This window comes from Ictidomys tridecemlineatus, chromosome 3, assembly GCF_052094955.1.
Source record: "Ictidomys tridecemlineatus isolate mIctTri1 chromosome 3, mIctTri1.hap1, whole genome shotgun sequence".
NCBI lineage: Eukaryota > Metazoa > Chordata > Mammalia > Rodentia > Sciuridae > Ictidomys > Ictidomys tridecemlineatus.
In genome coordinates this window covers 11,257,316-11,763,956 of record NC_135479.1, presented here as the reverse complement: position 1 = coordinate 11,763,956, position 506,641 = coordinate 11,257,316, and the positions used below count along the sequence as shown (strand labels likewise).

The 506,641-nt window shown below is 45.8% G+C and overlaps 7 protein-coding genes, 9 long non-coding RNA genes, 1 other non-coding gene and 1 pseudogene across 51 annotated transcripts; 7 read left to right on the top strand and 11 right to left on the bottom strand.

Moving 5' to 3' along the window:
- Positions 1 to 17,229: 17,229 nt before the first annotated feature.
- LOC120884056 (uncharacterized) lies at positions 17,230 to 22,680 on the bottom strand. Of its 2 annotated transcripts, none has more exons than XR_005726236.2 (4): positions 22,579 to 22,680; positions 19,188 to 19,297; positions 18,671 to 18,779; positions 17,230 to 18,341 (listed from the first exon to the last, which is right to left on the bottom strand). It is a non-coding gene; the product is annotated as an uncharacterized LOC120884056 (long non-coding RNA). The 2 variants fall into 2 exon arrangements; XR_005726237.2 differs by lacking the exon at positions 22,579 to 22,680 and adding an exon at positions 21,113 to 21,935.
- An 18,315-nt stretch (positions 22,681 to 40,995) lies between these two features.
- Positions 40,996 to 45,903, bottom strand: LOC144375768 (uncharacterized). The gene is made up of 2 exons (XR_013435655.1): positions 43,418 to 45,903; positions 40,996 to 42,448 (listed from the first exon to the last, which is right to left on the bottom strand). It is a non-coding gene; the product is annotated as an uncharacterized LOC144375768 (long non-coding RNA).
- Positions 45,904 to 49,056: 3,153 nt separating this feature from the next.
- On the bottom strand, positions 49,057 to 55,856 carry LOC144376005 (uncharacterized). Its single transcript, XR_013435993.1, has 2 exons — positions 54,564 to 55,856; positions 49,057 to 50,683 (listed from the first exon to the last, which is right to left on the bottom strand). It is a non-coding gene; the product is annotated as an uncharacterized LOC144376005 (long non-coding RNA).
- Positions 55,857 to 55,921: 65 nt separating this feature from the next.
- Gna13 (G protein subunit alpha 13) lies at positions 55,922 to 103,335 on the top strand. The gene is made up of 4 exons (XM_078041814.1): positions 55,922 to 56,354; positions 58,651 to 58,877; positions 92,325 to 92,375; positions 97,603 to 103,335. Exons 1-4 carry the CDS (start codon positions 56,072 to 56,074, stop codon positions 98,173 to 98,175), a joined length of 1,134 nt encoding a protein of 377 aa, XP_077897940.1. The 5' UTR covers positions 55,922 to 56,071; the 3' UTR covers positions 98,176 to 103,335.
- LOC144375581 (protein S100-A11 pseudogene) lies at positions 70,297 to 70,668 on the bottom strand (annotated as a pseudogene).
- Positions 103,336 to 126,787: 23,452 nt separating the features above from the next.
- LOC144376004 (uncharacterized) lies at positions 126,788 to 128,118 on the bottom strand. Its single transcript, XR_013435992.1, has 2 exons — positions 127,412 to 128,118; positions 126,788 to 126,953 (listed from the first exon to the last, which is right to left on the bottom strand). It is a non-coding gene; the product is annotated as an uncharacterized LOC144376004 (long non-coding RNA).
- A 59-nt stretch (positions 128,119 to 128,177) lies between these two features.
- Positions 128,178 to 136,456, top strand: Amz2 (archaelysin family metallopeptidase 2). Of its 2 annotated transcripts, none has more exons than XM_021728428.3 (9): positions 128,178 to 128,267; positions 128,727 to 128,809; positions 129,117 to 129,208; positions 129,740 to 130,022; positions 130,403 to 130,576; positions 130,661 to 130,789; positions 133,170 to 133,333; positions 134,996 to 135,172; positions 136,264 to 136,456. In XM_021728428.3, exons 3-9 carry the CDS (start codon positions 129,194 to 129,196, stop codon positions 136,411 to 136,413), a joined length of 1,092 nt encoding a protein of 363 aa, XP_021584103.1. In that variant the 5' UTR covers positions 128,178 to 128,267; positions 128,727 to 128,809; positions 129,117 to 129,193; the 3' UTR covers positions 136,414 to 136,456. The 2 variants fall into 2 exon arrangements, with proteins under 2 accessions (XP_021584103.1, XP_005328298.1); XM_005328241.5 differs by having other exon boundaries at positions 128,223 to 128,330.
- Positions 136,457 to 138,365: 1,909 nt separating this feature from the next.
- On the top strand, positions 138,366 to 256,718 carry Arsg (arylsulfatase G). Of its 16 annotated transcripts, none has more exons than XM_040268539.2 (12): positions 138,383 to 139,423; positions 179,296 to 180,007; positions 204,868 to 205,055; positions 208,079 to 208,126; positions 210,258 to 210,369; positions 212,797 to 212,934; positions 218,602 to 218,798; positions 219,748 to 219,828; positions 229,711 to 229,819; positions 235,529 to 235,649; positions 240,314 to 240,404; positions 240,517 to 240,683. In XM_040268539.2, the coding sequence occupies exons 2-12, from the start codon at positions 179,790 to 179,792 to the stop codon at positions 240,642 to 240,644; spliced, it is 1,431 nt and encodes a 476-aa protein (XP_040124473.2). In that variant the 5' UTR covers positions 138,383 to 139,423; positions 179,296 to 179,789; the 3' UTR covers positions 240,645 to 240,683. The 16 variants fall into 16 exon arrangements, with proteins under 16 accessions (XP_040124470.2, XP_040124469.2, XP_040124473.2 ...); XM_040268538.2 differs by having other exon boundaries at positions 240,514 to 240,683; XM_021728430.3 differs by lacking the exon at positions 240,517 to 240,683 and adding an exon at positions 255,615 to 256,718 and having other exon boundaries at positions 138,401 to 139,423.
- Positions 145,367 to 145,439, bottom strand: Trnav-cac (transfer RNA valine (anticodon CAC)). Its single transcript has one exon. It is a non-coding gene; the product is annotated as a tRNA-Val (tRNA).
- On the bottom strand, positions 145,905 to 166,382 carry Slc16a6 (solute carrier family 16 member 6). Of its 5 annotated transcripts, XM_078041803.1 has the most exons (8): positions 166,001 to 166,200; positions 160,010 to 160,087; positions 159,818 to 159,890; positions 158,091 to 158,329; positions 155,451 to 155,594; positions 154,357 to 154,485; positions 148,759 to 149,574; positions 145,905 to 148,085 (listed from the first exon to the last, which is right to left on the bottom strand). In XM_078041803.1, exons 4-8 carry the CDS (start codon positions 158,320 to 158,322, stop codon positions 147,835 to 147,837), a joined length of 1,572 nt encoding a protein of 523 aa, XP_077897929.1. In that variant the 5' UTR covers positions 158,323 to 158,329; positions 159,818 to 159,890; positions 160,010 to 160,087; positions 166,001 to 166,200; the 3' UTR covers positions 145,905 to 147,834. The 5 variants fall into 5 exon arrangements, with proteins under 5 accessions (XP_077897929.1, XP_077897928.1, XP_077897927.1 ...); XM_078041802.1 differs by lacking the exon at positions 159,818 to 159,890; XM_078041801.1 differs by lacking the exons at positions 159,818 to 159,890; positions 160,010 to 160,087; positions 166,001 to 166,200 and adding an exon at positions 166,310 to 166,382.
- On the bottom strand, positions 173,171 to 185,244 carry LOC144376003 (uncharacterized). Of its 2 annotated transcripts, XR_013435991.1 has the most exons (3): positions 182,323 to 185,244; positions 177,490 to 177,599; positions 173,171 to 174,362 (listed from the first exon to the last, which is right to left on the bottom strand). It is a non-coding gene; the product is annotated as an uncharacterized LOC144376003 (long non-coding RNA). The 2 variants fall into 2 exon arrangements; XR_013435990.1 differs by lacking the exon at positions 177,490 to 177,599.
- Positions 256,719 to 285,972, bottom strand: Wipi1 (WD repeat domain, phosphoinositide interacting 1). Of its 2 annotated transcripts, none has more exons than XR_013435989.1 (13): positions 285,787 to 285,972; positions 281,269 to 281,351; positions 279,739 to 279,908; positions 275,307 to 275,403; positions 268,234 to 268,331; positions 267,481 to 267,573; positions 266,713 to 266,783; positions 265,970 to 266,077; positions 262,060 to 262,224; positions 261,239 to 261,346; positions 260,478 to 260,596; positions 259,613 to 260,021; positions 256,719 to 257,251 (listed from the first exon to the last, which is right to left on the bottom strand). XR_013435989.1 is itself a non-coding variant. In XM_078041812.1 (13 exons), the coding sequence occupies exons 1-13, from the start codon at positions 285,864 to 285,866 to the stop codon at positions 257,204 to 257,206; spliced, it is 1,341 nt and encodes a 446-aa protein (XP_077897938.1). In that variant the 5' UTR covers positions 285,867 to 285,972; the 3' UTR covers positions 256,719 to 257,203. The 2 variants fall into 2 exon arrangements, 1 of the variants encoding a protein (XP_077897938.1); XM_078041812.1 differs by having other exon boundaries at positions 259,921 to 260,021.
- A 33,128-nt stretch (positions 285,973 to 319,100) lies between these two features.
- On the top strand, positions 319,101 to 336,904 carry Prkar1a (protein kinase cAMP-dependent type I regulatory subunit alpha). 2 transcript variants are annotated; one of them, XM_013359916.4, is made up of 11 exons: positions 319,101 to 319,267; positions 322,416 to 322,598; positions 327,099 to 327,269; positions 328,033 to 328,124; positions 328,320 to 328,381; positions 329,144 to 329,190; positions 329,990 to 330,148; positions 331,674 to 331,734; positions 332,826 to 332,947; positions 334,004 to 334,085; positions 334,481 to 336,904. In XM_013359916.4, exons 2-11 carry the CDS (start codon positions 322,422 to 322,424, stop codon positions 334,651 to 334,653), a joined length of 1,146 nt encoding a protein of 381 aa, XP_013215370.1. In that variant the 5' UTR covers positions 319,101 to 319,267; positions 322,416 to 322,421; the 3' UTR covers positions 334,654 to 336,904. The 2 variants fall into 2 exon arrangements, with proteins under 2 accessions (XP_013215370.1, XP_005328302.1); XM_005328245.3 differs by lacking the exon at positions 319,101 to 319,267 and adding an exon at positions 319,516 to 319,674.
- Fam20a (FAM20A golgi associated secretory pathway pseudokinase) lies at positions 334,480 to 388,552 on the bottom strand. The gene is made up of 11 exons (XM_005328246.5): positions 388,158 to 388,552; positions 352,097 to 352,281; positions 351,340 to 351,390; positions 350,138 to 350,216; positions 346,811 to 346,903; positions 346,016 to 346,131; positions 345,326 to 345,506; positions 344,291 to 344,400; positions 343,524 to 343,605; positions 343,026 to 343,085; positions 334,480 to 341,723 (listed from the first exon to the last, which is right to left on the bottom strand). The coding sequence occupies exons 1-11, from the start codon at positions 388,550 to 388,552 to the stop codon at positions 341,459 to 341,461; spliced, it is 1,617 nt and encodes a 538-aa protein (XP_005328303.2). The 3' UTR covers positions 334,480 to 341,458.
- On the top strand, positions 383,287 to 430,376 carry LOC110598438 (uncharacterized). Of its 2 annotated transcripts, XR_002484274.3 has the most exons (5): positions 383,287 to 383,552; positions 415,970 to 416,062; positions 420,752 to 421,437; positions 425,634 to 429,911; positions 430,177 to 430,376. It is a non-coding gene; the product is annotated as an uncharacterized LOC110598438 (long non-coding RNA). The 2 variants fall into 2 exon arrangements; XR_013435986.1 differs by lacking the exon at positions 415,970 to 416,062 and having other exon boundaries at positions 383,288 to 383,552.
- Positions 389,207 to 398,925, top strand: LOC120884055 (uncharacterized). The gene is made up of 2 exons (XR_005726234.2): positions 389,207 to 389,342; positions 398,172 to 398,925. It is a non-coding gene; the product is annotated as an uncharacterized LOC120884055 (long non-coding RNA).
- Positions 423,129 to 430,376, bottom strand: LOC144376002 (uncharacterized). The gene is made up of 2 exons (XR_013435987.1): positions 429,886 to 430,376; positions 423,129 to 429,717 (listed from the first exon to the last, which is right to left on the bottom strand). It is a non-coding gene; the product is annotated as an uncharacterized LOC144376002 (long non-coding RNA).
- A 36,835-nt stretch (positions 430,377 to 467,211) lies between these two features.
- Positions 467,212 to 495,085, top strand: LOC120884054 (uncharacterized). 10 transcript variants are annotated; one of them, XR_013435979.1, is made up of 8 exons: positions 467,472 to 467,662; positions 468,087 to 469,920; positions 470,685 to 471,785; positions 472,197 to 472,849; positions 476,254 to 476,371; positions 489,572 to 489,643; positions 493,347 to 494,741; positions 494,949 to 495,085. It is a non-coding gene; the product is annotated as an uncharacterized LOC120884054 (long non-coding RNA). The 10 variants fall into 10 exon arrangements; XR_013435980.1 differs by lacking the exons at positions 489,572 to 489,643; positions 493,347 to 494,741; positions 494,949 to 495,085 and adding an exon at positions 476,788 to 484,576 and having other exon boundaries at positions 467,485 to 467,662; XR_013435978.1 differs by lacking the exons at positions 476,254 to 476,371; positions 489,572 to 489,643; positions 493,347 to 494,741; positions 494,949 to 495,085 and adding an exon at positions 470,342 to 470,470 and having other exon boundaries at positions 467,480 to 467,662; positions 472,197 to 473,231.
- Positions 495,086 to 506,641: the final 11,556 nt, after the last annotated feature.

Sequence of the window (506,641 nt, the reverse complement as noted above, 5' to 3'; positions counted from 1 at the left end):
AAGCGTGGTGGAAACCCAGGCTTTCCTGCACCCTCTTTGCCCCTAAGCAGCTAGGCAACCTTGGGCAACTTCTTTAAATCTCCAAGTATCAATATAGTTATGAGAAAAGTAAAATTTTTTTTCAATGGGTAATAATATCTAATAGAAAGATTCCCCTACCTGTCAAAGGAGAAATGTGTAACACAGTGCTTGGCCCTAAACAAATGTTTTGTTGTTGTTGTTGTTGTTGTTGTTTTGGGGTTGTTTTTTTTTTGGAGGGGAGGATGGGGGGAGATCAGAAATGATGACTTATTGACACAAAATAACAGGAATTTGTAAAATGATGGCTAAAATATAGAAGTGAAGAAGAGAGAGGAAGGCTGTAGTGCCTACTGACCCAGTTGTCTAGCCTTGGGAAAATTATATTTTACTTCTTTGATTCTTGGTGTTGGGCTGGTTTGTTTGTCCATTTTTAAGTAAACTTTTAATTTTTGGAGCATTTTTAGATTTGTCACAAAATTGAGCAGAAGGGTGTAGTATAAAGATTTCCCATATGTTCTCTCCCTGAACATTTATAGTTTCCTTCTTTATCAACATCCCTACCTAGAGTGGTACGATCGTTACAACTGACGAACCTAAATTGATGCATAATTATTTTAGTGTTTTCATCTCTAGAAAAATAAAAGGTTAAAGACCCTCAGTAATCAACACCCTTCAGCTTTGTCATATAAAGTTCTTTCTCCTATTTACACTGGGTGAGTGGACATTAAGTGCAGCAATAAAACTTGGAAGAGTAGAGCTTTGCCTTAGGAAGGCACAGTCAGCCAATGTCTTTTAAAGTAGAGTTTGTTATCCTTTTTTTTTTCCCTTTAGGTAATATTTACCTTAATGATCTGATGAGCGCTATTGACATTCTCTCAGGAAGATGTGCTCACGTGCACACATTCGACACTGACTCAGGGTTGCAGACAATTTCAAGGGGTTTATGGTTTGTTCCCTGTGGAGCCTTTCCAGTAGTCCCTGATTCAGAGCCTCCAATGCAGAGGACCTGGATGCTGCAGGGGTCTGTCTGTGCAGAGGAGGTCTCAGAGGTCCGGGAAGTATGTTCACCGAGCATCTTTTGTGCCTAATGTCATACAGAACATGCGCAAGCAGACAGCCCCTGAGGTTCCTTCAGCTTCAACATGCCTTAATCCTTTAATTCCTAAGAAGAGAGAAGAAGATAAGGGACTTTCCTGATACGAAGGATGAGAAAACGTAAATTATTCAGGAGCAAAGAGGAGTAAAGATACAAGGAGTTTTGCTCAGTAATAGGATAGGAGAGATCTCAGAAGGCCTGCCACGGTCCTGCCTACCTCTTCTATAGTGCTCTGCTCTTCAAGCAACCATGTTTTGTGGGACCCACCCTTAGGGATACTGGACATGTAACCCTGAGGTCAGTTCCTGGCCTATGATATGACTATGATGTGGATCCAAAAAGCTTAGGTGAACTTGCTAGATTATTACCTTTACAAATGTCAAGTCAAGCCAGAGAGATGTAAAGTCAGGGCCAAAGAAAGCTAAGGTAAAAGTGCAAGCTGAAGTTAGGAGACCGCAGATGGAAGATGGGTAGAGGGGGCCAATCAGAAAAGGGAAGCAGCTGGGCACCACGCACCGTGGTGCACATCCGTAATTTCAGCAGCTCAGGAGGGGGAGGCAGAAGAACCTCAAGTTCAAGGCCAACCTCAGCAACTTAGCAAGACCCTAAGCAACTTAAAGAGACCCTGTCTCAACATAAAAAGGGCTGGGGATGGCTCAGTGGTAAAATGCCCCTGGGTTCAATCCCTGGTGGTGGTAGTAGTAGCAGTAGAAGAGGAGGAGGAGGAGGAGGAGGAGGAGGAGGAGGAGGAAGAGGAGGAGGAAAGGGAAGCAAATAAATTGCACAAGCCAAGAGCAGCCAAGCTAAGCTGGGTCAGAGCCCTTCCAAGGCTAAGGGCATCTTCCTATCTGAGTCTCTTTGTCTTGCAACTAAAAGGGCCCTGTGTATAAAGTGGTGGTAAAGGTTTAGGAAGTGTCCTGGAAGTGGGGTGGGGATGGATATCATTCCCATATTTATTTTAAACAGCAAACACTGTCTGCCAAGCATTGTGCTAGAGTCTGGAATTCAAAGTAGAATACGACCCAGTCCTCACCAAGGATCTCATTTGGTGGGCACGGTGGGGAGAATACTTGCACAAAAAAAAATGGCATAAAACAAAATCTGATGGGGATCCAGACGACACAATACAAGACTTTGTAGAAGAGTACCTTCTTCCAGGCTGAGTGGAGGACAAGATCAGGGAGGCTTCCTGGAGGAGGGGTCTTGAAGGAAGATGGGGAGCCAACCAGGTGAGAGGGCACACAAGGTTACCCCACAGACAACAGCAACCAGAAAAGGGGCAGAGGCAAGGATCAGAAGGCCTGGAGGGTGGGGACAAGGGTTCGCTGGACACCAGCCCACAATAGTGGTGCCGTTTGGAGAGGCTGGGTGTGGAGTTAGAGAGGAAAGGACGTGAGAGAACTTGCCAGAGTGACAGAAATGCTTCTACTCTTGACAAGAGCAAATTCACCTCCACAGGTGGATGTGCTGGTCAAAACTCATTCAGCTGTACTGTTAAAATCAGAGCATGTCACTATGTATAAACCACGCCTCGGTCAGCTTTACCTTGCAGTAAGGCAGAGGGCACAGTACTAACTTCCAGTCCTGTGACTCAGATGAGGACACATGTCACCATCGTCATGGCCACTGTTGTCCTTGGTGTTCTCAACAGCATCAACAAAAGGGTGTGACTCAGGGCCTCAAGTGGAGTCACGCTGCCCTGAATATCCCACGCTGTGATCCATGGAGTCCTGGACCTTGTCCCCAAAGAATAAGAAAGACCTCGTCATGGTACAACGATGTGTCATCCACCAGAAGCATCGATGCCCTTTAAAACCCGGGTCCAAGAGCGTCTCAGTAAAGTGTCTCTCCACCCCCAGGCAACTCAGTGCTTGAGTTCAACCCACTGTACCAAGGGCTTGGCTCTCAAGCCTAAGGCACACTCCCCACTCCCGTGCCCCTCTCCCAGTCTGGGAGAAATGATGGACAGAACCTTAAATAGTTCATTCCAACATGAGGGAAGGGTGAGACCGCTTCCAGGCAGAGACTTCCATGAAGGAGCCACTGGAGCTGCAGCTGGGTCCAGAGGGGAGCAGATGCCAGAAGCCATTACCATTTCCCAAACCCAAAGGGAGGCAGAACCAGAGCCCTGGTGGAAGGACTGCCTTCTTAGAGGCCAGAAAGGAAGCTGGGGAAATAAAAGACCATCCCTCTCTTTCATTCTGTCCTCAGTCTCCTGTGGGTGCCTCCCTCTGTCCAGCCCTGACTTGAATCCATTGAAGGCTGGGTGGCCCGGTCTTTTAGGGTCAGCCCTTGGGAGCATGAAGTCAGGCAGCAAAATGCAAAGGATTGGGGGGGATGAAGGGACACTGGGAAGGAAAATTATGAAAAGACAGGACAAGGGGTTAAATATCTATTATGGTGTGGATGCCCAGAGATGTCCCACAGAAGTTCTGTTCATCCTGTGTCCCACAGCACTTTCGACAGCTCCATGACAGCAGTGTCTACCCCTCCGTGAACAGCCATCTCCCTGACAGAAATGGCACCAGGTCCCCCTGACTCCCTGGGCCACTGGACATGCTGTGCCACCATTTACATTCCTATAATTCGGACTCATTTGAAGTTGTTATAAGTCTATATTACACTTGCCATTCTAAAAAATAAATCATACAGAGCGGGGGAAACTCTCTTAGATGCTGAATGTTTCTTCCTAGCTCCTGTTAGAAAGGTAACAGCCCTGGAACACTCTGGTAGGGAAGCCACAGGGTCTCATGTCCCACAAAGTGAGCCTGCAGGGCCCACTCTCCCGTCAGCTCAGCTGGAGGAAACGGTGGTAGGGCTGACTACACCCCCCCTTCTCTCTCGTTCCCCCTTCTCCACAGAAAACCTATTTCAGCCCTCCAGAAGCTGGCCCCACCTGGTGGCTCAGGTGCTGGGTTATGTAGAGGGGAATAAAGGAACTGCACTTTCTGGAAGGTTTCCTGCCTCTCCCTCATCCAGGAGTTGGTTATTCAGAAACTGTTTTAGCCCAGTAGGCACCATCACAAAACACAGTCCTGTAATAAGAACACGGTCCCTGTTATCCTTCTTATCCTAAATTGAATTAACTGGGTGCATTCGGAGATGAGAGCTTTCACAAGCATTGCTAAAGAGAACAAAGTCAGGCCTTGCTCTCCCTCCCCGCCTCCCAGCTCAGCAGTGTGCCCTTCCACGGACCAAGTCACGTTGGAAACGTTGAATGGCATCTGCTACTTTTTCAAAAGGGTGTAATTATTTCTCATTATGGAAAACTTGGAAGTATAGAATTCTTTTTATATAGCACTGTGGGAAAGGTATTTTTACAACTTGAAATAGGCTTTGGATTTAAGGTGGAGCCGAGGTCAAGGTGGAATGTGAAGCCTTCAAGATGTAGGATGTGCGTCCTGGTCCCCACTCGGCCTCTGACGGGGTGGGTAGCTTTTTACAATGTAATTTTTGAAAGTTTACCTTTATCAGGGTATAAGTAGTGGTGGCACAAGCAACTCAGGAGGGTGAGGCAGGAGGATCACAAGTTCAAGGTCAGTCTGGGCAACTTAGAAAGACTCTGTCTCAATATAGAAAAATAAATAAAAAGGGTTAGAGATGTAGCTTAGTATAGAGCACCCCTGGGTTCAATCCCCAGTACTAACTACAATAAAAGATATAGTTGGTATACAGTAAACTGTTGATATTTAGAGTATACAATCCTGTAAGTTTACACACACACACACACACACACACACACACACACACACACATATACACACATATAAAGTAATGCATTCAATTAAGATCAACATAGGGAATATATCCATTAACTCCTAAAGTTTCCTCGGGCCCTTTTTGACTCCTTCCCCCTCTATTCCCACACAATCACTGATCTGCCTTCTGTCATTATGGATTGGTTGGATGGGTGACTTTGATCAAGCTACTTATCTCTCTGATTCTCTTGTTTTTCACTAGTAAGAAGAATCACACTTAATAAATGTCAAAATCCCCACCTCATTTTAAAATCCCATTATTTCAATATTCTAAATAGAATCTTTAAAAACTCAATGAGCCCTAAAGGGTAACAGAGTGAGATTTAGTGATTCCTACAATGTGAGTACCTCTGGACTTAGAACTTGGCACCTTATCCAGATCCTCCTCAATCTATCTATCTTGCAATGTATCAATCTTTCTATCATCTGTCTATTGCTGTCTCTGAATACACTAACCAAACCTTGAGAAAGCTAATTCTGCTCTTTCCCATTCTCTCTTTTGTCTTTAGTAGATAACCTTTCTGGGCTCAAAACTCAAGCTACCCTGCAGACACAAAATTGAATGTTTTGCAAAAAGTACAAACCCCTGTAATCCCAGTGGCTTAGGAGGCTGAGGCAGGAGGATTATGAGTTCAAAGCCAGCCTCAGCAAAAGTGAGACACTAAGCAACTCAGTGAGACCCTGTTTCTAAATTAAATGCGGAAAAAAAAAGGACCAAGATATGGCTCAATGGTTGAGTGCCCTGAGTTCAATCCCCAGTACCCCCAAAAAAACTTCCAACCCTTATGAGAGGAGGGAATGGGGTGACTGCCAATAAGTCTGGGGCATAACCTCAGAATAGACCAAAACCACTGAACTGTTTAAAGGGGTGAGTTTCACAGCATGTGGATTAATCTCAGTTTTCTAAAATTACAAACCCAGAGAACACTGCCATTTACCAAGTCTGAATTTCCTGGGGAGCTGTGCTACGCTGCCCCTCCCTTGCTCAGAGGCCCCCGGGTGCCCCCCACCAGGCTCCAGCATGGAGTCCTTCTCTCCCGGTCTGGCCCAACCTGACTTTCCAGGCACAGCGTCACTGAGCCTCAGTGGGACGTTTCCTTTCCAGCAAGGCTTGGGGTTTGCTTTTCCACCGCAGCAGGGGTGGAGTCCCACCTTCAGCTCTTTTCTCTTGCTCTGCTCTGTGGAAAATTCCCTCCTCCGTATTTCTGACAAATGAATCCCACCTCTGCTTCCCTGCTTCAGACCCCAGGCCAAGTGGCGCCATCCGAGGAGATGCCTCCCTTCTTACCCGCCGCCCCATCAGTGAGTTTCATCCAGAGCGAGGGAAGCCAGGGACTTCTAAGCAGTTGTTTCCAGGATTGTTTTGGAGCAAGGAGCAGATGTGATTGGTGACACTGCCGATTTCTGGGACATCACTGACCGCGGTGGAGAACAGGTGCACATGAGAAGCTCTGGCGAACAGGCACAAGCTGGCTCCCCAACACCAAGGTTCCTAGACTTTCCCCCAGGCTCCCAGCCCAGCCCTACTCCACCACCTCTCATCCATCCCCCCTCCCGCTGCTGGCCTTGTCCTTCTGCTGGGCCCTCAAGAGCATTCTTCATGAATGGTCCTCTCGGTCCTCATGGAACATTCCACCACATCTTCTTCCAAAGTGCACCTGGGCTTGTCCCCTGAGATGTCACACCCACTGCAGGAAGATTGCTTTGCTCCCTTGTCATTGCCCCTACTTCTAGGCTGGCGTTAGGAGCCCCTCCCCCCCACACACTTCTGTGCCATTACTCTTCCCCCTTCATGCTGAACACTTCCTCCTCCAGGCTCAGGCACCAACTGCACCACACCCCATCCTCCTTGCTCTCATTTGTCTTCCTCCAGAATTCCCCCAGAACTTGGCACCTTACCCACATCCTCCTCTTATTATCCTGGGTGATCTCACTAGTGAGTGACCCAGAAAACTCCTGAGTCTCACGGGTCCTTGACCTCCTCCCTGCCACTGATCTTTGCATCTGTTTCCCTTTAGCCATCGATGTACAGGGCCATATGTTGGCCCTTACCCAGGCTGGGCCATCTTTCGAGCTTGAACTCCCATAACTTGCCCTCTAAAGCCCAGCATCTACTTGCCCATTTGCATTATCTTAAAACCTTCAGGCCTCCCAGCCTCTCCGGAGGCTGAGGCAGGAGGATCATAAGTTTGAGGTCAGCCTCAGCAACTTAGTGAGACCCTGTCTCAAAATTAAAAAATAAAAAGAGCTGGGAATGTAGTTCATGATAGAGCACCCCGGGTTTAATTCCCAGCACCACAAAAATAAATAAAAATAAAGACCAATTAGGACTTGGTTCAAAAACAGATTATCTCAAGGAGCAGGAAACTAGGTGTCCTTAGGGTGTTTGTAGCCTTGATGTTCGAGGTCCAAAGTTGGAAATGAGATCTACACTATATTCATTTGTAAACTAATGCTCCTGTCTATCTCTTCCAACTCTAAGAATTTTTTAAGTCTCAGGTGGATGTGGCTCCAAGAGAGTTTTGTATGGCACAGAAATGGATGCCGATATTACCAGTCTGGTATCATCAGAAGCCAAGCAATCACCAATTAGAAAGGGTTTCTGAGTTAGCCTGACCTACCTCCTCCATCCAGAGTATCTTGCTCCACTTTGCCATGCCCATGTGAGGCTTGCAGATCTCATGATGTAGATTTGATCTCTCTTGAGAGAACAGCTATCTCTCCTGCCAATCCACAAGGGAAGAGATGAGTTATATGGCAGAAAAGGGCAGCCATTATTCCGAAAGTGGGCCATAGGTAGGTCCCAGTCTGTTCCTAGAAATCATCTGACCACATATGGGAACAAGTCCAGGGCTAGGAAGAACTAGAGTCTGCAATCCCTGTGGATCAAGGAGTTTTTGCAAGAAAATTTTCTAGCTTCCTGTGGTTCTTTCTGTTTATCCTTTCTTTAATCATCAGGATTTATTACATTTTCATGAATCCAACTTTCTATGCTGTGTTAGAGAGTATTCAGTTTGTTCAACAAACATTTATTGAGCATCATTTCTGGAGCAGGATCTGTGTTCAGCACCCAAGGTAAAAAGGTGGATAAGACACAGTTCTATTCTCAGAGTATTTCAGTAGGAAAGGAAGATATGGAATTTAATTCTTGGGAGAATGGAGTAAATGACACTGAAGTATGTGGAAAGAAAAAAGAAGAGTTAAAGAAAGGCAATTTGATAAGAAACTGCCAGAAATAGGAAATATTGGCCAGAGCCCTAGAGCTAAAAAAAGAATAAGGGCCAAGAGCAGTGGATCTACCCATAATCCCAGAGACTCAGGAGGCTGAAGCAGGAGGATTGCAAGTTTGAGGCTAGTCCCAGCAACTTACCCAGGCCCTATCAAGTTAGTGAGACCCTGTCTTAAAATAAAAAGATAAAAAGGGATGGGGATGTGACTCAGTGGTTAAGTACCCCTGAGTTCAATCTCCAGTACCAAAAAAAAAAAAAAAAAAAAAAAACAGATAATGGTACATGGGCATTGTAACTGCTTCACTGATTCAGTCCTCACTGTAGCCCTATGAGGTAGGTGTCTCTTATTAATGTGCCCATTACATGAATGAGTATACTGAGACTCAGAGAAGCTAACAAGAAGCAAAAGATCCTGCACTAGTTAAGCAGCAGAGCCACACTGGGGCCCTGTAGTCTGGCTCCTGAGCCTGTGTTTTACTGACCAAGCCTGAATCATGTGTGCCAGAAAGTTTCCCATAGAAAAATCCTAGGGTTAAAGTCAGGAAAAGGAAAACTGGCACGTTGGACAAGCAAAATCAACAGTTGTCCGTTGTAGAATCACTTCACAAATGCACCTGCTCCTCTCCGTGTCCTTGTTGGCTTAAAGTAACTCTTCCACAGGTGGTTATCCCCGGGGTCACAATGTAAACACAAGGAATGGCTTTTGATATAAAACACCAAGTTCCTCAACAGGACTCATAACTTACATTCCGTTTGCCCAGAATGAACTAATTTCATCACTCGTTTTTGTGTGGGATGTAATGCAGAGTTTAAACCTTCTAACTTTGCTAGACTGGGTAGTTTGTTATATATGCAGAGTTTCCCCCTTTCTTTTTTTTTTTTTTTTTTTTAGAACAGAAAATAAAAATGAGAGCTTGTAAATTTTGGCTAACTTGAACCTTTGAAATAATAAGTGAGCCAGCTGAGGACCCAGGGTGAGTGTAAGAAAGGACAAGTGTGCCTGTTCACGCCTGTGGACAAGAAAGGGGACAAGAAAGGGGAGTCCATGAAAAAGAGACCTGAGCATTGGTCTGGCACCAGCTGGGTTCAAGTTCAAAAGATGCTTCCCATATTAAACTTTTTTTTTTTTTTTTTTTTTTTTTTGCGGGGGGTGGAGGGCATTTCGGCTGTATGGTTCACGAAAGTCAGACTTCGCCTCAATTTTTTAATAAAGTACGGACGCATACACTGCAAGAGGAAAAAAAACCCAGAAAAATGTTGAATTGGGGGGTGGCCTATTGTCTTCGTGCATTTTGATTTTTTAAAATCGTGACAGAAGCAATTTCTGATCCTCTGCTGCAGGTGCTGCCAGGTGCGTTCGGGCAGGAAGGGATAGGAAAGGGGCCCTGGAGAGCCTAACCCACGCCCTTGGGTCTCCGCCCCTTTTCTCCCAGCCAAAGCGCCGCGGTGGAGCCGGGACCACAGAGACGCGGAACCTCCCGTCTCCTAGAGGGGAAACAGGCTCCGGGGGCGGGCTTCCGCCCCTACTTCCGGCTCCGCCCCCGCGCCGGTTCCAGTCTTGGGTTGGACGTCGGCTTAGGGTTCTTCTAGCCTCTGGCTCCCGGCGCACTAGAGGGTGAGCGGGGTGGGCGCGGACCCGCACGCCGCGGAGGTGCGGGGCGGAGAGTAGGCGCCACCTGGAAGCTCAGGGCGCTCTAGTGCCCCAAGCGCCGGGCCCTTATCCTTTTTACAACCCCTCGTAGAATATCATGGCGACTCTTGAGTTTAAAAGTACGTGGCCTAGGGCCCATTTTTGGTGTATCTGAGACAAAGACTGTCTGGCCCCCTTCAAAAATTTACAAGAAAAAGCACTTTAGTATTTAATTGTGAACAGATAGATGCCTTAGGTCAGCCGATGAGGATTTTGAGCCTGGAAGAATGCGGGGGAAGGAACAGTGCGCCTTGGAAAGAGGCTCATAACGCCCTCCCTCTGGGACAGAAGGGTGAGGACATGAAGTCCAGGTCTCTTACGGAGAAGAGTGGAACTCAGCATTTTAGAATCCTTGCCTGTGTTCTTCCCCGATCCAAACCTCTTTCTGAAAGCGCCAACAAAACCGCGCAACCTTTTTGAACTTGGGTGTCCTCAGTTTTTAAAGGAGGATCATCTCTGCCTTCCTGTCCCCTGTGATTGTACAGAGGTCTGTGTTCGTTTGTGAAACTGATAATGCTTCTGACACTGTCGTGTTGAGACCGTTTTGTATGAAGAAGCGTTGCCACAGTGTTCCTGTGGGGGGAAAACGAGACAAATAAGTTTGGGATGTGAACTCTATAATTTCTTAACTCAGTTAATGACTATTAAATTGTTCTGTGAAGGCCTGCGGTAATGGAACTCACTTAACTTTGTTTAGTCTGGCGTTTGTCAAGCATTTTGACCATAGACCTTTGAGTAACACCCTATTAATATCTTCCAGCGTGTTTTTTCCAAGAACACATTTTGGCGAATACTGATGTAAACAAATCAGTCACCTGGGCACAGGCACTCTGGGTTCCCAAAAGGCAGTTCTACTTTTTGGAAATGGTCTGACTAGATTTCAGTAAGGATAGTTTCAGTCCTGTGAGCATTCAAGAAAAAGTACCACAAGCAGTGTAAAGAAAACAGTCTATCCTCCTTGCCCTTCCTCTTACATACATCATAGACAGTAAATAATGTTACAATATTGAGCAAACATTGCCAATATGCAATTATTATCCAATATGCAATTATAAAACAGTGAGTGTAATAATTGAAAATAATATGAGGTTGGCCAAATGGAAACACTGGGTTTGTAAAGGAATCAGCATAGAATTATGATGAGGATCCTAGAAGAAAACACAGTATTTCCAAGAATCAAGAAAAAAAAAATTGAAGCCAAAGTCTTAAGCTGTAGGGAAGACTCTGAGAAAAGTCAGAGATCACAAGCTTAGTCCTGTCTGCTCAGACCTACATTGCTCTGAAGACTTGGATGTGGATAGAGGACCCACTTCCAAGAAGATGTACTGGCATAGCCCTTGGCAAAAGTCCTCTGTTCCTACTCCATGGGCCTCTTAAGGTTGCTTATGTTCTCAAAACATGCACTGGCTTGTGCTGAACAAGTGATAAAAGAGACTGAGAAGCTATAGTATCTTTTATGACAGCTGCGGAATTCTCACATCATCATTTTTCCCCAGTAGCTTAGTGATAGCATAGGTTGGCCCTACTGAGAGTGATAAGGCATGAATACAGGACCCAGGGGGGTCACTGGGAGCCATCTTAGAGCCTGGCTACCATTACTCTCTCGGTTCTCTTGGTAACCTATTAAGGCGATATGTCAATTTAGTTGCCAGGAATGACACTTGTGGTAAAAGTGGCCCTGATTGGTCAACTGCATCTTGTTGGAAGAACTATAATTTCTGATAGGAAGCCACAGCTGTGGGCTGTCTTCTTATTGGTGACTCTTATAACTACAGGGACTCTGGAAGCCACGTCTATAAAGTTGGAACAGAAATATATATACATACATATATAAAATACATACATACACTATACATATATAACCCCCCCCAAAATACACACACACACACACACACACACACACACACGGCATCTCCTATGGGAATGAGGCATTTAAGCTAGGTTGATTTCTATATCTGCCTGGTATGGTCCTCATCTCCTTACATCTAAGCCATCAGCTGGGGAAGAAGGAACTTTATGGACTGCCACAAAGACTCCTCTAGAAAAGGAAGACTTATGTTTACACCGCTAGATATCTGTTTCCTGTTCTCTTATTCTTCTGAAGTGTTGGGTTACAAATGTAGCTTCTGAAGCCAATATTTGTGAACTGTAATGTTTAGATGAGCCACCTGAGAAGACCCTCAGATTGGCGACAGAACTCAGTGTCATGCTAACCCAGGAGTGACAAAGGTAAATAAGACAAACACCCTTTGTAATAACATGAATTAGGGTTATGGAAAGTAGAGTATTGAAATGTTCAAGGTGAGAGGTGCCCGCCTATAACCCCAGGAGCTCAGAAGGCTGAGGCAGGGGGATTGCAAGCTCAAAGCCAGCCTCAGCAATTTAGTGAGACCTTATTTCTAAATAAAAATATTCAAAGGGCTGGGGATGTGGCTCAGTGGTTAAGTGCCCCTGGATTCAATCCCCAGTACCAAAATAAATTAATTTTAAAATAAAAAAGAGAAAGGTTCAAGATGTTGATGCAAGAAATCTGTATGTAGGCATGTGGTAGAACATGTGACAGGTATGTTGGGGATTCCTAAGACACCCCACGCTCAAGAAATTTGCTTGCACTACTCAGCATATAGCCATTCTCCTGGCTGTAATTTGCTACAGTGTAGAGAATCCAAAGCAAAATTAGCAAAGGGATAAGGCACATGGGGCAGTCTGGAAGCCACTAGGTACAAGCTTCCAAGAGTCCTCTCTCAGTGGACTCAACACAGGACATATTTCTTCCTCCAGCAGGATGAGTTTGAAAAGTCTATTAAGAAAGTTCATTATAAATAGTTTCCAGAGTTTTCTTTGGGGACTGGTGGTATAGGCACCCTCTGCACACAATGTATTAGGAGGCCTGCTTTCCTCCAGAGTCTCAGAAGGAAAGCAGGTGTTCAACATATACCACAGTTTGCACTAACAGCCTAGCCAGAGTGAGCCCCTGTTCCCAGGGAATCAAGGAATGCTCTCAAAATTCAAGCTCCTAAATCCCAGCCAAGGGCCAACCTTGGAAGCAGCACTTCCAAAAAAAAAAAAAGTAGACAAGCACAATAGAGCAGTCTCAGGCCTACTAAGGAGACTCTCTGTGCACAGGAGAAATTGTTGTCTCTGGGCAGCAGAAGCTCAGGAAAGACTTTAGAGGGAAATGACGCTTGGGGTGAGCCTCAGAAGCTGAAGAGATGATTGTCAACTTGAAAAGATGAGATGGGGCTTCCAGCAGAGGGAGCCTTCGTAGCAAAGGCAGAGAGGTGGGGACTACTCATCTTTGGAGAAGTGTGGGTGGTTTGGAGTGGCTGCCACTGGGTGTGGGTAGTATGGCAAGGTCTTTGATGACCAGCTCATACAGGGCCAAGTGTGCATGCAGAACTGGATGTCTGGAGGTGGAGAGAATTCCAAGAGGGGACGGCGTAATCATATGTAAAGGCTAATAGTACTGTGTTCATTTGTAAGGACTGTCATAATGAAATAACAGTAGACGTTATTTTCTCACAGTTCAGTAGGCTTAGAGTCCAAGTCCGAGGTGTCATCAAGTTTGGTTTCTTTTGAGGCTTTCCTCCTTGGCTCTGAGTGGCTGCCTTCTCTTCCTCACATGGTCTTCCCTTGGTCTGTGTACATGTTTGGTGTCTCTCATCTCCTCTGCTTGTAAGGACACTGGTCATGCTGGATTAGGGAACACCCTGACAACCTCATTTTACCTTTTTAACAGGCCCTGTCTCTAAATACAGTCACATTCTAAGTTACTGGGAGTTAGGGCTTCAGCATATGAATTTAGAGGGAGGACAAAATTCAGCCCACAAAGCTTCTAAATATTTGGAATTTGTGGAATTGTGCTAGAGGCCTGATAGGGCTTTCAGATTCATTTTTAGGTCTAATTAAAACAAAAAAGTAGACAAGCACAATAGAGCAGTGTTTTCCTACTGCCCATGATAAACGGGGGGTCCTAAAATTAATTCTTTGGGGAGGGGTTAATACTTTTTTAATGGAATAAAATGGATTAGAATATAATACATGTAATTAAGTACATCACAAATATTGTTTCATAAAAGTTTTGTTTCTCTTATATGTGAATGTAGCCTGTTTAATGTTATAAACTATGATATTTGAAATAAGATACTGAATACTTTTCCCACTGATAGAAAGAGGAAGTATCTTATCCTCCAGAGACACAAAACCAATAGGACATACTGAGAGATCAGAGAAGAGGTTTACTTTGGGAATTGGTTTGCGTGACTGTGGAGGCCAAGTATTCCCACAATATGCCATCTACATACCGGGGAACCAGGAAGTCACAGGTGCAATTCAGTCTCAGGTTGAAGGCCTCATATGGGTGTTGTTCAGGGAAGGGGCTTATCAGTGGTTAAGTCCTGGAGTCCAAAGGTCCAAAAACCAGAAGCTCCAACGTCCAAGGACAGGACAGAATGAAAGTGCCAGCTCAAGAATACAGAGTTCACCTTTTCTCCATTTTTTGCAGGGGAGAATACTGGGGATTAAACTCAGGGACACTCAAAGACTAAGCCACATCCCCAGCCCTGTTTTGTGTTTTAATAAAACACGGGGTCTCACTGAGTTGCTGAGCACCTCGAAGTTGCTGAGGCTGGCTTTGAACTCATGATCCTCCTGCCTTAGCCTCCCGAGGCGCAAGGCGCTGGGATTACAGGCATGCGCCATCACACCCAGCAACTTTTCCTATTTTTTGTTTCATCTGTTCTCTTTACTGATTGGATAATGCCCACTCAAGCTGGTGAGGCCGACCTATCTTTCTCAGTCTACTGATTCAAATGCTAATTTTTTCATGAGTCTCCCTCACAGACACACCTACAAGTAGTGTGCTACCAACTACCTGGGCATCCTTTGGCCCAGACAAGTTGATGCACAGAATTAACCATCTCTGTACTATTTTCATGTGCTACCTTTAGGAACTCTTGTCAAGGCACAAAAGGACTATTGTGTAGAATAGGTCTTTGCTGCTACATAAGCAAAGACCAAGAAATTCTGGCTTGGCTGGGTCTTCTCAAACAGACACTCATGATGGCCGCAGCACTGTGACCTCAGCCAGTGCCAGCAAAGTGGGAGAGACATCATCACCCTGAAGAAGGGGATGGCCAGTGTCATTCCAGAGCAGCGGCAGCATATCCACATCCAGCTTGGTATGACCTCGAGTGCAAAGCTGCTGGGCAGACTTGGAAAGTCAGTGTCAAAAGAAGACACACTGTGAGTCAAGGCTTCAGTCCCTCCTTGCCAAGTGTGGAAGAGGTGGGAAAAAAACACAGGTAGTAAAGAAGGTCATGGTCAGTGCAGAGTGCCCCACCTTGAGAGTCAGAGAAGCAGTCATCACACTGGTGGTCCAAGGGGAACTGTTATTGACACCTTTCTGGGAAAGAGAAATGGACACAGAGACCAACATATTGATTAGGTCCACAGAACAGCCAAAGTTCCCCACTGTAGGAGAGTAGTCCTGTAATGACGGCCAACAGTAAGAGAAGGGACTCCAGAGACATGAGAGTGAGGACCGGCCTGTCCATCATCACGGTGTGACCTTGGTCAGGCCACTAACCTGCTCCAAGTCTTGGTCTCCTCATCAGAAACAAGGGGCTTGGCTGGGCCAGCTCTCTGATCCTGTCCAGCTCCTGCAATTCCAGGGAAACGGGAGAGCTGAGTCGCAGGGTTTCAGCAGTGAGCTGGTCACGGAAGTGGCGCTAGCCCTGGAGTCAGACCTGATGCAAGGCCTCTCTGCACTGACCGCCGGTGTCCGCAGGCACATTACTTCTTGGAAGCTCACTTCCTTATTCAGAACTGGACAGTAACAGCATTTTCCTCAGAGTTGTTGTGAAGATAAACAAGACACCACCCAGAAGTCTCCAGCAGGAAACCTGGCATCAGTAGGTGCTCAGTGAAAGGCGGCTGCTAGGATGTTAACGGTCCGCCTCCCTCCCAAACAGGGCAAGCTCTGGTTGCCAGATCAGTCGTCACTGACAGGAGCCTTTTCCATCCTCTCCATGGGAGGCCAAAGCACAGTTGACAAATGGTGCCATCAAAGGGAGGCCCTGCTGCCAGGCCCAGGCCACTTCTTAGAGCAGCCTGGACACCGGGCTCCAGACCAACTTGGGGAACAACATGTGGGAAGAGACTGGGGAGCTTGAGGAAGGACTTCCCTCCAGAAGGAAGGAAGCCAGAAAGCTGCCTGGGAGGCCCTGGCTGGGTTGGCCTGAGCAGAGATGAACTGAATTGAGGGGGACACCTTGGCAAGAAGAAAGAAACCCGGTCACGGTCGGGAGGTCTGTGAATGAAGGCCACACGATGCGAAGTCACACACATTTCTTCAGAGAGCCATCTGCATGGACAGTATTGTATTTATGGGATACAAAGTAGATCTTCTTTAGACAGAAGTTTTTTCATTTTTATTTTATTTGTTTGCTTTACTGTGCTGGGGAACCAACCCAGGGCCTCATGCACATGAGGCAAGTGCTCTACCACTGGAACTACATCCCTGACCCCAGAATTTTATGTTCTAAAATATATATACCACATTCTGTTTGTGAAAATGTTTTGACCAATACAGGTTTTCTTTTCTGAGTGAATCTAAAATTTCCATTCAAATACATGCCTGCAACCCCAGCAACTCAGGAGGCTGAGACAGGAGGATCACAAGCTCAAAGCCAGCCTCAGTAGGTCCCTGGAGGTGTGCCTTTGGGATATAGATTTTATCCTTGCTGAGTGATGCTGTCTCTCTCTGCTTCCTGGTGCCATAACCTGAGCTGCTTTCCCACATCACACTCTTCCACCACAATGTTCTGCCTTGCTCGGGCCCAGAGCAATGGAGTTGGCCATCTATGGCCTCAGATCTCTGAAACCATAAACCCCAGAATAAACTTTTATTCCTCTTTAAAAAGGAAAAAAAGCCAGCCTCAGCAACTTTCCAAGGCCCTAAGAAACTTAGCAAGACCCTGTCTCAAAAAATAAAAAGGGCTGGGAATGTGACTCAGTGGTTAAGCACCCCTGGGTTCAATCTCCAGTGCCCAAAAAAAGGACATTACATGAAAATTCATGGGATATAGCTAATGGTAGGCATGCAGGGAAATTTATAACCTTATAAAAATGGAAAGGCTGAAAATGGTTTGTTCTATATTAAAAACGAAAGAATAGAAAAATACATCTAAGGAAAATAGAAGGAAGAAAATAATAAAGATTATGAATCAGTGAAATAGAAAACAAATATACATTAGGGGAAAATAAGAAAATAAAAAGTTGGTTCTTTGAAAATAGTGTATTTAAATGGATAAATTCCTAGCAATACCTATCAACAAAAATAGAAAACACAAACTTCCAAATATTAGAAAGGACATCACTATAGACCCTACAGACATCAAAAAGAATATTGTCTTACATCAAAAAATTGACAACTTGTCCCAGCACCAAAAAATAAAAACTTTATTGTTTGTTTGTTTTGGCAGTTTGAATGAAATGGACAAATTCCTTGAGAAATGCAGCTTTCCAAAATGGACTAGAAAAAGAAAAGAAAATCAGAATATCCAATATGCAATAAATAAATTGGATCTATTATTTGACAACTTGATGGCTTCATCAATTAATTCTTTCAAATACTTAAAGAATAACAATCTTGCACCAACTCTTCCAGAAAACAGAAAAAACCATGTACCCTTCCCAACTCTTTTTATATGGCCAATATAACCTCTATAGGAAAAAAAAAAGAAGAAAGAAACTGGACTAGGTTATTGCACAAAGAGAAAAATCATAGACCAGTCTCAATCATTGTGGTATAACGAAAAAATAGTTGGTCTTTATCCTTAGTTCCTCTTGGTTCCAAGAACTCCCCAAGCTCTTGGAATCTTCACAGAGACAAGAGTTGTCTTCTGTATGCTATTGAGAGGCCTCTGGGTAAGCATCAGGATGGGACATGGGGGTCACCAGAACAACCTAGGTGTGATTAGACAGTTGGAGCTTTCAGGCTCCTCCACGACCTCCAGGGAGGAGAGAAAGGTGAAGGGTTGGAGGCTGAGTGAGTCGCCACTGGCCGGTGATTTAATTATTCATGGCTGTGTAATGGCACCTCCATAAAAGCCCCTAAATAAAGGGGCTCAGGAAGTTTCCAGGTCAGTGAGCATATCAAGGTGCTGGGAGGGCGATGGACCCAGAGAGGGCACAGAAGCTCTGTGCCCCTTCCCCCATACTTTGCCCTCTGTATCTCTTCAATTCAGCTATTTCTGAGTTGTATTCTTATGATAAACCAGTAACATTAAGAAAAGCACTTTCCTGAGTCCTGTGAGTTGTTCCAGCAAATTATCGAACCTGAAGAGAAGTCATGGGACTCCCTGATTTATCGCCCGTTGCTCAGAAGTACAAGTGGTCCAGGACTTGTGACTGGCATCTGAAGTGGTGGCAGTCTGGTGGGATTGAGCCCTTCAATCTGTTGGAACTGATGCTGACTCTGGGGAATGAGTGTCAAAATTGGATGGAAATATAGGATGCCTAGTTGGTGTTGTAGAATCCAAAAACTGGTGGGTGGTATCAGGAGAAGAGAAAAAAAAATTTTTCATTAGTGAGTATAGATGCAAAATCTAGCAAATAAAACCAAGCTTCCATCTATAGAGTTTATTCCAGGAATGCAAGGGTGATTTAATATTCTAAAAATCAATCAAAGTAATTTATCACAATAGTGGAAAAAAACAAAATCATAAAATTATCTGGATACATACATAAAAACAATGACTTCAGGGAAAGTGGTTTGAAGCGGTAGATCTAATATCTTCCTCCCTTTTAGAGTTCTGTCCCAGCAGAAGGAATTAATTTGTAGGAGAAAACTATAGCCTATTGCAGACCTCACCTGGACCATGAGCTATTCCACCTGATAGGTTGTAGAAGGCCTCTGATTTTCTGGCTTTGCATTTTGATTCCCATTTCTGGTTCTTCGTGTCTTTTACTGGTGCTTCTGTCTGCGAGACAAAACAGAGACTGGCAAACAGGTACTGTACCAAGGTCCTGGAAGATTAAGTAACTCATTGAAGGTCCCAATGCTAAGTGACAGAGCTGAGATATGAACCCAGTCAGTCTGGCTCTGGAATTCACACTCTTAATCATTCTGTGTCACTAACCCTGCATGTACATAGCCAACCATGATAATATGCATTAAGCATCAAACAGACATGACTTACACATGCTGTGAAAGCACAAAGGGAGAACCATTAATTCTGACCTGGGATAGGTTGGTTCTGAAGGCTTTTAAGAAAGAGTTAGCATTTAAGCTGGGACTTAAAAGATGAAGCTTTTAGCTGGTAGAAAATGAGAGTGTATTAGTCAGGACAGATTAGGTCATGCTGCAGTAACAAAGGTTTACCACATACACTAACTCAAGTTGAGCAATGCCCAGGTTCCTCCTTTGATGTAGTGACTCAGCAATCTGGGCTGGTACCACCTGCAGCTCCTCTCATTCCATCCCATGCATTCCTGATTTCTGTACAGGAGAAAGAGTAAAAAACATGAAGAACTCACATTTCTTCAACTTGGAAAACACACACACACACACACACACACACACGAACACGTGCACACATATCACCTCCACACATGACCCATCAGTTCTAACTAAAAGAGCACATGGAATGTTTGTTTGGTGAGAATTTATTGTCTGCCACAGAGAAAGGGGGGCATTCCAGACCAAGGGATGTTGTGCAAAGGCTTGAGGGTATAAAAGGGCATGGTGTGGGTGGGAAAGCAGTGGGCCTAGGACATAGAAGGCCTTAACATCATTCTATAGGCAACAGGAAGCTCTTGGGGAAAGGGGACCGTCATAGTTTGCCTTGTTTTGCAAGATTATAGATGGTAGCCAAAAGGACTGCAGAGATGGCAGGACAGCCTACTGGATACAGCAAAGACCCAGGCAGAAGCAGTGAGGACGGGCAGGCAGGGATGGTCTCTGGAAGCACCCTTGGAGATGGGGACTCTCTCGTACTTGGAGACTGGATGTGATTTGAGGAGGACAAGAGAACAGGATTCCAAGGTTTCCTGCTGAGCAAATATTGGTATCAGTGTCTGAAACAGGAAATTCAAAAGAAGCAGCCTATTTTGGAAGAGAAAAATTTCCGTTATGCCCTGCTGCTGGAACATATACATACACATGTCCATGAAGTTTCACTGGAAATACAACTTTGAACTCTGATGAGTGGGGAAGGGCTTCCCAGGATGAGAGTATAGAATAAGCAAAGGAAGGGAGGCTAGAGCTCCCAGGTACACTCAGGGAACTATGGTAAGAACCCAAGTCTCTCCTTCCCATGAACTCGGTCCTTCCAGCCCTGCTCAGAGCTACTTCCAGCTGCCTGTTACATATCTGCATCTGGCGCCCCCTCAATGCACCCAGCTGTCTAGGTCCTATCAACCAAATCCAGAGGCTTCCAGATTGTCATTCTGATTTCACTGTTGCAATCTTGTAGTAACTATTTATTGCAATTTATTACAATTCCATGTAACATTGTATAGGCCCTCAATTCACCAAGTTCTTTTAACATGCAGGAATGCACCTGTGCTATCAATGAGTTCAATGTTTTTCTTCACCTCAGTTCTATTGAGAAATAGAAAAAGTTAGCTGTGGGAATGGGGTCGTAGCTCAGTGATAGAATGCTTGCCTAGCATGTGCAAGGCCCTGGATTCGATTCTCAGCACCACATATGAATAAATGAATAAAATAAAGATGTTATTGACATCTCTAAAAATTCAAAAAACAAAAAAAGAAAATGTCAGCTGGGTGACCCTGGGCTGATTATTTGACCTCTCTGAACCTCAGTATTTTCATCTACTAGGGAAAAAAATTAATACATGACCCATCTATTTAAAAGAATGATTGCAAAGATCAAATGAAAATAATGAATGCGAAACAGATATGATCTCAAAGGCAATAACAGGAAGGGTGGCAGCTGGGGTGAGAGTGGTACTGATAGAAGTTACTGTTGTCACAGTATGGCCTTAGGGACCAGCTGACAGCTCCATAAGACAAACTCAGGTGGACAACCTTCCTGAAAGGATCTGACTGATGCTTATGCACCCAAGGCCATGACTGCAGCAAATGAGGACATGATTTCTGTCCTCCAGGAGCTGGATCGCAAAGTTAGACAGAAAGGGATGACTAAGCACACAGCCCAGGTGAGCCATGCAGGGCAAATGACCCAGGAGCTCAGAAGGGACACTGATGACAGGGTGCCCAGGGAATGCTTCCTGGAACAGGAAGTGTAAGACATGATGCAGCCAGGTAGACAAGAAGGAGGCGTGGACTCACCAGGTTGCATGGGAGAGGAAAAGAATCACGCAGGAGAGAGCTGAGTCGGACAGCTTCCACCTGCCACCAGCCTGCTCCTGTGGCCGGAAGAGTCCCACCTTCTCCAGGAGGGAAGGAGCTCGGGGCAATGTCCTAGATCAACCCCAAGGGTTGGGACTTCCTATTTCGATCTGTTGCTAAGCCAGCACTTGCTGCTGACCACAGTCTGGAGAAAGATCAGGTGCTCCGTGCAGACTGTGAGGACGCCTCAGCCCTCCGCACTCTGGGCACAGCGCCAGGGGCTCAGCCAGCATGCAAGGCCCGGCTGGGGCTCCTCGTGCAAGACTGCACACTTCATCTGCACAGACACTTTCTTGGCTCACAGAATTGTTTGGGGAAAGGAACTCTTCATGGTGGCTCCACTCAGAGCTGCAGTCCTTGGCCTTCTGCAGTGTCAGGGCCTGGCAGCGTCTCAGGCCACAGGGTCGGCTGTGGGGTCAGCAGCAGAGAGGACAGCAAAGAGACAGTCCCGGGGGGATTAGAGAGGGAGCCAGAAGGAAGCCACTGCTCCTGGGGATGGCCAGGGACCAAGGAGCCACTAACCTCAGCATCACTGAGGATCCAGCAGCAGCCACCTGCCCTCTCCTCCCTGCCCAACACACGCACACACACGCGTGCACACACACACACACACACACACACACACACACACACACACACGGCCTGTCATGTGAGTTTCTGATGACAGGGGCTCCCGCTTCTTCATCCTCTCATTGGTAGCTTTTCAAGTTATAAATAACTTTCACTCCAAACACTGTCCTCCCTTGCTGGAGGGGCAACCATCTTCCTGGTAAGGAGGCAGAGGGCGCTCAGCAGAGGATGAAGAGGTCCCTATCTGCTTTGCCAGTTCAGAATTGAAACTTCTCTGATGAAAGTATCAGCTGTTTCATTCCCTTCTCTTTATGTGAAAAAGAAAAAGAAATCAACCTGAAGACTTTGAAACTAATTCTTCAATGAGAATTGACAAGAGCTATTTCAAAAGCACAAAAAAGAAAGGTAGATTTCTTTCCAGCAGGAAAGTCTCACTTTGCACAAAACGCATTTGCTGGAAGAAGGGAACATGTGCTCCGTGGATATTTTTAGGGGCCTTAACATTAGGGTGCAGAATAGTTTTCCTCTGCCCTTTCCCCATGTAAATTCATTTAAGGGGTCCTTTTTAAAAAGTATAATGAGTCAAGCCAGACGAGGTGGCACACACCTGTAATCCCAGCAGTGTGGGAGGCTGAGGCACGAGGATCACAAGTTCAAAGCCAGCCTCAGCAAAAAAAAAGCGATGCATAAGCAACTCAGTGAGACTCTGTCTCAAAAGAAAATACAAAATTGGGCTGGAGTTGTGGCTCAATGGTTGAGTTCCCCCAATTCAATCCCCAATACCCCTGCCCTCCAAAAAAAGTATAATGAATCAAAACAGACACAGTGGCACACACCTGTAGTCCCAGTGACTTGGGAGGCTGAAGCAGGAGGATCACAAGTTTGAGGCCAGTTTCAGCTACTTAGCAAAGTCCTATTTCAAAATAAAAAATAGAAAGGGCTGGGGATGTAGCAGTGGTAAAACACCCCTGAGTTCAATCCCCAGTGCCAAAAAACATTAAAATCATAATGAGTCAAAAGTACAAAAAATCTGACTGAGGTCTGGAATGGTCTTGGAGCAGTGGTCTTGACCTTCTTGTTCAAGCAGAAACAACAAAATAAAATCTACCTTGATTTTTTTGTAGCTTTATTTTTTAATCATAACAGGTATTACTTTATTTTTTCCCACAGTTTTATTGGTGCATTGTAGTTCCACTTGATTGAAAGCTCTCTGGAAAGGGGGCATACTGGGACCTTTCCAGGCCCCTATATCTTCACATTCTGCATGCATCCCTCTGGGTTGTCCTCTTTCAAGCCCAGTGAAATGTCCTGGTCCTTCTGCATATGGTCCCCTCCACACTCCACCTCCCCTCTATTGACCAGACCACAACTTCCTGGTTCTTCCAGAATCCCAACTTCTCCATAACTATTTCTCCAGGCCACAGACAAATGTTTCAAGAAATGGGTCATCAATGGACCTCATGGGGCCCCATCCCAGGCCTGGTGTTCCCTCTCTCAGATTCCAGTTAACTGAGCAGGGGGATGAGGGATTGAAAGACTCCAGCCATGTGGGGAAAAGGGTACACTTGTACATTGCTGGTGGGACTGCAAATTGGTGCGGCCAATTTGAAAAGCAGTATGGAGATTCCTGGGAAAGCTGGGAATGGAACCACCATTTGACCCTGCTATTGCCCTTCTCAGACTATTCCCTGAAGACCTTAAAAGAGCGCACTACAGGGATACTGCCACATCGATGTTCATAGCAGCACAATTCACAATAGCTAGACTGTGGAACCAACCCAGATGCCCTTCAATAGATGAATGGATAAAAAAAAAAATGTGGCATTTACACACCATGGAATATTACTCAGCACTAAAAAATGACAAAATCAAAGAATTTGCAGGGAAATGGATGGCACTAGAGCAGATTATGCTTAGTGAAGCCAGCCAATCCCTAAAAAACAAATACCAAATGTCTTCTTTGATATAATGAGAGCAACTATGAACAGAGTAGGGAGGAAGAGCAGGAAGAAAAGATTAACATTAAACAGAGACATGAGATGGGAGGGAAAGGGAGAGAAAAGGGAAATTGCATGGAAATGAAGGGAGACCCTCATTGCTATACAAAATTACATATAAGAGGTTGTGAGGGGAATGGGAAAATAAACAAGGAGAGAAATGAATTACAGTAGATGGGGTAGAGAGAGAAGATGTGAGGGAAGGGGAGGGGGGATAGTAGGGGATAGGAAAGGTAGCAGAATACAACAATTACTAATAGGGCATTATGTAAAATTGTGGATGTGTAACCGACGTGATTCTGCAATCTGCATTTGGTGTAAAATTGGGAGTTCATAACCCACTTCAATCTAATGTATGAAATATGATAAGTCAAGAGCTTTGTAATGTTGTGAACAACCAATAAAAAAAATATTTGCCAATATTGAGGGCAAAAATATTGCATTCAGTTAGAATACTTTCTCATGAAGTGAAAATGATTCTTTCAAATATTTATTGATTACCATTATGCATCTATAAATTTTCTGTGATTTACTGTGTACATTTTTCTATTCAATTTTTAAAATTAATTTTGTAGTATGGATATTTATTCTTACCAGTTAAGCATATCACAAATCTTTACTTCCAGTCTGTCATTTGTCTTTTAACTTTGCTTATAATAATGTCTTTTGCCAGTCTAAAGTTAGTGAAATCTAAATATCTTTTTTTTAATGACTTGTGGGTTTCATGTTTTGTTTTGTTGAAAGAGCCCTTTCCCATCTCACAATTTTATTTACTCCTCTATATTATCTAGTAGCTATTTATTTTTGCAAGTTTTTTAAAAACCCACCTGGAGTTGGTTCTTGAGTATGATATGAGATGCAGGCTTAATGATATTTGTTTCCCTGTTGGAATTTTTTCTCCCCCACTGTTTGGAGATGCTTACTTTGTCACAAACTAAATCCCTACACATACGTAAGCCTATTTCTAGCCTCTGCATTCAGTTTCTCTGAGCTTCTGTCTATTCCTGTGTTCTCACGGCACTGTTTAAATACTAGAGCTTTTGGAGTGTATTTTAACACTTGAGATGACAAGTCCTCCTCGGTTCATATTTGTTGAAATAAAATCCCTTGCATGTATGTTTTTGTCAAAGTAAACCCAAGTACCATGTATAATTATGATGCTCAAAAAACTATAAAAAATTATTTTGGCTGTTAAAAAAAAAAAAAAGAAAAGAAAAGAAAGACTCCAGCCAGGGCGGGGTTGGAGCTCAGTGGTAGAGTGCTTGCCTAGCATGCATGAAGCCCTGGGTTCAATCCCCAGCAAACCCCCCACACACACACAAAAAAAAAACTAACTTCGAAGAACCCAGACAGTCACTAAAGTGTCAAAAATCAATGGCTTCTGAACCCATCTCACCCAGACTCACTTTTTTTCTCTCATTCAGTGGCTGTCACCCTCCATCAGAACTCAGGGACTGGAATTTTCCTATAAACCAGAGAGGGCTCCCTGGGGGACAATCGTCATCATCTACTTGGCTGTGCAGAGACATCAATCATAATCCCAAACCACTCTGTTTCCTAGAAGATGACTCATCCCAGTGACATCCCTGTCACAAAGTGCCCAGGCCCAGTATGGACCTGTTAGCTGGGCCCAGCCTGTTCTTGTTACATCCTCAATGACCTGTTCGATGTGTGTCTCAAGTCTTCCAGAATATTCCTTGAGAGAAAAAAAACTGTCTGCCAGACATTGCCACTTGGCTCCAACCAACAGACATGTACTAGAGCCACAGCGAAACCCACATTTCCCTTCTTCTTTGTCGCAACACCCGCTTCTGGCACCCCATCTGCCTGAAGAACACCCTCACATCCTTCTAGGCCCACCCAAAAACTCAACAAGCTTTTCAGAATCTTCTTACAGAAAGAACTCCTTCCTGCATAAAGCAAATACCCATACTTAGACACTTCCTTAGCCTCCAAGTGTCTGCCGCTGCAGCTGTGACAGGCCATGGGGTGTCCACGGTCATCTCCCACTACTAAACTGTAAGTTACCCGAAGACAGGAACTGTGTCCTGAAGTCTTTGTTATCCAGCGTCTAACAATATCTGAGACCATAGTAAGTGCCCAATAAACGTTAGGCAGAGAAATGTATGAACGATTCAAGCAATTCCAACCCCACCCAGACCTCCTCAAGATCCCTACTCCTTGTAGCCCTCACCCAAGCCCAACTGTTTCCTTAAGCCAGGTACAAAAGTACTTTAGAGGGCTGGAGAACTTTTCTTTTTTTTTTTTTTTTTTCCATCTTATCCTAGGGGCCAGGATGGCTGAAACACAGCAGCTTCCAGGAGCTGGAACAGGAGGCCCATGGGTGCTGGAGGCCACGGCAGGCTGCCTCCCCTGCTTCCATCCACTACATTCCTTGGCTGACTCTCCCAGGCAAGGCTCCTGGACAGGCGAACTCTCCCCCTCTCTCTACCACATCTTAAACAAGTCCAGGCATCACATGTTGACGGCTTGGCTGGTGGAGAAAGTCTCCCCAGAGGCAGCTTGAGCCTGAGATGGGGGAGGTGGAAGCATGACCTTGAGCTTGCTGGGAATCCCGGGAGAAGGAAGGGCCCTTGGATCACACTGCTCTCCCTGGCCTCACGAGACGCTGCCATTTCCTAGGTGGCCAAGGTTGTCGGGGAAGACTCTACAGCTTGGGGAAAATAAGAGACACCCCAGCCACTGCTCTTGCTTACATCAGAGTGGGCTCTTGAACCTGAACCTGACCACGTCACTCACCAGCTACAAATTCCTCAGTGGGTCCCTTCAGGCAAACCTGGAGCACATTTGGAAAGCTCAGGGGACCTTATGATCCACCCCCTTCCTGCCTGCCCAGCCTCACACTCCCCTTGCACAGTAAGCTCAGCATTAGTGAACAACTTGCCCTCACTCCTGCCGGATTCTCACACCTGGGTCCTGGGGCACATGGCACCGGCTCCCCCTGCCTCAGTTTCCTTACCCTGTAAAATGGAGATAATAGACCTATAGCCTTGGTGTAAGAAGCCATAGTAGGTACTTGGGGACCCAGACAGGGATCATAAGGAGAGCAACACAGGCACGTTCATGAGCAGGTTAGCCCTCTGGGCCACTGAGTGGCATCCTACTGGGAGGAGAAACAGGTGAACACTGTCAGAAGAGCCCCACCTGAGAGGGGAAGAAGCTTCATATTTACCTTCAGTGTCATTTGCAGGCTGCTCCTGGGGCATCTACTCCCTGGTACTCAGGTCACATAAGTGCCAGTCATGTTCACAGTGCCAGAGTAACCCTCCTGGTCAAGAGGTTCAAGAGCTTGAAGCTGAAGTCCTTGGTTTGGGGTGGGAAGCCAACAGCATCTATATGGCCTACCTCCAGCTCTGCCATTGGACCGAGAGAGCTTGGCTTGTCTGGACTAGGACACCACAAGATTCCTTGTGGTGGGTCTAGCCCTCAGTCCACCCACATTGCCCCAGGCTGGACACCCTGAAGCTGCCCTTGGATGGGTCCCTTAGCCTCTGGGGTCATTGAGTGCAGGGTTGCTCCTGTCATGCTCACCATGTGTCCCCAGAACATGAACAATGCTCAGCACAGTATTTGTACACGTGGACGGCTGACTGGCTGACTGAGAGGAAATGATGCGGAACGAGGTTGGCACCAAGAACCCCTGACATTTAGCCCCAAACCCAACCAAGGGATCCAAGCGACAGGAGGCAGTGACCACTGCCTTTGAAGCTGCGGGCATGTTGTGGTCTATGTGTGTGGGATAAGTTTTTACTTTCATATATCACACTTCAGATCCAGAAATGGCAACCTATAGAAGCTGCAAAATCGACACGTGGGTGACTGGGTCCCTTATGTGACTCAGAGCAGCCAGGGGCCCAGCTGAACTGGTGTCTGCCCCCTGCTCCTGGGGGCGGGCTCTGCCCCTCCCACATTCTGCCCGCGCAGATTGGAAACCTAAATAAATACATTTTTAAAATTATTATTGAAACACATACTAGTCAATACGATGGAGCCCCGAGAACGGCCCCGCAGGGCTGCCCGCCCCTTCTGCACAGAATTCCCTCGGCTCCCTCTGCCCAGACTCGGACCCCGCCCACCTGCCAGGGCCCAGGTGTGGGCACCGGGTTATCTTTTGGAGAAATGCCGTCCTGGGCCTGTACTGCTGGCCCTGGTGTCGGGTCGTCATCCTGGACCCTGAACACAGACGGGGGACAAGGGGAGAGCCCCAAGTTAGCAAGGCAGCCTGACGCGGCCAGCGAGAAGCTGGACCCCGGGGGGATCACGGAGCCTCTGCGGCCCCTGGACTCTCCCTCGCACCCGGCGACTGGCAAAGCAGCCGGAATCCGCGCCAGCCAATCAGCGAGCGCCGCCGCGGGCTCATTAGCATGCGCTGCGAGGGCGCGCGCCTGCCACTAGGGGGCGGCGTCCGGTCCTACCTGTACCCCGCGGAGCCGCAGGTGGGACCCGCAGGTCAGGGACGCGCCAGCAGAACGATCTGTCCCAAGGAGCGAGACTTGGCTGCACCGCTACAGCCTGAGAAAATGAAAACCGTATTTCTCGAGCTTTGGAGCTTTGTCTAGCGTACCCTCATGTCAACCAACGGCCTGGAGTGTGGCTGGTGGCCAAGACGCTGTCACACGCTAGATGGGCTGGCTCTGAAACCCAGATGTGCCGCTCAGCTCTGGGCTTTCGAGTCAGGTATGGTAGCTCTCTGGGCTTCCTTTTTCTCATCTGATCAACAAGAATAACTGCTCCTTCTTTGGTTCTGGTTTTGGTTTTGAGATTACTGAGCCAGTGCACGTACAACCCCTTAGAACCAGGAACAACCGGCAGTGAATGTCCAGTGAGTAATAATTTCTCCTTTGCCTCCTGAGACTGTCTTTGCACACACAAGCTCAGTCCCACCCCCTACCCCAGGGCTAGCGATAGAATCTACAGTGTCTCCCAGGCTAAGGACAGCTTTACCACTGAACTACACCCCAAGCATGTATGTATGTATATATGCATATATACACACACATACATATTAATGCACATACATACATACACATATACATATGTAATATGTATACATATATAAACATTATATGTGTGTATGCTGTGTATGCATACAAACACATATTATAGTTGTGTGTGTGTGTGCGCGTGTGTGTGTGTGTGTGTGTTTAAGCTTATAAACTGTTGGAGTGGGCTGGGGAGGTGGCTCAAGCGGTAGCGCGCTCGCCTAGCATGCGTGCGGCCTGGGTTCGATCCTCAGCAGCACCATATACCAACAAAGATGTTGTGTCCGCCGAGAACTAAGAAAAAATAAATAAATGTTAAAATTCTCTCTCTCTCTCTGTCCCTCTCTCTCACTCTCTCTTAAAAAAAAAAAAAACTGTTGGAGTAATACAAGAAGAAGAGTATAGTCTATGGAATCAGATTACTTGGAGTCAAACCTCAACCCTGCTACTTACTATTGGTGTGACCTTGGCTAAGTTGCTTAACCCCTCTGTGCTTTGGTTTCTATCAAGTGGAGATGGAACAATGACAGCACCTACCTCGAATGGTTATATTAAGGGAGATAAGAGAGTAATGATTCAATAAATATCAGTTGTTATTACTATTATTAATATTAGAATCATAAACAGAGCACAAAATTTGAAATACTAACTAAACCTATGACAGAATGAGATGTCCCAGGTCTGACACCAAGGATTGTCAGGACCAAGGACATGCCCGATTCTTATTCCCAGAGCTGAGTGACCTAAGTGTTTCCCAGAGTGTGCTCTACCATCTCTGCTTCTCAAACCCTAATGCCTGGGCTGGGGATGTGGCTCAAGCGGTAGCGCGCTCGCCTGGCATGCGGGCGGCCCAGGTTCGATCCTCAGCACCACATACCAACAAAGATGTTGTGTCTGCCAAAAACTAAAAAATAAATATTAAAAAAAAAACCCTAATGCCCATCATAGTCTCCTGAAAGTCTCGTTGAAATGCAGATTCTGATTCAGTGTGTATGGGGAGAGTCTGGATTCTGCATTTATAAAGGTTGCCAGGTGATACCTCTGCGAACCTCAATCTGAGCCCCAAGAGTCTTAAAGTCAAATACCCTCAGAAATCCCTGTGTTTAATACATTTAAGAGGGCATGTCTACTGCAGGACTCCCCAGTAACTTGAGAAACTCAGGATAGCTTTGCAGAAAGATAAAAGTCTTTATTTTATAAACCAATGCAAGAAAGATAAGCGGGCTGCTTGTTTTCCCACGCTAGTGCCCAATCCCTCTCCCAGATGAATAGAAGATGTGGCTTGCCATACTTAAGCCTCACTGCAAAGGAACTGCTTTCCACACAGCCCCTTCCACATCCCCACTGCACCCTGGGTCATATTTTGGATGATGTAAGAACCTAGAACAAGGTGTCAAAGATGAACTGGGCCAATGAGATTATTATTCTTGCGGATAACTTGACTCAGCAGAGGGAGGCAAATTTGAAAAGACCCCAGGGTGGAATCAGGCCCAGGATGAGACAAAGCCATAGGAGAGCTCAGGTTACAAGGGAGACAAACTCTGCACATGTAACAGAAGCCTGGACCGGAAGTAGGAAAGGGACAGAGGCACAGAGCAGTGCAGAGGTGACCTGATGGCAGTTAGAAGTTGAAGTGCACACCTGTAATCCCGCGACTCGGGAGGATCGCGAGTTCAAGGCCAGCTTGGGCAACTTAGTGAGACCCTGTCTCAGAGTAAGAGATGAAAACGGCTGGAGATGTTGCTCGGTGGTCCAGTGCCCCTGAGTGCAATCCCCAGTACTGAAAAAAAAAAGAGAGAGAGAGAGAGAGAAAGAGAAAGAGAAAGATAGGAAGGAAATGAGGGAGGGAGGGAAGGAAATGGAGGTCACTGGGGCTACAGTTGGTGACAAAGAGCAAATTGTGTCGTCTCAGTTTCTCACAGTGGTGATGAGCTATAGATTGGAGCAATGCTAGCTGTATGTCAGCAAGCCTGTTGCCATCAAAGGGAAAAGAGTCAACTGTGCTCCTCCTTTCCAGAAAGCCCAAACCCAAGCTTCAGCCAATGGGTAGCAGCAGGAGGACTTCGTTGGGATCTTCATTCTACCAATCTACACTGTCCCCACCTGGTCCTGACTTCATGTTTAGTGTGTTTTCCTTGCTCTGGTTCTTTTTTTCAATATTTATTTTTTAGTTATAGGTGGATGCAACATCTTTATTTTATTTTTATGTGATGCTGAGGACTGAACCCAGCACCTCACATGTGCTAGGCGAGCGCTCTACCACTGAGCCACAACCCCAGCCGCCCTGGTTCTTAATTTATGCTTTACCATTTTATGTTATGCATCTCCTGTATGCCTCATTGGCTCAAATGTGAAAAGAAACATGGGATAAATAAACAAACAGGCTGGGCACGATGGTGCACACCTGTATCCCAGGGGCTCAGGAGACTGAGGCAGGAGGATCACAAGTTCAAAACCAGCCTCAGCAACTCAGCGAGGCCGTAAGCAACTTCAGGAGACCCTGTCTCGAAATTAAAACCAAATCCCATTCCTCAGTCTATACCCAACGGACTTAAAATCAGCATACTATAGTAATGCAGCCATATCAATGTTTATAGCAGAACAATTCACAATAGCTAAACTGTGGAATCAATCTATCTTCAATAGATGAATGGATAAAGACACTGTGGTATAGATACATAATGGAATATTACTCAGTATTAAAAAGAATAAAATTATGGCACTTGCAGGCAAATGGATGGATTTGGAGAATATCATGCTAAGTGAAGTAAGCCAAGCCCAAAAAACCAAAGGTCAAATTTTCTCTCTGGTGAGTGCTGATCTATAATGGGAAGGGAGGAGGCAAGGGAAAAATGAAGGAACTTTGATTGGGCAAAGGGGAGGGAGAGTAGGGAGGGTGCATGGGGGCAGGAAGATGGTGGAATGAGATAAACATCATTACCTCATTACCCTAGGTACATGTATGACTGCACACATGGTGTGACGCTATATGGTGTACAACCGTAGAAGTGTAAAGTTGTGCTGCAATTGTGTACAAATTCATTCTGCTGTCATATATACCTAATTAAAATAAATTAATTAATTTAAAAATTAAAAATAAAAAGGGGTGGGGATGTGGCTCAGTGGTAAAGCACCCCTGGGTTCAATTCCTAAAACCAAAACAATGAATTAATAAATTAAATTACTAAATTAAGTTAATAAATAGGTCAGATGCAGACCAGGTTAAGTGGAATGGTGTCTGAATCATCATTGCCCCAATTTCTCCTGTTAGTCATCATCGCAGGCAGAGAAATAGGTCTCTAGCTGCACATCACAGGATTCACCCAAAACTGGACATTGATCCACAATGTTCACATTGTCAAACAAAGATGTGAAAGAAAGGAATGACTGATACCTTAGAAAATAGCACTTGCATCCAAAATTTCTTGCCAATCTAAGGTCAAGCCAGGTGCTTTCAAAAACCGATCAAATGTCTACACTGAATCAGCATCTCAGGGCTAAACTTCAATGTTAGGATTTCCAACTCTTGTCAAAAGTCCTTATAAGAACCAGTCTTGCCCAGCGTGGTGGTGCACACTATCATGCTAGCAGCTCGGGAGGCTGAAGTAGGAGGATCTTAAGTTCAAGGTCAGCCTTAACAACTAAGCAAGGCCCTAAACAACTTTGTAAGACCCTCAACGTTAAAAACTAAAAAGGGCTGGGAATGTGGCTCAGTGGTTAGGCACCCCGGGTTCAATCCCTGGTACAAACAAAAAAAAAAAAAGAAGAAGAATATAAGGGGGGAAAATGTCAAAGAATTTAATACTATCAAATCTGAGAAAAGAAGTTGAAAGAATTGAAATTGAGTGTATGACAGGAGGGAACATAATGAGAAACAACTTGGACTGGAAACTCGGTTCAATCTCTTCTAAAACCAGCTGGGGTGCTCCTGGGCCAGTCATTCATCTGGGTGATTTTTTTTTTCTTTTCACTTGTAAACGTAAAGGTTGGGCCAGCCACATCTGCTCTGCTTGGATTCTGGGATTTGTAGGACAAACAAGACACATGGTACCTGGACTGCCTGGGTCTAGATTCCGGGCACTGTCACTTGTGAATTGCGTGACCCTGGGTAGTTTTGGAGCCTCTCCATGTTTCAGTGTCCCTGTCTGTAAACTAATAGCAATAATAACGCTCACATGGAGATGACTTGAGATTGTTGGCTACCATTATCTTAAAGGTGGCCCAGCCTGCTTTTCCCACTATCCTCTTTTGTAACATCCTCTTTTCTGAGAGCCACGTGCCCACTGTGTCTACCCAGCAACCACAGCCATGTCATTTGGAATCTCAGCCCCGTGACGTCTAACACCAAGTGAATAATCTCCATACACCTCCAACCCACGTCTCCTCACTGTTCCCTGTCACGGCAAATAACACCAACACACACTCACATGCTCATCCCACAAACACGGAGTCGACCAGATATTCCTTTCTCCTTTATTCCCCAATATCGAATCAATCATCAAATTATGTCGACTTCCTGGATGGCTTCTGTCTGTTTGGTGTGTGTGTGTGTGTGTGTGTGTGTGTGTGTGTGTGTGTGTGTGTTTCAGTCCTGGGGATCGAACCCTGGGTGCTCTACTACTGCAGTCTGCCCCCAACCCTTTTTTATTCTTATTTTGAGATCGGGTCTTAGTAAGTTGCTGAGGCCTCAAACTTAGGATCCTCCTGCTTCCTGACAGCCTCCGGTGTCACTGGAACTAAAGGTGAACGTCACCACGTCTGGCCCTGAATGTTTCTTTAATGCATCTATTTCTCTCTTCTTCACTGTCACCAGGTCAATCCTGAGTACCAGCTTCTCTTGCCTGGATAAGCACCATGGTGCCCAGTAGGTCTTCCTGCCCTCCTCCTGCCACATACCCCCTTCCAGCTTCCGATTCATTCCTCCCACTCGGTCAGAATGATTTTTCAAAAACTATATATTTGGGACATTTCCCTCTTTTCCTTAAAAGCCTTCAATGATCGACCACAGTTTTTAGGGGAAAAGCTCCCCCCACCCACACCACCCCATTTCTTTTTTTGGGGGGAGGGGTACTGGGATTGAATCTGGCAATGCTTAACCACTAAGCCACATCCCTCAACTTTTTAATTTTTTATTTTGAGACAGGGTTTCACTAAGTTGCTTAGGGCCTCACTAAATTGCTGAGGTTGGTCTTGAACTTGTGATCCTCCTACCTCAGCCCCCTGAATGGCAGGGATTACAGGCATGTGCCCACCATGCCTGGCCAGGGAAAAGCTTGTTTTTAACGAACCCTACAAGGCCCTGTGGTCTCTATCCCCCAGTCACACCATATCCGTTTACATTTTTGGAACAACACAAGTCTCTTACAACCTCGGGGCAGTCACATGTGGCCAGAACTATTCTTCAGTTAGATTCTTCCTGGATGACTTCTCGTCCTTTAGTTTCCAACCAAAATGTCACTTCCTCAAAGGGGAGCCCTGTGTGGATTTTCTTCCTCTACTAGCTTAGGTCCTTCCATTAATGCATTTTTTTTTATGGTGGGGGGGGGTCCACTCTCCTTAACTATATATTTTTTTTCACATGTGAAAGGGAGGTTAGGTTTGTAAACCCATGTTTATGGCGGTTTAGTCATAATAGCCCAAAGGTGGAAGCAAGCCACGGATCCATCAGTGGATAAATGGATAAACAAAATGTGTTATGTATACATACAGTGGAATATTATTTAGCTCCAAAAAGGAAGACAGTTCTGGCACAGAGATCTGCTACCACGTGGATGGTTATCCTGTGATCTCTCCACACAGCCTTCCTCCTGGGCCTTTTGGGGCCAGACTCTGGATTCTCATAGTCATATGCACTTCTTGGCTCCATGCCAGGGGTAGAGCAGAGCAGAGCACAGGTTAGGGAGTCCATGGCCCCAAGAGCCTGGTTTCTGCCTGTTCGGTGCCAGCATCTGAAAAGCTCTGCTGCACCTCCCCTAGTTGTCTGTGGACTTGTAATTAAAATGCCTCTGCTGGAGGCGGCCTGAGCCTGCCTCTCCCTGGAGAGCTGGAATCCGGGCTTCTCCCTCCCTAAGGCCTTTCAGACAACAGTCAAGACCACCACACACCCTCCTGGAGTCACCCTGTTACAAACCAGGCACTCTCCTCTAATCCTCATTGCCACCTCCTGCAGAGAGAGTGGGGGACGGTGACACTGATCCCCACGTGAGAATCCCAGGCCAGAATAGGAAGAAACAAAGGTCCCCTTCAAACCTGTGGAGAGTGATGACGGTCTTTCTGACTCTCTCTCGCTGCTGCATTTGCTCTGGGAACTGCCTGTGTGAAGGTGCAGGTCAAGATGGCCCAGTTGCTATGGTGATGCCCGGCCAGAGGAGGCACGTGGGCTGTGTTTGCGAAGTTGAGCAGCTGTGTCAGTCGGAACCTTGAGCTCAGTCACCAACTCCTGGGAACAGAGGATTCTGGGCATAACAACTCCAACGACTCGCCGGTCCTGTGTCCTGCAGATTGACTGCCTGCTCTGCTAAAACTTTCCCACAGATAACCTTTTGGGGAAACCTATTTAATAAACATGCAAGCTAGCTCTGGATCTGTCAAACTCCACCCGAGTTTGCTGCCCACCTGGCCCCACTTTTGTCTCTCTCTGTGTGTCTGTTTGGCTTTTCTTCATCCCCCAGGGCCACTTGTCCAGTTTCCTCACTGAATCCCTGGCCACAGAGAGAGAGATGGGTGGGCTGCAGTACAAACTCAAGAAACCCATCACGCTCCTTTCTGTGAATATTAAAGACATAGAGGCAGAGTAGCTGGGTGTTCAGGGGAAGGCTTGTTCCCCCTTCTCTCCTGCCATTTTCTTCCTAAAATCTGATCCCCCAGATGTACAGCCCCCAGCACTGCCCCTTCCCTGTGGGGGTGGAATGACTCTGGATTAGCAATTTGGGAAGAACTACCTCCCATTCCTCTTAGGCATTGAGCTTCCTGTCCCTGCATCTGCTGTGCATTACTCCACCCCAAGAAGCCCTGCCCTGGGCCAGCAAGGTGGCCACTGACCAGGTGAAAGACTGTGCCTCCTGGTATCAGCAGGCTCATTGAGCAATCCAAGCCCTTTTTTTTTTTTTTTTTTTAGTACTAGGGATTGAACCCAGGGGCTCTGAGCCACATCCCACCCCATTTTATTATTTTATTTTGAGACAGGGTCTCACTAAGTTGCTAAGGCACACACAAAGTTGCTGAGGCTGGTCTCAAACCTGTGATCCTCCTGCCTCAGCTTCCCAAGTCGCTGGGATTACAAGTTTGCATCCCCACACCTGGACGACACAGCCTTTATCAAAATAAGTACTATTTCCATGCTCAGTTAATCCAACCCAGGCAGAGAACAGGGGCACTCCAGGCTGTCCCACCAGAAACCCCTCACTGAGTGGAATCCTCAGGGCGGTTCAGTAGAGGAACAAGTTTCAGCACTCGGCCCCTCTGAACGGAGACAGGCCAAGCTGAATTCCAGTGGCAGCTGTGGAGACAGGTCCCACTCTTACGGGATCCCCAAGTCAGGACACGCTGCCTTAGCCAAGTCCCCACCTCCCACTGTCCCTACTTCAGGTAAGGAGGACCACAGTCCCAGGGTGGGAAGTCCTTAGTACACTGGTGCCACACAAGCCCTGGCTGGCTGGGGCTGCTGCCACCGGATCCCAGAGGCCTCCCGGATGTGCCGGGTCTCCCAGGGCCAATGCCAATGGCACTGAAGGGTAGCACCCCTCCTTTACCGGATGCCCATGTCCACGGGGTGTTGAACCCTCACACCTTTCCTATGAGAACCCTGCAATTATAATGAGTCCCAGAGGCTGAGTCACTTGTCCAGCTCCTGTGGCCTTGAGCAGTGAGCAGCTCAGCCTCAGCCCAGCTGGTTCTGGAGTCCACGCTCCTAAGTCCCCCAGGACACTGGCCACCAAGAATTCCCCTGGGGCTTTGGCAACCCTGCTGTTCTTGTGACAGGCTCAGGCCCAGCCTTCCCCGCGTCCAGCCCCTCCTCCGGCAGCTGCAGATCTGAAGCCAGAGCAGCAGCGGGGCGCATCCCACTGTGACTCTCAGGCAGGGACTTTCCAAAGCTCCATCCCTCCCGCCTTCTGCCTCCGACTTTCCTGGGAATGGAAGGGTACAGGAAGATGACTCCCGGCGGCGCACAGACAGGAAATGAAGACAGAGCACCTGTGACAACGTGAATCCCACGTCCACCGGTTCCACTTTCTTTATTTAGACCCTTCCACATCCCACCTCCTTCGCTCTCGGGGTCCTCCCGCTCTGGTGGTTCTGATGACTCACTTTCAAATCCCCCACGACGACGACACGACAGTCTGTGGCTTGTCACCTGATCGGGGTCCCCAAACCACACAGCCCTTTCTTGAACTTGGCAGCTCCCCCTTCCGCTCTTTCCCATGACCGTGTCCCTTCTCAAGTCTCTGACCGACTTCCAGTCCCCCAACTCAGCAGGCAACCAGGCAGCTGGGCTAAGCAGCTGGTGGCCCAGACTCCAGCCATCCCCACCACTCACCTGCGCCTGCCCGTGGGGTGGCCTTTCCCCCGCTTCGGGCCCCCCTCTCCAGCCGTGTAGATGAGCCTTCCTGTGTCCTTCTCCTCTGTTCTCCTTAAGCCCACCCTCCCTGCTCGCCAAGCCCACCTCCCCCACCCCACCACCTCCTGATGTGTTGATGACCCCAGTCTCCACCCCAGCCCTCCCCGTACATTTTCTAGGCCAACACTGTCCCATAGAACTCGCCAGAGGATGAAAATGTTCTACAAACTGTGATGTTCCATGTGGCTCCTGAGCCCTGGAAATGTGGCCTCTCGGACCAAGGCTGAACTGTAGGTGCTATTTACTTATTTTTTCAGTCCTGGAGATTGGATCCAGGAGCATTCTACCACTCAGCTATATCTCCAGCCTTACCTATCTATCTCTGTCTATCTACCTATCTATTTTTGAGACCTCATCTCACTAAATCGTCCACCTTGAACTTGAGATCCTCCTGCCTCAGCCTGCTGAGTCCCTGGGAGTACAGGGGTATACCACCGTGCCTGGCTGTTGTTTAATTTTAATTCATTTAAGTCCGAATCGCTGCATGCGGTTAGTGGCTACCCTATGGGACAGTCTGGTTCTAGAAGTGCATCACCCACTGCCTGAGGACATCCTGACCAGGAGGTCATTCCTACTCAGCAAGTCCCAAGGAGCTTCTTAGCACCCCACCATCCCCAACCCACTTCCAGGCCCTGGAGCAAAGTGAAAACTTCTCTTCCTTTTGATTTCTCTTACTGAGTTGACAGGATCAACAGACAGGTGTGTCCCCAAAGCCTGAACTCCTAGACTCTTCCTTTTCCCTCATCTTCCACAATGATGTCGCCACCAGGCGTGGTCAGCTCTTCCTCTCCATGACTTTCAGCTCTGTCCTTGCCTTCCCAAGCTTTCTCTGAAGCTTTGGTTTTTGGTTTTTGGTTCAAACCAAAGCATCACTGGTCCGGCTATCCCTGGTTCCCTGCACCACCCTCCCCAGTCCATCAGCTGACCCTCGGGGCTTCCTCTCTCCTTTGCTTTGGCAGCTCCACCTCTCCCACGTCAAGCCCCGGGGAGCTGCATTCCACAGACTCCATTGCCTGGACTATTTCCTTGCACAAGGCCTTCCATGTAATCAGGAGCCCAGGTGGGAAGAGATGGGGCACAATCAGCTGAGCTCTGGGAGGGGAGCTGTGAGTGGCCGCCTCCCACTGCCACAGCCCTGTCAGGTGGTGGCTCCTCCTAGTGCTGGGGATTCTAGTCCTCCCCTCTCCTCTGCTCTCGCCAGCCCTGATGCACTCACAGTCCCTGCGCTGCTAGCACCGGGCCTTACCCTGGCCTCCGTCCTTCTCAAACCCTCAGATGAAGTCCGTGTGTTAACTCTCCCTGGTTCTGTTCCCTTCAGTCCTTGATTGATGGTCCAAGCCTTGAGAAGCCTCCCCATCACCCAAGGAGATGGATGAAGACTGTGCTTCTTTGGAGAGCACAGGAAGTAATTCACGACCTGTCTCCTACCTACTCTCCCACCCTCCTTCCCTTCTCTTCCCTTCCAGGCCTACAACACCAAGCTGCTTGTGACATCCTGAATGGGTCGTGTTGTTTCGTGCCTCCATGCCTAGGCCTGCCGAGCTCTTTCTTAACCTTTGAAATCCTTCTCCAATCATCACCTCCTCTAGGAAGTCTCCCAGGCCTTCCTCTCTACTTCTATGCTTTGTACAGATCCCAATTATTTTTGGAGTCACATTATTATTATTATTATTATTATTATTATTATTATTATTATTATTATTATTATTTTGCAGAACTGGGGATTCAACCCAGAGGTGCTCTACCACTGAGCTACATCCTCAGCCCTTCTTATCTTGAGACAGGCTCACATATTGCTGAGGCTGGCCTTTAACTTGTGATCCTCCTATCTCAGCCTCCTAAATTCCTGGTATTGCAGGCATGTGCACCCAACCCAGTTCACATACCTATGAGCTGGTGTTATCCACATCAGTAGTGACTCCTTTCTACTAACACTGTGAGCTAAGTATTATTGTCCCTGTTTTTAGAGGATGCTTAGAAGGTTCAGTTTATGGGGATATGACAAGTTCAGAAAACTAGTAAAAAGTTTCCACTTGATGGCAAACCGAGTCCTTCTAGCTGCACAGTTGATACTTTGGGTCACAATTTCATGTTGCTGCAGCTCTTCCCCAGAACAATCTGAAGAGCCTGGTGTGATGGGTTGAATGTTGTCTCTCTGCAAAAAAAGGATATATTGGAGTTCTGGTACTGTGTACCACCACGTGGGACCTTATTTGGAAATGGGATCTTTACAGAGGTGCTCAAGTTAGAGTGAGGTCAGGTGGTCCCTCATCCAATATGATTAGTGTTCTTATAAACGGAGAAATGTGGACACAGACACAGGGCAGATGATGGGAAGATGGAGGGCCATCTTCTGACGGCCATATGAATGGAGTCTTGCCAAGGATCTGGCAAACACCAGAAGTTAGAGGAGTCAAGGAAGGATTCTCCCCTGGAACTGTCAAAGAGAACACAGTCCTGCCAATCCCTTGAGTTTGGACTTCCAGCCTCCAGAATGTGAGACTGCAGATCTCTCTTTTGGTTTTTTTGTCTTCTGTTTGTTTGTGCAGTTCTGGGGATTGAACCCAGGCATGCTCTACTACTGAGCTATATCCCCAGTCCTTTAAATCTTTTATGATGAGACAGAGTCTCACTAAATTGCTGAGGCTGGCCTTTAATTTACAATCCTCCTGCCTGAGCCTCCTGAGTCGCTGGGATTACACTGCACCCAGTCCTGCTAGATTCCGGTTGTGTTAGCACCCAGTTCAGGCGCTTTGCTATAGCATTTCCAGGGAACTCATGCGGCCGAGGAAGCTGCCCCTGAGAAGGGCTTCAGAGCCTCTCTCCGGGAGTCTGGGTGTCTCAGAACACTAACTGGGTGTGGAGTCTACTTAAGGTTCTGTGGAGTATGTTAAAATTATGCTTCCAACTGGATCTAGGGACCCCATGGCTTGTAAACCCAAGGCACCCCAAGGATATATCCTAAGCATGTTCAAAGCCCAGCTCCTAGCTCAGGGCCTAACACCCCCAGCTTCCAGGGCTGGACCTGGAGTCAGGACACTCTGCTCAGCGAAGGCATCAGGAGTCTGAGAAGGGTATGGGGGCTCCAGGGTGTCCCCAAGACTGGCAGAGCTCCCGTGCACATTCCCACAGGCCTCCTGGGACATCTGCAGTCTCCTGCCGTAGTTAAAACAACCAAGTCAAGTTTGGGGTTCTCCAGTGCGCTCTCTGCCTGCTTCCCGAGGGTGACTCACGGCTCCGTGGAGAGAAGCCGGCTGGGACTCAGCAGCCTGGGCTTTCTTCTCCTTTCTTCTGTCTTTCCAGGAAGCCCTTGGAACAGGATGTAAGAGCAGCACTTTCCATCCAGCCTGACATCCTGCTTCCAGATGCAAGAGGCTGAGCAGTCACTGGATGACACTTGGGCAGCTGTGACCACGATGTTCCAATTTGAAAACCCAAGTCAGGCAACTTCCATGCTCAGCTCTCACTTGGCCCTCCCCGGCCCCCGTCCAGGCCCTCAAAATGATCTGAATAATTTATCACACTTTGATGAGTCTTCCTCGCTAACAGAGCTTAGGAAGGTAGGGCCCTTGTCAGATTAGTCCTTATGGTATAGTCCTCCTACTGGGAGCTCAACAAATGTTGGGCGAACTGAAATCTTATTTATTTATTTATTTACTGATTTGTTCATTTATTTATTTATTTATTTTGGGTACTGGGGATTGAACCCAGGCCCAGCAGCACTTCTCCACCAAGCTACATCTCCAGCTGAGGCAGGAAGATCGCATGGTTAAGACAAACCTCAGCAGCTGAGAGAGGCCCTAAGCAACATCCTGAGACTGTCTCAAAATAAAATGGGGTGGGATGTGGCTCAGTGGTAAAGAGTCCCTGGATTCCATACCTAGGAAGGAAGGAAGGAAGGAAGGAAGGAAGGAAGGAAGGAAGGAAGGAAGGAAGGAAGGAAGGAGGCCGGGGTGTAGCTTAATGGTAGAGCACCCCTGGGTTTAATTCCTAGTGTTGTAAAAATAAAGAAAGAAAGAAACTGAATAATTCATTAATTAAAATGCACTTCTTCTTCGTGCAGTGCCATTGTTGTGGTGCCTCTGTGGGGCAGCAGTTGTCCTCACCCCAGAAAAAGTGTCACCGTATTTTCACAGGAAAGTACCTGTGAAAGGTCCTGGGCTGAGGGGTGCAGCAGGCTGAAACAGGCATCTAGCCCTCATCACATGCACCCCATGGTGGGAAAGCCACCGTCGCCAAGGAAAAGAGTCCCCAGTGCTGGAGAGCCAAGACCGTGCCCAGAACAACCCACAGGATGGATGGTTGGCACGGGCTTCCCAGACAGGCAGGGTTCCAGTCCCCAACTGTACGCCCTGGACATGAGACTCAACTTCTCTGTCTTGATTTCCTCATCAAGGTGTCACTTACTGACCAGGCACAGTGGCGCTCCTGTAATTTCAGCGACTCAGGAGCCTGAGGCAGGAGGCCTGTTCAGTTGGAGGCCAGCCTCAGCAATTTAGCAAGGCCCTACACAATTTAACAAGACCGTGTCTCAAAATAAAAACACAAAAAGGGCCGGGGATGTGGCTCAGTAGTGAAGAGCCTGGATTTAATTCCCAGTACCTCTTCCCACAATGGTATGACTTATTATACTGAGGGAATTGGTTCTGGGACTTCCAAAGGATACCTTAGTCCTCTGAAGCCCAAGTCCCATATATAAAATGGCACAGGGTTTGCATGTAACTTGTGCAATTCTTCCCTATATATTATTCCCCCTGTGGCATGAAGGATCCAACCCATGGACGCACACATGCTAAGGCAAGCAAACGCTCTACCACTGACCTATATCCTCGTCCCTCCCCTACACTTTAAAATCATCTCAGATTATTTATAATACCCAATACCACACATGCTCTATAAATTGTTGTCACATTATATGGATTAGGAAATTATTACGAGAAAGAAAGTCCGTATATGTTCAGTTGCAGATATAACATTTTTCCGAATATTTTCCATCTGCAGCTGTCTGAACTGTGGGTGCAGAACCTGCCAGCTGCGCACAGCAGACCACGCGTACCTTCCGTTTCAGTTCCCTGAAGTCAACGGCTGTCTGAAAATATGAAATGGAAATTTCCAAAATAAACAATTCATCAGTTTTAAATAACTTGGATTACAATATATTTTTCTATTTTATTACTAGCTATTGTTTTTGTTTCGATTTGTTCACAATGCTGGGGCTTGAACCCAGGCCCTCCCACGTGGTAGACAGGCACTCGACTGCCGAACTGCATCTCCAGCCCCTTATCATTAGCTAGTATTGTTGATCTCTTACTATGACTAATTTATAAATTAAAATATGTATGTATAGGAGGAAAAAACTGTGTATAAACGTTAGAACCTGTGGAGATTTCAGGCACACTTGGAACATCCTGAAATATATCACCATGGATTGGGGGAGGGGGCGGTGGCGGGGACTGAGTATAAATCAGGAACCATAGGGAGACGATCATATTTCCTATTTCAGAGGCCATCACGAGGACCTCATGGAATAATGCATGTGAAGCATTTAGGACAGTAAGGGCCACATGTCAGTGTTAATTGTCTCTTTTCTATTTTATTTTTATTTTTAATTTTCTTTCTTTTTTTGTACCAGAGATTGAACCCAGGGCACTTTACCACTGAGCCACATCCCCAGCTGTTTTTATTTTTTTATTTTGAGACAGGGTCTTGCTAAGTTGCTTAGGGCCTCATTGAATTGCTGAGGCTGGCCTCAAACTTGCAACTTTCCTGCCTCAGCTTCCCGAGTGGCTGGGATCACAGGCATGCACCTCTGCACCCCACTTGCTTTTATCACTGACTACATTGGTAAATAAGATATTCCATATAAAGTGCTAATCAGTGTCTGACACTCATCAAACAATCACAATAACTGCTACTATTGCCATTTTATTACTTCAGTTCTGAATTAGTTATCTATTGATGTATAATCAATTACTCTCAAACTTAGCAGCTTAATGTGACAATCAACATTTATCATCTCGTGTAGTTGCTGTGGGTGGAGAATTTGGGAGCAACTTACAGTGGGATGGTGCTAGCCCAAGATCTCTCACGAGGTTACAGACCAGCTTGCCTGGGGCCTGCCTAGGGCTTGACAAGGGTCTGCTTCTGAGATGGCTGGCTTGCTTGCGTGGCTGCCAAGTTAGTGCAGACTATGGGCAGGAGACCTTGATTCTTCACCTCATGGTCCCCTTCAGGGAGCTGCTTGAGCATCCTCACAACATGGCGACTGGCTTCCCCCTGGCAAGTAACCTAAGAGAGCAAGGTAGAAGCCAGGAGGTCTTTAGTAAGTCACACTCTGCCAAAGTTTCCTGGTTACACAGGTTTGTCCTGCCCATTGGGGGAGGGGCTGCACAAGGACAGGAATACCAGGAGCAGAGGCTCAGTGGGGCCATCTTGGAGGCTGGCCACCACAAGTACTGAACTGTGTGGCAGAGGCTGTGAGTCCTACAGCCCCAATGACAGGGAGCATCAGGAAGGTCCGAGCGCAAGGGAACTTCCCATCAGTCTCAGCTAGATCGCAAGGGACAACCCAGCCAAGTTTTCCCTCAGCCCCCCCTTCACTAGGACTTGGGAAGAGAGGAAGGGCAAGAGGGAAGGAGGAGAAGTGTGCGAGATGTTTACCAAGGTGAGCAGGACCTCTGTGAGGGCCGGTGACAAGTAGGCTGACATTGGGGGAGGGAAAAAAGTTTATAAATAAAGTGAGAGAGGCAGCCGAGCTGTTCCAGGAGGGCCCGGAAGGCCAAGTAACCATGTGTAAACCAGCTGGAGTTAAGAAGTAAACGTTCAGGGGACAGGGTTTGGCTGAAAACATGTTCAAAACTTCTGCAGGTTTGTTTGATGTGGGGGATTGGAGGCTGGGTAATGGGTTTGGGGAGGTGAAAAAGTTCTCCTCTGTGGGGCATTTGCTTCCCCGGGAGCCTGTGGCCGTGGGGTCAAGGCAATACCAGGAAGTGGACTTTCACAGCTTCCTCCTATCGGGGTAGGAAGCTCAAGTTGATAAGTGGGAATGGAGTCTCCCATTTTGAGGAGCCTCCCCAGAGGAAACGCTGGAGTGGGAGATAGTCTCTGTTTACACAGCATGTCGGCATGTCTGCAGTTTACACAAACTGTATCCTCAGGCCAGGCTGAAGATAGAACCGCCTGACCTAGAAAAGCCTGGAGTCTGGGCCCAGTGCCCAGCCAGTGGTGGGCGGAAGTGCCTGCCCAGACCCACCCTGCCCAGGGGGGCTCAGAGCCACTTGTTAAACTGGGGGTGGGGGCTTCCCAGCACCCTGCAGACCCCACACTGTGGCCAAGCAGAGCCACGACAGTGACTTAGGTATCCCCTTCACATCCTGTGCATAGAACTACCTGCTGGATTCTTTTAGTTTATTCCAGTCAGCAACTGGGAGTACCTCGTGACACCCTGAGTACAAGACTTTAGTCCTCTCATCAAAACAAGAAAACCTCACATTTGTAGATCAGTGTCGGTTCCCTCAGTGCTCCCCCATAGGATGCTTGGTGGTTTGCAGATCTGCGCTGCTTAAGGAGGTTGCATGAGTCAGGCATTTATGGGTTTGGATCAGCACCAGGCCTTGAGGGTGACCTCGGACAAGTGCACTTTTACTATTTAACTGCTGGGAGCTCCAGTTTCCCCATCTGGGAAATGGGGAGAAGGCTAAGAGGCCAGAGCCCTTGAACAGTGCCCCACCCATAGCAAGGGCTCAGCAACCACCACCGTCTTCACCCCAGTATTCCATATTCACACCTTCCTTCCACGTCTTCACCCCAAGTTGTTCCTCTGCCCAGAATTCTCCCTCTTCTTGTCCTCTTCTTTCAAAACTCACGCCCACCTCCAGGCTGGTTGATATGTTCTATTAGAGCCCTGGGCAGCTGTCCCTGCTCTCTCTGTGGCACAGGGCACTTACATAGTGGCCGGCTGGCCAGGCTGCTGCACCTACTGTAAATCCCACTCATGACCTCTTTTCCCTGCATCTCCCCACCTTCTGGCCCAGTGCAGGCACCCCCAGGTGCTCCCCCAACAATGCAGCATTGGGCTTGTTTGAGGTCACAGAAAGCTTGGTCTGTGGGTCAGCCCTCAACCATACCAGCAGCCCCTGGATGGTCACTTCTGATCTGGACCCTGTCCACACAGAAATGGGGTCGCAGGGACTCAGGACAGGAGAAGGGGGAGCTTCTCCTCTCTGGGAGCCTTCCTCCCAGCAGGAGCGCCTGAATTCACCTGGGAAGTCAAAGTATCCCCAGAGAAGAAGTTAGCAGTACAAAAAAGCCAGCCAGGGAGCAGAGCGCTCTCTGCCCAGCCCTTCCCCTGACTTCTGAGAAGGAAGGCCTCTTGAACTGGCTCCGGCACAGACCTTGAACACCTCAAAGAAGTGTTCCCTGGGACTAAGGAGTGTCTCTCTCAATGTCAGACTGGGCAAAGTCCAGGGCTGCCCTGTGATTCAGAGGGTGGGGCTGGAGTTATAAATTATACCTTTGCTTTAAAAAAAAAAAAAATCCATTAAAAAAAAAAAAAAACAAACCAGACTCTCCAGAGCTTGGGTTTGGCTGTCTGACTTAAGGAGTCACTTTCTAACCAGCAGAGCTACCCTAGGTTCTTCAACCTCCAGGGTCAAGCATGCTCCACAGACCACCTCTCCTTTCCTCAACCTCTCTCTAAAGAGCCTGGCTGGTTTGGGAGTCCTATGGGTCCTGACTTTGTAAAGTCTCTGGAAGGTCCTGTCCACTCTCACACTAGTCAAGCGTCATCTCCACACACCTGAGTCACCACAGCCGCCTCCACCCTGCTGTCCCTGGCTGGGATCTCTCCTCTCTCCATCCTCTCATAGGCACTGGTCCCAGAAAAGCTTACCTAAAACAGTGCACGTGTCACCCAAGCTTGCTGGAAAATACTCCAGGTGTGATAGCACATGCTTATAATCCCAGTGACTTGGGAGGCGGAGACAGGAGGACCACAAGTTTGAAGCCATCCTAAGCAATGTAGCAAGGCCCTAATCAACTTAGCAAGACCTTGTCTCAAAAATAAAAAGAGCTGGAGATGTGGCTCAGTGATTAAGTGCTTCTGGGTTCAATTTTCAGTAACCGCTCCCCTCCCCCCAAAAAAGAGAGAATTTAAGTGACCCAGAATGTTCATAGATGAGTGAGGTGGCAGAGCTGGGATTTGGTGCTGCCTGCCTACCATTCAGGAGTGCTCTTCCAGACCCCAGCTCTCACCCTCCAGGAGTGGGCTTCCGTAGGTGTCTGCTGGGGAATGGATGGTAGCTTACCTGGTGCTTACAGGGAGACATGACTGTCCTTCTGGCCCCTGTGAGCAGGCTTCTCAACTGATGCCTGTCGTGTACTGACGTAGCCCCACTCCCACCCCGACACAGACATACTTGGAGCCATTCACTAACCCGTCAGGTGTATCTAGTCATTCCAAGTCAGCACCTTGTGCAGCAAGCCCCAGGGCCCTGGTTCTGACAAGTAGGTTCTGACAAAAGTCCCCACTCTAGTCACTGCCTGGGTTGCTAGGGTCCTGGCATCCTGCAAATCCAGCTTCTCATCCTTAGAAACTCAGGAAGAGGGTTAGTAAAGGTAGCTAGTGTACCCTCATTGAAATTATGTTCATTTATCAAGCCTTTCTTATATGTCACATTAAATGCTAAAGATACAGAGTAAGTTAAGCATGTCCCTTGCCTTGAAGGAGGCACATTTTGGCATGGTAGGCAAGGGAGGGGACTATTGCAATCAAGTGTGACAAGTGCCATGGTACAAGGAAGCAAGGATGCCATAGAACCTGAGACCAGGAACCTTGACCAGCCAAGGGTAGGAGACCCAAAAAAGCAAGGGAGAGGAAGGATGGGAGACAGGTGGACTGGGAGTCAAGTAGGGAGAACTTCCGTTTGTTGTTTGTTTTAACACTGCTGGCCATCTTAGATGAATGGCTGAGAGTTACTAAAATGGGCAACGATTAACTACAACAGCAATTTGTCAATAGCAACATCTCCCTAAAGAAATGCTGTTACTCCGTGAGAAGGCGATGCTGGACGTAGGGGAAAGCTTCTCAGAAAATTTCATACTTTCTAACTTTTTAGTTTTATTTTATTTTGGTGCTGGGGATTGAACCCAGGGGTGCTTTACCACTGAGCAGCATCCACAGGCCTTTTTTATTTTATTGAGCCATGGTCTCACAAGCTTGCTGAGTGTCTCACTAAATTGCTGAGCCTGGCCTTGGACTTGTAGTCCTCCTGCCTCAGCCTCCCAAATTGCTAGGATGGTAGGCAGTTCCTTCCTATTGATAAAGTACTCACAGCTATTATTGTTCCCCTACTTCAGGAAAAGATCAAATAATTAACAATAAGGAAGAGAGGGGTAAATTTTTCTGGAAACAAGACCTAAATTATAGGCATGTAGTTTTAGACTTTAGAAATCACTAAACTTCCCCTGGTGAGCCTATTGCAATGCCTGACTGTCCAAATAAGAGTTAAACAGCATCCCCAACTCCTAATTCCTTAATTGTAACATATTTACTAAGAGTTTCAGTGATTTGTTCAAATCTAAGAGAGAAAACCACCTAGAGCAGTAGTTGTTATTTTTTTTAAACCTGAGCCCCTCCCCCAGCGTTTTTTTTGGTGGGGTGGGGGGGGGGCTGGTGCCAGGAATTAAACCCAGGGCTTCAAGCACTATAGGTAAGTGCTGTACCAGGAAGCCATACCCCACCACCTCTCAACATTTCGGAACACACACTTGGCTTATATAAGGAGGAAAGTCTTAGGGGAATCAGGCCCTGCCTGTGGCCAGCCCGTGGAAGGGATGAGGTTACCTCCTCCTGAAAGGCGCTTCCTCACTTTGCAGAAACCCAGGATGATGGGGTAACGGAGGCTTACTTAGTTCAAAACATTATACATCTGCTTTTCCATAGTGCTTTTTGGTTTCCTGCCCTGAATGGCCTTGGGAAGAACAGGGACAACCAGAGCCTTAAGCAGGCTCCTTTGGGAGGAGCCCAAACAGTCCTGGACCAAGGACTGGCTAGTGAATGACTTAATGGAGTGTTTCAACTGTACAAAGTGTCCCCATTAGGATCCACTTCAAGATCCTGGGGATTTGGAAGTTTTGGAGATCGATTTTGGCCCTTGTGAAAGGGGGTGATTTAGATGTTATCTCACTGCATGCCAGTACCCCGGCAAGAGAAGCCCCTGCCTGACTGCTTTACTGGGTGTCCTCCCAGACTGAACTGTAGGTTCCAGGACCCCAAAGTTGCTTATTCAAGCAGGCCAAGCCTACTTCTCTGGGTGTGGTCTGTCCTGAAGGGGTCTGTACTATTGATGTGTCCATCACTAGGCCTGACAGCTGTCCAGTGGTGTCTGCGTGCACACGGAGAGTGGGGGGGGGTGCTCTACATAAAATATGAACAGCCATGCCCAGGAGTCAGCCTTTCCATTACCCATGGGCTTGATGATGGATGACAGTTCATCAATTGGACAAGTAAGCATTCTGATAGAGGGAACTGATTAGAGGCTGCTCTGCCATCTCACATAGCCCTGATGGAAACACTCTGAGGTTACTGTGCTGATTTTGAAGATTAGAAAACAAAAGCTCATGTGCTTGGTTTTTTTGTTGTTGTTGTTGTTTTTGTTTTTTGGTACCAGGGATTGAACCAAGGGGCACTAAACCACATCCTCAGCCCCTTCTTATATTTTATTTAGAGACAGGGTCTTGCCGAGTTGCTTAAGGCCTCACCAAGTTACTGAGGCTGGCTTTGAACTTGTGATCCTCCTGCCTCACCTTCTCAAGCCACTGAGATTACAGCTGTGCGCCACCACGCCTGGCCACAGCCCATGTGCTTAATGTATAGTGCCAACATCTCCACTTGAACCTCTGCTTTCTGGTTGATGAGGTGACTCCTGAGATTCCTGGTGGATATTAATAAACCCTGCCTGCCCCTCTTCAGAGTTAAGATTTGGGGGAAACCTTTCATATGCATGTCTTTCTTATTGTGATCAGAACTTTGAAACCAGAAACAGATCCTGTTGGGGGATACATTGGCAGCCATGAGTGAACCTGAGCCAGAGGCTTAACCTGCAGATTTAGGGAAGATAAAGGGAGCCATTCTGACAATGACATTACTGCTAAGCCTCCAAGTGGCTCGACTGTTCCTCAGTCAAGCCTCCCATCTGTGGACAGACGCTGAGCACACTTGTCCTACAATTTAATCTTCCGGAGGATTCTAGGTATGACTGCTTCCACTTTACAGATGAGAAAGGCAAAGGTGGGTCTGTTAACTGAGTTCTCACCCAGGTTCCTTCTCCCCACCGGGCTGCATTCCTTCTCTGGAAAACAAAGTGAATAGTGAACAGTTTGTGATGAGTCAGGTGGGTTTAGACCTGATAGTGGGTTACCTCGCTGCTTAAGGAGCTCTTCCTACTGCAGCTCAAGCAATCACAATCACGGAGCCACTTCCCCTGGCTTTTATGTGCTCCCCACCTCTCCCTGTTGGGGGATGTCAAGAGAAGGCTAATCACTGGAGCAGAAGGAGGACTTCTGATGCCTCCTCTTAGAAGCCGCCCGATGCTGTGCTGTCGTTCTGACTCAGCAGTTGCTCCTGTCCCCTGAATCCTCCTATGAGCTTGCTGTTTTTCTTCCTTAGCAGCTGATATAGGAATTTGGAGAAAGACTAATTGATGACATGATTTGTTCTGGGAGCCAATCTGCAGTAGTCTGGAAAAAGGTCACATGAACTATTTCTCGGCGCCGCTGGATGAGCTCTTACTGCTCGATAAATTCAACAGCTGACACTTCCTGGCATTTTGTTCTGAGGTCAACTCCAACTCTGCAGGCTGTGACATGTGAGGCTACCTGTAGACCAGCCAGCTAGTCGGAGTGTGGTTGCTGGAAGCAGCAGGTCTAGGCCTGCCAACCCGGAGTTCCCAGGGAAAGAAGGCTGCTGCTACCAGGAATGAATTGAGACTGCAGACCTGATCTTCTCTGGAGAAACAGAACTTGTGCAAGAATCATCACTTGTTTCTGCCCAAGATCATTTACAGGCAAGAAAATAGCAAAAGCATCTCTCCTTTTAAAAAGTAGCAAGGCAAAATAAAGGAGAGGGAGTGAGCAGGACCTTTCAAGTTTCTCAGAAAGAGTCTCAGACAGACGCAGATTGCCCATAAAGGGTTCTGATAGAGCCAGCAAGGTGCTGCTGTTTCCAGGGGTGCTGGTGCATGTCTTTGAGACAATACCGGCTTCTGACTTCTGATGAGCTGACGTCGCCACTGGTCATCAGAAGCTCATGGATCTTTTTCGGAGGCTGAGAAAAATACAGCCAATAATTAAAGTCATGTTTTCCATTATTAACAACAACAAACAAAACCACCCACAATTCAATTCCACATGTCTAGTTTCATATGAAACTTTCCACATGAAAAAACTTACTCTGGTAAGGGCGACATCAAATTTCATTACCGAAAAAAAAAGTTGCCCTTTCAGATCTAACTCCTGTTAAGTGAATAATGTGTGGGGTTTAGACAAAGCCAGGTAAATATTGCTATTAGCTCAGCTCCTCTTGACTTATTTCCCCATCAGCCACCTGGAACATATTGCAAGCACTGCCTGAGCTCAAAGTAGGGAACATCTTAATAGAATCAGCCTAACAGCTGGGGAGCTTCAAGGTGGCAGGCAGCCTGGAAGGGGCTGGAAAAACAGACCAACCAACCAACAAACAAAACTACTGGACTCCTGGTGCCTCAAGTCTAAGTACAGTTAGCCTCTTGTCTCAAGCTTGAACTTCACACACCTCGACATTCCAAGCCCGGGGGCTATTTGGGTGCTATCAGAGATTGCAGGGCATTAAAAGTCAAGAGAGAGAGCTTCCAGTTCCTGCTCTGTGACTGGCCACAGTAAACGAGGCTTGGAGAGAGTCATTCAAGCATTTCCTCCTGTGGGCTTCTCCCTGGGCCCCAGGAGAGTGAGGTTAATGCTGGGGTGTTCCTAGTCAGGCTATTGTGAGCAGTGAATGAGATAACTAGGTCAGAGTGCTTGGAGGCATTTAAACTATCATGCATATGTAAGAGGTTTGTATTATGGTTCAGTTTGGGGATTCCCTTGCCTTCCTGGCAGCAAGGGAAGAATAGGAAAGCCCATGGCTGCTTTATCTGTAAGATGCATCAGAATCCACCTATTTTATATTGATGTGAGACAGAAGGGAGTTGTGTAATAAGACTGCTGGATGTGTCACCAGCCTCATTAGAAAATGAACCCAAGGTTTAATCATCCAGTAATGTGACTGATTTTTAAATAAACGCATCTAAATGGGTGTTGCCTTGTTCTATGTGGTGAGTAGTCACCTTGACAAGCTAAACATTTATTTAAATTATATTTCCCATCATTCAAAAAAAAGATCTTTTTTTTTTTTTTTTAAACTCCTCGTTGGAACTGTTCCTGGAGCCTTTGGCACATTCTTTTGAATATGTCTGAGGGTGACACATTTTTGTCCTTTGTGGATAATCCTGATTTTTATAAACAGCCCAAAGTTATTTGGCACAAAATATGGTAAATAACCTAAGTAATACCATTTTTAAAAAATTGAAAATAACTCGTGACTATAACATAGAAGCCTTTCTTTCAGTTCCAAGAGCAAAGTACAAATAGTAGATTTCAAGAATAACAGGATTATTAGAAAGGACTCATTCCATCCTATGTGACACGAGGGGAAAAGCCATTTGGAAATGTGTTTCGTTTTTTAGTCAAACTTTTCATTATTTATCTTGCAAGACTGTTTGCCACTAAACATTGAGTTTCCAGCAAGAACAAACACTGCAACTCATCAACTGTTCCTGTGCTTTTAACACAGCTCCAGGGGGCATCTAAGTATTTCATTTGCATACGGATTAACTAGCTAGCGACAATACAGATGTTTCCAATGAATTTACATCTGGACCTGCTGGAAATAGCATCCAGCAGATTCAATTCTAATATACTCTGCACTCCCTTAAAAAGTTTGGTTTTTTTTTCCACTTATGAAACAACTTATCTGAAAATAAAAATATCAATATCCCATAATGGTAATCTGGAGCAACTAGTAGACTGGCTTATGTTGTAAATAAGATCGTCATAGGCAATATTTAAAAATAAACACTGCGATATTTCTATTCATGACATACACACTGTGATACTTTCTTTTTTTGGTGGGGAGAGCAGAGTACTGGGGATTGACCCCAGAAGGGCCCTACCACTGAGCTTCCAGCCTCACTAAACTGCTGAGGCTGGCCTTGAAGTTGTGGTCCTCCTGCCTCAGCCTCTGAGCAGCTAAGATTACAGTCATGTGCCAACATGCCCAGCCCTTACTGTGCCATAACTTCAAAGTTAAATGATGGCGGTGACTAAGGAAAACACCTTTTCCTTATCTCATTTTTTTTTCTTGTAGCCAAATTCACATAACATAAAACTCACCATTTGACAATTTTATTATTTTTATTTTTGTTTACTTATTTTACTTTGAGATAGGGTCTCACTGTGTTGCCCAGGCTGGGTCTTCAGTTCATAATTCTCCTGCCTCAGCCTCCCAGGTATCTATGAGTACAGTTATGCACCACCATGCCCTACCTTCATTTGACCATTTTATTTATTTATTGGCACCACGGATTGAAGCCAGGGGGTGCTTAACCCCTGAGCCACATCCCCAGGCACTTTTATTGTTTATTTTGAAACAGGGTCTAGCTAAGTTGCTTAGGGACTTGCTAAATTGCTGAGACTAGCTTTGAACTCCTGATCCTCTTGCCTGAGGCTCCTGAGCTGCTGGAATAACAGGCATGAGCCACCCACACCAAGCACATTTGATCATTTTAAAGTGTGCAAATCAGTGGCATTAAGCACAATCAGTGTTCAGCAAGCATCAGTACTATCTAGTTCCAAAACACTTTCATCACCCGCAAAGGAAAATCTCTATCCATTAACCAGTCATTTCCCATTTTGCCTTCATCCTTAGCCTCTGGCAACTGCCAATGTGCTTTCTGTTTCTGTGAGTTTGCCTATTCTGGATATTTCCTATAAACCAGACCATACAATACATATGTGGCCTTTTTTTTCCTCATTTAGCATAATATTTTCAAAGTTCATGTCATACAAAGGGAGACCAGTAGAGGAAAAGGTCCAAGAGGTGAGAAGCAGGGAGGGAAGAGGAAAGTGCTGGGGGGGAGGGGGGTGATATTGGCCAAAGTATATTGTTATATTGTGTGCACGTAGGAATATATGGCAATAAATCCCATCATTATGTACAACTATAATGCAACAATTTTTTAAAAATGTGGAAAAAAGTTCATGTAGTAGCATGTATCAGTATGTCATCACTTTTTAATAACTGAATAATTCCATTGCATGGATATATCAGTTTACCATTCATCCGCTGGTCATTTTCACCCTTGACTATTTTGAGTAGTGCTTCCATGAACAAGGATGTGCAAGTTTTAGGGGTGTATATTATATCTCAGGAGTGAAATTGCTAGGTCACATCTATGTTGAACTTCTTTTTATTTTTATTTTTTGGTACTAGGGATTAAACACAGGGGCACTTAACTGCTGAGTCACATTCCCAGCCCTTATGTTTAACTTTTTAAGGCACCACCAAACTCTCTTCCACTTTTATGGTTATAATTCACAAGATGTGTTGATCACCAGTTAGAAGAAGTAGGATGGCTATGGCCAAACCCTGGGCTGTGCCAAAAGATGTCTTTCAGAAACACTGATTAGAGCAGCCAGGTTTGACGTGAGCCAAGCAAGGTTCCACGTAGGGCTTTGAGCAGCTTCTCTGCTGTCTACATGTCACAACATGAACTAGTGGGGCAGGAATATCTTCCTGCCTCCTAGGCATCCTTGTTTCCCATTACGTTGAACACACTTTAGGAAGAAGATGTTAACTAGTCTAACTTAGAGGCTTCCCTCCTGTTTTTGCTAAAGAGTTCAGATTAGCACCTGGAGTAAAAACAGAAAAAGGGCTTGGGAGCTGGCACTATGTCCCTGTCCTTGGCAGTGGCTAGTACTTTCATGGTTTAGGAACAGGCCTCCCTAACATTAGTTGAGACCACAGGGAGATCTTCCAACCACAGTTGACTTTTGCCATACATTCAGAAGACTGAAAGCATTGCCCAGTGATCCTGATCCTAGTAACCCAGAGATACCAGAGGGAAGTCTACCTCACTTTGTAGATTGTAGAATGTCCACCCCTTGGGCCTGGCCAGTCCAGCAAGAGATAATCCAACTACAGGCATTGTTTACTGCAACTGAAGAATTGAGTCATGAGGCTTCTCAGTCACTAACCCAACTCAGACTGATAAGCACTGATTTTTAAACTTGTTCATAAGCCTCTCAGAGTGTTGACCTTTTACCCCAACTCCCTAACACAGGAAGTTTCTGAAGCCCAAACCAAGGAGCATTGTGTTGCACTGCCAAAAGTAGACAATCCAAACCACTTTTGGCTTTTCCACTTGAAGCTCAATACCAAGAATGAAAAAGTCGGCTTCTGGGTCCTTGTTACAGTCACTTTGCCAACCCAGCTGTCACTGACAAGTCTCCTGGCAGCCCTCTCAGGTGTCCTGGCCTGAATCTGTCGTGAGGACAGAAAAAAGTCTCTTGCTGGTCATATCCTCTGTAGTCTGGCAGGAAACCTAAAATTTGCCTGCTGCAGTTCTCAATCTGTTTGCTTATCTGCTTCCTTGTTGGGAAGAGTCTGCATCGCAGTGTCCGGTGCAGGGGGATTTTCACCATGACCTCACCCTCCTCCTCATTCACTAATTTCAGCGAGCCAAAGCACTGCCGAGGTCATAACGTGGGTGGGAATCCACATTAAAGCGGACATTAACAACCTCTCCTACCACATCTCAGACAAACGTCAATTCCAGTTCTTTCTCCTCAAACCAAGGCCTTTTGCAGGGCTCAGAAAATGCCAGAAAGAGGTGGGAAGACGGTGATCGATACATCTAGTTATCCTTCCAGTCTTCGGGAGGCAGAATGGAAAGGGAGTCACTTGAAGAAAAGGCACTAAACACCTTCCAAGGCTCGTGCCGGCTGCTGCAATGATCTCGCAGCCACTGGCCTCGACGTGAGGCAGGAGGGAGTGACAGCAGACGGCGGGTGCGCTACCTAGGAGTAAGGGTGGTGGCAGCGGTCGGGCAGAAACGGAGCCAAAGGCTGATCAGGCGTCCGGCCTCCGGGGCTCGGAGAACGAGGGCTTCCGCGCAAAAGTGGGAGCAGATAAAGGAAAACAGAAAGTTGGGCTCCGTAGGCGCGCGCCAGACCCGCCCACGTGACCGCAGCTCCCCGGCCCTCCTCGCGCGCGCTCGGCGACAGCAGCAGCCGGGCCGGCGGAGAAGCGAGCGCGTGACCGGCCGGCCCGAGGAGGCGTGGGGGACGGGAGAGGCCGCGGCGTGAGTGCGTGCGCGCCCCCGGGAGGCAGCGTGCGCGTGCGCGCGCCTCGGGGCCGCCGCCCCTCCCGGGCCCGCCCTCCTTCCCTCCCTCCCCGGCTCGCCAGGCCCGCCCTGCCCGGCCCGCCCTGCGAGTCAGTTCGCTGGATCCCTCCCTCTCCGGGCGCGCTCGGGCCGCCGCAGCGCTCCCCGCCCTCGAGCCGGGGTGCCGGAGCCGCCCGCCGCCCGTGGAGGAGGTGGAGGGAGCCGCAGGGGCCCGCCGAGGCGGCGGCGGCGGCAAGATGGCGGACTTCCTGCCGTCGCGGTCCGTGCTGTCCGTGTGCTTCCCCGGCTGCGTGCTCACGAGCGGCGAGGCCGAGCAGCAGCGCAAGTCCAAGGAGATCGACAAATGCCTGTCGCGGGAGAAGACCTACGTGAAGCGGCTCGTGAAGATCCTGCTGCTGGGCGCGGGCGAGAGCGGCAAGTCCACCTTCCTGAAGCAGATGAGGATCATCCACGGGCAGGACTTCGACCAGCGCGCGCGCGAGGAGTTCCGCCCCACCATCTACAGCAACGTGATCAAAGGTGCCCGGCCGGGGCCGGGGGCGCGGGGACCTGGGGACCCGGGGACCCGGGGACCCGGGCGGCGGCGGGCGCGGGGCGGGGCACCGCCCTCGCCAGCCCCGTCCGCGGCGGGGCACCGGCCCGGGGCCGGCTGCTGGGCGGGCGGGGAGGGGGTGCGCCGGGCCCCGCTCCTGCCGCCGGGGCGCCGTCGCTCCCAGGTGAGACGGGGCCGGGGTGGCGGTCACTGCCGGCCCCACAGCCCGCCGCTGGCCTCGCCTCCTCCGAGAGGGAAGTGAGGCGAGCCGGGCGTTTCGGGGTGCGGGGTGACCTCCCCTGCCCTCCTCGCTGCAAGCCAGGCAGGACCACCCGAGATCAGCCCCCTGCGCGAGCCTCGCGGCGCCTGGTGGGTGACCCAGCCACAAGGTCGAGGGCGCTCCCAGTTCCCGGGCTTCCTTGGCCCGGCTGGTGAGCAAGGGAATTCTGAAACCATCTCGTTAAGGAAACTTTTGCCTCTTGTCAAAGTGATGGCCCCCAGGGCCAGCTTAGGCAAAGCTGCGAAAGTTGAGGGTGTCACCTTTACTGCTGGCACCAGGGAAGAGTGGATCCATGCAGTTTACCTAGAAAAACTAGCACGAGTGGTTTTTTCGCCCCAGTGTTACAGGATGTGTGCCTTTAATCACCCTGCAACATCTTTCACTTTTTTCTTTCTTTCCTTTTTTTTTTTTTTTACTAAATAACTGGGCGCAAGAGAAAAGGGGAGGGTCCTGGTTTTCCTATTTAAATGAAATTGTGTGGCAGTATGAAAACTTTGGTCTAAAAGTGATGGGGATCCTGTACAGGTGAACTCAGTGAATCACTGTTAGTTTGGATAATAGGCTCTGCTCCTGTTTGACAGTATTTTTAAAATTAAACGTTGCTCTCAAGTGAAAAATACACAGGTCTTTATTTCTGGACAAAGAAATCGGAAAGGTGGTTTTTATTTTGTCATTTAAAAGAAACAGCTCTCATTTTTCTAGTGTCAGATATTTTTTTACATAAAAGGCACTGACAGAACTGAGATGTCAGGTGCATCATAATTCTCCTTATGTTATCTGTGGAACATTTTGTCTAGGAGATTGCTGCAAATGGCAGGCCTTTTCAAGCAGTGTATTTTAAGTGGGGTTTCTTGTTCAGGAAGTACATAAGCAACTCCTTAATGTCACTTTTCCCCCCCCTCCCTGGGTTTGCCTGGAGAGGGAGGGTTTGTGAGGCAGTAATTGGTGAACACTAGGCCAGGAGCTCACAGACAGCAACCAGCTCTTAACCTTGGTACCTCTGCAGTTAAACTGTAAAAGACAATTGTATTTAGCCTGCCTGAATGTTTAACCCATACTAATTAAGGTCTCTTTCAGAGTTGCAGACTCTGCCTTGCCAGCCCTTAATTGAAGGTACTTTTGTATCCCAGTGCAGGTGAATTTGAGGAATTACATTAATGAATAGAGTCAACATGTTAACTTGGGCTAGGTAAACACCTGCTTCTTCATGTAAACTAAGTCCTAAGTGTGACCTATTTTGAGCATCATTCTGAGGTGAAGCCATTACGCATCCAGTTTTTTTGAGTTGGCGTGATAAGAAAATTAACAGCAAAATGGTTTTTCAGTTTTTCAAATAAATTACTTCATGATAGATTGTTAAGATGGACCAAAAGTTAACAGTTCAGTGCTAGAAATGTATAGTTTGAACTAACCTTTGTGAGTTGATACCTGTTTTTAAATCACTTTTCAGTTGATCTTCCTCCCTTTTTTAGGAAAATCTAAGACCTTTCTGTAACTTACACTGATTTGAAGCTTGATTTGGGAGAAATTTTGGGGTTCTGAATGTGTTCCTACAAGACTCAGTATTGGGTACTAAGGAACTAAACTGAAGACGTTATATAATTCTTAGTGTTTTGTAAATAAATGTCTTTTAGGTGGGCTCATAAAAATCTTGTTTGCAGCCCTTGTCGTCAAGACATTAGGCTATACAGCATAATCTCTTTTTCTTCTCCTAGTTTGGTTTGACCACCTTCCACTCCAGAAATTATTTTATAAATTGCAGCATATTAAAATTTTTCAAAAAGAGTGATTGTATTAATAGTATTTGCTCTTCAAGACTGTAAACTTAAGAAGGTGTGAGAACATTTTTCCTTGAGAAGATACAAGTGTTTAATTTGTTGCTGGTCTCCATTTCACTTTTGTAGATGGCCCTGAGTAGTTGAAATTTTAAGAAACTAGAATAAAAGCTTATATTAGTATCTAATGACTCTTCCCCACAATTTTTTTTTTTTTTTTAAACAAAGGTATGAGGGTGCTGGTAGATGCTCGAGAGAAGCTTCATATTCCTTGGGGAGATAATGAAAACCAGCTACATGGAGACAAGTTGATGGCGTTTGACACCCGGGCCCCCTTGGCTGCCCAGGGAATGGTGGAAACACGGGTCTTTTTACAATATCTTCCTGCTATAAGAGCCTTATGGGCAGACAATGGTATACAAAATGCCTATGACCGGCGACGAGAATTCCAACTGGTAAGATATTTGATTTTTTTAAAATGTGGTTTTATTTTAATGACTAAATAATATTTGATTTAGCATGCATTTTTCACTGACTTCCACAATATAATGTATCTGTCCAAAATTATAGCCTCAGTTGTTTGTATTGCTGTATGAGCAACGTGAAAAAAAAAGGCAAATTAATGAAGCTATCATAGTGGTCATTCTCTTTTTTTTGTTGGGAGGGTACCAGGAATTGGACCTGGGGACATTTAACCACTGTGCCACAGTCCCACCCCTTTTTATTTTTTAATTTTGAGGCAGGGTCTTGTTAAGTTGCTTAGTGCCTCACTAAGTTGCAGAAGCTGGCTTTGAACTTGGGATCCTTCTGCCTCAGCCTCCCAAGTTACTGGATTACAGAAATGTGCCACCTTGCCCTGCTTCTTTTTTCCTTTTTGAAAGTGAGGTCGTCATGATTTTCATAGGCACTTTCTTCTAATTTTGTTCTCGTTTTGAAACTAATTTTCTCCCAACCCTAGCAACAGTGTTCATCTTTCTGAAAAATTGGCCTTTTATTCTTGGAATAAGAGTTCAGTAACTGGAACTTAGTACAAGTGTGCTCTTTACTCTTTAGGCATACTCATGATACATACCTCGATATGCAGAGATTAAAATGTTTATTAATGTTAACAATAATTGTACTTTTCTCTTTGCATTTTTGTGTTTTCTTAAGGACCTGAGGTTCATGTTATAGTTCTTTTATTTTTTCCACAATTAAAAAATGTTTTTAGTGTAGATGGACACAACATTTTTATATTATTTTATTTATTTATTTTTATGTGGTGCTGAGGATCAAACCCAGTGCCTCATACACTACTAAGCAAGTGCTCTACCACTGAGCTATAATCCCAACCAGCCCTTTTTTCCACATTCTTTACTTGTGCATTATAGTTGTACATAATGATGGGGAAAAAATGTTTCTTATTAAAAAGCAATATTTTTTGTACCTAGGCTTCACATGGGAAACAAATTATTTTACATTTAATTTTCCTCCTTGGTCTTAGACAAGAGTAATTAGTAGCTATTATACAGCACTGAAGAAGTGTAGAAAAGAAAGGCTGAATCCAGGTTAAAGATACAAAAATAATAATTGAGAGATTTTTAAATCAAATGTTTTATAATTTAGTTTTAAATGCCTTGTATTCTGGGTTTTATTTGCCAAAGACCAGAAAGAATCCAACACTGATAGTAGTCCAGACCATACGCACTTTGGAGATAGTTCAAATCTGAAGTGTTCTACTATAATATGATTAAAATAAAGTGACAGTTAAAAGTAAAACCGCTTAGGAAGTTGATGATGTCACCAACATTAAAGTGATCTTCACTTATGGGTGTGGCTATACAAGGATGTACAGCCAACAGGCTTTGCTGTTACAGCTTGTACTCAGAAGCAATCTTAACCAGTCAAAGTTCTAGAAAAGTGTTCCTGGTATCTTTTTATAGAACAGATACCTTAAACTGACATTCATTGAATTATGGCTCTTGCTTGTATCATATAACTACAGTTTGACTCTGTACTATCTAGTACTATCTGCTTTTGTGTAGGTATCTTGTCAGACAGTTTGTTCATTTCTAAAAGTCAGAGACTGTCTCAGGTTATTGTTAAAATTCAGAAGCTGGCAGTATGCATGTTGAAAATTATGAATTTAACTTGACAGGTGGCTTCCATCCAATTCCCATATTTCTGGTTGGTTTTTGCTCGGGCCAGTGTTATTTTATTTTCACTAGGCCTGTTCGAATGCATTCCTTAGCTTACCTTTTCTCATTTCCCTTCTCCATCCCTCTAGATTTTAAGTGCTACTTGTTGTTCTTAGTTCATTTCTTGACAGACCACATTTTCAGCTCTTAAGTTTTCTCAGGCTCTTACTCATTCATCTTTCAAGGTCAGGAAAGAAACAGCCATCTGTAATAACCATTCAGTACATATTGAATGAATAAACAAACAACTCTGTACCTGAAAGTTCTCTGTGGGAAAGTTCCTTATTTTCCCTAAGTCCGTCTAATTGAAGTTGGGCTTTCACATCTTAGTCACACATTAGGACTCATGTTGTTGTTGATAAAGATGCCTAAATATTTCTTTTTCATTGAAACTAATAGATAAAACTACTTAAGATGAAGACTGGCATGCCCTTGACTTGAGCCAGCTAATGCTTCAGGAGCTAAGAAGTTTAAAAGGCAGGCAATAAAAATCCTTTTTTCTTAAGAAAAAGTAAAGGCACAAAAAAAGAGGAACAAGGTGAGATTTAATTTTAAACTGGAGACAGTATTTTTTACCTGGGTGTATCCTTGGCATTGTTAATAGAACTGGCCTGTATAGTAGGTGCTTTATTATTATGTTGCCTTAATGACTTTTAAACTTTTGGATTCTTCGTAGTGTTGAGCACTGAAAAGATTCTTGGTTTATTTAAAATTTTCCTCAAAATTATTGTTAGTTCCCTCTAATTGTCTCCATACAGCAAATCCCCAATCCTGTTCTTTCTTTGTTCATAAAGTCTCTTGCATCCATTTCCTTCTTTTTTTGGTACTGGAGATTGAACCCAGGGGCACTTAACCACTAAGCCACATCTCCAGCCCTTTTTATATTTTATTTAGAGTCCTTTCGAGTTGCTTAGGACCTCTCGAAGTTGCTGAGGCTGGCTTTGAACTAGCCATCCTCCTGCCTCAGCCTCCCTAGCCACTGAGATTGCAGGGGTGTGCCACCAGACCCAGCCATTTCCTTCTTTCTTCCTTTACACATTATTGTCCTTGTTCCTCTTGTGTGAATTCCAAAGTAATCTTGTTTAAACACAGCATGGCATTGCTCAGAAAGCTTTGACCATTCTTGCTTGCCTTCAGAACACAGCTCAGCCTCATTGTGGGAGTCAAGACTCAAGTAGCTTACCTATGATTCCAACACGGGATTTCATTAGGCTGCCGAACACACTCTGGAACCTTTTTTATTTATTTAGGTATGGGGAGTTGAACCCATGGATGCCTAACCGCTTACCTTTTTATATTTTGTTTTGAACTAGTGATCCTCCTGCCTCAGCCTATGGAGTTGCTGGGATTACAGGTGTGTGCCACTGTGCCTGGTGCCCTGTACAACCTCTTAATAACCACATGCTCTGATTCTCTTGTTTCCATAAAACTCCTCATGTAGTCCCTTTGTGAGAACCCTATCTGTTCATCAGCTCTTACCCTTTCACTGAGAGCAGTAGTAATCAAATTTTAATGTGACTAAATGTGGTCTGTGGATCCCTTGCTTCGGGTTTACTGGCATGCTCATTAAAACAAAAAAGTAGATTCCCAGACTCCATGAGGATCTGGTTCCAGAATCAGATGAGACCCAGTCATCTGTATTTTAAGCAAATGACCATAGATAATTTGGATGAACTTGTTCCCATCACATCCTTCCCCTGACGTGTCTTAGGAAAATGTCTCACTTGAAGCCTCCCAGTCCCTGAGGCTGGAATGTGTCTCCCTGTGCCCTCTGGTCTCCCAAGTGTGCTTGCTGCTTACATTCTCAAAGCCCTCCTGTGCCTTAGAGTTGCTTGCATTCCTGTTTGTCCCCTGGCTGATGCAGAAGAAGCCCCATGGCTTGCCTCCTTAGTCTTTTTCATGGCCTAACACTTGATTTCCTCATTTTTAGTGACATTCTAAATTATAGAGAGTCTTCTAGGGGAAAAAAAAAGAAGAAAAAGAAACATTCTATATTAAGTTACTTCTGGGAAATATAAATCATGTCCTTACAGTAGTTTGAATTTTCCAGGAAATGAGAAGTTTTTGTATCATATAATCATATATATATATATATATATATATATATATTTTTTTTTTTTTTTTTGCTGGGTGCAGTGGTGCACACCTGTAATCCCAACCACTAGGGAGATTGAGGCAGGAGGATCACAAGTTCAAGGTCATTCTCAGCAATTTAGCCAGGCCCTAAGCAATAGTGAGATCCTTTCTCAAAAAAAAAAAAAAAAAAAAAAATTTAAAGGCCTGGGGTAAAGGGTCCCAGGGTTCAATACCCAGTACCCCAAAGTATATATATACACACACACACACACATAATATACATATTTGTATTCACACACATACACATACATACACATATATGTGTGCATATATGAAATCATAATTTTTTTGTTTTTTAGTAATGTTTAACATTGTAGAATTTTGAATTTTGGATAGGAAAAGTAACTGTCAAGGAAGTAAGAGGAATTAGCAGATAAAATTAGTCTTTCCCTTTCAACTAATGATTGATTATTAGACCCAATGCAAATTGAAATGAAAAATTACAATTTTTAAGGCTGTCCATAATTAACATTTTGCTTAAGATGAATGAATACCTTTTAGTCAATTTTTTGGATAAAGGGTAGAGAAGTAGTCTATTCCATCTAGTGGTCTTCCACAGAAGGCCACTGTTTTGTTAGTAATAACTTCGGGTGCAAACCTAAGTGTTTTCTAAGTTCCCAAAGGCAGACATTTCCTTTTCTGGTTAGTCCCATTATGGGAAAACTAAATAGCTTACTGTGGAAAATAAAAATCTAAGACTCACATTTCTTGTTAAAACTTAGTGTAACTTCATAGTTATAGTTATAAATTGCACTTTGAGAATAATAAAAAGCAGTTCCTTGAGCACTGGATAAATATTTATAATTCCCCAGTTTGTACTTTAGAGTGTAGCCTGCCACTCACTGCACTAATTCTTTAGAAAAAAATGAATGAAATGACAAAAGCTAGGTAATGTGGTAATCAAAAGAGATAAGGGGGTTAAGGATTAGCTGGGATGTATGATGCAGTTGGCGATATGGATCAGACCAACACAGTGGCTGGGAGTCAATGCGAACTGTTTTCTTTCTTTCTTTTTTTTTTTTTTAATATTTTTTAGTTGTAGATGGACACAATAGCTTTATTTTATTTTTATGTAGTGCTGAGGTGAGCATACTAGATGAGCACTTAATCACATACTAGGTGAGCAATCTACCCCCCGAGTCACAACCCCAGCCCTGTTTTCATTTTTTGATTTGCAGCTCCTGTTGAGAAGTGTGAGCAACACTGGTTGTATAGGACAAGACTGGACAGCGTGTGACTTAGTGAGAGGAACACCCTGTAGCTTCCTAGTTTATTAAAGTGTTTAATATTAACATTGTCAGTGCTAATACAGCTTCCTGCAACAGCCAGTCTTTTCAATTCCTAAAACCAAAACTATTTTCTTTGTTAATTATGGTGACTTTAGTTGGACTTGACTTTTCTTACTCAAGTGATAGTTTGTACTTGATGAAAGTTGTACTTCTCCAAGCTGATAAAGTAGTTTATTCATGAAGATAGTCTGTGTAACAAAGTAACTATTTAGTTTTGTCATTGGCCTATAAAAAGGAGCTGAGTGACAACCAAAGTAGAACTAGAAACTTCTGTTTTGACTAAAATATTTTTCTTTATTTGCACTGCAGCATATAATTAAAATATAATTGAATCAGAGTCATTTGTTTATTCATTAACACTGATTTTGATTTGCTTTAAAAAGCGATTCAGTTATTACTTACTATTCAGTTATAAATTCTATATTTCTGTTGTAGAATTTGATCCACTTTCTCTCAGTAAAATCAAGGAAGGACTTTGACTTCCATTCTAAAAAACTGTTGAGTGTTTACTGATTCTAGGTTTAGAGTAGAGTCTCCTGGCTTTTAAAATATAAGGATTATATAAAATTAAGAGATGGTAGAGATTTAGTTTATGTCTTTTATAGGTAGAACTTCCTTTGGGTGAATTTGATCAGATGTAAGAGTGTTTGCTCTTACTTTAGCCAAACCTTGGAAACCCAGAGCCATAGTATTGTTTACTTTAAACACAAAGGATGTTTTGGTATGTGCTTATAGTTTTAATGTAACTTTGTGAGGGGTGTGTAAGTGAGCGCATGTGCACATAGGCTTAATCACTTGAGTGTTGACATTTTCATGTTTACTTTTTTTGGCTGGAAGCTTGACTAGGATATCTGGGCTCTTGGTGCTAAAAGGGAATTGGAAACTCCTTTGCTGCTTTCTGTATTACTTTTATTGCTAAACTGGACTTTGGTATAGTAACTTATGCTGCTTTGAAAATGTTTATTAAAAAATAAGAGGATGGAACAAGGAAATAGTTGTTATGAAAGCAAGACTTTAGTTTCAGAACTCTTTACTGAGAGTGTGGACTTAATGCAGGAAAAGGTTTGTGCTTGCTTTAAAGAAAAGCATAATGGTCTGTAGCTCCTGGACGGAATAGTCCCTGTTCATCTTTTGCAGATGGGCAGCAGCCCAACTGAATCAGGGCATCTAGTCATATTGGCCCAAACAGGTACCAATTTCTTTCTTCAGATAATTACTTTTCAGTGTTGGTACCTAAAAGTGCCGCTTAATAACTTCATGTTTGTAATAGTTGCTTTGTACTTTTCAAAGCTCTATTACATACGTTGTCATCTCATCCTTAAAAAAATAAATTAAGGGGCTGGGGATGTGGCTCAAGTGGTAGCGCAGTCGCCTGGCATGCGTGCGGCCCGAGTTCGATCCTCAGCACCACATACAAACAACGATGTTGTGTCCTCCGATAACTAAAAAATAAATATTAAAAAAAAATTCTCTCTCTCTCTCTCTCCCTCTATCATTCTCGCTTTTAAAATAAATAAATAAATAAATTAATTAATTAAAGTCATGGGAGAAACAAAATACTTGCTGCTGTTCTCACTTTACAAATTAAAAAGCTGAGACCCAGGTTCCTTGAGATGTTTTGATTCATAGACCTAGTAAATGACAGAACAGACCCTGGACCCCTCTGCTTATTCCTCGTCTGCAGTGCTGGCCATTGAACCTATTGGCAAGGCTCACACATATCCATGGGGCATTCTTTCTGACCACCACCCCCACACACAAGTAATCAGCCTTCCTCCGTTAAGTTCTAGCATATTATTTTAAGTATGTGTAAAGTTTTATTAAGAGTATTCGACATTAAAGTGATATTCATGTAATCCTTTACATATTCTGAACTTTTATCATATCCCTAAGGTATTTGTTCCTTTTTTGCTTTACTAACCAACTTATAGTTAGGATATAAATAATTTTAAGTAACATTTCATGGTAAATATAATAACTTAGAGTAGTCTGGTTAGTCCTGCCTGTCCCTTATAACCTTGGTAAAGGCTCAGGCTGCATCTTCTTGAAGGTTCGTGTAGTGGTGATCCTCAGCTGATTGTCCATCTGTGAACATGGCTTTTTGTACTCTGAAAAACACAAGTTTAATGGCAGTCAGTCAGCTAAGAGGCAGCCATACATTTTCTACGTTTTGCACCTATCCTGTGTATAATTATCCACATTTGCTTTTGTTTTTGGAGTCGGGGTATCAGAACATTTATTGTTTTTGTGAAATTTTTTGAAATGCTTCTTATGTAATTAAGTCACAGTTTTTATACTGCATGTGAACAACTCACATTGTAGTTTGACTTAATTTTTTAAATGTGGTTCTTTTTCCTGTAAATTAGCAGTGGTTTTTATTTCATTGCAAGTCTCTCTCTCTCTCTCAGTGCTTTGCTAAATTGGTAAGGCTGTCTCAGTCTCCTGCGCTGCTGGGATACAGGCGTGTGCCATTGTGTCCGGAGATTTCTATCTTTTTTAATGATGCTAGAGTCACTAGCATAGAGCAGTATTCAGAATGGGCTGAAGCTGACTGTACGTGGTGGCACGCACCTATAATTGCAGCAACTTGGGAGGCTGAGAAAGGAGGATTGAGAGTTCAAAGCCAGCCTCCACAACTTAGTGAGACCCTGAATCGAAATAAAATGTAAAACGGGCTGGGGGTGTGATGCAGTGGTTAAGCACTCCTGGATTCAACTCTTAGTACCCAAAAAAAAGCGGTGGGCGGGGGGGGGGGGAGAATGTAATGATACAGATCAAGGAAATAGTTTTGAGAACTGGACTTGAGTGGACTTGGCCAATGTTACTAATCTTTTGCAGTGGTGATAGTTGTTAATCTTTGATATTTAATCACTCTTTTGGAAAAATGGATCAAGGAGGGGTTTTTTAAAATATTTTTAGTTGCAGACACAATACCTTTATTTTTTATTTTTATTATTTTTTTTTAATGTGGTGCTGGAGATCGAACCCAGTACCTCTCGCATGCTAGGCAAGCACTCTACTACTGAGCCACAGTCCAGCACAAAGAGATTTTTAAATCAGTGTGGTGGGTGAACTTTTTTCATCCTTATCTAGTCTGCAGTAGACACGGAGTACTTTGGTAGACTTACACTTCATTGATTTATTTTTATTTTTGGTCTAAGTACAAAGACCTGTTAGCTGGTTTGTGCTGTGTATGCTTTTTGGCCCACTTTTATCCTCTATAAAATTTTAAAAATAACTATTTTCACTTGTTGTTTTATATATTGTAAAACATTTTTACACATGGTTTTAATGTGATGACTTTAAGATTTGATGTGGTTTGTGTTGTGCTATGAGGTAAAAGTGGAACAAAGTGGCCAGCCAGATCGCTGCCACTAACTGTAAGCTTGAGTGAGTCCCTCAGCGTCTGTAAAATGGGGACAGTCACAGGATCTACTATTAGTTGTTGTATTGCATGGGATGACTGTAAAATAGGGACAATCACAGGATCTACTATTAGTTGTTGTATTGCATGGGATGATCCATGTGAAGCCTTTGGCACGGTGCTTAATATGTATTAAGTATATTAGCATTCACTACCCCTGAGCTCTGTCCCCAGCCCAACAGCTTACTTCTTGTTAGAAAATGTGTTTTCTTTAGTAAGATCACACACCCAAGGGAGATTTGAGGTGTTCCTTGTTACATTGGTTCTTGTTGCCTACTAATAGCATTGTCAGGTCAAAAATTTGTATGAGGTGGTTCTTCATTCTTCACAGTACTTGTTGAAAAACATTTTGTAAGTGATGGGACTGTATCTTTATGGCTAGTCCTTATATGTATTTATAAATAATTTTTAAAACAAATTCTGTAATTTGCAGATTCTGAAATTCTAAAGAATTAAATGTAACCTGGGTTGAGTATCTCTTATCTGGAATGTATAGGCCCAGAAGTGTTTTGGATGTTTCAGCTTTTGAAATATTTTGCACATAATGTATTTCTTAGGGGTGGGATCCAAGTCTAAACACAAAATTCATTTCTTATACATATTGTACACATAACTGAATCTAGTTTTATATGGTATTCTTAGTGTGCCTATTTGTCTGTGACCTGTCACTTGAGGTCAGTGAGAAATTTTCCACTTTTGGTGTCACATTGGTGCTCAAAATGTTTTGGATTTTGGAGCATTTCAGAATTTGGATTTCCAGATTTTGGATGGGTAACTTGTAATGAAAATAAACGTATTTTGAAAATAATAAATGCATTACATAGGTGTGACAGTATCGATCTCCCATAGCCTCTTTTTCTGTTGTGGTGGTACCACTGGGGATTAGACCCAAGTCCTCGTTGCATGTTAGGCAAGCACTCTGCCACTGAGCTATGTATCCCCAGCCCTTTTTATTTTGAGACAGGGTGCTGCTAAGTTGCTTGGACTGGCTTCCAATTTGAGATCCTCCTGCCTCAGCCTCCCAAGTAGCTGGGATTGAAGGTGTGTGCCACCACATGGGGCTAGGGTTGGTCTCATCTTCACTCTGAGATATCTAGCCAGAATTATCTAATGGTTTGGAAAATGTGTTCCTGAAATGCTTTAGATGTTTAGGCAAAGCTGGCCAAATCCTAGTCTTTCCACTCAATTGTGGCCAGATAACCTGCAGCACAGGTGCAGGTGTCTGCCACCCACTGAGGGGGCTCGCTCTGCTGCTCTCCCTTCACCTTCATCTCTGTGGCTCCCTTCCACACATACACACATGCGTACTCTCCCTTTCCACCATTTTCCTGCCTGTGATTTGGCAGAGGCTTTATGAGTATTCAGGTTAAAGGGGGCAATTGGGCTTCATCCAAGGATTAAAAAAAAAGTTCCTTTTGATTATAAAATACAGAATGCTCTTTTTTTTTTTTTTTTTTTTTTAAGGTTCTGTGTGGTTTTGGGTGAGTTCTTACTGCATCTGACTATTTTATATAAAAACAAATTTAAAATATTAGTCTAACAGAGAATCCCCCACCTTTTTCCAGGAAGCAAATTATAAATAAATTTCAAGTTTGCACCCCATAAAGAAAAAGTTTTGATTTTAGCATTGAAAACCAGTGTTGGCCATCAAACAGAACTCTTCTATGCCACCCCACCTCCCCCAAAGTATAACAGTATCTGGGTTCTTTGAGCCAGGACAGCTATATTTGGTTTGTAAATAGGGCATTTCTCATCTCTGTAAACCATTTTAGAAAAAATTAAAGAAAAAGAGCTGAAATAATGATTGAAGTGGGGGGACTTTCACTTTCCTTTTCAGCATCCTGATTACTGTTTTCCTGTTCTCTGGGTAACTATTTAACAGGGTGAATTGTCTTAGTAGAAGTTATATAGAGGATCAGTATATATGCTGGATTTTTTTTTTTTGTATTTGTTTAGTTATAGATGGACACAACACCTTTATTGTTTGTTTATTTTTATGTGGTGCTGAGGATCGAATCCAGTGCTTCACACATGTGAGGCTCTGCCACTGAGCCACAATCCCTGCCCAGTAATATGTGCTTTTAATGTGGACTTCTGATATGAAGTCTGGTTGACTATTCATTGATATAAAGGAAGAGGAAAAACTCATTGAAGCTCCTAATAATGAGCAACTTTTTCCCAGATTTTCCCAGTTGCTGGAGAGACACACTAGATTATTGTTTGGATAGCTCTGCTGTGGTATAATCAACAAATGAGAATGTATACGTGAATATATTTCAGACAAATAAAATTGCTACTAATTAATTGTAAGATGGTTTCCAGATTCTCTTTGTTAGGAGGTATTGGGGATTGAAGTTGAACCTAGGAGTGCTGTGCCACTGAGTAACCTTTTTTAATTTTTATTTTGAGACTGTGACTCACTAAATTGCCAAGGCTGTCCTTGAACTTGATCTTTCTGCCTCAGCCTTGCAATTATGGGATTACAGGTGTGTGCCACTATACCCAGTTAAATTCATTTTTATAAATCTAAATGACTAAATAGTATAAAAAAGCTGTAAACATTATTTATGCTAATCAAAGTTCTTAAAAAGAATGATGTGTGCAAGGCATGGCAGTACACCCATATAGTCCCTGCTGTTAGGGAGACTGAGGCAGGAAAATCGCTTGAGCCCAGGAATTTGAGGTCATTGTGGACAACATGGTGAGACCATGTCTCCAAATAAATAAGTTGGTTTGGACAATTCAGATAAAACTTTTTTTTTTTTTTTAAAGATAGTTTTATTATCACGAGCAGGAGTGGGCTCCCCATTGTGGTGGAGGTGGTGGGCTCAGGGTGTGTGGGGGCTGGGGTGACTCGAGGGAAGAGGAAGGTTTTGAGGCCAGGCTCATGGGGGCCTCACATACGCTTCTGGGGTTGGGCAGATTTCATGAAGGAGTCATGGCAAGCCACGGCTAAGCCACCAATGAGGTTGAGAAATTCTTGGAAATCTAGTAGTGCATCACTGTTGAGCTCCAGCTTCTTCATCATGCGGTCAAGGACACCAGGATCCTTCTGGTTCTTTGTGAAGGCAGCCAGTTCTGTATGCATGAAGCTCAGGAACTCCCCCTTGGAGATGGTGCTGCTGTTCCCATCCTTCCCAGCATACTTCTGGAAAACGGCAATCAGGGACTCGATGCACCGCTCAGTCTCTGTGGGGTGAGGCGTGTTTGCCTCAATCATGGGCCCTTCCACACCAGAGTCTTGGTTTAGGGAATATGCCTCTTGCTGGTGGGCAAGTTGTTCATGACTTGACCTTGTGCTTAGTGTCCTGGCTGACCAAATTGAGGTTAGCTCTGGACTCAAAGATTGTCACGCCACAGGATGGCCAGTAGTGGATATCTCATGACATGACATGAAAAGAAGTGATGGCGACAGTCCTTTTGTTCTTGGGAAGCTCCATTTAGTTATTTTATGTGTATTTGAATGTAGCTGACTGTTCACCAGCTGTTCTGCATGAACCCATCTCAAAAAGACCTCAGATAAAACTTTTGTGGTACAAATGTTTTCCTATTTTTAACTCCTACTAACTTTACCACATTTACATTAAAACTATCTTTATTTGCTACAGCTTAAATAATGGTAGGGACATTTAATTGTTACCATGTAGGTTATGTGCACTTCACCTCTACGCTAGGACAAGGAGAGCTGCACCTGCTTAATTTTTACCAACTTTTAAATCATGGTATGTTTTGATTAAGTGCAACCAATTCGACAATTGATAATATAATTTAGTAAGAGAACCTGGAAGTCCTTTGTTGAACAGTACTTTGCATGTTTGGCCTTAGTGTGTGGTATTATTTTTTCCTTTTGGTAGTACTGGGGGTTGAGTCCGGGGCCTCAGGCATATTATGCAGATCATCTACCACTGAGCTATATCCCCAACCTGGTGTCTTTCTTTTGAAAATGTATTTTATGAAAAAGTTTATTCTGCATAAGTACATTTTTTACAGGACTGTCTTCCTGATTTTTTTTTTTTTTTTTTTTAGTTGTCGATGGACCTTTATTTATTTGTATGTGGTGCTGAGAATTGAACCCAGTGCCCCACACATGCCAGGCAAGCATTCCACTACTGAGCCACAACCCCAGCCCCTGATTATTTTTATATATAATTATATTTTATTCTGTGTGCAAGCATTAGGTTTTGGGAGTTACTTTAAAAGTATCCACCTGTAATCCCAGCGGTTTGGGAGATTGAGACAGGAGGATCACCCATTCAAAGCCAGCCTCAGCAAAAGCAGGGTGCTAAGCAACTCACTTAATCCTGTCTCAAAATAAAAACAAAATAGGGCTGGGGATGTGGCTCAGTGGTCAAATGCCCCTGAGTTTAATTCCTGGTATCCCCCTATCTGCCAAAAAAGAGTATCCAATTTCATTATAGTTGTGGCTCAGTGGTAGCACGTGTGAGTCACTGGGTTCAAACCATATAAAAATAAATAAATAAATAAAATGAAGGTATTGTGTCCATCTATAACTAAAAATACTTAAGGGGGGGTGTAGGAAAGCCCTGGGTAGAGTACAGGAGCCCTGTTATTCAGTTCTAGTGACTTTCTTTATCTGCTTTTGGTGCTCTTGCTCACCTGTAGATGAAGTAGGTGCTTTTTTGCAGCTAGATGTTTGCTAGCGAGCCAAATGAAAGTAATCTCTATTGCCCGTAGATCCTAGTTGTTTGCTAAATAGGCAAACTAACCAATATATAATTATGCATGTGATCAGTGCTCTGAAGGAAAAGGAAGCAACAAGATTCCAAGAGGTTGGTCTGAGGACATGATATTTTGGTTAAGACTCCATGGAGAGACTGACAGCCAGGCAAGAAGGAGAAAGAAGGAGCACTGAGGATGGGAAAGCCCGTTGCTGTCAGAGAATGTGCTCATGGCCAGGGAGGGTGGAGCATGAGGGATGTTTGACCTGGTCAGAGATGGGCAGAAGCCAGTTAACTGCCAGGTCTGTAGGCCACTTTGAGGATTTGGGTTTTCTCTGAATGAATCAAGAAGCCACCAAAGGATTTTAGGCAAGATCGTTCAGGCTGCTTTGTGAGAATGGGGAGAGCCTTGATGCCAGGTCCCATCCTGGGTGTGAACCAATTCTAGAGTTGGGAGACTTGTAAAATGAGCAGCTTGGCATCCAGTGGTGGCCAGAGAAGTGGAAAGAAAATGAATTCAATATCTGCTTTGTAGGGCAAATCGTTGGATCTGGTGGACATGGGGTGAGGGAGAAAGGCGTAGGTTATGGGGGATGTGGGTTTCTGGCTTTAACAGATAGATGGACGTTGGCGCTTTTTACTGATGTGGGGAATGAACTTTGAGGGGGAAGATTTGGGCATAGTAGTTTGAAATCTTCGAGGCATACAGGTTGGAGATACCAAGCAGACAGTTTGGCTAGTTATAGCCAGGTGATATTTAAAGCCCATATAATGCTTATGATTTCTCAGGGAAAGTGTGTAAAATGAGAAAAGGTTTGGGCTCATAGTAGAGTCTTAAGAAGTCTTCATGTCTTTTTGAGAATGTTCGGAGATGGCGATGCTAGCAGAAATGGCAGACAGAGGAGAACTTCAGGGACATAGGAAGCCATGGAAGCCAGGAAAGTATTTCAAGAAGTAGCCAGGGTGCCAGGCACCAATGAGGGCTCTGGGCAGGTGCAGAAGGACAACGCTGTTGATTTTGGCAATAGGAAGGTTACTTGTGCTGACCGCCAGGTGATGTGGCAAGGGAGAGGCCAGACTAGAAGAGGGAAGAGAGGCGAGGAAGTGGAGGAGATTCACTTGAAGTCAAGCTGACTGTTCTCATTTCCCTTTTGCAGTACTTTCAACCACCTGCCTTAACAGGTTGTGGTTTTTCAGACCTTTTTGAAGTTCAAGAGGACATTGTATTTATGTGAGCCTGTTCCTTTTAATTTCACTGGTGGAAGAGTTTATTGTCAGTTAACAATATTGCTGATCTGTCAGACTACTTCATCTACAGGAAAATACAGAAGATTTTAACTTTGTACAGCCATTCTTTGGTCTTTTTTGTTCTTCAGTATTCTCAGAGGATTGGTTCCAGGACCCCCTGGGATATGAGAATTTCAATGCTCAAGTACCTTATATAAAATGGCATAATATTTGCATATAGTCTACCCACAGCCTCCCATACACTTTAGATTAATGACACCTAATAGCAACGTAAATGTTATGCAAATAGGGATTATACTTTATATTTAGGAAATAATGACAAAATACATGTTCAATACCAGCAGAATTCTTTTTCTTTATGTTTTCAACCTGTGGGTGATTGGAGCTACAATGTGGAATCTGTGCATCCTGAGGGCCAGTTGCACTTAATTATTTTACATATGATCACTTCCCATTCAGTGATGGCAGTAACTTGATCAGTTATACACCTGATGTTCATTCATTCTTGAGCAAACATATATTAAGTATACCTGCCCAGACTATATCCTAAGAATTCAAGTGAACTTCTCTGACGGCCTTAATGGGATTCTTAGTCTAGTGAGGAGCAGATAAGTCAATAAGAAGTGGTAAGTAGTGGCAAATGATAGGGTAAATGCTATTATTGTTTACTGCATTTGCAGCTCTCCACCATGAGGATACAGGATCATTAAGTTTTTATCATCCTTGGCAGTACCTAAGAGAGCATGTAGCCCACGTCACTTCATTTTGTACTTAAAAGCCTTGGTCCTCAGAGGTTAAGGACGCATGTAGGTTGAGGACACAACCAGTTATGGTGCTAGAGCCAAGGATTCATACTCAGAGTCATAGGACTCTTGTAGTCCAAGTCTGATACTCAATACTATGCTTTCTTGCTTTCCACAATAACAGAATAAACCAGAGAGTGACTTGCAAACTGGAACAGATATGCCAGTATAATTTTGAGCTAGTCTTCATATTCAGCCATATTTAGAAACATTTGCAGGTTGTCAAGTACAGTGGCACATGCCTGTAATCCCAGCTGCTTGGGAGGCTGAGGCAGGAGGATTGCTAATTTGCAGGTTGCACTGCTTTGCTGTCTGACATGCTCCTGAGGGCAGGGTGGGCCTTCTCTGCTGGGGAGAGGTTTCGGGTAATGGGTTGAACACTAAACCTGGAATAAAGTGATTTTGGGTTTCCTCTTAGATGTTATGTGATTCTTCTTAGGAAGAATTACTTTATTAAGTGTTATCATGTTTGAGTTTTGGGGTATTGTCTGTAACATACCATCATAAAGCAGAACTTTCCATCGGGTGTGCCTTCATGACAACTTTGGGATATTATGAAGAACTCTTATAGTGCTCTGTTTAGACAGCAGGGGAATTGAAACTATATTTGGGAAGCATGTCATATGCTGGAAGACGGCATATCTTTTTTTAAAAATATTGAGAACATTTCTTCTTGGGAATAAGAAAAACTGATTTACTACTGAAGGATTCTAGTTCTGGTAAAACTCAGTATTTCTTTATGTGCTCTTGGCAATTATACATGATTAATTTTTTCAAAAAAAATATTTAAGAAAATGTTCAATCTTCAAAACTTAAACTTTATGATATTTTACAAAAACTGAAAAGTTGGAAAATGGTTGTTTGGTTGGTTAGACTCCAGAGTTCAAATTCGTTTTTTTAAAGTGTAAATTTTAAAATGTACGTGTTCCTTGAAAAAAGAAAATCATCCAGTTCGCCACCATACTACCTCCCCAGGACATCTTTGTTGACAGTTTGGTGTTTCCTTCCGGCATTTGAATGGATGTTGAGATAAACGTTTCTGTACTGTCTGTACAGCCGTATATCCTGCTCATTTAATGTTGCAGCATTAGCATTTCCTGGGGGATTTTCTCAGAGGACCAATAAGCCCTTCTTTAGAAAATAGATGGGAATTTTGGACTTAAATGGGGAATTCTTAAGAACAGAACGTGGTGGTGCTAATCGGCAGCGTGTGGGGTGCTATCAATCTTTGCACGTTGTGACCTTGTGTCAGTGGTGTGCTTTGCATCAGACCTAGCCCGTCCCTGCAGGATGAAACTCCTTTCTCACATTTAAAAGTTTGTACTTTTACTTTCAAAAATAATAACAAGATTGAACATCTTATACATATGTATTTGTAAATGCTTATTAGACATGTAACCTAACTTTATTTCTCAAGAATGAAGTATTTTAATAAAATAAAGTCCTTTTTGTGACTTCTATAGTAGAAGATTACCAAACTGCATTGCACATTTTGTTTGGAAGTCGGAAATTGGTGAGACTAGAGAAATACTTTTAGAACACTCAGATCATTAAGATTATTAGCCATAAATTATTTTGGTGATAATTCTAACTGAAAAACTTGAAGCGAAATTTGTTAGACAAGTGTAGTGGTGCATGTGTGATCTCAATTTAAAAATCCTAATAAAAAATAGTAAAGAGGAATTTGTTAATTGAGAGTGGTGGCAAGTAAAAGACAATTTGCAAATTATGATTGAGTTCTTTCTAAAAATCAGAGATTTTTAATATTGTGCATTGGTTTTATAGTTTATGTGCTAGAAAAAGTTGAAATAATTGCCTAAACAAGACAAAGATACTCTTCTTTGGGAAATTCAACTTAGGCTATTATAAACTGTCTTAAATTCATCTGGAAAGATATTTTAAAAAACTTTTTAATAATTGAGATAGTTAATGTAATTTAATAATTTGGGCTCTTTTAGAAGTTTTAACTAATGTTCATGGCAAATGCTAACAAGAAACTTAAAACTGCATTAACTTGTTGGAGTCTACTTAATTTTTATATATTTACAGTGCAAAGGAAAATAATTTCTTTGGGTGCAAGTAAAAACCATCTTGCTTTTCATAAACTGCACAAAAAGACTTAGAAGTAGCACTTTATATGGGCATTAATAGCAGACACGGCAGTATTAAACTTGCTAAAACACGTGCTCCCCTGTCATATCAGATGTATTGTTTTTTTCCAGAGTACACAGAATAAACAAAGTCATTAAAAAAGAAAAAAAAAGGCAATCTCAAAGATAAGGAAAAATAAAAAAGGTTCTTTGTGGAAACCAGGCAAGATGAGAATGTTGAAGGGCTTTAAATGAAAGGAGAAGTAACATTGGTCCATGGCCAGCTCTGATAGCCAGGAGGAGAGTCTTGTTTGCCTGCCTTCTTGTAAAGCTAGCTGCTGGCCTACTAAGACCTCCTCAAGCAATCCCTTGTCATATTTAATGTGCAATAAAAACTGAAGTGGAAAAGACATGGAACCTTTATATATAGAGGGGGGGGGAGCGAGCGCGCGCGCGAGTGCTAGTTTATTTCAAAAATTTTAAATGTGATGGTTCTAAGATTTTTTTCACTTTACAATTATTTTCCAACCTATAGCAATCAGTCTTTAAAGAATTGCAAGTAATGTTAGATTTTAGGTAAATAGTGTGGGCAGAGCAGTATCAATTATATGAAAATGTGAGAGATACAATAAAGATCAGAAGAATGGGAAATTGAGTTTTCATAATAAGAACTATTCCCTCTGTCTTTGTTACTATCCTTCTCCTTGGGTTGAAATAGTCTTGATTCATTAACTATCTTTAAGCCCAGACTTTTCCACTTTGTATCTTATTATTTGGCGTTTAATTCATGTAAGTCCATTCTAGATGGAAGAGCTTATATTATATAGAGTCTATTTATAGAATATAGGGTAATACACGATAAAGCCTTCTTATTGAGGTAAGACTTCATTGAGATGTTTTCAGAACTGAGACCATAGTGATAAAATGTGAATCATTGACAGAAGCTTGCTTCTAGGTCTCTTTTAAAAGCAAGTTAATAAGTTTCTTATTTTCCCCAAGCATACGCTTAATGAATTCTGCCTAATTAATATTCAGAAAACATTTTGACCTGAATTTATTTCTGGATTGTAAGACTGATGGAAAGCTACAGGTATATTATAGGTCAACAAAAATCTCTGAGAGTTTACAGTTGTGATGATTTAGGGAATAAGTATAGGTAACTAGTTTTCTCTTTTATCTTTTACTCTTTTCCCACATATTCTGGACTTGCAAACGGAAGGACTTAAATATGCATGGAATGTGTGTAAGCCACTGTCTGAGGACACAAATGTCTAGTATCCTTGTGCTCCAGGAAATGTTCTGCTCTTTTACATCACTTGGCTCACTGATGTTCTCTATATGAAGAGAAACCGCATATTAATCTTGAGTTATTCTGTCATTTTCAGAATCACATGTATGTTTAGATTTCAAAAGAAACATTTTCACTAATTATCTTAATCATATCAATTTTTTATTTATTTTTCAAACTACTGTTTGCTTTGAAACAGAAGGTTATTGTAGGTAGTGCTTGTCTCATAACTGAAAGGGCCACAGGGCATAGAAAATATTTTTAAATTCAGTATTTGATTGTATATAATTTTCTTTCAAAGTGAACTTTTTGTCATTTTACAAGATTAAGCAATGGTGATTCATTTTAGTAAAAAAACAAACTTTCAAATGGCCTAATTCAGTGCTTAGTCTTCTTAGTGCTTCATCATGGTCTATAAAATAATCCAGTAGAATGAAGCTAATTAATTGTATGTGTGATGCATATTACTTGAAATTCTCATTACCAGAATTTAATATTTGCCAGATTTAATAATTAGGACATATGCTACCTATGTCAGAAATGATTTCAAATTCTGGTGACCTCTGACTCTTCACCATCTCTGGAGATCTAATCCTGGGCAGGTCAAGTCCTATCTGGTCATTACTTGTATTTTTTTTTTTTTTAAATGGATTGAAACCAGGGGGCATAACCATTGAACTACATCCCTATCTTTATTTTTTTGAATTGGATCTCATTAAATGGCTGAGGTTGGTCTTGAACTTGTGATTCTCTTTAGCCTCTTGAGCTACTGGGACTGTAGGTGTGTGCCATATTTAGAAATATTCTAAAATCTTCTAACCTGCTTAGAAAAAACAATTTTTAGTATTCATCATTATTTTTAACCCTCCCAAATATTATCTGAATATTATTCTGTTTGAACTACGTGGATACTTTACTGCTTTTATGGTGTGCCTTTTGATTGATGACGACATTTAATGATGACTTGAATGGAATAAGATGTTTGTTCCCATTTTATCTTCCCCAAACTATTTTGTCCATACTGCTTTTCACAGTATTCAGACATACCCAGAAAAGGCGATGCCCTTCATTCTTTTGAATAACTTTGTCTTATAATTCAAGTTCATCTCTTAATTTTCTACCATTAGTATTTATATCTATAAAAACAAATGGAATTTAGTGAAAGACATTTACTTTAAAAATCTTCCTGCCAAGCATGGTGGTGCATGCCTGTAATCCCAGCAGTTAGGGAGGCTGAGACAGGAGAATCACAAGTTATTAAGCAACGCAGTGAGACCCTGTCTCTAAATAAAATACAAAATAGGGCTGGGGATGTGGCTCAGTGGTCAAGTGCCCCAGGTTCAATCCCCAGTACCAAACAAACAAACTACCTGCTCAATATATTGTACTTGTAATGATTGACATTTGCATAAATAATAAGATGGAAACAGGATGTTATAAAGGGGAAGTTCCAATACAGAAAGTTCAACAGATGTTTATGTAGTATTGCAGTGTACCAGGTAAAATATTCCTATTCTGGGATACAGAGAGGTAAAGTAAAATGACTTAATCTACATTTTTATATATAGAACTTCATATAAAATTTGCTGTGAGAGGTGTAGCCATCAATTCAAAAGATTTTGGGTGCAGAATGTGATTACTGAGTTGGGAAGTTGCAGTGGAGGTGGGGGAGAAAACTAGACTAAAAAACCAGTATACCTGAAATTCTTGTTTCAGAAAACTAAAATAGTTTTCTTTCCATTTCTGCCACTAAAATAGCTTTGTTGGCTAAACCACCTAACTTCTCTGAACTTCAGAATTTTTCACCTGTAGAATGGAGGACAAGGTTAGTTGGTCTGCACACACTTTGTTTCTTCCTATAATAATCCTTACTTGGCACAAATTACATGCCTATAATCCCAGCAGCTTGAGCGGTTGAGGCAGGAGGATCATGAGTTCAAATCCAGCCTCAGCAATTTAGTGAGACTCTAAGCAACTCAGTGAGACCCTGTCTCTAAATAAAATATTTTTTTACAAGCTGGGGATGTGGTTTAGTGGCCAAGCGCCCCTGGGTTTGATTGCCGGCCCCCTCCAAAAAAAAAAAAAGAGTAGGATCCTTAGAATAGGAGATGGAAGGAAGTGTGTGGAGAGAACAGTATTCGGTAGAAGGGTTGAGAAGATGCACAGCATTTTCAAGAAGCACAAGGAGACTCCTTTTGATTGGACCTCATTTTTGTAGAGAAAAGTAGGAGAAGGTTTGATCCCTTGGGACTAACTGGAGAATTCAGACATGAAGTCTGAATTAGAAAACTAATTCTAATTTAGCATCTGTCATTGAGATTATTCTTTCTCCCATCTGGAGTATTTCTTTTCTTTCTTTTTATTTTTATGTGGTGCTGAGGATCAAACCTAACGCCTCGCACGTGCTAGGTGAACGCTCTACCACTGAGCCCCAGCCCCAGCTCCTGGAGTATTTCTTTTTTTTTTTTTTTTTTTAAGGAAGGGACCCTGATCAAACATCAAATCTTCTGGCACCTTGATCTTGGACTTCTTTTTTTTTTTTTTTTTTTTTTTAAAGAGAGAGTGAGAGAGGGGGACAGAGAGAGAGAGAGAGAGAATTTTAACATTTATTTATTTTTTTCTTAGTTCTCGGCGGACACAACATCTTTGTTGGTATGTGGTGCTGCTGAGGATCGAACCCGGGCCGCACGCATGCTAGGCGAGTGCTCTACCGCTTGAGCCACATCCCCAGCCCCGAGTATTTCTTGATGTATGTTTTTACTAAGCAGCACAAGTAAATTGTATCCTTGATTATCCTCCAGTTTTCCCCAACATCCCTAACATTTCTCAGTTAGATAAACTTCTCAGTATTAAAACTTGTCAGTAATCCTGCTTCCTTTTAAAAAAATAAGACCTGTATTTCTTTAAGGAAACTATTATCTAGTAGGGAAGGCTAGATTCTGGAGCCATGCAACATACACTTTCTCTGGAAAATGTATATTGTGGGACAGGGTGTAGACTGAACCAAAAAAAAAAAAAAAAAGTGGGGGACAGGAGAACAAAGAGGGAATTCAAGAAGGCTCTTTTTTTTTTTGCATAGGGATTGAACCCAAGGGCACTTTACCACTGAGCTACCTACCAACCCCTTTCTATTTTGACACTTTACTAAGTGGCTGAGGTGGCCTTGAACTTGGAAGCCTCCTGCCCTAGCCACCTAACTTACTGGGGTTACAGGTGAGTGCCACCACGGCTAGCTGAGAACCCTCCATATTATTCCCTGAATTCCATTTTTCCTTGGTGACTAGAAAGTGTATTAAAGAAGTAAATTGGGCTGGGGATGTGGCTTAAGCGGTAGGGCGCTCGCATGGTATGCGTGCAGCCCGGGTTCGAACCTCAGCACCACATACAAAGATGTTGTGTCTGCCAAGAAGTAAAAAATAAATATTGAAATTCTCTCTTTAAAAAAAAAATTGAAAAAAAAAGAAGTAAATTAATTTTGTAAGTTTGATTGAGGTTTCAAGTTCCTTAGGGTTGTATTGCTAAAATATAAATTAGCAGTTCTAGTAATTTTTCTCATGTTCGTTTAGTGGCTTAACAGGGTTGTATCTGGAGGATTAGGTTCATTCATTTTTGACCACAAAACCTCAGAGTAAGATTAAGTTTGCAGGCTACCTGTGGGCTGTGGTGGACATTTGAAAATGGGTTTCAGGGGAGAGGTAGTAGCTATAACTGTAGTAAAGTGGAAAATAAAGTTTGAATGAAATGCCTAATTAATTTCTTTCAATATCTTTTTAAAATTATTTTTATGTGGTGCTGAGGCTCGACCCCAGTGCCTCACATGTGCTAGGCAAGTTCTCTACCACTGAGCTACAACTCCAGCCCCAATCAATTCTTTAAAAGGAAAAACTATAAGTAGATTTAATTTTTTTGTTTATTAGCAATCCAGATATCCCAAATGAAGGCTCAATAGTGTGTGTGTGTGTGTGTGTGTGTGTGTGTGTGTGTGTGTGTGTGTGACTTAATTGAATTATAAATATAAAATGTTACTTGAAACTTTTGCAGTAAGATAAAAGTAAATTAAATTTCTAATCTAGTGTTTTGGCATTTTTACAAGGCTTTTAAAAAGTTGATTTGCCAGGGATAGAGTGCTTGTGTAGTATGCACAAGGTCTAGCTTATCCCTGGTAGTAGAAAACAAACAAAAAGATTTTTAAAAAGTTAATTTAGCGTAATCAATTCCAAAAGATAAGATTAATATAAAATCCAATTTTGAATAAAGTGTATGCCCATACTTGAAGTGATGCTGGGGATGATATCAGAATCATTTCCTTTGGAGCTTGCTTGTTTGACTTAGCAGATTTGTAGTAATCCTGCGAACCTGCATTTTAATAGATCCAGTAGGTAGTCTGTGGACAACCAAGAACAAGAACCACTGTAGTCTCAACTACTTGGGAGATTGAGACAGGAGGATTGCTGCCTCAGGAGTTCCAGGCCAGTGTGGGCAACGTAATTGAAACTTTGTCTCAGAAACAACCCAAAACCAGTGGTCTAGAACAGCAGTCAGAATGCTGTTCCCTACCCAGGTGCAGCGGCGCACACCTGTAATCCCAGCAGCTCTGGAGGCTGAGGCAGGAGGATCGTGAGTTCAAAGCCAGCCTCAGCAACTTATTGAGGCACTTAGGAACTCAACCAGACCCTTTCTCCAGATAAAGTATTTAAAAGGCAGGGGTGAGGGTGGGGTGGGGGGCAGGTGGGAATGTTTCTCAGTGGTTAAGCACCCCTGGATTCAGTCCCCAGTACAAAAAATTTAAAAAGCTGTTCCCTAAAGATTTCGATAGTCTAAAATTTTAGGCTCTGCATACCAAGATACATAGTGAAGGGCATTAGTATAAGTATTCATATAAAAAAAGAGAACACAAATTTCCACAGGTTTTTTTTAATTAATGAAGTTCAAAATATAGTAATAAAATTGTGTACAGTTTATGTAAGATAGGTCTTACCAATGTGAAGAAGAATGGGATTCTTTTGGTGGGAATAACATTTTGCCTTGTAATTTTGAGTTGAATTCCTTCAGAAATAGAATTAACTCTTCCCTAAAGCTGATTTCCCAAACCAGCATTCAACAAAAGCAGTTAACAAAGTTAAGGGTAGTTTTTGTTTTAAGAAAAATCATCCCTGTGCTCAAAAAATTCAGCCGAATTTTACTGCTGCTAAACCGTTGAACTATGACAGGGTAAGTCAGAATAGTCACCTTTTGTTTCTGCCAAAAATTCAGAACTGGTGATTGGTCACGTTCACAAAAACAAATTAAATTCATCCTTGACACTGCTCATTCAGTAGCACATGATAGAGTCCTGTATTTGTCACGTAGTACCTGCTCAGTAAAGCAGTGGGTAACCCTTTTCACAAGCTCTGCCCTCTGTGTATTTCACCACTATTACTTGTAACAGCCTGCTGTATTTCAGTTTAGGTTGTCCTGATTTACTTTTTTTTTTTTCCAACTTCTTTGAAAATACTGTCACTTGTAGTTTTCACACACACACGCACACCATTACTACTGGCTGATTCTTCAGGTGAGTGTTGGTACTAAACCCAGGAACAATTTATAAAGCCATTGAAATCATTTGTCTTGCTTTTTAATTGACAGTTGATGGTTGTTCCTGTTCTCCTCAACTCTGAGCAACTGTTCCCACTGAAAAGTTAATAGTCTTTTTTCCCCCCCTTCCTGATACTAGGGGTTGAACCCAGGGGCATTTTACCACTGATCCACTCCTTCCTTCCTTCCTTCCTTCCTTCCTTCCTTCCTTCCTTCCTTCCTTCCTTCCTTCCTTCCTCCCTCCCTCCCTCCCCCCCCTCCCTCCCTCCCTCCCTCCCTCCCCCCCCCTCCCTCCCTCCCTCCCTCCCCTCCCTCCCTCCCTCCCTCCCCTCCCTCCCTCTCTTGCTAAGTTACTTAGGGCCTCACTAAGTGTTGCTGAGGCTGACCTCAAACTTGCAATCCTCCTGCCTCAGCCTCCTGAGACCCTGGTTTTACAGGTGTGCACCACCATGCCTGACCTAATAGTTTTATTTTGCTGAACCTATTCCTTTGGCTATTGTTATCAAACATATTTATAATTAACTCACTAGTAGTAAATGGCATTCCTTGTTTGGCTAACAAACGAGCCATTTGAAAAAACTGATGACAGACTCATTTTCATTCTTCATTTTTGTGAAGTAGTTCTGTGATGAGTTGTTCCATTTTAAATTTTGTGGCTTTTTTTTTTAACTATTGCTTTCCTAAGAGTTGGAAATATGGTGAAGATTGTTTGATCTGTAAATATTGATGTACATTGGTGGGTGTTTTGGGTCCTGGGGATTAAACTCAGAGGAACTTTACCACTGAGCTACATCCCCAGTCCTTTTTGTATTTTAATTTCAAGAAAAAGTCTAAGTTGCTGAGGGTCTTCTGAGTTGCCCAGGATGGCCCAAATTTGAGATCCTCCTGCCTTAGCCTCCCAGGTTGCTGGGATTACAGGTAGATGCCCTGTGCCCAGGTACACTGTATTCTTTTAGTGTAGCTTTAGTGTCATTGCATGATAATCACAGGTTTACCATTTAACTAGACATCAAAATTATCTGCATTCCAGCGCCCCTTAAAAGTGTGGCTTTCAGCTAGGCCCAGGGGTGCACAACTATAATCCCAAAAACACAAGAGGCTTGAGTCAAAAGGATCACAAGTTCAAGGCTAGCCTTTGCCATTTATCTGATGCAACTCATTGATAGTGTCCCAGGGTTCAACCCCCAAGACCAAAAATAGAAGTGTGGCATTCAGAGTCCTCATTTCTTGTATTTTTTGGGTGGATGTGAACTTAATACTAATGTTTTAGTAATGTCATGCTCTGGCAATACTGGTGACATTTGAAACATTTTCAGGTCATAACTTTATCACTGCAATCCGTGGTGCCCTGAGCAGTAGTGCCGAGTTGTGAGAGTGCCTCTCGTGGCCTCTGCCTCCACTACCACCTTCTGCTGAGGGGGCATGAAAGCAGCCTCGGATGTTACACAAGCAGACAAGTGTGGCCGGGCTCCAATACATTGGCTTATGGACTTCATAAAGTTTGAACTTTATGTCATTTTCACGTCATGAAATAGTAGTCCATTAATTTTTTCCCCCAACCATTTAGAATTGGGCCATACAAAAACAGGCAGTGGCTGGATTTGGCCTATTTGGCCTGCAGGCTAGTTTGTAGATGAACACTGATCTAGAATCTCAATAAACTAAAATATAACAATAAAAGTTCAGTGACTTTGAACCAACAATAGTAATTTACTACCATTGTTGCTACTTGTTTGGTAGTACTGTGATGAGGGTCATTTTTAAATGTTTTGATACATGTTGCCAAATTGTTTTCTAGAGTCTGTATGCCTTGCTTTTTAAAAAACAAAAAATATTTGAGTCTCATCTTTATGACTTTAGAAATTATATCCTTCAGGCATGGAGCAGATTTTAAAGTTAAAGTCTCTTCTTTTTACCTCTTTTCCTTTTAGAGTTGCCCCTTTCCTATTGATATAAAGCTGCCAGTATTTTTGAGTGTCCTCAAAAAAGCAGATAATTTCTTCTTGTGTATTCTTTGGCTGTTCAGCTTAAATTCCATATCCTTTTAAAGTAGTGCATTCTGTTAGATATTTCAGCTGTGCAAAAGAGCATTGAATAAATCTGTCGTTTGTCCAATAAATAGCAGGGCAAGTAAACTGATAAGTCTCTTTATAACTGAGTTTATTTAATAGAAATTATTTTTTAACTTGTATTCTCAGCTTTTATGTTAACTTCAGATTGAGGCTTCTGGCACGTTTTGTCTTTTCAAGCAAAGAAATGGTGTTTGTAACAAATGATTCTTGTGAATAGGGGATAACATTGGGGCCATTCCCAGCTTAGACACAATTTTGTAAAACTGATAGAAAATACAGTTCATAGACCCTTATAGAATTTTAAAACTCGGATGATAACTGAAGCTTATCAGTGTTCGTGGATTTTGACAACAATAAGCCTGTCTTATGGCTAGAACCTGGTCCGCCTGTCACTGTGCCATTGTTTAGATGGACTCTAATGTCCATAGACTAAAGAAATGCTGGAAGGAGTTCAGAGTGCTGTGCTGCTTTGTGCTCTTCAGCCTGTTATGGTAACCTGGACAGGAAAAAAGAACTGACATAAAATATCTTCAATTTTAAAAGTCTTACCTATGAAATGAATTTTCTTTAGAATTTTATTGAAAATAGCATTCAGTAACATAAAATGGCCCAGGGAAGATTTGAACAATCTCATATTATAACCATCAAAAAGGGAGTCTTCAGGCCCCAGTATTTCTAATAGATGAAATCTTTTATTATTTTTTTTTTAGCAAAGAGATTGAGCTACATAATTTGAATAATGAACCTGTGAAGTGAATTTCAGATAAATAGATGCATGGCACATAACGAAGGGAGAGTCTAACTTTAAATCATTTGTACAAACTGAACTTGTTACTTTGGATGGAACACAAGTGATTCTCCTGCCATTGAACCACTTAATTCTCTTCATCATCCTATTGGGGAAATTGAGGCCTGGTGAAGGTGAGACTTGTCCAGATCTCCTCAGTTTTAGAGAAGGGACTGAAATTCCCATCCTTCACTTGATATCGACATTAGGAAACCAGTTCTTTTCATCACTTCTTCTAAAATTGATAGGAAAAAATAATTGTGGATAATGCTCCTTGGAATTCATTTTTCTTTCACCAACACTCCTGGAGGGAGGAGAGGCTCTAGATGCTAGGCACTGATTGGATCTGAGATTTGCATGAGGACACTGAAGCACAATCCAAAAGAAAAGATGGAAGGCCTTGGGTCTCCTGAGCACAGACACAGCGTCGTTCATTTCCATGTCCTTTGTGGTTAAATTGGAGGAAACATACATTTTGTGTTTTTTGATTTGCAGGGATTTTTTTGAGATAGCAAGAAGATGAGTTTATGACTGTTGTCTTTTTCTTTTTTCAGTAAAACTTTTTTTTTTTTTTTTTTGAGTTGTAGATGGATAGCATGCCTTTATTTTATGTGTTTATTTTTATGGTGCTGATGATCGAGCCCATTGCCTCACGCATGCTAGGCCAGAGCTCTGCTGCTGAGCTAAAGCCCCAGCCCTCAGTAAAACTCTTAAAAGCTGATGATAAAAATGTTAAAAAATTAAAAAAAAGAATTTCCCATATTACCTAATTCAAAAAAGCACTTAACCTTTATAAGAGCATGCATACGCACACATGTGCAGGTGGATGTTTAAATCATTGTTTTAGACTATTTTAATTTGGAAGAACATGAGCATTTGATTTTATCTGAATTGTAGAAAATCCATGTTTAATCTTTTGTTTTTCTAAAATGTAGTGAGGTTTCAGTTTACAACCATGCACATTAAAACATTAGCCCTTTCTTATGTCTTCCACCCACTGTTCTTACTAATAGAAGGATCTATAGCAGCACCTATGATAGGAAGTGGTGAATTCGTATGTCTTTTTTGATTGGGGAAATACTTTAAATAAAATATATTTTTCTTAGGAATAATATTTAAAAGTGGACTGGGGTGTAGCTTAGTGGTAGAGTGCTTACCTCTCTTGCTTGAAGTTCTGGTTCAGTTGCAGCACGCGCACGCGCACACACACACACACACACAAATTTAAGTGGGTTTACTCCTTGAATAAAGTGGTAAAGTGATGAGAGAGAAGGCAAACTATAGTCACTTGGCTTATTTAGGACTTAAAATATTAGAAACAATTCATATATTTAAATTTGAAAGAATTATAAATATTTTAATTTCAATTTTAAGGCTTTGAGTGCACAAAGGACTTGGTAAATTCTACTGATACAACTTGGTAGAGGTTGAGATTTAATCATAGGAACACATACATTTTCTGTAATTATTACCATTTGATTTTGATGATATTATAAATTCTAATAAAAAAGTCATGTAGTATTTGGACCCAAAAGACAAGATTCCTTCTTAGGGATGGCAGTTAAATCAGGAATCTTCAGTGACAAGAACTTACTTTTAAAATGTATTTTAATAATATTTGTAATACTAAGAAAACAAATGGGATGATTTTTCTTCATCCATAATGCCACAAAATTACTTTTGCCTGTATTTGAAATAGCTAAATAAAATGATTCATAATTCAGTCTAGTCTTACGAATCCTTGAGTCCAGATGTGTTATGGAAAAAATAATCCAGTATATATATGGCTTGTTGTCTGTTGTAATAGCCACAGTTTTTGTGTAGCAGAGTATTTGAATAGATAGGATAAACAGAGCCTGTAAGGGATCTAATGTTAATTCATTGCAGGTTTTGCTGCCAGATGAGTGTTGGACCAAGCTTGTAGAAGCAAAAGCAAAAAAGTTTGTGAATCGGGGTGTAGACTTACACTTACTAATATACTACTTTAATTTAGTATTCAGTATAAATCACATGACAGTTACATCAGATATAATTGTTTTGACTATAATATTCTGTTGCATTAGTATACAAAAATTTATTAAGTTGCCCCCCCAATATTCCAGATTTAATATCATAAATAGCACTGAATAAATATCATTTTATATGTATCATTTTGTTTATGCTGAGTAAGTCTCTTAGAATGGACCCACAGTCATTAAAAGTTTTATGGAGCCTGCTACTCTTAAATTGTAAAAGATCTGTGGATTTGCAGGGTCACTAGCATTGGGGTACACATTTGTCTACATCCTCACAAACAGTGCATCGAATGGAAGCATTTCCTTTAAAAAGGGTGCAAGTGTACTGCTTCAGATAATATAATGAGTTCATAAGATTAATTTTCATTTATCTGATCATTAGTTAAGACAAACAATGCTAATTGAAATACATTGTTGTGTAGTTGAAATTTTATTGGACATGGGTCTCATTTTCTCTTTTAAACAGAGTTCCTTTGCTCTGGGGTCTCTAAAATGCTAAACATTAGTCACCATAATGTGGAACTTCTCTGAGTTTGCACCTTAGTTAATTATAGAACCATCTACAAATCAGTCTTATAAATGCACCTTAGTTAATTATAGAACCATCTACAAATCAGTCTCTAAAATGCTAAACATTAGTCACCATAATGTGGAACTTCTCTGAGTTTGCACCTTAGTTAATTATAGAACCATCTACAAATCAGTCTTATATGATCTTGGCTTAATTTGTCTTCATCCAGACACACTGTTGAAGATAGGAGGGACCAGGAGAGTCCTTGTGGCAGCAGTTGGTAGGCGTCTTAAAAATGTTTAACCACTGCTGTAGGCATTCTTCTGTGATCACTATAGATGTAAACCAGAAAGCATGTGGAGCTGTATGCTTAAAGCTGTCTCTCACAATGTTATTTTGAAAATATTAAAAACTATTTATTAAAGAAATGATTCTCATATCAGATTGATAGTTTTATTTAGTTTTTAGCATATAAATACTTAAATTATTATAACCACTAAAATTTATGTATAACAGGTATCATGGTATATACCTATAAAGCCAGCCTCAGCAGCTTTGCAAGCTGAGGTCTCAAAAGTTAAAAAGGGCTGGAGGGCTGGGGTTGTGGCTCAGTAGTAGAGCACTTGCCTCGCACATGTGAGGCATTGGGTTCGATCCTCAGCACCACATAAAAATAATCAAACAAAATAAAGATATTGTATCCATGTATAACTAAAAAAAAATATTTAAAAAGAAAAAGTGGGGGGGGCTGGGGATGTAGAATTCACCTCAGTTTAATCCTCAGTACTACCAAAGAATTATGATAATAACTGCTTATGTGGAAAATCAGAATGCAAGCTTGTCTCTGTTATTTCAACTGTGATCTTAAATATATAAAAAAAGATCAAAAGGAAATATCCTTGTATGTTTAACTGGTTATCAATGAGCGATGAAATTAACACTGCTTACTTCCTTCCTAAGTACTCAAAGCACATCACCTCCTTTGGGTTGTGCAAATAAGCCTCTAAGTAAATGTATAGATGTAAACCAGAAAGCACGTGGAGCTGTATCTTTAAATGAAAATACTACTTTTTCATTAAAATGAGTGACATAATACAAAATGTTCACATGGGTTTGACCAAATAATCTGTTAATGCAAAGTGAATCAGTGGAAATTTTTATTTTCCTTTCTCTGAAAAATCTTTAGATGCTATAAGTATTGTACCAATCTCCCAGGTCCAGAAAAAAATAATTACTAATTACCATTACTTATAATCCTGAGGATATCACCGGCACTCCCTACCCTGCTACACATGGCTCCTCTTCCATGATATCCTTTAAAGCAGTGGTTTTTGAAGTAGGGTCCACAGTCTACTAGGGATCACCAGAACCCTTTCCAGGAGTCTTTGAGTTAGACATTCTTCAGAGTGACACTAGATGTATTTTCATTTTTCACTATGTTGACACTTAACCCTGGTGGTACAAAACAGCAGCAGTTAAAGTGCCCTAGTAGGCCAAACTGCCAGCTCTGTGGCACCCAGACCAGGGTATTAGTCTCTAGCTGAACTGGTTGTGTTCTTCGCTGTCATGGTATTGTGCACGCCTATAGTCCCAGTGGCTCAGGAGGCGGAGGCAGGAGGATCACGGATTCAAAGCCAGCCTCAGCAACAGCGAGGTGCTAAGCAACTCAAGGAGACCCTGTCTCTAAATAAAATACAAAATAAGGCTGGGGATGTGGTTCAGTGGTTGAGTGCCCCTCAGTTCAATCCCAGTAACCAAAAATAAAAATTAAAAAAGAAACAGAAACAAACAAAAAAATCCAGTTTCACTTAAGACTGCCCTTGAAGGAAGTGTAAAATTGTTGGTTGTGTTAAAGCTTCACCCCTTACTACCCGTCTCTCTAACATTCTCTGTTGAAATGGGAAGCACACTAAAACCATTCCCGAAGCAGGATGATAGTCTCCGGGCAAAAGCACAAGAGCAACTGGGTGGGTTGGGAGCTGCGCCAGCTGTGTTTTCCATGGAGTGCCATTTTCACCTGGAAGAACAACTGGCATTCATGTTTTAGAGAATAAATGAGGTTATTAGCTATTCATTTCATGGAAAATAACTGTGATTTTCTGTTATCAGTGAGAAAACTTAAACTTTTGAGTGAAAATGAGAATTTAGGAAAACTTGTCCTGTCTGCCACTGTGAACTTGGCAGCTTCCAAAGACTTGTGATAAGATTGAGGTGATATTAACAAATATAATTATTTAAAATATTTTATAATGAAACATTTGGAAGATCTGCATAACTTAGTGACACCGTGCTCCAGATGGCCAGTGTCTGATGTTACAGAATTGTAGATGAGAAAAAGATCCATTCAAAGTAGAGGATAGACCAGTGAACTTTATAACGTAGGGAATTCAAAATGTTCATTGGTTGAGTTTCCAGTTTCCCAGGGAAATGACCTTTATGAAACTCACACTCACCAAGTTTTGCTGTGGTAATAAAGAAGAATATTTATAATTATCTGTAAAGGTTATTCGAATACTCATCCTTTTCTAATATCACTGTTGTGTGTGGCCAGCATTTCTGCATTTATTTCAAACAGAATAACCTGTCATAACAGTTCAAATGCAGAAACAGATGAGAGCCTCCCTGTCAAATATTTTAACGTACATGTAATGGACTTACTGGTGTTTTAAAATGAAATAACAAAAGTGCTTGGTAAGATTTCTGTTTATTCTGTGATATGGTGAGTAGCAATAGCTGTAACCTATATAAACAAAAGCTTTGGGGATCCTCAGGAATCTTAAAACACATAAAGGACTCTTGAAACCAAAAACTTTGAGAACTGCTGCTTTAAAGTCTTGTGACTCATTGTGTTCCTGAGTGTCCCTTGAACTGTAGACACTGGAACCTAACCCCAGACCTGCTGATTGAGACCCTGCAGGCAGAGGATCTGAAGCAGCTTCGGGCAGGACCCAGCAGCAGCACACAGCAGGGCAAGTTGAAACAGAGGGCGAGGGCCTGGAGACTCAGACCCAGAGCAACCTTCTTTCCCAGAGCGAATGCCCTTCTTCTTGAGTCCTAGTTAGCTGTTTGAAATTCCTTGGAGATCTAATAAAAATCTAGACTCGGAAAGGGTAAGCCACTCAGGAAAAGAAGACCCATCAGAGTTGTGAAGCCCCCAAAATTCCCAGAATCTTGGGGAGCTCTGGGTGTCTGTCCAGGCACACACCTATTCCAGGAAGATGTTATTTGAGTTCTTGCCTCTCCTCAGGTTTGTTCTCATCCCTGAAGATAAGCACCACTGCTGTAAACTTGAGAAAAATGTAGACAAAAAAGAATCTTGTTTTAGTTTTAGTGATAGATTTGTGTTTATCTCAAGAGTAACTTTTAGGGCTGAGGTTGTGGCTCAGGGATAGAGCACGTCCCTAGGAAAGGTGAGGCCCTGGGTTCAATCCTCAGCACCATGTAAAAACAAATAAACAACAAACAAATAAAGGTTAAATTCTTTTAAAAAAAAAAAAAAGAGAGAGAGAGAGGGGAATTTTTACATCTTCCCTTTGGGAGACATAGTTCTATCAGAAAATCTTACCTGTAATCCCATCCCAAGTAGGTGATCATTAGAGCAGTTATAAAATTAAACGGCCTTTGCAGATTTAGCACTTTGACAGAGCAGACTTACACATTTTTAGAAGGGTTTGCAGTTCATTCTGAATTAGTGACTAAACAAAGTATGTTTGGATTAAGTGTACAACCAAACAGTGGAATATAAACTGTTGTAACAAGATCTTCCATTTCTGAACCTTCATAACTATTTATTTTCTTCTTGTTTTTAGGGTGAATCTGTAAAATATTTCCTGGATAACTTGGATAAACTTGGAGAACCAGTAAGTTTTAAAACTGGATGTTTATGTTTGTTGATATCTAAAGCAATAGTCAGGATTCTTATGTTTTTACTTTGGTGTAGCTTATTAGGAAATTTAGAAAAAATACACATTGAGCTGTTTGCCTCTTCCTTTTTTCTTAGTGGCAGTAGTCTGACTCATCCTGTCTTATTTAGAGTGATTGGTAGCTAAAAATATTGAATGACTTATATTTTTTCAAAATGAAAAAATTATTTTCCAGTTGCGACACTTTTTTCTCCCTTTACTATCTAGCCCTCTGCCAGTTTCCTTGAGTAATTGCCCTGCCCTCTGTTTCATGGAAGTAAAACTGTTAAAAGAGATTTATGGTTCACAATGAGATTGCACATTATCTACTATCTTTCAGTGTGATTGGGGGTTTTGTGAGCAGAGAAGGAGGAACACAGTGGGCTGATTTGTTTCCAGACCATTAGTAAAGTCTGTTTTCAGTTCAGGACTGACTCCTTTGTGTTGAGTTGCAGCGTGCAGGCTTGATCCTGGAGGCCTGCTCAAGAGACTGCACGAGGTAGGAGAGGGGTCCCCCTTGGAAAGAGCCTGTACCTTCCTGCATGTCTTTCCTCAGAGCCAGCCACCCAGCTGCACCAGAGCTGCCTCTGGCTTCCTGGGGGCCATGGCAGGCAGAGTGCCACTTGGCCGTCTTCAGTGTTGGACTAGTGAAGAGGGGTTCATTAGAATCAAGGTTTCTGCTGCTTAGAAAATGTTTGAATGCCATCGCCCTAGAGACTTTGTTACTCATTAAGTTTAGTGTAGCTTCATTTGCCTGCCTCCTTTTAAAGCAGTTTTTTAATAAATGTTAATATGGTCTTGTGATTTTTAACTTTGAAAATATCACTGAAGAAAAGCACAGAATAAGCCTGTGCCTAGGAAGAAAGTCGTGTGCTGCTGGGAGATGTAGGCATGTGAAGCAGTACCTTCTTTTCCCCAGCAGGAAAACATTTTCCCTTTATTTATTTATTTTTTTAATTGCATTTGTCTGCTTTTAAGATAGTATGTTTTAGCCCAGCCAGTTTCTTAGACACGGGAGCCCCCTGAAGTTGACATCTCCAAAAATGTATGTTTTTACTCATTCAGTATAGTACACATCAGTAAAACTTTGTATTAAGGTTTGTTTTTTTCTTTCCATCTGGTCAGATTATAAACTTTTTTTTTTTAATTAAGTACAGGTCAACCAGAGGGAAGGCTTGGTAGATAACCTAGTTATTAAGAGTTATTTCTTGTTGTCAAAACAGAGCTGACTTGACCTGCTCTTGTCAATGTACTTTTCCAATAGACCTTCCTTCCCTGAACACACCATTCAAGTAGGTCCCCTCCTCCTGACTCTCAGTGTCAGCCCTCGATTTTTTCCTCTTTTGCATGTATTATAGCAGACAGTTACTTTATATTTACCCTTTACCTATCTCTTTCCATAAGGGCCAGGATCTCATCTCCTGATCACTAAGAGTTGAGACCCTGGTACCTAGAGAAAGTGCCTGGAGAAAGTGCCTGGCTTCAAGTCGCACTCAGCAAACAGCCTTTTATGCTTTTCTCTGCAGTGCCGCGGGGATGCAGGCCTTGATACGTTAGGTAAGCGCTCTCCACCGAGCCACACGCTTAGACCAGAAAACAGTTTTTGAATGAATTCTCCAGGCCAACTCTAACCAATTTGTAGTGGCTACTTAGAATCTTAAGTTGACAATAACTCTGAAGCCACATCTGGAATAAAAAGAAGAGTTGAGATCAACATGTAGTTGTAAAGAAGGGGAGAATAAACCTGGGTGTATTTTTGTCATCTATTTTTTACATATCAGACAAGTCACAGGATTGCACTGGCTACATCTCTTAGGTCCCAGGGCCATTGAAACCCTGCACTTAGCCCTGTGACATTGTTGGAAATGGAACACAGGGGGCAAGGACTTAAGTCCCAGCTCTGTTGCAGACTGGCTCTGTGTGACATCAGCATCTCTAAATTGCAGTTTCTTAGTCCATAATATGAACATAGTTAGGGAACTCAGCTTGTAGGGATACAGAATATTACATAAAATAAACCCAGTGGGTATAGAAATGTAGCAAATGCCCAGTGTTGGCTTTTTTTTAAATCTCTACATTTAAAGAGCTCAGTCTAATCATAGATGGAACCAACATACTTAAACAAGTAAAGACCATTAAATGATACAGAGCACAAAGATATTAGCTATAACTGAAAAGTTTCTTTCTGGAAAAGTTGGAGCTAGTGCAAAAAGAGTTAGTGAACCTAACTGCCTGAGTGGCAGGATGGATTTGGAGGCAGGGGACAACTGGGTGTGTTTAGTGTTAGACCCTGCTGTCTCGTGAAGGATGCGTTCAGTTCTAACATGGGAAAGCACTTCTAGAAGGCAGTGGCTTCAGTGTTTTCCACTGTGCTGCGCTTTGCATTGTTGTTGAAATCGATGGAGGTGTGATGGTACTGAGGTGAGGCCTTGTGCAGGTCTTGGTGTTAGGCACCTGTGTGGAGCATGAACATGCAGAACAGAGTCTGCTGACTGCAGAAAAAGAGGTGTATGGGGAGCTTCAAAAGCCAGTCAGAGCAGATTCTGGATCTGACGCAGCGGGGAGCCATTGTAAGGTCTGTGGTTATGATGCGGGAGGTTGGCTTGGGAGAGGCCAGGAGAGCCGCGAGGTGAGCAGTCAAGGCAGAGAAGCTAGGGATGAGAGGACGAGCCGTACCTGAGGTGATAAAAAATGGGGTGTGGAAATAAAGAGGAAAGAGAGCACGTAACAGATGCCAAGAAGGAACTGGGGATTGATACAACTGGAGATGTCAGGGAGGAGTCCAATGACGGAGGATGGAAAGATGCGGGGACTGTTGGTGGGGCAGGAATTGGGAAGCAAAGCACACTCTTGGCTGAGAGGGGCTGGCCAGGGAGGAGATGAGCTTCTTAGTGAGCATGTGAAGGTCACGAGCCTGATGACTGGCAAGCATCAGAAAATGAGAGGCTCCAGCCTTCCTTCACTCCCCGCCTTTTCTGCAGCAACAGTGACCGCAGTGTAGTGGACACACAGTGACAGCTGGCCACTTGCCACACATGGCTCTTTTTTTTTTAATATTTATTTTTTAGTTGTAGTTGGACACAATATCTTTGTTTTACTTATTTATTTTTATGTGGTGCTGAGAATCGAACCCGGTCTCCCATATGCAAGGCGATCACTCTACCGCTGAGCCACGACCCCAGCCCCACACGTGGCTCTTTTTTTTTTTTTTTTAAATGTTTAGTTTTTAGTTGTAGTTGGACACAATACCTTTATTTTATTTATTTTTATGTGGTGCTAAGGGTCAAACCCAGGGCCTCACACGTGCTAGGTGAGCGCCCTACCACTGAGCCACAACCCCAGCCCCACACATGGCTCTTAAGCACTTACGCTTTTAATTTGCTTAGTCCTCAAGGCGACCCTCTGCATGTCATCTCCACTTCACAGGTGAAGAAACTGAGACACAGAGAACTTCAGTGACTTGCCCAAGGTCACATAGGTATAGTGGCCAGCTGGCTGTAGGAATCACATTCCTAATCGACGTACTCTATTCTGCCATTTAGCACTTGATTACATTCTGTGCTTCATGCAGATTAGACTTTAGACTCCTGACTAGATTGCTAGTTCATTATAAAGACGATAATAGAGAACTTTGGGATTTTATGGAATTAGAAAGTTTGCAAAATGCTCAAGGCTGACATGTTCCTGAAGTAGGCAGCACACCCAGAAAATGGAAACCAGGACCACCTTCTGGAAGCAATTGGACTTTTGGTATCCAGGATCATTACAGTGTTTGTACGCCTCATAATCTTATCCCTGGTTGTTTTCATCTTAAGAAATAGTCCAAACGATGTGTGAGAACTTTAATTGCAATATATATGTTAATTACAGCAAAAAACATTGGCAACACCCCACTAGTAGAGGAATGTTAATGTAAATTATAACACATTAATGCTTTTATGTGACTTACAGTTTTTTTAAAAATGAGATGACACCAACATGGAATACAGTTCATGGTAAATGTTAAACAGAATATGAAGGTAGGCTAAAAATTATCAGTAAAATTGCTATGTATGTGGACAAAAGCTAGAAGAAAGCATGGAAATGCTAACACTTTTATTGGAGTCCTAGAGTAATGAGTGGCTGGGATTGCCAATAACTAAAAACTGATCTGCTGTTTTAACATTCTTAATTTTATTGGTGTCTTTGTGAGGAGATGAGTACTCATGTTGTAATGAAATTTCAAAATCATTACACTACTTGGAAAGACATAAAATGCAGACAGCATTGTGAATAACAGCATTGTTTACAATCCTGCCTTGAAGATATTTTGGCTTTGAGGATGAGCACAAGACCTCTCCTGTTACCTTAACATCCTGCTAAGAAGCTGCGACAGTGTGAGGAGGCATACTGGACCTCACTGCTTCAGGAAGTATGCCTGCAGAGTGTAGCTGGGGACGGCCACTGACAGCCGCCCTTTGCTCAGAATCTTAAAGCCCAGGAAGAGCTCACTCTATCTTTGCAGCTTTTCCTCCAGGGCACATAGGCCAGGTTTGATTCCCTCCAGTTCACAGGCACAGGTGCTGCCACACAGTAAGTGACTAGTTATAAGTTCTTGGGTCGATAAATGAGAAAATTGGAACACAGCTACTTGGACAATACTCTAGAAACAAACTTAGCAAGTGGTCCAAAGTACATGTGAGTAGAGGATGTGTCATAGAGCAGCAGTAGTCCTGGGGGCTAGTTGTGCGTCCTGGAGCGGTGATGCACAGTAAGTCGGCATTAAAGTGGGTTCGAGAGGCAGACAGAACCCGGGGTGAGCTGTATTGGATTCGGATGCCATTGCTTTTAATAGAGGTGCAAGGAGCAGTGTGGAGATGGTGAGTGTGGGGGCATGGGGAGCACTCTGGGGGGACCGAGAAGTGCATAGCAGTGGGAGGAAACTCAAGTTGAACGTGCAGGGGGGCGGCTGGGGGCAGCCTGCAGGTAAGACTTCAGCTTAAATGTGAGTAGTATTGCAGGGGTGAAAACAATAGTAGATGCTGGTCATTGGTGGTGAATTTTGAGCTAGTTTTTGTCAACTAATATTATAATAATTCTTTGGCATTTTTTAATGAGAATAATGGTACTACAGTACTATTATTTTTTTTTAATTCTGATAATGACTTCTGGATTACTGAGTATACAACTGGTTTTTCTTTTCCAGGATTACATTCCATCACAACAAGATATTCTTCTTGCCAGAAGACCCACCAAAGGCATTCATGAGTACGACTTTGAAATTAAAAATGTTCCTTTCAAAATGGTTGATGTAGGTGGTCAAAGATCAGAAAGGAAACGTTGGTTTGAATGCTTTGACAGTGTGACGTCAATACTTTTTCTTGTTTCCTCAAGTGAATTTGACCAGGTGCTTATGGAAGATCGACTGACCAATCGCCTTACAGAATCTCTGAACATTTTTGAAACTATCGTCAATAACCGGGTTTTCAGCAATGTCTCCATAATTCTTTTCTTAAACAAGACAGACTTGCTTGAGGAGAAGGTGCAAATTGTGAGCATCAAAGACTACTTCCTAGAATTTGAAGGGGATCCACACTGCTTAAGAGACGTCCAAAAATTCCTGGTGGAATGTTTCCGGAACAAACGCCGGGACCAGCAGCAGAAGCCCTTATACCACCACTTCACCACTGCTATCAACACGGAGAATATCCGCCTCGTTTTCCGCGACGTGAAGGACACCATTCTTCACGACAACCTCAAGCAGCTTATGCTACAGTGATGTACAAAGACTTGCTATTTTAATACCTTTTTGTGTTTTTGATTGTTTTCTGTTTGTCTTGTCTTGTTTTTTAAAATAGCAGTTTACAACAAGAATTAGAAAAGTCTTGATTCTGTGTTTAACTTTTTGGAAATCTAAGTCCTGCGGCCTTTGGTTTGTGGCTGGACGCTGCTGAGTAACACATTGCCAATACCCGCTGGAATTCAGGCTTGGATTGGTCTCGCCGCGGCTCCCGCTCACGTCCAGTTGTCATTTTCTAGCCAACCTCAGGCTTCAAATTCTTCCACCTTTCAAAAAGAGTTCTCTGTGGTGCCAAGTGTAGACGGCATCCTTGAGTGCATGTAGGAATGCCTTTAGGAATTTCGGCTCTCGTGCAGAGAAGAAATCTTCAGTCTGCCTTACACAGAGCAGGACACGCGCTGCCCAGCCTACCACTTCCTATTGTGAAAGCACTGTTGGAAAAGGTTTTATCTAGGGAATGGCATCAGTCAATTTACGCGCAGGTTTAACCTTCATGTGTTCGTAATTGCATATATACGCAACAGTTGTTTTGTTTCAAAATTTCTATGGTTTCTGAAGGCAATGTTCTTAGTGTTTTAAAGTTTACATAAGGATTTCTAGTCTGGTCTGATGGGAATGGTACCGGGGAGCAAATGCTATAATAGTATCAAAAGTAATGAGTGACCTACAGTTTGCTTTTTTTCCTATTTCTTGATCATGTGATTTAATGTTTCATATATGAAATAGTTTGGCCACAGCAGCAACTAAAAATTGCAAGTGACTTGGTAACAGATAAACGTAATTGGTCCAGAATGACATGTGGGTCACTCCTCAGTCCTGTCTTGGTTGATTTTGCTCCTTACTCAAGGAAATCAGTGTCACATCATCACTTATTTCTTTTGCTCTTCTGTCCCATCCCCAGCAACAACAAACTGTGGCATTTAAGGGAGTCTTCTGTTTATTTGGAGCTTGCCAAGGGTAGTATTTTCCTGTCAAACTATTCAAGAAGGCATTATTTGAGATTGCTGTTCATTCTTGGTGTGTCTCTAAAAGATACAGTATGTACATGTTTGTGTAATTATTGATTATGAGATGCCAGCTTTATCAAGGTACATTTTCAAATTTTAAGGATGCTTATAAGGAAAAGTAGTAATTTTTTTAGTTCACACCTAAATGTGATTGCATTTGACCTCCCATTGCTTACCACATTCAACCATGCCTGTGGAGTAGCTTTGATTGCAGATGGTCAGCAGAATGGCTGGTGTGCAGGAGTGCCTGTAGGTTTTATGTAGTGTTCAATTGGATTCAAGATACAGATGTACAAAGCTGGTAACAGTTTGCAAGATCTGACGGCTTTTCTGCTTTTCCTAAAAATTGTGATTAAGACTGTGATATCTGTCACTTTACTGTATAGCTGACTGTGTTCTCAGGTATTTTATTGGTCCTTGAAAGATTGGTCAACATTGTGGATCACCTGTCCTTTCCTAGACTGTGGCTCTTGTCCTGTCCTGCTGTCGGGTAGGAGAGGTAGACCTTGCAGTATGCTATCCAGGGATTTGTTCTTGACATCCTGGCTTTTTCTTGCATTTGAAGTTTCACTGTCATCAAATCCATTTAAATCTCAGTGTTTTCATGCCTTTGTAGTACATGAGCTTCAGACACACAGCCCAACATGGTAATGATGCAGGTGTTCAGAGCATAATTCGTGCATGTTTTAATAGTTCTATTAGTGCTTCTTGCCAAAAAGGGTAGAATATATTGTTTAAATTTACAGGGTTAGCACAACCCCAGTGCTAATGAACATCTGAGTATGTGCACAGTACTATTGGGCCTGTTTGGTAGAGCCTACTGTAAATTTAGCTGATAGTTTTATTGAGTGGCCAAGACAAATATTTAACTACAGTGAAGGCTTCAGTCAGCTTCCTATAGAAGGTTGACAACTTAGTCTTATTGAAGCTATTTTAAGATCTGTGATAAGCATCAATATTGCCTGACAAAGCAGAAAATACCAAGTTTCCCTGTTTTTAGCTGCCACCAAGAAATGTTAAAACACCAACTAGATATGGTGTCATTTGCAGCTTCTGATGTGTGCAATGTCTCACAATCAACATTCTTTTAAAATAGGATTTAGAATCTATTTTGAGGCAATAAATTCTATTTAATTTATCAGCCTTGCTTAGACCTTCAGTAGAACTATGAGATTCAACCAATAGGCTTCAGTCCACACGTTCTCCTGTGCTATATTTTAAATTATTTGAAAGAAATCTCTTGCCTATATCATGAAAGCCACATCCTTTGAATTCAAGTACCACTGTATGAAAAAGAAGTTGGAATTCAATGAGCAGAACTGAGAAGGTGCTCTTACTTTTCACTGTGCTAACTTCCCCTGATCTCTAAAAAGTAACTCAGATTTCAAGTTCTTTGATGTATTAAATTTTCCAAATCTTTGGTTATGGTTTGGAATAAAATGTGCCTATTTCTATATTGCTTTCTGGTCTTCAATCTGAATGCCTTCTCATTTGTCTGAAGAAATCTCACACAAGTGTCTTTGTTGACCTTGAAGAAATTATACAGAACTGCCTTATCAATCAGAGAAAACACAAATTACACCTTAATTTTTATAAGGAAAGGGTTTTGTCAAATGTTTTCTGAAGAGCTAAATAATTCAAGGCATGCCTCTGCCACTTAAATATTATTTTTAATAGCCTGAATTGTTGCTTCCTGCCAAATATTGCATTAAGGTGAAGTCTTTGTTTCAGTTTTATATCTGAATAAAATATCTGAATTTTATATCTGAAAAGGGCACTCGATAGCTAATGAGCAACTGCAGCCAAAGAAGACAGTGTGGAATGAAAGTTATTGTTTTTGTTTCCTTTTAAGTTCCATTGACGGATACATTACATAGACAGGGTCCTCTGGTTACTCTCTAGAGGCGAGACCATCAATGAAAATCTTGTTTGGTTGGTGGCCAGTGGTTGGTTTAAAGGGGAAGGAAACAGGTCAGAAGCGGTGATGCACACCTCTAGCCTCTAATCCCAGCAATTCAGGAGGCTGAGGCCGAAGGATTGTGAGTTCAAGGTCAGCCTCAGAAACTAAGCAAGGCCCTGAACAACTCAGCAGGACCCTGTCTCAAAATAAAAAGGGCTGGGGGTGTGGTTCAATGATTAAGCGCCCCTGGGTTCAATCTCCAGTACCAAAAAAACAAACGAATAACAACAACCAAAAAGTGGAAGGAAATAAGACCACCTAATACTAGAAGATAGTAGAAGTATTGATTAAGATTCAACAGGAATCTTGTGCCCTATAATTAAATCTTAACTTTCAGTGTATGCCCAAATACTTGTATCTTGTGCTTTTGATAAAATGTATTTATCAGCATTAGTATTCACATCTGGTTATGCCTTATTTCTTTGAAGAGTGAAGTTAGAAACTTTTGCTATTATGTCCTAAAATTCAAATCACTATTTGAGAAACTCTCAAATTGGTGCTTTCATTATTTAATGATACATTTAGACAAAACCCCAAAGGAGCCATTTGAAACAAGATTCTCTCCATTTCAATTTGTAGCAATGTTATTTCTGTATATGTAATGAGAAGGCTAAATATCAGTGTTAACTCTTCATTTCTTGTTTGAATCATGCAGTCATGCCTGTAAAGCCCAAACATTTGTAACAAAACTCCCTAATAAATCTAGAGAAAGTTGCTCTGTTACCTTTTCATTTCTTTTAGTTTTACTAAAGGAACCAAGAACAAAAGTTTTGCACATTGTCTTCCCTTGGAAGTTCAACGTGTCCTGGTCACTTGGCCTCCATACCATTGTTTCAGCTTGTTCAGTTCCACAAATCAGATGATATTTGTGTTGTGCTGCTTGACTGAAAAAGTACTGTTTTGTTTTTGTTTTGTTTGTTTTTTAAATCCTAGAACACAAGTCAGCTTTTCTGTCTGGTAAAGAGAGGGGAAAGGTTATGAGGGGGCATGGCAGTGTCCTCCTGTTCCCGATGAAGCAGACGCTGCAGTATGTGCCCGCTGTGTCATGGTACGAGGTTAGGGCTTAATCCATTTACACTAGAGCTTGAGTCTGTATCTTAAACCTGAACATCTTAAACCAGTTTTTCTCTGGCTTTTTCAAGCACCATCAAGTAGATTTTAGCCTTGGACTGGCACGTGATTGTTAACATCATTTGAAGTACATTGTACCACTAGCATCCTTGTGTCTAGATGTGAATTTATGGTCAGCATTTAAATTAATATGTTCGCCCTTGTGGCATTCAGGTCTAACCATCTGAGTTTTAAATGCTGGAACTTATACTGAATGAACATTGTTTTCTCAAAGCATTAATGATATAGCAGTATTTTCTGGGTTGATCAGAGATTTTCGTGACCTATACAAATCTACTGTGAATGATGGATATTTACAGATGGATTGAAGTCTACTGGGACCCACTGGGCATAACTTTCCTGTTGGTGAATATCAGTGATAGTAATAAACTACTTACTTGATATGTGATTTGGGTTTGTATTTAGAAAGCTTGTTTATGATATTCCTTTAGTGAGTGATGTATTTGTCCTCAGGCAAGCCTCTTGGATGGTACCAGGAATCAAGGGGAGGGGGAAGGGATTAATTCTCATTAAGTATGTATAACAATGCAACAAACTATGCCATTTATCCTTTACCTCTTACTTGAAAGCAGAATCGCAAAATGTTTTAAAAATGGTTTTCTCTGCTACTCTAGTATGCTGTGGAGAGCTCATTTACCACAAGAAGCCTTATCAAAAAGTATATTTTGTAACAACCTCGTAGATACTGTACCTAACAAAACATAATTTGTATTAGCTCGGAATAAAAGTATTTGTGGTTTAGGGTTTTTCATTGAACTTTTTATAACCTTCCAAGAACTAAGCACATTATTTGAGATTGTTGTAAATTTTTTTCTTTTTTCTTTTTTTCTTTTTTTTTTTGTCAGTGCTCTAGTTCAGGATTGGCAAATAAATTATTTGTGAGGAAATCTAAAAGAGGAAAAGATGGTTCGGTTTTTACAAAATCAATTGCTATTCATTAAGGCTTTTTACTTTTGTACATATTTTGCAAAAAAAATGCCTCTTGCTATTAATAATTTGCTTTGTGAAAATTACTGACATTTAATAAACATTTACAAATGATCTGATACTATGATGTCATTTAAACTAACTGTGTGAAGCAGACGACAAGGTGAAAGTTTGAAAGCAAAGGTTTCATCCAGTGACTTAAGGCTCAGCAGTCGACTTCAGCAGATCCCCACCAATACTCTGCCTTAGTCAGAGGCGAAAAACTTGTCTAAAGATGGAGAGGTGGACTCCTGTGGGTGTTTTCAGGAGGAGGAAAAGGAAGCCACTGTGTTCTCTCTACTCTGACCCTTGAGACTCTACTGGGCTGAGTCAGGGCTCCTGGTTTATCCAACTTTGTTAGGCCTAATGTAATAATAGAAGTAATATTTTAAGAACTAACCTACATGTTACCACTTTTTTTTTCTGATAAACTTTTAGAATATGATTTCCAGGAAAATTGCAAGATAGGGTTCCCTTCTACTCCCCACCCCTGGAATAGTTACCCCAGTTAATATCTTAACATGACCTTGGTACATCAGGCATCATTAATGAACCAATACTGATAACCTTACTAACTAAAGCCTCATTAGAATTTCCTGGGGGTTCCCTCGAGTCTTCTCTGATCCACAGCCCATCCTGCTTCCACATTACATTCATTCAGTGGTCGCGTCTCCTTGGACTCCTCATGGCCCCTACAGACTGCTTGTATCTTTTATAACCTTAGCAGTTTTGAGGAGTACTGGCCGGGGGTTTTATGGAATGTTCCTCTGTTGGGGTTTGTCTGATGTCTTTCTCAAGAAAGATGGGTTTTCAGACCTCAGAGAAATGCCATTCTCTTCAACTCAAATCAGGTGACCTTCTATGGTTACCATTCATATCTTTTCTTCACAACTCCAGCTAAATTAGAAGCTGTCACAGTGACGTGGCATGTTTGGACCTTTTCTTAACTGGCACTTATTGAAAGCTGGGCTTGTACTTTTCTTCCCCCTAATGGAAGGCGAAGCTTTCCCCACAATTGGAATTGCCTGCAGGTGTGAATAAACACTTGGTAGCAATGGCTGGCTTCCTGGCTGCTGGCTGGTTCCCTGGCTGTGTGGCCTCAGACTCTGGCAGGTGAGAGCTCTTTTAGGACCTCACTGTTGACAGAAAACTGTAGGTCCGAGGAAAAACTGAGAAAAATTGGATTTTGTATCTTAATGTCTAAAAATGCAGGATTTTGCAAACAGGACCTTAAAGGTTTTCTGCAAGAGATTTAAGATCTTCCAAAATGGAAACTAATTGGCTTAAGCATTGGAATCCCAATAACAGCATAAGATCTTTTATTGGAACAAAGGAATAGTCGTCATAGAAAAGAAAGCTACAGGCTGGACCCTATAATCCTAGTAATCCCAGCAATTTGGGAGGCTGAGACAGGAGGATCGAAAGTTCCAAACCAGCCTCAACAATTTAGCAAGGCGCTAAGCAATTCAGTAAGACCCTGTCTCTAAATAAAAATACAATATAGGGCTGGGGATGTGGCTCAGTGGTCAAATGACCCTGAGTTCAATCCCTGTCCCAAAATACAAAATAAAAAGAACTGAGGATGTGGCTCAGTGGTAAAACATCCCTGAGTTAAATCCCCAATTACAAAATAAATACAATTAAAAAAAAAATTAAAGTACCCAAACTTGAAGCTATTTTCTTATTGGAGTGTTTTGGCACAGTCATGGTTAATGGACACCGTGGGTGGGATGATGCCATGTTGGCATGGTGCTCTCAAAATGACCTGTTTCCCACGACGTGGGTTGTGGAAAGAGAAGAAAGTCCTCTCAGTCTCTTAAGGATTCAAGAAACTCCTGGTTTACAAGTCAAATCAGAGATTTGTTTTGGTGACTTGGGAAATTTGGCAAATCCTCAAATATCTAATGACCCAGGGCGGTGTTTTAAAATACATACTGCAGTTTTTCCTTGGAAATCAGTGGGGCACCTGAAAAACGGTATTGTGGGGTCAGGGAGGAGTACCTGTGGGAAGACTGTCAGCCCTTATTTTGCCAGAGTTCCTTTTCTCCGAAATGCACCAAGGCAACAAAGGGCTCAAACAAGTTCTCAATACAAACTGGGCCATTCAGGGCGGCTGGGTCGGCTTGTGTGTTCCCCACAAGAATACGAGGGAAGTCGTGTCCAGAATCCAGTAACGGAGTGGAGGGCTCGGTGTGTCCTCCCGTGAAGGGGAAAAGAGAAGCAGTTGAGTCTTTTTAGAAGTTGGGGTTTTTTTCGCAATTCACTGCACCGCGGCTCCCAACCGCCTTGAAGTTCTTCCTCTGTCCAGCACTGAGGAAGAACGAGAAAAGCACAGGAGATGAAACCGAAGGTCACACACTACTGACCCAGGGAGACAGAGTCTGGCCATCTTGCTTCTTCTTTCCTGTAATTCTGCACACAAGACCTCAGTTCTTGTTGGCTTTGTGGGGTCTGACTAGCTGGTTTCTCGTAACATCCAAGTGAGTTAATAAAGCCGGGTTATCCTGAGAAAATGAACTCAGCACCCCCAGCAGAAGAATCTGAAAATCAACATAAAGGGGGACAGCACCCCGAAGAGGCCGGCGGCTGCACTTGATGGAAGTGATGAGCGTTGGTTTAACTCAGGTGCCGGACCGCACGACCCTTAGCACAATTCCCAATGAAAATTATTTTAAATAGTTGAATATTTCACTCAGTACCTCCCAGATTTTCGTGAGCATGAAAACATACCTTTGTAACATCTTAGAAAATTTTAAAACTGAGCCCATGTTCTGTGGATCACTGGTGTTACATGAACGATTCTCAGTTTGGGGGAAACATTCTAGGACCTTACCATCATTTTACCCCTTAGCAATAAAAAGTACAGTGATTTTATTTCGGCATGTTAAAATTAAGTTTTATGTTAGTTTTATTCATTGTGTTCCTAGGTCTGGAGAGAGGTTTTTTGTTTGTGTTTTTGCTTCTCACTTTGGACTTTTTTTTTTTCTACTTTATTACAGGAAATTTCAAACATACACAAAAGCAGAATAATATAAACCTGCACATTCCACCCAGCTTCAACAGTAACTCCTGGCCAACCTAGTTCCATCCATATCCGAACCTTTCCTACCTCCACCCCAGATTCTTTTGAAGCAAGCAAACAGTTGTCATATCATATAGGTATGATGATATAGCTGAAAATTTTCTATATATGTCTAAAACGCAGGGAGTCTTTCTCTTAGTTCTACCGGGAATAACACAACCTGAGTCCAGAAAACAACCTTCCTATTAGGGTCAGGCTGGTTGTCCAGGGTCATTCTCCAGCAGTGTAGGGCTACGTCCAAGGAGGTCCTCATGGTCGTTTACAAAAGCCAGCTCGAGACTGTCAACAGAGCCCAGAAGGACACTTGGCTATCAACACTGAGATTCTTCTTCACAGGTGTAGTGGTCAATTTTGAATTGGCAACTTTTTTTCTTTTTTCTTTTTTTTTTTTTTTTTTTTTTTGTGGTACAGGGGATTGATCTCAGGGGAACTCAACCACAGAGCCACATCCCCAGGCCTGTTTTATATTTTATTTAGAGACAAAGTCTCACTGAGTTGCTTAGCACCTCGCTGTTGCTGAAGCTGGCTTTGAACTTGCAATCCTCCTGTTTCAGCTGGGATTACAGACGTGCACTGCAATTTGATTGGATTGGGAGATGCTGAAGATTGAGAAGCTTGAGGTTGTGTCTAGGAATGATTGGCATGTGGGATAGCCAATTGAAGGGTAGACCCTCCCTACGCGTTGTGGGCAGCACCGTGCAATAGGACGATGGTTTGAACGGAATAAAAATTGGAAGAACAAGGAAGTAGCAACAGATGCAAGCCCCATTCTTCTTGAATAGGTTCTTGATTGCTGCTGCAAACGCCCAAGGATATTGAACTCTCGATTTCTCACTCTTCCAAAGCAGACTCTGCCAGTGATTCTCCAGGGAGTTTCCAGAAGCCTTTGGTCTGGGACTGGGGTAGCACCCTTGACCCTCTTGTTCTGGGGCTTCAGCCTCTGGGACTGCACAGCTACTGATGCCTGCAGACAGCCGTTGTGAAATATCCAGCTCCTGGTCGTGTAAGCCAACCTAATAAATCCCCTTTTTATAATCATACTTCCTGTTGATTCTGTTCCTCTAAGAACCCTGGCTGATACCACTGGGAAGCTGATGTTCACTTTAGCACAGTCCTCAAGTAGCCAAGGTTTTTCTAGTAATATCCAAACAGGCATTTGAGCTTTCAACATGCACAAAGAAACTCAACGTCGTTGGCCACCAAGGAAATGCAGATTGAAACCACAATGTGACACTACTTCATACCTACTAGAAGGACTGTCATAAAAAAAAAAATGAACTGTAAGTTTTGCAAAGGTGCAGAGAAATTAGAATCCTGACACTTTGCTGGTGAGATTGCGAAGAGACACACGCCTTTGGAAAACACTTTGGCAGATCCTAAAACTGTTAAAATATAGAGTTACTATACAATTTGGTAATTCGAATCCTAGCTATGTACCTCAGAGAAATGGAAACACCCAAACAAAAATTTGCTCATGAGTGTTCATGACAGCATTATTTACAATAACCAAAAAGAAGAGACAATGTAAATGTCCAACAGCTAATGAATGGATAAATAAAATACAGCATGTCTATACAATGGATTGTCTTTCTGTAATAAAACAAGGAATGTAGTATTTACATGTGTGACAACATGAATGAGGCCTGAAAACATTCTGCTAAGTCAAATAAGCTGATGGCAAAATGATCCACCCTTAGAATCATACTACGTGGTCGTATTTACAAGAAATGTCCAGAATATGCACATCTACAGGCACAGAGAGGAGCTAGACGCCTAGCACTGAGGTACGGGGAATGGGCCTTCTCTCAGGAGAGGATGATGTTGTCCTGGACTTAGAGTGAAGGTTGCGCATCTTTGTGAATAGACAAAAAGTTGTTAAGTTGAACACTTAAAATGGGTGAGTTTTATACTATGTGAATTATATATCAACAAGCCTGTTGCACAGAAGAATTTGAGGGCTGGGGATGTAGTTCAGGGGTAGAGCTCTTGCTGGCATGCCCAAGGCCCCAGGTTTGATCCCCAGCACTGCCAAAGAAGCACTGGAGCCTTCATCCCTCCACACAGTTAAAAAAAAAAAAAAAAAAAAAAAAACTCAAAAACAGGCATATCAAAATGTTGGCTTTGCTGAATGACGAAAGGATTGGGTTGTCAGCTTCCGGAAGGCAGAGGCTCCTGGGTCTGTCTTACTCACCTCTGAACCTTCAGAATCCAGAAGCTTGCTGGGTACATGTAGGTGCTCTGCAAAAAATATGTGCAGAATGTAACAGAATTAATTAAATGCCTACTATGTCACTTGTGCTAGACACATTTGGTGATAAAATAATCCACATAAGGAATTGAAGTTAAGATGCTCAGAGTCTAGCAAGGGAGGAAAGATAAATAAGTGTAATATAAAGAGCCTATGTGAGTGAAAATGTGCAGTCATGAACAATGCCATTCAAGAAGACGAGGTAGGCATCTGACTCTGTCTAGGCGGAATGGGGGGCTCTCGTGGAGGAGAAGGCCTTTTGCCTGGGGCTTTGAAGATGCCTGGGGCGCAGGAAGACTCATGCCAGATGGATGGGACAGCATGGCCCTGAGGAAGCCAGGGATTCTTCCATTTGCCTACCTTTGAGGAGCGCCTCCAGTCGCACAACCTTTTGTAAAGTGCTGCAAATAAAGAGGAGAAACGCCCTCATCCCAACCCCATCCAAGAAGTTCAGTCACTAGGGGAAAGAAAAATAGAGATGCTGTGATAAACAATGAGCAAGATGCGGGTGAGGAAGGGAGTCCTAGGCAGAGATCATCGTGTGTGCAAAGGCACTGAGGTGTCTTGGAGATTGCAAAGGGAGCAGCAAGAGCTCCTATTGGGCAGGAAGGTTTGGGAGTGTGGAAGAGAGAAGCTTGAGGAGTGAGCAAGGAGCCTGCCGGGGAGGGCCTCACAGGCCAGATCAGAGCCCCCAGATCTTCTCTGTAGGCATGAAAAGCCACTGCGCACCACGGGAAAGGGAACGGCACGGCGTGCTAGTCCTAGTGAGGGTGATGAGCAGCAAGCACCGAAGTTAGGGCCATCGAAGGATGGGACAAACAAGGCTCTGAGCCCCCGTATTAGCAATGAATTAGGAGACAGGTTAAAGGACGCTAAGGAAGGAAAACTACACTGAGCGTTTGTTTGTAGCAGGTGGTGGGACAGGATGGGCCCTGGCAGGTCCCAGGTGCCTAGTGGAGACACGGGAGCAGGCATTCCTGAAACAGCTCATCCTGGGAAGGACAGCTCCATGGTCACGTGAGTCTGGGGTCCTTCTGCAGTCGGGTCTGCTCGTCCCAAGCTCAGGTGAGAGGCCTGATACAGAGGTGCAGGTCTTGAGTGACACCGTCCGTGGCTGAAGCCATCAGGGTGGGTGCGACTGTCCCGGGGACTGACCGGCCAGAGTCAGCCTGGAAGGAAAGCTTGACCTCAACAGAAGGACAGAGACGAGTCCAAGAAAGCCAAAGAGGAGGTCCAGGAAGAGAGAGAGCATGCACACGGCCAGGAGCAGCCCATCTTCACGCCGTTCCTAGGTGTTCCCAGGGTGACGTGCACCTGTGGTCCCAGCTCCTTGGGAGGCTGAGGCTGGAGGATCACTTAAAACAAACCAGGAGTTTGAGGCCAGCCTGGGCCACATAGTGAGACACACACACACCCCCCCCATCTTAAAAGAAAATTTAAAAGTTGGAAAAAACAGAGATCATGCCCTCCTTGGGGTAAGGGTGTAAGTGTCAGAACTGAAGAGCTTCTCCTCCAGCAGGGCCCCTCCAGAAAGCCACAGGAGGGACGCGTGGTAAGTCCATGACATCTGTCGGCTCCCACCTCAGCCACAGGACTCAGCACAGTGACGCCCGAGGGTTCCTACTCTCTTACCAGCTGGAGAGAGCTCCGTTTCTTTATTGGCCTTTTTGCTCAATAATAAGAGATCCAAATGGGCCGGAGATTCCAGCTCAGGATGTAACTCACTGCATTCTTGCTTTCAGTCTAACTATGGCTTTTCTAGAAAGGTACTGTGCTGGCTGGGCACGGTGGCACACGCCTGTGATCCCAGAGGCTTGGGAGGCTGAGGCACGAGGATTGTGAGGTCAAATCCAGCCTCAGCAATTTAGTGAGGCCTAAGCAACTCAGTGAGACCCTGTCTCTAAGTAAAAAATTTTGAAAAGGGCTGGGGATGTGGCTCAGTGGTTGAATGCCCTTGTGTTCAATCCCCAGTACCAAAAAAAAAAAAAAAAAAAAGTACTGTGCTACTTTCCTCCTTTTATTTTATAAGATTTCTTAAGGAATGAGTGTAGGATGTGTCTGTGATAAATAAAGAACATGGGCTTTGAAGTAAGATAGACTGGGATTCAAATCTAGGTGTGCTCTCTCTCTCTCTCTCTCTCTCTCTCTCTCTCTCTCTTTGTACAGATTGAACCCAGGGGCACTCTACCATTGAGCACTTTTTATTTCTTATTTTGAGACAACTTATTTCCAAGTTGCTGAGGTTGCCCTTGAACTTGGCGATCCTCCTGCCTCAGCCTCCTGAGCTGCTGGGATTACAGTGGCATGAGTAAACTGTGTGACCTGAGGTGAATGACAGCTTTTCTTACCCCGCCCATAGCATCTGTGCTGTTAGTCTGTTGTTAAACAATCTGACTGTGGACTCATCTCTCCTACCTTGCCGGTCGCGGGGTAAGTATTGGGGACTGCTGGGTATGGTGACGAAGGCGGACGCAGGAGGATCGTATGTTCAAAGCCAGCCTCAGCAACTCAGCAAGGCCCTAAGCAACTCAGTGAGAACCTGTCTCTAAATAAAACATAAAAAGAGGCTGGGGATGGGGCTCAGTGGTTAAGCACCCTGGGTTCAATCCCTGGTACAAAAAAAAAAAAAAGAAAAAGACTTGGGGATAGCTATTTTTGTTTGATCTACTTCCTTCTTGCCTCTTACTCTTACATCCTCCTTTTTGTTTCATTTGCTTTTCACTTTGACAATTTCCGCCCCCCCACCCACCCCCCTGGAGAATTTGGAAGCCAAAGTGTGAAATTCTTGGGCTACATATTGCCTCTGGGTTGAGGTTAGGGCTAGGGTTACAGTTGAGGTGAAAGTCCCCTGGGACCAGAGTGGTGTGGATGGCGGTGGTCACAGAGGGAGGGAGGGAGGGTGTCAACGGGGAAGTTCAGCTCCTCTGTGAGTAGGATTTGTAACATGCCCCCTCTCCTGGGGCTGGCTGGGCGCCCCACGTGGTAAATCTAAGTCCTTGTTCAATCCATGACCACGGAGCCGATGCCAGACATGGAAGGGCCAAGGGTTTCCTGTCCCTTTTCCCGTCTGCTTCAGGCTGGAAGGACGCAGAGAAGCACAGAGACCAGTCCTGTCATGCTCCTCTCTGGGGAAGTAGGGATGATGTCGGTTCCTGCTTCATGGGCTCCTCAAGGAGAAACAGCAGACCCCTGCCCAGCAGCTGTCCCGGTCCCCAGGCGAGGGGACCTGGCTGTGGCTCGGATGCGCTCAGTGATTTCCAGGACGGCCGGCGTATTCCTTTCCTGTGGCTTTCAAAACCAGGGGCCACCCACTCCTGATGGCTTCCCTGATCACAGATCCATGTCCTCACCGATGTGGAGGCCGGAAGTCCCCAACCTGTCTCCACTGTTCCCTGGGATGAGGGCTCCAGGGAGCATCTGCCCCCGGCCTCTTCGGGCTCTGACGGCTGCCCGTTGTCCTGGGCTTGTGGCTGCTTCGCTCTGGTCTCAGAGCCCCGCCTCTTCAAATCTCCCTCTGGTCCCTCTTCACATGACCCTCTCCTCTGAGCGCCAGGCTCCCTCCGACAGGACAGCCATATTGTATTTAGGGCCCACCCAGAGAATCCAAGCTGATCTCCCCATCCCAAGACCTTTACTCCATCACGTCTTTTTTTTTTTTTTTTCAATATAAGATAATATGCACAGATCACGGGGATGAGGATCTGGATGTCACTGGAGGTAGGGGATCGTGTCCACCTAGCAATAGACGGCTGGCTGTGTTTGTGCCTCTACCGCCCAAGGACTCTGGAGACGTGGCCTCACGTCTGTCCCCAAACTTCCCCAACACGTCAACTTCCCATTTCTGCCGACAGCCACCTCGTTTTCTCCGTCGCCTTCCTCAGAGCTGTCTTTGACCTTCTGGGTCCCTTCCCTTCCCTTCCCTGACACCACCCCACCCACACTCCACATGAGTCACCAGGCGTCCGCGTCACAGTCCCCGAGGGGAAGGGAAACTTCTCATTTCACTCCCTGGTTTCCCAGAGATGGAGACGAGTCCGGGAGACGGGCAGTGACTTGCCCGGGCCACAGGCGGGCTTAACGGGGCACCTCTGCCCTACCAGGGTCTCCCACCCGGGAGCAGTGTTCCAGAGGGCCGTGCTCCCTCCAGCCCTGGGGCATCCTGTGCTGCCCCCTTCCTGAGCCCTGTCCTTGTCACTTCTCCTCAGGGGGCTGTGGAAGCCTCATGCTCCTCCTCTGGCCTCTCCTCCTCCACTCATTTTTGACGGTCACTGGGGGCCACCTCCTGGGAAGCAGCTTCGACGTCTTCCAGTGACCTAGGAGCGGTCCAGCCATCCAGCCAACATTTCCTGAGCGTCTCTTCCATGCTGGCTGCTGGGATGAGCCAGACTCGGGCCCAGTCACAGTCACCGTCCAGCCCGTCACCACCGACACCTGGCACGTCTGCCTCTCTTCTGCCTCTCTGCAGCCCCTCCTCCCCTCAGGGAAGCCGTCTGTCCATTCACAGCTGGGCGCCTGCATTCCTGCTCCCATTCCAGGGTGCAGAGTGCCCTGTCCTTCCTGATGTCTCAAAGATGGTGCAGTCTTCAAAGTCCAGCACCCGTCCCTGCCGTGAAGCCCGCCCTGCCTCCTGTCTGGAGCCCTGAGCTCCAGGCCTCCTGTGTCCCTCTGGGCCTGAGTTCCTCCATCACGGAGGATGTCCCCTGCTTCCTGTCCTGGAGACAGGGAAACTTCCACAGCCGCACCCCCTTCCTCCACTCCACCCCCACTTTTTGCCACTGCCTGTCTCTTCTGGGTTTGGGCGACTGTGGAGGGGACACCCTGGTGGTGTCCCCATGGCCCTGGGGCAGCGAGCACCCGCTCTCCAGTGCAGCTGCCCACCAGATTGCCTCTTTGGGGAAGCACAGTCCTGGCTGACGGAGCCTGGGAAGGTCTCACACTGAGACTGAGAGACTCCACCAGGGGACTGTCCCCCACTCCCCTGCAGGGTCCAGGAGACGGGGGTCTCCACAGCAGAATTCCTACTTGGCCCCCAAAGTCAGTGTTCCTGCCTGTGGTTAAACGCAGTGCTTCCTTTCACTGGACCCTGAGAGATTGGTCGGACCCACCCTTTCTATGGGCACTTGGCTCTTCCTGCGTGTAGGGCTCCGCGACCGACCGCTAATAGCCCACGGTGCCAGGCGTCTGTGGGCTGGGAATTGCCACAGGACACGGCAGGTGCCGGTCTCCCTCAGAGGAGCCTTTGAGAGACGGAGCTTCTGAGATGGAGCCTCCCATTCTTTTGGCCACGGGTTCTCCTAGATGGAGTCCCAGGTCTTCTTCCTCTCCATGCTGCCTCTCCAAAAGGATCAACAGACTTGTGGCAGGATGGCTCAGGGCACCCAAGAGTCCAAAGGCAGAATCTGCCAGGCTCTCTCTCTTCTTCTTCCCAGTACAGGAACGGACCCCCGCCTCATGCATGCCAGGCATGTGCTCTACCACCGAGCCACATCCTCAGCCCAATTTATTTTTTTGTCTTGAGGCAGAGTCTCCCCGAGCTGCCCAGGCCCCAAACTTGCAATCCTCCTGCCTGGGCCTCCCCACCTTGCTTTCCTAAGGCAGGACCCTAGAGTGACATGGTATCTCCTCTGTCACACTCGATGGATTTAAGCATCCCAGATGGGAGGGTGGCATCCACAAGGGCAAGAATCCCAGGGGACCAGCCCTCTGGGGCCACCTACATGCATCTTATCGTTTCCCAATTCTTCAAGGGGCGGAGGGCTCTGTTCCGCTCTTTAGAACAGCTCACTCCCAGCGGTTGCTTGATCTTTGTGCATCATGTCGAGGAAGGAGTTAGGAGGACCACAGCCACCACGGGGCCATCTGAGAGGGTGTCTCTGCATCAAGAACTTTCCCTGGGACTGGTGGCAAGGAACTGGGAAAACCGAGTCTCCTTAGAGCTTGTGTGCTTGCTGTGATCCCAGGGACGGAACCCACGTCCTGGCACGTGCTTGGCCAGCGCTTGAGCCCTGAGCCACACCCTCACCTCTGAGTTTTACACTGAGCTGCTAAAGACCACGCGATCAACGAGGAGATTAAGCGTGAGGGCTTGGGGTGCTCATTTTAACCCAGGTACAGTTGTGTGCCTGCAATCCCAGTGACTCGGGAGTCTGAGGCAGGAGGATCGCATGTGGGAGCCCAACCTTAGCGACTTAGTAAGGCCCTAAAATACTTTGTGAGACACTGTCTCAAAATGAAAAATAAAAAGGGGTAGGGATATGGCTCAGTGGTTGGGCTCCTCTGGGTTCAGTGCTCAGTACCAGAAAAAAAAAAAATAGGATGCTCATTTTAAATTTAAAAATACGGAAATAAATTTACTTTTCAGAAATTCATTTTCTGGCCAGTTTCTCTGGATGCCTCTCATCTCTAAAGCGAGAGACTCATCTCCCCCATCATCTTCACCTGAACCTTCTGCTGCTCGGCTTGAACGTTCCCGACGGGCCTCGCACCCCTCGCTTGGACCCAAGAATGGGTGGATGGGTGGTGACATGTTACCGACTGCAGCTCACTCTGAAGGCGACAAACACCTGTTCCTTGGAGCACTAGATCATCTTCCACCTCCGCTTATGGGAGAATATCGGGGGACACTTCTGGACGTAAAAATCATACGAAAGGTCTTGAGCCCGACATCTTTCCTTGGCTTGTCTTTGCACGTTTGTTTAATCTACTCTGCTGTCCCTGCCTGATTTCCCTCCTTGTCTTCCTATATCTTTTTTTTAATTGTTGATGATGGAGCTTCATTTATTAATTTGTTTATTAATTTGTTTATATGGGGTGCTGAGCATCGAACCCGGGGCCTCAAACGTGCTGGGCAAGTGCTCCCCCACTGAGCGCCAGCCCCAGCCCCCTCTCTGTCTTTTGTGAAGTCACCAGATATGCTTCAGTCTCCCCATGTCCCTTCATGTGCTCACGCCCGGCTCCCGGGAACGCCAGGCTGCCCTCTGCCCCTGGGAGGGGCCCTTCTTCCTCCAAGCAAGTGTGACTCCCCCTCTGCTGCGGCTTGGGTAAATGTGCCCCCAGGATCCCCGAGTTAAAGCATTGGTCCTCAGGGTGGCGCTATCGGGGGTTGATGGCACTAGTGGGGCCTTGCGGGAGGTCATGAGGTCATGGGGTCAGCCTTGGAAGGGGATTTTGGGGACCGTGGCCAGTCTGGTCTTTCTCTTTTGCTTCTCTTCTGATGAGGCCGGTGGTTTTGCTGGGTCAAACATCCTCCCCCATTGCCATCCATCACCCCACCACAGGCCCAAAGCCATGGGACCACTCAGCCATGAGCTAGAAACTCCAAACTCACAAGCTGAAATGAACCTTTCTTGACTCTTATTATTTGATTATCTCAGGAGTTTTGTTATAGCAATGCAAAGCTTACACAACCTCCTTGACCTTATTATGTGGAGCCCCTCCGTCGTGGCTCTTGCTTTCTGCCCTGGGAATGACTTTCACATTTCACTCGGTGAGCTCCTTGGAGGCAGGCTTATGTCTGGCCAGACTTTACCCTCTCTGAGTCACCCAGCACCGGGCCCTGCATGGGGACATATTTGCTATTTGTGCAAAGTGTGTCTTTCTGCACCCAGAATTCTCTCTCTTATGTTCTCAGAATTGGGTAGAAGTTACACCAGCAACCGTGAGGTCACTACCACCTCGGAGAGTTTTGAACTAGGGAAATAAGATGTCTCTTAGAGATAAGACTGTCAGATTTACCAAATAGAAATACAGGATTCTGGGGAGTGTGGCTCAGTGGTTGAGCTCCTGCTTAGCATGCACGAGGCCCTGGTTTAAATACCCAGAACCATGAAAAAAGAAAGTAAAAATCTAGTTGGTTAGAATTTCCGAGGAACAAAAGAAACTTTTTATTATGCTGAAATTTAAATATAACTGGGAATCCTATAGGGTGGCTGGCAACTGAGAGACTCAAACCTTAAAACTATAGCATGTGGATTAGAACAGAGAAGCCGGAAGTCACCTTGAGAAATCAGAACCGGGTGTGGGGGGCGGGGTGCTGGGGTTGTGGCTCAGGAGTAAAGTGCTCGCTTAGCGCGTCCAAGGCCCTGGGTTCGATCCTCAGCACCACCTAAAAATAAATAAAGGTATTGTGTCCATCTACAACCAAAAAATAAATATTAAAGAAGAAAAAGAAATCAGAACAGGTCTTGATGTAAGACTTGATGGTAACTGAAGTGTAAAAAAAAGATCTTTCAAAAACACTTCTCTTATAGCATATCTTAAGAGACTGCCAATCAGAAAGGGGGTTGTGTCGTGTGTGTGTGTGTGTGTGTGTGTGTGTGTGTGTGTGTGTGTGTGTGTGTGTTACTGAAGAGTAACTCAGGGCCTCAAGCACGCTGGGCAAGGGACTCTACCACTGAGCTACAGCCCCAGCCCCTAGTGGGCTCTGGTCCTTTGGCGATGGGCTCACCAGGTGTTTTAGTGTCATCCAACTAATTAATTCCCAAGTCGACCGAGAACCCTAGCTGCAAACTGGCTTCCTAGGGATGAAGGGCTCAGGACTCAGCCCCCGGAGGGCGAGGAGTCAATCCATCGAAGGGCACCGGGGTCTCTCTCTATCATTCCCTGTGAGACTGAGGTGCTCGCGGTGGGGACGCCCAGGGTCAGCAGGCTGTGTCTACTCCAGCCTCTGTGCTGTGTTCTCCTGGCTCTCTACGGTTAGCAGATGGCAGGTTCCATTTCTTCAGGAACTGAAGTGCATGATAAAAATGTGGAGCCTTCATTGAGTGCTGACTCTAGTTCATGTGATCCTTACAACAACCCTCTACCCCAGCTTCAGAGCTGAAGAAGCAGGCCGGGTTTCGTAAGCCCTTGTCCTGGTTCACACAGCCCAGGAAGGGGCCCAGCGGGGACTTCCGGAAGCCACGTCGGTGCTCCCAACCGCCATGCTTTCAAAAACAGGCTAGGAGAGCTTGGAATGTCAACAAATACCTTGACAATTCAGAGAGCAAGCTCCAGAAGGCTCCAGATAAGAAACCCAAATATGAAGGATGAAAGTGATGTCCCTGTGCTCTCTCTCACCCTGGGCTATTAGAAATAGGCCTAATCTTATTTCAAAGGCTAGTAACAAAGTTAGGTGTAAGGCTGTTCCCCTTACACCTCACTTAAGTCACTGTGGTTATAGAGTGACTAAGTTTTGAAGTCATTTTATTACCACATTCATCAGAATGATGTTATGTTTGTGCTTTATGAGAAGAAGTTGTTTGAATTACCCTTGAAAATACTTTACCCAGCGGGGGCTGGGCCTGTCGTTCAGGGGCAGAGCACTTGCCTAGCATGGGTGAGGCGCTGGGTTCAAACTGCAGCACCACATAAGAATGAAACAAATAAAATAAAGGCATGCTGCCCATCTACCAAAAAAAAAAAAAACTTACCCAGGCTACAGGCCAGACCCTGTTATCAACAGAGTTCTGTATGTAACTCATGGAAAGAGGAAATCTAAAATAGGAGCAAGTGCAAGGGAAGGGGCTGCAAGGAGGGAAAGCGGAAGTTGTTTTTTACAACCCGCTGTTTCTGAAGCAGGGTACTGTCACGGCAGTAAGGGAAAACACTGGAGCGCAAATAATTAAAAATCAGTGCTTTCGGGAGGGTCGCAAGTTCAAGGCCAGCCTCAGCAACTTATCCAGGCCCTAAGCAACTCAGTGAGACCCTGTCTTTAAATGCAGTATAAGAAAGGGCTGGAGGTGTGGCTCGGTGGTTAAGGCCCCCTGGGTTCAATCCTTGGTACAGGGGGGAAAAAAAATTACCAGTTTCTTTTCATTCAAATATACTGTCCCAGGGACACCCCAGGCCTACAGAGTTGAACCACCAGTGACTCACATCAACAAGCCATTTTGTCAGAGAGGATTTCCATAATTAGAATTTGTGACCAATTTGTTCAACCACGAGGATATATCACAAGTGCTTGTTGGTTTCTTTGCAAAAAAAAAAAAAAAAAGACCCGCTAAATGTCACAGCTCTGTGCTTTTTGCCTCTGGGGCTTTGCCACGGCTGTTTTTATTTCTGTGGTCAGCACGTCTGGTCATAAACAGGTGTAAGGGGCTGTTCCCTGTCTTATTTAATTGTCTCAGTAACCCTGTGGGGCAGAGGTTCTTGTTGTCCCTATTTGGGGACACCCAGTGTCAGGGAGGTGAAGTATCTTGTTCCAGATGGGCCACTGAGGAACTGTGGGGCCTGAACTTGAACCTAGCTCCACCCACCAGGGTTTCCACGTTCTGTCCACCATGTTCCATCTTCAGGAACACCATGATGGACATCCGTGTAGTCCTTTTGGAGCCCCTATCCTGCACAGCCATAGCCATTAATGGGTACCCAGTCCCACAGGGCCCCTCCAGGGGCCTGGCTGACCAACAGGGAGGCCAGTGGGAAGAGTGACCCAGAAAAGCCAAGGAGAGTGACCAGCAGGAGAGAATACCTGGTGTCAGATGTCAGGGGAGATTTGTGCTAACAAAGGAGCTGTGCTTTGTGGAGATCCTGCCTTGGGTACACGCTGTTCCCTCGGCCAGGCTGCCCTGGACGGGTCAGTCTCCACTGTGCCAAGATGCAACCCCAAATGTTACTCTTCTCTCCCCAAAATGTTTAAAATATCACAGAGAGTCATCCTTTAAAAAAAATGCATACAAACATAAGTTTTTTTTTAATGGAGAATATTTTTTTTAATATTTATTTTTTAGTTGTAACGAAACACAATATCTTTATTGTATTTATTTTATTTATATGTGGTGCTGAGGAGCGAACCCAGGGCCTCGCATGTGCTAGACGAGCGATTTACCGCTGAGCCACAACCCCAGCCCCCCAAGATAAGTTTTTAAACTCGTTTTTGTACATACATATAACATTTATATGTACATTGTATCTATCAAATTTTAAAATCTGCATATTTTTGTACTTGTAAGTTTTCATCTAAAATATGTAAATTTACATAGAAAAATATAAAATACAAAACTGGAAGCCAGGCACAGTGGTATGTGCCTATAAATATGTACCTATTCAAGGGTCTGAGACAGGAGGAACACAAGCTTCAGGCCAGCCTGGGCCACTTAGCAAGACCCTGTCTCACAATAAACATTTTTAGAAAAGAGCTGGAGGTGTGGGTCGGTATTAGGTCACCTCTGGGTTTAATCCCATAGCTACATGTATGTAACTCATTTTTACTCATTGTAAAATAAATATATTTTTATAAGTATAGACCACACTAATTTTTTCAAATGAATAGTTATTTAAAAAAATAAAACCAATAAATGCTCATTACGCCAGCACATTTAAATGATACCAAAGAAGGAAACGTGGTATTTAAACACAATGGCGTTCTACTCAACCATGAAGAAGAAGGAGCTTCCGACACCTGCAGGAGAGTGGATGGGGAGGGAGAGGGAGATACTTGGGAAGGGTATTAGCCACATTCTCTTGTTATCTCGTGAGCCTACGTGAATACGTAACATCAGATCCCACCATTATGTGCAATTATCATGCTCCCATACAAATGTAAGGAAAAATTCAAATAGTACTAGAAATATAAAGAAAAGTGTAGGCTCACAGGAAGCCCGTCTTCCCAAGAGATATTGTGGCAAACATCATTCTTTTTAATTAATTAATTTATTTTTGGCACTAGGGATTAAACTCTAGGGCACTCGACCACTGAGCCACATCCCCAGCCCTATTTTGTATTTTATTCAGAGACAGGGTCTCACTGAGTGGCTTAGCACCTCGCTGTTGCTGAGGCTGGCTTTGAACTCGTGATCCTCCTGCCTCAGCCTCCCCAGCCGCTGGGATTACAAGCATGCACCACTGCGCCTGGCTCAAATGTCATTCTTTAGACACGCAGCTACCCATATTTTTATATAATTTTTTTTTTAAACCAGGGATTGAACCCAGGGCCATTAACCACTGAGCCACATCTGCAACCTTTTTTTAATATTTTATTTATTAGAGACAGGGTTTCACTGAGTTGCTTAGGGCCTCTTGATAAATTGTTGAGGCTGCCTTTGAACTTTTGATCCTCCTGCCTCAGCCTCCCCAACTGCTGAGATTACAGGCATGAGCCACAGAGCCTGGCTCTATAAATAGTATTGATATACACTGTTTTGAAACTTCTAAAAACATTTTATCAAGATCTTAGCGACATCTTTCCATGTTAATAAATGTAAGATGAAATTGAATTTTTTAATGACAACAGATACTTTATTGGGAGATTATAACTTTATTAATTAAATTTCTTTGTCAATGTTAGTGATGACCATTTATTCTCAGGTTTGCAAAATTACAAACAATGCTGTGATGAACATCCTTATACACGACATATTCTTTTTGGAATGAGAAGTAGACAGAAGGATCAGAGTGTGCAATTTGGGAAGTCCCATACTGTCACAATTTTGTTGAAAACTGCATACCACAAAAAAAGTCAAAAAGTTCAGTTGATGTTCATTTGGGTTATTTCTGAGAAAAAGGATCAGGCATGATTTGGTTCTTCTGACTATTCTTCTAAGTAGGTCTTCTTCTTCTTCCTGATGTTGACTAAAACAGAAGTTTTTACATTGCACATTGTAATTTTTTTACACCATGTCACTGTCACCTCTGCCGATGCTCTTTCCGGTTTCTTCTGCACCGTTTCTTATTTCCGTCTCTCGCCATAGAGCTCCCAGGTAGTGGGAGCAATCGAAAGGTGCTGTGCACCTTTCGATTAGCCTGTGCTGTGCCTATGTCGGCAAGAGGAGGACCCCACAGGTGTTCATGGGAGGGTTGCCTCTCCTCCCACAAAGGTTGGCTTTGAGGCCAGGTGTCAAGAGCTCAGGCCACCACAGCCTGGAGGGCTAAGTGGTTTCCATCTAGTGGGGAGGAATCCTTGAGGGGCACCTGAGAGCCAGAGGCCTTTCCCCGCCAGGTCAGAGCAGAGGTCCTGGCTTTGGGTCACCCTCCTTCCGCCTCCTGGCTGGAGCGTGCCTGCCTCTGTTGGCTCCCAGCCCTGCCCCGTCCAAAAGGAAGCTGGTTGTCTCAGGGAAGCAGTGTCCCCTCCCCAAGACAGTCTAAAAGGACACAGAGGATGCCTTCAGTGTGCCCACAGAGGCCACCGAGGCAGTGGGCAGTGCTGAGAGTCCTCTTTCATTTATCCGCCTTGTTCACTGCCCTGCCCCCCACTTCTAGAGACTGCAGAAGGGGAACACAAAAGCAAAACCGAAAACCCTGGAGAAGATGCCCTGCAGGGGACCACACTGTCCTCCCTGTGGCTGGGGAAGTCGCCTGGGAGACCATGGCAGCCTCCCGTGGTCACAGAGGTCACTGGCCTGGGACTTTTTTCTTTCCCTCGTGCTAATTTTCTTTCGTAGCTCCCGCCGAGTCCTCCCACATGCTAATGAAGGCCCCTTGGAACTCCCAGCTCCTAATTCTCAGGAAGTGACAGTCTTAAAGCAAAAACTGAAGTCTGTCTCTGATCAATATTTTAAACCCACTGTGTCCATATGCAATTTTATATATGATAGTACATAATAATAATGTATACGTAGGGAGAGATCAGACACACCCAGCAGATTGTGGTAGTTTTTGAAAACTGTCTGAGGCACAGGAAAAAACTTGCCTCCTAAGACATCAAAGAATTGCAAAAGAGGCCACCACACTCAGCAGAGGCCTGACTGACTGCTTAGCAATTTGTAGTCTGGCTGCTGATAAGCATCTATTCGCTCCAGTAAATAGAAGCTGAAGTAGAACCATAACATTTGTTCCAGGAAACAGCAACCGAAGTCACGAATCATAAATAATAAAGGATGAAAAAAAATCTTCTTTTTAGCTAATGGACTGAAAGATCTCTTGCTTTCATTTCAGCTAATGGCTTCTCTCCCTCGGCACTACCAGAGCTGGCCATTACAGGGGAATCGTGCCTCAGTTTGCAAACAGGACAGAGTCCAAAAGATGACTTTTAAGTTGGCTGCTGTTTGAAAGTAAAAAAACCGCTCCTCTGCCAACCCGCCCCCCCCCCCTGCAGAAACCAGCTTTGTCAGTGTGAGGTTGGATTGCACAGCACCTTTCGATTCCTGCTGTGGGGAGCGGATCTTTGTGGGCAGGTTCTCTGAGTGCAGGAGGGAGAAGACAGATGTTGGCTCCTTTACACATAGTCTTAGCTCTGAGCATAATTTACACACAGACATCTGGTTCCTGGGCTCTATTCTTTGGTTTACAGCACCCTCCTCTAATCTGTCTCATCTCCTCTGGGCTGCTTTCCTCTCCAGGGTGTCTGTGACCCTAAATGACCACCCCTCTTCCTGCTTCCTGCCCAATCACATATCTATTTCCTCGGGGGAGTTGATATCAGCTGCGGGCTAGAGGAAAAGCAAACCAAGCAGATATTAATTCATACTAGCGGGTGAATGACTAAGAACCTCTTCATGTATTCTCATGTTAAAAATGGGTTGGTTGTGACACTTGAGAGTCTTTTGGCAATGGGGGGTTAAAGTTTCAGAATTTTCACACATATTAGGGAGACTCTTGGGTTTTTCTAACTGCATCCTGCTTCCAGAACACTGACAGTTAGGAAATGATCCTTTACTGAAAAACCAGGATGGCCACAAAGTAGAGACTCCCTGGCACATTGTGACTCAGCTGGCCCTCCCCCTGAAAGAGCTCTTGCTTTTCATATAAAATAATATATAATAATAATTTATATGTAGAGAGAGATTACACACACACAGCAGATTGTGGTAGTTTTTGAAAACTGTCTGAGGCACAGAAAAAAACTTGCCTCCTAAGACATCAAAGAATTGCAAAAGAGGTGGCCCTCTGCCCCTCACCTCCAAGAATCCCAGGGGACAAGCCAAATTCACACACACAGAATCCTCCACTGTCTTTTTGTGTGTGTGTGTGTGCCACCCAGTGAAAACTCAAAAGCTAGCCAGGGATTACCAGATGTTTATGGGAAGTTCTAACATGAGGGGAAAAGTCCAAAACAAGAAACAGCAAAACAAAATTGCAAAGGCAGTATGCTTAATTTCTAAAGAGAGATAAGAGAAGATCATGAAATGAGGAAGGGTGTGTCTTAGTCCGCTGAGGCTACTGTAACGAAATGCTATAGACCCGGTTGCTCACAAACAGCAGAAATGTATTTCTCACGGTTTTGGATGCTGGGAAGCCCAAGAAGGCACTGGCAGATTTAGTGTTAGGGTCCTCTGAGGCCTTCTCTCCGTGTCCTCGTGCAGTGGAAGGAGTGGGCTTGCTCTCTGGGGTCTCTTTTATAAAGGCAATAATTCTACTCATGAGGGCTCCGTGTTCATGACCTGCTCACCTCCCAGAGACCTCCACCTTCTGATCCATCACTTTGGTGATTACGGTGATTATGTTTCAAGTTAAGGATTTTATGGAGATTACAAACATTCAGGACACAAAAGAAGTCACCATCATATCAAGAAAGGGCTTTTGGTAATTAAAAGAGAATGTTTAAAAAATAACCAGTCATGGGCTGGAGATATAGCTCATTTGGTAGAGTGCTTGCCTTGCATGCACACGGCCTTGAGTTCAATCCCTAACACCACAAAAAATAAATAAATAAAGAAAGAAAGAAAGAAAGAAAGAAAAATAATAAAAATAGTCAGTGAAATTTCAGAAAATAGTACAAAAAGATAGGTGGAAAAATGTGAAAGAAAATGAAGGCTCCAATATCCAGCTAAAATGGTGGGAAAGAAATTATCAAAGAAACAATACAAGAAAATTTCTCAAAAGGACAGAGTCTCAAGATTGAAGGGTCCACCAAGTAAGCAAGACAATGAGGAGGAAAGACTCCGACAAGGGCAAGTCTTTAGAAGGCTTCAGAATTCAAAAGAATGAAGAGGAGACCTCAAGACCTCCCTAAAAGTAGCAGGCATCACACAGAGAACTAGAGTCACATGGCATGAATGTCTGAGTAGCAAGACTGGAAGTGAGAAGAAACTGGAACTAATTCTTTATGACTCTGAGGGAAAATGATTTTCAACCTAGAATTCCACATCAACCCAGGGAACATTCGCCATCAAATACAAGGACAGAAAGGAAACATTTTCAAATATGCAAGATCTCAAAATATGTCCATGTACCTTTATTCCAGAAGGTTCTGGGGGATGTTCTGGTGAAGCCAAAGGAGTAAGCTAAGAAAGGGGAGGACACAGAATTTAAGAATTAAGAAACGAGGAAGCCAGTAGAGTTGAGGAGTGAATTGCAGACCCAGGTGACAGCTATGCAGCAGACCCAGGAGGACCAGCTTTAGATTGGAACAGTGGAAGGATGTTCCCAGAGAAAAAGTGCAACCATTGCCCTTGGGCTATGCAGAAAATGGTGATGAGTCTGTAATAGAGATGATGAATCATTAAAAAACAAAAGCCTAAATAATCAGGATGTCAAACAAAATAAAACAAAACAAAACACAACTCAAGTGGCTAGGTAGGGTGGTGCACATCTAAAATCACAGTGAGGCTGTGGCAGGAGAGTAACAAGTTTGAGGCCAGCCTTGGTAACTTTGTAAGACCCTGTCTCAGAGCTGGGGATGTGGCTCAGTGGTAGAGGGCCCCTGGGTTCAATCACCAGTGCCAAAAAAAAAAAAAAAAAAAACAAACAAAAAAAACCCCAAACTAGTCATGTATGTTGTATAATTTTAAAAATAAATAGTACAAATGAAATGATAATCAACTCCAGGATGAAATAAAGAGTTCTACAGGAAAGAAAGCACAAGCCGGATGCAGTGGCGTAAGTCTGTAATCCCAGAAGCTTGGGAGGCTAAGGCAGGAGCATCGAAAGTTCAAAGCCAGTCTCAGCAATTTAGTGAAGCCCTAAGCAACTTAGTAAGACACTGTCTCAAAATAAATAAAAAGGGCTGGGGATGCGACACACAGCTCAGCGGTTAAGTGTCTCTGGGTTTAATCCCTGGTACCAGAAAAAAAGAAAGAAAGAAAGAAAGAAAGAAAGAAGGAAAACACAGACACTACATGAGACTTGGCTCTGCAGTGAACAATGTTTTCATAACCATCGTAATACAAATACCAACTACAGATTCATCCCAAATTTGTGACAGCACCCCACTGAGAGGAATGGGAGGTAGGATGTATTATGGGCGTTCGGTCCCCATCTATCATGGCAACAAATCAACAGATGGCAACTACAATGAACAGATCAAGAAGGCCTACTATACACGTTGTTTAGAAACATGGGGACACATCAGGGACCTCAGCTGAGGTGCTGACAGCAGTGTCTGTGGGAAGCTGGCCTGTGGAGTGGGGACCATGGCCTCTCATTACAACTCTTTTAGTACTTTTGAGCTTTTAAAAACATGTACTTGTTGTATTTTTATATGTATATTGTTTTAAAATAAAGTTAATGTACTAAGGGGAACCATGATAGTTTGGTTTTCTATCTTGATGAATCCCTAATTAGTGGAATATCAGAGTAAGGAAAATTTAGAGATTGTAGGGTAAAAGAACCGGGGAGGGGTTACAGGAGTAAGAAGCAAAAGGGAAGCAGGGAACGCTGCCATGCCAGGGATGGCTTGCGTATTTAGGTTCCCAAACACAATGCTTTTAAAACACATTGCTTCTGGACTATAAAAGTAATAAACATTTATTATAGGCACTTGGGAAAGTACAAATGAATAAATAAAGAGGGAGAGAGAAAAAATCGAATCCCACCCCAAATCTCATTATACTTAGGTAATAATTATTATAACTTGTTGGCACAACTTCTTATAATAAAAGAGGGTTATACTACATAAATATTTCTCTGTTGCACTTTATTTCCTCTTTGTATTTTTCCAGGTAACTGTTGTCTTTGGAAAATGATTTAAAATGACCTCTTGGTGTTCCAATATATGAGTAGATATCAGAAGATAGCCATTCAGTCAAAAGACACAATATCCAAAGGAAGTCATTTGGTCCTCCCAAATCCTGTGAGGTCTGTGTTATTATTATATCCATTGCACAAACTAGGGAGGAGACCATTACAAAGTTAAATAATTGCTGCAGGTCACATGCTAATAAGCAGGAGTTCTAGGGTTTCCCAGGCAATCTGCTCGCCTATGTTTATGGACCACACTTACAGACAGACTGTCTGGAAACTAGTCTATTCAGTCAAACACACATGCATGAAGGCTGCTTCTGCTCAAGCATTGTGGGAATGATGCCTCAGCATTTTCCAGCTTAAAACTTTGAGAACAAACATGGCATGAATGTGTTTTATTGAAAGATGGTTACAGGTACTATTGCATATGAGCGCTGAGACTTCAGAAACAAATTTTGAGATTTCAACATCCAGGAGGGTCAACAAATAAACAGAGGCAGAGGTGACTAATGTAGGTGAAGAGACCAAACACCTGGAGTTAGTGTCCTGTAAGAAGACAACAGCTGAAATCAAGAAACTGTGTGTCCTTCTGGAGGCTGGGAAGGAGAATAGGATGGAAAAAAACCCAGAGTGTGGTAAAATGTTCTGACTTTCAAGAGAGTAGGGTTGCTTTGAAGTGATGGGACAATACTGATAAGTGAAAACAGGGACTTACGAGTGTTTTTTGAGGGAAGTTTGAGAAGAAAGGGGTCCAGGGAGGAAAGTTGTGTCCCTTAAGGTGAGGTCTTTGAAGAAATCTAATGGGAAAAGGTGAGTTTGGAGAAACAGGTTTATAACGGGACAGGGCTTCTTCAGGGTTCCTCTGCAGGAAGCTCTATCACCAACAGGGTGGAGTGCGGGGTGAGTCATAGGCAGAATGAACCGATTTGGGTAGTAAGGTGGGGGTGGACCTGTCTGGAGATCACCTCCAGGTCCGACATTTCAAAGGGAGAGGGGATACTTACTAGGTAGCTATTTTAAATTGGGAATACGCGGTGGCATTATCCAGCTTGTCTGCTAGGCACTGAGACGCATGAAGGGCTCTACAGCACACAAGGGGGCCAGGGAATCTTGCACTTTGACACAACTTCCCTGGGCCCCCGCGGACCTCGGGATTCAGAGCTCTATCCTTGTCTTGCATGAGATCCGCGAGGCCCCAGAGCGTGAAGGGCCTGCGCCTAGGCTGCACATCGGGCTCAGTGCACGCCTGCCCGCCCTACACAGCCTCTTGGCCATCGCCTTCCGGCTGCTCAGCCCGGTGAAGTCGCCCCAGTCGGCTAACCAAGCAGGAAGGGAAAGTCCAGTGGGTGAGGGCACGGGCGAGCGTGCGCCCTGGCTCTGCGTCAGCCCGCGGCCACCGCTGACTTATTTCCGACTTGCGTGGTTAAGGGACGCCGAGGGCGCGTCTCTGACCCACGGTTCGCTGAGCCGCCACCCACAGGCCACCCCGGCAGCGTCCCAGCACTCCCTCGGGAACTCGGTCGCGGCGCCCCCGCGAGGGCGAGAGAGGACAAGACCATGGCGGGCGCTAGTTTTGGCGTCTCGCTCCCTTCCTCTGCTCCGGGAGACCAGAGCCACGCTCGCAGATCGAACTCCGGGATCCAGTCTGCCGAACCCGCCCAGCGCTCCGGGGCAAGGCGAGAGGGGCGTGGCGCGGACGAGGGGGTGGAGCCAGAGGGCAAGGGCGTGACGGGTGGAGCCAATGGGCGTGGGCGCGATGGGCGGGGCCAATCGGCGGGCTGGGCGCGCGGCGCCGAGGGCGAGGCGCATGCGCGCTGGGGCGGCGCGGAAGGCGGGCGGGCAGCGGCGAGGCCTGTCGGGGTGAGGGCGGTGCGGTCGGACTGTTCGGGTCGGCTAGGCGGCTGCCCGCGCTGGACCTCCCGGGTTGGAGAGGCAGTCTCGGGGGAGGGATGCGGAGATGGGGAGGCGGCCGCGGCAGAAGCAGCGGGGGCAGGTGTCTCCGGGGAGCTGGGCCCGGCCTTTCAAGATGCTCCCCAGGGAGAAAAGGAGAACCGAGAGCCCCGGGGAAGGCCCTACGCCACCCCGCCACACCGGGCGGGGACTGGGGTCGAGCCCAAAGTGCGAGTTGACGAGGGCCACCTGCTAGTTCCGCCTTGCCTGGGATGTTCCGGCTTTAGGACCGAAGCATCCCGGGCCTCCACCCTTTGCAGTGACCCTCTGCTGCGCCCCCTGTCCCACTTCTTGGGCATCTCGGTCCAGATGAGACCTGGGAAGCTGGAGGAGGTCTTCCGACGTTTGACACCGCCTTTTTTATGTTAGGGTGAAGACACCCTTCACAGCACCTTCCGGACATGCCTGTCCTTGTAACGTAAACACTTCAATGGGAGCCTTCCTTTTTAAAGGTAGGTATACTATAGAGGCCACATCTTGCTTTACATTTTATCCTGTAAAAATAAAATGTTGGGCCAGACACTTAAGGAGTGAGGATGATCCTGTGCTCATGTCAGAGCTTTGACCGAAAAGACCTTTGGTCTGGAATTTTTGCCACCCCCCTGAACCTGAGATAGAATTCAGAGGTTCAATTAGAGAAGAAATTAAGTCTTCTCATCAGTTTTCTGTTATCAAACTGAAAAAACAAATCTAGATAATGAAAAAATATTATAGGATCCAGACAGAGATGTTCAATTTTTTTTCCCTTTTCTAACTCAGAAAGCCTCATGGTGTACCATCTGTTTGCCTCACTCAAGGGAAGGATGAAAGCTCTACATAGGAACGTGATGTGATGGATGAGACCTGTCACTGTGAGTCTTCTGGCTTTTGATTAGTCATCTGATGTCTTCCCCAGTATATCATGACTCTGAGATGATAATTTCAGTGGTTGAGGTATATCTTGTCAACCTGAGTTAAATTACAGAAATGGGCATTTACATTAGTTCTCTTTTTGTTTGTTATTGGTATCCTTGAGTCATATTGGAAAGGATAAGTGTTTTTCATGTGGTCCCAATGAGTCAACTCATAATATTGTGATTATGATACAAATGATAGAAGGCAATTGGATATCAGTGCATGCTCATATAGTCACCACTAGTTTTTATAATGGAAGCAGGTTCCATATGTAAGGGAGGAGTGAATTTGATGGTTTTCTTTTCCATTTCTTAGATACTGTCCCCAAGAAATTAGAAGTAGGGGCAACTTTCTGAGGGACCACTCTAAGACATTAGGAATTAGTAATGCCATTGAAGAGAGAAAGCAGATATGTATATGAAGTATAGGTAAAGTCCCCAAGATAGAGATGCATTTTATCTCTCACTACATGTTTTTTGTTTTGGCAGATGCAAGTATTACGTCACTCTGAACAGACACTGAAAAGAGCTCTCATCTCTAAGAACCCAGCGCTTGTGTCACAGTATGAGAAATTAGATGCTAGGGAACAGCAATTAATGAAGGAAGCCTTCCAGCCAACCAGTGATCTTTATGGACCTATTATTTTGCAATCACAATCAGACTGGATAATCTCACATCCTGAGGCTCCTCAAGACTTTGAGCAGTTTTTCAGTAATCCCTACAGAAAGATACCCTCTCCAGAGAAGCACAGTATTTATTTACTGGCCATTGGTATATATTGGAAATATGATGGTTTTAGTTTGGTTTTGCTGTGGCTCTGTGGTCAGGGATGGTTTAGGCCATTGGTCTATTCAAGTGGGCAAATTTTTATGGCTTTTTAAATTTCTTTGTGGTGGGGATTGAACCCAAGGCCTTGTGCATGCTAGGAAAGTGATCTTTCATTGCAATAATAGAAGTTTTGTAGCTAAACTGACTTAAAAGTGAACCTTTTATTTCTTTTTATCCATATTTTCTTTTATGTGTCTTATTAAGATATATTGAAAATTTGGAGTTTTGTTTTTGATTCCAAATTTTTTATGTGTGGATTGAGGTAAAGACTGAATATTAGAATCATTTTAAAATTTGTCTTTAATTTTTTTCCCCTATTATAGGATCTCTAGGAAACACCAGAGTTATCAGTGAAGAATATACTAAATGGCTCAAGGGCTACTGTGAAGCATTTTTCTATGGCATGAGTGTAAAACTCCTAGAACCGATTCCTGTTTCTGCCACACGGTGTTCTTTTAGAGTGAATGATCACACACGCAATTTACAAATCCATGCAGGTGAATTAAGCAACTTTGCAATTTGAATTAAGTAAAGGAAGTATATAATGTAAATGTACATACGTATGTTTTTTTTTTAAATAGGGCATATCCTGAAGTTCTTAAAAAAGAAGAAACCTGAAGATGCTTTCTGTGTTGTGGGAATAACAATGATTGATCTTTACCCAAGAGATTCCTGGAATTTTGTCTTTGGACAGGCTTCTTTGACAGATGGTATTCCTTTTTCACATTGTTGGTAAAAAAAAAATGTGTCTTCTAGAGAATATTTGAAGTTGTTTTTTTTTAAAAAAGGACAAAATCCAACTAATAATATTTTTTTTTTAGTTTGTGGTTTTGGGGATTGAATCTGGAGGTGCTATACCACTGAGCTACATCCATAGTCCTTTTTATTTTTTATTTGAGGCTGGATCTCACTAAGTTGCCAAGGCTAACTTTGAACTTGGGACACCTGCCTCAGCCTCCCAGATTCATGAGAAGTACAGGTGCGTGCCACTATGCTTGACTTTTTTTTTAAACTTTTTTTTTCTTTGTGGTACTGGGGATCACATGCTAGGCAAGTGCTCTATCACTGAGCTACATCCCCAATTCAATAATAGTTTTAATATATTAAAACTACATAGTAATTTCAGTGAGGCATCATTCATGCCATCATGAGGACTATGCTGTCCTTAGATGCTGAAGTTCTGGGTTCTTTAGTAAGCCATTCCCACCCTTGAGGTAATAACACCTATTTCACACAGTTATTTGGATATAATTTACATAACAGTGCCTATCCATAAAAAGTGCATAAAATAGTCTGCAAGGTGACGCTGGTCTGTAATCCCAGCTGCTTAGGAGGCTGAAACGGGAGGATCCAGGATCATAAATTCAAGTGGGGACACTTTCTCTGGCGAACGTTTCTTTCTATTTAGAGGTGGAAGCTTCTTCTCACCTACTCCTTCATTCTCAAGTCTTCATTCCATGAGGTTCCTTATGCTGCCACCCCTATGACCCTACCCACATGCTTTCTTGTAGACTGGGGTCACTGCTGTTTTGGTAATTTTTGTGATGTGAGCTAGCTTTTCATCAAAAGTTCCTCCTTTTATCATTAACCTGATAGAGATGGAAACATTAAAAATAACTTAAAAACAACTTGTTTGTTTACCTAGATATTGCTGGCTAATTTATCTTATGTATTTGGGAAGGTCAGGAAACATTCTGCCAAGCTTTCTTTTTTAATCCTTTTTTGGGGAGAGGGTAATATTTCATGATATACATAATGTAAGAGATGGAGGATCACAAGTTCAAGGCCAGCCTTGGCAACTTGGCAAGACCCTGTCTCAAAAAATAAAAAGGACTGGGGAGTAGCTCAGTGTTAACCCTGCTCTGGGTTCAGTCTCCTCAAAATGTATGTGTTAGCAGGACTGATCTGCTGTGCAGTAAGACAGTATTGCACCACAAAGAACCTTGTTTTCCCTGAGTGTCCAGATTGGTATTTTTTAGTCTATAAACATTACTAAAGAAAATAATCTATTTGTGGAAACAGAAATGTTCTTACTAAGACATGTTATATGAAGTACACTCATACTTTGGCCCAGTGGAGGTCACTTGTGATACGTGATTAGATGTAATTTTTTTCTGAACTTCCAGAATGCCAGCCTTCCCTAATTTTTAAATAGGGAAGGGCATTTACATTAGTAAATTAGTAGAGAACTAATGTAAATACCCATTTCTGGCATTTTGAGCATGAAGTGAAGAACATTCTTTTTGAATTAAATTTGATTGGACAAATTTACTATGAGTTTATTTCCTTACCAAAAAAATTTCAGGGTAGGCATTACTGGGTCGAGTGTTGCGCAGCATTCAGGAGCTCAGGGTTGTAGCCCCAATACAGCAAAAAGAAAAAGGTGATAATGTAAACAAGTAAGGTTATAAATCAGTCTCCTGTACAGTGAGTTATATATTAGACTGTGTTCTTCGAGCACACAAAGATGGTAGATTCTAAATGTTACACAGGAAGTCAGCGACAAGGGTATTTATTCTGATCACCCATACCAGCTGCATAGTAAGAGTTGTGCAGTATAATTGGCTGTATTCTTGTCTTGTATTCGTAAAAGGAGTTGCAGGAGGGGAAGAGGCTATTCTGTCTGAAGTCATGGTCCGGAACATATTTTCAGGTCACCTGGGCAGGTGCAGGGTATGAGGGAAGGCCCACAGCCCTTATTTATATGCATGAAACTGGAAACTGTTGTGTTCCTAAAGTAAAACCACTACTGTCTTTTGTTTATGCGGTTATTTCTCATGACTCCTTTGGAAGTACTTGATTTCGACTATTCTTTGAGAAGAAGACTTCTTTTGTGAAACTTGGAAACTTCCAAATTCGCTAGATTTGACCTTAAGTGTACCGAGTTTTATAGGCAGGGCAAACTGGATAACAGGTGAAGATTTTGAAGGGGAAACATCCTCCTTTGTGTTGGCAAACCTTAAGGGTATGGGACTGTGAACACAGTAACGCAGAGGTGTCCTCACTGAGTGGATATTCTGGAAAGCTCTGTTTTGGTCTTTCCTTCAGGAATCTTGCCCTCATTCTGTGGTTGCTTTTTTCTTTCTGCAGGAGTGGGGATATTCAGCTTTGCTAGATATGGCAGCAATTTCTATAGCTCACATTATAAAGGCACAGTGAAAAAGCTCCATAAAAAATCTTCCAATGACTATGCCATTTTTGATAACTACTTTATTCCTGAAATCACTAGTGTTTTGCTGCTGCGATCCTGTAAGGTGAGTTTAAAAAATCCTGTAGCTGGGCTGGGGATGTGGCTCAAGCCTTAGCGTGCTCACCTGGCATGTGTGCGGCCCGGGTTCGATCCTCTGCACCACATACAAAGATGTTGTGTTCACCAAGAACTAAAAAATAAATATAAAAAAAAAAATCCTGTAGCTTTTTTTTTTTTTAAATAAGATCTTCATTTTCTAATCATATATCATCAGCCCTTAAAGTAACATTATAAGTGAGTTTGTATCTTTGTACACTTTTGGTGGATATTGCAATAAAAACAGTCTAACTGGATACATTTGAAAATTTATAATATCAGTGACATTTTTTGGTCCTGCTAGTACATGCAGCCTTTGGCTATATTCTTGTCCTATTTATTGAATTCCTGAATCCCATTATGAGTAGGTACCCTACTCCTTCAGGCTGATCATCAGGTAGAACTGCCTCTCTGAGGACTTTGGGGAACCACTGTTCTCTGCCCTTTTAAGGAGAAAAGGCGTTTGTTTTCAGGGCTCTAGGCAACCCTCGACTGTAGTTCTGAGATAGATCCTGATGTCTATCTCCCCATCCCTGGTCTTTGGAAAGCTGGTCTCCTTATTTCCCTCCCTCCATAGCCAGACGTATGGTCGTCCTCTTCAGTTAAAGAGTTCTGCTTTCCCCAGGGTTGTACTTTGAAGTACACCTTTTAGAACTATGTTTTCTTCATGCCCCCAACCAGGGATTAAACCCAGGGGTACTTAGCCAGTGAGCCACATCCCCAGCCCTTTTTATTTTTTATTTTAAGACCAGGTCTCAATAAGTTGCTTAGGGCCTTGCTAAGTTGCTGGGGCTGGCTTTGAACTTGTGATCTTCCTACCTCTGACTCCTGAGTTGCTGGGATTATAGGCATCTACCACTGCGCCTAGCTAGAACTGTCTTCAAAATCTGTGCCAAGAGCCCCCTGCATAAAAGCATCACCGGATGTACTCACTAGCATGTAGATCCATCCCCATTCCTCCTAGACCTACTGAATGAGCATCTCAGATTCTGAACTGTAACAAATATCCACCTGGTCTAGGGCAAGGATTCTCAACCAGGAATGATTTTGCCACCAGAGGACATTTTAACAATGTCTAGAGACTTTTATTTTTAAGGTCCTGGGGATTGAATGTGGGGTGCTTTACCACTGTACTATATCCACCTTTAAATTTTTTTTTAAATTTAATTTGAGGCACGGTTTAACTAAGTTGTTGAGGCTGGTTTCAAACTTGTGACTCTCCTGCTTCAGCTTCTCTAGTGACTGGGATTATAGATACGTACCCCTGTACCTATCTGGAGACATTTTTGATTGTCACAACTGGAGAAGGGTTCTGTCATCTGGTGGGTGGAGGCCAGGGATACTGCAAAACATCCTACAAGGCCCAGGGCAACTCCCCACGATGTGGAATTAACATGTTAATAGTATGGAGGTTGAGAAACTCTGGTCCAAGGGACCTAAATAAGGATAATAAGGAAGGCATTCAGATACTTAAGAGAAATGAAGGACTACTAAGGCTTGGAAGTTTTGTTGATAATGGTAAGGGAGTTGATTCCTTTAAATCTGTTTCTTGGAGAAGTAAGTAAAAGAAGTTATGAGCCATTGTTTGATAATGGTGGCTCTGTAAAACCACAACATGAATGTTTTGCAGACTTTATCCCATGAGATTGGACACATATTTGGACTGCGACACTGCCAGTGGCTCACATGCCTGATGCAGGGCTCCAACCACTTGGAGGAAGCTGACCGTCGTCCTCTAAACCTGTGTCCTATCTGTCTACGCAAGTTGCAGTGTGCCATTGGCTTCAATATTGCAGAAAGATACAAAGTAAGTGTGGCGTGGTGGTGGAGGAGGGAAGTGGTTATCTGAGTAACAAACTGACATTTTCAATTAGCTCCTTCTCTAGAGCTGTAATTTATCAGAAGGAAATTAGTGTAAAGATAAGCAGGAAGCTGTGGTTTAAAAAAAAAAAGACATGCAAAGAAATACCTTCCTTGAAAACTTCAGGTTGCCTATGCCTATCTCATACTTGCAGTTCTATGAGAAATGGTAAAAGAAGTTTCTCTTCTCATCTAATTAGGGCGAGAGAGCTTGACTGACTTTGCAGAACAAAATACATGTCAGTCTGTGTAGCAAAGTTCATTAAAAAAACTAACTAAATATATATAAACATATGAGCGTGATTTATCTTTCCAAATATGTGACAGAGGTTGTGATGCTCATTAGGAGAAAAGGATGATTTTCTTTAAGAAGAAAGAGGGAAGGTACCAAATCTCAGTGTGCATGAGTGTGTATGCCCACACGTATATCAGTGTGCATTCTGTGGTTACTCATGGGTAACTGCTCATTCAGGGGACTGCACTTAAGTGTCTGCATCCATGCCTTCACACGTGTCTACCATGCTTCTGCATATACTTACGTGTGTACACATAAGTGTTAAATTAAAGGCATAGCATAGTATACCTTATGGGATAATTAGCAAGTTGAGAAAAGAAAATTATTATCCTGCCACCCTAAAATAAGTAGTGTAAGAATTAGTATATTTTCTTTTCACCTTTTTTCTTATGCATACTTTTGAACACAATTTACAATTATATTTTGTATATTTTAATATGTCCTGTTTTATTCTGTGTATTTTTTTTAATACTTAGTTTTTAGTTGTAGCTGGACACAATATCTTTATTTTATATATTTTTATATGGTGCTGAGGATTGAACCCAGGGCCTCGCAAGTGCTAGGCCAGCATTCTACCACTGAGCCACAACCTCAGCCCCTCGATGTGTTGTGTTGTATTCATAACCATCTTTATTTATTAAGTGCAACATTCTCATCCCAGGTCAAGATAACCTGATTTAGACTCAGTTTTCTTTTCTTGCCTAAAACAACGTTGCTAACCTGTGAGTCTTCTGTTTCCTAAGGCACTGGTGAGGTGGATTGATGATGTTAACACACCCAGAGCAACTCCGAAACCTAGTTGTGAAGATAATGTGCATTTACCGAAACCTGTAGAGGCCTTTCAGGATTGGAAAGAGTGGATAATGAAATGCCTTGCTGTTCTCCAAAAATGAGTACCTTCAGATAGGAGTAAATAAAGTAAATATTTGCACATTATGCTCTCATTTGGGTTGAAAGCTTCATTGGAATGAACTGTGTACTGACTCTGTGCTGGGTCAGAGTACTGGAATAGAACTTCTCGAAGCACCTGAACTGAACTGAGGCTCATCTGAATAGAAAAACTCCAAGACCTCCTTCTCTTCTTGTTTACTAGCCCTGACTGTGGCAGTGAACACATTGTTTCCATTCTTCAAATATGTTTGTGTCTCAAAGAGAGTTAGGATTAGCAGTAACTAGTAAGTAAATAAATACTTTAAAAATAGCCATATATGTCCCAAGGAAAGAACCAATACCATTTTCCAGGGATGCTTTTGTTTTTAGAAGAGATGCTGTCCCTTGAGAGGAGGCCCAGCCAGACCGCCTTTGTGTGCGTTCATGGCCTCCAACTTTGCTGTCTGCATCCTTTTTCTGTGAGCCTTTCTCATCTCAGGCATGCCTTACATCTTCCTTCTTCTTGCTGTTTATCAGCTTATATCAGTTTTTAATAAAGTGTGATGTCCTCCCCAAAGTATTTGCACATGACAGTAGCAGTGATACCCATGAGAGAACCATGCAGTTCTCAGCTATAACTCATTAGTCGTTTGTGAGGGGTGTGGCAAATAATGTGTAATGGCATTGGTTTGTGTGGGTTGCACTTATTCCATAGGCTTAAAACAGATTTTGAGTTTTTTGTCTTTTTTTCCTGATACTGGAGGTTGAACCTAAAGATGCTCTACCACTGAACTACATCCCCAGTCCTTTTACTATTTTATTTTGAGACACTTACTTACTAAATTGAGAAACTGGCTGTGAACTTGTGATCCCTCTGCCTTACTTTCCCAAGTCATTGGGGATTATAGGCATCGGCCACCAGGCCTGGCAGGTTTCAGATTACTTCTGTAATGTCTTTCACTTTTTGCATTGTAAAGTGTTAGAGATGGAGAGTGAGTACAATGGGGTTTCCTGTCAGGATGCTGAGAGTGGCCATGATGGCCTGTCAGGCTGTGACATCAACCAGTTCACGGTGGTGAACAAGTTGAAAGCCTCAGACTTGACAAACCACCTCTGCTTGGTCAGTGTATCCCAGAAATCTAGAAACTACAGTGAGACATTTTATTGGATGCCAGTGAGCTGACAGCCATTTCCCACTTTCCTATCTTACCTTCAGGATAAGACTTAAAACAGGGTATTTTTTATTTTTTTTAAACTCTGCAACCTAAATTCTTTCATTGTTATTTAGAAGCATGTAAATTTTATGGATTCTGTTATGAATTTTCTTTCCTCCTCAAATAATTTTTAAACCATGGATTGAACTCAGGAGCCCTTGACCACTGAGCCACATCCCTGCCCTATTTTGTATTTTGTTTAAAGACAGGGTGTCACTGTTGCTCAGGGCTTCCCTGATGCTGAGGCTGGCTTTGAACTCTACTGCCACTGGGATTACAGGTGTGTGCCACTGTGCCTGGCAAATAATATGCTTTTAGTTACCACCCATTCATTTATATTTTCTTACAAGGTAAGCACAATTTTAGTCTGGTAGGCTAGCATTAATCACAACCCTAGAAGTTCTGATTTCCTTGGTCAATAAATTAGGGATTACAGTTAACTGGACAAGGTATAAAATCCATTTGTGCCTGGTCTGCACATGAGACTGGACAAGGTCGATTGAAACAAATCATTCCCTCTTGTTAAGAATCATTCCCGGGGCTGGGGATGTGGCTCAAGCGATAGAGCGCTCGCCCGGCATGCGTGCGGCCCGGGTTCGATCCTCAGCACCACATACCAACAAAGATGTTGTGTCCGCCAAGAACTGAAAAATAAATGTTAAAAATTCTCTCTCTCACTCTCTCTCTCCTCTCTCACTCTCTCTTTAAAAAAAAAAAAAAAAAAAAAAAAAAAAAGAATCATTCCCTCTTGTTAATTGCTGTATATAACTAATTGTGTACACTTCTGGACAGTTTCTTAAAAGTGAAGTTTAAAAATATGATTTGTCTACTGCAACTACATTTTAATGTTCTATATTTAAATCATAGTTTCAAAAAATAATCTTCACTAAATGACCAGAAATCCAGGCAGGTTTTTGCTCTGCAAATGCTGAATGAACATAGTATTGAACTACTAAAGATTTTCCACTGCCTAAAATACTACTTTAGAAATGTGAACTTAAAATGCTGTTCAGTTATAGGTCCTGTTCTGGATTTCCATGGAGTTAGCAGTGTATCTTCAATCGAGGGAGAGGATGAAATGGTGACATTTCAGTCCACACAAACTTCTACAGGGAGTGTTAAATAGAGGGACTGGGCAAGGCTCATCCATCTGTTCTTGTCCGTCTGCTTTTTTTAAGCATAAATTTCTCTGATAAGGTTCTTTTATTTATTTAGGTGTTGTGGATTGAACTCAGGGGGGCTTTATCACTAACCTACATTCCTCAGTCCTTTTTAAAAAATTTTAAGACAGGGTCTCGCCAAATTGTTGCAGCTGGCTTTGAACTTGCGATCCTTCTGCCCCCATCTCCCCGAGCCATTGGGATTACCAATTTGAGTCACTGACCCCCGCCCCATAATACTTTAAATTTCCAAGCCCTATGAGTTATAGAGGGCCTGGTTGTTTCTTCTTCAGACCCAAAGTGCTAAAATCCAAACAGGCAGCTCTGGGACTGCTATAGCTGGCCCTGCGCTCGCTCGGGCCCTCCCCGGCAGAGCAGGAAGCGCTTCGCTGTCCGGGCCGCGCTCTGGCGTGCAGGCGCGGGACCTGCAGCTGCCAGCAGCCGCGCCACCTGTTTCCGCCCGCAGGGACTTCCCCTAGCGGGATCCGAAGCGTGGAGTCCGCAGCCGGCCTACCCCGGCGGGCGTCGGGGACCCAGGGTAACCTCCTCCGCCGCAGCCTCCGGTGCAGGCCTGTCTCAGGGGAGGCCCGTGCCACACCCACGCGTGCTGCGCTCTGGGCTTGGCCTTGGAAAATCAGGATGGCGATGGCAGCTGAGCAGTGAGTGGAACCAACTCTCGGGTAGCTCATTTACAATGTGCTTCATTTAAAAGTTTCCATCTTCGTCACTTTCTAGATTCTGAGATCTAGAGCAGCACCGTCCAACAGAAATATCATACAAGCCACATGTGTAAGTGGCCTCTTTGGCAACTGCAAAAAGAAGCAGGAGGGATTAATTTCAGCCACATAGTCAGCCAATGCATCCAAAATACAACATGTAATCATTATAAATATTAAGAGATTTTTTTATATTCGTTTTTCATATCAAGTCTTGAAATCCGGCGTGTATTTCACACTTACAGCACTTCTCGGTTGAGATGGGGCACATTTCAAGTGCTCAGCCCGTGTGGCTTTTGAGTGCTGTCTTGGACCACGTAGCTCCAGATTAGTACAGTTTCTAGGCTGTCTGTAAAGATGTACCCATGAAATTGGGCCAGTAGGAGAGGAAGGCTCCTCTAAGGGTCAGGTAGTGTCCTCTGGTAGCACAGTGAGAGTGAACGGGCTTGGGCACCCAAGGGTCGCTGGGTGCAGCCTTGACTGGGTTTTCCCTCATGCTTTTATTTTCTGGCACAGATAGCTTCCTACCCTCCCCTCTGGTTGCCAAAGGCCTAGTATCTCCTTGAGATGAATTTTCATTTTTGGAAAGCAGTTGTAAAATATTCATAATAGGGAGACTGTTGAGTCCATTTGTGGATGCAGAAGCAAGGCCATGTTAGAGGTCAAGCAAACTGTGGATAGTTAAACCAATGACGAAAATGGGATCAGAGCCCACGGGTCCTGATTGTGAGTCCTGGGTTGTTTTCGCTGTGCAACGTGATCTCATGGAAGGAGAATACCACCAGCCCAAAACCAAACCAATTTTTTTTTTTTTCAGACTGTTTACAAAAGGGCTTATAAGATTAAACTTTCTTTCAACTTCTTTTCTATTCAAGTGGGGCCATCTGGGGTTGCTCAAAGTCAGAGAAATCATCCATGTACTCTTTGCCTTAGAGCCTCTGCCGGCGTGTTCACACACACACACACACACACACACACACACACAAGAAAAAAGGTACACTGTTTAGAAAAGCAGTTGTTATCAGTAGTTGAGGCATTAAAGGATCATAAAAAAATGTCAATATGGACTGGGGATGTAAATCAGGGGTAGAGTACTTAGCTAGCATGCATGAGGCCCTGGGCTCTGTCCCCAATAAGAATTTTTTAAAAAGTGTATTTCCAAATAGCAAAGAGAATTTTGAATGTTTCCAACAAAAAAGTGATAAATGGGATGATATGCCAGTTACCCTGATCTTATCAGTAAACATTGGATACATGTAATGTCACATTGTACCCCATAAATATGTGTAATCACACATATGTGTAATTATATATGTCAAAAATAAAAATATATATTCAAAATCTTCTGGAAAACAGGTGGTTAAAACAGAATCCACATGGACAATATGTTAAATCTCATAGCCCTCCATTTGCATATCTAACCTACTGTTAATTTCTGCTCATGGATGCGCTTTTTCCCTCAAGCTGATACAGCCACATAGGACACTCCTGCTGGGTTCCTTGAGACCTCTCCTCAGCTGCTGGACCAGTGGGCTCTGAGCATAGTGCTTCAGTGTCCTAATGTCCTCTACCTTTTTTGTAGCACACTGGGTCTCTTGAGCTTTATTTGTAAATAGATACCAGTTTTTTTTTTCTCATGAGGGAAAAAAAAGTCAATGAAAAATGATGAGCTCATTCATTCATTTACATATTTTTCATTCAATAATATTTATGGAACATCACCTGCTGCGTGTTAGGCCCTATTCAAAACCTTGAGGATATAAAACAATGAATAAAAATCTGCTGTCCTGCCAGCAGGTGGTGCATGCCTGTAGTCCCTGCATCTTGGGAGGCTGAGGCAGAAGGATTGCAGAATTGAAGCCAGTTTCAGCAATTTAGCAAGGCCCTAAGCAACTTAGCAAGACCCTTTCTCAAAATAAAAAATAAAACAGGTCAGGAATGTGGCTCAGTGGTTAAGTGTCCCTGGGTTCATTCCCTAGTACAAAAACAAAACAAAAAACAAAAATGAAAAACTGTGATCCTAATGTATTAGTGGAAGAAACAGATAACCAAGGAATAAACAACTACTTTTATGTCAAAGAATAGAAACATACTATTTTGGATAGGATAATCAGGAATGCCTTCGTAGGTAGGAGATATTTGGAGGTGACCAAATTAAAAGGTTACACCACATACACCTCTAAGTGAGGGTATATCAGGCAAAGGGAACCTCAAGTGGTGTGGCCTGAGGCTTAGCATATTTGGAGGCAGGGGAAGTACTGGCATTGGGAGTTCATCCAGTGCCCTTCCTTAAGGACCGATGTCTGGGGCTGGGGATATGGCTCAGTCGGTAGAGTGCTTGTCTTGCATGCACAAGGCCCTGGGTTCAATTCCCAGCACCACAAAAAAAAAAAAAAAAAAAAGAAGGACCGATGTCTAACTTGTGATTTAAAAGGATTATCATGGCTGCTATATGGGAAATTAAGTCTGGGTTGTGGGTAGCAGGAATGGAAACTGGCAAACAAGCTAGAAGATGATGATAACAATCCAGTTAAGATGATATTGGCTTAGATCAAGGGTGTGATGGAGTCTGCTGAAGCATTCAGGTTCTGTCTATATTTAGAAAGGCAAGCTGATGGGGTTTGCCGGGGAGGCGGGGTTGGAGGAGGAAGATCCAGAGTTGCCCTGGGGACATTTTACACTGGAGGTGCCTGGTTGATTTCCATGTGCTGCCACGTGGGCACCTACAAGGCTGGAGCTCAGGGGCAAAGCCAGGACTAAGGTTGTGGAGGAGATGCTTAAAGCTCCGGCTGGATTCCAGGGTAGCGAGGCCCCAGGTGGCTGGCATGCTTGTTGTTCTTGTTACTGGAAAGGCTTGTGAATGATATAAATACATAGCCACAGTTTGTGTTTTCTCTCAATAATCTTTGGCGAAGCGTTCTGGATATCAGCCTTGCTGTCTAATTTGTCCTCTAGGAAAATAGGTGCTGAAGGAAATTTGAGTGTGAGAGTTTTTGCATGAGTAGATATAGCAAAGTTGCAAGTTCTCTGTGCCCTTCCAGTCGTTATAAAAACTGGACACCAGGGGGACCCATTATCCTTGGTCATTTGTAGAGGAGGTCCCAGCGGTCGGATGTGCTTGCAGTGGTTTAGGACACATACCTGCATCCAAGACAGATGTGAAGAGAGGGACAGCTTCTCTTTTCTCAATGCAATGTATACCTGTAGGAGTGGTCTTTTAGCGCATAACCTGTCTGAATTGTCTTTAAGTTGACTGTGTTCAGTAATGTTCATAACCATTTAAAAGTTTGAAGCCATGACTTTTGAACTCTAGATCCCTTTTACTTAAAAATAAGGATCATGATATCCAGGTATGGTGCTCTAAGCCTATAATCCCAGCTACTCATGAGACTGAGGCAGGAGAATCACAAGTTCAAGACAAGCCAGGGCAACTTAGCAAGACCCTATCTCTAAATAAAAAGGGCTGTGAATGAGCTTAGTTTTAGAGCACTTGCAGAGCATGCACCAGGTCCTGGGTTCAAGTCTCAGTACTGGAAAAACACAACCAAAACAAAAAACAACAGATCATGGTGATTTTAAGTTAGAATATTTGTAGCAGAGAATGAATATCTAAATGTAATAAGTACCTTCAGGTGACTTGAATCTGGGCCATTGAAAGCTGGATGTAGAATGAATTTTCTATTTTATCCCTTGGGATTAAGGTAAAGGCAAGGCAAAGCAAATAAATGCACGAAAACTACATAAGACAGCATTGAAGCATAGAATCGATGACTTTGTTAAGAGATTCAGAAGCATCATTTCAGTTAAAGATGCATTTATCTTAACAGGACATATGATCATAACTCATTTTTACAACTGGAGTAATTTTACTTTTGGGGAGGGAAACCATCTATGTTAATACTGAAACATTATGAAGTTTACAGGCTTAAGACAGAATCTCTTTCATCATGGATATAAAAACTGAGAGTTATTTCATGAATGAGTTTTGGCTGGCTCATCTTTCCTGTCCTTGGGATCTAAGAATGACTTTGACCACAGTGATCCTTTCCTATCAATCAAGATTGTTATTTTTCACGATTGTGCTACTGGCTTGGAGCAAAGATCAGAAATTATTGTCCACAGGGAAAAACCAGTCCACCACCTATTTTTAAAATAGCCCTCAAACTAATAATGACTTTAACATTTTTATGTGATTGAAAAAAAATCAAAAGAATATATCATGTGGGAGAGTTCATATGAAATTCAGGTTTCAGCATAATAAAGTTTTATTGAAACATAGCCACACTCATTCATTTATATATTGTCTGCGGCTGCCTTTGACCTACAACAGCTGCGTTGAATAGTTGCAACAGAGACTTCATGATCCAGAAAGCCATGACTGTTCACTGTCTGGACCTTTATAGAAAAAGATTGCCAGCCCCTGGCATGGAAAGTCTGTGCTATTTACTCAGGGGTTAGATAAGCCTTGCCTGTAATCCCAGCAACTCAGGAGGCTGGGGCAGAAGGATCGCAAGTTTGAGGCCAGCCTCACCAATTTAGCAAGATCTTGTCTTAGGATTAAAAAGGACTGGCAGTGTGGCTCAGTTGGCAGAGTACCCCTGGGTTCAACCCAAAACAAAAAATAAACATTGTTAGGACCATTCTATAACTGAGTTTAGATAGTTGTGTTAGCTTTCTATTGCTGTGACAAAATACCTGATATAAATATTTTAAAAAGGAGGAAAGATTTATTTTGGCTCATAGTTCCAGTTTCCTGTCTATGGTTGCCTAGACTTGTTGCTCTGAGCCTGTGATGAAGGGGAACATCAGAGTCACTCACCTGCTGGTGGCCAGGAAGGAGAGACACACACAGGGAGGCAGAGAGGGAGGGGTCAGGGTCCCAAGGCCCTCTTGAAGGGCATGGCCCAGTGATCTAACTTCCTCCCGATAGGCCTCACGCCTTCACTCTCTCGTAGGGCCACAGGCCGCCAACCAAGGCTTCAGAACTTGGCCTTGGGGAACATTTAAGATATAAACTCTTATAATAGTCTTAGCTATTTGCCTTCACTACCTTTTCTTTTTGGCAGTACTAGGGCTTGAAGCCAGGGACACTCAACCACTGAGACCTTCTTGAGACTGACTGGCTAAGTAGCTCAGACTGGCCTTGAACTTGGGGTCCAGTGCCTTTTGACAGGCTTATTTAATTTGGGAGTCATATCATTTCCTTCATATTTCCAGTGCTGGGAATGGAACCCAGGGCCTGGTACACAATAGGCAAGCACTGTACCACCAATCTCCATTCCAAGTTCCTCATTTTTTATTAAAAATTAAGTTCAGGTACCAGGCTTGGTGGTGCACTCCTGTAATCCCAGGATCTTGGGAGGCTGAAGCAGGAGGATCAAAAGTTTGAGGCCAGCCTCAGCAACTTAGCAAGGCCCTAAGCAACTTAGCAAAACTCTGTCTCAAAATCAAAAGGGATGGGGATGTAGCCCAGCAGTTAGACATTGCTGAGTTCACTCCCCAGTACAAAAAAAAAAAAAAAAAAAGTGTTCAACCATTCCTTTTATTCACATTTCAGTTCATAGCTCAAAATAGGACTCTTCACTTGATTATATTGTAACATTTTATTTCCCTCTCCTGTTATGCATTACTGAATACTTGCCTTAAAATTATTTGCAATTTTTATGTTTTTAAGATAGAGAGGGGGAGGGAGGGAGGGAGAGGGAGAGGGAGAGAGAGAGAGAATTTTTTAATATTTATTTTTCAGTTTTCGGTGGACACAACATCTTTATTTTTATGTGGTACTGAGGATCGAACCCAGTGTCCCACGCATGCCAGGTGAGCACGCTACTGCTGGAGCCACATCCCCAGCCCCATAAAATAAGGTGTTTTTTTTTTTTCTTATTTTGATGGTGCTGGGGATTGAACCCAGGGCCTTGTGCATGTGAGGCAAGCACTCTACCAACTGAGCTATATCCTCAGCCCTGCAGTTATTTTTAATTTAATTACTTTAAAAATTATTTATGGGAAAGATCCAATAAAAAATAAAATTGTCCTGATTTTTAAATTTTATTTATGCATTACTAGAGATTGAGCCTAGTCCTCTATCACTGAGCTATATCCTCAGCCCTTTTAAATTTTTAGACAGGGTCTTGCTAAGTTGCTGAGGCTGGCCTCAAACTTATGATCCTCCTGCCTTAGCCTTACAAGTAGCTGGGATTACAGATGTGTGCCACTGTGCCTGGCTTGACCTGTGTTTAATAACAGAAAAAGAAAAGCTCAATAGATACTCCTAGGAACCTTTATGTGTCTCCTGTAGGGCTGAAAGACTTTACAGAAAAATTTTAAAAATTATTCATTTGAAATGAATATCCTTGAGCTTTTATAACTTTTCATTGTGTTAATGAATATTATATTGAAAAACTTTACCACAGAAGAAAATCAGTCTCTTTAAATAAAAAGCCATAAATTTATTGCAAATCTAGAAGTACCAGAATGTCACTAATACAGAACAAATCAGCAATCTTTTTATTTTCTTCCAAACATTTAAAATCTTGATAATTGACATACTGAAATTGGCATACATATATTTTTTTTCTCATGCAGTTAACAGAATGGACACAGAGCAGATCCTCAAAAATCAGTTATAAATATTAAATTGTGTTGAACATTCATAGTACAAAATATGTTGTAAAGTGCTGAAGTCGTGTAGGTCTACAAACCTGCCCCAGGCTCAGAGTCTTCCCGAGCCGCGGCAGACATGTGCTACATCCACCTTGTTTTAGGTGTGTCTGTTTTGGACAGACGCTTTGTCATTTCCTCCCTTGCCCTCCCCAAAGTTTTACCGATTGTCCTATTTCTATGGCTGATAAAATGCTGTACAAAATGTAGTCGGTGGTGATGAACTATGTCACTTTCATCTCAGTGCACAGAAATATTCAAGCTTGTGTGTACCTGGAACCAAACTAGGCTTGTTATATTTTTTTCCCCCTGAGTTGTCATAAATTAATAGTAAGATGAATAAAGATGGAGCAGCAAGCATTGATCACCACCTGGAGGGTGAGGTTCAGTGAAACAGGTGAGGAAACAGGCCACCTCTTATCCTCTTGATGAAAACTGCTAAAATGAGAAAGACTATACATGTAGTGTGACTCCAAAACAATAATGGCCACAATCGAGTTCTAGGTCAGACGAGAGTCCTACCTTGTAACTTGTGATGGTAACAAATGTCTCGGCTACTCCCCCCAATGAAATACAGAAATGTTTCAACAGTAAAGATTTGACAAAATCAGAAATGCTTCAACGATTCAGTGAACTATAATTTTGATCAAAGAAGATCCTCAAGTATTCTTAGGTGATCAAAGAAATCATCTTTTAAAAGCTAAGGCGATTTGCTCTCCATTATTTCCCCCCTTTACATAGCACATGCTACCTTTAATCAAATTGAAGGATCATTGCAATTTGGCCTTGTATGAGAGTAACTTTATAAGACAAGAAGTACTTATTGAGGCATTTAAAGGATTGCGGGAAGGAGGTAAAAATGCCGTTGATGTCTCGGATTCTGTTTTATTTCTTTTGATTAATCATCCTAGAATAACTTAATAATAAATAGTGGTTTAAATTAAAGACATTATAATCACATATTTCTGAATAATTAAAAGCAACAGGAAATACATTTTTGAATGCAATTCCATATCTTCTGTATTGAAATACTTTTGGTGATGACTGGCCATAAAAAGAAGTGGTCGTCTTCACATTTATGACATTCAAGTTATATATTTTAAATTTTCTGCTTATTAATCAGATGTTTGGTCTTAAACTATATTTCATTTCCAGGCAGTATTTGGAAAGCCAGAGGCCATACTGTGTTAATGGACACCTCACTAGTTTTCAGCTTCTTTTTAAAAACAATTTACTTGTCTTTCTGAAAAATCAGAAATCTTTTAAATGATTCAAGATTTTTTTTTTCTGGGTGGGGGCAGGGATAGGCAATTTCATTTCAATGACCTGGGCTAGAAGTCATTTTAGAAGATAGTGGTTTATCACATGTCAATGCTCTTCCAACCGCTCGGCCAATTCATTGTCACTCTTTTAATACTGGATCAGAACCAGAGTTCTTCTATGAGTTTGTATTGCTACTGAATACAGCCAGATTTATACACAGAAGAGAGTTTGGTTATTTTTGTTTTGGCTTAAAAAAATAAGCAAAAAGGAAAACTTAGGGCAAAAAGAAAAAAATGTTGGTAGTGCTGTTTGCATACACATTCCCTTTAAAATGCAGGTCTGAAGGGGGGTGTCGGCTCCCCTACCTCCCTGTGGTCCTTGCAGCACCCCCTTCCCAGCCAACATGGCCGCTGCTGTTACAGGAAAACCTGTTACACTGGCTCTACTTTCACTTGAGTTCTTTGCTCGTTTTTCCCAAGATCCATTTCCAGAAAGTCCTCGGGTATGTCTTGTAACGCCTTCCCCCGTTGGGGCTCAGCCTGCGCTTCTTCTGAGTGCCCACGCTGGCACAGTCCCCTTTTGCATGGTCTCACCAGGGCGAGGCACACTGCAGCCACGGACATGCCTGCTGCACAGGAGTAGAAGGCCCTGCTGTAGATCTTGCTCTGGTCCACCATCAGACCTGCAAGAGAGAGCGGCACTGTGACGCCGTGCACCTCCACCCAGACGCCCAGACACGCTAGAAACTTCTCAGTACCTCCCTTCCTCTCCCCCACCCCAATCATTGATTGGTGCATTGTAGCTGCATGTAATGATGGGATCTGTTGTTAGATTATCTGCTCGTGCACACACTATTCTTTTGGTTTTTTTCTAATGCTGGATTGGAGGGGAAAAAACAAATGGAACCCACGGCACACTTAGCACCTGAAAATACAAATTGCTAAGCTGTTCGTCATGGGCTCCGTCTGTCCCAGTAGAGAGTCTAAATCGTGGGGACAGGTACGTGCGTGTCTCTTTGAGAAAGTGATAATGTCGGAAAGAGCTGCATTGTTTTTACTGGCATTCCCTTTCGTACCTTTCAACAGGGCAAGATTTCTAATCATGACAATTTTGAGGACACATCACATCAGATTTAAGATATGAACTGGATGTGTAACCTCCTGCAGGGGTACTCCGCCCTGATCGCTCAGGTGTGTGCAGAGTGTTGCAATGTGCTCAGTTCCCAGACCCTGGCAGCTCCAACCTTCAACAAAAGTATCCCAGTGGAAGTAGATTTTAAAGTTACGATTTGAACAGGAAGCTCACAACCAACCAGGGGGAGGTAGACCAGGGTGTGTGCCCTGGGTGTAAGTTACCTGCCAGGGGTGGACCTGCCAGCCCTGCGATGCTCTGGATGAAGACATAGACGCCGGCGGCAGAAGAGATCTTCTCAATCCCTACCACGTCATCTTCGGCGAGCATCGGAATGTGGGTCCCCCCTATAGTTCCAACCATGAACCCAAAAAATATGCTACAGGACATGAGGCCCCAGAATTCAGTAGCAAAGGTGAAGGCGAACAGGGACATGGTCAGCAGGATGACGCAGATGAGCTCAATGTAGATCTTGCGGATGGGCTCTCGGTTGAGGGCAAACCCGGCTCCGATCCGACCAAAAACTTCAGCAATCGCCATTGTCGATAATAAAAACGCCGCACGATCTGGGTCAATGCCCAGGCTGATGCCCAAAGGAATGATGTACAGGGAAGGGGCGAAGAACCCCAGGGTGGCAAAGAGACCGAATAACGCGTAACAGATAAAACTCTTCTCTTTCAAAATCGAGAAGTCCAACAGCGGGGCTTTCTGGTCCCCTGGCTTGGAGCCAGCCTTCACCAGGGTCTGCTGCAGGTCAGTCCTGGGTTCCAGTTCTGGGTTCGTGTGACTAGGCACATTTTTGGGTGAGGTAGTTAGTTCTACTCCTGAGTCAATGGAGTCTATTGAGGTTCTGGTTTTCTCGTTTTCAAGCATATATTGCACTTCTTTCCGGCTTTCGTGGGTGACTGTTTTCGGTGACACTGGCCTTCTGATGATGATGGGTCTCAGCAGTGCCCCGCAGACGATGATGTTCAGCTGCAGGAGGCCCACGAACAGGAGGCTGTGTCTCCAGCCGATGTGCTCCTTGAGAGCCGTGATGGCTTCGGAGGCAGCAGCGAAGAGAGGAGAGAAAACCCGAGGTCAGTGAGGGGCTCCAGACCCAGGAGATCACAGACACGGACTAGGATTTGGTTTGTTTAATGAATCAATAAGGAGAATGTGCATCATAATTCTTACGTATAAAAATGTTCAGCCCAGGCTCCAGATGATCTTTGGAAGGTGCCGTTTTCTAGGGAGATGCGAGAAGTGAAATAAGGACCCTCCTCCCCCCAAAATAGAGCTCATACCTGGCACCCTATCCTATCTGGTCATAATGTAAGGAAATTAGAAATCAATGATAAAATAAAAAATAGAAGCTCTGCTAACACCCAGAGACTAAATAATACTCTATTGAATGACTCACAGAGAGTAGAAATCAGGAATGAAATAAAAAAAAAAAATACTTAGGGGTAAATGAGAATAGCGATATAACATCAAAATCTCTAGGACAGTCTAAGAGGCAGTGCTAAGAGGAAAACTCGCTGCATTCATTAAAACGATAGAAAGTCAACAAACAAATAACCTAACATTACATCTCAAAGCCCTAAAAAAAGAAGAACAAATCAACACCAAAAGCAGAATATGGGAAGTAATTAAAATCAGAGCTGAAATCAATGAAATTGAAACAAAGGAAACAATAAAACAAACCCCAACAAAACAAAAAGTTTGTTCTTTGGAAAAAAAATTGATAAAAATGGATAGTCCTTTAGCCAAGCTAACAAAGAAAAAGAAAACTTAAAATTACTAAAATTTGTGATGAAAAGGAAATATCACAGGGGGTACTACTGAAATACAAATAATCAGAACCTATTTTGAAAATTTATAAAAAATCTTGATGATACTGACAAATTTCTAGAGACACATGACCCAAATTGAATCAGGAGGACATAGAAAATTTCAACAGATAAGTTTCAATTGATGAAACTGAAGACACCATCAAAAGCCTACCAAGAAAGAAAAGCCCAGGACCAGACGGATTCTCAGCCGAGTTCTACCAGACCTTCAAAGAAGAATTAACGCAAACCCTAACCCTCAAATTATTCCATGAATGAGAAAAAGAAGGAAACCTTCCAAACCCATTCTGTGAAAGTAGTATCACCCTGAATCAATAAGAAACCAGACAAAGACATCAAGGAAAGAAAAATTCAGACCAATATCCCTGATGAACATAGATGCAAAATTCTCAATAAAATACAAATCGCATATAAAAAACATTAAAAAGATAGTGCACCATAGTGCAAGGTTGGTTCACATACAGAAATCAATAAATGTAATTCATCACATCAATAGACCTAAGGAATCACATGATTATTTCAACAGATGCAGAAAAAGCATTTGACAAAATATCCATTCATGTTCAAAAGACTAGAAAAACTAGGGATAGTAGGAACACACCTCACCATTGTAAATGCTATATATGCTAAACCCAAGGCCAACATCATTCTACCGAGAGAAATTGAAAGCATTCCCTCTAAAAACTGGAACAAGACAGGGATTGCCTCTTGCAGCACTTCTATTCAACATAGTCCTGGAAACTCTAGCCTGAGCAAATAGAGAAAGAAATTAGCAGGGTACAAATAGGAAAAGAATTCAAACTACCCCTATTTGCTGACGACATGATTCTATATTTAGAAGACCCAAAAACTCCACTAGAAAACTTCTAGAAATCATAAATGAATTCAGCAAAGTAGCAGGATACAAAATTAACACCCATAAATCAATTGCATTCCTATATAACAGTGATGAATTAACTGAAAGAGAAGTTAGAAAACTATCCCATTCACGAAGGCCTCAAAGAAAGTAAAATATTTGGGACTAAATCTAACAAAAGAGGTGAAAGACCTCTACAATGAAAACTACAGAACACTGAAGAAGGAAATTGAAGAAGACCTTAGAAGATGGAAAGATCTCTCTTGTTCTTGGATAGGCAGAATTAATATTGTCAAAATGGCCACATTACCAAAAGTATTATACAGATTTTAATGCAATTCCTATTAAAATTCCAAAATGATGTTCTTCATAGAAATAGAAAAAGCAGTCATGAAATTCATTTGGAAAACTAAGAGGCCCCGAATAGCTAAAGCAATCCTCAGTGAAAAAAGAAAAATAGGAGGCATCATGAAACCAGACCTTAAATTATACTACAGAGCTAGAGGGACTTATGTATAAACATCCATTCTCCATGGTATTGGCACCAAAACAGACATGAAGACCAATGGAACAGAACAGAAGACACAGAGAGAAACCCACATAAATACAGTTATCCTATACTAGGCAAAGGTGCCTTAAACACATATTGGAGAAGACAACCTCTTCAACACACGGTGCTGGGAAAATTGGAAATCCATATGTAATAAAATTAAATTAGGCCCACATCTCTCAGCACAAAACTCAACACAACGTAGATCAAGGACCTAGGCATTGGACCACAGACCCTCGGCCTATTAGAAGAAAAAGTAGGACCAAATCTCTTGTTGTGTCGGCTCAGGAACCAAATTCTTCCTGAAGTGTAAGAAGTAAAACCAAGAATCAATAAATAGAATTGTATCAAACTAAAAGCTTCTTCACAGCAAAAGAAACAATCAAGAGTAGAAAGAGAGAGCCTACAGAATGGGAGAAAAATCTTTGCCACCTGCACCTCAGACATAACATTAATCTCCAGGTTATGTAAAGAAGTCAAGGGGCTGGGGTTGTGGCTCAGTGGTAGAGCACTTGCCTGGCATGTGCAGGGCCCTGAGTTTGATCTCAGCACCACATAAAAATAAATAAAATAAAGGTATTTTGTCCGACCACAACTAAAAAATAATTAAAAAAAAAAAAAACTCAAAAAATTTCAACCAAACAGATAACTCAATCAACAAATGGGCAAAGGAAATGAACAGACACTTCAAGAAATATGATGAATGGTCAACCAATATATGACAACGTCACTAGCAGTAGAGAAATGCAAATTGAAACTACACTGAGATTTCATCTCACTTCAGTCAGAATGGCAATTATCAAGAATACAAGTAACAATGTTGACAGGGATGTGAGGAAAAGGTTCACTCATACACTGCCGGTGGGACTGCAAATTGGGGTAACACTCTGGAAAGCAGTATGGAGAGTCCCCAGAAAACTTGGAATGGAGCTACTATTTGACCCAGTGATCCCACTCTATGGCATATACCCAAAGGACTTAAAATCAGTCACATCAATGTTTATAGCAGCTCAATTCACAATAGCTAAGCTGTGGGAACAACCTAGGAGTTCTTCAATGGTTGAATGGGTAAAGAAAATGTAGTACATATACACAATGGAATCTTACTCAGCCATAAAGAAGAATGCAATTATGGCACTTGCCAGTAAAGGGATGGAACTGGATAATATCTTGCTAAATGAAATAAGCGAATCCCCCCCCAAAAAACAAAGGCTGAATGTTCCCTCTGATATGTGAATGGTGACTTACACTGGGGGCAGTGGAGTGGAGGTTCACCAGGAGTGGACAGGGGAGAACGGGGGGGGGGTGGGGAAGAGAGGGAGGACAGAATGGGAGAAAGGATGGGGGATGGGAATGGGAAAGACAGATGAACTGGACATAACTTTCTATGTTTGAATGTGAACACACAACCAGTGTGGCTCCCCATCATGTACAACCACAAGAACGGGAAGTTACACTCCATGTATGGATGATATGTCAAAACACATTCTAGGAGTTGTGGCAGAGACTGTATAATCCACAAAGCCTAAACAATTTATTCTCTGGCCTCTTACAAACAGAATTCACCAATCATGGAGCTGTATCCTTGCACATCCACTCATTCAATCCTTAGGAGTAATGGATTAAATAAAAAATAAATTGGGTGTGGTGGTGCACGCCTGTAATCCGCAGGAGGCTGAGGCAGGAGGATGGCAAGCTTGAAGCCAGCCTCAGCAACTCAGTGAGGTCCTAAACAACTCAGTGAGACCCTGTCTCAAAATCAAAAAATAAAAAGGGCCGGGATGTGGCCTTTATCTCAGACCTATGTTCCTCCCATTAACAGGGAAGGCTTAGACTTGCCAAGGAGCATTGAGCTTTGAGCTCTGTCCCCATCTGGCAATAACTGGTCCAATTTCCCTTTCTCCGTGCACCATTTCTTGAGCGCCCACAAAGGGCCAGGGACGTGCCCAGTACCAGGACACAAGGCTGAGCAGGACTGTCTCCACCCTCAGACACTCAAAGTCCACTGATGGTTTCTCTCCTCAACATTTTATTTGGAAAATTTCTAAACAGACAGCAAAGTGGAAAACCAATACTGCTGTGGCCCCCCTAGTTAACGCGCCTCTTGCTCTCTGGACCTGTGAGAGCACACATGCAGTCAACTCTTAGAACCATCTGGAAGCTCCAGCATTAGGACATGTCACTCCTAAAGGCTCCTGCCTGTGTCTCCTACCCGCCAAGTGCAGTCCGCGGGCAGGATCGTCACGAACTGGGAAAGGACAAATCCTGAGCTCCACAGTTACCTGCCCACTGCTTTAGTTTTGTTGTAATTCACATGTGGACATTGAATTAGGGAAACAAAGGGTAATATTTTTGCTGTGAGATTATCTATATACACATAAAATGGACTTCACTAGCATGACTTCAATCCACATTTGAAAAGTAACAAACAAAATATACAAATCATGAAATTATTTTGGAATGATTTTGCGTATTTCAAGAAAAAGCCTTATCGTGGAATGCGAGCTTCCTACTGACATAGATTCTCTCTGTCCTGATATTCAGAGTGGCTTCCCCCTTCCACGAGACAGCTGCTGTCACCTACCTGGAGCAAAAGCAAACACGGCAAAACATTCTCCTGTAGAAGCGACAGCAGTGACTACTGAGCGTCTTTTGTCAAAGTATTGTGACAGAATGGTGACGGTGGGCAGAAAGCTAAAGCAGTAGCCCAGACCTGTGAGGGAGAGAAGAAGCCGTGAGAGCCACGCACTGAGGAATCCTGAAGGATGTGACCAGAGACAGAGGGCTCCGCGGGGTGTGATGGTGCACGCCTGTAAACGGGCACCTCGGGAGGCCGAGACAGGAGATCACATGTCAAGGCCAGCCTCAGCAACTGTCTCCAAGTAAAAAGGGCTGGGGATGTAACTCAGAGGTACAGTGCCCCTCGGTTCAATCCCCAGTACTGGGGGAGGGGGTAGGGGGGTTGGGGAGGGTGGGAAGGAAGAAAAGATTGAGGGTTTCTGTGTGCAGGTTTTTAGAATAAGAAGTGTTCTGCGAGCCCTGTAATTCATCCTGGAGAAAGGTATCATAGCAAAGAAAAGTGGGTTTATTAAAAGTTGAGAGAAGCTGGGTGCATTGGGCATCGGCACATTCTGTAATCCTAAGTACTTGGGAGGGTGAGGCAGGAAAGTTGCCAAATTTGAGGTCAGCCTGGGCAAGTCAGTGAGATCCTATCTCAGACAACATAGAGGGCTGTCGATGCAGCTCCGTGGCATGCACAAGGCTCTGAGTGTGACCCCAGCACTGGAAAATTAATAAGGTTATTAATAAATTAATAAAGCTGTTCATAGTTGTTTGGGGAAGTTAGGAGCAATAAAAACTAGGATTTATATTGGGAAATAAATATGTCTTTTGGCAGGGGTAAGCATGAAACCACGGAAGTGTGCAGATTTAGCTAGCCACCTCCAATCAGTCAGGAGCAAGGTCTGCACTCCTTCTGGAAGTCTTGGGTTGTGAAATGACGTCTTGGTTGCACACTAGAGCAAAAGAGCAGCTGATCGTCATCACTGGTAAATATTAAAAGAAGAAGAAACAAAACCTCTGGGGCACTTGAGAATCAGCTTCCCCGCCCCTGCAGTCTCCACGGGGGTGGGAAACTTCAACACCCCTGATCCCAACTGTTAGCCGGGGGACACTCACCCGAGATGAGCCCGATGGTGATGTACATGTGGTAAACCTTCTGGGAGAAGGAGGCGGCCACCATCCCGGTGCTGACCAGCAGCCCTCCCACCATCACTACCAGCCGGTGTCCAAAGCGGTTGCTCAGGATGGTGGACAGGGGAGCTGCAGGAAAGGGACAACAACATCAGAATGACCCCAAATGACCCCTTTATTCCTGGAGGCTGGAATGTTGGCTCCAGGGAGATTCCTCCCCCGGCCCCCCAGTTTTGAACAGGGAGCGAGGATGTGAAACACACACTACATTTCATGTGGTGGCGACTGAGGTCAGTTCAAAAATTATTTTAGAATTTGTTCAAATGAAACAAAATTCTCTGGGCTCTTTAAAGAGAAATCCAAGGTATAGCCGGGCGTGGGCGTGCACACCTGTGATCCCAGTTACTCAGGAGGCTGAGGCAGGAGGATCGCACATTGGAGGACAGCCCGGGCAACTAAGACACTGTCTCAATAAACAAACAAATAAACAGATAAATAATAAGTAAATAGGGTTGGGGATATAGCTCAGTGGTAGAGCACCCCTGGATTCAACCCCCAGTGCCAAAAAAAAGTAAACGGCCGAGAGATTGGGGGTGTAGCCCTGGGGCAGAGAGCTTGCCTTGCATGCGTGGGGCCCTGTGTTTGATCCTCAGCACAGAATAACAGGGTAAAATTTATATCTCTGCAGACACCTGCTTTTGCTATGATTGCTTGGATCATTCCCCCCCTCTACTCAGGGCCCAGGTGGAAAGGGCCAGCAATGGGGCAGGTGACTCCAGGGTGGCTGATGGACCCAGGTGCTCAGCTCCACAGGCTTTCTCCCCTGGGACCCTGCAGTTCAGCAGATGAGTTTCCTGGTTCCATGCGACTTAATATTGCCTCGAGTACAGTGAGACAGGTGAACGTTCGAGAGCCTGGTCAAAGAGGAACGGGCCCAACAGAAAGGTGGGGGAAAAGGGACTCGGTTTCGTTGGGCTTAGTCCTGTGTGTCTATCGTTAGGTGTTAACATGCAAATTAATATTGAACAGAGCTAATGATGAAATCCCTGCCATCATTTTGAGCCGGTATGTTCTCTCAAAGTCTTAACAGCTGGAATAATGTCTAGAATGACTTTCTAGTATCGTCGTATTGACTGGAGTTGACTGCATTGTTAGCTTTGCCTATTAAAGAGCTCAGATTTAAGCATTTATGTTTTCATTTTCTTTAGATTATCAAAATGTAAAATTCTGGTTCTCATTTATTTAAATTATCTTCCTCAGTAAGTGAGCATTCCACAGTTTGGAAAGGAAGTCTTAATAATTAAAATGAGCTGGGGACGTAGCTTAGTTGGTAGAGTGCTTGTCTCGCATGCACAAGGCCCTGGACTCAACCCCTAGTCATTGCAATGATAATATTATAATAAAAATAAAAATGAAAGTAGGATCTAGTTTAATCAGACTTATAAATAAGAGACGGTATGAAGACCAGCAAGAGAGATTCCTGCTCTCTCCAGATGGTAAAAACCCACAAGGCAGCCTTTTAAGACACTAGATGGGTAAAACCGAACGACAGTTAAAAGGCTTAACTTCAGTGATCATAATGGTTGAATGAAAGGACATCAGGGTGAAGTCGTGCGTAAGGCTGGCCTGGCTGGCTCTCCGACAGGAGCCCTACCCTGCGGCTCTGTGCTCTCAGGAAAGCCTCAGCATTGCCTCTGATGGACAGATGAGCGCAGCAGCCCTAGCAGGTAAGTTCAAGGAGGCCACGCAGGACCTGGTGAAGAGCAGTCTGTGAACGATGATCCTAAAACCCCATTTATTTTATGCTGTTGGGTCTGGGACTACTATACAAGGATGATTCGGTAAGGCCCTTTAGGGAGTCAGGCATTTGGAATTCAGCGTTCTTTAGGACACTGTAATCTTACAGGGGTTCCTCAGTAGCCGTAGGGGATGATTTTAGGACCCGTCCACAACCCCAGACACCCAAATCCAGGGATACTCCAGTCCCTTACATAAAAATGGCAGGATATTTACCTAGGCATATATTCTCCTTACTTGAAATCACCTCTAGATTACTTATGTTACCTGATACAATGTAGGTAACACACAAATAGTTGTCATACTGTATCTGAATAGAAGTCAGGGCAGGCTTACAGCAGGCACCACCATGGCAGGCCTAAGGCCTGGTGCTGCAGGTTGCAAAACACCATTTTCAATCTGCAATTGGTTGAACCTGTGGGAGAGGAACCCCTGCACAGGGAGGGCCCACTGTATACCTTTTTACCCCTCCCCCACCTCTCTTCTGCACGTAGCCACATGTATATGTTTCCGGCCTGTTTTCAAAGCATGTTTTCTATGAGACCAGGGCTTTGAATGTCAGGTATTTGGGATGGCTCTTCTTAGACAATGACTGTGCATATCTTCATAGAACTGGTTTCGCTGCTATCCTCAAGGGCACTCCTGAATCCTTAAGCTATGAGGAAGGCTTTCTTCAAATGCCTCTTGTTTCTTGCCAATCCCGGCCCTCTGAAAACTATCACTTAATTGAAACCAGAAAGGGCCCAACACACCTGCTCCCATCACATCGTCAGGCAGATTGAAAGGGGCGGGTGCTTACGTCGTGGCTGGGCCGAAAGACATACTGACCTGTAAACGTCAAGACGAAGACACAAATTGACACTATCCATGAGATCGTGCTGTTGGATTCATCAAAACTGTTCATTAAGTCATTAAAGAAGACACCGAAGGTCTTGATGATGCCATAGGAAAAGACTTCCACGAAGAAAAAAGAAACAGCTACCGCCCAGCCCCATCCTCCGTCAGGCACTTGAGTGTACACATTGGCTCTGGAACAAAGCTTTGATTTCATCTGTGTCATTCTTAACCTGAAATAAAAAAAAAATTTAGATCAGCAATAGCAGGAGGGCTGATCTTGAGTAAATGATAAGAGACACCACACTTCTGAGGTTGTTGGAGATGTAAATTGTGCAGTTTGCATCATCTTTAGACAATTTTATATCTATTTGTCTGCCCACCTATCTTTGAATTATACATGGGAATCACAAACAACTTGGAAATGAGATGTCCCTGTGACAGTTAGACTGGAAAAACAAGGACGTCAGAACAGAACATAAATGTTTTGGTACCCGGGACTGAACCTAGGGGCACTTTACCACTGAACTACATTCCCAGGCATTTTTTTTTTTTTAATTGAGACAGGGTCTCGATAATTTGCTGAGGCTGGACTCCAAATTGTGATCCTCCTGCCTCCTGAGTTGTGATGGCTCCTGAGCTGCTGGGATGACAGGTGTGCAGCACTGTGCCTAGTAAAGCAGAACACTGAGAGGCACAGAATGGCCCCAGTACTAATGCTAACCTTAAAGACAAGTGAGGCAAAGACAGGCTGAACTGGCCCTAAAGAATGCTGATTAGAAATTAAGCCTAGAAGCTAGGCATAGTGGTGTACATCTATAACTTGCCCACTTGAGGTGGCTGAGGCAGGAGGATTGCAAATTTGAGGCCAGCCTGGGCAACTCGGTGAGACTGTCTCAAAATAAAAGGGCTGAGGATACTGCCTCAATAAAAAGGCTGAGGATTGAAATTTAAATTAAAAGGCTGAGGACTGAACCTAGAGCACCCTGGGTTCAGTCCCTAGTACTGCAAAATCAAAAAACTAAGAAGTGAACCTTCAACAGGAAGCTGAAGGGGCAACACTGACAGTTCATCTGGCACCTTCCACAAGACAATGGCTCGAGACACTGTATGTGTCCTGCTGGATGCCACAGGCCATTGGGATCATCCAAGTCTTCTTGCTCCCATTTTGCACTCACTAAGCAACATTCAGATTCTGATTTGGCTCCCATGTAGCTGTACCTGTGTGGTCAGAACCTACCTATGGGCCAAACTATGGAAATCCTGTCTTCTGACAGTTTGTTCTGCGTTCTTTCCTTAAAGGTGATCACTACTTGGTGTATTAGCTACTCAGTTTCAGAGCACATGACAAGTCCTCGAGAATGCAGTGACTAATTAACCTATCTGGGCAATGCCCTGTCTGGGCACCAGCTACCCCTGACCTCCCTATGCCTTTCCATTCAAACTGCAACAAACACTGGTCGAGCAGACCTGAGCCGTAACACCACAAAGAGGTGATACTGTTCATTGTGGGAGGAGGTAGATTTAACCTGAGTCTTCTTGAGTGGACTCTAGCACGTGAATTCTGCAAAGTCTTTGAAGTTACGTTTACTTTCAAGCAATGATATATTTCATACATGTTATATATTTTATATATGTATATTTTTTAGCTCAACTAAAAATTAATGATATCTACAATAATAAAGAACCCAGGGTTGTAAGAGTTCTTAACGGCCACCAACCTCAAGTTTGAGAATTCTTTTCAATTAATTATAGAGCTATGAACAGGAAAGGTCTTCCCGGTTATGCAGGCAACTGAAAAATAACAGGATATAAGCTCGGCTGTGCAGTAGGCTTGCGATGCCTGGTCATAAGATTTAATAATCTTGACTTCACAAATCTGAAACAGCAAGCTGGGGCGCAGGGGCACACACCTGTCATCCCAGCTACCCAGGAGTCTTGAGTCAGGAGGACTTGAAGTTCGAGGTCAGCCTCAGCAAGTTAGCAAGATCCTATTTCAAAATAAAATATTACAAAATGGGGGACTGGGGACGTGGCTCAGGGTAGAGCGCCCCTGGACTGCAGAAATCAGTCATCTGCACGAAAAACCCGACCGACCTTCACATCTCCATTCGCTTAGCAGCCTGGTCCTTGGCAAGGACCCAGTGCCCACTCTTTGCACTCTGGTACTGTTAAAATACTTGGACGTGTGAAATAGGGCGGAAGATGCTTCAAGAAGCCTGTGCTCTCGGCAGCAAAGGCCCGTGTGGGCACACTGTGTCATGCCTGAGGGCAAATGGAAAGGTGGCCGGGCGGTGAGAGTGCTCCAGATGCAGGCTGACCGCTAGCGTCACAGCTCCGTCTCCCACACAGGAAGCAACTGACCTAAGTGGGCCGGAGCCCTCCAGCAAAGGGCTTTCACAACAGCCCGCCCTGGCTAGCCTTTCCAGAGGAGGCTGCTGGGGCAGAGGAGTGACAACAGCCCTGGGGAGGGCGTGCTGGGGAAGGGGAGGGCGGTGGGGGGCCTGAGGCAGGCAAGACCTTGGCCTTGGTCCCATGCACAGGGCCGCAGGTTTGAACTTTCCCCTGTGAAGCCCACGGCTCCTTTAATAGCCTCTAAACTGGCTCCTCGAGTCTGTCTGGTGCGATGGACCTTTGGAAATATTGCATCATCGGGCCATTTTTTTTTCCTGCTGTTTTTCCAATGGCTTTCTTTTTGCTGGAGGATGAGACCCACTCATTAGGTGGATGGTCAATAACCCTTGCCATGGGATCCCAACCTGTCTTGGGAGCTGAGTTTCTTCTGGTTCCAAGACTCGACTCACCTGCCAGGGTTAAAACGGGCTCCTCGTGGCCCTGGGGTCTGCAGCCACCCATCCTGTGGCCATCCAGCCTCCTCTCCCCCTAAGGCTTCCTCTGACCAGCCACCTCCAGGGGCGCCTTCTTCACAGGACAGGTGTCTTGGAGGGATGGGGCTATCACTTACTTTTAGGTATTGATCTTACTTCCTCCATTAAATCGTAAGCTCACAAAATCCAGTGCTCCGCTCTCTGCTACCCTGCTCCCGACCTACGCAGCTTTGATTTTAACAACCAAGTACCTATTATTAGGTGCCAAAGTCTTTTGCTTTCACTGTGAGAACGCCACAGTGAAAAGACGGACAGATGGTTTCTGCCTCCATGGACTAAAATATTTATTGATAATGACACGAAACCTTGAGAATGAAATGCTCTCTAGTTAAAAACCATTCAGCCACATCTTTCTAGAGTTCAGCCTGTTTCCTTGTCAGGACCATGTGGCTACAAAATCCAAGGTCATGTTGGCATGGTTGGGTTCCAGATTCTAATCTTTTTTTTTGTTTGTTTTTCTTTTGGTACTAGGGATTGAACCCAGGGATACTCCATTACTGAGCCACATCTCCAGCCCTTTTAATTCTGAGACAGGGCCTTGCTAAGTTGCTGAGGCTAACCTTGAACTTGCAATCCTCCTGCCTCAGCCTTCCACGTTGCTGGAATTACAGTTGTGGGCCACTACACCACGTGTCTTACAGTTTTAATGGAGAGCTCAGGATCAATTTGAACAAAAACACTGGGAACTGGGCATACTGGTGAACACCTATGATCCCAGCAACTTGGGAGGCTGAGGCAGGAGGATCATAAGTTCAAGGCCAGCCTCAGCAACTTAGTGAGGCCCTAAGCAATATAGCAAGACCCTGTCTCAAAATAAAAAATGAAAAGGACTGGAGATATGGCTTAGTGGTTAAGCACCCCTGGGTTCAATCGCCAGTACTCCACTACACATGCAAAAAAATTACAGCATGTTGAAGCTAAAGGGAATTTGGAGCTCATCTTTGTACTGTCTAACTCATTTTGAAAATTCAGAGAACCAAGCCCTGGAGAAGTGAAAGGACTTGATCAAAATGGTCCAGAATCAAATCTCCTGACCTCCCCAGGGATTCTGCTATCTTACAAAGCAGCATTTTTGAGCTTTAAAAGTTGAAGCTGGGGCTGGGGCTCAGTGGTAGTGCTCTTGCCTGGTATGTGTGAGGCACTGGGTTCGGTTCTCAGCTCCACATATGAATAAATAAAATAAAGGTCTATCAACAACTAGAAAAAAAAAAGTTGAAACTTTTGCATTTAGCAACTAAGTTCTAGTAACCAACTGATTTCTCAGGCCAAACCTGGTGCATGGCCCAAACACAAACTGAGCTAAGAGGGAAGAGCAAATGCTAGATGGTTATTGCAAACATCAGTGGGCACTGGTTATATCTGATCTATGAGAGCTGCTTAGCAGACACTGAACTTTTGACTTCTGTTTACCTTCAGGATTCAGTTCCTTTATTATTATTATTTTTTTAAACTCTTGCCTTACGTTTGTGCTACTCTTTTGTGGCTAGATTCAAATATAACCTTCAAGCTGCTTGTGGTGGTGCACACCTGTGATCCCAGTGACTCAGGAGGCTGAGGCGGGAGGATTGCAAGTTCACAGTGATTTAGCTGGACCCTGTCTCTAAAACCAAAAAAATAACAAGGACTGGGGATGCGGCTCAGTGATAAAAGCATCCCTGGGCTGTTTCCACTGCTCGACCAAACCAAACTCCACAATCAAATATAAGTTTCACCTACATTCTTGGGTTCTTGGAGGACACAGGTTTCCTTTCTTATTAATGGGATCATTATAAAGATAAGAAGGCACCCTGAACCTACTCCTACTCCAAAAGTTTATGGCTTTACCATCTGAAAGCATCCTATGTCCTATTATGTCTAGCTTTGAAGGTAAGACCACAGCATCACCTAATAACAGAATAACCTGGTTTTGAAAACTTACTAGGTGATAATGCCTGCATTTTGCACACAGCAGGCACTTGCAAGGTAATCAGCTTGCTCTTTCTAATTCCAGTGCCCCACACATCATTTGGTATATAATAGGTGCTCACTAAACATTTACTAAACAAAATGCAACGCCTCCTTATAAAACTGAGTCACGTATGAAAAAGTGCCCGATTACAGAATAAACTCGTAGACTCTTCTCCTTCTCTTTCTTCCATTCATTTCAGCTAAAGGCTTACTGGCTTTACAAGTTGTCTCTGCCTCTGCCAATGAAGAACTGAGGCCTAAATTTTGAGCTCAGTTACTTGGAAGCCTCTGTGAATTCTAGAACATGAAAGTTTCCTGTCTGGTTTTGTGGTTTACCCCACGGGAAGGAATACTAGGTGGCTTCCTATGGATATAAGTGGCAAGGCAAGCTGAGTGGACCACTTCTTGATTTTCAGTGTCCAATAGGTAAAGGAAGAAACTGAACTAGATGTTGATCTCAGATCTCTTCCTGTCCTAAGAAAAGGCAGTTCTGATAGCCTCTGACCCCAGCTTACCTTCCATCCTTCCCAAGTCCTTTGAAGGCAAGGCCCAGGGGTTTATCTTTTTTCAAGCCTTCAGGCAGTAGGTGAATACCTGTTAATCTTTAATTGGCTGAAATCACTTCACCCCTAAATTTCATCATCTGTAAAAGCAGACTAGGCAAGTCTCTGGCATTTTCTAGCAGTAAAGTCTACAATTCTAAGTGCAGGTTCCCAGAAGTTAACTTTCCTGTACCCCAATGTTCTTCTGAAGGAATCAGAATAACAAAATGTACTAAGCAGTTTGGAATATTTCCTGGTAGTTGGCTATCTACCCTCGGTAACTTAGCAAGACCTTGTCTCAAAAAGAGAAAGAAAAAGAAAGAAAAGTAGGGGGGGGAAAAAGGTGTCCCCTTAAGTCAATGGGTATTGAGGCTGGGTGTGGCGGAGCATTCCTGTAATCTCAACTGCTCAGGAATCTGAGGCAGGAGAATTGCAAGTTCAAAGCCAGCCTCAACAGCTTAGAGAGGCCCTAAGCAACTTAGGGAGATCCTGTCTCAAATGTTTTAAAAATAATAATAAAAAAATGGGCTGGAATAGGGCTGTGGTTAAGTGCCCTTGGGTTCAATCTCTAATACTAATAAATAAAAAGGTTGGGCATGGGGCACATACTGTGATCCCAGGGACTTGAGAGGCTGAGGGAGGAGGATCGAAGAAAAGTTTAAATCAACTTAGTTCGGCCCTAATCAACTTAGCGAGATCCTATCTCAAAATAAAAAATAAATAAAAATCACTGAGGTTGTGATTCAGTGGTTAAGCCCTCCTTGGGTTCAATTCCAGGTACCAAAATAAGTAAGTAAGTAAGTAAATAAATAAAAAAAATTTCAAGAATGAAAAAATAAATCAATAAATGAGTATTCTGCTAAGGCTTGGAAATCTGATCTACTTGGGATCTTCACTGTGATTTAATTGGCTGAGAAAAGATTTGACCTAAGGGCATCATATTGGATTATAGACCTTCTGAGTGCTAGTTGAGGGTCAGTTCAGAGAAGAGTTCAAAATGCAGGCTCTTTAGATGGAAGCAGGACGGCTGCTGTGCATGTAGGCAGAGCTTGAGCAAATGCATGGGGACCCTCCAGTGTTTTTAAAGACCAGCCTGGAGAAGAGCTTTTGACCAAGTGTCTCAGGCCCCAGTTGTCCAAACCCATCTGTATCTGGATGAAGCTGGTTTGAATTCTCTATCTGAAAAAAGCCCCAGACCTAACCTGGAGGGCTGCCTCAGCAGCGTTGAATCATTGGATACAACCAATTCGCCCATTTTGCAAGACCATGATGTTGAAACCGGAGCCCCTAATTTAAGTGTCCTCCTCAGGAGTTCCACTGAGGAAAGTCCTGTTTTGGAAACCACAGGAGGAAAACTCAGGGTTACTGTACTCATTAAGATAGGAGTTTTTCCACTTGGCTGCATTGTTTATTTACATACTGTCAGTTTCTATCTTGGACAGCCTTCCCTTAATTACACGAAGAGGTGTTTCTACTGTGTTCATCTGCAGGATGCACTGGTGACCCCCAAATGCCACATAATAGTGCTTGGGCCATGGGGAGACACATCACAGATCTCAGCATAAAAATTGGCTCCCCCCACCCCACAAGACACCCATCTCACTATGATTTGCAAAAACAGTTAAAGTTCTGGGGAGAATCTATCCCAGATAGGAACCACCCGGGCTTCCAGGTTGACCGAGCTGTAAATGCTCTCTCCCCCAGCTGCCTCCCGGGAGCTTATTCCCAAAACTGGCCCCACCGTGTTTGGTGATTTTTTACCCGCTACCTAACAAACTTCTTCACCTGTCTGCTGGGGGTGAAGGGAATGAAAACAACCCAGAAAGAAATAACCCATTTCCTCTGCAAAACCATCCTCTCTGGCTCCAGCACTGCTCAGCTACACCAGCGCTTTCCTGCGGTTGGCAGCCCAAGAGAACCTTGGAAGTTGCGCGGGACCGGCCGTCAGCCGCTGACAGTTCAGAACGTCCAGGTGTGGCACCCGCGCTCCAGGGGGAGATCCCTGCCCTCCCCCGGGGTAGACGCGGGCGGCCGCGGGATGGTGTGTCGAGGATGGAGACCGGGAGACCCACTTTTCCTCGCGCTGCCTCAGTGGCCGCTCTGCGTGCGCGCGCGAGTCTGGGCAAGGAAGGTACCTCTGACATTTCGCTCCAGCGACGCGCACGCAACTTCATGCGGGAAACCCACAGCCGGGCTGAGCCCGCCGCCCCTGACTCCCCCGACAGCCTGGAGCCCCTCATCCGGGGTGGGGGCACTCAAAGACCCGGCCAGGTATCTCCCCGGACCCCAACTATAGCAGGGTCATGGACAGTCAACTCTCAGCTGCCCACACTGGCAAGAGCGCGTAATCCTGGTGGCCCTGAACATTCCCAACTGTCAGAATATTTTTCGGAAAAAAAATCTCTCCAAAATGCTAAAATGTTAAGTCGTTTCCTCCGCCTCCCCGCCCCAACACATATATTTTTAAAAAACAATCCATGCCCCACAATCAAACTTTTAAACATGTAAAATAATAAAACCAACTCACCAAGTTAGAAGGGAAGAGAATAAACCCCAAAAGGCTCCCAATAAGGCGGAGGCTTGGCCTCCCCCTCCTTATAAGCCGCTCGGTAACATGAGAAAAGGATTAACCCCTTAGGGCGTGGACCCGAGTCTATCACAAGTTGGCTCTGGCCGGCCGGTGAGCCGGGAGCACCCTGGCCCCCCACCCACTCCCTCGCCGCCGCCACCCGGGCCACACCCTCCCCCCGCCCCCCACCCGGCCGCCTCCGCCCGGGCCGTGCGTGCCGCCGCCCGCGCCCCGGCCCCGCGTCGCTGCCTATCTCTTATCCTATACCGGCTGCAGCCGGTCTCCGCCGGCCTCGGGGGCGCGCCGCCGCCGACCATGTGCTGCGAGCGCGGAGCGCCGCCAAGGAGGGGGCCGGCCTGGCGCGCGCGCGCCGGCCCACGTGGACCGGGGCCGCGCCGGGCGCGCGCCCCGCCCGTCTGCGGCCCGGGCTGGGGGTCACGGAAGGTAACAGCGTCGCCGTCCCGAGCTGGCCGCCCCCGCCAACGCCGCTGGGGTCCTTGGCATGACGCCCTCATCCCCCAGCCTGGGTGCGCCTCGCCCGACCGAACCCCGGCACTTTGCTGCAATGCAAGTGGGAGCGCGGGCGTGCAGGAGTGTTGGGGTGCGCCTGCACCCTCTCTCAGCGTGCCCGCCACTCGGCCCCGCCCGCGCCCTGAGCATTTGGGGTGTTAGCGGGGAGGGGGGGGGAAGCGCGCGCCGGGGTTGGTCCCGCGCAGCGCTCGCGGCTGCGGCAGCTACGCGCCCGCTCCGGGCAGAACAGGTTCCTTCCAGTTTGGGTGTGAGCTGCGCGCGCTGCGCTCGAGTTCCTGCTCCTGCGCCCACTTCCCCTAATTTCGTCAACTCGCGCACCCCCACAGTTCCCCTTCCGGGGGTGGGGAGGAGTGCCGCAGTGGGCCCCAGGGAGCCCGCGGCCGGGCTGCTCCGGGTGCATGGCTTTCTCCGTCTTTGGTGCAGCGGCAGCAGCAACAGCATCCGCGTTGCGCGAAAGGGATGTGAGCAGCCCGGCTGAGTCAGCATCTTCGCCCCGGGCGCGCGCGCACCCTCTGCCAGGCGGGAGGCGACGTCCGCACAGGTGCACGACTGCCTGACCCGCGGGAGCCCCCAGCAGGGACCCGGAGGTTTAGAGAGTGTGTGCCCCTCGTTTCGAAATCCCCGTTCCCAAGGTCACTGTGAACTGAGCCGAAGGTGCACGAGAAACCTCAGTTACGAGTTCTTCGTAGGGACAAAGCGTGTGTCCGAAGATCTTGGGCATTTCAGAGCCCAAGGGGGCGCAAACTTGGCTTCTTGGTCCCCACCTCAAACCCAGGGCAAATTTGGGAACAGCTGCGGAGCAAAGACCATGTACTCCGCGTTCCCCTGCGGACTTTGGCAACCGCTGCTCGGTCCCGCGGGGTTCAGAAAATGTAGTTCTGATGTCCAACTCAGGAGAGCTTAGTTTTGAAGTGTGCACGGAGGGTCGCCACGGGGAGGAGCCGGCGATCTGAATTTTAGTATAAATCCTTGCTCGCTGATTGCCCTGACGATTTTGGGAGCCAGTCTACTGGATTAGATGTCACGCATTTCTATTAACAAGATCTGGTGTGGGTTAAGTGGGAAGCAGATGCGTTGGGGCCACGAGTATTCAGCCAGCATGGCTGCTGAGTAGGAGTGGTTTAACATTGCGGATCATTAATTTCCAGATCTGTGAAATGGGAGTAAATGTGTGTTCCTAGAGCTGAACGATTTAATTTACGATGCCTGTAAAGTGTGGATCACCATCAAGTCCTTGGCAATTACCATTAATTCTTCTTGTTGTTCAGGGTTTATCAAAGCCAATTGCTGACTCCAAAAGACACCCTGTGAGAAATCCGTTATGAGTTGTTCTTTAAAGAATCCACATGTATCAGCAAATGGATTTTAATCACAGAAAAGAAAACATGGTTGAAGCTGGCTGACCTGTAAGCATAGTCTTTCATATTTAGGGTCTTACACTTTAGTATTGAGGACCTGTCCCTGTACCCCAAAAGGAGATGTCATGCTTGCATTTTAAAAACTTTTAATATGTTTGTTTTGTTTGAGATAGTGTCTGGCTGGTTGGTCAGACTGGTCTGGAACTTCTGGGCTCAAGTCGTGGTTCAGCCTCAACCTCCACAGAAGCCAGAGTCACAGCTATGTCCCATCTGACTGGAAATGGCATGTTTAATATGGCACAGCAAAGCCAAGTGTGGTGGTACACACCTGTCATCCCAGCAGCTCAGGAGGCTGAAGCAGGAGAGTTACAAGTTTGAGGTCTGCCTGGGCAACTTAGCAAGACCCTGTTTTCAAATGAAAAATCAAGAGCTGGGAGTGTAGCTCACGGTGAAGCACCCCTGGGTTCCGTCCCCAGAACTAGGAAAAAAAGAAAAACTTCGGGCACATCATGTGCTGTATTGTCTAATGAAACTCAGGGCTGTAGCCCATCATTTATACCGAGCAACTCTACCAAGTCACGTAAAATCTCAGTGCTTTAGGTTCTAGACTTTAAAAATTAGACAGTGCCCTCGCTACCGTGGGTCACTGTCACTTTGGGGCTCAGCAGCCTGAAGCAAAAGAGAGAAAAAAGTGGAAGAAAAAAATTTTAAAAAATAGATAAAGCCTAAATTCCTACGGCTCAAATGATTAGAAAAATCCCATGTGAATACTTTGGCCAAATACAATCTGGTTATTCGGGGGGGGGGGGGAGGACTAATAATGTTGTTATTAACATAGCAATTTGATTATTATTACTAATGCATATTAATTCTTATATTAATTCTAATTAACTTTTTTATGTTTGCTTTGTCCCAAATTCTGAGTTAAGTGCCAGCTGTGTGATTTATTTTAACCCCATCATCAACCTTCTGCACTTGAGACTTATTATCCCCATTTTGCAGATGGAAAAAATGAGGCCCAGAGAGAGAGCATCGGAGGGATTCGTTCAAGGTTACACCACATTCACAGATGTGCGCTGGCTCTTTTTGCAACCAGGGTTCATCCAAAGTTGACATTGACGTTGGCCATGGCCACTTGGACAGTGGAGAGGTGGCTGGACTCAGCCCAGCCTTGCTAGCTAGCCACAGACTCATGACTTGCCCACCCTAGTTAGGGACTGGCTTCGCCTCGTTCCCTTAGGCCTAGTGAAAACCTCTGCCTTCTATTTTACTTGTCCAGGAAAAGTACTGCATTACCATGCTAATCAAACCCCCCCAAACAAAACTAACTCTGTTTAGTTCTAAATAAGAACAAAAGAACCTTTGGAGTCTGCAGTACAGAATAAAAAAAAAAAAAATTTTTTTTTTTTCAGGAAATTAAGGGTTCAGCTCTCCTCTCGGCCTCTTCTGTAGGTCTGTCAGAGTCCAAGAGGCAGACAGAGCCCCTCTGGCCAGCCCTTCCTTGACCCTGGGCAAGACTGCTATCATGCCCTTAAAAAGTCCCTCAACATCTTCTTGGGAAACACTGGCTCCTGAGAGCTGTCCCAGGACTCTCTCTTTTCTTAGCCCTCTTGCTCGGGGGTCATTTGCATGAGAACAGATTCCTTTGTGCACAGTTGGCCTGCCTGTTGTCTGTCCACGTTGAGAGTCCCTCAAGTCTTGGGGGTGGGTTGCTAGGCAGATATGACCCTGGCTTGCAAATAAGCTCACTGTATTTACCAGCCTGTGAGAACTTCAACTTGGGTAAGTAGATTGAAAAGAATCTTGTCTGGAACTGGGGTGGGGTAGGGGCGTCCAAAAGCCTGCTTTTGGCTGCTGGGTCTTCACAGCAGCCACAGGAGAGGGGGGACATGTGAGGGGACTTTGAGGGAAAGCCTCAATTGCTCACCTTTCCAATTACCTTTTTTCTGTGTCTATTCCACCCACCTGTCTTCCACCTAAGAGGCTGAGGTGAGCAGCTTGTATTCCAAATCTTGCTTTTGAACTTTAATATCTGCCCCTCCAGTTGGCAGAGAACTCCAAAAACTTGGGAACCTTTTTGGTGAACTGATGGTCTGAGTAGATAGTCTGAGTTTACTGTATGGTTCCCCCTCCCACATTGATAGTTTTGTTTTGTTTTGTTTTTGTTTTCGTTTGTTTGGGACCAGGATTGAATGCCCAGCTCTTTTTATTTTTTGAGACAGGGTCTCACTAAGTTGCTTAGGGCCTCCCTAAATTGCTGAGGCTGACCTTGAACTTGTGATCCTCCTGCCTCAGCCTCCTAAGCTGATGCTGGGATTACAGGTGTGTGCCACCATGCCCAGCCCCTTTGATAGGAATGTGAGGGTTTGCCAAGGGGTTACAGGGCAGCTCGTGGTGCCGCTGCTGATGCCCACTGTGTTTGCTGGGCTCACCCAGTAAACCTGTGTAAGGGGCCTGGTGTTATGTGAGTCTCCCTGGGTGGCTCTGTAGGAGGCCTGGTTCCTGGGGAATTGAGGAGAATGGAGAACAGAGGAGTCCAGAGCAGGCAGGGAGGAACTTGGGGGAGGACAGGCATGGCGGAGGTGAGCCAAGAGGGTGCAGAGCAGGAGAGGAAGGCAGGAGGGGGCCAAAGGCATGTGTATTGGGGACAACAAGGTCACCTACCGTGGTGGGGGCCTGCAGCTCTCAACCTTCCCTCACACCCGGTTACCGCCCTCAGCAGTGTCCGTGGTCCATCCCTGGGTGTGTCCCAGACTCTGTAGTAACTTCTGATTTCCACACTGAATGTTGCTCCTGCGCTTCTCAGTCTTCCTAGTTCACTGCTCCTGTAATTTTGTCACTCTCTGAGTGCTTAAGCGGGAAGATGACAATACAAAAGAAAGAGCACTTAGTCTTGAGGAGGGTTCCAGGAAGTATCTGGAGCTGTGCCAGGGTCCTAAAAAACTTGGGTTCTGCTGGGCACGGTGACGTGCACCTGTAATCCCAGCAACTCGGGGAGGCCGAGGCAGGAGGATTGCAAGTTCAAGGCCATCCCCAGCAACTTAGCAAGACCCTTTTTCAGAATTAAAAAAGAATTGAGGCTGTAGCTCAGTAGGAGAGAGCAGCCCTGGGTTCAATCCCAAATCCCCCCCCCCTCCCCGCAAAAACAAACAAACAAAAAAAAAACTCAGCACATACACAAAACCCAGGTTCTCAGAATAAAGTCCTGTATTTAGGAGTAAATCCATGTCCTGTTAAACTTGAAGCTGCAGTCGTGGCAGTGAAATTTAGTAAGAAAGTGCCGTGTGTGGACGGCACTCACGGTGTTGCCCAGGATGGTCTCCCAGCCGTCCTCCGTCTCCGCCTCCCCAGAAGCTGGGACTGCAGATGTGAGTGTGTCACGTTGTGTGCATGAACCCACTGGCTTTTTCATTGAGATGGCTTCATCCACCGTATCCCTCAAGTTCCAGGGAATAAGAGACGCACCCTCTCGGTCTGTTCTTGCCTCAGGGTAGGGGGTGTGTGCCAACTTCCTCTGTCTTGTCTAAGCACTGCTTGGTTCCTTGGAACAATAAGTGTTGCGCTTCCATCCTAAGCTTTTAGGACCAGTGTGTCCATTTATTTCCAGGTGACTAAGGGATGATGATGAAAACCTGGCAGAGCACTTGGAGGATTGTGCTGTGAACAGGAGGGGGGTGGGGGCTGCCCTGCTGTGGTGGGTGGAGGGCTCCAGTCTCTCAGTGAGCTTGGCATGGCAGAGGTCTTCCTTCCTTCCTTCCTTCCCTCCCTCCCTCCCTCCCTCCCTCCTTCCTTCCTTCCTTCCTTCCTTCCTTCCTTCCTTCCCTCCCTCCCTCCCTCCCTCCCATGCCCCCCTTTTTGGTCCTTTCGGGCAGCCCACTTGTGAGCACTGGTGAATACATTTGTCTCCCAGGCCACAAAAGGAGGGTCCCTTCTCTTCAAGTGTTTATTGTCTAATTCAGATGCATGATTGTTGCCTAAGGTAGCCTTTCAACAAGTGAGTGCAGTTTTGTGTATGCAAATTACAGTGAGGAGGGATTCACGAAGTTCATCACAGGTTAAAGGAAGGATGAGATGAAGCTGAGTTTTTCAGGGTGGGGTGGATCAGGCTGGGCCTTCATTGTTCTTGTCAAATGCACTCATTCAGCAAATATTGATAGAACACCCTCTGGGCAAGGTACTGGAGCAGGCAGTGCATAAAACACCCATCATCCCTGCCCTAACTGAGTTTACACACTCGGAGTTGAGGATCTTGTTTGAGCACCCAGCCAAGTGTCCTGGCTAAGTAGTGCTTTTTGGATGTTTCTCACACTGAAATGTAATTCCCACTTAACGAGCATTGGCCAAAGGGAGATTCCCATCCCACCCAGCCTGCATCTTGACCTCATCCTTACATTGTCCAAAACTAGACTTGCTGGAAGGCGGGGTAAGCCAGCGATGCCAGTTGTCAGCAGACTCCACCCAGCAGAGGGACCTACTCAGAGTTAGCCAACATGGTACAGTCAGCTGCCGGATTGGGTAATAAGGAACCCTAGTTTGGAACTTTGAAAATGCAAACCGGAATGACTCTTCACTTTCCCTTTGGTGTGGCTGGTGGCTGTCATGTGTAGCTCCCACCTTCTCTGGGCTCAGAATGCCACAGAAGATGTGTGACAAACTGCTCTGGCCAAGACTTGCCCCTAGCAGCATGGAGCTGGGATGTCACCATCGACACTCAGACTAGTTGTGTTTAATATGACTTTTTAGTAATGCTTGGGGCTGGCATAGTACTTTTTAAAAGTGTTTTCATATTTGTTGATCTCTCTAATCCTTAAAGCAGTGGGGGGGGGGAGAGAGAGAGAAAGAGAGAGAGAAAATATAACAGTAGCTAACGTTTCTGAGCCCTGTCTGAGAATTTGTTGGATCATCTCATTCTGACATGGTATTCTGGTGGAGGAAGTTTCCTGTGGTTGTTTTTCATAGGGAGGAAATGGAGACACACTCTATAACCTAACAACGTCACACAGCCAGAAACGGACTGCTGGACCCACATTTTCCTGGCAACGGACCCACGCATCCCCCAAATCAAGTTCCCAAAAGACAAATTTGCCAAGTAACTTTCACTGAATTGGACATTTGCCCCCCAAGTTTGGGTCCTGACTGTACTTCTGGCCCTACGTCAGCCTTCGATGTTCTTAGATAAGACGGACTGGAACAGGTCTCCGTGTGCCCAGGATGCCATAATGCAAGCCCACACATTGGGCAGCGTAAGCAACAGTCATTTATTTCTCTCAGTTCTGGAGGCTGGAAGTCTGAGATCAAGGTGCCAACCGACTTGGCAGGAGGAGGGCTGCCTTCTGGCTCTCAGATGGCCACCTGGCCGTGTCCCTACCTTGTAGAACAAGTTCTCCTGTGTGTGTCCCTAAATGCATTCATGAGAGCCCTACTCACATCTTGTCTCACCCTGTGACCTCCCAGAAACCCATCTCCTGATACCATGGGTGAGGGAATTAGGGCTCCAGCCTACACGTGTGGGGGTACATACACCTTCAGTCTATAGCAGGATCTGACCCATTTCATGGAAGAGGTGGATAGGATTGGATCTGGAGCAAGGCTAAATTCACAAACAGACTGGGACGCACTGAAGGAGGAGTTACCCTGGTTCAGCGGCTCTCCTGTGATCCCGGTGACTCTGGAGACTGAGGCAGGAGCATTGCAAGTTCATGGTCAGCCTGAGTAACTTAGTGAGTCCCTGTCTCAAAGTAAAAAATAAAAAGGGCTGGGATGTAGCTCAGAGGTAGAGCACCCCTGGATTCAATCCTCAGTATCAGTAAAATAAGTTGTGGATAAAATTACTTGATATCTGGGGTTCTCTTTAAAATAATACCGTATACGTGGAGGGTGAGGCCAAGGGACGTGGGAGGGGCGATGTTGCCATCCGAATGGCCACGTGTTGATAGTTGTTGAACTTAAAGGTTGGGTAGGAATGTGTGAGTTTGTCAACTTTGGTATGTTTGACAACAGCCATAATGCAATTTTGGACAAATAATAAGCAAATGTCGCTCTGTAAAAAAATTCCTTAAAAATTGGCCAACACGCTCCTGGGAATGGGTTTCAGGTAGTCTGAGCCATTTCTCCCTTGGCCACACCCTTTAGTTTTTTCTTAAGTGGAGAGAGTTTTAGAAAAGCAGGGGGTGTCCGGAGGCTGTCGGCATTCTCAGTGGTTCTGGTTGGTCTCCAGGACCAGGTGTGATTTCTGTAGGAGCACTGGGTTTCGGGATGAGTGGCACCAGGCCACCTTGGCTCTCCCAGATTGGCTTCTGCCACGTGGCTTCCTTCTGGGGCAGTCTCAGTAGGTGGTCCCTTCGTCAAACTCAGCTGCACAGGCTGTGCCCCGCTGTGGATGGGTTTCCTGGCACCGCTGGGTCCCCAGAAGAGAGACCTGAAGGTTGCAGCTGAAAGAAAGAAAGGAGCCTTTTAATGATCACCCTGCAGCCTGCGTGGGGGCGTTCTACCAAAGATGTTCTCTGCAACCAGGCATGGTGACACGTGACGGGAGGAGGATTCACAAGTTCAAGACCCTGTCTTAAATAAATAAATAAATAATAAAGGGCTGGGGATGTCGCTCAGTGGCAGAGTGCTCCTGGGTTCAACCCCCCAGTACCCGGGCAGGGAGAGTGTTCTTTGCCTCCTTGAGCCAGCCCCATATGTTCGGATCCGTAAGGAAGGGCCGTAAGGATGTTGGTTTCACAGAGATGTTAAATGACTCTTTGTCCTTGCTCTGGTGGTGACTGGGCCTCCCATGCCGCCCAGGCCTGGACCAGGCTGAAGCAGAGCTGAGAGGAGCACCCATCCCTGCCTGGATTGGCGAGGGCCCTGGAGGGAGGGAGGGAGGGAGGGAGAGCTCTGGGCGTTGCCGCTTGCTTCACCCTGGTGTTGTGGGACTCTCCTGCACGGATGCGGATGCGAGGGGCTGCGGACTTCTTAGCTTCTTCCTTGCTGTGGCCCTGCCATTCCTGTGTGCCTTCTCAGTGGAGCCGCCTGAGTGAGGGCTTCTATTTCAATGCAAGTCACATCTGGCCACTGTTGTGTCCTTGTGCCGACCCTTCGTATCTCAGCAGAGGCCTCCTGCTTGCTCTCTGGCTCCAGTGTGCACTCTTCGGCCCTCCACGGCCTTGACATTAGCTGCTCCTGCTTTTTTTGGGGGGGCTGGTGGTGCTGGGAATTGAACCCAGGGCCTGAGGCTTTCCAAGCAAGCACATCCCCAACCACTGAGCCACATCCCCAACCCTCTACATTGGCTTCTTAGCTGCTTCTCACCTGCACTAGACCTTGGCCTTCGCTGGCTTCTCTGCCTGCTGTACCTTCCCCCACGTGGCCTATTTCCTGATCTCCAGCACATCCTTAGACAAAATGCATTTCTTGCCCAGCGTCATGGACCACCCTCTGTAACTTGGCGTCTGTCCACCCCTGCACTCCTGAATCCCCTCCTGCTTGACTTTCTCTACGTGACTCACATTTTACTTATTTCATTCCCCCCTCCTCCCTACGAAAAAAGTAAGTGGTGTGAGGGCAGGGGTTTCTGTTCCATTCGTGGATGAAGACCTGCCACCCACCTGTGTCGGTCACATTGGGTCGACCAATGACGGGTAGGATGGGGGGAATCATTTCAGGCCACATGGGCAGCTAGTGCCCGAAGCCCTTCCTGGCAGCCCCAGTGTGACTCCTGCCCGGCTCCCCCCAACACACAGACCATGTGATTTGGCAGGTAAAACAACAGAATCCGGCAACCAGAGACTCCCGCTCCCCCGCTGCCTTGTCTGTTTTGGCCCCAGCTCCTCCAAAGCTTTTGTTTCAGGAAAACCAACAGAGCCCTCTGCCAGATAGGTCTGCTGGCTCCGTGTTGTTGCAGCTGTTTTCAAGGTTCTGCAGGAGGCTGCTTGGCCGCAGGGAGGCCTGTGGGGAGCCAGGGTCAGGTGATGGAGCGGAAGGCTCAGGAAGCCAAGGACTTCCAGCTCTGGGTGACTGCTCAGCACATCTTCAGGTGGCCATATCCCGTTCCTTCTTGCCGACAGCCTGCCCGTGGGTCATTTCTGTGCTCATTAGTGCCTTTACCCGTTAGCAAGCTCAGGAACTGAAGGAAGGGTTACACCTTCCCATGCCTAGTGGCCCTGCTTCAAAATAGAGCTCAGGGACTGAGGATGTAGCATCTGTAGCATGTGTGACGCCCTGGGTTCCATGCCCAGTATTGCAAAAAAAAAAAAAATAATAAGATGGAGGTTGAAAGGGAGAACGGGAATCATTGGTAAAGCTGATTGGCAACTCGAGTTTGCTGTACTTCTGCCTGGGGAGCTTGGAGATGTGGGGGGTTGTTGATACTTGGATTCAGCAAGGACTGGTCACAATCCTTTATGCTCTGGTGGGACAGATGGGCTTTGGTTGTGGGATGTGTTGAGTAAGGTGGTCAAGCACCTTCCACCCCAGTGGAAGAAGAACACTTAATTTGTCAAAGACAAACACCTCTAATCCTAGCAACTAGGGAGGCTGAGTCAGGAGGATTACAAGTTCGAGGCCAGCCTCAGCAATGTAGTGGGATCTTCTCACTCTTGTTTCAAAATAAAAGGGCTGGGGATGAAGGTCAGTGGTAAAGCACCCCTGAGTTCCATCCCCTGTACCTCCCTCCAGAAAAACAAAGACCCTCCCCTCCCCACAAGTGCTTCCCTTGCTGGGAGGAGAGCAGACCACTCTTCCCTGTCCTTCCTGAGAGTGATAAGGAGAGTTGGGAGAGTAACCTCAGATAAAGTCCAAGGCAGCAAACGGGGCCGATTTCTTGAGCACAACTAAGCTCAAAGTCTCAGCTTGAATCTTGACCAAAGTCCATGGCTTGGCGTCCATTGAATAGCTAGCTGGTGTGCCTTTTCCCTTGATTTAAATAAGTGAATAAATAAATAAACTGGGAAGGGATTAAATCTCCCCCCCCCCCCCCGCCCGTGGTAGTGGTATGTTGACTGGCTAAATTAGCTTATTTCCCTTCTATGAAAATTTTAAGTACTATGTTAACAATTCTCTTTGAAAATCCTCAGAGGAATGTTTTATCATGAAACACTCAAGAAAAAACAATCCATTTACGTTCCCACCTTAATTTTAACCTCTTTCTTAAGTGGAAAAAAAATTTTTTTTCCTCCTGAATTCTTGTGCGTTGGGTCACTCTGAAATGGATTATTGACTAGGAACGAGGTCACGCTAAAAAAACTAATCAGCTTTAAGAAGAAAAGCCGCCGAGGACTGTTGCTCGCGGTCAGGAGCCGGTAGAATGAGGCTGGGAATTACCCAGCAGGTGAACAAGTATTTGTTGAGCACCCTCCTCGTTCAAGAGCCTTCTGGAAAGGGAGACGTATTGGGGGGCTAAAGGTCAACAAACACTGGTTGAATCTAATGGCACTTGAAATAAGTTGCCTTTTGGAGAGTGGGAGAATTTAATTTCTGAACAGTTGATTTCACTGGTCTCCGGATGACATGGCTGTTTATTTGGGCTTCCTTTTATTTTGATTAAGGTCAGTAGTGCTGGGTAGAGAGTGGTACCTGCGTGTAATTAATCCCAGTGGCTCTTGCGGGGGGCCGAGGCAGGAGGGTTGCAAGATTGAGGACAGCCTCAAGTGACTTCGGGAGATCCTTAGCAGTTTGGTGAGACTCTGCCTCAAAATAAAACAAATAGAAAGGATTGGGAATGTGGCTCAGGGTTAAGTGCTCTTGGTTCAGTTCCCAGGGTGTGTATTGTCTGTGTGTATGTGTGCACGTGTGTGTGTGTGTGTGTGTGTGTGTGTGTGTGTGTGTGTAGATGGTACTATGTTCCCATTCTTTTTGATTTTATCTAGGTCTCCCAGCCATCCTCATCCATGGGGGCTGACCATTGGGTTCGCTGGTAGAGAAACACAATTGGAAATAGCCATGTGATTGACATAAGCCCAGCTCTAGTGGCATCTTTATTTCTTATAAATAGATTCTTAGTTCCTTCCCTGGGCTGGGTGTTCCGCTGAGGTTTTTTATTGGATCCACCACCTCAGCTCCGTGTCTCCTTACTAACCTTGTAAACTGAGTGCTTGTGAGCTAAGGGCAAAGTTGTTTGCTTCTTGGCTCTATTTGTAGCCTTGAGCGTTTGAGAGTCTAGTCTTCGATTCCTGACTTTCAAAACCTGGTCTGCTATGTTGTGTTTATGTTTGGTCACTGAGGCTGAGTCATCCGCAGTGAGGCTAAGCCATTTCCTTTTCTCCCAGGACCACAGTCGTGCTGTTTTGGAGTGCACCTTGCTACCGCAAGAGTGTCCAAGAACTAGCAGCATAGGCCCCACTCGGAGGCTAATTAGAAATGCAGAGCCCAGACCCCAGCCTTACCCACTGGTGCTATGGGGTCTCGCTAAGTTGTCCAGGAACTTGTGATCCTTCTGCCTTGGCCTCCCACCGTGTGTAGGTTTGAATCTACTATTTCATTAAGCATAAAATTCAAAGCTAATTCCTGTGTACATCCATGTGGGCACTCACACATGCTGGGCAAAATATTCTCCCACTGAGCTAGAACCCCAGCCCTAAATTTTCTTCATAAACATGTCATGACTACAATGTCAAGGGCTATATTTCCACTAAAATTTTGTTTGTTTGTTTGTTTGTTTTCTGGTGCTGGGGATTGAACCCAGGACTTTGTGCATGCAAGGCAAGCACTCTACCAACTGAGCTATGACCCAGCCCTCCACTAAACATTTTTTGAAACAAATTTCTGACATTTAATCATGAAAATTATAAACATGTAGCAAAATGGAAAGCATTTCTACAATGACTAGCCATATACCCTCCATCTGTCTTCTATTACTGTGTTTTACATTCCGCCCCCACCCCAAATTAATTTCTATCAAGATTTCTTATGGAAATGTTAGGTAAGAGCAAGGCTGTTTCAAAGAATCCTGTCATAAGGGTCATCAGGGTCTCGTTCTTCTAGAATTCACAATGAGTTTAAGGTCACATTTAATTTGGGAGTTTCTTGTGAATCAAGAGAAATTTGGGAGTGGGAGTAGGGGAGGCCTGGGATTTGGTAGAGTTGGGGGCTGGTCCTTTTCCCACCCAGATTACTGGGTCTCAATCTTCCCATGTATACCGCGTGGGGGTTGAAAGAGGTCATCTCTGATGTTACTGCCAACCCCGTAACTCTAAGTCTAGTGCAAATATCATCATCATCATTATTTTTCAGGTGGAAGAAATTGATGAACCAGTTAAATATTCAAATAAGAGGGAAAACATCTGTTGGCGTGGAAAAATGATTATTTCCTAAGCTACTGAGTAAAACACAGCTGTACTGGCGGTTTTAATTCTGTTTTCTTGTCAATTTTTGTTCTTTCAGGAAACCTTAGAGAAACCTCAACCATCTGGAACTCAGAAACTCACTGGGGGCTGACTGCAGCTTCTAGAACATCCAGGTGTTCTGCCGATGAGAGAATTTGTCCTGCAGTCACCAGATGGAGTCCCAGACAGATGCCAAGCTTGGGCTACGGCTCTAACATCCCTGAATACAGAAGGGCCCCCAATGACACCGACACGTCTAGTCATCTTTATGAAGCAGCCGTGGGAAACATCTCCCCTAGTGAGTCCAGCCAAGTCGGGGGCTGCCAGTGTCCCGACTCCTGTGAATTAGGATTCCAGATGGGGGCCTCGTTTCTGTACTCCCCGGCATCCCCCCAGCCGTCACATCCACCACCACTGCCACCAGTAGGTTCTGGAAAACTCTACTCCTAAGGGACCTGCTGCATTAAAAGTGGGCAGAGACGAAGCGCTCGGAAAAGTCTCCACTGGTGGCCTGCCATCGTTCCAGACAACAGGAATCTCCCCCTTGTCACCATGGGCTGGCTTTTCCTAAAGGTTTTGTTGGTAGGAGTGAGTTTCTCTGGATTCCTTTATCCCTTCGTGGACTTTTGCCTCAGGGGGAAGACGATGGGCCAGAAACCAAATATTGTGATCATTTTGGCCGACGACATGGGCTGGGGTGACCTAGGAGCAAACTGGGCAGAAACGAAGGACACTGCCAACCTGGATAAGATGGCTTCAGAAGGAATGAGGTGAGTGCGGAGGCTGCCACGCCAGCATCTCTCTGGATGACTCACCCCAGTTCTTGTAGGGGAAGGGGCAACGTAAAGCCCTTAAAAGAGCAAGGGATGGGTCCACGTTGCTTTTATTAATGCGTTAATTTATTTGGGTGAAGCCAGTGCAGCATCATGAAGAAACCTATCTACCCATTACCCACCCACCCATCCAACCATCAGCCTACCCAACTATCCATCTACCTACCCATCTACCTATTCACCCATTCATCCATCCACCCACCCATCTATTTATCTATCCACCCATCTATTCACCCATCCACTCATCCACCCATCCTTCCACCCACCCTTCCACCCATCTACCCATCTGTCCACTCATCCACCCACCTACCCTCCAACAATCCATCCACTCACCCATTTACCCATCTATCCATCCACCTACCCATTCATCTATCCATCCATCCATCCATCCACCCAGCCATCCATCTATCCATCCATCCATTTATCAGATGACATTATATATGTGCGTATTAGGAGCTATAGAGGTAAACAAGATAAAAATTCTTGCCCCCATTTACTCACCATCTGGCAGATGACACAGGTTAAAAGGAAGGTAAGAATTACAACTGACACTGGGCATGGTGGTGCATGCCTGTAATCCTAGTGGCTCGGGGGGGGGGCTGAGGCAGGAGGATCTCTAGTTTAAAGCCAGCTTCAGCAACTTAGCAAGGCCCTAAGCAATTTAGTGAGACCCTGTGTCAAAATAAAACATAGAAAGGGCTGGGGATGTGGCTTACTGGTTAAGTGCCCCTGAGTTCAATCCCTGGTACAAAAAAAAAAAAATTTCAGTTGAGTCTTACATGAATCTGCATCTGGAGTCTTTTGGATTCCAGAGGACAGGATGTAGAACCCAGCCCGGGGACACGGGGAGAAGATGACCTTTGAAGAGCAATTGAGAGCCAGTGGGGCACACGTGTGTGTAAGTAGATGGGACTGACATTCAGGGCTAACATTTAAGTCATGCTGAATTAATTCTAAGGGACCACAAGAGGGGACACGTTGAGTAGTGGGCCAGAGTGTTCATAACGGCCACTGCAGATTTTTGCTCAGACCCCTGGCTTCCTTCCCCACCTAGATGGAGAACAAGTGTCAGAGCTTCCTGACGTCTGTATTTTTGCCCTGGGCGGATGTGGATCTGATTGGCCGGCTTGTTTCCCGTCTGCACTGGGTTAAACTCCCACCCTGGCTCAGCCGTCCGCCTGGCCGCTCAGGAGAACATGGGACATCTCCACAGGGCTTCAGCCACTTGTGTCCCTGAACTCAGAGCTTTCCCCCATAAGTAGGGACAATGGCATTTCCTCTCTCCTCCTGCAACCTCCTCCTTGCCTCAGCCCAGGAGAACTTTCTAGAATCACTCCTCTATTTCCAATCCTTCACAGACACTTTGTGTCTCTTAAGGATAAAGTCCATGCGTCCACTTATCAGATGACGTCGCCTATGTGCGTATCAGACACTCTGTACAGCGTCTCACCAGCTGGTTTTCATCTCCATCCCTCCGTCTTCCCCATCTTGGGCTCTTCTTGTTTCCCCCGGACGGGCCCGCCCCACCCCTCTGTGGTGGGTTCTTCTGGGCACTGTCCACATCCTCTGCTGCTTAGGTCTCAGGTCCCTCAGGAGAGGTGTCCTCGATGCCTAAGGTTCGATGCCTAAGGTACACCTAAGGGTGTCCCCTGCCCTGACCTACTTAACGTGGTGACTGTTTATGCATCTGACCGCCTGTGTCGGGTTGAAGAGCGTCCACTCCCACCACCCATGGCCACCCAGGACCCCCGAATGTGACCTCATTTGGAAACAGGGTCATCTTTGTGAATATAATTAGTGAAAGACCTTAACGATAATGAATCTAGTGGGTGGGACCAAAATCCTAGGGCCCTGATAAGAAGAGGAGCGGACACTGGAGAAGAAGATCCCGTGAAGGGGGGACGGAGCTGGCAGGGACGTGGGGGTCTACCCAGGGCTGCCTGCAACACGGGAAGCCAGGGGAGCTGAGCGTTGAGTCTCCCTGGGTCCCCAGAGGGACCAGCCCCGCCCATGTCTTGATTGCAGACCCCTGGCCTCCCACTGTGGTGCGAAGCCTCCCAGTTGTCATATGTAATGGCAGCTGCAGAAAACGCGCACGTACTTCCCTTCCAGTTCTGGGCTGCAGGAGGAAAAGTAGTGTGTCATCCCGCCTCGTCCCCCACCCCCTTAGGTCCCTAGCAAGAGCACAGGGCCTCCCACGGATGAAGCAGTTAACACACAGCTGATCATCAATAAATGAACTGAAACGTCACCTCGAGTGTTGCAGGTAGGAGCTTCTCTTCCGGGGAGACAGTTGGCCCAGATGACCACGTTTACCAGCCTCAGGGACCTGGGTTGCCGGATGTGTAAGCACTTCTGAAACTTTCCGTTTCCCACAGGTTCGTGGAGAGAGAACCAGGCCCCTTATTTCAGTTGCGATCTGGGAGGGTGGACATTGTCCTCCTGAGCTGTCCCCACCAGCACACTCGTCCTGAGCAGAAAGGGTGTCTCAGAGTCAGGCCCAGCTTGGTGGGCTTTCCTATTTACCTTCCTTTATGAGTGTATTCTGTCTGTCGGGGCCCGTGACAGTGGCCAGGTGTGCTGCCCCCCGGCCTCTGAGGTCAATGTGTTTTCATTCTGTGCATATTGCTAACAGGAAAGCTGAACTTCCTGTGAGGCCGCAGAGTGATTTGTCGCTGGCTTCTTCCCCTGCCTGCTCCTGGCCCGTGGGGAACCATGAACTCTTGTGCCAAACAGGGCTGAGGTGTGACTTGAGAAAGTGTCTTTCCTGTTGTTCCTTTTCATTAGAGTGTTGTATTCCTAGGACTGCAGGTGCTAACTACTACAGGTTGGCTGGCTTAAAACAGCATTAACCCAGCCAGGCCTGTCATCCCAGCAACTCGGGAGGCTGAGTCAGGAGGATTTGAAGTTCAAGGTCAACCTCAGCCACTTAGGCCTCAAACCACTTAGGGAGACGCTGTCTCAAAATTAAAAAAGAAGAGGGCTGGGGATGCTGCTCCGTGGTAAAGCACCTTGGGTCAATCCTCAGACGCGAATCCAGCCTTTCAGAATGCAGGAGGTCCAAATCAAGATGTCCGCAGGGGGTGGTCCCTTCTAGAATCTCTAAGGAAGAATCTGTATGTGCCTCTGTCCTTGCCTCTCTCCTAGCTTCTGCTGCAGGCTAGAAGTCTTGTCTTGCAGACTCCAGTCTCTGCTTGGTTGTCACATGATGTTCTGGTGTGACAGTGTCCACATCTCCCTCTTCTAATAAAGATACCAGTCGGTGGACTTAAGATCCACCCTCATCCCGTCTGACCTCATTTCATCTTTATCATATCTGCAAAGACCCTGTTCCAACTGAGGTCGCAGTCCCAGGTCCTAGATTGGCATGATCTTTGTGGGAAATCATCATCCAACCCAGTACCATCAACTACACCACATAATCTCTGTTCCGGTGCTCCTAACATAGTCGGTCATGCAGTAGGTGCTCAATAAATGTTTGCTGCCTTGAAGAGTAAATCTCTTGCTTAAGAGGGCAGACTCTGGGGCCAGAGGGCTTGGCTTTAAATCCCGGCTCTGTGTGACCTTCACATACTTGCTTTCCTCTCCTGTCAGTGGGGACGATGGCAGCACGTCCCTCCTAGGAGGTGGCGAGGCCTGTAGTAGACATGGATACGTGTTGGCTGTGGTTGTTTCTGTTATTGTTGTTAGAAGCAATGCCCATTTGGATTGCCGTGCATGCGGCTCCTCAGCATGAAGAAAGGTCTAAGTGACAAGTCATGGAAAGTGAATGTGGAGTTCTGGAGACGGGTCCCTGTCGATCCCCACGTGGGTGCACATGGGGGAACACCTGTGCTGGAGTGCACACAGCAGCGCGATGGCAGCTGAGCCTCGCGCAGTGCTCAAGGTACCCAGCCTGGGCATCAGCCCGTTTAACTCTTGCTCTCACCGTCTCTCATCACACAGGCGAGGAAATGGAGGGTGGGTCGCTCACCCGGGGTCCGTGGGGGACTAAGCCAATATTGAAGCCCAGTTTCCCTCATTTTAGAGCCTCGTCCTCTGAGAGCTGGGAGGAATCGGGGAATGAGCGTGGAGGCCTGGGTTGGCTTTGCAGCCAAAGGCTTGGGGACTGGCGCAGGTTGGAATCTCAGCACTTCCTCTGCCTTGGGTGCCTTTATGAGGCCATCTGAGAAATATGTTAGAGACGTCAGTCGTTGGGAAAGTTGATGGAGCTGTCGTCAGGAGGCCCAGCCCGCGGGGACGTGCTTGCTGCCCTTGCAGACGGCTGCGCTCTTACCCCACTCTTACTTACGCCCCTTCATCTCCAAGCTCCTCTTCATTCTCCTGCCATTGCACTTATTTCTGTGTCTAGAAAACCTGCCTTCCCCTGCCCCAGGGCCTTTGCGTGGCTGCTCCTCTCAGCGCCAGCTCACTGGTTTTGCCTGACTGGTCTCTTCTCATCCTTCTGGTCTCCTCTCCACTCAGACGCCACGCCTTGGAGAAGCCTTTCCTGACCTTTTCTCCATTACTGCCTCCTTCCCCTACGTTCCCTTCCCTCTTTCTCCTGCCCACCCCCTTGTGTTTTTGGTACTGGGGACGAACCCAGGGGCATTTTTACCACTAAGCCTGGCTAAGTTGCTGAGGCTGGCCACCAACTTGTGACCCTCCTGCCTCAGCCTCTGGGATTGCAGCCTTGCACCTCCCATCTGCCCCTCCCCACCGGGCCCTGCTTTGCTACTGAAATGATCTTCTGTGCTCCTCCGCTCCCTGTTTCTCACGGTAGAGGGTCAGCCCCCTCTCACGGAATGTTTGTTCACGCATCTGTGCTCCTGGACCTGAGCTTCTAGCTTCTAAAAGCGGTGAGCCACAGCTTGGGATCTGGAACCAGACTGCCGGGGTCTGTTGGTGGCTGGCTGTGGGGCGCTGGGCTAATTACTAGACTTGCTGGGCCTCAGCGTGTTCCTCCTACAGTTGAACGATGATGGCACTTACGTGACAGTGTGGTTGGGAGGAGCAGATGAGTAGGTGTCTTCCGGGAAGGGAGAAGGAACAGTGATGGTGAGAGGGGTCCCGACAGCTGGGCCAGATGCTGCACTCATTTGAATGGCTGGTTCAGAAGGGAAGCCGAGGTGGGGGTGTGCCGGCACTCGCCTCCATCCTCCGCCACAGGACGACTTTGCACCTTGCTCTCACTTCCTCCCTGCTCCCCCCTCCCTGCCCCCACTCCCTGCCCCCACTCCCTGCCCCCACTCCCTGCCCCCGTTCAGGTCAGTGCTGCTGCCGGGAGTTCCAGGCAGTGGCTTCAAGGATCAGCGCTCATCCAAAGGTCAGAGGCTTCCACGGACTTGAGGCTGTTTCTGAAAAGGGCCTTTAGGAATGAAATGAGCTGTCAGTTCCAACACCTGGTTTGGTTTGGTGTCTCTGTTCTCAGAACTGACTTTTTTATTTTTTTTTTCTTTCTGGTACTGGGGATTGAATCGAGGGGTGCTCTACCACTGAACCACATCCCCAGTCCTTTGAATTTTTTTTAATTTTTAAAAATTTTTAAGATATCATCTCACTTAATAGCCGAGGCTGGCCTTGAATTTAGGATCCTCCACCTCTGCCTCCTGGGTGGCTGGAATCCTAGGCGTGCGCCACCGCACCTGGCTCCGAATGGAGTTTGGCCAGAATTCATCCTCCCTCTTACATCTCAGGACTCTTTTTCTGAGCCACCCTGCCTCGAGAATTTGGTAGTAACCAAAGGAGGGCGTGGAGCCGACTGGCATCTGCCCTACAGGGGACTTGGGGGAGGCCTGGCTTTGGGTGATGTCTGCTGCACTCTCTGGGAGTGGGACAGAAAGGACCTTCTGAACAAGACTCAGATCACCAAGAAAAGGACCCTCCCCCAATCACAGAGAAAAGGAGCCCTGACGCAGGGCTGGGAGGACCCCGGCTGGGGAGAGGTCCTCTCGTCCTCTGAGCGTCACGTTGACTCTGGGCTGTTTGCCTTCTCCTTGTGAGCTCCCGGCTCTGAGGTCAGCCCCCTTTCCGTCTCTGCACGTGAGTAAATAGGTCAAGTAGATGTAAAAGTCCCCCGGTGACCACCTATCAACTGGGGAAAGGCACAGGCTCAGCTAAAGAGGCCGCAGGGTTTTGTCCTGTGGCTGTTTAATAGATGGGGACGTGGGGACATGCAGAAACACAGTGACCCACATGGTAGCCAATCATAGAGAGAAGGAACTGAAATATTAACCAGCGGGGCCGTGGTGCCGGCCTGCCTAGCCTGCAGGGTCAAAGGCGACGGCTCTCCTCGATCTTCTTTTAAGCCTGACATGGGACAATGAATCTCTGCTAAGGACCCGTCAGGAGACAGATGTGGGGAGACCCCAGCCAGCTCTGCCCTTCAGAGACATAAGTCCTGGTGGCAAATACAGACAAGAGGCCCACCTTGAGATGCAGGCGGGGGCAGGAGCTCGCTGCGTCTCCTGTCCCTGGAGCTCTCCCGTCACACGGATCGGACAGGACTGACTTGACAGATCTAGCGCGGCTCTCACGCTCTCCCATGTTGTTCCCCGGGAAGAAAGACAGAGCCTCGGTGCTGGGCTTCTCGCCTGCTGGATGGCAAAGCCCAGGGAGATGGCGCTTTGGGGCTCCAGGAGGGGACAGGCATTTCCATCCGGCAGAGCCCAGGGGGCCTCCATAAAGACCATCTGTTGGGACCTGAATGCTGAGACCTTAAATGGTCAGAATTGCCGATGGGGAGGGAAGGGGGCCCTAGGCAGCCCGGAGAGCCGGATGGAAGGCCTAGAACGGAAAGGTGCTGTTCACTTAGCGGATATTCGGGGAGCCTCCCTGGGCACTGTCCTAGGTGCTGGGGACACATCTGAACAGAAGCCCCGGCTCTCCCTGGCTTGAGGCTGAGTGCGGCTGGGCCAGGGGGCGTGACAGGCCCGACTGATGGGTGAGCAGCTGGTGAAAGGTGTCGTGTGCATGCTTACATCTTTGGGCTTGATCCTGAAGGCCGTGGGGAACCCGGCAAGACTCAGGTCCTTGGCCTGCATTGGACAGGGATTGTTCTGGCACACTGGGATGATCCCAAATGGCAACCGAGGGCCGGGGCGTCACAGAGCCCTCCAGGGTGGCTTCACTTGGGGTGGTGGTGGTGCAGAGAGGCGTCAGGTCCAGGAGGCACGGAAACGCCGTGGTGTTTTCTTTGCTGTGTCCTTTGGGTGTGAAGATACATACACCCACCACAGGAAAGGAAAGAGCATGGGGGATCTGCCAAGGACCAGGAATTCTGTTTTGGGAAGAGCCGGGGCACTAAGCGGATAAATGGATAAGTGACAAAACACTCCAGATTCACTGTTTGCTACCCCATTTGCTCGTACTTGACAAAGGGCCGATGGTTGGTGGGTCCCGCGACTCCCTCTAGCAGCCTTTGAAGAACAAACCAACTATCGTCCCATTGATCAGAAAGCAACACGGAGTCTGCGCCCCGATGCCTGTCCATCTGTCTAAGTCATGTTAGCATCTGCCCATTGACCCCTGCCCCACCCTGTCCCTCGACGCACACAGGCCGCAGCCGCCGATTCCTAAAAACTGTTTCCACCTCCAGGCCTTTAAATTATGAATGGAGCCAGAATGGTTTTTATTCCAGTCACATAGCAGTTTAGAGAGTGGCCACAGAGAGCCTCATCATCTACTTTAGATTCTTTGTAAATGAAGGCTGGACGCGCTTAACTTCGCAGTGTGATGTCTCTCCGGGGCTTTCGCGGCGGCCTCTCCGGCGCGAGCCTCCCCTGGTTCTAATACACGTAATTTATGCAATGGCAAGTTGCTCTGGCCTCCGTCTGGCTGTGTCTTAATTTGTGCCGATTCCCTTGTTAACAGGCTGCTGTAAGGTCTGGCTCAGGGCTTCCAGGGCTGCTTCACAATGTATTCTCAGGCTTTAATGAGGACCCCTGTTGGTGAACTGGCCTGAGCCTGCCCAGAGAGATTTGGGGGAAAACAAGAAAGCTTTCCAAATAACAAGGCCATTTTAGTGCTTATTAATTAGTCCTCACCGAATGGAGCCAGTGGCCGGGAGAGGGAGGAGAAGGTACGTACGGCTCGACGTTCACTTTTTTTTTCTTTTTTTTCTTTTTTGGTACTAGGGATTGAACCCACGGGCGCTTTACCGTGGAGCCACATCGTGAGACCCTTTAAAATCTTATTTTACGTATTATCTTTTTAAAAGAATTTTTAGTGTTTTAGATGTATAATAACTTTATTTATTTATTTATTTGATGTGTTGCTGAGGATTGATCCCAGCGCCTACATGTGATAGGCGAGCGCTTGCCACTGAGCTACAACCCCAATCCCAAAATTTTATTTTGAGACAGGGTCTCACTAAGTTGCCCAGGCTGGCCTCAAACTTGGGGTGCTCCTGCCTCCATCCCCAAATGACTGGGATTACAGGCGTGGGCCGACACACTCAGCTATAGTTCAGTTCCTAAGGCTGCACATTTTGGGGGGATGCTGGTGAGTGGGTAATGTCAAGGCTTTGCAAAGACCTGGAAGTCAAGGAAATAAGATTTTTTCTGAGAGTTAAGCTATGAACTTTAACACACCGCGGGGAAGAAATCAAGCCCTAACTGCGTCAGCTTATGTGATTATGTGAAAAATGAGCCAACACATTTTTTTCCAATTAAACAACCTGAGTTTCTCTCTTGGAGCCTTGTTTGTTCATTTACCAGATACTGCAGGGCAGGCCTACCCCCACTCCCTGCCTGGGGCTGCAGACAGAGCCTGAAGCTCCATCCTTACAGAATTTATAGTCTGCAAAGCAGCTTGAGGCTCCATCTTCCCACAGTGATAACTTTGATGGCATTAGTAAGTGAGAGATCCCCAGGGCAGAAGTTAAAAACAGGGGAGCCGGGATAAGATTCCAGCAAGGTAAGGTTGTCACTGCCCAGGTGTATTAGTCAACTCAGGCTGCTATAACAAATATCTTACCCTGGGCAGCTTATTTGTTTCTGTGCTACCAGGGAATGAACCCAGGTGTGCTTTACCAGCGGGCAACATTCCCAGGCCTTTCTATTTTTTTTTTTTTTTAATTTTGAGACAGGGTCTCACAAAGTTGCTGAGGCTGGACTTGAACTTGCAATCTTTCTGCCTCAGCCTCCCAGATCATGGGGATTATAGGCATGCACCACTGTGCCTGGTCAGATGGGGGGCCCTAAACAATAGATACTTATTTCTCACGGTTCTGGAGGCTGGAAATCCAAGATCGGGGATCAGAGTGTCAGCCTGGTTGGGTTGTGGTGAGCATTCTCTTCTGGTTTGCACCACCTTCTTGGTGCAGAGACAGAGAGTACTCTGGCTCCCCCCACCCCGCCCCTTTCTCTCCGTGATGCTGGGGATCAAACCCAGGGCCTTGTCTCTGTGCTCTACCACTTTCTTTCTCTTTTAATGATGGTACTCATCATGGAAGCCCCACCTTCATGATCCCATCTAATTAACTTCCAGAGGCCCCACCTCCAAATGCTACCACATTGGTGGTTAGGGCTGCCACATATGAAATTTTGGAGAACGAAACATTTAGTCCATAGCACCAAGTAAGAAGAAATGGCAGTCAGTAGTCTCTGAGGCCAGGTGTGGTGGCACACACCTCTAATCCCATGGATTTGGGAGCCCGAGGCAGGAAGATCTCAAGTTCAAGGCCGGCCTCAACAACTTAGTGAGGCTTAGTGGTAAGGTACCTCTTGGTTCAATCCCCAGGGCCAGGATGACAAAAAGAAAAGAAAAGGAAAAACATCGCCTTTGAGTATCTCAGACCCATGGTCAGAAATCGATCCACAGTGGACAAAAGTCCCTCTGGCCACCTAAAACTTCTCCTCCACTGTCCACTTGAATGCCTCAGCATGAATGAACTTCAGCCTTGCCAAGGCGACCCGTGGACTCTGACTTCCTGTTTGACTTTTGCTCAGGAAGAAAACATGTTGACCACGCTGACACCCGGCCCCGGTGTCGTCCTGGGAAGTCAGCTGGGCCTGGCATTCCTGGGCCTTTCTCAGGCTTCACGTGGTCCGTGCGCCTGTGAGTCAGGCTGTCAGGGGCTGGCACCAGCAGGAGTAAGTCTCAGAGGCTCCCAGCCAGAGACCGGCTCCTGTAACACGATGACCTAGTTAATGTGACATCCTCTGTGGGCGGCTCTGTCGTGGAGAGAGTGTGGGGGTTTGGATTGGCTGGGCCTGGGTTCCAGTTCTAGCTCTGTCATCTGTTTGCTGTCTCGGGTCTCCGCACAGCTTCGAGGTCAGACAGGCCCTGATGTGAGATGCAGCTGCACTCACACCAGCCTCAGTCCTGGTCTATAGAATGGGAATTTGGATGGCTTTTTTTTTTTTTTTTTTTTTTTTTTGGAGAGAGAGAAGAGAGAGAGAGATAATTTTTTTTTTTTAGATTTTTTTTTTTTAAAGAGAGAGTGAGGGGGGGAGAGAGAGAGAGAGAGAGAGAGAGAGAGAGAGAATTTTTTAGTCTTTTTTTATTTTTTAGTTCTCGGCGGACACAACATCTTTGTTGGTATGTGGTGCTGAGGATCGAACCCGGGCCGCACGCATGCCAGGCGAGCGCGCCACCGCTTGAGCCACATCCCCAGTCCGAGAGATAATTTTTTAATATTTATTTTTCAGTTTTCGGTGGACACAGCATCTTTATTTTTATGTGGTGCTGAGGATCGAACCCAGTGCCCCGCGCATGCCAGGCGAGCATGCTACCGCTTGAGCCACATCCCCAGCTCAAATTTGGATGACTTTTTAAGAAGGTTTCTTCTTCTTCTCCTTCCCCTCCTTCCCCCCTTCCTCTCCCTCTCCTCCTCCTCCTCCTCCTTTTCTTTTGGCACTGGGGATTGGGCTCAGGGGTGCTTGACCACTGACCTCCATCCTCGGCTCCCCACCCCCGACCTTTTCTTTTAATTTGGAGAAAGGGTCTCACTACGTTGCCCAGGCTGGCTTTGAACTTGAGATCTTCCTGCCTCCACCTCCCCAGTCACTGGGATTTACAGGCCTGTGCCTCCATGCCCGGCCAGATTGTTTTACAAATTAGAAGAAATACATTCACGCATCCCTTAATAGAGAGACATGCTGAGAAATGGGTCGTTAGGTGATTTCCTTGTGGCGCGACTGTCATAAAGTGTCCTCACCCTAGCCGAGATGGCCACAGCATCACTGGCCATTTAAACAGGAGTACTGTCCTGTAAACGTTCTTCAGCCGGGTGCGACTGTAGGCATCAGATGATTAGGGTGGGCTGGGGACAAGCTCGGAGGTGGAGCACTTGCCTAGCATGTGTGAGGCCCTGGGTTCCATCAGCAGCTGGGCACAGAGAGATGCTGAGAGTGAAGCGGTTTGATAAGTGGCGACGGTGGTTCGCTGCTGTAAGAAAGACTGAAGCCGAGTGCCTGTTTGTCCTTTAGGTCTCCACCTCCCCTGCACATGCACACACCCGTCAGACCGTCTTGAGCCCGTGTGCTCCCTGGCATCTGGTCCACCAAAAATACACCCTCCCCTGCTGAACCCAGGGTGAGCTGAGAAGGGGCTCAGCCGCTCACGGTCACATCCCAGGCTCCTGTCCGACTTCACCTGCAGGGCAAGCGCCAGGACTCTGGTTGTAAGTGACAAAAGCCCAGCTTGGCCATGTAAGCAGCAAGGGGGACAAGACTGGCTCGGGAACTCAGTCCTGGAGAGAGTTTTTAGTCTGTGCTCATGTTGGGGGGAGAGGAGGGTCCCGCCCTTTGGGGCTACACCGTTCTAGCTGGAGGGGCAAAAAAGGGGCTGCTCCTCACTCTCTGATTCAGCAGATCCTGGGTTTGGATTCTGAATAGCCCTGTTTGGGTCTTGGGTTGTGGACCTGGTTGCCCAAAATGGGAGGTTGTGCTTCCTGATCGGCTGGGGAGGGCAGGGAGTCGGTGTCAGCAGCCCCACCCGTCCCACAGAAGGGTCCGGTACCGAGGATGGTGCTTCTGTCTGCCCTCCGAGGAGTGTCTGCATTAGACCCAGAGAAGGGTCCTGGACGGCAGAAATCAAAGGCCAGGGTCACCAGTGGGGACAAGGGGGGACTCTGTCTCAGTGGTAGGTTTTGGAGGCCAGGTAGGAATCTGGAAGGGCAGAGCACCCTGGGCTGAGGCCCGCAGAGGCAGGGTGCTGAGCCGGAGGGGGCGTGAGGCGTGGGGGAGGGGCAAGAGCCCCACAGTGTTAGCTCCCCAGGGCTGCGGCCCTCCAATGGAGTGGCCTCGACACAGTGACGTCCCTCAGACCCCGGTGCAGCAGAGCCGCACTCCTACCAAGCTCGGGGAGTGTCCCTTTCTTCTTCCAGCTTCTGGTGGCCCCGGGTATTTTATTTTATTTTAAATATTTATCTGTTAGTTTTAGGTGGACACAGTATCTCTATTTTCTTTTATGTGGTGCTGAGGATCGAACCCAGTGCCTCACACACGCCAGGCCAGAGCGCTACCACTTGAGCCACATCCCGAGCCCATCCCCGGTATTTTGTGGCTTGAAGCAGCATTATTCCAATCTTCGGAACTTCTTCCCTCTGTCTGACTCTTGTGTCTTGTCTTTCTTTTTTTTATTCTTTTTAGTTATTCATGACAGTGGAGTGGGTTTTGACATATCATACCTACATGGCTGTAACTTCCCATTCTTGTGGTTGTACACGGTATGGCGTTTCACTGGTGGCCTATTCAGACATGAACATGGCAAAGTTCTGCCTGATTCATTCTACCATCTTTTCTGTGCCCGTCTCCCCTCCCTTCCCTTCATTCCCTTTGCTTAATACAGTGAACTTCTGTTCTCCCCCCTCTTACTGTGTGTTAGCATCTGCATATCAGAGAGAATATTTGACCTTTGGCTTTTGGAGATTGGCTTATTTCACTTAGCATGATAGTCTCCAGTTCTCTCCATTCACTGGCAAATGCCATAATTTTATTCTTTAAGGCTGAGTAATATTCCATTGTGTATGTATACCACAATTCCTTTATTCATTCATCTATTGAAGGACACCAAGGTTGGTTCCATAGCTTAGCTATCAAGAATTGAGCTGCTGTGAACATTGGTGTGGCCGTGTAACTATAGTATACTGACTTTCAAGTCCCTGGGGATATGCCAAAGAGTGGGATAGCTGGGTCAAATGGTGGTTCCATTCCAGGTTTTCTGAGGAATCTCCATACTGCTTTGCAGAGTGGTTGTACCAATTTGCAGTCCTACCAGCAATGTACGAGTGTACCTTTTTCTCTACATCCTTGCCAACATTTATTGTTATTTGTATTCTTGATAATTGCCATTCTGACTGAAGTGAGATGAAATCTCAGTATTGTTTTAATTTGCATTTCTCGATTGCTAGAGAAGTTGAGCTTTTTTTTTATATAATTATTGATGATTGTATTTCTTCTTCTGTGAATTATCTGTTCAGTTCCTTTGCCCATTTGTTTTATTTAATATATTGTTGATTGGGTCATTTGTTTTTGGGTATTAAATTTTTTGAGTTCTTTATAAATCCTGCACCTATCTGAGGTGCGGGTGGTAGGGATTTTCTCCCATTCCGTAGGCTCTCTCTTCACGTTCTTGATGGCTGACTCTTGTGTCAGCAATCGGTATCCTTCTCCAGTCTCTCCCCTCTTCAAGCACTCACTAACTTACTAGATCCTCAAATGATTTTTTTTTTTTTTCATTTTGAGACAGGGTCTTGCTGAGTTGCTGACGGCCTTGCTCAGTTGACCTTGAACTTGTGATCCTCCTGCCTCAGCCTCCCAAGTTGCTGGGATTGCAAGCACGGACCACCGTGCTGCACTCAATGACCCGATTTTGAAATAAGGCCACGTTCTGAAGTTCTGGGGGTTAGAACTTGAGCATCTTTTTGAGGGACATGGTCTAACCTATCGTGGTCAGCAGTGGCTCCGATGGCTGAGAAGGTAGGTTAAGGCAGGGCATGGGGGATCATGAGTCACCGAGGATGGGAAGGGGAGCTGACTGGCCTGGTTGGTGTGCTAGAATGGGTTAGAGACAGTGATCTGGACAAGGACCAGGTGGCCCTGGGTAGCATCATTGGGATGAAGTGAATGAGGGGCCGCTGTGTCGAGTCTCGCTCCAGCGCTGGTTCAGGTCTGAACCCAGGTGCGTGCGTCATGCCTCTGGCCTCCCTCCCTCTGCCTCCTGGGACTTTCTTTATCTCCTTTGCTGGGGCTCCTCATACTCCTCACACTGTGCCCGGGGTGGGCCCGTGGTTTCTTCCCTGCCGCTGCCCAGCCGGCCCTGCTGTGGTCACCTGAACTAAACCAGAGCCTCCCAGGTGAGGGCGGAGATGAACAGAGTCGTGTGTGTGTGTGTGTGTGTGTGTGTGTGTGTGTGTGTGTGTGTGTGTGTGTGTTTGGGGGCAGACAGACCAGCCAGGGGAGGAGTGTCCCATGGTGGCTTCGGGTCCACGCATCCCGTTGCTGCAGAGTCCATCTCTGGTGTCTGCAGAGAACCCACGGAAGCCGGCCGGCGTCACCTGGACAGCCTGGCTCTCGGGGTAGAGCGCCAGATTCCAGCTGCCCTTGGAGAAGCTGCTTTCCCTGGGTCTGGAACCGGACCCCAGGGCCGAGGAGGGACTAAGGCCACCCCCCCCCCACTCGCCCTGCTAGACAAGGGGGCAGGGCACGCAGCAGGGAGCTGCATCTCTGAACAAGATAAGGTCTGATAAGACAAGGGCAAGGGACAGCATAGATCAGGGAGTGACCTGGTCAGGGAAGACTCTCCGAAGAGGTGAAATGTGGACTGAGACCCAGGGGACAAGAAGGGGCCAGCCACGTGGAGACCAGAGCAAAGTGTCTGGACAGGACACGAGAGGAGCCCGAGGCAGGAAGGAGTCGGGGTGTTGTAGGAAGAGCCGCTGCGACGGAGGGCGGAGGGGAAAGAGCTTTGGGAACGTGAGGTTGACGTCAGACGGGGTCCAGAGCCTTGGGGTGGCAGGTCTCCACTTTCCTGTTGTCCTGTCACACACGGAAATTGGTGACATTTGTGCTCCTTTTCAGGGGCTTCCATCGAGTGTCCTGGTGTGAAGGTGGCCCACTTTGGGGCTCCAGATGGGCTGTCTGGTGCCCACTCCTGGGGCTCCCATACTGTGTGCAGAGGGGACTGCTTTCCCTGGAGCCAGAGCTGGTCTAGGACAGCCCTGGCACCCCCTGGTTGCTCTGGGCCCCCTGATTGCCCGGTGCTGAGAGGAACACCAACCCATGCCCCGTGGGGGCCTCTCTGATGCCCTGGTTCCCTGGCTGAGAAGTTCTGATGGAAGGTCCTGTGACCAGGAAATAACTGTGGACTCACTTTGATTGCAGTGAGAACTCAGGAGAGGGTTTCCAGCCAGGGCTAAGGCTAGCTGCTGGCATTTAGAAAGGGCGCTTTGGCTGCCCCGTGGAAAATCGGGGGCGAGGGGAGCTGGCCCCTCTCCAGACCACGTTGTGCGTGGGTGGTGGCCCTGGGAAGACAGAGTGGAGGTGGAAGTCGCAGCTTGGGTTAGGACATTCGTATTGGTAGGTGGGTGGAGAGCAGAGGGTCATTTGGAAGTGGAGTCGATGGGACACGCTAACAGTTTGGCTGTGGGAAGGGACAGGGGAGAGGGAAGGACAGATCACACTTGGACTTGAGGAACTGGGTGGGACCTGGTATTGTCTCCTGAGACGGGAAGCTTGCTGAAGCAGGAACAGATGTGCAGAAGCGGGTAAAGAGGAGAAGACACACTTTCTGGCTGGCCAAAGAAGCTGCCACGTGCCACATGGGGATGATGTCTGGGGCTGCAGCACCAACAGGAGTTTACTCCCTGGCTCTGGGAAGTCCTGGCTGGGTCCTGGCTGACACCATTGTGCAGGGCCATCTTTATGAGCCCATGGCCGAGGCAGGTGCGCAGAGAGCTGTGCTTAGAGGGACCCTGCCTGGTTTTCTACTGGGCCGTGGCCGTGTTGAAATGCTCAGGATGTTCCAATACGGGGTCCTGGTTTTCATCTGGTCCCGGGTCCTGCATGTTGTGCTGCTGCGGTGGGTAAAGTGGTGGTTCCCGGGAGCTTGGCCGTCCCTCAGAACTGCAGATCCTAACGGGAACGAGTCCAAGGGTGACAGAGGCACATGCCTTAACCTATGTGAAGTGCCCGGAGGAGCCCTGGGGGGCAGGAAGGGTTCCATCAGCATCAGCCGAGAGAGTGATGAGGATTAGCAGAAGGACCACTGGGAGTGTGAGCCAGGAGGGTCCTCGTGCTACAGCCTCGAGGGGCACGGAATAGACAAGAGGGGACAGAAGAGCGGGCGGAGCCGCGGGCGGAGCCGGGGCTGGATGCTAAGGAGAGCTGCTGTGTGACTAGGACACAACCCAGGGCCCAGGATCTTGCCCCAGGGGTTTGGTCCCTGTGGTCCCCGGATGCTTTAAAGAAACCTGTGCCTGGGAAGGTCACCTCAGGCACCTGGAGATTCAGAGAAGAAACACAGGACGGGGTCCTTGCAAGCCCCCAGACTCAGGGCCAGGGGGGAGGTGCCGGCGGGCAGCGGTATGCAGCTGGGAGCCCGCGGCTCCCTGGGCTCCAGAGTGGCCCTCACTCGGCTCCTGCAAACCTGGTGGTGCTCCGTGGCCCAGACGCCCTCCCTGTCCCCGTTCTGTCAGATGGAGGCACCGCCTGGCTGCCTCCAGGAGTGTGGCTTCAGGGGCCGGGATGGCTTCCAGAAGCGCAGGGCTGGGATCTCAGCGTGATTTCCGTGCACCAGGAGGATGGCCCTTCTTTGCTGCTTGTCACCTTGAAAAATGGTGTCGGGGTGTCACTGGAGAAGAGATGTCACCCCAAGATGGTCTGAGGAGTTCCCTGATGGGGGGCGGTTAGGGGGAGACCAAAGACAAGTGGGGTCCTTGGTGAACACGAGGGGAAAGGGCTTCAGCGCCCGTCAGTCAGAGACACAGGTTGGTTTAGGAAAGGGGTACGCGGGCGCCTCTCTCTCTTGCTCTCTCTTTTTGGCACTGAGGCTTGAGCCCAGCACAGTGCTTTACCCCTGAGCCACATCCCCAACCCTTTTATTTTTTATTTTGAGATAAGGTCTCCCTAACTGAGGCTGGCCTTAAACTTGGTGATCCTCCTGCCTTAGCCTCCTGAGTTGCTGGGATTACAGGCTTGAGCCACCATGCCCAGCAGAATGCAGGGTGAATGCAGAGAATGGAGAGAGAGGGAGAGAGAGAGAGAGAGGGAGGGAGAGAGAGAGAGAGAGAGAGAGGGAGGGAGAGGTGGGGGGGGAGGTAGGCTTTTGAGATTCCTGGTTCTGCTTTTAGAGGAAACAGTGAGGGGTAGGCATGGGGAGGTACGTGGGGATGAGCTTACGGTCTGTCATTCTTAGGATCTTTAGCTGACATAGGCTCCATTATCTGATCAATATTGATACAATATTAAAAGTCCTCTAGATTACACGTTTCTTAAAATATCCGATTTCTCTTTGCTTAATGTATTCGTTGCTGGGCGAATAGATAGTGTCCAGGGTAATTTTAATTAGTGGGGGACTTTATAGGCACTCCGAGATTCACAGATTCCCCAGAAACCTGGGAGTGACGGGCCCAGGAGGGAGGTTGGCTTGGTGAGTGGTCTGGGGGACCTGGCGGGGTCTGTGCTAGCCCTTACTTTCTGTCCCTTTCTACCCATTTCTTTCATTTCTCTGTCCTGAGGGAGTTAACCCATCGCCCGGGGCCGAGGCCTGGGATTCTGTGGCAAGACTTGCTGCGTTCTAGAGCAGCAGAGAAGGGGACGTCCTCGGTGTCACCCGGCCAGCCCACATTTGACAGCCCCTGTTCTTGCTGTGCTGGGGACGAGTACCACGGTGAGAGCCGGACGGACGCCGTTCTGCTGACTGACAGACTGGCCCCACACTCAGCTGCGGGTGACAGCCGGGTGCTCAGAGGTGGGATTCTGTGGTCGGAACCCGGGCCCCTCTGGATGGGCAGTGGTCCTTTCCATACTGAGTCGTCGGCGTGGCTCGAGGGTTCCAGCAAGCAGTGGTCAGGCTGGGAGACGTGGAGTGGCCTTGCTCCCAGGGCTGTCATCTCCATGGCGGCGGCCTCCTCTGGGGTCACCTGACGAAGCGCCTGCAGACGTCCTGCCAGCACGGAGGCCTCAGGGAGTCCCGCTTTTTTTTTCTTAATTCTTTTTTTTTTTTTTTGCGGTACTAGGGCTTGAACCCGGGTTTGTTCTATCACCAGGACACAGTTGAGCCCAGGAGTGCTGAGTGCCTGAGCCACAGGCCACCCCCATCCCACCACGTCTTTTTGATTTTTCATTTTGAGACAGTGTCTCGCTGATCTGTCCAGGTTGGTCTTCAACTTGTGGTCCTCCTGCCTCAGCCTCCCTCCCGAGTAGCTGCCATGACAGGCCTGGGCCACCATGCCTGGCCACCCCCACTTCTTATCTGGTGGCTCACAGACTGTTTCCAGAGAGGACGGCGGCCGGGTGCTGCAGTGGGGCGCACCTGTCATCCCAGCAGCTCAGGAGGCGGAGGTGGGAGGATTGCAAGTTCAAAGCCAGCCTCAGCAAAAAAAATAAATCAATCAACAAGAGTTGGGGATGTGGCTCCGGGGTGAAGAGCCCTTGGGTTCAATTCCTGGTACAAAAAAAAAGAGGAAGTAGAAGCTACCAGTTTTGTGGGACCAACACCATGTCATTTACTCCCATGTTAATCTACCGGCCAGAGCAGCCACAGAACCTGTCCCTGTTCAAGGGGAGGGGACACACACCCCACCTCTCAAAGGGAGAATGTGTGGCCTTTTCAAATCTGCCCTAAACATAAAAGCAAATAATTACAGTCTGGATGTGCCGCAGGGAGCATGATTGGGCGGGGGGAGGCCGCTTCTGTGCGGCACGGGTCACCCCTCCTCGCTATCGCTGCTCGGTCCCTGGTTTTTGGAATAAATGAATGAAATGACAAATGACCCCCTTGGTTATAAATAAGCAGCTTTTTCATCTGAGACCTTAATGGGCCTCCGGGAGAGGTTCTCTTTGGGTGTTTTCCTTTTAGTCTGTTTTTACACAGAATGTTACTTATATAACACGGAATTAGCCACTTTAAGCTGTTAAAATCATTAGCAACTCGGTGACCTTCGATACCTTCATCATGTTGTGCAATAACCACTTCTGTTCAGCCTCAGCACATTCTCATCACCCCAAAACAAACCCCCACATCCTCACAGTCACCTCCCACCCACTTTCCTCCCCCCACCCCCAGCTCCTAGCACCCACTAGTCTGCTTTCTGTCTCACTGAATGACCTATTCTGGATATTTCATATAATTACAGTTATACAATACATGGCATTTCATGTCTGGTTTCCTTCACCCATGAGAGAGAGAGAGAGAGAGAGAGAGAGAGAGAGAGAGAGAGAGAGAGAGAGAGAGTGTGTGTGTGTGTGTGTGTGTGTGTGTGTGTGTGTGTGTCGCAGTGCTGGGGTTTCAACCCAGGCCCTGCATAGACTAGGCAAGCACTTTACCATTGACCTACACCCCCAGCCCCCGTCATAGTATTTTCAAGATTCATTTACGTGGTCACACATATCACTACTTCATTCCTTTTTTTTTTATTGCTGAGTAATATTTCGCTGTATGGACAGATCACATCTGTTTATATCCATCCACGTATGGACGGGCATTTGTGTTCTTACCTTTTGGCTATTGTAAGTAGCACTGCTGTGTATTAATATTTGTTAGAGAACCTAATTTTGATTCTTTTAAGGATAATTCCTAGGAGTCGAATTCCTGGGTCACATAGTAATTGTTCTATAAGATTTTAAAAATGGCTTTGCTTTATGATCTCTAGGTTTCCATGTATTTTTTTTTTTAAAGAAAGAAACAAGAAATGAAAGAAAAGAGAGAAAACATAAAAGCAGGAATCCGCTCTGCTGGCCTGGAGACCTCATGGCCCTCTGGGTCATCCTCTGCTGATGCGAAGGTCATGGTGAAGGGCAGGGGGTCCTGGGGTCCTTCTTGCCTTAACCAGACTGGGGCATCTTTCTGGGGCATCTTTAAGGGGTGTGCGAATGTTAGAGACTCGCAGGAGTTTAGCTCACAGGGGTCCTGGGGACCAGAGAGCGTGCATAGGTGAAGCCCCGTGGAGAGAGTGGTACGTGCCGGGTTTCAGCCTCCTGTGCCTCATCCTGCAGACCTATGCTCCCTTCTGCCCCGTGAGGTGGCCCAACTTGCTGCCAAGCTCCCACACGTGTTGAGGATTTGGGAGACTCGCCGCGTTTCCAGCCAATTCCCTCTGCCCCGCAGGCCCAGCATGCCCCGTCATCGCCCCGTGCCTTCTAGATTCTGGGTCTCCATAACTTGAAAAAAACCTTTTAATGTTACAAATTTCAAACATAAAGAAAAACCAAAAGAATAGTAAAATAAGCACCAGCCTAGTCACCCGTGGTTAACGTTTTGCTGTTTTTGCTTATAGTAAACTCTACGAATTAGGTATCTTTTTTTTTTTTCCCTCTGTCACTTGAAGGAGGCAGACGCCATGGCCCTTCATTACAAACTCTGCAGCATGCGTCGCTTAAGAATAAGGGCATCCTGGCCTGGGTGCAGGGGCACACTCCTGTGACCCCAGCTCTTCTAGAGGTCAAGACAGGAGGATCCCAAGTTCAAGGCCGGCCAGGACAATTTGCAAGACCCTGTCTCAAAATGAATTTTTAAAAGGGCTGGGGATGTAGCTTAGTGGTTGAGCACCCCTGGGTTCAGTCCCCAATGCCAAAAAAGAAGGAACAAGAACCTTCTTACACATGCCCATAATAAATACCATTATTATCCTCTAGTTAATAATAATTCTCTCGTATCAGTCCACATTAGCATTTATTTAATTATCTCCCAGATGTGTTGTTGGTTTATTTGAAGTGAGATCCAGTTAAGTATCATGTGCTTCTTTGGTTTAGTCTCTTAGTTTTCTTTAACATAGAATATTACTCACCTTCAATCCCTTTTTCCCCAAGATTGTGTGTGTGTGTGTGTGTGTGTGTGTGTGTGTGTGTGTAAGAGAGGGTGGCAGGGGGGAGGGAGAGAGGTGCTGGGGACCGAGCCGAGAGCCTTGTGCCTGTTAGGGAAGCACTCCGTTACTGAACGACACGTCCCAGCCCTATTTATTTTCTTGTGAGACAGGAGCTCACTAAATTGCTGAGGCTGGCCTCAAACTCGAGACCCTCCGGCCTCCCGCATCTCTGGGGTTACGGGCGTGTACCTCCGTACCCAGCAACGCCAACTTTTGGAAGAGACTAGACCAGTTGCCTTGTAGAGATGCCTAGGTGCCAATTTTGTTCAGTGACTTCCTTGTGGTGTCCTTTATTCTGTTCTATTACCTGTATTTCCTGTAACCTGGAAATTAGGCTCAGCATTTTGATTAGATTCAGTTTAATTGTTTTTGGCAAGAAACCCTTGATCTTCTAAACTTCCTAATGCATCCCATCAGGAGACATACAAGGTCAGGGGGCCCGTGATTAGTGCCTCTGACTCTAATCACTTTGTAAGGAGGTAATTGCCAGCTCTGTCCAATTTATAAGTGACCCGAGGGTGACATGGTGTGACAGTGTGAACACCGGCAGCCACCAGTTGTCAATTATTCGATGGGGGAGATTTTTGCAAAAACGGTGTCTTGCCAAGCGTGTGTCCCTCCCTGTGACTGGCTGCTGTCCTTCCGTGAAGGAGGGTCTCCCCCTGTCACCCAGGGATGGCCGAGGGTCATTGCAGACGGTCAGCCTCAATGCTTCATTCTTTCCCTTCAATTAGGAAGTTTTAGGGTGGGAAGTTAGTGTGTTCCTCTACCAGGACAAGTGACTTCTTTTCAGTGTCATTATGAACTTGCGGATTTTTATCCACTCATCCCTTATAATCATTATTCTTCTGGTTCCCAGATTGCCCCAGATTTCGCCAGCAGGAGCCCTGCGAGCTGGCTGCTAGGTCCAGACTCCCCGGTGTTTCCCTTCCCCAAAGCTGGCATTAAGTATTTCTCCACATAAATTGGATTATTTTTATGGTGGGATGGTTTTGAAAACAGTTCGGTGTGTAGGTGTGTTAATGGCTACTGGGTATTAATGGATAGCTAGGAAATAGATGTTTTTTTAAAAAAATCACCGGTTCAAAATGACATTTTTACATTATAGGGTTTCTTCTCCCTTTTTTGGTATCTTCTTTTACCTTTGATTACATTAAAAATCTTGGCTCCTGTTAGAAACATTTATGTAATTTCTTAATTGCCGCCAGGTTGATTCCAGCTAACTGGAGGCTGAGGCCAAGTTCAAGGCTGGCCTCGGCAACTTCGTGAGACCCTGTCTCAAAATAAGAAATTAAAAGGTCTGAGGATGTCGCTCAGTGGTAAAGCGCCCTGGGTTCTATCCCCTGTACCACAAATGATTAAAATAAATAAATAGCTTATTTGCATTACTATGTCACTGAAATAGTTTTAAAATCCCAATGTTTCTACTGATGATACAGCAACTGAGTGAGGTTTAAGATTTTCTTGGAATTTTGAAAACGTATGTCCTTAGATGTATGTATGCAGACTGACGTGTGCTGAGATCACTTGAAATGATTCTTTCCTTTGGTAGTCTTTTTGGAGGTGGGGGGCACTGGAGATTGTACCCAGGGATGCTCGACCACCTAGCCACATCCCCAGCCCTTTTTATTTCATATTTTGAGACAGGGTCCCGCCAAGTTGCTGAGGCTGACCTTGAACTTGGGATTCTCCTGCCTCAGCCTCCTGAGTCTCTGGGATTACAGGCGTGTGCCACCATGCCTGGCCCTCTGGGTGGTCTTATTAACAATGTGTTACATAGTAGGACTCATTTGTTTCAGTTTTGTTTATTACAGGACCTTCTTATTTTTCCTTTGTGATTTACTTTTACTTTTTTTGGGGGGGAGTGGGTCCTTGGGGATTGAACTCAGGGGCACTCGACCACTGAGCCACACCCCCAGCCCTATTTTGTATTTTCTTTAGAGACAGGGTCTCCCTGAGTTGCTGAGGGCCTCACTGTTGCTGAGGCTGGCTCTGAACTCGTGATCCTCCTGCCTCAGCCTCCCGAGCCACTGTGATCTCAGGTGTGCGCCACTGCGCCTGGCTTTGATTTTTAACCTATCAAACCTGGATACGGTGTCACCGTCCCACTACCCAACAGCACAGCCAGAGCATCGTCCTCTCACCTTCCCCGCCCCCCAGGCCATTTCTCCTGCCCATCTATGGGAAACCATTTTTTTTTTTTTTAAATTAGCCTCTGGTTTATTCTTCCAGTGTTTCCTTTCGAAAGATAAGAGCATCCTGCTTCCCTCCCCTGGGGATGCTGTGCTTTTGGTTTCCGCGTGTTCCTAGGAGCTCCGTTTCTTACCAGCCAGTCCACATCCCACCTCCTCTCTGGAGCCTTCTCTAGCCCTTGAAGCTTCGCCGTGTTCTCTCCACCGTCTCAGCCCCTGGACATCCCTGCCCCATTTCCCACTGCCCCTTGCCCTTCGAGGTGTCCTGATTACAGACTCTCGGGCATCGTCGCCCATTCCTGTTGTTCCTTGCTACCGAATGCCTTTGCTTCCGGAGCCACTGCGGCTGTCGGTCATCTGTACAGCAGCTCGGGGTTGGTGGACTGGCCCTTCACTCATCCCTCTTCCAGGCTGATGCCAGTCACCAGGTGACCAGCCATCGGCTGTCATCAGTCATTGACCCCTAAAGATACAAGAAGCTCAAGACTCGTGTTAAGATGGTCTTTCCCAGCGCGAGTCCACCGTCTTCTGAGTCTTGCTGGTTTGATGAGTAAATCTTTTTTCCTGTTTGAGCAACTTGTCCTGTGATCACGGCGCCCTTCTGGAGCCGAGGGTCAACAGACGAGGTTCCCTTACACCAACGAGGCTGCGTGTTCCTTAGGGCAGGGCAGGGCCAGAGCTCTTCTGTGTTCCTCCACAGTGTCTGAAGCGGGGCTGGACAGTTCTTGTTGTTGGCAGTGGCTGCCATCTGCCAAGTCACAGTGAACTCCTAGTGAATGCCGAGTCCCGGCTCGCCTGTGTGTCTGCCCGCGGGTCCCTCCGGGGATCAGGGCGTAACTGGGTTTTGAGACACCTTATTTAATGCATACATTTTTTTTTTCTTTTGTGGTGCTGGGGATTGCACCCAGGGCCTCGTGCGGGTAGGCAAGCACTCTACCAACTGAGCTATGCCCTAGCCCTAATGCATACGTTTTTGATTCACATTGAACCCACAGGTGATAGCATTACAGCTCATTCCCGAACAAAGCTTCCCCAAAGGGCCCATTTTCTGTCAGACACCTGGCAGAAACATGTGAGGCTTAGGAACACCAGGCAGCACCTGAGTGCTGCCGGTGAGTGACATTTTGCTTCATGAAATTACCAACAAAATGCACAAACATGCAGAAACGGTGGCCCTCAATAGGACAGGATGCTTGTTTACAGCCTGAGCCGAACTAAGAAGGTTGAGGGTCACCTTGCTTCACTTCAGCTGGGAATGTGCACAGCAGGCAACTCAAATTATTTGCAGGCCTGCCTCTCTTAAGTGGGGGTGACCTTAAAGAGCATCTAGTATTGATTTTGGGGTTGAGTGAGTAGGTGACTTTGAAACATAGAATTTATAAAGAAAGAGGATGGACTGAATATATTGGATTAAATAGTTTGGCATTCGCTGTGTGACCTGGGACTCGTGGCCTTACCCCTCTGGGCTTCCTGTCCTTCCCTGCTCCATGACTGGGTGATCAACTTTTCCACAGCCCTTGACTCCTGAAGTTGAGATGGCCTCTTCCCCGCACCTGATTCGCCGCAGGATCCTGATGGCCTTGGTTTCTCCGCAGGTTTGTGGACTTCCACGCCGCCGCCTCCACCTGCTCGCCCTCCCGGGCCTCCCTGCTCACCGGCCGCCTGGGCCTGCGCAATGGAGTCACGCACAACTTCGCGGTCACCTCTGCGGGGGGCCTCCCGCTCAACGAGACCACCTTGGCCGAGGTGCTGCGGGCGGCCGGCTACGTCACTGCGATGATAGGTACAGGACACGCGTGTCGCCGGGGCCCCGGTGGCTCTGCCCACGGCCGCTTTCGCGCTCCTTCCTGCTTGCAGCCGAGGGTGGCTGAAGGTCCCCTGGGTGGAGTGACACGGGCAGGGATCTGTCCTCCACCCCTGGGAGGAACTTGGGGGCGAGCGGCTGCCCTCGTTAGCTTGGCCACCCCTAGCGTGTGGCTCCTGTGGTCCTCCTCCTGGAAGCCTCGGTCCCCTTGGCCCAGGGAGGGGACGGCAGAGGGCAGGTGGTGCCAGCCTCACTGCCCACCGTTCCCACGAGAGCCAGTCTTTCTCGGCCTGAAGAACTGCGCCCAAGTCTGACTGGCCCCAGCTGGTCACCTGGCCTCCAGGTGCGGGGAGGCGGGAAACTGGGCAGGATTCTGGGGATGGCCTTGGCCTTGGCCTTGGGCCGGGTTCTGTCCGCAGGACAAGTGGGGATGGACCGCAGGCTAGGAGGCCGCCTGGGCAGTGTGGGCCTCCTGGGCCAAGCGCTTCCTCTCCTTTAGGACATTTTTAGGCGCCTCTTACTCAGCATTTCTTATGTGCTGGGGGCTGGGAGAGGCTTGTCTGGTTCTTGTCTTTCTCTGTTTTTTTTGTGTGGGCACCAGGGATGGAACCCAGGGGCGCTTAACCCCTGAGCCGCGTCCCCAGCCCTTTTTATTTTCCATTTTGAGACACAGTCAAGTGGCTGAGGCTGGTTCTCAAATGGCCATCCTCCTCCTGCCTGCGCCTCCTGGGGGTTTCATGGCATCAGAGCCGGAGCAGGCCTTTGAGATGATCATTCCCCTGTTGGACATCGAGAGAAACCAGCCTCAGACTGGAAAAGGCCGCTCCATGTGGCCTGGCCACCTCCCCCAGCGTCTTGCTTCCCGGCCAGTCTCCCTGCAGAGGCCAGGGCAGCCCGGCGGACCCGCAGCACGTCAGGCTGCTGCTGCTTGTTACCCACCAGGACCCGGGTCCAGTGGATCCCTGGCTCCCTCCTCCACCGAGGAGTGGCACAGGAGGCTGTGCCATCAACCCCGGGATTTCGGGGTCCCTGGAGGTGGGCCCTGGAGCTCCCGGGTAACCTGCAAGAGGTTACCTGCTGCCTCTGGCTATGGCAGAGGGCCTGCTGCCTCTGGCTATGGCAGCTCCTCCTCCGGGCTAGAGAGTCCGACGTCCTTTCACAGGCCACCAACTGGAGGAGGACATTGGTGGTCCCAGAAGGACAAGTCCCAGAAGCCCCAGTTGTAGGAGGAAGGGCCAATTGAGGTCCAACCTTCTCCCTCCCAGTCCCCTCCTCCCGTACCTTGAGGTATAGTTGTGCTAAGGACATCAACCCCAAGGGGAGGTGCGTGGGGCTCCCGCTGGGGGCCGGCTGTTCTTACCAGATGGTTACATGCATCCGTCTCAGCCTCACTGCCGAGGACGGTGTGGTCCCCAGGCTGCCTGACTCCAAAAGCCCGAGCTGCAGCCGGGGCTGTGGCCTTGGGAGCCCATGTCCTGCAGGGGCCCCCAGCTTCTCCATGCCCACTGTGCCTGGTAAGCGACAGGTGGACGGCCTGCCATTTAGCCACCCCACCCCCAAATCACTGCGCTCTCCGTGACCTAGAGAGGATACGTAAGCCCTTCCTTTTGTTGAAATCGTGAACTAAAGTACAATTATAGGAAAAATTAAAAACCTGCCAAGGAATACTGACATCCTTTACATGTCTCACGCTCCGCCTCCACTCTCGATCATTTTGCCTCGTTGTATATTTGGCCTAATTTTCCTTCCTGTCCACGTTCTTTTATATTTCCGTGTGATTCAACTTTACATATTTATTATCATTTAAAATAATTTTTAGATTTTTAATGTAATTTTATATTTCCATGCAATGTTTAATCCAAGCATCCCATACAATGCTTAACCCATTTTCCCCAGTTTTTTGTTGATTTTTTTTTTTCCAACTGCTGTGGAGCAATTGTAAGAAGGGAGTTCTATAATGAACTCTTACAGACTCTTTATTTGTGCATTTGTCTTTAAAAGCTACTTGGGTAGCCAGACACAGTGGTGCACACCTGTAATTGCAGTGACTTCAGAGGCTGAGGCAGGAGGATCACAAGTTCGAGGCCAGCCTCAGTAATTTAATGAGACCCTGTCCCCCCACCCCCCAAAAAAATAGCTCAGTGGTAGAGTGCTCCTGGGTTTTATCCCCAGTACTAGGGGAAAAAAAAAACATAATAAAGATAGCTGGGTAGTATTCATTGAGGCCACGTTAGGTAAATCCCTTAGCCATACTCCTTGGCTGCTGTGACTCTTACCCCCCTTTGTGTCTTTATGGCCACCACTATTAGATCTTTGTATCACATCTGTTTCTTTGCCCCCTTGCCTTGGGGACATTTCCCAGGGGGCTAGTCCAGAGTGGAAGGAACAGATCGGAGGCCCCGACATTGTCAGGATCGGCTGCCCTTTGCCCAATTATCCTCCGAGAACAAACACACTTACAGAGCGGGAGCCGCGGGCGGGCGCCGAGGTTTCTCATTTGCTGCCTGGTAGGTGTCTCCGCCCTGAGCTGCTGCGGAGGCTGCCTCTTCCCAGCCGCTGCCGGCTGTTGACAAGGTGAGAGAGCAAGTTGTCCAGCTCCTCTGGACAGTTCTGAGACTATGTGGCACAGTGCACCTGCTTCCTGGGCCACCCTGTGCCTTGGCCTGGCCCCAGCGTGGGAGGCTGCAGCAGAGGGCGGCTCTGAAGCTGCTGTGTCTGTAGGGCGTCGGCTCAGATGGCTGTGCCCTGGGCTCTGGGGGTGGCCTGTCTCCCGCTTTCCCTAAGGCTTTCCTGCCTTGTGGTCACCGTTGCTTGCTGTGACCCCGCAGGCTCCCCTGGGTCTGGTCCCAGAAAGCAAGCTTGGCTCTCGAGCACGTTGGCAGGCTGTCTTTGCTCCTCAGTGAAGGGCAGGGCCGATGGAGGTCGGAGTGTGTGGTCAGCCCCTCCGGGGGCCCGGGGTCTGCAGGGGTCCCTCTGAACATCTCTGTCTCGTTTATCCACAGGCAAATGGCATCTTGGGCATCATGGCTCTTATCACCCCAACTTCCGCGGTAAGAATTGCTGGGGGGATTCATTACTGGGGAAACAGAAAATGAGGCTGTCTGGGTGAAGAGGCCCGCTCGCTCCACGCCTCCCGTCCTCGGGGTCATTCAGCCTAGGTCAGGACATCTTTGTTCACAAGGCCACTCGGGTGCATCTGGGGGGCCAGTGCTGCCCCGTAGCCCCCCAGCTCTCTTGCCAGCGCCTTCCTGGCCCCCTTCACTGCTACCTGGTGCCTACCTTCCACCCACCCATCTTCATGTCGTCTCCCAGCTCTTTGCACCTCAGGGAACATCAGACCTGAGAGGTCCCGACACAGCTGCTCCGGAAAGAAGTCAAAATTGTCCCCTGGGTTTGCTGAAGCAGGGGCTGCAGGTCCCTGTAGGGGACACGGCCTCTGGCTCCTTCCTGCTGCCCTTTGCTTCTCAGACCTCTCCCCCTTGACCTTGGGGAGGAAGGTCAAGATGAAGTGGTCAGAGCCGATTCTGTGAAAGTCCTTGGCCGAATGATGGATCCTCTCAGTGACCAATTCACCAAGATATTAATGGTTTCCCAAAGTCCTTGGTGGTCTCTTGGGTCAGTGCCCCAGGACACAGCCAGGCTTCTCCCCCAATCAGGGGACACCGTGGTCTAGACCAGGGGTCCCAGTAGACCTAGGGGCTGACTCCCAGAAGCTCCCTGTTTTTGCAAGTAAACTTTTACCTAAAGCAGCCGTCCTGTCTGTGCACGGGTTGTTTACGGGGGCTTTTGTGCTCAAACAGTAGAACCGAGAAGCCACAACAGAGACCATCTGGTCCATAAAACCTAAAATATTTACTGTCTGACCCTGGTCTCGGCTCAGCCTGACATTAAATGCAGTGACATCTCAGGGTTGTGTTGTTTACCTGTGAGGCATCCAAAAAATCTGCGCAAACCAGGTCAGCACGGAACTTCCCGTTTTCTTTTCCCTGGTACAACTAACATTTACTAGTCCTTCAGTGTACACCACCTGCTGGGTCAACAAAGATCTACCGTCCAAATTCAAGGAGTGCAGCGCCACTGGGGAAGACCCCTGTCACCCACGCCGATGATAAGTTTGCAGGCTGCTGCTCCAGGACTAGGGAAGGAATGGAGGATGGGGTGAATGGGACTTGCCGGGGGACTGGGGGTTCCCTAGGAAACTGCCCAGAACTGGGCTGGGCAGGATTGACTCAGCTTCACCTGTGAGAGACGCAGAGCAGGGAATTCCAGGCCAAGCCACCAAGGCGTGAGGCACGTGGGAACTGGAGGTGACTTGGTGAGGGTAGGAAAAGTGCCCTGAGCAGGTGGGAGGCCCATGGAGGGACGGAAGAGGAAGCGGAAGCCAGCCCTCCCTGCTCTCCAGGCCTGGCGTTGGAGACCCTGGGTGAATGATATGCTGCCTGAGATTGGAGCTCCGTCCACCTCTAAGGAAACAAAGAGAGCCGAGGAACTCCCGGGATTGCATTCTGGTTGGCCACTGGTTTTGTCCTTTGGAGAGAGGGTTGAGCTTCTCTCGGGGAGGATGTCAGAATAAAATGTCCACACAGGCCATTCACGTCTCCCGCATCCTTCTCTCCCTGCACACCACCGCCCCAGCCCTCATCCCATCGGCCCTCCCAGGCCCATCCTTCAAGAAGCGTTTGAGATTCCTGCCCCGTCCCAACCCCGCCTCTGCGTCGGGGAGTAACTTCCTCTTCCGACTCACCTGCCTCTCTCAGGGCTGAAGCTACACGTCTTATTTCCCCTTTAGGTGGAAAGTCTCTTGAGGGTAGGATTTATTTTATTTTTTCCCCCTTTACGTGTCAGGTGCTTAGTAGGTTTTCACCAGATACTTCACCTGAAGGTGTCCGTCCTTTCACGAAGAATGTGAGACAGTTCGTTTCTGTCCAGTTCCCTCCCAGCCTGGGTTAGCTGGAATCACGAGGTGTTTTGCAAAAGTAGTCTTATAGCTGAACCTCGCAAAGTGATTTTTCTTTGCATACTTCGAAAGGATATTAATCAAATCCACTTTTAATTACATACTCCAGAGCACTGCAATATTAAACCGTGGGATATTAAAATTCTTGTCCTGGGTGTGAGAAGGCAGGCGTTCAGAGGAGCCACGGAGCCGGGGCGCTAACGGGTTGGTTGCTTCTGTTCCAGGTTTTGACTACTACTTTGGGATTCCATACAGCCACGATATGGGCTGTACTGATGCCCCGGGCTACGACCACCCTCCTTGCCCAGCGTGTCCACGGGGCAACGGCTCCTCCAGGTAACGCTCTCCAGCGCGCTGGCTGTGGGCCTCAGCATACGGGGAAGCCCAGAGTCAGCAGGAGAAGCAGACAGGAGACTGTAAGACAGCGAATAAGTCAGAGTGTGTGTCCAGGGCAGATGGAAATGCCTTGTTTGCACTCTAATGCAAAGAGGAGAGCCACGGAGTATTTCTGATGGAATTTTCCAGGTTCCTTGGATTGTTTAGCTCCAGTGGGGAGAGACTTCTGCTGCCAAGGTCTCACACAGGTGGGGCCTCCCTCCTCCTCCGCCTCCTGGCTTTGCTCCTGGGCCACTCACCTGGCCCAGACACTGGACATCAGGAGAGAGGGAGGGCGGCAGGGAGAGAAAGTACCCAGAGATCCTTTTGAGCTTCTTCCCGCCCAGAGCAGTTGGCCGGAATTCTGACATCAGAATGTCATGAAGACCCTAAATGGTGTTTTAAAAACATATTCAATTAAAAAAAAAGTGCTCATGATATAACTGTAGGTGAAAAAGGAAGAGACTGTTATCAGAAGGATCTTCAGCACGTCTCTCTCCATATCGTCAAGAGCGACTGCAAAGAGGTGTGCCAACACGTTAACAAGGGCTCACTCTGGTTGTCCAGCTAAAGGGTCTCATTTTCTTCTTTTGTTTCCAAAAGGTTTTCCAATAAGCATCTATGCAGTTATGGTCAGGGAAAGGTCATTAGTTGGGCACGGTGGCACACACCTGGAATCTCATGCCTTGGGAGGCTGAGGCAAGAAGATCTCAACTTAGAGGCCAGCCTCAGCAACTGAGAACTCCAGCAAGACCCCGTCTCAAAAAATAGAAAGGGCTGGGGATGTAGCTCAGTGGGGGGGCACCCCCAGTACCCCCCTGAAAAACAGATCCTAAGCGGTACTCAGGGAAGGCGTCAGCACACGCCCTCTGCTCCATTTGTCCATGGGCCGCTCTGTGGTCATTTCTTAGGTCACAAGTGTCTGGGCCGCCGGGGTATGTGAGTCTCAGCTGGTTCATCAGTAACAACAGTTAATATAATAACGGCTGTTTGTTGAGAATCATGACATTCTGGACATTCCCTCCGCCTAGCTCTGATCCACAGAGCCACGGGGTGAGGCGGGTGTCCACCCTGCCCTCACAGAGCTGGGGGGGAGAGTGGAATCAAGATTCCAGGCTGGTTCTCTGTGAGTTCAGGGCCTGCCTCCTCCATGCTTGGTTCTGGAAGAAATGGAGAAACCTTCCAGGTGTGGTGGCACACCTCGGGAACCCTAGCTACCCTGGAGGCTGAGGCAGGAGGACCGCAGCCTCAGCCGCTTAGGGAGATCCTGTCTCAAAGTGAAAGAATAAAAAGGACTGGGACGTCGCTCAGTGGTAGAGCACCCTGGGGTTCCATCTCCATCACGCCACGCCCCCCCAGATGTAAACGATGGTGGAGTTGTAACAGATCACAAACAGCTGAAAAATTCAACCCCAAAATGGAATCAGCATGACAACACCCAGCAGTAATAACTCTGTCTTTAAAAAAACAAAAAACTGTGCTGGGTCTGGCCTCACCTCCTGAGCCTCTCTAGTGGGGTTTGCATGCACATAGGCAGAACAGGGAGTTTCACATCCTTCACAAGTTCCTGTCTGGGCTCCTTCTAGGCCTCTCACGCTGCATTCCCCAGCCCCGTCCTTCTCCACGGTTCTCATCTTCTCCCCTCGTTCTCTGAGGGGGTCGGGGCAGAGGGCTGGAGTATGTCCTAAATTCCTGTGCAAAGCATCTGTTACCTCCTTTCCTGCTCCTGGGGCGCTTCAGTAAGGAGACACCGACAACCTCAGGTCCTGACCATGAGGCTCGCCGTCGGAGCAGCCCGATGGCGAACGCATTTTAGTCTCTCAGACCCAGGGCAGAATTTGCTGTTCCAGGGAGGTGTTATCTATTGGGCTCCTCTGCCCGCTTTCCCCTCATTTGTTAAACTTTCTCCAGATTCTTCAGACAGGGTTCAGAGTTACAATTGCCCAGCCCTTCTTATATCCCCTCCTGTCCCGACACCTGGTGTCCCGGGAATTCCCGACCATGGACTTGGGGCAGTACCAGATGTCGCCCGGCCACACAGAGTTAGTGGAGAAAGCCAGACGGGGGGCTGCTCATTGGCTCTGGGACTCTGATTGAAATCAGCTGCCCTGGTCAGACCTCCGTGGATCTCCCTGAAAAACGGGAGCAGCAGTGACATGCCCTGCTGTAAGCGTGTCCGCGTGCCCGAGTCTGGCCAGCCTTTCCAAGGGAATGGGGGACAGTGCTCTCTGTTGGTGTGACACCTGGGGCAGATGGCGACTGGCAATGTCGCTTGCAGCCAGCCTGTGCAGCGTTCTGGGTGCAATCTTGCAGTAAAGCCTTTCAGGCTCCTCTGTGGCTCCTGAAGTCGGGGAAATGAGGACTTCCCTGTCTGTGGCCTCCACGCAGGAACCTTGAAAGGGACTGCTACCCAGACATCGCCCTTCCTCTCTATGAGAACCTCCACATCGTGGAACAGCCCGTGAACCTGAGCGGCCTCGCGCGGAAGTACACCGAGAAGGCGACCCAGTTCATCCAGCAGGCAAGGTGAGGAGCCCGCCGCCCCGGTGCTGGCCCGTCCCTGCCCAGCCCTCCGAGCACTGTGTGCCCTGACCTCAGCCCCACCAAGGCCACGGCAGTTTTGGGGTGTAGCCCAACAAAGAAGGATGCATGCATGTCTCCTGTAGGTAAAACGGGAAGACTATCCCCCTGGAACCTCTGGTCCTGGTTATAAGTTCCTCACTGATGTTTCTAGATGTTTCTGGGAGTGTCTCACGTCTGGCTTTGCTCATGTTCCACAGTCAGGATTATTCTGTCTTTCTTTACCAGACTGGAGGCTCCTCCTAGAGGCGGGTAGGGCCTCCTCCTCCATTCTGGGCACATTGGTTGAATTTGTCAGTTAGTGAGGTGTATTAGTTTCCTGTTGCTGCTGTAACAAATGACCACCAATTTAGTGGTTAAAGCAACAGTAACTTCCTCTCCTGCAGATCTGGAGGACAGATGTTGGAAATGAGTCTTTAAAGGACTAAAATCAAAATGTCAGCGAGGCTGCTTCTTTCTGGAGTTTCCAATGGAGAATTTTTCCTCCTCTCTTCTAGCTTCCAGTGGCTGCTGGCACTCCTTAGCTAATGGCCGCGCTATTCTGATCTTGACTTCTGTTGTCAAATCTCCCTGGCTCCCTCTTTTAAAGATACTTGTGATTGCATTTAGGGTCAACCAGGAGAATCTAAGGTAATCTCCTGATCTCAGGATCCTTAACGTAATTGCACCTGTTAAGTCTCACCTGCTGTATCAGGTAACATTCCCAAATTCCAGGAATTAGACCCCAGGTATCTCTGGAGATCATCATTCAGCCTGTCAAACGGGGATACACATTTCTGCATCCATGGGGCCCAAAAGGTAACCTGAAAGAGAGAAGCAGGCTGAGTGGGAGGCCTTAAGGAATGGCAGGGCCTGCGGTGAACATGCACGCATACACCCCATGTAAGGGAACAGCTGCCCGCTAGCTCCAGCTGCATAGTGGGATGGATGGGAATGTGAGCCTGGATTGCCAGGTTTTCCCATTTCCAAGAGAGACAGGATATTTACCTCTCATGTGAAATCCCATGATCTTAAAATGTTAGAACTTACCAATTAAAAATAACGAAAAGCAAAAAACAAAACTGCACCACAGCGTTTCTCTAGCACACCCTGCGGGTTGCGAGGCCTGCTGGTGTGCAGCCTCTGCCTGGTCAGAGCCAAGAGTGACCCAGTGTGTGCTCATCTTTCCTTTCCTTCCAGACTGTAAACTCCTCAAGGTCAATGGAGTCATTTCCATTAGGTCCACAGGCCTCACCCTAAAGGAGAAAAAAAAAAAGTGCCGCATGACCATCTGCTTGTGCAGAATTAAGAGACTCCCCTGTGGGTAGGGATCAGCTCTGTTCCTCAGATGTGCAAGAATCTTCCACCCTTTGCTCAGCCATGTTGGGAGAGTGAGCAGCGGAGAGAGTGGGCAACGAGGGAGACCCAGTTATCATGTTCTCTTGATGAAACAATCCACGGCTGAAGGCCTGACTCTCAGGAGCAGCCTCCGAGGGCCTTCAAGATCACACGTGAAGGGTTCAGCTGGACTTTTTGGAGAAACACTGTTGATTTTTCTCAGATTGCTACGATAAAAAGGGCAAAGTCCCTTCTCCCCCGTGAAGAGTCAAATGTCCCTGGAACTTTGGATGGTTTTAGGCTGTCATGTACCACGGCCAGCAGATGCTTCCCGGCAGGTGGGGACAACCTTGCTTTTGCAATATCTCTAACAACACAGGGATATTTTTTTTTCTTTTTCTTCTATCTTTTTTTTTTCCTCCTCACCCCGCAACTGAAGCTGGGGGATTGAACCTAGGGATGCTCTACCACTGAGCTTCAACCCTAGTCTTTTTTATTTTATTTATTGCTAAGTTACTGAGGCTGGCCTTGAACTTGTGATCCTCCCACCTCAGCCTCCTGGGTTGCTGGGATTACAGGCATGCACCACCACATCAAGCCTCAAACTGCGCAGGTTTCTGAGGGGGAGCTATGTCTGGGGACCAGGGGCTATTTAGTGCCTGCTGTGCCGTGGCCACGGTACCTGAATGAGTTAAGACACACATGAACTCCGTTCTCCTTATCCAGTGAAGAAGAGTGAAGACTTTGCTAATTTACTCATTAGTTAAAGTCATGGATCCTGTTGGCTTTTCACTGTGTAGAAGCTAATTCTCAGGCATGCAGGTTTCTTTGGGATTTAACCTGCTGATTCTCCCATGAGTTTCTGAGCCTCCACAGAAAAGGCCCCTAGACCCTCGCTCCTTCCTCCTTCGGGACCCCACCCCACCTGCCCTTCCTTCCACTTGGGGCCGTTTGTCAGAACCACCAGGTGCCCCTCGAGGGTGTCTTCCTGCTTATTCTTGGGAAGAAACCTCCCCCCCAGGACTCCTTTGAAGGTGTGTGTGTGAGGGGGGGGTACTGGGGACTGAACCGAGGACCTCCCACATACTAGACAGACACCCTGCCACCGAGGCATGCCCCCAGCCTTTGAGAGTTTTCCCTGGGTCTCCACTTCGTCTCAGTATTGCTGAACTCCGATCCTGGCTCTGGATATTTGAAGACAAGGCTCTGATGGGACAGTAGGCAGGGAGTTCATGTCATGGGCTCCCGCGTCACGCAGCCCGTGGGCCCTTTACAGGGAGGGTCTGGGACTGTGCGTGGAACCCGAGTGAGTGCATTGGGACGGCATAAATGGTGGCTTAGGATATCTGAAGTCCCAGGCTTCTGGGAAACCTAGAGTGTGGCCACTGTCCCCGCATGTCCAAGATTGTAGGTCTGTGTCCCCACCTAGCTTTGTACTGCAAGCCCTGACCCCTAAGGGGATGGGACTAGGAGGTGGGACCTTTGGAAGGTAATTAGGTTCACATGAGGTCATGAGGGTGGAGCCTCGGGATGGGATTCGTGTCATCAGAAAAGGAAGAGCTGGGCACGGTGGTATAAGTCTGTAGTCCCAGCGACTCGGGGAGCTGAGGCAGGGGGCTGCCGGGGTGGGAACGGCATGGTGAGGTGCAGGAAGGTGGAGGAGGTGGGGTGGGAGGCTGGCAGACAGGCAGAGCCCTGGAGGGGGACGGGAGGCAGGGAAGAGACCCGTGTTGGAAGGTCACAAATGCCCTCCGCAGTGTCGGGGTTGACCAGCAGGCTGCAGGGCACCCCGGGAGGTTTCTACACGGAGAACTGTTGGACCAAGCGCGGGTTTGTGAAGGTGGCTATAACGCCAGGGTCCAGAGGGAGAAGGAGAAGTAGAGGGGCAAGTGACTGCTGCTGCCTCCCTTCTAGAGATCCGAGGGGTCACCCCAGAGGCCAGCGGTGGGGAGCTGCCCCTCCCTCCCAGCTCACCCAGGCCTGCCTGTCTCTGGCCAGACACCAGCTGGCCACCCTCCTAGCGAGGGGACACCCCTTGCCTGTTGTTCTGCTTTTCCCAGCAGATGTTTTCTCGGGCTCGACGGACCCTGGTCTTCATCTTCAGCACATCTCCGGGCACTGCCCGGCCTGCTGTCCTGGAATCTCCTCCCGGGCACTGTCCTTGGTATTTTTCTCTGCCCACCACTCTGCTTGTTTGGCCACACAAAAAGCCTGTTCCCTTTAGAGATCCCTGAAAACAGAGATAAGCCAACAGGAAAAAACCCATCATCCTGAGTCCCACACCCCAGAGATGACCCTTCCCACAGATCTGCCTGTGTTCTTGCAGCGCTAACCCTCGGCCGGGCACAATCACATTGTGCCGCAGCTTCATTAAGGACGACCGAAGGAGACATTTTTCAGACAGAAGTGGAAGCACACTAATAATCCGACTTTTTTTCTCCCTGAGAGCACCCGGTCGCTCCCACTCTGCTTTCCATTCAGCCCAGACCCATACTCAAGATGTAGCCCAGGGACCCGTTTGTGTCCACCCTGCATGACATCTCCTTTGTGAATCCGCATCTGTCCTCAGGATGCAGGAAAGAGGTACCCTCGCCGCCGTGGCCTGCCTTCCTGCCTTCGTAACGACTAACAAACAAGCTGCTGTTCATTCAGCGCTTGCTGGGGGCCAGTTAGTAATCGGAGCAGCTTTGTCGGGGATGTGGTTTCCCCATTTTACAGGTGACGGAGAATAAGTCAGTTGCGTATAATCAGAGTTGTGTAGCCATGAAATAAAAAATCCCGAGATGTGGCCGCAGCCCTCCCAAGCCTGGGTCCTTCATCTTTCCACTCTGCCCCCCCTCGTTCTCCTCTGCCTCTTTGAACTTCTGTGTCCCCCGAGGTTCGTATGTGCGAGCCCTAACCCCTAAAGGGATGGGACTAGGAGGTGGGACCTTTGGTGCTGATGTGACTTTGATAAAGGTGGGAGTGTGGAGGAGGATGGCGGGGTGGGGCCCGGGGCGGGCATTGCACCACCGTGTGGTAGTGAGCTCCCGGAAAACGGCCCCGGCCTGGAGGGAAGGCCCGTGTCTTTGGGGTAAATCCTCTCACTGCAGCTGATTTCTAGCCACCCACGAGATACCACCGAGGGTGACAATGAGCCACAGCACGCCATTACGTGGGAGTCACAGATCTGAATGTGGCACGTACACGAACATGAAAATCGCTGCCTTAACTGTTTCGGTGCAAAGTTCTGCGGCGTTAAGTAGAGTGCCATTGCTGGGTGACCGTCACCCCTGTCTCCCTCCAGAACACTTTCGTCTCTCCTAACCAACACTCTGCACCTGTTAATCAGGAACTCTGACACCATCAAAGATGATGTCCTGCAGGGTGTACACCAACGGTCCCCGGGGGCCTTGGTCTCCCTCCTTCCCCCTCCTCCTCCCCCCTCCTCCTGGGCCACTCACTGTTCTACTTTCTGTCTCTGAATTTAACTTTGCTGCGGACGAGTGGAACCATATGTACTTGTCCTTTGGTGACTGGATTAGCAGGATGTCCTCAAGGGTCATCTGTGTTGAAGCATCCCAGGCATTGGATTTTAAATTTGACTTGATTTCCATTAACTCAAAGCAAATAGCCCCCGAGACCTGTGGCTGCCCCATTGGCTGCCCAGCTGTGGGCCCGTGGTGAGGAACCGTCAGCTGCACGGGAAAGACCGAGGCCCTGTCTCGGGACGGGTGTCCTGGGTTTTACGCCTGTCAGAGAGAGAGCTGAGGACAAGTGCAGTCATGCAAGAGGCTCTGGGGGCACGGCTGAGGCTGGGGGTGATGTGGACCAGAGTGAGCTCAGGAGAACATGGGGATGATTTGAAAGCCGAGTGTCTGGGGGAACCGGTGAATAAGGGGCCCCCCTTCTCTGTGTGCTTAACAGACGCTCTCCCGTGGGCATGTCCTGTGGGAAGGGCCTCCACCAGGGGCCCTCTACAGAAGAGGATAGGTAGTGGTTCTACAGCTGCTCTTGCCTGGGGATGGGGTAGGGAAAAATAATTTCTGAGCGATACCAGAGGCCACAGGGCCTTTGCATGGAGAGGAGGAGGAGCTTGGACAACACGAGTCCCCTGTAGTATGTTCTGAGTAAACGCTGAAGGACTGTGACTACAACATTCTCGTTTATAACCTGCTGACCAGATGAGCTCCACCTTTCCTTAGAAGGTTATAGATGAATGTGTCCTTGAGCCCGTGGCAGACCCTTTGGGGGGGTCCCCCAGGTCAGGGGGGATCCCAGAGGCGCAGTTACCTCTCGTGTCCCCCTTTGTTTCAGTGCCAGCGGAAGACCCTTCCTGCTCTACGTGGGCCTGGCCCACATGCATGTGCCCCTAGCTGTGGCTGGACCACGGGCAAACCCACGGGGCCAAAGCCCGTACCGGGCGGGTCTCCGGGAGATGGACAGTCTGGTGGGTCAGATCAAGGACAAAGTGGACCACACGGCGAAGGAAAACACGCTCCTCTGGTTTACAGGTAAAGTAGTGAGAGCCAGCCAGCCAGGCTGCGTGCCCTGGGTAGCCCTGCAGCTGCCCCACAAAGAGCAGAGCCTGGTCAATGGTCCTCTTTAATGGGGCCGAGGCTCGCTTTGAACTTGGGCCCTGATGGTGGTGGTTGGCTTCCATGTGAGCATGTGTCTACTGGGCACTCGATGGCTGGGGCCCTGCAAAGGTGTGTCTGAACGGTGCTCCTCGCTGGCCCCGTGTGTGTCGAGCAGGGCCTCCCAGGTCTTGCTCTTAATTGGCAATGAATGACTTTGACCTTGTGAACTTCTGCAGCCTCGGTGCCGCTCAGCAGCCTCCTGGTCCCATAGACTCCAGGCGCTATTGGTGGCCAGGTCATATCTTTTGGCTGAGTGGCCCTCATGGAGCTGAACCAGTGACCCCTCTGAAGGGCCCATACATGGATTGTGTGTCTCAGGTCCCTTCCTGGAACAAGGGCAGTGGTAACAGCACTGCTTTGGGGTCAAGTCCAGACCTGGGTGTGAATCCGTATCTACTGTTGGGAGCGTGATGGTCACAGTCCAAGCTTCAAACACTTGGGCTTCTAGTAGAACCTACTCCCTGGCATGTTGGGAGCTTACGAGAGGCTGGGCAGGAAGCAGTAGGTGCATCGTAGATGCTCAGTGAGTAGTTGCTGGCTGGTGCTGATGCCCATGCTGCTGGGATGGCTAAGCCCATAAGCAAGGCGAGCCGTGTAAGGCGAGAGGCTCGGGGGGCCTGGCCGAGGCAGGGAGCCCCTCCCCGGCAGCTTAGTAAGACAGCCCTTGTCAGGCACTTCTTCAAGGCGGGGGGCTCAGGGTTATTTCTACAAGTCCTTCTCTGACCAGCCTCCTGCGGTGCACGGGGCTGTAGGGCCAAGGAGGGAGAGTTGGTGAAAGTGTCCCCCGCCACTGACCATTGGGTGTTGCTTTTCTGGTTTCTAGGAGACAATGGCCCGTGGGCTCAGAAGTGTGAACTGGCAGGCAGCGTGGGTCCCTTCACCGGACGGTGGCAGATCCATCAAGGTAGAGGGCTCAGCTGGGGCCAGCGGAGCCCACTGCGGGAGCCGGCTCGGCTGGGCAAGGGGCTCTGCCTGGGGGTGGGGTTCTGCCTTGGGGTATCACTGTGAAACAGGGACACAGGGACTCACCAGCCACCAGCTCCCAGAGAGGAAGAAACAAGCTGGATGGGGGTCAAAGGTCCGTTCAGCCTGGACCATGCCTTTCCAGCCTTCTCTCCCAGGAGGCCCTAAGAGGACCAGCCTTTGGCCTCAGGAGGCAGTCCACAAAGCTTGCAAAAAGTATGCGATGCTCTTCTCCTCCTCTTCTCTCCTTTCCTGGTCTTCTGTTTTCATCCTCCTCCTAGCCATTAATTTATTTCATTCATTCAAGAAACACTGAATGGACCCTTATGCAAGTGAAAGGTAAGTAATAACAGCTCCATTTCTAGATGAAGACGGACTCTCAGAGAGGTTAAGTAACTTGCCCAAGGTCACACAGTTTTATGAGACAGAGCAAGGCTTGCCACACAGTTAACGTTGGTGCTCTCCCTGCTACACCACCCTGCCTCCAGCTCAGGTTCTGTTTAAACATCTTCCAGCCTCCAGCTCAGCTCCCATCTGCTCTGGGAAAGTTCCCCACAAGGACCTCAGCCTCTGAGAGCAGGGCCATACTGGGTACGATATGGCATAGGAACCAAAGGCTGGAAAAATATGTTGCCTTTTGATACGTTGCTTCCTCCCGTGAGCATTTGACCTAAGGAAATAATTAAGTACATGACACTGTATGTAAAATGAGTGGTCATTGCAGCACTTTTTATATCTATAGAATAGCAGGACATAATCCCCACATCAGCAAGAGAGGAGTGTCTAGAGCAATCGTGATACAGCCATTTAAAGGAAAACTCAAGGCCAGGTGCAGTGGTGCGCACCTGTGATCCTAGCAGCTCTGAAGGCTGGGGCAGCAGGATCACACGTTCAAAGCCAGCCTCAGCGACTTAGCGAGGCTCCTTAGTGAGACGCTGTCTCTAAATTAAAAAAAAAATATGCAAAGGGCTGGGGCCGGGGCTCAGTGGTAGAGCACTTGCCTAGCATATGTGAAGCGCTAGGTCTGATCCCCAGCCCTACAGTAAATAAAATTAAAATTTTAGAAGGTGCTTACATCCAAGGGCTTCTGAGACAAGTCTGCCCCTACCGAGGACTGTCCATGACTGTCCATGACTGCCCACTCCCTGCTGAGCAAGAGCCCCTAGCTGTCCCCAGATGGGGGGACTCACATCCTGTTAGTTCACGGGCTGCTCCTGGTTCCTGAGCTTCCTTGTCCCCGGCGTCTGGTGGTGGGAAGGAGATGCTGGTCATTCATTTTTACTTTTCTGCTTCAACCTGGCAACCCTCGGATCCGGTCCCTTGAGAACTTCACAGGCAAGGGACTGTCGGGCCGGGTCATGTCTTGGGCCCAGAGATTTGAGTCAGGGGTCTGGAGAGCTGGACCTCACCTCACCTGCACTGATTGGACCACTTTATCTCTTGGGCCTCGGGTGTCTCTATGGCTCTTTGGGGTTCCCTCCAGTTCAAAAAGGCTGGGATTGAGTTCTGATTCCTGGAGATAACTGAGGAGATGCTGGGGAGGACAGAAGTGTGTGTGTGGGGGGGATGTACTGAATTCCTGCAAGCAAATAGCCTAGAGGAATACAGCGTATCGGGGAGTGGTTTGTTGCCTGAGCTGATTTGTGGGGCGGGGGGTGCGCTGGGCATTGAACTCGGGGGCACCTTACCACTAAGCCACATCCCCGGCCCTTTTGAATTTTTTATTTGGAGAGAGAGTCTCACTACATTGTTCAGGGCCTCGCTCAATTGCCGAGACAGGCCTTGAATTTGCAATCCTCCTGCCTCAGCCTCCCAGGTTGCCGGGATCATGGCCTTGTGCCACTGTACCTGGCTGCATGACCTGATTCTAAACCTTCCTCTCAATACCTGGGACACTCATGAGCCAGGCTGCCGTCTTTAGCGCTCAGTTAGAAAGCCTGGGGGGGGGGCCAGCAGTCAGAACCCTCCAGGGTAGTGGTCTAGAAGATGTGAGGACCAGGGATGTGGGGATAAAGATCTGTAAATAAGTGCCCGGGACAACCTGATGATCTCCTCTCTGAGGGCCTCCTTATTTGTCTCTTTCCCCCATAGAAGACAGTTTTTTTTTTTTTTAAATTGGGGATTAAACCCAGGGGTGCTCTGCCACTGAGGTATATCCCTCTCCTTTTTATTTATTTATTCCTTATTTGGAGACGGGGTCTCACTAAGTTGCTTAGGACCTCCCAAGTTGCTAAGGCTAGCCACAAACTTGTGATCCTCCTGCCTCAGCCAGGATTCCAGGTGTGTGCCCCAATGCTCGGCTACTAATGCATTTTGAGACAGTGACTGTGCATTCAGGATGTAGACTGGGGCCCTGTTCTTTGGAAAATTTTACCCAATAAGAAATTAATTTCCCAGCGGGGTAACCTCCATCTCCCCTTCCTTTCTTTTTCTAAGCATTTGTTGAGCACCTACTCTTTCCTGGAGTCAGTGCTGGGGATACAAAGATCAACAAAGCCCCTGACCTGAAGCAATGGCAGGCTGTCGGGGATCCTGCCAAAATGCTGTGCTGACCCAGGGTGACCAGGCTGGCCGTGGAGGATTTACATTTCTGTGGTGCTCCTAGGTGATGCCATTGTAGCTGGTCTAGAGATCACACTTTGGAAAACCAATTGAGGACATCCATGTCTACACCCTAGGAGTCTAGAGTCCTCCAAGTCTAGAACTTCCAGCTCTGGTCCGTGATTGTCAAAGTGTGGCCCCTGGACCAGCTTGTCCTTCAGATGATGATGCAGGTTAAAATTCGAGAGCCATCTGTCTGGAGTAACACTGCTCAGTATAGGAGAGTATAACCCCATGTGTCTGTTTAAATTAAAATGAATGAAAACTCAATTCCTGACACTAGCCACACTTCCAGGGCTCAGTTAGCCACACGTGGCCAGGGCTGCCATATTGAATAGTGCAAATGGGCCTCCACTTGGTGGTTGGAGTTTTGAAGCCTGAGTAGGAGACAGACAGGGATGTGTAGGGAGAAGGTTCTGGGCAGGGAGGGAGCGTCACAGCCGGGAGCTACTCTCTGGAGCCACCCAGGGTCTGTACATCTGGGGCCCGTGGCATCCAGGTAGAATAAGGAGAGACAGGGCCAATATTTGAAGGCCTTTTCTTTAAGGCAGAATGATTTGGGTCCTGATTTTTTAAAGAAATGTGAAATTGTGGAATTTAAGAGTGAAAATGACATGATTTAACTTTAGAAATTGAGGTGAAATCCATATCCCATTTAAATGAACCGTCTTGAATTGTCCAGTTCGGTGGCATTGACCGCATTCACGGTGTCGTGCCACCACCCCGTCTGTGAGGTTCCAAGACATGGTCTTGCTCCCGAGAAAAGCCTGTACCCTTCAGGCTGTTGCTCCCCGCTCCACCCCCTGCCCCCAGGACACCATTCAGTCAACCTCAGTGGGGCTGAGAATAGGGAGCGGGGGCCCTGGACTCATTTCCATGGAACCAGAAACTATAAACCAGAGAAGCCAGAGACCGACTCTCCAGGAACAGCCTCCCTTTAGTGGGAAGAGACCTCTTTATCGCACTCACCGTCTGGGCCAGATGGGGAAACCGAGGCCCAGGAGGACGGAGGGCTGACCCCAGGAAAGGCAGGAGTCGAGGGGACCGTGTTACCTGGCCTCTGCTGGCCCCGACCTCAGCCCACGTAATCACCCTTACTCAGACCTTTTTACACCCCAACACGTGCTCAGCTGCTCTGAACCTCTCGGTCGCTAAGGAACACGCCTTTAGCCCCTGTGCCGGGCTGAGCCTTCCTGGGTCTGTGGGAGGCAGAGTGGGAACATGGAGAGAGCGGACCTCTTTGGAGGCCCAGACGGGCCAGCGTCCCCACTGCTACCTCGTCAGCGTAGGAAGCTTGGTTTCCTCTTCTGTCCTGTGGGCCCGTGCCCCCCGTTCAGTGTGGGGAGACTCACCTGGGGTACTGCCTAGGCCACCCACCCTCCTGCTTGGCCTCCACAGATAATCTCCTTAGACTGCTGCGGCTTCCTAGTGGGAAGGACCGGTACCCCACCAAGAGAGGGGCTGAGGGGGGGTCGGGAAATGCCCTGGGAAAGATTTTCCTGTGGACGAACCGGGAGGCTTAAATAGCACGGTGACCGTGTTTGGGCCCTCTGTCTTGGGAAACTTGGCTCCTTGAATCATCTCCTGGCCACACTGTATTTGGGGCAAGGCTTTGTCACAGACCTGTGACATGATAAGGTATCGGTAGGGCACAGCCCTTGCGTGGTGGGGCTGGATGCCACTCTCGGGGGACTCCGAGAGCCGACTCTGAAAGGCAGTTTCTTAGGGGTAAACCCTTGCCTGTTCCAGCCAGCTTCCTGCCAGCTCTTCCACAGCCTCCTTCCTCCTCTCGGCCCGGAACCCTGCGGGGATTCTGGGAAGCTGGGCAAAACCCTGCAGGGAACCTGCGTGTGGTGGGGTGGTCAGGGGCTGGGGTTCCTCTGGACCACCTGCTCTTCCTCACCCAGGTTCCTGTCAGTGGGAAGCCTGCCCCTCCCGCAGCAAGGGGCCCCGTCTCAAGAGCACACCAAGGAGAGAAGACAGTCGATGTTTTCGCAACGAGTAGGACAAACAGTACCGGGCCGTTTCTTTCTCCCCAAGGGCGGCCTGCTAGACAGGCCACGCGCTGTCCGCCCCTGTTCCCGGGCCGGCCCCCTCCTCCTCGTCCCTTTCCTGGCCAAGCCGCGGCTCAGCTGATGGGATGAGGCAGCGTCTGTCTCCTGGAGTCCTCTTCTCGCTGGCCCGTGCTGGAGTGTGGATGCTGCCCTTGGCTGGCCCTCGCCCCCGGGAGGAGGAGAAAAGAGCCAGGATGCAGGGGCCTGTCCCCAGGAGCGAGGCTGGAGTCACCCCCGTTGCCCCATGGGCAGGAGGCCCGGCCCGGGCACCAGCCTCGTCTCGCTCTGACCCTGCTTCCTCCTGGGGCCAGGCCGGCACCCTGTTCTCCCCAGGACTGCTCCTGTCTGCAAACCTGCCTGGTTTTGTTGAGGAGCAGGACTGCTCCTTCCTCCGGGTGATGAGGAAACATTGTGTGGCGTCTGGCGTGGGCACCTCTGGGAGGCCTGGGCTGGGCGAAATCCGACGCTATCGGGGCCTTACGTAACGCTCCCCAGTGGGACAGGCCGCTGCGCCCTGGGCTCTCGCTCCGGCGTGAGGCAGGGGGTAGGGCAAGGAAAGGCCAGAGATGCTGGGGGACAGCGAGGGACAAGGCTCATGGCTGTGGGCTCTGGCCGGGGCAGGGCCTGCGGGTGAGGACCCAGCGGAAGTGCAGCTCTGTCTCTTTCTGGACGAGGGCCACCGGGCTGGGTGGAATGTCCTCACTGTCATGCTCAAGGCCACCGGGGCCAGCAATAGCCCTGGAAAACCAGTAGGCCACAGGTGTCCTTGGTAAGGGCACGAGTCTATATTTGGAAACCAAGCTGGCTTCTCTGGAAGGTTGTGGAATGTGCATTCCTCAGGACACGGGTGCAGAGGAGCCACAGATGTTCATGCCTACGTGGGACGGGCAGGTGACACACCGGAGCATGCACACGGTCATCTTCTTTTTTATTTTTATTTTTGGCAGTGCTGGGGATCGAACCCAGGGCCGTGCACGCTCTAGGCCAGGGCTCCATGACTGGGCCACATTGTTAGCCCACCTGTGCTATTTTCTATCTAGAGATAATTCTTTTATTTTTGAGAGAGAGGAATTTGCATTCGTTGGGCACTTTGGGGACAGGCTCTATACCAAAGAACCTTGCTTTCAACTTCATATCCGTGGTCTTAGGTAACTGTTCCCATACCCTGTACCTACAGGAGCCTCCCCGCACCTCACGGCCCAGACGCTTGATAAGGGAGGGAGGTTTCAGATACTGCCCGAGGCCATGGGATTGGAAGGAGCCGGCCCTGGAGTTAGGACTCGGCTCTGCCTGGCTCCAGAGGCATCCTCCTGATGACCCTGCCCGTGCTCTTCCAACTCTGGTCTCTGGCCCGTTGGCATTAGAATCTTCTAGAACCAGAGCCCCACCCCAGACTTACTGAATTAGATTTTTCAGGGGGATAGAACCCAGGAGTCGGAATCTGAAGTCAGTCCTCTCAGGGTAACTCTACCGAATGGAGACGTTTGCACACCTCCTTCACGGAGACACTGGCCCCGTGAGTCAGTGAGGAATGGCAGAAAGGCTGCTGTTCCCAGGCGTAGGCAGGGGTGAGTCTGGCCCGGTCGGCCCCTGTCATGATGCGTCGCGGAATGCCACTTTACTTCTGTAGCCAGGGAAGAAGCAGTAAGCAAAGTCGTGAATCATGGTTCCGTTTGTATTTTGGTTACTGAGGCTAAATATTTATTTCTTTAAGTAAGAGGTTCTGCTTTAATTAGAGTCGTAAGTAACCACAGATGCATCGAAATGCGTTCTCACGGCTGTAAGATGAACATCTCTCAACCAACGCCCAAAAGCAAGGCGCTCACATTTTTTTTTTTAATGGATCAGTGAACTTGGATCAAAGTATTCAGGCCTTATCTGAACCAAGCAGGAGCTTTCGAAATGGGAGAAGCGCCCAGAAGTTTAATTTGTGGACTCGTGTATGGTTGTTGCTGTAACTTATCAGGTCACATTTATGATGTGGTGGCATAAAAGTGTAAAGGTGTGGGCAATCGAAGGCCTGTGATCCAGAAGGAAAGAAGCTATACTTAGTTTTGAAATGGGTCCACTTCCTGATCTGACCAGGGATGGACACCCCCTTACGTTCAGTCATTGGGAGACCCTCGAAAGATCATATCTGTAGGAAAAGGGCAATTTAGCCTGGGCAATTTTGTAAAAGCTCCGCCAGTGATTCTAACTGCATTTCTGGATGGGAATTGCTGCCCTAGAAGGTTCAGTAGGGGGAGGGCGTTGGCTGGGCAGTTAGACCTGGCTTTGGATTCTGATTCTACCATTTGCTAGCTGGGTGACCTTGTGTGAATTACTGAACTTCTCTGAACTTTGGTTTCCTGACCTGAAAAAAATGGAGGTTAAGAGTGCCTGGCTCGGAAGTTTGTCATACGGATTCAATGGCATCGTGCAGGGAAGAACCTGACCTGACGCCTTAGGAGCACTTAACTTGGTGTTTGGTCAGGGCACAGTTAATAAGAGAGATTATTGGTAATGTCAGTATTATTTATGCTTAACTCAGAATGGGTTTCTGTGAGTAGGAGCATGGGTCACTGAAGAGCGTTGGCGGGACAGGGCAGCTCTCCTGGACTTTGGCCATGGCTGGTGAAGATAAACCACGGCAGACAAGATTCTGTGCAAGCGCATGCAGCTAGTCATTAGACTTCAGAGCCCTGGGGACCCACAGAGAATTCTAGTCGGATCATTTTTTGTCTTCCTCTAGCAGAGCCACCGAGAACCTGGGATTGGGAGCAGGATGGTGTCCGTGTTCTGGGTGATGAGGATTTTTTTCATAATTGCCCACACTTGGGACCCTTAAGCTAAATTCCTACTTGAGAGCCGGGTCTAGGGGCCTGTGACCAGTGCAGCTAGAATCTAATTGGGTCTTGCTGTTTAAGGCAAGGTGCAATTGGATTCGCTGACCAGCCTGGACAGCATAGAGAGAGATTTGTCGCTGAGTGGCGGCCACCCTGAGGGTCTTCTCTGAGCTGAGCGATCTTGTTCTCTTTCTCCCTGAATCTCTGCATGGGGGTTGTCCGCTTTGCTGACACCTACGTGCTGAATACTGGCTGAATTCCTCCCCATCCCTCCAGCCATCCCTTTGCCGAAAGGAGACAACACACCGAGATTCTTCTCTCTGAAAAACACATTGACAAGGTCAGTCACCTGCAAAAGGGTGGCCCGGAGGGTCATGGCAACCAAGCTGAGCCTCTAAGAGTGAAGAACAATTAGCATATTTACTAATTAGGGGCCAGTTGACCCTTCTGGAAACATCCTGGAGTCCAGGACTGAACCCTGTGTCCCACTGCGTGTCCGCAGAACAGACCCGTGGCTCTTGCCTTCTGGAACCCCAACTTTGACCTTTTCTTAGCATCTGGCCTCAAAGGTTATGCGGGTCCCTTTCAACACTGTGCCCCGTGGACATGCAACTCCCCAGGCGCCGTGGCTTCCAGGTGTCCACCCAGCTGACCCTCCTGGGCTGGGAATCACCCACAGAGCCTCAGCACCTCGCACCTGCGAGGCTTGCTCCTGGCCTTTTGGCCTCTGGCATTCCAAGGCCACATGGAAATGAGTTTATGCTCCCCGTACTTCGTGATTCTCCGCCCCACGTGCGTGGATATTTGGAATAGACTCCGTAGGAACTCTCTGGATGGGAAGACTGTGTTTGAGAAACGCTGGGCGAGATCAAAGGGCTTCTCACTCAGCCTGCAGCGACTTCAGCTGGTTTCTGGAGCCCCACACCCTTCAACATAAACAGGGCCCAGGACCCGGGGGGTTCTGTGATCTGCTTCTTGGGTTCTGGGGTGGGGGGCGATTTCCAGAGCTGGTGATGAGAAGGCCCTGAGGATGCTGAGCATTTCCTGTGTGGGGTGCTGGGCCAGGGGACATCAAAGGTTCGGTCGGTGTGAGTGCGCAAGGACAAAGCCTTCATCTGGATTCCCCTGCCCACCCTCCACCCCCGCCCTCCATTGCTTTTATTATTCACACCAGCCAAACATGGGGAAGTCGCATGACCACAGCGTGTGCGAGCCACAGACGGCGCTCGCTGTCTTGGCACCGCTTTTTACACGCGAACTTTGTGGAATTCTTGGCCTCTGGCTCAACCAGGATGAGGGCGGGGTGTGTGGGAGGGGCAGGATGGTCACGGTTAATGCAGTGCCACATGTCTTCAGGATGTTTCCATAAAGCATGACCTCATCTCTTCCAGCCCGCTGGTTATCATTACGCTGGTGGTCACTTTTTTGACTTCGTGTGGTTACAAAAACAATCCCTCGAGTTACCAATGTGGAAATTCATAGATTGCACATAGATGATCCTGACCTCCCCGCCAGAGACCAGAGGTTGGGACTGTGACTGTCACTGTCTCCTCGACATCAGAACAAGTTATTAATTCAAGGAAAAACAAAGCAAAGCAAAGCAAAGCAAAGCAAAAAAATTCAATCGGGGCCGGATCGGTTTGGCACATAGACAACGAAAGAGCTGGGGAAGGTCCTCCCTCTTGCACTTTTTAAAATAACTGTAGTTCTTCATCCTAAACAGACAGCTGCAGTGTGCTCAGTCGGAAGAGGAATTCATTTGTTCAGCAAAGATTTGTTATGCACCTACTGTGTCGTGGGTATACAAGACTGATGGAGTCTCACCGGGGGGAACGAGTTAAGCAGCCAATAAGATAATTTAAAATGGAAAGCTTTTCAGAATGGAATTAAATGACATGACTCAACAGAGTGAGGTTTTTTGTTTACATATAAGTCCAATAAAATAAAAAGTGTGTATTGAAAGATAGTAGCTGATTGGGGAAAAGTAGCTAGTTACTTTTTTCTTTGGTACCGTGGGTTGAACCCAGGGGCACATCCCAACTGAGCCACATCCCAGCCCTTTTTATATTTTACTTAGAGACAGGGTCTCACCGAGTTGTTTAGCGCCTTGCTAAGTTGCTGAGGCTGACTTTGAACTCAAGATCCTCCTGCCTCAGCCTCCTGAGCTGCTGGGATTATAGGCACGTGCCACCGCGCCTGGCTGGTTACTTTTTTGAAAAAGTCTTGTCTTGGTTGGGATTCTTGGAAACTCTTAGAGAGGGCTGTTCTCCTAGAAACTAGCTCTTAGCTGGAAAGAAGCCTCAGGTTAATCACTGATCACGAACCAGCTGCCTCCTCTCACAGGGGGAAGCCCAGCCAAGCAGACCACCTGGGAAGGTGGGCACCGGGTCCCGGCCCTGGCTTACTGGCCCGGCACAGTCCCAGCCAACGTCACCAGCACTGCCTTGTTAAGGTACGAGACCCAAATGCCCTTGTGAGGTGGGTGTAGAGCCAGAATGGTGGTGGGCGCCTGGGTGGCCAGAGAGTCCAGGAAGCTCCTGGAACCCTCCTTGGACGTATTCCAGATACCTCCAAAACTGGGGTGCAGCAGGAGGGATTTGCCCAAAGGCAATTCCTTATGCTGGTTCAGGGCAGGTACGGTGGCACTCAGCCACCCTGGGGATGACGGCCGAGCGAAGAGGGGACCTGGTTGTCACATGGGTCGGCGTCGGGTCCTGGCTGTGTCTGCTGCAGAGGAGGCGGCAGCACCTCGTCTCTGGAGTCCTGTTAGTCCACCGTGGGGCTTGGGGGAGGTGGCCCAGGGCCGGCTGTGAAAAGCCAGCATGTCACCGGCACCCACATGTCCCAAGAAAGGAGTGCAGATGCCCACTTTCCCTGGAGGGGACCCGGGAGGGAGGTCGCTGCGGTAGGGGGTGGGTCCTCGGGTGAGGTGGCTCTCCCGCCTCTGCCCGCGCGGCTCCTCTGATGAGTCAAGGCTCAGAGAGGCCAGCGCAGGCTGCACGGTAGCTGCCCCTCGCCCGACGCACATCCAGAGCCCGACTCTGTGGCGGAGAACTTGACTGCGGAGTGTCAGTCTGGGAGCAATGCCCTTGCCACCGTGGAACCTGACTCGTATGGGGACTTCGGTTTCAGCCGGGCACGTCTTTTCTGTGGTTCTGCCTTGACTTCACCAACCGCCATGACCCTGGGTGGAAGCCAGGGCTCATTCATGGTGTCAGGGTCTGGTCTGGCTCAAGAGCAGTTCCCAGCTGCAGAACTTCTTTTCTTTGCTTCCTTCCCTTTTTTTTTTTTTTTTTTTGGTACTGAAGAGTGAACCCAGGGTGCTCTACCACTAACCCACATCCCCAGCCCTTTTTATTTACTTATTTATTTTAAATTTTGTGACAGGGTCTTGCTCGGTTGCTGAGAGCCTCAGTTGCTGAAGCTGTCCTCAAACTTGTGGTCCTCCTGCCTCAGCCTCCTGAGCCACTGGGATTAGAGGCAGGTGCCATCACACCTGGCTTGCAGAGGTTTTTTTATCTTTAGCCTTTGGGGTTCTGGCATGATGAGCACAGCAGATTAGAGGAAAGCAAGAGTCCCTGGCTCCCTCCTGCATCCCCAGACCCAACAGGGACACGGGGAGAGACCGGAGACCAGGGGAAGGAGGAGGAGTGCACAGCTCGGAGTGGGGGATGGGTAGGCAGCATCCCTGGCAGCCTGTGGGGCCCTCAGGAACTTGGGGTCAGCCCTGTGCAATCAGGAGGATGCAGTGTGCTGTCAGCAGGTGCCAGTAGGTATGACAACAGTGTCACAGCCTGGAATCTGTGATGTTGGGCTGGCCGGGACGAAGGCCAGGCGGGCTGCCTTGGGTGTAGTGTATCCAGAGGGGCCAAGGGTTCGCAGGCTGGGCTGCACCGACCCCAGCAGCTCTGCAGTCCCTTGGGCAGCGTCGCTGACAACCGAGCTGCGCTGTCCCGGTAATTGAGGGCCTTGGAGGGTGACGATGGATGGAGGGGACGGTTGGGTGGCCCCAGGAAATGCGTTCTTTGGATAAGGTGGCTTTTGTTTGGGGGCAGCATTTCACCAGGACGAGACCGACACGCCCTGTCCACCTTTCTCAGGATACCCGTGGGGTTCAGTGAGTCCAGACGGCGGCCTGACGGCTCTGCCTCCGAGCAGCCTCCTCCTTGCTCTTTCCTGTGGGAATCCATAGAAAGCAAATGTGGGTGGAGCTTCCTGGTGCCCTTTGCTCGGGCTCCCCCAGGTCAGCTCTAGGCCAGGGGGTTATGGTCTGCATTCGGGAGCCTGGTGCTCAGGCTTGGTGTTCGTGGGGACCCAGGTGCTTATCTCCTGTTTTAGTACTTTAATCCCCAAAGGCACAGAGCTCTCTGCAGACCAGAGGCAGCTCCCGAAAACAGAGCGGAGGCCAGAGTTCCGCAGCCTACATCCCAGTGTCCCAGGCATTATGGGATCCCGAGGTAGGCAAGTGGACGTAAACGCTCATATGTGGGGCAGAGCCAGGGTAGAAGCTCACAAGGAGACCCTATTGGCCTTAGTGTCCTGTGGCAGGGCTTGGGCCACAGGTCACCTTGGACCCATTGTCACCTGCCCGGCAGGCTCTGCCTCTGCTCTCTAGGGTGGAGCACGGGGTGCTGTTGGATGTCCCCTGATGACTTGGGATCCCTGTTCCCAAAGGTCATGCAGCTGGGGCTGTGCTGGCCTCTAAGAGGGCTCCAGGGTGGGGCAGGTGCTGCCCAGACACACATGGATGTGGGCTAGCCCCTCAGCCAGCCCTCCCACCGCCACAGCATGGCCGCAGGGGGAGGGGCTGCCGTCCTGGCCTGTCTCAGGGATAGTGAGGGGGATGAGACTGAGACAGAGAGAGAGAAGGTGGAATGAGAGAGCAGACAGTGGTGCCCTCTGTCCTGGCCCCAGAGCCTCCAGGGCTGCCTCCTCCGTCAGCCCCTCGCCCCTCACTCTTCCCACTCCCTGGGTCCGGGTCATGTCTGCTTCTTCCTAGATAAGCTATCCTTGGCTTCTAGGAAACCATCCCTCTCAGCCTCTCCCTGGGCCCCAGAACTGCCCGTTGTGGCTGTCCTGTGGCCCTGCAGCCCGCTTCGTAGCCTGCCCAGCTTGGAGCCCTTGTTAACCCTCCCGCCCTGGCCAGTCTGTTCCCAGGCTCCTGAGGCCACTCTGGATAAAAACACAAAGAAGCCAGTTCAGTGGCGTGCCCCTGTGGTCCCGGCTACTGGGGAGCTGAGGCAGGAGGGACCCAGGTGTCCCAGTCTGAGCAACATAGAGAGACCCCATCTCAAAAAAGGAAGGAAGGATGCAAGCACACACACTCTCTCTCACACACACACACACACTCTTTTCGTGAACAACCTTCAGAGCCTGGACTGGCCAGAGCTCTGTGAAGGAAGAAGAGAAGCTTCTCACAGCGGCTTGGAACTTGCAAAGATGCCGCCGCCCACGCTGCGCCCACCTCCAGGTCACTGTGCAGAGGCCCCTTGGCCCTCTCAAAGCAGGTTCTGACTGCCCTCCTCATAACCAAAGGCCCTGAACTGGGGCTTCCTCTTATCTGAAGCTCACCTGGCTCCCTGTCCAGAGCCAAAGTCCACAGGACGTGGAGGGCCCGGGCAACTTTTAATTTCTTTTAAAATTCCAAGGAGAAAACCTGAACTTTTAGGTGGAAAAATAATGGCTTAATGCAGACATTTTTATATACTCACCTTTACACCAATTCAACGATGACGTCTGATTTATTTTTATGGAAGGAAAGGTCCAAGAACAAGCACACCCCGACCCTGTGAAAATCCCCAAAGCCAACACTCTGCCAGAAGCTGGGTGCAGACATGAACATCGTGAAAGTTCAGGCTTTTGCTTTTGCCTTGTTTGCTCTCTTTCTCAGAGGTTTCAAAGATCAGGACCCCTCCCTCCCTCCCTCCCTCCCTCCTTCCTTCCCTTCCTCCCTCTCTCCCTTCCTTCCTTCCTTCCTTTTCATACTGGGGATAGAACCCAGGGGTGCTCTACCACTGAGCCACACCCCCAGCCCTTTTTGCTTTTTATTTTGAGACAGGGCCTCCCTAAGTTGCTGAGGCTGGCCTCAACCTTGCCATCCTCCTGCCCCAGCCTCCAGAGTCTGGGATTACAGGTGAGCAATTCTTGGCTCCTAGGACCAGCTTTGAATTTAGGGTTTGAGATTTGGAGTAGCTAGGGTACCTTTGGTAGCCTTTGTAGGATAGATGCTCTCTCCAAATTCAGTCCTTCATCTAGCAGGGGTTTCATCTACCAGGGAGCATTTCCCCCTGACAGGGCTAACCTCAGAGACTTGGTCTTCTCCGTCCCTTGAGGAGGGACTTGATAACCTGAGCTTGCCAACGCAGGGCTGGGCCGCCTTGAGCAGCACGACTCGACAGACCTATTGAAGTCGTTCTGGTTGGTAAAAGGTTTTCTTTGTGCTCTGGGTGGAGTAGGTGCCTCTGAGGATTCTGCCAAACTCTGAGACACCAGGATCCTGTGAACGTTAGATTTAGTGCTAGATAATTACGATGCTAAATCTCATGCTAGGAGGGGAAAAAATTAGATGGAAAAAGAATGTCTACATTATATTCCAAAGATCTAATGTAGGTCCTGTCTTTTCTTGCTTGCTGATTTGACTCATCTGTGACGCCGATTCCTCTTAGGATGGAAAAAAATACTGTAGAATTCATTCCAAAAATCTAAGGCAGATCCTGTTTTTCTTTCTCACTGATTTGACCCTGCGGATGCTGATCGCTCTTAGGGGTGCCATGTAGAGAAAACTCAGCAAACAGCCCCACACCATCGCAGCCTTTCCCGATGGCAGGGAAGCGCTCTGTGCTTCCCAGTGTGTGGCAGGAACCTTGGACTCTGGACAGGTTTCTGGACTGTTCTGTACTCTGTGAGCGCTGACTCCGCAAGTCTTGACTGTGCATCAGTGTGGGATGCCAGCTCCTACAGCCTATCTCCCCAGATAAGCCACGGGCTCTGCAGACTGCGAAACCTGCCGGCAGATAGAAACGCTCTGCACCGCGGTCAACAGACTCTGTCTGGCGTCCAGGGAGGAGGTGGGAGGGCAGGAGGAGCCCACGCATGGCAGGTTCTCTCTGCCATGCCCTCTGAGGGTGGAGAGCCCCTCCCCAGGCCTCAGGGTGGGGAAGGTGGGGAGCTGTGGCCTTTGTGGCCCTCCCAGGTAGGAGCCCGCCTTGTGCTGCTGTGCTCACCCGGGGACCGGGGCCTCCTCCTAGCCTGAGAGGGACCTCACGTTGGGCCAACCCTGGCAGTGGGTCTGGCTCTCAGAGAAACAGGCCTGTTGGAAGGGCAGCCACTCTGTTCTCGCTGAAGAGCCCTGTCCGACATGAGCACAGAGGATCGGAGGGGGATGTGCCGTGGGGAGGGTAAAATTGCATCACGTGACTTTAAAAAAGTCCCATTAACAAAACCTACCAAAATGTTAACAGCGGCTGCCTTGGGGGATAGACTGTGTGGGGGGTGTTCTCTTTTATGGTTTTGGATGCTCTGATTTCTTAGACCATAAACACTATTTTTATAATGGGAAAAAAAGAGCTAAAATAAATAAATTATAATAATAATAAGCATGCTTCACATACCATGACGAGAGACTAAATGTTTTTGAGACAGAGACCCACTCTAGGCGAGCGGCTGAGGCCTCGTGGAGACAGGTTGAACTCAGTTCCTAGACACATCCCTACCCCTTTCCCATGGGGGGTGCCTCTGTTTGTGAGCCTAACACAAACATCCAATATGCGCTCTCTGAGTGCCAGGTCGTCTTCTTTATACCCTACCTGTGTGTTTCATCCACACAGCTACCCACTGAGGCAGGTACTTTGGCTGAAACACCCATTTCACAGAGTAGAAAACTGAGGCCAGTGCCTCAGAAGATAGACAGGTGGCAGAGCTGGGATCCAAGCCCAGGTAACAGCTGGCTGCAGAGCCTGGGTGCCGAGCCACCACACCCACCTGCCTCCTGTCGTAGCAGAAGTTGAGGTAGATCCCAAAGGAAGGGCAGGCAGGTAGAAAGGGTGGGCCGCAGGGAGGCTGTCGTGTTGGCTCTGAGCGAGTTCAGGTGGGATTTGAGCCCAGCAGGGCCAGGGAAAGAGCTGAGAGAGCTGGGACCGACCACATCTGGTTCCTTCTGCAGTGTGCTGGACATTTTCCCCACTGTGGTGGCCCTGGCGCAGGCCACTTTGCCCCAAGATCGACGCTTTGATGGACTGGATGCCTCCGAGGTGCTCCTGGGCCGGTCGCAGACGGGGCACAGGGTAAGTGGAGGGGTGGAGGGAGCATGTCCCCACGCCTGGGCTCTGCAGGAGGCTGGCCTTTGGCCTGTCATCCAGCACCTGGTTGCCTCCGAGCAAACATGACCACCCTCAGAAGACAGACACGAGTGGCTGGTTCCAGAAACCTCAGATCCTTTGGGAGAATCCCCACCCCCACCCCATAATAAATCCTGTTTGTTTGTTAATCTGAATGTTGAACTATTGGATAAGGGATGTGGATGTGAGTGCTTCCTATTCTCTAAAATATTAGAATGATTTTTTTTTCCTGCATGCATTCAGTTTTTTGACAGCTTAGGTGAGACACCTGATCATGGGCTGTCACTTGTTTATTGTGGGGCTCCCCGACTGGGACGGAAGCTTTCCAAGGGCCAGGGCCCCGGCTGTTGGGTTCACCTCTAAATTCTCAGCACACCTACCACACCTGCACCCGGCCAGCATCCAGTCAATGCAAACTGGGTGAACAACGGAATACAGACCTCTTGGACAGCAGGGACAGCAACGCCCCTGACATTCCCCTGGCTCCGGGAGGGCTCAGCACACGTGCTGCAGCCTGATCTTTTTTTTTTTTTTTTTTTTTTTTTTTATTGGTTGTTCACAACATTACAAAGCTCTTGACATATCATATTTCATATATTAGATTGAAGTGGGTTATGAACTCCCAATTTTACCCCAAATGCAGATTGCAGAATCACGTCGGTTACACATCCACAATTTTACATAATGCCATATTAGTAACTGTTGTATTCTGCTACCTTTCCTAAGCAGCCTTAACCCAGCAGGCCCCCGAAATGGCTTCTGGCTTCGACTTCCCGGCATTACTTCCGCAGTGTCCCCCGTTTGGAAGCCCTTCATGGTAGCAGCAGCCAGGAAATGTCAGTCCTGATGTTTGCCTTTCACCAAAGGAAGAGGAAGTGGGAGGAGGGAAGGCGTGGAGGGGAGCTTGGAGGCCCCTGCATAAGGACCGGCAAGCACCTGGCTCTCTGTTGGGGACTCACACTTCAAAGGGTCTATTTCTGTCTCTGAGGGTCACATGGAAGTGACTCAGATGTGCTCAAGTGCACCACGGGCTGGTGCTTATTTTATTTATTTTATTTTATTTTTGGAACTGGGGATTGAACTCACGGGCACTTGACCACTGAGCCACCTCCCAGCCTTATTTTGTATTTAGAGACAGGGTCTCACTGAGTTGCTTAGTGCCTCACTTTTGCTGAGGCTGGCTTTGAACTTGCCATCCTCCTGTCTCAGCCTCCTGAGCCCCTGGGATGACAGGCGTGTGCCACCGCACCTGGCTGGCTGGTGCTTATGGAAGCAGCCCTTCCCTCGCAGCGTCCCCTGGCCACGCAGAACACTGGCCCTCAGTGGCTCAATAGGCCACTGATGCCTCTTGGCACATTAATACAGTTCTTAGTTGTCAGATTAGGCTGGAAAGGGCCTTTGAAGATGCCTGGCATGCCACAGGATTGTCGCAGAGCTGCGCACCCCTCCAGGTCTCTAATCAGAGGCCGAAGCAGGAAGATGGTTTCCGCTCTGAGGCTGGAAGTTAGCACGGTGTGACCCTGGGGGGTTATCCAGGACGTCAGTGGAGAGGTGCTTCTCGGTGTTTATTGCCGTGGCTACTAACAGGATAATTGGGGTCACCAGGAAGTGCTTCAAGGTCTGTGGTCTCCTTGACGTTGTTGGTCGGCCTGTGGATGCCAGCTCCTGCGCGCACTCACTTCCGTTCCCAGACAGGGGAGCGCGCGCTCTCTTCCTCTGCTCGCAGCTTTGCGCAGACTCACGAGGGGCCCCAGACCAGCCCGTGCGCACAGGTGAGGCCTGGAACCAGGTGGGAGAAGCCGATTCAAGTCCCAACATCATCATGGGGACCTGTGTTGTGCACCAGCGCAGCTGGAGTAGGGGTCAGATTGCTCCCAACCACGCGCAGAGGTCTCAAAAGACAGCGAGCTTCTGCCTGCAGGAAGCGCTGAGGTGTCCTCAAGGGTAAAAGCGCATGCGTGATGGCACCTGGGGGCCACGCCCAACTTCCCAGGCAGCAGACCTGTGCTGTTAGTGGAGGTGCTTGAGGTAAGACTATTTGGAGTCTGAGGGTACCGTGTGTCATTTCTGGTCCAGAATTCAGGCTGGGTCTTCTCTGGTCAGCTTCTCTCTTGAACTGAAATAATAGGATTAAAGAGACTAAATGGTCTTGAACTTGGAATGGCTCTAGGGAATACCAGCAAGTAAAAATACGAGTGTGTTTTTGAAAAATATGGATATCATGACACATGACACCCCCACACATTCATAGGTGTATATCGTTCATATGTATTTCTTAACGTAGTCTGTGTCCACCCACAGATATGTCCTCAGCCTACAAGAGTTCCAGTAGGGGTTGGTTTAGGAAACCATTCTGGTTTCTAGAAGCTCAGAGTACCCTCTGGACAGTCGGCTCAAAACAATATACAGGTGCTTATCAGCAGATAGGTTCTTCCCTCTATCGTAAATCAAGTAACCCAGGGTTGAAGAAACAAGCCACCTGGAGTCACCTCCCCTAGGGCCACCTCCCCAGGCCATGGGTTTCGAGGTGTGATGCATGTAGTGTTCCTACCGTGGCTTCATGACCTACTTCATCCCCCTCCTGGGACATCATGTCTGTGATGGTCAAAACCCACAGCAGCTGGCACTCGCTACATATTGGCCACCATCAGCCTCTCACTTCAGAGACAGAAGCTGGTAGGTAGTCTCCCCAACACCAATCACTTCTCTTAGGGAGGCCCCTAGTGGTGAAAGAGGTCATCTAGAGTGACAGGCTAATGACCCACGGCCTCCTCTATCCACCCTTTGGGAGACTGCGGGCTGTGTGCCCCTGGCAGGGGTGAGGGAGCCCACCTTCTAGTGGTACTGTTTAGGGTTGGCCCCCAGGACCTATCGTAAGGGGAGTCCTGCATGGCTGGGAAAACAAGAGGCCAGGTGCCTGCAATACCAGCCTCTCGGGAGGCCCCCGGAGGAAGGATCACTTGAAGCCAAGAGTTCAAGGCCGGCCTGGCTACATAGGGAGATCCTGTCTCAAACAAACAAACCCGAAACAACAAAAACAAGCCAGTCCACCAAGAAGGCCACGGCGGGCTTGTGAAGATAAGATCATTTTTGAAATTCGCCCAGGCCTCTGGAGAGGAAATATCTCAACTGATTCCTACTTAAACGTGCCAACCTTCTTCCTAAGCTGAGGTGCAAGAGAAAGCCATCACACGTCTGCTCAACAGAAAAACGTGCATGCGAGATCCTCTGCATCCATCCACATCTCCAAAAAATGACCCATCCCACAGTTCTGCTTCCTCTTGGATTCTGGAAGTGACTTCTGGTCGGGCCCCAGGCGTATTCAGAATCTGGCAGCCCACCCTCATGGGTTTCTGTTACCCAGACGGTATTGACGGTTTGAAGTGGCCAACCTTGACTCCCCTTTCCTGGAGATCTGGACACCGCATAGATTGGTTGACGGCGGACGGTCCAGCTCTCACCTCTGTGCATCCCAGGGACACACAGCAGTGCTCCACCAAGTGGAGGAGCTTTGGATGAGGGATGGAGGAAGTGAGGGTTTCCGTTAGGACGTCTTTTCCTGTCTGGAAGGAGCCTGCTGTCATCACATGTAACCGGGGTGTTTGCAGGGGTTGACAGCACAGAGCATGAGAGCAGCAGGTGGGGGTCCCCGCCCTGGGCAGCATCCTCTCAGGGCTTAGGAACTTGTGGGACAGATGTTTACGGCTCCAACAGATGTTTTTCATTTTTTTTTTTTTTGAGCCCCATGGAAACTCTGAATCACGTCAGCGTCTTTCCAGCAACGTATACGGTCGTGATTCATACCAGGGCAGTCTCATGCTTCCAGCCCAAACCCACCAACCTACAAAGAATTCTGGCCTTTCATTTCCTACCAAATGCTTCCCTGGAGAACTCTGAATGAGGTGTTTCCGTTCTTTAGGGTAATTCTTGCATTTATGACTCGATGAGGAAAGATTTCCTCTGTCCCAGTACAGTAGGGTTGAGTCACAGGCTCAGAGGCTAGGCTGTGGCCTGGGGGTGTAGCCCACTGGTAGGGCACTAGCCTTGCGTGTGTGAGGCCCTGGGTTTGATCCCAGCACTAAAAACAAATAAACAAAGAATACACAGGCCCAGAGACTAGACTGTGCCTCGTGCTGGGGGAAATTAAGGCTTTCCTTCTCTTGTACTGTCCTTGCTCAAGGGTCTGGTGGAAAAGTGACTTGAAGCTGAAGGAGTCTTTTTTCAAAAAGCTCTGAGGGTCAGCTGCATCAGAGGCCCTGGGGACGTTAGTGAATCAGGCAGGTCAGCAGGCTCCTTTCTGCACCTGAGGGATGGGGCACAGGCAGGACTGGTGGGCATCCCCACCCTCTCTGCCCTGGTTGTCTTGAAGTTTTCAATTTGTGAACAAAGCATTCCTGATGCTCGCTTTGCCCCCGGACCCTGCCAATTACAGAGCGAGTTTCACTAGATGGTCCAGAGGCCTCCCGCTTCTCTTTAACAACTAGCAAAATAACACTTCCCTGCGTCTCCTGGCTGGCTGCAGGCCCGTGTCTGTCAGTGTGCGTGCGGTGGGGTCCTGTGGACCAGGAGAGCAGTGCCGCGCAGGGAGTAAGCCCTGCCGTCTTTTCCAGGTGCTGTTCCACCCCAACAGCGGCGCAGCTGGAGGGTACGGAGCCCTGCAGACTGTCCGCCTGGAGAGGTACAAAGCCTTCTATATCACCGGTGAGTGGGGGCCGCCCAGCCCTGCCTCCGCATGCGGGAGCACCTGGGTGGGGGCTCCTGGGTTCTTACTGGGGTTTCCAGGAGTTACAGTGAGCTGTCCTCTGTCGAGGAGGTCAAAACACCTCCGTTGGTGCCAGCCCCACGCCCAGGCCTGGCAGAAGGACCCAGCACGGCCCTCGAGACACCAGTACACCAACAAGGTCTTCCTGCTGGTTGCCTGAACTTGCAGCCGACTCCTAGCTCCCAGCACTTCTGGTCTGTTCCTTCTCATGTGAGAGAATGTTCCATTGTGACGCTCTCTTTTTTCTTTTCTGGTTTTGGGCATTGAACCACTGAACCACATTGCCAGTTCTTTTTCTTTTTCTTTTTTGGTACTGGGGAGTGAATCCAAGGGCACTGTATCCTTGAGCCACATCTCTAACCCTTTTTTATTTTATTTTATTTTTTAAATTTTGAGACAGGGTCTCACTAAGTTGTGGAGGCTGGCCTTGAACTTGTGACCCTCCTCTCTCAGCCTCCTGTTAGCCGGGATTACAGGTGTGGCCACCATGCCACCTGGCTTCCATTGTTGTGCTTTAAATGCCAGTTTGGCTGGACGTGAAATGGAAACCTAGAGATATTTTAAAGTGTAATTTACTTGACAATAAACTGTTTCAGAAAATAGATTTTAGAGGTTTATTTAGCAGACAGAAGTCTCTCTTCTTCTTGGTTCACTCCATTGCTCCTTGGATTCCTCTGTGGCCCTTAAATGTATTGTTTAGAAATGTCACTCTTGAACCTTGCTCAGAATCTTCCAGTGACTTTTTTTCTGCCAGCTGAAATCAGACTCCCTGTCCTGGACCCGGGGCTTCCAGTCCCAGCTCTCCAAGAGCAAGATCCTTTGTCCTTGGCCTCCATGTTAAAATCCCTCTGGGCAAGGAAGGCTCCAAACACAATGCCTCCTTGGTTGTAAAACTCTCTCTTATCTCTCCAGGTGGGCAGGATTTGGAAAAGTCCTGTATCTGTCTCTTTGTCACCTATGATGTCATTTTTGCATTGGCTCTGTTTCCTTGACTGGCTTTAAGCTCTCTCAACACAGAACTCAGGGCTGGTGGTGTATGTAGCTCACAGGTGTCTGGCTTGCCCTGGGTTCCATGCCCGGCAGCACTAGAAGCCATGTGAACCCAGAATTCTTTAGGCTCTTTTATTTTTATTGGCCTGAAGTGCTTAACCCACGGTCTTGTACAGTAAGACAATGAAGATGAGCTGAGAGCCGTGGCACATGCCTATAATCTCAGCAACTCGGGAGGCTGAGACAGGAGGATGGTGCGTTCAAAGCCAGCCTCAGCAATGGCAAGGCGCTAAGCAGCTCCGTGAGACCCTGTCTCTAAATAAAATAAAAAACAGGGCTGGGGGGGGGGTGGCTCAGTAGTTGAATGCCCTTGAGTTCAATCCCTGGTACCAAAAAAAAAAAAAAAAAAAGATGAAAGAGCCCAGAGACTTCTAACATGTAAATGTGGGAATCCTAACAAGTTTTAAAAGGAATGAATGAACAAAAAATTAAAAAGCCAGAAATCTGGGATAAGATGCAGATTCCAGTTTGATGTAGTTATTCAATGTTGGAGATTTTTCAAAGAATTATGTAATAAAACCAAAAATTATTTTCTCTGGGTGTAGATCAGTGATCCCAGAGAAAATGTGGCGTGAAAAAACACAACTTTTTTTAAAAATTTATAACTCAAGGGATATTAAAAATGTCACAAGAATCTTTGATTCTCTGAAACCCCAAACAAAACAGTCAGATATTTGCTGTGGTTTCAGATGAAAGTTCCTAGATGAAAGTCCTTGTATTACATGATCTAAGAGGTATGGGACTCCAGGCCGAGTTAATTTCAGAAAAGCCCTGCCAGGAGAGCCCTTGGCACCACCATAGTGGAATCCTAAATGTCACTGTGAAGCAATAGGGCCGTTTAAAGCCATCACAATCAGACAGGAATTCCAGTCCCCAGGGAAGGTCTTTTCCTCTGAGGGGCCACCAGACACCCAGGGTAATCTGGGTGGGGACACTTGGACACCACACACTTGATAGGAATTGGGAACAGGGTGACACACGCATGTGTTCGGATTCTTCCTTAAGCCCCCACCCCCACTGTGAAAAATTTGCACCCTAATTACTTAAAACTGCTTTTGGATAAGCTAGATAAATCGACGTCGGCCACATTAGAGAACAATGTGTTCTTGGGTCATGAGGATGCGGATGTTGTGGTCAAGAACTAGGAGTGGCCTCTGTTTTGGTGTGTGTGACCTACAGTTAAGGTACCTCATCCCACCCCACCCCACCCCCACCCCGGCCCCATTAAAGTAATTAAGGCAAATTTCACATCGTGAATGGCATAGATCTAAAACGTGCAATTTGGTGAGTTCTCCAGTGTCTATGCCTGCACAGGTAGCCCAGTGCCGTGAGTTATTACGTGGACCATCTTCAGAGGCTGAGCCAACTTGGTATTACCATCAAACCCACTTAGTCATGATGTTGTTTCTTTTTATATTTTTCTGGATCCGATTTGCTAAGATTTTGTTTTTAATTTCCCCTTCTTATCATGTCTGTGCCAAGGTTCGGGATTGGATTTTTCTGATCTCATAAAAAAGAGTTTAAAAGTGTTCCCTTCTCTTCTGTTTTCTGAGAGGGTTTGTGTAAGATTTGGTATTATTTCTTTCCTATTTGGTTGAATTCACCTGTGAAACTTTGCCAACTCCAAGATTTTGCCCTATTTTTCTCCTAAGAGATTTTGTCGTTTTAGGCATTACATTTATGTTTTTGATCTGAGTGAGCTTTTGTTTGTGGGTGTTAGGAAATGCCCAATTTTTATTGTGTTACATGTTGATATCCAGTTTTCCTCATACCATTTGTCAAAAAAGACCATTCTTTCCCCCACTGAATGGTCTTGTCACCTTCATTGAATATTATTTATGTAATAATCAACATATTTGTAAGGGGTTTTTCTAGTCTCTCTCTTCCATTAGTTTATATATAGGTCTGTCTTTAAATGTCACTACCATACTGTTTTTTAAATTTTTTTTATATACTTGTAGATGGACAGCATGCCTTTATTTTACTTATAAATTTTTAATGTGGAGCCGAGGATCAAACCCAGTGCCTCACACATGCTAGGCAAGTGCCCTGCCACTGAGCCCCAGCCCCAGCCCTACCATACTGTTTTGATTACTGTCATTTTGTAGTTAAGTATGGAAACCAGGAAGTGAAAGGCCTTCAGCTTTATTCTTCCTTTTCAACATTGTTTAGGCTATTCTGGGTCCCTTGAGGTTCCATGTGGATTTTAGAATGGACTTTTATATTTCTGAAAAAAAAAATCATTGGGATCTTGGTAAGGGTTGCATTAAATATGTATGTCACTTTGAGTGGTATTGACATTTTAATAATTTTAAGTCATTCATAAATATAGTATGTTTTTACTTATGTATTATTTAATTTCATTCAGCAATGTTCTATAATTTTCATTGTGTAAGTATTTGCTTTCTTGGTTAATTCCTGCTTTATTCTTTTTTTATTTTTTAATGGAACTGTTTTTATACTATCCTTTTCAGATTGTTCATTGTTAACATCTATAAATATTACTGATTTTGTGTGTGTGTCTGTGTGTGTGTGTGTGTGTGTGTGTGTGAGAGAGAGAGAGAGAGATTTGTAGGGTTTTCTATATATAATATCATATATGAAAGAGATTATTGTACTTCTTCCTTTCCAATTTTGATTTAATTGTTATTCTTGTCTAATTGCTCTGGCTGGAACTTGCAATACTATGTGAAATAGATGTGGCAAAATTGGGTATCTTTGCCTTGTGTTAGAGGCAGCATGTGTAGGAAAAAAAAAAACTTAGGTAAATCAACATTTGAGTCTCTCTGACCCAGGTGATTTATTTAACTTTTCTGGCATCTTAGTTTCCCATATTTAAAATATGGTCAGTAATGTGGGTTTTTTCCATTTTTTTATTATTATGAAAGGGTATTAAATTTGGTCAGAAGTTTTTATGTACATTAATTGAGATGATCATGAGTTTTCCCCCTTTGTTCTATTAATGTGACGTATTGCATTGACTAACTTTCATCTGTCGAACCATCCTTGCATGCCAGGAATCCATCTCAATTGGTCTTTTAACATGCGGCTGAATTTGAGTTGCTAGAATTTTATGGAGGATTTGTGTCAATGTTCATAAGAGATTCCGGTCTGTGGTCTTCTTGAAGTGTTTTTCTGGTTTTGGTTCAAGGTAAATATTGCTCTCATAGAAGGAGTTAGGAAATATTCCTTCCTCTTCAATATTTTTAGAAAAGCTTGAAAAAAAGATCAATATTAGTTTTTCTTTAAAATGTTTGGTGGAGTTCACTGGTGAAGTCATCAGGTCTAGGGATTTTCTTTCTTAATAGATTTCTTTTTTGCTTTGGTTTTGGTGATAGGGACTAAACCCAAGTCTTCATGAATGCTAAATAAACGCTGAAACTCTGCTACACCCAAGCTTGTCTGTAGATTTTTGATTACTGATTTAGTCATCTCCTAATAGTTATAGGTCCATGCTGATTTCATGTTTTTCTTTGTGATTTAGTCTCGATAGGTTTTATGTTTCTAGTAATTTGAATATTTTATCTAGGTTATCCAGTTTGAGGACATTTAATTCTTCATAACATGCTCTTACACTTCTTTTTATTTCTTTTGGATCATGAGCAATATGCAGCTGTCATTTCGGATTGTAGTAATTTGGATCTTCTATTTTTATTACTCGAACTAACTCAAAGTTGTTGATTTTGTCACTTTTTTCAAAGGATCAACTTTTGGATTCACTGATTTTTCTTCATTTTTTGAGAGGAGGATGTACTAGGGGTTGAACCCAAGGGTGCTTAATCACGGAGAAACCTCCTCAGCCCTTTTTTTAAAATTTTTATTTGAGACAGGGTCTCACTAAGTTACTTAGGCTTTGCCGAGTTGCTGAGATTGACCTCAAACTTGTGAGCCCCCGGCCTCAGCCTCCCAAGTCTCTGGGATTATAGGCATGCGTCACTACATCTGGTTTATTGTTTTTATATTCTTTATTTTATTTATCTCTGACCTACTCTTTATTATTTTCTTTCCTTCTGCTTTCTCTAATTTGTCTTCTTTTTTCTAGTTCTTTAAGGTGTAAAGTTAGGTTGTTACTTTACAATGTTTCTTGATTTTTATTTTGTTTCATTTTATTTGAGATGGGGTTTCCCCTATGTTGTTCCTATATTGTCCAGGCTGGTCTTCAACTTCTGGGCTTAATCTTGCTAAATTGTTTAGGGCCTTTCATTTGTTGAAAAAGGACTAACTTAGCCAGGCACTGTGGTGTGTGCCTGTAATCCCAGTGGCTCAGGAGGCTGAGGCAGGAGATTGCAAGTTTGAGGCCAGCCTCAGAAAACTAGCAAGGCTCTAAACAATTTAGCAAGACCCTGTCTCAAAATTAAAAAAAAATAGAAAGGACTGGGGATATTTCTCGGTGTTTAAGCACCCCTTGGTTTAATCCCTATCACCAAGAAAAACAAACAAACTTCAATCCATTGAATTGCCTTGGTTCCTTGTCTAAGATCAGTTAACTGCATCTATGTGGATCTATTTTAGGGCTCTATTCTGGTCCATTGATCGATTTTTCTTTTCTTTTACCGATACTACAGTCATGATTATTGTAACTTTCTAGTAAACTTTGAAGTCAGGTAGCCCCTGACATTTTTATTCTCCTTCAATATCTTATTAGTTATTCTGAATCTTTCGTCTCTCCAGGTGACCTCCAGAATCAATTTGTCAGTATTCACAAAACAAATTGCCAAGATTTTTATTGGGATAGCACTGAATGAGTGGAGCAAGTGGTGGGGAAACTGACCTGAGTCTTCTTGTCCATGAATGCAGATTCTTTGTTAACTTGATTTCTCTCATTAGAGCTTTATGATTTCCCTCAAGTAGGTAGTTTAGACATTTTGTTAGATTTATACCTAAGTATTTTATTTTGGGAGAGTGCTACTATAAATGGTATTGCTCTTAATGTCACATTCTACCTCTTTGTTGCCTATACGTATGAAAGAGACCAACTCTTGGATATTAACCTTGTATCCTGTAACCCTGATGTAATCTCTTCTTAGCTCTGGGATTTCAGAGGGTGGATTCTTTCTGATTTTATGCATAGACAATTACCTTATCTGTGGATAGACAGTTTCTTTCTTTCTTCCCAATAGCATGCCTTTTATCTCCTTTCTTAATACATCAAACAAGACTTCTAGTATAATATGGATCAAGGAGCAATCAGAAGCAACATCTTCATTGATTCCTGCTCTTAGGAATAAAGCCTCTAGTTTTTGACTGTGAAGTATGTCAGCGGTAGGGGTTTTGTATATGATTTTTCATCAAGTTGTTTGCTGAGTTTTTTAAAAAATAACAAGTGAGTATTGAATCTTGGCAAATGGTTTTTCCGCATCTGTTGGTTTGATCATGTCATTATTCATTAGCCTTTGAGGTGATGGATTCAAGGAATTGATTTTTAATCTTGAACCAGCTGTGCAGACATGGGACAAATCCCACTTGGTCATGGTGTATACTTAAAAAAACACATTGAGGGCTGAGGTTGTGGCTCAGTGGGAGAACGCTTGTCTCGCATGCATGAGGCCCTGGGTTTGATCCTCAGCACCACATAAAAAAATATGTAAATAAAAATAAAGATATTTTAAAAAATACATTGATAGGTTCAATTGCTAATATTTTGCTAAGGATTTTTTTCCCTCTATGTACATAAGAGGCATTGGTCTGTAGTTTTCTTTTGTAATACCTTTGTGTGGATTTGGTGTTAGGTTCATGCTGGTCTTATAGAAGGGGATAGGTCTGTATCTGTCCTCTGTGTCTATCTTCTGGAAGAGACTGTAGAAAACTGGTGTCATTTCTTCCTTAAATGTTGGGTAGAATGCATCCCGTAGCTTGGATCTGGAGTGTCCCCCCAAGGCTCAGTATTGAAGGCTTGGTCCCCAGCTGGTGGTGCTATTGTGAGGTGGTGTCCAGTAGGCCACTGGGCATGCCTGGGAAGGGTAGGCCTTGTCCCCAGCCCTTTCCTGCCACCATGAGATGACCAGCTTTGCTGGGCTGTGCCCTTCTGCCATCATGTTCTACCTCATCTTAGGCCAATGGAGCCGGCAGACAGTGGATGGACGGCAGCCTTTGAAACCATGAGCCACAATCAATCTTTTATTCTTTCCTTTAAGTTGTTTTACTTAAGGATTTTGTCACAGCAGTGAACCCGACTACCACGTCACGTATGCCTGGTATTTTCTGTCTTGGAAGTTTGTTATTATTTCAATTTCTTTCACAGATACAGGCCTCTTCAGATTGTCTGTTTCTTTGTGTTGTGGCAGTTGTCTTTCAAGGACTTGGTCTGTTTTTGTCAAGGTTATCATACTTATGTGCACAGGTTTTTCAAAATATTTCTTTATTGTCCCTTCAATGTCTGTGGGACATTAGTACCAATGTCATCTTTTTTATTTCTGATATTAATGGTTTGGGTTTTTTTTTTCTTAACCTGGCTAGAAGGTTATCAAAACAAAACAAGGTTAATAAAAGAGATTAATCTCTTAATAAAACCAGCTCTTTATTTTATTGGTTTTCTTTATTTATTTCTTGTTTTCAGTTTCATTGATTCCTGGTCAAAATTTTATTGTTTCTTTTCTTCTGCTTACGTTGGAATTAATTTCCTCTGCTATGTCTAGTTTCCTAATTTAGAAGCTTGGGTTATTGATCTTTGGGTCTTTTTTTCTTTTCTCATGTATGCATTTAAGACTATAAGTTGCCCTATTAGCACTTCTTTCATCCCATACCACCAATTTTGATGTTTTATTTTCATTTAGTTACAGATATTTTAAAATTTCTCATGAGGCTTGTCCTTTGACTCAAGTGTTATTTAGAAGTGTGTTGTTTAATCTTCAAATATTTTGGGATTTTAAATCTTCCCATTATTGATTTCCAATTCAATTTCATTTTGGTCTGAATGGTAGACATTGTATAATTTTTATTCTTTCATATTGTTCAGGTGTGTGTTATGGCCCAGAATATAATTTACATTGGCATATTAGTCAGCTTTCCGTTACTGTAACAGAATGCCTGAGATGATAAAAAGAGAAAAGATTTATTTTGACTCAGTTTCAGGTTTCACTCCATGATTGATTGGCCCTGTTACTTTGGGCCTGTGGCAAGGCAGCACATCATTGCAGGAGTGTGTGGCTGCTCACTTTGTGGTGGCCAGGAAGCAAAGAGAGAGGGAAGGGACAAGACAGAGGCATCCCCAAATCCCCTTAAAGGGTATGGCCCCTGTGGCCTCAAACCTCCCAGTGGGCACCAGTGCCGATGGCACTATGGGCTGGGGATAAGGGTCTAACATACGGGTCTTTGGAGGACGTTTAAGAGCCATCCTATTGCACTTGGTGAGTGTTTCATATGCGCTTGAGAATAACGTGTTCTCTTGTTGTTGAACTAATTTATGGATTTTTGTTATATCCAGTGGGTTGATGGTGTGGTTGAACTCAGCTGATGCACTGGCTGATTTTCTGGCTGCTAGATCTGCCCGTTTCTGATGGAGGCATACTGAAGTCTCCTGCTATAACAGTGGGCCCATCTATTTTTCCTTTGTGGTTTTATCAGTTTCTGCCTCATGTATTTCGATGCTCTGAACAGTAAGGGTTGTTCTGTCTTCTTGGGGAACTGACCTTTTTATCATTAGGTGATGTTCCTCCTCACCCTGAGAGCTCTCCTCACTCGGAACTCTTCTTTCCCTGAATCAACATAGCTATTCCTGCTTTCTTTTGATTAGTGTTAGCATGGTACATCTTCCCATAGCCATTAACTATTCATCCATGTGTCTTTCTATTCAAAGCAGGTTTCCCACAGACAACATGCATTTGAGTTTATATATATATATTTTAATATTCATTTTTTAGTTTTAGTTGGACACAATACCTTTATGATATTTATTTATTTATTTTTTATGTGCTGCTGAGGATCGAACCCAGGGCCCTGCATGTGCTAGGCAAGCACTCCACTGCTGAGCCACAATCCCAGCCCCTTGGGTTTATATTTTGATCCATTCTGACAACCTTTGCCTTTTAATTGATGCATTAAGATCATCAATGTTTAGGCAATTTTTAAAACTTTTTATTTATTTTTATTTGTTCTAATCAGTTATAATGACATCTGAATGCTATTAGATTCATTGTACACAAATGGAGCACGAGTTTTCACTTCTCTGGTTGTACACAAAGTAGGGACACACCATTCATGCAATCATACATGTACCTAGGGTAATGATGTCCCTCTCATTCCACCATCTTACCTACCCCCATACCTCATCCCTTTCTCTACCTTCCCTTTATTCAATCCAAAGTTCTTCTACTTATCCCATGTCCCCCCATTATGTAACAAATACAGAAGTTTTAATAAAATGTGTTAAAAATCACCTTACCTGGTGCTGGGGATATAGCTCAGTTGGTGGAGTGCTTGCCTTGCATGCACAAGGCCTTGGTTTCAATCCCCAGCACTGCCAACAAAACAAAACAACAACAACAACAAAAACCACCCAAAACAAAAAACTGACCTTTGTAGGTAAGGTTCTTTTTTGCCTATTCTTATATTCCACTCCATTTCTGCCTTTTGTGGTCGTAACAGTATTTTTAATGATTCCATCTGCTTTCCTTTCTCACTATGGCAGTCATACTTTTAAAAAAGTTATCCTAAAGTTTGTAATATACAGTTGTAACTAGTTCAAGTCCACTTTCAAACAACATCACACCACTTCAAAGGTAATGCAAGTCCCGTATGATGAAAAAAATCCCAGTTCCTTCCCCCGTTCCCTGTAGAACGCCATCCTTCATTTCACTTAAGCACAAGCAAATGTGCATACCTAAGCAAATGTGAGCAAATACATGGTTGATCTTACAACGTTGAAGAAACATCAAGAAGGAAAACAGAAGTTTTTAATTTTACCTTCACTTACTGCTGCTACTCCAGTGCTGCGAGTTTATGTAGATACTAGTTTCTGACTTACATAATTTTCTGTCATTCTGTAGAACTTCTTGTGACATTGCTTGCAAGACAGGGCTACCAGAAAAACCTTTCCTTAATTTTTGTTTGCCTGAGGAAAAGTCTTTAATTTTTCTTTTACTTTTGAAAGAATTTTGTGGGGTGCAGATTTCTTGGTTGGTAGTTTTCTTCTGTTATAACTTTAAATATTTCTTTTCACTCTCTTCTTTCTTGCATGGTTTCTGAGAAGGTGAAATTTTTATAATTTTTATTAAGTGTAGTTCTGTACTTTGATTCCTACCCCAACCTCTTTCAATATTTTTTTCCTTTTTTTTTAAATTTAAAATAATTTTTCCTCCTGTGCTGCTGGAGGATCAAATGCAGAGGCTTGTGAATGGTAAGAAAGTGCTCTACCACCGAGATACACCTCAGTCCTGCAAGTTGAATATTATACACTAGGTATAGGTATATTTTTTTCCTTTTAAAACTGAAATTGATCAAATTATGCTGTTTTATCGTGTGCATGTATTAATAAAAATTTTAAAAAAAACTGCCTGATATCCTCGACCTTCCCGGATCCGTGCCTGGTGTCTGACATTAGTTTGAGGAGATTCTCAGTCATTATTGCTTCAAATGTTTCCTTTGTTCCTTTGTTTGCCTTTTCTCTTCTGGTATCCCATTATGTGTATGTTACACTCTTTGTAGTATTTCCACAGTGCTTGGGTATCTTGTTCTGCTTTTAGCTTCTTATTTCTTTGCTTTTCGGTTTTGGAAGTTTCTATTGAAACATTCCCCAACTCAGAGATTCTTTCCTTCATTATAGCCAGAGTACTCATGAGTGCCTCAAAAGTATTCTGCATTTCTGCTAGAACATTTTGATCATTAACTTTTAGTTTTTATTCTTTCTTAGAATTTCCAGCTCCCGGCTTACATTACCTGTTTCTGTGGGCTGTCTACTTCATTGGAACCTTTTGCACATTAGTCAATTATTTTAGATTCCCAGTCTGATAATTCCAACCACACTGCCTTATCTGACTCAGGTTTTGATGTTTGCTTCATGATCCTGGTACTGCAGATGGAACCCACTGCCTCACATATGCCAGGCAGATACTCTACCACTGAGTTAATATCCTCTTCCCTTTTTTAAAAAAAATTTGAACCGGGCATGGTGGTGCATGCCCACAATCCCAGCAGCTTTGGAGGCTGAGGCAGGAGGAAGGCAAGTTTGAAGTCAGCCTCAGCAACTCACCATAGCCCTAAGAAACTTAGTGAGACTCTGTCTCTCAAATTAAAAAATAAAATGGGCTGAGGATGTGGCTCAATGGTTAAGAACCCCTGGGCTCAATCCCCAGTGGCAGACCCCTAGATAGGGTCTCACTAAAATGCCCAAGCTGACCTCGAGTTTTCTGTCTTCCTGCCTTGGCTTTCCAAGTAGCTGGGATTATAGGTATGTGCCACCAGGCTGAGCAGTGATTTTTTTTTTCTTGATAACTGAACTAATGTACCAGATAAAAGAAACCTTGGTGAATGTACACTTAGTACCATGGTGGTTAAGAAGCGGGGAAAGAGGAAGTGGCCCTAGTTCTGTGATTAGGGCCCAGTCTTTTGGAGAGCCTGTGCCTCCGACTATGATTTTTCACAAGAGCCATGTAGCCTTCCCCTACCCCTCTCAGGTGGAATGGAGAGTTGAGTATTTCCCTTCCCTTAGTTGGTTAGGCTCTTAAAAAAAAAATTCAATAATGTAGGCACTGGGGAAGTAGTTTTTCCTGAGTGCAGGCTATGTTAAGATGAATAGAATGCTCTGATGTATTTAAAAATTGTTGCTTTTCTCCTCCCTCTTCTGGAAGCATGAGGGGATTTTTCTGTTTTATATATATATATATATATATATATATGTGTGTGTGTGAGTGTGTGTGTGTGTGTGTGTGTATCTTTGGTACTGGGGATTGAACTCAGGGGCACTCAACCGCTGAGCCACATCCCCAGCCCTATTTTGTATTTTATTAAGAAACAGGGTCTCACTGAGTTGTTTAGTGCCTCATCAAGTTGCTGAGGCTGGCTTTGAACTCATGATCCTCCTGTCTCAGCCTACTGAGCCGCTGGGATTACAGGCATGTGTCACATGCCTGGCCCTTTTTATTTTTTGAGGTAGGGCATTGCTGAGTTGCTTAGGACCTTGCTAAATTGCTGAGGCTGGCTTTGAACTCACGATCCTCCTGCCTGGATCCAAGCTGCTGGGATTACAGGCGTGTGTCATTGCACTCGGCTTTTCTGTAATATTTACTGTGAGAACCTGGTTGAGCTCCTAGAGGTACAACTCACAAAAGTGTGGGAGACGAGGCTGGGGTGTGGCTCACTGGGAGAGGCCCTGGGTTCCATTCCCAATACTGCCAAAAAAAAAAAAAAAAAAAAAAAGCATGAGAGTCTTCAATAACTGGGCCCCCCACCCCTGCACCCCAGGGTTTTCCTAGACTTGTCTACACAGAGCCTCCAGTAGTTGGTCACTTAGAGTTTGGGTTTTCCTACTCTGGTTCCCCAGAGTTCTCTGCTCTGATAAGTTGGTGATTCTGTCCATCTGTCTTTCCATTTGGGGGACAGTGTTTTTGCCTGGTGACCTCACTTCTCAGATCCAGCAGAGTTGTGGATTTTTCAGTTGGTTTAGCTGTTTACTTGTTAGGATGAGAGCAGTGGTTTCCAAATGGCTTATGTGCCAGAGTGGAAGCAGCGGTGCTCTAGGTAGCGGCTTTTAAAGATTATCAACTGGATGCTGTGACGGTGCACTGTGGACATTCTGCTTTCTGTCTTTGTTCTCACCAGTGGCCAACCAGCAGGTTCTCTTGAGCTGCGGAGGCTGGTCTTAGGGTATCACCTCTACTCCTAGCCTCCCTCAACTGCTTGGGACTTGGGTGGGACCCAGGAGCTGTTCCTCAGGCTGCTCTAAGTTAATGGAACCCTGCTGTACAGCCCGTCTCCCCCGTAGCAGGTGGCAGCGGAGCCGCCTCCTGAGCTATTTTGGTCTCCTGGCTGTTGCTGGAATCTCTGTCCTGGGCCTGTGCAGGTCAGGGGTCAGCCAGGGATTCGAAGGAGTTTATATTAGATTTGGAAGCTTCTCCTCTGTGGCTGCCTCCTCCCCAGGATTCCCCCACCACCAATATCCATCTTCTGTGGTGGTCCTAACTCTGACACCTCAAGCCAGACAGGCCCCAGCTTTGGTCTCTGTTGCTACCAGCTTCAAGCTACAGACTAGGAAGAATCCCTAGGAAAAAACTGAAACAGATCCAAACTAGCGTGGCTTCCTTCTTTCAAGGGTTGGATCTCTTCCAGTTTCTGCCTGTCGTGGTTATTTTCTATTGTCTAAAAATTTTTCTTTTTAGTGTATTGCCTAGAATTTACTATTGTTATCTAGAAGAAGGTGGTTCTAGACAGACATTATTTCCTCAAATGGAATTATTTGATTTTTACAAGAAAAGGCAGTCCCAACTTCTGCTTGATTGTCAAAGCTCACGTCACTCCATGTGCCCCTTACTGGTAATGAAGAATACAGTCGATGCTTCAAACTATGGCAGGCGTGGTGACCCCTGCTCTCTATAACAACCTGTATCTTGATGGCAGGAGGGAAACCACTCATGGAGGGCCACCCCAAGGCTATGCACTCTACTGATTCTTCTCAGTATTTCAAATTTTATTTCTGGTCTGATTAGATCAGAAAACTGCATCCTCAGGTAGCCCGGCCTTGCCCCTTTAGATTTACTTCTGCTGAATTGCCCTTGAGCTTCATGCTCTAGTCTCCAAGCCACAAGCCACAGAAGGACCCTCCTAATCACACAGTTATATTTTTTGTTAAGAATGTAACTGGGCAGCTGGGTGCAGGGCGCATGCCTGTACTCTCAGAGGCTCAGGATGCTGAGGCAGGAGGATTGCAAGTTCAAAGCCAGCCTCAGCAAGTTAGCAAGGCCCTGCCCCTAAATAAAATATGAAAAGGGCGTGGGATGTGGCTCAGTGGTTAAGCACCTCTGGGATCAATTCTCAGTACCAAAAAAAAAAAAAAAAAGTGAGTAGGGCAGTCTGTGGTACAGGGTCCCCTAGAGGAGGAGCCACTAGAAGATTTCTCAGACCCAAAGGCCAGAAAAAGCTCACCTTTTCCTAAGAAATTAATGATTTCTTTGGGAAATTTTAATTTCCAAAGACTGATAATGTTTGGGCACTAAGATGCTCAGGGGCAGATATTTATTTATATATATGTGTGTGTGTATATATAAATGTGTGTGTATATATATGTATACATACGGATATTTATGTGTGTGTGTGTGTGTATGTATGTGTATATATATATATATATATATATTTATTTATTTATTTATTTATTGGCGGGTAGGGTGGTACTGGAGATTTAACCCAGGAACATTTTTACCACTGATCCACGTCCCCAGCCCTTTTAATTAATCAATTTATTTATTAATTTATTTAATTTTGAGACAGGGTCTTGCTAAGTTGCTTAGGGCCTGGCTGAGTTGCTGAGGCTGGAGGCTTGCACTTGCAAACCTCCAGCCTCAGCCTTCTGAGCTGCAGGGTTTATAGGTGTGTGCCACCGCGCTCTGCCAGACTATATTTTTGAACTTCTTTCCTACTTACCTTTATTTATTCAATTATGTTTATTTCTGCCAGATACCTTAACTCCCTTTTACAGAGATAGAGGGGAGGGACACCATCAGAATCATTCATCACAGCCGAGGATGTGGCTGTCCCTCCTAACATTCTTGTCATCCCTCTTTTGGGACTGAGTTAGCAGCCCCAGATTCTAATCCATGTAAGAATTTCATCTTCAACCCAAAGCGAATTTATTCATCTTCCCTTCCTTCTAATTCACCAGTTGGTATTCAAGAAATCAGTTTTCAAAGGACTCGATTTGCCCTGAAAGGGGAGAGATGAAAGAGGTTTGAGGAATGTTTTCCTGGCTCCGAGGAGATGTTCCAGATCATTGTAAATGACAGGATTGTCACTGGAAGGGGGAAGAGATTCTCGTGGCAGTTTCTCTGATAGGGAGAACAGTCATCTGGGTGTCAAGTGCTGGTATGTTTCATTTGTAATCAATCCCAGGTCTCCTCTTGACAGCACAGAGCCAAGGTGAGTCTGATGAGGTGCCTGTGGTCATCCTTCCCTAGGTGGAGCCAGAGCTTGTGACGGAAGCATTGGGCCTGAGCAGCAGCAAGATCCTCCTCTTATTTTCGATCTCCAAGAAGATGCTGCAGAAGGGGAGCCTCTACAGAGAGGGGGTGCCGAGTACCAGGCCGTGCTGCCCAAGGTCAGGAAGGTTCTCGCAGACGTCCTTCAAGACATTGCCAATGACAACATCTCCAGAGCCGATTACACACAGGATCCTTCAGTAATTCCCTGTTGTAATCCCTACCAAATCGTCTGCCGCTGCCAAACCACGTAACTGGCCAGTTTTTCCACTGGAGGGATGGCTGGAAATCAGACGGGCAGGTTCACTTTCAAACTTCTTTACCCTCTTTACCAACCTAGACTATAAAAACAAGTCTCGGAATTTTGTCTGGGGACCACCACTTGGCAACTCCTCTTTGCATACTGTCCCTTTTCCGTGCTGTGCTGAGGGATGCCCCTGAGCGGAGCTGGCTCTGGGGTGGTGAGTGTAGTGCAGTGGAACGCTCACCGGCTTCAGAGTCAGGCACAGGTTCCAGCCCCAGGTTTTGACCTTGGGCAGTTAACCTCACTTGCAAGGTGATTTCGAAGGTTAAGTAAAGCAGTTTATGAGAATGCATCGTGTGTCACCTGACACAGAGCAGATACCTGGTGTGCTTTAGTTTCCTTTTCACATTAGCACAGACTAGTACCAACCAGTATGTGCAGACTGTCCCCATCTTTATTTTTCTTTTATATTGCTGGGGATTGAACCCAGGGCCTCATGCATGCCGGGCAAGTGCTCTGCCACTGAGCTACACCCCAGCTCTTCCATCTGTAATAGGCATACAAATCACCTGGGATCCTGTAAAACTGCAGACTCTGGCTCCAAAGGTGCAGAGGTGCCCGAGCGCTCACTGGCCAGCTCTCAGGGGATGCCGGGAGCAGCGGGGGAGCTGGACCAGGTGAAGTCAGGTCCCTTTCCAGGTCTCGGAGCACGAGAGTCCAGGGCTAAGCCCGTGACCCCTTCCTCCTTTCCCCCTTTTAAAGGTCAAGTGAGTGTAGTGTCAAGACTTCTTCCTGAACCCTGAAGCTCCCAAGAAATAAAGTTTAAGAAAACTCAAAAATGCATTGCCATGATTTTATTATTAGTGTCCTAAATGGGACTTGAAGGTAATAAATGATTTATTCCATTCACTGCAAAAATACTTTGCCTGGCTAAAATAGTCTCTCTCTACATGTATATAATATACAAGAAATACAATTCAAAGAGATTTTCCTATACGTACATTTTTTTACACAGCATACATTTAAAAAGGATGCCCTTTTTCATATAAAATCCCGGTTATAGACCAATATGGTTAGCTAACATTTACACTGTGGTTTGAAGGTATTTTAAACAGCGTGGTATGGATACAGTGTCCCCCATGCCCACAGGCAGCCAGGGCCGAGGGGCTTGGTGAGGCGTTAGCCGCGTCCTGTGGCTTAGGCAGTGCAGCACCCAGGACTGTCCCCTTTCTGCTCACACAATCGCACTCCATTCTTCCACCTTCCTTGTTCTCTCCAAAACCACCTGACAGGGGGTGTCCTGATTTCTGAGGTGCACAACTCGTCAGGACTGCTTCGTTTTGCCCTTCTGACTTCCACGGCACAAGTTTATCTACCAAAATCAAAACAGAACGGCCTTACTCTTCCCAGGAAGAGGCTGGCGGGCAGGCAGGCTGGGTCACCCGCAGGGCAGGCTGTGCCATGGGGACTGGCAGAGGAGGCTGGGCACTGAGGAGCTTTTCCACCTGAACCCCAGTTTGACCCTCACTCGGACACCACGTCCTATGTAGGTGCAGGCGAGGACGGCACAGATTCTGAAATGCTACCTATGTATAAGATGAGTGCGCATGTGCATGTGTGTAAACACAGACTGCTAACTCATTATAGAAGTCAGTAGACACCCTTGGTCCCAATTGCCTTACTTACTCTTGCTCACAGGGTTCAGACTGTCTCCCAAAATGCACAGAATTGAACATTGGCCTGTTACTGAAACAGACGTTGCTCACCCTCCCGAAGACAGCCTCTTCCTAAGCTGCAAGAAATGCTCCACTTGCTTTTCTTCCACTGTTCTCAGAGCAAAGTAAACCCAAGGAGAAGACTGACAATACATAGGGCCGTGTCAGTATATTTTACAAAGTGGCGACCCATGTTCTTAAGGCTGAGGCCCAGGGAGTCCTGAGGCAGACTCCCCAGGCAAGCCTGGGATCCTCTCTGAAAGAGATGTGGTTTTCACCAACCCGGGACTCCAGGACCCTTTTGGGGTCCCAGAAGCTATTAGGAATATGAGTAAAGAGACAGATATTTGCCACAGGCCTGGCAAGGATTAAGGCAGAGAGGGGGCAGTTTCTAGAATCTCTAGTTGGACATCGCTGTCCTGTGGGCATAACTGAGGTGTGCCATGTCGAGCAGCTGCCAGGAGTGGTCGCCCCTGGTCCTCCTGTGGCCAGACAGTGTCTCATGCCTGGCCTGCACGCAGGGCTGCCCGATACTCCCTGGGACCTGACTCAGTGACCAGCACTCTCACAGGCAGGAAGCATCTCTCTTGCATTAAAGATTCTTGATGCAGTTTAAGCCAACTGTCACTCACTTGGTTCTTAAGAAGGTGGTAGGACAATGAGCTCATTCCTAGCTTCCTGGCAGCATACATGTGAACGGGCTGGTGATAAGTTTGAGTACCAGTTTTTAAAGTAAGTATCTCCGATTCATATATATATTTTTAACCCCAAACAAATGCACACAGCGTGCCTGTTATTTCACACAGGTTTTCTGTAGTAACAGACTATCTCATAATTGCCAATAGCCTAATTACCCTAATTCTCTTAATATAAGAGACTGCAAGGTTGGCTCTGATTACAATTAAGAATCTAATTAGTAATCTAGTACTCACAGATTTTTACCAAAATTACTGAAATGGAACCCAGTGAGTGTTTGGATGCTCTAAACCTTGATCGAGTAGGGTGGTCACATTTGTCCCCACTGCGTCTAACCTGGAGTGCTCTGGTTCCCAGAAGGCACAACTTCAGATAAATAACCACCAATTCCTGAGACAGAGAAACTCCCTTTAGAGCTGGTTGGCGTCATGAGAACTCAAAGGCAAAACAACGGGCTCAGGAAGCAACTCTTAGGCAGGAAGCCAACAGATGTTTTCAAAATTTATAATCAGGATTTTTAAGCACACTCCTGTCCGCCACTAACACATAAATATTGCTGGCGGGCAACATATTTGGCAACCTGCCAAAGCCAGAAATGCAAATTGCAAACTGCAATTCACAGAGCCAATGTGGGAAGTCACAAATGTCCCCAGTTGTGCACAAATGGCCCATATGAGCTGTCTCTTTTTGGCCAAATAGGCTTACTAAGTTGTCCCAGGGATCTTGGGGAGAAAGAAGCCAGACCTGCATGTCAGTCTTTAACAAATGGATCTCACTTGACACAAAACCATATCAGGACAGGGCACTCCCTACCCAGGCCCATGGGTGCTGCTCATACCCCACATGGCCACTCCTCGCTTCCTCTCTGGTTCCAAGTTGGCCCAACACTGCTGCCATCTGAAAGGATTTCGGGTGGGACTCTCTTGGAGGTTTTCTAACAGAGGCTTATGAGAAGGGTCTGTGTTGCTCCAAACAGAAGGTTGAAGCAGCAGCAGCCAAGGAGGCCCTGGGAGCCCCTCTTCCCCGCAGGGGGAGAGAATCTTTTCTCCAGACCCAGATGTTGGAAGAAACCAAGCCCCGTGCTCAGCCAGCCCTGGGGGCCTCGCTGGCAGAACAGCTGGAGCAAGGTGCCGGGAAGCCCTGCAGGTGCTCAGGTGAGCTCCCACACCCCAGCTTCCGCTCAGCTCCCTGTGGCCAGCTCAGAGTCCCAAACACACCCGGCCCTGTTAACTCACTACCTCCAGCAGCAGAAAGGCAGGGTCTGCAGAAGCCTCCCTGGCAGCCTAGGGAGAGGAGAGTCTCCCACAGACAGAGGTTCCTACCTTGTGAGCTGCGTGCGACGTCAGCGTATAGAAGCAGAGGAACGGGGCGGAGGCCTCTGAAGGTAGTGAGCACCCAACACCTTGGGTTAGTACTTGGTTATTCTAACGCTGTCAGGTTGAGCATGACACCTAACCGCTGTTCTGCGGGGTTTGAGGTACACACAGAGACATTCTGCGGCCCTCAGGATTTCAGAGAGGATTAGTTGTTAGGGACTAGAAAGCAGGGAAAGGGACTCTGCCTCCTCTCAGAGGCAGAGCTTCCTTCTGGCACAGACAGAGCGGCTCTTTCAAGGGTTCCTAGTGCTCACAGGGGGAAATTCACGCTCATCATCAAGACACACTGGTCCCGTGGCAAACTCATGTTCTGGAATGACCTCTCCGCGGAGCGCCCCGCCGTCCTCAGAGTATCCTGGAAGCCAAGAGTGGGAAAGGGAACAAGCCACAGGGTCAGTTCTTACGGCATGACCCGGGGCAGGACCTCAGGGGAAAGGACCACCAGGAAACCCGGGAGGTGTCTTTGCCTCCCACGGCAGGGATGTCTCAAGATGGATGTCAGTCCCCACGGTTAGTCTCTGAGCCTCTGAGAGGTGGGCCGCTGTCACCTACCCATCCACCTCCAATGCCTGAAACTTTCTGTCTCTGGAGTTCTCCAAGAGACAAAGGGTTAATGCTGCCTGTTAAGCAAACGAGCCCCGTGGGAAGCCTGTGAAGGCCGAGACCCAGGCGAAGGCTGTTACAGGCCGCACCTGCCAGGGACCAGGCAACCACGCAACTCGCAACTCGGGGACAGCCTCCACCCCCAGAGGGCCGAGAGGAGAAGGTGGCCCCGTTGGTGACGCTCCCGGTGGGCCCCACCTCCACTCACCTGGCACAGTGGAGGTGGAAGACGAGCTGGGCCTGGCTACAGTCGCTGCGTACGTCTGAGGTAAGGAAGGTCTGAGGTCGTTTTCTTTGTTCTCTTCTGTGGATCCGGAGCCGAGCAAGCTACTCGCAGCAGTGAAGGGGGAGGGGGGGATAAAAGAAATCACCAGGAATCTAGGACACCTCCAAAGGAAGAGCGGAGGCCTGCGCCTGGCTACTGGGTGTGAATTACAGAGCCGCGGGGACGCTGCTGGGTCAGTGTGAACTCCAGGGGCCCGAAAGTGCCAGGGGTCAGTTATGTTCAAAGGGACCCCCTTCCCTTATATTTAATAAGCAAAGATTGGCTCTCTGTCCTTCCTGGCACCCCCAGGCAGGGACACCGAGACAAGCTAACATAGACGGGGCAGAGGGGAAGGTGTGGTGGCAGCTCAAGGTGTCTTGTCCACAGCAAGACGAGGCCAGCTTGCACTTGTCACAGAAGTTCAGAGGACTTTTCAGTTCAGGGCTGTGACATTTCTGAATGCCCACTGGGGCTGAGCCAAGCAGGAAGACCTTCTAGTTGGAGTGTTGTCCATCCCGGCACTGTCCAGAGGGGACAGCACGCAGAAGACACCTGACAGAGAGCTTGACCCAGAGCAGGTGCCCGCCCGGGGTTGCCCCTGAAACTGCTGGTGAGCCGGGAAGGAAAGCAGGGGCACTGAAGCTGGTCACTGTTCCCTCTCCGGCAGCAGCTCGGGGACACCGTCTGACAGCTGCAGTCTTTACCTGTGGGTCTTGATTAGGACACACTCTCCTCCATCCTGCGGGTCCAGGTTGTAGATGTAAAGGTGTCCGCTGGAGGAGGCGACTAGCAGCCTTGGCAGTTTCTGGATCCTAAGAGCCAAGTGACATACACTCTGAGATCAGGAACAGGGTGGGTAATGGTCAGCCTCCCCGGACGACTAGCGTCAATGCTCTTCCCCTGCCACCAACAACCCTCGGCCCTGCTGGTCCAGGTCCAGGCTCGGGCCATTCCTTGGCCTTCTGCTCATTGCCCACTGGCAGGATTATTTCTGGTCTTTGAACATAATTGTGTGGATGAGGCAAAACGAGGCGTGTCGGTGCTATTATCCTGTGGAAAGCTACTGCCAGCGAGCACCCTGGCATACCCAAACGGCCACGTCCCTCGCTCACATGGACCTCAGCCCTTGACAGGGACAGAAAGGAAGTGTACTGTCCGCTCACCTTCTTAGGTGGTTAGGTTCATGACATTTAAAAAATGTGCCATTTCTTTAATCAACTCCCCTAAACTTCTTAAATAAGATACCCGTCAGCCCCTAGGGGTTGGAATCTAGACAGTGGGACTTGAGGCTTTTTACCTAATTGCACAAAAATAGAGATGGTTTTCAAGACAGTGTCATTACACCCAGCTGCCGGCTGGCCTCTGAGAATCCATATTAAATCCAGAGAGGAAGAGCAGCGGCTTGGGTCCGCTCGTGCTTCTTTTGGGCCACCTTTCCCTTCTTTCCTGCCACCTTGGGGGTTGTGAGCACTGGGCGAGTACATGATACAGGCGTGTCTGTGTAGGGCGGGTGCACGGTACATACGTGGAGAGGGTGCAGATATTCCTCTGCCCCGAGAAGTTCAAGCGTCCGGTGGCAAAAGCCCTGTCCTGATTCATCATGTCCGACACCTGGGCGGGGAGGTAGTTGGTAGCAGCCATGAACATCTTTCCCATGTAGCCACTCCAGGTGGAAGGTTCTTCTGGGCGACTGGGGAACAATTAGAGGCAAGGGTAGGACGGGGCGGCAGGTGCTGGCCTCCGTCCAGCCATCTGCATGCCCATGTTCTTAGCTGCCCTTACCGCAGCGGGCAGGAGCTGTCCCTTAGCACAGTGTTCTGCCCACAAGACACATTATTCTGGCAATTACAGAACAGCATCAGGGACCTGTTTGTCCTTCAGAAGAGCCACTGTAAAGCTGTTAAGAGGTTCCCAGTGCTACCGCTTGCTTACATTAAAAGAGTGTATCAGATGATTAGTCTGATTCCTAGATTTCCAAAAGAGGGCAAGGGGAGAGAATGAGATGGAATCCATATGTGGGCCCTGAGAAATGAGCTGGAGCCTGGGCAGGGCCCAGGGAAGAACACACAGATCTCAGCGTGAAACCTCCCGAGCCAGACTGAGTGGGAAGAGAGCTTCCAGGTGAGAAGCTTTGGGCAGCGTCTGGGTATGGCCCTGGCCACCTGGTACCCAGCATTCTTAATGCCGAGAAAATTCATAGGGACCTGGTAGGTCCCCTCTGGCCTCCGAACTTCATCCTAATGCCTCTACCAGATGAAGGGGTAACTGCTCCATTGGTGAGAGACACCTCCATCACTGTGTTCCTCACAGTGGGTGGCAAATCAAGGCCCAGGGCTACCGCACGCACTCCCAGGAGCCCTTGCTGGGACCCCCTCATCTGTGGGAGCAGATCCTGGTGGGACATGGACACTGCAGCCCAGAAGGCCTGCAGTGGACTTGTTTCTCAGGTTACTAACTGGCTAGGTGGCCTTTGGATGAACCTGTCTAGGCCTTCATGTTCTCAACTGAAAGTGACCCTCTAGACACCCTGTGCTCATGGCCCTGGAGCCCCGAGTTCCAGTTGGGACGTATGAGGAGGAGTAACAACCAGACCCTGTGTGCACAGCAGGGACGCAGCACAGGGGCGGAGAGAGAAAGCCACTCGGGCAATTGTGGGGGCCACGTCAATGGTACAGGTAGGAGCTCCTCCAGGGTCACAGAGGAGCAGAGGTGGACGAGGCTCTTGAGCCCCTGTTCCCTGTTTCAGAGCCCTTCCTGGTAGGCTTGCTGGGAGGACTACGGGAGCCACGTACAGCTTTGCATGTGACAAGTGCAGTTATGAGATGGTTTCTCTGAGGCTCAAGGGCTTTGAGAGGCTCTGGGTGGTGGCGGCCAGGCTCTGTGGGCAAGAAAGGAGCTGGGAGCTTCAGAATATAAGGAGAGAAGGTTTCTGAGAAGGAGTGACATTTTCAGAAATTAATCCAGCAGGAAGATATGGGATGTATTTACTGGTAAAAGTCACCAGAAAGAACAAGACCAGAGAGAAGGTTAACAAAATTAAAGACATGGGCAAGGAGGGGCAGGAGCCAGTGAGGCAGGACTAAAGAGGCATGTCACACAGGACACACAACACTTCATGGACAGGCTGCGGGAGCATCCAGAAGGGCTGGAAGGTTCTGCCCCTGGTCACCTGTGGTCACTGACAGAAGCAGGAGAGCTGGGAGAGGGCAGTGAGTTTCCTGTCCTAAGCACCAGCCACAGGCCCAGGAGACAGGGCAGGAGCAGCATGTGGGAGCGCTTGGTCACTCGGGGACCTCCAGGGCCCAGCTAGTCAGTGATGAGCAGAAGCTCCAGGAGAGACCAGGGCTAAGGTCCAAAAGTTGTCTGGAAAGTACAGAAAAGTCTAGAAAGCAGATACAGCCTCTGGGGAGAGTGTGCGGAGTAAGAAGTCTAGGGCAAACCAAGCTTTGGGATTCGTCCCCAGAGGGACGGGTAGAGGGCTCTGGGGAGGACGGATGTGGGGTGAGGTGACCAGGGAAGAGGCTTCAGAGCACCGCTCTCCCTGGAGGAGAGGCAGATGGGAAGCCACAGCAACGTGGCTGCCGGTGCCCAGGCATGGAGTTTCGGAGGGAGGGACAGAGGCCAGGCATCGCCTCACACATGGCACGCCAACACATGCATGAAGGTGGCTGGCACCACCTCGTCTGACGAGGTAGAAAAGGTCTTTCTCTCGTGGACGTTCTACCCAATTAGATGAGTGCTTCCAACCACGGAAGAGAAGCTCCTCGGCACAGCTGTGAGTCCCACCCAGAGTCTACGCTCGGTGCTCACTGGCCACTCTGGGCTCCGCAGAAGCCTGCGGGGTGTGAGGGCAGTACGACTGCTGTGGATCTGGACCTCGAGACAGGCTGGCTGTGAGCAGGACTCTGAGAGCTCAGTTGACACCTCCTGTCTGCTGCCTTCTAGAAACACTGTGGCCCGAGAGAGGAGGGCGGGAGGCTGAGTGAGCTGCTCTCCACCGATGACCCTGCCACCCGCTCTCAGAGTAACTGAGCAAAAAAATCACTAACACTCCACGTCTCAGTTCCCTAAGGTGACACCAAAAACAGGTGTCAAGCACAGGAGGTGCCTGAGCCTGAGGAAAGGCATGAGCCCTGTGCTGTGCTGCCAGAATCCGGGTCTGGAGCATGCGGGGCGGGGAGGACAGCGCCAGGTGACACTGCGTGGTCGGTGCCTGAGAGGGGAATCCTCCACCTCATCCCAGTGCAGAGGGCTCCTGAAGCCAACAGGGTCACGCACCAGCAGGTGCTCGACAGCTGTAAGCACACACCCACACACCCTGGCAGGCAGAATTCCTAGGAAGGGCCCAAGACTCCACGCCCTGGTCCCCGGAGCCCGTGATGGAGATGAGATAAGCTCCAAGCTGTGCTCTGTTACGTGGCCCAGGTGACTGTCCAGCCGGGCTGGCTCTAGTCACATGTGTGTTCCCTTAAAAGCCGAGCACGTTTTCTGACTGGTGGCAGAAAAAGAAGGCAGAAGGGCAAGTGGGACAAGTCACAGGTATGACAAGGAACTGACACGTTGTTGCTGGTTTGAAGGCTACATAAGGAGTGGGTGGCCTCTCGGAGATGAGAGCAGTTCCCTGCTGACAGGCAGCAAGGAAGCGGAGACCCCACTGCCACCTCCTCGAGCACCTGCATTCTTGCTAGTGACACAGGAATGAGCCCAGAAGAAGCCTCAAAGCTCCTGATGAGAACACAGCTGGCATTAGGACAGCTCCATTTTGCCCTTGAGAAACCCTGAGCAGAGAATCCAGCCATGCCATTCTGGGCTTCTGATCTCCAGAATTGTGAGATAACAAATGTGTGCTGTTTGAAGCCATTACACTGGGTGATTTGTTATAGCAGCAGTAGGAAACTGATACATACATCCCTGGCTACATTGTGACAGATACTTTACAGTCAACCCTCCCTCCACTCCTGTCACCAGGGGACACTGGAAATGTTTACCAAGAACTCATGTGGTGGCAATAGATATTAGATGTTGTTATATTCATAGTGCCCCTGGTTAACACTTATTGGTGCTTTCTACCTGCCAGGCACCAGGCTACACTAAATGCTTTATAACCCACACTCAGGCCATGCTCCTTGCAAGATGTGTGTACTATCATTACATTGGTTCTGCGGATGAGGAAACTGAAACACAGAAACACTAAATGACCTTCCCAGGGTATCACAGCTCCTACGGGGCTGAGCTGGGGTTTGGTCTCAGCATCTTGGCCCCAGATTTTGAGCTTTCGTGCATGATGCCACAAAAATTTTGTTAACATATACTTTTCCACTTTGGGGAAGACAAAGCCGAGTCGATAGCACTCAGGAGAAATCTCCCATGCTGAGAGTAAGCAGGGCCTGCCTCCTTTTGTCTGGTGAGTGCTCTGCGTTGAGTGCGGCACTTGCCTGGTGGTGAGGTGCTCCAGCTTGAAGATGTGCACGGTTTCAGTGTTGCTGGAGGCGCACAGGAACTGCGAGTCCATGCTGAAAACTAGGGAGCTGATTGTCACATACCTAGGAACAGCAACACAGGCAGTGAGCCAAAGAACGTGGGCTATCACCTTGTAGTTCCAAGATCAGCCCTATGAGAAAAGTGAATGTATCAACACTGAAGAGCTGGATGTTCTACCTCCTTCACTGCGGTGCTGTTCATATGTAGAAAGCAGCATCAGAAAGGTTCCCAAAGGATCACAGGCTTAGGCGTGAAGCACCGAGGTATGGCCCATCCTCCCAGCCAGCCAGGGGCAGGCTCGCACCTTCCTGGCATCTTGCAACCCCTCCCCTGCTGCTCTGTCACCCATCCAGCTGCAAACCAGACAGCAGTCACACTTTACATTACCCCGTATCTCCATGAAGGGCATGGGGACTTATTTTTGGATTGTGACACCCTGGCTCTCTTTCCTCCTGGCTGACTACCCAGCAGGAAAGGGGTCACAGGGCTGAACTCTCAAGTTCAAACAGCTCCTCTGCTCTTGGTTTTACTAGGCCTCAGCTGGAGCCCTGGAGTTAATTACCTGAGAAAGGACAGCGATACCTCCTCTAGGTGGGAGGGGGCCGCACGGCCATCTCTGGCCTTTCCCTAGACAGTGCCACCAGCCACTGCAGGACTTGTGTGGGGACTTTCAAATGGTTTGACACTGAACACACACCTTTTCATCCCTCTCCGGAACTCGTAGAGCTTTTGCCCGTCAGGTACAGAGAACACCCGGATGACTGTGCCCTGGAAAAGAAAGCGGGTGGACGTGTCCCGATTGCCCACGGCTTCACACAGAGATGTCCCTTTAGAGGGGAATTTCTTTTATTGGTTTTGAACATCTGTCTCTGAGGAGGAAGCACAAAGTGTTGCGCACAGAAGCGTTTAAATTTGTGCATGTGCCAAACAAGCAGTTTTTGGAACATGTTTTAAATATTCTCGGTTTCCCTTTCCTCCCCTGCCCCAGCCCATGGCTCTGTGTGGTGTGTTTCCCAAACCACCCTGGCATCCTAGAATATCCTGCCTCTGCCTATCAAAAGACACATGCTTTTCATGGCATTTGAAATTCCACTGGATCACCTCCCCTGATTATTCCAGTCAGAAAAGATCAGTGTCTCCAGCTAAATAGCAGAGCTTTTCTTTATACTGCGTTTATGAAATGTAGCATCCACCTGTATCTATGGATGACGTGCACACACATTTCTCAGTAAGGCCCCAAGACTTTGTGCCAAGTGTCTTGTGCCTTATCTAATATGGGCCTTTGCTTGACTGAATTAACAAACCACAACATGCAGGGACTAGAAATCCTCACTTGGAAACAAATTCTGAGCAGGCCCGAGAGCAGCTGGCCTCATGTCACCAGCCTCGTTGCATCAGATCTCTGGGCATCTCAGGAGCCATCCAGGGGACTCCCTGACGGCGGGAGATGCTGGTGTATACTCACTTTCTCAGATGCGCTTGCTAGTTTGGAGCCTGAGGAGTTGAAGGCGATGGCGGCCAGCGTCCCTTCATGGGCAGCGATGGTACAGACGGTTTTCTGTTGGTGAAAAGGAGAAACGCATATAGGTGCTGGGGAGGAAGGAAGATGGATTCCATCTCCCTCTCCTTCCTCTTTTCTTCCTTCTCTTTCTCTTGCCGGGCTTTCTCTATCTCCCTTCTTTGCACCAAAGTTTTTGCATATGAGCTACACGTCCTTTGGCTAGTGTATGGAGAGCTGATTTCGAAGCTACTTCATTTCTACCCCTTCTCCTGCCCTTGGAAGATGGGTCACAGTTGTGCCTGGTGCTGTGGTGCTGTCATTGGGCTCTCCAGGGCACGCCTCTTCAGGGGACTTCCCACGGCAAAGCTGCCCTGCTCTCTGAAGCCTCAGAGACCAGATGGCAGGAAACGTGGACCAGCTGCACTCCGTCTCAGGCCACAGCTTGGTGACTCGGTGCAGTGTGACCCATCCAATCAGACAATCAGCCACCATCTGCCAAGTGATTCCATTCTACTGCAGATGTTCTGCCCTGGCCCGGCATGTTCTGCCTCCCAGTGATGCTGTCTGATGGCAAGGCCCAAGGCAAATATCATCACCTTCTCCCCACACCCAGCTGCTATGACCAGAAAACACCCCCAGCGTTGTGTCCACCTCTACACATTCCATTCATCACACAGCCAAGCAGGTGGGAGGGCGCTTGGGGACCTGTCAACTTACCAGGGAGTTTCCATCATAAAGCACAATCTCGCCTGTTGTCAGGCTTCCAGGATAGGCCAGGTAAGAATTGGAATGGTTGATAGAGAGGGCACACAGACCTGGCAAAGAACAAACAGGAGATAACTAGCCAGAGTCCCAGGGGAGAACATGGTGTGCTTGGAAAGGGCCCCTGGAAACGGCACAGCTAGAGCGCCACCTTCTGGTGAGGGAGGGGTAGCGTGCAGACATTGACTTTCCCTTGATGATTCTTAGCACAGGATTCCAAGAAAGAGAATTCACAGAGGAAGAGCTCCTAATTTAATGCTGGCCATGTTCTCTATGGCTAAGCAATCAGAATGCAGAATATTAAAAATGCTCTCCTTCACATTTTCTTACCTCGGGGCTCTGAAAAATCATCGACTTCTCTACCAATTCCACTCCCCTCTGGGGCTACATGAGAATTTAGTTATAACTGAAATAGAACTTTCTATTACGAAAGGTCAGCATGTGTTAGCTTCTCGGCAAGAGATTAAATACAGTGGGCCAGTAATTTCAAGTTTGAGGATAGGAGAGGCAAAGGGCCTATGTAGAAATTGTTTGTTTCTGAGTTGGCTGTCCCGCCTTGATAAGGGACCTGGCACCTGCAGGGTGGCAGTTATTGGAGCTGTGGGTCTGTGTAAAGATAGTGCCTTATCTTGGAAACAACTAAAAACAGGACATTCAGGATTTAGGATGCGCTGGCAATCTTCTAGAAGTGTCAATAGCCAATCAAACTTTGAAACTACGTAAGTCATTTTTATTTACAAGAGGATTCAAGGGTTATGTGAGTCCCAAAAGCATTTAAATAAAGACTTTTTACAGCATTTATTTATTTACTTATTTTTTTGATTCTGGGGATCAATTAAACCCAAGGCCTCTCTCACGCTAGGAAAATGCTCTACCACTGAGCTATATCTCCACCCCCATCACAAAAATAATTTTGATTAACAGAGTTGTACATGGAAACAGTGAATTCAAGGAGTTCCACAGAACCAAAGCATCACTGGAATAGGAACATCACTAGGTTATGCAGGGGAGACATCTTTTTTATATGAATTTAAAAAGACCAGGGAACTGACAAGTTAGTATGTTAAGCGGTCTTCTTATAAAATTTTAAGAAAAATTTTAGATCAGGCTGGGAAACTCCTTACCTAATCTTTTGGGAGAGGAGAGCAGAGAAAAATGAACACACACACATTAAGAATTGGAGTCGAGGTCATGTGTCCTGTTCCGGCTTTGCTGGATATGCAGCCAGGCCATGGTGTTATCACTCACCACCCAGAACTGCAGGCGGAAAGTGGCGGGCCCTGGCTCTGTAACTACGTGTTTGGCACTGTTTCCACCCCTTGTCTGTACAAGGTCACTCCTGGCCCTGGTCTTAGAGGCAGGCGGTCACTCACACCTTTCCAGTTTTGCTCTTAGAACCCCAACTCTCTTCCCCTCCTGAGTTCATTGCAATCCAGTATAATTTCAAGGACAGCTGGGCAGGTGGAAGGGAACCTGGCCCTATGGGATCAGCACCATCCTCCCTCCCTGTCTCACAGGGCCAGGGAGGAGCAACAGAAGAGAGACTGAGATGGAATGTGGCAACCGTGGAAGGACTGAGCACCACACTCAAGAGTTAAGATCTCGCAAATGCAGTGAATAAGGGCTTCTGGGCACATGTTTGGGGAAAAAAAACCAAAACAGTGTTAAAATTGCAGTGAGGTACTACCACTTGCCGTCCACCAGGTTGGCTGCAGTAAAAGAGACAGGTAATAAATGCTGGCAAGGAGATGGCAAGATCGCAAGCTTGTACACTGCTGGTGGAAATGTAACATGGGCAGTGCTTTGGAAGGCCTAGGAGTTTCTCAGAAGTTGAGCATGGGATTATCCCGTGACCAGGAGATCATATATTTATAGATATATCTCCAAGAGGAAACATTATGTTAAAGAGACAGAAGCGATTCACAAAAGACCATATACGGTATGAACCTGCAGTCATGAGATGTCCAGGACACATAAATCTATAGGGACAGAAACTAAACTGGGCTTGCCTACGGTTGGGGGAAGGTAGGCTGATAGCTAAGAGGGACAGGTTTTCTTTTGGGGAGTAACAAAAATGTTCTAAAATTAATTGTGATAGTAGTTACATAATTCTATGAAAAGGCTAAAAGTTATTAAATTGTGCACTTTGAATGGACAGATTCTATAGCATGTGATTCTATATCGATAGTTATTTTTTTAACCTTTTTTGGTCATCCCGTACTGGAGATGGAACCCAGACTTTGCACATGATAGGCAAGTGCTCTACCATTGAGTTGCACCCCCAACCCAGGTTTTGTTCTTGTTATTTAAAAAAAAAAGGCAGCGTTCTCAAAATACTGATCCAGCAGAGACAGGCCTGACGCCTTTCTGCCAGGTATGACTCTGGCGAGGCATGTGTGGGCCTCTCGGCTCTGTTTCCTATCTGACATGGGGGGCTCCAGCGACGGAGGTCTTTCCCGCCTTGACATTCCAAGTTGCCAAGCCTTCCTTTATTTACTTGTCCCGCCTCTGAAAATATGGAACACATCCTTGATGCGGTGAGAGCTAGGAGGTCTTTAAACAGAAGCACTGGACAAACACTTCCGGCTGTCCTTCAGAATTTTAGGTTAAGATATAAATATCCCGGACAGGAAGAAAAGCTTAAGCATTTTTAGGTGACTTTGAACTTTCTGCAGAATGAGATGAACAAGTGTAGAATGAGGTGAAGTTAGATGAGGGACATCCTTTGTCCTCTTCTTGTTAGTACTGACAAGAAAGGGACAAAGGATAACAGCTAGGGAAGGTACATTCTGACACGTACCACCTGCTTGACAGCTGAGCCTCTGGGCTTGCATCTCTGCCAACCTATTTGAAATTAGAAGGATTCTGCACACAGGGCCTTGCGGGCTTAATGAAGGTCCCCAGAAATGCTTAACATGAGCTCCATTTTCTGTGATCCAAGTTTCAGAAAATCCAATCAGCTACCCAGATGCCTTTTCTATCTTGAGAAGCACCTAAGGCACGCAGGCAGACCTGCTTCAGGCCCAGCTATTACCATGCTTCAGTCTTCTGTTTTTGTCCCAGTGTCACACCAAGCCTTTTTTAGAAATAAAGTGGGCTATTTCCTCACTATTATTTTATAACATAATAGTGATGGTGCAACACATTTGTAATGCCCAGAAAGTATGGAGAGGAAAAAACAATCATCCCCTTCTAAACTCAGGCTTTTTGCTCCTCTCAGCATCCGAACACATTTTCTTCTCGTTGTTTTTCTATGTGTGAATGAGGTTTTGCTGTGGCTTTTGACTTGCTTTAGACTTGACACATATTTTTTGTAAATCATTGTCAGCTGTCATTTCACTGAAATTGTTTGGCTGTAATTCTTCCACAGCTGGAAAAGAAGGGCCTGCTATCAATTCCAGAATCGATGACATCATAGACTAGAATTAGAAAGAACCCTGTGATCCTCACTTATTCTCACCCTGGTATTTAGGGTATTACATGTCGAACTTCGGCAACTCAGAGGGAACCGATTTATAAAATGCAGTTCCCTCTGAGTTGATTAATGCCTCAGAAGATGCTTTTCAGGGCTGGGGATGTAGCTCAGTGGTGCAGTGCGTGCTTAGCATGCATGAGACCCTGGGTTGAATCCCTGGCACCACACGGGCACCCACACACACAAACACTTTCCAGTTTCCAAAAATAGAAAGGAGAGAAATCTGTGCACCGCATACATTCTATGCTACTCAAAAGGGAGCTCTTTACACTACTGTGTTGTCATTTGCAGAAAGTGGACTTGCTAGGGAATCGACCACAACTCTGATCTATACGATCACATTGCTGTGTGATAGCGGAGGCTGGGAAAGGTGGTCAGGTGTGTGACTTCCCCATCCCGAGTTCTACAGCTGGCAGGATTTTCGTGGAGATTTCCACCCCTGACTGCTTAGGGTATGGACTGCTGTGCTAGCAGGAAATTAACTTTGAGCCCCGTCTGGACAAACTCTTTAGAGGAAACGGCCTGCAATCTTTGACACAACAGGAATGGACATGACACAAACACAGACAGAAGGAAGGAAATTTACAGGTTTGCTAGATACCGAGCATGAAGCAACAGGGGAACTCTAGGTCTAACTTAGGTGTAGTTCACTAGATGAAAAGATTTTTTCATACATTCAGAATTTGTGTGCTAAAGCTAATTACACCAGTGATTCTGTTTTCCTTCTGTACTCAGTAAGGATTTATAAATCCAGAGCCTGATTTTCCATCTCATATTCTTGTTCAGAAAATAAACTGGAGAATGAGAACACAAAGGGGACTCTGAGGATTTTAGACTCATGGCTTTGATGGCTTGGAGACCTCTGAAGGTTCCCAAGCGAGGAACTGGTCATGTCACTGAAGCTTTGGCCTTCATGGGGTCTGCCCTATGGGACGAGGGGGGACAGTGAGTGAGCCTGGATGACCAGCCAGGTGGACACGGCACTTGCCTTGGCTCTGTCACATATGACCTCAGTTAATCTTCCCCATGTCACTCTGTGGGCTAAAAACTGATCATCTCATTTTACTGAAGTAGGAAGGGAGCTTAGTTGGGGCCAAGGTGATAATTACAAATTTGGGATTGGAAAAGGGTCTTGGGCCATCGCCCCAGAGAACATCAGAGGAATAAAAGGACCCATTTTGGTCAACCTGAGCCTGCTCTTGCTCTGTGCCTGGATCCTTTTATAATGTTTATCCAAAATCAAGAAAATGCTTCCCATCACTTCTAATTTTCCCGAAGGTAAAAATTATTCTTTTTATGAGCAATTTCTCTCTAACGAGAAACACAAATAGCCCCAAGCTTATAAACCTTATTTTCTCCCTGTTTGGCCTCACCACAAAATGTAAGGCAATCAACCAGTTTTCTGAGCTTAGGATAAACAAGTATAGTTGTGCACCGTGTAAGGGCTTTTCCATCCACGACGGTCCCCATAAATGACGGGGTGCAGCACACGCCCGTGTGTCATGGGCTGCACTATGCAGGCTTATGCAAGTACATGCTAGGTGCCCGCATAACACCGGACTCACCCAGTGGCTCGTTTCCTCAGAACACATCCCCAGCGTCAAGTGACACATGCTGTACATTTGATTAAAAATAAGACCAAATAGGGAAGAACTTCCCTTTTTTGGGGGGCTGGGGGACTTGCCTCTGTGCTGAAGGAGCCCTGCTTCTGGTTTGATTGGCCAAGTGTGGGACGGGGGTGGGGGGGGCAGGAAGTGGATTAACTGCGCCCAACTTACTGCTCATCAAGGACCCCGAGAGCACACCCATCAGGGCCCAGCTCAGGCCACCCCTGGGAGCTCGGCTTGGACAGGCGAGCCTCTCATGCCACAGGTAGGACACATCGTCCTGTCTGCTGTCACACTCTTCAGTTAAACACCAAAGGCCACGAGGGCCCCACTCGTACTGGCCTGGGACAGCCTCTCGGGGAACTCGTGCCAGCTAGGTTTTGGGTTCCCAGTGGACAGCTGCCATATCTGCACCTGTTGGTACCTATGCTGCAGAACATCTGCAAAAAAACACTTTTCCAGATGTTTCAGCCCCTCGTTCTTAAAACAGAAACCATCACAACCTCTCCTTCCCTTTTTCGAACTTTGTTTCAAAGTCATCATCTCACAGAACTTTAAAACAGCCTCAATGTTATGAAGGGCGTGGGGGTCGTGCTGCTCAGTGGTAAAGCACATGCTTAGCCTGTGTGAGGCCTTGCCGCAGCCCGGCTGCAGCAAAATAGCCGGGTGGGGGTGGGGTGGGGGGGTGGGGGGGTGGGGTGAGGAGCAACTTGTGTACATTGATACAGCAGGAGTGGGAGCCTTTATTGTAGGACAGGAGGGGTATATATACATTCCACACAGCTTATCTTAATTAACATAAACTAGATACAGCAGCCAACCAATAAGGAATCTCCACACTTAATGGCTCCCTGGCGTTACTTCACAAACCACTCCTCCTGGCAAAATGCCAGGCGCCATCCTGACTTGTTTACAGACTCTAACAAGGCCTGAGCACCCCCTCACCCCCTGCAAAGTCCTGAGGTCCACAGCAAAGGGCCAGACATAACTGACATGAAGAGGAAGAAAGGAAGTACTGTAAAGATTCACTGTACAGCAGGCTGCGCTGGTCACTTCAGCAATCACTGCCATTTAAAAGGCTCTGATGATGCTGTGGATGGCTCTTATTATCCCATCTTACAGAGAAGGAAACCCAGGCTCTTAAAGGCCAGGTCACGGAGCCATGTGGATCTTGAAATGGGTCGAATGTTAAAGAATTAGGAAGACACAGTAAAGGGAAGCAGTCACTTAATGGTACTAAATTAGAATGCAATGTATAAGTATTAACCTGAGTCCTAAGATACATAGATTGCCCTCAGGTGGTGATTCTCCACCCCCCAAAAGAATTTTTTTTTCCTGTTCACTTCTAGCTCGACAGATTTATAAATATTATCATCTGCTCTTTCAATCTAACAAATCCTAATTATTTCCAGTCTTAAATACCAGAAATGTATTAAACAGTATTAAATCCTGAGAATTTAGTCAAATCCAAAATCCTAACATTATCACCCAAGTCAGAGAGTTCTTTGTAATGTACTAAAACACATTCTCTCCAGATTGTCTTTCTCCTAGTCACACACACACACACACACCAAGTCAAAACCTGCCTCTAATTATTACACCTACTCTGTAATGAATGAACGCAAACAGTGGGGGTAAACACCTTTGAACATCAGGCACGCGAAATCTCCTACGTGTTACCTTACATGCCTCGGCCCATTTGCTAACACAGGTCCCGATGAAAGGTGCTTCTTTTGGGCTGCAGTGATAGGCCCCACACTCCTCTTGCAGGACGCACAGCCTCACGCAATTTGAATCTGCAGCCATTAAGATGAAACTTCAAGGTAAACACACTAAGACTTAGGAAGTCTATGTGGTGTGCAGGTTTTCAGTCTAGGTGGAAAACACAGCTTAGGAAAGAAGATTGCCCATGAGCTGGAGGCTTGGGTCCCACTGTTAGATCTCACCTGTTGGGTTTGCAGGAATATCCAGGAGGGTCTTCAACAGCTTCATATCTTTAATGTTGTGTATATAAATGGACTCCTCCAGGCACACCAGCAGCCTCTGTAATCACACAGACCCATCAGTCTCCCACACCGGTTCCTTGTAAAAGGCCCCCAAATCCACATCAAATGCTTCTCCTCCTTATGAGTCCTAACTTGAGTCTATGCGTAAAGGAAAAAGAATTTTGATGATGCCTTTTGAAGATTATGTTTATGTATTTACATGTACATGCACATGCACGCGCAACGCGCGCGTGCGCGCACACACACACACACACACACACCATTTTCCATTGGAACAGAAACTTAAACTATAAGATCCTAAGAAATTTTATTTAGAAACTGGGTTTTCTCCTTCCATCCTTTGGTATTTCCCTTTAGAACAGGGATATCTGTACACTTGAGTGAAATCCTCTTTTCACTTAAGACAATTTTGGGTAACCACCTCCATTCTTATCCCCACTTGACAGGATGACTTTCAATAATGGTAACAAAGTTCTCCCTCTTACACAAACGAGGATTTCTTTGCGCTTTCTGTATAGCCAAAATTTCACCCCTCTCCAAATTCATGTGGAATATCCTGAATGCAAAAAATTTGAATGTGCCAGTGAAGTTTGACCTCCAGCGCTAGAGACTTTCAGATCTAGGGACATTTTAGATTTTGGATATTCAGATTTGGGATGAACAACCAGCAAAGCCTATGCCCATATTTCAAAATCTGAATAACTCTGAAATCTGAAACACTTCTGGTCCCAAGCATTTTGGATAAGGGATGCTCGACCTCTAATTACCAGCTCTGCCTTCTTTCCACTTCAACTCGCCTCCTGAACCACCTCTGGGCCATTCCCTGAGCCCTGGTAAAGGGAACTGGTGACTCCCTAGGCCCTCACCTTGAGGTCCCCCCCTGACCCCAAACCCAGGGCTCCCCTGGGATCAGCCCCACCCTCGGGCACTCTCTACTCCTTTCCCTTCAGATGCTGGCTGGTCAGGTTCAGCGTCTCTTCCCGACTGTGGTGCTCTGCTTTGGGGCACGTGATGTGAGTCTGGGTGCAGGTGCAGGTGTTGGGGCTGGGGAGGGGGTGCAGAGAAGGCAGCTTCCCCCTTCGGAGCAGCTGCCTCTGCCCCCTGCACGCCTGACTTGGCTCCCCAGGCTGCAGCTTCTCAGGCTCCGTTGAGGACCAGAATCCCTCAAAGAGCAAGCCTTGGACTCTCCCCTGGAGGTTCCAGTTTGGGGCATCTCTCAACGTGTACCCCAGGTGATTATGAGGCCCAGTCAGTTTTGAGAACCACTGTTCTCAGCCAGTTCCTTTGATTCCAAGCACATCAGTTACCAAAAAACACTGCAGAAAGGTGGCAGGCTCTCCTCCCAGGAAGCCTCTTCACAGCTCAGAAAAATGGAGACTGTTGACTTTAACCAGGCAGAAAAATAAAGTTCAAACATTTTTTTTCTATTTGAATGAAGGCCTGAGACTGAGTGCTGAGAGGTAAAAATACCTTTAACAGGGTCTCAACACTGATGACAAATATTAGTATTTCTCCGTGAATATTCAGTATCTGATTACCCGATGTCTTTGCCGGTCACCAGCCTAGGCCCTGGAGTGCCTGATATTACTCTATGGCTGTTTAGGTCCTGAGGTTCCCGAGTCCTCCTGCAGCTGTGCCTGGCCCCGCCGGGTCCCCAGGACAGCAGGGCCCAACAGCGCCTGGAGCAGGCAGCCCCTCCTCAGAGCTTGTCTGATGCTCTGCATCCTTTCCCACGGGCTGCAACAGCACCATCTGCTCTGTGTCCCACTCAGCTGAATTTCAGGTCACCCCCACGCTGGCTGCAGACAAGAATAAAAAGGGAGAGAAGCAGACAGAAGCGTGGGAGGAGGAGGTGCTTAGCGCCAGAGCAATTGAGGTTGAACCAGCCTGGTAACTGTATTCTTAACCATCTCAACCAGAACTCGGCCAGTCTCAGCAGAACCAGGGCCTTGTTTCAGCTCGGCCTGTTACTCTGACTTCTATCTACTTTTCTACATTTTATAAATCATCACTCCTATTTATTTGTTTATTTTGTTATCAGGGATTCAACTCGGGCACTTGACCACTGAGCCACACCCCCAGCCCTATTTTGTATTTTATTTAGAGACAGGGTCTCACAGAGTTGCTTAGGGCCTCACTTTTGCTGAGGCTGCTTTGAACTCTTGATCCTCCTGTCTCGGCCTCCTGAGTGGCTGGGGTTACAGGTGTGCACCACCACATCCAGAACTCCTTTTTATAAATTAAGAAAAGTTTACCGAATTTACCTTTGAGCACCAGAGACTTAGCCTCAAAGGCTTCGGTCTGATCAATCTGTAGTTGAATTGCAGGGAGCAGATGGTCAAGGAATTGTAAAAGTTTGTGTTTCTAAATATATCTTGTTTATTGTCTTCATTCTACAAATACATTTTCCAGTTAAATATAAGGGGAAATAATACCAACTAAAAATGACACACAATTCCTAAGTATTTTTTTCTTTCTTTATATTTAGAGGAAAATGGGGATTTTATTTCCTTATAACTCCTATGCACATCTGTAATTTCCCCTGGCGTTTTAGGACTGTGTGCCTGAAGATGCCGGAGTGGGCTGACTACTGCAGGACAGACGCACCAACTTCCCCCTTTTCATTTCGCTTGGGTGGTATCTCTGCAGGTGCCCCCCGCTCCCCCACCCGACCTGCCAAGAAGAGGCTGCAGCCCTGAACTGCCTAAGCCAAAGTTAAGTTCCAAACCTGGACGTTTTAAGAAATGCACACCTTAAACACTTTCCAGATCTGCTTCAGCTAATTTCCTTAGGAGAAGAAATGCTCAAGGAAGGATGACCGGTAGGTCTGGCTGTCCTTGAGCCTCTCCTGTTCCCCAGATGATGGGGGATAAGAGCCTGAAGTTGACAAGTACTTTACTGAGCAGAGGCTGGTGCCTAAAGGTTGACAGACACTTGAACAATCCTTCCTTGTCCCGTTTGCTAATGAAAATACCAGGGAGGAAGAGAGAAATCATACAAGTAAATACAAGACATGCTATTTGAGGGTTCTGATCTCTATAGAACATTTGACTAAGCAGTCTCAAAAAGATAGTTAGGTGCCAAAAAAAAGAAAAAAAGAAAATTAAATACTGGCCACTAGTCTATGCAAAAGTAAAAATTTTGCAATAAAACTTAACATGCTACTAACAGATCTAAGAGAAAGCACTGGAGCCAAGAATTCTGCTTAAAAGCCTTCAAGTAGAAAACTTGCAACTTCCTTTCCCTCCCTTGTTGAGGCCTGCACTTCTTTTCTTCTTCCCTGAAAAGCCCCCATCTTCCACTTCTCAGGCCATCTTTACCAAACCCTGCTTCCTATGGACTTCAGTGGAAAGATAGTCAATCACAATAGCTGGTTGACTCAAAGCCACAATCTCTTCCTTCTCAGAAACTCAGGAAAGCACCTCATTTGTCTCATTTAAAAAAAAAAAATTAATCGGCACTTAATAGTTTAGATGCAAAGAACGAAAAAACATTGTCCTCAATGAATGCCGCCATCTCCCTTTTCCTGGGTACTTCATTGAACACAAGGCTCTGAAAGCTTACACAAAGGGTCTCTTTATTTATTTATTTAATAGCCATTCAGGAAACAGGTACTTAGGAACCCTTTTCTTGCAAGTCTTCCAGCAGTGAATTAAAATACCATGGGCCCCTCATAGGATATAAAGTCAGTAATTCCAAGGAAAATTTATTAATATCCCAATTAACAAGAATTGATATTTTAAAGGGGATATAGTACATATTTGAGATAAGAATGATCCGACCTTCAACAAAGAAAACGCTAAAAGAAAACATCTTTAAGGGTCAGTTGGAGAAGGGAAAATGGGAACAAAACTGGCCCCACCAGGAAAGCCCATGCAGATGGCTGAGGAGGGTGGTCACATTGACTGGCTGCAGCACTAACCCAGGAGGGACCATGCTTCACGCAGACATCTCGTCTTCAGAGGCTTGGCTACCATCTGCAATGAATGCCACTATCTAGGGCCAAGACCAGAAGAGTCACTCCTCTGGCTTAAGGTGTCCCTGTGGTTGCTCATTAGACAGACCCAAGCCAGAGTACTGACCCATCCTTACTCGTGTCCAGCCTGCACCCAGGGGAAGGTGCACCTACCAGCCAGTGGCCAACACTGGCTGAGAGAGAACAGGAGCCAATAAAGACCAGGGAAGATGCATCACTAAAACCAGCACATGGAGTAGGCACTCTTCACGCTGCCCACTATGACATGGGGCTGCGTGTTAAAACCCTCTTCAGTGGTGTGTGTTTTAAAGACAGTCCTCTTTGAAGATGTTCAACATTTCTTTGGCTCCAGTGAGCAGAAGCCTCAAAAGCCTGGGGAATTTATGGCCTCCTTACCTGCCGGTTCAGTCTTATGGACAAGATGTTGCTGGAGTAGCTGTAATTACAGATCTCTGTGCCCTTCTTGAAGTGATACACATTCATCTGCCGGGGTTTCGTGTGACTGACCACCACCACCAGGCTGCTGGAGAAGAGGCGCTCCACAATGTACACGTCAGGGATTTCATCTGGGAGGGAAAGCAGCGGCAAGGTCTCAAGATGGATCGCTACATTGGGCACAGTGTATGCAGGGGCACTAATGGGCTCGAGGTCTTGCTGACTGGGTGCCCTCGGTCAGCACACACTTACGGTGACCCACCTCCCCCAAGGGAGTTTTAACCATGTCCCAGGGCAGCGCTTCTAGTCCTTTCCTTAAATATCTACAGCAAAGAAGACACTAGTGACTGGGTCACAAACTCAGGATCTCCAGAGCTACTTCAGGTGTGTTGTGCACAGTGGAATCACCTCTCCAGGCCCAAGGGCTCCACTGTTTGCTCCATAAAGTACATTTGGGAGGTTGGAACAATCTCAATCTATCCTTGCCCTGTGAAGGTTTTGAAGGAGTGATTACCTGGAAGTCCCTATATTTAGAGTCTTGTCCTGCTAGAGGGATACCACTCTTGAGAGCTGGGACAGTAACACAGTTAATTCTGTACCCTCTCCCCTTGTGCTGTGCTGTCCCTCCCTCTCTGGAATCCCTAGCCTATTGAAGACCACCTGGACATGAGTATTATGATCAGGAAAGTACTACTGTTCTCAGGAGTAAGGTAGATCAGTAAGCCTTCTGAACATCAACAGGTAAGGTGTCTTTCTGAGACCACCTGGTCACATGTGTGCCTTGCTTGCGCTTGGGCAAGTCCCATAGGGAACAATATGAGGTGCATACAGAGCAAAATATTCACAAAAATGGTTTGTTAAAATAACTTCTTAGAAATAAATTAGGAACCCAAAATATTATTCACTAAATCATTTTCTTCCCAGGAAACCGAAAGGCTGTGTATTCTTCACTATCATGATGGTATTCAGAATTACCCAGAGAAGACCAGAGAGTCATATCAATAAGCTGTATTATTTTTAATATTCACTAGAAATAATTCAGCATCTAATATGGGCCCTGTAAATAGCATAGCATTGCTTTATTGAAGCAAATGAAATTCCACCCTGATTGAATGGGATCAACATTCTGCAGTGCCAATAAAATGTTGGGAAAGAAGTCACAAGTGACCTTTTGGTTTGACAATTAAAAAAATGGATGACTGTGCATACAAGGATATGGAAAAGTGTCAGCAATTTGATTTCAAATGAAGGGTCTCTTAATCAAGAAAGCAAATGTTACTTAAGCTGGTGCCAAATTTTAAGAAGAGCTTCCTCAGGCTTTTTTTTTTTTTAAAGCAAGTGTATGCAGGCCTGCAAAATACTGACTCCTTAAGTTTGATGATTAAGGGAGTGAAAACCAGAAGGCTGAAGATTAAAGTCTAGAGAGAGGATTTGGTTGTCCCTGAGATCGCTCTCTTCTCCTCCCCCCACCGCTCTCTCACACACACTTACTGCTTCCATGGACTTGGTCCAGTTGCTCCACAGAACTCAAAGAAAACAGCTTGTAGCCAGCTTTGGTTCCAATTGCTAGGGATCTGGGGAAGATAATGACAGCGTGGGAATTACAACAGATACTGTATTACAACCACAGATCCATCTGAAAAATAGATACCCCTTTCTCCCTAGGCTCAGAAGATGCAGGTAAACATCCATCTTCAGGGGCTCAGATCCTCTGTAACTTTCTAAATGGCAAAACACACTGTGGCAAGCAGTCAGGTACAGTAAAAGGAAAAAGATCAAAAGCCATATACACACACACACACACACACACACACACACACACATATATATATATATATATATGAGACACTAGATTCTGCATCTATATGTGTATATATATTATATATGATATATATGTGTGTGTGAATAGTATATATATATAAATGGTGTAGAGATAGAAACTGCCTGGGCTTTGTCATCAAAGTATGGAACTTATCAGAGATGACATTTGCCCAGCTGGGCAGGTACAGGAGAGATGGAATGTTTAAGACTACTCATAATAGTTCCCCTTGCAACACATTGTTGTTTGAGATGCACTTTACCAAGAGATAAATTATTTTTTAATGACATTTTTGTTTTTGCATTTTAAAAAGAAACACATGTGCCTAGTAGAGTAGATCATTGGTAAGTAAAATTGGATAGATGCTTCCTTTTATCAGTTTCCAAGAAAATATCCCTGACAAAGTATATAAAGTACTTTATAAACTTATAAACTCAATTGGGGAGCTTAACTGAATTTTATTTTTTTAAGTTCAAGTACTCATGTGCAGCCAGGATCGAGAACTCTCCTTTGTGCTATGTACTATAAAGCTATTATTACAACTAACAAATAAAATAAAAACTAAATACTTATCTAGTTCAATGTGGGCTTAAAAAAAAAAGAAAAGAAAAATCTAGTTTTCTTAATTTTCTACTTTCAACCGGTGGATGAAAGCAAGGTATGATTTCAGATTTTCTTGTTCTCATGACAAGAGCAAAACAGGTTAACTTGTCCAGCTCCTGGGAATCCCCACCCAGCTCCCTCCCTCTGTGCTCTCAGCATTGCATGGATGACCAGACACTTGCACAGAACAAACTCAGAATAAGCAGCCTGACCCTGGGCACTTCCACCCTCAGAAGGTGGGATGTCAGAATTGAAATGGACCTTAAAATGGTTTAGTCCGACTCCTTCATTTTCAAACAAATATATGCAAAGGTGAGCTTCGTCCTTCCCAGGGACACAAACATTAAAATAAGACACGTACAAGCCAGGGTGCCAAGGCTCTGGTTTCACCATCTTAAAAAAGAGGTCACATGATTTTTCCCTGGAATTTTTTTTCCCCCCATCCAAACATTAGCTCTTTCCTGAGACACAGGGACAGGTGATTACAGTCAACTTTTGATCAACAAGGTAGCTGGTTCTTTCCTGTAGCCCTCCCCATCACCGACCCGTTGAATAGCTAAAATGGTATCTAAATATTTGCATGACGGCAGTAGTACAGTTAGAAGTGGAGACTGGTGTCCAGAACCGCAGACAAAACAGAACTGTAAAAAAGCGAGGAGCCAGGTGCAGTGACACTCTCCTGTAATTCCAGTGCTCAGGAGGCTGCAGGCAGGAGGATCGCAAGTTTGAAGCCAGTTTCTGCAACTTAGGGATACCCTGTCTCAAAACAAAAAATTTAAAAGGGGGAGATGGAGCTCAGGGCTAAAGTGTGCCTGGATTCTATCTCCAGTACCAAAAAAGGCAAGCAAGTGAGGAATATCTTAGAACTTGAAAATATATTCTCTAAAGATTACTAAATTTTCTTAAGTTTTTGCACCTACATATAGACACATTTAGTTGCAAGCTAAGGTTTGTAAAGCTTGTAAAGAAAAATAAAATACCATAACTAGAGTCTTATAAAATAATAATTAATTAATTAAATTAATTAAAAGATTTCTTTTTTTTTTCCTTGGGTGGTGCTGGGGATTGAATCCAGAGCCTTGTGCAAGGCAAGCATTCTACCAACTAAGCTTTACCCTCAAGCCCAAGATTTAGCAACTTTTAAAGTAATTTTCAAAATGTAAGCCCTGATCCTAGAACTGAAGAATTTTGGTTGTTTTGGTTTCTGAGACAAGGTCTTGCCATATTGCCCATGCTGGTCTCAAACTTGTCAGCTCTAATGATCCTCTCACTTCAGTCTCTGGAGTGGCTGGGACTACAAGTATGTAATACTGTGCCTGGCTCAGAATAATTTTATACATGTTTTAATGTCTACTGAGACCCAGAATCAAGGAATTAAGACTTAGACCTTATTTATCCATAAGACCTTCCAACAGAAACAAAATTATTTTTTTCATAATATTGAAAAATTGATATTTGACAGACAACTTCTGAATTAATGTAAATGACAATGAATTGCATATATAGTCATTCAAAATATTTTCACTAAGCACTAAGTAGAATAGAAAATTCTTATCACTGTTCATGGGAATGGAGTTTGAGGCAAATACATATCACTAATCAAATTTAAAAATATATCCGAGGTATATAACATAGGGCCAAGCACAAAGTTGTAACATAGGACACTAGTAAGGATTGGTTCTCTGTACCCAGCTTTTCTAGACATACTGGATTCTAAACTCAGCCTATATTTATAGAAAAAGACACATTGACATCTCTGAATACATTCAGTAAGGGGCTTGACTTATTTTAAAATCCAATGTCATACCTTCCGTGGCTCAAATTGACTGTGTCAAGGACTTTTATTTATAGGTGAGACAGAGCTGCCCAGCAGAATCTTCATCCAAGAAAAGACGACTGACAGTAGGAACTAAGGAAGTTAATTTTCAAAGCACCCTACAGTTTTGAAAATAACATTCAGATCCAATTGCTATAGAAAGCTGGAACTGACTCTAGAATTATTTAATAACTGCAGCAAAGAACTGTATATATTTTTTCAAATTTAATAATATCACAATGCAGAATTTGGAATATTTACTACTTAGAAGTAAACTAACTGCTTTCCTTAACCTGTGTTTAATTGAGAAGAAAAACATCACCCAGGCATTTCAACAGACACACTCTCTTGCAAAATATTTCTTACAAAACTTAAGAATTTTATCTGTTCTATCATGTGGGTTTCAAGCCATGTGCAGATCTTAAAAACAGTTCGGTAGATTGCAAGCAGCTTAAAAAAAAAAAGACATGAAAAATACCAAAGGGTATTGCACATAATATTTGCAAATATTTTACTATATGGGTATTGGGAGATGTTCTAATATGTGATTTTTATTGTGGGTTGTGGTCAAAAAAAAAAGCTTGAAAGCCATTCATCTAACCAAGCTGTCAAGCTACTTGATTACACATTACAGTTTTTTTTTTTTTTCAAACAAAGGCATATTGTTCAGTACACGGTGTTTTTAAACAAACACAAAGGGAAAGGCAACCAGGGCTGCTTATGGTACTCGATGGCCTTAATTACACCACTGAATGTTCAATATTAGCATAGCTCAGCTAGTCCCCTGACTCCAGACAAGGAACACAACAGAAACTGGTACAGCAGGAAGTGGGAAACAGGGAAGTGGCCATCCCTGCCTGATCTGCCTGATGCTCTGGGTGCACATTCCAAAGAGATTATTCCATATGGTCCCCAGGACTGCTGCCATGAAAAGAAGGAAAGAAACAGGCCTTTGCTTCTAAGACAACCCTGCATATGCCCAAGCACAGTTCAGTAATCCCCAGTGCTGTGACCAAAGTCCAAAAGTGAACACCAAAGTGAAACATTAAAAATCTACTCCAGAGCAACAGGCTGGAGCTCCAGTTTCCGGGAGAGAAAGCAGTCAGGGCCCAGGAAAGGGCCCCTGGACTCCCAGAGGGGATTCTGCGTGGCTGGCTGGGCAATGGGAAAACAATCAGAGAAAGGAAAAGGTTTCTTTCATCTAAAGTGGCCAGAAAAGATGCTCTGCTCTGGGGCTGGCCTGGCCGCCGGGATAGGCTGCCTCTTAGAACGAGGCCCTGCCCAGATGCCACGTTGAGATGCTCAAGGACAAATGGGAAAGTTTTTCCTGTACTCCCATCTTCCTGGGCCCTAACTACATCGTCTCCGGTTAGCTTGCGACTTTCCCCTCCACTTCCATCTCCTTTGTTTTGGATACTGCCCCTCCTTCTCAGAACCCCCACCCTTAGGTCACTAGCTTTCCCACCGCCCTGTCCTTCTCACCCCCCACATTCCGTGGCCTCCTCAGCTCCACTCCCTTTGCTAACTTCCTCCCTTCATCCTGTCCAGCCTCTCGGCAGGCGGGGGGTGTCGCGGTGGATCAAGCCCCACCGAGGGAGGGGGCCAACAGGACCCCGATCCCTGCGATGCAACAGCTGGCAGTCCTGCCGAGGCCCTCTGGCTGGCAAGCCCGCGCCTCTCTCGCCACCGGTCGCGTTCTGGACACCACCCTGAGGTCGCCCGCGGCGTTCTGTTTCCCACTTCCCCGGCAGGGGCTGGCGCCGCAGCTTACGTGCAGTCTTGGTTGAAAGAGAAGCAGCTGAGCGCCGCCTCGACCCCGCCTGGGGGCACGTCCATGGCCTCGGCCTCCATCGGGGGCTCGACCCGGGAAGCCGTAGCTCGGAGCCGGCGACAGCCACCTCAGCAGCCCGCCCGCGGCGGCTCCCGGGGGCCGGGGAGCTGGTCACGCCCACCCCGAGCCCCGCCCTCGGTTCGCCCCGCCCACTGGCCTGGCGGAACCGAGCAGCTGACTGGGCGGGGCTCTTCAGTCAGCCACCATTGGCCATGAGCCCAGGCCGCGGCGGGCGAGCTCCGCCCCCTTGACCAATCCGCGGCGACTGTGGGCGGAACCGTTCTTCTAAAGACCCGCCCCCGGATCGGCGACTGGGCTCTCCATTGGTCGAATGTGCGTGAAGCCGAGGCAGCAGGCCACGTGGTAGTGTTTTCATTGCCAGAGCCACCCAGCTGAGAGCGAGGAGCCCAGAACTGGAGCAGCTGTGGGTGGACCTGCCGGCTGTGGTCTGGCGTCTGCGTCAGACCGCCGCGAGGACACAGGCGGACGCGCTGCTTCCCACCCCACCCAAACCCCGGTCATGTGCAACCCTTTGCCTATTAAACTTACGGAATTTAGTAGACAGGGTTAGACGCCAAAGCCCCACCCTTTTGCAGAGTCCTTACACTGCTTTGAGAAAAGTTCCCCAAACAGAGCTGCTAGGCAAGGCAGATAGGAAATTATCTATTGTGCAGTTGAAAGATCTTACTAATGCCAAGCACTGCGTTAACTATATATGTTATCTTGTTGAGTTCTAATGGAACCCTGTGTAAAAAGTATGATCGTACCCAATTTATAGAAGGAGCTATTGAAGCCCTGAGTGGCACAACAATTCATCTAAAGTAACAATAGATGATAGAATGTGTAGTTTTCTTTCAAGATCTGTGCGCCAAATGACTTTGCTAACTGTGTTTAACAAGAGCTGATTTGTAGCTGCAAAAATGAAAGTATCCTAGGATGGAGTAGTTTGGGAAAGGGATAAAGTCTCCAAGAGGTAGCCAATTAGAAGCTCTTGTAATTCGAGATGAATTCTGACAAAGGATTTTTCTTCCCCAGGCTAAATGTGTGTTGCACCTGTATGGAATTACTCTTAAAACGTTTTGCGAATTGAAAGTTCTGCCAGCCTTGGATTTATAATTCGTGGCCAATTTTTAATTCATGTCTTCAAATTTTAAGATGGAATAATTCTAATGATTGTTATATCGCAAAGTTTTAGATTGATGTAGTTCAGATTTACCCAAATTATGACAAAATTATATATATTCTTAGAATGAATGAGCAAAGAGCACTATATCACATAAGTGTTTCTGGTTAGATTTCTGGTTTGAGTTTTCTGAGATGCAAATGTAATAGTTTCTTTTCTTAATTGATATGTAAAAACAAAGTTCTCTGGGGGCTAAGGTTGTGGCTCAGTGGTAGAGGGTTTGCCTTGCACATGTGAGGCACTGGGTTCAATCTTCAGAACCATAAAAAAATAAATAAACAAAATAAAGGTATTGTGTCCATGTACAACTAAAAGAATGTGTTTAAAAAACAAACAAAGTTCTCTGTAGATGCACAGATGATGATTGCTCCTTTTCCAGTTGTGAAGTATTATATAGAACATTGTAAGTGAAAAGAACTGCTGTTTGGATCTTTGTAGTTTTTAAGATCAAAGGTGCTTCTATGCCCTTCTCCCAGCTCAGCCAAATACTGCAGTCCTTTCTGTTCTATTTAGAAAACTGAGTCTGGCATGCTAGGTGATAGGTTGTTGGGAGAATTACATAAAGTACATAAGGTTTTAAAAGAGAAGCTATTACCAGTTTGTTATTAAGAGTTTGGAATTTATGGGGGTAGAGACGAAAGCTTCTGTTGATCAGGAGTGCTTCATGATAAAAGCGGTGTCTTAGGAAGATAGAGATCGCCAGGGTGTGCAGAACAGATTAGAAGGGGAAGAATGCCTAGAAGTTTTTAGGGGACTGATGCAACACTCTGCGAATGAAAGTACTTGAGAGGCTAATGTGATGATAGTGAGGCCAGAAGGTTAGGAAAATTTTAAGAGATGTTTTGAGGCAATGCTGTCCAACAGAAATACAATATAGGCCGTACATCTGAGCTCCATAAGTAATTTTATATTTTCTAAAAGATACATTTAAAATGGTAGAAAGTAAGTGGGCAAATCAATTTAATACTACATTTATTTTTTTAGCCTAACATGATGAAAATGTCATTTTGTCACCAGAGAGGGTCTGAGGAAGTCTTGGAGACAGGAATCTCAACTCAGGATGACAGGGTCCTTGACGTATGTGACGGAGAAGAATTTTAGCCTGCGTCAGATATTGAGGCACATGGTTTATCCAGGAAATCAAGAAATACACAGTTCAAGGGACAATGAGGGGCCTCTTGGGACTGTGAGATGCTTTCGAGGTTCTTAGGTTGTTCTTCTAAAGGAAGAACAACCTAAGAACGGCAAGGTATGTGGGGATGATATCAGCCTGATGGCAGGATGGTTTATGGTGGTCTGATGGTTCCCAGGATGCTTAGGTTGATGTCTTCTCCATTTGCTGGTCAGTTGATCATGTTGGGAGAGTAAGGTATATCATAGGCTTCTAGGAAAGTACTCTACATTATAGGTTCGATATCCCCTTTGATCAATCTATTCTAAAAGTACATGTATTAGTGGGATAATGAACAGTGCACAGGGCAGTTTTTACAAATGGGTGAATTACCAGTAACTTGAAGATTGTGAATGAAAATTTGTAGATGTGGGAGTAACAGACCTGAAGAAAAACTTGCTTGGGGAAGGAGAGGTCTGGGAGAGAGAACTGGCTTGGGGAAGTTGAGGAAGAAAGAGAGAAGCAACTTTAGCAGCTTTCTGATTAAGTTATAGTCTCCTCTTCCTTTTCTCTCCTTTTTCTCTCTTTCCCCCCTTCTTTCCTACCTCTATTTCAATAAGCAATCAACATAAAATTATTAACGAGTTAGATTTTTCTTTTCCTTTTTTTTTTTTTTTAGAACTAGTGTTTAAAAATCTAGAATGCATTTTTCACTTACAGCATAGCTCAGTTTATGCTAGCTACATTTTAAGTGCTTTTGTGGTGGTGGTTACCTTTTTACTTAGACTTTTTTTTTTTTTTATGGTCCTGGGGATTAAACCCAGGGCCTCCGGCATACTATAGCAAGTGCGCTATTACTCAGCTATGCCCCCAACCCTTTTTATTTTTTAATCTTGAGATAGGGTTTTGCTGAGTTGCCCAGGCTGGCCTCAAACTTGCAAACCCTCTGCCTCAGCCTCCCAATTTGCTGTCTTTACAGGTGTGCGCTACTGATCCCTCTCAGTGGGGTTTTGAAGGAATAAACAGCAGGACATGGTGGCTGATGAGGAAGATGAATAGCAGGGAACAAAAGAAAAGAATTCAAACTGATTGCATGGTTGGGAAAGAAGCCTATTGTGCTGATTTTAGAAACCCAGATCTTTGGGCAGTTTTTTTTTTTTTTTTTTTTTAAGGAAGATGTGTTTAGGTTCACCATGGTATACAGTAGCAACAAAACTGAATTTTCACTGGAGTTAAGGTTCAGGCCTAGAAATACAAGCATGGGAGAAAACTGGTCACCTTCCCAGTCCCACCCTTCCTGAGAGTAGGCCCTCCTTGTATGTTGCCTGTTGGGTGAATGTTCCATGTCCACCACCCTCAGAAATAGCGCCTCAGGGCTGCCCTGGCTGTTTTTATTTTTCCTAAGACAACATATGAGTCTGTATTTTAATATAAACCTTTATTTATAGAAATCTGTGCATTTTATATAAACATATATTTTTATGTAAGTCTTTAAAATGTTGACAACTAATTCCTACTTTCCAAAAACACCATGTGGGCCAAACTAAATATGTCAGCTGGCTGGGTGTGGCTTGTGGACAGTCAGTAACCAGTGTTAGAGCTGCCAGTTTAAAGAGCTGTATCTTAAAAAAAATAATAATAATAATCCAAGAAGTCTATTTGTATAAAAAGCCAAGGAAAAGGTAATAAATAAATTCAGAGGTGCTGAATTCATTGTCAGGCTTTTCTCTTAGTTCTAGTTCTAGGCTCTATGGGAGAGGACACTCCTAATCTGAGTGTTGGGCTTATGACATCTGCATGCTTATGACAGCAATTTCACTGCAAGATCACAATAGCTAAGGCTACTGGAAGCCGGACATAGTGATACATGGCTGTTTCTCAGTGACCTGAGAGGCTGAGGCAAGAGGATGGCAAGTTTGAGGCCAGCCTCAGCAACCTAATGAGGATATAAACAACTTAGTGAGACCCTGTCTCAAAATAAAATGGGCTGGGGACGTGGCTTAGTTGGAAGGCACTCCTAGGTTCAATCCTTACAACCACCCCCCCTCCAAAAAAAAAAAAAAAAAAAAAAGGATATTGGAAGAGAAGAATCCATTTCTTCTTCTTCCAGTTGAAACTCCTTAATGTCTATCGTTTTGGTGAAAAACAAAATGACTATTACTTTCAGGGAGATAGAAAGTCACTGAAATCTGGGTGAATAAAGCCAGGCCCTGGGAATTACATCTCTGGTAATATAAAATTGCAGGCTGCAACTCAGCTAATGGAAAGACTTCCCATTTGGGTAGCAATCAGGTTGTAATTGTAAAATGCTGATGGGGGCATGCACAGGGCATTGACCAGTGAAGCTGGAAATGAGACATCCTGTCTGACGCAACCCTCCCCGTCACCCAGTATGGTTGCCCGGGACACCCAGCCATCTATAATTAGAGTAACTACTAGGTGAACAAAGGCCACTCCTGTCCTCTTCTTTTTATAAAATCCTTTCTATTTTTATGAAATCAAGTCACAGGGAATAATTTTCTTTTTCTTTTCTGCGACGTCTTGACACTCAGAATGTGACCTGAAAAAGTTGGAAAACTGTGGACCAGCCTGGGGGGAGCCTGGGGGGAGCCTGGGGGAGAAGGGGGAACTGGGAAGGGCCAGGGGAGGTGGAGATGGGGAGGCGGAGGGAGATGGGTCACAATGTGAAGAAAGGAATCAGACTGAGGATTCCAGGGTGGGGGGAGGAGGTGGGGCTGCAGGGTGATTTCTGGGAAAGGAGATGATTCAACCTGGTGGGCAAACAGGGAGGTCCCCTGAGCAGAGGTCTGGCTGAGCAAGAGGCACCATTGGGCTTTTTCATTTTGTTCCTGGTCAGAGGCACAGTCTGCTTGAGCCTGCAGTCCCTGTAGGGGGCTCTCCCCTCCCCAAAATGGAACCATTCCTTCCGGATTTACTGATTGAAAACGCAATAGAAGAAAACCCCAAACAACCACCATGCTAACATTCCTTCACTTCATTGCAGGAGTTAGAAAAAAATGATATCTCACCAAAAAAGGGGAACTTGTGTCTTGATTCTCTCCTTTCCTTTGTCTTATCTTGGTTTCCATGATTCTCTTCCAAAACACCAAGGGAACTCAGGTTCTCAACAAATACTTCCACACCAGCTGATGCTCGTTCATGAAAACGGTAGCTTTCCACGTGTTCAGGACAAGGCCGAGAGGCTCGGTTATGGACTGTTTATTCCCTGGGACATCTCAAAACCAGGTAAGAATACAGAGAAGCGTTCAACCATTGGCCATGACTTAAGTTCAAGAATATAATTCTAGGTGATCCCAGGAAATGATAGACAGTGCTACATAGAAAACTTGGTTTGAAGCCTTTGACTTTTTTTTTTTTTTTTTCATCTAATGCTCAGACATCTGTCTGGTCCAGGAATTTTAAATCCCCATCAAGCAGCGGCATAGGGTCGAGGCATGTTGGGGAGTTGCCAGAAGCTCTGGAGGTTAGTGATGGAGATGCAGTTTGTGCTCAGTTCCTTCCTCTAGGTGCCCAAGTTACCGTTCCATGTCACTGCTCACCCTGCAGTGGCTCAAAGCTAGAAATATAATTTGTGTCTTAACCTGTGCTACATTCTATATAGGGACAGAGAGGCACGGGGTAGAGAAAGGCAGGATTCTGCCAAGAGGGCCACAGGCCAAGTCTAAGAAGGGGGGTGGGGAGAGCTGCCACTTTCGAAAGGAGACCGGAGAAGCTCTGCTTAGATTTGCCAAGTGCACTACTAGGAATACTCAAAAACATCCTAGGCTTCCAAATAAAGAGTTGCCCTGTGCTCCCAGGTGGGCCGAGGTTAGCTGGTAAGTGGTGCTGAAGAAACCCTAGGCCTCCTCTTGGTCGAGAACAGACGGACCTCAGCAGTGGGAACAGAGAACAGTTCTATGAACTGGGCCCACTGTGCTGACCTCCACACACTTCCTCTTATAAAAAGCAACATACCTGCATTCCCAGCTGGCTTAAGTCAACAGTGTATGTTACATTCCTTGGCAAATGCAGGCCTGAAATGCTGCTAAGAAGAACACTGAATTGCCCTGAATGGGGAGACTTTCGTGACCCTTTGTAGACCCAATCCCAGCACTCAGGGAGATGGGATAACTCCCTGATTATAAAAGCTATGACAACAGGTTCCAATTAGAACCCGTCAGCATGAGCCAGAGTACCTAGGGTTGTCATGTACAGTGGGGACTTGAAAGTTTGATGTCTTCCTCTGTCAATCAAAAGTCAAGAAGTGGACCTGAGAGGGACACTCTGGAAGCTTCTTTGGGACCCCTAATAAAACTGGAGGGCAAGTGGGGCACGCCATCTTTCTGCTCCCTGAGAGGATCCACTCCTTCTCTTGAGAGTGTTCCCCTTTCCCCTTTCAATGAACGCATGCCTCTTACTCTGAGCCACCTGTCTGAAATCTTTCTGGCTTGATTGCAGGAATTGGAGTGAAGGGGGCCTCCGTGCTGTGTCAGTTTCACAGAATCCTCCAGCCCTGTAACACTTTTAGTCTTGAGATGGTGTAGGGAGGGACAAGGATTCCTCCGGATTCTTCACTCCTTGAAGATGATTTCAGTGGTTTTGGGGTGGAGGGACCTGGATGCGAGGACTCCTGAGATTCTTAGTGAACAGCGCCATCTAGTGACAAGAAGTATTCAGCAGTTCTGGGCTGCTGGGGCAGACGCTGGAGACCAGCTTGAGTGGCAAGACTTGGGTAACATCCTAAAAACCTGCAAGAACAGACCCAGAGGATCCCTTGTGTCCTTCTGAAACCTCTTTTCTGTCCATAAGTGGAAAATTTAGAGACTTCCCTCACCATTTTCTCTCTGGAATTTGGGAAGTGGTTTGCCGTATGCATCCATTCATACAATTTTATCAAGTGCCCATTATGTGCCAGCCAGGATTTCAGGTTCTAATGTCACACTGCTAGACAGAAGAAATACAAATTTCTGCCTGCATGAGTAGCGAGACCACAAGCAAGAAAAACAAAACACATAATATCTTAGATGTTGATTAGACAAAAAAAAAAAAAAAAAAAAGCAGTAAAAGAGGTGATGGGGAGGGATGGGAAGGGGTGGGAGGGATTGGGGAGGCCTTTCTGGAAGGTTCTGTTTGAACAATGGGAAGGAATCGGGTTATGAAGTCATGTGGAGAAAAGCATCTGGGGCTAAAGAAATCCAAGTGCCTGGGGGACCACAAAGAGGCCAAGGGCTGGAGTAGAAAGAACGGGGGTAAAATGAGAGGGAAAGAGCTCAGGCAGGCAACTGTGGGGGGTTGGGGGGAGTAAGAACCCCTGAATGTTTTAATTTAACAGAATCATCCAAACAGCTGTGTTGAAAACAAACAGAAGGAGTCATGGGGAAATTCATAATTCACTTAACCATGTCAAAGGCTCCAGAAAGCCCAGGATTATATTTATTATTGACCATCATTTCAAAGTACTCTCCAGAATCATTTCCTTTCTTCCAGGAACACCCACCATCTTCATGTGGGACCTGAGAAAGTGAAAATCAGCCCCAGTCGGTGCACCACAGTGTGCTTGACAGTCATGGACCAGGCCAGCCCGGGGCCAACAGAACATTTAGTCCAAGGCTGGAAAGTCACCGACACTTACTCCTTCTTATCGGCCTTCCCTAGACCCACTCCGTGCCTCTACTTCCCGATCAAAGGTTTCTGAGATGCCCGCCTTTAAAACCATCTGCTCTGTGACACATCCAATCCTGAACTGACTCCATTTCTACCTTCCTTCCTACAGTCACTTAATAAAGAACCTACAAAAAGCCCCTTCCCACAGCCTTTTATGAAGGCACCCAGGCTCCTTTGAGGTGCACTTTTCTTGTGCTGGTAAGTTCATAAACATCGGCAAAGCCCATTTCTGTTGGTCTTTACCTGAAGGTGTAATCAGAACCCGTGTCTCCTCAAAGTTTAAGAAATATTGTATAAAATCATAAAAAAAATTAAATTCTATCAGTCTAAAGTGAGCCATTGCTTCCCACCATAAATGCCCTGTGTGCCAATGGAAAGCAGTGTTTGATGAATGAAAAGGGATAAGGATGATATTGTCAGTTTTTTAAAAAGAAGTATTAGACTCATTAGCTGCCCTGGTCTGTCTGAACCTTCACATGCTGAAGCTTCTCGTTGAGCATAGGTGCTGTGAACTCTGGGCTTAATCAGGCTGAATACACTCGTCTCATGCCAGGGTCCTCCTTGGACCTTCTCAGGAGATGCACAGATGCCTAGAGAAAGATCATATCGGTTTTAGGCAAAATAAAGTATGTTTTCTCAGCTCACTTGCGTTGTCACGAGCAAATGGCCATTGACGAAAATGTCTTGTATAGCTCATGGCAGCAGGACAGGTAGAGGACGAAGAGGAGAGATGGGAAGGAGAGAGAGAGGCCAGGTGGCAGGCTGCTTCAGCCCTCTGGTGGGAGACCTGAGGTCAAGTGGTGGTTGGGGATGGATGGATCATCCATAGGATGCAGTGGGCTAGCAGCCATGGAAATAGAGAGACACAGGTCAACATGTAAAGTGGTTGTCCCTGCAACTTGGGTATCCTTGGGCTTCGCTTGTTCTTTTCTTTTCTTCTTCTTCTTTTTTTTTTTTTAGCTGCTGATAGATCTTTATTTTTTTAATACGTGGTGCTGAGAATCAAACCCAGTGCCTCATACATATTAGGCACGCGTGCTACCACTGAGCCCCAGCCCCATCACTTGTCCTTTTGTGCAAAGAGGACTATCAGTTATCCAAATTCCACTGGCTTGTGGCACTTCCTTCTATAGGACGTTCAATACTCTCCAAATCCTTTTCCATTAACTACTGAGGGTCCCTGGAAACGCCTTATATGTGCAGGGGACCTGCTCTTTTGGGTACTCACAGGTACTCATTGCTATTTCTGATGAAGGCAGGCAATGATGCAGGGGTGCCTCATTACTGCCACCTGCTGGTGTCCCCTGTGGTAACAATGAAGTTCCTCCCTGCTGTGCTTCTATTGAAATAATCTTTTATGTTTTGTCTTATGTTAATGTGGTGAATTACCTTGAATACTTTTTATTGAAATAAAATCCATGTAAAAATTTTCATTTTAAAGTGAACAGACAATTGGCACTTAGGTCATTCCCAATGTCACCTCTACCTATTTCCAAAACATTTCCATCCCTCCAAAAGAAAACCTGAACCTATCAAGCAGCTGCTACCCACTCCTCCTCTTCTAGCCCCTGGCAACCACCAATATGCTTTTCGTTTCTATGGATTTGCCTATTCTGGATATTTTATATAAATAGAATCACATAATATGGGACGTTTTGTATTTGGCTTCTTCACACGCTTTCAGGATTCATCCATTGTGTGGTATGGATCAGTATTTCATTTCTTTTTATGGATGAATGATATTCCACTGAATGTATATATTGCAATTTTATTCTTTTATCAGATGATGGACATTTGGGTTGTTCCCATCTTTTGGCTACTCTCAATATTACAAATATACATATATATATATATACATATATACATATATATATATATATATGGATAGATAGGTAGATATAGATATATGCTTGAGTACTGTTTCACTTCTCCTGGAAATTCTTTGGAATCGAGGAGTAGAATGTCTGGATTACATAGTAATTCTTTAACTTTTTGAGTAACTGCAAAAGTGTTTTCCACAGCAGCTGAACCATTTCACACTCCAGTTTCTCCACACCCATTTCAACACGGGTTATTTTGTGTTTTCGTTTTTGTATGTTTTTTCCTCCCAAATTGCTATAGCCATTCGGTGGGGGTGAAGAACCAAAGTTTCTATGTAATGTCTGCAAATTGCAAATTCCTGGGACATCCAAGTAGCTCAGAGGTTCCCCCAGGCACTCTCACTGAAAAAAGTTATGCCATATTCTCAAGACCCTTAACACTCATTCTGGATCACACTTTTGACACCAGGGCAACAAAGCCCCATATCCTATAGGAGCTTGTTCAGCTTTGAGTAAGTCCTGCCTCATGAAGTTCAAATGGAAGTCCACGGGACCTTGTCAAGAAATCCATACTGGATTTTTCTCTCTAGCCTCTTCTTTCTACTCTTATCCTTTATTCTGCAAATAGTGGACCAATAATTATTCAGGTACAAGGGTACTTGATTGCATCTGATCTTAGGTTCAGCAGGGGATGTTGTTAGGGTGGACTGTGAGGACAACCACACAACAGATAAAGAAAGACAAACAGCTTTGGTCCCTTTGGCTGTGACTACCCTGGGTGATCTCAGAGGGCAGGTCCAGGAGGTGGTTGGCATCTGCATGTGGGCTGAGGGTGGATGCATGGGGCTGAGAGATCCAGGACTCACTGGGGTAGAGTAGGAGCTGAGCAGCAAGAGAAGGTGAGGCATAGGGAGTGTGCCGGCTGGTCACCAACTGGCATGAAAGGCCCTGATTGGATTTGAGTACTCCTTTAATTTTAGGAACACTATCAGAAAGGAAGCTGGCTTGTGAGCTCAGCCGCCTGCACCAGCTCTAGATCACACATTGCTGGTGAGTGAGAATCTCTGTTATAAATGGAAACGTGAACTGGCAGATGCTCATTGGCTTCACTGGAACGCACCCATTTATTTTGGTACCTCTTATGTCCACAATCTCCTGTTTTCCTCATTGATTGCAAATATGCATAAGGAATAAAGGGCTGGTATGCTCTTCAAAAACTTGACGGTGTTTCCGTTGTTGTCGCACATCTCTAGTGGGCGTGGCGTGGACTTTGCACGTCTTAGCTGAGGTCCTCTTGGGATGGGCTTCTGATTTTTTATGTCAGTTCAGCTCCAGAGACTATTTATGAGCCTTTTGGAAGAACATCAAGCAGATAAGACATGTCTCAAAATATTTCAAGTGGCTCTGTCCTAGGATCTTGGCTCTTCTCTGTCCACATCCTCCCCGGATGGCTATCTGTTCCCCTTAAAGTGGTTTAAGTCAGCTCTGCCTGCAGCTGACCCTTGTCTGATCTCACTCTTTGAAATGCTGTCTGCCTCTGACTTTCACCTGGGGGGGGGAAACATCATGCATACTTCCCTCTTGGCATTCCTGATGGGGTCTCTTTCTCCTAGATTCCTGGAAGAATTGTGCTTCTCATGCATAATTCCCTCTTGGCATTCCTGATGGGATCTCTTTCTCCTAGATTCCTGGAAGAATTGTGCTTCCGTGACTCCCAGGGAGAACGTTGTCTTTTAAAAAAGGGACTTGTCTGGCCACAAACATAGGAATTGTTCATTTTGTACCAGTTTATGCATTCTCTATTTTCACAGTGGGTTGTTCTTTGCTTTTCTTTCCAATCCGTGACTGTGGCATAAGTTCTTAAGTCCTTTGGGAGTGAAGTATGTCATTTTCCATGGCCACAGAGCCTGATCATTTCCATTCCAAGGAATTCTCATCACATTAGCCATGTATTTCCTCCAAAAACAATGATTACAACCTAAAATTATCTCATGTCTTTATGTGTGTTCACTATCTGTCCCCTCCATCTAAAAGGTAAGCTCCTTAAGAGTGAGAGTCTGAGTGTCTTCTTCCAGCACCTAGGGCAACGCCTGGCCACCCAGCAGGTGTTCATGAAGTAGCTGCTGCCAGACTGACTCACGGAACCAATACTTCAAATATCATGCACACATTAGCTTCCTATCACAAGCATCCTTTCCCCCACTCCCTTGAAAAAAGATTGTTCCAATTTAAATGGGCTGTTGCTAAATGTCAATTGACTATATTAGTGGCTCTCTAACTTTTTGGATCCTCTTAAAAATTATAGCCGGGCCACCAGGCGCTCATGCCTATAATCCTAGCGGCTCAGGAGGCTGAGACAGGAAGATTGCAAGCTCAAAGCGAGTCTCTGCAACAGTGAGGCACTAAGCAACTCAGAGAGACCCTATCTCTAAATAAAATACAAAATAGGGCTGGGGATGTGGCTCAGTGGTTGAGGGCCCCTGAGTTCAATACTCAGTACCAAAAAATAAAACAACAAACAAAAAATTTTTAGCTGGGCAGGACTGGGGTTATAGCTCAGTCGGTACAGTGCTAGCCTCGCATGCACAAGGCCCTGGATTCAACCCCCAGCACCACACACACATACAAAAAAAAAATTATTGAGGACCCCAAAGAGCTTTTGTTTATATGATTTATAGCTATCATTATTTAGTGAAGTAGAAATTAACACTGAGAATAATTTAAAATCTGTATCAATTCATTAAAAAATAGTAAATCCATTGCATGTTAAAATTAGTAATAATTTTTTTTTCAGTCCCCAAAGCAAATAAAAAGTAGGGAGAAGAGAGCTTGAGACACCTGCATAACCTCTTTGATGCATGGCTTCTGGATTCTCAGACCACTGTGCACTTGGTCTGTGGGGGGGATGCCGCACATTATAGACCCTCTAGAAATTCCTTCTGAGTATTTGTGAAAGAATGAAAGTAAAAAAAGGCAAATAACATCGTAGATCACTTTGCAGGCAGTTTTGTGGGTTCAGGATTCTGGAGCATGGTGGCCACGTCTGCTCGGCCTCTGGTGAGGGCCTTCTTGCTGGTGAGACAGAGCATGCTAACTGGGGCCTTACGCTTACAGTCACTAATGCCGTCAGGAGGGCCCCACCCTCCTGAGCTCCTCTGATCCTGATTACCTCCTGAAGGCCCAGCCTCCTCCAAATACCTCATGATGGGGATTAGATTTCAGTGTGAGTTTTGATGGAGATACTCAGATCACAGCAAATACTTTGCAGGCATTAAAATAAGAAAGCAGTCCTATTGCTGAGTCAGGGGGAGAAGATTGGATAGTCAGTGTGGGTAAGAATGATGAGGTCTGGTAATGAGAAAATTGAGAAAGTTGGCTCATGACTGTTTTTCAAATCAGGCACTGAACATGGGTAAAAATAATGAGAGGTGAATAGTTGCTTTCCAAAGAAAGAACAAAGTGTTCCTGATGGTTATTTTTCAAGGAAAAAAAAATGTACGCAGTCATGCTCCTTGGCACAAATAGTGGGGAGGGGAGGAAAGACAATAATTAAAGAAAGAGAGAGGTTCAGAGTTAGGCGCAGTGGCGCATGCCTGTCATCTCAGTGGCTTGAGGAGGCTGAGGCAGGAGGATCACAAGTTCAAAGTCAGCCTCAGCAACTTAACGAGGCCCTACGCCACTTAGCAAGGCTCCACGGGTTCCCAATAGTTCCAAGCAGGAGATGAAGCCTTTAACTCACAGGCCTTTGGGAGACGTTTAAGATCCAGACTACAGCACCCTGAGCCCACCTGCAGCCCCTTTCCTGCTGTGCGGGCAGGTGAGAGGTGGGGCCCTTCAAGGTGGTTCCAGCCCCGATAACTCCCTAGCCTCTATTATTTTGAAAGTGTGTGGACCCTCACCTTGCCATGGCTGGAGTGGCTCTTCCCATAGCTGCCCTCTCTCCTAAACCCTGCTGGGAGGATGCAGGCACTAGGTGCTAGGTTTGTATTTTCCTGACCACATTCTAGAGGACCAAGGAGAAGATTCTAACAACTTTCCTGATGTCTCTGCTCAGGCTCCCAGAGATGGGCCTGTGAGATTTTATGGCACCACAAAACTTCCAACTAGCACCAGCTACAGAATTTGCTGTAATTTCCTCCTTGTTCAAAAACAGGGAAAAGTGCTCTTAAAAGCATTAAAACAAAAATTTTTTCTCTTAAAAATATTTTTATTACACTGTAATATATTTTACTGAAACTCAGTGAAATATATTACAGTAACTTTGGGTTCAAACCTCAGCAATTTCCCTCCCAATTTTTATTTCTTATAAAACACAATAGTGGTAATAAGGTTGCATTAATAGAACACAAGCATACAAAAAAATAAAAACCATTTTTGTGTCCCAATTCTATGTAACATAATAAATAACAATAATTTGTTGATGTAATATCTTGAATGAGCACTAGACTTTTTCTGGTTCACTTTTCTGCAGATTCATCTACGAGGTCATCAAAATTGATATTTTTAGTAATTTCATATTTAATCAATAAAATTGAAGGTCATGTCACCGCTCTGGGGAAATGCTGTATTGTGAATCATTTTTAATTTTAAGGATTGAACCCTGTGGTTGCAACTTTGGGTTTCTTGTGCGACCTCAACAAGTTACAGGAGTTGTCAGGGGAGACATTAAAATGCCAGGGTACACATTTACATTAAATTTAAATTCAGACATGCACAAAATTAATTCAAATGAAGAGACAGAAGTATTGATCTAGGTATGATCTACCTGCCAATCCTCCCTCATTGAACTTTCTAGTGTATATGTATTGTTGATTTCTGGGAAGATGGGGAGAAATTGGAAAAGGTGATTTCCAAGTCTCTTTCCATTCTCAAAAGCCTCAGAAACTGGGAAATGGGATAGGAGAGAACTTGCTCTTTCTTTATTTGCTCTTTTTTTTTGTAATGGGTATTGAACCCAGGAGTGCTCTACCACTGCACTACATCTCCAGCCCCCGCCCCCACTTCTTTGAGACAGGGTCTAAGTTGCCCAGGCCGGCCTTGAATTATTGATCCTTCTGCCTCAGCCTCCTGAGTAGCTGGGATTACTTCACCCATTGAAATTGTGCTCCCATGTCCATCTTGCTGTTTAGCTTTTTGTTTTGTTTTGTATTTTTTTTTTTTTCCTTTTTGGTACCAGGGATTGAACCCAGGGGCACTTAATCCCAGCTCTTTTTTTTTTTGTATTTTATTTAGAGACAGGGTCTCACTAAGTTGTTGAGAGCCTCGATAAGTTGCTGAGGCTGGCTTTGAACTATTGATCCTCCTGCCTCAGCCTCCTGTGCTGCTGGGATTACAGGTATGCAGTCCCTTGTTAATAAGTTTTTACTTTGGATAATGATAATTAAATAATAATTAAAACTTGTTAATAAGTTTTTACATTGGAAAACTTCTAAAACAAGAAGAGTAACTTTTGAAAGGTTGAATTAAAAATCTTCATCCTCAGTTGATCACCGGCCGTTGATTCTTGCTGCTCTTTCTAAAATGATTAAATGCATTTTAATATTCCTTTTATAGTATACACAGCTATATATAGTTGCTTAAGCATCTTCAATTCGGCTGAAAGCATTGGACAGTTTCCAAACTTAGAGCATTAAGTCAGATCAACTCTGCTTTTTCCTGAGGCTAAGCTTTTGGAAAGGTGGGGACTCAGCTGTCACCCTGGCCATTTTTAACCATGAGAAGTGTGCTTCCTAATGAATGAAGAGGACTTTGGCATAAAGCTATTTCCTGCCTTGGCCTGCCCGTGCATGGACAGGAGGAGTCAGAGGCTTGGGTGACTTGGACACCAGTGTCCCAGGGGTCTGTTGATCTCCGGTCACCTGATGTCACACATAGTGAGAAGGCTGGCAGCAGGAAGGCAGGACAGCCTCCAGTCTGCCCCGTGACAGTCAGCAGAGCACATTGTCAGGTGGCCTCCCATGAAGGATTCTCAATCAGCGCACCAAGCGAAAATCACAGAGCCCCACCGTCCAAACCCACCCAACACCCAGTTTTCCCATTTGCTTAAATAAATACTTTAAAAGTCTGTAGTTTTAAATCCTAAAAATGAAGTTGGCTTTATTTCTGTAATGAGAGGATGTTTACCACTCAAAATCAATGAGTTCATTTAATGCAATTTTAATGTATAAATGAATACCAAAGGGAAACATAATCCTCTTAACAGATCTCGCAGTGGACTGACCAATTTCAAATCTGTTCACAATAAAAATTCTCAGTCCGTTGGAAATACAAGAGAACTTCCTTAACGCAACAGAATATTATCTGCCAAAAATGTATAGCGAAGAGTATACTTTTTGCAGAAACGTGACAACAATTTCCCTGGAGTCAGGTAGGACACCTGTGCTCTTGTTATTATGTAGCCATTAAGTGGGATGGAGCTGGGCGCAGTGATGCACGCCTGTAATCCCAGTGGTTTGGGAGGCTGAGGCAGGAGGATGGCAAGTTCAAAGCCAGCCTCAGCAAAAGTGAAGCGCTAAGCAACTCAGTGAGACCCTGTCTCTAAATAAAATACAACATAGGGCTGGGGATGTGGCTCAGTGGTTAAGTGCCTCTGAGTTCAATCCCCGGTACCCTGCCCCCCACATCACTATGATTGAATGGTGGTTGTGATATTCTGTTTAGCATTACCAGTTATTTTTATAGGCAGAAGGACTTCGGGATATCTAGTCTGCCATGTTGTAGGAAGTAGAACGTTCCATTTTTCCCTTTCTTATTTATAAAATATATTTTTGGAATAGATAACACAAGTACATGGTTCAAAGTTTAAAAGAACTGAACGGCACAGAGTGAAAAGTGAATCTCTGCCCTTTGGGCTGTGGGCACCCAGCATCCCTTCCAGGGGCAACTAGTTGCCATTTTCTTATGGGTTTTTCCAGAAATTGTCAATCTGTCTTTTTTTCCCTCCTTCTTCTCTCCTTCTTGTCATTCTTCCTCGCAAATATTTCCATACTCTAGAGATTACTCTCTGTTTTTTACCTTGTTTTTAATTCCTTAGAGTGTTTAGTGAAAAGTCTTACTATATTAGAATATTTAGGGCAGCCTCATCTTTTGAATGGCTGCTTTTCCTATTGTGAGAATATATTTATATTCTTTATATAGCATATATATATATCTGTAGAATGTAAATTATTCTATATAATATTGAATACCTTTCATATTTTTATATATCACACATGTTATCTTATAGATCATATAATATTTTACCCACCCCTGTTAATGGATATCTGTACTTGTACTTAACTTGTTCTTGTGAGTTGGAGAACAAATTCCTACGTTAGGTCAAGGGTATAAGTATCTTAATTTTTTCTCCAGATGACTAGCTAACTAATTGTACCAACATTATTTATTAATTAATTTTCTTATCATCTGTTTGAAATCCATCTTTACAAAAGATGAAATTTCTATGTTTTGAGTTAACTTTGATACTTTCTAGTCTGAACCTCTGATTTGTGTGGATGTTTGAGCTCATGCTCTGTGTGTAATGATTGTAACTGTAAAACATAGTAATGTGTAGAGGGGTGGTCTCCCCTTATTATTCTCACTGTTTTTCAAGTTGTTCTTAATAATACATTTCTCCATGTGAGCTTTCGACTAAGCTTGTACAGCTTTGCAAAACAAAAGCAGACAAAGCATAAAACCCAAACAGAAAACCTTGTGTTATTTATTAGTTAAATTTATAAACTTATTTAGGGGCTCCAACATGGTTTTTTTTAAAATATAATACTGAGTTGAAAATATTTTTAAATATTTTCCTCTTTATCATAATTATCCATGTTCCTGGAACTCTGGAATAATCAGTCTTTCATCCAGTCATTCATTTACTTAGTCATGCAATATTGCTTGGGCATCCAAGCTGTGCTAGGTACTGGTGAGACATGGATGAATAGAATATGTAAAAACAAATGGAAGAAAAACCCCAAACAAAGCAAAATTACAACCCAATGGAAGCTTGAATTGACATGGAAGACATCTTGGATGGGTGGAACTTAGACTGAGCTGTGTAGATTAAGGGAAAGGAGACTAATGGCCTTCGACTGCTCCGTAGGAGTGAGGCACTGCCCTAGGTGCTAGGAAACAAAGAGGAAGCCATGCCCTACCTTCAGGGAGTGTACAGTTGAATGCATGGAGCCAGAGACAGACTAGCACACAGGTTATGACCACGTGGCCTTTTTTTTTTTTGGATTTGTTTTGGTTATTCTAGACCTTGTATATTTTCTTAGGAATTTTAAAAGATGTCTATTAGCTCCTAGTGAATTAAGTCAAGGCTACCAAAAACCTTTTGTCAGATTTATCTTTAAATTGTTCCTATTTTGATACTATTTAAAGTGGTTGTTTTAATATTTTAATTTCCAATTTTCATTACTAGCATCTTAAAATACAATGGATTTTTGCATTTTGCCTTTGAATCCTGCAACCTTGCTAAACTCACTTATTCTGGTATTGTGTTTGGTATGTCAAATAATTTTCTATGATTTCACTTCTTCCTTCCTGATATGGATGCGCTTCCCTTGTTTTCTCCTTATGGAATGGACTAGATCCTCCGTTGCAATGTGAAGTGAAGGGATCAGAGCGGACAGCCTGGACTTGATCCAGATCTCAGAAAGCTTTCAGCCGCACTCCACTGAGTGAGGTGTTAACTGTGTGTTTTTCACAGGTGCCCTTTATCAGATCGAGGAAGCTCTGCCTGGGTTAGTTTTGGAATCTCCTCAAACTTAGCAAGAAAGGACTGATCATGTTGCAAAAAGTGAGCAAAGGTGAAGTCTCAGATCCTGGGGACTATATATATATATATATATATATATATATATATATATATATATATTTTATATAAAAGCTGAGAAAATACCTCTGAATTGGTCCTGAAAATAAAGATGGCGATGCACAGGACAGTGTTAAATTGAACTTTTCAAAGTAACATTATATTTGTTGTATTCACTTTAAAATAAATGTATGTTCTATCAACATCGCCAAGAATAACGAATTAGCAGTTTAGTTCGTACCTAGAGATACATGGAATATATAAAGACATTACAGATGTATCTTTGTTACCAAGAACCGGAAGAAAAACCTGAACTTCTGAGATTTGTTGGATTCCAGGGCAGATTTTAGGCTTCCTTTCTGCTAAGTAGATCATTTTACCCACCAAATCATCTTGGAAAAATGCTGACAAAGGAGTAGTTATGTTCCTAGTACAGTTTGTCTAGAAATGAAGGCATGCAGGATAATGGTTGCAGTGGGAGGCGGTGGTGGCTTCACATCGACTAAGAGTGGAGTGTGAGTGACCTCTAAAACCAGACCATACTGTGCACAGATCTTAGCCCACACCTCTGAGTTACTGCATGTCCTTGCATAGTGGTCTGTTTATGGGACAAACAGGTTTGCTCTGTGACAGAGGGCAAAGAGAAGATGTCTATTAACTTCTAGTGAATTCAGCTCTCTCAAAGTATTTCCTTCTCAGTGACCACTTTCTGCTTTGACCCTTGGATCTGTTGCCCAGAGAATAGGACATTTTAAGTTCTTTTGCTGCCCTTCCTGTGGTAGGGAAATGGTGACCACACCTGCACTGCAAAAGGAGAGACAGAATTAAAAAAAAAAAAATGGTACCCGGGGATTGAACCCAGTGATGCTCTACCACCGAGCTTCATCCCCAGCCATTGTTATTTTTTGAGACAGGCTCTAAGTTGCCAAGGCTGTGATCCTCCTGCCTCAGCCTCCTGGGTCAATGGGATACAGCTGTGCACCACCATGCCCAGCCCAACGATGCTTTCGCAATCAAAGGAGTTACATTGTCTTTATTTAAAACAAATAATTCCTTCCATTCCACTGATTCTAAAGAGACATAGGTTACATTCTGTGATGAGGTCCTGCCTCCACAGAAGGTTCAGCGATTCGGTGACTTTGATTGATCAAAATGAAAGAAAAGATTCTCCCAGGAATTGGCTAATTTTACAATCAATTTCAAACTTGTCAGACTGATGCCTGAACTAAGCAGAGGAGAGCCCAGGAGATTCTTTAACATGTGCCTGACTGTGGAGCCTTGAAAACAGGCTTTCCAGGATACTGCTCCAGGAAAGTCACAGGCCCCGGAGCGCTGTATTACTGATTCCTCCTTGCCTTCCCCTCCTCCCTCTTTCTCCTTCTTTCCCTCTCTCCTCTCCTTTTCTCTCTTCCTTCTCTTCCTCCTACTTCTAAATAACTTCCACTCCTTCCTTTTTTTTTTTTTTGGCAGTGCTGGGGAGTGAACCCAGGGCCTTGTGCCAAGCACTCTACCAACCGAGCGATATCCCAGCACCCCTTCCTCTATATAATAAAACTAAGTTATGCTCATTGTAGAAAGGACCATCATGGCATGACGGGCTCCTGCTCTGGGATCAAACTTGAGTTTTAAACATGGCTCTATGACCAACTAGCTGTGCTACTTTGCAGAGGTCACTCATTTAATAGGCCCTACTTACCCAATTGTTGATGGATATATGAACACTGGTCCCTTCCCAGAGTCTATGTCTATGTTGTGTGGATTTAATAGGACATTCACTATATATATATAAACATCATATACACATATACATTTACATATAATATATAAACATCATATATACAAATATGTATATATATAAACATCATATACACATATACATTTACATATAATATATAAACATCATATATACAAATATGTATATATATAAACATCATATATACGTATATACACACACACATATAAACATATACATATATATCCACATATATATGTGGACGGTGATAACTATACATCATATATACATATGTACACACACATATATACATATACATATGTATATAGTATATGTGTACATAGTATATGTGTATATGTGTATATGTGTGTACATATGTATATATGATGTGTACATATGTATATAGTATATGTGTATATAGTATATGTGTATATATGTGTGTGTACACATGCATATATGATGTGTACATATGTATATAGTATATGTGTATATAGTATATGTGTATATATGTGTGTGTATATGTGTATATATGTGTGTGTACATATGTATATAGTATATGTGTATGTAGTATATGTGTATATATGTGTGTGTATATGTGTATATATGTGTGTGTACATATGTATATAGTATATGTGTATATAGTATATGTGTATATATGTGTGTGTACATATGTATATATGATGTTTATATATGATGTATATTTATCACCGTCCACATAATATATGTGGGACAGTGATTAATACAGAGTAAGTGGGAGTGGGGTTGACATTGGGGATGGGGGAAGTCCATGGTTTGTAACAGGAGGACAGGAGCCATCTGAGCGCAGTTGAGGGAGTTGGGGCAATAAGCCCTGAGTGTCTGGGGAAGTCCGAGTTTTAGGAAGAGGGAGGAGCCAGCCTTGAGGTGGAGTGAGGCTTCAAACAGGAGGATATGGGGGTGAGGTCAGCGGGTGACAGGGAACAGATCACAGGGACTGTAGGCCACCTTGAGGTTTCTCTGCCCCATTTGTAATCTGAGGGGCCTCTGATCTGCTTTGACGATGGAGTGGGAGAGGAAGTGACCTGTGTCCTTCCAGGAAGAAGCTTTAAGAGCCGGCCTGTGCTTCTCTATCATTCCCTTCCCTCTGCACAGTGTTCTAGAAAGAGGTCACTTTTTAAACCTGTCACCTGTGTGAAGACACTGTGGATGGGGATTCGGGGCTCCCTGGTGGACGTGCCATGTGAATGAGAAGTAAGCTTACTCCGGTCTGTTTCTGCAGGGCTTGTCGTGAACTGTAATTTTAAGATGATTATCTTCATTTTTGAAAGTTGAATTGTCCATTTAAAACAGTGAAATGGGAAGTCACCTTACGTGCATATGTAGATACGCCACAGGGAATCTCACCTTTATGTGTGTTTGGGAAGTTCCTATGAAAGATGGAGGAAGGGATGAGCAGGGAGAAGATCCGTGGTGTGGAGCAGAGGTGGGGGAAGGAGGGGGCGGGAGGGAATGGGGTGGGCCGGATTCCATGCACGTATGATTTTGTTGGTATGAACCCCGCTACTGTATATAACTATAATGCTCTAATGAACACGGTGATCATAATAATAAATGGAATGGGAGAAGCCCAGGGTATAGTGGACACCCCCACCCCCTTGCTTATTCTGCTGCAGCCCAGCCTTGGACGTCCATTGCCTCCCTGATAGCAGCATCTCCCTGCTGCTTTGTCTCCCTGCCAAACTGTTCTCTTCACTGAGCCAAACTATTTTGCAACATGCAGATTTAATGACATCTATTTCTTATTTAATGTTCTTCAGTAAAAAAAAAAAGCATAAAAATATATGGAGAATTCTAGAAAGACAGAGCATCAGACATTGAAAGGAAGCTCTTCACAATGCAATGTGATGATCTCTGGGTGAGAGAAGTGTGGGTGATTTTCATTTTCTTTCTTTTATTTGGTATTTTTACATATAAGAATGTTTAAACACATATAACTGGAAATGCCCTTACTGTCTCCATTTCTAGTTTAAAAGGTCAAACTCCATTTCTTTCAGGTTAAAGATGGACAAGGAGCTCTGACACTCCCTTCCTCTGAGACACTGGGTTGAATTTCTTCCCGAGGCGGGTGGAGGTTTCTGCTTTTAAGAGACACCCCTGAGCCGGTTAGGTATAATCTCCAGCCCTTTATCTCCCACAGCCTCGGCTGCGATCCAGCCAGCTCCCCACTCAGTTCTTGGAAACCTGGCAATTGACCATAATTCCACCACATGCCACTGTCCCCTGGCTTCCTGGACTGGCTCTGAGTCTGCTGGCATCGTCTTCGAGGAAGTCAGCTTGCAGTTTCCAAAACACCCTCCACTTTGCATCCTCTTACCCCTGAACGTTGTGTCCGTTTTCTCCACCTGCAGAGTGATCCCTCTCCCTCGCCACCAACGCTGCCTCAATGCTCTTACCCTAGTTCAGATGCCACCTCCTCTGGGAAGCAACCTCCTCTTCCTATGTGTATTTCTTGGTCCCTCTTCCTAGAGCCCAGGGACTCTATTGGCTTCCCCTTGTGGGGCTTGTGACAGTTTTTGTGGGAGTAGGTACACGCTGAATAGGTGAACCCCGGGGCGCTTAACCTTGGAGCCACATTCCTAGGCCCCCCCCACTTTTAAAACTTTGACACAGGGTTTTAAGTGAGCTAGGCCCTTGCTAAGTTGCTGAGGCTGGTTCTGAACTTGAGATCCTCCAGTCTCAGTCTCCCTTGACACTGGGATTACAGGAGTGAACCACCGAGTCTGGCAGTCCAGGTGATTTTTGACTTAGAAGAGGGTAACATCCTGATAGACTTGCTGTAAGTAGAATATGCTGTAAGTTGAAAATGCATTTATTTAATACTCCCCAAACCTATACTAAAGGTAGAAAAATCATAAGTCAAAGCAGTTTAAGTTGGAGACTGATTGGATATGGGAGGATGTGGATAGTTTATCTGAAAAAAAAACAGAGTACCATTTTATATAAGAGACTTGAACATCCATGGGTTTAGTGTCTGAGGGGGTCCTGGAATCAATTCCCAGGTGATACAGAGGGAGGACAGTAATTTCAAGGCCAGAGTGAATGAGAAGCTCTGTTTATACTATTGCCACTGGGTGGCGCCACTCTGGTTGGTAACCAACAATACCCCTTGTCCTACTGAGTGGATCTTACCAGAGTGCTTCAGGAACTTGTGCTTTGCACAAAATGAGAATGCTTTATACTTCCAACTAGGGAAAATGGGGAAGACAAGAAATTCTGCAAATTCAGAATGCCAAACCCAGTGCAGATATCAGTGAAGTCATTGGGTGGGGTGGGGTGGGGGGTGAGGTAAGACCTGGGATACAAATCTAGGAGCAGGTAGTGCTGGGACCAGCAAGCCAGGATTCAGTTTAGAACCGGCCCTAAGAGCTGTTTACAAAGTAAGACTCACTAATGACCATTGTTAAGACTGTTGCCAGCCAGGCACCACGGTGCACACCTGTCATCCCAGCGACTCTGGAGGCTGAGGCAAGTTCAAGGCCAGCCTCAGCAACTTAGCAAGATCCTCAACAACTTAGTGAGACCCTTTCTCAAAATAAAAATAATAATAACAATAATAAAAAGGATTGGGGATATAGCTCAGTAGTAAAGTGTCCCTAGGTTCAATTCCCAGTACCAAGAAAAAAGAAAGAGGAGGAGGAGGAGGAGGAAGAGGAGGTGGAGGCAGAAGTAGTAGTAGTAGCAGTGGTAGTGGCAGTAGTAGCAGTGGTAGTGGTAGTGGTAGTAGTAGTAGTGATAGTAGTAGTAGTAGTGGTAGTAGTAGTAGTGGTAGTGGTAGTAGTAGCAGTGGTAGTGGTAGTGGTAGTATTAGTAGTGGTAGTGGTAGTAGTAGTGGTAGTAGTAGCAGTGGTAGTGGTAGTGGTAGTAGTAGTAGTGGTAGTAGTAGTAGTAGTGGTAGTAGTAGTAGTGGTAGTGGTAGTAGTAGCAGTGGTAGTGGTAGTAGTAGTGGTAGTAGTAGTAGTGGTAGTGGTAGTAGTAGCAGTGGTAGTGGTAGTAGTAGTAGTAGTAGTGGTAGTAGTAGTAGTGGTAGTGGTAGTAGTAGTAGTGGTAGTGGTAGTGGTAGTAGTAGTGGTGGTAGTGGTAGTAGTAGTAGTGGTAGTAGTAGCAGTGGTAGTGGTAGTAATAGCAGTGGTAGTGGCAGTAGTAGCAGTGGTAGTGGTAGTAGTAGCAGTGGTAGTGGTAGTAGTAGTGGTAGTGGTAGTAGTAGTGGTAGTAGTAGTAGTAGTAGTGGTAGTAGTAGCAGTGGTAGTGGTAGTGGTAGTAGTAGTAGTGGTAATAGTAGTAGTGGTAGTGGTAGTAGTAGCAGTGGTAGTGGTAGTAGTAGTGGTAGTAGTAGTAGTGGTAGTGGTAGTAGTAGCAGTGGTAGTGGTAGTAGTAGTAGTGGTAGTGGTAGTAGTAGTAGTAGTGGTGGTAGTGGTAGTAGTAGCAGTGGTAGTGGCAGTAGTAGCAGTGGTAGTGGTAGTAGTAGCAGTGGTAGTGGTAGTAGTAGCAGTGGTAGTGGTAGTAGTAGCAGTAGTAGTGGCAGTAGTAGCAGTGGTAGTGGTAGTGGTAGTAGTAGTAGTAGTGGTGGTAGTGGTAGTAGTAGTAGTAGTGGTAGTAGTAGCAGTGGTAGTGGCAGTAGTAGCAGTGGTAGTGGTAGTAGTAGCAGTGGTAGTGGTAGTAGTAGTGGTAGTGGTAGTAGTAGTGGTAGTAGTAGTAGTAGTAGTGGTAGTAGTAGCAGTGGTAGTAGTAGCAGTGGTAGTGGTAGTGGTAGTGGTAGTAGTAGTGGTAGTAGTAGTAGTGGTAGTGGTAGTAGTAGCAGTGGTAGTGGTAGTAGTAGTGGTAGTAGTAGTAGTGGTAGTGGTAGTGGTAGTGGTAGTAGTAGTGGTAGTAGTAGTAGTGGTAGTGGTAGTAGTAGCAGTGGTAGTGGTAGTGGTAGCAGTGGTAGTGGTAGTAGTGGTAGTGGTAGTAGTAGTAGTAGTGGTGGTAGTGGTAGTAGTAGTAGTAGTGGTAGTAGTAGCAGTGGTAGTGGTAGTGGTAGCAGTGGTAGTGGTAGTAGTGGTAGTGGTAGTGGTGGTGGTGGTGAGGGAGGAGGAGAAGACAAGACTTGCATATAGGACTTCTCAGTGTAGGGTTGGAAACTCTTCTACACTTTTCTTTGGCTTACAGAGGGGAACGTCTGTGCAGGTTCTCTACACTCGAGATGACCCCTGCATGATACAGTGATAACTGCTGATCAGAGCTCCCTGCTCAGGTGTGGGAGGATCAGATCCGACCGGTGAAAATGAGCCAGTCTAGGCTCTGTACACTGCTGTGACTTCTGACTGACAGAGCATGGTCCTTCTTTCCTGGTCTCCCCTTCTTGGAGGACATGAAGACCAAACATTAACTAACTGGTCATTTCCTAATGATTCAAACATGAACCCAGAGATTTTTTTTTAAACTATATTATTTTCCGGGATAGGAGAGGGGACCGGAGTTCTTATTGTAAGCAAAGAAACAAACCCTAGATGACTTCAGTAAAGCAGAAATATATTGGAAATATATTGGGCAACTCACAGAACTTCTGGGAAGGTCTGAAACCAGGGTGGGTGGGGACTGAGTCAGTTGGGGACAATGCCGAAAGCCACACGGAGCAAGGGCCTGGAAGAGGACACTCTGGAGGATCTGCTCCAGGTGACAGGGGTGGAAAAGAGGTTAATGAAAACAACACAGCCTGACACTCTCTAGATTTCCCCTGTGTCTTCCGATACAAGTTTCAGATGAACAGCAAGCAGCCTGAGAGCTTCGTGCTTATTTTTTCCTCTCATCTCTTGCTGGTTGGTCGGTGCAAATGTGGCCACGTCACATTCCTCTGGGACGGTGGATTGGAAGGGCCATCTTGGTTTTGGCCTCCCATCTGTGCTGTGAATCGCCCCGGCTCTTCATTTCTCTCTGCAACATCTGTCCCTTTAACACAGTGGCTTCCCTTGACCTTTTTGACCCCTGTTCTCTGGTTTGTTGTCTGCTTTCTCAATGTTCCTGCTAGGTCCCCTCCTCCCTCTCTCCTCTCATTATTGGCCCCCCATGTAGTTCCGCACTTGGCCATTTTTCTTCTCTCTGTATCGGGAGGGATTTCACCCACTCTCATGGCTTTGGAATTAATAAGCTGATGGTTGGTTTCGAACCCCTTAGCTCTCTCTTAGACTTCTGATCAGCAAGCACCTGGCAGGCTGCTAATGGATTTCCTGCAGCCTCTCAAATTCAGCTGATTCCAAACTGAACCTCCGCCACTCTTGCCGCTCTTCCCACATTCTCTGAATCAGCCACACTCGATTCATTGTCTGAGTCAGAAACCTAAGTACCGGCCTCCAGTCCCTCTCCTCCTTATCCTCCACATCAATGCTGAGGTTCTGTCTTTCTGTTTCCTTCCTGTCTCTCAAGTCTGCCCTGCTCCATTCGCCTGCATCAAAACTTCTTTAGTTTGAGCCCTTGTCACCCCTCTCAGGGCTCACTGCAAGGACTCCTAGGCTCTCCGCTCCTGCTCCTGTCCTGTCATTAGGATTACAGTTAAAAAAGTGTGCCCTTGGCCACACCGCTTCCCGGCATGATACTCACGGCCAGAAGGAGAAAATCGAAACTTCTGAGCAGGGGTTGGCAAGCTACATATCATGGGTTGAAATCTGGTCCATCCCCTGTTTTTTGTGCAGTCCAAAAATTAAGAATAGTTTTACGGTTTTCAATGGTTGGAAAAAGTCAAAGAATGTAACATGTTACAATGGTATGAATTTTATCTAAAATATGCCAAGAACTCATAAAGCTCAATAAGAATATAAACAACTCTGTTTAAAAATGTCCCAAATACTTTAATAAACACTTCCCTACAGAAGATATATAGACAGATATATAAGCACATAAAAAGATTCTCCTTTTTTTGTGGGGGGTGGTTCTGGGGATTGAACTCAGGGGCACTTGACCACTAAGCCACATCCCCAGCCGTATTTTATATTTTTAGAGACAAGGTCTTACTGAGTTGCTTAGCACTTTGCTTTTGCTGAGGCTGGCTTTGAACTCGTGATCCTCCTGCCTCAGCCTCCCGAGTCAGTAGGATTACAGGTGAGTGCCACTGTGCCCAGCTAGAAAAAGATTCTTTTTTTTTCTTTTTTTATTGTTGGTCGTTCAAAACATTACATAGTTCTTGATATATCATATTTCACAGTTTGATTCAATTGGGTTATGAACTCCCATTTTTACCCCGTATACAGATTGCTGAATCGCATCAGTTACACTTCCATTGATTTACACATTGCCATCCTAGTGTCTGTTGTATTCTGCTGCCTTTCCTATCCTCTACTATCCCCCCTCCCCTCCCCTCCCCTCCCCTCTTCTCTCTCTACCCCCTCTACTGTAAATCATTTCTTCCACTTGTATTAATCTTCCCTTACCCCTCACTTCCTCTTGAATGTAATTTTGTATAACCCTGAGGATCACCTTCCATTTCCATGCAATTTCCTTTCTCTGTCCCTTTCCCTCCCACCTCTCATCCCTGTTTAATGTTAATCTTCTTCTCATGCTCTTCGTCCCTACTCTGTCCTTAGTTACTCCCCTTATATCAATGAAAACATTTGGCATTTGTTTTTTAGGGATTGGCTAGCTTCACTTAATAGCATATAATATTAGGGGATTGCAAATTGAAACAATGAGAAACCAGTGCATGCCCACTGGGTGCCTAAAATCAAATGCTCCCATGACACCAAATGTTTACAAGGATATGGAACAATAAGAACTCTCGGTCGTTGATGGTGGGAATACCAGTGGCACAGTTAATTTGGAAGACAGTTTGTCAGTTTCTTCCAAAACTACATGTGGTCTTAGCATGTGATCCAGTAAATGCATTTCTTGGTATTTATCCAAAGGAGTTGAAAACTTATCTCTACACAAAGACCTATATTGCAGCTTTATCCGTAATTGCCCAAATTTGGAAATGGATGAACAAACTGTGGTACGTTGTACAAGGGACTATTAGTAATAAAAATAAATGAGCTATTGAGTTGCCAAAAGATGGAAGAAACTTAAATATGTGTCACTAGTGATAGAAGGCAATCTGGAAAGATTCCCTACTGTGAGTCCAACCATATGACATTGTGGAAGAGGCGAAGTATGGCAACAGTAGATCAATCTCAGGACAGCGTGAGGCAGAAACAGAAGCACAGGGGTATTTACAGCTGTAAAATTCTTCCATAGGTCACCATAACGTGGGTATAAATGACATTATGCCAAAACCCATGGAGTGAACACTAATGTAAACTATGGACTTCAGTTAATAACAATGTATCAATATTGGCTCATGAAATGTAACAAAGGCACCATTCTAAGGGAAGATATTAATAAAAAGGGAGACTAATATATGAAGGAGTGGTGGTAAGGGGGTGTCTGAGAATTCTCTGGACTTTCTGTCCAATGTCATTTTTTTTTAAGCAAAACTAAAATTGCTCAAAAATAGTCTGGGGATTCAAAATAATTATATCCATTTAATTTTCAGCATTCATCCATTTTTTTTAGAACACAGCCATATGTTGTCTGTGGTTTTGTGCTATGATGGCCAAGTTGAGGAGTTGCAACTATGGCCAATGGCTTGCAAGCCTAATTTACTACTTAGCCCCTCATAGAAAAAAAAAATTAAAGTGCTGACTCTGGTATAAGCCACTGCATACAGCAGACCACTGTTTACTCTCCAGCAAGTACTTACTTTATCCTCCATCTTATCCATAGGCCATTCTAAAAAAAAAATTTCTCCAAAAATCCATGCTTTCTTTTGATGGTCAATTTCCCCTACCTAACAAACCAGGCAGGACAAACTGGGTCCCATTATGTTCCAGGACCCTCTTTTTGGCAGCCTTCTCTCACCTCCTAAGACTGGGTTAGATGCCTCTTCAACGTCTTGCCTAACTCTCGTTCTCATGGTTTGGCCTCGCTCTTGAAAGCACCTGTGCTCTTGCTGGTCTCTTCAGGCTGGGAGCTTTGAAGATGGAGGCCATGTCTTATTTATTTTTGCATCCCTGGCACCTGGTAGCTGTTGATGATCAGGATCCATTTTTAAGGGATTCTGAAGCTGGAGGCCACATATGAATGGGTTTCAGCATCTGTGATCCCCCTAAGGTGAATAAATGTTTGTAGATGTCTATTTGGAGAAGGCCCACAATTTTCATGAACTTCTCAAAGGGGACCATGACTAACCCTCCCTCGAAGGAAAAAAAAGATTAAGAATTCCTGGAAGAGTTATAGATACGCGGGCAGTAAAGTGCAGACAGGGAGAAATCAACAAGATTTGTTGACTTTGTCGTTTTGACAGAAACAAAGAAAGTTCTTGGTCCTATTCAACAGTTTACCATCCAAGACACTGCATGGGTGATCACTATTTTCTTTTCTTTTCTTTTTGGGGTTGATCTCAGGGCCACTTAATCACTTAGCAACATCCTCATCCTTTTTTATTTTCTATTTTGAGAGAAGTTCTTACTAAGTTGCTTAGGGCCTCGCTAAGTGGCTAAGGCTGGGTTTGAACTTGAGATCCTCCTGCCTCAGTCTCCCAAGCTGCCGAATACACAGGTATGTGTTACCACATCTGGCATATCACTGCTTTTTAAAAGACTCCCTCTGTGACCTACTGTCAGAGGACTAGCATTGGGTAAAAGCAGCCCAGGCAGAGGAGGTTGATATTCAAAGGAAGAACGTTTTAGAAGAGACTCATACAAATAAATAACTGGATACATGCTGGCGATGGGTAATTTTGTGTCAACTTGGCTGGGTCATGGTACCCAGTTTTTCCTCAAACACCAGTCTTTGCTGTGGAAGTATTTTTTAGATGTTATTAACATTCAAATTATTAGACTTTGAGTCAAGCAATATGGAACTTCCCTATTGTAGGCATGCCTCTTCACTCTGGTTGAAGATCTTTAAAGACTGAGGTTCCCTGTGGAGAAGGAGCTCCATCTTGGACTTGAGACTGCAACATCAGCTCTTTCTTGGGTCTATCCTGCTGGCCTGCCTTGCACCTGCCCTGCAGATTTTAGACTTGCCAGTTCCCACAGTTGTGTGAGCCAATTCCTTAAAATAAATATCTCTATATATACATTTCTTGCTGCTTCTATTTTTCTGAACCCTAACACAATTTGCTGGAATTGGGTTATGCTTGAAACTACGGCTTTGGGTCCCCTAGGAAGCATAAATACTCAGATCAGTGCACACCACAATTAGGTGGTGATAGTCTAAACAATTCTCCTTGGAAATTTGGAATACATGGATCTGCCTTTTAGCCATTGAAAACTTTAAACATAAGAAACACTAGGAAATGTAATGGGCCTCCAAAGTATTCCTTTCTTTTATATTTTAGTGATTATCTTCTTCCTCCTCCCTCTCTTCTTCTTCTAAAATGTATCACTGCTTTTAACGTTATTTTTTATTTTTTTGCTCTTGTCTCACCAACATTGTAATGGCAATGACAAAATTTTGTTTTTTAAAAAAATATATACTTACTATCCCACTACCCTAGACATTTATTTTACTGAGTTTCTCAAGGACACAGATCAAAGAAGGGCAAAGGCAGCAGGCCTCTGGAGAAGGGAGGCTGTTAGAAACTACAACTGTCATTTCTGAAATGTAATTTACAAGTCGGTATTCTCACAGCGGCGCGGTGGCACTGAAAGAACATTTGCACTATTTGGAAAGCACTGGGGCTGTTCGGTTTTTCAGAACAGCTGTCTCAGTGAACTCTCCCCAGGCTCAGCTATCCACGGCCCATTTCCCTTTCTGTCTTCTAAAGCCCCAGCATCTGAGGATTTGGCAGGTAGAACAAGGTTGAATGCGGCTGACACAGGAAATGGCTATGGCTGGACTGATGCCTGGGTGCAGCTGAATGGGGACACATAGCCAGGTCTTAGCAAGGAAGCAGCTGTCACTCCAAGCACTGGGCTCAATGTCACCATGTTGCTGGATTCCTTTTTCTAAGTGTCTTAGAAAGGTAATACGAATTGTGGGACACAGTATCATTCAGACTTCACCTTGTAGCTTGGGTAGCTCTTTAGGAAGGAGAAAAGTGAGAAGCAAAATAGCATTTATTAAATGTATCCCATATATGCTATAAAGGAGAGTGATTTAAGATCACTGCCTGGGTTTGAGCCACACTTGCTGTGGGCCTAAATCCCTTGCGCTATAAGGGTCCTGCTTATTAGACTATTTCTTTGATGTAGTTATGATTATTCCCTGCTTTCTGATAGTCACAGGATGCATAGGCAATATCAGAAGGACCTGAGAGGAGAGATTTGCTTCCTTCACTGACCCCCAACATGTTGACCACTGGCCTTTCTCCAGGGATGAGTGGAATGGGGATTTAAAGACAGAGTTATATTACTTAACTTTTTGCCTGATTTTTTTTTCCTGTAGAAATAATAAAAACACCTCAATTGTAGAATTATTAAAAGAATTAAATTAGTGTGTCCAAAGCACTAACAACAGTGCCTGAAACAGGGTAAGAGCTACCTGCCTATTTGCTGTTATTATCTTATTATTTAATTAACACAGCCTTGTTTATCCTTTAACAACGGAGGAAACTGAGGCTCACGGAGATTAAGTCAATTACCGGAGATGGCAGAGCCTGAAACAAACTCAGATTTATCTGACTGCAATGTTTTCTTCCTAGAACATGACTGGGTCTGCTCAATGCTATCGAATTTCCCCTCTTGCTTGCCAGCTGAGGGTTCAGTTGATCAGTCCTTCTTTGTACTGACAAGGGTGAAATTCTATATGGCTGAGGCTCTGTCTTTAATCCCCCATTCCACTCATCCCTGGAGAAAGGCCAGTGGTCAACATGTTGGGGGTCAGTGGAGGAAGCAAATCCCTCTTCTCAGGCCCTTCTGATATTGCCTATGCCTCCTATGACTATCAGAAAGCAGGGAATAATCATAACTACATCAAAGAAACAGTCTAATAAGCAGGACCCTTATTGCGTGAGGGATTTAGGAAGAAGACGACATGGAAGCCATCTACGTAATTCAAAATTTTCTAACAGCTATATTAAAAAAAGTTTTTTAAAAAGGTGAAATTAAATAATACTTAACTTACTATAGCCACATATCTCAACCTAGAATGGACATAAAATTGAGATATTTTACTTCTTTTGGATATTGTGTTAAATCCATCAAGTATTTTACACACATATCCCTAGACCTACATACCATGTGAATATAATAGCTCCCAAACACTTAAATATGTGTCTCCCAGGGGCTTCTTTCTACATTTGGTGACTTTACGTCTAAAATGTTCCTGGCTTTCCTTTTCTTCATTCACCGGCAGATACTCTGATGGGGAAAAAAAACATGGCTTAAGGAATAAAGAAGTCTCTGTTTCTCTGAATGTCCCCAACGAGTGCAGGTTTTGCCGGCAGCTGAGATTGCTCGCTGCGGCCACAGCGTGTGTGTCGCTGCGCGCGCCCCGCACCTCTCACCGTGGAGGGCCAGGCACGCTGGCCGGCGGGGTGGGGGGCGTTTCAGGGTCTCTAAGGACTCGGGCCTCCTCGTGGACCCGGACAAAGTCTTTCCCCGAGTCTCGGGCCCTGAGGGACGGCGTGGCCCCCACTGACCACGGCAGAGCCCAGCAGAGCCTTGGCAGGGCTCAGATTTCCTGGACCGGATGACAGACCCGAGCCCGAGCCCCGCGCGGCGCACGCCCGGCACAGGATGCGCGGCCCTCAGTGCGCATCCCGGGCATCCGCCCCGCACTGGGCCAGCGGTGCAGCTGCTGCAAATCCGCCCGGGCCGCCGCCGCCTCCGGGGCCGGGAAACGGCAGGAATCTCCCCGGCCCGGCCCAGCGCCCTCCCCCTGCTGGGGCCCGGGGCGGAGTCGCCCACCTGTCATCCGAGACGCCCCACGTGGGCCGGCCGTGGGGAGGGGTGGCAGAGGGGGAGAAAAGGCAGAGGCGTCGAAGGAGGCGGGAGTGAGAGTGGGGCGGAGAGAGGATCGGAGGAGAGGAAAGCCGGAGAGGAAAGCGGAGCCCAGGAAGGCGGAGTGGAGGAGCTAGGAGCAGAAGAAAGAAAAAAGAGGACCCGAGACCCTACGAGAGGGACAGGTAAGGAGGGAGGCGCAGGCGAAAAGAAGGAAAGACGAACCAGGCCGGAGAGAGGGAGTAAAGAGTCGGGAGTGAAAAAGGTCTACGCACAGGGACGAGATGAGGTGGAAGGAAGGGCAGGAGGAGAGGATTCTAGGGTGACGAAGGGCTAGGGCTCTTCGACGAAGAGTGGGGGAGGCACTGAGGCCTCTGCGCCTTTAAGGTTGCCAAGGCAACAGTTCTGGCCAAAGCGAGGCGCATTGACGTCAGCAGCCGAGTGCTGATTGGCTGCAGCCGGTCGTTTCCGGTGGAGCCGCAGCCGAGCCGCTATCGCAGAGTGGAGCTGGGCGACGAGCGTAGCACTGAGGGAGCTGGGCACCGCCGCAGTCTAGCACCGACAGTTCCGCGTCCGCCGCCGCGCGTCCCAGGTGAGTGGCGTCTGCCCGGGGCCCCGCCGCAGCGATCTTCGTCGCCCCGCCGCGCGTTTGGGGGCGCTGGACCGATCCAAGATGGCGTCACGGGGAGCGACCTGCAGGGGGACGGCCGCACCCCCTGCCCCTCCCCAGCCCCGGCGCCTCCCGGCCGGCCTCCGGCCGCGCCCCCGGCCCCTGTTCCGCACCCGCGAGGCCCCAGGCGGCCCGGTGTCCGCTTCGTGCGGGGCGTCCAGCCGCTGCCCTCCCGCCGCGGCCGTCCGCGGCCCTGGTCCTCGGCGGCCCTGCCGTCCCCGCCCCCGCGCGCCGCGGCCTTCTCGCTCGCCCTCCCCCATTTCCTGAAGGACAACAGCTGGGTTTTACCGGAATCCGCCGTCGTTTTCCCCGCCGGTTTCGGCCGATCTCGAGGCCCGGCAGGAATTCTCGTGTCCACCCTTCCCCTGTAGCCGTTTCCAGCGATCCGTTTCCCTCTCCTCGGCGGGGCTGTCGTCCTCCCGCCCCCGCACGGCGATCTGGGTCTGGCTCCTCAGCTTCCCTTTGTCCCTGCTGCTGCCTTCCCTTCCCCGATCCTCCCACCCCAGGCCTCCTCGCCATCGCGGAGGCCTCGCCACCGGCCCAGGATGGGGGTCGCCTCCCTTGGTTGTGTGGTCATGACCGTGGCCTGAGGGATTGAAGGGCACTTTGCCGTCCTCTCGAAAATGCGCGGTGCCTGTTAACTCCTGCAGCCGGGGCCTAGGTCCCGCAGGGGTTCCCGAGCCACCAGGGAAAAGCCAGCCCAGGGTTCCTCGAGATGACCCCAAGGAGGTATTCCCGGGCAGCCCCCGGGCAGCCCCCGGAGTGGGGAACAGCCTCTGCTTACATGTGATCCTTCCGAGACAGAATCTTATCACGGTCCACTTTCCTAAAGAGAGAATCTGAGTATTTTCTTGTGAACAGCTGTAAGGTTCTTGACAGTTTTAAATGGTTAAATAATTTTTTGGGAAGGGAATAAACTAAGTCCAGGACTCTTGGATAAATAAGTACAAAGACAGAATTGATCCAGGTATAGTCGATGAAATATGTTAAAAGGCCTTGGAATTCGGGTATTCGGAGGTCACAGGGCGACCGTATTAGTGTTGGGTCAGTTTTGTTCACGTACTATCCGTCATCAGATTCTTCCTTTTGGTCTTTGCGATAAACATTAGTTTGTTTCAAACAAAGACACTTTCACTTTCTAGGCACAATTCTGTCGTTTTTACCAGATCTTAGACGGATTTCTTTGTTGACTTGAATGTGTGTATTAATATGACTGAAGACTACTTTGAAATGTAAAAGATCTGATTTATTATTGTTCTTCAATATCATTTGAAAAGCAGACAATTCTACTGAAGTGGATTTTCCACTCTTATGATTACTTGATCTGGAAAAGTAGCCAGTATAAATATATTCTATAGTAAGTAAACATTTTTTGTGTGTTTATTTCTGAAGTAGCAGCATGATTCTTTCCCCATGGCTTCTAAGCTGTATGCTTGTCATGGAGCCACAAACTTTCTCATGGTCTGTTAATTAGTCTACTTGTAATGACTTATCACATAAGTTGTCAAAACAAAATGAGTAACACTGGCACTTTAGAATAGCTTTTCCTCTGGTATTTCTTTTAAACTTATAGTTTTATCTTGGTTGTTTTGTGTGCATTATAATTTGAAAAGTTTGATCAGTATTGTATTTAGTTACAGAGTGGAGGGGAACAGACTTAATTGCTTCATGATTAGTAGTTGGAGGGAAAACTGTGTGAATGACACTGTTAAATTACTGTTTTTAATTCTAGGGTAAGGTTACCTAGTCATTATTATATTTCTATTTTCTTCACATCAAGGCAGATTGAGTCCTCTGAAATCCATTAAATGCAGTTTTATATATTGAATCATCATGTAAGCTTGAAAAACTTAACTGTTTTTATATTTTTTATTCAGATAAAGAAAACATTTTGACAATTTTCTGTCCAAACTTTTTATAGTATACTTGGTAAGAATTTTCCACCCCCCAACGAAGGATTTCCCCCTTTTTACCACTGCTAAATATATTATATAGGACTGGAATCTGGTAAAATATTCTATAATGAAAGACTGCTTTTAAAACCTAACTGAGGTTTCTTCTGTGTTTTAAAAAATTTTGATTACACTAATAGTTAATCAGATCCTTCCCTCTAGTGGTTTGCTGTGTGACATCAGGACATTTCTCCATGGGATAGGAACTAGATGGGAGATACCATAAAGACATTATCAGATGTTCTTTATTGTGCTTCCTTGTTTTCACTTACAGCTAACTCTTGTCAGCTTGTAATATCAGCAGTGCCCTTGTAATTCTCTGTCCTGTTTACCATTTACACATTTCCCACGTCATCATGATTTCTTTGCAGGGAGAGAACTGAATGAAATTCCCTGAAGGGACTGGCTTCTCAGCAGCCTGCCTCTGCAGGGGATAGTGGCTCATACCCACTCCGGGGAGCTTGGGAATATTGCCTTTCATTGTGGCCTATAGAGCCCAGATACTACAGCAGCAACTAAATGAAATACTTATTTGGAAGAATGCAAATTCTGTACATATTTTGTACCCTAGTCCCTGTTTAAAAACAATCTAGTGAGGAGAAAAAGTTTCCATGAATCAAATCAGTTGCCTAATGGATTTAATAAATCAAAGGCCAAACTGGTGTTTGTGCTTCATAGTTTACCCAAGCATATGTGTGCTTTTTGTTGCAGAGAATCATGGCGTCTGGTAGTACTACTGCCAGTGAGGAGGAGCGCAGTCTCCGGGAATGTGAACTCTACGTGCAGAAGCACAACATTCAGGCACTGCTCAAGGATTCTATTGTGCAGTTGTGTACTGCTCGACCTGAGAGACCCATGGCATTCCTTAGGGAATACTTTGAGAAATTGGAGAAGGTAAAAATATGGGAGATGCTATGATGAGTCTAATAAATTTTAAATGTTATAATGCTTAAGAATGTTGCTCATTTGTACCTTTTGGAAGAAAAGGAAGTTTGACCGAATAAGTCTAAAATTAAGAAATGCAGTGAAGATATTTGTAGTAAGTTTTAAATTTGTAACTGGTAGAGTTTAATCAGAAAATGAATCTTTTGCTGTTTATTTGAATAGTAAAGGATTTCCAAACTTAGTTCCTTGTAACCTGGTTTAATTAGTAGTTCTGACTGTAACAGAACCAATCTTTAGTACAGCAATTATTATGACTTGAGAAATTCTGAAGTACTCGAAGGCAGTCAATATTTTTCTTCAGCAAAGCAGGTAACCTTAATAAACCTTACCCCACATTTTAGAACTCAGGTAATAAATTGATTGAGTCTAGTTTGTGATAGATTTATCAGAAATTCTAAATTAATGGTTTGGTTTACTATAGAGTATATGTTGGATGAATTAACTAGAATGCAGATACAAGATGGAAGGTTGTCAAAAGTTTATTCCTTTATAGTTTTGATTAGGACTTCTTTTTCTGGAAAAAATATTCTAGTTATTTCTTGGTTGTTTACTCTTGTGTGTATGTTATTGTGACCTATGTATATGATAGATGCTTTTATCAAAATAATTTTGCATCAAGGACAGTGCTTCAGTTCATTTTCTTCAAGATGATGAATGAAAAAACACCAAATGTTTTGAGTATTTTATTTGATTTGCATTTTTAACTCTGGGATAAATTTACAGGTTTTCTTATGCATATTGAAGTTTTGAAGTGGTTCATAATGGTCATGAATCAATTGTGATTTTTAAAATATATAAAATTACTTAATTGTATAATAGAAATATCTGCCTTATTTGTTTGGGCCATTTTTTACCAGTGTAATTCATGTTTTAAGATTTAAAACATGTTTGGGTAGTTCAGTGAACAAGTATTTTCTATACCCCTTAAAAACTAACAGGTTGATGTTTAATACCATGATTAGAATAATTAAAAACAAAACACAACTATTAACCAGTCACTCTGAATGTAGCCCTGCTATCTTGAAATTGTAATAGAAATTCTGGTTTGCTCTTATTAAATAAGAGAAATTTCCAAATAATGAAACTACTGTGGAGCCAGGTCACAAATGTTCCCTGTTTTGAAATCAAGTGCGTTCCTGGAGATCTGGTTCTGAAATGGGTCACTGTAAGGCGATCCCTCTTCTTTGGACATCAATAGAAATCATGAAATGAGGGGATTAAGTTAGTGAGACATTAAGTGTGTATCTTTTTTTAGGGAGTGTTGAATGTGTGGTGCTAGGTACAAAGCCTGTATTTACCACAGGACTCTTTAAGGACTAATCAAGGTGGAAGGAAGAAAGAAGTAATTATTAGGGTACATTCTTTACAAATGGGATTTTTAGCTTTACTATGTATTGGTCTTTAAAAAAAAATCTAATAAAAGTTACATTTTAACACTTTTCTTCCTGTAACTCAAGGGTCTTTGACTAATGTGCACTCTTTTACCCAGGGTTAAATATATTTTCCTAGACCTTCAAGTACCTAGATTTTCCACTTTTTAATAGTCCATTGTTCCATATATCATGTTAATTTTTATGTCTTAAAATACTAGTCACATTCTCTTCACCTCCTTCCCAATTACCCAGGAGTTATGTTTCTGGAATCTTCCAGCTCTTCCATAAGAAATGTACCAAAAAACTCCCACAGTTTGGGCCTGTTGAAAGCTTCTTCGTTTTAATTCAGACTATTGTCTGGAATTTGAGTTTTCTTTCATGTTTGTATTTATTATAGAACTTCCCTGTCTTGTTGATAAGAGGAATTAAACTATTGCCTTTTGAGAGCCTCCATTGTGCCAGATACTGTGTGAAACATTTTATATACATAAATATTCATTATTGCAAATGTGTGATATATATGAGCATTACCATTTTATAGAGACAGCTGGTAAAACTTGGTTGTGATCATACAGTGCAGTGGTCAGCTTTTGCTGCAGGAACATAAAATCCCCAAATTTCAGTGGCTTACTACAACAGACTGTATATATCGGTCATGTGTAGCTCTTTTGGGCTCAGCCTGTCTTGTCTTCTCTACTTCATGTATTTTGTTCTGAGGCTGAGTGGAAGAAACAGTCACTATATGGGGCATTCCGTTCTCAAGGCAGAGAAGGGACAGAAGCTCAAGGTGGGCTGAGCCAAACCACATTAGCGTGCATGCTATGGCATGTCCAGTTACATTCCATGACTAAAGCAAGTCATATGGCCAAGCCTCAAGTCTGTGGGGTGGCAAGTTTACTTAATCTACAGAGAAGAATGGCAAGGGCAGGGAGAAGACAAACAGTTGTGAAAACATTAAGTGGTTGGAGTTAAAAACATAATGCAGAATATAATGCAGAAGAGTCAACAAGATTAACCAGAAAGTAGGCTGGGAGCTTTTTACTTTTTGTTTTAATAAGCCAAAGAGCTAACAAGCTGTGAATAACAGCAAGGGTAAGGATATAAAATTGTATCACAGTACATATTAGAAATTGATGATTCCAGTAACGTCTCTGACTTGTCAAACAAAATAGGTTATATTCAGATTGCTGTTTTAGAGTTTACTAGAATCCAAGGCAGAATTAAAATCAAATTGTTTTTGGTTACTTCAGAATTATCTTAAATATTTATTTAAGTAGGATACAGTCCTAATAAGATGTCCTTTGTGAATTTTTTCATTAAACTTTTGTATAATGTCAACGACAGATTTGGGGAAGTTGAATTTATGTTTTCGTTTATACTCTTTACACTTGGGACCTGAATTTCATAGTTCTATGTTGATATGGAATAGGAAAGCCTTATTAGTCACTGGAAGTTCCAGAATGAAAATGAAGTGAGGTTTCTAAAAAATACATAAATAGGTCACATGTTCACATGCAGTTCACAATAAAAAGGCACAGCAATAAGAGGTCTCCTTCCCACACCATTGCCTTTCTTGGATGTGGCCAGTGTTCTAGAGGTAATATATGGCATTTATAGACAAATTTACACATGAAAGGAACATCTTTTCCAACACATGTGGAATGAGCCACTGTCTGGCTATTATGTTTACTCATCCCTGGTGATAACTATTTTGGTTGTTTCCAGTGTTTCACTCTTTAAAAAAAACTAATTAAATAATGTATGTATCATTTTTTTCCCATGTGTATATCTTAGAATAAATTTCTGGAAGCAGAATTACTAGATTGCTGGGTCAAAAGGTAAATATATTTATAATTATGAACAAAAATATTGTTTTTTTTCTCTCTGAAAATTAGAAAATCCGAGAAGTGAGAAGATAAGGATAAAATTTTGCTATAAAAAACAGACATGGCTCTACTAATAGAAATGAACACTATTATCCCCTTCATGGATATGGTTCTAGATTTTGCTTGCTGCACACTTAGGATTCTTGTATTTATCTCGATTCGAACATTTGGGTGAGAACTATGCAAAAAAACAACAAAAAACAATAGCAACAACAACAAAAATGGATTTTTTTAATCAATTTTTTTTCCTACAGTAATTAAATGCAAAGTTCTTTTAGAATTTTTAAGATGGTTTAGAAAAACAATGTAGAATGGGTCAAATGAATGAGAAAGTAGAAGATAACACATTCTTTTACTCTTATTTCAGGCATAATAATTCTCTACTGAGGAATTTCTTATTAAGGTTCTAGATTTGAAAAAAACGTTTAATTGTTGATTTCAGTTTTTATATGAATTGGTTCAATAAGTACTTCTTACAAGCAGATAATCAAATATAAACCCTGCTAATAAAGAGTGCTTCTAGCTCTGCTGGAGAAGTATCACTGGGCTGGTTCTTATTTAAATTCTTGTTACCATCACAACCCTCTCATTATTTGTTTATGTTTGGGACCCAGGCTAGATGTGAATTCTGCAGGCTCAGGACCCTCTCCAGTTGGTTTGTGTGTCCCATTGCTTTGTATAGGATGTGGTATGGCAAATCCAGAAAATGCAGAATTAATGAAATAGTAGTCTAGACATTCTTGGGTTACTTTGGTGAACCAGAATTATTGTTACTGGATAACATGCTTGAAAAGGGGAAGTTATTTCTTACTGTTTGCAGTGGAAAACAAAAGAGCCTAATTCCCAGGATTTTGTTTTCTGATACATTGCTTTTATTATGTTCATCATGAATCAGTAATGTCAATACATTATTATAATGGAGATCTAATTTTTTACTTCTGTATGTCCTTGAACATATGGCTTTTGTCCATTAATAAAGCATGCCGTCTATTATCATCTGAGAAACAGTCTGTGGAAAGTTTTTCTTTTTAAACTTTGTTTTTTTTCCTATTTGGAATTGACCATTTCCCCTTAATTTACATTGGTACAAGAAGAGACTTGATGTCCCTGAGATGGACTGACACTGGATTATAAGAATACCAACTTTATATTCGGAAGTGTCTCATTTTATAAACCCTCATTTCTTTCAGGAGGAGGCAAAACAGATTCAGAATCTGCAGAAAGCAGGCACCCGCACAGACTCAAGGGAGGAAGAAATCTCTCCTCCTCCCCCCAATCCAGTGGTTAAAGGTCGGCGGCGACGTGGGGCTATCAGTGCTGAAGTCTACACAGAGGAAGATGCTGCGTCTTATGTTAGAAAGGTAGTTTTGATGTCTAAACATTAGGGAAATGTTTTGGGGGTCCACTTGGTGGTCATCTAGTTTCCTTTGATGCGTGAATGTACATTTGCAAACAGTTAATTACAAAAATACAGTTACTTGGTACCAGAGAACAGGTTTCTATAATAGCCTGCTGTCAAAGGAAATAACCAGTGATTATAACCCAAGGAATAATTACATTTGGGGGTTGGTCATTTCCATGCAATTGTTTTGCAGTCGAATCAAGAGGTATTCCTTTTTCTCTTGAATCATGTTCTTAGTTTTCTGATACTCCATAATTCATGTGGTAGCTTTTAACCTTGTATCCAACAAGCTTCATTTGTCCTAATCTTTTCGTTCTCACAGCCAGCCAGCCATTTTGAATTATGCTATTAGTCTCCAGTGGGAACAATTGCATGTGCTTGGGTCTTGTGAAACACAATGATTGTTATAGGATACTTAGTTTTGTCTTAGAATAATGGCCTCCGTCAAGGTAATTTTGGTTTGTTTAGTTTTTAACTAAGGAACCAAGTACTGGCTTTTAAATCCAAGCCTGGCTGTAGGCAAGGGGATTAAGTAGTCAATATTTGTTGAGTACTTTGTGAATCAAAGATAGTAAGAATGTGCCCACAGTGAAAATATGTAAGTCAAAACTGTCTTGTTTAAATAGTCTAATGTGGTTTGACATTTAATTGAAATGTAAGTTGCAAACATTAAGTGTTTTTTTGTTTATGGAATTGTTATTTGTCCTTTGACTCTTTTCTAGGTTATACCAAAAGATTATAAGACAATGGCTGCTTTAGCTAAAGCCATTGAAAAGAATGTGCTGTTTTCACATCTTGATGATAATGAGAGAAGGTAGGTGTATCTTCTTTGTTAGATTATTTTTTCAGTATGTCATTTATCTCATATGTCCCAAACTCTTATCATTGCAAGTTTTAAGGCCAAATGACAATCAGGGCTGAAAATCTGGAAGCTTTAATTCTAAGGTTAACATTGGAAATCACAGAAGAGACCTGTGAAATCTTATACTAGGACTTCTCTCTCTTGCAGTGATATTTTTGATGCCATGTTTCCAGTCTCTTTTATTGCTGGAGAGACTGTTATTCAGCAAGGTAAGGACTGCTGTTTTTGTGACATGCAGTATGGTTATGGGAGGATAGGAGAGACTGGAGAATTGGTTTTGTTTATTTTGAGTTTGTTTCCCTCTTTGTGCCTACCATTTCCCCCTGTTATGTTGTTAGATTATTCTTTATCCTTTTTCTTCCCCTTTTTTGATAAAAATTTAAGCTAAACAGAAAGCTTTCTCTAAGGCATTAATATTTCAGGTATAATTTTATTTATAATAATTGTTAAAGGAAATGCTGTTTTATTTTGAATGTCATGGAACTTTAGAACAATATATATATCTCTTATGTCCTTTATGCTGATTATTAGGCACTTTTATAGTAAAAAATGGAACAAAACCACTTATATTTTTATTTATTCTTGATAGTTTCATGGGTCTTCATAAACCATATATTTTCCCGTTTCATGACAGTCTTGATATGTTCTGTTAACTATTTGTGTTGTTTCTTGTGATATTATAGATAACATAAAAGTTAATAACTTTGTACACATATGTGTCTTTCTCTAGTTACCTTTTTAGAAGGTATTCTTCACCATAAGATTAGACTAAACAAAATTGATCAGTTCTATGACTTTTAATTTTATGGCTTCTGTTGCTGAATTTTTTTTCTTAAAGGTCGTGTTAAATTTAACATACTGTTTTTATAGCCTCATTATATATAAAATGAGTTTATTTTATATTAATTTGATCGTTTCAATTTGTTTTTTTTAATTTGGGATACGATTCTGAATCTTTTACTCTCTTTTAGGCGATGAAGGGGATAATTTCTATGTGATTGATCAAGGAGAGATGGATGTAAGATTTAATAATGGCAAAACTATGTTGATAATCTTACCTTGATAATCTTGTATTATTACTTCTAAGCACTATGCATAGTGTTTCTCAAGGGCTTGTATTGTGTATTATATTCTATTACCTTTTACCAAGTATTTTTTGGCACAGTAACTTTTTTTTTAATATGCTCTTATTTTATTTACTTATTTTTGTATGCCATTCTAAGGATACAACCCAATGCCTCATGTGCTAGGCAGGTGCTCTGTCACTGAGCTCTATCCCTGATACAGTATCTTTAAGGGTCATTTTTCTGACTAGATATGCAGTTCCTGACTTCTGGTTAGTGATTAATAAGTCTGTGCATGCTGTGGAAGGGTAGACGGATGTAAAGGAGTCTAAACCTAGCCATTAGCTATAAAACTTAACACAGTCTTTCTTAATTCTATAAGTTTTCTTTATAAATGAAATAGCAATTAAAAAAAGCATCAAACCTTGTAGTTTTATTAGAAAATTCAGTGACTTAATAGAAGTAAAATGCTTAATGCAGTGCTCAGCCTAGTACTTAGTAAACGTGTGTCATTGGTATTAATGCTTAACTGACCTTATTTCATCATCATCTCTATGGAATATCTTTTTCATACCACATAGTAGCTCATTTAACTCGTTGTCAGAGATCATCTATTTTGCTGTGCTGTGTTCTGAGAAATAAAATATTCTGTTTTAAAAATAAATTCGGGATTCTGACCTTTTAAAAAGGTCTAAAAGTTTTAACATGTTTGTATCTATATAAAGAGAAAACTTATTGTCATTTGCATTTTAGGTCTATGTCAACAATGAATGGGCAACCAGTGTTGGTGAAGGAGGGAGCTTTGGAGAACTTGCTTTGATTTATGGAACACCTAGAGCAGCCACTGTCAAAGCAAAGACAAATGTGAAACTCTGGGGTATTGACCGAGACAGCTATAGAAGAATCCTTATGGTAAGAAATGATGGTTTTTGGAGTGTGATTTAGAATTCTGATCTATGAACTAACTAATGTTTGCATAATGTTACAAAGTTAAAAATGAGATGTTCTTTTCTTTTAATGATTGAATGTTTTGTATCAATCCCAGTTTAGCATCACTCATTATGCCTTTTGAGGCAGTGATTTTTTAGAACAAAAATAAATTAAGGCCAGAAATCACATGGGAATCAGAATGTGATGTATATATAATGATCTTCTCATATTTAGAAATTTGCCCATTTGCCAACAGATGCTTCTTGATTTACCTGATCTTGCCCACCATAGATTGGCTGCTTTGAAATGCATAAAATTAGGCCATTCAGAAATAAGTAGCTTCTCTAAACTGAAAGTTGGTTATCTGAAATGCATTTGACATGTCTCCTCTTGGAGAGAACAAAGTAATAAAACCATTGGGACAGTTTGCTGATACAGTTAATGAGTTTTTGAGAACTTTGTGATGAGTTTGTAGAGTAGTTTTGGTGGTTAAGTCCCAGCTAATAGCATTGGCTGTTCTAAATAGTTTTCTTAAATTTCTGTAGTGTTCATCTGGCCATTTGAAAGTTTGCAGTCTTGTGTACTTTGAAATTTTTTTGTATGTTTGGGATATGTTCATGTACTTTGAAATACACTTTGTGTTTCTATTTTCCTGCTGTGGATACCAGAATTGACGAATACTCAAGTACCTTTTTATAAAATGGCATAGTGTTTGCATAAAACATGTACACCCTGTATACACTCTAAGTCATCTCTTGATTAGAGATAATACCTAATGCAAAATAAAAGCTGTGTAAGTAGTTATTATACTGTATTGTTTAGGGAATATTGACAAGAAATAATTCTGTTTTTTGTTGGATCTGTAGTTTGTTGGATTTCTGGGTTCAGTACCTGTGGATAACATGGAGGGACAGACTGTGTGTATATATAGATATATATGTGTGTGTGTGTGTGCAGATGTATGTTTTTTGATAGGTGGGGGTTGTGGGGCTGAGGCAATTGACCTCGTTAGGAAAATTTGTTATAAAGGACAGTGTGTTTCCTTTCCTCTTTCCTCCAGATGTATTTAACAAATTTTAAGATAAGACAACTTGATTTGGGGCTATGGGACATTCTCTCATTTTTGCTCTATAAATAACACAGTTTACAAGATTGGAGCTGTGGGGAAGGATTCTGGGCTGGGAGTGTAGTCAGATTCAGTTTTTCATATCACTTGGTTGTTTTTTGGAGAGCTGAGCTTTTGCTTACTTGACATTTCATTACTTAGTGGTGCTGTGTATCTCCTGTGGCTTTTAGGAGCAAGCTATGAAGAGCTTTTTGAGCTTTTTAATGTAACTGAACACTTACTGTTTTCAGCATGCAGAGAAATGATCATAAATCAAGAGGCAACTGCTGCAAGCTTTTTTTTTTTTTAGTATATTTTAAACAATATTATTCCACAATATTGTGTGATGACTTCATGTTTTTGGAATATGACTCCTTTTTCTTTCTTTCTTTTTTTTTTTAGGGAAGCACACTGAGAAAGCGAAAGATGTATGAGGAGTTCCTTAGTAAAGTGTCTATTTTAGGTGAGTTTTTAAAATTGCATGGAGTACTGTCAGATATTTAGCAGAACCTATTATATTTCAGAAAAAGTAATCTAGTTAACTCATGTTTTTTTTACTAGCAGAAAGGGAAAGCACATGAGATTTTTATTTGTGTCAAAGATTTGACTAAATTAAAGGCTAATGTGTGTTGAATTTGCTAATGTATGACAAACTCCTTTATTAGAAATGATCGGACATGGGAAAAGCTTTCTGAAAATAAGGATGTGGCTCTATCCTCCTAACTAAAAAAGCTGAAGGTGTCCTCCTTCTGAATGTGAACATTTAGTTATTCCCACTCTGACTTCCTTCTTATTTTGTTATTGAGCTTATTGGTTCTGGAATGTACTTCCAAGAAGGCATTTGCTTTGTGGAAATATGAGGTATCATTTGTTGGTATCCTCTGAAAACATGACAGATTTGAAATTTAGAGTAAAGCAAATTAACTGGAGATATTACCTGAGTTTTGTTTATGTGGACTGGGAGATGTTAGACCCTATTCTTTAGGAAAGGCAATGGTGACTTTGCCATTGTTTTGTTATAGGGATTTGCCTTTTTTCCCTCCTTATTTGACCTGTAAAATAATTATATTACTTCTTATCTTGGATATTGGTTTGACCTTTGGGAGCAAAAGTTATTTTCTGGCTCCCTTTGTTGGTTTCATAAACAAATTCAACTGAACTTTGGAAAATTAATGGATAAGTTATTTGAATTTGGAAAATTATGCATAGTGAAACATTTGGGTACTGCTATTGAAAGTTTGATTTGCATTGATGGCAGTATGAAGGACTGCTTTCTGATCACATTTTTTTTATTCCTTTGCCATTTGATACAGTGTTGATATAAATTAATCTGATTACAAAAGAAAGAATCTAAGAGTCATATGCAGGTATATGAGAATCCTGCTGAGACTAGAGGCAATTGAAGATATGTGCCATTGTCATGTTTAATCTGAAACACTGCTGGGGTGTTGAATGGGCATGGATATTTGCTTGAATATCTGTACACTTGGTTTTTGTTTCAAAAAATTTAGCAATACCAAATAATGTAGAATTTTTTTGATTCTTGTCTTTCAGAGTCTTTGGACAAATGGGAACGTCTCACTGTAGCTGATGCACTGGAACCAGTCCAGTTTGAAGATGGACAGAAGATTGTGGTGCAGGGAGAACCAGGAGATGAGTTCTTTATTATCTTAGAGGTAAAGAACTCTGCATTTGATTCCTTACCAAGTTGTATGCCATAAAGGGGAAACTGGGGATTAATTCTTGTTTATCCTTTGGATTTTAAGAATACCAGATAGTTTTATTTAAAAATTATCTTTTGGGGCTTGAGATATAGCTCAGTGATAGAGTGTTTGCCTAGTATCTATGAGACTGAGACCCTGGGTTCTGTCCCCAGCACTGCAAAAAATAAAGTAGTATATGGTTTCATTGTGGTTTGCGAGGCCTAACTAGCCCAGGGTGAAGATCATTTTTTAAAAATTATTTTTTAATTTTTATTTGGAATGCAGTTGTTTGATTTCTGTTTAAGGCCACTACATTTTAAGAGTTTGAGTCGGAAAATTCTAGAAAGGCCCAAGACTCGAGTGGCCAAATCCAGGGTGACTCAAATTGTTCTTTACCATGCAAGCCAAGAAAACCCCCAAAAATAAAAAACTGAAAACTTAACAACAGTTAGCAAAACAAATTGAAAACTCTGGGTGGTTCTTGTTAAAATGCAAGTGTTTGGGCTATTTGACAAAGAAGGATCAAAGGTAATTATTTAAATTCCTAAAGTTTATATGTTTTATATCTTTACAATCTGGGAAATATATAGCAGTTAATCTTGCCTGCTAGACAGATCCAAATAGCAGATTCAAAGGCTCAACTCTGTAGTCGTGGTGCAAAAGCAGCCTTAGAAATGTGAATGAGTGGATGTGGCATTCCAAAAAATCTTATTTACAAAATAGTGAGTTTGGGTTTGGCCTTCTGTCTACAGTTTGTGAAACTACAGTTTGCCAGAGTCTGAATTCCTAAGTATTTTAGTTTGATCAGTACCTTGCTCTGAGCAGGGGATAATGGTTAAATAGAAATCAAAGTTCATATGGTGACTGACTTTTAAGTCGTCTTTTACCTTATGAACACAGATGAGTTGAATTATCTCTAAATCCTTTTCTTCCCTCTGTTTTGCAAAATAGCTAAAGTTGCACAGGGTGTTTAAGATGCCACTCTGGGTTAGAAAGTATTTGCTTAGCTTTTTGGTGATTGTATTATAGGGGTCGGCTGCTGTGCTGCAACGTCGGTCAGAAAATGAAGAGTTTGTTGAAGTGGGAAGATTGGGGCCTTCTGATTATTTTGGTATGTTGTATTCCTTCACAATTAGAGTTACCTTTCAGTGAGGCGTGTAGTATTTCATAATTTTGTCTTCTCTTCTCCTGAACTTTTAAAATTGCAGTCTTTTGCCTGTCAGAGAAATAGTGTGAGATTTTGCTCTTTACTCAGCTAATAATTGAGTAATTGATTGTCCCATACCTATTATTGGTGTGTGTGTGTGTGTGTGTGTCTATATAATGTGCAGATGTGTGTCTGCTTTTAATTGAATGGAAAACAAAATCTTTGTTTTCTTTCTCAGAAGTGCACTTTAAACATTTTTTTAAAATTTGTTTTAATTAATGTACTTTTTAAAGGATTGTTTTGTTTTGTTTTTCTGTAGAAGTTAACCTGCTTTTATCCTTCTCTTTTCTGTCTTCCAGGTGAAATTGCACTACTGATGAATCGTCCTCGTGCTGCTACAGTGGTTGCACGTGGCCCCTTGAAGTGTGTGAAGCTGGATCGACCTCGATTTGAACGTGTCCTTGGCCCATGCTCAGATATTCTCAAACGAAACATCCAGCAGTACAACAGTTTCGTGTCACTGTCTGTCTGAAACCTGCCTCCTGTGCCTCCCTTTCTCCTTTCCCCAGTTCATGCTTCACTCACGCAGACTGCTTAATTTTCCCTACTTGCAGCGCCAAGTGGCCACTGGCATTGCAGCTTCTTGTCTCTTTATATTAAAAATTGCTTTTATTGCACCGTTCTCAATTTGGAGCATTAAGTGAATGCTCGAACACAAATAAATAGAAAGAGTTCTGTGGACTTTGCTGTTACTGCTTCTCTCTGTGCAGTGTTAGTGTTCAAACTGGGCAGTGAGTGCCATGCCTTTTGGTGAGGGCAGATCCCAGCACCAATGAATTACCATAGAGTAATGATGTAACAGTGCAAGATTTTTTTGTGACATAATTTTCCAGTCAAGCATATTTAGACTGTGGCCATATATGCTATATTTCTTTATAGAATAAATGGTTTCTCATTAAGCTGTAAGGATTAGGAAAAATGGATATAGAAAAATCTTAGTAGCGTAGAAAGATATCTGCCTGTAATTAAAACTAGTTTAAGGTGAAAAAATGCCCATTTTTGCTAATTATCAGATGGATACAGTTGGTTCAGACCCCCACCCTTAATCTGAATTTTTGTTTGCCAAGCTAATTTGCCTGGTTTTGTTTGTGTCCTGTTACTGTTTCTTTTCCAACTCTGAACTACTTTTAGGTGTGGCTATCTATACCAGCCTTTTAAGTTTGAAACCAAACCATAGACTACAAATATTGGGTTATGATTTAACTACATCTGCCTCAGCTCACAGATTTTATTTATCCAGCTAGTGCCAAATACTGACATCAGATGCTGAATTGAAAATAAGAATTTGAGATCTACACTTTCAGTTGTTAACTTAAGAGTTTTTGATTAATACATGTTCTTCATTTGACTCCAGTGGGATCTCCTATGTTCAGTAGACTCTGATTCCAGGAGATTGGATTTGCTGAGAGTAGATACAGGTGGAAATAATGTCACACAGAAATATGAAGTGATGTTGCTAAAGAGAAGAACCAGGTGGACAGATTTCAGTGTCGAGAATTTTCCCCCACTAAATTCATTGGGGCGTGAGGTTTAGGAATAAGTTTTGTACTTCGGTTTCACATTTCCCCCCCTCCTTTTTATGTTGGCTAGAACTTTGGGTGGGGTGGGATGGGGTGGGATATGTCTATGTGTGTCTAAAAGGCCATTCTGCTGGAAGACCTGCTTTCCTGTCCTGTATTTCTCTGGCAGCCTTTTATTTTTACTTTAAGTCAACTTGTGTTTTGAGTCTTACCTGTAACTCAGTATTTTCCTGCCTTATGTGTTATAATATTCCAATGATACCCAACAGTTTATTTTTATTATGATTTTTTTAAACAAAATTTCACAGTTCTGTAATGTAGGCACTTTTATTTTTATTGTGATTTATGTATATTGTAGGGTAATATTTGGGAGTGACTGCAAGCAGTTTTCCATCTGTGTGCAACTGATTTTGATTAATAATCCTTTCACCTACCTTTTCCCAGGTAATTTAAATTGGACATGATCGATTTTTTTTTTTTTTTTGCAGATTTTAGGTTGTTACTAACTTTGGAATATAAATCTGGGAAAGAAATTTTATTTACTTGTTAGTGTGGGATAGAAAGCCACCTTGTTACAAATTTTTTAATTTCCAAAAATCTGTATTAAATGAAGGTTTTCTGCTCTGTACTTTATGTTTAGCTATCTTTTTTATACTTAAAAAACTAAAAATAAAAATTATGTTCTTATTAGCTTTAAGCTTGATTTTGATCTTTGTTTAAAAGCCCAAAATGTACTTAAATGAATTATGTAGAATGCCATAAAATCAGTTTCTTATATGTACATAATCATGTTCATGTATATTTAGGTATGGATACTGCTAAGTGAGTTTTACTCAAATCATTTGGCTTGCTGTTTACTCCCTTTTGTAGTTTTTGATCTTAGACATTTTAAGATAAGTCTGAATTGAAAAATTTTCACATTTAAAGCTTTATCTTCGTGCAATCTAAGTGTATGTGAGAAATCACAGTTGGCATAATTTTGTTGTAGTTGATATTCAGGGTTTTAGGAATCATTATTTCTGGATTTGGTGAGTGAATTTATGAGATCTACTGCTCTAGAAGTATAGATGGCCAAAGGACCATTTCGTATTGCCTCCTGGTTACCTGTCTGATGATACTGTGTGTGCTAATATATGCTATTCTTTTTGTTATAGATTGTCTTAACAGTAGGTCAAGTAATAAAAAGAGATTAAATAATTTAAATTCTTAAATGAATCAGTTTTTCTTCACTTTCTCCTTTTTTTCTTCCTTTGTCCCTTCCCCAGAGTCTCCGTTTCTGGTGGGTGAGAATGAGAAGGGGAAGTGAATTATGGGATCTTTATTTTTAAAGAGTAACATGTTTATTTTCCAAGCTTTCCAATTCAATTTGACTATCAAAGAATGGATCTCAACTTTGCTTAAAGGGTAGCAGATACGTAACAGGTTTACCCACCAAGTTATGGAAGGAAAAGATTCAATCAAAAATTTCCTGTTTATTGAAGATAGTATCAGTTTTGTGGCCTTAGAACTTTCCCATACCTAAGGGGGAAATACCATTTCTGGATTACCATATCTTTGGTTTGTATTTAAGATATGCAGTTGCTTAGAGATGTTTTTATAGAAAGTCTTATAGCTTAGATTTTTGAGGAGTGAGGTGATTAAGTTGTACTTACTAGTATAATGTGCTTATCTCTTCACATCCTGTGAAGCTGGAGATGTGCTAGAAGAACTTTTTTTAATACCTTTATTTTATATGTTATAATATTCTAATGATACCCAACAGTTTATTTTTATTATGATTTTTTTAAACAAAATGGTGCTGAGGATCGAACCCAGGGCCTCGCACGTGCTAGGCGAGCACTCTACTGCTGAGCCACAACCTCAGCCCCTAGAAGAACTTTTTCTAGCTAACACACTCAGGAACTTGGTTTTTTTATTATTATTATTTTTCAGTGCTGGGGATTGAACTTGGGGCCTTGCACATACTATACAAGTACTCTACTGCTGAGCTATATCCCCAGCCCCAGAAGAACACTGTGCTCTTTGTATAGGTTCAATACCCACTTCTTCCAGCCCGCTGGAGTTGAAACCTTCAGAGCCACAACAGAGTAGAACTAAAGAAAATTTGATTGTGTTGATTGTCCTTGTTATAGATTAATTTTCCCTCTTTAACAGTGGCCCACGGTGACTCACATTTTGTTTAATATATTAAAATGTTGACATTTTAAAATTGAAATAGCATGATGTCAGATTGTTTTAAATTTTGCTTTATATCCAACCACTGATAGCTGGGCCTTTTTTGTACTTTGTTTAGACTCTGGCAATGTATTTTTATATGAGCTGAAACAACATTAAGGAACTAACAATGGCTAGATAACCACTGAGTTTGTCCCCAAAGATGTCTGTCATAATAGCTATCAGTAAAGGCTGTAGTTACATGAATTAAAAAGGGGGAATCCTAATTTCTCTCTTCTCACACTGTGGGATTTTAGCATAGAAGTCAGCATTGTTGTGTACATAGCTAAAATTTGTTTCTTGACATAACTTCAGAACTCTTGACTGCATCATGACTCCATCTAAAACTAAAACCACTGTAATTTTTTTCCCTTGTTTTCTGAATGAAAGTTCTACCAATTTTGTCTAAGTAGCTGTGCTTCTAAAAGTTTCCACTAGATGGAGAGCTTTTTTATCATCTTTGTTAATCCCAAATGTTAATCCCAAATGAGTTGTTCTTAGTCATTTAAGGATTCTGTGTTTGCAGATATGCCTACTTGCTAAAATTTATTTGTAACCTGCCACTGTACACGGTGCTTTTGCAGTCATTTGAGGTCTTGTGCAGTGCAGTGGAGAGTTGGAATCTCCAGTGAATGTTTTCCCACCCTAAGGTGAACAAGGGGACGCTCAGTCTTTTTCAGTTGTCACACTGTGTCTTTTTGTTTATTTGTTTGGTCGGTCCTTTTAGTGCCATTTTGCAGTTTTGTGCTTTTCCTTGATGACTTTCCTATTTGAAATGGCCCCAAGTGCAGTGCTGTTGGACTGACCAGTGTTCCTAAGGGCAAGAAGGCTGTGCTGTGTCTTAGAAAATACTGCGTATTAGATGAGCTACGTTCATGCCTGAGTTGCAGTGATGTTGGCCGTGAAGCAGTGTTAAGAGTTCAGCAGAATAAAGTGTCTTGAACAAGAAAAGATCATAAGTTGATCCGTTGAAAATGTGTGAACGTAAACTCTGGAAACCTAACCCAGTAGAGCAATGAAGGATTTTAGTGTTTGCTAATTTATATCAGAGGCAGCTTTATAGGACATAAAGAGAATTGACTGTTTTGTAATTTTCAGACTCAAATTGTCCTGGTTTTTGAGGGGCTGCAGAGGGTGCCTCCAGCCCCTATATCACCAAGTCCTGTACTGTACGGCCATCTTTCATCCTTCTGTCAGTGGTGACAGGGAAAGTTTTCACAGTGTTTCATGGGGCCTTGAGCAGTGGTTCAAACAAGTGGGAAGGTCTCACTGGTTTCTAAAAAAACTTGATCACAGCCTTCTCACATTTAATGATACTAATCAGCTATATACGAGTAATACTAATACTGTGGGGACATTTTTATACCATTTGATAGAATTTCTGGGTATTTTTGATGAATGATCTTAATCTTGTTGTTAAAAACACAATGAAGCTGGGTGTGGTGGCACACATCTGTAATCCCAGGGGCTTGGGAGGCTGAGACACGAGAATCGAATTCAAAGCCAGCCTCGGTAATTGCAAAAGGTGCTAACCAACTCGGTGAGGCCCGGCCTCTCAATAAAATGCAAAATAGGGCTGGGGATGTGGCTCAGTAGATGAGTGAACATGAGTTCAATCCCTGGTACAAAAAAAAAAAAGAACAATGGAATGTTAACGATGAGTAAATAGAGCTCCTCATCAAGGTCAAATTCAGTTCTGGTACTTTCAATTTGAATAGTAGGTCACAAAATCCTACACCCTTCAAAAATTAACTTGTAGTCAGAGTAGTAGCTGAATTGGATGGATCTGGAACTCACCTTCCTAAGCCTCTGATTTGGAAGTCCCAACCATTTTGTGCTGTTCTTTGTCTTTCCCTGAATATTTTCATATATTCCTGGTTCCTCCTTAGGGAAAAAAATGACTTGAAGTAGGAGAAACAGCTGATGGAGTGGGAAGTCCTGTGCTGCATTTGGCTACCCCACATGAGGCAGTCTCTGGGATTAAGATCCCCAGCACCACAAAAGGAGAAAAAAAAAGAGCTATTTTTCTATTTTCTATTTTTTTTAAGTACAACTTCATGAATTGGTTGTGATACATTTGGGTTTTTGTGTTACAGTGGAAAGAAGACATCGGATAGGTCTACGTCATTGAACTGGGTGGTTATTTCTCTGAGCCTTGGTTCTCTTTCCTGAGGGGCTGGGAGTTGTGTGTATGTTGGGAAGCCTGTGTGTTGTTTCTGTAATGTGGGGGGACTTGGGGAACCACAGGCTCAGGGGCAGGGTACCAGTATGGAGTATCAGCGTGGGCCAGCGGTACCTGTTGTGACTTTTTGTTGGACTGTCTTTGGACATTGCAGTCTTGACCTTGTTCTCTACTCCCCTTACTTTGAGCCTCCAACCTTTATTAGAAGAGAATTTGATCTGCTGAAATCATTTATTTTTGCTTGTTGACTAATCACTCTGCAGAATGAATATATTCCTGTCATTTGTGGTTTCAGTTATTATGGAATAAGAAACACGTCTCCAGTTGCAGGAGTTTGAGATGTGAACAAGTCAGTAGGGGGAATTGGAGGAGACGGGGAATCCCTACTATCCTTTCAAGGAGGTTTGGGACAGAAATTTGATTTAGTTCTTTTTTAATCAGTACAGGAGGAGAGGGTATCTAGAGGACCTCATCCCTCCAGATGGCTCCCTGTTCCTGTTGGAGTCTCATAGGTGACAGTTCTGGGACATAAGGAGGAGTGTTGTGGTTGACGGTCCAGCAGGCCCTGGCCTTTGTCCTTCCTTTCTCCAGGACTTCCTCTAGTACCTAGGGGTCTGACAGGCCCCACCATGCCATGCTGACCTTGGAGACCTCTCTTTTCCCTCCATCACAATTCCTCCTGTTGTTACTGCCTGCTCATCTTGACATTGTTATTTCAGTTGATATTTAATACTCTCACTGGAATACCTTATTTCTGGTATTTAGAGCAAATTTCTATTCTACTTTTTGTGACAGTATTCTGAGAAGTTACTCTAGGACTTCTCAGTAGGGACAGTGACTACAATGTAAGTAGAAAGTGTTAAGTCTAGTTTGAACCAGTTTGAGGCTTAATTATCTGAAGATTTTGAGGCTGCTTGAGATCTGCAAGATGTTTTGTCTGGACCAGTAACTGTCCTTTACTTGTAGATAGAATAAGGACCTGGAGGACAGGTATCCACTTTGATGTCCTTTTATTTGACTTGGTACAGTTAAAACTTTCCTGGGAACAGGGCCTAGAAACCTTCCAGATCTGAGTCATATGCAGGTTGCCCAGAGCACTGGGGAGATAGTCTGTAGCTTGATGGAGCTAGAGATTTCTGGGAAAGATGGAGCCAAGGCGATTCACTATAGAAGGGATCTTAAAGTGACCTTATAGAGCAGGTCAGTGGATCCCTCTTGCTGTTTTAGAACATGCCCTGCCTCTTCCTGAGCTTGAGACTTGCCCTCCAGCACGAGGAGAGGGAAGTAAGGACGCAGTGGTCTGCACTCCAGAGCCCACCGCTGGCTCCGGCTGTATTTTCTGAAATGTGCTTCTCCAGCCCTTAGCTTTTCAGGTTAGCCTGGCCAGAGTCTAGGGCTGATGGCTGTGCTGGGACATCGGCTATGACACGCTGCTCTCCATGGGCCTCTATGCAGTCCCCCACTGTCTTGAGGATGATTTGGAGTCTGCGGTCCAGGGCCAGGAGGTGGGGTTCGGTGAGGATGGGGGCCAGCTGGTCTTCTAGTAGAGACTCCCGCATCATATCGCTGAGTCTGTAGTCGGCCTGGGCCAGCAGCTGCAGATGCAAGAGTGTTTTCTTTTTGATCCTGAAAAGGCAAAGTCATAGGAGCCAAATAAGTCAGGGCAAAGAAAATACCTTGTCTGTACCTGCCCATTCCCCGAACAGCTGTTGCAGCTGATATTCTGAGAGCCTTCATCCCCAGTGCCTTCTCAAGCATGTTAATGAAAACCGCATCAAAAGGGAACGAAGAAAAGGTGTCCGCCTTTGCCCAATTGCCTTTTGGTCAACGGCCTCTAACAATCGTAATGCCGCCCGTGCTGACGCTGGACCGGGCGCATTTGCGCTGAGGTTGCTAAAAGAATCAAAACTGAAGTGACAGGATTTTTTAAAGAGACTTAAAGCTGATGGGAGAAGCTTCTAGTAGGTGAAATGATGAAGCTGTCTGCCATTTCAAGAGCTAGCCTCCAAGATGGGTCATGCTAACTATTTCTCAGATTCTAAAATCAGAGAGATGAAAATGGGGTGGGACCATCCTCAGGAGTTTTATCTCTTTTTATGCAGGAATCTGACTTGGACTTCTGGGCAGGCAGCTTAATTGTCTTATTTTTGTCACAAGCAGCTATTGCCTGGCCTCCTCAGGAAGGGAGGGAGGAAGCAAGAAGGGAGACATGTTGGAATTAATCTAAGCAGCTGATTAAGAACATTCATACTCGGAGTTTCCCACTGGAGACAAATGGGGTGGTTTTGCTAGGTGCGAACCACATATTTATAATTAGCTCCGGATGCTGTTGCTGAGCAGGTGGACAGTTTCACAAGCCTGGCTAGGATGCCAGAGAGGCCTGGAAGTAGGTTAGACATCCTCCAGAGAAGTGCGGTTGGGAGAACTGAACTCTGGACACAGGCTGTTTAAAGGGCCCTCTCATCAGGACTTTACTTACATGGTGATCAAATAGTAATATGAGATTTTCTGACTCCTGGACAAAGCAGAGGTATGATTAGTAATGCCAGAGGTCATCAGCCCCTGCAAAAGTGGGTTATTATCTAAGTGGGTTAGAGATTAAAGTTGGCAACTGAAAAATTTAAAAGATTATGTCCAGCTGAGTGCAGTGGGGATGGGGTTCAGTGGTCGAGTGCCCCTGAGTTCAATCCCCAGTACCAAAAAAAAAAAAAAAAAAAGTCTGAATTCATCTTAGGCCAAAGGATGAAAAAGTGAGATGTTGCTTGAGAAGATGTGATAATTGTCTAAGAAATGAGGCAATTCGCCTCATTTTACCTGCCCATGTCCTAGACCAGTGAAAACTGATGAAGGCCTTCAGAGCTCGGTGGCAAGCAGGATGAACTGTCCTGGCGGCCACCTGCCCTTGGTACCTGCTGCATGAAAACTTACAGGCAGCACTGGGAGAGGGGCGAGAGGATGGAGATCTCATCATGGGAGTGTCGTCCGAACCTAGGAGAAGACAGACTTCAGTGAGCAGCATCCTTATTCCCTTGGGGCTTTCTCCCTTCTGCTTTTAAAATCTGTGGTTAGGGTAAAAAGCCAGGGACCATGGCAGCCGCCTCCCCAGCCCCCCTCTCCTCTGGGCATAGCAGCCTCCTTGCTAGAACCAAGCAACCTCTCCTTCCTTCAGGCCCAGCTAGGGAGGCCCAGCCTCTGGGGACCCTCTAAAAGAAACCCAGGATGTCTCATCTTGATTCACGGAGCGCTCCTGGCCTGGCAGAGAATCAAGGGCGCTCAGCTAAGAGCAAGAAAAAAAGCAAGTGGGAAAGCCCAGCGCCATGGGGGCGGGCGGACCGTGCAGGGCGGGTCTGGGCAGGTTCCTGTGGCGAGCAGCTGCAGGAAGGTGTGTGTCTGGAGGGAAAGAGCTGCGACTGGCAGGACCCTCACCCTCTGGCGTTGTCGAGATGAATAAGGAAGCCATCCTCCCCGAATTTGGTGAACATCTCATAATGGTGACGGTCCATGTTTCCTGTAAAGAAAGGGAGAGGGGCTGGTAGGTCAGGGGGACAGGCACCTCTGACCTCAGTTCTGTCCAGAGTAGAGGCCTGGACCCGGGCCACAGCTGACATGGCCCAGCTTCCTGCCCTTCCTCTGCCCCCACCCCTGCCCAGGGGTTCTGTTGTGCAGAAGCGTGCCTCTGTCCCTCCTGTCCATGTCGATGGAGTTTTTCAGCCTAGGCACCCCCAGCTGAGAGTGACAAGCTACCTTCCTGAAGGGAGTGACAGTGAGCCCTCTGTCTGCTCTGCTTACGTCTGAGCACGTGTGCCTTGGCCGCCTTTGTTACTCTGCTGTGCTGCCCGATCTTTCCTGGTCCCTGTGGAATTACCAGGAAGGCCGAATCACCGGTTTCCGGCTGGGACCTTGCCTTCGACCCTCTCTTTCTCACCTTCCTACCTGCTGTCCCCTCGCTGGGTGCAGGGAACACCTAACGTCAATCTGACGCCCCCTCGGGCCCTGTGGCAGGGTGCTGTGCCTGCCCCCGAGGGCCCCTTCCCCAGTTCTTTGAAGAGGGCACCTGTTAACTTCTGTGCTCTTGGGCCTTTGCCACTTCTGAGGCTGGGCGGTGCGGGGCTGTTCAGTCCTCGTGAACCCGGATATAGTTGTGTGCCAAGGTCACAACCACTTGGCCAGGTGCCCTGAGCATGGGGACCTACCGATCAAGAAGTCAAAGATGGCCATGTCGATGATGTTGAGGAGCCGGTTGCTGCTGTTGTACGGGTAGATCTGTCTCACAGTGTCACAGTAAAGGGGATTGAGCTCCCACCTGGGGGTGAGAAGAAGTCCTGGGGCTGGAAAAGCCAAGGTGGCAAGGTGTTGGGGCCCTCCCCACACCTCAGCCCACTCCCAAATCCCTGCCTCCCTGATCCCGCCCTGGGCCGGGGGCAACTTCTCAGGACGCTGGTGGCTGGTGGCCCCTGGCCCAGGACTCGGGAAAGGGGCCCGTAGATTCCACCTGGTACAAGGTTCTGAGTCATTTAACTGCTGGATGCTAAGCCGATGGCTGGGGTACCATGTTCAGAGACCAGGGCAGGCAGGGCAAGATGGTGCCATGTCTCTCACCTGCTTTCTCAGCATCCCTCACCAAGCCTCTTGGACACCGGCCCTCCAGGGCTCCTGCACTGTTCACAACCCCCCACGGGCCACCTTGTTATGGCTGTCACATTTGTGCCTCTGCCTGCATTGTACCGTGTGCCGCTCAAACTTCCAAAGTCCCTTCTAACCCATCACTCATGTCCTCTAGAGATTCTTCCACTGCTTCTTTACCCCCACAGTCAAGGTGGCCTGAAGGTGGACCTACTCAACTAGAACTGAGTACTGCCACGTGCCAGGAGGGGTGCTGCGCCTGGGGATACAGCCAGGAGGCTCTTGGCCTCGTGGACTTTTCTCAGGCTAACTGGTGTCCCTCCTACACCACACTAGGCTTCCACAGTCTGGCTGCTTGTTGTCCACTCAAGAAGCCTCCCGAGGGAGAGCCTATGTCCCTCCTGTGTCCCCTAGCATCTAACAGGCTCTCCATCACCCATTAAATGAATGAAAGCAAGAGGACAGACCCAGACCAGCTAGTCACAGGATCAAGGTAAATGGGGCAGAGGAGGACCGAGGAAGGTTTTGGGGTCCAACCGCGGCCACTCTTAAGAGCTGGACTGCAGGACCGTGGATGTGGCATTTGCAGCCAGGGGCCGACTCACTCCTCTTTTCCTGCCAGTGTGTAGGAGCGGATCCAGGGGTTGGGCACCGACAGCCTGGGGGCCAGGTTGAGGGACGGCAGGAAGGCAGAGAGGGAGCCCTCCAGCAGGTGCGGGTTGCCGCAGACCGCGTACTCCGTCTTGCACATGTACGGACACTTGGCGAAGAAGCACACGTTGCTGGCTGCAGGACGGGGAAGGAGAGAGGAGCAGGAAGAGGAGGACTTGGAGGCAGGCCGTCTCCCTGCACCAAGAAACCCCTGAGGATTAGATGGGGAACCCTGGACCCGTGTCTTGGGAAAAGGTGGGAGAAGGAAACATGGCCATTTGGGGACATAGCAGCTACTGAACTGAGCATCATGGGGACCAATTTTCAAATGTCTCTGAGCAGAGAAAGTGGGATCCAGCCTCTCTGCATCTCATCCATATGATTGGGACATTCTTTGTTACCCTGGAAGGATAACCTCTGTCCCCAGGAAGGCCAGCATTGTGGGTTTTAGCGACCACACTAGCCTCTTAGCATCTCACACACCACCTTTTCCCACACAAAATTCATCCGGATGGGAGCGTCTGAGGGCAGCATCCGCCCATCCCAGTAATGCGGTGCTAGTGACAAGGAGCCATGCCACTGTGAACGTGACAGTGGGCACCTGCTTTACCGCGTAGGCAGGCAGGCTCTGGCCAGCACACTACCTGGAGAGACAAAGAAAACGCTCTGCAGGATTTCGTTCTTGGTGACCTCAAGGATTTCCTTGGTGACATTCACTAGCCTCCCCACTGTTGGCGGCACTCGTCGAAAGTCCAGAATCCTGAAAGAGGGAGTCCAGGTTAGGGATGGTCAGGGAATGGGGAGAAGTCCTGTCCCCCGGCCAGAAAATGTTAGGAATCGCCTGGTGTTCCTGACCACACCCTGCAGGGCGGCCACTGGGGGTGAGTCTGTGGTGCTCCTGGGCAAGCCTTCCTACCATTCAAGCTGTGTTCTTCTCTAGTGCTTTTCGACTGGGGCGTGCATGCTAGTCACTTGGGATCTTGTTCAGGTGCAGGTTCTGATTTCGTGGGTCTTGGGTGAGGCTGAGATTCTGCATTTCTAGAAAGCTCTTGTGTGGTGTCCATGATGCAAATCCATGGACCACACTTTGAGGGGCAGTGACTGAGCGGATGGAACCTGGGAGTTTAGGAATGTGTTTTGTCTTCTGATATCATTACCTTATGGCTCCTCGGGCATCTTCTCGTTTTCAGATCAGGGAACTAGAGGAAAGGGCAGTGTTGTGCCCAAGATGGCAACGTGCGCAGTACAGCACGGTTAGTTTTCTTTATTAATTGCTTATTTCGTTATGTTAAAAGACCATGGGCTTGTTGGGTTTAAAGGCGCCGCCCTGAGGTATGGAAGAGGTGGACAGCCAGAAGAGTCCCCCGAGGGTCTTTCCAGCGTTCCCTCCCAGGCAATCGGCCCTTGTAGTGGACACCACCTCCAGGGGTCGGACTTACCTGTCCAGGTGGAAAGCTGCGATCTCGGCGTTGTGTCTCTGAAAGTCAATGAAATAGAAGAAGTCTGCGGGCGTCTCCTCATCTCGCTGCTGTCTAGAGAGAAGGAAGGAGTCACGCCCTGGACTCAGGCTTCAGCTGGGAGGCTGAGGAGGGGGCTGCGAGGAAGAGGAGGGGGGACATGCTTCTGTGCTTCTCACGTACACAGGGATGATGAAGCCACCAATCAGGAATGGCCAGTGGCCCCCTGGGCTAGGAAGAGACATGCAAGGTAGGAAGAGTCCGGCTTCTGGAAGACAACTGTCCTGTATCGCCATCAACCTCAAGTTTCCTACTTGAGAAGCTTTGACCACAGTGGTCGAGTCTTTAAAAATCCAACGGACGTGAAGGAAGAAGTACCGACATTCTTGGGAGGGTGTAGAAGGAGGAGCGAGGACCCATTAGCAGGGCAGACCCAGATGCCCGGGGATTAGGAAAGGTGGGTGTGATCCAGAACTTGGAAAGTTCCCTAGAGAAGTCTAGTATGATTGAGGTTTTGAAGAGCTGGAAAGTTCTGGATTTTTGGGGTGGTTTGGGAGAAACACATGGGACAATCCCCTCAGAGAAACTCAGGTGGGTCAGGAGAATGGACCCAGCCGCAGGATCGCGGGAGGCTGGTGAAGAGGACATTGATTTATGTACATATTAAACTCTCCAGTGGATTCCTGAAAAGCTCCAGCCTGCCCCCAGGTGTGCGTGTTCAGGAAAGTGTCTCCTGATCCCTAAGGCATGGTGGGGCCACCTCCGGCTGCCAGGTCACCTCTGCCTTGATGCTAACAAACATGGAAGAATGGGATCTTCGAATAGTTTTATGTCCGCTGTGTCTGATCCCAGTGGCTCCGGAGGCTGAGGCAGGAGGATCGCGAGTTCAAAGCCAGCCTCAGCAAAAGCAAGGCACTAAGAAACTCAGTGAGACCCTGTCTCTAAATGAAGTACAAGATAGGGCCTGGGGACGTGGCTCAGTGATCAAATGTCCCTGAAATTGTCCCTTTAGTATTTTATATGCCTGACTATAAGATCCCTCTGAAAACTGTCCCTTGGAAAAGGATTCTTTTCATGTTCAAATTCTTATGTATTTTCTCAAATGATGGAACCCCTCTCAACTACTTTATTTTGTTTGAGCTGATGATGTCACTCTGAGCTGGTTTTGCTGCCTGACAAGTGGTTAAAGCAGGTTGTTGGGCATCATGAGAAAGAAAAGTGGGAAAGACTTCACTACAGGTTAACATTGATCCTAAACTTGACTCTGCAGTGATGTTGACCAACACCCATGATTCTTGGCAAGTGGAACATGAGAGTGGGGGGCGGGGGGAGCAGTATCTCTAAATTTATGTATTGTTTTATAGGATGAGAATTTTTAAATCAAAAAAATGTAAGAAGATATTCAATTGTTTCATAGACATCTTTGAAAGTTATATATTTAAATTGACCAGACGACTAGGTTTTTACATTTCCCACAGAAGAAAAATGAGGAAATCTCCTTAAAAGCAGGCTTCTAAAGGTTGCCTGGGCCTTGGGGTCACAGGGTAGGCCCCCAGAGCCAGTCCACTGGACTCCATGAGCATGGGACGTGGGCACAGAGTTGTTTAAGGCTCCCCAGGACGGCTGACCTGCTTCAGATCCCTCTGGTACACAGTTCACTAGGCCCCACCTCTAGAACCAGTGACCAGACGGTCCACGGGGCCTCTCCTCACCTGGCGGAAGGTGTGGAATCCTGGCCGGTCCACGTGGATTCCAGGGGAAGACAGTGCATTGTGGAAAACATGTGACTTGGGTAATGGGAGTGCCTCTTGGGGCCATTCTCCCCTAAGTGTGGCAGCCCCAGGGGGAGCAATCCACTAGGCCAAGGCATTAGAGTCCTACTTCAGGGGACCCCCACCTGCAGCGTCTTGGAGACACCCATTCACACACCGAGTTGTGCGCACAGACTAGATCATATTTCACCAATATATATGAACTTCAAGGGCATGTAAGTTTTTTTTTTTTAAGGTGGTAGTAGGGATTGAAGCCAGGGACACTCTACCCTGGGCTCTATTCTCAGCCCTTTTATTTTTACTCTTTTAAATTTTAAGATTTAAAAGAATAAGTTATCCACCATGGATTAGAATCTGTGATATTCCTGTCTCAGCCTCCTGAGTTGCTGGGATTATAGGTGTGTGCCACCAGGCCTGGCAGTTAGGTTACTTGTTTTATGAACAAAATATGAATCAGTGGAGTTGGGTGTGGTGGTACCTACCTCTAATCCCAATGACTCTGGAGGCTGAGGCAGGAGGATGGCAAGTTCGAGGCCAACCTGGACAACTCAGTGAGACTCTGTCTCAAAATAAAAAAGTAAAAAGGACTGGGGGAGCAGTTCAGTGGTATAAGGCCCCTGGGTTCAATCTCCAATAAGAAAATTAAATAAAATTATATATAATGTACATATTATATATAATACATATGTGTATATGTGTGTGTGTGTGTGTGTGTGTGCGCGTGTGTGTGTGTGAGAACATGTGACAGAGTTCATAGTACCCTTCCTAGGTTGTCTAGTTTTTCAATCAAAACAAGTATTGTAGGGCTGGGGGTGTAGTCCATGGTAGAGCACTTGCATGCACGAGGCCTTGGTTTCACCTTTACCATTGCTAAAAATAAAAAATAAAAATAAAGCAAAAAGTACTGTCACGTAGAGCTCTGTAAACTTTTGATGTCCAGGGAAGGGTGCTAGCACACTTAACAGTCCCACCGCCTGGGGTTCAATCCTGGGTCCACTGTTACAGCTGGGAGCTTGGGATGTGCAGGCCTCTTGTGGCCTCAGTATCTTCGCCTCACAATGGACATCATAATGGCACTTGGCTCCTGAGGATGTTGACGATCCAAAGACCCAATTCATGTGGGGTGTGTGGCTCGGATGCTAGCAAGGGACTCTTACTATTTTAATTGCTATCATTCTCACAAAAAATAGTTATGTGCTTGGGGTAGGATGTCCAAAACAGAGTCTCCCCATCACTGATATAAAGATAGTAGGTCACTTTTTATTATTATTATTTTTTTTTGGTAGTACTGGAGATTGAACCCAAGGGTGCGCTATCACTGAACTACATCCTTGTCCTTTTTTATTTTTTATTTTTAAAATTTTAAGACAGGGTCTTGCTAAATTGCTGAGGCTGGCCTTAAACTTATGATCCTCCTACCCCAGCCTCCCGAGTGAGTGGGATTAAAGGTGGGCATTAGGTCACTTCTACTACTTTTTAGTTAGAGCTCCCCCAGGGCTGCCACCCTGGGCGCAGCGGTGGGAAAGACTCCACTTACCTCATGGGTTTGAACATGGCCTTCCCGAAGTCCGAGAACCTCAGCACCAGCTTCAGGTGGACGCCACTGGGCTTCACAACTGTGGAGGGTGGAAGGGCCAGTGAAGGACGCATTTGGGCCTAGGTCAGAGCTCTGACTGTTCGTTCGTAGGCCCAGCCAATTTCTTCTCCTCTATTTAATAAGAACTTAAGGAAGAGTATTTGCCTCCCAAGCCGTGGAGCAGGTGTCAGGGTTCCCCAGAAAGACACTAGTGAAAAACCCCCAAAAATGTTACCCTAAGAAGAACCGACCCTCTCCTCTGTTTCAGCTGCCCCCTGTGGATTCTGATCCTGCCGTCTGTGACAATAACTGAGATGCCTTCTTCCTATGGAGAACTCCGCTGGGCAGGGTCTAGGGCGTGGCAAATCCATGCGCCTGGGGTGCAGGGGGGAACTGCTCCCCTGTGCTGCTGCCTGCCTCACCTCACCTGCCCCACTCTGGGCTGCTGCAAGCCCCATGAGGGTTGGGACAGCGTCTTTTAACCTTTGACACATCATGTCACATGGAGAAATGTCTGACGCATGTTCATCAAGTTGAGGTAGGTAGATGAGGCCACTTGCAGCCAGAGGTGGCTGGCCTGCGGTTCAGTGCCCAGGCCCACCTGGAGCCAGGTCACAGGCTCCCCAGAGGGAAACACTGCTCCGCTCCTGGCTTTTCCGTTCTGTCAATCATTTACCCCAGGGGGCTCAGCCTTGGCTGCATTGGAACCACCTGGAGCTTTTAAAACATAAATGCCTGGGCCTCACCCTCGGCAGTGGAACCCAAACCTCCGGAGGAGGAGGAGTTTCCCCAGTGATTCGGATATGTTCCAGCATCACAAACCACTGTCAGGCACGACCCCCTCTGAAATTCGAAAACAGCCTCCAGTCGGGGATGTTGTTAGAATTCAAATTCCGATTCAATAAATCAGATTGGAAACCGAGATTCTGTTTTTCTTACAAGCTCCCCGGTGATGCCGGTGAGGCTTGTCCCTGGCTGGCATCTGGATCAGTCAGATCCTGCACCAGAGTGCCCCGTAAATGCCTTTCTTTCTGTGGGTGGGTGGGCAGAAATGTTGACTTCTTAGGATTAGGCAGGGACAGCCCCCATTGGAGTGGATGCTGGGGTTCCTGTGGCTGTGACAGGGAGGGGGCTGGATGTGGCTGGAAGGGACAGGAACTTACTCTGGGTGCAGTCGCATGCCCCCAGCAAGGCTTTCTCGTCCTGGCTGTAATCTGCAAAGGAGAAGGGCGGTGAGGGCTTCTAGCCAGGTTCCTGGGAGAGCGGCCACCTGGGGACGGACCCTCAATACCAGGAGGGGATGCAGCTTGGAGGACTTAGCCTTGACTGTTCTAAAGGGATCTCCCAGAACCCACGGTTTCCCCCCTGCTCCATCCTGGTTCCCATCATCTCTAGTGCACAATCCATCCACAGCTGGCTGGAAGACCCAGTCTGATTTGGTCTCTGCTAATAATCTGCCGCATCACATAGACGGTCACAGTGCTTGAGGGCACAGACTTGGGGTCAGAAGACCTGTGTTTGAATCCTAGCCCCAGCATGGGTCCTTGGTCAGGTTACTTCACCTCTCTGAGTCTCAGTTTTCCTGCCTGCAAAGTTCCAATGATAATGTCTATGTCATCAGGTCATTGCAGAAGAGCAAATGCATTGCCTGGTTCCAAAGGAGCACTCAATAAAACGGCAGGGATCGCCCTTCTTTATTATGTGTGCAGAACACATTCTCATACCTCCATTACAGGATGGTGATGAGATTAAGGTTAGCAGATCCCTTTCAAGAGGAAAGTGTTTTTCTGCTTATGAACCTGTCTATCCCGTGACAGTGGCAACCCTTTAACATTCCAGCCTGGGTCCCAGCCTGAGATGGCTTAATCCAGCCCCTCGGGGAGAGTGTCAATCACTCCTGCCCCGTCTCATGACCCTCACCGGCACTGATGGTGGGAAAGTGCCTCATGTCGTGCAGGAGTTTGCTGACGAAAGGACTGGACCTGGAGTACAGTCCGTGGCGGTTGATTCCCAGGTGGAACTGGACCCAGCTGGCCTCGGTTCGGAACTGCAGCGGGGGCTCCAGGGAGGTGAGGTTCAACTGCTCTCTGTAAATCTTGTGTCGTCTGAAAGAGCCACGGAGCATTTTGGGTTATGTTTTTAAATTGGAAGAAGAAAGAGCGCGGGGACGTCACCGGAGCACTTCTCTGGAGCTCCACGTATTGGACTCAACAAGTGCGTTGAGCACCTCCTGCGGGCCAGGCCTTGCGCTGTGCTCAGGGGGACAAAGAGCCCTGGTCCCTCCCGGTCCTCAGAGAGCCTATAAGCTGGCTGGTAGCACAGACAGTTGCACAAAGCCACATGCACCGTGACACGTGCACAGCGACACATTCATGTACGCAAATACACCAGTGCTGACCTAGAAGCCACCACAGATCCTGTGAAGGACAAAGGCAGATAGATGGCTGAGAGAAGAAGGAGGGGACTCAGGTAACCCCGGCTCTCAAGGACACACCCCTGTGCCCTTTCCAGTGAAAAAGTCCCAATACTTTAGGTCCCAGGGAGTCGGGAGGGAGGGGAGAAGGTGATGGGTGAGAATGAAGGTCCTTTGGAGGGGCTGGACGCTGAATTGGAGAAATCAATATGGCATCAAGGAAAAGAAGAATTAATTAGCCATTTATTGATTGTTCTTCTTGGTGGCCTTTTTTTTTTTTTTTTGCAAGGATAAAAAGAAAAAAGTGAACAACAATGGTGTTTCCATCTATGGAATAATTGGAGCAAAGCAGAAGGCCTCCCCTCCAAGTACCAGTACACTGGAGACACACAAGCCTTAAGTCCATAGCAAGATGCATGTGAGTTCTGCACCCCCAGCTCGTCTATAGAGGACACTCGCTCAACCTGTGAACAAACGCTGAGCAGCTATTGATTTTAGTTATTTTATTTTATGATATATTAAAATACTTATTTCTTAGTTATAGGTGGGCACACTATCTTTATGTTACTTTATGTGGTGCTGAGGATAGAACCCAGTGCCTCCTGCATGCTAGGTGAGCACTCTACCTCTGAGCGACAACCCCAGCTCTGATTTTTGTTATTTTAGAAGTGGGTGAGGATATTTCTTCTTAAAAAGAAATATGGCATTTGACATCATTTTCAGAGAGTGGGCTTCTTTTTTTTTTTTGGTACTGGGGATTGAGCCCAGGTGCTTAACCACTGAGCCACAGCCCCAGACCTTTTTACTTTTTATATTTGAGACAGGGTCTTTCTAAGTTGCTTAGAGCCTCACTAAGTTGCTGAGGCTGGCCTTGAACTTGTGATCCTCCTGCCTCAGCCTCCCAAACCAGTGGGATTACAAGCATGCTTGACGATGCCTGACTGAGTGGGTTTCTCCTAGTGCCTTTCTTGGCCTAGGTACTAGAGCACTTCTTCAGCCAGGGAGGGTGAAGAGCAGAGTGGTGTGGGCAGAGGTGCCAAGAGTTGTCTGTGAGACACCTATCTATGCTTTCTCTACCTGCACAGGTAACCCCCCAGTTCCAAGGGAGGTTGCAGAGACCAAGAAGGAGTCCCTCATTATCTTTTATACATAAGAGGGCAATTACAAATTCTGTTTCCATTAGTCTTTTGAGCTGCCAGGGACAATTCACCCTGGTCATCAGGAATCTAGTTACCTTCCACCTCTTGCCCAACTCTTTGGGGCTTGGGTACCACACGCCACTTACTGGATGTGACAGGCCTTCTGGATTCTGTCTTCACTGAGGGAAACACTACCCAACGGGATTTGGGTTCCATCTTGCAGTTTCTATCAGACTTCTCCTCAGCACGCTGTGAACCTGCCTTTCAATACCCAGACTTGGTTTCTCCGGGCGTCCCTGTTGGGAGACCGAGTCTCAGCTGGTTGATGTCAGCTGGGGTGTTCCTGAGTTTGGTGATGAGGCTCTTGCCCCTGTACCCCTCTGGATCTCCATGACCACCTTTGGTGATTTTTGCTTTGTGGGGTGCTGAGGATGGAACCCAGGTCCTCGAGCATTCAAGGCATGTGCTCGACCACTGAGCCATGGTTCATTTGAAGGCAAGTTGCCTTCCCACCCAGAGCCATGTCAGGCTACCTGCTTCACACCCTGGAAGTTTTGCCGTCGTACCAAGACCAGGTTCTTAACTTCCACGGAATTTCTAACCGCGAGTCTGTTTCGTCGACCTTATTCCTCCTGTTTTATTCTCACTGGTATCCAGGACCCTGTGCTTTCCATACAGGGACCTAATTTGATGGCATGGTCCCAAATAGGTCCCCTCTCTCCTGCCTGTGTTTTTTCCTTCTATTTATCCTTGGTTTTATCTTTTCCCCAATGGTCTTTCCTAGAGAGAGCGCTCCTTTGGCAGTGGACCTGTGGATTTGCGTGATCTGCCGAGTCTTCCTGGGACAACCATTTCTTCTTTTCTTTCAGCCCACGGGAGGGAAGACCTGGTGGAGCTAAGTTTCAAACTGTGGCATCTGACGTCATGACAGAGAGCAAACACGAACACACCAGGTAGAGGGGCTGGAGACGGAGAACTGGACTCCAGGAATCACGAGGCCATCACTGAGCAATGACCTCAGGGCTGGAACAAACCTAAGAGACTATTAACCCAGCCTCCCTAACTCCTCGTAACGTTCCTTCCAAGAAGTCGTCTCTCATCTTGGATCAGCTCCAGCGAAGGGACAGGCCCTGTCCAGCCTAGTGCAGTCCATCTGTCCAGCTCTATGAGAAAGCACTTTCCAACAATAAGCCCAGCTTCCCTCCATTGCTTCCGCCAGTGAGTTTTGATTTTACCCTCCAGATTTAGGATCCCCCTCTGATATTACACCCTTTAAAATATTCAGAGATAGTTCTCATAATGACCTTGGCATCCTTCCATCTTAAGCCTAAGTTGCTGACTCCCTTCACAGACCTGGGGGTGGAGTCTTAGTCATTGCAATGGACTGAGGGTTCATGACCCCCTCAAATTCACATGTCGAAACCCTAACCCATTCTGGTAGCATCAGGGTGGGGAGTCTTTGGGAGGTGATTAGGTGTTGAAGGATAGGGCCTCCTGAATCAGATTCGTGGCCTTAGGAAAGAGAGCCCGGAGAGATCTCTTGCATCTTCTGCCAGGCCATGTTCTAGAAAGAAGTCAGCTGTCATGGAAAAGGGACCTCATCAGACACCAGATCTGAAGCCAAGGAATTGGATTTCAGTCTTTCAGTTTCAATCAGAAACTCAGCAGCCCACTCTGACCCATGGATACCTCATCTTGGAAATTCCAGTCTTCAGGACCGTGACAAATGGATTTCTATTGTTTAGAAGCCATTCAGACTACGGGATTTTGTTATAGCAGCTTGTAAGGACTGAGTTATATTTATTCACTTCCCTCCAATTTCTGACACCTAGAACGAAATGTAATGCCTTGGCTGTGGCTCGCCAGGGCAGAAGAGAACAGGATGATCACGACTTGCATTATACATGCTTTCTTTCTACTCATGTCGTGGCAGACCGAATAATTTGGGGGAAACTACATCTCATGTTTCTAAAAAGACTATGAATCCAAAATCGGCCTCCAAGACTCCATGACCTCATCCCCGGAACCTGTGGCTGGGACGAGCTCTCACGCCCAAGATTACGCGGTGTTCCCAGCACCGTGGAATGTGGGGAGATTATCCCGCTGGGCCTGAATTAGCCACAGGAGCCCTTAAAAGCAGAGGTCTTCCCTAGCAAAAAGAGAAGGCAGAGAAATGAGAAAACGTTAGAAAGATCTGACAAACTCTTGTTGACCTTGAAGGTGGAGTGAGCCAAGGGCAGGGACCAAGGAGTAGCTAGAAGGAGCTGGGACTACTGCTTCTTGGCTGATGGCCAGCAAGAGAATGGGGGACGAGTCTGACAACTGCAAGGAACAGAATTCTACCAACAGACGTGAGCCCGAAGGAGGACCCCTGAGCTCCAGATGAGAATGTGACCAACAGATGCCTTGATTTTAGGGTCCCGTGAGACTCTAGGGGAGAACGAGTCCTGCTGCCCTGGACTAAAGAACAAATGGGTACTTCTTTAAGTCTCTCAGTCTGTGGCAATCTGTACAGAGTAGCACAAAACACACATATTCTGTTCACAAGGAGGCTAAAAAAATCAAATGCTTTTATTTTAAGCATATGTTTTTATTTAAGAAAACACCCTAAGTAATGTGTGTGTGTGTGTGTGTGTGTGTGTGTGTGTGTGTGTAATATTAACTAAACATCCTTAACTACGGAGCTGCATCTCCAGCTCTTTTTTTTTTTTTTAAATTTTTTTTTATTTTGAGGCAAGATCTCGCTGAGTCGCTGAGGATCTTACTAAGTTGCTGAGGCTGGCCTCCAACTAGCAATCCTCATGCCTCAGCTTCCCGAGTCCCTGAGATTACAGGCATGCACCTCCCTGCCTGGCTTCTAAGTAATATATATATATTTTTTCTTTAATGTAGAAAACTATTGTGCAAATAAGTTTTAGAATGTTAATTGGTCAGGAAAGGGGTTCATCAGTTTTGGATAAAATTTATACTTCTGGGTTCTCCAGGGTCATATAACAAGAGAAATGTCGATTGCAGAATCACCATGAGGGGAAGATGAACAGATTTAAATGCCTCAAGGAGCCAGGCAGGGAGCAGAAAGAGCAAAGAGTGCAGGCTGAGGGCCACAAGGAGGGGTGGAGAGTGTGTCAAACTGGAGCGCACAGGCCCCACCTCAAGGGGGACAGCCACTGCCAACGCTCAGCTCCCAGCAATCGCGCCCTGACGTGACTCATTCATTCATTCATCAAACATGTGTTTCCAGTTGGACACGGATCGATATTCTGGAGCTAGAGCTGTGTACACAATAAGGTCTTTCTCTCATGAAGCATATTCCAGGAAAATCACTTATTCTGAGTTTTCAACAAGAGTTAGAAACCCAGATTTTGATCAGAATTTGAAACTTCCTTTAAAAAAACAAAACAAAAACCCATGTTGACTCAAATTTAAAAATATCCTGCCTGGGCCAAAACAGAGAGCTCCACAGCCAGTGTGTTATCTGCTCCACTCTGTTACAGCAATTGCAAAGCCAGGCCTTGTCAACAAGACAGAAATATTCAGGCCCCTCCCCGACATGTACCTCTGGGGTCGTGTGCAAACCAGGGCACAGGGCAAGCAACGGAGCAATCCGTTATTTTAAGATTTTGGTCTCTGAGGGCAGTAGAAGGAAAGATGGCTGGCCCTTCTCTCCCACAAGGGGGACGGTCCCTTACACAGCCCCTAAAGGTCGACAGCAGGCCCAAGAGTCCAGCTGCCCCCTCCCCACCCAGGCAGAGAAGCCATTTTTACTGTTCATCTAATTATTTAAAGTGACCGATGCTAAACTTGGTCAGAGATAGAATTTTATGAAAAATCAAGGGGAAGGGTGAATTCTTGACCAGGTCTGCGGGCCTCCAAGCCAACTTTTCCTGACTTTGTTAACATTTATTTTTATCTTAACAAATCGTCGGGCCAAGTTCTGCTTCCCAGGGCCACTTGGAAGCTGAGGTTGTATGACTGCAAAAGTCTCTCGGGAATTTGCCGTAAAGAGTGGAAAGTCCTCAGCCAAGTTAGTCACCCTGAACCACAGCAGCACAGAACATGGGGAGGAAAGGGAAGAAAAACAATTATGCGGCCCGAGCCGGGTTTTGGGAGAGGGCTGGGGAGGAGGTGGGCTTTTCTGCAGTGGAGCCGATACCTAATGGATTCTAGTTATAGCCACCCGCGGGGGACACATGACCCGAATTAAAAAAGTTAAAAAAAAAGGGTGTCAAGTTGATGGTAAATTCTGGACTAGTTCGTACTGCTTCTAAAAACGTTCACATTAATTGTTGGGTGGGGACACATGACTCTCTGGTTTGCTATTCTGCCCTTGCTAGAGTCGGGGTCACCTCTTTCGGGTGGGAGTGTGGACAGGGAAGACGGAGTTTCACTGTGTCTTTTGCTTTTCCTTTTTAGATGGTCAAGGCAGAGCCTGCAAGATTTCCTGTGAAGCTTTGCTTGAATGCTCTTTGCCTCTGGGCGGGCAACCTGAGAGGAGGTGTTGCCCACCCAGGTAACTTAAAATCAGAAAGGACTGGGCATGTATGTGGTCAAGGGCCCCGGGGTTCACTCCCCAGTCTGTCGAAGAGAAACAAGAACATCATCAACAACAACAACAACAACAACAACAACAACAACAGCAAAACCCCAAAAGAACCGGCCATGGTTGGAAATTTACGCCATGGTAACTGCAAATGTTTCAAATCAGAGCTTTTGTTATTTCTCAGGAAAACTGGTTTCCAGCTCTGTCCTGTCTGACATGGCTGCCTGCCTACGGGGAATAAAAATGGTGACATATAGAGAATTTATCTTTCTTTCTTAACCTGTTTTTTATGCTTAAGGAAAAAAAAAAGAAATAGAATTCTAAAACAGCATATCAATATGAAAATACAGTAAATAGCACCATACTTTAAAACGATATATTAAAAACCCATTTATAGAAGATAAATGTCTATGTAGTTAGGTACAATATCAAAAGATAATCCTGGTTTTTAAGCTAACTTTACTTTTAAAGTTAAAGAGACAGTATATACCATAAAAAAGCACAAAGTTTTGGTGACTGATGCATCCATAAAAATGAACCCCTAGCTCCAAGTCCTGTGACCTTAAGGGAAGAAGTAAAACTCCCTCTGCTCCTACTCACCGCTGCGCTGGGGTTTTCCTTGGAAATTGTTCCCTGAAAGGAGCAGCACCTCTTTTAGAAAAAAAGAGAGCATTGAAAAATGTTTGATTTTACTTATTTGTCTTTGAATAAAAATAGTTACATGATTCAAAATTTTAAATCTCAGAAATTTTTCCATCTCTCTTCCCGTGAATCTACTTCTCTCCAGAGGCCACTCATGTCGCAAAATTTTTTTTTCATTGTTTCTTTCCAGCTTTATTTTTACGTGCATGATAATATAAAAGTATCCTGAAGCTGGCTTTATTCTTTTGTAAGTTTGGCAGTCTTACAACTCAGTATACAGAATGCTATTCTTTGTAAAGGCTGCCTAATATTCTGGTATATGCAAATCACATAATAATTAATCTGCTATGGTCTGAATGTTTGTCCCTACAAAATTGACATGTTTGAAACCAAATACCCAAGGTGATAGTATTAGGAGGTGAGACCTTTGGGACATGATTAGGTCATGACAGTGTAGCCCTCATGGCTGGATGAGTGCTGTTATAGAAGAGATCACAGCTGGACACTGTGACATGGGCCTGAAATCTCAGCTGGTAGGGAGGTTGAGGCAGGAGGATTACAATTTTCTGGCCAACCTGGGTAACTAAGGTCGCTCAGTGGTAGAGTGCTTGCCTAGTATATGTGAGGCACTGGGTTTAATGCTTGGTGAAAGAGAAAAAAAGAAAGAAAGAAAGGAAGGAAGGAAGGAAGGAAGGAAGGAAGGAAGGAAGAGAGAGAGAAGAGAGAAAGACTTTTGTTATGACAAGCAATGGTGTGGCATGTAGCCTATATGCATGATATTTCCCAAGCGTGAGGGTGAATCTGTATGATAAATTCCTAGAAGTGTAATTGATGGGTTTATTCTTTCTTATTAGTGAGTTATAATTTTACATAACATCTGGGTTTATTTTGATAAAAGCATACATGCATTGGGGATTATTTCTCTCCATTTCAGTCTCTGGTGTCCCATTTCTTTTCCCTCCCTCCCTCCTTCCTTCCCTCCCTCCCTCCTTCCCTCCCTCCCTCTACTGGTCTTCCTTTCACTCATTTATTTGTTTTGATTGGTGCTTTAATAGATCTACATGAAGGTAGAGTTCACTGGGATATATTTATACATGCACATAGCACAATGTAAGGTAAGTTCATTCTTAATTGTTACAGATATTGCCAAACTGCCCGCTGCCCTCCACCAGGGCTGGGCATGGTATGAGACCATGAAGGGTTACTGTGCTCTTTGATCTTTGTCAATCTCATGGGTGGAAAGTCGTATCTCTGTGTACTTCCCACTGGCCTCTGTCTTACTAGAGTGAAGCTGCACCATCTTTTCATAAGTTCCTCAGTTGTTTGTGTTTCTTTTGACCACGTTTGTGCTGGGTTGTTCATTCTTTTTTTTTTTTTTTCTATTGAATTTCTACAGTTAGAATAATTACTCTTTCTCTATGAATTGCGAATAGTATTTCTGTTGGCTTTTGACTTTACTGACATTGTTTGTTTGTTTGTTTTTCTGGATGCGCGGCTAGAAAGAGACTAACAGGAGCTTCTGGTGGCCACAGACCCTGCCTCCTCCTGGTGCCATTGAGGAAACAGAACTGACAGGTGAGGGACGAGGACAAGAGGGCAGGGTGGCCTGACTGGCACCCAATGCTGCTCCTGATGTGTCCCTCGCTTGTGCTGGCGTTTGGGAGACGGTGTCAGCTCCCCTTCTAGAAGGCCACCCGGGCTGTGGAGGGACAGCGTCCCACAGCGTCTAAGCAATTCTCCGAAACTCATTCCCCAGGTCCAAGATTATTAGAGATCTTTTTTTTTTTTTTCCTTCCACAAAACCACTACCCTAATCTCATCTGTCATGACTGCAGACGGGACAGTGGCCGTGCTCAGCAGCTACGCCATCACCCAGTGTCCCGACGAACCCTTGCTTCATCTCCAGGCTGCGTTAGTTACTGTGGCTTTCTTCCTCTCTCTAAATCTCCCTCCATCTTTTTCTTGGGAAAAAGCTTCTAAGACTCGGGTCCATTTTTCTACCCGTTTTCACGGCCAAACTCCAGCGTGGACCTTTGTCCGATTCCCCTAAATGAAACATAAACAGCACGAAAGCAAAACACGAGGTCTATTTTTGATGACAGTGACCTGGTCCCACCCCCGATGGAATGGGGTGAGCAAGTCACGGGTGCACAGCCAGTGGAGCAAGAACTGATTGAGAGTGTAATGATCAGAAGGGACAGGGGGTGGGTGTCAGGAAGCACTGGCTCTGCCTCTGACAGGCGGAGCGACCTTGAGGATGGGCGGGCCCTGCCTCTGTACCCAGTGTCTCCCAGGGTCCTACAGCCACGGCTCCAGGGACGTGTTCTTCCCCACAATTTGCAAATGAGAAGGTTGACAACAAGGTTTAGTCTTAAGAAGTGGTGTCCAGCCTCGGAGTTTCAGTTTGCCTACTCTGAAAAATGGGGATTCTGATAGCTACCTCCATGTACGCCATAAGAAGAAAGCGCAGTACTATCTAACCAAGGGGGAGCCCTCCCAGAATGGTTGCTATTTAATTCTTATTTTATCCATGTATAAAGACCAGAAACCAGAGGGATGACAAGTTTTCAAAAACACAGTTCTATCAGGTCAATAGAAACCAACCAGTGTTGCAAGCCAGAAAAAAAAAAAAAATCCCTTGGAACATTTCATAAGTGAGGGAACAACTTCTATGTCATCGGGTTGCACTAGATACCACCATTTGCAGGTCTTGGCACGTCTGTGAGGTCACAGATCATACAACGGACCTGTGAGTCCTGCCGCAGCTTGTCTGCGGTCTCTCCGTGTGCAAGAGAAGCATTAGCCAAGTTCAAGGCATGAGGGGGAAAACCCCGGGGGGTCTGGCTTTGAGATTTAGGAGGGGTCATCTGCTGTCTTGGGGACAGGTGAGACACCCGGAGAAGCTTGGACCAACCAAGAGGAAGCCTGGGTTCTCATGAGCTTCCTGGAATTCGGGGGGTGGAGGGTGCCAACCTGTATCCTGTTTCCTTCCAGGTTCCCGAGGGCAGAGTCACCGGGGTGTGGTATTCACCCGCCAGGTGCTGTGCGAGGCGCAGGGGAGACAGCTGTGACTCAGAGGGCTCAGGAGGGATCTGGAGGGTGTTCAGAGATTTGGGCGGACTCCCCAAGCTCCTAGTCACTGAGCCCATGGCTTCAGGTGTGGACAACCTTCCTGACCAGACGTTGCCTTGTCTTACGAGGACTAGGGTTGACATCCCCTCCCCCACTTGGTTTGGGGGCATGGAGGCTTTTATTTATATTCACGTGTCCCTTGTGGGTTGGGAGCAGGCCCTTTGGAATAATCTTGGTACCAGACCAGGAAAATACAGATACAACAATCCATTTTGATGGCTGGTACCAGGCCTCTGTGCGTTCTCTCCTGGTTCATTGTTGAGGTTCCCTGGCTGCAAGGTGCAGACATCTTTGACTCCTTTTCTTTCCAAATCTTTTGGTTTTCCATGCACAGCCTCTTAATTTTCCTTTTCTTCCTGTTGCTTCTGCCCTCTTGCAGCCCTCTTACCTGGATAGCAGAATATCCTTTTAACTGACATTTGTGACCGTGGTCCTGTTTCCTTCCCACTCTGGGTCTCATCACTGCCAGATTAACTGTCCAAGGCCCAGCTCCCAGCATGAGCCTCCCCTATGGTCCTTCAGCAGGTCAAGAGCACTGGCCCCAAGCCCCTGCTCTAGCATCCCCCAGATTATCCTCTTCTGCTTCTCCGTCTCCCTCCATCCATTCTCCTCCTGCCGAAGTTCCGCTTCCTGTTCTCATCCCGTCTTACGCTGGAACGCCTTCTCCCACATTTTCATCTCCAGACATCCTTCCCCGCCTTCAGGGCCAAACTCCCCTGGAACTTTTCTCTGAACCTTTTCCAATCTCCCACCGGATAGGATCTTTCCTCTCCTGCTCCCTCAAATTCCAATGCAACTCCCATTTCTTCTGTCGCTCTTGCCACATTCTGAGCAGCAGGGATTTAGACACGTTTCTCCTTCCTTCTAACAGACGGCGGGCAGAGGCAATGCCTTATCTTTGCCCCCTTTACAAAACAGAACCCAGCACCTTGCACACAGAAGGTACTTCTATTTATTATGGAAAGAAGTTGGAAGCGCTCAACTCACCGAGTTCCAATAGAGCTGTGTACCAAACATATGCCGCTACTGTGTTTCGAATGTATTTTTGGTACTGGGGGCTAGAAAATATTTCAGGGATTTGGTAGTTTATGATTCAAGACAAAACTGGTCTTCATTTCCTTTTCTCAAAATTTGTTTTTTAAACTGACGTAAAACCAAAAAAATGTATCTTTATGGTACCATGTGATGCTTCATGTACACATTGTGTGATGTTCAAATCAGGATAGACAGATCTGTCTCCTCAAACGTTTAGCATTTTATCTATAATGAAATCACACAAAATCTTCCCAGATTTTTGAAATATGCAATTCAGTATTGTTATCTGCAGCCACCTGCTGAGCAACAGTAAGCAGAACTTCTTACTCCTGACTATAACTTGGGACCGATTCATCAACCTTTTCCCATATAAATCTGGTCTTTTTGGGATTATTTCACTTCAAGTTGTCTACAAAGAGGACTTTCTAAATAAGAGAACTCTTATGAGATGAAGCAGGTGAGAGGCGGCAAAGAGCAGAAGAATTAGGGAGGACTAGGTATCCCTTTATGATTTGAACATCACCAGATCATTCTGAAGAGGACGTGGCATAGGTATATGGTATATCGCTACATTTTTAGTTGTATCAGGACAAAGTAACTTTTAAATAAATTAATGTAAAAATCACTTCGAATGTCCCGGAGGTAGCATATTTCTTTTGAGGGATAATTTGAAATGTTGATGCTCCAGGAGAAAAGAAAAACTTTGAATGTCCTAAGACCTAAAAATGAGTGGGCAGTATGCTGGTCTCATAAATGTTAAGGAACTCCCTTGATTTTCTTTCTGCATCCCTGGCTGCGTGGTTTCTCTTTTTCTTTCAGTTTTCCTGGCTTCATCACGAAATGCTAGAATTCCTGAGGCTCTGTCCTGACTCTCTCTCTTCCTCCCTTAGCCTTGCTTCTGCCACGATTGCACACACACCCACGGCTTGCATTACCACCTGTATGCACGGCACTCAGATTTATCCCTCCAGCCCTGGGAGCTGTGGATGCAAATATCCAGTTGCTTATTTCTCTGAAGGACAAAGTAACAAATATTTTCCTGGGCCTTTCAATCTCTGTTTCAACTATTCAAGTCTGTCAATGCTGCGTCAGAAAGAGCCTTAGACAATCTGTGAAAGAATGGGTGGAGCAGGTTGCAATACAGCTGTGTTCCAAAACAGGTGGTCGCCGGCCAGCCTGGGTCACAGTCTTGCATCACCTGTTTTAGAAGCTCTGGTATTCAACACGCTGAAAACCGAACTCACCATCTTCCCTTCAAGCCTGGGCCTCAGCTGTGGGTTTTGCCCAGTGGAGGGCCCCTACCCCCCACCACCCATCGCCCATCTTAGGTCAGCTTCCCGCTGAGCTGACCCTGGGCTTTGGGTTTAGGAGCAGGCTTTATTAGGAAGGCATGGCATGGAGAAACTGATAAGAAAGAGAGAAGCAGGACAGTGGAAGAAACCAGATGAGGGAGTCATTTCAAGCAAAGTCCCAGACTTGGTCTGATCTGTAGGGGAACTCTTGGGTTTGTTGTACCTAAAAGTTTGTCCTACATTGAGGCCCAGGACTTGGGGAGTCTGATCAGTCATGGGTTATGATTGTCCCTTGGGGAAGGGGGAGTGGGGAGTGTATTAGTTTTCTGCGACTACCACTTATCAGGGGTCCTGTTCATTTCATGATTTGAACATAAGCCTTGATTCTCTGCCACTGTGGCTTATTTAAAAATGGATATATACACTTTTGTGTGTGTGTGTGTGTGTGTGTGTGTGTGTGTGTGTGTATGTGTGTGGTGCTGGGGATTGAACCCAGGGCCTTGTGCATGTGAGGAAAGCACTCTACCAACTGAGCTATATTCCCAGCCCTTTAAAACAGACACATATTTTTTCTTTGTCTTTCTCGCTCTCTCCTTCCCTAATCATGGGGAGAAACAATATTAACTCTCTTCCAATCCTAGGCTGAGTTATCCACCCTTTGGCTCACAGACCACAGGAATGGAGGAGTCTGGACTTCGAAATTGACGTCTGTGAATCTAAACAACAGCCGTCACTCAGGCTGCAAATGAATTGTGACCCTCAACAGGGCACAGCTGGAGTGTAGCCTTTGGGTCATCTCTTTAAAAGCCCCCTGTTCCCCTGACAGAATCACGGCCTCTGCCACAGGAGTCCCCCGTGTCTCTCCTTTGCTAGGAAAGCGTCAGAACTTCTTTCTCCTTTTCCTCAAAACTTTGTCCTCATTATGGGATCAGCACTGGGGACAGGGAGTGAGCTTTCAGTATCACCAAGACAAATCACCACCAGGTGAGTAGCTTAAAACAACAGGAATTTGTTATCATACTACTGAGGGCCAGAAATCCCAAATCCAGGTACTTCCAGGAGTGCTCACTCACGGAAGGCTCCGGGGAGGATCTGGTCTTTAATCCTTCCTGCATTTGGTAGCTCCAGGTGCTCCCTGGCTGGTGGCTGCCTCAGGAATCTCTGCCCCTGAGACTGCCTCACTCTTCCCTCTTCTCTTTCAAGTCCACCCAGACAATCAGAATCCTCTCTTCATCTCAAGATCCTTAACTTAATCACATCTACAAAGACTCTTTTCCCCCAAGGGTTCCAGGGACTTCTTTTCCATGGCTATTTTTCTCCTAAATGTAAAAAAAGCAAAACTCCCAGGTACTTCTGGAACTCCTCCAGGGTGATCCAGAAGCTGCTAGCAGCCAATCATACTGAAGCTGGAGGGTGGGGACTGAGCTTGGAAGGGATTCAAGATGCTGATGCACACCACTCTCCATCTGGGTGGCTGAGCCAGAATCCCAGGAGTTCCCCTGAAATTTCTCTCTCTTCCCACAGTGTCCATTCCATCAACAGATCAGGTAGATGTTACTTCTTTAATAGCTCTTGGATCTGTGCACCCATCTCATGGCTACCATCGTCACCCCAGTTACTTGGGACTCCTCCAAGAGCCTTCTACCTGGATATGCCCATTGAGATCCCTGTTAATCAGTTCTGATTGTAATTAAAATGCTGGCTTTTCCAATAATGCAATCCTAACCCTGTCAGCTGCTCAGAAGCCACTCACTGTACCGTCAAATAGACAAGCTTCTCTAACATCACTTGCAGGGCTTGGACTGGCCGATGTGAGAACCACCAGCCTCAGGTGGCTGTTTCCACTGAAACTCATTAAAATGAAATGAAATCAACCATTTGGTTCATCAGCACAGCAGCCACATCTGAACTGCTTAGAGAGCCAAGTGTGGCTGCAGTGCAATCGTAGAACACGTCCCTCGTTGCGGAAAGTTCTACTGGATTCACTGGTGTGGGCCCTGTTCCTCTACTTCAGCTACAAAGGCAGTGGTCCCTTCATGACAGAGGCCGAGAACATGCGCTCTCCTTAGCCTGGGTTATGCTTTCCTCCCCTCTTATACATTTCTCTTCTGCCTACCAGCCTGAGTCTCAGGCTCTTGGAAGTCTGCATGAGGTCCCATGTCCCTGTTTCTGGGCTCCAGTGTGTGGTGGGTTCCTCCTGCAGACAATCTGCATTACTATTTCTCACTGTGCTTATCCACCCCAAGCACCCAAAGGGCAGAGTCTATTTCTGTTTTTGCTTGATGCTGGCTCCTTCGCATTTGGCTCAAAACTCATTTGGGTGGAGGAATGTGCTCCTTATCTCGCCCCCCCCCCCCACCACCATGGATGCACAGCTCTGGGAGAACTGTCCTCTGTATTTTTCTGAAAAGACAGCTAGTGGGAATCACAGGCTTCCTCCATTCCCCGGAATAAGAGAAGAAGCCTTGCATGCTTTTTAGATATCAGATGTTGGCTATATTAAAGTATCCGGAAATCTTACCTCTCATTCTTCTTTCTTTCCACTGTGTCTTCTCTTAAACCTCCCAGGTCTCCTGATTCTGGGTAGACTAACCTGATAATAGGAAATTACTTCTGTCCCTTCTGTTGACATAACTAGTCTGCCTTTGGCATCTGGCTACAACCTCTCTTTCAAGAGCCATGGTGCCAAATTCTCCCGAGCACTGCTCTTTAAATTGCATGCTGCAGAACTTATATTTTGCTGGACTCACTGGCAACCAAGCTGTTAGGGGAACGGACACTCTTGCTTTGAGAGCTCACACTGAGGTTCCCTGGGGGGGAATTTGGTGATAATCTCTAAACTATTTCTTAATTGTTTGAATCACAGTTCGCTTCCTGGAGATGTTCGTTCCTGAGTAATTCTAGGAGGTGCTGCACCAGATGGAGAGCTGGGATGGGTATTCCTGCCCCATCACCTGGGTGAGGATGGGGGTGACCTGCAGAACTTCGTGGATCCTTGGTCACTGTGGCCTGGGACCCTGAGCAGGAAGATGGGACTGTCAGGCACGGAGGCAAAAATTCTTCATGTTGTAAGCTCAGTTTACTGGTCATGTGACATTGGAAGACAAAGCGTGAAAGGCTCAGGGTCGTATATTTTCTTCTTAACTAAACTCTAGACTCTTGAAGGCAAGGATCTAACTTGGATTTCTTTTGCATCCTCCTTGGTATTTGGCAAAGTGCTCTGCAGACAATCAATGCTCTATAAATAACTGATTATTAGCCGCCCAGACAAGTTTCCTGCAGTAGAAAGCTCCATCACATTCCAAAACACCAGTATCAAAAGTTAGGCTGGGGGTGGGGGAAATCTCTTGAGCACAGAAACCGTACCAGAATTCCCTCTGTGTTAGCCCGGAGTTCCTAAGGTGGGTCTTGCTCGTTTTATGAACTTCCAGACGTATTCTGCTATAAAGGAGATTATAAAAGCATTATGGTGGGTTTCTACGGTGCTTAGCTTTCAGTTAAATATTACATCTGTTTGATCCATGTGTCTAGTTCAATGTTCTTATCCTTGACTTTGGTCTTAGAAAAATCATTTTCTCAGAGTTGTTTTTGCTTCCCTCCTGGCTGAGACGAACTGTTCTGTCTCTCCAGGACAAAAAAAAAAAAGTAGGATTCAGGTTTTTTGGGGACCTGTAGCTCCTATGATATGGGAGGACACCCTTAGGAAGAGTACAAGATGATGAATTAGTAAGAATTGGCTCTGCATGTAGAATAAGCAGTAGGTCAGCAAGTTGCCCTGGTCAACAGGGAAGGTCCCCTGCTTCTGAGATCTCATACTTAGTAGAAATACTTCTCAATCCCAACTCTGCTGCTACCAGCACCCTTGGGGGAAGCGAGGAGGGACCCTGGGATGAAGCTTTGTCAGCTTCGGGACGACTGTGCGATCTGTGATCCGGAAGTATTTCCCGAACACCTGGCCTGTCACTTTCAGGCACCTTATTTTAGGGAAGTCAGGGGCTCTATCTAACAGACCCTCTTGATTCTCCAGCCAGTTCCTGAGTAAGAGGATGTCAGAGCAGTAACGTGGAGTGGATGTCACGGCAGCTGAGACGGGCAGGACAAAGGTGCGCCCACCCTTGGGAATCTGCCCTACAGCCCCGAAGGGGTCTCTGCCCAGCTAGCTCGTGAGTCAGCTTGATCTCTAGGAGGAGGTGATGGGGGCAGAACTACTGTGTCTGTAAATCCGAGTCACTATTACTGATGAGTTTGCAAATCTAGAGATAGGGAGGGTGGGACAGGTACCCAAGTCTGGTTTAGTTGACCGTTCATAAGCTGTGTGACCCAGGGCAAGTTATCTGATCTCTCTGTGCCTTATCCCATTAGAAAAGGAGAATAATTGTACCTGCCTCATGGGATTTTAGTGAGGATTACATGGACTGATAATTGCTTATGTGAGTTATTATTACTGTGATTTTTCCATCGATATAGGTACCTCTGTGCCTCATGTGGGGAAAGAGGACTGTGGAGAAATACTTGAAATTTCTGCTTAATGTCCCATTTGCCTGAGTTCTGCTTATCTGGTGAGGACAAGAGTTCTAATTTGCATTCCCTAGTATTGCCCTTCTGGAGGCTCAATAATGACTCCCTAAGCGATACTCATGCCCTAATCCTTGGAAACTGTGAATGTCGTCTTATGTGGCCAAAGGGAATTGAAGATGTGATTATGCTGAGGATCTTGCGATGGTGAGATGATCCTAGATTATCTGGGTGTGCCCTAAATGAAATCCTAAGTATCCTCATAAGATAGACACTTATCAGCTGGGCACAGGTGCACACACCTGTAAATCCCAGTGACTCAGGAGGTTGAGGCAGGAGGTTCAGAAGTTCAGAGGCCAGCCTCAGCAACTTAGGGAGGCCCTAAAGAAGTTGGTGAGACCCTGGCTCAAAATAAAAAGTAAAAAGGATCGGGGATGTAGCTCAGTGGTAAAGTGCCCCTGGGTTAATAGATGTGTGCAGAGAAGAGGACAGAGAAGAAAAGGAGCAATGTGACCACGGTGGCCGAGAAAGGTTTGAAGGGAGAACAGTCCAGAAATACCTGGGGTCACCAGAAGCTGGATGAGACAAGAAAGGGTCCTCCTCTGGAGCCTTAGGAGGGACCACAGCCTTGCATACTTTTTGCGTTTGGACTCTGGCCTCCCGAAACGTAGAAGAACAAACTTCGGTTGTTTTAAGCCATCCAGCCTGGGGCCACGTGTGATGGCCGTGGCAGTGGACCAAGACCAGCACCTGTTGGCGTGGAGCTGGTGGAGCTGGGGGAGGCCACCAGGCATGGCGTGGACCCTGGGCGCTGCTGCTCCTGAGACCAAGTTCCAAGGGCATCCCCGAAGAGCCACCATTCCTGAGCCTGGGAACTCTCGCTGGGGGACGTGGGTGGGGCAGGCTGGGGAGGGGTGGCTGCCTCTCCATCCCACCCCCCCCACCCCAAATTCTGAAACAGGGATGGACAGCGAGCTCTGTGAGTGGATGGCCAGTCAGTGAGACGGCTCCCGTAAGGACACTAAAGTGACAGGGAACAAGCAAGTACTCAGGGGTCCTGCCTGAGGGCTCCACCTCTCCCCACGAGAGGGACTTGTAGGTCCATCAATGCTGCGTGGAGAAGCCACCCAGGTAGGGACAGCCTCGTCGTACATGCCTGTCGGACACTTGCCAGAGGGGATTGTGCCAATGTTAGTTACAGGTCGCTGGGGACCAGGGGTAAAGGGACTTGCTCAACTGATGCAGAAACAGGAGATAAGGTCAGGAGACCTGGTTCCTCATGACTTTTTTCCCATGGTCTTGTCCCTGTGGCAGGGTCACCCATTTGGCTCAGCCCCTGCTGCCTTTGGATGGCCTGACAGATCTGAGTCTAGATGGCCCCCAATTGAGCTAGATGACTACGGCAAGCCAGAAGGGACACTCCAGGGGCTGGAACTGTGACTTCAGTGAGAAACCTCCATCTCTCCCTCCACAGCAGCTTTCCAACCCAGTGCTGAAGTTGGGGGTAGACTGGACACCCTCGGGGAGAACAAAAGAACCATGCCCACAGGCACGCCAGGGATCCAGAAGCTTCCTTTTAGCCGGGCAATGTTTCCGAGATTCTAGCCCATTCTATTCTATTCTCTGGCCATAGAGCTAAGAATGGAAATGGTTCCAGACACCACAGGCTCAGCAGAAGTAAGTACGGGGGGAGCTGCAGGCTCTGGGGGTGCTGCACGTAAAGAAGGTCGGGGCTTGGGGCTTGAGAGTGTGGCTCAGAGGTAGAGTGCTCACCTAGCACGCATGAGGCCCTGGGTTCGATCCTCAGGATGACATTAAAAAAATAAAGATATGTGTCCACCTATGACTAAAAAATAAATATTAAAAAAAAAGATGGTCGGGGCTCAGAGAGGGGCCACAGTTCAGAGGGGCTTTCTTACATCACTGCCGTGCACGGCACAGGGCCACCCCCCGGATTCTCTGTAGCACACACCCATTTCCAGAAACAGGAGATGTTACCACCAGACTGAGCTGCCGATTGTGGAGGGATGATTCACAGAGCAGAAGCCTCCGGGCCACAGTCTATGTCTTTCCACAGGACTGTTAACTGGGCAGTGTAGACCTGTGGTCCTCAACGAGGGGTGATTTCGCACCTTTGGGGACATTTGGCAGCGTCCAGAGACACTGCTGGTTGTCACAGTTGATGGGGGAAGTGCTAAGGGGTGCTGTAAATATCCTATAATGCAAAGGACAGATCCACACAACCGAAAATCGCCCGGCCCCAAATGTCAGTCACACTGAGGTTAGAAACCCTGGGCTAGCGCCACAGACTCATGAGCAAATTAAGCACTTAATCCCCTGATGACAACTGAAAATTGCTATGATGGATTTTGGACTCCATGCAATTTAATATTTTCCGTAGACAGCATAAAAGCCTTCCACGGGGCCTCCGAGACTCCTTCCATATCTTCGACACAGCAAAAGTTAAAAATGTGACTTCATTGTTAAGAGAAGGACGCACACACTTGAGTCAGCAGGCATTTACTTTTTAGACTCATAACCCACCTAAGACGCACATTGATAAGACACGAACACACGTGGGTCTTGCAAGAGATGTGTCATCCATCTATTTACATGTCACAATTTTGGTACTTTTCATCCACTCACTGTACAATTCTAAAATCAGTCTCTCTCTCTCTCTCTCTCTGTCTCTGTCTCTCTCTCTCTCTCTCTCTCACACACACACACACACACACAATTAGTAGACGCCATCAACATTGAATCACTGGAGGGACATGAGTCTCTTCTACCATTTTTCTGAGTCCTGGGAGTAGACCAAGAGAATTCAGGAGGTCTAAAAACCCACACCCTGGGTCCTCTAATGATCAATAATTTACCAGAATACGTTTGTTTTTTAAAGTGTTGGAACTCTGCCTCACTCCCTACGACACAGGCATGGGCACTGGAAGGAGATAAAGATTTGAATGTGGGGAATCTGAATGTGGGCGATTGCAAAAGGGGGTTCGGCTAGGGGCACATATTTTCATGGTTTATCAGCAGATTTCCTTGTGGTTCACCCAGATTAAATTCTCCCAAGTCCTTGGCCTGTGAGCTAGTACTAATTTGAATGATATTATTTTTTTTCCACTTGATTTGCAAACAGAATAATTGTGGATTTTTCTGGCTTATTTTTCTTCTCAGCATGAGCAGTCAACCGTATGGTAAGGTAATTAATTGAGATATTAATGTATTTTTTTGTTCCTCCAGAATTTTCCCCATTCCGATCCTAAGAGGGTAGCTGGGCCTGTTTCCTTGTCTCAGATGGTGTTTATGATTCAGGGACAGTTTCTTCACTCCTTCCCTGGACTCTTTGTTTCAAAGTCTAGACCCAGGGAAGGAGTGTCAGGCAGGGGGATTTGGCAGAAAGCAGGAAGTGCATAAAGAAGCATAACATTTGGGGGAAGCATGAAGATTCTAAGATTAGGAGAGGAAAGTTGGCTGGGGTCCTGTCTGGCCTGTTTCCTGGACATGACCTGTGGTGATGGAGGATGCCGGGCGAATAACGAGGAAGACACATTTTAGGCCTCCAGAAATCCAGCCTCAGCAAATTCATCTTGTGCTGGAGCTTGACCCAGAAGCAACAGAAGCTACCCACCTGCATGAGTTCCAGTGATGGAACAGGGATGGCCCCCTTCCAATGTCATGCTGCCCAGACCTCAGATAATTACTCTAAAGGGGCTTGGGGAAAGGAGCTCTGGTAGTGACCGAGATTGAATTTCCACCCAATCTAAACTAAAAGGGGGCTTAGGATCTCATTTGATTTGATTTTTGAAAAATAAATCAGTGTCATATTTCTTTCATGCTGAGTCAGTAGAGCAAAATCCATCTGTACTATTTACCTGCTGTGTTAGTCAGGGTAGGTGAGGTTCTGCTACAGTAACAACTTAATCCTGAAATCTCAGTGACTTCACACAACATAGGCTTATTTGTCAACTATGCTACTTGTCTAATGAAGGTCAGTAGGGCTTCTGCTCTACAGAGTGACTCAGGGACCGTGCTTGATGGACATACCAAGATCCCGACTTGTAACCTTGACGGTCATTGGGGAAAGAAAAGAGAGGAACTGGGGGGTTCAGTACTGGCTCTGAATTCTTTCAAAGGAAGTGATGTACCTCACTTAAGCTGGCATCCCATTGGCTACAGCTGGTCATGTGACCCCACCTAACTGCAAGGGGGCTGGGACACCATAAGGGGACATGGATTTTGTTGAGCTGTAATGCCTCTGTTACAGCTTCTTGGTACTTAAACACACATGATATGTCTTTTTATTTAATACTATTAATGTGCATGTGTGCAGAGCTTAATCCAAAGGTATTTTGAGGGGTTTGTCCCTTATTCCAATCCCCCTGGGGCCCTGCAAATTAAGGGAATTAAGATTCATGAAGTAAAATAGAGTAAGTGAAGAAGGACTCAAAGCTAAGTTTTTGACCTGACCCTTTTCTGCTCTTCCCTGGTGGCCACAGAGCAAGTGATGCTTTGTCATAAATTTTAATTTTGATGGTGACTCCTGAAAGAGCGTGATGGTGGTGTGGTGGGAGAATCGCTGAACCTGCTTATTTGTTTGCTGTTGAGAAAGCAATGACTGTACCAAGATTTTGTGAGGTTTTGCCAAATGGGCTGGTTTCCCAACATGCACTTCCCTTCTGGTAAAAAACACAATCGTTTCTCCTTCTCAGAGCTGGCTTCATGCTGTGTCGCAATGGACCCCTTGTTTCCACTCTGGCCTAACTGGGTGCTGACCCCCTCCTGCCCTCACAGGGACAGAGCCCTGCTGGCCCCGCAGTTGAGTGAGAGACCTCCAGATGGTGATGTGAGGCTTCTGAGCTCCAGTGAACTGGGAAGGATTTGAACGAGAAGGGGCTTATCACGCACCCTCCCGGGGTGGGGGGACTCAGAGGTTTCTGTCCCAGTGAGCAAAAATCAGATTTCAGAGGAAGAAGACCAAGAGGGGCCTCCAGGTGACAACAGGGAGGACAGCTGGCCGACAGCATAGCCTCATCCTGCCCCAGGCGCTGTTTTCAGCACTTGGTAAATTTAGCTCCTTTAACCCTCACAGAAACTCCTTAGGAGGTCAGTAATGTCATCGCTATCCCTGCCATGGTAAAGACAGGGGGTCAGGTGTCGGCTCCGATGACTCATTCAAGGTGGCACTCCTAGTAAGTGGCTGCACGCGATCAAACCCAAGCGTGAAATCAGACTATGGGTGAGAAAGTCCACCTATAACGATTTTCCTTCTGATTATAAGAAGCCAAACATTTTTTTTTTTTTTTGGGTCTTAAAAAAATTTGTGTAAGGGATAGAAAGATTCATGATTTGGACCATTTTTAAAACTTCTGATGATTATTGCCAACTTGTCTTCCAGCAAGGCCACAGCTGCCTACCTTATCATATAGAAGGTTCTGGAAGAATGCTGCCCACTAAACCTTCTGAGCGCAAGTCTTGTCTCCTATATGTTTCCAGGACCCGGCTTAAGACACAAGATGAGGTTAAACTCAGTGCTAAATTTCAGCTCTGGAGTCCCAAAGATGTGATGTTGAAATCTCAGTTCCGGTGTACCCCAGCCCCTCAGAGCCACTTCCTTTATCTGAATTGGAGGATAATGACGGTAACTACTTATGGGGTTGTCGTGAGGATCAAATGAGATAGTGTGTAAAAACTGTGATGAGCACAAAGTGCGTGACAAGGGTCAGCTGCCAGCCATGTCTCTAACCCTCCAGAAGCATGGTTAGAGGATAAAGGTCTCCCAAGAACAGACAGCAGCCCGTTTAATACATGCTTTGTTGCAAGAAAAAACAAACAAACAGAGGAGACCTAGAATCTGCAATGTGTGTGTGTGTGTGCTTATGTGTATGTGTGTGTGCTTATGTGCATGTGTGTGTGTGTGTGCTTATGTGCATGTGTGCATTGTGTGTGGGTGCATAGTTTCTGAAACAGGTGCACTGACTGCAGACTGATGCTGTTTTCTCCCCATCTGGAATCACCAGGTATCTGACATCACAGTGATGGAGGGGAGATCAACTTGTGTTTTCTGTCTGGAAAGACCAGCTGCATTTAGGTCAAGGGAGGGCAATGACCAGGCAGGAAACACTAGTGCTTTTCCCTGGCCTTGGGAGACCACGGATGCTGCTTCTCTATCAGCAGCTAGAGCATCGAATGTAAATACAGGGGCCTGGATATCCATAGGAATCGTGTAACTCAGGGAACTATTATGGTCTGCATGTAAAGTATCCCCCAAAGACTCACGTGTTGAAGGCTTGGTCCCCAAGGAAGCAATGATCCGAGGTGGGGCTTTGGGGGAAGTGGTTGGCTCATGAGGACTACTAGGAGATGGTGGAGACTGTAGGCAGTGGGCATGGTTGGAGGAAGAAGGTCACTAGGGACATGGCCTTGGGATTATTGTCTTTTCCTGGTCCATTCCTCCCTCTCTTTCTGTTTCCTGGCTGCCACAAAGTGAGCAGCTTTGCTCCTCCACATCCTTCCTCCATGATGTTCTGCCTCACCTCAGGTCCAAAGCAATGGAGCCAGCCAACCATGATCTAACCCTATGACACCATGAGCCCAAATAATTTTTTTTTCCTTCTTTAAGTTGTTTTTCTCAGGTTATTTGTCACAGTGACACAAAGCTGTCTGACAGGATATAAGAGAATAACCAACAAGTGATCCTTCATCGGCTGGTGGTTCAGCATCCAATGAATGAGGAATCCAGCTCTGTGCATTACCTACAAACTGTGACTCTACCTCCCAGGCACACCTCTGGGTGGGTATCCCACTTCACAGACCAGGAAACTGAGGCTTGAGGAAATAAGTTTCATGCATCGTAGTACTTATGAGGAAGAGCCAGGATTCAAACCTAGAGTTTAAGCTCTTCTATTTATTCATTTACTGAACATTTATCGAGGGCCTACGACTACATTTTAAATACCAGGGCAAACCCACTTCCTTTCTTCCGTTAAGGTCCTGTGACTGATGCAAGGAATGACCACACACCTGTAGCTGAAAATAAATGTTCTCTTTCACAGTTCTGGAGTCGGAGAGTTTGAAATCAAGGTTTGGGCAGCGCTGTGCTCCTCCTGGGGACCCTGGCAGAGAATCCATTTTTGCTTCTTCTGGCTTCTGGTGGCTGTTGGTGCCCCTTTAGCTTGTGGCCCCCTCCCTCCAGCCTCTGCCTTCTCGATGACCCGGTCTCCTCTTCTGTCTGTGTCTGATCTTCCTCTGCCTTTCTCTTCTAGGGACACTTGGTGTGGAATTTGGGGAACCACCTGAATAATTCCTCTCTCAACCTGAGTCCATTAACCAATTCTCAAGGTAATTATATTAACAAAGAACTTCTCCCCCAATAGATCACAGTCACAGCACCTGGGGATTAGGACATGGATACATCTTATTTACTTATTTAGAGTCATCTTTCAACCCTCCAAAAAAATCCTTACAGAGCTTATGATCTAGCGACGTTATTATGAAGCAGATCAATAAACAAGAGGGCATCAAGTGGCGTTAGGATCCCCGATGGGCTTGGGGAGAGAGAGTGCAGCCGTTAGCCCCTTTGGCTGGGGGATTGGACAGGAAGAGCCAGAAAACCAGAAGGAGCCGGCTAATCCTTTCCAGTGGGCCTCCCCTGCCCTGACCCAGCAGCCTCTGAATCTATACCTTCATGAGTAAATAATTCTTCTGGATGAGTTGGGCACAGCAGCCCCTGCCTGATGCATGAAGAGCAAAGACATTTTTTTTTTTTTTTAACGCACGCAGATAAAAATGGCTTTACTATCACAAACCACAGGAGGCCTTACCAGCCCACTGGCTCTGTGCCTGCCAAAAAACAAGGGCTGCCGATCAACTGCTCTAAATCCAAGCTCATCGTTTTTGGCTGACTTCTCCCACCTTTTAATGGGTTCGTGGTTAATTAGAGAGCAGAATGCCGCTTCACCGTGAACTGGGGTGTTCAGTTTGCAATGCAATGCAACTGGAAGGGCCACTGATCAATTAGCCGTCCAATGGCTGCTTTATGAATGATTTCCATTTGGTTATAATCTATTTGAATATTTTTTCCGGCTCCCAAACTTGCAGACATGTTCCATGGTGTATGGATGATTGATTACCCGTCGGCTCGTCCTAGCAGATCCAAAGGTATAATGCAAGGAGAATCCAGGCTGGCCTTTGGATTTGGCCCTTCTCTGGACAGTAGTCAGTGGCTTTGAGTCCGCAGGCCTATTCCATGTGATTCCACCACCTACATCAAGAGCCTGTTGTTCCTGCCTCCAAGTTCAGCTAATTACCAAGTCTGTTCCTCTGCATTGAGTGATGACCCGGGAAAGCTGCCGTTCACACGCTGCTGGGAGTTTTATCCTAAATGCACTGTCACCCAATGCTGACCAGAGGCCATGAGATAAAGGTGAGGCTTGTGCAGGACAGCCCAAGAGATCCAACTGCTGCCACTGCTCTGGAACCTCCAGGCTTTAAATTCTTTCCTTCAATGAGACAATCCAGCAGGCGCAAGGACCAGGTCTGGGTTGTGGAGCTTCTATCTATGGGTGTGGTTTTACGCTCTGGGACACAGCGCATTCTGCTATGCCCAGGGATGCACCAAGAGCCTCCACTGGGAAACTCCCTTAAGGATGTGGTGGAGGATGCCAGTCCTTCCACTGACCACACTGGTCCTCTCTGGCTGCAGAAGACTTTTCTGAGTCACCACTGGGAATCACCACATTCTTGTGTGCCCCTCGCTGGTTTTGACCTAATAGACGCAGCTGGGGGTGGGGGGGCAGGTTTTCCTGGCAAACATTCCGAGAGAATCCTCACTCCCAGCCCTATTGTCTTCTGTATCCTTATTTTCCTTTTGGCCCCATTTTTTTCAACCCTTTTACATTTATTTTATATCGCAGCATTTCATGATTATTTTATGATCTATCTAAAAGATTGTCTAACATATAATCTTTGATTCTCTTTTATCTCCAAGATTAAAAAAAAAAAACCATTGTTTTAAAGGTTACTGTAATGACATGCGGGTGTCATGGGCTAAGTGGTGGTCCCCAAATGACATGTCCCTGACCTGAGCCCCAGAACCTGGGAATGGGTCCTCGTTTGGAAAATGAGTCTTTGCAAATGCGACTCAGTTGAGGATCCTGAGCTGGTTCAATGACAAATGTTCTGACGGAAGAGAGACACAGATACCGGAGCCAGAGCTGGAGGCAGTGTGACCACAGAGGCACAGACAGGACTGAAGTGGCCGCAAGTCAGAGAATGCGATCCGTTACTAGAAGGTGGAAGGGGCAAAGGCTGGATTATCCCCCAGAGCCGCTGGAGGGAGCACTGGTTTGCTGACATCCGGTTTCCAGCTTCCAGAACCCGGGAAGAAGTCTGTTATTTTAAGCCACCATCCACGGCTTAGTGGCAATTTCTTGCGGCAGCTCTAGGAAACAAATGCAGTGACTAATCCCCTTTCCAGAAGTTGCTCAGGAAATGCTGAGTGATCCTCTGGCTTAGAGTCCTGACTTCCAACTTCCTGGGAGGGTGACATCTCAGATGCCCAGCTGTGGCCCTGCACGCAGCTCCTAAGGGCTCTTCTCTTCCAAAAAGTCCAGGACAGCGGGGCTGAAGAGTCCGTGGCAGGAAACCTATCCTCGATGATATTTTAAACTTTCTGATAGAAGATTCTACTAGAAGATCCTTTCTCGATTTCTCATCATGACACCATGGTAGCATAATGATTATCATTATGGATGATCATGGGGAACACAAATCTCCCGCTGTGTGCTTTGGTGCCCTTGAGTTGTGTGCAGGGTGGTTCCCAGCAGAGCTACCCCCACGTGGGCAGGTTTTCACGCATTTCAGTGGAGAGTGCACTTAGAGGTTTGGCCTCCAGGGTTGCTACAAGGGCAGTACCCGTGACTCCTACCAAATGCCTTCCCCAACCCCCACCCAGAGTCTGCAGTGGACAACTGAAGGCCAGCCAAGCTGGGGCAGTGGGTGGAGCTGGTTTATGATAAACTATGAATGGACCAGATGCCTTCCCTTGGGAACATTCAGGTCAACCTCTTACTGGTGTATAGACCCATGCTTTCACTGGTGAACTCCTTACAGATGATTTCAAAGAGCTCCGGGAAGAAGAAATGACTACGTTCATGAGACTAATGTTAACGATGATTTTAGGTTGAACATCTCTGACGCAACAGTCCAAAATCTAAATGCCCCCCAATCCAACTTTCTGCATGTTGAAATGATGTTACAAGTGGAATATTCCACACCTGAGCTCATGGCGTCAAAACATTTTAGGGGCACTAAAAATATTGTGTAAAATTACCTTCAGGCTATGTGTACAAGGTGCATTGTACAAGGTGCATATGAAATACAGATAAATTTCATGTTTAGACTTGGTTATCAGCCCTGAAATCTCAGTACGTGTGCAAATATTCCAAAATTAAAAAAAAAAAAATCCGAAATCCCAAAAGTGTCTGGTCCCAAGCATTTCAAATAAGAGATACTTAACCTACATAAAAAATACCCTATAGACGAATGGATAAGTAACGGTCTTTGGAGATACGCTTCTAAAATACAAGTTTTAATGAACTTGATAAAGTGAAGCAAGTCGTCATTATTTCTAAATATTTGGGTTAATAGGGGAGGAGGATGATATCGTGTACTTGGTCCACTCAACCTCAGCATCTGTTAGCTTTGGTGAGGATTAGTATTATTGTAGAAGAAATGCTGAGTCAGTTTCCAACTTTTGACCTCTAAAAATAGGCTCCAGAAAACTTTATCCATAAACAAACAGATTCAAAAGAGAATAAATAAAGACCACCTTGCTTTAAGGAGGGGGTTGAGGCTAACTCTTCTGGGAGGCACAGAGGCCGAGAAGACTGAAGGAGGAAGGCCAAGAAGCCTCTCCTCCTGGGCTGTTGGGAGGTGAGTCACAGAAGGAATGAAGACAGGCAGGCAGACGGGCGGCAGAGAGGGAGAGCAGATGCAGAGGCCCAAGCCTGTTTCCAGTTGTGAGAGGCCAGCCCTCCGCCCTTGCTTGAGCCGCTACATTTCCTATTTCTGCTTCGTCTAGTGGGATTGGGTTTTTTGCCTTGTGAAACCAAACTATCTCCATGAGTACAGGGTTGACTCTGCAAATAGAATGAACTGTTTCCCAGGAAAGTGAACGGGTTCACGGTGCAAATTTTGCATAACTTAAGGGAACTATGGATCTCACCTGCACTCAATTGGGATTCAATGTGCCCAGTTAAAAAATTCCTGCAGTGACATATATTGCTAGTGGGACTGCAAATTGGTGCTACCACTCTGGAAAGCAGTATGGAGATTCCTCAGAAAACTGGGAATAGAACCACCATTTGACCCAGTGATCTCACTTCTCAGTATATATCCAAAGGACTTAAAATCAGCCTACTGTAGTGTCAAAACCACATCCATGTTTACAGCAGCTCATTTTCACAATATGAACGAACCGACCTAGGTGCCCTTTGACAGATGAATGGATAAAGAAAATGTGGTACATTTATACGACAGAAATTACTCAGCCATAAAGAAGAGTGGAATTATGCCAGTAAATGGATGGAACTGGAGGCTATCATGCTAAGTGAAATAAGCCAGTTCCTAAGAACCAAAGGCCAAATGTTCTCTCTGACATGTGGATATTAATGCACACAATAAGAGGAGGAGGGAAGTATAGAAGTTCATTGGATTAGACAAAGGGGAATGAATGGAAGGGAGGCGGGATGGGAATAGGAAAGACAGTAGAAAAACATCAGACATAACCTTCCTATGTTCATATGAATACACAACCAGTGTAACCCCACATCACGTATAGCCACAAGAATGGGAAGTTATACTCCATGTACGTATGATGTCAAAATATATTCTACTGTCATGTATAACTAAAAAAGGACAAATGAAAAAAATTTTTAAAAATTCCTGCCGTGAAATTTTTGATGATAAGAGGTTGAGTGTGATTATGGAATTTTAGTTGGTCAACCTGACTTTCTCTAGTATCGCTGAGTGCTCAGGGGAGCACAGAATGCAGAGATAAGCAGCCACTCGTTAGGCATAATCCTTAACTCGGGATAATAGAGAACATGAGCTGGGCTTTGAAAACGGATAGACACACATTCCCTGCAGGATTTGTGACTTTCCAGATACTGAAGAAAACTGAATCAGAAGTACAAAATCCCATTTCAATTGACAAAACCAACCCCCTGGGACACGTGACTTGGCCAGGAGAGAGGATCTGTTTATCTGTGTAGATTTCAGTTTTGGTTAGCATCATCAAAACATGGACCTGTGACCCATGGAGCTTGACCCAGATGTTGGTGATCGAAGAAGGCAAATTTGCTTGGCTTCCAAGGGCTGAATAGCTCTGCTATTCTTTAGTGGATGCCTTTCTGGACCATCGATCTCTCCTAAGTCTTAAAACTCCCCTCTCTTCCTAGGCCACCATTTTTTTTTTAAAGGGTCCAGTTTCTTAGTCCTGTGTCCCGGTACCTGCATTCCTTCAGTTCCTCTCTCCCTCTCCCTGTTTTGCTGACTTTACTTACAGGCACTTGGCTGCAAGGGAACCATAGTCCTTCACTATGCTCTGCTTCCTGGGGCTTCCCAAATTTATTATCTGGTTGATTACTAGTGAATCCAACAAAATAAGCCCTTTTCTGGGACTCCATTTTGCCTCTCGCTCAAGCCAAATTCTCCTGGCTGCCCCCGGCACTTGGCTTCCAAAAGCCAGGCTCCAGGGATGGAAAGTGCTGGATGCTAGCATCTCCCCAGCACTCAAGCTCAGTTCTGTCCTGATTTCACATTTCAACCAGAGGACATTCTGCCAAGTGACAGGGCACCAAAAAAAAAAGAGCTAAGCCTTTTTCCACACTGTGGTTTTCATTAGGCGAGAGAGAGAGAGAGAGAGAGAGAGAGAGAGAGAGAGTGTGTGTGTGTGTGTTTGTGTGTGTGTGTGTGTGTGTCTGCCTCTAATAACAGGTAGTCACTTCTGCCCTGCTAAAACCACAGCTGTTTAGAATGGTATCCCCACTCGGCTTCCAGCCACCTGCAAGCCTACTTCAGCAGAATCTGCAGGCTCTCATCGGCCTCTGGCTTAATGAATAATCACGAGAAAAATACAGGTCAGCACCTGCCAGTGGGCAGGGCAGGGATTGCTTTGGCTAAGTCAAGTTCTTTGTGTTTCCCATTTTTTCTTTGGTGCAAGACTTCTTGGCTGCTCTTCCTCCGAAGGCACAGGAAGCCGAAGAAATTCCCTCATCTTGGCAACGACACGTTCCCAACTTTCCTTGGTACTCCCCCTGCCCACTTCTGAAATGGAGTTTACTCAGCCTACTGCAAGAGGAAGGGCACCCCAGATACACATTTCAGAGGGTCTCGGCGGAGTGGTTTTGCTCTAGATGTTTACAGGGAGGGGTAGACGAGTTCTAGGGGGAGGGTTACAACTGGAATGGCTTTTGTCCCAGGCCTTTTTCATAGGAGATAACAGGCCATTCACCCAAAGCTCCTAAACCCTGGTGTCATCTGTTACCAATTTGGCATTCCTGAGATATTTATTCTGGCTCTACCCTGTGGCAAACCATGAAACAGATGTATCATGGCGACCATGTGCAAGTTGGGGGCCTTTCATGCCAAGAGCAAGTGGCTGTTTATTCTCTTTCAAAGCTCCATGAAGTTACAGCTGGATATAGGCATTAACAAGTATGGTCTATGTGGAAAGGATGTATAGAGCTCAAGAGGGATCCGAGTGGGTGACGGTTGTCAGGAAAGACTTTCCCAAAGAGGAAAGGACACAGAGGGACACAGGGTGGCAGAGTTGGTGTATGAGAACATGGATTGTGGAGCTGACCCTCTGGGACAAAGCCTGCCTGTGGTATTGGTATGCTAGCTGCCCGACTCTGGGCAGGTTGTATAACCTTCTCATCCTGTTTCCTCCGTATTCACATTCTATTGTGACAAATTACCACAAGCCCCATAGCTTAAAATAAAATTCCTTTAGCATCCCGTGGCTCCCGGGTTTGGAGGTCAGAAGCCCAACCTGCTGTGGCCACACTCTCTCAGAAGACTGATGCTAAGGAGCTCAGCCTGGTCAAGTTCTCATCTGGAGGCTCTAAGGGGGGAAAAAAAATCTGCTTCCAAGCTCATTCTTGTTGGTGGCAGAATTCACTTTCTTGTGGTTGTAGGACTGAAGTCTCTGTTTTTTTTTTTTGTTTTTTTTGTTTTTTTTTTTGCTGGCTCTAGGTTAGGGGTAATCTTAGCTCCTAAGGTCACTCATATGCTTTGCCCCATGGTCCCCTCCCTTTTAAGTCAGCAATGGCACAATGTACTTTTAATATCTGGCGTCCTTAGGTTTCGTTAGCTCAGGAAAATGCTTTAAGGGTGCATGTGATTGGATTAGGCTTACCAGGTCTTTTCCCTCTCCCAAGGGCAATGAACGTGGAATTTTAATTACATCCATAAAATCCCTTGCATCAGTATCTAAATCAGTACTGGCTTGAATAACAGGGAGAGTGTGTGTACATGGGGGCTGGAAACCCAGGGAGACCACCTTGGAACTCTGACCTCATGCACCTACTTGTGGAGAAGCCGAGAGGCCCAAATGAACAAGAGTATGGAAAATACCCAGCACACAGCAAGCAAGTTCCAGGTAGGAGGATTTGCACGAGAAAAATTAGCCACTTGGTTTTCCAGGATGGATGAGATCTGGGGTTGGGGTAGAAGAAGGTTGTTAAGACTTGGGAACAATAAGACAATTCTGTTTTTTTTGGCTGGAATAGGAAGTGCTGTCCTCCTTGAAAGGAGAAAATGGATGCTCTCCCTGATTTAGGTCATTGCTGTGGTAGTGAGGACCAGGGTTTGGAACGAAGCAGAAGAAACCTGGAAATGGCCTTTTAGACTGTCCCCCTCAGGAGCTATCTGCAGGGAGATTTTTCAATTCTGAAAAGAGCGAAGAGGTTTTTTTTTTTTTTTTTTTTTTTTTTTTTTTTTCCAGTTACAAGTCCGGGGAACTCAGAAACCACTAAAATAATAGCTTTTCCAAAACCCGCCAAGCCAGGCTCTAATTGGAGGAATGGGAATGAATCCCCAGCCCTCTGCTGAACACACACAGCTGGTGTGGCTCAGGAACATTTTCAAATTGCAGGAGGCCATGCCTGACCACTTCGGAGGAATCAGAAAAGGGGCCTAGGCCCTGTTGCTGCTGGGAGAAAGGAAAGTGGTCACCATTCGGAAGTCAGTAGTGTTTGGTCCACCTTGTGGGTTGAACTGCTCACAAGGAAGCTACGGTTCAAAAGCCCTGGGCAGTCATGAGATGAACTGCAAAGAGCAACAAGGATGGAGAGTGAAGAGATTATATCGTTCATGTCATGGATGCGATAGGGGCAAGCAGCTTATCCTTCAAACACTCCTCCCCTACACCATTCTTATTTCCAGCTGAACTCTCTTTTTCATCTCAGATCCTGGCTTTCTGTCCCCCTCCCTCTCCTATCTGCCTTGGCTTCTGGATCTTCTCAAAGTTTCCCCCAGGAAAACTTCAGCCAATTTCCTCCCCTTGAACAACTGTCACTTTTGAGAAGCTGCCTAGTCTCTTTGCTGTGATTTTCAGAGACTCAGGCTTCCTTCCAGTGATGGCAAAGAGGTAGAAGAGGGGGCGGCAAGGGCTTCCGGGGATGGGGGACACACAGGCGTGCAGGAGTCTGAGAGATGCAGACTCTCCCATCGCAGGACAGCAACACCTTGCTGATAGCTGACCAAGACGTTCAGGAAGAAAAGCAGAGAGCAGGGAACTCACATTTGCTTTGTAGCTGCTGGAGTTTCTGCACAGGGAGACACGACCCTATTTGACCTTGCCTTTGGTCAAGACTAAGGGTTATAGAAGAACCGACCAAAAATGTGTTGGCAGAAGGCCAGGCCAAGATGACTAGTTTTGATATGTCCAAGGATGTTGTCTGGCTTGGGCAGCTTGTGGGCCAGAGTAGAAACCCCAGACTCAGCCTTTAAGGATGTCGGTATAGCAACAACATGAACCGCTCACCTGAGCTCCAGGTGAGGCCGGCCGCCATCATTGCCCATTAAGAACCCAAACTGAGAGCGGCACAATTCTGGCTTGTTAGTTCCTGGCCAGGAATAGTGGAAATGACATCTCCCTGCTCCCTGCGCTCCTGCCTCTTCGCTATTATTCCAGACAGGTGCCAGAGGCGTCAGGGGGCCTGATGGAGCCTGGCGTCGGCTTGCCCGCTGTGATCAGCGGCTGACGGCCTGACAGAAACACTTTCCCTGATTACCTTTTAAACTTGGACTTGCCACACTTGGTTACATTCGTGGGGAGAAAGGGAAGGAGGGAGGGAGGGAGGGAGGGAGGGGGAGAGGAAACAAGGGTTAAGCAGGTTTGCTGAAGGCTAGGGGCCAGGGGGCACACGGACAGCCCACCTGCACTCAGCGTACCGCCTTCTGCATTTCAACATGACTAAATATTGACATCCAACTAAGAAATATCGACCGAGAGCCTAATCATTCACAACAGTAGGTGAGCTTCATCCTGTGCTGTGCGGGGGGACAAGCCATCAACCTACCTCCTGTCAGTAATGAGCTGGAGGTGTAAAGAAAGACACTCTCTGACTTCATACCATAACTTATTAGTGTGGTGGCAAAAATAAAAAATAAAAAAAGAAGAGAAACCACTTAGACTAATGGTCTCTTCTGGGCCAGTGGCAAAGGATGCTGATTTGGCTTATTTTGTGACTCGCACCTTTCTTGGCGGGGCAGACGGTTTGCTGATACGCTTATTTTGGATGGTAGTTAATGTTAGGTAATTACTGGCATGGAGGTATCCACATGTGTTTATAAAATCACTGCATTTTACATATTGGCAGGTTTGGGGCTATGGACTAGGAGGGCTTGTCTGTCTGTGCAAGAGACAAACAATTAGCCAGGCCAATTACATTGGTTCTTCCTTTGCTATCTATTTCGATTATGTGTCCACAGGGGGATGCGGTGGTGCCTCTGGCCCTGTGCACCACAGCCGTACATGAACTTCATCTGCACTTCCTCATGTCCTCATGGTTATGTGCCTAAGTGAGGGTTCCCCCTGGTTAAAGGGAGTAGTATTCATACTTAGTACATCTTACAAGAGAACTCTGGGCGTGGTTCAAATCCACACTGGCTAAGGAATCTTTCGCTTCCATTTTGAGCACTGGTATAAGTCACTACACATCTGCTTATTAATATTATCCTGTTGATGTTTACAGTACAGTTTGGGTGAAGGGAAGGTGTTCTCTGGCCCTGAGGTGAAATACTGGGGATTGGACACAGGGCCTTGCACATGCTGGATAAACACTCTATCACTGAGCCATGTCCCCAGTTTCTTTTTCTTTTTTTAAAAAAATATATTTTGAGATAGGGTCTTGCTAAGTTGCCCAGGCTGGCCTTGAACTTTCCATCCTCCTGCCTCAGCCTCCAAAGTAGCTGGGATTATAGGCGTGCACCACCCATCTGCACGTTTATCAGTGCAGTCGATCCTCTGTGGTAGCCCACAAACCTTGCTTGGGAAATGGTCATATTCAACCATTCACATAAAACTACTCTGTGATCTCTGAATACAGCAAGGTCACCAGGTCCCTTTGATCCCCTGTTAAATGATCAACATCAATTCTGGTCAGAAAGTGTGTGTGTGTGTGTGTGTGTGTGTGTGTGTGTGTGTGAGTGTTTGTGCATGTGTGTGTCTCTGGACTTTCCTCTAGACCAAAGTATCATAAGGGAAGTTTAAGGCCACAAAAATGTGACTAAATGAGTGAGCACTGATCCACATTTACAAAAGCTAATGACTTCCCATAGTCCCTCTTTCTCAAATCTGTATAAATGTGTAGCTAATGTTTCCAAGGGCAAAATTTCCTAGTTCACTGATCCAGAGTCCCATGTTATTGATGAAATAAAGGTAATATTGAAAGTGACAGTGTCTGAAAAGCAATCTCAAACTGTCTTTTTATTGCATGCAATTAACAGTGAAATTGAGAACCGCTTTCCTTCTAATATAAAATCATTAGCCACAGAGTTGCAATTGAAATTCACCACAGTGATTTCAGCCAATAACTCTCAACTTCTTCCTCTTTCCGAAGGGTTTGATTCCCGCCCCCTCCCTTCATTTTTAAGCACTACAGAATAATGAGCAAACAGTTAAATTGGGCTAGCTCTGAGTTTCAACCAAGATTTATGGTCTACTCATCTTCCAGAGGAGCTATAAAACTACTGATGACATCTCATATCTTGAAATCTCTTGTATTGAGAAGAGATGGGTGTGGTGTGAAAGTGAATTCTGGTTACAAGTGATATTTAGACAAGTTTCCTACTTCAAAACAGTCCTTAACTCCTATAAAGGCTTTCTGTCATGAGCTGGGGATCTCAGGGCTAACTACTCTGCCTTCTCTAATACTTCCCACCTCCTCACAAAAACACCCTTCTTAAATTTATCTTAAATATGTTTGGGAGCCCTCCCCCATCTCCCTCCCCCTCTAAATTTTGCTTGGGTTAAAAAAAAAATCAAAGGCAGATTTTTTTTTTGTTCTCTGCAAAAGCATCAACCTTCAGATCCAAGTTAACCCAAATCATCACGATAATAAAAGATAATAAACTGCCTTCAGTTTAGAGCGCTTCAGTTTAGACAGGGTCAAGCCACGTTTGAATACAAACAGTGGGTGGCTGTGTTAGGGCACTGCTCCAGTTGACATCCTGTCCTCTCTGACACTGGGCAGAGGGCTAAGGAAGGGAAAGAGCTGGGTCTTGGGGGGAGTAAACATGCTTTCTGGAAAGTGCCCAGGTCTGCCCAAAGAGCAGAGGCAAGTGCTGAATTTGAACCAGCTCTGGAGTTGCTCTGTTTGGAAACCTCATTCTGAAAAACCCGAAGTCCAGCAGCGGCTTTCCAGACCAGGACAAAGAGAAAGGGGGTGGAAGGCACCGGGGAGCAGGAGTGGGGTTAGGCGGCCAACAACGGGGAGCTCAAGGGGAGTGGCTGAGAGCATTTCTTTCTGGCGCCGCTGCCCAGAAACTTTTTCTGCCACAGATATCTTACTTCGGGCCTGAACTCTGAGGTCCGCAATTGCTGGTGGGGTCTGCGCGGGGGGCCACACTCCAAGCGCAGTGACAGGGCTTCAGGACTGGGCGAAGTCGCCACAGCCCAGGGCCCGGGCGGCGGGGGAGAATGGGACTGGGAGGCCGGGCTGACGCGCGGGTGCTCGGGTCTCCCGGGCGGGGTCCTCACCTGTTCCAGCGGGCCACCTTCCTCCGGTAATACCGCAGCGCCTCCTGGCTGGCCAGGAGCGAGTCTTCGGGACCCAGGAGAGGCGGCTCCTCCAGGACCTTGTACAGCGGGTGGGCGAAGAGGGCCTGCAGCTTGGAGCGCGGGCTGCTGCGGCCGCCGCGGTCCTGCTCAGCCCGGGGCCCGGCTTGGGAAAAGTTGTGCGCGATGGTGCCAGGATTCGAGGAGGCGGCGGACGCCGCGGAGGAGGCGCGACCCGAGCACGGGCAGCCGGGCGGGCGCCCGCGGGGCCGCAGCTGGCGCTGCACTTGGGGCCAGAGGTGGAAGTAGAGGTCGGCGGAGAACAGCGCGCCCAGCAGCAGCAGGGTCAGCAGGCGGTCCCGGCGCAGCCCGGGCATGGCCCAGCCGGGGCGCGCGGGCTATGGTGGGCGCCGGGGGCGGGCTGGCCGTCTCCGGGGACCCGGGAGGGCGCCTAGGGCGCAGGCACCAGAGGCGCCTGGAGTCCTGAGGGCCGGCTGGGGCCGATGCGGCCGGGGAGCTCACCGTGCGGGACAGACCCCCTTTGAGGGGTGTCGCCCTGAACTTGGGGACCCGGTGCAGGGAGCGCCGGGGCTCGCGGCTGTCTCTTTTCCTCAACGCGCTGAGACGCTGAGAAGGGGTCTCCTGGGCGCCCGCTTCTAACGCCTTCTCTGCCCTGTGCCCGCCCGCCCTGGGCAGGTGAAGGGCCCCGGTGTCCCTCCAGCGGCCAGGCAGCGGCGACGGCCCGGAGGAGCGCAGAGAGCGGGCCGAGGCAGGCGGCTGCGGAGCCTGGGGCGGCTCTCCTGAGGATGCTGTCGCTCGGCGGCGGCCGCGACTGCTCCTGCGGCTCCTTCTGCGGGTGGCGGGGACGCTCGTGTCCCCGGCTGGCACGGGTGGCGGGAGTGGGGAGTTGCGAAGCAGGGGCGCCTCGGGGCGTTGTCTACGCGCGCCCGGACTCCTAGAGGCAGAGGTAACCGGGCCTCCACCCGCCTGGCCAGGCGCCCGCACCTCCGCCCACTCTCAGCTGGCACCTGCCTCTGGCGCAGCTCGCCAGCCAACTCCCCAAGCCTCTGCCGGCTCTGCCCTCCACTTTGTCACCAACCACTTCTCGCGCCCATCCCCCTTCCTTGCTCAGGGCTGAATCCGCACATTTGGAGGCACCCAAACCAGGTGGGTTGGGGTGTGTGTGTGAAGGTTTTTATTTCTATTTCTATTTTTTTTTTAAATTTTTTATTTTTAGAAAGACTTAAGTTCCGTAAAAAAACCCTTTCTCTTGTAAGCTTTGTTAGGTGTGTGTGTGTGTGTGTGTGTGTGTGTGTGTGTGTGTGTGTGTGTTCTTATCGTTTCTCAGAGAACACACTAGATTGGTAACAAAGACATACCGAGTGTCTGGCACATAGTAGGCACTCGGGAAATACCCGGTGGGCGAATAAAATAAGTTGACCTTTAGATGTGAGGCGCCAGTTTTACCTAGACTCTTGGTGATTTCCTGTTTGGATGGAGTCCGACTTCAACTCTGCTTGTACTTTAAAAAGAGGAAATGGCTCTTGCGCTGAATGAGGGCGGGGTCCCCGATGACCCCACTCTGAACTCGGGAGTTTAGCTTGGTGTGAAAGTGGTCCACCCAAATGCATCCCCGGAGGGCACAGTTAGGCTTTCTCTTGATGTCCAGTAAGGTAATTTATGCTTCTCCATTTTCCTTTTGAAGAAGAGGGAAGGAGCCCCGAACTCCTAGCTCCTCTAGTTCATGACAGGGAGTACAGTAAAATGCAAATCCGACTGAGGAGGTGACCCCGACTTGCTGAACCTTCAGGGAATCTTCTCTTTCTGCTTGCAGTAGCCTCCCCTTCCCTTGCTGGAGTCACAAACTTGCGACTTACAATGACCCGAGGAACCAGATTTCTTTCCCCTCATGGTTCAGTGGGATATTTCCTGTGGTCCGCTGACATCTTCTTAATCTGGAAATGAAGATAATCATAGAACCTACCTCCTAGGATTGTTATCAGGTTTAAGAAAGTTGAGAGTATACAAATGGCTCATAGCAGCCCCTGGCTCCTGCTAAGTAAGTATGAGATATGCGTTTGCTATAGCCATGGTTACTTCTTAACCTCCTGTAGGGCCATAGGTTAGGGCAGATTGTTCATCCACAAAAATAGAAAATCCTGGAAAAGGAAGATACTGGAAAAGGAAGATACCGGAAAAGGCCCATCTTGAGGAGTACAACAGGATGGCCTCAATGCCCATCTCCATTTTACCTAGAATTTAATTTTCACTGGTGTTCAGTTTCTGAGAAACTCTGCCACTTCTGGGGAGACTAACTGCATCATAATAAAGAAGTCACTAAGGTCTTTTGAGATTTCAGTGTGTCAATTTCCTTTTAGCTGACACAAAAATAAAATAATTTAAAGAAGAAAAAAGAAGAAAACAGGTGCTGAGCCATGGTGCCATATCTGTGATAATAAATAATGCCACATGCCTGGTGCACAGTAGGCACTCAGGTGCTGAATGGTGGTGCTACATCTGTGATGATGAACTGCTTTGCATTTCTCTCCACTGATAAAGACACGGGATCTGAAAACATCACAAGCCTTATGATTTCTGTTCTTCCCAGACCATGGTGTAACGCTCCCTTTGAAGCCTTTTTGCCTGGCCCCAATTTAGGGAATAATATTTCTAACTTGCTTAGAGATTATCTGAACATAGATTTCGAGCCCTTTGAGGATCAAGGGCAACACTGCAAGCAGAAGTGTGTGAATAATGATGGGGTAGGTGAGTGGAAATCCTTCAGGTAGCATGGGCCCATCAGATGCCGTCATCCTCAGGATTTGCCCCAAATCTTTCTTCCTCCCAGAGTTTTCTTCTTCTGCACCTCCATGTCTTGGCCCTTGGCTTCCTCACCAACTTCATCTATGTTCTCTCAGTCTACACGAAAACTATTCTAAACTGCTGTTTGTTTGGAACTCATAATTTCTTTAAAATGCATTGCGCCTCTTCCATTTCTATTGTTCTTAAATGTATCCAGAGCCCTATAGTTTCTTGCTCAGACTTGCAAATGGGCTTCCAGCATGACCCCACTTGGTGCCCACTCATACTCTCACCAGGCATTTTCAAGCATGCAGAAATAATCAGAATATTTCCTGTTGAAAGTCCCCTGTAGCTTTTCATGCCTCTGGATCTGGTCACTCACTGTGGCACGGCTCTTCGTGGTCTGGCTTCTACCTTGCTTTCCAGTCTCATCTCCCCTCTCTTTAGACACCCCTCTCCCAGTCTTCACCCCATGATATTTTCTGAATTCTCCCACAGACATTTCTTTAATCAAATGTCCCTTCCTCTGTCTCCACTTGGAGAATTTCCATTGTCCACTCAGCATTTTGCCACTTGACTCATTTTCTCGGATGTTGTCCTTGGTGCCATGACCTCTCATGTGCCCCTATAGCTCCTCATACGCTCCCTTATAGCTTTGGCCATCGTATCTAGTTATTTATATGAATTATGCATCAAATTATAACCTCACTCAAGTTCGTATGCTAAGATCTTTAATATCTGAGAGAATGTCACCTTATTTGGAAATAGGGTCATTGCAGATATAATTAGTTAACACGAGGTCATACTGGAGTAGAGTGTGCCCTTAAAAGGTGGAGGAGGGGATCTGGACCCAGAGACAGGACGCAGGGAAAGCACCAGGTGAAGAGGAAGACAGAAATCGGGCAGTGCTCCTTCGAGTTGGGAAAGAGGCATGGGATGGATTTCTCTCCTTCAGCCCTGAGACCAATGGCTGACACCTTGACCTTGGATTGACAACCTCTAGAACTGTGGGACAGTCAGTTTCTGTTGCTTGAGCCACTCGGTGTGTGTGGTGCTTTGTCCCAGCAGCCCTTGCTAGACACCTGTGGGTGTCTCTGATGGAGCACCACCACCTGTGTGCAGGGGAAGGGGGCTACCATCGATGTGTGCACAGATCTAATTTGGAAAAAGTTTGAGAAATGCTTGCTGAGCCAGGGCAGGGATACTGGCCATCTCTGACACTGGCATCTCATATAGAGCCTAGTACACGGTAGGGGTGTCACTCTTGGTTATAAAAAAATGACTTTGTTTTGGACCCTGAAGGAGACACAGAAGAAATATTTGACACGGTTACTTCCTCCCTTTGAGCATCTTCTACAATCATTAGAGAGACAAGATTTGTCTGTACCTATGAGCCAATTAAGAAAAAGAATGAGGCAGCGCAGGAAGATCAGGGCGTGCAGCCTGCGTTAAGAGGAGCAAAGCAAGGGGCACTTGTGTTTCTTTTCAGTCTCGCCCTCTACTTCTAGGAATTAAATCATGAAAACAACAAAGTCAACATTTAAACACAAGAGTTACCCCGTCTGTGAAGGTTAGATTCTATTTTTTATCTTGCATATGTTCACCGTGCTGCTTAAAACACGACTAGCTGTTTTTTTGTTGCGTGGTTGATTTTCTGCACCATACTATAACTCCACGGGCATGATTTTCTCTTCCCTTTCCTATCTTCATGGGTTCTCACACACAGCAGGGTACACAGATGAGAACTGACAAAATCCCATAGAAGAAATGGTGTTTGTGGGTCTGTGCAAGTGTATTCCTCTGTGGGAGGCAGGGAGTGGTTTGGAAAAGAGAGTTATTTAAAATAAGAACTTGGATTTATAAAATCTGGCCCCAGATAAGTAACCGTTATATTTGGTTAGAAAACCAAACGGAATCTCAATGGAGCTGTTAAAGGAGTTGTAGGTAAGAGACTCATTGAGAAATAGTAAAGCCACATGTAAACTTCTGTGTCCCTTGGAGTTTTTATTGCAGTGCAGATGAGTGTGAGGACATTGTTACCTGCACCTGCTAGCTGTCTTAGCAAGCAGCCAGAGGAGAGAGGCAACTCAATTATTGTGAGTGGCAGGACCAGAAGAGAGTGAGCTTAAGACACCTAAGACTGGCCGGTCTGACGTTGCATCTAACACGTTATTCTGAGTTAGAAAGTACAGTTTTCTTATTCTAAGTGAGAAAGTCCAGAATTTTCTGTGATCACCAAAATATAATGGCTCAACATAGACCAAATATTTCTGAATCTGAAGCAGATAACTGGATAGAGTTACCTGGTTTGTTTATAAAATGCAAATGACAGGGCTGTACCCTAGGTCAAATGAGTCTAAATCTTTGGAAGTGGGGCCAAGATTGTGTATTTTCAATAGGCTGTCTTTTTATTTTTATTTTTTATTTTTTTGGTGCCGGGGACTGAACCAGGGTGCTCTACCACTGAGCTACATCCCCAGCCCTTTTGGTGATTTTAAATTTTAAGATAGGGTCTCACTAAGTTGCTGAGTCTGGCCTCAAACTTGTGATGCTCCTTCCTTGGCCTCCTGAGTTGCTGGGATTACAGGTATGTACCTGGGTCAATAAACTGATTTTTGTCACCTTATAAAGCATCTGATACACACTGAATTTCAGGAATCCCTGGTTGAAAAGACAGTGCTAATGAGAACAGAGTCATACATCTGCTGCCAAATTGTCCGTCTAGGATACTCTGTTTATGCTAGTCACCCAACTTGTAATCCTAATGTTATAAGGGGGCTAGAGCGTGCGTGTGTGTTGGGCACAGCACAACCTAGCACTACTGCAGACCACAAGTGAACAAATACCTCTATTGCCTATTCTTTAGGCAATGGTGGGTATCTTATTACAAAAACTTGTGGCTGTACTTTTTAATAAGTTTCCTTTGGAAGACTGAAGTTACTCCTCTGGGCCTCATTTTTCTCTTCTGAAACATGAAAAGCCAAAGTCAATAATCTCTAAGGTTCCTTTCAGTTCTAAAAAGTGATAATTTTACTTTCCCTTTATGAGCATGTAATATTCAAGCTCTTTTTGCACAAGCTCTTTTACTCCCAGGATAAACCAAATAATTGAGGTAGCAAAGCAGGACATTGATTAGAAAGAGGGAGAGCACAGGACTGGGAGTGAGGGAGCTTGGACTGTGGTCCTGGCTCAACCGTTAATTACCATGATGACACGGGACAGATTGGTTAGTGTCTCTGGGCCCCACTTTCCTTATGTGCAAATTAGCACTTTGAGTTAGACAGTTTCAAAGTTCCCTTTCAGCATCTATTTCTTTTAGGAATGAAGATGAAATAAGGACATTTTTTTTTTAGATGAAAGAAAATGAAGAGAATTTATCACTAGTGAAGTGTTAAAAGAATGTTACAGAAGTTTCCCGATGGAAGGCATATGCCACCCACCAGAGGGAAATCTGGGATCTCAGGAATGAGGGAGGAGCAATCAAATATCTGTTGGTAGATATCTAGGTAATTATAACAGATTATTTTTCTCTTCCTAAGTTCTTTAAAATACATATGATTATTGAAAGCAAAAATTATAGCATTGTCTCATGGAGTTTCTACCTACATGTGTATGTCTCTGTGTGTGCGTGTGCATGTGTGTTTGTGTATGTACCTACATACATATGATTGCTGCAACATAAAGGGTGGAAAGTAAAGGGACCTATATATTGGTAAGGGTTTTAAATTCCACCTGATGTGGTAAAAACATTAGTGCTAAGTAGACTGAGAAACATGAAGTTTGTATATTGTGATCCCCCAGAGCAACCACTAAAAACAAACAGACAAACTAAGACATAATAAAAACAATAAATATATTGAAGTGGAACACCAAAAAATAGGGAACCAACAAAATAAATTATAAATCCGTAGACTTACATGCAACCAATAATTACATTAAATGTAAATGGTCTAAACAAACCCATTGAAAGTCAGAGATTATCAGAGATGATCAACTGAAATTGAATTCCATGTATGCATGAGTTTATATGTATAACTATAAAGATCTAATAAAAAAGACAAAGATTGTCAAAATGAATCAATTAAAAAATGTGCAGCCTACAAGAAACTGATATATATTGTATATGGTAATTTGTAATTATATAAAATTGTAATATTAATATAACATATTTGCATATTTCTATAGGTCGCTTAAAAGAAAAAAGATAGACATGCTAAGCAAACACTGAGCAAAAAAAACACAGGATGAGTATATTAAAATCAGAAAAAAGATATTTTTAGAACAAGGAATAGACCAGGGACAAAACACGGACGATTTGCCAACAGGACATACTAACCCTAAGTGTGTCTGTCTTTAACAACAGAACTCAGAGTTCACGAAGTAAGGCTCATGAAACTGAAAGTACAGATGGACAAATCCCAACATGTAACAGCTGAAGACATCGAGGTTGTTTTCTTAGCAATTAATAGAGCAAATGGACAGAGAGTCAGCAGTGGCATAGGAGAACTGAGGGACACTATTGGGCAACTGCAGCTCATAACATTTACAGGGCACTCCACTCAAAGCATTATAATGCACATTTTATTTCCAAGTGTACACGACATTTACCAGTGTAGACTGTTAACTGGGGGTGTAAAGCAAGCATTAAAGAAGGGTATAAGAATCATTGTCATGCAAATTATGCTCTCTGTTCATACTAGAATTAGACTAGAAGCCAAATATATTCTTGCTACACGACCTGGTGGCCCATTAGTAGGTATTTACTCAAGTGAACCAAGAATTCATACATGTACGAAAGCCTGCCCCAGGAAGGTTTCATAGAAGATTTATTAATAGTTGACAAAATAAGAAATAATGTCTTTTCATGGACACATAGATAAACGGTCACACATCATAACCTGGAGTATGACTTGGCAATGGCAAGGAACAGAATATTGATAGACACAGCAGTATGGATACTTCTGAAAGGCCTTATGCTGCGACAGAAAGAAGTTTCAAAAGGTTACATAGTTTATGGTTATCTTTATGTGATATCCTAGACATGGGACTCTGGTTGCCTGGCAGTGGGGACAATGACCAAGGCGTGACCACAAGGAGCAACATTATGGGAGTTTTGGGGTGAGAGAACTGTTGTATATCCTTATGGTGGTGGTCACAAGAGTCTATGCAGGTGTTATAACCGATAGACCTGTACATTAAAAAAAGAGATCAACTTTATTGACCTCATTATTAAAATTCAATTAACTATTGAATTTAACTTTTGTTAAAAACAAAATGAAATAAAAAACAAAAGATGCATACTTCCATCCAAAAGAATTTTTCCCTCAGTCTGGCTAAGACTAGCAAAGAATTGCAGAAAGAAAGTAGATGTTCCTCCACCAAATAGTAATGTGTGGTATGGTCACATAATTGGATGCAGAAGTTAAAATGAAAGAAGTATAACCCTGATTTTTGACACGGATGAATCCTCAAGGTTTATGAGGATATAAAGACTTATTTGTGATGTGTGCATGCATAGCAGTGCGATCCCATGTAGATCAGCATCAAAGCTGGCAAAATGATTCTTGGTATTAGTAGATGAGTATGTAGTAAAATTGTGAACATATGCATGAGAATGATGAACACCGTCTCAGTCCTTTTGGGCTGCTATAGCAAATATACCATTGGCTGGGGAAATTTCTCACAGTTCTGGAGGCTGGAAAGTCCAAGATCAAGGTGCAGGCAGTTTTCAGATGACCATCTTCTTGTTGTATGCTCACAGGGTGGGGAAGGAGCACTGGTCTCTTCATCTCCTTAACAGGCACTAATCCTATTCATGAAGGGTTCACCCTCATGCTCTGGTTACCCCACAAAGCCCTCACCTCCAAATACCCTCTTGTTAGGGATTTTGGCATCAACATATGATATTGAGAGGAACATGAACAGTCAGTCTAGGAAGCAACAGATTCAGCATTGTGGTTATCTATGGGATCCAAGTGAGAGAATCTGGAATGATCTGTTTCTTAAAAAAAACAGATCTGAAGAATATATCACATGATGTTAAAATGTGACCAAGTTGGGTGTTGATCTACAGATGTTGGGCATGTTCTATTATATGGTACACTTACGACATTTCCTTAAAAATTTGACCTCCTGGTATCATATTCTGGGCTATTTTAGTTTCTTGTTTAAAATTGAAATTATTAAGAGAAACATAGAAATATAAGAATTGTGCATGTTTATGGGATTCCAAGTGATGTCTTGATACATGTATACCTTGTATAATATTTAAGTCAGGTTAAACACCTTTATCTTCTCAAACATTTTTCTTATTTTATTATCTTAAAGAGACAGTTGAGATGGGGTAGGGGTCTTGATGTTAAGATGAGACAGGTTAATAAGGGTCAACCGGCAGTAGACTCATTCTATCTGAGCCTGATGGTACATGCCAAAAATCGCAACTACTCAGGAGGCTGAGGCAGGAGGATTGCAAGTTTGGGTCCAGCCTGGGCAGTTTAGTGAGACCCTATGTTAAAAATACAGATTAAAAAAGTAAGAGACTGTGGATGTAACTCAACGGCAGAGTGCTTGCTTGGTATGTGTGAGGACCTGGATTCAACTTCCAGTCTAGGATCAAAAAAATGCTCTATTTTTTATTGTTTAATCAATTATTTTAGTATTTAATTAATTTAATTTAATAAGAATTAATTATTATTTATTTTTTATGATTTGATTTTTAAAATTATTTAATTTCTATGTTTCTGTTAATAAGTTAAAATTTTAAAAAAGAGATTGAACCCAGAGGTGCTTAACAATTGAGCCACACCTCCAGCCCTTTTATTTTTTTTAAATTTATTTATTTATTTATTTATTTAGGTGTAGATTGGACACAACACAATGCCTTTTTATTTTTATGTGGTGCTGAGGATCGAATCCGGGTCCCGCCCGTCCTAGGCGAGTGCTCTACTGCTGAGCTACAATCCCAGCCCCCTTCCAGCCCTTTTATAAATTTTTACTTTTTATTTTGAGACAAGAGGGTCTTGCTAAGTTGTGGAGACTGTCTTTGAACTGCAACCCTCCTGCTTCCTCAGCCTCCCGAGCTGCTGGGATTTCAGGCATGTGCCACCGTGCCTTGGCTATTCCTTTTTAGAGGACAAGAATATGATAAAGGATAAAGAATATGAGTAAGAACAATGAACTGTGTTTGTATTTCAGAAGGGGAAGAGATCCGCAGGGTTCCGAGGCTCTGAGCAGTGCCCGTGCCCGTGTCTGTGCCACGAGAGCGCTGGCTGCCAGGCTGGGCAACAACATTGTGTTCCTGTTTCGGCTTCTGCCACCTTGACAGCACAACTATTCTGAGACGGTGCGAAGTGGGGACGTTTCTGGGTCTCTAGAAAATCATCCTAAGGTCCTTTAGCTGTGGCTCAGCAACTCCTAATCCATGATGTGAATTCACAGCAAGTGCGTGAGGCAAACATCCAACAAACGTAACACAAATAAATACCTTTGTTGTGGCTCAAAGTTCAGTCTCAGAACATCAATGCAGCTAAAATAAACAGACCCGACTCCAGAAAGCCTTGGCATGAGCGCAGGTCTTCATTCGCTGACTTTTGACGGAGAGGCGAGAATCACATTGTCCAGGTCTGCAGCCAGCAGTCCTCCTGCTCCCTAAAGGTCCATGGGTCCTGCTTGTCACAAAGCCTGCACCTGTGGTCTCCTTTTCTCCCTCCGCCCCCTGGTCCAGACTCCCACAAACGCCACCCACCATGCTTGTTCCCTTATTTCACCGCCCCTCCAATCCTTCCACCTTGGGGGACCATCTATCTCTCTGTGCCCACCAGTTGCCATGTTCCTCACTCCCTACACAGTTCAGCCCAGCAGAGTTCTGTTACCTGCCTGGAAGAACGTCAAGTATATACTGTATGATAATGCAATGTTCATCAAATTAAACTGACTTTGTTTGTTTTTATTGTGGGACTAGGCATTTGAACCTATGGGTCTCTCCACCACTGAGCTACACAACCAACACTTTACAAATTCATTTCCAGCCAGGCGCAGTGGTGCACGCCCATAACCCCAGAAACTTGGGAGGCTGAGGCAGGGGAATCGGGAGTTCAAAGCCAGCCTCAGCAAAAGCAAGGCAACTCAGGGAGACCCTGTCTCTAAATAAAATACAAAATAGGGCTGGGGATGTGGCTCAGTGGTCAAGTGGCCCTGAGTTCAATCCCCAGTACCTCCTCCTCACTCCTCCCCAAAATTATTTTGAGACAGGGTTTCACTAAGTTGCTGAGGCCGGCCTCAGCCTCCAGAGTAGCTGGGATTACAGGTGTGTGCCACCACACCTGGCTAATTGGTTGCATTAAATTAATTTGATTCTATCTCATGGAGAATCATGAAATTATCAATTACAGTTGGTATGAGTGCCATGACATCATCTTAATTCTAATTTTTTTAAAATTAAAAAAAAAAATTTAACTGATCATCTTAACTCTCTTAGTGCTGTTCTTGTTTCTTTATTTTGGACGTAAGGTTGAAAGGTGAGAGGTGATCAGTCCTCTACGCACAGTGCCTGCAGCCAAGCCTGTGCTGACGAGCCAGGCTCTTCTCGAGAATTAGGCCACGTCCTACCTTTCACTTCCTCTGCGTCCACCTGGTAGCCAGGAAGGGCGGAGAACCTGACGGCCTCTACGGGCTCCCTGTGTTCCTCCCTAGATGACACGTGGTGAACAACGATCTGGATTTAGGGTCCACTTCCTGACTTTCCATGTGGTCTTACAGTGAGGCAGGGTGTTAGAAACCATGGCTGTCTTATCCCAGAAAATACAGGGAGCGTAGCTACCACAACAGGTGCACATGCTGAGCCTGCACTTCCCTTTGGGGTTCTAGAGGGACAAGTCACTGGCGGCCACGGAAGCCTCTGGTGTCTGGATCAGCCCTTGCCCAAGTTTACTCCAGTTACCTGAGTCCGTGTGAGCCCTGGGGAAAAGATGCTTATCTCCGTTCACATTCTATCCGTGATCTGAGGCCATAGCTGGTCCTCTGCTGGGGAGGGCCACCTTCTCCTCCATACGTGGTGGAGCAGGAAGGAGGAAGGAGCTGGTGTGGGGAGAGATCGTGGTGTGAGTGGAAGCGAGAGAGTGAGCCGACCAGGAAGCTGAACTCATTTCTTGACCACCTCCTCTTGCTCTAATCCAGTCCTGCCAAACCTGCCTCCAGTCTAGAGAAGACCAACCCAGACTCTAGAAAAACATTAATCTCCTGAGAGAGGATCCCTCATGACCCCCAAGGCCTCCCAAGGCCCTGCCACCTCAACACAGGGACACTGGGCAATTAAGCCACAGCCTGGGTTGACGTGGGGACCACCTGGTTCCAACCACAGCAGAAGGCAGCAGATCTGACGGGGGTCGAGCAGTGTGTAGCTGCAGGGAGCCCAGCGGTGGCTTATTTTCTTGATGTATTTATTTTTAATTATACACAAAAGACCCATGAATACTCTCCCCTTGTAAGACATTTGGACACTGTACAGGATTTAGAGTCGTTGCCCGTTCCTGCCTTCTCTCCTCTATGCTATTGTCTTTCCTAAAAGTAACCATTGTTGATTTGATGTGACTCCTTTCAATGCAATATATACTCCAGTCCTTGTTCATCTACCCTACCAATAAATCAGAGAAATGCAAATTAAGGCAATTGATGAGGGACATTTTTTCCTTTTCTTTCCACTGTAAAAACAAACAAAAAAACAAAACAAACAAACAAACAAGAAGAATGAAACTATCCAGAATTGATTAGGACTTATAAATGGGAGCAACAGTTCCGGAAGTTAATTTGGTCATGTAAATGGGTATAGGATTTTATATCAGTCGGAGCTCAGTTAGGGGACTGAACGCCCACCAATTATTTGAGAAGGAAAAATTTAATAAATGGTTAACTAGTGAATGTGATAAGGGGCTTCTAAGGCGTCTAGAAGAAGTAGCAGCTGCAAGAACAGCAACAGAAATAGAAATCCAGGCTGAGGAAGAGTGGACCGTGAAGGAACTGAGTTCTGGGAAGCTGCACCCACTGGAACTCAAGGCTTAAATGTAGACCTTTTGTAGAGAATGAGTCTACCACGGCAGGCCATGTTGATGTGTAGGCGGGACGGGGAGAGAGACCTGTGGCCATGACCCGGCCACAGTGGACACAGGCCCAGGGTGGAAGTGTGAGGGAGTGTGGCTCAAGAGTGTGGTTGGGGCTGGGCTCCCATAAAATGGAGGATTGGGGAGGGGGTGGGGTGGGCGTGGGGGAGGGGTCAGATCTTCCTGCCCTCTGGTGCCCTCTAGTGACAAAGCCTGTCACGGTGCCAACAGTCAGGGAGAAAGGCTCCAGGTCCGGCTCTGGTTTAACCAGACGGGGTAAAGAAGGGCGGGCTTGGAACTGGGAGATTAAGAGCTGGGCAGATAACTGCAGCAAACTTTGACCGCTGAATTTCATTTCCATAAACTAAGAAAATGGTTAAAGGGGTACATAATCATTTAGATAAAGAATGATGGGGGCTGGGAGTGTGGCTCAGTGGTTGAGCGCTCGACTAGCACGGGCAGGACTCGGGGTTCGATTCTCAGCACCACATTTAAAAAAAAAATAAAGGCATTGTATTGTGTCCATCTACAAAAGAAAAAAAAAGAGATTCTCTCTCTTTCCCTCTCTCTCCTCTCTCTCTAAAAAAAAAAAAAAAAAAAAAAGGAATGGTGGTTGCTGCATAGCAAGAGACATTGAAACAAACTCAAGGTTTGGAAAACTGAGAACTGCTCGAGAAAATTAGTGGTTTATCTAAGACAAAGCTGTATTTATTTATTATCATGAAGTATGTTTATATTGTTAGATGGGAAAATGTTAATGATAACGATTGTGGTGGCCCATTAAAAACATGTTTATACATCTGTGAAGAGTTGGGCACCTCATTCCCCAGCTCCTTGGTCTAATATCTAGCTCCTAATTGTTCAGCAGCTTTAATGAACAAGTGAGTTATATTAGTTTCCCAGGGCTATTGTAACAAAATGCTACCAACTAGCCACAAAGAACAGAGGTCGATTCTCTCGTGACTCTGGACACTGGACGTCTGAGTTGAGCGCCAGGTTCCCTTTGGGGGCTCTGGGGGAGGACCTTCCTGGTTTCTTCCTGCCATTGAAGGCTCCGGACATTCTTAGTATGTGGCAGAATCACACAGTCACTCTGCGTCTCTGGCCTTCTCTTTTGTCTGAAGGTTTTTCCTCTTCTGGTAAGGACATGCGTCGTTGGATTTAGGGCCTAACGGATAATCCAGAATCATCTCATCTGAGACCTGTTGGCTTGACCCCAAAGGCTCTGTCCCCCCTGGTGGTGCTATCGGGGAGGTGTGGGAACTGTGGGAGGTGGGGCCTCCTTGGCAGAGGTGGGTTGCTGGGGGCATGTCCTCAAGGGTAGGTTACGTTGCTGGCCCCTTCCTTCCTCCCTCTGCTTCCAAGCTTCCCTGAGGGGAGCAGTTTTGCTCTGCCACAGCGCCCCCTTCATGACGTTGTGCCTCACTGCAGGCCCCCCGTGAAGGGGTCCCAGAGACTGTGGCTGGAACCTCTGGAATCATGACCCCAAGGAGATCTATCTTCTCCTCCTAGGTTGACTCTCTCATGCGTTTCCCAGCAATGGAAACCGACTGACAGGGGGTCCTTCATTTAACTACATTTGTCTGTGCAAATCCTTTTTTTTCCAAATTAAAGTCAGACTTCCGGATTCTGGGTGGGCACATCTTTGGGAGGGTGGGATGGGGGGTGAGTACCACCAACCCCCTGTGGGCACAGATACACACACAGCGACATCTGACCGTGGTGTCTTTGGATTTTAGGACTCACGGAGATTCTGTTTTCTTTTTCTCCCTTCCTCTCTTCATGGCAAGTGTTTTTAATGCTTTTCGTGCAAAAATCTTCACACTTACTTCGAAGTAAGAGGAAAGGGAAAAAGTATTTGGCATACGAAGAAGGAGAGACCATTTGGTCAAGTGCCAAACTCATCGTCTTGAGGATACGGCTGGACTCGGGGTTCACAGAACTCGAGTGATTTCATCCACTTAGAGAAGGAAGGAGTCCTTCTGGCTCAGACGGAGGGGGATCTCCTCTGGAAAGAGACCTGTGCCCATTTGCGCTCTATGGAAACTTAAAGAGCTCCCTGCCGAGAGCCGGCCCAGGGCAGCTGGTCACCAGAAATCCACCTTCTGCCCCACTCACCGGCTAGGGCAGCAGATTGGACTCTCCCTGTGGATTGTCCTTAAAGAGAAGGGGACGGTAAAACACATGTCCCCGAATCCCCCTGTTCGGTTCCCTGAAGCCGCCTGGTTAAGGGAACCTGAGAGCAGGCTGCTCTGGGGGGTGTGGGTGCCTGTTGTCCTGAAGGGCACTGGTTCTCCTTCCCGCACCCTGGGAACTAGGGCAAGGTCACGTCCTCTGTGGAAGGCAACCAGGACAGTTGCTCCCGGGATGCTGGCCATCCAGACAGGCTGATGCTGATGCTGTCACAGCTTCTGCAGCCCAAGAGAGCGGGGGGGGGGGGGGGGGGGGGGGCAGGCGTGGGACTAAGGGCCCAGTGCGGAGGATACGTGAGATGTCCAGGTGGCCCCCGCTGCAGAGAACACCATGAGGTGGGGGGCCCTGCCTGGCGAAGCACCTTGAAGGACAGAGGTGCTATCTGACAGCCTGTCACCACTGGACTCCTCTTGGAGCAGACCCTGGCCTCTCGCCTGCTTTCCCCGGTGAATCTCGGGTCTGGCGTTTCATCCCTGGGCACTTGCTTTGGCCTCTCGTCAACCTGCCCGCTGCCTTGGCGCACCGGGGCGGTGGACGCCCAGCTTCCCTCTCTGACAGTGCGGCCTCCTCCCCCTGCTGTGATTCACTGGGGAATTCTTAGAAGATGCTGCTCTATTAAAAATAGGAAGATCTGTGACGTCAAACGACGGGAGGATGGAAGGCGTTTCCAAAGGCTGTCATCTTCTTTTATTTAGAGAGGAGGAAAGGACAGAAAACATGGGCGTCAGGACACAATTCTCTCATTTCTCTTAAGGCTGTAGGGGTTCAATTTCTGTCTCTTTGGGGGGACTCATTTTTGTTCTGAAGCCTGATGTCTGAGCTTATAACGCGGCTGCACATCAAGGGTTGGACTCAAGCTTCTGTCTCATCTGGGTAGAAGGTAATGTTTTAAAAATGAGACGAATTACAAAAAACAATAATCCCTTGTTCACCCAAGGAAAAGGCGAGCGTGTGCTGTGGTCTTTAACAAGCATCGTCTGACTTCAGATGGACACTGATCAATAGTGATGTGGACGTGTTAAAATGTCAGGGAAATGGATACACACCTGAAATGTAAGCGCACACACAGATTTTTTTTTTTATAACCAGAACAGAGGTTGGAAGATCTTTTCTGTCCAGGGCCAGGGATAGTAAATATTTTCGGCCTCGTAGGCTGGCTTGTTTCTGTGGCACTGACTCATCTCTGTCATTGTGTACAAAAGCTGCCAGAGACGGTATGTACATCCGTGGACGTGGCCGCGTTCCAATAAAGCTTTATTTGTAAAAACAGGTGGGAGGCCAGGTGGAGTCTAGGGGTGGGATTTTGCTGAGTCCTGGGAGAGAACATCAGAGTCTCCAGAGTGCACCAGGAAGGGTGGCTTTCTGGAACTGGGGAGAGCAGATTTTTTTTTTCTTGTTCTGTGACTTTCCGGTAAGAAGGAAATGGCAACAGATTTGCAGTTATATGTGCTTTTCTTGGGAGAGTAATTTGAGCTAAATGATGATTGACGTGAGAGGGAGAAAGAGAACAGGAACCTCTGTCTTTGTGAAATACATGGTTGGCATCGCAGAGACAAGAATCCCATTGGCAGTCCTTCTGGACTCTGTATTGAACAAGCCTCGTCCTGACTTCAGATGGACACTTATTCTGGGCACAGGTTTAGTACCTGCATTTTAGGTCCATCTTACCCCGTGGAGCTTGAATCCTATGGAGGTGTGTGGAGCCACGTGTTCTCTATACCACAACGTGGCTGGGTCTGTAGGGTAGTGGTGACCCACCCAAAGGGGTCTGAATGATTCTCGGGGACTGTGACATCATGAATTCAAACTTATTTGTCTTCCCTAGGGAGTATTTGACTGCAAGATAAAATTCGAGAGGAAAGTGTATCATGTTTCCATCGCTGTTACCAAAATACTGACAAGAGCAACTTTAGAGGAGAAAAAGTTCATTTTTTGGCTCAAGGTCTCTGAGGTCCAGTGCATGGCTGGCTGACTCCATTGCTCTGGGCCCAAGGTGAGGTGGAACAGTAGGGTGGAAGGACGTGGCCGGAGGAAATCTCCACTCCTGGTGAGCAGGAAGCAGGGAGAGGGAGGGGAGGGGGCTGCACCCAACCTGGGCATGCTCCTCCCTCTCCCCCAAGCCGACAGGTCGCCCATGGGAACAGAACACAGGAGCTTTGGGGAGACACCTCATGATCGAACCTGAACAGTAAGAGAGTAGAAATGAACGATATTTTGGAAGAAACGTTGATGGAATATAGTTTTATTTTTTGGGTCAACTGAGACCGAAACGAAATAGGACAAATCAAAAAACCACAAAGAACAAAGCAACAACAACCAGGGAGGACCGAGCACATGACCTGAAGGACACGCATTGAGGGAGACGACCTGTGTTGGGTAGTTTTATTTGTCGGTGGAGGAAATGGCTCACCTCCCGCCTCTTCATTTTGAAATTAAGTGGTTTGACGCTTATTTAACTGAATCGTACACTATACATCCACTCCCGTGGCTCCTTACTGTTCCCTAAGGAGTTCTCTGGCGAGCAGATGCTGGAATAGAATAAGGAGGGCAAGAAGGAGTTGTGCCTGAGAGCCTCGTGGGAGCAGGGAGTCTGCTGCAGGAGTCCTGCGCGGGGTGGGACCTTTGTGCCGGGCTTTCCCTAATCCCTGGAAGGGCGGCCGCGGGAAGAAGTGATCTTGGCTACCACTGCCATGACTCACTCCTTCTTGGGAGAGTCCAAGGAAGTTCTAGCCTCAAAGGCGGAGGAGCACCACAGTGAGGTTCAGGCTGGAGGCTGTCTGTCACTCACACTCCTGCTGCGAGGTGGCCGCTCTTGAATCACACTCCCTGGAGTGGCACGACTCCAAGTTTGACACGTTCTTCCTGCTCGGTGCAATTCTTTTTTCCAGTTGGTGCGCTTCGTCCTCCGGGTTGGCCGGTCGTTTTGATCTTGCCATTTTATGATGCAGCAGAAGGAGGCTGTGGGTAGCAATCCCAATCTCCTTGGTGGGTTTTTCTTCATCTGCTCTTTGCATTGAGGTTCCCCAGACATTTGGGCTTATTCCCCTTTCCCTATCCTATTGGCACTTTCTGGAAGATCTTTGCCACTTTCACGGTCTAACGTAGTCTATTTAATAAGAGGGGGATCTTTTGTGGCAGGCGTTACCAATACATGGATAATGATCTGTTACACCAATTTGGATTATACTGAGGGACATCAGACCAGAAACCTCAACAATGGTTTTGATGTAAAATGAGCCTGCAGGTGCCCAGTCTAGGGATGGTCTGGCAGCTCTGTAGTGATCAGGATCCATCTATGTTACTGCTCTGCCATCCTCCCGAACGGCTTCCATCTTCAAGCTCACACGTGGACAAAATGGTTGTTGGAGCTTGTTAAACCTATCGTGGAATACGTAGCACACCCAGGCAGAGCTGAGCCAGGTGAAGATGTAAATCTTAAATTCTGTTTTACCTTTCCGCATTACACCCCCACCTGGAAGCTCTTGGAATCCACGCTCTTCCAGCAAATCTCAAAGGAGTTCTTCCTCTTTGAGCTTGTTGACTCTGGGGGAGAGCTGGTGAGTCTGGCTGGGAACATGTTATGTGAGGAGGATGGTGTGAAATCCAGGTGGACTGTCTGGTGCCTGAGGAGGCTGGGGGTGGGAGATGGGACAATAAGAACTTTGTTGAGGTCAGCACGGAATGCACGGTGCTTTCCGGGAAGGGGATGAGGTAGAGGGCCGTGGGGGGGGAGAATACTTCCCCGTGTTTGGCTGCAAGTAATAGAAACGGAACCAGTCCTGGCACACTTCCAAGCAGACCTGCTCTCATTCAAGTCTGTGAAGGTGCAAGACCAGCTTGGCAAGCCTCTGAAGCCAAGCTCAGTGTGGGCCTCCCGGCTCTTGCTGTCCCTCCTGATGGCAAGATGGCACAGCTCAGGGCCTCTTATTCTCAGGTGACGACATCCCAAGAAGAAAGGAAGGGTCAGGAAGAGATGGTATTCTTAGTACGTACCTCTTTTACAGCAAGGCAAGGTACTTCTTAGATCCCCCTGGAGGTCTTCCGTTACCACGGATCAGGGATGGATAAGATGCCTGTCTGGTGTGCCTTGAATGCGGTTTTTCCTCCCAGAAACTCGTGTTGAAGTCTGATGGCCACGTGGTAGTTTGGAAGAGGGGGAAGGGTTAAGAGGGGATGAGGTCCCTCAGGGGCACTAGTGGGTCATTCTGGGTGGGAGGGGGTTGTTATAAGGTGAGCCCAGCTCCTCCTCCCTCCCACACAAACCTGCCGACCCTTTTCCTTTCTGCCACGTGTCGATGCAGCCTGAGGCCAACACCATATGTAGCTGCCTGACCTTGGGCTTCCAGCCTCCAGAACTGTGAATTGAAAGTAAATCTCTGTTCTTGGTCAATCACCCCATCTCAGTAGTAGGCTCAGCTACTCCCAGAATATCAATTGCTATCAGAGGGGAACCCTTTGCTGCGCATGGTAGGGCCTGGGCACTTCTGTCAGTAATGCAGAAGGAAGGATGCCAAGCAGAACCCAGGGTTCATGGAGGCCGCAGACGGAAGCTCAACACGGAGAGAAAGGAGAACCGGAGGCTAAGGGTCAGAAAGTGATTGGCAGGGTCAAATGTCACAAAGACGTCAAAAAAGAACAAGGAAATGAAACAAAGAGACTTGAGAGGGTAATGATGAAGAAATTGCTGGTGAAGTCCGAGAGCAGCTCCCTCTGCGGAGTGGCGTGGCTGGGTTGCAAGCAGAAGGCCACGGAGCTCGGGAGCAGTCCCCAGATGTGGGGAATGGGTGGAATGTGGGTTTGCATGTTGAAGGATTCTGAAGTGAAGGACAGGAAGTGGAAAGGGAAGGTAGCTCAGGTGGGCCACAGAATGAGTGAGAACAGAGAGGTTCTTTATTTTTTAATCTGTTCTTTTTGGTGCTACATGACAGCAGAATGCATTTTGACATATCATACATACATGGAGTACAACTTCCCATTCTTGTGGTTGAACACGATTGGAGCTACACTGGTCGTGTGTTCATATGTGAACACAGGAAAGTTATGTCCGATTCATTCCACTCTCTTTCCTATTCCCATCCTCTTCCCCTTCCCTTCATTTCCCTTTGTCTAATCCATTGAGCTTCTATTCTTCCCTTCCCCCCTTATTGTGTGTTAGTATCCACATATCAGAGAGAACATTTGGCCTTCGTTTTTTTGGGACTGGCTTATTTCCCTTAGCATGAGAGTCTCCACATATATATATATATATATACATATATATATATATATATATATGGATAGATAGGTAGATATAGATATATGCTTGAGTACTGTTTCACTTCTCCTGGAAATTCTTTGGAATCGAGGAGTAGAATGTCTGGATTCTTGCATACATTTACTAGCAAATGCCAGAATTCCATTCTCCTTTATGGCTGAGTAATATTCCATTGTGTACATGAACCATATTTTCTTTATCCATTTATCTGTCAAAGGACATCTGGGTTGGTTTCATAGCTTAGCTATTTTGAATCGAGCTGCTTTAAACATTGATGTGGCCATGTCACTATAGTATGCTGATTGTAAGTCCTTTGGATATGTACAGAAGAGTGGGATAGCTGGGTCAAATGGTGGTTCTATTCCCAGTTTTCTGAGGAATCTGCATACTGCTTTCCAGAGTGGTAGCACCAATTTTCAGTCCCACCAGCAATGTAGGAGTGTGCCCTTTCCCCCAACATCCTTGCCAACATTAATTGTTGCTTGTAATCTCGATCATTGCCATTCTGACTGGAGTGAGATGGAATCTTACTGTAGTTTTAATTTGCGTTTTCTAATTGCTAGAGATGTGGAACATTTTTTTTTTCATATATTTGTTGACCCTTCGTATTTCTTCTTCTGCGAAGTGCCTGTTGAGTTCTTTTGCCCGTTTATTGGTTGGGTTATTTGTTGTTTTGGTGTTAGGGTTTTTGAGTTCTTTTCATATCCTGGAGATGGATGGGAAGAGATTCTTTAAAGCTGAGTGGGTGGGCTGTTTACTGGGAGGTGGGAAGGGGTCAGCGGAGGAGAGAGATAGACAGGACGCGAGGAGAATGGAGAAACGTGGGTCTCCTGGGCGCTCTGGATGGCAGAAGGGAAAGGTTTGTTTTCAGAGAAGAAGCTTCAGGGAAGAATGAGAAAAGTTGGTCCGTGTTTTCAGATGAAACACAGACTCCCCGAGCGGAGATCTAGTCATCTATGGAATTGACCCAAATAAAAGTTTAGAGTAGAAGAAAGGAATAAATTAGAAGCGGTGGCTACAAAACAAGACAAAGACAAAAACAAACTCTTAGGAAGTTAAGTTTGACCACTAAAGGGAAAGAAAGCTAGAGACTTATACGTTTCCTTGAGACGGGAAGAGTTTATAGATGAAGAGGAATCTGACATAGAGCATCGATTTTTGTTTTTCTTCCCCATCTCCTGCTGTTGGTGAGATAACAAACGGTGCCTATGTTGAACCTCTCTCTGTGGAAAGATGCCACGTTACTGTTCCACTCTTTATAAAGGAAGGCTTTGATGTCCAGCCTCATGCAGGACGGGCCAATGGAGAATCAGCCTCTGGAATGGAATTCAAGTCAGTTAAACCAAGACACAGAAAGGGCTCACGGAGTGTCCATGACAGGTTGGGTTTTGAGGTGACCCAAAAAGAACAGCACCCCTCTAAGCTGCCTTAGTGGTGAAGAGTTAAAAAATAGACCCGAGAATCAAACAGATGGGGATAAAAACGTTGCCTTTGTTACTCATAAAAGCTCTGTGTCATGGGGCATGGCTCAGATCTGGCCAACGGGCTTATTCCTGGTCCCTGGGATCAAACTTGCATCACTCACCCGAACCGGAGGCCTCTCTTGCACAAAGGATCCTGTCCCCATAATCTTTCTGGAAGGCCAGGAAGAGGGGAGAACACACAGGGAACAGAGGTTTCCTCCAGGTGGCTGGCTCTTCCAAGAGAGGGCCCGGTGCCGCCCTGAGCAAACTCCTTTGCCAAACTCATCCGTCAGGTGAGTCACCTCCTCTTCCCTGGGGAGTCCGGGGGTAAGGCAGAGTCCCAAGGTAGAATCGTAACTGAGCCCTTTCCGTGGAGTAGAAATGAAGTACCCCATCCAGAGATGAGGCACCGTGTTGGACGTGGGATGCTTTTTACATAAAGGCCAATCTCAAACCCCAGTCTCCCAGGAACTCACAGTGTCGCCCGAGAGATGGGGCATGTTGTGTCCCGGGAACAGAAATACATGCAAAGGGGAGGGCAGGGGGTCCCCAGGGCAGGCGCGGGAAATGGAAGAAGCTGAGGTTGGAGAAGTCTGTCGGCAGAGACTTCATCCGCCCTGCCCAGGAGGTCGGTCATTACTGGAGAGAGTCGCGGGAGGCGGTGGAAATTTTCTGACACAGGAGAGACCCAGCTGGGTTTTAGAAAGCAGGGCGTAGTTTGGGTAGGAATGGAGGCAGCCAAGGCCTGAACCAGGCAGTGTTCAAGAGAAATGCCGAGACAGGAACAGTGTGAGGACTGGACCTGGGGAAGTGGTGGTGGCTTGGAGTTGCAGGGGGCAGCGGAGGACAGAAGGCAGCTCCATCTTGCACCCATCATCTCCGTGTGGCTCAGCCTCCTGGATGCCAGGGGTAAGGCCCCAAGCACGTGCGAGAGGCAGGGATGGTGGCACATGCCTGGAGTTCCAGCCACTGTGGAGGCTGAGGGGGAGCGTCCCTCAAACCCCTGGATTTGACATCAGTCTGGGCACCATAGCAAGACCCCATCTCAACCAAACCAAAATCTCTGTGCAGAGACTTAGAAATAAACAGAGACGCCCACAGACACCAAAGCAGTCAATGAGCATCTGCTCTGTGCTGAGCCCCCGACCGTGGGACCAACAAGAGCAGTCCAGGTTCTTGTCCTCATGCAGCTGACAGTCCATCCAAACTGGTCCCTCCAGCCTCAACCCTCACCCCAGTGAGCCCCAGATGTTAGGGGAATCCCAGAGACCAGAGCCTTTAGTGTCTTGGTCATTATTTCGAAGTATCCTGAGGGGGGGAAAAATCAGTTCTGTTTAGTAAGAAGTTAGCTCGAAAAAACATAATAAGTATTTACGTCCTAACAACTTAGTAACTTTTTTTTTTTTAATTGGGGGGGGGAGGTACTCGGGAATGAACTTGGGGGGCACTCAACCACTGAGCCCCAGCCCCAGCCCTATTTGGTAATTTATTTAGGGACAGGGTCTCACTGAGTTGCTTAGGGCCTCGCTTTTGCTGAGCTGGTTTTGAACCCCCTGAGCCTCGGGGGTTACAGGGATGTGCCACTGTGCCCGGCCTTAGTAACTGTTTTAAAAATGCATACAAATAGAAAGAAAACATATTTTGATTTAATTCTTAAACCCCGAGGGCACTTGCCAGGGACACGTGTCACAGTCGCTGTTCCACAACTTCTCCGACATTAGAGCCGGGTTGGACATCGCCACCCTCATTTCCTTTTCTGTGTTGATTTCCACGTGGCGCCGGCTTATTTGTTTATTTTAGAAATCACATCAGCTAGCTCCAAGCCCAGCTTTGCCAAAACAGAATGTCATCTAAAGGAATGCAGTGACCTCACGCTGCAGCTGTAACCTACCTCCAGTAGGAATCCTCAGTGCCCAACAGATGTCAACGCTCCTCGAGGTTCCCTGGAGATACTGAAATATCCCGGAACACCCTGAGTTCACCACGCTGCCCTGGGGCACCTCCATACATGGCGGGTCTCAAAGGAGACCTCTGGAGGGAAGGGCTGTTGGATGGAGACGGCAACCAGGAAAGACCGGTCCAGGCAGTGAGGGCTCCTGCAGGGGCCTTCCAAACAGAGCAAGGACGGTTTATTCTGGGGGGTGGGGGAGGTACCAGGGATTGAACTTCAGGGCACTTGCCCATGGAGCCACATGCCCAGCCCTATTTTATATTTTATTTAGAGACAGGGAGGGTCTCACTGAGTTGCTTAGACCTCCCTTTTGCTGAGGCTGGCTTTGAACCCATGATCCTCCTGCCTCAGCCTCTCAAGCCACTGGGATGACAGGCGTGGGCCCCCCCCCCCATGCCCGGCTGTAGCAATAGTTTTGAGGAAGTCTTGTTAATGAAGGAATACGGAGTATTTGAGGCATTTATTGTATTTCTGGACACTTATTATCTGATTTTATATCTACATATTCATATTGCCTATGTACATCGAGAGATATATTGACATGTGTAGTGTACGTCTGCATATCACAAGGAACATAGTCTATCTCTTCTCTGTTGTTAACTGTACCCATCCATCCATCAGTCCATCCACCATCTGCCTGAATACACTCACACACACACACACACACACACTCACACACACACTCGTCTTCTTGCTGTTGCAGGGTAGAAGAGTGGAAGTTCACTGGTGGAGCCTCAGACTGTGCCCCGGCTCAGGCTGGGAAGCCTGATTTGTGGAGGAACCAATTAGCAGGGTCTCAGAAGTTCTTCCAGTAAAATCTGGCAGCCAGGGAGCAGGCACAGAGAAAATGAATGGCTGGCTTCATTCAGAGTCAGGGATTTGTGGCAAAGAATCAAGAGGTTGGAAGGTGCGAGGATGTCAAGTGTTCTCTGCCTCCATCTCAAAGCACAATTCACACAAGGGCTTGGGTTGGGGGGCTTGGTGGCTCCATCCGTGATGCCTATTGTCCCCGTGACTGCACGGGGTCACCCACAGACCCGAGGATGTCACTGCTCCTTCTAACCCCAAGTCAGTGCGGGGAGTGTGGCCTGGCTCTGGACAGAGGCTCCAGGGTCCCTGGGATTTCTCTCAGTCCCTCCAGGAAGCACCCGGCTAGATTTGCCTGTAACTAGTGACGTATGAACATTGGCCCTTCCTCCTTTGTGTCGGGTTTTCACCGACAACATGGAAAAGATACTTTTTAATCTTTATTTTTTGTCCATATACATAGGATGTTGTGGCAGGTGGCTTCTACGAGGACTTCCCAGACCTCTGCCTGCTGGTTCCCATGTGTCATGAAGTGTGTCTGAATCTAGCGACCTACAGCTAATGGGAAGAAAAATGGGAGAAGTGATGGGATGTCACTTCTGAGATTGGGACATAAAAATTGTGACTTCTGTCTCTTTTCCCCTCTCTTGTTTTGTGGTGAGCTGTCCTATGCAGGGACCCCCTGCGTGGCAAGGAAATGAGGGTCACTTCCATCCAATGGCCAGAGAAGCCCTGGGGCTCTCCGCCAAGCAAACTGTGAACTACCAGTGAGCTTGGAAATGGATTCTCCCCCAGTCAAGCCTTGAGATGACACCAGTCCTGTCCCAGGTAGCAGATGGACTGTGATGTCGCAATGACTCTGAGAGAGTCCAAGTTGTGCCTGAATTCCTGACCCAGAGACAGACACTGTGGAGTAATCAGTGGTGTTTTGAACCATTAAGTTGTGGGGTCGTTTGTTATGCAGCAGCGGGTGACAAATACACATCTATTATAAACTCTAAGATGTATAACTTGTAAAGTATCCACTATTTTATGTACTCTAAATAAGAAACACTTCTGCCAATATGATCTATCACAAGATGGCTCACACACATGGATCGCAGGACATGGCCTGATTTCAGAGACGCTAATGTCTGGGAAACAGTGCATCTTAGAATCAGTGACACTATGGTAGTTGGAATCATCACATTCATAAACTTTATGTAATTTTTTTTCCTGGGTGATTTATTATGGACATTGTCCCAGGTTGTATGTAACCTTTTCCTCACCCATTTTCATCTGAGTAGGCAGTACCAACCCAGGGCAAAACATTTCAAATAGTATAGGTACATGTATTATTCTTACCAGTTTCTGTATATTGTCCAGGAATAATCTATGCCTACCCATTCATTCCTCTTTTCTTCGTGTTTTTTTTTTAGCTTTTTTTTTATTGATTGTTCAAAACATTACAGAGCTCTTGATAAATCATCTTTCATACATTTGACTCAATTGGGTTTTGAACTCCCATTTCTACCCCAAATACAGATTGCAGAATCACATCTGTTACATACTCACATTTTTACATATTTAATTCACATTGTTCTGCCTCTTGCTCACTAAAAATTATGTATCTTGGAAATATTTTAATAATTCTACATAAACATCTTCTCCAAACTTTGTAATGGCTGCATAAGATCTGTCTTGTTCTGTTGTTTTCTATCATCAAGTTTTTAGGCTGAGAGGTTGACATCATCATGATTCCTCCAACCATTGTTCTCCTCTGAAATCTTTTTAGGATCTTCTCTTTATCCATGGTCTGTAAAATTCTGTGATGACGTGCCTTGATGTAAGGGTATTGTTGTTATAATAGTTATCTAATCCTCACTAAGAGCCTTTGGGATTCCATCACCATTTTACAGCTTAGGAAAGAGGGGCTTGGGGAAGAGTCCAAGTCACGTAGCACGTTCAAGTTGGAGCCGGGATTAGGATTTACATCATTGATGCTCCATGATGAGCCCTTAGTCTGTTCCACTGGGTGCAAATACTCATTTTCCCTCTTCTATCTGATATGTCTCATTGTAGTTATCTATTTGTTATTTTTATTTAAAATGGCTCTTTTGTTTTTCTACAAAAAAATCACAGACTCTTCTAAATTCAAGCTGTACAGAACAGCACAAAAGGAGTCAGAATGACTTGGTAAACTCTGTTCATACCTTATTAAGTACCTTTCTAATAGATGTAAATTAAATTGAATGGTTTTGTCTGTGCACTTCCCTAACCTACTTTTTAATATAGTAATATCTCACTGCTCTCTTTCCATGTTGGTAAATGCAGACCATTCTGGAATGAGTGCAGCGTGTTCCTTTGCACACAGTGCCACCATCTCACCCCCCGGTCCTTATCTGCAGTTCCATTTTCTGTGGTTTCAGTTACCTGAGGTAAACCCAAGTCTGAAAATATTAAATGGGAAATTCCAGAAGTAACAATTGATGTGTTTTAAAGCACACACCTTTCTGAGTACCACAGTGAAATCTCATCTGTCCCACCATATCCAGCCCAGGAGGTGAATCACCCTTCTGTCCAGCGTCTCCATGCTGTATATGCTACCTGCTGTCATTCACTTGGTAGCTGTCTTGTTATCAGATTGTCTGTCAAAGTATTGCAGTGCTGGTGCATAGGGCTCAGTACGACCTGGAGGTCTTGGTAGATGTAATCTGAGGATAAGGGAGGGACAGCCGTATGTCAGCCATATTTTGCAGATCTGACCCCGTATGAACAAACTTTTCAGTGATTTCTGACTTCTCTCTCTGTTGAAGCAAGCAACAATAAGTGTCCTTGCAAAATTCCTAGAACCCGATGGCCTGTCGACAGGTAAGCACTTAACACGTCCCTACGTATTGCAAACCGCCTTCCAGAATGGACGGCCACCAGCGTTTCATTTTTTGGTAGTAAGATGCATTTCTCTTTACTTGTTGAGTGCTTTACTACCTCAGACATTAGGAGATTATTTTTTCAAAGACTCTGCATATCTTTGTGTCGCTTTTCTATAATTTGGTTAAGAAGATACAACTTGAATCCGTCTGAAACACCCAGGTTTCGACTCCCAGGTGTGCTAGAAATCAAGCGGCAGATCTTCTCTCTGGGGCAAAAGAAATATTTTCTTTCTTCAGGTGGAGAAATCTTTCCTAATGCTAAGGGGGTGGTGTAGGGCTTCTTTTCATAAATATTTATTTATTTATTCTTATTTATAGGATTTATTCACTGCTATTCTGGTGCAGAAGTCCAAAACAAAGCCCACAGAAAGAGATAAATAAAAAGTCCTCCACCTCTTGTACAATTTGAAGGTAATTGTCAAATCCTTCTTATCTCAAGGGGAAGCTGAGTTTGTCACTTTGGTGTGAAACCTTGCATTGATTTCCTTTTGCATTTATATCTACACTTGTACATATAGAAGCTCCTAGAGCTGTTGTGTGTTTGTTTTAATGTAAGTGTGGCTGTGGATCTACAGTTGGCCCAGGGAGCCCTGGGTTTCCCGTGGGCAGATTTAACTGCAGGTCGAAGACATTTGGAAAAACAATAATGAAGCATCAGCACTGGAGAATTTTTTCTTATCCCCTCAACAATACAGAACCTCAACTATTTGCATAGGTACACGGCACTGACATTGTATTGGGTATTATAAGTAATCTGGAGGTGATTTAGAGTCAATGGGAGGATATGTGCAGGTCACACACAAACATCACTTTATAGAAGCTACTTGAGCATCCAGGGGCTTTGGTAGGAGAAGCTCCTTGGATATCCTAGAACCAATTGCTCAGGGAGACTGAATCGTGCAGATGGCTTTTTCCAGCCAAAAACGTGACCTGGAAACCTTCCCGTGTCAATTCCTCTCTCTCCAGATCTACCTCATTCCTTTCAGTATTTCATAACACATACGCACTGTACTTTATTCCATAGTTTATTGAACCATTTACACTTGATGAACATTTAGGTGTTGTTTTACTATTAAAAACGATGATGCACTTGTGAACTGCAAAAGAGTCGTTGCTCTTTTGTTTCTTTTAGGGACTCTTTCTAGGATAGATAATGGAAGGAAAATTTCTTGGACAAAGGAAAAGCATCTTTGGATTTCATTTAGACCAGCACTTCTTTGTCTTTTTGGTGTTATTACCCACTCAAAAAAATGAAATGATCAAATCAACTAAAATTACAATTATTATTATTATTTTTTTGTGCCAGAGATTGAAATCAGGGGCACTCAGCCTCTGAGCCACATCCCCAGCCCTATTTTATTTTTTACTTAGAGACAGGGTCTCACTGAGTTTGCCGAATGCTTCACCATTGCTGAGGCTGGCTTTGAACTTGCTATCCTCCTGCCTCAGCCTCCTGAGCTGCTGGGATTACAGGCAGATGCCACTGCACCTGGCCAAATTACAATTAAATTTTGCCCCAATGAAAGAAATGAAATACTAAGGAATGAACTTTTACTGGGGAGGGTTGTAACATCTAAAATATTTTTTGCTTCTAAGAAATATACATATATATATATTTATAATTTTTTATTTTTTATTTCATTTTTGCCCCAGAGAGACAATATTGCCCACTGAGAATATATAATTCAGATAAGTGAGCTGAGCACTGTTTTACAGGGTGACTCTATGGTCACCTCTTTTGAAAAGGCTGCAAGATGCCACATCTGACTCTTGTGACCTTGCAGCTCCAGCCTATGTGGCTTGTCTGGAGCCCTCAAATATATTGACTGAGTTGAATATTGATAACAACATCCTAGGACATTATCATGCCCTCCATGAAACAGAACGGATCCTGCTGATTTGTGCTCTTTCCTCGTATGTTAACTAATGTTGCCAAGAGTCGCCAGACGATCCCTAGATGATTCACAGAGGAGAAAACACGGAAAAGAAAACCCTGGGCAGGGGGCTGCCGTTCCCGGGAGCTCGCCCCACCTTGGCTTTGGGGGAGCTTGGGATGGTGCCCACAGGGCTCCTGTGTGGACGCGCTCTGTGACAAGCAGGGTGGAAGGACAATCAAGCTGCTGCTTCTGTTACGTGAGACAAAGCTCCAGGACACTGGGAGCCAGGGGGGCTCCAGGGTGGAAAAACCACAAAGTGAAAGCCGTGACACTGAGGGACGGTTGCTTCTAGCTCTGCTGGGTGCATTCAGCAATTGCATTAGGTGGAAAAGGAGGAGGAATCTAAGAGACAGACGACAGACGTCACCAAGCAGGGAGCAGAAGAGGGACACAGCTGTTGTCTCTGTGCTCTCTGGAGAGTGGGACCCAGCTGGGAGAGCAGGGACCTGGGCTTCTTTCTCTCCAGCACTGGCTGTGTTATCTTGGGCAAGTCACTTGCTGGCTCTGGTCCTCTGCTGAGCTGGATGAGCTGGGAGCAAAAGGTTGGCTCACATCACTTGGGTGGAGAGATTTGATGTCAAGACATTTAGGACCACAGCTGGGAGCTAACATGTTCCTATGCTCACACAGGATCAGAGAAACGTTATGGAGTTCTAGTAACATTTTTATGCATGGGTGAACATGTTTTTTTTTTTTTCCATAGTGATGGCTTCACTTTAACATGGATTAGAAAAAAGATACAGCTAGCAGGTTACACTGCTGATGTCACAGGCATTAGGTGTGAAAACAACTTTTGAAAACAACTCCATTTTACATTGGTTTAAATAAAAAATAGTATACAAGGGTGTATATGGATATGGTTAAGAAAAAAATGAAGATGCCTCTGGAATCCACTAAATTTGGGAAAGAGTGATTTACGCTGCTCCTCCCTCCAGCTGGCTCTGCGGCCCCCCACCGAGCAAGGGTGGTGCAGAAGCAGGGAGTCGTCCATTTCCTCTTCCACACCTCAGAAGGAAGGATACAGAGGGAATCCCCAAGATGGTTTCAGAGCTTTTGTGAGGCATCCAATGAGCAAAGAGCAAAACAAGGCAAAAGCAAAAACAGAAAGACTCTCCCCACCACCACCACCACCACCACCACCACCAAAATACTAAAACCCCAAACAAAACAACAACAACAACAATAAAAAATTCTTCTAAAATAACTGACAGCTAACATTTATTGAGGGTTTGTTGTACCTGACAGTATTCTAAATGTTTTATGCATTTTGTTTCATCTCATCCTCACAACCCTGGGAATTAAAATCCACTATTATCATCATTGTCCCATTTTAAAGATTAGAAAATCGAGGCCCAGGAAACACATTGCTTAAGGCTCCAGTTAATAGCCAATACATCAATACAGAGTTTGAACTCGATCGACTAACGCCAGGTCTGCTCTTTCCTCCCTGCCAATCATATGATCTCAAGAGCTCGCAAGGACGTCTTCCTGTTGGAGCAATGGAGAAGGCCTCGGTTTTTCCAGAAGCCTGAGACTGGTTCCCTAGACCAGTGCTTCTCAGGCTTTAACCAGCTTCCTGAAGCACCTGGGAGTCTTGGGTGGAAATGCAGAGTCCTGTGAAGCAGACCTGGCTTGGGGCCTGAGGTCCGGCATTTCTAACTAGCTCCCAGATGTTGCTGTTTCTGCTGATCCTTGGATGGTGCTCTGCACAGAAAGGTCAAGAACATCTTATGAAGGCAAGATGCGCCTCTCGTACACCCCCTGCCCCCGTCTCCAAAGCATCAGCCCAGTTCAGGGTGTGCCTGAAGCAGGATGCAAACTCACAGCGGTACAGCCAGACCTTGCGCTCAGCGGGAACCAGATTCAGCACAGGGACATCAGGGGGTCTGGCCCCTTCTCAGATTGTTGGCTAAGACAGGAGCACATCTAGTTCCTCTCAGAGAGAAAAGTGAACAATGCCATTGAGTCCCCAAGGCTCAAAAGCATAGCTTTTTATCTCCAGGGACACGAGGTTCCCAGTACATTTGGAAGGGGTTTGGTGTCAGCCCTGGGCCTCCGGCTGTGAACTTTATGTAACATCTTGGCCTTTTGCTTAAGAAGTGTTTCGAAATTGTTTGACGTCCCTGCTCTGGGATGTTCATAAAGAGACAAATTGTCCTTTCATCTGGGCTGAGTCCCCCCAGCCTGTCTGTCTGGCTGTCCAGTAACCCCCCACACTTGGGGCCTGCAGCCTCTTCCTTTCCCCAGAGTTCCTCTGAGGCAGGAGTCTGTGCCCGTGTCCTCCATGTTCTGTCACAGGTGAGACTCTCATCCCAGAATCTTGAGTGTTCAAGGTAAACAATCTACAGTCTGTTTTTGAAATTCAATCTAATTTCGGTTTCAAGTCCCTGTTCCACTAAGGTGGAAAAATTTGACCTCAGCTAATTTAACTTCCTGTTCCTGGGATGATATTTACCTACTGCGAGCACAATATTGTTATGTGGATATTAGACATGACATCTGGCCCTCCCTCATGGGCCTGACCATGACACCATAGACCTCCTTGTTCCTGTTTGCAGGATCCTGCACAGTCTTACTCTTATTCAAGATGTTTTACAAAAAAGATCTTGTCCACGCTGAGAGTTCTTTCCAGGCCTCTAACATCATAGGCTTTTAAAACATTAGAGCCAGGAGAATGTAATTTATTTCTCTATTTCCTTCTTTACATTTACCCTTCTCCTCCATAAAGGAATGAGCATAAAATAGCTTTGCTGTTAAAAATGGAGCAAAGGCCCAAAAGGTCAATGTTTGAAATATGTCGTTTTGTTACAAACACTAATACACCAGGTGAATTGCCCGGCAATTTAAGTAGATCTCAGTGTGTCTCAACTTTTTTTCTACCCTGTAAACATTTTGGGGGTGGGGTGGGGGGGGTACCAGGGAACTCAATCTCTGAGCCACATCCCCAGCCCTATTTTGTATTTTATTTAGAGACAGGATCTCACTGAGTTGCTTAGCACCTTGCTTTTGCGGAGACTGGCTTTGAACTCAGGATCCTCCAGTCTCAGCCTCACAAGCTGATGGGGTTACAGGTGTGCACCATCGCGCCTGACTCCTGTACACTTTTAAATGATAGGATCATTCTCCTAAAAGCTATTCCTCATATTTGTCCTTCTCCATTCAGGTGGACTCTGTCTCTGAAAGAAGTCAGGAGAGGTGGGAGACGCAGCACTGGCGGAGAAGGAAGGAGAACATGGGACACATCTGAGAACTTCCCTGGATCCTGGTTCGGAAAATGCAGCGTATGTTGAGTGCCTGTCCTACAAAACTTTGTAGTGAGATGAGATACACTAGTGGGAATTAATTTACTAAATAAATAATTAATAATATTAATAATTTCTTAAGTAATTAATTTGATTATGTAGATAATCCTGGTCGCAAGCTCATTTTAATGTGCTGCATGGCATAGTGGTTAAAGATGCCAACTTTGGAGTAGGGAGCCATGTTTGATCCTTGGCTCTAGCACTTTCTGAATGGTTGACTTTGGGCGAGCAGGTCAACCTTGCAGGGTTTTGGATGGGGATAATCAGAGTGAGTATGGCAGGATTGTTACAATGGGTGAATGAGATAATATAATGCACACTAAATGAATACAATGAATGTCTGGCCTTTGGAAAACACAGGATAAATGTTAACTTATAATAATAATTCTATGAATAGGCTTGACATTTCGAAAATTTCCTCATTTTAGGTATCTTTGAGAAGGTCTTTTGTTTGGTCATTATTTAGGAAGAAGGAAAAAACCTGAAGATGGGCCAAGACCTTTTATTTAACTGATCTTCAGGCCTGAAGGCAGCCCAATCCTGTGATGTGAGTTGGCCTTCCCTCCCTTCACACTGAAATTATGCCTCTAACCTACCATGATTGATGCTGATTTAGCAAAATTGATACCCTGGTTTTAATACCCCAGACTTGGAGCATGGCCCTTGTAGAATGTTCCCAAATGCTTGTTGTGGGAAGACTGTGTCGGGCTGCCCCTGTTGGTATCACTACTAGAATCATATTAGTAATGAGACCCAACACTTGGAGTTGGCAGAGGAAGGGATATTTTTGCCCTCAACATGCAGCTCATTTACATTAATGGAGACTGAATATTCACAAGTTGCAAAGCTCTTGACAGGTTTTCACAAGCCCATGAGCAGGGGCTGACACTATTTACAATGCTAGAAGCTGAATCTTATCATTTCAGAATTCATAAATACGGAGGACCTGCGCTCTTCTGTCACTAGTGTGATTACTGGGCCTCTCCTCTGATTTTTATGAGCTCCTTTGAATCCAGGAACCTAGATTTGGGAATGACAGGTGTCTACAAACTTCTGAGTTCAGTTGCTATTACATTACCCAGCTAACCGTCAACCTTTCTTCTACCAACACAGCAAAATAAACATCATAGAAATTAACCAGTGTCATCTTGTAGGGTGGAAGTATGTCTTTAAGGAGTGTTCTAATAACTTGCCTCTTTCCAGACTTACTTCCTAATACCAACATTTCATTTGTATTTCCTTTGTTAAAACTTTAGAAAGAATTTGGAACTTCAGTCTTGTCCCTATCCATCTCACTAGAGGATAAACACACCTGTTTTTACATATTGCATAAAGATAGAAAAATAAGTGAAGAAGAGAATTGTTTCTAGGGAAAAAATGGGAATAAGTGTAAATCAAAACTGATTGTATAAGCAATAATAATGCATTGTGGGGTTGAAAACAATTTTGAACTAAAATATAGGCCTGCAAAAACATAAGATTAAAAAAATATAGAAGGTGTCCTGAAGTCTTTGTATTGTCCAGAAGGGATAAAGGCATCAACTAATGTTATGCTTTAGTAAGTCAAGGGTACCTGTTGTAATTTCTCAAAAAATTCTATATGAGTAGTCAATGCATGTAGGATTTCATGCTATTAGAAAAAAAGATGGATAATAAAAAAAATGCCAATCCAAAACAAGGTTAAAAAAAGACAAAAAAGGAATATGTGGAACAAATAGACAGCACCTGATAGGTGGTAGTTTAATCCAGTTTATGGCATATTTACTACTATTATAGGCTGAATTGTGTCCCCCCAATTCATACGTTGAAGTTCTAACTCTCAATATCTAAGAATGGGATAGGGTCTTTAAAGGAGTAATAAAGATGAAATACGATCATTGGGGTGAGCCCTGATCCAATACGACTTGTCTCTCTATAATGAGAGGATGCCAGACACCACGACTCAGAAGAGAAACCATGGGAAGACAGAGGGAGAAGATGGACACCTTGAAGCCAAGGAGAGGAGGTGACTTAGGAGAAGTCAACTCTTCCAACACCTCGACCTCAGACTTCTAGTCTCTAGAATGTGAGAAAACCGACATCTATGGTCTAAGTCATCCAGTTTACATACTATTTGTGGCAGCCCTAGAAAATGAATATAATTTCTGATGTTTCTCAGCATTTACAGCAAACGTAAATAGACTATGTACTCCTGCCACAGTCTGGCTGCAGCAAAATAACCGGGGCGTGACAAGAAACTTTTGTAGCTCGATACAGCAGGAGTGGGAGCCATTTATTGTAGGACAGGAGGGGTATTTATACATTCCACACAGCTTATCTTAATTAACATAAACTCGATACAGCAATAAGGAATCTCCACACTGAATGGCTTGCTGGCGTTACTTCACAAACCACTCCCTCTGGCAAAATGCCAGGCGCCATCCTGACTTGTTTACAGACCCTAACATTTCCCCCTTTTGTTTAACTTAAATAACGACCATAGTGGTTTTTACACAAACACCATCAATAATCTGCTACAAGCAGAAGGGGAGGATACAAAATGCCACAATACCAAGCCAATTGATGGATCCATGCAAGAAGTCCTTGGAAAAATTATACCAGCAATGACACCGTCAGCAAAGATATCGAGTTACAATTTGTTGTAGATTACAGTTTGTTGTCTCAGTCCAGGTAAAGCAGTGTCTTAATAGATTAACTCACAGTCGAGGTAAATCATAGCCCAGGTAAGTTCTTCAGGCAGCTAGCTTAAATCACAGGCAAGTTCTGCAGGCAGCTAGCTTGATCTGAAGTCTCCTCCAGTTCTCAGCAACACTGGAAATTCTTCCACCCTCGTCCTCACCGTCCTCACTGTCACTGGGATGAAGGCAGGAACTCAGGCAATCATGTTAAAGAAAATCCTGTAGTATTCCACTAAGAAAACAACCTTCTGAACAATTTAGTACATTATCTCAAGGTTTTTACATTTGAAATAGGCCTTAATGGCGCTCATTACTCATTAGCTTCCAGGTGTGGGAGAACCATTGTAGCTTAGTTATTGACATTGAAAATGACCAAACATCAGGGACTCCAGTAGCATCTTCTGCCGGGCTATAGCATCCCGGGCAGCCCCAGATGGCCCTGAGGAGTGTCCTGGACTCAAACTGCTTCCAGGCACAGGGAGCAAGAGCCCCCGATACCGTGCCTCCGGGTCAGGTTTGGATTTGGGATCTCGAAGTGGCATCCTGCTCCCTGGGTGGGGGGGCGGGGAAGGGCCTGCTGCTGCCGCTTGGAAAGCCCTTGCTGCACCATGACCGGCTCGCGCACAGCTGCCACGCCAATTGATGCACCCTCCGGTAACGAAAAGTATTTAGTAGTAGCCTTTTGCAATTTCTTTTTTGATAATCCTTCCTCCTCTGAACTTTCTTTTTCTTTCTGACTAGAGTTCCTGGGCTTGTGTAGATTGATACAGCAGGAGTGGGAGCCTTTATTGTAGGACAGGAGGGGTATATATACATTCCACACAGCTTATCTTAATTAGCATAAACTCGATACAGCAGTCAACCAATAAGAAATCTTCACACTTAATGGCTCACTGGCGCCACCTCACAAACCACTCCCCCTGGCAAAATACCAGGCGGCATCCAGACTTGTTTACAAACCCTAACATTTGCCAGGTGCCATCCTGACTTGTTTACAGACTCTAACATACTCCAATTAAAAGACACAGACTGTTAAATTGGGAAGAGCCATGTTTAAGCTGGTTAAAACAGGCATATTAAAAAACACAACAATATAGGAAGATTAGAATAAAAGTATGAAGGGATATACTGTAAGAATTCTAACAAAAGAAATTTGATGAAGCTATATAAAGATCAAAAGATACTGACCTTTAGACAAACTAATTAGAGATAGGAAGGATGTTTCATATGGATAGAAGGTTTAATTTACCAAAAAGATATAAAATTATAAATTTTCATGCACCCAATAATGTGAAATAAAAATATACAAAGCAAAAATGGAACCACAATTGTTGGAAACTTCTATTACATCTGTGTAACTGATGAAAAAGTAAAAAATAAGCAATCATATACAAAATTTGAATAATATAATCAATAAATTTGACCTAAGGTATGTAGAGAGCATTGTAGCCAACAATGGAGAATATATATAAGTTTCATTTGATAAAAACTATCTGCAGGAATGAAGGAAGTCTCATCGAATGCATATCATGCAGATTTTGATTTCTAAACAATTTTAACTTAAAAAATCAGTAACAACAAATTAAAATGGAATTACTACACATCTATATGTAAAAATTGAAACTCAACCTGCATATTGAATTATATATTTTAAAAAGAACTAAGATCTTAGACCTAAATGTAAAGCTATAAAAATAATTAGAAAAACAAAAACAAGAACAACAGCAAAAAGTACAAGTCCAAACCAGAAGAAAATCTTCATATCCTTGAAGGAAGCAAAAGATTTCTTAAACAGGTCACAAAAGCCCCTTATTATAAAAATTAATGCATCAGACTTCATCAAAATTTAAAATTTTCCTCTCCAAAAGAATCTGTGAACAAATTAAAGAGGCAAGTCACAGGCGCAAAATATATATATATATATATATATATATATATATATATATATATATATATATATATATATTAGCAACAAGTATGTGTGATCAATGATTTGTGTCCACAAAATTATAAAGAACTCTTGCAGCTTAGTCAAAACTACATTGAGATTTTCATCTCATTCCAGTTAGAATGGCAACCATGAAGAATACAATCAATAACAAATGCTGGAGAGGATGTGGAGAGAAAGGAGCACTTTCACACTGTTCATGGGATTGTGAATCAGCACAACCATGATGGAAATCAGTATGAAGTTTCCTCAAAAGAGTAAGAATGGGACTCTCATATGACTGAGATATACCATGTCTCAGCATTTACCCTAAAGAAATAAAGTCATCATACCTCAGTGATACATACACATTCATGTTTATAGCAGCACAATTCACAACAGCCAAACTATGGAACCAGCCCAGGTGTTCATCAACAAATGAGTGGATAAAGAAAAATGTGGTGATTATACACACTGGAGCTTTATTCAGCCATAAAGAAGAATGAAATTATGTCATGTGCAGGAAAATGGATGAAACTTGAGGACATAATGTTAAGTGAAAGAAGACAAACTCAGAAGGTCAAGGGTTGTATGTTTTCTCTCCTATGTGGAAGCTAGGGAGGAAAAAGGAAATACTGAGTGCAAGGTGAATCTCATGAAAACCAAAGTGAGATCAGTAGAGTAGAGGAAAGGGACCGGGGAGGGAGGGAGGAAGGGAGGGAAAGAGAAGATCCTGGGGAATGATATTGGCCAAATTATATTGTGTAAGAATATGTAACAATGAATCCCACCATCATGTGTAATTATAATGCACCAATAAAAAATATTGGAGGAAAATACTCTTGTAGCTCAATGGTAAGTGGACAATAACCCACCAAAACTCATATTGAAATTTAATCTCCATGGATTAAACACTCATTTATCCATCCATACACATATATACCGTTATCTCATACTAGACCAAAAATATATATTGGAGAAAAGACATCTTCTTCAACAAATGGTGCTGGGAAAACTGGAAATCCATAGGTAGCAACATGAAATTATACCCCTATATCTCTCACCATGCACAAAATCAACTCAACGTGGATCAAGGACCTAGGAATTAGACCAGACACCCTGCACCTAATAGAAAGAAAAGTAGGCCAAAATCTTTATCAAGTCAGATTAGGCCTCAATTTCCTTAACAAGACTCCTAAAGCCCAAGAAATCAAATCAAGTATTAATAAATGAGATGGATTCGAACTAAAAAGCTACTTTTCAGCAAAAGAAACAATCAATGAGGTGAAGAGAGAGCCTACAGAATGGGAGTTTTACCACATGCACATCAGATAGAGCTCTAATCTTCAGGATATATAAAGAACACAAAAAACTTAATACCAGAAAAAAAACCAAAATCCCCAAAACAAACAAATAAGCAAAAAAAACAACAACAACAACAACAACAAAAAAACAACCAAATAACCCAATCAATAAATGGGCCAAGGAACTGAACAGATACTTCTCAGAAGATTTACAATCGATCAACAAATATATGAAATAATGTACAAATTCTCTAGTAATTAGAGAAATGCAAACCAAAACTAAGGTTTCATCTCATGCTAGTCAAAAGGCAGTTATCAACAATACAAGCAACAATAAGTGTTGGCGAGGATGTGGGGGGGGAAAGGCACACTCATACATTGCTGGTGGGACTGCAAATTGGTGCAGCCAATACAGAAAGCAGTATGGAGATTCCTCAGAAAACTTGGAATGGAACCACCATTTGACCCAGCAATCCCACTCCTCAGTCTATACCCAAAGGACTCACAAAACAGACTACTACAGGAACACAGCCACATCAATGTTTATAGCGGCAAAATGCACAATAGTTAAACTGTGGACCCCACCTAGATGCCCTTCAGTAGATGAATGGATAAAGAAACTGTGGTATATATATACCATGGAATATTACTCAGCAATTAAAGAGAATAAAATCATGGCATTTGCAAGTAAATGGATGGAGTTGGAGAATATCGTGCTAAGTGAAGTAAGCCAATCCCCCAAACCAAAAGCCTAATATTTTCTCTGATAAGTGGGTGCTGATCCATAAGGGGGGTGGGCATGGGAGGAATGGAGGAACATTGGATAGAGCAAAGGGGAACAAAGGGGAGGGAGGGGACATGGGGGTAGGAAAAATGGTGGAATTACCCTAAATACACGTATGGAGACACGACTGGTGTGACTCTCCTTTGTGTACAACCAGAGAAATAAAAAATTGTGCTCTATTTGTGTATCGAAGTGCATTCTGCTGTCATGTTTAATTAATTAGAACAAACAAATAAATAAATAAAATAAAATAAAATAAAAAAAAACAATAGAGCCTTGGCTTGAATGATAATGACCAGATTCTGGGTGAATGACGGAACCACTTTTGCACCACCCAGTGTTTCTCCTTCTCTCTCTCTATTTTTATTTATTTATTTATTTTTGGTAGTGGGGATTGAACTTGGGGGCACTGAGCCACATCCCCAGCTGAATTTTGTATTTTATTTAGAGACAGGGTCACACTGATTCGATTAGGGCCTTGCCCTTGCTGAGGCTGGCTTTGATCTTGTGAGCCTCCTGCCTCAGCCTCCCAAACTGCTGGGATTACAAGCATGTGCCACAGTTCCTGGCCCCAGTGTTCCTCTCTTTCAGCTAACACTTTCTTATTTACAAATTGGATTTGGGATTGGTTTTCCATTGGTGTGCACTCCTATAGCTTCAAGAGCTTACTCAGCTCTAGGCTAAGGTACAAAGACAGTCCCTGTTCAATTCCCTCTTAACTTGCATTCATTAATGAGCATCTATTATGTGTTATAAACTCTGTTCAAGAGGAAGGTAGCTTGAAGCAAGTAGAGATGAGGCCGACTTTTGACTCCACTAGAGCTTAGATCTAGTTCAACCATTTGGAACCTAGAAGCTTCTCCCCTCAACTATTTACATCACTTTAAGTTTTGCCCCATCTTAATAATCAAGTGGTATTTGGAGACACCCTTACCTTCCAATAAATGTACATGAGAACTCTCCTAGGAGGTAAGCGGTATGTGAAGGGTAATTTTAAAAAATCCAATTCTTACTGTGATACTTCTAGTTTTTTGAGCGTCACAGAACACAAGGTAGAGGCTTAATCAATGTTGGTTAAACCGAATAAACGAACTCCGATGTGCAACCTGGGGGAAGAGCCGGAGCAGCCGGTTGTGAGGCATGGACGTTTCTTCTGGCTAGCGTTAGCAGGAGGAAATGAGCATGAAGGTGCTGGAGAGTTCTGTGTCTATAAGGAAGAGGGAGGGACTAGACTGGAAGTGGTGGGGACCAAGGGGACAGAAGGGGAAAGAGCCAAGGTCTGGCAAGGTCTGGTGCCGATGTGGCCTGACACCCTCACCATGTCACACAGCAAACTGTGGCCTCTGCACGGTGATCAGATCTCATCCTCCTGTGACCCTGCATTTCTTTTATGAGGATTAAAGCGCTGTGTATGGATTTCTATCCTGCTCCTAGGTCCTGTCCTGGCTTCCAGGGATGCTTGGCTCAGCTCCTGATAATGAGCATATTGGCTTTGGAGAAAGCAAGGGTAGTCACAGGGTAGTGAGGAACTGCGTGCAAATAATGTCCATCCTAATTACGCTGCAGTCTTGAAACTGACCTACCCTGAAATTTAATGGGTGTAAATAACGTGCGTGCGGGTAAAGTGGAAAATGGTTATGATATAATGTTTGAAGGAACTTGTTACAAAATTAGATACTTTGATAACAGCTTTGCAGGAAACAGATACATAAGAAAAAGGACAGGGGAAAAAAAAATGTACCCAATTCTTAACACTTGGAGTGGTAGGATGATAGGATTACAGATGATCTATACTTTCTTGAACTTTTCACAAAAATATATAAGATTCAAATACATAAATTCTGTTCAATGACAGGGCACACTTCCTTCATTTCAGAAATTCCTGTGCATGAGAAAAGATGGGTGGGAAGACAGAGCGTGTTGGTCTTTGGCGGACAGACAGGGTTGAGGTTTGCCACTTGCTGTTTAATCTCTAAGTACACAGTCAAATCATACCTGGGTGAACAGCCGGCATCCTGTTTGGCCTCAGATGCAAGAGAAGATACACAAAAGCTCCTGTTCCCCAATCCTTCTCTCACCGATCTGCCATCAGCCAGAGATTTCAGGGGCTGTGCCTGGGGACAGGGCTCAAGTTCTGACCAGAAACATAAAAAGACAAATGAAGGGCAAGAGCATTGGAATAATGGATGAGAAGCGGGATTCTCTTACTAGATGACTTCTTGGCCGTTCAGCCACCATCGGCTCTGACAGCCCGCCCTCCTCCGCTCAGCAGAAAGAACCTGGACTTCAGAGTTAGACAAACCTGGGGAGGAAAACAATCGATCTTGGGTAAGCTGTTTAATGTCAACGGCTTTCTGTTTTCTCATTGAGAAATGGGGTAACAGCATCCATCAGTAGGATTTAGACTTCTTTTGTTGAAAGTATCAGAGCTTCCTTCAAGCCGACTTTAGCAATAACAAAACAAAGGGTGATTTATTGTAAGCCTGCTGGAAGGTCTTACGTAACTGCACAACAACAGGAACTTGGAGCAGGAAAGCCAGGAGGGGACCAGGAAGAATGATGTCCCCTCTCATTCCTTCTACTCTCTTTCCAGAGAATCCCACCTGCCTACTCGCAGCTACTAGGACACAGGATGAACTGCCACAGGTCCTGCTTCTGTTGCCTGGGTGGCAGCTAGAAAAACCCGATCTCTACTTCAAGTGTTCAGGAAAGCCACCCACAGCATGTTCTCCGCAGCGTCCCGGGGAGCGGTTGGCTTAGGATGTGATCTGTGTACCTCTTCTGCATGCCGCTTTCTTCAACCACAAGCTTGTTTTGTTGGCTTCCAAAATTTAAACAGCTGGTTGAGGGTGGGGGATGTGGATTAGAAAGACTGATCCATACTTTTTAAAAATCTGCACCACAGTGGGAGAAAATGCTTCATGACAAGCCTCAGTGCTTTGTGAACGTGTCTACCCTTTGTTTATGGGCTTGATCCCAGAGACAGGGACCAGAGAGAGCCAGGGAGGGAAAGCAGAGGAGAGAGACCGGGAGAGAGGAGCCAGGTATGCGTAATAGGCAACGATTTTAGTCTTACCATGACTTGTAAATTCTGTCCTGTGAGCAAGGACAGAAGTCAGTGGAATACAAAAAAAAAAAAAAATTCCCATTTTTAATAACTAACGAGGAAGGTTATTATTCCATCACGGGGTTCAAGGTACAACTTCAGTCCAGAGTGAGTCTGGCTTTAAACAAGTTCCTGGAGAAATACTCTTGACCAGCCTGGGCAAGCTGCCCATTTCCTGACCAGTCATCTGTGACCAGGGGTGAGGTCACATTGTACAAAACCACTTTCAGACATCAATGACTCCCGATAAATGGGGCACAGCGATGGGGTCATGGGCTGTTGGATCTCCACTCTCACAAGCTTCCACTGCAGAACCGTAAAAGGTGGCCTGAAGACGAGATGTATGTTAAACCCCCAAACCGTGTGCGTGTGTGTGTGTGTGTGGTGTGTGTGTGTGTGTGTGTGTGTGTGTGTGTGTTTCCTTTCCAAAAAGGTAGCCCTGTGTCCCTGAACTCAGAATAAGGCTCCATTCTGGTCACTCTTGGCTTTGCTGGGATGTCTGTGCCAGATGGTTGGCAAAGTGGTAAGTGTTCCCAAGAGTCCGATGAAGCCGATTCCTGAGGGAAGCCATTGACGGTCACAAACACATTTCCTTTTACATTTTATGGCAAGAAGTGTCTTCGGTCTGCAGTGCTCAAGCTCAACCTCAAAGATTGCTTCCTGGGTCCTCCCAAAATCCCTGTTGAAGGACAGAAGCGATCAGCCTCATTCTGCGAGCATGTTAACTGGAGCTTGGAGAGGTCGGATGACGAGTTTAAGGTCACCTGAGTTATGGGTGCAATGTAACTTCATTGTCTACTTTCTAAATTTGATGTCCTCTTCCCTGTACAGGGAAGGACCATGTTAGGAATCTCACTCTCTGATAATTAGCTGAAACCGTGTATTTCTGCAGAACTTGATGCTTGAAAGAAGGCTTAGAAGGTTTCGTCCATTCTGTAACGATCGCCAGGCCTGGCCTAGCCAAGGCTCGGTTCTCAGGCAGCTTAGTATGGCGGTGGGGCTTGCCTTTGAACAAATAATTTTAGGGTTGTTCAATTATTTTTATCTGAAAGCATATGTAGAAAATGTATGGAGTATTTCTTTTGCTTTTTAAAGTTATTTTTAAAAATTGGTGCATTATAGTTGCACTTGAGAGAGTGAAATTCATTGTGATGTACTCCTACATGCACATTATACAGAGTGTTTTGAAATAGGACAGAAAAAGAAAACTTAAAACTTTTCTGCCTTTGACTGAAAGAAGTCTACTTCTCGGAGAGAACATTTGGCCTTTTGTTTTTTAACGGGATTGGGGGAGGCATGGGAAAGAGGGAGGAACTTTGATTGGGCAAAGGGAGGGGAGGGGAGGGAGGGTGCCTGGGGGCAGAAAAAGATGGTGGCATGAGATGGACGTCATTACCCTAGGTACATGTATGATTGCACATATGGTGTGACACTACATGGTGTGTAACCATAGAAATGTAAAGTTGTGCTGCAATGGTATACAATGAATCAAAATGCATTCTGCTGTCATATATACCTAATTAAAGTAAATAAATTAATTTTTAAAAAAGAAGTCTACTTCTAGGGAAAGGAGCCAGAGTTGTCAGAGACTGGTGGATGTAAAATCTTATCAAAGACACACACACACACACACACACACACACACACACACTTCCATTGTTTGACAGACACATATTTTAATATATATGAAAAACTAACATCTCTGTCAAACAGTGGAAGAATGATTAAATAAACTATGAAAAATTCACCCAATCTAATATTACGTAAGTATCAGAAATTATACATGTGAAGAATATTTACAGTGAAAAATTAGGATTGCACCTGTGTATGTATATTCATTAAAATAAAACTTGAGGAGGTCTAATCATGAAAGTCCAGGAGATTCAAAACATTTTTCTTTATTATTTTGTGTATTTTCTAATATTGCAACAATGATCACGTATTACTTTCTGGTTTCATGACTAAGAGTAAAAAAATTAAGTTTAAAAGCACACGAGCAATGCAGGGATTTTTTTTTTTTGGACACAATTCTCAAATTTAGAATTATAAAGTAATCTTAATGTTCTTTTCTAGTCCTTCCCCTCAACCTTGTCCTCTCCCCAGAAAAAAAACCCTTGTTAAATGTTAAATACATATATCCTTTTGGACTTCCTTATATGAGTGTGTCTTCACATACATAGTGAGACCTATGGTTTTTAGGTAATTCAATATGTCATATCCTGTAACTTGTCTTTGCATTTAATAATACAATTTGAAGAGTGTCTAAGTCAACCCACTTCATTTATAAGAAGTGGCATGTTTCATTGTGTGGCCTTACCATAATGTCTTGAACCGGTTCATTAATACACATTTAAGATCTATCTTATTTTAAATGAACATTTAAGATTTATTTTATTTTATTTGCCCATTACAAACAATTTTGAAGTGAAGTTTTTATTCTTGTTGGACACATCTTGGTAATTCTGGCACTAATATTTTCTGAGGATAGATTCTTAGAATTTCTGTTTTCAGATATCGGGGTATCTGTGTGTCTCTATATTTAGGTGTTTATAATCACTTTGGCATTGTAAAAGTGCTCTTTCTCCTGCTTTCTTTGTAATACTGGGCATTAGCACTATTTATTAAAATTTGCTGTAATTTTTTGTTGTCTCTTTAGAGTTTAAATGAGATTGAGCTTATTTTCAAGTTTACTCATGATCATGTTTCTTTTCCTCTAGTCAATTCATAATCTTCACCTTCTTTTATTTTACTGTTGAGATGTTTGGCCATTTTAAAAAACTAACTGCAGTGAGGGGTGCAGTGGCACATGCCTGTGATCTCAGCAGCTTGGAAGGCTGAGGCAGGAGGATCGCAAGTTCAAAGACAACCCCGGCAACTTAGCAAGGCCCTAAGCAACGCAGCGAGACCCTGTCTATAAATAAAATATTAAAAATGGCTGGGGATGTGGCTCAGTGGTTAAGTGCCCTGTGGTTCCATCCCCAAGCTCCACCCCCCCCAAAAAAGAAAAAATCGACTGCAGCAATTCTATACTCTAGGTAATTATTTATTTATGTATTATGTTTGCGGCAAACATTTTTCTCCTTGTTTTATAATTGATTTGTTTTTAAACTTTGCTTATGGTATCTTTTGTAGTGCAGAATTTTCGTCTTTGTGTATTCGTATATGTCATATCTTTTCATCTTTACCTTCTCCATTTTATATCTTGCTGAGGTATGCCTTCTTAGCATTAGAAAAATAAAAATATTTTTTGTAGTTTTGTGCCTTTACGTATTTAATTTATTTTAATTTATTTTTGTATATGGTGTGAGGGAGGAACCAACTCTTTGAAGTGGGAAACCCCAACACGGTCTGTTAAATATTGATTTCTCCCTCCAGTTTGAAAATGGTACTTCCTGTACTGTATGCTGTTGTATTCACGTTTTTGTTTGAGGGCTGAAAAGAATTCTAGCTCGACTGTCACCAAATCATTATTTCTTACACAGATGTGCAGTTTCCCAATATTAAAATCAAACTAGCTCTCTTGCACCCCACCCAACTCTGTTCTTTTTGCCAATCAGACTTTCAGAATTTATGGCTGATTTTTTTTTCTTCCATTGCATGTTACTCTGTTATTTCTAAAACATTCTACCATATGGATAGTTTTGATTTCCTCAGTAAAAGGGGATAGAAGGACAGTTTTTTTTCTTTCTTTGCATTTTCCACAGTTTAATTTGGTTTTATGTGAAGCTCTGAACTAATCAAGTTAACAGATGCTGCCTTTGGATCACTCTTTAGACCTTGTTCTTGTTGGCTTCCAGGACCCACAATAGTATCATGGACTCTAATGAGTGAGAAGATGCTATCAGTCCTTAAAACCGCCTACGGGTTCTAGGTGCCATCCTTAAAGTTCCTGATGTGCTGGTTTGAGGTTTAGCCCTGCAATCTGCAATTTTTCCAAAGGAGGGCTTTGCTCTTTCTGAAAGCCAGTCATTTCTTGGTATATGAAAGGACAGTCAGGCAACCAGAGCTCTGAGAACAGAACATCTGGTGTAGCAAACAGTCCTCTTCGGTTACTGTTCCTAGTTTCACAGCAAGAGATGCTATACGTAAACTCTTGAGTCTTGTAATTCCCCAGGCCACGGTGGCATTCATTTCAATGAAGCAAGCTGGAGATATTGTTCGAACAAGACTAACCCACAAAGCCAAAACAGGAAAGAAAGGAAAAGCAAAAAAGTTTCAAATTGCAAACTTCTCTGGTGTCTTGCATGCTTTCCGAATGCACAGGCATGATGCTGTTACACCCACACCTTCGTGTGTCTTCTAAAGGCACTTGCAGTGGAATGAGTCTGATGCCAACATCAATCACTGGCCATGGAAGCTGACCCAGAATGAACCATTGCTTCATTTTCCACCATCTCTTCTGGAAATTATTAGGAGATAGTTGCCAGAGCTCAAATTTGAGAAAATGCCAGGAATTTGTTTATTCTCATCTGGTTCCTTAGAGATGTAAATGCACAAAAGGAATCACGAACATGGTGGATGGATCATACTATTTAAATCTGTCATCTCTACATCTAGGCCTAATTGGGTTCTATTGAAAAAAAAAAGGTGAATAGATGCTATTTATCAAAGAGAAGAGGAGAAAGGACTTCTGGGATTTTTGTTTCTAATAAGTCAAGTCCAGACCTCACAATTGGTTCATGTATAAAGGATTTCACTTCTCACTGCAATGTGTATGCATGTGATCCCGCTTGTTACAGCAGAAATTCACACCCGATGCATAGACACATGCTGTATCTTCACGGTTGAAAGGTAACTGCTGTATCTAAAAGTGCATTCCCATTTTAGGCAGGAAGAAGGTGGGCGGGGCAGAGGTAAAAAGTCACGTCACTAGAGTCATCCTTATAAAGAGGCTGTGTGCAAACAGCCTCCATGCATGGCAGGGGCATATTCCACCGTAGCAAAACTAGGACTCAAGGCAAGTAAGAAGGTAGAGTGAATGCCAGTAGTTAAGCAGGAATGCCTACCTTGGTCCATCTCCAAAGAGTTTCTCAAACCTTTCTAAAATTTTCTCATTCTCACTACCAGTATCCCGGTGAAACCACAGCCCACTCTCCCTTAGATATTTTTCTAGCTGAGCATCCTGCACAGCACAGTGATATTTATTTTAAAAATTTATGTCGATCTATGTTGCTCCGCTAGTTAAAAGTTTTAATGGCTTCCTCTATTAGTTATTATAAACATCCGTACATTTTCATGTGACCTCTGGGACCCATACAATTCTTCATCTCCCATTTCATCTTCCCCTTCCTTCTTCCCGGCTGCTGTCAGTCCAGGCACGAGGGCTTCCCTGCGGTACCTTGAGCAGGTCCTCTCTGTTCAGGAGGGGGCCCTGCAATTGTTTCTCCCTCTGCTTGTCTTTCTTCAAGCTGTTGTTCAAATAGCACTTTTTTTTTTTTTTTTGCCATCCCACTTAGAACACTGTGATGGTATTTTGTAGTGTCAGCATGGCTTCTGGTGATTGCTAGTCTCCAGTTCCTAAGAAGTCTCCTGAATCTAGGCTTTGTGGGTGAAGGTCTCTTACACAGCTGAGTCAAGTCCTCAAGCCATGGACGTGAATAAATGGATGTGAACAAAGGTCGATTGCCCTGTACAACTGGGGCTGGCTGGCCGAGGGGTCTGAGTCCACAGTTGAAAGCCCGGAAAAGCAAAACTGACAGCTTCCCCGAAGAAAAAGAAATTCCACCTGGGGACGGCAGCTTGCGTTCACAGCCAACGTGCCAGGCTGCCCCCTTGGACAGGCCCAGCCAGGTCTCACAATCTCATAGAAGGTCAAGTCCTTGCAATAAATCTCTCTCTCTGTCTCCATGTATGTATATGACATCTTATTTCATAAGACCATCCCATTGTCCCCAGAAAGTGAGCCCAGGTTCTGTTTTCTCTTTTACAGGGAACTAACATTGTGCTGCTATGCATTCCCACAAAAACTCCTATTGGAATTTAATTTCTATGGTGAGAAATGAAGAGGTAGGACCAGGTGAGACCTTTAGGAAGTGATTAGGTCAGGCAGGCTCTACCCTCAAGAATCAATCGATGCACTCACAGATAAATGATTAAATGGGCTGATAGGTTATCTGAAGAGGGGGTGGGTCTGTTATTAAAATCAGCTTCGCTTGGTCTCTTGTATGTCCCTCTCTGACCATGATGTCCTGAGCTGGCTCTGGACTTTGGAGAGTCCCCGTTAGGAAGAAGGATCTCACCAGATGTCGCCTCTTGACCTTGGACCTTTCAGTCTCCAGAACCATGAATTAAATAAACCTTTATTCTTTATAAATTAATCAGTCCCAGATATTCTGTTATAGGAAAAGAAAATGGATTATGATATGTGCCGAATCATTTCTTGGAAAATATTTGATTTTTCAATTATGACTGACTGAACCAAAAGAACCAGCCTCGAGTCCATGTCATTTGAAGATAACAAGTGATGAACATTGATTTATAATTTAGTTCAACTTAAAGCAAACTTATTTTCAACTCTTCCTCTGTTGAGTGAGGTCTTGCTAGGTACTCAATAGCTATAAAGGGAAAACAGTCCCTGTCTGTAAATAATAATTATAATAATTACTGTAAGGAGGACTAGGATAATATAATAAAAGCATAAAATTTCACATAAAACTATACTGTAATATAGGTCCAAATAATGCTACTGGATTTAAGCAAAAACAAAACAAAACAAAACAAAAAAACAAACACATTGAATTATGTTGGGAAGATAAAAAGAAGGTTTTTTTTTTGTTGTTGTTGTTGTTTTTCGTTTATTTATTTATTTTTTTTAAAGAAGAGGTAGGTAGAATTTGATCAAGGCCTAAACATTGAGATTCTGACAGGTGGAAATTATTGTCAGAGGAAGGAGAAAATTTCAGAATTATTTTATTTTGTTTGAACTAGAATTATAGGAATTTGAATATATGATATTTGATAAAATCTCATTTACTGCATAGAATTTGGAATTACTCTCATCCCCAAATTAAAAATATAATTTGTGGTGTAATTTCTAATCTAGTAGGCTGAATGGATAGTAAGGGTTTTCCAATTATTGCCAAATGTTGATACCTCCTTTGCTGGAAAAATCCTTACTGATGATGTCATTATTATTTAGTTCCAAAACCAATTTGTTGTTTATGGGTATGAGAAATCCTCTAACTGTGGCAATTATGATGCGACTATTTTAACATTTGCAGTTATTTGATTCTAAAATATCTTCTATATTTAGTAACAGTAGTGTTTAAACTTTTATTACATACTGGTGCTCAGACTGGTACAGAAAAAAATGGGCCTAAAAAACCCTGATAACTTTGGAATAAAGCTAGATGTGGCAAAATGCTATGAAGGAGACCAAACAGTGGTTATGATACATGATCATGGTCATTTACAAGAATGTGCTCTGCAGAACATTAGCGCTAATGTGGAGGAGAAAATAGAACAGGGTACTTTACGGTGGGTCTGTATCACTTTGGCTCACAAAAAATTCTGTAATTGAACAAAATCGTGGCGAAAATGGGAGAACTGATGGCGGACACATCTGAAAGGACAATTTTGCTCGGAGCTTTATGGGTTCCAAGAACATATTCTCCTACCATTATGTGTGTTCCTGCAGGATAATGGGTCCTGAGACAGGAGAGTCCAGGAAATGGACTCTTGGTATGAAGTGTGGCTGGCTCTGGCTGGGAAGTCACCTTGTGTGAAGAAGAGGAGGAGGAAAGCTGAGAGCTTGTAGGGAGAACAGGGGAGAGGGGGTGAGAGAGGAGGATGCTCAGAGCCCTGGGGGGGGGGGTCTCCAATCCCCGGGGGTGGGAGGCACTGGAACTTAGCTTGGTTTAGTTGGCAAGACTCATGTATGAATGTAGTCCATTTTCTTTTGCTATAACTTAATCCTGGAGACTGGAGAATGGATAAAGAAAAGAACTTCATTTCTAGAGTTCCGGAGGCTGGGAAGTCCAAGACCAGGTGCTTCACCTGCTCAGCATCTGGTGAAGGTTTTCTCACTGCATCCACATGTGGCGGGCCTCACATGGCTGCGGCCAGCACACCTGTTAGCTTGGGTCTCTCTTCCACTGATACCGTCCTGGCACCCACCACCTTCGTGACCTCCTCTAATCCTAATTACACCTCAAAGGCCTTACCGACAAACACCAAGAACACAAGAATTTGTGGAGAGGTTTCCAGCACAGGAACTTTCAAGAGACACCTTCAAATGACAGTAGCAGGGATCTCATGCCTGAGGTTGTAGATGCTCAGCAAAGTTGAGTAGGAAGAAAAGGACTGGCTAGAACCATCCTGCAGAACGTCGTCAGTAACTTTACAGAGGAGACACTGTGGGACGTGTACCCAGGTCCCGAGGTCCAACGGACGTGCACCCATGAAATCCCCCTGGGGCCAAAACAAAGGTCCCTCGGCCCCCATTGCTTTCACAGAGCCAGCAGTAACAAACACATGCACTCATTTCTAGGAATCTTGGAATTCAGGGAAAAGCTTCTGTGAAGTACATTCGGTACATATAAGTGACACCTCTTTTTTTTTTTCTCCCTAATAAGGACTTGTTGTGACAGAATCACACATCAGTTTCATAAATCAAATATCAATTTGTTAGATTATTTTTTACTAGTGGCATGGGGTGATTGCTTCTGGGAAACCTCTGTTCCATTATTAGAAAACAAGATTTCTTCACCCCAGCCAACAGGGTGTGATTACTTTGGGGCACTGGGTGGGAAGGTGTTAGGATCACCCTCACCAAACACCATCGTCAACATGCAGTGAGAACTGTTTGCAGGGGAATTTCCCTTTTTCAGTAACAGCTGGGAGACGGAGCCAATCCGTGCTGATCAGTGTTTTATAGGCTGTGATTGGAAAAAGCGAAAACTCCCGAATCTGCATGGGCTTGTTAATACAAATAACGCCAGTGAATCCAACTCAGTCCAGTCGACTGTCCACCTTGAAAAGAAGGGAGGGGGACACCAGAGTGTTAGGAGGCTCTCCTGGAAAGTCCGTAAAGAGAGTCACCCAGCCCTCATTAGCAGGTCGTGGCTTGTTCTGGATGCCACGCGGCTGGTCTGATTTGCTGATCATGATGGCGGCTGGGCAGCCCGTAGAGATTCCACACGTCCTGAGGTGTGAAGTCTGGTCTTCAGCCCTGTCTTCTGCTTCCCAGCCCCTACTTGCCACCCCTTACCACCGTTTCTTGAACTCTCTGGGGACTGCAGTTCTCGCCACATCCCATGCAGGCTCTGATCTCTTCCAATCCTTCCGACTCTTCAGATTCCCATGCTCAGTCCTACCCTGGTTCCGCCAGTTCCCTAAACTCCTCCTCACCAAACTTCTCCCTTGTCCCTTGCCTCTTCCAAACAGGACTCTTTCCTGATGCTGGTCACCCACGGCTAAGGGATTCCTTTCTCCCTCCTAACTTCTCTGAGCTCCTTCTCCTTTGCTGTTATCTTCCACGGACCAGGCATATTGGTCTTCCTTTGAGTTCTGCTCACTCCATGTGTTCCCTCTTCTGCTCACTCCGTGTGTTCTTTCTCAGGCCACCTCACCGTTTTCCAGAACCTTAGTGACCATCCATTTGTTATTGACTTGCCGTCCCTGGACCCGTCATGGTCTATCCTCCGAGCTCTGGATCCATAGTGAACCAACTCCTGGCGTCTCCTCTTCCATGTTGTATCTGTTTCCTGCAACTTTGTAGCCCATTACTACAGACTGATGCCTGACGTAACAGAAATCCGTGCTCTGTGCACATCTGTAAGAACGACTTTGCTCGTGGCTGGAGGTTAGGTACCCCAAATCAAGGTGTTTGCAGGGCGATGTTCATTCTGAAGCCTCTAGGAAATCCCTCCTTGGTTCTTCTAGCTGTTGTGGTTGCAAAGAACCCTTGGGTATTCTGTAGCTTGTGACAACTTGTCTCCTCCTCTGTCTTCAAAGAGCCACCTTCTCTTATGGATGTCTGTAGCCACGTCTCTATTTTCTTATAAGGAAACTAATCATTGAACTAGCCACCAATGCACCATGACCTCATGTTAACTTGGTTATATCTACAAAGAACTAATTTCAAAATTCACAGATTTCCAAGATCACAGATTCTGAGTGGACATGATTTTTTTTTTTTTTTTGGTGCTAGGGATTGAACCCAGGGCCTTGTGCATGTGAGGCAAACACTGTACCAACTGAGCAATATTCCCAGCCCTGGACATTAATTTTTCGCAGATGCCATGCAGCCCGGTGTAGATCTTTCAGTTTCCTCAAGCTCAACTATCCCAAACTGAGCTCAGCCTCTGCCCTTGAATTTATTCCTCATCCGGGATCCTGTGCTGTCAAACACACCGCCGTCCTCCCTGCTGCTTGACCTTCAACCTGGGAGTCCTCCTTGACTCTCTGGTCTCCTTGCTTTCCTATCCAAGCAAGGTCAAGTGCTATCAGTTGGAGTTAAACCTCTGCCCAAACCATCCACGATCCATTCCCAAGGCCGCACCACCTCTGTCTCAGATGACTGATCAGCTGCAGCAGGCCCTGCTCTCCACCAGCCTGCTCTTGACCTTGGAGGCAGAGAGGTCTCTTCTAAACTCTCTTATATGGCACTACACCTTGGCTCAGGACCCTTCTGTATTTTCCCTTTGCTTTAATGCAAAGCCCAGATCTCTCAGTGGAGTGGAAGACTTCTCCTCCTTTGCCTCTTCTCTTCTATCTCTCACTACTTCTTGCCTCTGGCTCCGTGGTCCAGCTGAGATTGCCAGGTTTTCTAAGGCTTCATGCTCTTTCCTGCCTCTGGACATTTGCACATGTGGTGCCCTCCTTTAGATGCTCCTCTGTCTGAAACGACAGTCTTCCCTCTGCCTATCAAACCCCTAGCCCACCTCCGCTCGCTCTCCTGCTCCTAGCCTGAACGCTGCTCCTCTTTCCTTCCTTCCCTGATCCTCCTGAAGCAAAGAAGTCGCCCTGTTGTAAGCTCCCTCTGTACCCTTGAGAAGCCACACTTTGTTTTAATTTCTAATTTGTCTCCCCTCAGTCTCCCTTATAACCTCCCAGGAAATGAATCTTAAGTTGTGGAATCTCCAGTGATGACCTGCTCGTTACCCACAGTTGGCAGCCTCCTTCCCACCCCACCTCACTCTCCCTCCCTCACCAGCTTCTTGGCATCACTCCTCAAATAAACCAGTAATCTCAGGATACCTGATTTGGGGTCTGCTTCAGAGGAACCCCAGATGGACACCATTGAGAGGCAACCTCCTGCTGAGGCGCCTTCCAGGAATGATCTTTCAGAAATAGATTCTGCATTCCTTCCTCGCTGAGTTTCCGTTTTTAGCTAAAGAAGATCTAGTGGCGTTCATCCTTCCATTGTCTAGATAAGGAAACTGAGGGCCGCCCATCCTCTGCCATCTCTTCCCCTCTCTCCTCCATCTGCCGCCACATCTTTAAACATTTGAACTTCCCTTGACTCTTCTTTAGTTGGGTGAGGAAGCTTCTGTCCACTGCATAGAGAAGACCCAAGGGGGGAAGAGGAGGCCAGCAGGAGAGCCACTGAAATGGACATCATCCCGATTACCTCTCCTTTGGAGGTGGCCAGACCCTACATGTGGGAGCCCACGATGTGCCTGGGGGATGTTATGGCCTCCGCTGCCCATGCAGTGCAGCAAAGAGCTCTGAAATGCTCCAGGGACTCATTTATCCAGATGAAGATGTGGAGTCCGGCGTTGATGGCAGGCACCCCAAAGAGTGTGGCCTCTCCAGGGAAGACGGCTGCTTTGCTCCACTTGGAAAAAGGAGCATTTGATCTTTTTTTCCTGCTTCCCAAATCACCTTTCTCACCTCTGTAAGGCACAGTGGAATGCAATGCAGAGGCAGAGTGCTGGGGGCGTGTCTGACTTTTACTTCATCCTGGTAATGTGTCTTAAGCTCCTCTGTCCATAAGACCTTCCCTGGGGTCAGCTCACCTCTAGTTTGAAGGTGCGAATCCTGGGCTCCCAGCACAAGGTCTGAGCTTTCCTCCTTTTGCTCGCTGGGTGGAGGGACTCAGAGAGTTTAACTTGGAAATGGAGAGACTTTGGAAATATAGTGCTTTTTCCTTTACGTGGTTCATTCAGTCATCCAACAAATATTAATTAAATATCAGTTCTATGACTAGCGCTGCCGGAAGGACTGCAGTGCTGCAGCAACGAGACAAAGGATGGGCATGATGCCATCTAACAGTGAAATCGAAGGCAACAGGTGGTGACGGGTTCCAGAAAGAAAGGCAAAGCAGGGTGAGGGGCAGAGGGACATAGAGGGGGCATTGTTCCTAATGTGGTGGTCAGGGCAGGCCTTTCTGAGAAGGTGGCATTAGAGAGGACACCTGAAGGAAGCAAGGGAGGGAGGGGCTATTCCAAGAAGAGGACCAGCTAGTGCAGAGCCCCAAGGCAGGACTGGCTCCAGGTTACTCAGATGACAAGCAGGGAGACCGTGGAGCCATGGCAGAAAGAGTTGGGGACAGGATGGTGGAGAAGCAGACGGGCACCCAGTTAAGAGGGTTCAGCAGGCCATGAAAGAACTTTGGAATTTATTTTTAAGAAGCCATCAGATGGTTCTGAGCAGAGCAGGGGATTGGCGGGGTCTGATTTATGTTGCAAAAGGAGACTTTTGTTTGTTCTATAGAGAAGACCTGAGGAGGACAAGGGGGAAAGAGGAGGCCCGCCAGAGAGCCATTGAAGTGGACACCATCCTGAAAACTGGCTCAGAAGAGGGAAACTGTCTCAATCAACTTGTGCTCTTGAAGCATATTTTGCAATAAATCCATTAAGTGCAGATATTTTTTTCTCAAAAGAAAAACATATTAAACACTTCCTAAGTGTTCCAGTCTCTTTAATTTCTAAGAGATTAGAAATTAAAGCTACAGACTGGAAGAAGATATTTTGCAAAACATATCTGAAAAATGATGTGTATCCAGGTACATAAGGAAGTCTCAAGACTTCAACAATAAGAAAATACCCTATTTTAAAAGTGGGCAAACATTCTGAACAGACACCACACCCAAGAAAATCCATAGATCACAAATATAAGCACATGAAAAGATATCCATCGTTAGTTATTAGGGAAATGCAAACCAAGACCAAGGGATTCTACCACCCACCCTTTAGAATGGCCGAAATTAAAATGATGGGCCTCAGCAAGAATATGGACAAGGATCTGGAGGAAGAGCTGGAGCACTCGTGCCCTCCTGGTGGAAATGTAAGGCTGCCCCAGGGAGCAGTTTGGCAGCTTCTTAATAAGTCAGATATTCTTAGTGTACATCCAACCATCCCATCTCTAGGTAACTCCTGAGAAGAAAGAGGTTATGTGTTTTACATCGAGAGCTTTATGTACTTGCTCATCACAGCTTTATTTGTAGTAAGAAGAAACTAGAAGCAATCCAAATGTCCATCAGCAGACGAATGGGAACCCAATTATGGGCCGAGTCATACCCTGGAACCCTACCCAGCAACGGATAGACAGGACAACACAGAAGGATCTCAGAACAATCATTCTGAGTGAAGGAAATAAGATGAAAAAGAGTACATCCTATTTTATTGTACCTATGATTCTAGAAAATTCCAACTAATCTAAAGTGATAGAAAGAACAATGGCTGCTTGGGAGTGGGGTTGGGGAAAGTCTTGAGGGAGGAATTTCCAAAGGACATGGGGACAGTTTTGAGGGTGATGGACATGTTCACAGTCTTCATGGTGGTGTTGATTTCATGAATGGAAATATGTCAAAACTCATCCAACTCTACACCTTCAATATTTTGTCTGATACGAGTGTTGCCTGTCAGCCTTCTTGTGGTTGAAGTTGTATGATTTACATGTGGACCGTTGATCATGTGGAGGTCATGCCTTAAAAAAACTTTTCTTTTTAAATAGCCTGCTGAAATTCTTGCACAGGATAAGTAGCAGAACCACAAGCTTAAGTCCAGGACTATCTGATTCTAAAGCCTATGCTCTTGACGACTCTGTAATCATGATTTCCTGTAATGCAAATAGCCAGTCTCAGTTGGTGCGGATGGACTTCCCAATACTGGATGATTTTGGAACAAGGGGCAGCATGCTTTCATATACCTCTGATGTGAGGCAAAAAAAAAATATTCCAAAATTTCTGCAGGGCAATTTGGCAATGTCTTGAAGCTTTATGAATGCTTATATGCTTTGGTCGTGGATTCTGTATCGAAGAGTAATAATAGATTTCTGCACAGATGTATTTGCAGGCATAATAAGCCCAGTTTTTTTTATAAAAATGAAAAATTGAAAAATTAATCTGTATCATGCAGTCATTGAAACTATTTTAGCGGAAGAATATTTCCTGACATGGAAAAGCATTCAGGGTATATTATTATGTTAATGGATACATTTTCATAAAAGATGTCATCTGTGTGCAGGAAAAGTCTAGAAGTAAATTTTAACATGCTAATGTGGTGGCTACTTCTGGTGGAGGAATACAGATTATGGCTATTTTAATGCTATTTGTGCTTCTCTGAGTATTTTCCAATTTTTTTTTTTCACAGATGACTATGCAGTAAAGCAGTGAACAGGCTTCTTAAAAAAGAAGTTGCCCTGGGTGTAGGTTTGGGTTCCCAGTTTTCCTGGGACGCAGTCATCCACTGGGACGGATGGGTGAATGTCCCAGGAGAGAGTGCTTATTTATGGTGAGCTGGGGTGTAATTTGTAGTTTGAGATGAGAAAGCCTAATGGTTCTAGCAATCAGAGCTCTTAGTTGGGCCTGGTGGGAACAAGTCCTAAATTAGGAGCAACAGAGACCCACAAGGTAAGTGTCATGGTTAGGAAAGAGAAGAGCATATGTGACACTATGGGGACTCTGTGTCCAGACTGAGGACAGGGCTTTTGTTTTATTTTATCTTATTTTTGGTACTGGGGGGTTGAACCCAGGGGTACTTTACCACTGAGCTACATCCCTAGTCTTTTTTATTTTTTATTTTGAGACAGGATCTTGCTAAGTTGCTGAGGCTGGCCTTGAACTTGGGATCCTTTTGCCTCAGCCTCCTGAATTGCCTGGATTATGAACATGCACCACTCCACCTGACAAAGGGCCTTTAAACATAGGCTTTGGGGGCGAGCTGGTGCACCCCTGAGCAAGCCCACCCTCATTAGCGTGAAGTTGCCCTACCTCCTGGATCTGTTGGAAACCAAGCCTCATTCCTCCCCTGCCTCATCTCTGCCATAGGCTGTTGTACTCGCTGTGCCTCCTTCCAACACTGCGGCTCCCCCTTGACCCTCTTCCTCCCCCTCCCTTCTCAACCTTACCCTATGTTCTCTGGAATCTCCATGTATCACCCCCAACTTCCTCTGAGTGCTCAACTCCTTTACAGACTGCTTTTTGTTTTTGGCATTTAAACTTATGTATCTGCCCAATCACAACACTTTCTGCCTCCATGTATCCAACCATCTATTTCCCCGACTACTTTCATATTCTATGGGGACGCTTGGGCACAACATGTGTGCAAGAGCATTCTTCATCTTCCACCTCAAATGTGTTCTTTCCTCTATATCATTTTACTTTTTGAATCAGTCAGTATAACTTACATATGTATCTGTCACCTCGCTAGTTAGTATTTTAACTTAACCAGCCCCCATGTCTAGGTATAACCCTCTCATAGGAAGGATGCCATTTGAATGGGATCTCAAAATGTATGGGTATTTAGTTATCCACATCAGAAGGGTCAAGGCAGCTATGGTCAGTGTCCCCATTATTCAGACTTTGATCAGCATCAGATGCTTTGCTAGATAACAGAGTGATATTGGAAACACTTTTATGGGTGACAGTAATAGTCTGTGGGTCAGCATTGTGAGTAGGAGAAGTGAGCTCTCATTGGAGAAATGAAAGTATTCAGGTTTTCCTGTTGGCTCAAATGCTCTAGGGTCATTGTTTCTTGCACACCCAGGGAGTGGAAATTATACAAGGTTGTGACCCGCACCCTTTTGTGGGCATCTGAGGCTGGTCAGTGCATGGTCTTGTGTCCAGCCTCTGACTTTCTGGTCACCTCAGCTGAGGACAACTGAATTCTGCTTCTGGAATATTCTGTCTTGACCAAACATTTCTTAGAAATGGGATGTTCACAGCTCCCCAAGTTTGGAGCCCTGGGACTTCCTTTCCGTCTAGAGGAACGATAGCTTGGACAGTTTGGTGCCGATAAAGGGTGGTTGAATAAATGTCCGTGTGATGGGACAAATTTGGTCTGAGATTTGACTTTTGTAAAACTCTGGAAGGAAAATTATGTTAGAGAAATCAATTCCTTGTCAGCTATCATTATCTAAAAAAGAACCTAAGAGTTGTGCATGACCCTTTGACCAGTTCCCAACAGAAGCACGCATATAGATAGCCGAGCCTGTCCTTCATCCACATAGGAAATTTGAAAGTCTGACTTCACGTTGTTGTTCTAAAGGAAAATTCAGGCCTCAGAGACTCTCTAGTGGAAGGTGGAAGAGGAGGATTTCAAAGATTAGCTGCTGGCCACATTAAAGGCCAAGAGGGCAGGGACGTGACTGTAGTGGGGGGAACCTAGGGATGGAGTCCCCTTGAACCCAGTGGTGATGAAGAGACTTGTTAGGAAGGACATGCCCAATGATCTTTGCCCACAAAGATTTGTGACTTATTTCCTTCTCTTAAAACAACACCAGACCAGACTCAAATGTAAGTGACCTACCAGTCAATAGGACGCTGCAATCAAGGACAGACCCGTCCAGCTGACGGAAACAGCAGTTCAGGGTCAAGTTCAGCCACATCCCTGTGCCGTTCTGCATTTCCTTTGGTTTGACACTGGAGTAAGCATATAGGGATGAGAAGGCAAGTGGCATACAACACACAGGAGATTCATCCCAATTAACCAGATACTTCATGTCTATTTTAATTTCTGGACTGGGTAGTGTTGAGAATGGGAGGCGGTTAAATGAAGGAAGTGTCTGTCTGCCCAGGTACTATAACAAAGTACCCACAGACCAGGTGGCTTTATAAAACGATAGAAATTAATTTCTCACAATCTGGAGGCTAGAAATGTGAGATGGGGTACCAGCATGATTGGGTTCTGGCGAGGACCATCTTTTGGGTTACTGGCTGCAACTTCTCATGGAAGAAAAAGAGAGTGTGAGCTCTCTGGGGTCCCTTTTGCAAGGACACTGGTCCCATTCAGCAGGGCTCCACCCTCGGGTTCTAATTACCCTCTCCCATCCCCACTCCATGGGACTGAAGGCTTGCCTTCCAACCTGCGAGTTTGGGGTGGACGTAAACCTCCAGTTCACTGTACCAGTTTGTCATTTAGCTCACGGATATATATTGTTTGCCGTTTCCCGAGGCCAAGGGAGAAAGGGGGTGATGATTCCGACAAACTGAAAAGCGCCCCGACCTCCCCGAAGTCATGGCTGCTCACATTCCAGATGCTGCGCTCTGCCTTAAAGAGAAGCCCGGAGAGGTAAGAAGGGACCAGGTGGGAGGCTGCGTTCACAGGGAGACGGGCCTGCGCCTGAGGACCCCGGGCATCGCTGTCCAGCCACGTGGCTACTGCCAGAGTCTGGAGGCCCCAGATGACCGTTCAAAGAACGAATTCCAGGCCCAGAGCAGACTCACTCACGCAGCTCCCCCTGCTGCTAACCAAGCACCGGAGCCCAGAGAGGGCAAGGGACTGGCCCAAGGTGGTCTCTAGCTGAGGTTGGAGCTCAGGTTCCTCTACCCTCTTCCAAACCTGGCACCGCCTTCCTGGCTTTCTGGATCTGCAGTCCCAGGCTGGGGGCCCTCCGTTCCCAGAGCGGGCCTCTTTGAATACACGGGTATTCTCACACTTTCTATTTGTGAGAAAGGCTGGTGTCCTCTGTGGATCCCAACTGTTGATTCTCCTCTGCCGACGAGCGCTGGGGTGAGGTCAGGAGAGATCTAGAAGGAGCGAGGCTGGGTTGGGAGGGCCAAGGGACACAGGCTCCAAGACCTCTCCCTCTCAGTTCTCCTCAGCAGAAGGAGAAATAAATGCCTCATCCACTGCTATCGTTATCCAAAAAAGAACCTAAGGCCGTTAGGATTCAGAGTGTGGAGTGCTCATCCGGGAGATGGGTTTATCCCTGTTCCTCTCAGCATCCGTTAATCCAATCTGGCTGTCAGCTGGATGCTTAGCTGTAGACAGCGGCACTCTTGGAGTGCAAGTTGGGTTGAAAAAAGAGAAGTGTTGAAGTCGTCAGGGAGCGCTGGGGGTGGGGGTATTAGGAAGAAGAATAAAAATGTTTTCAACAACAATCAACCATGATGCCCAAAATACGTCGTCAAATTACTTGGACATAGAGTGAGTGACGTGAGCTGACATGGTGGCCCTGCCACTCCCCCCACTTCTCCCATCTCTGTCACCTCCTTCCCAGCCCTCATAGTCAACCTCTGTACCCTCCTGTCTTACCCACCGTCCAGGTGAGCACCACATCCCCTTTGCACCTGCCTGGGCTGCAAGTGTCACACTCCTCACTGTCACACTTTCACACATTTCCCCGTGTGTCCTATCCACACGGGGAGCACCGAGAAATATTATTCATCCTTAAAGAAGAATAAAATCATGGCATTTGCAGGTAAATCGATGGAGCTGGAGAATATCCAGCTAAGTGAAATAAGCCAATCCCCCCAAAGCCAACAGCCAAATGTTTTCTCTGAGGTGTGGATGCTAATTCACAATAAGAGGGGGGTGGCTAGGGGAAAAGAGAGGATCTTTGGATTAGGCAGAAGGGAGTGAAGGGAGGGGAGGGGTGTGGGCTTAAGAAGGATGTTAGGATGAATCAGACACTATGACCCCATGTGTGTATGTGACTGCACGACCAGTGTGACTCCACACCATGTCCAACCAGAAGAATGAGAAGTTACACTCCAGTTTTGTTTGACGTGTCAAAGTGCATTCTACGTCACGTCTAACTGATTAGGAACAAATAAAAAAAGAACGTATCCGAGAACTCTAATGAAACTGATGGTATCTCTGAGCCAACCCGCCTGGGGGTTTGAATAGGCTCATGTTCATCATCCTGATAAAGCATCTCGACCATGATGTCTACCGCTCAGCACCCTGCCTGTTACATCCCACCCCTTATTCCTGGGTGTCCCCAACGTGGGATTCATCTGTGCTCATGAATGAGTCTTTGGATTTCCCCTGGCCTCCGTCGTGTGGAAAAACACTCCTTTCTTCCCAGGACCTAGGCACAAGTCCATGGGGCGGGGTGTGTGTGTGTGTGGGGTTGTCTGAGTGACAGAGCCCCATGCTTCACCAAAAATTGCCTCTTACTTCCCAGCGTTCTGGACCTTTGTATTCTCTTCATCTTCTGTGGCCACCTGGCCCCTGGGGACGCCTACAGGGAAGCACAGCTTACACGCACGTCTGGATCCTTGCTGCACTGAGAGCAGTGGGAGTTCTTCACCTCCTCTGTGTGTGGCAGGAGATCGGAACGAAGGTCCAGATTCTGCAACATGGTGGAAACTCAGGGCCACTCCATCCGAAAGCAATGCGTCTCCTCAACTGAACGACTTAGGAGGCTTTGATTTATGTGGCTTTTGCTCACGTGAATATGAGTAAAGATATTTCTTCTGTCTTCCTGCTACTGTCTGACTCTGACGCTGTTGGTAGATCCAGGCAGAAAGGCTGTGACAAAGCGGAGAGCCCAGCAGTGTGTGTCCTGAGGGGCAAAGAGTTCAGTGTGGGTGGGGGCGGGGCCGGCTGGGCTGGGGAGGGCTTCCCGGCAGACTGGTCAAATTACCTCTCTCGGACCAAGATCCTCATTAAAGGCCGGCACCTCTGAGGCCTTTTGGCCTCCCCAGGTACATCATTATGGAAGACGGAGGCATAATGATAGTGATTTAAACGAAGTTAAAAAAGCAGTCTGCATTTGAGCAGGTATTCACTTTTCAACATCCCCCAAGAAGAGTCTCCACTGGATAAAGAAAGTTCACGAAGGGACTCGAGAGCAGAGTGCTCATCCGAAGGTGAGCTTTGCCAGCCTGCCCGTGCCAGGCTCAGGAACACGCAGCACGCCCGGTGGTGGCATGGTCCTGTGGTCCTCTCCCCCATCATTTCATGTCAGAGCGGTTTGGCCCTGTGACTCAGGTTCGATTCGCAGCCAGAGCTGCCTTGTCCTTCCCAGCATGGCCACCGCTGAAGAGTGACACGGTTTCCTGTTAGAGTTTTAAGATGACCCTTGAGGAATCCCGGGTGGAGGATGCAGCATGGCTTTTCTGTCCCTTGCTGTGCCCCACTGCGACCTTTCCAACCCAGTGTCCAGCAGGGTGACCGTGAGCTTCTTGGAGAAAGGGAGGGGCGGGGCTGCTTTCTTGCTGCTCAGAGGAAGTGCTCAGCACAGGTGTGGGAGTTTGGCTAATTGACGGTAAAAAATAACCCCGGTTTCCTGTTTGCCTCGCATTCCCGTCCCTTCCTTCCCGCATTTCCATCTCATTTTCATTCAAGTGGTGAGGAGGGCTGTCACTGCCCATCAGGACTAACATTTTGTGCAGGCTCCAGAGGTGTCATTTGAGGACCAAAAATATCAATACCCACAATCTTCCACAAGTTGTCTCCTCTCCCTCATCGCTATCTGCCCTTAAAATAATGTCGAGTGTCTTAATCTGGGCTGAAGCCTCGGGTTACTCAGAGCGTTGGATGAAGCACCAGATCTCGAAGCATCATGATCTTCAATATAGCCACTGAGTCTGAAGGAATCTGAAGTTCAGAGAACACTCAGTTGCCTATCAGTCCGTCCACGTAAGAAGACGGTGACTTCTCTGTGTTGGGGGACAGCAGGGACAAAGGCCTCGAGGAAGGACAAGCTTGGTGTTTCTTCTTTTTTATTTTTGAATCCAGGGATATTTAACCACTGAGCCGCATCCCCAGTTCTTTTCATTTTTTTATTTTGAGGCAGGGTCTTGCTAAGTTGTGATCCTCCTGCCTCAGCCTCCTGAGTTGCCGGGATAACAGGGGTGGGCCTCCACGCCCGGCCCATGGGTGTGGAGTTTCTAAGGAAGAAAAGGTGGGTAACTGAGCTGAAGCTAAGAGAGGAGTGGGGAGAAGAGGCAGAGAAGAGGTAGGAGGGGAGAAGGAGACAGAAAAGGGGGTCAGATGTGGGGGACAGATGTGGGGTCCCTGCAGGCCACGTGTGAAGACCTCTGATGACTTTACTCTCCGTGCATTGGCAACCCACTGGTGGGCTTCAACCCAGGGGCGGCATTTACATTTCAGAAGCATCACTCTGGCTGCTGTGTGGAGAAGGGGCTTTAGCGGGGCCAGGACAGAAGCCAGGGGTCAAAGAGAGGTGGCAGTGCCGATGGATAAAAAGGAACAGAGTCAAGATATCCAGGAAGCTGAGAGATGGAGGAAGACGGCAAGTGATGACGGTGTCCAGGAGCTGGGCCCGAGCAGTTGGCTAGACGTTGACATCACGGGCTGAACAGGGGACGTGAGGAGCGACCGACTTGGGAAGTGGGGTCCCACTAAGAGTCCTGTTTGTACATTTGGGAGGCAGCATCTGTGGATCTCCCGAGGGAAGGTGAACAGGAGGCGGGAGAGCACGTAAGACTGGAGCTCAGGAGAGAGGGCAGGCAGGAGATGGACACCCGGAAGCCATCGGCACATAGAATAGATTTAAAGACCAGAAAGGTCACCTACAAGGGAGAGAAACTCTCCCTAGACATGGGCAGGAGGAGGAGGAGCCTGGAAAGAAGATGTCCTCATCAGCTCAGTTTGGGGGTGGTTGGCACAGGGTGGGAGACCACCGGGCAGTAGAGAGCTTCTACGGAGACTTGCAAGTGCGAATTTCTTAGAGCAGAACTCAGTGTTTTCCAGGTTCGCTGGCTGTCCCGGCTGTCCAGCTGGATGAATAACTGCAGAGTGTGTGAACTGCATGGAGTCACCTAAAGTTTAGGGAAGTAGAAAAAGAGTCAGATTTCTAACATTGCAGAGTCACTAAGGATGTTGAAAAACTTCCCCATCATTGAGGTCGAGACGTTCCTTCATCTACTCGGTTTGTCCAGTTGGTTCAGTGCAGTGGTGAGAACACACTGCAGGTCTGGTTCTCATCCTGTCCTCAATCCTCATTATCTACTAGCTTGGTGACCTTGAGCAAGTCACTTAATTTCTCTGAGCTTCACTTATTTAGTATGAGAGATTATCTCTCATTATCTGTAGCACATTTTCACACACACACACACACACACACATACACACACACACACACACACACACACACACACATCTCCCAATGCTGGGGATAGTGATTTGAGCTGTTCGTAGTACTTATGTACTACGTGTGTATGGAGTGTGTGAAGAACCATGGAGAGAGCATACGGAAGGTGCTTGGCACTTGGCGATAGCTCGGTAGACTTCCTTTCTTACTCGGGTGCTTATGTATCCACCTTCTTCTTCTCTCCCAGCCACACTCTCTGCTCAACCTTGTGCTCATTTTCATTTTGGTCAAAGTTTTCCTTCATTTTGCAATGTCTTTTATCCTTTTTTCCCCTGCCTTTCCACTTCCTGTGTCTTGTTCTATGTCTCTTATTCAACAATCAAAAAGCATTTTCAATGCTTTTTCTATGGTTCAGCTCTGTACCAACCACTGCACACCACAAACTCTTCTTAAGCACACCAGCTTTCCATTCATATCCTTCCTTCCCCTTCCCTTCCTCTCTCCCTTTATCTTCCATACTTCCTTCCTTTCATCCTTCCATCCATTCATTCATCCATCCATCCATCCATCCATCCTTCTATCCATTTATCCTTGAAACCATCCTTCAATTCATTCATCCATCCTTTCTTCCATCCATCCATCCTTTCACCCAACATCCATCCTTCCTTACTCCTATCCATCCATTCATTGACCCTTCCTTCTTTCCATCCATCCATCCATCCATCCATCCATCCATCCATCCATCCATCTTTCCATCCATCCATCCATCTATCCATTCATTCTTCCATTCATTCATCCATCCTTCCTTCCATCCATCCATCCTTCCTTCCATCCATCCATCCTTTCACCCAACATCCATCCTTCCTTACTCCTATCCATCCATTCATTGACCCTTCCTTCTTTCCATCCATCCATCCATCCATCCATCCATCTTTCCATCCATCCATCCATCTATCCATTCATTCTTCCATTCATTCATCCATCCTTCCTTCCATCCATCCTTTCACCCAACATCCATCCTTCCTTACTCCTATCCATCCATTCATTGACCCTTCCTTCTTTCCATCCATCCATCCATCCATCCATCCATCCATCCATCCATCCATCCATCCATCTAACCAGCCATTCATCTGATCTCTTGATGTTTACTCCCAACTGATTTTTCATAATCTAGTGTTGAATTTTTCCAGTCTTGCAGTTTCTAATAATTCCAGGTGCATATGTTTGCTTTCTCAGCGTGACAGTAATTTCTTGAGTGGAAGGAGAATATCTAATACTTAAAAAAATTAATCAGAACATAGAGCAAAAGGCCAGATACCCAACAGGCAGGCAATATACTCATGCTAAAATAAGATGAGACCTGGGAATCGACCTGCCCAGCCTGGCTGGGGAAGTCCTGCAAGCCCAGCCCTCCTCCTGATTCCCTGCCCGCCTGCTGCAATGTGGCCATTTCCAGGCTGTGATTTACAAGATGGGCAGAGGTGCTTCAATTACCCAAATCACACAGTGCTGCCCAGGGAAGATGCCTGCCAATTGCAGGGCAGGCTGCTGACGTTCCCTTCTGCTTGCTGCAGCTTCCAAACACCCCATTTGCCTCTGTCTCGGGCACGTTCACCTCTGAGTCACCTTGTGCTCTCTCTAGCATCTTCTCCTATCCCTGGCAACAGCTTCTGCCTCAGCACAAAATCACATCTGATGTTCCAAAGCCCGAGTGTCATTTTTTTTTTTCCTTTTAATTCACCTACTTCTTTGCCAGAGAGTTAACGAGCAGCCGGTGAGGACCAGGTATTGAACTGGGCGTCGGGGAACACAGTGGTCAATCCTGTGTGATTTCCACCCTCGAGGAAATCAGAGACAGACCACACACAGTCACAGTTCATTGTGATCAGTGTTAGGAGAGTGAGCGGAATACAGAGGCGCTCATTCTGCCTGTGAGTTGGGGAATGCTTCCCAGAGAAGGTAAAGGGTATCAGGCGCTCCCAGGGGTTAAGAAGAAGCAGGAAAGTCGCAGCAGAGGGGAGATTATGGGCAAAGGCCTAGAGGAGCGAGGGCGTCCAGGGTAGAAGAGGTGTTTGTGTGAAGTGGGAATCGTGACGTGAGGGTCAGATTTGCAGGAGCTGCGTGGGCAGGCGCAGGAGATGGGCTGGCACCCATGGAGAAGGGTGCCGTGAGTCTTGCTAGGGAGTTTGGCTCTTACTCTGTACAGGCAGTGGGGAGCCACTGAAGGAGTCGGGAAACAGAATCGCGTTTGTGTTTCAACAGGCAAATTGTTGCCAGGCCATTTATTATGCATGCTTAGAAGAGGCAACGATGCTCAGGCAGTGGAAGGGACACAGAGATGAGGGACGGGATTAATATGGACGGTGCTGAGAAGGGGGGAGGAATAGATGGTGGCCCAGGCAGGAGGGACAGGTGGCACGCAGACAGTGAGACCTCGAGGTGGACCCCAAGGTTTCCAGTTCCAATAGCATGGTAGATGGCGGATTTGGTAGATGGCCACGGCTACCAGTCGGCGGTCACAAATGAGAAGTGGGGAATAGTATTAACAATCTGTAGTGACTTTGTGATAATGCACCAACCCAGCAAGACACTATAAATAGTAAGTGACACAGTGCAGAGTCTTCCAAGTGCCCGAGTAGGCTCCATGCAGATTTAGCTCTTCCCAAGTTTTTCAATTAAAAAACCAGCCAACCAGATCATTTCGGAAGATGCACCCAGGCTTTGGGTGCTGGGATTCACATTGCTTACTAGTGGCTTCCTTTCTCATCTTTAATTATTCTGGAAGGAAAGTTACAGTTTCCAAAAGACACTGGGTCCCATGATTCAACTCACATAGTCACTTTCCCAGCATTCCAGAAAAAAACAATTTGGAAAAAGCCCCCAAACCTCTTGTCTACACAGCAGCCCTTAGCAAGGACTGCAATTGCTCAAATACACAGTTATTCATGAAGTGCAGATTACAGGGTGATTTAGCTGAGGGCTCTGTGACTCGCCCAGATAAAACTAACTAAAAAAAAAAAAAAAAAAAAAAGAAAGACAAAAACCCCAAACATGCAAACGCCGGACATTTTCTGAACATATGGCAGCGTTTAGTTTTAGTCAGCAAGAACTAGGAACAAAACAAAACAAGGCAGAGCTGGGAGCGAGGTATTTTTCCCCCTTATTTTGTTTTGCTTCTCGAGTGTGTGCATATCTGAGACCCAGGCGTGGTTATCGGGAGCCAACTCGGTTGGAAAATACCTGCTATTAATAAAATGAGAAAAGCAAAGGCTATTTGCAGTTTGTATATGGGTCTCGTTTCAAAAGTTTGTTGCTGGATCTGTGGTTTGAGACTTGGAAGTCGGTTTTGCTCAGAGATGGCGGTGGGCAGGTCTCCAGGCTTCCTGGGGAAAGAAGCCTGTCCCAACAAACACCCCCGTCATCCCCAGCCCCAGTGGCTCAAGCCAGAAACTTGAAAGCTGTTTGGAAACATCCTGATCCCATCTACTCCAGCACATTTGCCAGTCTGCCTCCAAACCACGTCTGGGGTCCCTTGCCTTCTCTCCAATTTGGTTCTCCATGCCTGGAAGATGCCCCCTCCACAGTGGACTCACCCTTGTCTCAATTTAAATGTCCCTTCCTCAGGGAAGCCTTCCAGGATATCTCAGGCACAACCCAGCCCCCTGCCAATATGCCCCTGTAGAATCCCTTGCTTCCCCCTGGAGATCCTGTGTCTGTCCTCCCCATTGACCTCATGCTCCAGCGTGGGGGTGGGTAAGTGGACAGAGACCACATCTGTCTTGCTCCCAGGGGTGCCTCCAACCCCAGTCCAGCTGCTGAACGTTTCAGTCACTCAGATATTTGCCAAATGCATGCACGTGACCAAGAGAGAGACCCCTCCCACTGCATGTCACAGTGGCAGGTCCCTGGGAGAAGCACTCAGATTGCCACCCCACATGGCAGCAGGATTGTCCCTCCCCATAGCCACAACAGAGGGTGGACCATCAGGGCAGAGATGGCTTCAGGCCAGGCTTTGGGTAGTGACCCCATGGTCAGGAACAGGTGCTCCATCCAGCAGGGCAGGGGCCAGTGAAGAGGGAACCAGGAGGTGACCGGAGCTGGCTGGGCTTGGGGACAGCAGGCTGAGGAGGCCTGGTGAACAGGGCGCTGTGGCACTCACTGTTTATGCTGAGCCTGGCTCAAGCCCAGAAGTAGAGGGTGCCCAGGAAACGTGTGAAGATGGATGGAGAGGGACATGCAGGGTCTGAAGCCACGGGCACCATTGTTGTGCTTCCTCTTTCCCCAAAGCCCTGCCCCTCTCCCTTCCCTCCCTGCCCAGGACCCGGGATCCCCTGCAGGTGTAACCCCAGGGACAGGAAAGGCCCTCTCTGTCCGTTGTCCCTGCTGCAGCTTCCCAACAGCGGAGCTCCCCCTGGCCCAGGCCTGCCCCGTCTCCCCAGGGTCACCGGCTTCTCCTACTCCGGTCTCCTCTGAGCCTTTGGGCAGGGGTTCTGAGGGCCTTTCCTAGGTTCAGGGGGCATGCATCCTATCTGGAGGTCGCAGTGGCCAAACAGACGGGGACAATTAATTAACAGACAATAAGAGAGTTATCATTTCTAGAATCACAAATAAAAGAACCCCATTTCTCTGGACTTCGGTCTTGCTTCCTCCTTGGCACACAGTAAACCGTAGGAGCTTTGTTCCAGGCAGTTCTCCCTGTCTACCCCAAACGGCCCCCAGGCCTGGCTCTGGGCAGCTGGCTAACAGCAGCTCTCCCCTGGCCAGGGCTGTGGGGAGTAGGGACGGTGTGCCCTTCAGGGCTGGAGGGGGCTTGCCCACCCTCAGGGAAAGGGAGGCATCTTGGAGGGAGCCTCGGTTCCCAAGTTGATGAGTGTCCTTAAACAAGAGGTTGCCTCAGCCATGTCTTTCCTGAATTCATCACACACACACACACACACAGTTAGGCCCCGATATGCTGGGCACCAGGCCTTGGCCGGTTGAGAGGGACACATGCTGTGAGCTTCACCAGAGCAGCCTTGACGTCTCCTGGCAGGAGCTCAGTGGGGCTGGGGGCACGGAGAGCTGGGCAGTGGTGTGTTGGAGCCACCAAGTGATTCAAGTCACCAGGGCAGATGGAAGGGTTGAGCCTCCGAGGGGTCGCTCTGGTAGAAACGAGAATGGACAGACGCCCCTGGTTTGCTTCCACCATGGAAGCAGGCTGACTCCAGCAGTTTCATGGGCCCTGAGGTTGGGGGAGGCGAGGGGAAGGGCCTGGAGCAGCAGGAGCTGGGTGCTGAGCTGCGGAGGAACCGCATGTCCTGGTTCCCTCTCCCTCCCCTGCACGGGGAGCCTCAGCAGGCCTGAGCAGGGCGGGCAGCTCTCTCCTGTGTGTCCTCCTAGGCTCAGCCTGTCACCTGCTGAGGTCAGGCCTGAAAACCACACCCAGGCATCTAAGGAGGAGCCAGGCATCTTGCCCAAGCCCCAGGGTTGTTATGGAGCAGAGCCTCCATTACCTCTGACTCCACTGCTCTGGGCGAAACTCTTGCTCCTCTCCCATCCTCCTCGTCTCCCTCTCATGGAGCCTGCAAACTGCCGAAGCTTGCCAGGAGGCTGATGTCCTGATTTTCACACAGTAGCTCTAGAAGGCGGCAGGCAAAACTAGTAGGCTCTCCCAAGGAGCAGGGTCAGATGAATCATTAGCATTTGATATCAGGTTGTCCCCTCTTATCCAAGGATATATTCCAGGAATCCAGAGGATGCCTGAAACCTGGTACTATCAAAACCTATATTTATACTATTTTTTTATACATAAATAGCTATGCTAAAGTTTAATTTATAAAGTAGGCACTAAAAGGTTAACAACAATAACTAATAATAAATTAGAGCAATTATAACAACATGCTGGTTTAAAATTGCCAGCTTCACTGTTCTTGCACTTTGGGACCATTATGGATTAAAATCAAGACTACTTGAACTTAAGCAGCATCATACTGGGACAGCTGATCTCATAAAAAGATGGCTACTACGTGACTTATTGTATGAGGGTAGGATATACAGTGTGGACACACTGGACAAAGGGATGATTTATGTCTCAGGAGGGAAGAAGCAGGACTGTGTGAGAGCTCACTGTGCTACTCTGGATGGTGCTCAATTTAAAAATTATGAACTGTTTTTTTTTTTTTTTTAATCTGGAATTTTGCATGTAGAATTTTCAGACTGTGGTTGACTTTGGGTAACTGAAACCTCAGGAAGTGAAATTCAGGGTAAAGAGGGACTACTGTAAATTCGTGGAAGAGCATAGAAGAAATAAACGGCATGTAGGACAGAGTAAGAATGCATTTGCTCTTTCTCAACAAGTGTGGAGGATAAGTTGCTGCTAATTGGACCTTGTACACGGCGGGGAGCCTGCAGGAGTTGCTGGGTCAACTGCCTATCTGAGAGAGGGAGGATGGCATGCGGTGGCCCTGGTGCAATCTGTCAAAAATTCAATTTTCTGATCTTTAATAATCATGGAGTCTTAGAGTGGAACAGCAGTGTGGGTTAAATGAGATAGATCCCCAAAGCTTTAAGTGTAATACTTGGAAAAAGCAATTACCCAGGAAGTGTTGGCTGACCCAGCTATTATTCCCTCTTACCTCTCAGTCCTGCCTTACCAAAGTCCTATGAGAACAAGACAAGGTGTTTTTTTCATGTAGCTCTTGCTTTGGGTAATTAGGGAGCTCCTGCAAAGCTGTATATAAATCAGATTTATTGTCCTTCGTGAACCAAATCGACCGTTCTTCTTTGTAACCTTGGGCGTGCGGTTGGAGTGCCGGAGTCTCTCCCGTGCATTCCCTTGATTGTCCACAGTTAACTCTGAAGGGGGTCTAGATATGAGGCTGTGCCTTGGAAGAGAAAGCCCACCCAGGTGGGGAACACTGATGCGAAGTCCTCACTAGACAGCCTGGAAACCCAGCCTCTACCTCAGAGCAAAGCCTGTCCAAGGAAGGGACATCACCTTTGTCCTTGGAAAGACCCACAGAGCACTCCTAAGCACATTCCCACCCTGTAGGTTGTTTATCTGCAAATAACAGGAGAGGTCTGCTGTGCCAGGTGTCCCTGACTCAGTCAGGCTACGTGGGGATCCACAGCAGCCCCCTAGCAGCCACCAATCAGCATGAGACAGGGAAATACCTGGGATGCCAGGTGACCCTCCCAGTAGTTTATGGTGGTTGATAACAAGTTGGGAAACCTTGTAGTTCAGCACATACACCCCTCATGGCTTAAACCAATCAGTTCAAATGAATACCCCTTTTGTACTGACCAATCACCCCTACCCAACTTGTTCCCGCCAGTAAATGTGCTAATCATGTTTTAGAGTTGTTATTTGATTTTCCTGGGGTGTGTGATGATTTGCTATGATGTATGTGAGGACCCTGCCTTCTCCAAAGAATGTATAAAACTGCTGCAAACCCTGGGCTCGGGGCCTCTCAGCGTCACCAGTTGCTGTGTGTGCGGGGGAGGACAGAGCTAGCTCGCAATAAACACCTCTTTGCTGCTTGCATCAATTTTGGGTCTCTGGTGGTCTTCGGGGGTCCTGAATTCAAGCATAACAAGCCCACTCGCACCTGTCTGGAGCTTGTCCCCCTGTAAGGAACCTTCTCTTCTCAGCCTGTGGAAGCAGGTGGGAGGGAGGGAGTGGCTCCAGGTTAGAATAACCAGCTGCTTGGTCACAAACACGCAGGAGGAGATGGCCGATCAGCCTGCAGGCCTAGTGTAGCGGCGGAGTCAGTAACAGGAAGACGTCTACTGTTAGGTGTCTCCAGGAAGGGTAAGCTCTTGACTTCCTGTGCTGGCCATTTAATCTCCAAGAAGGTGACCACACAGAAGCCTAGATGCTTTGGGGAAGAACAGCGCCATTGGGCAGTGGTGAGAACACAGGTCCTGAGGTCACGTCTTCTGGTGCAAGACCTGGTTGTGCTGTGTGTTGGCTTGGCCCCTTCACCTTGCTGGGCCTTCGTTTTCTACCTGTAAAATGGGGAGAATAACACTCCCTCCTGCCGAAGGTGGCTGCAGATGTGAAATGAATCAATACACTCAGCACATGGGAAGTAATGCAGGAATATAGTCTGGTTACTTGATTCATATTTGTGATGGGAAGTTTTGACGGACATAGTCATGGACCTTGGACATTAGGGAAATTTTTCAAATATTAAAATTATTTTTTTTTTGAAAAATTTAATAATTTCTAATTAAAATATTCAGAGCTAAGCCAGGCAGAAATGGTGGAGGGGAATTTGGCTTAAGATAGTTCAGCAGGCTCTTCCGCAAAGGACAGGATAGTAAATACTTTTGGCCTCGTGGGCTAACAGAGTCTCTGTCTTCTGTAGCACGAAGGTACAAAAGCACGATGTGTCCACAAAGGGGCAGGCCTGGGTTCCAATAAAGCTTTATTGACAAGAGCAGGTCTGCGTGGTCATCTCTGGGGCCCTGGCTTTGGCAGGATGGGAACACTCCCACATGACCTTCTGCCTGTGTGACTGTGTGACATCAGTAAGAGGGAAAACCAGGAGGCAATGAAACCAACCGACATGGCTGCAGACGTGGCTGCAGACGAGGCGCTGCTGGCCAGGGGTCTCCAGAGTGCTTGGCTCAGGGCTTTGCACACAGGCATGCTCAGGGATGTCGTCCAGTGGATGGGTCGAGCAGGAATCTGGGCTAGAAAATCCAGAAGTGCGAAGAGCAGTAGTGCTCTGATTTGCTGTGCCTGGGAATCACAGGCAGACAGGAACCAGCGTCTGATTTTCTCTGGTTCCAAGGACCTGGGACTTTTAAAATACGGACAGAGGGGATGTGGTGACTCAGGATTTAAGAGTACTAAAGTTGGAAAGTTCTGGAACAAGTGTGAAGGGGAGAACTAAGAAACCAGGAGGAGTTGCTCACTCTCCCGTAGAGCTTTAAAACCCTTTGATCTGATATCTGGGAACCACCCCAGACTTACTAATCTGTTTGTTTTAGGGGGAGGCTGGACACCGGCATGTCTGATCACTCATCCTGGTGTTCAGAAAAGGATAAATGAGTACGAACCCAAGCTCCTGACCTGGGTCCCAGTGCACACTGTGGAGGTGTGAATGAGTCGGGTGACAGGTTGGTCCCCTTCATGCTTGGGCAGGCGGCTATTTAGCTCCATTGGTAACCTCCTAGGTTGACCCCCAAGAGCCTTCCAAAATATACCATTTTCCATGGGAGCCGCGACATTATCAAGATCAGGACGTGCTGAATGGGTAAGAATGTGCAAGGGTGGCCCGTAGAGGGTGGTTTAAAAAGGAAATTCCAAGCCCCACCTGAGACCCTCCAAGTTGAAATCGCTATAAGCCTTGGAATCTACATTTTAATGAGGCTCCTCAAGTGATTCACGGGCATAGGTGCATTTTAGGACCACAAGAATATATAACAAAAATTTCTTCCTCCCCTGTCCACCCCCTTTCCCTTGAAATTACCTCATCTTTAAGTACAAAGCTGTCACCGCTGCCTCCAGATCTTCCCCTGAGCTTTAGGTCATCCTCCCATCTGATACAGGGACTAAGTCTGGTGTCAGATGGGATGATTATTCTCAATTCTTTACTCCCTTCTGCACTGTGGGCTTCCAGTAAACAAAAGGAGCATATTTCTCCACAGAAGATGAGTGAGAAGCATTGACACTTACGATCGCAAGCTACTGAGATTTTTAGGGTCCTTTGTTACGCAGCATCAGTGTGGCCAGAACTGACTAATACACTCTCTGAAAGGAGAAAGCACCGAGTCTCCCCTCGAAGACTTTATTTAAAACCCATTATAAAAGAAGAGCTCACCGAGGTGGCAAGAGCCTGGAAAGGAGAGAAGACCTGCCCAGACTGGTAGCGCTTGTGCACATTGACCTCTCCAAAGCGGCTGGGGCGTTCCTTGCTCCCGGCTAGTCTCTTCTCTACCTTCATGTCCATAAACTGCCAGAAAGCGCCCTGGTGGGGCCAGTGGACCACCTGTGCCAGCAGAGGGGCCAGGGATCAGTCGGTTTCCACAGGCTCGCTCCAGGGCCGGGTGTTTTCCAACCTAGTGCATGCCTTTCCCTTATTAGTTGGGCTTCCATTTGCCTTTCTCAGACAGACAAGAAGGCCCTCCCTCGGTCTCCTGTGGGAACTCTGCCTCCATCATGGGGAATCAGAGCAAGCCTGGCTTACTGTCCATCTCCATGGTGGATTACAGACCCAGGTCTTTGTTCAGCCTGGAGAGGGCACGGTTTATATCTAAAACAATGACGTTCCAGAAGGCCAGAGGTGGAAAGTCCTCCTCCCCACAGTCGCAGGCCGGGTGATGGTAACACTTCCATTAAAAACGGGTGGAAGGCTGGGCGCTGTCGTGGTGCACAACTGTAATCCCAGCAGCTCCGGAGGCTGAGACAGGAGGATCGTGAGTTCAAAGCCAGCCTCAGCCAAAGCAAAGTGCTAAGCAACTCAGTGAGACCCTGTCTCTACATATAGGGCTGGGGATGCGGCCCAGTGGTCGAGTACCCCTGAATTCAATCCCAGGTGACAAAAAAGTAAAAAACAAAAAGCAAAAACCAAAACAGCTGCATTTACATTCCACTAGGAGACGCCCATGGGGGTGTGCCCAGTGGGTTCCCTAAAGTCTCCCTTCAGCCCCCCCGTCGCCCAGGCACTAGTCTAGGATTCTGATTGACAGCAGTTCATGCCGGGTGCCCCGCGGGGACAGCTCTGGCCTGTGGTCTCCACTGCTCTCCCCATCCTGGCCACCGGGCCCCTCTGGACTGACCAGGAGTTCCTAATTCCGCCTGGTCATGGTTTCTCTGCCACAGCTGGTGCCTCCTCCAGCTCTGCCCACGTGTGGCCTGTGGGAGGCATAGGCCTGGCCTCGGCTGTTGGCCAGGGGACCCTTCCCAGCACCCTGGGCCCCCTCCCGTGGAGGAGGCTCAGCCAACGCCATCTCTAGCCACAGCCTGAGTTCCTGGGTCAGGCTGCGGGCGGCCCTGTGTGGCCTCCTTCCTGTCCAGACACCAGGGATCGTGGGGTGCTCTGAGGAGTGGGCAGCTGGACACACCACAGGAACCTCATCTCCCAGGGAGTTGGGCCACTTCCTGCCTCCCACACGGCACAGCGAGGAGGCATGTTGTCCTGTCGTGGCTACCAAGACTCAGATGGGCCGTGAGACGGGAGCTCGGGGGGCAGGCTGGGGACGGGGAGCCGGTGAGAGTCAGAGGCCAGCAGGGACCAGAGGGGTCAGGAGTCCCCTTTCCCTGATGCAGAATCCCAGACTCAGGTTAAAGCAAGGACTTTCCTAAGGTCTCCCCCCTTCTCTTGCATCAATTTAAATGGCTCTATGTAGCTCAGGGTGGTGCCTGTTTTGGGGGTCCTTGTCAAAGAGCTGCAGCTTATGCCATCGGATCACAGATGAAGCCACACCACTCGGATCATCCCTGGCCAGGACTGACCTGAGTGCAGAGCTGGGTCTGCATGGAAGAGAGGCCTCCATCTTTGGCATCCTCCATTCTACTTTCCCCTGATTTATCCTGTTGAATTATTTTGTGGGGGTGGGGGAGAGGTGTACCAGGGATTGAACCTAGGGGTGCTTTACCACTGAGCCACATCCCCAGCCCTATTTTTCTTTTTTTCTTTTTGTATTTTATTTAGAGACTGGTTCTCACTGAGTGGCTTCTGGCCTTGCTAAGTTGCTGAGGCTGTCTTTGAACCCATGATCCTCCTTCCTCAGCCTCCAGAGCCACTGGGATTACAGGTGTGTGCCACTGGGCCTGGCTCCGCAGCCCTTTTTATTTTTTTGTTTTGAGACAGGTTCTCACTAAGTTGCTGAGGCCCGATCCTCCTGCCTCAGCCTCCCAAGCAGCTGGGATTACAGGTGTGCACCACCACGCCCGGCTCATCATCATCATCATTATCCCACCACCGGTTTTACCCTAGCAGCCGCAGTTTGCATAGGTATCCCTATCTGCTTGGACCCCAGTCCTACCATTCTTCTCCTGCCTTCCCCTGCCGCACTCCTGCTCACCTTCCAGGACCCTGGTTTTGGCTTCCATGAGGCAGCACCTTTGCTGAAGGCCACTCTGCCCCTCTGACCCCAGTTAGCTACTGTCCTCTGGGCTGTCCCACCGTTCACTCCCAGGGCCGGTGTCCCTGTTTGACTGCTCACATCTCTGCTGGAACATGCTCTGGGGGGAACTAGACCTGTATTTGATACACCTACCTGGACTACACCTCTGACAGGAAGTCCCCAACAGAAATGTGTCACTCGCCTGAGTGGCTAAGCTCTGAAGGAAGACATTTCTGGAATTTAAGACGACAGGGAGAGCGGGTCAGCTGAACACCAGACTCTGCAGAAACACCTCTTCACAAGACAAGCTGACCCTGTGCACCCCAGGGCAAAGCATCAGGGGACAAAGACTCACAGCATTTTGCACAGTGGACACGTAGCAGAAACTCAGAGAGTGAGGGTGGCACACGGGCGCCCGGAGGTGGAAAAGACCGTTGGGAACAACAGAAAACTGTCCAAATTGGAGGATTTTTTTTTTTCCTTTCAAGCATCCTCAATGAGGTTTGCAAGACATTATTACTTGCTTCCAGGGTTTCCTTTCCTCCCTATTCTTGGGTTCCCCGTGGCCAGGAGGCAAAGGGGGTGGGACCCGGGATGGAGGTGACAAGAAACCAATTACTTTGGGTCTTGGGCAGCCACCGCGCCTCATTGGCTCAGCTTGCCCTGTAGGGGGCGCACTCTCACTCCTCAGTCTGCATGGATAAGGGAATGCCGAGGGATCCCGGGAAGACTCACTGGGAAGATGCACTGGGAAGCTCTTAGATATTGGAGGAGACAATTCCCAGCTCAGTCCCAGAGCTTTGGCGGTGCCCAGGCCGGAGGAGGCTGATGGTGGGTAGACAGGTCCCAGGGGCATTGGGAGCTTCCCATCTGCTCCAGGGAGGCAGGGAGACAAGGGCTGGGCTCTGGGATCCCACAGGGGGCTCGCCTCTTCCCCAGAATAGGTTTAAGTTCTTGGTGTCTGACTTTACCCCACGACAAGGAAAAGCCTAAAGTAACCAAGAGGGAAGCCACCCTCAGCCCAGAGCCAAGAGCGGAAGATAAATCCAGTCTCTGTGATATTCTAATGTGCTTTTCTGGGTGCTCTTGGCCCCGACATGATTGGTAAATTGTTCTGCCCATGCGACCTGAGTTGGGTTTTGCTGTGTGTGTGTGTGGGGGTGTGTGTGGGGGGGTGTCTAACTGAGTAACAATAAAAAAAATCAGCAGGGGCTCAACACGGTTGTTTAATGATGTTAATTAAAGAACGAGTCACGTGACCTTCTCATTTTCCTGTATGTGTGCAGGATTATTCTTTCAACTTAGTGAAGAGGCTGAAAACCTTTCTTATAACCAGAGAGTAGGCAGGCTGGGCAACTTAGTGAGAAGCTATCTCAAAATAAAAAAATAAAAAGGGCTGGGTCTGGGGCCCGAGAAGTTGAATGCCACTGGGTTCAATCTCCTGTATCACCCCCCTCTCCCCCGCCAAAAAAAAAAAAACCTCACACAACCACAACAACAAAAAGTTAATTTAAGGTCTCCTGGGTCATGTGTCTTTTGTTATAATCATGCAACTGTGTCATTCTACAATGACACAGCACGGAAGTGGCCACGGACAGTATGTGAATGAGTAGGCGAGTTTTAATCATACTTTATTTATGGACGTTCAAATTTGACTTTCAAATACTTTTTTTGCGTAACAAAATGTTTTTTTCTCTGGGCTCCCTTTTCAACCATTGAGACGTTGGAAGAACATTTTTGGTTCTCACAGACAAAACCAGGTGGCAAGACCCACTCGGCCAACCCCATGCTCCCTGTAGCAAGGAGACAGCCAGGGCTTCCAAAATAGAAGTGAGCGTTTTAAAGTTTTCTGAGCAATTTCAAAATCCACGTGTAGGGCAGGCATGAGCTGGCCCACGAACAGCTCCCAAGGGAACCACGCCCAGGCTTGACCTGCTAATTCAGTCATAGAATCTGGGACTCCAAGGGGCCTTCCACGTTCTAGAATTCACCTGGGCCCACACTGAAACCAGCTTAGCCATAAAAGCCTCCCTTCTACTGAGACGCAGAGACCCAGCATCCTAGAGTGAAAAAATCGCGTCCCTGGGGTCCTTAGCCACTCTCCTCCTGGCGGCCACCCTCAGGGGAGCACGGGGGTCCTCCTTGATGTGGTCCAACTTCCTGTTGTTGTTGGAGAGAGTCACTTATTCTCCCACAGAGGAGCACCAAGGTGATAAGCAATGGCCAGTCTGTCTCTGGGTTGTCCCTGACATTTCCTCTGCGGGGCCAGCCATGACCTTGGGTATTGCTTACTTCTTTTTTCCTAAGGTCAGGGGGAGATGGGGCTGGGCTTGCTCACGGGGCTCCTGCATGGGATCCCCATCTCTTCTGACAATATTAAGAATAGATTAAGAATGGAGAGTGAAGTGAGCTTCATAGAGCAGCTTCCCCAGGGTGACTGGTAGGTATAAAAAAAAAAAAAAAAAGTAACTCAGAATGATTTTTTTTTTTTTGGGCGGGGCAGAAGGCAGCAGCAGCAGCTGCCAAAACACTTAGTTTTGAGGTCAGGGTTGGATTCTGCTATTGTAAAACTTTTCATTGGTGGGGGTTGGGGGGCAGTGGACTAATACAGCTTGTGCATAGGAGATTCTCCATCAGTGTTAACAAAACAAACCCATGGGCGAGGGTTGCACAGAGGATTTCTTCTGAATGGGAATTCTGGTCTCCTTCCCACTGTCTGCATCTCAGTCCTTGTAGATACTAGGTATGTTGTGTGTGTTGGGGGGGACTTCCCTGGTAAGCCAAATCCAGTCTTCATTTTATGATACCAGAGGACACATGTCTTCCCTTTTCAAAGGCTGCCACTGGCTTAGCATCCTCTTAAAAGAGGACTCCAGCTGCCCTGGGGTTTGCAGAGCCCTCTCAGTCAGTTTGCAATTAGTCCTGGTGGGATCCGAGAGAGAGAGAGAGAGAGAAAGAGAGAGAGAGAGAGAGAGAGAGAGAGAGAGAGAGAGAGAGAGAGAGAGAGAGAGAGAGAGGGAGGGAGGAACTGGAGGTTCCTGGAAATGGCAGAAGAGGGAGGTGGTCAGGGCTCCAGCTGGCTCTTGATCCTTGTGAGACAACCTGGGTGTGTTGGCAATTTCTAAGTTCCCATCCTGGGTAATAATTTTTCTTTTTGTTTTTTCCAGAGGAGAAGGAGGGGAAGTTGGAGAGCAGCTGTTCTCTGGAAGTGATTAAACCCTAGAGAGATACACATAATCATAGAAAATGGAGAAAAAAAGATGGCTTAGAAGCTCAAAATCAGTTCCATGCCTTTGACACTGAAACCACGTCTCCTCTGGTGCAGGAAGGACATCTGTGTGTCATGGCACTAGGGAGTTTTTAGGGTCAGTTTGGCTGACCTTTGAACCCACAGCACCCAGCCACGAAGCTCAACTCATCGCTGTGGGTGCTTCAAACGTGGAGGGGGACGGTGAGTGAGTGAGAAGAAAACATGCTGAACAACAGAAGCTTTTGGGGGTAGATGGTGACTTTCGTCTTTTGTCAGTGCCACTCAGCCACCGTCCACCCAGAGAAGAGCCATCTCTGTAGAAAGCAGCAGTGCCCCCCCCCCACCAGGATGGTGGCTTGACAGGTGAGACATGTGCTGAATTCCAACCTCTTTGCTGAAAGTCAATGGGAAAATGTGTGACCTCCGCTCACTCTCTGGCTCACTGGGCCTTCAGCTGTGTCTTTTAAAGGGGAATGACGTTTCCAGACCCTTGGGGAACCCTCCGGTTTTGGCTTGAGCAGCAATTCTTGACGCTGGTGGTAGGTCGGAATCTCCTGAGAGGTTTTCAAGCATGCGAGTGCACAGGTGCGATTGCACACACCTGAGTTTGGGTGAGAGGCACCCTGGACAAGCTCCCCCAGGGGATCCATAAGCGGGAAGTGGAGCCAAGACACCACCGCGTTGGAATTTGAGTTCACCTGCGCTGGAGTAATGACACTCACCCTGTAGCTTCTCCTCCACGTGCGACCCAGCAGGCAAACTGGGGGCTTTGGAAGGTGGAAATGATAATCCCGTGGCTTACAGTATTTGATTGGAGTCAGCATGTTTTACTTTTGCCAGTGGCTTCGATAAGCCAAGAAAATCCCAAGTGTGTATATTGAAAAGTTATTTGGTTGGATTAAAGCTTTATTGCTTTTTGCCAACTTTTGAATTGGGAGGGAATGATTAGTGTTGGAGAAATGTCATGATTTCCTTTCAAGCAAGATTTGGGTTATTATTTTTTGAATCCCCAGCTCCTAGCACGGAGCCTGCCATGTGGTGCTATGCTCAAAATGCTGACGTAATTATAGTGGCTGCTGCTCGCTGGCTCGTCCTGTAACATTCAGCATTTTATTTAACCTTCACAACAACCATAGGGAATGGGTCAATCAGGGTCTTCCTTTTATAGGGTACGAGAGGCAGAATTGTAGGATGGGTCCACCATTCTGCCCCGCCTTGTACACGTCCTAGACGATCCCCTCTTCTTGTACGCGACTACAATGAGCTATGGCTCCTGGGACTGTGTTACAGGATGGAAAAGATAAAGGAATTTTGTCACTAAGGACCCTAATCAGTTGATTTTAAAGTGACCAAAGCGGGTGTATCCGGGGTGGGCCTGACCTAATCAGATGAGCCCTTTAAAAGAGAGTCCAGGTCTCAAAGCCTGCTGGCCCTGAAGAAGCAAGCCACGGAGAGATGGAAGGCTGCAGGGAAGTGGACCCTGCCCACAGCTTGGAGTCTCAAATAAAACGTCCAGCAGAAGGCTCAGCGAAGTTGTGCCCAGATCCCTGACCCACAGAAACCGTGACAGAATAAACAGGTGTTAAGCCACCCAATGGGTGGTCATCTGCGATGCAGCAAGAAAACCGTCAGCCCACGAGTGAAGGGAGAGCGATGCGGAGAGGCTAATGGACCAGTCAGCTGTTAAACAGGACTTGCTCTGGCCCTTATAAAACGAAGCTCAGGGTCACCCGCCCGCTCGCTGGTTTTCTGTAAGCTCTAACGTGGGCCGTGGCCGGGCCGACTCCACCTGGGAGCTGAGTGCTGTGAGGGGCGGGGCTGCTGCGTGTCCCACCTGTGGTTTCCAGACACACAGGGGGGGAGAAAGGCTGCCTCCCAGATTCTGGTCCCCAGCTGTCCCTCTGTAACTCAGGAGGGAGAGAAGGACAGGAGAATGCTTTTATCAGGACTGGGAGCCAATCTGCTGAGTGCTAAAGAAAAGGACGCGGCTCTTGTCCCAGGGCTGTGGTCCCGTGGTGACACCCACCTGCCTGGCTGCAGCTGAGAGGGTGCTGGCCTGTTTTCCTGATCAGATGCAGGATGGAGACCTGTAGTTACCCGTCTTGAAAGACAGGCTCTCCGTGACCTCCAGTAGTAACGTACCCTTTAATCCAGCGTTTCTGGTTTGTTAAGGAGACAGAGGGAGAGACAGAGACGCAGAGCGGAGAGACAGACAGACAGCTGGGGATCTGGTTCCTCTGGGACCCTCCGGGATTCTTGGTGGGACCTGGCTCTGCTGGGAGGAGGCGGAGGATGGTGTTTGTGAGTAGACGTGGGTTCTGAGGGGTTCTCAGGGAGCCGGTCACCACCCTGCCACCTCACGCAGAGGCCAGGGGTGTCCCGCCAGGGCCAATCGTGAGTGTTTGGGAGGTGAGCTTCACGGTTGCTCATGGTGTGAACTTGGCCGGGTGTCCGTCAGCAGCTGTGTGACCTTGAGGAAGCCACTGCCTTCCTCCACCTTTGTTTCTTCTTACAGATCAGGAGTAAGAGCGCCCGGGCAGCCCTGTCGCTCCGTACCTGTTCCCCCGCCTTCCTCGGCAGGAGCATCTCCAGTCTGGGACGGAGCCTGAGTTTCCCAGCCCAAGCCACGCCAGGGTTTTGCAGTTGGAATGAGCTCGACAGCTCTGGCTGGTGACAAGTAAGAGTCCTTTGGTGGGAAAGTGGGGGGGGAGGCTTGAAAAGAGGTTGTTTTCTTGTACATAGATAGGAAGTGCCCAGAATTCCTCCTGCAGCCACCGTCATCCTCTTCCTGCCTGGAAGGTGCCTGGGAAGCACCAGGGTGAGCAGCCATCTTGTCAACACGAGATTAAGGAGGAGCAGCAAGCTCTGCATGCCGGCTCTCTGATGGGTCACGGAGCCACCTACCAGCCCCCGCTGCCTTCCTCCAGACAGACTGCTGAGTGGAGGGAGTGCCTTTCTCTTCCTCTGCTCCTCCTTTTTATCCTCCAGGCCAAATTCACTTCTCTCTGATATAAAAAATGTGCTTTATAAAGTAAATTCCCCAAGCATTTGAAAACACTTGGTAAACTGTCAAGTGTTAACATGTGCGGGAAGTAATCCTACGTCTTTAGCCTGAAGAAGAGAGGGCTCAGTGGGGGACAGGACAGTTCTGTCTCCTTCCTCCCTCCCTCCCTCCTTCCCCCTCTCCCTTTATCCCCCCTCCCCCTCCCTATCTTCCTTCTTCTTTCTTTCCTCCTTCTTTCCTTCCTTCCTTCCTTCCTTCCTTCCTTCCTTCCCTCCCTCCCTCCCTCCCTCCCTCCCTCCCTCCCTCCCTCCCTCCCTCCTTCCTTCCTTCCTTCCTTCCTTCCTTTCTTCCTTTCTTTCTTCCTTTCCTGGATTGAACCCGTAGTGCTTTACGACTGCACCACATCTGCAGCCCTTTTTATTTATTTTTTTATTCTGAGGCAGGACCTCACCAAGTTGCCCAGGCTGGCCTCAAACTGACGATGCTCCTGCCTTGGCCTCCCGAACGGCTGGAGTTACCGGCGTGCACCACTGCCGCGGCCAGGACAGTTGTTTTCCACATCTGAAAGGCTGCGTTGTAGAGTTGGGAATCAAACTGTTTGGCTCTACCCCAGTGAGTGGGATTGGGACCTGTGATGGAAGCTTCTGGAAGGGGGTTTGGATTTGTCTACAGCACTCACAGCCCTAGTTGCCAGAGACAGGGGCCCATTTCGGCAGAAGGTCCCCCCCTCGTTGTACTTTAGTGCAGATTGAACTACCTCTTGCTGGACTTGGCACAGGGATCCAGTAATGTGCTCTTGTGTGGGGTTCTTTGGTGAATCAGTTGATGAGTTGTACAGTTATTTAGCACCTACTATGTGTCAGGCTTTAAGTGGTCAGACTATAACCTTGAAGATCTTGCTCCCCTATAACCATAAAGACCTAATAAAAAAAATCTCACCTAAATTTTTTTAAATATATTTTTTTCAGTTATACATGAGCATAATATCTTTATTTTGTTTATTTATTTTTATGTGGTGCTGAGGATCGAACCCAGGGTCTCACACCTGCGAGGAGACTGCTCTACCGCTGAGCCACAACCCCAGCCCCTCACCCAACTTTTTGATTCCCGGATGCTGTGTGTGTTGTGAGTTCCGTTCTGCACCATGGAAGACCAGGGCACCAAGACCTGCAGCGAGTTTCACGTGCCACACAGCTCACTCTCTGAGCCTCAGAGCTACCTGCTTTCCTTTATTTTCAAGTCTTCAGTTCCTTTCAGGTGGAAAAAAAAAAAAAGAACAACAACAACAAAACCCAAGTCGTGTCTGCCACGCCACCCAGACCCAGTTAGCATGTTTGGACAGGATGTGCAGTTGCCCAATGTTGTCTGAAAGATGTGTTTTCCTGACTCTGGACAAATTGGAGCGGACTTTCCCTTTGATGTGCAATCTTCTGTCGCAACACACCACTCAATCAGTCAGGGTCACTCCAGGTGAACCGGGCGGGCACGAAATCCTCACATAGAGACAGGGGAAGGCCTTTTTCTTTGGGTTCTGTGACAGATCTGCTGACGGAGAGGCCACAAAGGAGGCGAGAAAGAGAGAGAGAGAGAGCAGGCCTTGAACCCGGGTTTTATTGGCTGTTCCATGGAATATTCTATCCCCCAAAGGGCACAGGGGTAGGATTACAAAGGAACAGGTGAGTGTAACTCAGCCTCAGCAGGTGACATCTACTCCAGGAGCCGTGCCTTGTTATCTGAGCTGGGTAACACCCAAGTCACGGTGACCTGGCTCTGCTGTGCCAGACGGAAGGCAGTGATTGTTCAGAACTTGGTGCGTCGGGACTTAAAGGTGTCTGCATCCAGGGCAGCTCCCGACAATCTTCCAAATTGCCTGGTATCCTCAAGCAGAGGCAGATCACATGCAGGGACTGTGGTTCCACGGCCTGTGACCCATGGTGCTCTGGCTAGGGAGGGCTGTGGATTCCTTGCTCAGTCACTCTCACTATTCTCTGAGCTTGGATCCCCCAGATTGCTGCGGAAACCACACATTTCCAAGCAAAACTATTTCTTTTTAAAATATTTTTGAGTCTTTTTTTTTCACATCTGTGGATATCTCCTGCATGCTTAGGAATCCTCATCAGATGATGCAACTCAACCTATCTTCTGCAGCGGGCCACCCCCAAGGCCAGCAGGCCACCGCTCCAGCCTCCTGCTCTCTGTGGTGCTTTGGGCTTGCATGATGGAGCACGGGCACGGTGGTGGCTATGGGAGGCTGCCTGACACTGGTTAAAGTATCTGCTGGAAAATTTACTTTGCAATTTCCTGAGCTTTCAGGGTCAGAAGTGGGTAGAAACCCTAGATGGGAGGAAAGTCTATTCACTTTCAAGTGGGAGGAAAATAAGAAGCAGATAGGCTTGAGCGGGGGCAGGCTGTACATTCTGAGCTCAGGCTCCTGGGATAGACAGTTCCAAAACCCTGCTTTCTTAGGAAGCGGACACTCACCTTCTCCTGAGATGATTGCCTTGTTCCAGATGGGACCACCCGGGTGGGGGGAGTGGCATTCAAATCCCCCCTCCCCTAACATTGCTCGGAGAAGGGAATGGAGCCCTTTAGGTGTGCTCTGCATTAGTGTCCTTGACCATCTTCATCGGTTTTATTCACTGATATCTTTTCAGTACCTGGAACAGCGCCCGACACACAGTAGGTGCTTAATGGATATTTGTTCAGTGTAAGAATGACTATTCCTGACAATTAGCTGACTCTGCATAAATGCCCAAAATGGAGGTTAAGAAATAGGGAAGGAACTTGCTTTGATCTCTGGACAGAACTGAAGAGAAATACAAACTGGGGCGGCTGGAAGAATAGGCCAGAGTCAATGTGGCTGTGCAGGTTGTTTGGGAGATTTCCCATAGAGCGTCTGACAGGGGACAGGCAAGGGTCAAGAGTTTTCCCCGCAGCCTTTGAAGTTGACATCTCTTCTGAACTCTGTCCTCAGGGAAGATTTTGCACTGTTTGCTTCAAAGCCAAAGCTTTCATCCTAAGGTAGACCATCTCCTCTCTCTTCTCTTCCACGTGTGCCACTTCTGTCCTCTCCATTCTCCTTACCCTACAATTCTCCTTAATTACTAGTTTCAGTCCTCGGCAGGAAGACTGGGGCTTTGCAAAAAAAAAAAAAAATCCATTTTCTAAGTTCTTCCTTATCACGTTCACATGTCCACAGTTTTCATGAGCCAGAACGTGACTCAAGCTGGGAAGTCAGAACCAACCGTGACTTTCAAAAAAAAAAAAAAATGCATAGCACCTGACTAACTCAAAACTCGGTCCGACTCTGCAACCAGGGCCTGGAGATAGCTGGGAAAATTTATGATTCCCTTCTGGCAGCTGCAATTTGTCACTCCTGTTAGCGCCTGGAGCAGGTAATAACTCTGCTAATGATCGGAGGGGTTGCATCTCCCAATTAGCATGTGAGGCTTAAAGATCACTTCTCACCTTAAAAGCATCCCGTGGCTTCTCTCCCTCTATGCACACTTAGAGGATGCATCACGTATTTGCACGAATTTTGATTTTCTCTAGCTAGAGAAAGACCTGGGAATGCAGAGATGACTTCCTGCAGCTCTCTGCACCGACCATACAGATCCTCTGTGTGCTTAGCCCAGGGTGGCAAATCAGGGCTTCAGAGCCACAAGCAAGGCCAAGGGGAAGAGACGAGAGGAGGGGGACCGGAGGGAAAAATCTACAAGAGGAGGAAGGAGGTGAGGTGGGGACATGCATCAGCCAGCTCAGTTGTCTTCTGTGTGTCAGCTGCAGGACGCCGCCCTGTCCTCTGAAGACCTCCACTGCTGGCTCTGGGTGATTCTATCCTCATACTTGAAAAGACACTGGTTGGCTAGTGTCTGTTCCCTGTCTTATTGGAGTGTTCCTGGGGTTCAGGTGTGTACCTCAATGGGCTGGGAGACGAGGTCCAGGATGGAAAAGCCCAACTCTGCAGAAACAGTGACAATACATTGGTCACAGTCCACTGTGACCCAATGCTGGATACCACCTAAATGTGAAAATCAGTTTCTGAGCCAGAAGTTCAGTTGCAGCTCTGCAGATTTCTTTTTACAACCGTTGAACAACATACATGAACTAGTCTTGTCTTATGACGTCAGTTCTGCCCTTGCCCTGGGAGGCTCCAGCTTCAGAGCTCCATTTCATAAGCCCAAAGGATGCCTGTAAGTGCACTGGGCCTGGGTCTGTGGCTGTTATGGTTCAGATCTAGAATATTCCTCCCCAAACTTACGTGTTAGGAAATGCAGCAACATTCAGAAACAAAAAGATGGACTATGAAGGTTATAACCTCATTAGTGGATTAATCCACTTGATGGATTAATAATTCGAATGAACCACTGGGTGGTAGCTGGAGGCAGGTGGGGTATGGCTGGAGGAAGGAGGTCACTGGAGACATGGACTATATCTGTCCCTGGCCCCTTCTTCTCTCTCTCTCTCTGCCTCTTGGCCGCCATAAGCTGAGCAGCCTTTCCCACCATGCCTTCCTGCCATGATGTTTCTGCAGTGGAGTCACCAACTGTGGACTGAGAACTCTAAAACCACGAGCCAAAGTAAATCTCCCCTCCTCTCAGTTGTTCTTGACCGGCATTTTGGTTGCAGCAACCAAAAGCCAACGCACACAGTGGCCCGGGTTGGCCTTACCTTTTGCATCTTTCTGAGGTTCCGTTTTGCCGGGAGAAGGACCTTCCTCGGGAGCCTTGTCTCCTGTCTCCTTAGCTCCGTTCTCAGTGCCCGGGGCTCCCTCCTCCCTCTGCAGTGACCGACCGTGGGGGGGCGGGTGCTGGTCTTCGGGTGGGTCTTCTTGCTTCTTGTTCTTCCTCTTCCTCTCACGGGGAACTCTAAACAGAGAAGGAATCCGCCACCGTTAGTTCTGAGGGTCTGAAGAATGGAACAGTCCCCCGGTTGCACTGGACTCCAGCTTCATGAAGAATGATTTAACCTGGATGAAAAGAAGTTGATGCTCTCGGCAGATTTTCTTTCTTCCTTTCTTCCTTCCTTCCTTCCTTCCTTCCTTCCTTCCTTCCTTTCTTTCTTTCTTTCTTTTTTGCAGAACACAATTAGGAGAAGAGTGTGACCGTGTTCTCCAGAGCAGTCAGATAGTGACCCACACTAAGGCCTCCCGTGGGGACACCATGCTTTTTGTTCTGTGGGTAGAGCATCATCTGCAGGTGAGATTCTGCCCCCACCCTACATCATGTCAATTATTATTATTTTTTGACTTATGACACAGTTCCTCGGGGACTCTCAAGCACCCAGTTCTTCTCCCCTCCAAGTCCTCCTGACCGGAACCTGCTCACTTCTGCACGGTCTTCACTCCTTCCCCTGGCGCTGATACACCAGCAGAACCACCCTGAGCCTGGGAAATGCCTCAGGCCCTCAGGCTTCTGGGACTTGGCCTGGGTCCCTCCCTCTGGTGGGAATGCAGCACCTCCCCGTCCTCCTGGGAATGTCCACTTGTCACTTCCTTCAGGGCGCTGTCCACGATCCCCCCTGACTCCCACAGGCGAACAGAGCCCTGTCCTTCCTCTGGATCCTAGAGCCGGGCAAGTACCTTCATTTTAGTAATGACCAGTTGTGCTTCCAGGTCCGTTCTCACGCCACCTTCTGCTGTAAGAAGAGCATGTGCCCCGCGAGGTCAGGCATTCTGGCCCCCGGTCGAACAGTGGGTCTCTAACACGCAGCACTGGATCTTGCAAGAGGCAGATGCCCTGCCCCAATTTGATGGGTGGACAGCAAACTACTGGGTGAAGACAGAGAGGAACAAAAATGGAAGATTCCAAATATTAACTAAGGGGAAGGGAGAGTCTGGATTCCTTCTGATCAATCCCAATGTTATGGTTTAAGTAGGAAGTATCTCCCAAAAGTTCACGTGGGAGGCAATGCAAGAAAGTTGAGAGGTGAAATGACTGGGTTATGAGAGCCCTAACCTAATCAAAAAGCCAATCTGCTGATAGGGATTAACTGGGTGGTCACCTAGGCCGGCAGGGTGTGGTTGGGGGGAGGGAGGTCACCGGGTACATGCCTTTGGGGCACATATTTTGACCTTGGTGAGCAGAACTCTCTTGATTGCCATATCCTGAGCTGCTTCCTCTCTAGACCCTTCCCCATGCCCTTCTGCCTCTGTGCTCTGCCTCATCTTGGGCACAGAGGAATGGAGGGGGCCATCTATGGACTGAGACCTCAGAAACTGTGAGCTCCATATAAAGTTTTCCTCCTCCAATTGTTCTTTTCAGGCCTTTTGGTTACCATAGTGAACAGCTGACTAAAACACCCAGAATATTAACTATGGGGGAGGACAGTCTGGGGGAGCGTTTTAGTCAGCCCCAAATTCACGGTGGTGACGAGAAGGTCCTTCTGTAAAGGCTGGGCCTGGGATTGGTTGACAGTGTCCTGGGATCAGTTAAGGGCTCAGAGAGCAGGACATGGCTTGGCTTTGGCATTGTGGCTCCCCTCTCTGCAGAAATACTCAGGGGTAACAACTCTGATGGGTTTAAATTTTTTTCCTCAAAAAACAAAAGAAATTTAATCTGAAAACCAGCATCCTAAAGGCAATCATTAGAAGATAATGGTTAAAGATTTAGAAATACCAGAGTCCCTACTGGACCCTTAATGGGAACATCAGTCATTGAATTATCTTCATGGATATTGGACAGAATTCTGAAATTTTCTTCATGCCATCCAGATTTAAAAAAGAGAGAGAGAGAGGGAGAGAGAGAGTCTCATTTTTCTTTTATGACCTTGAGCTTGGTTTCTGAAGTTGTGGTTCCTGAAACCTCCGTCTACTTCTCTTGCTCCTCTCAAAAGGCCCAGCTTAAGGCGTTAATGAACCTCACGGTGATGTGTAGCTGGGCAGATTTTTAGGCCAACAAAATTCTTAAGCTTGGAAAAACATCTGCTCTCTCCATTCATTAATTTCCTCCAAGTTTTCCAGCAAGTGGTGAATTTGACAACCCCAAGGCACATTTTGGCACTTTAAGGAAATCTATATTCAATGAGCGTGTTATTATACATTTCCCCAGCGCCCTCTTCAAGGATCTGAAAGTGTCTTGCTCACTTTGGGATTCTGGTCCATAAAGCTGTGGCTCAGCATTACCAGCTCCCTCCTGTATCTGGCGGATATGCAAATGAGCCCACAGGACTCAATTAAGCCAGGCCTTGTCAAGATGGACCGGGCATCCAGTGCCTTTCACCAGGACAAATTCTGATGCTTAGAAATTATACTCATAAAAGTTTTAAAAGACAATTTTTTTTAAAAAAAAAGGCCCTGAGTCAAGAAAACAGGGAAGAACTGGCCAGATTTTCATCTGTTTCAAATTAAACGTGTTTATTACCTTCGCATCCCCCTTCCCAGCTCCATGTAATCAGTTAGAAAATATCTTCCATTAATCTTAACAGAAAGCATATTTTTTTTTTTCCGTTAAGTTTATCCGGCCGCTTGCTCTCATGCACAGGCCGGCGACACCTCTTGTTTTGACTCTGATGTGTGCTTTATTGAAGGCATCACTTGGTGACTGTGGGCTCCAGTCACTCAATGTTTATTTATTTATTTTTGCCATTATGCCTCGGGATCTCTGCTAGATGTCTTGAGCACAGTAGGAAAAAGACAGTAAATATAAAAGTCACGTAATTGTAGTTTATGGAAGGTTCTAGAAAGGAAAGAAAGAAGGGAAGTCGGGACAGGGAGTAGCTGTCAAGGACCACCTTTAGGCTGGGTGGTCAGAAAAGGCTCTTAGAGGGGAAAAATGGAGCTGAGACCTGGAGAATAAGAATAAACCACTGAGAGTAGCTGGGGATGGGGTACTCCTGCGAGGAAGAGGCTGCCGTCATGGTTTTCAGACGGTCAAAGCGCTTGCCATATTTGAGGATGAGAAAAAGCCAGTGGGGTCAGAGTGGACAGAGGGTGGGGGACATGGCATGAGGTGAGCCTGCATAGAAGCCTGAGCCAGGCTAGGAGGTCACATGGAAAGTGGCTGTGATCTTCGACTTTGTCCTAAAAGCAGCAGGAGCCGGGGGTGGGGGGTGGTAGAGACTTGGAGGGTAATGTCATGTTTGGGTTTGCATTTTATGAAAATTAGGCTGGCCAGAGGCTGGGGTAGGAGCTGGTTGTCTGGGTGCAGGATGGAGCAGTGGTTGGTGCTGGTAGAGCACCACTGGAGAGGAGAGAGGGAGAGTTGGAGGGAGGGAGGGGTGGAAAGAGGTTTTTAGGGCACCACTGACAAACAAGGGTTGCTGACACGTTGGCTTGAGGGGCTAGGGAGGGGGAGACGAGGGAGCTGCTAGTGTTTTGGCATGAACTAGGGTGTGGATGGTGGATGGGCGGGGGTCCCAGGGAAGGAAGGGCTGTTTGGTGGGAGGGTGGTGAAAGGAAACCCATCTTGGAAACATTAACTGGGGAGACCTGTTCCTAAGCACTCCCTAGAAGCAAAGACGTCTTTTGGCAAAACATCACTTGAAAGTTAACCCTTCTAATTTATGCCTCTAGACCTCTCAAAATCACAATAGGGACATGTGAAAGAACATGCAGTAGAGCTGGAAACAGCCAGCGTTTGGGAAACTGGAGACAATTTTAGGGTTGGCAATAAATCCAGCAAATGACATCGCACATGGAAATATGTAATCACAGATTTTTCTCCTCGGCCGGCCACTTCTTCTCCGGCCAGACTTGGTGACCATATTACAAATTACATGCTAGTTGACATGTGGGAGCTAGAAGGCTGCTTGTGCTGAGGGGGTGGCTAAAACAGCCAGGAAGAGGATGGGGGTTATGATTCAAAGAGAGAAGGACGGACTTGTGCTCAGAAGACGGTACGATCTACTTACTGAAGAGTGTCCTTTGCATTCTAAGGAGGGCAGCCCATTTTTAAAAAGCTACTCTTCAACATGACGTTCTCTCTGTAAATCAAAATAAAAACAGCTGGGGCCCCCTGTAGCTCTTTCTACAGCCGATTTGTTTCTGCAGATCCTGTTTGTTTTTCCACAGGCCTGCCCTGCTCTTGGCTTTGCTTATCTCTTCTTCTGTTTGGAGTTCTGAAGGTATCCGTGGGGCTCTTAGGAAGCATAATGGTCGGATGATCAGTTAGCATTCTGCAAAGAGAAATGCATTATTTGGACCTCATCACTGAGACTTGATGTGGAAGAACAGATTTTTCCCAGTGGGTTTTTGATTTGTGCATCTAGAATCTCAAGGTCCTGCTGGGTGAAAGTCCTCTGCCATTGGTAGAAAAAGCTTACATTTTGAGAGTCAGAGAGGCCTGAGTTCAGTCCTTAGCTCTGCTATTTTCTATTTTGTAGCTTAAGCCTTGTGACGTCATGTCTTTGACCCCAGTGGATAATTATACATCTGTAAATTTCAGGCTTGTTGTGAAGAGTAGAAGATATCACATATGTCAGGTTCTTAGCATGGTACTTAATCCATGCTGGTAATCACCAATGGTTTATCATGTCATTATCATCAGGCTTGCGAACAGAGGGTTGTCGGTTTGACAGGGGACGCCTGTTCAGGGCTGGCAACTCTGGGATGGTCATCTTGGGTGGAGGGTATTGGAAGGATGCGGTGGGTTTTGGACCTGTTCTAATCTAGCAAAGGTTGCAAAATGGAAACTCCTGGGGGTGTTGACTTTCACACACTCATTTTCCAAACTGAATTAAAAATTTAAATTGAACAGGGTTTAAAATGGAGAAACTCTCCTATGCGACGTGGGTTGGCAATTTCTCTTGCAACATCAGTTCCATTAAAACAGGATTCCCACCATTCCAGATGATGACCCTGGGCAGTGGCCTCCGAGGACAGGTCGTTTCCAGGTCTCTACTCCCCTCCCTGGCTCCCCGAAGACAACCTGGTCTTAGATCTGATATTGTGACTGTTGACCAGCTCGTATGCTTTTGGAAAAATGAGCATTTTTAGCTTCAGACACTCCATCTGTAAAATGGAGATGGCAATAAGGCTTATCCCCACAGAAGGACCTTTTGAGGATTAAATGACATCAACAGAAAAGATTTTCCACAGTGCTTGGCAAACAGAAAAAGACTCAGTGCTGGCCCCTGTTCACCGTCATCGGGCGACTTTGCGAATTAGTGGCACTGAACTGGAACTCACTGTAACTTCGGCAGCTGTCTGTGGACAGCCTACAGAAGGACGGATTCTTCTGGGGCAGGAAGAGATGACTTGGACCATGTGGTATCAGCAGACGGAGAGAAGCGTTGGGTATTTTATAGAGTTGGGGGTTGGTTTCAGCAGGATTTGCTAGTGGTTACGCGGGAGTATGACAGGAGGGAGAAGAGTTAATAATGTCTCCCAAGTTTAACTGGAGGAGCAACGAGCATCACGGAGGTGCTGTTTACTGAGACGTGTTGGATGAGCATTTAATTCATGGTCCACATTACAGACAGCCCTCTGTATACAAACGTTCTTGGCCTACAAATTCAACCAACCTCAGACTGAAATATTTGGGAGAAAAACTGAGTTTTTCCTGAACATCTATATACTTTTTTTTTTAAAAAAATTATTTCCTAGACAATATACTAAATCCTCTATTTACATAGTATTTGCATGAACTAACTATCATAAGGACTCTAGAGATGATTTAATATACACGGGAAGATATGTGTCGTTCCCACAAATAGGATGGCGTTTTGTATGAAGGACTTGGGTGTCTGTGTATTTTGGTACCCCCGGGCTTCCCCATGGATACTTAGATGGACACTGATAGCAAAGACAGACAAATGCTACCAGTTTTGAAAAATAGCATAGTTTTTCTTTTTCATACTTGCTTATACTTGCTCCACTGTTCCTTTCCCTTCCAGGGAAGTGTTTGACAGGGCACCTTCTGTTTGCCTCCTGGTGCTGACGTGTTTGGATCATGTCCATGGCTCACTGGCCTCTGGTGTCCAGTTGGGTTAGGCCGATGGACGGCTTCATCAGGAAGGCAAAAGGAGGCAGAATGACTGACACTGACCAAATTACGTGAGCGGACGAATATGTCATGATGAATCCCTCTATTATACGTCATCATAATCCACCAGTAAAAATTTCTTTCAAAAAAGGGATGTGGACCCATAAATCAGTTGAATTCCTATACTGCAATGATGAATCCAACTGAGAGAAAAATTAAGAAAACCATCCCATTCACAACAGCCTCAAAAAAAAAAAAATTAGAGATTAACCTGACAAAAGAGTGAAGAATGTGTACAATGAAAACTACAGAACACTAAACAAAGAAATTAAAGAAGACCTAAGAAGATGGAAAGACCTCCCATGTTCTTAGATAGGTAGAATTAATATTGTCAAAATGGCCATACTTCCAAAAACATTACACAAATTCAATGCAATTCCCATCAAAATGCCAATGTAGAAATTGCATTTCTCTAATTCCAATTAGAGAAATGCAAAAAGAAATAGAAAAAGCTGTCATGAAATTCATTTGAGAAAATGACAGGCCCAGAATCGTCAAATAATCCTCAGAGGAAAAACAAAAAACGAAGCTGTAGGTATCACAATACCAGACCTTAATTTATACTACAGAGCTATGGTAACAAAAGTGGCATGATATTGGCATGAAAATAGACTTGTAGACCAATGGTACAGAATAGAGGGCACAGAGACAAACCCACATAAATATGGTATCCTCATACTAGACAAAGGACCAAAAACATACCCTGGAGAAAAGATAGCTTCTTCAACAAATGGTGCTGGGAAAAACTGGAAATCCATATGTAATAGAATGAAAGATAACCCCTATCTCTCACCTCGCACAAAAATCAATGTGAAGTAGATCAGATAAGACCTAGAAATTAGACCAGAAATCCTGCACATACTAGAAGAAAATGTAGACTCAACACCTCAACATAGTGGATCAGGAACTGACTTCCTTAACAAGACTTCTAAGGAGCAAGAAATAAAACCAAGAATCAATAAATGGGGTGGCATTAAAATAAACAGCAAAGGAAACAATCAAGAGTGTGAAGAGAGAGCCCAAAGAATGGGAGAAAAATTTCTGTCACATGTACCTTGGGTGGGGCATTAATTTCCAGGGTATACAAAGAAATTCAAGAAACTCAACACCAAAAAAATCCCCCAATAACCCAATCAACCAATGGGCGAAAGAACTGAATAGACCCTTCTAAAAAGGAAAAAATATGAATTGATAACAAATATATGAAAACATGTTCAACATCTCTAGCAATTAGAGAAATGCAAGATAAAACTACACTGAGATTTCATCTCGTTCTGCTCAGAATGGTAACTACCAATACAAGCAACAATAAATATTGGCAAGAAAGTGGAGGAAAAGGGTATGATCATACATTGTTGGTGGGACTGAAAATTAGTGCAATCACTCTGGAAAGCATTATGGAGGGTGCCCCCAAAAACTCAGAATGGAGCCATCAATTTGATCCAGTTATCCCACTCTTCAGCATGTAGCCAAAGAATTTAGAAATCAGCACACTATAGTGATGCAGCCACATCAATGTTTATAGCAGCACAATTCACAATAGCTAAGCTATAGAGGCAACCTAGGTGTCCTTCAACAGATGAATGCATAAAGAGAATGCGGTATATATACACAATGGAACATTACCCAGCCATAAAGAAGAACAACTTTATGGAATTTGCCAGTAAATGAATGGAACATGCTAAATAAATAAGCCAATCCCAAATAATCAGAGGTTGAATGTTTTTGCTGATATGTGAAAGCTACAATAAAGGAAAGAAGGAGAAGAAGAGAAGTTCAGTAGATTAGACAAAGGGAAATGAAGGGAAGGGAGGGAGGATGGGAATAGGAAAAGAGATAGGAATGAATTTGATGTAATTTTCCTGTGTACATCTATGAAAATATCTAAGTGAATCTCACCATCATGTGCATCCTCAAGAATGGGGTCCTCATCAGAATAAGATCTAACCTATGCATGTGTAATTTTACCAAAATGGATTCTACTGTCATGAATAACTAAAAAGAATCAATAAAAAAGGGTGCGGATAATGATGACAGTATTTAATCCCTTGCCTACCTCCTTGCCTGAGGGGCAGCGACCTTGAGCCTTCCAAGATTCTGTGAATGCGCCTACTCCTCTCCACACATTCTCTCCTTCTGGGTTTGGTAACATTCCTCAGATCAGCGGGTCTTGGAGCTTGGGGTGGGTGATGATTACACCGGCTCTGTCCTGTTTCTTTTTTTTTTTTAAAAATTTTTCTCTTTATTTTTAACATTGTAATTGTACATTACAGTGGGGTTCACTGCTGTCTATTTGGGTGTGCCCATAACTATTGCTGTGCGGTTTCTTGGAGTGCTCCTATAGCTCTCCGATGTCTTTATGAATAATCCCTTTTATCAAAACCATTTGGGCTTATCTTAAATAAACATTGCTGACGCAGGGTTCAGCACTGTGTAGAGAATCAGAACGACTCAGGTGGAAAAGCAAAGAAGATGAGCCAGTGCAGAAGGCGAGACTCTGGTCAACTTCCACCAGGTAGGAAGAGGACACGGAAACCGTTGGCACAGGAGGAGGAGACCAGCTGAGCGGGCAGATGGGACCTCAGCCGGGTCGTGAGGAGTGACTTCCTCTTCCCCCAGTCCTCCAGAAGTGGGGCCAGGAGGGACAAGGCCTAAGAAACCCTCCCAGAAGCTGCAGCTGGTTGAGGGAAGGTCGACAGGTCTTGGGCTGTCCTCTGCCTCTCCGCGGTGTCCACCACGACAGGAAAATGGTGCAACAGCCAGGTCCTGTCCTCTTTGGAAGAGGTCACCTAAATGATGTCCTGGCATAAGCTTGTGGTCAGGGCCACAAAGCCCAGAGGCCTGGTGATTTGAGGGGCCTCTGGGGCCGTGGACTTGAGCAGCAGAAGCCCACCCACAAGGAACAGTTAGCCACACCAGCCAGGGACATTTAGGGACAAGACCCATCTGTAGTTGAGGACCTACGGAAGGACATGTGGACTTCCCTCTGCATCCAGATACCATCCTGGGAAGGGGTGGTGGGCAAGGTGGCCCCTCGAGAGGGGAGAACAGCCTTGGAATCCGGGGTATTTACCCAGTGAAGCTGAGCTAACCTCAGAGTGAACTGCTTCCAACAGGAGCAGAATAAGGTACCTCTCACTTAAATGGGGCAATTTTACATTTTGTCTGTCATCAGGGGGACGGGAAGCTCCCGCGGAAGCAGGTGGTTATAAAAATTAATGAAGCTCATGGCTTCTAAACCCCCCAGGGTTCTGGGTAAATGGCGACCTCTGTCCAACTCTCTCACAAGACTGGCCCTCACTCTGGATCTTCCCCTGTGAGCCGGAGTCGTGGTAAGGGTAGTGGATGAATTTTATCTAACGTAATCATTGTTTTTACTTACTGGGTCATTTTTTTAGCATAACCACATTAAAGAGAAACAATATGGAAAGAAACGTTTCATCGGCTCACATTGTGACAGTACTGGCTGACCATTGGCCAAACCCTCTACCCTGGGAAGGTTGGTCTAACCGAATTCTGAGTTTGTCCATGGTGACGTAAAGGGAGAGAGAAAGAGAAAAGGTGGGGTGGGGTGAGGTGGGGGAGGTGAGCGGATTACCTGGTGGTGTCCCATGCCCTCAAGTTCTGGCTCCACTGGGTGTTCTTCCAAATACTTCAATGGGGCATTCTTAGGATGGTGTCCAAACTCAAACTTTAGCCTTTATACAAAACCCCAGGGTTCATGAGAATCCCTCTCCATCCTTTCTCCCGCGTTCTAGACCCCTCTCCTGAGGTTCCTTTGGCATGTGGACACTATGAGGTTCCTGGGAGGATGTGGTTGGTGGAATCTCTGGGCTTTTGTGGCGTGGAGTCCTGGAGAACAAAGCTGAGCTCTTCCTACTAGGGCTCTCTCCTTTGTGTCTTAACACATGTGACATTTTAAGGCAGCGATTTGCTTGGGTCACTGGAGCATGGCCAGCGACCCAGAACGTGTTCCCCGGCTCTCGTTTGTATTGCTCTGATTTGGGGGCATCTCCTGTTTTCAACGGTTGCATGCATCTCTCACTTGGAACTCGAAGGAGACCATCCGATCTGCCCACATCTGTGAGGAGGGGAGAGAAGCTGTGTCAACCATGGAGGCTGCTGGAGTTGCCCAGAGCTGGTATTAGGGGCTGGGGAAGCCCATCTGCAGTAAGTTAAAGTCGTTGGCATTTTGGAGTGACAGTTCCCCATGAGAGCTCTCTCAGTGGTCCACCATTTGCAGCTTCTTTGAGAGGAGTCTCTGATGATGTGTGAGAAGCACTCCACCCTGTAAGGGGTCAAGGGGAAACTTCCTCCCTGAACTCTGGGGAATGCAATGGAGGACAGACTGGATGAAATCCAGACCCACAAGCAGTGGACAAAGGAGTGGGATAAGTAAACAATTTAATTAAGAATTCACAGTTTTCTCGGCATCTCGCGGCTGCTGCTCCTAAAGCGCACTGTGTTACCTTAGCAGCATCAACTGGTGATAAATCACACTGACCGGATTAAATGGGGAAAACAGGATCATGATCAACCAGCCTGGTGTTATCTATAACTTCAATCATGATTTATTTTTGACCTATGAGCAACTTAAAATCATTTTTTTACTTTCTAAACAAACAAGAGTATTTTTGTCTTATTTCTCTCCCTTTCTTGTTTAGGAAATGTGCTCTCTTTTTAAAGTATTGAGGTTAGTATGGTTTTATCAATTCCAGGTTTTATCGATTATTTGATATTTATTGAAATGTCCTTTATGGCCACGTATTTCAGTTTTTAACAATATTCCCTGGAAATTTGAAAAGAATGCAGATCATCCAAGAGTTGATGTCCTAAATATGTGAATCATATCAAGTTCTTTTGTTATTTAACTTTCCAAGATTATTATTTATTTTGATCACTTAGTTTGTGACAGTCGAATGTTAAAGTCACACTTAAAAAATTCATTTTTCCATAATTCTATTGACTTTTATTTTAGGTCAAAAAGTGGCTCTACATTGATCATTACATATGGTTCAATCTAATATTTTGGGGTTATATTACTGGTGCTTGTTGTTTCAAATGTATTATATTTTCTGATATATAATAATCTTTCTTACCTCTTAATAATGTTTCATTTTAAGTATATTTCATATGAATTTATTTAATTAGAACATCTTTATTTTGATTAGCATTTTAAAAATATAATTCATGTATCTTTATTCTGATTAAATTGTATTTTGACAAATGTCTGGCATATATTGTTATTATTATTACTCTATTTAATGTGCTTTTTTTGCTTCTTTTTTTTATTCCTGTCTTCCTTTAGAGTAGGTAAATTTTCTTTATTTTATTTCTTTATATTTTCTGTTTTTTCCCTCATTCTACTCTTCAGGAAGTTGTATATTCTGAAATAATTTTAATGTGTAATGACATAACAGTCTAAAGTTCATTAAAGCTAATATTTTAGCTATTTTTCTGAAGAGTCCAAGGGAATCAAATGCTTTAATTCCATTTACTCATCTTTCATAATTTTGTTTGCTAACATTTTAGTCTGCTCTCTTTAGAATCACCTCTCACCAGTTAACTTGTTATGAATACTTGTTTAGATTCATCAATATGTTTAGAGATTTCTTTGCTTACTGTCGTTTCTTGTATCCTGCTCATTGTTTTGGGTTCCATTTCCTTTTTTTGGGATACAGCTGTTTGATGAGTGGTAAACTCTCTGTCCTGTTTGTCTTTATTGCTCCTACTCATTAGCTGGGTATAGAAATTTAGATTGAGATTTTGTCTTACTGCTTTCAGAATGTAATTCCATGTGTTTAACAATTTGTCTTTTTGTGATTTCTTTTGAATAGTTGTCTTTTTGAGAAGCAGTGGAATACAGTGATTAAATGCCTGAGCTTCCAAATGAGACTTTGTGGAATCAAATCCCAGCTCACTACTTAACTGTCTGTGAGAACTTGCATAAGTTTTCTTCTATCTGTGCCTTAACTCCCACATCTGCAAAGTGGGATAATAGTACATATACTTGTTATGAGGATCAAATGAGTAGTAAAAGTACAGAACTTAGAGTTTGATTCATAATAAATATTCAGTAAATAGTAGTTTAAAAGTAATACATATCATTAGTTAACAGTTGATGTTATTAATATTGTTCTATTTGTAAGATTTTAACTTTGGTGTTGGTATAATTTCATTAATACTTTAAAATTGTGATAAAATCATTATTTTTTGTTTGTTCATTTGTTTCATGAGGGAATTTATTTTTGTCATCCCCTAGAAACTTGATGTGGCTCTGCAATCTAAGGAATCTTGTCTTTCTCCATCTCTGGAAAGCTATTATCCATTTCCACCTCAAATATTGTCTTTATTTTGTTTTATTTATGTATTCTCTCTTCAGAACCTATGATTTTGTGTACATTGGCTTTTAAAAAATATTCTATTCTCTTATCTCAAAGTTCCTTACATTATAAAACCTCTGTATGGAATTCTGGATCATTTCTTAGGTCTATCTTCTAGTTCTCAAATTCTTTCTTCAACTGTGTCTAATCTAACTTGTCCATTGAGATCCCAGTTTCAATGACCATATTTACAGAAGTTGTACTTGGGTTTTTAAGAATATGTTTATTTTTTTCCATAGTGTTTTATGCTTTTTTTTTTTTTTTTTAGTAGTGTGCATTATTTTTCTCAGGAGTGGGATTCAGGTGAGATAAGAGGGCCAAACTGTACAAATGCAGGATTGAATGTTGTCTTTATGTGAAATTTTAGTGTGTTATTTATAATGACTTTTTTGGTATTAATTTTGGTTTGAAAAATATTGAATTATGAGATTATTCATCTTCATTAATGAGATTTTGGAATGCCCTTAAATTTTATCCCAAAGTAAGTAAGCTTTTTGACTCACCTTAGTTCCAGGCTTATAAGACAGTAAGTTTTGAGCATTTTAATGTCAAGGAGGCCCTGTGGTAAGGACAATGTCTACTATCTCTTTTGTGCTATTGATATGTAACTTAAATCCATAACCTAAAGTATGAGGCATGAATTTCTAGAATTCATTTTCATTTTTTCTGTAATAGTAGACCACTATTATTATCATACAGATAAAAAAAATAGTCAGTTACCTCCTAAACATTCCAATAGAAATGATGAAGTATGTTAAATTCCTGGAACCAAGAATACCTTTATGAATTCAAGCCAAAAATATTAAGAGACCTGTAGAGTCATTAATGTAGTTCTTCTACTTTAAATATTTGTTCAGTAAGGAAAATTCCATATAAACAACATAAACATAAAGAAAGTATAATATAATAAATATTGTATTATTTATGTACAATATTATATTACATATGTATTTAGATGGCCTAACATATGTTTCAACTTAATACTATTTTCTGGCCACCTACTGTGTGTTGATTACTATATTGTTTTCTTTAGCCAAGAGCTTGATTTCGATACCCAACAGTAATGCCTGTGGAGCAAAGAGTCAGGAAACAAAATAGTAATGAGGTAAGTCATATAGTAAGAAATCTAGATTGCTGAATTGCCGTAAATGAAGGGATATTGTTCTAAAGATGCAAACAGTTCATAGCAACATTGTGGATATGATATTCATTTACTAGATTGTCAATTAATTCAGAAACACATAAGATGATTAATTCGATCAACTCCAGGGGCAAGAAATCATAAATGCATATCTGAAAACAACATCTTCCTCAATCAGAGTAGACATCAAATGTATATTTTAAAATGTGTTTGTGTGTGTGTGTGTGTGTGTGTGTGTGTGTGTGTGTGTGTGTGTTATAAGCCCTATAACTAACTTGGGGAAAGAAACACTCTAACAATTGTAATCATAAATCGACTGAATAAGTAACAAAATGGTTAAATGATGTGCTATGGTTAAAGTGCTGCTTTGTGCCAACACACAAGCCATGGAAGGAATATATCAGTATCTCAGTGTATCCTACCCATCACCTATAATGCTGAGCATATAGTAAGAACTTAGTAACTGAATAACTGAGTGACTATCTGTCTAACATAATCCTACCAAGACACTCTGGTGAGCTTATACTTTTTCAGATAAACTCAACTGAGCTCTCTTTTTTTTTTTTTGGTGGGGGGGGGATTGAACTCAGGGGTACCTGACCACTGAGCCACATCCCCAGCCCTATTTTGCATTTTACTTAGAGACAGGGTCTCACTGAGTTGCTTAGCACCTCACTGTTGCTGAGGCTGGCACTGAACTCGAAATCCTCCTGTCTCAGCCTCTCTAGCTGCTGGGATTTCAGGCCTGCTCTATCGTACCCAGCTCAACTGAGCTCTTGGTTGTATTCCACAGTTAGAAATCCCCCCTACATGGATAAACCCACCATCGTCTCCACAGACCAACATGCTACTTATTTGGTGACTCATCAGCCCAAACACAGATACAGTGCATAAAAAGAAGGACAAAGCCTGCTTGTAGGAGCAAGATAGTCACCTGCTGAGCCGCAATGTCCAGTTCTCTCACTTGCAGCCTTCTGCCTGCCTTAGTCAGTGGCTCTTAAACTTGGGTGTGCATCAGATCACCAGGAGCGTTTGCTAAATGTAGATCCTGGGGCTTGCCACTCACTTCCTACATAAATAACAACAGGGTGGGGCCCTGGAGGGGCTTCAGACATTCAGCACTTTAATTTCTTAATTAATATTTCAAGCCAAGTCCCAACGTTAATTACATGTCGATATATTTTCCCTTAATGACTACTCGACAGTGAAGCGCATTTCATTTGGTGATGGAGTTTAATAAAGTGAGCTCTACGGAATGGCTTGTGTTCAACTGTGTCTGTCGTACAATAACGGCAGTTTCACGAGGGTTCAAGCCGATAGTTTACTTCCAAATTACGTTAATTTCTCTTTTCTTCTCCTTTCTCTTTTTCTCTACGTTGTTCCCTCACCTCACTCTCCACCCTGCACTTCCTTCCCTCTCTTGCTTTCTCCTCTCTGTGATTCCCTCACTCTTTCCCTGCCTCCAAAAGCAAAATGAGAGGAAAGACTGGAGCCCAGAGAACTGAGAGCCCACAGCGCAGTGGTGACGAGGGTGCTCTGTGACTGGCGTGGGGCTAACCCTTTCTACCTCTGTGACTCTGGGCAAGTTGCTTAACCTCTCTGTGCTCTTTCATCTACAGAAGAAAGATCCCAATGGTTCCCACCTTATGAGTCTTTTTGTGAAGGTTAAATAAATGAACACAGCAAAAGAACACGGAAAGACACAATAAATATTGGCAAATATTCCTGGATCAGAATCTCCTTTTCTTCAGTTTGAAAGGATACGTTAAAAGATGCTCATGCTACTGAGTTAAAAAAAAAGTCACAAAACAATAAAAGCAATCTAACTTCAGTTAAAAATATCTGCACTTGTGCATATAAAATGAGCTCAGAATGGGCTAGATGATGGGTTATTTATACCCTCCTTTGCCTAACTGTGCTTTCTAATTTCTCTAGAGTGAGCAGATACGACGTATGTGTAGTAGACGGCACTCTTAAGAGTACTCTGAAGCAGGCCTATTTGTGTGTTCGCTGTAGGTGGAATTCAAAGGATCATCATGGGGAACTAGGCATGTGCACAAAGGATACAGTTGAATCTGGTCATTTGGGCTGTTGGTAGGGAGCCCAGTCGGATGGGTAATCTCAGTCTAACAGAAAATCCTTCCAAGAATTCCGAGGCTTTTCGGCACTTACAAAGTCTTCCTAGGTCTCAGCAGTGACCTGGGTAGGGTTTCCTCAGGGAGGAAAAGCCCATTCCCCTAAGGTGCTTAGGGAACAAATCGTACTTTGTATATTTTCAGGGTTGTGGGGTGGGGGTGTGTGGGGGTGGAGAGCCTGGCTGCGGGTATCATAAATGTCCTTGATTCTTTTTTGTCCACTCCTTTTCCACTTCTTCAAAAAAAAAAAAAGAGAGAGAGAAATGTCTTTCCAATTTTAGGGACACCAAACATCCTAGTGTTCCTGAGCTGTGGCCGCGCTGTGACCTCGTTCCGGTTGTTATTATTCATCTCACTGGTCTTTATTTTCAAAAGCACCTCAGATTGAAGAATAAATGTCTTGGAATCTCTTTTAAGTCCCACGTGACCCTAATACTGGTCCTGGCTGGTTAGGTACCTTGGCTGGGGTCCCGCGCCTAAGCTGGGCCCCTGTAGAAATGGTGAATTGAGTCCTAAGAACGGAAGCAATCAGCCAAGGTGCAGGGGGTCTGAGAGACCATCTAGACTGGGCCATGCATGTGGACGAGTGGAGCTGATCAGCCCCGGGGGCTGGCGTGGCCAGCGGCGTGTAGCCAGCAGGAGACGTGTGGTCCCGGAGAGGAGCAGAGGGAGGAGTTGCCTGAGCTCCTGATGGCACCTCAGCTTGCAGTCCCAGCCCCTCCTGTGGGTGGCGTTGTGTTTAACGTGCTCCAAGCAAAAGCCCTGTCACTCTACGACCATTTCCCATTCTGTCAACCAGCTGGAGTGAGTTTCTGGCGCCGCAGACCAAGTGCTCTGTGAATTTCCAGAAGGCTGACTGCGACCATCAGAACCCACTATTATCCTCCACTTTGCAAATTTACCTGATGGCTTGTTTTTGAAGTTTTGTTTTCCAGTAGCAGAGCGAGGGAGAGTCTCGCAGTGTTAACTTGGGATTGGCTTTGGCTTCCTGCAGTTACTAATAGCAACTGATGTTAATCCATCAAAAGAATGAAAACACTAGAGATGGAAGAAATTGCTTTGAGCCTTCCCATCAAGAATGTCATTGTTTCCGAGAGGACCAAAGTCAAGACATGTCCCTTGGATGCTGGGCACAGAGGCTCCAAGGAGTGAGATAACAATGAGGCCAGGGCCGGTTCATCTCATTTTATTTCCATTTTTAAAAAATGATCTGCAGCAGACTATGCAAACAGAGTTCCATCGAAGAAATCGAAGCCTACTGCTCTAGAAAGTGCCGATTCTCTCTGAGTCAGACTGGATGTTATTTGGGGTCATCTAAAGCACTGAGTTTTGAGTGATTTTTTTTTTTAAAGACTGAGGAGGAAGATCTCACAGTCCATGATAGAACTGGACCTAGAATTTTAGTTTCTTGATTCCAAATTCAATAGGCCAAGTGTGGAGGCCACCCGATCCCCCGCCTTCCAGTGCACCCTGGTGCTATGAGGCCATGGCCCTTGTGAACCATGTCTTACTGTATTTGTTTCTCTTCCCAGGGTCTTTCCATCAACAGAGACTGAATGGAACCTTCTAGACCGTAGTCTTCTTTAGGGAGGAAAGAGTTGAACGGTGCTAGGGGACCACGTTCCACGGGACACAAAAGAAGGCCTCGTGGGTGAAGTCTTCAGGCTGAAGTGGAGGAGCAAAGAGGGATGGGTCTATATGAGTTCAAGGGTCCATTCCACCAGGGGTGGCCCTGCCTAAGGGGCTGGTACTAATAGAAAGTGATAATGGCTTGTTCTTCGTATCTCGGTGTAGAAATATCCCAATTTAAAACATAAAGTGTTAAGACTAGACACAGTTCAACTTCCCTGAATTCACTCACTCAGAATTTATGATTTTTTAAGGTGGAGAACACCTGATATCTTCACTTTTTTTTTTTTCGTTTTATAAAAGAAATGAGACTGCACACAAGAAAGATATTTAAAACTCAGTCAGTCAGTGTTTCTTAACATTGAAACATCGAGGTGCATGAGATGATCCATCGATTCATTTCCTATTATCGCTATTCATTAAAATCAGTTCTCAAAAATGCTACTACTTGAAGAGTAAACGGGTAGCTCTATTGCAGTTCCTTCAGATGGGGGTGGGGAAGAATCATCAGACAGGTCTCCAGGAAGTTCTAGATCGTGTGCTTTAAACTAAGATACCTGGAGGATCTCATTTATTCAGTCAGTCAACAAAAACACACTCAGTGTTAGCTCTGCACCAGGCGCCCTGCACCATTTTCTGTAGCGGAACCAGGGCCAAGGGCTGCCTTTCTTGAGTTTCTTCTTTAAAAGTCGCTTGCTTTATGGTTTAGGTGAGTTTCAGTGCAAATACGTGTTGGCCCAAACATGGATTAGGTCTCTCTCACATCTGGTCACAAAGGACAAATGGTGTCTTCACTGCTGAAGTCGAACAGCCTTGAACAACAACAACAGAAAAAGCAATTATTCTTAATAAACCCTGCAGAGGGAGATGGAGGGACCGCAGGGAGCCACGGATGGGCTCATTTCAGTAAGAAAAGACAAAGCTCAGGGATAAGGAGCCGATTTTTTGTGATGCATTTTTAAGGGACCATGCACACATTCATTCTTTTTGTAAAAACCTATCAAGTAATCTCCAACTTGCCCCCCCCCCAAGAAGAAACAGAGCTCAAGTAAAATAACAAAAGCTTTGTTCAGCTCTTCCAAAGAGGTGAAGAATGTAACTGATCCATCTGGGACGTTCTCAGTTTAGTGGAACAACTGAGCTCCAAAGAAGGGAGTACTTTGGGGGAAGAATAAAAGCATCCAGGGGCCATTGGTGGACATCTTCATGCTGAGGAGGTTTGGGAAGACCTGGAAGTGTAGCCGAGGAATACTGAGCAACCCGTAGACTCTCTCATCTGGTGGATTCTGTGTAGAAATGTAAGTGAGAACTTCTACTTAGTGGGATGATGCTGGTACTAGATGGTGCACACCTACAGAGACTTACACAAGCACACGTGTAGATTCTATGCGTACATAGATTGTATATACACATGAGCTTGTTATATTTTATGTGATATAATAATTTAAAACACAGATGTTCCAAGAACTGTGATGAAAGTATTATTTGCTCATTTTATCCATTAGGTGTCCAGCCTCAGAGGGCTACTTGCGGAAGAGGAGGAATGAGGAGTGTGCTCCAGTCTACGGAATTCCAGGGCCCACTGTGTGCCCACTGTATGTGGATGTCCAGAGAATAAATCACTCGAAAATCTGAAAAACCAGCTGCTATTTTGATATGTCCATCACTTACTTGGCGCGGGACCTTGGACAAGCTCTGAAGTGTTCTGAGAGTGTTTGGCCATTTGCAGGATAGAAATGGCAGCCATCTCACTGCCTGATTAAAAGGCTGCTGAAAAAGATCCAATGTAATGATGCATCTTAGTGATGTGTTCGAAGTAATGTACAAGAGAGTCCTGTAAAAATGTTACCCCCAACATAAGGATCCACCACCATTTTTAGTTTTTTTTTTTTTAATAGAAATTAAAGGAAATTGCCTTCATTTAATCAATGATAAGAGCCACAGCAAAATGAATGGCATGAATAGTTTTTTATTGCAGCCGAAGAAAAATGCAAATTTAAAACTTCCACGTTTAGAACGGTGGGGCGTTGATCATTGTTTCAACTGAGTACTGGGGACAAGGGTGGATGCTCTTCTGTGGGTTTGAACATTTCCACGATAGCAAAGTTTCAAAAGCACTTCCTTGTTCAAAAACTACTTCCTTTAAAAATTCTAAGATACCAACTTGTTAGATGATCAAAGATTGACTCAGATGGTTAAGGACAAAGATTCAGGAGCTCGTATACCTGGGTTTGAATCTGGCCTCTGCTGCTGCTTATCAATTTGTGACGCTGAGCAAGCCCCTTGACCTCTCTGGTCTGGATGGCCTCGTCTAGAGAACAACACCTACCCCAAAGGCTTGTGAGCATTAAGCGAGTTGAGATTTGCTAAGCACTTCAAACAAATTATGTAGGTATACGGGAAATTTAAAATATCTGGGGTTCTAAGCAGCTCACACCTACAAGATGTGAGCCCGAGGCTGGGAAAGGTCAGGTCACTTACTCAATGCGACAGTAAGTGGGTGTGGCTGTCTGATTTGGGGTCTATTCAACTCTGTTCTCTGCTGTCTCTCTTGGGGGCCCTGCCATACTTCAGTCAGGTTCTATTTTGGCAAGTGATGTCCTATTTACCCCGAGCTTGAAGGATATCGCAGGCATCCGAAGGGCTATCAGTGGGTTTGTGGGCCGGGGGGCTGAGGAACAATTTCTTCACACAAGTCAGGAGGACTTGCAAGGGGTGAAGTGGGAGATGGTACCTGGAGACCCCTGGAGCTTTCTGGAAGGATTATCAGGGCGGTCGGAGTTCTCCAGGCAGTGGATATGGGGCTTGGGAAATACTATTTGTGATTGTTATGGAGCCTTCACCTCACCCAGTGGGATCACGAGGTAGAGAAGGAAACGTAAGCCAGACCTGGCGGTGCCCGCTCCTGCCTCAGCTGCCCATCAAGACCCACCCTCACTCGGTACAGAAGGCTTCTGTGTTCGTAAGGCATCCTGTGGGCCAGGACACAGATATTGGTGCATCTGCCTGATTCACTTTGGGGATTCACACTGGCCCTAGAAGCTTCCATTCCCCTGCAGATTTACTGCCATTAGTTTGCACTTGTCTTTTGCTAACAGAATTGCCACTGAGCATGTTCTGTTGGCTTTAGAGTGAACTAGAGAGTAGGACTAGACAGGTTATGAGGGCTGCCTCCATCATCTCTAAAGGCAAGAGCCTTTCCGCTTCACGCCGTCTCTCCTGGTCTGATGCTCCGGCTCTTTCTGAAAGGGGCTGATCTGAGCTCATCCTCTATGAACGAAGAAGTGTCCATCCCATGTGATGTCAGAAGGTTAAAACTCATCTTTGTTCCTTAAAGAAGAATTACAAGAAGCTCAGCTACTTTGACACAGAGGAAAATACTCATAAAAATAGGGATAAGCATGTACTGTATAAAAAGATCTTTCCATCATTTGTGGATAGAGTGAATTATAATTCTGAGATTCAAAGCTAAATAGTCAAATGCCACGCTGTGACATTTCCATGAAAAGAGGGGTTTTATTGATCCTCTGGACCAGGTGGCTAGTTCCCTGTGATCATGGTGAGGGTACAAATACAGCGGCGTTACAGTCCACATTGCTACACCTCATCCTTTACAAAAGAGATTCACATGCATTTCCCCCTCTTGATCTCTTTAACAATCCCACGTGGAAAAGTTCATTATCTTCATTCAACCCAGAGAGATTGTGGGACTTACGAACTATCAATATCTGATTAGTAGTGAATCTAAGACATTTTGAATATTTTCAACCCATTCCATTTTTTATGACCAAAAAAGAACCAAATTGTGATAGTAAAGATTGATGCTCACAAGAATAAATATAAACTTACAAATAAATGCTCAAAAAATAAGCTTATGAACTTTCTTTAAAAACAGAAATTCTAGACTCTCCAGGTGTAATATACATGCAGTATTTTTCTCTTAGCTTGTTAATTATTTTCCCCAAGAACATAAGCAACTAAATATTTGCAAAGCTGGAATGTTTCAATTATTTAAGGACAGACATTCCGCTTTGGGGACCACACTGGAACATTTCTAAGCTGGGTCACTTGAGGATTCTTCAGCTAGTCAGACTCAGGTAGGGAAAGCCTGCTGATTTACTGAGACATTGAAGATATTGTAGGAAGAAGTTAATAAGCATCTTTCACATAAGATGACATTTTCTGAGATTCATGTTCAAATGGAGAATACAAATATCATGAGGAAGGCAGCCTATTAGCAGAAAGGTTCTCTTTGCCCCTAATCACCAATTAATGTAGCTTGGAGAGAAGCCAGCTGGGGTCTCCAGCCTTCCTGTATCATCATCGGATCTGCTGGCCAGTCCCCCATGGTCACGGCGAGAGTGAAAATGCTACTGGCAGTACTGTAATCCACAGGGCTACACCCATCCTTGACAGTGTCTTTCCCAAGCAGCAGAGGACCACTTTTGTCTCTGCATTCCACCCAGTGATGTCTCCATCAACTGGTGGAAGAAGGAGACCCAGAGGTGGACCATCACCGACAACACACACACACACACACACACACACACACGTCCCATGGGGAGCCATCCCCCTTCCTCGTGCCTACACAACCACATGGAGGAGGCTAACCAGGGCCAAGCCCAGCCCCTCCCCCAGTGGAGGGCAACGGGAGACCCCCGCCAGACTGCTTTCTGGGGTTTTCTCCTAATGACTAGGCGAACCAGAGACTTAACCACCAGCCTCTTCTCCTCCAGCGGTCTCTTGCGGTTCACTTCTCCCACCTTACCCCTTCATTTGCCCTCCTCAACACACTCTTGGAAAGACTGTGCTTTTCTCTTTGTGTTTATGCTGATGACACATTTGTCGGGCTTCTCCTGCAGACATCCTCTTTACAGAGCGGGATGGACTTTCTCTCCCCTCCCCACCAGGCCCTGTGTATTTGCAGGACTTGGTGCCTCCAGGAGGCCCGCGTGGCCAATGCTGGTTCGCCTGCTGCTGGGCTTTCCACTATGCTCTCTCTTCTCCTCTGGAACAGCTTCCGACTAAGCCTTCAGGCCATCCAGGTCAATGTGTTCACAGTTAATAAGCTCCTCCCCCAAGTGAAGCACAGCGTTAGGACCTTTAAATAGAGGAGACGTAGTCTGTGTCTTCCAGAACCTTCAAGCCAGAGCGGGCATTCGTTCATCAGCTTTTGACCTTGTTAGCACATTCTGGTGGGTCCAACTGGCCGTGAGATGTGTCATCCGTAAGTGCCAAGTGGGATGATTTTTTAAAAAAAATAAATGAATGGATTTGGGATTATTTTTTTATAACAACTCTTCGTAACTCTTCTAGCATTATTTACAAGGGTGAAACCCTGGGACCTGACTCCGTGCCCCCCGTGGATCTCTCTAAGGCGTGCTTGCTTCCTTCCAGTTGGGATGCAAGGTAGTGGTGGATTTTGTGGAACAACTAGCTTCTGGGCTTTGACTCCATTCCTGTCTCACCAGTGTCAGGAGGATTATCTGAATGCAAGTCATTGGTGGTGACGTTACTGTGGGCATTGCTTACGGGGTGGGGGGAGAGACAGTTCTGAGGAGGAAGGAGGGGTAGGGCTGTCGGGTAGGGGAGACCTAAGCTGGATCTTGAAAAGAGGCCACACTTTGACAGGTGGCTCTGGGTGTAGGGACCTGTCTGCACGGAGAAGATTTTGTAACCTTGCCCCCAGGGAAAAACACGGTCAGTGTTGAAGGTACTGTGAGTTGCCCAGTGTGGAAAGGAAGACAGTGAGGAAGGTTCTAGATGAGGTTGGGAAAAATCTTACGGGGTCACAGATGGAAAAAGGCGTTGCTTAGTCCTCACTTGGTATGTGGTGGAAAGCCCTCCAACTAACTCAAGCTGGACACATAAACCAGGCACAGAGAAGAGCTCTGAATAGCTTCTTGAGTATGTCTTACCATTTCTCAGGGCTTTAACACATTTCTAAACTTGGTGTAATGGTGAAGCACTCAGGCTCCAGAATCAGTTAGTTTGGGGTTCAAAAACTGTCTCTGTCACCCATCAGGTATAAAACTGGGCTCTCGGTGCCTTGGTTTGTTCATCTGTAAAATGGGAATAATAAGAGCACTTGCTTCCTAGATTGGTCACTAAGTGTTAAATGGTTTGAAATCTATGTGCTCAGAACTTGGCATGGAATAAGCATTTTTTTAGATGTCAGCTGCTGATAAGGTCATTTTTAATGTTGTCTTTGCTGAGTGGATGCAGTTGGGTTGTTTCCTGATAATGTGGATCAAGTGGGAGCACATCTTAATAAATCAACTCATATTCGTGGAGGAGCTGTTCTAGTTGCCATGTTCTGAGGGGCACAGAGAAACAAGTCAAGGACACAGCCCCCAGACATTACAGTCCAATGAGAAAAACAAGACAGAAAAGCCGATCAGCTGCAAACCAAAGTTGCAGCAGTTCCCTGGACAGTGTAACCCAAATGAGGACACAACCAACCTCTCCAAGTTTGGAGAAGGAAGTGATGGGGGTGGCTGGAGGGTTTTGGAAGATTTTTATTTTGGGGAGTACCAGGGATTGAATTCAGGGACACTCAACCACTGAGCCACACCCCCAGCCCTATTTTGTATTTTATTTAGAGACAGGTCTCACTGAGTTGCCTAGTGCCTCGCTGTTGCTGAGGCTGGCTTTGAACTCACGATCCTCCCGTCTCAGCCTCCCCAGCTGCTGGGATGACAGGTGTGTACCATCGTGCCCGGCGGGCTTTGGGAGATTTTTAGAATGAGGAGGGTTTTGATGTGGGGATTTCTGTCTGGGTAGTAAATAGATATCTGGAACCAGTGCTGCTGGTCCCATTCTGGTGTCTGTGTCATCCGCGTCGTTCATTATTCTCCATATGATTTCAGTTATGCATTGATTGGCAGCTCAAGGTGCTTCCTACATTTTTCTCAGGCTCCATCGTCCATGTGTGTCTCTGCTTCTTGTACCTTTTTAATTTGGGGGGAGCCTTCCTCTCCCCCAAAGTGTAGGGGTCTGTGTATTCAATGATAAAGACCTTCCTTCTCCTGGTCTATACTCTGCATCTGCACATGCAAATCTCTTTATGTTTTCTAATTTTGAGAAAACTTTCTTTCTTGGCCAAATTCCGTTTTTCTCCCTGTCATCTGGTTCAGTTCACACCTGTTAAAAAAAAAAATGCCTTTAGAGCTTTGCAAAATAAACCCCACTGACCTGGCCAAAAGAGGGGAGGAGCAAGGGAAAGCAACCCAGAGGGGACACCGTGGGTTCAGACCAGGAAGCCAAGCGTAGAGAAGAGGGAATATTTGAAACAGGAGATTGCCAAGGAGAATTTAAATCAAATCTTTGCTATTTGCTCCTGACTATTTGTGTTTATAATTTTTCTCAATTTCCTGCAAAGGGGACAAACTCCGAGGAGGGAGAGACTGCATGTAACGTGGGGCAAATGGCAAGGAGGAAACATTTGCTGAGTGCCCAGGCCAGCAGAACCCGGGGACACAGGCATGGCAGAGGTCAGAAGGGTCACCAAGAGAGTGGTTAGTCCCAAGGCACATGCAGAAGATTGGTGAGCACGCGTTCTGGGAGACGATCCTCGCTCAGCAGGGACAGACACATTCAGTGACCACAGGGCCCGGGACAGAGGAGGAGGTTAAGGTAGTTGGGAGAAATGAGGTAGTGGTTCAAGAACCAGGGAGGTGGGAGAAGGGAGACCGTATTGATCTCCAGTGCATGTTGACCATTGTGATGGTTAATTTTATGGGTCAACTTGGCTGGGCCATGGTTCCTAGATAATTAGTCAAAATTGTTCTAGATATTTCTGTGAGGATGTGTTTTGATGGCATTGACATTTAAATCCATTCGGTGGACTTTGATTAGAACAGATGGCCCTCTGTAATACGGGTGGGATGCCTTGTATCATTTGAAGGCTGGAGAGATGAGAAGGCCGACCACTTGAACAGGAAGGGGTTCTGCCAGCAGACGACCTTTGACTCATTTGATAATCTTGGAACTTCCTTGTTCACAGCAGACTGCTCTGGACTTGAACTGAGACTCTCTTCTGAGGGTCCCACTGACCAGCCTTCCAGGTCAGATTTTGGACTCACCCAGCCCCCAACAATGCATCAGGTGACCTGATCCTTCTCAGCCCTCTGGTCTGGTGGAAGGAGAAGCCATGTCTCTTCCCATCCCAGGTGCCTGGGAGTTCATCTCGGGAGCACATCGTCCATTAACCACCTGCCAAAGAGATGCGCTACCCTTCTGCTCCTTCTCAGTGTTTCCTGGCAGCAGCCACCTCCCCTAATCCTTCATTCCTGCTTCTTTCTGTCTAAATGTAGGACCTGAAGAGCAGCGGTGACATCAGGGATCCAAGCCTAGGAGAGGGGTGACACCGCTCTCCCTCACCAATCTCCCCCTGGCAGGACCAGCGAGGCCGGAGACCACGAGGTGACATTCACGTGATTCCTTTCAGGACTGCAAAACCAGAGCAGGTTTTTCCAATTGCTTTGGGCAGCAGAGTGCGTCGGCCCTGTCCCATGCCTGAGCTCCTCCACTTCCTGAAATCAGGGCCAGCTGCCTGAAGAGCCAGCGGCCAGGAGTGCGGAGGTGTCAGGGGAAACACAAAATCCCACCACCCGACTGGTCTGTGGCTCCCTTGGGCAGTGGGAGCAGAAGGGAAGAAAGAAGGTAGAACTGTTTTATTTTTCAAGGGTTTTCTTTGAAAAGACTCTACGATTTAACTATAAATAAAAGACTATGATCTTTTCAATATTCAGGATACCAAACATTATACAACCCAGGGGACAGGAAGCACATTAATACTCCCTGTGTATTTGGGATCTCTGCTGTGGAATGCCTTTTCTAAAATCATTGCTGCTTTGTCTCCAGAAGCCATCTGAAGGAGCCCATGTGTCCATTGGGAAGAAGGGAATGAAGAGAAATCCGATCTAGCCTGTCAATCACTGTGGATGGGCTGAATCCCACCGTTTAAAAAACGACTGGATGACAAAGCAAAATCGAACTAACTACAAGCTGAGAAAAGGGATGCATTTGAATCATGGTGCATGATAGGAGTTGAAACCAAAAGCACACGGGAAGAGGCATGTCTGGAAACTAAAAGTTAAAAGAAACTATGAATCTTTAATCTTGGTGTCAAAGCTGAAGGCAGAGAAAGAGAAAAAGACAAAAACAAAACAAAACAAAAAACCCAGAAACAAACAAAACCCCCAAAGGACACTTTTCTATTGTTTTCATTTTTTTTTATTGAGTATTTTGGTTGCACAAAAAATTTAGAATTTGTGGAGAGTCTTAAGAGACCAGGCAATTTCATATTTTAAAAACCTCTAGGTTTCTGTTTTCACTTGGAAAATCAGGACGAAGTCTGGCAATGCTGGGCCTGGCTTTTCCTGGAGCCTCAATTATCGGGGCAGGGTTTGCAAGCTACGGCCTGTGGCCAGTTCCAACCCACCACTCGCGAAACCCACACCAAAGGGAGGAACGCCAGCACACCTAATATTCCAACTCCAGAAAATACCGACAGAGGGAAAAAAACCTTCAAAGCTGGGTCAGGAGAACTCGTGTCTGAACTATCACTTCTCCTTGGAAGCTCTGGAGGCCAGAATGAAGTCACATCATGTTTCTAATGTGCTTCAAGGAAAGAGCTGCCAACCCCCAATCCTACGGCCAGAGAAAGCACCCGTCAGGAATGGAAGGAAAAGCAGGATTTTTTTTTCAGATGAAGGAAGAACGAAGAGAACCTGCCACAGTAGACCTGTCATGGACAGATTGGCAGAGGGAGCTTTTTTAAAAATGTGATCCTTGGCCCATTTATTCATTGGGTTATTTATTTATTATTTTGATGTTAAGTTTTTTGAGTTCTTTATACATCCTGGAGATCCTTGCTTTATCTGATGTGCATGTAGTAAAGATGTTCTCCCACTCTGTGGGCTCTCTCCTCACCTTGTTGACTGCCTCCTTTGCTGATAAGAAGCTTTTTAGTTTGAATCCATCCCATTTACTAATTCTTGATTTTTATGTCTTGCACTTTAGGAGTCTGGTTGAGGGAGTCAGGACTTAATTTGACATGATGAAGATTTGGGCCTACTTTTTCTCCTATTAGGCGCAGGGGACACGAGAAGTGTCTCAGAAGATATACAACCCATCAACAAATATATGAACAAATGTTCAACTTCTCTAGAAATTAGAAAAATGCGAATCAAAACTACTCTAAGATTTCATCTCACTCCAGTCAGAATGGCAATTATCAAGAATACAAGCAATAATAAGTGCTGGTGAGGATGTGGGGGGAAAAGGTACACTTGCACATTGTTAGTGGGACTGCAAATTGGTGTAACCACTATGGAAAGCAGTATGGAGATTCCTTAGAAAACTCGGAATGGAACCACCGTTTGACCCAGCTATCCCACTCCTTGGTCCATACCCAAAGGACTTAAAATCAATATACTACAGGGACACAGCCACATCAATGTTTACAGCAGCTCAATTCACAATAGCTAAACTGAGGAACCAACCTAGATGCCCTTCAGTAAATGAATTGCTAAAGAAACTATAGTATATACACACAATGGACTATTACTCAGCATTAAAAGAGAATAAAATCATGCCATTTGCAGGTAAATGGATGGCGTTGGAGAATATCATACTAAGCAAAGTAAGCCAATTCCCAAAACCAAAGGCCAAAGGTTCTCTCTGATAAGTGGATGCTGATCCATAATGGGGAGGGAGGGGGCATAGGAAGAATGGAGAAACTTTGGGTAAAGGGGGTGGGGAGAGGAAAGGGGGCAGGGGGCAGGAAATATGGTGGAATGAGATGGACATCATTACCCTAGGTACAGGTGTGGCCGTACATATGGTGCGATTCTACATCGAGTACAACCACGATGTAGAAATGAAAAGTTGTGCTCCACTGGTGTACAATGAATCAAAATGCATTCTTCTTTCATGTATAACTAATTTGTCCTAACAAATAAATAAATAAAACCATGATCCAAAATTAGTAAAAAATAAATGAAATAAAAATCTGGTTCTTTGGAAAGACCAAGGAAACGGACAAAACCTCTACCAAGATTTACTGAGAAAAAAAAAAAGACTTAAAAAATACCAATTGCCAATTTCAGAAACAAAGTGGGAGATATCAATATAAACTCTTCCGATCTGAAAAAGATAATAAGAGAACACTGCAAACAGTTCTGCTCGCATCAAACTGACAGCTTCGGTAAAATGGCTGATTCCTCAAAAGGCACAAACTGAAAATTGTTGACTTCAAACAGCCCTTCAAATAGAAAATAATTTCATAATTTAAAAAAGTTCCTAAAAAGCAGTTTTCAAACTCAGACAACCCAGGCAATGTAACCAGTTCCTCAAAAGGCCACCAACTATGACAAAATAGATAACTTCGATAGCTCTATAAATGTAAAATAAATTTTATAATTTAAAAAGTCCCCCAAAAGCAATTTATAAGTTCAGACAACTTTGGTGAAATGCCCAGTTCCTCATAAGGCACAAACTATCACAAAATAGATCATTTGAACAGGCCTATATACATGAAATGAATTGAATTTATAGTTGAAAAATATCATAAAAAGAAATCTCTAAGCCCAGATGTTATTTGCTCAGGATTTCTTCAAATTTCCAAGGAAAATGGAACACCAATTCTATATATAGGACCTCTCTAAAAAAAACAGAAGTGGAAACACTTCCCTACTTATTCTCTGAGGCCAGCATTCTTGATACTCAAAGACAGAACAAAGCAAGAACACAATAAGCAATGTTCCTTGCTCAGGTAGCCTCTCTCTGTTTTTGTAAAGTTTTATTGGAACACAGACAGAACCATCTGTTTGACTGTTTTTCACATCAAAATGGCAAGATCACTTTGTTGTGATGGAGACTGTGACTTTCAGGCCACACAGTGTGACATCTGTGTGACCAGGCACTGAACGGGGAAAAAAAAACACACACACACACAAAAAAAATGGCTGTTAAGGTCAGTGGCTGAGAAGCAATTTTTCTCTTTCTCCTTGTTTTAAATTTATATATGTTCTTTTATTTCTAAGTTGATTCGGTACCATCTAGATAATACGCAAACATGTACAGACATGAGCATGTACACAGACATGTACACAGACACAACATACAATGCACACACACACACACAAAGTACAGACAGAAGAAGCACTTATACCTTCAGATAGGACCTGAAGTCTCTGGTTGGTAGAATTCCTCCATTTCTCCTGGTACCACCTGGCCAGTATTTTGCATTTGCATTTGCATTTGTGTGTGTGTGTGCTTAGTTCTTCTATATACTTGCAAAAATTGATTTATAGCCACACTTTTTTGTTGTTGTTGTTCACCCACAAAATGTAATTGTAGTTGATTAAAGTAAGTTGGGAAGTTCTTTCTCCTCTATTTTTCTGGAAGAGCTTGTGGCAATCATGCTGGAAAAGGGTGAAACTTGAGTTCAGGACTCTAAGGCAGCTTGAGGCACCAATGTCCCAGAGAAAGTACACTGCAGATAAGTTAGCCTCTCATTCTAAGTGGAAGTTACTTTTTCAGGAGTTACTGACTTCCTAATTCCACAACCTTAAGGATCAATTTTAAAAACTAACTGGAATTAGTCAGTGCAACCACTCTGAAAAGCAGCATGGTGATTCCTCAGAAAATTTGGAATGGAGCCACCATCAAACCCAGTTATCCCACACTCCTCAGCAAATACCCAAAAGATTTTAAAATCAGCCTACAACCATGATGAAGCCATATCAATATTTATAGCAGCTCAATTCACAATAGCCAAACTATGGAACCGAACTACATGCCCCTCAACAGGTGAATGGATAAAGAAAATGTGGTATATAAACAGAAGAGAATATTACTCACCCATAAGGAAGAATTAAATTATGGCATTTCTGGTAAATGGATGGAACTGGAGACTATCATGCTAAGTGAAATAAGCCAGTCCCCCAAAACCAAAGGTCAGATGTTTTCTCTGATATGCAGATGCTAACATACAATAAGTGTGTGTTGGGGGAGAACAGAAGTTCATTGGATTAGACAAGAGGAATGAAGGAAAGGGAGGGGAGATGGGAATAGGAAAGAGTAGAATGAATCAAACGTAACTTTCCAATGTTCATATATTCATATACCTGACCAGTGTAATTCCATATCATATACAACCACAAGAATGGGAAATTATATTCCATGAATG

Bases quoted from the DNA above. Each gene is read 5' to 3' on its own strand.
- Gna13 (XM_078041814.1), top strand. From the start codon at position 56,072: ATGGCGGACTTCCTGCCGTCGCGGTCCGTGCTGTCCGTGTGCTTCCCC. The intron at 58,878-92,324 runs GTAAGATATTTG...TCTTGTTTTTAG, and splicing joins GGCGACGAGAATTCCAACTG to GGTGAATCTGTAAAATATTT. The intron at 92,376-97,602 runs GTAAGTTTTAAA...TTTCTTTTCCAG, and splicing joins TGGATAAACTTGGAGAACCA to GATTACATTCCATCACAACA.
- Amz2 (XM_021728428.3), top strand. The intron at 130,023-130,402 runs GTATATATTGGA...CCCCTATTATAG, and splicing joins TATTTATTTACTGGCCATTG to GATCTCTAGGAAACACCAGA. The intron at 130,577-130,660 runs GTGAATTAAGCA...TTTTTTAAATAG, and splicing joins CAATTTACAAATCCATGCAG to GGCATATCCTGAAGTTCTTA.
- Slc16a6 (XM_078041801.1), bottom strand. From the start codon at position 166,359: ATGGTCGGCGGCGGCGCGCCCCCGAGGCCGGCGGAGACCGGCTGCAGC. The intron at 158,330-166,309 runs GTATAGGATAAG...TTTTTATTTCAG, and splicing joins GCGGAGACCGGCTGCAGCCG to GTTAAGAATGACACAGATGA. The intron at 154,486-155,450 runs GTGAGTGTCCCC...TCTCCCTCACAG, and splicing joins CACCATCGGGCTCATCTCGG to GTCTGGGCTACTGCTTTAGC.
- Arsg (XM_021728430.3), top strand. From the start codon at position 179,790: ATGGGCTGGCTTTTCCTAAAGGTTTTGTTGGTAGGAGTGAGTTTCTCT. The intron at 180,008-204,867 runs GTGAGTGCGGAG...GTTTCTCCGCAG, and splicing joins ATGGCTTCAGAAGGAATGAG to GTTTGTGGACTTCCACGCCG. The intron at 212,935-218,601 runs GTGAGGAGCCCG...CCTTTGTTTCAG, and splicing joins CAGTTCATCCAGCAGGCAAG to TGCCAGCGGAAGACCCTTCC.
- Wipi1 (XM_078041812.1), bottom strand. From the start codon at position 285,866: ATGGAGGCCGAGGCCATGGACGTGCCCCCAGGCGGGGTCGAGGCGGCG. The intron at 267,574-268,233 runs GTAAGTTGACAG...TTTCACCAACAG, and splicing joins TTTATGATGGAAACTCCCTG to AAAACCGTCTGTACCATCGC. The intron at 266,784-267,480 runs GTGAGTATACAC...TTTCTTTTCCAG, and splicing joins TAGCAAGCGCATCTGAGAAA to GGCACAGTCATCCGGGTGTT.
- Prkar1a (XM_013359916.4), top strand. From the start codon at position 322,422: ATGGCGTCTGGTAGTACTACTGCCAGTGAGGAGGAGCGCAGTCTCCGG. The intron at 330,149-331,673 runs GTAAGAAATGAT...TTTTTTTTTTAG, and splicing joins GCTATAGAAGAATCCTTATG to GGAAGCACACTGAGAAAGCG. The intron at 334,086-334,480 runs GTATGTTGTATT...TCTGTCTTCCAG, and splicing joins GGGGCCTTCTGATTATTTTG to GTGAAATTGCACTACTGATG.
- Fam20a (XM_005328246.5), bottom strand. From the start codon at position 388,552: ATGCCCGGGCTGCGCCGGGACCGCCTGCTGACCCTGCTGCTGCTGGGC. The intron at 352,282-388,157 runs GTGAGGACCCCG...TGGCTCTTTCAG, and splicing joins AAGGTGGCCCGCTGGAACAG to ACGACACAAGATTTACAGAG. The intron at 341,724-343,025 runs GTAAGTTTTCAT...TTGCCTTTTCAG, and splicing joins CCCCTCTCCCAGTGCTGCCT to GATCAAAAAGAAAACACTCT.